The sequence below is a fragment of the Squalius cephalus genome (genome assembly GCF_949319135.1).
Source record: "Squalius cephalus genome assembly, chromosome: 9".
In the NCBI taxonomy this organism is placed as follows: domain Eukaryota; kingdom Metazoa; phylum Chordata; class Actinopteri; order Cypriniformes; family Leuciscidae; genus Squalius; species Squalius cephalus.
This window is the reverse complement of record NC_137130.1, coordinates 7,154,389-7,731,104: the sequence shown is the minus strand read 5'-3', so window position 1 is coordinate 7,731,104 and position 576,716 is coordinate 7,154,389. Positions and strand designations below refer to the sequence as shown.

At 37.0% G+C, this 576,716-nt stretch overlaps 18 protein-coding genes and 2 long non-coding RNA genes across 40 annotated transcripts; 11 read left to right on the top strand and 9 right to left on the bottom strand.

Moving 5' to 3' along the window:
- Positions 1 to 24,204: 24,204 nt before the first annotated feature.
- ube2e3 (ubiquitin-conjugating enzyme E2E 3) lies at positions 24,205 to 65,525 on the top strand. The gene is made up of 6 exons (XM_079880527.1): positions 24,205 to 24,614; positions 26,197 to 26,403; positions 27,432 to 27,482; positions 57,117 to 57,249; positions 62,085 to 62,232; positions 64,845 to 65,525. The coding sequence occupies exons 2-6, from the start codon at positions 26,204 to 26,206 to the stop codon at positions 64,940 to 64,942; spliced, it is 630 nt and encodes a 209-aa protein (XP_079736653.1). The 5' UTR covers positions 24,205 to 24,614; positions 26,197 to 26,203; the 3' UTR covers positions 64,943 to 65,525.
- A 68,650-nt stretch (positions 65,526 to 134,175) lies between these two features.
- On the top strand, positions 134,176 to 165,858 carry itga4 (integrin alpha 4). The gene is made up of 28 exons (XM_079881997.1): positions 134,176 to 134,531; positions 135,207 to 135,319; positions 138,087 to 138,184; positions 138,574 to 138,703; positions 138,846 to 138,913; positions 138,993 to 139,122; positions 140,411 to 140,496; positions 141,010 to 141,072; positions 141,157 to 141,294; positions 143,997 to 144,105; positions 145,101 to 145,195; positions 146,047 to 146,137; positions 147,762 to 147,807; positions 148,991 to 149,145; positions 150,476 to 150,630; positions 157,541 to 157,693; positions 157,783 to 157,859; positions 159,874 to 160,021; positions 160,159 to 160,257; positions 160,344 to 160,420; positions 161,004 to 161,093; positions 161,196 to 161,283; positions 161,370 to 161,477; positions 162,541 to 162,669; positions 162,752 to 162,877; positions 163,424 to 163,522; positions 163,623 to 163,742; positions 164,250 to 165,858. The coding sequence occupies exons 1-28, from the start codon at positions 134,332 to 134,334 to the stop codon at positions 164,334 to 164,336; spliced, it is 3,078 nt and encodes a 1,025-aa protein (XP_079738123.1). The 5' UTR covers positions 134,176 to 134,331; the 3' UTR covers positions 164,337 to 165,858.
- A 401-nt stretch (positions 165,859 to 166,259) lies between these two features.
- On the bottom strand, positions 166,260 to 224,329 carry cerkl (CERK like autophagy regulator). The gene is made up of 13 exons (XM_079881998.1): positions 223,859 to 224,329; positions 210,089 to 210,322; positions 198,272 to 198,403; positions 194,004 to 194,067; positions 185,847 to 185,989; positions 179,328 to 179,402; positions 174,313 to 174,490; positions 174,029 to 174,085; positions 173,728 to 173,759; positions 171,408 to 171,516; positions 169,630 to 169,726; positions 167,607 to 167,806; positions 166,260 to 167,037 (listed from the first exon to the last, which is right to left on the bottom strand). Exons 1-13 carry the CDS (start codon positions 224,193 to 224,195, stop codon positions 166,956 to 166,958), a joined length of 1,740 nt encoding a protein of 579 aa, XP_079738124.1. The 5' UTR covers positions 224,196 to 224,329; the 3' UTR covers positions 166,260 to 166,955.
- A 1,941-nt stretch (positions 224,330 to 226,270) lies between these two features.
- Positions 226,271 to 229,413, bottom strand: neurod1 (neuronal differentiation 1). The gene is made up of 2 exons (XM_079881227.1): positions 229,072 to 229,413; positions 226,271 to 228,231 (listed from the first exon to the last, which is right to left on the bottom strand). The coding sequence occupies exon 2, from the start codon at positions 228,220 to 228,222 to the stop codon at positions 227,170 to 227,172; it is 1,053 nt and encodes a 350-aa protein (XP_079737353.1). The 5' UTR covers positions 228,223 to 228,231; positions 229,072 to 229,413; the 3' UTR covers positions 226,271 to 227,169.
- A 4,925-nt stretch (positions 229,414 to 234,338) lies between these two features.
- itprid2 (ITPR interacting domain containing 2) lies at positions 234,339 to 278,409 on the top strand. 2 transcript variants are annotated; one of them, XM_079880747.1, is made up of 19 exons: positions 234,339 to 234,419; positions 250,024 to 250,222; positions 251,702 to 251,744; positions 253,857 to 253,906; positions 254,507 to 254,560; positions 256,314 to 256,356; positions 256,433 to 256,531; positions 259,670 to 259,878; positions 263,241 to 263,917; positions 265,662 to 265,722; positions 266,480 to 266,568; positions 266,949 to 268,484; positions 271,267 to 271,341; positions 271,505 to 271,620; positions 272,892 to 273,039; positions 273,907 to 273,972; positions 274,077 to 274,472; positions 276,078 to 276,206; positions 278,061 to 278,409. In XM_079880747.1, the coding sequence occupies exons 2-18, from the start codon at positions 250,066 to 250,068 to the stop codon at positions 276,183 to 276,185; spliced, it is 3,927 nt and encodes a 1,308-aa protein (XP_079736873.1). In that variant the 5' UTR covers positions 234,339 to 234,419; positions 250,024 to 250,065; the 3' UTR covers positions 276,186 to 276,206; positions 278,061 to 278,409. The 2 variants fall into 2 exon arrangements, with proteins under 2 accessions (XP_079736873.1, XP_079736874.1); XM_079880748.1 differs by lacking the exon at positions 234,339 to 234,419 and adding an exon at positions 243,976 to 244,055.
- A 5,893-nt stretch (positions 278,410 to 284,302) lies between these two features.
- On the top strand, positions 284,303 to 309,962 carry ppp1r1c (protein phosphatase 1, regulatory (inhibitor) subunit 1C). Of its 4 annotated transcripts, XM_079882304.1 has the most exons (8): positions 284,303 to 284,407; positions 284,572 to 284,748; positions 286,862 to 286,922; positions 295,434 to 295,468; positions 295,786 to 295,852; positions 302,454 to 302,657; positions 305,267 to 305,422; positions 305,900 to 306,465. In XM_079882304.1, exons 2-8 carry the CDS (start codon positions 284,668 to 284,670, stop codon positions 305,992 to 305,994), a joined length of 699 nt encoding a protein of 232 aa, XP_079738430.1. In that variant the 5' UTR covers positions 284,303 to 284,407; positions 284,572 to 284,667; the 3' UTR covers positions 305,995 to 306,465. The 4 variants fall into 4 exon arrangements, with proteins under 4 accessions (XP_079738430.1, XP_079738431.1, XP_079738429.1 ...); XM_079882305.1 differs by lacking the exons at positions 305,267 to 305,422; positions 305,900 to 306,465 and adding an exon at positions 303,383 to 304,462 and having other exon boundaries at positions 284,305 to 284,407; XM_079882303.1 differs by lacking the exon at positions 284,303 to 284,407 and having other exon boundaries at positions 284,567 to 284,748.
- On the bottom strand, positions 308,639 to 418,582 carry pde1a (phosphodiesterase 1A, calmodulin-dependent). 6 transcript variants are annotated; one of them, XM_079882298.1, is made up of 17 exons: positions 418,266 to 418,582; positions 390,163 to 390,295; positions 375,533 to 375,559; positions 332,179 to 332,292; positions 326,570 to 326,752; positions 323,190 to 323,256; positions 322,974 to 323,090; positions 318,509 to 318,649; positions 318,206 to 318,306; positions 315,804 to 315,929; positions 315,570 to 315,671; positions 314,193 to 314,313; positions 313,715 to 313,796; positions 312,697 to 312,811; positions 312,424 to 312,611; positions 311,323 to 311,604; positions 308,639 to 310,019 (listed from the first exon to the last, which is right to left on the bottom strand). In XM_079882298.1, exons 1-16 carry the CDS (start codon positions 418,438 to 418,440, stop codon positions 311,336 to 311,338), a joined length of 2,061 nt encoding a protein of 686 aa, XP_079738424.1. In that variant the 5' UTR covers positions 418,441 to 418,582; the 3' UTR covers positions 308,639 to 310,019; positions 311,323 to 311,335. The 6 variants fall into 6 exon arrangements, with proteins under 6 accessions (XP_079738424.1, XP_079738423.1, XP_079738425.1 ...); XM_079882297.1 differs by having other exon boundaries at positions 308,639 to 311,604; XM_079882299.1 differs by lacking the exon at positions 375,533 to 375,559 and having other exon boundaries at positions 308,639 to 311,604.
- Positions 418,583 to 421,155: 2,573 nt separating this feature from the next.
- On the bottom strand, positions 421,156 to 423,469 carry dusp19a (dual specificity phosphatase 19a). Its single transcript, XM_079882141.1, has 4 exons — positions 423,090 to 423,469; positions 422,503 to 422,549; positions 422,235 to 422,387; positions 421,156 to 421,446 (listed from the first exon to the last, which is right to left on the bottom strand). Exons 1-4 carry the CDS (start codon positions 423,310 to 423,312, stop codon positions 421,228 to 421,230), a joined length of 642 nt encoding a protein of 213 aa, XP_079738267.1. The 5' UTR covers positions 423,313 to 423,469; the 3' UTR covers positions 421,156 to 421,227.
- Positions 423,470 to 427,173: 3,704 nt separating this feature from the next.
- nckap1 (NCK-associated protein 1) lies at positions 427,174 to 478,119 on the top strand. Of its 8 annotated transcripts, none has more exons than XM_079881311.1 (31): positions 427,174 to 427,470; positions 435,480 to 435,497; positions 439,587 to 439,697; positions 446,662 to 446,754; positions 447,319 to 447,375; positions 447,461 to 447,603; positions 447,726 to 447,816; positions 447,927 to 448,064; positions 449,631 to 449,679; positions 450,275 to 450,431; positions 450,538 to 450,594; positions 450,756 to 450,959; positions 451,391 to 451,523; positions 451,878 to 451,959; positions 452,476 to 452,534; positions 456,038 to 456,183; positions 456,806 to 456,938; positions 460,911 to 461,030; positions 462,230 to 462,369; positions 462,810 to 462,941; positions 464,463 to 464,681; positions 466,654 to 466,784; positions 466,935 to 467,032; positions 469,587 to 469,680; positions 470,467 to 470,549; positions 472,245 to 472,325; positions 472,397 to 472,490; positions 475,778 to 475,894; positions 476,045 to 476,154; positions 476,282 to 476,371; positions 477,906 to 478,119. In XM_079881311.1, the coding sequence occupies exons 1-31, from the start codon at positions 427,363 to 427,365 to the stop codon at positions 478,020 to 478,022; spliced, it is 3,405 nt and encodes a 1,134-aa protein (XP_079737437.1). In that variant the 5' UTR covers positions 427,174 to 427,362; the 3' UTR covers positions 478,023 to 478,119. The 8 variants fall into 8 exon arrangements, with proteins under 8 accessions (XP_079737437.1, XP_079737439.1, XP_079737435.1 ...); XM_079881312.1 differs by having other exon boundaries at positions 427,175 to 427,470; positions 446,668 to 446,754; XM_079881308.1 differs by having other exon boundaries at positions 427,231 to 427,470; positions 446,668 to 446,754; positions 456,806 to 457,010.
- Positions 478,120 to 480,510: 2,391 nt separating this feature from the next.
- frzb (frizzled related protein) lies at positions 480,511 to 484,721 on the top strand. Its single transcript, XM_079881315.1, has 7 exons — positions 480,511 to 481,335; positions 481,897 to 481,935; positions 482,095 to 482,151; positions 482,333 to 482,398; positions 482,555 to 482,759; positions 482,837 to 482,900; positions 484,024 to 484,721. Exons 1-7 carry the CDS (start codon positions 480,879 to 480,881, stop codon positions 484,096 to 484,098), a joined length of 963 nt encoding a protein of 320 aa, XP_079737441.1. The 5' UTR covers positions 480,511 to 480,878; the 3' UTR covers positions 484,099 to 484,721.
- Positions 484,722 to 496,803: 12,082 nt separating this feature from the next.
- Positions 496,804 to 510,429, bottom strand: dnajc10 (DnaJ (Hsp40) homolog, subfamily C, member 10). The gene is made up of 23 exons (XM_079880351.1): positions 510,309 to 510,429; positions 509,255 to 509,542; positions 509,005 to 509,170; positions 508,826 to 508,876; positions 508,093 to 508,175; positions 507,852 to 507,983; positions 507,679 to 507,772; positions 506,135 to 506,212; positions 506,004 to 506,047; positions 505,778 to 505,909; positions 505,112 to 505,201; positions 504,746 to 504,856; positions 504,108 to 504,222; positions 502,903 to 503,030; positions 502,535 to 502,651; positions 501,729 to 501,830; positions 501,470 to 501,625; positions 500,187 to 500,320; positions 500,050 to 500,103; positions 499,530 to 499,677; positions 498,805 to 498,927; positions 498,595 to 498,705; positions 496,804 to 497,893 (listed from the first exon to the last, which is right to left on the bottom strand). Exons 2-23 carry the CDS (start codon positions 509,450 to 509,452, stop codon positions 497,882 to 497,884), a joined length of 2,379 nt encoding a protein of 792 aa, XP_079736477.1. The 5' UTR covers positions 509,453 to 509,542; positions 510,309 to 510,429; the 3' UTR covers positions 496,804 to 497,881.
- A 1,265-nt stretch (positions 510,430 to 511,694) lies between these two features.
- LOC307163888 (spermine oxidase-like) lies at positions 511,695 to 516,687 on the bottom strand. 3 transcript variants are annotated; one of them, XM_079880197.1, is made up of 4 exons: positions 516,617 to 516,687; positions 513,359 to 514,557; positions 513,091 to 513,274; positions 511,695 to 512,473 (listed from the first exon to the last, which is right to left on the bottom strand). In XM_079880197.1, the coding sequence occupies exons 1-4, from the start codon at positions 516,680 to 516,682 to the stop codon at positions 512,354 to 512,356; spliced, it is 1,569 nt and encodes a 522-aa protein (XP_079736323.1). In that variant the 5' UTR covers positions 516,683 to 516,687; the 3' UTR covers positions 511,695 to 512,353. The 3 variants fall into 3 exon arrangements, with proteins under 3 accessions (XP_079736323.1, XP_079736324.1, XP_079736325.1); XM_079880198.1 differs by lacking the exon at positions 516,617 to 516,687 and adding an exon at positions 514,725 to 515,138; XM_079880199.1 differs by lacking the exon at positions 516,617 to 516,687 and adding an exon at positions 514,926 to 515,138.
- LOC307163887 (inactive all-trans-retinol 13,14-reductase-like) lies at positions 515,964 to 522,997 on the top strand. 2 transcript variants are annotated; one of them, XM_079880195.1, is made up of 13 exons: positions 515,964 to 516,824; positions 517,039 to 517,172; positions 519,685 to 519,853; positions 519,949 to 520,131; positions 520,226 to 520,464; positions 520,546 to 520,741; positions 521,167 to 521,364; positions 521,522 to 521,641; positions 521,744 to 521,882; positions 521,960 to 522,069; positions 522,157 to 522,323; positions 522,421 to 522,577; positions 522,709 to 522,997. In XM_079880195.1, the coding sequence occupies exons 3-13, from the start codon at positions 519,694 to 519,696 to the stop codon at positions 522,852 to 522,854; spliced, it is 1,815 nt and encodes a 604-aa protein (XP_079736321.1). In that variant the 5' UTR covers positions 515,964 to 516,824; positions 517,039 to 517,172; positions 519,685 to 519,693; the 3' UTR covers positions 522,855 to 522,997. The 2 variants fall into 2 exon arrangements, with proteins under 2 accessions (XP_079736321.1, XP_079736322.1); XM_079880196.1 differs by having other exon boundaries at positions 516,172 to 516,824; positions 517,039 to 517,187.
- A 760-nt stretch (positions 522,998 to 523,757) lies between these two features.
- LOC307163890 (spermine oxidase-like) lies at positions 523,758 to 527,334 on the bottom strand. Its single transcript, XM_079880201.1, has 4 exons — positions 527,277 to 527,334; positions 524,962 to 526,160; positions 524,679 to 524,862; positions 523,758 to 524,307 (listed from the first exon to the last, which is right to left on the bottom strand). The coding sequence occupies exons 2-4, from the start codon at positions 526,140 to 526,142 to the stop codon at positions 524,188 to 524,190; spliced, it is 1,485 nt and encodes a 494-aa protein (XP_079736327.1). The 5' UTR covers positions 526,143 to 526,160; positions 527,277 to 527,334; the 3' UTR covers positions 523,758 to 524,187.
- On the top strand, positions 527,196 to 531,494 carry LOC307163892. The gene is made up of 3 exons (XR_013822166.1): positions 527,196 to 527,325; positions 530,018 to 530,115; positions 531,441 to 531,494. It is a non-coding gene; the product is annotated as an uncharacterized lncRNA (long non-coding RNA).
- Positions 529,377 to 547,358, bottom strand: vil1 (villin 1). 2 transcript variants are annotated; one of them, XM_079880193.1, is made up of 20 exons: positions 547,056 to 547,358; positions 541,250 to 541,356; positions 541,062 to 541,136; positions 540,768 to 540,964; positions 539,109 to 539,217; positions 537,237 to 537,347; positions 536,906 to 537,108; positions 536,743 to 536,821; positions 536,020 to 536,118; positions 535,480 to 535,633; positions 534,749 to 534,849; positions 534,533 to 534,670; positions 534,188 to 534,346; positions 533,368 to 533,547; positions 532,320 to 532,465; positions 531,695 to 531,839; positions 531,419 to 531,607; positions 531,253 to 531,321; positions 530,879 to 531,049; positions 529,377 to 530,098 (listed from the first exon to the last, which is right to left on the bottom strand). In XM_079880193.1, the coding sequence occupies exons 2-20, from the start codon at positions 541,325 to 541,327 to the stop codon at positions 529,985 to 529,987; spliced, it is 2,517 nt and encodes an 838-aa protein (XP_079736319.1). In that variant the 5' UTR covers positions 541,328 to 541,356; positions 547,056 to 547,358; the 3' UTR covers positions 529,377 to 529,984. The 2 variants fall into 2 exon arrangements, with proteins under 2 accessions (XP_079736319.1, XP_079736320.1); XM_079880194.1 differs by lacking the exon at positions 547,056 to 547,358 and adding an exon at positions 544,744 to 544,978.
- On the top strand, positions 533,480 to 548,485 carry LOC307163893. Its single transcript, XR_013822167.1, has 3 exons — positions 533,480 to 533,550; positions 544,640 to 544,777; positions 548,410 to 548,485. It is a non-coding gene; the product is annotated as an uncharacterized lncRNA (long non-coding RNA).
- A 3,489-nt stretch (positions 548,486 to 551,974) lies between these two features.
- Positions 551,975 to 563,641, bottom strand: itgb2 (integrin, beta 2). Its single transcript, XM_079881552.1, has 16 exons — positions 563,471 to 563,641; positions 561,719 to 561,776; positions 560,274 to 560,365; positions 559,405 to 559,597; positions 559,123 to 559,293; positions 558,809 to 559,050; positions 558,370 to 558,525; positions 557,822 to 557,917; positions 557,416 to 557,505; positions 557,160 to 557,294; positions 556,813 to 557,000; positions 555,121 to 555,353; positions 554,807 to 555,023; positions 554,232 to 554,437; positions 553,084 to 553,247; positions 551,975 to 552,952 (listed from the first exon to the last, which is right to left on the bottom strand). The coding sequence occupies exons 2-16, from the start codon at positions 561,771 to 561,773 to the stop codon at positions 552,884 to 552,886; spliced, it is 2,307 nt and encodes a 768-aa protein (XP_079737678.1). The 5' UTR covers positions 561,774 to 561,776; positions 563,471 to 563,641; the 3' UTR covers positions 551,975 to 552,883.
- Positions 563,642 to 568,422: 4,781 nt separating this feature from the next.
- Positions 568,423 to 569,705, top strand: LOC307163891 (inactive all-trans-retinol 13,14-reductase-like). The gene is made up of 6 exons (XM_079880202.1): positions 568,423 to 568,524; positions 568,635 to 568,768; positions 568,846 to 568,955; positions 569,043 to 569,209; positions 569,307 to 569,473; positions 569,593 to 569,705. Exons 1-6 carry the CDS (start codon positions 568,465 to 568,467, stop codon positions 569,684 to 569,686), a joined length of 732 nt encoding a protein of 243 aa, XP_079736328.1. The 5' UTR covers positions 568,423 to 568,464; the 3' UTR covers positions 569,687 to 569,705.
- Positions 569,706 to 571,399: 1,694 nt separating this feature from the next.
- On the top strand, positions 571,400 to 574,499 carry LOC307164357 (inactive all-trans-retinol 13,14-reductase-like). The gene is made up of 11 exons (XM_079881152.1): positions 571,400 to 571,669; positions 571,765 to 571,947; positions 572,042 to 572,283; positions 572,381 to 572,576; positions 572,659 to 572,856; positions 573,024 to 573,143; positions 573,266 to 573,404; positions 573,482 to 573,591; positions 573,679 to 573,845; positions 573,941 to 574,097; positions 574,235 to 574,499. The coding sequence occupies exons 1-11, from the start codon at positions 571,510 to 571,512 to the stop codon at positions 574,378 to 574,380; spliced, it is 1,818 nt and encodes a 605-aa protein (XP_079737278.1). The 5' UTR covers positions 571,400 to 571,509; the 3' UTR covers positions 574,381 to 574,499.
- The last annotated feature ends 2,217 nt before the right edge of the window (positions 574,500 to 576,716 follow it).

The following is a 576,716-nucleotide window of genomic DNA, read 5'->3' as shown; positions in this document are numbered from 1 at the left end:
CTGAGACATGCAGGAACATTCGCATTACTAGATTGCAGGTCTTAACCATGTTCGCCCAAAATCTCCCTCAGATCACCAGAGCCCACTGGGGCTGCAAGCTGTAACAGAAGGTGTTGATTAAAGCTGTCTCTTTACTGCTGATCTGAAACCAGTTCTGTTGTTTTTCCCATTTGGAGTGTATATGCCTCAAGCAGGTCTCAGAACTCTTTGAGACATTAAAAAACTACAACACATGCAATGTCCTTACACCCTCCCGGAAGACACAGAGAGAGACCCAGAGGTGCAGGAATCCTCCTCAAGTGCAACCTGAGAAGCACCAGCGCTGTCATTTTCTGCTGTGTGTATTTTTAGAGTGCATTTAGTCATCATGTGCGTGGGAGAGGGACACAGCCATCATTTCCATGCCCTCCTGTTGCTGTTTTTTTCTGCTGATGGTGCTGTGCAGTCCCCTTTCAAATTACTGTTTCCAAAAGCTTTTTATCTCTCTGTCATTTCATGCTGAAATCTAAATTTCGACGTCGCCCACGGGCATGCACTCTTGATTTAAGGGTTGCAGGTGTGTGTGTGTGTGTGTCGACAGCTCTTTCCATGAATGAATATGCAAGCTCATCTCTTAAGTCACGTTGTAACATCAGAACTGATGGTGGGCTGTATGTATGCTGTCGCTCATTGAAAAATAACCAAACTGCAGCACATGCAAAGGTGTTAGTTATATACTCATTTAACAGGAACCACATATGTGGAGACAGACATACATATACTTGAGATTTGTGACATGGCGCATTATCCTGCTGGAGGTAGCCATCAGAAGAGGAGTACACTGTGGTCATAAAGGGATGGACATGGTCAGCAACAATACTCAGGTAGGCTGTGGTGGTTAAATGATGCTCAGTTGGTACTAAGAGGCCCAAAGTGTGCCATGAAAATATCTGCCACACCATTACACCACCAACAGCCTGAACCGTTGGGATGAATCCATGCTTTCATGATGTTTACGCCAAATTCTGACCCTATCTGAATGTTGCAGCAGAATCAAGACAACATTTTTCCAATCTTCTATTGTCCAATTTTGGTGAGCGTGTGCGAATTGTAGCCTCAGTTTCCTGCTCTTATCTGACAGAAGTGCCACTGTTGTGTTTTTCTGCTGTTGTAGCCCGTCTGGTTCAAGGTTTGATGTGTTGTGTGTTCATAGATGCTCTTCTGCAGACATCGGTTGTTACGAGAGCTTATTTGAGTTACTTATTTGAGTGTGTGTGTGTGTGTGTGTGATATATAACTATATGTGATCTATAACTATAACTATAAATATATACACTGTAAAAAGTGTTCAGTTCACTTACTTAAATTTTTTTTGTAAACCATTTGCCTTAAAATTATTAAGTAAATAAACGTAATGCTTAATTGGAAAAAGTAAGTTATGTGAACTTGACAATTCCACATTACTTAATTTTTTCGATTAAGCATGAAGTTTAATCACTTAATAATTTTAAGGCAACGGGTTTCCTTAATTTTTTTTAAGTTAAGTCAACTGATCACTTTTTACAGTGTATAACACACACACACACACACACACACACACACACACACACACACACACACACACACACACACACACACACACACACATACACATACACACACACACACACACACTTACTTCACAAATACTTATAAACCACTGTATACATTATATGTGTTATATAATCTTTTTTTTAAATGTGTGTGTGTGTGTGATCACAATGAATGGCAAGCAACCTATATGAGAGAGAAATGGAACAGTTTAGCACTTTTTAATATTGTTTTTGTCATGCTACACCACTATTGCTGGACAAAGCTTGTAATTATCAAAACCCCTACACTAAAAACAGCTGAGCTACTGAAAAATGTAGTTATATAGCGTCACTACTTTTACTTTGTTACTCCCCAACACTGGCCTGTGGGCTGACAACACCACAATCAAACAATCAAACACTGCTTTAAACACACCGCGGTCCATTTGCTTAAAGCCACAGCGTCACAGCAGGGAAAATATCTTTTTAATAGCTTACTGGATGATAATCAATTAGCCCCTGAGTGCCATATCTGAACGCATCTGAGTGTGCTGATGTTGAGTGACATTGACTCGTGTCCTGTGAATGCCCATTAACGAGAGGACCGATCGAGTAGTCAGCTCATTGCAATGCCTGTTTAACCTCGTCTCCCACAGCTTGAACAAGCTGACGGAGCGCCCTGGGCACGATGGGAGCAGGACCTGGCCAATGGGGCGGTAATGACAGGCGCTTTTCAAAAGCAAATTAATTCAGTGGTGGTTCGCTCCTCTGACACATTTCACATCCTCAATGGTCCATAAAGGATTTTGTCCTGAGTCTAAATTTCCTTTAAATGAATCACACCACACTGATATTGTGCAGACAGACGGGGTCATCCGTCACGGATGTCGATAAAGTGATCCGCAGCTCACCGTAAGAAACCTTTTAGCGAAGCATTCATTCATCTGTCAGAATGTGGCGGAGACGATGATGTTACAAAATGATGGGGGATCAATAATCTGTGAACGCACAATGTCCCGGTCGACTAGCATTATGATTAAAAGTTAAATGAAACAGATTGATTTTTTTTTTTATGTTTCCACAAATCCGATGGCATCAACATTATAGGGGTGAAAGGTACCTGTAAATTAAGGATGTGCAAAAATACACATTTTCTTTATCAACAAGTCCACCACATATGTCAGACATGTTTCCACAGACAGAATAAATAATGAAAGTACTTAGGCTTTGTCAATGTACTGTTCCTAATGGGGAAAATAATGGCTGTCTATTGTGTTATCTCCTCAATCAAATGTGATATCTGATATATTTAGCATATATTTATTGCAAGAATATGAGCTTGGACTAATTTGTCCAAATTTGATTGACCATTAGAATACAGTTAGGATTGGCGGTATGGTTCTGTTCAGGGCAAGAACTCCCTGTGCATCCATGCAGCCTAGCATGGATAAGAGCAGCAATAACCCCTCTTAGGGTTAACAGAACAGAACCAACATGAATGTATTGCAGATATCATTAATTCAAGATTTTAAAGTACAACATAATTCGAGAATTTATTCTGATTCAAAGGGGAATCAGAAGAATGGCAAATCCTGACTGGACGAGAGGAGTTGGGGATGGAGGAGGGTAATAAGCTCCTGAGAATGCGATAGCTGCTGATAATACTGAAGGAGCTTATGTACACAGTGATAAGTGTCATATTCCTATAGGTCTATGTGGATCAGCTGAGAGTCAGCTGATCCGAGCTTGACTAACGTGACTAACGTGTACAATTACATTTATTATTAAGCAGACACATTTATCCAAAGCACCTTGAAACCTGAAAGCTACTGCAAACCTGTCAGTACACAAAGATTAAAAGAATAAAACTGGCATATATTCAAAACACAGCACTCGTGGAATGACATAACAGAAACATTGTTCACAGCAGGCAATTTCAAGTCCGACAGTGATTGTTCTGAAATTCATTGCTGAAGGTGGTGGATTTGTTACAGTATTGTTTAATGGCTGTAGCAGTGCTATAAAGGGAATGAACATAGGGAAACACTTCAGTTTATGGTCCAATTCTCACTATTAACTAGTTGCTTATAAGCATGCATATTACTAGGATATTGGCTGTTTATAAAGCACATATTAATGCATTATTCTGCATGAACATATTCTACATATCTTAATCCTACCCAAAAACTAAACTTAACAACTACTTTACTAAATATTGGTATTGTAAGCAGTAATTCGGAGTTTATTGAGGCAAAAGTCGTAGTTAATAGTTAGTTAATGAGAATTGGACCCTAATCAAAAGTGTGACCAGACATAGAGACGCAATGTCTAAGAGAGAGTTTACGGTGCTGACAATCTAACAATACACTGTCAGCATGCTAAAACCTTCTAAGAGAAGTCACAGCACTGTCGCTAAAATATTTATGCTACAAAAAAACGACTAACTAGTAGACCTCACTAATCAACTAGTCAGACCCATTACTGTAATTGGTTTCTTCAGTTGAGAAAAAAAAGCTGCTTTAGAAACTGAATTCAGTGGCAGGTTCTCAAGAGGACTATCACATGCATCACTTTTACATGCAACGCATGGGTGACGTGAAAGGCCATCAATCAAGTATTCATGAGGTCTTGAGGTCAGCTGTGGTGTGGCAAACAAATGGAGCGAATGAACGCATAGAGAAATGCTCATATCTCAAATACAAGCTTGCAAATCATGTGAACATGCATATTTCATGCATGCAGCATCATGATACTCTACAGCTGTAATGGAGAGCCATCACCAATGAGGCTTTCTAACATAGAATGATGAATTGACTGTGCCCATTCCTTCAATGCTGAACATGAAGTTTGCAGACTCACAATAAACTCAAGACTTGTCTAGGGTTGGGATTGCAGAGCAGTTAAAAGAATAATTCAGTCAAACATTTATCCTCAGCACCATGTTGTTCTGACTCTGAGCAATGTTTACCTGTTGTGGCTCATCCACGTTGTGTGCATGAAATAGACACTCGCAAAACGCACCATTGGGAAGTGCTAATTAAACTTTTTTGGCAATGATTTCGGCATCCCAAAATTGTTTCGGCCAAAACTGAAAATACATTTTCAGCCAAATATTTTTGGCAGGGTTATTACTGTTAACCAAATCTAAAACTATTAGAAATATTTTTGCTAATTAAAACTTAGCTGAAATAAAATAAAATGTAAAATATTAGATGAAAAACTAAGACTAAACAGACAACTAAAGTTGAAGCACTAAAATTACTAACTTAAAATAAAAAAAATTACCAGTAGCACTTAATTTTAAGGTGACGTTGTTACACGTTACTACATATACTTACTATAGTAATGACAGTAAATGATGCATAATTACAAGTAATTGACCCTAAACCAAACCCTAACCCTAACCGTAACTTTATAGTAAGTAGTTAATCAATATTACTCAGTACTTATTTGAATAAGTACAATGTAACACGTGACCTGAAAATAAAGTGTAACCAAATTAACTAGCCTAAAACTAAAACTGTAATAAAAAATAAATTAACCTAAAAAAGCATATAACAAAATGACCAAAAATTAACTGAAAATATATAAATAAAAGCCAATTCAAAATACCAAATAATAATAATAAAAGTTAATAATATAAATAATACTAAAATAAACACGGAAGGGGGAATGCATAGCTCGTACATTCTAGTTTCATTTTGTTTTTCATGGAAGAAAAGAAAACTGGGCTGGAATGACATGGGAGTGAGTAATTGGCACTATCAGCGGGTGCGTGACATTCGAGAATTCCTCTGTAACACTTCATTATACATGCTCTGATCTATTACAACAGCCATTCTTCTCACATTTGAGAATAATATTTGAGCAATAAAAAAACTTCACCTACATGAATTTTAAGAAATGGACTAAAATGACGACCTGCTAGTTTAAATTCTAAAAACATGATATATTATGCAAATACCATAGGATTTCCCCCACAAACCTTGTTGCTGTTTGCCTCCACCCCCATTTGTGTGGAATCCCCCTGTTGAGACAAGGCTGACACAAACCATCTCCCAGCCCACGTTCCTGCTCCATCCTGTCTCTTTAATGCAACAGCACCGCAGCACTTTCCTCTATCACATCTGACCGCGGGGAGCTGCCGTTAACCACCAGCCGGCTCACAAATCACAAGCGCTGCAGTTTGATCTACATTTCACTGAGCTGCAGGTACATTGGGTCGACCTCTTATTAAAGTAACAGGTGACAAGTGAACCTCATAGCTTAGCTGACTCTTTATTCTCTATGCAGGAGAATTCTGATGATATACAAGTCAAGTATAGGATATAAATAAAAATAATTGCTGTTGAATGTATAATAACATTGCTATTGACATTTGTGACATAAAATTAATTAAAGGGATAGTTCATCCAAAAATGAAAATTCTGTCATTAATTACTCACCCTGATGTCGTTCCAAACCCGTAAGACTTTCATTCATCTTCAGAACACAAATGAAGATATTTCTGATGAAATCTCAGAGCTTTCTGTCCCTCCATTGACAGTCTACTCAACTACCACTTTGATGCTTTAACACGCTCATAAAGAGATCGTAAAACTAATTCATATGAATTGTGCGGTTTAGTCCAAATTTTCTGAAGAGACTCGATCGCTTTATATGATGAATAGATTTAATTTAGGCTTTTATTCACATTTAAACATTCATAAACACATTTTCAGTTGTGGTAAACGGAAGCTCAAGCATGTTCGCTTGACGTGCGAGAACCAATGAGGTTCATTCTCGTGTTACGCTGCACGTTTGGGCTTCTGTAAGAACCAATGAGGTTCATTCTCGTGTTACGCAGCACATTTGAGCTTCTGTAAGAACCAATGAGGTTCATTCTCGTGTTACTCTGCACGTTTGAGCTTCTGTAAGAACCAATGAGGTTCATTCTCGTGTTACGCAGCACGTTTGAGCTTCTGTAAGAACCAATGAGGTTCATTCTCGTGTTACGCAGCACGTTTGAGCTTCTGTAAGAACCAATGAGGTTCATTCTCGTGTTACGCAGCACGTTTGAGCTTCTGTAAGAACCAATGAGGTTCATTCTCGTGTTACGCAGCACGTTTGAGCTTCTGTAAGAACCAATGAGGTTCATTCTCGTGTTACGCAGCACGTTTGAGCTTCTGTAAGAACAAGTGAGGTTTGTTCTCGCACGTCAAGCAGATTCGGTTGAGCTTCTGTTTGTGTTCGCTGATCATTGTTTATATGTGAATAAAAGCCTAAATTCAATCTGTTCATCATATAAAGTCTCTTCAGAAAATTTGGACTAAAACACTCAATTCATATGGATTAGTTTTACAATCTCTTCATGAACTTTTTGAAGCATCAAACTTGTAGTTCTCAGACTTCATCAAAAACTATATTTCATTGGTATTCCGAAGATGAACGAAAGTCTTAAAGGTTTGGAACGACATGAGGGTGAGTAATTAATGACAGAATTTTCATTTTTGGGAGAACTAACCCTTTAATATTTGAGCTAAGGTTAAAAAAACGGCCTTTCTTTAATATCTCAAATGTTCATCTTAGACAGCAATACGATTGGATGGAGAACAGAAAGAGTCTTTCTTACATGAAGCAAAAGATGATTTTCCTTAGAAAGTCTGAGAGTCTGTTGTCCATATGGAAAAGTGGACGATGATATAAAACATCAAGCTCCAAACAGGACACAAAATATGGCAAAGATTATCACAAAAGTTAAAATTCTTACCACAAAAAGCAATACGATAGCTTTGTGACAAAAACAGACCAAAATGCATGTTGTTTTCGGTCACTGAAAACCTCGCTTTCTGCCATAGCTTTTAAATCTATAATTTTTTTTAAATGTGCCATACCATAATCACTCACAGACATGCAAGAACCAATGGCTTCAATGATGTCAAACTTGCTGCAAAAACTATTTTATTAAATCGAACACAAGCATAAAAGGGATTTGAGAGCTACAGCAGACAAATGTTCCAGTTTTAGGTGAACTAGTGCTGCTGCTCATATTTTCAGATTTTTTCCACATGTGTTTCTTCTGGAGTCTCAAAAGATATCACAACACTATGTTTCCATCCACCTATTTTTATGCACGTTTTGGGAAATTGCACAAAAAAAGGCTGATGGAAACGGCAAGATACATATAAATTCTAAAAATGCTCATGAAAAACGTGCTCAGTTGAGGCGGATCATTTTTTTATCCGATGTAAAGACATGCGCAAAGGCCTACACTACGATGGAAACAAATTTACCGAATAAATCCCTCGATGCGCAACAAAAAACTCACGTGTCTCAACAGTGGATGTGATTGAATAACTGAACTAACCAGTGGACCAATTTCATTGCACAATTCTCAAATGTCAGTTTAAGTCAATAGATAACATGACAGCATTTATTCCTTTTCGTCTGCGCGTTCTGAGATGCAAGTCTTCATGTGTGAACAGTACATTTAAAAAAAAAAAACGGTAAATTGGTTCTGGCAATTTACCAGTATGAGAAATTGTAAACTTACCAGTAAATTACCCGTACAGTGCGTTAATCCGTCCCTGCCTGTATGATATTACGCTGTAGTCACATTGGACCAGCGGTTTGTAAAATGGATGGAGGGATGATTCAGCTGCGGGTGACATCTTCTGGTCAGATGGAGTAATACATTCAGCGCGGTGCATTATGGGTATTCTCTAGTCTAGCAGTTGAGCTTAAATCGGTTGTACATTCATTATTGCGGTGCATTGTGGGATTGAATGAGTGCACTCAATAACATCCACTAGTTTTCAGACACCACTACAAATGTCTATCCCCTTAAATAGGGCACTAGTTTTAGATGGACATCTTTGACCATTGCGCTGCATCTCACAACTTTGTCAGCTTTTCAATTTTCATTCATCAGCACTGAACTTTAGATGGAAACATATCTACTATCTCAAACAGATTTGCCAAGATACCAAAGTTTACAATCAAATGTCAGATATTTCAATGAACTCAATACTCAAACATTTATAATTTAGAAACTATACCATCCTCACTGATGTTAAAGTGTTATTGTTAACTAAAACTAAATCTAAACCTTTTTCGGTAATTGAAATAAAGCTAAAAAAAAGAAAAAGATTATATATATATATACACACACACACACACATATAATTTATATATTATAAAATGTTAGTTAACTAAGTTATACTAAAAATGTTAGTTAGCATTTACTAATACATTCCTAAAATCAAAAGTTGTATCTGTGTTAACATTATTTAATGGACCTGAGCTGACGTGAACTAACAAGATTAACAAATACTGTAACAAATGAATTGCTCATTCTTCATTAATTTTAATGCATTTACTAGTGTTAACTAAAGGGACCCTATTGTAAAGTGTTAGTTTTTTTATATTTAGCATTTGTTTTAATTTAAATAATAATAATAATAATAAAAATGACAAAATCTCATAACCAAATTACTAAAACATACACTAAAATTGATATGCATAAAATAAAAGCCAATTCAAAGTATTAAATAAATACTATAATAGTATAAAAATAATACTAAAATAACACTGGTTATACATCAGAGACAAAGTTCATACTTAAATAAAACTCAGTACATTTCTTAAACCATGAAAGCTTAATCTTTGCACCAAAAGTTTCCTCTGGCCAAGTGACAGAAATGCATGCTGCTATCAATCCAGACTTGCCACAAATGAAAGCACAATATCCATGTGGCAGCCCTCCTTAATTGAGTGCGTGTAGAAATGAATGACTCAACAGCACAAAGAAAGACAAAAGGGCCAAAAAAAGACTGCAGTGATGAAACTCAAAATCAACTGTCTTTGTGTATATCCTGTAATCCCTCTTTTAGCCTCAGGCCCCAGCAGCAGAAACTGGAAGTAATATCCCTATAGACACTCTAAAGACAACAAAGAGAGCACACACCCATCGTGTTCACAACTCACACCCATTTCTCACTCAACACTGCTCTCATGCGAGAAATCATCTCGAGATTTAAACACAAGGAGTCTGCGGTGATTGTAAATATGCTTGTCATGAGAGAAACGGCATTTGTTTTGAAACGTCCCTCAGGTTGCAGAACAGAAGCTTCTGTGAAAATCCGTGATCTAAGTGGTGTCTCTCTCTGTGGTGAGCCGAGGGTTCTGAACAGTAATCTGTTATAATCTTCATCTTGCAGACGGCATTGTTTAAATGACTGCGAAATGACACAAAGGCCTCCACAACGCAGCATTCAAGAGAAAACCTTGGCAGGGCAAAACAATGGAAGGACGCATGCCTTCAGCCACTCACAGGAAATGCAGCTCCTCAAGGGGCTGTCTTGACCCCTGCCATACTGAACTTGAGGTCTACACACATGCAAATATCCCATCCTGCAGAACATGGTAGCTTAACTAGAGGAAAATAAAATACACAAGTCAATCAGGAGGTTTTGAGCCCTCACATATATACGTTATGACTCAGTTAGCCTGATAATCAAAAAGTGGTACACAACTGTAAAGCAATTTCACACTCCAATCACAAAAATGTTTTACTATTTTTTTAGTGTTTTAAAACATGGAGTCAGATAACGACCATATTCACTAAGCAAACAGTGCCTAATTATTTTTCAAAACCAGGAACTTGTAGTAAGCTCAGTTCTGCCTGTAAAGCCTCTCACACAAAGTTGAAGAAACTTTTCTTTTTATATAGCGTATGATTAAAGGTAAAAACTGAGGTCATATATTTAAGGTTGGCAATGGAAGTTGCGATAGTCTTTTCTTCCCTAATTTGTCATATATCCCAGTGAAACGGCTTCTTGAACAAGAAAAAAATGTAGGGCGGGACTTTTTTTGTCCATGTGGAATTGATTGGATGGTTGAATGGCTGTGGTTTGCTATTGGTCGATCTCATGTGAGTGACAGATTGTCCCGCCCTCACGCCAGTAAACATCATCAGAGATGTCGCTGCAAGAGGGAGGGGAAGTTATTTTGATTAAAGATTATGAGGGCACATTAATCAAAGTAAAGATAAATAATTTATAATAAATCCTGTATAATTCCGTTTAAAAAAACAATAATAAGAATTGTCATTTTGATGTCATACAAACATACATACATATACTAAGTAGACATACACTCTAACTCAAATGCTGGTTTGAGCCTGTTGGGTCATTTTTTTTTTGGGGTTCGTTTTTCCATGGTTGGGTTGTTTTTGAGTTAATGGATGGGTCAATCTCACTGAAACAATATACCCCTCCCCCATATGACACAACAACCCAGCAGCGGCATTACTACAACAACCCAGCTGTTGAGTTACACAGAAACGTAGACTTTTTGCATCCTAATCAGGAGAGAGCTGTTCTCAACGCCACCAAATTGGTGTATTTCACCAATTACGTTTTGCAGGTGAACAGCATTGCAACCAGTACTAACCAGCATATTACACTAGCCTGGAAATTCACGCTGGTATAAGCAGATCTTTGCCACAGGGAAGAAGAAACTGAAGTAGTGAAAGCACAAACGAAACAAGCTATAAAAGTGGAAACCTATATGGCTGAGTGAGCTAAATCTAAAAAAAATGTTACTAGCCACGCCAAGCCTAGAATCAGCCCACCATTACATTCTATTACCCATCAGGGGAGCCAGGGAAGAAGTGTCCGCAGATTGCAGTGATTAAAAACAAACTCTGCCAGTGAGCAGTCAGAAAGGAGGGGCTGCACTTCACTTTGTGGGAGCTGAATAATACAGCTGCTCTTCCATACGGAGAGGGGCTGGAGTCGGCTCGCTCTGTCTGTCTGTGGCCTTGGGGACGCCTCTTGAAATGCCTGCACCGGCCAACAAAAATAACCAGCGCCGACTTCCCACTGTCGCCACAAACCACCGCTGCACACCTTCCACTGAGATGTCTCTTAGCCACAACTAAACCCAGACAAAGAGACTGAACATGCACACACACACACACACACACACACACAAAATAGATCAACAAGGGACAATGGCTCCTCAGATTCTAAGGCTCGAAACGTACGATATGTACCTATGTGAGTGAAAAAGCTTGATTTCACACATTGCTACATTCCGAAATGTGTCTGAAGCACTAGTGTACTGCAAATCTCTGAGGATTTCTTACCCAAAGTTATTTACGTTTTCTTTAGGGATTTCTGACGAGATCAAATTAAGTCATATATAAACTTTGCTGTTTAATCAGTCATATTTGATCATTTATTTTGTTGTTGTGATAAGTGATTCTGTAGTAAATGAAAAAAAGAAAATGTGTAAATGCACCTTTTCATTGTATATATGCTACTTCAGATGTGGCTTCCTAAATATGGCTTATCCAATAGTTGAAGGATCTTTTGTCTCATATCTATCTATCCATCCATCCATCTCTATTACCATTTCATAAGTAATACAGCAAACTACAGCAACAGGTTTTAATTTACTATGCAAAAAATGCAAAACAAAAAGCTCACAGGAAAAAACAACAACACACACATTGATTACAACATAGTCAGTTATTAATATGTTTTAATATGTTAATTAATATGTTTTTGCACGTGTTCATAATTTTTGGCCAATCTGCCATACACAGATATTATTTAGCCACAATTTGGCATGTTTCATTGTGTTATCACAAATAAAACAATTAATGGTAACACTATTTTAATGTGACGTTAAGTTACGTTACTACATGTACTAACTATAGTATATAGCAAAAACAGTAAATTATGCATAATTAATTAACCCTAAACCAAACTGTAACTCTATAAGTACATAGTTAATTAATATTACTCAGTACTTATTTGAGTAAGTAGGCTACAATGTAACTATGTCACCTTAAAGGGGTGGTATAATGCCCTTTTCACAAAATGTAAAATAAGTCGATGTCTCCAGAGTGTGTATGTGAAGTTTTAGCTCAAAATACCCCACAGATATTTTTATATAGCATGTTAAAATTGTCCATTTTTGAGGGTGAGCAAAAACGCACTGTTTTGTGTCTGTTTCTTTAAATGCAAATGAGCTGCTGCTCCCGGCACAGGGGGCGGAGCTTCAACAGCTTGCACTCACACAAACATGCACTGAAAATGTAAAAAAAAAAAAAAACGTTTAGCCTTTTATGTTCAAACCGGATTCAGACAATGATGGAGACGAGACTCAAGAAGAGGTGACAACATGTAGAATGCAACAGGACGTTTCTGAATGGTTAGTTGATGAATTTATGTAGTGTATGTGTAGTTATCTTCTAGTCATTGATTAGCATATTCTGTCTTGATAATCTATAAATCGTGTTCAGGGGGCGGGGTTTATGTAAATTTTAGGGTTGGTGACATCACTAACCCGGGAGGAATGTCGTGTAGTCCCTACCAGCCCTTAAAAAGTGATTTGTTTTACCACCACAGTGATGCAAGAATACACATTAAGCATGTACATCTGTACCAAGGATAAAAATCTGCATTCACATCATGTACTAGTGTAGTGTGTTTCTACAATTCTAGTGAACCACAGTCAAATATATGAGCATATTCTAATGTCACATAATAGTATATCCTACAACACATTTATTGCACTATACGTAGTAAGTATATTCCTGTTTGTCACTGTGAGGCAGGTATGGTGTGAAATTCTTCAACACTCATAAGTAAAAATATTAATTCAGTCTATTTCCATCTGAACACACAGTCGGTTGCAGAGTAACAATTGTGCTGTCAGAGGACAATGGACCCGGTGGAGATGCAGAAAGAAAAGAGGAACGGGAGGGGGGTGTTAATGATTTGAGTTCAGTGGCACGTTAAAGCATCACACCAGAGGCAAATAAAAGACTATAAAACACTCCTGGATGGCACCCTCCACATCAGGTTTCCACTCCATCATTGTAAACCACTTTCCAATCTTTGAATACCACCAATGACTGACAGTGTAAGATTCTATCCTGAGAGTTTCACATCTCGGATTCAGTGCACTCACCCAATTCTGCTATTATTATCAGAGGAATTCCACAACTTTGTAAATTCACTGCATATTTATTCTTGCATTCTCTGATAAATAGAGAAAAGTTCAAGTACTTAAATGTGACAGCAATGATCAATCATTTAAATAGTTTAAGTGGCTTGAGTGTTTTATGGTTCACACTATTGTAACTTATTGTAGATTACGTATTGTAGATTTATTCTGAACTTCACAAAACCAACAAGTGTAGATTATTTTATTTCTCCCCTTCAGAAGTATTGCAGGTTTTGTATTCATACTGTACAAAATGGCCCTCATATTTAAAGTCCCCATGAAATCAAAATGGAAGTTTTTAGGCTTTTTGTATGAACAAGTTAGTCTTACTGTTATCTATAAGCTAGTGTGCTCCAAAACAATGACAAATTTCACATTTAGAAGATATGAGCATTCAAAACTTACAGTCTCTCACTTCTGCCAATGTGAATCAATGATTTTGATGACATCAGCTTGTCATCAGATTTTCTGTCCAATCAAATGCTCTCTAGAATCTACAGTGTCCCGCTCCCAAATAGATGCTGAAGCTGTGGCTAAAATTGCTCACTTTTTCACACATTTACTATTTACTACATGGTGAATGGCACATAGTGCACTATATTGTACTATAATATACTGTAGAATGTACGTAATTCTAAAATAACACTGGAATGAGCACAATCCCAATGCCTTCACTAGCAACTGTCCTGAACAGTAATGTCAAAAACAGATAGTAAAAATTATAAAAAGTACAAATTATCTGTTACATATTACAAGGATATAATTAAATACTTGTGGTTTATGTTACATGCAAAACAAAACTAAATTCCTGAATGCACGACTACGTTTGAGTGTCAATGGAAAAACAGGCTTTTGACCACAAAATATGTAGTTACGACATCATCCAGCAGGTGCAAACTGGGCCATGCTAACCAACCAAATCTTGACCTATTTGACATTTTGCAGAGGTCTCAACAAGGTGTGTTTTTAAAAGTTATGAAACACAATCTTATAAAAAGATTATGGCACAAGAGACACAGTGGCACGGTTAAAAATGTCCATCTGATGCTTATGTACATTGACTAACAATTAAAAATAGAGCCAATGTACATTACCAACCCACTCCCAAGACCTTGGTTGATTATCTGAGTAGTTAGGTAGACCAATTGAAAAAATGTCCCATCCTAGTGGAATGTTTCATTGACAACTAAAGGAAAACACAAACATCCAAACAGTAGCTTCCAATAGATGAGGCACTATGTTTTTTTCTGCTGAAAATAGAGACTCCAGATTTTTTCCACTGAAGACAGGGCACCATTCACTGGAATCCCATCAATCAATGAGGCCTTATCTCTGCTGCAAGTGTCTGGCATACTTCCATGCAAATTTGCACAATACAAACAAACACACACACACGCTCACTAGCACAGTTTGAACAGACACAACAAAGATTAGACAATACATACGTGACCAGTTATCAATTTCTTCTCTGTTGGTAACAGAAAAATATTTACTTTTAGCATGAAATCTTGTTTACAAAAGCAGTGAGTGAGTACAGTGACTGCGACAGAATCAAAAAGATCAGAAAGATGGCTGTTATCAGAACAATAGTGAGGAATCATCTGAATTTATCTGACGAAATATTCATACACTTAAATGCTTTATTTCTAAGGCTGACACAGTAGGTATGTTTGAAATTGAGAATAGCAAGTTACATGCATAACGATCACCACCAGGTGCATGCTGGGTACAAATGCTGCAATGTCATGCACAACCAAATACTTTCATGATGCAAGGTTTTCAGAGCCAAGCACTGCAGATGATCTTCACAAACTGCGAAAGCTAAACGCATGATGAGAAATAGAGGGTATGCATTGACGTCACTTCCCGTCGGGACACGCCCCTCAGTGAGACTGAGTGGCAAAACATCCTTCAACGTGACTGGCTTTAGTTGGCGAAACTGAAAACAGGAGAAAAACAAACGATTATCTGCTTAAATTAAAGGCAGTTGGACTCGACAGTGCTCTTTACAACAAAGAACCAGTGGTCCATGGACATTGACATGTGGCCAGGAATTGGGTTGACATTTATTGACACCAGGAAATACAAAAAGCAAAGCCTGTGAATGCTTAATCTGCTAAACAGTATAAATAAAATATAGATAGAGCTAAATCCTGATGATTACTTATATCATTGTTCTATGTCATATCGCCCAACCCTAAAACTCTTTAAAGCACAAAGGCATTATAGACATAACATTATGACTTTCTGTAAAGCTGCTTGGAAACCATGTGGTATTGTAAAGCTATAGGCCTACAAATAAATTTGACTTGACTTAAAAAAGGGATTTGTTGGTGAAATTTAAGTGATGAGAACATTAATGGATATTCTGGTATATTTTGTCAACTTTTTTTTAAAAAGTTATCTGGATAATTAAGCTGCTACCATCTGGAAGATGATAGGCTACAGAGCAGTGTTAACTGAATTTAAAAACTGCTTTGTGTTCCTATTTATTTATTCATCTAAACTTGCTTTGTAAGGAAAACTGGGTTTGTAGAACATTATCCTACCATCCCCCTTTGTAGAACACGAGGCTCAGAATGGATGTTTTTTAATAAACGCTGACAAACTTCACAGTTACGCAGAATATAAGATGGTAAATATTTAAATGATGAGTTATCAATACAATATATAACCTAAGGTATAATTTTACCCCAATATTCAACATATCTGACACAAAATATGAACTGCAAATCCATGTTTCGCTGCCTGGATCCAGTTGTTTCTGCGAAATGCAGCGATCCATTTGCTTCTCTTTTCTGTAGCTTTCAGAAGTCTGTAAAAAGATAGCTCCAATTACTTTTTGAATCTATTTGTACAGTCAATCGCAAAGCACTTTCCCATTTTAAATGTGTTTTGTGTGCTTTCACGGAATTCAAGCTGAACACCAACTTTGCCACTCAGTGGGTGTAACCGCATTGACTCCTCCCTACTGTGATGTCCTGTGCATACCCTCTATAACAATGCTGATAACGGAGATTAGCGCTTAATGTTTATTATTCTAAATGAGGGAGGGCGTGTCTGGGGCAAGTAATTAGCATAATGCACACCCAAATCATCTCTATGTGAAGGTGTTCCACTCAAATGTACCTGTACAGCCAATCAACACTAACTACAAATGAATCCCTGTGCTCCCTAAAGTTTCACTCTTGCCTGAAATAGTGAAAAACTACTTGGTCAGTCTCTGTTTATCAGAATCAGAAAAAGATTTATCGCCAAGTATTTCTCATGAACACAAGGAATTTTGGCAAATGGAGCTTCCAGTACACAGATGTGACAAATATATTAAAAATTAAATAATAATAATCATATTTTGGATGGATGGAGACAGACAGACAGACAGACAGACAGATAGACAGATAGACAGATAGACAGATAGATAGATAGATAGATAGATAGATAGATAGATAGATAGATAGATAGATAGATAGATAGATAGATAGATCAACAGATAGACAAAAAGATAGACACTTCACTTTAATACACTTGTCTACAATGCATACTCAGTTCATTACATTGAGGGAAAACAGAATGTACTGTTGAATTCTATACTATAAGTCATAAGTCATATACTATAGACTATGATTATAGTAATTCTTATAAAAATTCAAAACATGTTGTCCGCACAAGTTCGTCCAGACCAATCAACAGATATACAGATAGATACAGTAGATAGATAGACATATAGATAGATCAACAGACAGACAGACAGACAGACAAATAGACGAACAGATAGACAGATAGATCAACAGACAGACAGACAGACAGACAGAGATAGAAAAACAGATAGATAGGCAGATAGACAGACAGATAGAAAAACAGATAGATCAAGAGACAGACAGATAGATAGATTGAAAGATAGATAGATAGATAAACAGACAAACTGACAGATAGATCAACAGACAGACCGATAGATAGGTATTGTTAAATGGGTACTTGATGTCTCACTGATGGTGCTATGTGAGCACACAAGACAAAACAGATTTATTAATAATACTTATTAATAATAATAAAAAAATAAATAAATAACACAAGACAAAAAAGGTTTGGAAACATTGGTATACAGCATATACTTCGCAGCATTCCTAGAACTACTAAGCATTTTGGACATTTCGAGGCTCCGAGCCAGTGTCAATAAGCTCAGTATTGTGTCACAATGTAGAGCCTGGTGTGCTGTTCCTCCTTCTGACATCAGACATGTGTTCATAAGTTCACACAAGCTCCTATTCAGACGGGTCTCTGTAAAAAGTCTCTCACACTTGAGCAGCTCCTCAGCGTCGCACTTCAGCGCATCCACAGTGCTGTATGAAAAGTGGCCCATCATTGAACCTGTGAGGTCAGGAAATGCAGAACAGATTGCACACAGCTGCTCTCTTAGTAGTATCTGCATACAAAAGCCGTTGGAGCAAAACGCCCTGTTCCTGCAAGATATTTTTAAACAATGCTAATTGAATTAGTTATAGAGACTCTCTTTCAACACTACGGAATAAGCATAAACACATCTCATCTACTAAATGCACATGGTATAAAGTAAAGCTGACTTTCAAAAGCCAGTCCTCTAGTGCTATTATGAAGTGTTGTCATGAATCAGTAAAACTTCACTGCAATAGGAACAGCAACCAGCTGTGGTAGTATTAAATATTAATGTCCATTTCCGCCTCTGTATGCTGACAGCCTAATTAGGAGCTCATTAATATTCAAAAGCACAATCATTTTGGGTTAAAGCAATCCCAAAATTTACTCTCATTTAACCTTTAAGGCACGAAACATGGATTTTTAGTGGCAGTGTTGTATGTTTTTTACCGATGCTCTGGGTAAAGTAAACTTGATATTTACCACAGGGCTCTTTTTTTTTACCGATGCTCATGGGTAAAGTAAACTTGATATTTACCACAGGGCTCTTTTTTTCATCATATCAGGTTTCAAACGGCTTAGAGTTGCAGAGGATTTGAGCATTCAAACAGTTTGCACAAATGGTTGTAGGTCAACCACAACCCCACATGGATTTTCAGTTTCCAAAATACTGCATCATTCATTGTTATAGACCCCCCAAAAAACCTCTAAAGTGAATTTCTCTTGGCAAGCACAATATCCATAACAGCTCCCTTGTTATCGGCACTATTATTGTCTGTCCCAATGCTCTTTCCTTCCTGTATATGTCATTCAGCGCATTTTCCAGTACACACGAGTATATTCAATCAGAAACAGCTTCCATAAATGCAACATGGCATTTATAGGCCATCTTGTGCTATAAATATATAGAGAAAAGGAAATAAAAGGATCATAATTCATGTGTTTAAGGGGAGAGTTCACCCTAAAATGAAAATTAAGTCTCATTTACTCACCCTGGTGTTGTTCTAATTCAGTATGCCATTTTTTCTTTTTCTGACCACAAAAGGAGAAATAAAACAAAATGTCCCAACACGTGCTGCATTTTCCGTGATCATTTTGCGTCTTTTTTAAAAGCTTGATGCTGGTCGCTAATCACTGCCATTATGAATGAGTGTGAGCGGGTAATTATTATTTTTTATTTCCACCTTTTGTGGTCCGAAAAAGAAAGAACAGCATACGGCATTAGAGCAACACCAGGGTGAGTAAATGATGACTTCATTTTCATTTTAGGGTGAACTATCCCTTTAGAGTCAACATGATATTGATATCAAAATGGACTCTTTTTACTTTCCTAATGCACATTTAAAGACTTACTGCCAATAATTCATCGGTTGTGTCCACTCTTAACAATTTAATTAATTCACAATGGATAAAATCAAGTCTCCTCCTACATTTTTTCTTGCTTCACACTGAAACGTTAAAGTATGGAAGCAAAATGGGTTGCAAACAGCATTTTATTTTGACTTTAAAGGGGTTATGAGTCATGAAATGGATTTTTTAAAATTATTTTAATATGTTCCTTGATTGTATTAAAAGTGTCACATAATCTCAAAAATGATTATTTTCAAGACTCATTCTGGCCCTCTGTCCAAAATGATCAGTTTTAGGGGATGTGTCCTTTAATGCTGGTCCGTAAACGGCAACTGTTTTGATTGGCTTATGCATTGAATTGCATGAGAAAACGTATTCAAGCCACTGCTATTGCATGTAAGGGTTTTAAAAACATTATTAATATAAATCCGTCGTTTAGAGAGAAATCATTATGGAATTGTTTTGTCAAGACCTTTTTAAAGACAGCAGTCACACTAAAGACATTTAAAGTGCCCCTATTATTCTATTTTAAGGCCTCCTGATTTAGTTTTGGAGGTCTTCTACAATATGGTTTACATGCATCCTATAGGTCAAAAAACACTTTAATTTTCTCATGATATCCTTTGCAGCATCATTGCTTTTCTCACAGTGTCCTCAAACGATTTAATCTTTCTAAACCCCTCCTTTCTGAGAGCCTACTCGGTTCTGATTGGCCTAGTCTGTTGTGACTGGTCTTCCGCAAGGGGTGTCCAAGGTCGGTCCTGGAGGGCCACTGTCCTGCAGAGTTTACAGTAGCTCCAACTTTCCTCAACACACCAGCCTGGACGTTTCTAGTATGCAAAGACCTTGATTAGCTGGTTCATGTGTGTTTAATTGGGGTTGGAGCTAAACTTTGCAGGACAGTGGCCCTCCAGAAACAGGATTGGACACTCCTGGTCTACTGCATGCAGTGCGTGTCAGAAACTAGATGAATATCTGAATTTCATGAGGCTTCCACAGCACTTTTACACACAGTGATATAAACAGTTACGATGCCGTCAATGTTACCGCATCAATTTGAGTGAGAGTCCTCATCCTTTGGAAGGGCATGCAAAGTGAATTTACTTTCGCGGTGCAGTAAACAGCATCTTCTTGAGATTTCAACAACACAAAACGAACTCTTCCAGGCCTCGACTACAACTACAGTGTTTGAGGACGGGTCAAAGTAGACATTGTTCACAGGTAGTCGCTTCTAACCTGTTGTTTCTTAATTTCAACATTCCTGTCTTCACAAGCCATCTAAAGTGTTTTATGTCTCCTCTTATATTTGATTCATATCATGCTTTTTGTATTTCACTCTCAGCTCCTGTGTCATTTTTTTGACATCCAGTGGTAAGCACAAACCCACACGGTTCTGTTTTCTTTTCCTTCCCCCTGCTGTCAATGCGCTGTCACACACGATAAGCACAAGAAGTGAGACACCCGCACACATCACGCTGCCGAGGCTCTGAAAAAATAGAAAAAACTAAGACAGCCTCCTAAACCTGCCCTGCTCCCATCTCACCTGGAGATTATCACTTAGAATGTGCTTAGAGTGACGGCCTTGTAGCAAACGGGTGAAAAAAACAGCGTTGCACTCGCAGCTCTCTAGTTTACTGAAGCGTGACATCATTTGCTTCAAAAGTGTTCTTTAATCTAACATTTCAAAGCAGGCGAAACTCGTAGTTCCTACGAGGCATGCAAATGATACAGAGATTAACATATCAGTCCACTGACAAAGAACAATCACAGTTTATCACAGATAAGGGCTCTGAAAAAGTGTCTGGACACTTAAAGTCATACTACCTGCAAACAAATTATGTTAGACCTTTTCTTCACTATTCTGAGCCGTTTTAACCAGTTTGTATCAAGATGATCATCAATGCACACATAAACAGTTCAAGGAACTTGAATAATGTCATCAGCAAAATAAAAGGTAAAGGTAAACATCTTACTTTTGGACTGAAAAAAAGAAAGAAAAGAATGCTATCTAAAGCTGGGTGGGTGGCCACTAGTAGTAATGCAAAATAAATTGTGCTTTTTGGAGATACCTGAGTGGCCTTACTGTACAGAAATACTCATGCAACCTCATATCTATTTTTAAATGCTGTCAGAGGAAGGATGACTAACAATCCAGCAAGGGAAATAATTAGGCAGTGTTCCTTAACATGTCAAACCATTTATTACAAAAAACAGACATTCATCTGTAGTGGAGTGTCTGAATATCTCTATTCAGATTTAATATAATAAATGAACAATGAGCTTTTTAAAATTGTATTGGCTACACTAACAGTGCATACTCAGTTCATTACATTGAGGGAAAACAGAATGTACTGAGGAATTCTATACTATATGTCATAACTCATATACTATACTACAGACTATGACTTATAGTATTCTATACTATACTATATACATAAGTAAAGTACTATATACTGTATGGACTATTAAAGATGCAGAACATGTTGTTGGAACAAGTCCATCCAGACCAACTTGTTAAGAACTAGAGCAATAGGGCCTGCAATAGATTACACAGAACTCAACAGTTAGAGCAGTATGTCCTGTACTATAAAGAGCATTTATAGTACTTTAGTATGCTAATATATGCTAGTACAGAATATATTGTACTACATAAAGCAATACACCATTCACTATAGAAAAGTCAATATATTATAGAGCAACATGTTGGCCTACTTTAAACTACAGATTAGTCATGCTAAAACACAGTAATTAGAATGCAGTATGTACTATATACTTTAGAAACATCACACATTAGAATAAGTATATACTATTAACTATAGAGAAGTCAAGCTGTATATACAGTATACAGCCACACAGATTGTAGTAGACAACAGAGAAGTCAAGAAGCATACTAAAGAGTAGGGATCTCCAACCCTGCTCTTGGAGAGCTACCATCCAATTCCAACCATTCTCCAACCGAGTGTACAGCCGATGTACGCTCAACAGCTGTCCGAAATCAAATTAATGAAAATGAACTGAATTAATGGACTAACGTAGGGAATAGTGATAGAGGGTTTAGGGGGTGATTTCAGATTAAGCCTGTAGCTATCCAGGTGCACGGTTGGAGACACCTGCTAGAAATACATGCTGCGTCCCAATTCGCATACTAACCGTCCTAAATAGTATTTGAAATTAGAATTAGTGTGTCCCAAATCATAGTATTTTGAAATGCGTATTCCAAACATACCCGGATGGTCTACTTTTTCCGGTAAGAATCCGAAGTGCAGATCTGTGCACACTCTAACGGTTAATAGAGTGATGGGTCACTTGATGTGACACCGGTCACTTGATGGAGTTTTTCGGTTCCTTGCCACTGTTGCCTTTGGCTTGCTCAGTTGGGGATATTTTGGGGATATTTAATTTAATTTTATCAATCAATAAATTCCACTAGAAACAAACCTTGTTGTATTATTTTAATTTAATACTGTGAAGCTGCTTTGATACAATCTGTATTGTGAAAAGCGTTATACAAATATACTTGACTTAATGTTGCCCACAAGCCATTGCGCGTTGGATGAGGATTAGATTAGAACTACAAAAATGACGGATGTGCAAGTCCAAAGGTTAAGTAGAGAGGTTTTGATAAAGGGTTTTGAGTGATTAATAATCAGTATCTAACCTGACGAAAATATATTTTTTTCAATGCTATCCAAATCATATTTAATCTGCAACAGCATTCTGAACTTTTGTAAAGATATGTTTGGTCATTAACTTTTAAAAGCATCATTATGCAAATTACAATAACATTAGGAGAATTCTCTGCATGAAAGACCCACAACTGGCAGATCAACGTGCTACTATTTCTCTCCGAAATGGTAGGACATTAAATTAAATTGAATGTGGAGGATTTTTACTGTGACAAGATGATTGACAGGGCAGTTTAAACGGTGACAGGATGCATGTAACTAAGCGACAGTGCTTTCAGTTAAAGCCGCAGTTATGACGAAGCACTCAAAATTATGTACTTTTTCTTCACAAAAACAGTACATTCTTTTAGAGCATAGTATAGGTAGGAGAATTAGGATGCAGCAACAGTATTTACTGACAATAAAAAGCCAAAAAGTATATACTATAACAGTACAGACTGCAGTGTAGACAAATGAGAAGCCATACAGTACAAAGTGTGGACTACTAATATAAAGTAGAATGTACTATTAGAAGTCAAGAAGTATATACTGTAGAGCAGAATGTAATATAGGCTATAGAGAGCAGTAAGAAGTCTAATGTTAAACTACTTTAGACAAGTTCAGCAGTAGCATATAAATAACACTACAGAGAAATCATACAATACAGTTTACAGACAACAGAACATAGCAGTAATAGGCCTATATTAATGAGACTATAGAGAAGTCATGAAGTATCATGCAGCAGAAATATAGACTACTTATAAGTAAAACAGCATGTAGAATACTAATAGAGAAGAACACTCTTCTGACCATAGTCACACTACACACTAAAGAGCAGAATAGACTACTAAGTCGTGTATTATTATAAAGCACAATGTACTATATTGACTAGAAGTCATGTAGTACCATAGAGCACAATGTTATATTATAGACTAGAAGTCCCAGCAGTAGACTATTTTTAATGGCACTACTAGATTTTTTAGATTGTCCATAGCAAAAGGTATTGTAGACTATAAAAAAAACATGCAGACTATTACTGAACAGAAACTGTAATACAGACTATAGGGAGGTAAAACAGCATACTGAGCATAGAGAAGTACACTCTATAGAGTATAGAGAAGTCGTAGCCTACAGACTGTAGTGAAGCAGACAATAGAGAAGTCATGCAGTGCTGCACAGGGACTCCCACCTGCACTGGAATTCCAGCCAAACTTCTCACCCACGCTCAAAGTTTCCGTGAGCTGATTGCTCTCACCATGGAGCCCTCACAACAACAACATGTCAAAACTTCCTCCTGACGCCACAACATCCCCTCGTTCTCGACGACACGAGACAAGACGGTCGCCGGTGATGTCTTCTTGTCTTCTTGTCTTCTCCACACGCATGGTGTCACAATTTTAAATCCATCTCTGGTGGAGCATATCGAGAAATGATACAGTTTCACGTTGGTTGTGTGGGACCATCCAACGCGGTAAACGCTTATGTCCACGCGCTGTACAGCGCCACCCGTCGGTTCCGAGTAAAACTGCAGCGCCTCCTCTCCTTCCTACTCTCCAATGTTCACAGCTCGGCCGGAGCCCGTCGTCTTCCCGGCTCCATTTCAACTGGATTTTTAACACTCCTAACCACCCCAGATCAGGACAGGACCACGTCTAAGGTAAAGGAGAAGCTCTAAGGGTGTCGTAGAGTCCACATTAGGCGGGGTAACATCGTCCTTTCTTAGTGTTTTCAGCTCTGAAGAGAGGGGAGCTCGAAACTGACTTCACGCATCAGTTGGTACACCATGCTGATACTGGAGTGCCTCCTACCATAACAAACCTCTTACAAAGGATTTTAAAAGATCCAATCTGAATCTTTTCGCCCCGGCGTGCGTTAAACGACTCGAATTTTCCTCGCAATCCGCTCGCGATATCGCCTTGTTCTCCTAAAGTGAAGGGGGTGGACATGCTGCGAATAGGTGCAATTATTGCTTTCCTTTGCAGCTCTTGAAATCTCCTTCTTCTCAGCGATAGATTCTGCTGGAACAGCCGTGTGTTTTTCTCGTTTAGTCTCATAAGCTCAGCCACTTGCACCTTATTCAGCAGATGGAAAGCGAAAAAACTCAACAAGGCTGTTTTTGCAGAGGAGGGTTTTGTGAACGTGTGATGGTCGCTCTGCAGCTTGTAACATTAAGCGCAAAACTGATACAATGTATCGCGGATCCATGTGAAACGTCATAATGGTTGCAACAATGTTGCCGCTGCGCTATTTACAAATACTATCAGCTCAGTCGATAATGGATTAAGTTGGTGTGTCTGTGGCTTGACGTTTTGTCCTTCTGAATGACAACAGTTTGATGTAATTGGATCGGCTATAGGGTTGCTTGTGTTTTCAGAGTCCAAATATTGGAGTCCTTTTGATTGTTGCTCTTATGGCAAGCAGTTTTAGCGTTCATTCCTCAAACGAATACCTCATTTTAACGTTTACCAGTAGCAAGTATCAATGTAAGCAATCCATTAGATACTAGTTGTGACTAGTTGCTATAGTGTTTATTCATTACTAGTATTCATTCCAATAGTGGCACGTAACTATTTTTTTTTATTAGTTGCATGTGTTTATGCAGTTAAATTCAATGATAATCTGTGATTCAGATATCAGCTATTCACTTCCAGATAGTATGCATTCCAGCTGTTGCTACTACATTTTCAAGTTTTACTTGTACCTGTTCATTAGATAACTCTGATTATTTTTTTGTTTCTTCTATCTATTCAAATAGTTGCTAATCTATTTTAGTTTCCCCGAAAGGCCTAATTATTAAGAGACTTGTGTGTATTCTAGTTGTTACTTACATCTTACTAGTAATTTTTAAATTGAACTTTAAAGTAGCCATTCTGACTTGTGCACACTTATGACTTTTAACAAGGAAGTGTTACTTGTAGAAACTGGTACAGATACCAGTGTTTCTAATAACTAAGTACTAGCAAAGCTGAAGTGGATAAAAATAGATACAGAAATAAATGTTGTTTGTAGAAATAGTCTTTAAGAAGTTTCTGTGATATGTCACTTGAGTGTTTGCTCTTTTTCCTGGCAATCTCATCAAATATTGCTTCTGTTTGTGTTTAGAAACTTAAGGGTTAGGATTCCAGGCAACGTTGAGTTACTGAGCAAATCTGTGATTTTCTTAAACCCCAGAAGAACTTTGGGCTATTCTGTGATCGCAGTCAGCCCTGGTTCAGAACCTCTTGTTGTCCTTTACAAAGGTGGAAAATGTCCAGTGAAAGACAACGGTCAGATGATGAAAGTCCCAGCACCAGCAGCGGTAGTTCCGATGCGGATCAGAGAGATCCTCCGGTGCCAGAACCAGAGGAACAAGAGGAGCGAAAACAACCCACGCCTCCGCAACAGCAGAAGAAATCCACCAAACTGTCCAGCAAAACAACAGCCAAATTATCCTCCAGTGCGAAGAGGTAAAGATGCCATTCACTCTCTAGCTGTTTTGAGGATTAAATGTCATTTTGTTAAGTCAGGCATGTATTCTGTCAACACTCCTTTTTTTTAATCATCACTTTTTGTGAATAAGTGTTTCAAGTTTATTTTTGCAATGTGCCAATTAACGGTTTTGCTGTTTGTGCGCCGTACTTGAGAACAAAAGCACTAAGCTTAGAAAATGACTTAACTGCTTGAGCAAAGAAACCGTCTGATGTGTCATCAACTTATATTTAATGAAGCACACCAAGCAAAAGTTCTCCTGAGACATCGGAAACTTCTACATAAAGTTATTGTGAGGAGCAAGAGAAGTGAGTCAAATCGCTCTGCCTCGTGGTCTCTGTTTTAACCAAGATGCTTTTTTGTTTTGCAAATACAGCGATTCTACCCATAAATTTCATAGCGAGGTGGATTTGGCGCTAAAAACAACGTTAACCAATCAATCCATATCAGTGCTCATTAAAACGCCATAGACTTTTCTCAATGTGGGAGGAATGAAAGATCAAACAGTTATTCTTAGAAAATGTCAAAAATCCTGCCCTGGCTCCCTTACATGCTGTTGATAATGCTTTAGTAACAGCACCCGAGCAGTGCATTAAAGCTCTTGTCAAATATGCCGAAGCACACCCCCCTCCCTCCCTCTACCTCATTTGCATATAAGCTTTAAAAGAAAATCTTTTGTGCTTAAAGTGACTTAAACGCGTAGACGAGGGGTGGGGTGTGAACTAAGGGCAGAGGGCTTTGAGCCGAGGTGAAAATCAACGGTGTGCAATGGAGAGAAAGGCAGAAACGAGCACGGCAAAGTTTTCCTGTTATGGGATTCGGGTTATGCCTCCGAGAACAAAGAGGAAGCAGCCATGTTAGCTGTGCTGAAGGGAGAGCCAGCCGTGCAGTAAACGCAGCAGAGGTAGAGGGCAGTGTAATTCCCCGGCTGCTTGCAATTCTCACAGCTTTCTCACCATCTCTCCCTTTCTCTTTTCTCTCCCTCTCCCTCGCTTCTCTCTCGCAGAATCCAGAAAGAGCTTGCAGAAATCACTCTGGATCCTCCACCCAACTGCAGGTATGTTATTTAACGCATGCTGTCATTTTATTTCTTTATGGGCTGGTTTGAAAAAGAATCGCTGTAGGAAAGAATTGACTTTCAGCACTAACTGTTGGGAGTTTTTAGACTGCTTTTAAACTGATGGATTCGCTCAGGACGGATGTGGCATTTTGCTCCTCGGCTTCAAAGGGTTAGGAAGGATAGGGCTTTTTTTTTTTTCTCCAAGCATTATTGTTACTGATGTTCCTGTGGTCTTGGTGCTGTTGTGTTTGTAATAATATGGCAGATGCTGCTCCGAAGCATATGGCTTTGATTTCACATCCTCATGCTGAACTTACTGCTGAACCCCCATCTGTTTTAATGAGCTGACCTAGAGATGCCAGAACAAGACGAGGGAGCTTTTAAAATCTGCTCTGTTGGACTTGTTTTTTTCCCCCTTCTTTTCTTTGAAGGATGGCAATTTTCTGATTGTTTCTTGGTCTTTTAAAGTGCTTTCATTCATTGGGCTTTTATTGGAAGAGTCTCCTCTGGTCGGTTATAATTTTAAAAGTCCATAATGGATATGTGTTTTGGCTTTCTGTAATATTGGCAGAGATTTATGCTTATTGATTTATGCCTCTCAAACAAGATTTTATAGATGTTGTGTCATGTATTGGCTATATCTGAGCTGGTTTGATAGTATGAGATTGCATTTATTGAGATCATATTTTAGTGATAGACTGATATACTGATCGTTTTGAGATTATCAGTATTGGTTGTAAACTGCACATTTGGCAGATTGCGTTTCAGTTTAGTGATGGAACAGAAATGGCATACTTGACTTTTAAATGCCTACATCTCAGTTGCTTAAATAAAATGTATACTGTTCAAAGGTTTGGGGTTAGTAAAAATGTATACTTTTATTCAGCAAGGATGTATTGGTCAAAATGGATAGAAGTATTTTGTAATATTATAAATGTCTTCATGATTTCATACAAATGCTGTTCTTTTACACTTTCTATTCATCAATGAATCCTGAAAAATCAAGAAATGTTTCCTGAACATCAAATCAGCATATTAGAATGATTTCTGAAGGATCATGTGACACTGTAGACTGGAGAAATGATGCTGACAATTCAGCTTTATCATCACAGGAATACATTTTATTTATATACATTTAATACATTTTAAATTGGATTAAGCCTTGGTGAGACTTCTTTCAAAAACATTTAACATATCTTACAGACCCCAAACTTTTGAACAGTATATTGCCCACAATTTGTGGTATTGAAAAATCCCCATTGGTTGACATTTGACAAGTTTTATGTTTGTTGTGTTGTGAAGCTGTAAATGTATAGTTTGGGTGGAATCTGAACCATCCAAAAAATCTTAAATCAAAATGCATTTGGCCTTGTTGCTTTTTGTTAATTTAGCAGTCAAGTAGAGTGCTAGAGTGTCTCAGTTACCCAACATCTGATAAAGCTGAGTGCAAGTCCAATGTCCAAAAGCAGGCATTGAATACAGCACATTCATTTGATCCAACGTCATGTCAAAAACACCTCCAGCAACTGGTCTCGGCTCGCTTGACAGGTCATGCACTACTGATACTGCACACTAGGGTTCAAAAATGTACCATGATGTGATTTATCTTTTTACAAATTTCACTACCTGACCCAGATGACAGTGTGCTGCTATTCAGCACAGTTTAGGCAGAGGTATTTATGCATGAGATTCATTACATTTTGACTGTATCATTCTTTAATATCTATAAATTAAATACAGATTTGTTGTTTAACAAAGTAGAGTTATTTGTAATTGCAATAAAAATAGCAGCCAGGATCAGATTTTTTTCCCCTTTTATGTTTCACTGAAGAAAGAAAGTCCTATGGGTTTGAAACTACTTGAGGTGTAGGAAAATAATACATAATTTCCATTTTTGGGTGAACCGTTCCTAAGTGCAAATGTTGAGAAACGAATATGCCATGCTTTTTCTGAGAGGGCACAACACAGCATGCGCTCTGCCAGCCGTGAGATCAGTTCAGCAGCTTGGAGCCGTGAGCCAGAGATGCTGATAATGGTAATTGACAATGCAGGGATTTGGTGGCTTTTCATGGTCGGATCTGTGCAGCCACACAGTTCAACACACTGAGATGTTTATCCAGTAACGTTCATCATTAGCTCCCTCACTGGCTCTTTTCTCAGACAGCATTTCCCTTGAGCACAGTTTACCTGGAGGCTGACATATTATACTGATTTGTTGGTAATGTGCCACATCACATAGTATCTCTGGAAACATATCAGTCTAGGCTTTCATATGGCTCTGGGTTTATTTCTTACAGTAGGTCTGGGCTTCATTACTTGAATGGAATGAAAATTCTATCAGTTACTCACCCTCATGTCATTCCAAACCTGTGCTTATGCTGTTATTTGTTTCTGGGCAAAACAAAAGTAGACATTTTTTTATGCATTTTATTTCACTGCTCTTTCCATACTGTGAAGCTTACAGTGACCGGATGCTGTCAAGTGCCATAAATGATTAACATTATGAAGTAGTCCATATGACTCATGCACTGTATTACTGTATATACACATGTAACTCCTGAAATTACATATTTATTATTGGGGGTGGAAAAAAAAGATTCTCCATTGCTTTGTGATTCTATCATCAAAGATTATGAAACTTCAGATTTGCACAGGATATGCACTGTGCTCTTTGCTTGACAATGTGCAGTTTCACCAGCTTATATTTCATTGTCTTCTAATCTAAATGCTCTATGAAGGCATAATTAATGCCGTTTGAAATGCAGTATATATTTGATACGCGAAACTCACTTATATTGATAGATGTCTGAAGGATGCTTGCTTACGGCATGCAGCTGTGCTCGGCTTCATGTAAGCGAGTAAAGTGCCCATGCAATGCTATTTTGAAAGTTCCTATTTTAGTTTTGGAGGTCCCCTACAGGAATATTTAATTTTCTAATAATATACATTGCAGCATCATCTATTTTCTCACAGTGTCTGAAATGGTTCGATAAAGGATCCGTTCTCTCTAAACCCCTCCTTTCCGAGAGCCTATTCTGCTCTGATTGGTCAGATTGCCCAGTCTGTTGCTATTGGTCTACCACTTACAGCGCATGTTGTAAATTAAACTTTACCATTACCTGAATACCTGAATTTCAGCTATGGATCTTCCTTAGCACTTAATACACAGTGATACGAACACGGTTTTACCGTATCAATTTGAGACGGAGTCCTCATTCTTTGGAAGTGCGTGCAAAGTGGATTTGCTTTCACAGTGCAGAAAACGGTGTCTTCTTAACATGTTGATAACACGAACCAAACTCTTCCAGGCCTCGGCTACAACTACAGTGTTTGAGGGCGAGTCAAAGTAGACATTGTTCAGAGGCAGCCAATGAAGACCATAGACTGGCATTATGCAAATTTGTTACAATCCTACGGTTTGTGCAGGAAGTAAGACTGGAATTACTGAATAATTGGGCCGTGAGGTGCCTAAAGATTTCCACCCCTATTTATTATAGCCAAATGGACGTTCAAAAGCCGCTAGACTCATGTGCACAGTATACAGCCTTCTCGAGAGAATTTTTTGGGTGAGATATTCTTTTAATCAGGCAGTTCTCTGGTTTTTCTGTCAGCTCTCCATCAGAGATTGATAGGGTAAACTGCACTTTTGTCTCTGGTTTCACGCTGCTTTTGTAATAAGTGTTTAGGCAGGCAGAGCTACGCTAACATGTTTGAAATGATGTGTTCCAGCATGACTAAAGGGGAAAATGGGTATAGTGATTCACTTATCCAGAGACAAATTCAAATGCTTCAGGTGCTGCCTGACTTTCTGCATTTTCCTTCCAGTTTCTGTCCAGCTACTTGCCCTGTCACTGTAATTTACAATTAGATTCTTCCTAAGAAGCAGATTTTTAACAGTGATGTGGAGAGAGCTCTGAGTTTTTAAGCAATCTATTAAAATTCATGCCGTGGAGCGGGAGACCGACTGCTTCCCAGCTCAAATTTGCATGTCTTCATAAAAATAAACAGTAAAACTCAAATCGCCTCTAAAGATGAATGATGAGTGCTATTGAAGCCTTGCGTCCATGTTGAACAGGCAAAAAGAGGAAGAAGTGCAAAAAGGAAGCAAAAAGGATCTTTGCACCATAGTCCCATTGAAGCTACTTGCGGATGAAAGTGCATTTGTTTATATACTCAACGACCGCTCTGTAACTTCAGCAGTGGTTTACTGTTTGAATTGTCACATTTGTGAGAATATAACATGTATGAGTTGTAAATAATTCCCCTAAGGCTCTTAATAACCAGAGTGTGTATGTTTGAGGAAGTAAGCGGCTTTGATATGAGCTTGCTTGGTGTGTTACAGTACATCTGTTCAGCCTAGTTTATCCCTGAAGTGTGTGTGTGTGTGTTAGGACTAGGCTATATAGCTATGAAAATATCATAGTTTTTAATATCAATTATATAGCTTATCCTGTAGAAGGTTGGTTTACTTTTTTAGTAGAGTAAATGATTAAAAATAATCAAGACAGGGATCTTTAAATTCTTTAAAAACTTCTGTGAACTTGTATGATGACTCAAGTTGAATCATGGAACCGATTAATTGAAGCAAACATTTCAAATTAACATTCATTGCACTCTGCATTTTTGCTGCTGAGGTTTAAATCAGAGACCATATTAAAACGTTTTAATTCTCTAAAACTTGCTGTAGTAAGAAGCAGCTGTGTGAATCTAGCTTACTGATGTGGTTTTTCGGAAACTGAGTGGGCAAATAAAAAACACAATAAAATAATCACAAAATGTTAGTTGATTTATACATTACCAACAAATTAGTATTGCATGTACAGTAAATATCGTGTATCAACCAGCCCTAGTGTGTTTGTGCTGCTTAAAGCATTATTCGTGGAATTTTCTGGGATTTTTTTTTTCTTTGATAGAATTCCTCTGAGTAATGAGTTGCCATATTGGCCCTCATTATCAAAGCTCTCTCAGTTGAGAAGTGAGCTTTCATGCCTCTGTTGTGATGGGTTTTTTATTCCGTCTAGAAGTTGAGTTTACGTGACCTGTGGCTACAGTGACACAGTATTCGACTTGTTAAACATGTCAGCAGCCCTGGATGAAGGTGTTTGACCACAGTGCTGATGCAACAGTTTGAAACGCCGGCTGTAGACAATCCGCTCCAGGATTTCTGGGTTTAATTTTGTGGTTCTTACTTAATAAGGAGTGTGCTATGGTATTGCTTTAATGTTTATCATTTATTATGCTGTTTTAATTTAATCTCAACATTGTTTTACTCAAACGCTCTGCATCATTGGTGTACAGCAGGGTTCACCAATCTTGGTCGTGGAGGGCCGCTGTCCTGCAGAGTTTAGCTCCAACCCCAATTAAACACACCTGAACCAGCTAATCAAGGTCTCACTAGGCATACTAGAAATTTTCAAACAGGTGTGTTGGAACTGGTTGGAGCTAAACTAAGGACAGCGGCCCTCCAGGACCGAGATTGGTGAACCCTGGTGTACAGTCTCACCAGTGTGTGAACCATGTATTCAGGCAGGAATGTTGGCTTGGGGTGCTCCGATTGATCGGCTACCGATCGCTGTCCTTCGATTAATCACTTCTAATGACTCGATCAGCGTTCTCTCAATTTGCCGATCTCGGAGACCTATCTGACAGTGCATAAAGACGCGCTTGCTGTAAGAGGTATGGCGTACTGTATATGACATGCTTGCAGCAGTGCCATCTCAATTTCTGTCCGGCATTGGTTAAATAATTATAATGCTGAAGGTGAGCTACAATTCATACATCTTTATTAAATAACTCTTGACAAATGAAATCAGTAAGACGTAATTTCACAAACAGCGTGAGTGGATTTCATTGAGATTTCATTGATTATTTAATTTATGAATAATATTTTGGTTTGCATCTATTAAGTTCCAAATAAAAATTATTATATGAGTACCTTGTATTTGTAAAATATTTAATTCTGTAGATTATCCAAAAATATTCCTTATTAAATAATATTTACTTAATTGTTTAATATATTAACCATTTGTTTAAAATCTGTTTCAAGTTATCTTTATTTATGCCATTACCGTGATATAAAAATACTTGTACTGATTTCTGCCATATCATAACTAATAAGTTTTTTTCTTTTTACACAAGTGTTCCACTGTGGATTCATCTATTGACCTGGAAGTGTTCGGCTTGTTTTCTTTATTGATTTGTAATTCAGGCCATTGCTGTAGATTTCACACACTGTCTTTTTTTTGTCCTGCTCTGCAAATATTGGAACAATAATATAAAATTTATGGACCGAAAAACTAGACCTTAGATTAAAACAGAAAGCAATTTTATTTTTATATCTGTCCTTACACTGCAACACAGAGGCGCAGTTTAAGGGAATTGCTTCCCACAGTTACGGTGTTTAGACTAATGAAGAGACTCATTACAAAAGTAAGGTTCAGGAACTTTGCGGCCTGTACGGCATAACATACCATCATCGTGGTTATTATTGCAGACTGCCGCAGTAACTCCCCTTCATTATGCCTGAATAAAGAAGTGCAAAGACAATGGATGGAAGCAGCGCACGCTGCAAGCCTGCGTGCTGAGACGCTCTGAGTAAATATTTAAAGAGGACTCTTGGCAAGATTGTGTAATTGAGATCTGATGCATACTCATGAATCACAGAAAGCAATCACGTCGCCAATTATGGCCCGGGTTCTCTCGTAGCCTGTGCTGATGGTGCTCTCAGCGCTATTACACACAGGTCAGACTCTCCGCAGGCAGTTTGTACACTGAAAAATCCTGCAAATGTATTCAATGCTCAGCAACCCTTTGTCTAAATTGAAAGGTAGCCCTTCAGCAACGCCTCGTTTTCTCAGGGGGTCTTCCTTAACCCGCTTTCTTTCTTCTCTGTCTCTCTCTCCGTATCTCTCTTTTTTTCTCTTTCCCTCGGTGAAGCTCACATTTATTACAGGCTTGTGACAGTGACAGCGTTTATCATGCCCTGGCTCTGGTCCAGCTGTCAGATTCACTGTGGGGCTTTTTTTTATTGGTGTTGTGTCAGAGAATGTCCTGCGGACAGCCTCACAGCCGTCACAAGACACCCGTCTTTCACACGAAACAGAACAGTAACGCTCAATGAGGTGGTAGTCAACATGAAAATTGATCCGATTTCCGATTTAATACTAACGGTTCTGGTCTTATTGTGAAGGAATCATGGGTGGACATTATTTCAATGAAAATTTGTCTCTTTGTAATCTTTAATCAAATTGTGATTTTCCCCCCTTCCACCTCTTCTTTCCAGCCATTTAGGCTACTGGATAATGTTAACTAATAGCCAAATAGCTTGATGCATGAAATATTTTTTTCCCCATAGACTACCCTGGTTCTCTTTTATGTGATGTATTTCACATGAAACGTTATATAAAGGAAGTAAGATAGGTTTGTTTTACACATCTGTTTTATTTGATTATTTTTGTATTTGTCGTAAAATTCTTTTTAACTCTTTCCCTGCCATTGATGAAAATATCCGTCATTTATGAGACAATGCTTAGAAAGAGTTAAACATTTTTAAATTCATCCCTGCTTAAGCCACACACAATCAGATGGCCATTGTGTCACATCTCAAGGTGTTTTTTTTACATTCGTATTAATTAATTTAGCAGACACTCTTATGCAAAGTGACTTACACAATCGGACAAAGAAAAAAATAAGAATAAGGCCAAAAATAAGTCAATCAAAATAAATACTCATTTGTGTTTATTTTACATACTTTGGCTAATTTACTTTGCTTTCTGCTACCAATAAGAGCGTAGTACATTCTGGTCTGTTTAACATATTTTACCATATTCCTATACAGGTATCCACAGAACTCTCCATATTTCCCCCCAAAATCGTTGCAGAAAAGGTCTGCAGATTTCCTTTAGGCATGCTGATAGTCCAGAGCTCTGATAATATATATATATATATAGCTTTCTCAACATGTCTTATTCCTTAGTGTGTTATTAAAATAAGTGTCTAGAATGGTGAAGAATTCAATTTTTTTTGTACTTGTTTGTTGCTTTTGCGCTTGATAAAGGGAATGGTTGGGCAGTCATTTGCTTTGACTGGAACTGCAGACATTACTTCTATTGTGTCAGCGCTCACAAAGGCGAAATGGTCTGAGCCGCGTCTATCAATAGTCAGCGATATCCCTTGCCCCTGTCTCTGAGACTGCCTGAGGAAGCTGGCATGTTTATTTCTGCAGATGGGTGTTAGTGCTTTGACTGCGCTTTGTTGAAGCTGTTATTTTTTTTTAAGAACGTTCTACCCTCACTGTGATAAAGAAACCATGCTCTTGTCATCTGATTTCCTAAAATTGAGGCAATGAAAAAGATTAGATGAGTGTTTGTGTTTACTGTGCACAGAGTTTCCATAGTCATGGGAGTTTAAAAAATGCATGTATGTCTTGGAAATTTCTATATTGTGAATTTTTCCTTTTTAGTCTCTACATTAGCCCATTTGTTTTTGTATAAAATCTTGATACTGTATTACTATTCACAAAAGACTGGAAACAGATATTCATCTGTCAAAGAATGTGGAAACCATTAATAACAATTCAACTTATATGCAATCGCAAGTGTGTTATTAACGATTTTAAATGCTTTTTACTTTTAGAACTAGTTTATATTTATTTTATTTTTTGTAATATTTTTTTTTTTTTGTATTTTAAGGTTTCTTCTAGGAAAAATTGCATCTTTTAAAATTCAACCCTGCTAAAGCCACTCACATTTAGATGGCCATTTGCATCACATCTTTTTTTTTTACATTTGCATTTATTCATTTAACAGATACACTTACAAATGAGAGTCATCACAATCAGTTTTGAGCTGCTCTCCACAAACATTGCTGTGTCAGTAAAAATAGTCCCGTCATATAATTCGGTGGCTAAAAGAAATGTCCTTGTGCATTGTAATGGAATGAAAACATATTCTTAAGCGAGTTTGGAGCCCCTTCTTTTCTAGCAGCAATATTAACCCTAGAATGCATTTTCAGATTTGTGTCAGTTGAACCTGAAACCAGGCTAATTGCACAGGGTTTCCGTTTCCTTATCCAATTGCTATTCATTCACACAACCCACTGAATAGCTGATTTTTTAAATATGTAGTTTTCACATCCCTGTCCAGAACTGTCTGATTTTTTTTCTCTCTGGAAATGCAAATGTAGCACTATTCTAACATTTGGATGTCAAAAGCATGTATGTGTACATAAGCAGAACATGTCTGTTGGATTCTTGTGTCCGCCTTGCCTATTAATGGTGCATGATCCTCCCCCACCCCCACGCCGCTGAGGGCCATCGCTCCATCACCCACTGCTGATAAGACGAGAGAGTCATGTCATGGCTCGACCGTTTGGCCTGGTCTTTAGATAACCACCCCATTGCACCTCACACTGTGACTGTGATAACCAGAACCTTTTCTTACACACACACACACACACACACACACACACACACACACTAGGCTTGTTCTCTGGTGCCATTACATCAACTGTGCTGTCCTATACATCTCTTAATGTGGTTGTGGTGGTTACCAATCTTGTTTCACAGATTGGTCGGGATGTGTAAAGGCATGTTGATTGATTGATTATATTTGACCATTTTGTTTAAAATACGATACATCTTTGCATCATACATTAAAAGAAACAAAACAAAGTCAGGATAACACAATAAAGCCCTAGGGCTTATTTCCATTGAGGTCCTGAGGAAGGGGGGACAGAGCAAGTGGCAATAAATCAAGCATCAATCATCACATCCATATAAATATTAAATAAAACCGTCAAGACAAAACTGTAAAATATTGTCATACTAAAATTGGCATCTAAGCCATTTTTTCAGTGCCTGCTTAAAACCTACTAAACTTCTGGTCATCTTTAAATTTCCTGGCAACCTGTTCCACAAGCTTGTTGCTACAAACAAGAAGGACTCTTTACCTAAATTACTCTTAACTCTTGGAGGTACAAAATCAGTAGAGCTGCCTCTGGTAGAGTTGCTGTGAACATCTCTCACTCTATTGAAATAATTATTCAAATATTTGGGGACAGCCCCATGCACAGTCCTATCTACCATACACAGGTGAATCTGAGAGACTCGATCTTCTACTTTTAACCACCCAATAGTCTCAAAATGAGAAGTATCAAGATGAGTTCTCATGGGGAGGTTCAAAACAAGCCTTATAACCCTATTTTGAGCAGTCTGAAGCCTGAGTTTCAGGTGCTTTAAGACACCATTGTACCAAGGGCAACATGCGTAATCAAAATAAGGCTGAATTAGAGCATTTGCCAGAATTAACATAGCTTTTTTGTCCAAAAACTTTGAGATTCTGGACAAGAAACGTACTCTTTGATTTACCTTCATTGTCCCACTCCAGACAAGTGGCAGTCCAGCACACAGCCAAGGTAACTAACCGAGTCCTTTACATAATCTCATTATCACCAACTAAAACCTTAAAACCAGGGGATCTTTTCAATTTTATTTTAGACCCAAACAGTATGGCTTCTGTTTTCCCTAAGTGAAGTGATAGCTTATTATCTGACATCCTCCTGCTGACATTCGATAGTTCTACACTTAGAGATGTTGTATCATCTGTATGGTTTCGTGGGCCTGTATGAGTGGGGCCCTATGAAATCAGTTTTATTTTTCCCCAAATTCTGCTTTTACTTTTGAATTTTTCTTGAATCCAGCTCTGGAGATCATGTTCATGTGGAGTGCCCTCATATAGTGATATAGCAGATGCTGAAACCTACACGATTGTCCACGAAATCCGCGGCACTAATTCACAAAGAGACACACATGCAGACTTCATATTTAAATAGCAGTCTTTTTTGCACTGCAATAATATTCATATACACTAGTGTGTATCATGATTTGATTAAAGGGATAGTTTGCCAAATATAAAAATTCTGTCTAATAATATAAACAGTGATCAACGAACATAAACGGAAGCTCAGCCTTCCTTGTTTGACACGTAACACCAAACTTCATAGATTCTTGTGGAAGCTCAAAAATGCTAGAGAAACCTGTGATAATGAACCTCATTGGTTGTTGAGCGTCAAACAGAGTACTGCTCGGGTCTTTGGTAAACCCGCACCCGCAGTACTTAACAAAATACCCAACCCGTTCTCCGAGAGCAGCACCCGACCCGTTTGACATAAAGACCCCGACCTGTCCTGATCTGCACTTGCATTAAATCATCTACATCAGGTAGAACAAATTATTTTCTCATGTAACACAAGCAATCTAACCAACATTATGCATTTTGAGTTGATGCATTTAAAAAAATAGACACGCAGCCCAACATAGTAATAATTAAAAGAAAAAAATATGAGAATATCCATCTGTCGTGTAAACATTACAAAACTTTCGCCTACATCATGTGAATAATCTGCCCATACAGGCTATTTTGAACAATTGTGCATGATTATGCACATTTGTTTAAATCATACCATAGGCTATACAGACGCTTGGAGGTTAAAATAACATTTAGCCAAGGATGAGCCTTTACTGTCTCAATATCAGGGACATTTCAGCAAATTCACTCTGCATTCACTCTGTCTCTCCTGAAACTCTGCAGTGTATACTGTATGTGGCCGTTGGTCCTCTTAGCAGCATGAAAAATAAAAAATGTATTCAATTTGCGAATAGGTTATTTGACTGAAGCTGTCAATCACTTCAGTTGCAGCGCACAAACGCTGATGTGCTTAATGCTGCAAAGTGTGATGCAATTGGAAACCTTTGACGTTCTTTAGACTACAGAGTGTGAACACAAATAAACACGGGACCGTTTGAAAGCAGCTGTCCATCAGTGTGTACCGAATTGAGTCGAAATAGTCTTGGCTATTGGACCAGCAGTCCGCCCGTGCCTATTGATTCCCGACCCACACCGCAAATGACCAGATATTATTCCACCCGTTACATCATATTTTAGCGGTTTACCCGTCGGGTACCTGTGCAAAACTCTGGCGTCAAGCAAGCATGCTTGAGCTTCCTATTACCAAATTTGAATTCTCCATGTTTGCTGATCAATGTTTACATGTGAATAAAAGGCTAATATTGTCTCTTCAAAATATTCATATTAATTTTACAATCTCTTTATGAACGTTTTAAAGCATGGGAGTCTTGGGTGACTAGACTGACTAGAGGGACATAAATCTCTGTTTTCATTTCAAAATATCTTCATTTGTGTTCCAAAGGACATGAACAACATGAGGGTGAGTAATTGATGACAAAAGGTTCATTTTTGGGTGGACTAACCCTTTAAGTGCAACCTCTGATTTTATTCAGCCAAAATTTGCCAAATTTTGTGACATTCCGCGTTATACAGTAAATTCCATTTTTATGCCTGGAATCTGATTCATAGATCTCTATTTAAGGGCTGAAGATCATTAAAAGGCTTATAAAGCAAGAATCATTCCCGTTCAGGCTCGTTAAAGTCGTTTATTATTTATTTATAACACCGCCGATACTTGAACACACTGTTTAATATGGGGTGTCAGCCACTTTGTTGTTTGCTCTCAAACCAACCCCCCATTTGCTGTGTCTCCTATGGAGACGTAACCTTGTTAGGCCATTACTGCTGCACTATAGCCCCCATGACGCTTGGGCTCTCTGGGGCCGCATATTATGATTCCTGCCGCTCGCTGCTGGGTTATTTGCATTGTGGTAAAATGAAATTAGCTCCTATTCAACTGATTTCACAGTTATCTTGAGTGTAGACTTAAATGCTCAATAAAGCTCAGTGATTTCTTCATTCTTCACAGCTGTACTGTCCATTTTCCTTTGGCTTGTGTTTTAGATGAAGACTGATGAATAATGAGCAAATTTGGGAAGTAACTGCTAGTGTGTAGTAAAGTGTAGCTTTGACTTTTCAAAGGTTTAGGGTCCTTATGTTTTTTAAATAATTCTCTTATTTAATGAGACACAGTAATATTGTGAAATATTACAGTTTTAAATAACTTTTCTATTTTTAAATATATTTAAAATATAATTTATTCCTCATGGCAGAATTGAATTGAATGAAAACAGTTGTGCTGTTTGATATTTTTGTGGAAACTGATTTTTTGTTAAATTAAAAAGAACAGTAATTTGACGTAATGCATTTTTTTTGCTGCACAAAAGTATCAATTTATTTAAAAAAAAAACCCTTTTCAACGTTGCTGTGTCTTTTGTCATGTCTTTACAGGATAGCGAGGTGAGACAATAATTAATTGCACTCTTCTATTTTCCTCTCTCCCGCACATACCAAAAAAATCTGATTTATTTTATTGAATCCATTCGTCACTGGGTCATTTTTATAACACAATGCTACTATTCAGCTTCAATTTTGTTAGATACTTTTTTAGTTTTTTTGTAGAGTAACTACTTTTTCCAAAAGGTTAACTTGACTGTAGGTACTATAAATGTGTGTAACTGTTAATGACAGTTCAGAGTAGCAATAAATGGATATGAGTTATTGTAGTGTAAATTCACTGTGCCCGAAATCAACTTTTGCCCTATTTCTTTAATTGGGCTCCTTTCGTCTTCCTGTGATTTTCAGGTTTTACCTGTTGCTCTAATGGAGAAACAAATCATGACAGTTTTATTGTGTGTGTTTATAGTGCTGTCTTGTGACATTAAGCGTTCTCGGATTTAGTAAGAACTATTTCAGACAGCTGCAGTAAGTCTGCCAACATGTCCTTATGTAAAGGGAGAAAATATTTAGCCAAATTTGATCAGATATCTTGATATGGAGTCACAACAACTCAATGCTTTATTGCTTCTTTCATTTTAATCTCACAGATTGTGAAATTTGTGTTTCATAGAAGAAGGAAAGTTGTAAAGGTTTGGAACAACATGAGGGTGAGTAAATGTTGACCGTTTCCAGTTTTGGGGGGTGAACTATTCTGTTTAAGGATGATTTCAATGCTCTTGTCCAAAAAGCATTTGATTTAAATGCAGTTATAGTTTTGAGAATGGTGTAGTTGTGTAGGAACATTCCATTGGATTCGAGTATCATGTCATGACTGTTATGATAGCTTTAACAAAACAAATCCTCCTGTCATATAAGCAAATGTTTTGCTCACCTGACTGAGTGTCACACATGCTCACCCACCATTACACCGAGCATGCTTGTGTGTATGTAGGACAAAGGAGAGCCAGGGGTCCTAAAGAGAGCCTCGCTGCTCTGCACGACTGGGACAAAAGCAGGCAGGCCCTTAGGCCGAGCGCAGTCTCTTTCCAACACACACACTCACACACACACAAAGGGAGGATCGCCTTCAAAGCATGTCAGCTCAAATCGATTAGGCATTATCACAGTTCTCCCCTTTGAACTCCACAAAGGTTCTTTTCTTCAGCTCAAAATGGCTTGTCAAGGAGATGTCCTTCAAAACGCCACTTGTTTTCAGACAGGTTTCTATACTTCAGTCGATAGCACATGCATGTTCAACCTACTTGGTGTGTGACCAGATCAAGGCTGTTTTTGTGTATTATTTTTTTTAAGTTCATGTTATTTTAAAGAATTTGTTTGTGTTGATTTGTACAGAGTAGATTTCAAAAGGAATAATTCACCCACAAATGAAAACTCCATTTCTCTCCCCTATTCTGTCATATTTTTCAGTACATCATAAAATGGATCATCAAACTGCATTTTTAGATCAGTGTTATTTTAGCATGATGTATGTACTTTTGTATTATTTAATAATATTTTTAATTATTCTGAACACATCTTTTTTGTAAGTGTTTTTTTTTATTTTAAAATTATTTCATTTTAATTTAATCATTTCAGTTGTACAACCCCAATTTGGGAAACCCTGGTCTATTGCCGCTCTTAATGGCCATCAGATATCTCACCCAAAAATTATGGAATAATATTTTTCATAAAGTGGTAAATTGTGTTTTTTCTGCGCAAACAAAGCACTCGTGTTGCTTCATAAAATTGAGGTTAAACCACTTGGGTCACATGGATTACTTTTATGATGCCTTTACTACATTACTGGGGCTTGAAAATGGTAGTTGCGTAGACTGTCAATGGAGGGACAGAAAGCTCAGATTTCATTAAAAAGATCTTCATTTGTGTTCCGAAGATGAACGAAAGTCTTACGGGTTTGGAACGACATGAGGGTGAGTAATGAGTAATTAATGACAGCATTTTCAGTTTTGGGTGAACTAACCCTTTAAAAATCCTGACAGATCCCATGGCAACGGGTCTCAGCTGAGGGAGCTCAAAGATCCCGGTAATTCTCTGTCTTTCTCTCTTCTCTATTCTTCTTTCTTGGATGGAAGTGTTAGTCTGCTTGTTTAGTGCTCTGGTGATTTCATGATTGTGAAATCTTAGGCTGATAGTGGGCTTGACGTGTTAAGCGGGGTGAAGCTGCCTTAAAACGCACCGCTGGAGCAGGACGTGTCCTTTAAGCCTAGGAAAACACACATACAGAAGGTCCTGCCATGTCATAACCCGCTAAGGTGTCATGCCGCAGATGGGATTAGGTTCTCACTCATGAAGCATGTGGATGTTTTGCATGTTACAAGTGAGGGCTGAGCGGGATATGCAACCACTAGAGATTTTTGCGATACCGTTTATATATTTGTAGCTTTATAAGTGCGGGGATTGATAAGAGTTTTAAAAATGTTTTTGAAAGAAGTATCTTATGTTCACCAAGGCTGCATTTATTTGATCGAAAATACAGTTCAAATACTTTTTTTTATTGTGAAATATTAATATTAATATTATTATTTTCTATTTGAATACATTTAAACATGTAATTAATTCCTGTGCTAAGCTGAATTTTCAGCATCATTACGCCAGTCTTCAGTGTCACATGATCCTTCAGAAATCATTCTAATATGCTGATTTTGAAAACAGTTGTGCTACTTAATATTTTTGTGAAAACTGATACTTTTTTCCCCAAGGATGAAAGTTAAAATGAACAGCATTCATTTGAAATAGATTTTTTTTTTTTTTTTTTTTTACAGTATACAAGTCTTTTGATGTCACTTTTGATAAATGTAATGCTTTCTGAATTAAAGTGTTTTTATTTATTTTTTAAATCGGTAACAACAATCGGTTTAGTTTAGGGTACAATTCTCATTTTATTCTCATATTAACTAGTTGCTTAGCATGCATATGCATAGCTAGGATATTGGCTGTAATTGTATATACATATTCCTCAACAATTGACTGGACTATTCATTAATAGTCATTAGCACATGGTTATTTAATATCTAAACACTTCTTCATTTGAATTTTGAGGAAAGTTAATCATATTGTGATAAATCATTACTGTGATTGCTAATATGACTCATACTGTGATTTAAGACTGTGGTCATACCGCCCACCCTAATATGAGATTATGCTAACAGATGACTTTACAATAAGCACTAATACGTATAGGCCATTTGCAGCAGTGACTCTCTCACAGTTATGTGGCGCGTACTCTGAACATGGACTCTATGTGGTTAACGCTTAAAAGCTGCTGTAAATATTGCAAGGAGTCGAGAAAACCACTTCCTGTAGCAAGTGCTTCTTAATAGAGGTGACACACACACCTCTCACTCAGGGGTCTCGGGTGTTTATTACAGATATTATCCAGAATCAGACGGGCACGCTGGAGGATTCATAATAATGTTTGTTTTTCTTCAATACAGCACAGAATTACAGTAATTGTGATTGGAGTAATTGTAGCTCATTGTAGCCTAACAATGGAAATCTCTTCATTCATAAGTGTTTGAGTAATGCCAGCATGAAATGAAAAATCCTCCTGTTTGGACTATATAGATATATATTTATAAATAAAGTGATGATAATTCTGGGCTCAAAACATTGACTGAACAGATTAATGCTGGGGTTAAGATAATGGTAGAGGAATGTTTAAATTTCTGTGAACAGATTATGATTACTATTACTATAAACTCACTCATAAACTTTTCTTCTTGATTTCACTTTGATTATTTGGGGTGTCTAGTCCTTTGCATCCAAACTGATCTGTATAATTTCCTTTGACTTTTGCTCATTGACATTGGGACATATAGTCCATATTTATATTCAACATTGTTTTGCTTCCAGTATAAAGTTACATTTGGCATGAAATAGAAATTGCGATCTGTGTAAAACGACTTCTTGAACGAGAATAATGTAGGCCAAGTCGTTGGGAGTGGGAGGAGAAGAGATTGTTTTTGATTGAAAATTACGAGGGCACAAAAATATAAAAATATTTGCTTCCTGAGAAAAAAGTAATTTATAATAAACACTGCAATATTCTATGAAAAAAAGAATTGTCAATTTGACTTCATGGTGACTTGGATGTGGATTAGTTTCTTGCATGTGTCTGCATGACATTTACCAAGCTTCAAAACTTTTAGTAAAAAAAAAACTGTAAAATGTTGTTTTTTACTATTTAGCACGATTAATTAAAAGATTGCAATCTCAGTTTAACACACACACGCAATCTCATTCCTAAATGACAACGATTATATTAAACCTTTGACAAAATCACACTGAAACATTAAAATCCGTGAGTCATTGAATCATTCATTCAAACCGAGTTAAAAAAAACAAAACAAAAAAACCTTTTTAAGTAGATTAACATTTTGTCAGAACCTCTAGTAAATTACGTTATTTTATTAAATTGTCTGTTCAGAATCGTGATCTTTTTGAAACAAACATTGTGCAAAATGATACTATTTATTGGTTTATTTATGCATATATTCAGTATTATCCCTTTTAGTTTTAGTTAATTTAGTTAATATTGTTGTGGATTTTTAACTAGATTTTTTTTTTACTGAGTTTTACTTCCTGCATTAAAGAATTTTGATTGTACTGTGCTATGAAATGGCTTAAAAACAACTATTCCTGCAAATACAACCCGCATATCAATTTGATCTTTCTATTGAGAGTGTTATCATGCTCGCTCATTCTCTGTTGTCCCTGGATCACTGCCTACAGTCCTGTCATCGTGCACTCCCAGACCTCACAATCAGCATAGCAAACTCACGCTCAGTGTAATGAATCACTGTCAGCGTTCAGCCCAGACAGAGCAACTTCATCAAATCACACACTAGTTCTTAACCGGCACGGCTGGGTGAACTTCACCCTTAATAGAGAAAGAAATTAACTAGGACTTGCTGCAAAACCTTAAGTAACAAAGATACCCACATAGTAATTTTGACACATTTTATTTTGTTTAAGCCTAAATGGCTATGGGTTTTATTACCAGATGCCATAGTGATGTAGTTTGCTGTTAAATATCTGTATTCACTGTCCCTAAGGCGAGTTTTGTTGAATGTGCAACTAGTATTTTTAATTTAAAATGTGTATTTAAATATATAATATGTAAATGTATGTTTTGGAAGAAAAAGTGTTCGTTCCACATAATACGCTTTCGGACACTGATTCATAGCATATGTATAAAATCCAGCATCTGATTTCTGTTGTTTCAATGGGCATAAGCATTTCTCAAATCATCTTTCTTAACCCCTGTATAAAAATTCCAGCTCCTTTCTCTTGACATCAAGAAGAGTGGGCATTGCTTAACTTATTCCACTTCCTGTTCCTCTACGTGGCAGAGGGCAGCCCGGCCGCTCGCGCTGCTTATCTGAGCTGTCAGCCTTCATCAATCTGCTCTACATCATCATCATCACAGGCAGATGCGGCAGGTGAACGCTTCGCCTACTGATGTCTCAGCACAGGTTTATTTATACACACTGGCCATATTGACTCAGGGCTTATTTTTGCCTTAGTGGCTTTTCATGCTGAGCAGAGAGGCAGCGCTCGTCCAGGGGTCCTGTATCAATGCGCTTCAGACCACTGAAATCAATAGGCCCATCTCCACCAATAGCAAGGATTCCAGGGCACACAACATTGGTATTGGTATCAACCAAACAACCACTTTATTGGAGACCTGAGTATTGCTTATAATTATGTATTTGTTTTATATATAATATTATCAGCACCAATCATATTTACGTATTTATTTTTATATCCATACATTTATGTATTTGATGTCGATATGTATTCTTCAGATAAACCTACTGATATATAATTTATATAAATAAAATAAAAAATATAATAAAAAAATTAAAGATAACATTTATACATGATGTGTGTATATATGTAACACATTAATATACACACGTTTTCCTTAAAATTGTATTTCCATATATCATTAGTTTTGTCTAATAAATTATTTAAAAGATAAAAGTGTATTTACATATGAAGAGTTCAGATGCAAAAACCTCTAAGTGCCATCTGAAATTTTCTTCTAGAATGATCATTATCTAGCTCGTTTATTTAAATTCAGTAATTTCACTTAAATGGCAATTAATAGGTAATTTTCATTGACATTTAAGTGAAATTACTGAACTTAAATATACGAGCTTCATAAAAATGATCATTCTAGAAGAAAATTTCAGATGGCTTTTGCGTCTGAACTCTTCATATATACATATTTAATGTATATAAAATGTTGTCTTTAGAATATTTTACTAATATATTTTATTTTTTATATATCAGTAGGTTCATCTTTATTAACATACATACATACTATATATATAGTAAAATATTTAAGATAATATTATATATATATAAAAAAACGTTATATATAATAAATATACATGATACGAATATAAAGTTATTCCTCCACCTGCGTACTTGGATTGCTCTTGCTAAAGTGGACAGATGATAAAAGGTATCAGTCGGTAATATTTTCTCCACATGTTCATTATGTTCTTTTCCCTACATTCATTTTCTCGGAACAGTCTTTCATTTGCTCGTTGATGTAAAACAATGCATCTGCCGTTAAATAATGTACGACGATAAAAAAGGAATTTAAACTCGGTCATGGTCTGAATGAAAAATTACAACCGCATCTGAAAAGCATTGCTACTTACATTCACAGCTGATTAGATTACAGCACAACCATCAGTGTGCATTCCGTCTTAGTGAAATGCTGAGGGTATCTCATTAATTCCTACTGAACAGTTTAGCAAGTACAGTGCTGCATTTCAATAACCTGCTCTAAATCAATGTCTGCAGGAATAGTGTTGAAAGACAGCAAGATCTCATGCTTTCTGCTTGATAAATGTACCAGATTGATCTAAGGTGTGTGTGTGTGTGTGTGTGTACAGGGTGTGAGAGTGATTCCGCATATATTTGATGTCACAGGATGTTTGTGATGGGTTTATGCGATTGTGTCATGCTTCTTCTGGAAAGCATCAGTCAGATAAGCTCCATCTTTTATCTTTGAGTTGCTTTTGTTGAATATGTCATTCTGCTATAGCAGAATAATAGTATTACTTTAAGGTGCTTTTCCAGTGAATTGAAGTCTCTGGTGTTACATTTTTAATGCTGTCTTTGCTTCATGCAGTATTGAAATGAGGCAAATTTAATGTTAGCCACACTAGGAGAAAAATATGCTTCAATCATCTGTCCAAATAATAATCATCTTTATTCTTCTGAAATTACCAAAATTTAAACCGTTATTAACTGAAAATCGTGCCCTCTGGAATCTCATTTTCATTTGCGCATATTCAAACTTGCAACACAAGAACTAATGATTTATGGTATCACTGATATCCTGATGCGTAGCATCTTCCCCTGGCAAGTTTGAATATATGCGAATAAGATTGAAAATGGGGGAAAAAGACTTGCATTTCAAATAAAGACTTAAATTATAGTCTATTCCTCATATTCTCCCTTTATATATCTTCAGAGGAAAGCAAAAGCTTTAAGAAACATCCCACTCAGTTCCTCAGCAGTGAATTAGCATATGAACAAGCACTTATCCTCCAAAGAGGTTTGTGTTTATAGCACCATGAATATGAACTGGATGTGCAATGACACTAAGATTCTTAGGAAGGCGTTGGTGAAAACGTTATTAATGTCTGTGAACTTCCTATGTATTTTCTTGAGTTTTATGTATATGTTTTGCAATGAAGTAGTTGTCAAGCTCTGTGCCAAATGCTGCTCTTGTGTTCCTCAGTCCGCTGTGTGTCAGCTGTCCTTGCTTTGGTAACATAATGCACCATAGATCATCAGGTAGCAAAAGAGGTCACCCGACCACAAAGAGGACGCTTGTTAGAAGCCGTTTGAATCATACTATGACAAATGGTAAACACTGTGGTTTCGTAAACTTCATGAGCAAAGACCGCAAGGAGCCTATATGTCAAGTACATGAAATAAAAATAAAACTGCAAAATTGTGAAGTATTATTACAAGTGAAAATAATGTTTTTAAAATATATATTTTAAAAAGTAATCCACCCATGATGCAAAGCTAAATTTTCCGCATCATTACTCAAGTCTTCAGTGTCACATGATCCTTCAGAAATCATTCTAATATGCTCAAGACATATTTCTTATTATTAATGTTATAAAAATGATCAACGTTGTGCTGCTTCATATATTTTTGTGGAAAGGGTGATGCTTTTTTTTTTAATTGATCAATATAAAGTTCAAAAGAACAGCATTTATTTAAAAACCTTTGTAACATTATTAATGTCTTTACCGTCACTTTTGATCAAATTAATGCATCCTTGCTGAATAAAAGTTTTTGTTTTTTTTCTTTAATTAAAATCTTATGGACACCAGAATTTTGAGTGGTAGTATACTTGTAACCATTGCTAAATTAACATTTAGCAGATAAACAAAATTTCTCTCCTGAAACCAAAAAAATATGGATGACTCATCTAGCACTTGTGGGCGTAAACAAACCGGTTGGCATCCAAACGAAAAAAAAAAAAAAAAGTCCTAGAATGACAAAGTCCCTCCCCCTAATATAATACCTGCTAACAGCATCTAACTAACAATTTCAAATAGCAAATCATAGTTCATGGCTGTAATGCAAACAAAAGCCTTAAATGTCGATATGTCCTTCGCCAGCTTGCCGAAAATATATTAACAAGTGATATAAAATGGTGTTTCCCTGATAGTGAATTTTTTTCTCGTTTTTTTTTTTTCTTCTTCTTCATAGCTTACTGATGTTGACAAATGATGATGTTCTGTTTTATTCTTCTCTTTTGCTCTTTGTGTGGTAATAAATTGCCCTGAATTTGACATTTTAAAAGCTGAAATTATAGTTATTCATATAATGTCATCATAATTACATGTCTGACCATGACTTTATTCCAATTGTCAGATAAATAACAGAGTGGGACCCTGGCAGGCAGTTGATTATAGTTGTGTATGCCAGCAGGAGAAGAGGAACGGGGGGTTGATAGCTGAAAGAGAAAGTATAAAGCCCAGCCCCAGAGGTTAGTGCATTAATTGTGGCCAATTTTAAAATCAGCATCGGGTCATTGACTCCGCCGCAGAATATTACCTGACATTTCTGTGTGTGTTCGCTGGGAAATGTAATGTTGAGTGGCGTGTGATTTATTGCAGCATGTAAAGCGAGTATGGTTTTATTAATATTATGTTTTAATTGCTGACATATTCCTCTGTGCCCTGCTGTGAAGTGTGAGAACATATATTTGAATGGTTGCTTCCAAATTTATAATGGATCTATGTAAATTTATGACTATGAAGAGGATTTTTGATGTTGCTGTTTTATGGAATTGATTGATATTTGAGCTATGGCGTAGTGGTTCACACATGCATGGATATATCGGACTGTGATGCTGATGCGGGTGATTTGGGTTTAAGCCCAGCTTGCCTATTTTGTCAGTTGCTGATATTACTAAGTAATAATCATGATGAATATATCTCCGGTGAGCTCTTATAACAGGTTCTGTTGTATACTAGCACCGTGAGAATTGATTGGGAGGATGTGCGGACTCCAGAGGTTGCGTTAACCGAATATTTTCCATCGTTGATTGAATTTTTATTAGCAGTGATGAAAAAATCTGAAGGCCATCCGTCATTTTGACAGATTACACTGAGTGTGATCTATTGTAACTTGCAATTCCCAATCCCACTCGTGTCCAGTTGGTGGCGAGTGTGCGCTCAAGTGTGGCAGCAGAGCACAGGATCAGCCTTCAGAACAAAATTAAACGACTGCCATGAAAAGTGGGCTGAATTCGCAATCACCCCCTACACCCTCAATCACTATTCCCTACGATAGTCCACTAATACAGTTCACTTAAAGGAGTGAATGAAAACGAGTGAGCGAATTCGGACAGCTGTTGAGCGTACATCGGTTGTACACTCGTTATTGTGGTGCAATGTGTGATTGAATGAGTGCACTCAATAACGTCCACTATAGTTTCGGACACCACAACAAATGGCTGTCCCCTAAAATAATGCCCTATTTGAAGGTGTAGGGGCGATTTCAGATTCAGCCGTGGTCTTTCCGAGGCAAAGATCAAAATCAGAAACAAACATTCATCTGCTTTGTTTGGTGTTGAACATGACAAGTGACACACGTCTCCGTTTATCTGTTCTCTTAGTAATCTAGCCTATATGCTTGTCCTGCAAGTCCATGTTTAAAAATTAAAATGTGAATGAAAACAAAGCTATTAAATGTCTTATCATTAAAATATGAAAATTAAAATAATGGGTAAAAATAGATTATGATTGCTTTAAGAAAATGACAGAAAATGCAAAATTCTAAAGCAACCTCTGGTGTGGACATACTGTTTCTGACTTTTAGCACTCATGTCACATCTTACTTAGATATATGTTCCTCCCTGTAACTACAGCAACAGATTTGGGAATCAAGCCTTATTCCAAGGTTTTTATTCCAAGCCAGATTATTCCAAACCCGGATGAATGTCTGTGAAGATCTGTGTATTTACTAAAGATACACTTAGTAAGTTTTGACAATAGTATTTATAAAATAAATCAATAAAACCATATCATATTTTTAGTTTAAATGTTGTTATGCTGTAAATTGGTAAAAGACTGTAAGGGGTCATTCGCACAGTACGAGTTTGTTCATTTCATTGTACTGCTTTTCCATTGTGTATGGACCCTCTAAGGAATTGGAACTGTTCAATTCCTTACAATCTCCATCCAATTTAATTTACATTTTACATGTGTGCATTTGGCAGACGCTTCTATCCAAATTGACTTACATAGCATTCAAGGTACGCATTTTGTCAGCCCTTGCTTTCCCCGGGAATCTTACCCATGACCGGGTTAGCGTTGTTAGCGCCATACTCTAGTCTAAAGGAAGGCTTTTTTGTACAGGAAATTACCATAATTACCTTTTAAAATTGACACTCTAAGGTTCATAAACCATTAACTTTTGTATTTTCAGAGGCGTCGGTGGATGGGAAATTAACCGTGGCACAGACATGCCAACCTGTGGGAGGCGAACAGTACTGTTTCACTATTAGTGGAACCTTTGGTTTCTTTGTGTGTACAGAGGCAGGAGTTTCTCAGGTAGACTTTTGATATAAATGAATACAAGACCACCGTGCAGAATTATTACTCCATTCTCCAGTACTTTGCCTACCCTCGCCTTCTCTCTGGGTAATCTGAAATGATAGATGGAGATTGATAAATGGTATATGTTTGCACTCAGGTTTACTTAATTAGTTTCTCGGGACTATCTTCTGTGTAATCCGCTACACCTGGAGCTCTTCATAGACAAGCTGATAGATTGGTGAGCCAACAGGCTTCGATTCCCCAGCCACAGCGGTAGCTTAATATCATAAAGGCTTGCTCCTTTCAAGAGTGTGTAAGAATCTGAACGGAAGCTTGTTTTGTTAAATGGTTGGAGTTTGCTCTGAAGCGTTAAAGGATAACAAGTCCTTGCTTGGTCATTAAAGCAGTCTCTGCAGAGAGAAATGTGTGCTACAGGAAGTGGGCGAACTGCAAACACATTTGAGGTGATTATAGTGTGTGTGCGCCTCGAGGGAGTGCTGGATTACACAATACCCGAGCCCAGAGCCAATCGCAGCGGTGACAGAGCTGCCTTCCATAGGGTCGCTGGATTATCGAGGTCGCCCCTGTTTGTGAGCAGGATTACTGCCTGAAATTCAGCGCTAACATACTTACCAGGTTATATAACATCAACACAGGGTATTTGTTGTAATTGCATCATAAATGTGGTTATGGAACGCAGGCGTTCCTCCTTGTACCTGCTTCAGGTTTACCTGAAACCCCTACAAAAAACTTTTGAGACAGTGGCAATCTGTTGAAGAGAGAAATGTCCAGAATAAATTTGAGATTCATTCTGGGTTGACACAATTGACTTGAGTATTTGGGGTTTTATTGAGCCTCTAAAGGGACATGGGGAATGATGGGAAAAAAATTATTCAATGCTTTTGTGTTCTCTCACAGAAGAATTGCGTTTCCTCGAGAAACTTTGCACTCCACTTCCAGAAGCACTGAAATATCGGTTTTCCTCCCACAAAAGTTCATATCAAAAAAGTTTTTCGAGCAAGCGCAGAATTTCAATGAGAACTCAAAAGTTGAGTGAACGCAAAAGTGTCATGGGGGAATATTTTTCTCCAATCTAATTTTTTAACCATTAACATGTCCCATTAAGGGCTCCTTAGGGTTGCACCCAGACCAGGGTTGTTTTTTTATTTTTTATTATATATATATATATATAATGTGTGTGTGTGTTTTTATTTTTCACTCTGACATTGTTAGTTTTAGTTTTTTTAGTTTCTTGAGAATTTTCTATTTTTGGTTTATTAGCGTAGATTTATAACAGATTATGTAACAAATTTGTTGCCTTTATATTTTAGTTATTTGTAGTCATGAAACTGTATTTTAGTTTAATTTGAAATAAACCAGTGTAATTGGGGAAAAACCAGTTAATAAAAATGTTTTCATTTAGTGTTTTAATTTAGTTTTCATTGCAGCTCAGGTATATTGAAGACTAAGAGTTCCGTTCAGTACGGTTCAGAATGTGTTTACCATCCTCATTAATAACTAATCTTTACCATATTTAGCACTCTAAAATAGAATTTATGATATATTCTGCTGCTTTGTGAACGTAGCCTATATTATTTTACTCTGTATAATTTCTGTGTAGTTTTGATCCTTTTAACTTGCCTTCTCCTGTATGAATCTCTTGTATTTTCTGGAGACCATGTGGAGGTGATTGTGTTTCCGAGAAGCATGTGTCAGCCTTGGCCTCAACAAACAGGATTGTCCACTTGATTGCCAAGAATTCATTAGAGTCTAGAGGACTCGTTCGGCTATTAACAGTGGCTTTTTTCAATCATTTGCCACTGTTATGTTCTTGTTAAGAGTTTGCTAAATCTGTTACGAGTGGCTCTTCAACGTCAACATAATTGCTTCAAATCTTCACAGTCCAGCAACAAGAGGGCAGGCAGACACTTTACCATAGATGTTGATGCATAGAGCCACATTAGCAGCAGCTGCTCATTACTGCGATACGTCTGTGCATCCACCATATTGAAGAGGTCATGATCAGCTTGTTAACAAATGAAAGTGAATTGACAGATGCGGCAGCTTTCCCAAGATTTTCACAAGATTTGGTTTGTCATCCATGTCAGACAATGTTGCATATTGCAGATTAGTAAAACACAACATGTATTCGTATTTACGAGTGTTACAACTGGGAATGATGCTGTGTTCAGGGGTGACTTAAAATCTTAACAGGCCCACCTATCTCTCTCTCATATAAATCACTGGAAAGTTTGCCACGGAAAACCCCTTAACTGTTAAAAGGATAAGATATCGCAGCGGACATTCAAACTGATTTTTTGATTGTGAATATAGGACTAATCTGAAGGAAAATGCTATATCTACTGTAAATGCAGGTATGCTCTCTTACACTATCTCTCACAATACTCTAAAAGCTTCAATGAATATCAATGAGAACAAACATTTGTTTATGTTGCTAAGAGTGGTTGCTAGGGGTGTTGTGTAGTGATACATAGAACCGCTGGGTGAAGTGGTCATAGCCGTGTTTTAACGTGAATAAAACACAGCTATTGACCAATCAGAATCAAGGATACATTACTGAAATATACATTATACAATCAAATATATCAAATATACAAATATACATTACTGAACCCAAACTTTTGAACCTTTGAGTATATTATGTTTATGCTTTTTTCAACTTAACCCCCCCCCCCCCCCCTCCCCTCGTCTTTAGGCATCTTTACTCTCTGCATAAGAAATGCTTCTGTTTGGGGTTGGATGGACTTAAAACTGGGTTTTTTAAGACAGCTTGTCAACTATAGAGTTCAGGCAACCCACCGACTAATCGATTATGAAATGAAGTAGTTTTTCACATCCTTATGGTGAGATTGCACATTTCCTTTCATCTGAATTTAGTTGCTCTGTGGTAATGCTGAAAACCCCTGACAGGACCGGGGCAAAGCGTTACGCTGGCATGAAGCTCACCTCGCTTTTACTAAACACTCTGCTGAAGGCCTGTCAGATTGATGTTTAGAGGCGTTAAAAAGATTTTTCTATCTCTCAAATTTTTTTTACGGTTATATGATTCACTTTGACGTGATCTAAATCCTCTCTAAATGTCATGTGTTGATTTTATGGCGATAAGCGATGGCAACTTGCATGTGTTTGTGCAGTTAAATGATCTAGCAGGTTGCTTTTGCTTAATTTGCCATTTATTGCTCTCTCCTGTATTCAGTGCGTTTTTTCACCCTCGCTGCGGTGCGAGAGAGTCCCGAATAATTTATCAGGCTCAAAGAATTAGGCTACATGGCGCCAATGAATTGTTCTGTTACTCTTCACGCCGTCCGTTCCTATTATCTTTCCGCTTTGCTGTAATCCCGCTTATTCTTGGCCCTCCACTTTATGCAGAGTTGGGTTTGACAGCCGTCTTCTCTCGCTCTGAAGCATGAGTGGATATCCAGTGTGTGTAGGCTGGTGACTTGCTGGCAGAGACGAGCGTTTCATCACATGCTAATTGAGCAATAGATGCCGGGGATAAGTGCCTGCTACATTCACCTGTCTCCTCCATTAGAGGCAGGTCTCTCCAGCAGACCATCACTCTGAGTAGCCATATTTGTGTGGTTGTCCCTTTATCTCAGTCTGACCTCAATCTGACTGTCCTTCTCCATGACCTGTGTTGCAGATATTTGGCTTGTTCTTTAGGCACCACTTAATTTGCTCCGATTTTAGGTCATTTCGAAACAATCCCTGATGCGTTTTCAGTCTAAAGATTCTGCCGTACTAACATAGTTCTGCTCTGACCTGTCAATACAGCATATAATCAAAAGCACCATGGAATCAAAATTGACAATACTTGTGAGGGCAGGACAACCTGTCAATCACATGAGATCACCGGAAAAGCATTCCACAACCATCCAATCAATTCCCCATTGATAAAATCAATTCCCGCGACTCCCGTCCTAATTATTATTATTTTTTTCTTTTTCAAGGCCATTTTACTCTGATACACGTCACGATAGGGAAGAAAATTCTAACGCAGCTTCAGTTTCATGACTATTTTAATAGCTGTTACATTGTTTTTATAAATTGAATTAACCTGCCATTTTATTTCATTAAATATTGTTCAATGCCACATCTGAATGACCCTGAGGGCCCTATCTTGCCCCCAGCGCAATTGACTTTGTACACCAACGCATGTATCATTCCTATTTTGCACCCGACGCACAGCGGACTTTTCCCTCCACAGACGCACGTCGGTAAATTAAGGAATGAACTTGCGCTCCCAGGGGCGATTCAGCGAAAAGAGGAGGCGTGTTCTTGCGCAAACGTTCCCTGGTGCTATTTTGCAGTTTCAGAAAACAATTCTGTAAATTAGGAAAAACCTGACTAGGAAAAACCTAGTTTAAAGTCAGTGGCACGTTTTCAGATGCTATTTTAAGGGTGCATGCTGGGCCATAATGTAGCGTGTGCACAACGCACATACACTTTGCTTATCTCATCTACACAGACGCAAGCAGCAGTTCCCATTTTTGCAAACCATACATAATTACAAGGAAAAATATTACCACACAAGGGAAATCATTGTGGTGTTCATGAAGATGTAAAAAAATAGGCATAAATCTAGCTTACACATTTACCCAAATTATTATACGCCTGTTTAACCAAAGCTAATTTGGGTTGGTTTCTCCCATCCCCTTTTTACGTCTTTTACAGCCCTGACGAGAACGTCGGTCTCCTCGGCTGTGAACCGCTCCTGGTGTGCGCCTGGCAAATCCGTCGTTATAATAGCAATCCGCCATGGAACAAGCGTGCCTGCTTTTAAAGTGAATGTGAGACGACGCTCTGATTGGTTTATTTCACGTTACGCCCAAACCACACCTATGAGTAATGTAGCTACTTCAGACCAAACCGTTTTAGATTTTCGTCGAGATCCGCCCACAAAGTTACTTGCGTTTCATGTTTGATACTTGCGTTTCAGATCATTAAAATAGGGCTCTAAATGTGTCATTGTCAATCAGTGCACGTCTTGTTTTCTTTGTCTGTGACCAAGAATGATCACCTTTCAAGTGATACATTGTGTCCTGCGATTGTTGTCCATCTGTACATATATTCATGCCACCTCTGTGCTGCATTAAAAAGTGTGTTGTGGTGTCATGCATGTAATACTAGAGTCTGTTAATAATATGTTATCATTTATTATTATCCGTTTGGATGTTGGTAGACATTGGAACTGACATAAGGGATGATTCTGTCAATCGCCAGTGCAGTATTCTCAAAATGGCCAAATATCGAACGATATTTTAGTCTGGATGTGTGATACTAAATCACATTGGTCTGTGTTTGTGTTTTTTCAGTGCGGGACCCAAGGGTGACAATATCTATGAATGGAGATCCACCATCTTGGGCCCTCCAGGTTCAGTCTATGAGGGGGGCGTGTTCTTTCTGGATATCACCTTCTCTTCCGATTACCCCTTCAAGCCACCAAAGGTACAGTCTGGAAGCATCTCTTCCTTTTTATTCACTATTTTTAGGTATTAAAGTTGAATTAAGCGATTTCTGAGAATTGTTTTTGAATACTCTTAATGTTTGAAATCAACCCAAACAAACACACCCATATCTTCATTGCTTCGCCCCCAAAACAAACACACAGTGCAAAAATGCATGTCTTTTTATCATAGCAGCAGTGAAGCAAAATAAAGCTTTGTGAAAAATAAAGCAAAGATGACAAACGAACATCAGGAAAGAACAAAAAACAAACATACAGTACACAAGTATTTACAAGCAAGAGTTGGTTGTTAGTCGCCCAGCAGCACACACTCAAAACCAGAAACAACGTATTCTCTGTATCTGTTTTTTTTAGGCCTTGTCGCTTCTGTCTCTCCAGCGCTGGAAAGCTTTTCTAATATTAACACGGGTCTTAAAGCTCTTTCCTGATCTTTTTCCAGTGATATTTCCAGTGATCTATTTCCACTTTCAACAGCGTTTTTCAGAAATCGCTTACTGCACCTTTAAAAGGGAAGATTCTCAATCCTGCTCTAATAGATCTACCTTCATGTTTTTGAGCTCTCTTGAAAATTACAGGCAAGTGTACCAGGCAGAGGTTAGGCTCTGTTTCAAAAGCTAGTGAGCTGCCATTGCTGTCTAGTGTGTAGTGCCTACATATGGCTTGCCAAATACTTGCCAAAATGCTGCGTTTTAGAAGGCAGCATAATCATGGTTTTAGAACCTGCATAGGCAGCTCATTAGGCTTCACAACAAGCTCTCAATCTAAATGCAAAATCAAATGGATTGGTATGTATTTGGAAGCACTTCAAAGTGAATACTTCAGATTTGTTCTTGAATATGGGGCAGAACTTAAAACAGCTGTATCAGCCATTTGATACTGTTCCTGAGCTTATAAATTCATGAATCAAAGTGAAGTCCCATGACATTTCTAACATATATGAATGTAAATGATCAGTTAAGCATTATATAATTTAATAATATTCGATGTGGTCCTCAGTTATTATCAATAATTTTTGGTGCTCAGTTATTAATAATGTTGAAAACCCTTTTTGCTGCTTAATATTTTTGTGGAAACTGTATTACATTTTTTAGTTTAATAGAAATAGAAAGTTAAATGAACAGCATTTATTTGAAATGGAAATCTTTTGTAACATTTAGAAATGTATTTACGGTCACTTTTCATCAATTTAATGTGTCCTTGCTGAATAAAAGTATTTCAACAAAAAGAAAATCCTAATTATTCCAAACTTTGGACCAGGAGTGTAATTTGCAGTGGAAAAAGCAATTAAACTATTATAGTGAAATATGAAATAGATACATTTTCACAAGTAGACACCTAACTGTGTGTGCTATTATTAGCCTATAGTTGGTCACAAAAGAGCAGTGGCCTTTAATTAAGATTTATTAGGTCTACCAAGGACACTCTGTAACAGATCATTCAGAACAGGTATTGACCTCTGTTAAAAATGCCTCAAGGATAATGTGATGCTTAACGATTGTGTTTGTCTGCTATTTTGTGTGCTGGATGGCTGTACATACTCCTTCAGAGCACCGGCTATTTCCAGCGTAAAGTAACTAGCGCGATGCCGCAATGTGAATGTGGTTTAGGGAAGCTGGTTAACTCCTGCTCGGGCTATAAACGTGAAGTGTCAACCACGCCATCTCGGATTAATTAGCATCCGAATCTCCTTCCTCAGCATGTTTGTGAATTTGTGCCTCTATGAACTGAGCGGCTCTCCACCTCAGTCTGGCCCTCATCTCAACCGTCAGTGTCATCTGTAAACAACAAGTTTATATAAAGCTCATGGGCTGGTGGGGGCTCTTTGTTCAGATCAAGACAATGCAAAGCTCTAATCCACTAATTATAAACAGGATTCATCCTCTGCGGTGGATGCTGGGCAGAGCCAGCGGCCCACACCCCCTCATTCTTTTGTCACCAGATGAAACGCAGGGTAACTTGGGGGCCGATCTCGCCTACGTTGGTTTAGGGTCTGTGCTTTGTGAAGTCGCTGCCTGCTCTTGCTCGCTGAGCGCTGTGGCTTGGTTTGTGGTCCACTAATCTGTGCTTTTGTGAATGAGTCTCTCTGTGTTTGGAAGCAGGGCGGAAAAGACAAAGAGACAGGCGTTTCTTCTTAAAAGTAGATCTAGAAATAAGAGTATCGATTAACTCGATCTGTAAAAGGCTGTAATGGATTGGCGTGTTTACAGAGCAGTTTGGTTGGGTCATTGTGTGTTTTTAAAAAGAGCTATTTCTCTTTTAGCTTGTGTCTTGTTTTTTTTTATTTTATCTGTTTGAATCTCTTAAACCCCACATGACTGTCTACTTACACAGATAGCTGACTTTGTTGCTTAGCTAATTATGCTATTCCCTAATAAGCGTAAAAAGCTGATAATTCATTAAAGATCTGATCATGGCCAACTTTCAAACGGATTCAACCTTCAGCAAGTTTTCTAGCAGGCATATGTCTTTGAACTTAGAAAAAGAAGTTAGTTGTTTTTTAAATAAAATTATCAGACTGACTGATCAGATGAAAAAAATAGTGGTGTGTGTGCATAATATATATATATATTATAACATTTGGTGTCCAAAGTAATTTTTTTCTGCTTTTTTCAAATTGTTATGTTTTTAATTATTTGAATAATTTGTTAGTCATTGTCATGGATCACAAGATATTACAGGCCATAATATAATATTTCCTGTAAAAAGTGTCTTAAATAGCTGAAAATCATGATTTCTTGTTGTCCAAATTAGTTGTTTTTTTTTTTTTCATCATGCATCATTGTATAATAAATATTTTGTTTTACTTTTCTTTTGGTAATATTTAATTTATTTAATTTATAAAAGCCCTAAATAGTCATTTTCCTAATTCTACAACATTAAATTGGTTAAATTTTTTAAAAATGTGTTCATAATCTTGCGGCAATTCTTTTACCATACCATACTTTGCCTTTAAATTGGTGGAATGATCTCCCACAACTATGTAAGATACAGGAAATGTCACTTTTTTTTTTTTTTTTTTTATGATGTCACTTTACCTCACTGATAAGATTGAAGCACTGAAAGGTATGTGTGCTCTCTGTGAGAAAAAAAGTTCTTACACCAAGAGTTATTTTGTAAAACGTCAAAATTCTTACCACAATATCAAAACGAAAACAGAATTTATCATTGTTTCTTTTAATCATGATTTCACTAGTGCTATGTACTCTTAGCATTTATGCTAGCAAGTAGAGTTTTTGGCTAAAAAGTTATAAATTGTCAATTCTATTACCGTCAAACTCTGTTGCCAAGGTAGAGTAACAATGTTAACAGTAACAGAGTTGACCAACAATATTATAAATAAATATTTTTTCATTTAAAGTAAAAAAAAAAGAAAAAAAAAAAAAGTAGCAGCCTAACTTATAGGCTATAAACTTTTCTGAAATTAATACAATTTTATATGTTTTCAATAAGATAATGGAAAGAATTTCTGTTAGAGAACAACTTTTTGAAATGCAAAATGTATCTCTAATTATAGAATCACTCATGTGTGTGTACATATATTCTCTAAAATACCATAATGACTTGGATAATGGTAATGACAGCAGTATTAGGGATAGTTAATCTTTGTCATGAAAAATGTTTATTTAAAAAACGAATTATTTTAATATGGTATTATTAAATGATTGTTATTATTTTATCATTAATATTAGATTGTTTTTCTTTTTCTTGAATTTTCTTTTTCTATATATTTATTAAGTGTATGGCTTTGTTGCACTAACTATAGTAAATATTTGATGTAAAACAATATACATTTATTTTTATATTAATATGATGTAAGTACATTTACATTCAACATTTCTGTTGACTTGTCAAGCATCTTGGATTAATATTTCTGCCTAAATGCGCCTCAGGAATGCTTCACGAAGGGATGACCAAAACATTAAATATTATGTTATTTCAAGCTATGTTAGTGTGTGGGATTTTTTTATTGTCTGTTTATGATATTAGTATAGGATTTTTTTTTTTCAGGCTTGCAAGGTATTTCTCTGTATTGTTTGCCTAAATGTGACCATCTTAGAAGACAGCTGGCCACTTTCAGGAACAGTCTTTGCATTGGTTGTGTGCTTTAAAATGCTAGGCAGCTCACTAGGTTTTCTCTTCATGGGGGAGTGTCATGAACTCTCTCTTGTTTTGTTTCCCAGCGTTGTCCGTGAGGCCTGACACTAGCTGCCCGTGTCATGCTGGCTGTGTTTTCGACCGAGTCGGACTCCTAGATCACCGTGTTCATACAATACCCACATTGTGCCAGGCAGGCATGGTTATTTCGGTCGCTCTGTTTATGCTGCATCATGTGACGGACATCTTAGTATTTGCCGCAGGGGGCAGAGTGAGATGCAGTCAACAAACAAGAAGCACTCTTTATGTGCTAAGCGAACATACTAATGCATGACCCGGACTATCCCTTGACCCTTATCCGGCAGACACGGGCCGTCCCACAGTACTGCAGTCAGCGGTGTCCCGCTGGTCCTGTAAGCCAGGGCTATAAGTCGCCAATACTCTAGATAAGGGCTACTGACACAGTTGGAAAGCTGGGTCAGGTTAAGCTTGCTTGGTTCTCGATGTCTCAATGGATCAATAGCTTTCAGGATTCAGCCCTGGCTCGGAGAGTGCTGTTAATGAGAACGAAAGCTGTGATCCAGCTCTCAAAAGCCCCCTATATAACAAGCCCTGCTAAAACGCATCCAGAGTATTAAAGCGTGGTTCTGGACTGGTGAGCTAACATAATCCCTTTTCAGATAGAGTTGTTTTGTGATTGTGCCGGTTTCCTCCTGTGCAGGTCACGTTCCGTACGAGGATCTATCATTGCAACATCAACAGTCAGGGTGTGATCTGCCTGGACATCCTGAAGGATAACTGGAGCCCAGCTCTGACCATCTCGAAGGTCCTGCTTTCCATCTGTTCTCTGCTGACAGACTGCAATCCAGGTGAGTACCGCAACTCAAGGCTGACAAGAAAAATGTTTCAATAATTGGATAATAGGAGTGTTGTTCGGGCCATAACACCACAAATGAAAATCCTGCCATCATTTACTCTGCCTTAAACCTGTATGGCTTTTGTCTGTGGAACACAAAAGAAGATATTTTGAAAAATTTCTCTGTGAATGGAAATAAATTAATATGTTGTTTGGACCCAAATCATTTTCAAAACCTATTTTGTGCTCCACAGAAGATTGAAACAGGTTAGGAATGACATGAGCGTGAGGGAAGGATGATAGAATTGTAATTTTTTGGGTCAAAATCTTTTTTGTTACAGACAAAAACAATAATAGTCAACCACACTAGGAAAACAGGCGTAAGAAAAATAATCACATGGATTCCAAAGTTCAAAAAGTAAAAAAAAAAAACTTTTTTGAATTCATACCCCTATACAAATCTACTATTTTAACAAATTATTCTTAAGCACAAGCAATATTTACAAAATAAATCAGCGACTCGAGCACCAAATTAAATGATAAAAAAAACTCCAAAATCCTCCTCATTAGTTTAGTCTCCAATTAGTGTTTAAACCACAAGATTACCTCACCGAATTGGGAAAAGCTCCCTCACGAAACGCTCCATTTACATGTGAATCACTCACAACACAACTTTAATACTTCACGTGGGAAAACATATTCCTCAAAAATAATAATCGTAAGCATCAAAAGTACAAAAAAAGTGCCATTAAATGTAGCATTAGCGGCTCATTTTCAATGCCGAGCGGTGCTACAACAACCTTCCAACAGCACTCAACCGGGAATAACCCACACGCCCGGCAACAATGGCTGGAGAGAGAGAGAGAGAGCAACAAACACAATCACACTTCCTTAAATAACTTCCCTACCTGGTATATACACTAAATGACAGTTCACTCTCTAATTTCGTACCTCATTTAATGCATGATTGCATTACTCTGGTTCACTAGTAGGCCTCAGTCACTATGACATCTGGAAGACTACACCCACCAGATCATTTGATTAGATAATGAATTTGACCATGTGACATTTTTTCAAATTCATTTACGCTTTTGATAGATTTACCGTATTTATTTGACTGAAGGCCCTGTGTGTCCAGTCCTGCTCCTGGAGAAACACTGATTAGACAGTTCAGCTGTGTTAAACGATGGTTAAGGTTAAACTCGGCAGGATATATTCCGCAATATATTTTTTTTTACACTGACAATGCATCAAATGGGCAGAATCGGGAGCAAAGAATGATTGGAAATACAGCATTGGCTAAAAGTTGGAAAACTGACTTATCCTTTTATTCAAATATAATGAACTTTTTGATGATTTTGCAAGCATATTGCGTAGGAGTCAATTGTTTTATTTTTGATATCACAGTAAAACATGCCAAATTGTGCGGACATAATTTTTGACCAGGCTGTCATACAAAGAAATTATGAACGCATGCAAAAATAAGAGAGAATCAACAAAATATGAATAACTGATTAAGTCAATGCATGTATTTTTTTTTCTCCTGTGAGTTTTGCTTTTTTATGTTTTTTTTCATGTTGCTTTAGATTGCCTTTTTTTTTCCAGATAATTTTGTCAGATAAATACCTTAACCAAGTTAACCAATATAAAATATTTTCCTTATATTTTGATCATGTAATCAAACTTTTAAGATCATAAAAAAAAACAAATATACCCTCTGGACATCACTTTTGGCCATTACTGTCCATGGGCAAATAAAGATCAATTAAAATTAAACTGGAAAAAATATATTTATTTAATTTGATTCCCGTTTACTGTCGACTAACCCTAAAATCAAATGAAAAATAATTGTTTGAATGGCAAAGTATCTCGACCTAAAAACATGTCCTACATTAATTGAAATAATGATAAAATAAAATATAAATATTAGACGAAAAACTTGAACTCAAAAATACTTGACTCGTCAAACTAACTGAAATAAAAAAGTTTGTTGAAATAGTGAAATTACTACCTCAACTGAAATAAAAATAAATTAAAGATAAATAAAAAGATAAAAAAACAGCAACAAAAGCACATAATAAACTGACTAAAACTTAAACTAAATGGAAATGAAAATATAAAAACAAAGGCTAATTCAAAATATTAACTAATACTATAGTAGTATATAAATAATACTAATATAGCCCTGTCTACATTTTGTTAAGTGAATTGCTTGAATCTAGAAAAGATAGATCACATGAATCTATGAATGAATTAGAAGCTGATGACTAAACGTTATGCTTCATGTTGCATTTGTCTAGTTACGTTCATTTAAGGTTTTCATTGTTGTGTTGCTTGAAGTAAGGGAGCACCGACCTTTCGGAGCAGGCCTACAGTTTGGAATCCTCTGCATACTCAAACATCTCTGACATTGTTGTGTCAGCTGAGTCAGCACATGACAGATGTGACTGTTGAAACCCACACAGCTCTTTCATTTACTCTCAAAGACGACTCTCTCTCTGTGTCCTTCCCCAGCGCCTGTCTGCATCTTTCAGAAGACTGTGTTCTCGTTGACTCCTGGGTATAAGAACGTCTCACTTTGTTTTCTTCTGTGTTCTTCTGTCTTTTCCCCCTGTCGTCTCTCAGCGGATCCTCTGGTGGGAAGCATAGCTACTCAGTACCTGACCAACAGAGCAGAGCATGACAGGATAGCTCGACAGTGGACCAAGAGATACGCCACATAGATGACGGGCCGCTGATACCTAGACCCCGCTCACCCCCCCCCATCCACCCCCCCCCCCCCCCCCTTCTTCCCAGATTCCCTTTGTCCACCCCTCCTTCCCACACTCTTCTCCTCCGCCGCCCCAGTTTCCATCACCCGCAGGAGTGTAAAGATCCAGGAGAGGCAACTTTACAACGTGCAACAAATCTTTATAGCCTTTACAATACGGACTTCTGTGTAAATGTCATACTGATTCTACCCTGTGTTTTTACCCGATACGGACTGGGAGCGCAGACAGGACCCGCCAAGGTGTAAAGGCTGCCGGAGTAGAATTTTGTAGCTGTAGATTTAGTTCTGTTTAAAAGCCTACTTGCAAGTCTTGCTTCTTTGGGATATAAAAAAAAAAATGTATTTTGTGATGTAATAAGGAAAATGTTCCTAAAGTCAACCAAATATTATGGTGCATTTTAGCCTAATTCATTATCTGTATGAAGTCAAAAAAATGACAAAAAAATGACAAAAAAAAAAAAAAAACAAGCTGTAGATTATTAGAAATGATGTCATTTATATGAGACCCACACTCATTTCCAGTTCTGTGGTACATGCTGTTGTGAATCTGTTATACCTTTGTCAGTTTGTAATGAAGCGATCTCATTGAACGTTTTGTAGCTCAGCTGAAATGAGCAACCACTGTAACATCCCCTCAAACACAATAAAAAAAACTGTCCCCCGGGTCACAGTGACTAAACGTGTGTGTTTGTGTGTGTTCTGTTTACTCTGCTGCACCGCTTACACCGGTTATTAAGATCCGATCAGCTCAAAAGTGATGCATTGTAAACAGGCCATAATTACTTTATTACTTCAATTCTTTATTATATTTTTAAAGGCTCTTATTTGGATTTGAACCTTTTTCCTTACATTTATGAATGCATTTTTAGGGCTTTGTTTTAACCCCCTTTAAGGTTGCATAAAATAATAGAGCAAAGGACTGACCTGGCATTTTGTTCACATTTGTTAAATATTAGGCATTTTCTGTTGTGTTCAGTGACATTTTGGTTAATTTTCACTTTTCGCTGGCAACTAATAATTTTTTGAAATCATTGATTGCAAAAAAAAAATTGTGTTTTCTGCATCTCATCGGGGGACATGTTATTCCACAGCTTTATAATCATCACAGTTTAAATTAAAAAGAGTTGTTTACACAGTTTTAAAACGGTATGACCCTACAAATCATTCAATTATACTGAAGAAAAAAGCACAAATTAATTGTTAACTGTAAATAGGTTGAATGTTCTGCAGGAAAATGTACATTACTCTTCTAAACTCTATAGTTTGTTATTATTTTCATATATATATATATTTAGCTATGGCCCTGGAAGTATACCTGATGCCCTCTGAGTTCTGGTCATGGTTTTAGGAAATGTAAAAAAGCATGGCACTGGCAACATACCTACTGTAACAATGAAGTACTTGCATACAGTTTGTATATTGCTTGCAAAACATTTCATCAGAATATGTGGGTTTGGCCATCAACGGAGAACCCATCTTACGTAATGATGTTCAGCCAAACCCTGAACTCTTTAGTTTCCAGTTTCCACTCATGTATGACTGACACAAGCAGATGTCCATCAAAAACTACCATTTTGAGAATACTTCCTGTTCATTTAGGGTCATATTAGTCCACAGCTGACTTGTAGAGTTGCTCACTCCACAAAACACGTGGGTATGACATTCATTAGCACTGTTATGTCATTTTTGGCAACCATGAAGGGGTCACTTGGTCTCTTGTGTACATCTCACATTCATATTGGCTCTGCCTTCTGGATGTTTCTGTAGTCAGAGTGAGATGAGATTTTTTTTTAGGGACGCTCCCAAAAGAACATTGGTCTCGACTCACATTCTCTTTGGCTGTGAGTGAACTGAGATTCATTCTGACCTGTGTTGATAGTGTCAGATTTACACCCAGGAGGGCAGGGGGAATACGAACTGCTGCCTGTCCCAACTTGAATGTTTGCAGCCCCCTGGTGGCACCTTTCTTAATCGCACTTAGCTGGGAGGTGATCGAGATCCATCCAGTCTCATGTAGGGATTGATTATTTTATTGTTTGTCAGTTATCAGTTAATCATCCGTTTTTTGATGTGTGGTGATTTTTATTTATTTATTATTATTATTGTTTTGTGAGTCTCAATGGAATATCTGAGGCTGTGTTGGAGAACTAGCTTTCTTACCTGAATACTACACAGTATAATACCTATATTATGCATTAATAATAACAACAATAAATGCACATGGCCTCATGTTGCATGAGTGCAACACATGCACGCCATTTTTAGGTACATTTTATGTAGTACAAATAGCAGAAGTGTATATATTTGAAATAAATGTTATTCTTTAAAACTTCCTATCATCAAAGAAAATATATATCATGGTTTCCACAAAAATATTGCACAGCATAATTAAGTCAAGTCACCTTCATTTATATAGTGTTTTTAACTATATAGATTGTTTCAAAGCAGCTTTACAGTAATAATAGGAAATTACAGTAACAGAGATTAACAGTTAACACACACATTGTACTGTATTCATGTTTCTTTTGATCTAAAAATCTTAGAATTTAAACAAACACACAAGCTAAATATGAAGAGATTAAATTATATGCATACTTTTGTTATTATTATTTGTAAATATTATTTCATTATTTATTATTTTATTTACATTTATTTAACTTTATATACATTTATACTTCTTTTTGCATTTTTGTCTTATATTTAATCATATTTATTCATTTTTAGTAGATGAGTTGGTTTGGATGGAGAGAAAAAAAAAGTCAAAACGTGTTCAGCAGGGAATTCCTTTTTGGATTTTGATGACTTCACTATTTTTCTAAAATATGTAAAATGGTAATTAATTGTTAATGAAGAACCTGTTGGAGACAGAACTGGGTCTTCATCACGTGGCCACACGAGGGAGACAAACCATGACGTCCGTTCCTCCCGCCGACGATGTTCTATATATTTAGTGTGGCTTTTATTTGAGTTTGCCTTTGATTATTTATTCATTTGATTGATCCCATCAGGGACCGGTCTCATTAAATGACCTGCGGCAGGTAGAACGTGAAATAGTGCATTAAGGAAAAGATTAGTTTCATGTCCATGGTTGATGAGAGGGGTGGAATACTGATGAAGCACACACACACACACACACTACAAAACCAGCGGTGTGTCAAACAGCCTCAGATTCAGTGAATAATGAGACGGGACGCTCTGCTGTGATCAGGGCGGAGAGGACAGACATGACCTCTGTTATGATTTATGTCTGTTAGAGTACAAAAGGAGATCTCACTCTAACCTCGCTTCATCCCTGCACAAATCCCCTTGGCCTTGAGGTGTTGTGAATGAATGTGCTTTCTTTATTAGATGTATTCTATGTGGCATTATTAATGTTACTATATATGTGGGATGGCTTGCACGTGGATCCATTTGTGCTCAGATGTGTCCTATAGTTTAATCAAGTTTACCAAAGCAATAACCCACTCATGACTGTGTGTTATTGTGAAAGAAAACTCCTCCTTGGTAAAACCATTGTAACACACAGTCACAAGGGGCTTATTGCTTTTGAAAAGGCAGTAATAGAAAGAAGGATAATAAGACAACATTGTTAAATAGTTTAAAACTTATTGGCAACACTTTACGGTAATGTTCAGCTTGTTAACATTAATGCATTATCTACCATAAACTAACAATGAAGCACTTTCTACAGCACTGATAATGGTGATTGATAAATATAGGGCTACTACTTGATGTTAATTCATTTTCATGATACATTAACTTATATGATGGCAATTTACAATAAGGCTCATTTGTTAACAGTTGATGCATTAACTAACATCAACTAACCGTGAGCAATATTTTATAGCATTCATTATCTGTTCATTTTAATTAATAAAAATGTTTGTTCACAGTGCTTTATCTAATGTTAACATATAACTTTTGATATTAATGTGTTAGTAAATGTTGAGATTAACATCATTAAATAAGATTAATAAATGCTGTAGAAGTATTGTTCATTGAAAGTTCATGTTCTCTAATGTAGTTTTAACGCATTTTAACAAATGAGACCTTATTGTAAAATGTTAGCACTTATATACACTCTCAGAAAAAAAGGTACAAAAGCTGTCACTGGGACCAGTACCCTTCAAAAGGGTTCTAATATGTACCATTTAGGTACTAATATGTACACTTTTGGAACTAATATGTACACTTTTGGAACTAATATGTACACTTTTGGTACCAATATGTAAACTTTTGGTACCAATATGTACCTTTGAGGGACTAATATGCACTCTTTAGGTACAAAGGTGTACCTTTTGAAAAGGTACTGCCACAGTGACAGATTTTATACCTTTTTTTTTTCTGAGAGTGTACTGTATATATATTTAAACAAATTGAAGTTTAAATTGTATTAGTATAGAAATGAACATTAACCAATATTAATGCTGTAAACATTATTTTTTGTTCACATTTAATGCATTAACTATGGGATATTGTTGTATTATTATTAGGGGCTGTAACCCCTACTGTAATTGTTCATTTTATTATTGATCTTCCCAAATGGGAGACAATGGCAGCCCTATGAACTGTATGTAGGAAAATGATGAAAATTGGCACACTTGTACTGATGGTAATCAAATAGTAATTGGCCTACTTTGGGGTTTCTAGGAGCAACTCTATAGCACCACCACCAGTTCAAAATGTCACTTTTCAAATGGTTATAACTTTTGAACCCTTTGTTCTAGAAAAAATTCAACTTAGAACACCTGGTTCCTCTCAACATGCTGATCACATTCAATATCCTACGTTAAGACTCGGCCCATTACATTTTGAAAAGTACAGTATTCTGTTTTTTTGCAAGCAAATTTTGTCAAATGCTTATGAAAATTGGCTCAGATGATCTTTGCACTAAGCCGCAAAGAAATGGCTGAACAGAATTGTTTTTTTATTCCTGTTTGTTCAAAAGTTACGAAGTCATGAACTTAACAATATCGACTCAAAACGAAAATTGGAACGTTTCATTGGAACCATGATCTGAAGGAACAGCGCCACCAACAGGTCATAAGATCTGAAACATTGCTATTTTTGCTCATAATTTTTGATTACATTGTCAGAAATCACGATCTATGTATTCCTTGTGTCATGCCAAATCCGATGATACCGATTTTGCCAGGATAAGACGAACCATCAGTCCGCTTGAATTGTCATGAATGGCAATATATTTTAAACAATTTGACATATCGGCACAGCATTAGTAGGATCATCAAAAGCATGTCCTACAGGTACTTGAGAAGTTTGAACACAGCGCCACTTAGTGTTCCAGAGATATAAGGATTTTTGTAAAAACTTTTGAAAACATTGTCCAAATTTAGTTTTCTGTCCTTTCATTCCCTGGCTCATGCCAATTCTGACAATGTGTCATTCGTCATATTCCATCAATGTGCCTGTCCGCCATATTATAAATAAAAAACAGTTTTTTGCTGTTACTCCTACAAATTTTATTCAGTTTTGTCCAAAATGTACGGATGATTTTTGGACCGATTTTTGATATTTGCTACAGTTCCTGAATAATATCTCCAAAGTCGATTGTGCCTGTGTTTTTTTTTTTTTTTTTTGTCTTATGTTAGTTAGCTTGGCATGCTAATTGGTTATCATGCTAACCATTTGCCAATCTTTCTAATGTGGCTCTTCAGCTATCAATTAACCATAATCCATCTTAGCATTAAGTTAGCTTACCATGCTAATCTGGTTAACATGCTAAGTAATGCTTTTGTGTGCTCATTCTCACACTGAAAGCTCTCCTCGGCAGCCTGCTGAATCAGCATCAGTTGAGTTGCTCAATCTGTAATACCACGTGCCACAAGCCCCGAACCATTCAGGTCGTGGGTTTGAATCCTATGTGGCAAATACCCAGACCACAAGAGGTACAGTGGCCTGAAGTGGTGCAAAAGTTGCTTCTGTCCCAGACATGGTGTTTTTCTGAAAATGATCTCATCTGAACTTATTAAACATGCAGTGCATTTATATACTACATCTTCATCTATACAGTTGAATCTCACTTGAACTATAGAGTGAAAACATGTCTTCCCAGTGGTGCAATGCGATGACTGACAGGCACCTGACCCAGAGACTGTGGGGTCAAGTCCTGTGTGACACAACTTTATAAAATTGTGTGTAATGTTGTGTAATTTCAGTTATTCAATTATTTCCTTCAACCGTATTGCAGAATGATCATGAAAGTGTACCTTTGGTACATTCTGTTCTTTTCCTTTTTGTTCTTGTGGCTCTGCACTATACGCTTGCTGGGCGTAGCCCCGATAATCGCTGCTTACAGCTATATTTATTATTATTATTATTATTATTAATGATTACAACTGGTTTAAACCGTTTATTCAAACATTTTATTATTAATAATATTATTACTATTAATAATTATTCATGATTATGTATTGTTGTTATACTATTTATTGTTAATATATCATTATTATTAATAACTACAGCTGGCACTATTCAATATTAGTTGAATTAGTTTATCTTAATAATAATGGAGTATATTGATTTGAATTAAATAAAAATGTGTTATTATTAATTATTGTTAAAATATTTTTATTCATAATAATTTAAAAAATAATTTTAATTTTTTTCAGTGAAAAAACATTTATTATTTTTATTATTATGAATTCATTTAATTAGTTAAAAAAGTATTTTATTATTGGTAATATTAATGATTATTAATTAAGTTATTGTTAATATTATTGTTGTTGTTATTTCGGTTAATATTAATGAATTATGCTGATTTTAAAAATGGATTATTATTATTATTATCATCATCAGAGTTTGCAGTTCTTCTACTAGTTCGAACATTCACTTACAGTTACAAGTGTGCCTTTATCCCTGTTTTATGATGGCTCATCCAATCAAAGAACTATCTGTTTTATAATAAGGGTTAACGTCCTTTAAGCTGATTTTCTTAAGCTATCATTACATTCTCATAAGCAGTGTTCTGGCTATTAACCCCTCTTTTCCCGTGTTAGTTAATACCTTTGAGACAAAGGAATGGGGGTGGAGGCGTTCCGTCAGTGAGTTCAAGTGTGTATAGGCCTATGAACGCGAGCCGCAGTGATAGGGGCGTCACAGGCCTCTTGTGTGCGGGTACAAGTGGAGAGCACAAAGGCTTAATTGAGATGAAGTGAGCCGTGGATTAGTATGACTGCCCTCATCCTGACTGACAATAGAGGCGCTCTGACAGGGGCCCGTCGCCTGCCACTATCCAGCCTCCTCTTTTGTTTTTCAAGGACCTGTGTGCTTGCCTCCTCCAAACCACACAGCATTTGCCCAGCAGAACATTCTAAAGTGTTTTAACCGTCTCTAAATTAGGCTGTATGTGAGTGAGCGTGTTCATCAGATTCGGTTTGTTGGGTTTTAAGTAAGCAAATAGGGGGGAAAGATATGAAATCTAATTTTGTTTAGACGCAATATCACGAGAGGAAAATGAGTGTTTATAGTTGGCCACCATAATTTGTATGTGGTAGACCAGGGCTGGTTGTCACACAGAAAATCATATTTCAGCTATAAGGGATTGAGTCAAAAGTCCAGTTGTCGTGCTTTGTATGACGGTTTTAAAAAAGTTTGTTCACATGTTTTTGAATGAAGTTTCTTATGATCAGAAAGGCTGCATTTATTTGATTAAAATACAGTAAAAACAGCCAATACTCCAGTCTTCAGTGTCACGGGGTCTTTCAGAAATCATTCTAATATCATAATATCTAATATCTTATTATTATCAATGTTGAAAATGGTTAATAGTTGCTTAATAGTTTTGTGGATGCATTCTTTTCAGGATCGGTGAATCGAAAGTTCAAAAGGCATGCATCATTTATTTGAAATAGTAAAGAAATAAATGTTACAAAATATTTGTCATTGTCAGGGTCTGAATCGGGCTCGAAGTGGTATGAAATTGACACATATTTACACAAGAACTCGCAGTTATGGAGGGGCGGGACATTTCCCGAGCACGCGCTAAGCACTATATGTGAATAAAAGCCTAAATTCAATCTGTTCATCATATGAAGCGATCGTGTCTTTTCAGAAAACTTGGACTAAACCGCTCTATTCACATGGATTAGTTTTACAATCTCTTTATGAACTTTTTGAAGCGTCAAAGTGGTAGTTGCGCAGCTGTCAATGGAGGGACAGAAAACTCTCAGATTTCATCAAAAAGATCTTCATTTGTGTTTCTGAAGATGAATGAAAGCCTTACGGGTTTGGAACGACATGAGGGTGAGTAATTAATGACTGAATTGTAATTTTCCCTTTAAAATGCCCCTATAAAGTGTGGCAAGCCCAAATCTCCTTTGCTTTTTAGGTTAGGTAAGAACAGTTGGCTTTTACATAATATTGTATTAATACATTTAAAAGTAGTTTGTTCCAGCATCAGTAATACTCCTCACTCTATTTTTATGCTCGACACAAGCATTTCGAGGAATTTGAGATGAAGTACAATCCCTGTAGACCCCAATTAAGTCTCAGCACATTCTTTCATTAACAAGTGTTCTGATTTTAGGCACTGAGAGGTGTGAAACTCTCCCACTCGAACCAGTATGTTCCAGAATCATAATATTTAGACCAACCGTGTGTTTTGAGACAGCTGATCGCATAGAGCGTTAGTTTCTCTAAAATTGTTTTATCAATAATGCTGAAAATGTTCGTAAAAGCTAGTTAAATCAGAATAAACCATTTTCTTAGGACATCCGCAAAAGAAAATAAATTTTTTAAAAACGTTTCTTTCAGATGTGCTTATTGACATGCATGTTTCAGAACCGTTAACATTCCACAAAAGGTTCTTTATAGTGGAAAAGGGTTCTTTTAAGAACTGTTGACTGAAAGGTACTTCAAGGGAAACAAAAATGGTTCTTCTACAATGGCATTCCTACGAAACCCGCTTTTTGGAACCTTTTATTTTTAAGAGTGAAGAGTTTGGGTTACGGTGAGTACACTCTCAGAAAAAAAGGTACAAAAGCTGTCACTGTGGCGGTACCTTTACAAAAGGTACACTTTTGTACCTAAAGAGTGCATATAAGTCCCTCAAAGGTACATATTGGTACCAAACGTGTACATATTAGTACCTAAATGGTACATATTAGAACCCTTTTGAAGGGTACTGTCCCAGTGACAGCTTTTGTACCTTTTTTCTGAGAGTGTATGTAGTAATTATAAATATCTGTATTTTACACTCTCAGAAAAAAAAAAGGTACAAAGCTGTCACTGGGGCGGTACCCTTTCATCTTTGTACCTAAAGAGTGCATATTAGTGCCTCAAAAGTACATATTAGTACATAAATGCTACATATTACAACCTTTTGAAAGGGGAACGTCCCAGTGACAGATTTCGTATCTTTTTTTCTATGTAGGTATTGTAAATGTGTGCATTTTGCTGGGTTTCTTTATGGTGCAGCTATGTACAAATAATTTGGACTGGAAATCTGGACCAAATTCCTTTGAGCCTATCTTTAATAAAATTCCTAATATGCAGTTTGTTATTGACATGAGTCTTAAGACTCTTAATGCTTTTGTTCCTATCTTCTCCCTGGCCGATAGGGCGAGCTTTAAGTGTAAAGCTGTCGCAGCCAACAGATGGCACTGATTCCACATGCGTGAGGCTTCTGGCCCACAGATTGGAGAGCCTTTGTCTTCATGATGATGCTCGGATAGCTCGCTAAGTAGCTCCTCGGGGAGGTTATTGTAATGGCAGTTTTTAGCAGTCACACACCAACACTAGATGCTTCCACAGATCGCAGCTGCTGCTGGGATTACTGCACTGTTAACCTGTCAACTTTAAGAAGTGCCTGCGATCCCCTTTCTCTATATCTGCAGGAAAGATGCCAGGGAAAAATCATCAGCGCAACTATTAGAAATCCTTCTTCAGTTTCTTGGCAAAACGCTCGACGCCAGAGATGTTTATCACTGAAGGTCTTGACTGAACAACATGAATCTATTTATGACATGTTTATTAGGCCTACTGCAAAGAGGGAATGGGCCAATCGCACAAAACCCTTCAAGAATGTGTCCAGCATTAATGAATAAAATAAAATAGTTTCAAATAAACACATCATATTTTTTAGGACTTTTTTGCACTAAAATTTTCAAAACAGTAAAAAGCTTAATTCCTATTATTAGATTCAGATAAAACAAACTGAAATACAACTGAAAGAAATTTAAGTAGTATACATATATAGTATACTTAAATGCTTATATATAAAAGTACTTTTTTTTTTTTTTTTTTGGGGGGGGGGGGGGGGGGTATTTATTTATTTATTTGATCTACAAATAAATTCACATTTCTTTAGTTTGCTTTTAGGGTGAAATATGACCTGGACATGTTTTTGATGTATTGTGATATTCACTAAAATACAGATTCAGATTTGTTTTGCTTATAAAACATATCCATTGCGTAATGGTGTGCATGTCACCTTCTGTGAGATAGTTATTGTGAGAGTAAACACCCTTCCCCTCTCACTTCTCCTCTCACACACAAAACTGTCTGTCTGCATAACCTTATATCACCCGTCCCACTTTGATCCTCAGGCTTTGAGGAATTAGACTCCAAAATGAATCTGTCAGAAAGTATCTGTGTTGATGACACATATCATCTCTGACACCAAAGTGACTTCTTGTGGTCAGATCCCATTGTTGTAGACTCAAAGCCAATGCATCTTATTCCTAAAAGAGTATGTTTCAAATTAGTCAGGGCACATTTGTCCAGAATGTCCCTAACAATGGATCTTTGTGAGAACTTGTAAAAAGGCTCATCTGGGCTTCAAACACACAGATTGCTGGTGGTGAGGAACCAGTCGGCAGACAGTCGCCTCCTAATTATTTTAGCCCCTAATTGGCATTCAAAACAAGGCATCAACACCGTCTCTCACTCTCTCTTTCTGTCTTTGTGTCTTATGGTGGGAGTTTCCAAGCTTGTGTGTTTTTATGACATCCATCATAAAGTGGAAAAGTTGAAGTGTCATGCAGGGTGATGATTGAGCTCACTCTGGATTCTTTCACCTAGTTTATTCGACATTTTTCATATTTCCTTCTATAAAATCTGAATATATTATGTTCAAGCAACAGTTCAGTCAAAAATGAACACCACATTAGGGCTTTTCACACCCTGTTAAATACAGTAGTTAACCCTGGGTCATTCTAAACCCCAGGTTAAAAAGCTGGATTTAGAATGACGATAACCTAGGGTTAAGCACAGTGTGAAAAGCCCTATTTTTTATTTAACATTTATTTAAATAGAAATGTTAAAGTTCAAGGTACACTCTTTAAAATGAAGGTTCATCAATGGTTCCCATTAATGGTTATCTATGAAACCGTTCTGTTTCTCAAAAGGTTCTTTATAGTGAAAATGTTCTTTAGATTTTTTAAATGTTTTTCACACAAAGAAAAAATGTTTCTTTAAAGAGCTGTTTACTAAAAGGTTCTTTAGGGCATCGCTCAAAAAAACAACAACCTTTGGATCCATTGTTTTTAATTGTTTACGTCTGTATAATATGTATTTATTTATTTTTAAATTTTTGCAATTACATTATTTTCTTTAAAATTAAATTATAATCATTTTAAATTATTTTGACCAGGACATTCTTTAAAAAAAAAAAAAATCCATTTTGTGTTCCACAGAATAATAATAAAAAAACAATCATATGGTATTGCAACGACATGATGTAAACGACAGTAAATGAAGACAGAATTTTCGGTAAAGAGGTAAAAACGATATAAATACTGTTCGTTTTCTCACACAAACCGCTCCTTTCGTGTCTTGGGCCATCAATGTGCACTTACGATGTGGAATTGTTTAATTTGGTCTTCTCTGTGCATGCTTTTTGAGGTGGTGACCATAGACCTGCATTATATGACTGACTGACAAGAATGATTTGACCTAAAAATATCAAAATTTAAACTACTGCGGAAAAAAAGACACCTACATCTTGGATGCCCTTGAGGTAAGCTAAAACATACCAAAATTTAATTTCAAAGTGAACCTTTAAGGAACCCAAAATGGTTTTCTCTGGCATTGTTGTGAAAACCCCTCTTCTGAAAACTTTATTTTTAAGAGCGGACAGAGTCAAAATTTGGGAAAAGGGGACTACAGGAAGAGAAGTGAGACAAAGTAAGGTTTCCTCAGATATAGTATTGCACGTGAGCTTTAGAGGCCTTGTCCTGCAGTCCATCATCTTTTGAAAGATTCCGTTCTTTATGTAGTTGATTTGAATGATCCTGAGTGTCTTGTAATCCAGAGCTGGGAGCGTGTGAGCCGAGCAGAGATCACACAGGAATCTCAGATCCGAGGCCAGCAGGAAGAGGAATCGCCTGCGTGTCCAAATAAGGATAGAAACGTTCCCTGCCTGCTTTTGTTCTGAAGGGGTTTCCCCCTCCCCTATAAATGCTTATTGCCAAATAAGTCAGCACTATTAGCACACTAAACCACCGTGGCCCCATCAAACCAAGCAAAGCAGATGGTTTTCATCATAAGGAATGACACCACTGGGTCATTTTTTGGGGGAAAGGTTGTGTTGGACTACTAAAGTATGACTAGCACTATGCATGATGCAGACCCGCAGGGACTAAATAGAGAAGATGCTCTGACCTCTTCATGACCTCACCTCATAAAAACTTCACAGGAAGTATCCGAAGCACCCTCAGGTCGCCTGGAGCTTGTGTTTTAAATTAGTGCGGTCCGCTCTCAGGTGACTCACGCTGTACTTAACGTTGGATGAGCCACTTTGCCCCAGAATAGCTTGGATTATAAAAATAATCACATGAAGATAAATAAACCCACAGCACACAGCTCAGCTCAGAGAGAAGCTCACCATCCTGCCAATTACAGAGAACAGGTTTTCATGGATTACCTCAGCCATGTGCAGGATCCATCAGCAGTACCAGCTTTCCAGATGCAGTCGTTTATGACCAGGTTTTTAAAGGGATAGTTCACCCAAAAATGAAAATGCACTCACCCTCATGTCATTCCTAACCTGTTTGATGTTCTTCTGTCCAACTCAAAAGGAGAATTTGACATTTACATTTGGCACAATTTTTTTATGTATAATTTATATTTATATTTTATATCAAATTAAAAATGTATATTACATTACATTACATTACATTATTCATTTTCCATCACATTATTTCAAATAAATACTATGCTGGTTAAACTTTTCTGTCCATTTGCATTTACAAAAAGTATAAAAAGCACCATATAAGTATATTATAAAAGTGTTTTATATGTCTTGTTAACTGTAAAAGTGATATACGGTCACTTTTGCAAGATTTGTGTGAAGAACAGACTGAAATTTGAGATGTTATTCCCTGACCCATTGAACCGCTGCAAGCTGATTCATTGTAGTTGCATGTAAAGGAGCAACCAGTACATTATTCACTATTTTCAATTTTATTATATTACTAATTTGTCATTATATTTGTTTTATGCATAGAATAAAGTCATAAGTTTACAATGACTTGAGTAAATGATAACAGAATTGTTGATGACAAAGTGTTTTCTGAATGTTCCTGACACGCTTTACACCATGAATCTCTTGAGATCTACTCATATGAATCACTAAGAGTGAATCATCTTGAACAACAAGACAGATCAAAGAGGAGCTTGGAGGAAATGCTGCAGACACGACGAATCCATCATATTTTCCCCCTCCTGCTCCCTGGATTGATTTAGCCTAACTGCAGAGCCCCAAATTATTTCAGGAGCAATTAAAAGGAAGCTCATTTTCAGCGAGAAGACATTAAAACTATCAGGGAAAATACGGTCTGATGTCTAGCAGAGACTTTTCACTTTCTATCTCAGCAGCCGACTGAATCCAGCAGCGCTGATGACTTTGAGAGAGGAGGACGTCTGGAGCCTGGAGTTTCAGACTCAGATTGGCAAACTTTATGTGCTGCACGCGGGTCCCATGGCTACTCTTGCGATGAATGGCTGGCAGCAGAGGGTATACGAGCCTTAAAGTTAATGCAGATCACTGGGGAGATAAAGCAAAGCACAGCCTGTTTAGTAAACAACAGCATATTACAAAGACTGTATTCCCAAAGAACATTACGGTGTAATAGAATTAGTGCAGAAACGGTTAGAAAAACACTGTCAAGCGGTGTCAGAAATGAACTTCTTTTCTTCAGGGGAAACATTTACTCCCTAGAATTGATTTTACAAGCTTTTTTTTATTTATTTATTTTTTAATCCATGGCACATTAAATTCAGTCAAATCATTTAAACTGATATCAAGGCAAGTGTTGTGCAATGTTGAACTTACAGTTTTTTTTTTTTTGAATGAATGAATGAATAAATAAAATAAAATAAAATAAACAGCAAAAACAGTCATATTTTTTGCTGAATATTATATTATAATTTCTCAAATAATATACTTTTGCTTTTTTACTGAAAAATCAACTATATTATATTATATTATATTATATTATATTATATTATATTATATTATACACCGTGTTATTATATTATACACTTTCAACTACGCTCAGTGAGAGGCAGTGAATACAGAAAATATATAATATGACAGTTACAGGTCAATGCATATGATGTCTGCAGAAGCACAATCCTGTTACTAAAATCAGGTATTATGAAATATGAACTGATTAAATGGGAGGTATTTTTGGCTCCTAAAATTTGAAATATTTTGGGAAATTTTCTCACATTTATTGCCATTTTTGCCCCACACCCCTATGCATTTCTGACCCTATTTTTAATCTACTAAAACTAGCACTGGCCTTAGTGAAATTACTTGATATCTCAATGAAAGGTGAGTTTTTTATTTATTTATTTTTTATGACCACTCACTTGCAGTACATTGGCTGATTATTCACGTTTACATTTGTGTACATGAGTAGAGTCTGATTTTGCTCTGAAAAGCTCTAAAATAGCAGAATCTACTAGGTGGATGCATTGTGAATAACGTAAAGCAGTGTTACGCCGTTGTTCTGTTTGATGTTGTCCTCATTAACTCTCTGGATTATAGATGTCGTTTGAGGTTAAACCAAAGGTTAGGCTTGAACTAATATACCACGGCTTTTCTGTTGACATGCTTACGAGGGCAGAACCCTGTAAAACTGCTCTTCGACTCTGTAATTCACCGTGACAGGGAAGCAGTGCTGTGTAATGTCCAGCCTCAAATACTCACTCTGAGATATCTGATAAGTCAGGTAGACACTCAACAGAAGCCAGAGAGGTGGGATTTCACAGGATTTTCACATTCCATCAGACTTCTCCCTCATCGAGATGTTTTGGATGCACTTCAACAGTGAGGCCTCGGTGAAAGGATTGACAACGGGGATTTATTTACATTTTTTTATTATTGTTATTATTGAGGGGCAATATTTGTGCCCTAGAATTGATTTTAAACACATTTTTTTACCCATTTTCTTTTTACTAATGTTTTAAAAACATGGCATTGATGTCAAACACCTAAATTCAGTCAAATAATAGTTTTTCCTGAAAAACAAACACATAAATAAAAATGTACATAATTATTGTAATTATAGTATTTTAGAAGTTTTTTTATATATAAATTTGTCTAAAACTTTTGTATTTATTTTTTAGCTGAAAAATAAATAACACATGTATATAATCATGCATATTATGTTTATTGTAATTATAGTTTATATTCTGTTTATTACGTTATGTTATGTTTGTTATATTATATTATATTATATTAAATAATATTATATTATATTATATTATATTATATTATATTATATTATATTATATTATATTATATTATATTGTTTGTTATGTTATATTATATTGAATATAATAATATGTTATGTTAATTTTTTTTTTAATTGTTCCTTTTTGAAAATATTAATTGCATTGCACCCTCATTAATATTCACATGACATTTATGGCTGATGTGATGTGATTGGTACTTCCGTTCCTAGAATTCTGTGTGGATATTGGGATACTAGTGGATATTCTTCAGGTGTTATAGACTTCCTCCTTTGTCATTTAAAACTTTTCTTTATGAAGAAGAAACTTCACATTAAGCTGAAGAAAGCTTGCTGCTTGCTAATGCATGTTAGCAAGCTTAATACATTCTGTGGGTAATTAACAAGAAAACGCTCTCTTCCATCGGAATCCATTTCCACAGTCGAAGCGTGCTGTTTCTCCCTCTTGTACAAGTCTGGAGCCAACCGAGTCCTGCAAATGACTGATGGAACAGCTCCGCACATTACGGTATAAATAACTGCACTGGTACATTAATTACCACCTCCGACTGGATCTCGCCCTGATCACACTCCCATCTAATAGCAAAGCCTGTCAAAGCGTCAGTGGGAACCTTGACACCTTCCTGTGAGAATAAAGTGATGAGAACAGCGAGCTATCCGCTATCAGAGGCTGTGGCAAAGAAGTGCCAAAGTGCTCCGAAAAAAAGAGTAGAGATGAGATGAGGTGCAAACCTTGGCACCTTTCTGGGCGTGTGGGTGGGTGGAAGATGAGGGGCTAGACATGTTGTCATGAATCTGTCATCATACCACTTGTCCTCGATCCACTTCCCCCCTTCCGATCAGTCCTGCTGCACGCTGACACCTGTCTCAGAAATTATTTCAATTTTTGCACATAACATCTGTCATCTGATTAGCAGTTAACTTACTAGTCTAATATAGTCTATTATCCCTTTAACTCTTTATTATTATTTTTTAAATTTAATTTCAATTTTAACTCTAATTTTATTTTTACTTCCCAAATCTATTTTAGATTATTATATATATATAATATTATATATATATATATATATATATATATAGAGAGAGAGAGAGAGAGAGAGAGAGAGAGAGAGAGAGAGAGAGAGAGATAGTCTGATTTTTACACACATGTACATTTACACATTTTGGCAGCCATATATATATATGCCAATATAAATATATATATATTGGGGGCTTTTATACCCCCTCAATCATAGTCCTCGAGTTGCAACAAATTTGTCTTATTTGTGCAGGATCAGTATTTATAATGTTGCAAGTGTTGATATCAGACTTCGGACCTCTGCACCAGATCCCTGCACCCTTATCTTGTGAGGGTTCATCCTCCCATATGCTACGTGAGTATGTGTAAACACACATATTTAACATCGAGGAGCTTTGGTTGACTTGTTTTTTTGCGAACTCTTGTATGGTATTTCTGAAGTCGTCCAAACAGGCCTGTCATTTAGCCCTGCATTCTTCATCAAACAGGAAGTGCCAAAGAGACGAGGTTCACGAAAACTTGCTAACCCTGAGCCCTGAGCGAACACAGCCCATATCCTTCCACTCTCACTTGAACATGTGCTCACTCCCTTTACTGCTGCCATCTGAAGATAGGCGTAATGTACCAGCCGTCCAGTTGCGTGAGAACTGGACACAGATTTCTCAGACTTCTACTCTGTCTCTCTCTCTGTCACATCACAGCCTGTTTCAGTATTAAACATTTTCACCAATTTATGATTTTTGACTTACACTGAATCTCTCGGTCTTTAAATATGAACTTGGGTAGCAAACAAAATTGTAATTGTAATTTTATTTTAATTGAAATAGTATGATAAAGAAATATATACAATATTGCCAAAAGTTGTGGGACGTCTGCCTATACATGCACATGAACTTTAATGACATCCCATTCTTAATGGTGGAGTTTAATATGGAGTTGGCCCACCCTTTGCAGCTACAACAGCTTCAACTCTTCTGGGAAGGCGTGTTTATGGGAATTTTTGACCATACTTCTAAAAGCACATTTGTGATGTCAGGCACTGATGTTGGACGAGAAGGCCTGGCTCGCTCCTTAAGAGTTCCTTTCACAGTAACTAAGGGGCCAACCCCTGAAAAACAACCCCACGCCATAATCCCCCGTCCACAAACTTTACATTTGGCACAATGCAGTCAGGAAAGTACCGTTCTCCTGGCAACCACCAAACCCAGACTCGTCCATCGAATTGCCAGACAGAAGCGTGATTCGTCACTTCAGAGAACTCATCTCCACTGCTCTAGAGTCCAGTGGCGGCGTGCTTTACCCCACACTGCATCCGACGCTTTGCATTGCACTTGGTGATGTAAGGCTTGGATGAAGCTGCTCAGCCATGGAAACCCATTCCATGACGCTTTCTGTTCTTGAGCTAATCTGAAGGCCACGTGAAGTTTGGAGGTCTGTAGCCATTGACTCTGCAGAAGGTTGGTGACTTCTGTGTACTGTGCGCCTCAGCATGCGCTGACCCCGCTCTGTGATTTTACGTGGCCTACCTCTTTGTGGCTGAGTTGCTGTTGTTCCCAATTCCCACTAACAGTTGACCATGGAATATTTAGTAGTGAGGAAATTTCACGAATGGACTTATTGCACAGGTGGCAACCTATCACGGTACCACGCTTGAATTCACTGAGCTCCTGAGAGCAACCCATTCTTTCACATATGTTTGAAGAAGCAGTCTGCTGTGGCCATGCAAGTGATTGGAACACCTGAATTCAATGATTTGGAGGGGTGTCCCAATACTTTTGGCAATATAGTGCATATACAGACCCTTTCCAAAAAATTTGAATATCATGGAAAAGTTTATTTATTTCCATAATTCCATTCAAAACGTTAAACTTCCATAGATTATAGATTCAGGGCCCACAACTTAAACTATTTCAAGTATTTAGTTGTTTATTTGTACATAATTTGGGCTTCCAGCTCATAAAACCCACGAAAACAGGATTTCAAAAAATTAGAATATTACATGAAATCACACAGTAATTACACAGTGATATCATGGTCATTGAACCAGGTTTTGGTTCTTTTGGCAGTGTTGGCAGGTGCAAATCCTGCTGGAAAATGAAGGAAGCATGACGTGCTCTGAAAATGTCCTGGTAGACGGCTGCGTTGAGTGGACAGCACAGTGGACCAACACCAGCCGATGACATGGCTCCCCAAACCAACACAGACTGTGGAAACTTCACACTGGACTTCAAGCATCTTGGATTGTGTGCCTCTCCATTCTTCCTCCAGACTCTGGGACCTTGGTTTCCAAATGAGATGCAAAATTTGCTCTCAGCAGAAAAGAGGACTTTGGTCCACTGTGCTTTATTAAATCCAGAGTCAACGCAGCCGTCTACCAGGACATTTCCAGAGCACTTCATGCTTCCTTCATTTTCCAGCAGGATTTGCACCTGCCCACACTGCCAAAATAACCAAAACCTGGTTCAATGACCATGGTATCACTGTGTAATTACTGTGGGATTTCATGTAATATTCTAATTGTTTGAAATCCTGTTTTCGTGGGTTTTATGAGCTGGAAGCCCAAATTATGTACAAATAAACAACTAGCCTAAATACATGAAATCGTTTAAGTTGTGGGCCCTGAATCTATAATCTATGGAAGTTTAACATTAATAATGGAATTATGGAAATAAATAAACTTTTCCATGATATTCAAATTTTTTGGAAAGGGTCTGTATATATATTATAATTCGTTTTTTTATTATGACTTTACAATAAAAATATACATAAAATATAGAAATATATGATCTAAATATATAAACAAAATGCATATATATAATACATATCATAAACACGATTATTGCACTTATTGATTTATTTGTATGATTTTATTCGATTGATTTTATTTGTCTGTTCCTCAGATGTAAAAACACAGTTTGATTTCAGTATATTTGTACAGACCGCAGCCTCTGAGGTATTGAATATTTCAACAGCCACATAAATAATGCTCCGGTGGCCCTGTTTCCACAGGCGTTTTACACACAATAGCATGAACAGAAGGGAAAACAGACTCAGTGGGATTGGGGTAACACCCCTCAGAGAGGCTTTTATGAAGAGGACAAAAAAGTAGGCTTTTAATAAAAATACAATTACAAATGAAGTAATGTGTCCATGGGACATGAGAATATTGCGCCTAGGGAAGTGAAGGTTGCATTTACTCACCCTCATGAAGTTCCAAACCCATATGATCATCTTACTTCTGTGGGACACAAAGGGAAATGCTAGGTCAAAACAAACAAGCTGCTCTTTTAACAACGAAAGAAGACAGTGAAGACACTCTCTATATCTTGGATTGGAAAATAATACCAAAATGTATTTCGAATACATTTATTTCATACTCAACATATATTCTCTGAAAACAAATGTTTGTATCTATTATATTATTATTTATCAAGGTAAATTAATCTTGTTTTAGATATTTTTAATGAAAAACGTTTTAAAAAAACATATATCTGATTTGCAAATGAGTGTGTTAAACGTTTTCTTTTTCATTTTTGTCACTGACTTTCCCTTCACAGACCTTTGTCGGAAAAGAGCGGTGGGTTGTGTTGGGGTGAGGGTGGGCTTGCTGAGAAAATGTAGCTGGAGGTGGGTGGAAATTGGCAGGAAGTGACCATTTCATAAATATCTACAAATTCTCCCAGTAAAGAAAACATATTTCAGACATAGTAAAGAGTTTCTATAAGCCTAGTAAAAGCAGAGGCTTAAAATGACTTAATGTTCAAGTCATGTTGAGATTTGTTGCTGTTGTTGTTTTTAGAGTTTTCCCAGCATGCATGTTATGAATGTGCGATCATGAACATGCATATTTCCAGCTTTACTCCATACAGACAAACTCCCATCCCGCTCGCAGCAGGAGAAGGCACATCTTCATCTGTGGGACAGCTCTCTCAGGGACGAGGCCTGCCCTGAGTCATGTTTATATTAGTGTCTGATGCAGTCTTTCACAGTAATATGAGCTTGCTTATGTACACTCTGGTCCTTTTATAAATCATCAACCATCTAACTTAACCCCCCAATGGAAAATGACATCAGACATGGATAAGATTGCTTTTATCACTTTTAAGATTGCACATACCTTGAATACAAACAAGTTAAACAGGCTACCATATGCTTGTGCTCAAAGTAAAACTGGCTTAAGATCATAAACTGAGTTGCTTATCAGAAAATGTGTGGGTGCTGTTATCATTCTTTTTATGATTTATCAGGTTTAACTTTACTCTCTGAGAGAAAATCCCTCACAGTCAAAATAATCTCATTAATATTCATATTTTCTTCTTTTTCAGCAAATGGTCAGTGAAAGGGTTTGTTTAAACTCTGGCACATTTTTATCATCATCACCATCTTCACAATGTCATTCTAAATGTTTATTTTATTTAAGGTATTTTTCTGCTATTTGATATGAAGTTTGCAATTTTTGTACTAAATACATTTTAAAACCCTGATTTTCATTTTAGTTAAACATTTGTTTTTATTTAAAACTTTTTTTTTTCTTTTTTTTTTTTTTTTTTAGCAATAGAAAAAAGACTAAAAATGTATCAAAATAAAATAATGGATAATGGCCAAATAGGTAACTTTGTCATTTTGTTATTCGGTGTGTCAAAATTTTAAATAATGTTCTAATTTTTGTATTAGTTAAATCATGTGGTAACAGTGTTGCATCTAATATGTGATACATAGAACCATAAAAGCACACACACACACACACGCACACAGATACATACAGGACACACACACACACAACTTTTCTGGCTTAATCTTTTGTTATATAATAGTTATCTAATATAATTCTCACTGTAAAAAAATAATTCATTATTTTAATATGAACACTGCATTGATTTCTGACAAGGTTTACAATTAGCTGGTGTTTTCTTTTCATGTTTTGCAACATAAATAGGCTACTGCAATTCCAGCAATAAAATCAATGGGCGTAGTGATGTGCAAAATAACAACGCCTCCCATGCATTTCTGATTTGAGCTCTTACGCCGAGCAGATGATTATAATTAAAACAAAAACACTTGTTTTGTTTAGCTGTGTTACTTTTTTATCCACACATAACTTCTGGAGATATTTTAATACTATTTAAATGTGGCAAAGTCATTAAATTAAGTCTAAATACAGCATGAGTCTCAAATTAGAGTGTGGGTGGACAACATGTGTCCCAGACAAGAGATCTACTTCCTTCTCATGTGTGCAGGGGACAGATTTAGCGTCGTCCCTGGGAACCGCTGGTGTGTCCTGCTGCACCAGTCCATGACTTCCATGCACATTGTTTTCGGAAGACGTTCCCCAGCTGTGCTTTTGCACTGGACCAATTAGCACAGAAGGTTCAAGTCCGCCGTGAACACACACACACTCGCGAGTACACAAACGGAGCGACGCTCCCCTCCTTCGGCTTCCTCTTGTTCTTAGTTCCGCCTACTCATCTTCCCGTTTGATGAATTAGAAACGGTCTCCTTTATTTTAGCGTCAGCCTGACCGCGCTTCTTTTGTATTTCTCTTACTCATCGATCTCTCACCTGAGCGCACATTAATAAACTCGTGCCCTCACGTGCTCTCTTTACAAAATAAACACATTATTGCCGTCATTACGGAGCAGGCGGCCATGACAGCGCCAGCCATCCGGCTTTTTGATCGCCTTGATAAATGAGCCGTTGGTTCTCAACCACACTGGGGTATTTCATTTAGATTACTCTTACTTTAAGGCCGCTGACAGTGGGAAACGCTGTGGGTTCAGGTTAGCATTGTTTTGTTATGTCCCTGTGGTACATTTGTATAACAAACAGACAGGATAATGGAACATTGTTGTCACGGGGGCTGCTTTTGGCTGCATTTTTTTTCCTTTTTTTTATGATTATTATTCCAGGCCGAGGGAGGAATGAGGGGGTCAGACCCGAAGACCTCATTTCACACCTCGCGTTGAGGCAGGGTCAGTGCAAACTCAGTATGGCTCTCTCGCCCTTTCAGCCGGTTTCATCCTGTTTCGCTGCACCTGCAACAATACACGTCGTACTATATTTAAGAAAGTCACTCTTAATGACGGCGTCTCCTAAAGCATAGGCTGTAGGCCTCATTTGAATGGAAGTAAATGTTAAGTGAATCAGTCCTACTGTGGCCCCCCGTGGAGCCGGATTATGCCCCGTTTTTGGTTCTGGAACTCCATCATGGGCTCAGATGGGGCTTCTTCTGCATGGCGATAAGCTTGCCTCCAAGCCATGCTGTCAACACAACATGAAATTACAGTGTTTGCTGCCTCATTTAAGCTGCTCTAAGTTCTTTGCCTAAAACTGAGACCTCCACACAATCTATTGGTGTGGAGGTCTCAGTTTGGGTCATAGTTCTGCTCTGATGGCAGGGGAAAAACAATGATAACTAACCTTATAAGCATATATACAGTAGTCAGCATTTGAAGTGGATCAGAAAAGTTCATCAAAGTTGTCCTAAGACAAGAACGGGTATTGTTCAAAATTCATGTATAACTTTGATGAAAGGTTTTGATCCACTTCAAATGTATTTGGTCAGTAAAATAAATAGACGCATCAACTATAGAGCACAGAAAATAGTTTGTAAGGACCAAAACCTTTCCTGTTTATGTGTGTGCATTCATATATTTTTTTAGTAAAGCCTGTCTTGTCAGTGTCAAGCCTCAATTGGTTATTTATGAAATGAATAGTCCTACAGATGACATGAGCTGTGATCTTATGCTTTACCTTATATGTTAAAGCCTCATTGCTGATTTTGACTAAATTAGCTTACTTAGTCACTTAGTCAATTCTCCTTTTAGTACAATAAAATCGCCTTAAAATGCCCATTAAATCAGCCGTGAAATAAGTGTGGCACCAGCAAAGATTAATTTTGTTGCTACTTAAACTTCAGCATAGAATTGAAAAAAAATACATGTTTTCAGGACTGTCCAAACTGTTATTTGAATGGTATGAAATGACAGTATTGTTTTAAAATATTATATTATGACAGACTGGCCAATTGTCCAGGGTGTTTCCCCTGCTTTTCATCAAAAAGGCTGAGATAAGCTCCAGCACTCCCACAACCCAGAGGATAAGCGGTATGAAGGACGGATGGCACGGAAACATTGAAATTTGAGTCATTTATAAAAAAAATTGTTTCTTTTTTTGCCTACAGTATGTCATGTTATTAACTGTGCATATTGTTGGGCCTGTACAGTTTGCATTGTAGCATATGTAGCTGGAACATTTGCATCTCAGAAAGGTTGATGTTGTTTGTGTATTCACTGTTTTGTTTGAGATTCAAGCTGTGGGCCCCATCCGGACGGTTCCCCTGCTGGGTGACCTCAGTGGGCACTGAAGGAGGAGGTGGGCATGGTTTGCATTTCCTCTCTTTTAAAGCTGGGGGCTATCGACCACAGCCCCCTAAACAGGGAGCAGACTCGTGTCTGTTTGATCATATGGCACGTGAAAGAGAAGTAATTAGGAGTGAAAAGACCTTCTTTGAGTCAGGACATGCATGATATCGCATTACAGCTTTATGAATCCCCTGCTTGTGCAAAAGATTTGTGTGAAGTCGGATAGATGATGGTTAGAGGAGCACGTGCTTTGACTTAGCTATGTGTTAAAGCCTCATTGTCCTCATTTGCTGATTGTGACTAAATTGGCTTACTTGACACTTAGTCACTTCTCCTTATAGTATGATAAGTTATCTTTAAAATACCCACAAATAAACAATAAGCGCACAAAAACTGAACAAACATGCTAGCGTACCCCATGGCGGCTCGTCATGTCTCAGAATTAGTATTTCTTGTCTGCAGTTTCACCACTGTAACCATTAAATATGACTGAAGATGGAACTACCGCAGCTCTTTCCAGTGAACGTGTCGAATCTAGTTCGGAAAACTGTGCTAAGGTAAGTCTGAGGGGATAGAGAAGGGGAGGGTGCACCTTTGCCAAAAAAAAAAAAAAAAAAGGAGGAGAAGGAGAAGGAGAAGGAGAAGGAGAAGGAGAAGGAGAAGGAGAAGGAGAAGGAGACAAGAGGCTAATTTTTTAATGGATGTCAATGGAGGAGAGTCATGACATATTTCACATGAAGCATAGCAAAACAAAACACCAGTCACGAATTAGAAATCTAAAATTAGAATTTTTAAAGATCAATGTCAGAGGATTTCGATATAAGAGAGGAGGAGCTTGAGTTTGTTGCCCAGCCCGTGAGAGCTCTCACTTAAGCTTACGCTACTTCTACGTCATACGTCGGGTCAGAGGTCACTCTTCCGCCGGAACTCGACTTGCGTACGGCCGTTACCGGAAGCCAGTGAGTATAGTTTACAAATCTGGATATTTTTCTTACAAAAACACTTCACTTCACTTTAGAGGGCATTTATTAACACCCTGAAACCGTATGGATTACTTTTATGATGCACTTTTTGGACTTCAAAATCTCACTTTTTGAAAAGCCAGGATAGTTTTTATACTTGCCTGCCTTTTTAGCGTATCAGTTAGCACCATTAGTTAAATGTTACATCATCAAATTAATATTCATGAGCCAAGCTAGTTCCTTTACCTGCCGCAACTTCTAAAACTATTCCAAATATTTACAGACTTCCACTAAAACAGCAGGGGAATGGTGGGAGTCGGCCAAGTAGACGAATATCAGTCACTGTCTCTTTCACCCTCACATACTGCAGCATGCCTCTATGTCAATGCATACTTCAGATGCAGTGTGTTTTATGTGAGTGTAGTGGTGTGTAGCACCGGTCCCTCAGGCTAATGACCTCCAGCTGTCGGAACAGTGATGGCTCGCGGCTTTTCTGAGGGACACAGCGGTCGGCAGCACATTCCATATGTTCCTCCGTCGTTTCCCCGTCCTTCTTTTCTCCCACTCTTTTTCTCCTCCTCCGGCTCCTCCCGAGAACAGCTGGGGCCGACCTGGGTGTGCGCTGTACTGCCATGTCTCAGTGCCTTGCCTCAGGACCCCTCATTTGTTTATGTTATTGCTGTCATTTCACAAGAAGCTCATTTATAACCCTGTGACAAATCGAAGTAGGAAATGAATTACTCCTCAGTTTCCAAATAAACAAAGCGATATGTGCAGATGCATCACTCATTGGTGCAATGGTCATTGTCTCCCGTTGGAATGTTGTGAATTTAAAGTAATAATTCAGCCAAAAAGGAAAAACATGGCAACATTCAGTCCAGTGCTATTTTAGCATCATTGATATATGTTTTTTTTTTTTTTTTTAGATTTTATATTAGATTTTAATTAAGCTTTTAGTTATTTTGTTGTATTTTTTTATATGTATGTATAGTTTTTATTAAGTTAGTACTTCAAAATAAGAAATGTTGCCTTGACATCAACCTGGAATGGAATAAGTTTTTATAGGCTATATATATATATATATATTTTTTTTATTTGATTTCAGTCATTTTATTTCAAGTAATCATTTTTTTAATGGTTTTAGTTTTAGTTAATGATTACAACCCTGGTTCAGTCATCCTCATGTTGTGTTATTTTCATTTTCTGAAAACAAAAGTAAGACTTAGGCCAAATGTTGAATCTGCTTTTTTTTCCATACAAGGAAAATGGATGATTTATACTGCCAAAATCCAAAGAGCACCAGACATGTTATGAGTAGGACTTGTGCACTATATTTGTGAGACTGAACAGACCAAAGTTTAAATTCATTTTTTCCTCTGCTGTATTTCTTAAATCTCATTTGCAAATGCATGTTCCTCACACAAAGCTGTTGAATGACTTCAGAAATCTTGGAATATAGTATAGGCATTACATGTCTGGTATGGATTTTGGCGGTATAAATCATCAAATTTCCTTGTATGGAAAAATCAGTTGTATAGACTTCTCTTCTGGCACTTTTTAATATCGCCCCTTTGCAAGTACCACTTTGCTGTACTTTTCTGTAAAAAAAGGATCAGCTCAAACATTCAACCTAACATTTTATAATGTATTCAAGGAAGTGTGACATTAGGAAACCAGTTACGATTTGAAAGTTAAAATTTATAGAAATTTAATTAGGATATCAAGTTCTCACACTCTTTTCTTCACACTCTTTTGGGCTCCTCCCAAGACAAAAGAAAACAATAGAGTTTGAACCACATGACAACAAAATTTTCAAAAACTGGTTGAATGGTTCCTTTTAATATTGCAAAGCTCACAGAATAAAAGCGTAAAAATAAAATGTGCTACAATAAAGATAAAAGTTTGATATGAGTGCGTTTCACAGCTCAGCAGAATGGGGCATCGTGCAGGAAGGGCCAGTGTGTGTGTGTGTGTGTGTGTGTCAGCATCAGCAGAGACCATGAGTTTTCAGCCCCTTGCTGTGGTTTGTCTCATTATACTGAACATTACATGTATACATTGCACTCTTTAAATCATTGTCCTAAGCCTCGTTTTCTCGTGGTCCAGGTTTTCATCACTAGGTTTTGACACAGCACTGGCCCCCGACAGTGTCATCAGAGGCATAAAACTGATCAAGTGCAGATTGCTTAAGAAACAAACTTGACCTAGGTTACTGTCCAATGTTCCTGTGCTGCACACGACACCAAAGTAATGCATATCACACGCCAGTTTCAAACATTTTCCATTCCACAAATGTAGAGCGAGTTTCTATTATTTACAGCACTGGGCCGATAGGAGGAGGTGCAACTGGTGCGACCTCACTGGGCCCCGCGCTTTAGGGCGAACGGACCGAGGGCAGACATTTACTTAATTTTTGATTAAATAAATGCAGCCTTGCTGAGCAGAAGAGACTTCTTTCAAAAACATAAAAAAATGATACCCACCCCAAACTTTTGAATGGTTGTGCAATAATCTTGTTGATGTTGGTAATGAGGTGTTACAGTACAATGTTGGTCGTCTGGTTTCTTCAATTGAGCCGATTTAGTACACTGTGGCAAACGTGGGAAAACGCTCTGACCCTTCGTCCTCTCAGATCCATGCCTTATTAGGAGTCCCAGCACACCCTTACAAGGAAAGGGAAGTCAGAAATGCAGAAGAGAAAGGAGCTGCATGAAGACCTCCAAAAAGAAACCTTTATATATCTATGATGAACGCGCCCTGTCACGCACATCATCTTTCCATGTACTGCAGAATATAGAGTTGGAAGCCGATCTGAAACTACGATCGGTAGGGAAGTCGTCTGACACATATTAAGAAGAACAATAGATGCAGATGAAAATCTCAAACTGGTTCATCTCACATGCATTGCATTATGAAAGTTATTCATGTTTAGTACAAGTCAAAAGTTTAAACATCTACTCATTCTTTATTGTTTCAGTTTTCCACATTTTAGATTAATAAAAAAGATTACACTTTATTTTAAGGTGACGTAGTTACATTGTACTCATATAAGTACTGAGTAATATTAACTAAATGTACTTACTATATAGTTACACTTAGGGTTAAGGGTTTGATTTAGGGTTAGTTACATGTAATTATGCATCATTTACTGTTAGTAAGTACATGTAGTAGCATGTAAATACGTCACCTTAAAATAAAGTGTTACCGTATAAAATATTACAAAATAACACAAAGAAGAATAATGGGAACCAATGACCAATAAATGTCTTATATTTGAGCTTTAACTTTGACTATAGATTCCAGTCCTACTTGTTTTGTTCCTATATGAATCATGTTTTGAACAAATCAGTCAACTGAATGATTCAGTGACTCGTTCATATATACAATCCCTTTTTGTAATTGAATGAATCAGTTTTTTTCCAGCTAATCAATTAACAGAATCATTCAACTAAATATATGATTTCACAATGTTTTCAGAACTCACAAATGCTGTACATGTATGATTTATGTTTACACTGCTCATAATGGAGACTTGAATCAGGGTTATTATTGTTAACTAAAACTAAAATCATAAAAAAAAATCATTATTTGCAATGAAATAAAATAAAATAAACTAAAATATAAAAAAAACTTAAACTTATTTTATTTAAGCTAGATGCCAAGGCAAGATTTCTAATTGTTGTTTAAGCTGAAGTACTAAAATAACTAATCTGAAATAAAAATGAATAAAAACCATACAGACAAATTACACAAACAGACAACACAATTACTAAAAATGTAACTTAAATTAAATTGAAAACATAATATAAAAATGAAAACGAATTAAATATTATATTAATAGAATATTGCCATTAGTAAACTATAAAAATAATTGGTAACACTTTACAATAAGGTTCATTAGTTAACTACATTAGTTAACATTACCTAATAATGAACTGCACTTACACAGCATTTGTTCATCTTTGTTAATGTTAATTTCAACATTTACTAATACTTTATTAAAATCTTGTTAACATTAGTTAATGCACTGTGAACTAACATGAACAAACAATGAACAGCTTTATTTTTTATTAACTAACATTAACAAAGATTAACAAAAACAGTAATAAATGTATTGCTTATTGTTAGTTCATGTTAGTTAATATTAACTAATGTTTAATAAAGGAACCTTATTGTAAAGTGTTACCAAATAATTAATTAAATCTAATATTAATAAAATATTGATATTAATAACAAATATATAAAAAATAATAATAAAAAATGAAAACTATAATAGTATATCAGTGATTCTAAAATAACATTGACTTGAATGTATGCGTATTCCATTGTGTTGAAACAATTACTGATGTGTGTGTGTGTGTGTGTGTGTTCACGCTTGGCTGATGTGTGAGTGCACTGTGCAGCAGAAGAGGATATGGTGGTGGCACTGTATTCAGCATGGCTGCAGCTGGTTGAAATAGGTTCAGAAGACAGTGGCTCTTCAGCACAAAGCTCATGAAGTCAGCATCCCTGCTCCCACCTGGCAGCCCCCGCTGGAACAGCTCTGCCTGGGAGAGACCAACACGTCACATCAGCTTTAATGCTCTACTTCCCTCCTCCAGATCCTCCAGCATCAGCGAGCTAACAGCTGCACCGCGTCCTCCGTGAATGCACACAAATGCACATGCACACATAAACACATGTGCATGTACACATGCTCACACGCACCTCCCATAAGCATTCTGTTTGCCTCAACACTCAAGGCTAGAAGACGCCGTTATGTACACTGCTAAACACCCAAACACCCAATTAAGCTCAGACTTTCAAATGCATGCAACTTTTGACTTGCCAGTAAGTAAGATGCATAATGAATGTACTTATAGTGCTTTATAATCCACATTATAATTAGTTGCATGTCTTCAACCATATGTTTATGATATATCTCGCCTATCCATAGTTAAATACGATGCATTAAAACACATGATACCATTCCATATGTGATATCAAAATGATTTGTTTTTTAAAAGTTGTTGCCATGAACAGGCAAGTTTTATAATGTTTTATAACTTTGATCAGCATTATTTATGAAGAGATCAGTGTCATGTTCCTTAAAGCATTGGTCTTGAATGAATCAGTTGAGTGATTGATTCACTGTTTATTTCCTAAACGAATCAATGGCTGTGTCCGAAAACTTAGGCAGCCCGATCAGGTAATGACTTTGCACTGGCAACGTTTGCGTTTGCGCATGAAGGTACCTTACGAAACTGATCTCAGACAGACTTCTGAGGCAGCGTAACAGTTTAATGATCTACAGCAAAATATAGAGAGCTTTGGAGAAAACTAAATTAATATTTAATTACTAAAATAGTCATTTCTCACGAGAATGTCTCACGTTGGTCAGAAACATACAATTACACACAAACTGACCACCAACCGCATCTTTCAGACGCCATCTTTAATTTTTACTGATAGCTTAAAGGTGGGGTATGTGATTCTCTTTTTTGTCCATTTTTTCAAAATCACTTGAAATCCTTTTTCCTAACCCACTTACAGCCACTGAGTTAGAAGCACTGAAATGAAAATTAAGCAATTTAATCATCTGTGGAATAGGCAGGACTCGAAAGACTCCAGCCAATCATTTCCAAGACCACCTAGAATCATTGGACAGTAAGTTTGTCAATCAAACGGTCGTACCATCCCCCTCCATGGGTGGAGTCAGGGCCAGCATTGGAGGAAAGAAGGCAGAAGGTGATACACCAATTAACAAAATTGGTGTATCAATCAAAATTCACAAAAGAAAGCGATACACCAATTAAAATCAATACAGAATGATGCTAATCACAAATGCAGTACATACAGTATGACCATTATTTATGAAACAATTCCATGCATTACAGTGCATATTGTTAACTAATTTATTTGCATCATATTTGTTACTATGTTGTATTTAACATGGCTGAAACACTGTATTGACCAATCAGCATTCATTTTATAAAATGTACTATGTTGTATGCTATGAATAGAGCCTATAAGCTGTCAATCACTGATATTGAGACAGAGAATTTACAGTCTGAATGTCTGTCCCTGAGCCAATCTGAATTTAGTCAAACAAAATTAGACTGTCACATAATGCAGTATCACATTAGAATCACATTGGAGACAATCCAGATGTAATTCTATTTAGTCCAAACGCAACATCATTTAAATTTCATCAATAGGGAAGCTGAGATTATAGGGTAAATAAGACAACATTGTGAATAGAACGAGTTTTTAATAACTGGTGGGAAAATATACTGCAGAGCATGGAAGCATGAAATAAAAAGCATGGGAACCATCTCAAACCGGAAGAGAGAATTTGGAATACAATTAAAGCTTCCATTTATATCACGAATATCTATGATGTATGATGTAGGCTTGCTTCTAAAGTCCTTTGTATAGCCGTGAGATTGTTTGCAAAGATGCCAAATATAAAAGGCTTATAATCATGTTTCTGAGCTGGCAGACGCCCTAGCCAAGCTCTGCCCAGCACTCATGGGCATGTCCTGCTTCTTCCTGTGATATACCATTTCACTTGAGCGTGGTGGAGAGGAAGGAGTGTTAAATGAGCTATGTGTCCACTTATTTTCTCTTCCAAACCCTCTCTCTTCAGTGCCAGCAGAGTTGATTATAAATGATGCGTGTTGTCTATAGCTCTGTGACCCATACTGTCTTACTCGCTTTAGCAATGTACACACTAAAATAACAAGCTGACAAAGGATGTCTATAATACCTGCAGAAAGCTGTTAGATTTCCCATTCACCTCAATGGTGTAGAATTTAATCTCTTGGAGTTTCATCTGGAATTTAATTTCATATTAAGAAAACGAATTGCCAACTTGTGAAACTATCCACATTTGAAGACTTACTTCACTGTACTACACTGTAACATAAGATCTCTGCCATTATGTGAGAAAGACATCACTGCTATGATAAACTCCATAGCACTAGAAATAATCCCTCTTTTTTTCCACGAGGGCCAGGCTGTGACACTAAAGGGCCACACTAATGGGATCATGTGCCAATTTTTTACTCCCACTAGTTCACGCTTCCATGTCTGTCTGCATTCTTTAACACATTAATAAAGCCACAGTATTGAGTGTATGTCAGTGAATATGTAATTTACAAGATGGCATCCCACTTGCCAACTTGATTGTCAGAATACTATGTAAATGAAGTGCTTGACTGAAAATTGGCAGAATCAGCTAGTAGAACTCCAATCCATTCCTAACAATACAGACTCACCTAAAGGACAATAGTGTCTCATTAGGAGAGTAATTAGTGTAGTTCTTGCATATACTCATACAGAACTCTTTGAAGCACATGCACACGCTAACATGCTTCCAGCTGTATCAACATAACATGTGTGAAATGGGTTTTGTCTAATATGGTCACAACGTGGGTGGACAAGTTTGAGTCACAGATGATGTGAGAAAATGTATCAAGGCAGCAAGAGGATAAATATACCAGCTATAATGGGAAAAAAAGAGGAAACAAAACTTTAATGATGTCAGGAATGATCTCTCCCAGTGACTCAAGATCTCTTTTTTTTCTCTGAGGAAGTTCGAGTTTAAGCACATTCTGTTGTAACAGGCTTTTTGTTTTTGAGTGACCTCTGGAAATATATAGGCATGCATTCCATCTATATGATATTTAGTGTTATTTATTTCTTCTAAAACAGTATGAATCTAAAGTGAAATGAACTGAATTTAGATTTAGATTTGGAATTGAATTTGGATACAAATAAATATTTAGGCTAAAATTCAGATTTCATTTTAGATTTGAATTCTGATTTTGAGTATAGGTTCAGATTCAAATTTGGATTCTGATTCTAGAAGCTTATTGGCGCTTTGAGAGGACAAAGTTATGATTGACTGTTCATGTTGCAAAGCATTACGGGTATATCTGCTGTTCTGTTCTCACACTAAAGCAGAAATGTAGTCGCTTAGGGCTTTTGAGATGCACATGTAAGTTTTAAACTTGCTTTGAGAAATTGGTCAGAGTAAAAGTGGTTTAGTTCAGAATTGATTTGACCTGTTTCCCAGAAATTTTGAAATGCATACAGTGGTCACAAAAAGTGTATGATTTTGTGAACCGCACTTAAAATTGTATTGCATTGGGCAAGAAATATCCGACCAAGCAAGTAAGTAAATAAATAAATAAATAAATAAATAACCTAGTAAAGCACAATTTTCAAGCAAGACTTTTTCAAGTCTATTAGGTTTTAAATGATTAAACAATACATATGCATAAATGGACACTTTCCTAAAATGTTAGTGGAAGATGTTAACTCTTATTAATAGTTAATGTGGTTCCTCTGCTACTAGGACACCTGTGTAAACCTGAGGGCAACTGACTTAAATCCACTAAAAATCATCAAAACATCAGCTGGTTGTCATTGAAAAAAAAAAAAAAAAAAAAGGTCTAGCATTTTTTGCTTAGTTGATGACATATTGAAGGAAATTCAAGCATTTTAAATGTCAAACATTTAAGCTTTTAATACTTGTTGGGGCCTCTGCACACATACACAATTAAGGTATCTGTCTCTCTTGTTCTCTCTCTCCAGGGGTTGCAGCAGCCCCTCCTTGTTTCTTCGGTCCTGACTCCGTCTCTTTGCCTGTGGCTGGAACAGCTGTTGCAGGGGCTGAGGATTCTGGGTACACAACACTGGGGCAACGCTGCCAGTCATGCTCATCCTCAGCACAGCTGCCACTCTCCATGCAGAGAAGAGATCAACTCCAGCAAAACTTCATCGCAGGGCTTCTTCTCATAAGTTGCTTTGGTAATAAAGAGCCACACACGAATGTGTGCAAAATGCGATTTTCATTCCTCTGGGTGGATGTGATACATTACACAATGAAAATCAGTCAGCGCTCTTCCCTCATTGAAAAAAGGCAAGGCAGTTTCTAAAATATATCCCATGGGACACAGTCAGTCAACTCACTGATTACTTTACAAGGATCATTTCTCTAGCTGTCGCCAGGTTTTTTTTTTTTCTTTTCCCTTTTTAGCAATTTTAAAATCCATTCTGCAAAATCTGATTTTCTCCTAAAATCCACCTGGACCTATAAGAACGCTGTTGGCTATTGAATGCTTTTGGAAATAAATTATAAATGCTGGAATAAACAACAAAACTTTTGTCCAGATTTGCAGCCACTCCAGTTGAAAGTCAAAACCTGTAGTCTGCAAATGTAGGCAGTCGGAGTTGTCAGAAAATCATGAAGTGCACAACGGGCTCAGATTTTCTTTAGTTTCTCACTATAATTCCAATTAGCTTGAGAATATCTAAAGCCTAAAAGGGACATGGTGATGAAAAAAAAAAAAAAATGAGATGGGAAGAAAAAATATATTTAAATTGTTTTTGCGTTCTAAGTTAACCCAAGTAACTTTGTGTTCGTTTGACAAAAGTTTTGCGTTCCCCTGAGAGACTTTGCGTATACTCGCAAAACCCAAAGTTCCCCCGAGAAACTCATTCTGATCTGGGTCACGGCACCAATGTTCTGCACGGGTTCTACCCGCCCCGCTCTTAGCAGGGTTTGAACTGCCGTTTCTGGCATAAGAAGGCAAGCACAATAACAAGGACGCTAAAGACAGCAGTCTCTAGCGTCAGTCGCCAGTGCACCTCTTGAGACCAGGGTAGTGAGGTTTATCTGCACAGCTCTTACTAGCTGACCTCCATTACAAACGCAAAACATTTGCAAGAGAACACAAAAGCATTGACATATCATTTTTCCTCCCATCTCATATTTTTCTCCACCACCATATCCCTTTAGGGAATCTGTAAATATCAAAAATGTTTGTTATTTTGAACTGGTTTTTGTTTTTATTTGACATACATATCCTAGCAATGAGGCGCATGTTTCTACATCCGCATTGTTTGGATTGACTTGAAAGTCTGGTAGCGTGTGATCCTCAGACCTTTAGTGCATGATGCCTAGTTTTTCTCTGTAACCATTTACAAAGCCATTAAGTGTATGAAGCCTATAGTGTTTTAAAATCTCTTCGGGTTTTTAAAAAGTAGTGTAGTCAATTCCAGCTTTAAGGCTAGCAACAGCCTGGATAATATAATATTCAAAGAAAGTTTAATCTGAAATGATTTATGATTTACAATCGCAGGGAGTGATTTATTGTAAGATGTTGTGCATGCTCAAGGCCACATACATTTCAACTCTACAGCTGCTGGTTCACTGACACAACCTTGAGATAAAGTCTCCAGTTTGTTTACTAGCAACCTTGAACTTTAGCCACGAGACCAATTTGCAATTTCCTTTACCTTACCTGTCATGTACTATATATATGAAGAGTTCAGATGCAAAAGCCTCTAAGTGCCATCTGAAAATTTCTTCTAGAATGGTCATTTTTATCAAGCTTGTATATTTAAGCTCAGTAATTTCACTTAATTGACAATTAATAGGTCATTTTCATTGCAATTAAAGTGAAATTACTGAACTTAAATATACAAGCTTGATAAAAATTACCATTCTAGAAGAAATTTTCAGATGGCACTTAGAGGCTTTTGCATCTGAACTCTTCATATATATAAAAAAAAAAATTCTTTTTTTTTTTTTTTTTTTGCTGTGGAACTTGATGAGAACATTTTAATGGTCTAATAATCCAGTGGCCTCAGCAAACTTCCAAGGGGACTACAGAATGACTTAAAGTTATTTAAATTAATATATAAATATTCCTATAATTTAGTATTGTTAAAATATTTAATATGAAAAGAATATAAAACAATCTTGGTTAATTATTTTTCTTTCCAATACGCTTTGGCCATTATAATCTAGTGCAATTCCCTTCAGTACATTCGCTACCGTTGTTGTGTCCGTTCCGTACAACAGGAAGTCGGTCACCTCCCTCAATTCCTACACTCCGTCTGCTCTCACTGCTGTAGGAAATGACTGCTTCATTTAAACAAAGCAAGGCCTCGTACGCCGAAGACAAACACGTCCTCCCTGTCTGCTGCAGGATCATTGTTCCTCACTGCACAACCTTAAGACAAAAGACTTCCTCTGCTCGCAGCCGAGTCTAGAGTTAGCCATGCAGTGACTGAAAATCGCATAGATCCCATTATTAGACACCTGAATGTACGCAGAATTCCCATGGTGCACAGAGAACACCTCCTTCTCTGAAGCACAGCAGTTTGGCCCACATCTGTCAAGCAGCGGTGTGATAGACAAAAACCGAATATCAAATATTTCCAACATATGGCCATGAATTTTAGAAATGGGACTTTGGCTCTGAAATGCTTCAGTGAAGATCTTTGGGAACAGGGTGAAACAAACATTTGTCAAATCTCTTGTCTTCCCTATAATAGCATGACATCAGAGTATGAGTCACAGTTTATGCATTTTAACACTGTATTAAAGAATATAAGGATTCTGCTTCTGATTCCTCTTAACAATTCCAATTCTTTAACTGTTTTATTACTGATTCTTTATAATAATGATAATTACACCAATAAATAAATTTAAGCAAAAGGTGTGTTTACATGCTTTTTAATGACCTTTCATAGTGTTTTTAGAGACATGTAGCCCATTGGCATTGGTAATCTTATAGCGCTGATGGTTACCCAGCATGCTTTGTGTCTAACTGATTTCTGAACAGGTTTGGGTCCAGTTACCTGCAGAGACTGTGGAGTTTTGTGAATTGGGTTTGCATGTAAGTTCTATGTAAATTAACAGTACAGAATTATATGTAACATTGCCTGTTTTATGTCTAGTTCCAGAAGTGTGGTGACCAGCATTATTAGTAGTGTTTATTTCAAATGTAGGCTATAATATTGATTATTGTGTGTTGTTTAATGACAAATATAGAATATAGATAAATGTGTTGCTGTAGTGATCTGATCATTATACTGATTTGGACCTTTTTAAATCTCGTTCGGCAAAATGAGTGAATCTTTACCCTCACTCCTTCACTTGAGCAGAAATAAATTAAAGGTTACATTTTCAGTAGCCAAAATTCATTCTATTGTCATGTGACAGCCGCTTAGTCTTTGAGTACAGGAAACAGAAATGATTAGTTCACGTGACAAATGAACGAAAAAGCCTCGGACTGGATCGAGGAGGTGAACTGACAACACTATAGCTGCGCTGTATGTTCTTCACTGATCCTCTTCCTGCAGTTAAGCACACGCGAAAACCGCTAATAGAACATCATCAGTTTTTAAAAATATGCTTCTCATTTCCCAACCTGTATTGAGTGTTCAGTGATTGTGTCCAATGATTGTGTAGTAGAGCAGCATGGGTAAAAGCACTAGAGACGTTTGTCAGGAAGAGGCCCCTGGGAGAGAGCAAAGTTTGAAGTGAAAAGGAAATAGTCTCACGAGCACCGGAACTCATAGCGTACAGAATAGTGCTGTATGTGGGATTTAGAGAGCTTACACTGACATTTTTACTACATTTATTTGACCTTGAAACTACTTCTTCGTTTGATTGGCATAAAATACAAGGGGGTGAAAATCCAGACCTTACTAAAGGAATAGTTCATCCAAAAAGTGATTTGTCTAAACATGTTGGTAAAACTCTTTATTGAGTGATTGATTGGTTCAAAATATCACTACAGCTATAACCACATTGTAAATAGGAGGCATTTTTACATGATCCAACCCTTAAAATGACTTAGTATAACCTAATATAATCAGGCTGATTCAGTCATATTTAAAAAAAATAGATTTCAGATTTGAAACCCAGATTTTAAAAAAGAGTTCAGGAGATATGTAAACTGTTTTAACTACCTGAACTTGTTTAATGTTTTACAGAAAGAGTGATTTATTCGACAAATTTGTTTAGGCTATTGAGAATTTGGTTCAGAGAATGAGGTTTAGTGTTTTAGCAATTCAGAAAAACTGTAAAGTACATTTTGGCAATGTAACTGGTGACAAACTTTTTGGCAAATATTTAAGTAAAACATAGTAGACCTTGATTTTTCCTCTACAAGTTCATTTCGTCTTTGAAGTTCAACAGTTAGTCAGTATTACTCATGACCACAAATTACAGCATGGCTGTTCTTTGAACAAGGGAACAACACTTTTACACTTACATTTATGCATTTGGGAGTCTTTTATGAGTGATTTATTGACTTATTCATTCAAATAGTTTGTTCAAATATGCTGGTGATTCATCGACAAACAAAATATACAAAATCTAATACTTCCCTTATGAGAAAAACTGTATGCCAATGGAGTAGTGTTCAAAAACATAGTATTAGAAAAACACTATAGGCAAAAAGTACTCGGATGACCTACTACTTCTGCCAAGATTCTGAAGTGTGCATTTGATGGACACTTTACTATCCCATGAGGCCACAGGAGAGGATTTGTGAATGGTGGTGAAGCGATGCAACTGATGCCGTATGGTCACATGACAGTGACAACGTGGCTGATGTAGTACGTCCGAATTTCATTCATACATTCATTTTGTATAGAATACCATTTTTTTAAAAGGAAGATACAGTAATCAGTACTTCTGTTTTTGTTGGACACAGAGACGATGGAATGGAAGAAGCCTGCCTAGATATTTCATTTGATGCATAACAGGGGTGGATCAAGCATGCAAGAGGATTTTACCCACGCTGTCCGGCTAGGGCCAATAGCCTGTGATGCTGACGAGATTCTCTGGCCTGTCCCAGACCAATGACGGGATGCTGGGGTCGAGTCATTTTTTGTTGTTGTTGTTGTTTGGTGTATTGTACTGTACGGTACATTAAGGAATAAAAATGTGCAAATGGATACATTTGTTGTGTCTTTTGTTGTGTTCGTCATGTGAAAGGATTTTTGAGGGGGAGAACCACAAGTAAGTCATTGAACCTGCATATTACCGTTTTAATTTATCTCCCCATGTATGTAAGACTATGTTGTAGTGTGTGTGTTTTTGAGGATTTGTGTGTCATGTCTTTAGGCAAAGTTTGTTTTTTTCAGCAAGATTGAATGGTTTTGAGTGTAGAGCTTCATTTTGACCTGAAAATAGGAAATTTGGGGAAATGGGTGAGAAGTTCTGGATTTGTTTTTAGATTTTCGAGAAAAGGAGGCATCATTTAAAGAAATGTGTTTAAAGGGTTAGTCAGTAACTTTTCTTACTCTCATGTTGTTCCAACCGCGTAAGACCTTCGTTCATCTTCGGAACACAAATTAAGATATTTTTGATTAAATCTGAGAGCTGGATCACTTCTCCATAGGCTGCTAGGTGACCGAAACTTGCTGGCCCAGAAAAGTTATTAAAGAGATCGTTAATATAGTCCAAGTGACTACAGTGGCTTAATCTTAAGTATATCAAGCGACGAGAATACTTTTTGTGCGCAAAAACAAACAAAAATAACGACTTTATTCCACTATTAATTTCCTTCTCTCTGGGCCTCGTAGTGTTTTTGCGCTGCGCGTCTGTGTTGCACGTCAGACGCATCACACACATGACCCGCTTCGGCCAATTGTGAGCCTACGTGGTGACGTGTAACACAGACGCGCTACGCAAAAACACTACGTGAACCAACTAGAGGCCCAGAGAGAAGGAAATGAATAGTGGAATAAAGTCGTTATTTTTGTTTGTTTTTGCACACAAAAAGTATTCTCGTCGCTTGATATACTTAAGATTAAGCCACTGTAGTCACTTGGACTATATTAACGATCTCTTTAATAACTTTTCTGGGCCAGCAAGTTTCGGTCACCTAGCAGCCTATGGAGGAGTGATCAGCTCTCAGATTTAATCAAAAATATCTTAATTTATGTTCCGAAGATGAACGAAGGTCTTACGCGGTTGGAACAACATGAGGGTGAGTAATTACTGACAGAATTTTCATTTTTGGGTGAACTAACCCTTTAAGCAATCAAGAAAAACTGTAAATTGATCAAAAGCGAGAATAAAGGCATTTATAATGTTACAAAAAATTTCAATTTCAAATAAATGCGCTTCTTTGGAACTTTCTATTCATCAAAGAATTCTGAAAATAAATGTATCATATTAAATATTATAAATAAAATATCACGCAGCAACTGTTTCAACTTGACAAAATCTACATATTAGAACGATTTCTGAAGGATCATGTGACACTGTAATGACTACTGAAAATTCTGCTTTGCCATGCAGGAATACATCACATTTCAATATATTCAAATCAAAAACAGTTATTTTAAATTGTAATAATATCCAAAAATATTACAGTTTTTAATGTACTTTAAATCATATAAAACATGCAGCCTTGGTGAGTAAGAGACTTCTTAAAAAAATCTTATAACCCTACACTTTTGAACATATATGCACTGAGATTATTGTGGTATGTTGGTTGGATGCACTAAGTTTCTTGAATAAAAGTGTATTTTATATAAATGCATGCATTTTGTAAATAATATAACTTGTACAAGCAAAAAGTCACCCTAAAAGTTTTGGTCAAACCAATCTGAGTTCCAAATAACCAAAGCCCAATTTATCGTCCTTGTGGATTCACCCATCAACCTCTAATCCTGAAAAGCAAGAGCTTAAAAGATTTCAACCAGTGCTCTGATTTTAATTTGGAGTCTTTTGACCTTAGTGGCTTTGTGCCCACTTGTGCAAGCTGAAAAGGGTGGCCACTCTCTGTGCATCTCTCCAACTTCCTGTTTGTCTTTGAGTCTGTCCTCTAAGCTGTCAGTATCCTACCGCAGTCTCTCTCCGCAGGATCCATCTCTCTCTTGACCCTTCCTCTTTGTTGAGCCTGCAGGGATCTGGGTGATCTGATCCATAATCACAGCTTTCTGGCCCACATCTGGTATTCTTTTTCCCTCAACCCCCCAGTCTCGATCTTTGATGGTTAAAACAATCACTGCCAACATCCAGCAGACCCGGTTATTGCGATGACCTCACAGGCATCAGTTCCTCCCATGCAGAGGCTGTTAAATTTGCTGATGGTAGATTATTGTAATGCGGTTGTTCTCATGTTAAGGACTGCTGTTACAGAGTCATGGCTTTGTATCTAAGGAAATGCCTAGGAAAGAATACACACGTGTTCTAATTACATTGTGACTGATCAGATGAGGAAAGATGTGAAAGAAAGTGGCAGTCAGGGATAAAGGGACGGAAAGAGAGAGTCTGTTTCTTATTCAACTGCTGAGTCAGATGCACCACACCCATGAAACAATGTTTCCATTGCATCTGGTTTACTGAGATACTGTAGTCGACACATTTATTTGAGAGATTTTTGATTCTGTAAACTGAGTAAAGATGATAAGAGCAGTTAAAGGAATGCTTAGGGTTCAATACAAGCCAAGCTGTGTCGACAGTGTCTGTGCCACAATGTTGATTACGATTTTTTTTTTTTTTTTTGACTAACCCCTACTTAAAAATAAAAGATAAAAATAGCAGTTTCTGTTACACTCAGAGGTAAACAGAGAATTGTTCTAGAAAGTTCAAAAGCATAAATGTGAAACTCAAATTTTTGCACTGACATGAACTATTCAGTAAACATACTGTAATTATTAGAGCTGTTCAAATATTTATGAATTCTATGAGATTCTTAGAATATCCATTGGCCGACTGTATTGTATTTTACATCAATTTTCAAAATGGATTCCAAAATGAATTAAATACGTTTTATTTCATGATTTTACAGTTATTGCATTTACCTGATTTCACACATTGTTTCATTCCATTTTGTGAGATTTCTTAAGACTGGTCAGATCAGACACACACACACACACACACACACACACACACACACACACACACACACACACACACACACACACACACACACACACACACACACACACACACACACACACACACACACACACACACACACACACACACACACACACACACACACACACACACACACACACACACACACACACACACACACACACACACACACACACTTAAAGGGACACTCCACCCAAAAATGAAATCATTTGCTCACCATTATGTTCCAAGACTGTATGATTTCTTTCTTAAAGGAGAACTCCGGTCAATTTTAACATTGAGCTCATTTTTTTGTCAATTTGGAGTGCTGTCAATACAGAGAACAACGACAAAAATCGGTGTTGCCTACACCGTGTTATCCTCTTTTTAAAATTTGCACCCTGTTGACTTCAATGGGGCAATATTTAAACCTGCTTTTAGCCTCTTAACATCCTTGATGTGTCATTACAAGTGCACAGGTCATGTGAGTGATTCCTTCAGAGTGAACACGAGTGAATCTGACTGCAGTAGATGTGAAAGAAATGGATCAATATAACTAAACCTATGCGCGTGAACTCGACAATCGATTACTATGGCCTTTGACCGAAAACAGGATGTAAATACAGGTATTTGCGCTGGCTTAAATAACATAATCTTTATCCATTTCTTTCACATCTACTGCAGTCAGATTCACTCGTGTTCACTCTGAAGGAATCACTCACATTGGCTGGGCACTTGTAATGACACATCAAGGATGTTAAGAGGCTAAAAGAAGGTTTAAATATTGCCCCATTGAAGTCAACAGGGTGCAAATTTTAAAAAGAGGATAACACGGTGTAGGCAACACCCATTTTTGTCGTTGTTCTCTGTACTGACAGCACTCCAAATTTACAAAAAAATGAGCTCAATGTTAAAATTGACCGGAGTTCTCCTTTAAGAAGATATCTCAGTTTTGTCCGTACAATGAAGTCAATGGGCTCCAATTTTATCTGGTTCCCAACATTTGTCAAAATATATTTTGTGTTCCACAGAAGAAAGAAAAACAATGCAGGTTTGGAACCACATGAGGGTGAGCAAATAATGAGAAAATTTTCATTAATGGATGGGTTACCCTGTTTAAACTAACATTGCATTGCATGCCATTTCTTTCTTATTGATTCGATGATAACTAATATAAAAACAAAGACTTCCTTTTTTTTTAGCCCCATCTGAATTTAATTTATTATTTGCTATAAAAAAAAAAGATTTTCTGACAAAGTTCTCCATCATTTACTGATAAATGAAGCTGTGTCTGAAACCAAACACAGCTGCCTTGCTGCCTCACTGCCCAGTCAGTCAATGATTTAACTGTGTTTTAGTACAAAGGCACCTTTTAAAGAAACTAAGGTACCATAACATCATGTTTAATGATCAAGAACAAATCCATTTGAGCTTTAGAGCAAACCAACTGAATTTTTAATGACTGCAATGCTTATTACTTATTAAAAAAGACACTCTTAGGCATTTCTATTCTTTCAACCAAACTGACGCTGTCAAAACATTGATAATGTATTTCAATGTCTATCCATCGTACAAATATGTATACTTTACTTAATAAATACTTGAGAGCACTCTGACTAAATAATCAACTTATTTATTCATTCATTTATTTATTTAAAGTTTTCTAAAGCATATCTGGCATGGCCCCAACCTCTGCTAACCCCTGCAGTAATGACTGGGTCTTGCAAGGCGTGCCAAATGCGTTTGAGTCTTTCAGATAATTTGGGTAATTGCTGAGTCGTTGGCATTCACGATTTGAGATTCTGTTTAAAGGGGGTGGTGGGGCATGCCTCATAGGAGCGAGTTCTCAAAGTGCTTCTTCCTTTGAAGTGTGTCTTGTAATGGAGTGTGTGTGTCTATAATTATCTCGCTGTTAGATTTTGCTGCGTCCATCGCATGACCCGATTCATTAGCAGGCGCGTGGACCACCCGTATCAGTGAGTCTTTCATTACATCTTCAGAAGAGTTTTACTGGACAGTGACACAGATCCGCAGACAGGTGTGACCAAGTTTTACATGATGTTATTTCTTTAGCAGACGAAAGCATATCAATATGCACACATCTCCCAGGGGGAAGAGAATAAATTTCACTGTAATATCAGTGCCATCCGCTCGAAAAACTTACAAGAAGTGTAAATTGATCTATAATGGATGAATTTGCCTGTTTACAAGGAAACTGTCAAGTATTATAAAAAGACTAATTGGGGGCAAAACAAACTAACTTGAAAGTGGTTCATCTACAGCAAATCTATCTATCTATCTATCTATCTATCTATCTATCTATCTATCTATCTATCTATCTATCTATCTATCTATCTATCTATCTATCTATCTATCTATCTATCTATCTATCTATCTATCTATCTATCTATCTATCTATCTATCTATCTATCTATCTATCTATCTATCTATCAAGCCAATATTCAAAGTCTTGATGAACTTTCCCTTTTTATAATTTTTTTTTTCTGTGCTATCCAATGGGCCATTAGAGTCTGTTTATGTTTGTAAAAAGTAAAGGAAAAAGAAAAGGACAAAACTGCATCTCAAACAATAGCATCAGTCTCTAAAAATAATCGTTTTACAAAAACATTGAGCTTTATTCATTATTGTACAAATGTAGGTCTCAGTTCTGAACATGTTTTCTTGTTTGGGCCAGCTTTTCCTCCAGCCAGTTCCAGCTGAGAGGAGTGAGAGGAAACCTTCTCAAGGCTCTCATTGTTGTGCCTAATCCCCTTCAGACGGGACCCGGACAGAGAGAGAAAAAAAAGCACTTTTTCTAAAGCGTGCTCCGGTTCTATTCATGTACAGAGCTCTCGCTCACCCTCAGCTCAATAGGCCCACAGTGTCGCGTGTCTCACCCAGCGTGGCCAACAATGCCTTTAATTATGCAAAAGACCAACCTTTAGCCGCTTTACTTAGCTGAGCAGTGGTGAGGACATAACTGGACTATGCAGACATGGAGAGAAAGGCCTAATGAAACGGAAATGAGATCAGTGCATGTTGATAGAATGATATACAGTGAAGAAATGAACAGAAATTAAGGGCTGTTCACACTGGAAGTAATGTCTGGATATAGTTGCCAAAGGATACAAGAAAGAAGTAGGCCAAGCACATTATTAATCATCATTTAGGCGTCATGTAAACCTTGTAGATACCACATGACAACTTGCATCATTTCTTGGAACCTTAAGGAATGAATGGAGGGGTTGTTGTCTATATTTGCCCGTTTGACTGAAACAGTGACTGTAGGAACAGGATATTCACATGATATTATAGCTATGACTGCACTGTAATTTGAAAAAAAAAAAATTTCTTAACATGGTTAAAGGCAGGGTAGGCAGTTTTGGAGAGGCTATAGCTTTGAAAGCATGAGATTCATTGAACACGGTGATGACGTGATGTCTGCGCGAGCAGAGTGCGCAGAGGTGTGGAAATACATATGCACAGGCAGGTAGGACATCCTATCATTGCATTTGGACCGAATTCAGTGATTGGATGAACATTTTCCTGAGACTTCCACAGAAGTGAATATATATATATATATATATATATATATATATATATATATATATATATATATATATATATATATATATTTAGACCACTTCTATTATTGATTGCTATCAGGATGTGAAGAGTTTCAACCAATATAACAAAAAGTCTTTATAAAAAATATTGCCTACCCTTCCTTTATAGTTTGGAGTTACATGAACCAAAAAGTGCACAACATGCCTATATTACTATAATTTATAAAACAGAGTGTAAATCCTATATGATCATATTCAAAGCCTCTTATGCACACCAAGGCTGCATTTATTTGATCAAAAAATACAGTAAAAACAGCAATATTGAAAAGAGATCTCACTATTTTAAATCTATAATATTGTTGTACTATATACTGGCATAATTTGTTATATCGTAAATAAACAGATTATTAAAAACACAGCAATATTGTGAAAACATTTATTTGAAATCTTTTGTAACATTATTGAAGTCTTTAACTTTTGACAAATGGAATGTGTCCTTGCTAAATAAAAGTAGGCTATTAGTAGACCGATAGAAAAATATAGGCTATAGCCTATATAGCAATAATCCACGCAAGGCTCGAGTGTCACAATGATTTTAATGCTGCCTTCACATGCTATTGGAAATTTCCTACTTCCCACTTCTGAAGTCGTGATTACAAGCTCATCGCATTCAAATTTTGACTTGACAGGGCGTTCATGTCCAATTTATTTTAACTAGGAAACTAGCATTTACGCTAATTCCGATAGCACGTAAAAACAGCATAAAGGCACAATGCTTCACGTCATGCCTAAGAACACCAATTCTGGTCTACAATTGATATCCACCCTCTCACTGATTTTTGCTTAATTTGATTTAGCAGAGAAGTATCAACATGACAGCAGCGCTATCAAAGAGTGACATGAACACTGAACACGGTAAACTTCACACACTTCAGAGGGAAATGATAGGGTGACAGGGTGGCCGTGACTGTAGTGTGATCCGAGCAGAAAGTCTGTTTCATGGCTGTGAATTATCTTCAGTCAGTGTGAAATATCTGTTGTGTTTGACAGCGTGTGGTGTCGTAGGAGGTATTGTGTTATGGATCTGACGGCCCATCAAGAGCGCTGACAGCATAAACCTCTCTATCCATTAGAAGCCTGACAGAGGCCGTGACAGACCGCTTGATGAAGGAGAGGAGAGAGGGAAACGCAGAGCTAAGGAAACTGAGTCAGCAGCACACATCTGTTGCCGGAGCACCAGGGCAAGCCAGGGTAACATCAACCAAGCACAGATGAAAATCACTGTCAAACTTAAGCGGAAAATATTGGGGAAAATAAATTCACCTGTGGCAGCTGCATCTGGTCGAAGCTTAGGCCTATATGTGGAAAAGGGATGCCAGTTTTTATGAAATGTGATACCTAAATGCCATTTAATTAATGAAATCTATTTTAATGACAGAAATAACAATAAATAAAATTAATTATATTTTAATCTAAGAATCTTTGATTTTAATAGTATTTTTTGCCCTATATATATATATATATATATATATAAGAAGACCTCCGATGCAAAAGCCTCTAAAAGCCACCTATTTCAAAAATGAGATATTAATATTGAGTGAATGCTCTCCATACATAGTATACACTCATCAAATACTTTCACTTCAAACTCACTAAATCCCAGCCTGGGAAGTAATGTAATTACTTACTCGAAATATATATTTTAATCCACTGTATGTTACTGAGTTTATGATTTTCTTTTAAACTGTTTGAATGGCTGGGTTATATGCAATGCAACATGTTTGTTGTTGTTGTTGTTGTTGTTTTTGTTTTTACATTTTTTAAGAATAATAAACTATTGCAAATTTTGTTAAAGCAGAGGTTTCCAAACAAATCAAAATATTTTCTTGGGGATATTTATAGGGATTATTTTGGCAATAATCTTGAAAATGATTTATAGGTTTTAGTGTCCCTCACTTATCTTATTCCATCCTGTGAGTCTTTTGTAAGATAACAAATGACACTTCCTTAATGGCATCATCATCCAGGAAGTGACATCCTGTTGGAGGGAAACCGACAGCACAAACATCAGTGAGTATTTTATGGATTGTGTCTTGTTTGTTTTATGGTATTAGTTAGTTTGCCTCGTTCTAAAACATTGCATCCTGTTAGAGAAAATGACAGATAACAGTTTGTTAATGTCACAATGTCAAAAGACGGTTTAAGAAATTAAAATAAACTTAAGTTGCATTGGGAGTGTTAGAAACCCGTTAGAAAGTGGTAATTTCTGTAGTTCTGATTTAGGCTATTTAATGCAACTGTTTATTATGAGCCTGCTTTATTTGTGCAATTAAGACATGTTGTATGCTTGTACAGTGTTCTGGCCCCACTGTTTAAATTATTATCATCCATTTTTGTGCAGAAAATCAGTAACCAACCGTTTTTGGTATACCGATTAAAACTGACATCCCTAGTGTGGAAAAAGCATACCGGTCTCAAAGAGAGAAGAGAAGTGCCCTAACTCACTCCACAGTTGTCTGCCAGGAACATGACATCTACTTATAGTTTAATGTTATAACTGGGAATTCACAGTATTTATGATTTTACTTTCTGATTTTTCTCATAAAAGTAAGCGATTCTGAGCATACTGAATATCCCAAGCAACTCCCAAGCAATTGTACTGAGATCAGTTCAAAACAAATAGATCCAGCAAAATCTGTAGTAACAATGACACTTATGTGAGTAAAATGAATAATAATGAATAAAAAGTTGCCATTGATCTATCCTATTGGTCAGAACTTTTTATGTTTAACCTATGTTTTATGCAAAAGAACATATGATACCACAGACGGCTATATGTAGGCAAGCATGTGTTTTGGGAATTGGCAAGTAGCCATTTGAAAATCCCTTGATGACTACTAATGAATTGAGCTCTCAATGACTACTGCAGTTTGGGGGCTCCACCCTCAGCTTTCATGCCATGGTTTTGTGTTTGGTGGTAAAATTCAAGTCTAGGATTGTTTTAAGACTATTTGATAATCGTAAACTAGTTTGTCTACAATGATGCCTGCCTTATATATTCCCTTTATTTTCCTGTAGCTGTAACTGGTAGTGTGTTGCAGCATGAAAAGGATATGGATTTGCTTTCTGTCAATCAAGTATCCCTTAAATGTGATCCCTTAAAAGTGTTTGCCAAAATAATACATTTAAATGTTCTTCTAAACCTTTTAAATCTCAGAAGTGTACAATTAGTGCCTGCTTGAGGGTTATGTCATATTTTTATTTTTCAAGCTTTACTCATAAAAATATGGTCACCATAGTCACTTATATATCAGTTCCATGATGTCAACGACCTGTTTGGCAGATTTGTGTAGAATGAGCTAGCATGCAGCAAACTGTTACTTTGTAGATTCTCCATTATTTTTCAGAAAAGAAAGAGCTGAAGTTGAATTTCGACCTCCGAACGGCTAGCTAATGATTCGTCTTCGGTTGGGGGCCAATTACATGATCTTCAAAGGCATTTTGGGCAATGAACTCTGATATTAGGAAGTGTGTGTAAGCATGCAGAGTCTTGGTGGATAAGTAATAAGACCCACTTAACTCTTCAATTATTTTCCATTACAGGGGAGCCACAGCAGTGTTTTGCCTGCTCAGTTTATTGGTAATGGAAGGCTTCATACTGAGGAGTGTTAATTGGTAGGTGTCAGAGCTAGAGAGTTGCGGGTTATGTTTAGAGCATCTTCATTAGCGCTTAGCTCCTTAAGTGAAACTCGTCACTGCCTGCGTGCACCTATGCGTATACAAGCATGCACTTTTTTTATCGTACCGCTTGCTGCTGTTGCAAACACGGCGCATTTCAAGCTGGTCTCCAAGCTGAGGCCCTTTCAGAAGGGTGGATAAATTATGTACATTTTTTAACATTTCACTGAAACTCTCTTTCATTGGGCGCAGCTGCACTCATGGGGACTTTCTTGATTTCTGTGGTGATTAATTCAGTTCACATCTTTATTTTCAAAAGCCGATTATTTCATTTAAAGCCATTACAGATTTATCCTCACTCAATGTCTCTGGATAATTCACACAGCCAGAATTAATGGGCTTTGCTGTCCTTTGAAATTGACCATCAATAACTGAATAGGGCAACATAGATTTTAGTTTTTTTATTTATATTTATAATTATAATAAACAAATTTTAAATAGTATTTAAATACATTACTGTTCAACATTTTTAAATATTAATATTTTATTGGCCATCGTTGTAGTAAAGACATTTACTGTATAAAAAATTCAATTTCAAATAAATACTGTTCTTTTGGACTTTCTATTCGTCAAAGAATCCTGAAAAAAAATGTATCCCAGTTTCCACAAAAATTTTAAGCAGCACAGTTTTCAACTTTGATAATATTAAGAAATTAGAATGATTTTTGAAGGATCATATGACATTGAAGACTGGAGTAATGATGCTGAAAATTCAGCTTTTAAAATATATTCAAATCAAAAATATTTTAAATTGTAATAATATTGCATAATATTACTGTTTTTACTCTATTTTTGATAACATTCTGTAAATGTAGTCTTGGTGCACATGAGACTTTTTACAAAAAATATGTAATATCTTACAGACCCCAAACTTTTGAAGGGTCATGTATTTGTTAACCATAGAACATATTTATGTTGTAAAAAAATATGTCTGATTTATATTTAAAACACATATTTGTTGAAATAAAAAATGAAAATATAATACAAATGTATTAAAACATTTGTTTACTATAATTGAAAAATATATGAACAAATATATTTGATAAAACATATAGTTCAGATGAAAAATTAGGATTGGATGAGTCAATGAGAACCCAAACATGAGGGTCTACATTTAACATTTTATTGAATATTGGTTAATTTCATCATGTTGCCGTTGCTGCCTGTTTAAAAAAGCAGTAAGCCACTGCAGTGACAAAATCACTTTAATGCATGGCCTCTAGTCGGTTATTACCTTAATAAACTGCAGATTTCAGAGAGAGGCTTTCAATCAAGAAGGAGATAAAAGCCATTTGTTCTGACAAAGCATTTCGGTTTTGTTTAGTGAGTGTGAGGAAGCACTCTACATGGACTATGTGCATACATTGTGTGGACGGTTTCATTAAACTTTAACTGCAGAGCCCTTCTGGCTCAAAATCTGTTTAGTTTAGCCCCAAATCCGGCACCCCTCCCCCCGAAAACCACCCTGTCTCCCACGTCTCACGGGACCGCTAGATCCCATTTAAACACGGCCAAGTCACACGAACGCATTCGCCCTAGAGAAGTTTGCTTCCTTTGACAGACTACCCTTCACCGACAGCGCGTTTTCATTAAGGCTTGCAATTTGGACACTTTCCAAATCACCTCTATTCTTTCGGGCGAGAAGCACACTAATTATGCCAGCGTCTTAAGGAGAACTGGAAACACAATTACGCATCTTCCTTCTGGTGCCTGTGCGCAGTGGTTTGTAGGTCAGGGGGACATGGGCCCATTTCATCACAATGAACGCATGAGCTGCATGGCTAATGTTTTAATCGTAATAATTAATACCACTTCGCTCTCATGCTGCTGCTAATTATGCATCCACACGTCACGGCGCAGACCTCGTTGATATCTGGAGAGAGGGGATTTCAGCCAGGTTTTCCAAATCCCCAGGAAGTCAGGGTTCATTTGGCAAGCCGAGCCATTTCCAACACTTCAGTTGAATGTAAAACATGTGAAAAGGGCTTTTTACTTTCTAGATTTTTAAGTGGCATGTTTAGTTGTACAGTATGTTTCGAGTATAGTGAGAAAGTAGACCGACAAATGGTCTATTCACACCAAGAGTGAAATGTGCTGCTGATCGAAGATCACATTGAACTAATAGTTCAGTTCAGGGGTTTGCTGGTATATGCCATAATTATGCCAATATGTGGGCCAAAACGTATTTCTCCATTGTTTCGACCATTTAAAAGTACACTCTAAAAAATACTGGGTTGTTTTAACCCATGTTTGGTTACAAACCCATCCGTTGGTTTAAATTTTGTAATTCAATTTTATACCAAATGATCAGGTTTGTCCATATTTCAGGTTGAAACAAGCCAGCATTTTTTAGAGTGTAGTCTTTCAGATAGAATATATATATCAGACTTTATCATGTTTTTTTCTTTGGAGGAAAGGCCTGTTCACACCAAGGACGATACATTTTTTCCAGCTGTTAAACATTAAAATTGACATTGACAACCAATCAGAATCCATCCTGCTTTAAAGAGATCAAGTATTTAAAGCATCAGATGACTTAACTGCAGTGTGCACTTAGAACGATATCAAGCGTTGGTGTGGTTGCTATTATAGTTATCGTTATACAGTAGTTAGTTATAGTTATCATTCTTAGTGTAAATGGGCCTTGGGTCTTGGTGTGTAAACAAATCACTCATGTTGTTCCACACCTGTTTGGCTTCCTTTGTGGAACACAAAAGACGATATTTTAAACAATTTCTTTCCAATGAGTCCAATGTTCTTCGAACCCCAAAGTTCTTCACAATTCTTTTGTCTCTTTTGTGAACTGCAATCAGGTTTGGAATGAAATGAGAACGAGTAAATGATGACAGAAAGTAATGCTTTGGCTGATCTATCCCTTTAAAAGTGTGAAATTAAATTGTGGTTTCCCGTGTCTGCTGTAAGAAGTTGCAAAGAGTTAGTTGATTGGGTCAGAAACGAGCTGCATGTGCCAGCTAAGCAATTGCCGTTCAGATGTAGACAGTAGGCAGTAGACCTCGTTGGTTCTTCAGAACTTTCCTCAATATACAGATCCATCATGTCTGCTCATTTTCCTGAGGAAACACATCACTTCCCAACTAACAGGAACACTACAAGGCAGAGGGGTGCCTAGGTCAGGGGGAGGGAAGGTTGCTGAGGAGATGAACGGAAATGTCCGTTAGTGGGTGGAGGTCTTTGGAGATAATAAGAGAGCAGCTCCACCGCTTCAGATGAGGGCAGAGAGATAGTAGCCTGGCTGAAATCCTCACAAACACTCCAAACACAGATGTTCTTCAAAAGACCCCAGATAACGTAGAGATATCCCGCTTCATTCAGAGACAGACTCCTGACTCATACTGTGTTTAGTCTGTCTGCAAGTGTGACTTTACAGCCCCATTGAATTCTAGTGTAGTACATAAATATTTATGTATTTATTATACAGTACACGGTGTTAAAGGAATGTTCTGGGGTTACGAATACATTTTTTTTTTAAAAAGGTGCTGATAAACTGTTTTTCTGATCAAATTTTGGTGACACACATTATTAATTTTTACTTGTTTTAATGCGTTGGCTGTAATATCAGTTGGAGACTCACACTGTGCATTTAATGTATCTATCTACCCAATTAAATAATGTCACAACCGTGCAGTTCATTAACATGCAAATGGCGTCTTATGAAGAGTTTAGTTAATTGCAACTCATTTGCATAATTAATGAACACTCAAATGAATAATGCTTTAGCGAATTTGTGCTGCGCTGTCATGAAATAAATTATAAACGACAGGCTGAGACCATTGTGTAAAATCCCACTGAACTGCATGAAATAATAAGCAGGTGAGGGATGTATAATGAAATCAGAACATGGGAGAAATATGTATGTATGGTCATTTGTACACATTACTTAAAGCTAGATTTTAGCCTGTCATAGTGACAGCATGCAATATACCGTACAGGCTCTGTAGGGTATCTCTGTAATAAAAAAGACTGATTGTCATGGGCAAAAGTTATGATGGCAATTTATAATACGAAAATGACACAGAGGGTCTGTCAAGATGCTTTCGTAACCTTGTTGCTGTGTGGTTATAGAATTACACTAGTAAGATTTCTGTCCTCTAGTTGGAAGAACAGGCACCCTTTATCCATTTTCAAACTGATAGTCTCAGTGTGAATTCCAAATGACGTCTTTACGACCTTGAAGAGCACTGTAAAAGAGTATTGTAATTGTAAAGTCATTCCAAAAGAACTTGAGCAACCAAATCCATTCGTAATGGGTCCTTTCAAGAACATGGTACCTGCTGGCAATTTATTTTAAGGTCATACCTGAAATTTTAAAACCTTCAATAGCTCTCAAGTAGAAAACATTCCTTGCATATTTTCATGTTTGTTAGTTTGATTTTAACAAACACCACGTGGAGAAAGAAATATTCGAAGCATACGTTTTATTTAAAACCGTCTGTACAGCTATAAACATGAATATTGATGCATTATCAAGGTATTTAAAGTGGCAGTAACGTAGATAGAGTACATAGCATGTACTGTACCAAACACACATAAAAGGCATTAAAGAGGAGCTATTATGCTTTTTTTTTTACATTTCAACGTTCTTCAGTGTGAAATGTTTGAGCATGAAAAATGTATGCTGAAAAAAGTATTTCTGAAGTCCCTGAAACACCTCAATTGTTGTCTTGAGTTTCCTTCTGGGAAAGTAGCTACACGTCTCAATATTCCTCATTTAAATAATTCCCACCCAAGGCATGCGCAAAAAAGGGACAAGGCCTGGTTGAGTTGCGTCAGTAGTGTGTTGTAACTCGCAGTTATGGTAAAGCGGTGTGACATTTCTGAAACGCACTCAAAGCAGTTGACCAATCACAACAATCGGCGAACATTGCGCTTTTCGGAAGGAGGGGCTTCATAGAGACAGGAACTAAACAATGTTACTTACAGACTGGGAAAAGAGGTGCTGCAACAATGTCAAATATGTGAAAAATAATGCATTTTGAATATTCAAGCATTAAAACCTGTTCAAGTAGACCCTAAAAACAAAATCAAGACTTTGTAAAGGGGCAAATTATGGCCTCCTTAAAGTCTGATATGTGCTCCTTTAAAGAAGACAGCAGCAAAAATGATCAAAAAAATTAGAAAACTAATTACAATAATTTTTTTTATTTTTTTATTTTTTTTTATAAAAAGCAATAATCTCTCTATATTCTGGTTAACTGCTGAGCGGATGTTTGCTGTGTGCTTTATGACTCTTGCTCTGTGATTCAATTGTTCAAATCTAAATGTTCTTAATTATTTACTGGCAGTAATTCATTTCCTTCAGAAAGTGCAGTTGTGGTTGACAGTAAGATGTTTAATGATATCGCGTGATCATGAACTGCAGAATCAGATGCTCCTGATTTAGCACCAGTAATTTTCCTCTTTTCTATCATTTTGTACTTCTAAAAGGTCAATGTCCTACATTAAGACAAATGCCTGTGACAAGACCTCACAAAAAAAAGAGGAAGCCATCTCTTCCTATTCTCTTGAATTAAATTAGTAGTAACCTAAAACCTCATGTTGTTCCATGTTTGCATGCATCTTTATGGAGTTCTTTTCTCCTTCTGTGTTGCATAGAAACAAAAAATAAAAGGATATACATTTAAAATTACATGAGTATAATGGAACAAACTATCCCTTTAACTTACATTCACACAACAGCACACTAACTTGTCCTCACTGTAAAATCTATATTGTAATATTAGGCCTCACAGCCATACTGACACAAAAACCCAAATAATAATTTCTCAAATTAAATTAAAGTATCCCACAATCCCCCCACTTTTGTAAAGTCAGTGAGTCTGGGATTACATTTGCTTTTACTTGACTTTAATCTTTCACAGCATTCATATTACAGTCTTTCTGGGGATTTACTCGCTGCAATTGTATTAACCTGCGGCATTGAATTATATTAGAGTTTGTTTCCCTGCAGATTTGCTCATAAATCACATTCACTGTCATTACTGCAGTTGTTATGTGGCTTTTTATATACTGGACGGCGTTGCTACAAATCTTCAACCATAATGATATTGTTCTTTTCTGAAACACTTTGGGACACCAAGTACTTCGACTGACATTACATAAATAGCAGAACCTAATTTCACCAAGTGAAACATGTTAAAACATCTCCGTTGATCCTGGAACAACATTCCAATCAACCAATCAGATTTGAGGGACAAGTTTAGGATTACAACCAGGGTTTGGTGCTTCTACATCTGTGTTATTCACCTATCATTTCCCTCTGATTTTAGAGATAATTTATGGATAAGGTTAGGTTTAAGGGTAGGGATATAGCTAGGATAAAATTTTTGGACAGGAATTTTGCTCCACGATCAACAAAATATGTTGACCCAGGAACGTTTCTAACTCGGGAACGTGCATCTATATAATACAATACAGAGCTCATTAAAACACTGTGCTTAAGTGTTCAACATTTGGTTAGGATAGCTCAAGTTTCTGGATTTGTTTTTTGCAAAGGATTTCATATATCTAGTGCAGTGGTCTGGGGTGGTCAGGAAGGAAGCTTTAATCTTTGGGGAATATTGCCATTTTGGGTTTGGGAGGGTTAAACGGCGTTCAGATCCTGCTGACTGCCGGTTTATTTAGACGAGACACAAGTAGGTCATTGATATATCACTAATTAGTGTTCCCCTCACATCCTTGACTTTGTATACAGACCTAGAAAATCCTCAGCGGTTTCAGTGTGCGCTTGAGTGAGCACACTCAAATGAAACCAAAGCAAGGTCAGATTCCCATCATGTTTATTTAGACATGCAGTTTAAGGTGAACTGTTAAACGAAGACGGTCTACTGTAAGTCTTTTGGGCTGGTTTAAAATATATACACTTAAAAGACCAATTGTTACTGTGCATTCCTGGTTGAAATGGACGATGTTGAGTAACTTCATGCCATTGAACTTATTAAACTGGCTTTTTGTTATTTTGTGGACAGTGTTGCAAATGCAGTTGAGTGATTTCATGCCGTTCATCTTGTACTAGGAAAACAGTCATCAGCTAACCACAATTCCTGTAATGCTTTGTGGTCTAATTCATTTCTACCTCCCAGTTGGATCTCCATGACTTTGACCCACTGGACCAAATTCAAAATCCACAAAGGCACTTTTCTACAAAGTCTTAATAACCTCATGAAGATTTTGTTTGACAGTTTTACAACACAATGAGCAGTGTGGTGTGATGACCAGGGATAGAGTCTATTGTATTGTAGAGTCAGTGTGATACTGTCTACTGCCTAAGTTGCCTTCTAAGGCTGAAGAATAAGAATTTATAGTTATGTAAACTTGATTTCATTCAGACAACAATTTATAATAAAAAACTTAAAGGGATAGTTCACTCAAATATGAAAATTCGGTCACCATTTACTCAGCCTCATGCGGTTCCAAACCTGTATGATTGACTTTCTTCTGCGGAAAAGTCATACAGATTTGGAATTACATGAGGGTGAATATGTAATGACAAGTAACCCTTTAGTTTGCATTGCATTCACAGAATTGCCACAAAGGGTGCTATAGCGGGTATTAGTGTAAGTCATATTCTACAGTCAGTTTTTTTTTTCTTCTTCAGTAGAGTTTGGTGGCAGCATGTTGCTAGGCTAACAATGAAATTAGCACAAAAAAAATCACAGATTTTCAAAACAATAGTTAATTTTAAATTACCTTTCATGTTGATTGAATTGAATTATAAGTATGTTTATGATCATCATTTATCACATTTAGTTCGCCATCTTCTATCATCTTTGTCCACCATTTTTGCTGCATTATTCATTGTGTAGATGCCTTTGCCAGGTCTGTAACATGCATTGTCTAAGAATTTGGCCAAAATACTCGAAACAGCACTCTTGTTGGTATCATGTACTTAGGATGACAGGGCTTTTCACGCTTGAAATAGTTAACCCCGGCAACACGTAGCACGCGACCTGTTTACATAAAAGCTCTAGCACTAGCGAGTTTATACTGAATGGATACTTCGATCTTAAAGTCCGCGTGAACCGGAAGTTGCAAACGACTTTTCTCCAGTGTTGTGACGTATTTCCCAGTGAAAAGGAATATTGAACAGAGGGTTTCCCAACCCAAGCCATCAAACCTACATCATCAGCCATTCCAGACCGAAAGTAACTTTTCAGACTTTGATTAAAGATTACGACGGCAAACAATTTTTTTTTCTGTGTATTAACTTGCATGGATTAATTTTTCACCACAAGACTAGTAATATGCGCTAACAAAGTAAATAGGGTCAATTTTGATTTCAGTTGGACTTTAAAAAGGTAAGAATGAAACGACCTCTTCTTCACTCAAATTGATGCGTTTTCTGTCAGCATTTGACATTTCCTCGCTGAAAACGCTGAATTTACTGTTCATATATAGCCTAGAATTGAGGCTATAGCCTACAATGTGAAGTGTTTCCATGACTGTACAAAGCACGCAAAAATGTACGCGATTGGTTGTCTGTTGCTAAGCATCTAGCTTTAACATTTTAACACCACATCGTTTCACACTGTACAAGTTTGGCACCGCAATGGGGGGTAACACTCAAACGCAGCGATTTATAACCCCGGGTAAGAAGCGGTGCTAATTTCTACATTTTCTAAATTACAAGACTGAAGACCGCCGATGCAAAAACCTCTAAAAGCCACCTCTGTCAAAAATGAGATAATAATATTGATTGCATGCTCCCCACACATACGTTCATCAAATACTTTAACTTCAAACTCACAAAAATCCCAGCCTCAGCCCATTCAGAAATGTCGGTACTTGGGTAGAAACCTATAGCCTACTTTCCTTTACCCGGGGTTAAAAGTTTAGAACGACGATAACCCGGGGTTAAGCACAGTGTGAAAAGCCCTAATGTCTTTGCCCATTTCTCCTACTCTCTTGTTCTTTCTCTGTTTGGACTTATTTCCCTGTCTCTAAAGTCTGAATGCCATTACATTCTACGCTGGAGACATAGTGTGTGTTAATAAGCTGGGACATCTGGTAACCAGCTTCTTTTCTGATTCATTAACTGACGTAGTTGCAGTGGCCAGAGGGGTTTACGGTAGATATTTGAGGGGAGGTTATGGTGCTAGAGGAGGGGAGGAGAGGAGTGGGGATGGGGTAAACCAGGAGAGACGGGTGTATATGACGTGAGAAAGACAGTGTGCTGCCTGGGAAATGTGTGTGTGTGTCAATGGAAAGTCCTTGCAATGATAGGAGTACATGAATGTGTGTTTGGTCTGTTTGTTAATGACACCTATTTTGAGCTCTAGGATTATCCTGGTTGAGTACAAGTTAAGATCTATTCAGGATTTGGGTTGTCAGTTTCCACCAAAAGTAATTTAGGCTTTTTGTTGTTGTTGTTGTTTGTCTCATATATAGATATGCAAGCCGTTTAAAAATAATGTCAACTAGACCTAAATATTATGTATATGATATTACATATTAAGTAAATATCTCAGCATAAGACTTTAAATTGCTTGTCAATATATGAGTGTATTAGTGAAGAAAAGAGGAAGTCTGTCAGGCCTACTTTAAATGTGTTTTATGCCATACAGAAAGAGAGAATAAACCTGTAAGAAATTGTTGAATTAATGAAGTGTAATGGTAGCCCCAGTAAATAAGATCATCAGCCCATCGCAAGAAAGCCCCTCCCACCTCTGAAGATGATTGAGCAAGAAAAATACGACTTGATGGCACACATTGAAGGATGAAATGGACAATGAAGTTTCCATATGTTGTTTTTACACAGTAATTAGAATCTGTTCTATGCTTTCTCTCTCACACACACATATATATGAACAAACACTGATTTAAAGGCTTATATCTTCTGTGTTTGTGTGTGTGTGTGTGTTGTCTTTATAAGATCTACTGACACGTATGATGTCATTATTCCGGTCAGCTCTTCTGAAGATGCTCCTGTTCTCGGGCTGCCATCCTCTGTGGCCTTGGTACTAAACCGATGACACGGCTACAGATCATCCAAACCAAATACCTGCTGCGATCTTTGACCCCGTGAACAGGCAGAGGTCTCTTTCTGAGTTCAAGTGTGCCCGTCGCTCTCAGAAAGGCATTCAAATCTGTTTGCAGTTCATTTGAAATGTTTGGCCTGCTTTCAATTAATCGCAATCGGTACGATTTCCTGGAAAATAAACATAAATAAAAACAAAAGGGGAATGCAAACCGCCTCATTTATTGCGATATCACGTCTGTTATTCATCACCATGGCGACCTGCGAGAAAGCCTTGATGCGTCCCACTCACAGATGTGACCGGTTTGTATTCATTGGATATGCAAATGTGTTGATCCAATGCTCATTGTTATTCACTGCCCCTGAGACAAATGAGTTTGATGCGGTTTGTGTATTTGCTGTATGCTTTTAGTCTTGGGAAGGAGAGCGCGAGTGCAATGCGACACAGCTTGCCGAATGCTTCGACAGGGCTGAAAATGAATCCCGTGCAACGGCGGTGTATTTTTCAAGGGTCGCCTCGAAGCAGCTGTGAATGCGCGAGAGAAAGCGAGAGGTAGAGCTTTGGCTCCTCTCTTCTCTAATCTCATCCCCCATGGAGGGAAGCATTGGGCCGTGAACCTGGCTGCGAGCTGATTGGCTGCCGAGGTGATGGGTAGGGGGCTGTCAGTGTGAGGGCCGCAGCTGTTTTGGAAGAGCCTGTGTCGGTATCTGCAGCATGTCTACGTGTGAAGTACAAAAGATGAATCCTATTTCTCAAGAGAGCCCCACATATGTCAAGTATATTGTCCCATTATACCAATTCATTTATCAACCCACTGAATGCCAATTAGATTCACAGGATGGTGCAGGTATACGGCGAGTGGTCGGTGCCAATGCTCTGCCGCAGCTGAGCTCCTCTGGCTGGCTACCGCTGCCTCCCTCTCCATGGCAGGGCTTACCAGGGCATGGTAACCTTCCTAAAAGGGCAAGCGGCGTACCGGCGGTGACGCCCCATGCCGAAAACGAGAGAAGGCTCGGAGTTCCCGTTTCAGCTCGGCCCCCCCTGATGAAGATGTCAGGGAGAGGGACCCGACCCGTGTGCCAGTGTCTCCACAGCCTGGAGATCAGATGAGATGAGAGGATCGGATGATGAAGCAGCCCGCTGCACGCCTTCAGCTGGGTACGTCCCAGCTGAGGCGAAATGAGAAAGAGGGAAGGGGAGGAAGCTAAATCTGAGAACTTGGAGAGTGGAAAGAAAACAACAGAAGGGTGGAATCAGACATTTTGACATCGACATTAGCGTGTTTTACTGTGATGGGATGACATCTGGATTGCGTCTAAATCTGGCATTTATTGTGGTGTCAAGATGCATTGTGGTCAGATCATTGAAACCACATCAGAGATCGACTGATATTGTGTGTGTGTTTTTTTTTAAATGTCTTTAATTATTGTTCTGTTTCTTATCATAGACACAATCATTCATCACTAGCATCTGAAAATGAACAGTCTGCTTTATAAGACCAATATTTTCATCTATCAACAAAGTATTAATTTTAGCCATTTTGTTGCCAAAATATATTTGCCTGTGGATTTTCACTTTATTAAAATAATTTCAAATGTAAATTCTTTAGAAACAAGAAACATTTTTTTCTAACTATCAGCAAACCCATAAACTCGTATATCTCTTAACTTTTTGGAGTTCAAAGTGGAAAATATTGTTTGAAAAATTTGATTGATGAAGATTTAACAGTGTTATTTTAGTAATATTTATATACTATTATAGTGTTTATTAATATTTATTAATATTTTGAATGAGCTTTTATTTTATTTATTCCATTTTCATTGTAATTTTACTTTTAGTCATTTCGTTATTTGCCCCCCCCCCCCCCCCCTCCAGTTATGTACAGTTATGTACAGTTATGCACATAATACAGTTGTGACTGTAAAAAAACCTAAAAAAAAACCTCACGTCAATTCAAAACGACAGCCAGTGATTGAAAAGTAATGATGACTAATTACAATCCCACGTGTCTGATCTGCCCGGCTCCCCGGCAGCGTAACGTCATATTGAAATAGTTCTTATTCCCATGGCTGTGGTTCACATTCTCCACGGCTGTGCTCATGTGCTGATGGATTCAATTAGCTGGGCTATATAAGCGCCTGTGGACGATTTAGTGACCGTTTGTTTGCCTAAAGGGCCTGGTGTTGCCTGGATTTGTACATCCGGTTTTATTTTGCTTGATTAGATTGTGGCGCTGGCTTTTTTGGAGTTGCAAAATTTTTACATAGAAGTAGTTTCTCAGAAATGACTTCATGTTTCCTTTTTTTTTTCTTGATTTATGGAAATGCTGCAATGCTGGGCGGCCTACTAAAATAGGCCAGAGGTTCTAAGCTGGTGTGTTGGTCAAAGAATGTACATCCAAACAAAGTCTTGGAAAAATGGCTAATATTATTTAATGTGTCATTTTTTTAATTGGGCATTTCGTTGGTCTGTGAAGTTTATGGTAATATTAATTTTATATTTCATTCATTCATTCATTCATTCATTCATTCTCTGTAATGTTGGACATTGATGGTACATATGTTGGACATTTGTTCTAGTGTCAAATCTGGGTCCAGTTAAGATGTACTGAGTTTGGGTTCATAGGTGACTGTTTTTTTTAAATGGCTTCCTCAGAGGGTAGAGGAGAAAGATTTCAAGATTTGAGACCTCCTGGGACAAGCATGCCACGACCACAGCTGGGGTTCATCTTTAGTGATAGCTCTGTGTCCCGTCACTGATGTTGCCTCTTATCATGTGTCTCCTGAGCCCCCCTAAACCTCCCAGACTGCACTTCCAGAGTTCCCAGAGTACAACTGTATTGCTCTGAGGTATTTCTATCAGTGATGTAATGGTGTTGCAGTTATGTATCAGTATCATTTAATTATTAACTTTGTCATTTGGAGAAATAAAAATAGACACAAATAATATAATTTAAATATATTGCCAGGCTAGATATATAATTATTCCCACTGAGATTAACGAGATCCCTATGCGCATAAAAAAAATCTGATGCTTTAGTTACTTACATTTGCTAGTTTTTTATGTATTTGCAATGTAAATATATTTATATTGTCTAAAGTAAGATGAATATTACTCAAATACATAGTGTAAAATGTTTTGTCATTTCACTGTTACATTGAAATGTAAAATCTGAATCTATATTTTTAATCTGAAAGTTGACAGTTTGATTTATTTAACATATATATGAAGCATGTTTTGCCTCCTTTCTTTCTTTCTTTCTTTCTTTCTTTCTTTCTTTCTTTCTTTCTTTCTTTCTTTCTTTCTTTCTTTCTTTCTTTCTTTCTTTCTTTCTTTTATTTATTTTCCTTCATACGGAGTTCAGGGCAGTTAACACTTCCTGTGTTCTGCATACTTTTTGTGATAGTAAATAAAAGTTAGCACAACAAGGTTCTCGGTCATATTTTTTATGTTTATATTGGACCTCAAGAACATTTATTTTCTTAACATGAAATAACTGCTCGCAGTGTAAAAAATGTTTTATCTCTCCTTAAATTTTGCCGTCAGTAATTGCGAGGTGATGAAGGTAGTGATGTCATGGGGGTAGAGTTACTGGGACAGTAGCGGGGGAAGGAGAGAAGGTCTCTGTCCCACTGTGAGGCCACATTCTTGGCTCTGCATAGGTAAGAGGTGGATGCCATTAGCATTTCTGCTGATAGGAATATCTGCCAAGAACAGCCTCCTGCAGAAGCTCTGATGGTCTGAGAGACTTTAAGCCTCATTGTAGACTGATTAGTAGACCAGCGGGAAATCTGTACACTTTATTAGCATTTTCTGTGCTGATTTTGAATTCTGGAATGGATTTAAACGCGCTAAATTTTTGTAAATGAAACAGGCACAATAAGCACAATTAGGCAAACATATGTATTATAAAATGGTTATATATAGTTTTATATATTTCTATTTTGGAAAATCAACATGGCACTCATTTCCATGCTGTATTGTGAAAGTAGTCACAGCTAAAGGGACATAACATTCCCAGTATAGCACAGCCTTTCTTACCTTATACCACTTTTTTGGAAATCTGCAGATCTTTCTGTAAAGTTTTGCCATTGCAGTTTTCGTGTGGGCCTGCTTATTAGCAAAGCTGCTTTTCTATCGCAGCTCCAGAGACTTCACCAGGGTCATGACGTGTTTCACATAACAAGGACGTTTTGATGGTAAAGGCAATTCATCAAACATTACTTTCTGCTCCCAGAAGCCATAACAGCACAGAGCGAAGAGAGGAAAAATTACTTGTTTTTCTTCTTCAGGACTCTTATCAGGATTGTACAATGTAATCCTCATTTTATCTAAACAGATCCATTCTCCTTCCACTTTATTTGTAGGATCAGATAACATGTCCTCAATGTGTTTCAAACGGGAGCTTTCCAAAAGATAGAGGAATTTGGGTCACATTTTATAATAACTCCACTCATGTGCTATACTCTAATCTGCAGATTCAAAATAACCCCCTGATGCTGTAATAACCCTTTATCTAATTATGTATGGCTTTTATTCTTAATATATGTGGTAGTTTGAATAAGCACAACTGTAGAAACACATCTGGGCAGGGTTAGCAGGGACAGTTTCCCATTACTGGAAGGTCCGGGCAGTGGAGAGAATCAGAGTGACAGAAAAGCATTCAAATGTTTAAAACAACCTATGCATGAACTTCTTTGTTCATAATATGTATGTTGATAAATGTACCTTAAGTGCATCTCCTGCCCTTTTCAGTCACCTGGATTAACACATTTTGTTGATACTAGAATAACATTCCTGTCTGAAAACTTAGGCCTATCCCTACCCCTAAACATAACCTTACCCATAAGTTATCCCTAAAATCAGAGGGAAATGATTGGTGAATAAAACTGATGTAGACGCCCAAAGCCCTGGTTGTAAGCCTAAACTTGACATAAACTGTAAACTTGTCCCTCAATTCTGAATCCTATTGATCCCGTGTACTTGGTGAAATCACGTTCTCCGCCCTTTTACATGATTGTTTATTAAACATTAGGTCTCATTTGGTAAGATATGAGTGTAGTGCTCCCATTTAACACATTTTAACATACTTAAATGTGAAGTGAGTCATTTCTGGTCTATTAACGCCACATTTCCCTGCCATTAGTTGGACAAACAGATAATCATGCAATTATATGAGCCACTGGGCTGGTTGGGATGTGTTATTTTAATATTGTTTATGTACGATTATCATATTTAATATAATGTTTTGAATGAACTTTTTTCAATTACCAAAAATGATATTTAATAGTTTTAGTTAAAGTCCCCCTGTAGTCAATAATTGTATCCCTTAAAACTCATCTTTGATCACCAAAAAAAAAAAAATGTCTTCATGTCATTCAAATTGCTTGAATGTATACACCCTTGCCTCATTTAGGATACGTGGTTCTATGAATATGCAAACTAGCCCCGCCTCCAATCACTCACACCAGCTCAGAGATCCACCCGTTGACGATCACATTGACGTGATTGGTTACAAGGTAGTTTGTGATGTCAGAAACACCAGTGATTTCAATGTGTGTTTTTTTGTTTTTGTTTTTTCACAGCAGTTTTAAGGAGAAAATATCAGCAGTGGTTTTGACTTATGAATTTGCACATGGTTTGTCTTAAAGCATATTAAAAACACCACATAGACATATAAACAACATTAAAAACTTGATTTTCACCACAGGGGGACTTGAACAATAACAACACTGTCAGACAAACAGAGCAATGTTTTGATAGCACTACAGGGTCACTTTCATACATGAATAGCCTATACTTGTTTTGAATATTTTTAATGCAATGGAACAAATTCATATTAAAACAGATACACAAATTTTCAGCAGACTTTCCCCTAAAATCGCTGGAATGTAATGTCTGTTTTTTATGAACTGTGATATTGAGGGGAACTTCAAAAGTGAAGTTGTGAAGTGCATTTACAGTAGCTGAATGTGGGAACATATGTAGGCCTATATATACAGTGTATATATATACACTGCATGTGTGCATGTGTTTTCCATGCTTTGCACATGGCCTCTTGTGCAAACATCAGCAATATGCATAATACTGACCATGCAAAATAACCATGAAGAGTTAGTCATCCCTTCTTTGACCTTTGCTCTTTTTTTTCTTCTTCTCTTGCACATGTTAGGGAATTTAACAACTATTGCCCCTCTGAAATTTCAGTTCATTCTGTTTCTCTCCTTTTTCAGGACCTCCCAGAAGTTTCCACAAATCTGTCACCTTATGTCCCCCAATACTCTGTAAGAATTGTTTGTTTATCCAAAAACAGATTTCATAAATTCTTTTAGCAAGGGTGAAAATATCAGGGACACTCTCTCAGAACAGATTTTCTTAAGCATTTAGCTTAAGAAACATTTAGCTTAATTAGCTTAAGCATTTAGCTGAACAGCGTTTCCCGTACAGCGACGTAACTCGCTGCTTCACTACAGTAGGCTACGATATTGAAGAAATCAACAAGTCGCGACTGTTTCCCGAAACCATATTGTCGCAAATTAGTCGTTCAACCACGTTGGTTAATGATGTCACACAGGTGGTGGAATAATAACTTCTTTTAATGAATCTGTTTGAGATCGAATTAATGCTAGATGTTTTGCTATAAATTACAGAAATGTCATCTGAGGACTATCTCATATTTTTCTCAGTTATTTGCTTTATTTCCAGTTTCAATCATAGGCTCGTTCTTACATTTGCTTTGCTTTGCTTTGCTTACGGTGATTTAAATCTATTGACAAACTAAAAGGCGTAAAGGACATTTGTATGTCTTCTAAATAATAGATACTGATTGTACTGAAAGTCAACTTGCTTATTTGGCTCAAGATAAGGACTTACTAAAGGAGGTGTTCACTTTAAAATGAAAATTAGCCCATGATTTACTCACCCTCAAGCCATCTTAGGTGTATATGACTTTCTTCTTTCAGACGAATACAATCACAGTTATATTAAAAAATGTCCTGGCTCTTCCAAGTTTTATAATGGCAGTGGATTGCAACCAACAGATTAAAGCTCAAAAACGTGCATCCATCCATCTTGAACAAACCATTTTACACAAACTCATCGTTTTGCTTCAGAAGACCTTTATTAACCCACAGGAGCCATTTGGAGTTTGTTTAAGATGGATGGATGCACGTTTTTGAGCTTCAATCTGTTGGTTGCAATCCACTGCCATTATAAAACTTGGAAGAGCCAGGACATTTATTAATATAACTGTGATTGTATTCGTCTGAAGAAGAAAGTCATATACACCTAAGATGGCTTGAGGGTGAGTAAATCATGGGCTAATTTTCATTTTAAAGTGGACTAATTGTTTAAGTCCACATGTTATAAAAACAAGAAACTATGCTTATAACCACAGGTCGTCGATCTCACGGGAAAACGTACAAATTGTACGAGGTGGCTTATTCGTACGAATTCATACGACCTGACTCGTACGAATTAGTAAGATTTTTGCAAAATCGTACATATTTTACGAATTGGCCAATTCGTATGAATTCATACGAATGACCTACCCCTGACCCCGCCCCTAAACCTACCCATCACGTGGGTTTAGACAAATCGTACAAATTCGTACGAATGAGGTCGTACGAATTAGTACGAATTAGCCAACTTTTTATCATTCGTACGAATTTGTACGAATTGGTCGTGAGATAGCGTTGGGTCGTCACAGCTGTCGTTCCAACCACACAACTTTGCGATGCTGTTTGCGAATGTTCGTTGGAACTTTGGTTTCGGGAAACACTGACTCGTTGAGCTGTGCTGATAACGACGGAACTTGCGACCATTGCTAACGATGCTTTTGGGAAACACACTCCTGATTGGTCCAGTCCCATCTGGTAATTAATTTTAAAAGAAATTACTATTTTTGATTTATAAAGGAAGGATTGAATTGATAAAAAGTGACGATGTTAAAATGTTACAAAATATTTCTATTTCTATTCTATAAATGCTGTCCTTTTGAAAATGTTATTCATCGAAGAATCCTATAACGGTTTCCACAAACATTTTAAGCAGCAAAACTGTTTATACTTTGAGAATAAGAAAGATTTCTGTAACACTTTACTTAAAGCCTTTATGTAAAATGCATTTTAAAAGTATTTTAATGCATTAATTGTGCCTTTAATGCACATTACAATGCATTGTATGGTCTCGTAAATAATTGTAATCACATTTATAATACATTTTTTTATACACCTTTAGAAAGTATAATGCATTAAAACATGACAAACAACCAATTTCAGATTTAACAAGGAATCTGTGAATGTTATGATGTATTTTAACGTTGGTTACAATTATTTATGAAAAGGTATGCATTGATATGAATACCTTTATAATGCATTACCCATAAAGGGTTTAAGTAAAGTGTTACCAAGGTTTCTCCAGCACCAGATCAGAATGATTTCTGAAGGATCATGTGACACTGAAGACTGAAGTGCTGCTGTAACCTCGGCTTTGCATCACAGGAATAAATTATATTTGAAAAATATATTCAAATAGAAAACACTAATTTTAAGTTGTAACAAAATTTCACAATATTGAATACTGTTTTGACTATTTTGTGTCAATGAGCATAAGACACTTCTTTTAAATACATAAAAAAAAAATATCTTACAATCACCAAACTTTTGAATGCCAGTAGATGTCGTTACTACATCATTATGCAGGAAACATCACCTTTAAGATGTAAAATAGAAAATCCTGTATAACCAAGAGTGATGCAGCTGGCTGGTCATTCGTTGCCTTTCATTATCAAAAACAGAGTAAGGGAGAGAGACAAGTCTCTCTTTCACACTTATTAAAGGGTCTCTGTGGATTCTTCCCTATGGAGGAAGTAGAGAGTGGCTGTATCTATTGATAGGTATTGAAAGAAATGCACACCCAAACTGTGAGTCTCAGAGCAAAAAAAAAATAGTGACACACAAATATAGTTAAAGAAACTTGATGATGTCCCAGGCCTCACACTGTGCTCCTTATCCACAGCACATGTGCTCTTGCTATTATCACTCAGAGGGGAATTGTGTGTGAGGCATCCTGAGACTCACACATTTAATAAGGCCGTGTGTGTGTGTGTGTGTGTGTGTGTGTGTGTGTGTGTGTGTGTGTGTGTGTGTGTGTGTGTGTGTGTGTGTGTGTGTGTGTGTGTGTGTGTGTGTGTGTGTGTGCGTAATAATATGCTTTGTCATGGTCATAAGGCTCTCACAAAAGTGAAAAAAGATTTGTCAAGATAGGCTTGATAGATGGTCAGACAGACAGATAGACTTCACTCGCGCTATGTGAGCTTCCAAGAACAAGAGCTTTTAAGAACCACTACTTTATTTGTGTACTTTTTGTGCTGTAAGACATTACCAACTGTCCATAAACCCATTGCATTCCTCCATAATTGCTTCCATGACCTATAAATCTAAAGTTTATGTATGAACAAATGTAAGCACTTTGTGTGAAGTCAACCATAGAACTTGAAAAATCTTGTTGAAAAGTGATTTTTATTGCTACAGCCTTCAAGTGCTGTTTAAATTGACTTCCTCACTGTTTCAAAAAAAGAGTCTGTATGTGCCTAAATAAAAATGGTCAGTTCAATAGTATATTCACTCTTCAAATTCTTTTTGTTTGACCAAATAATATCCTAGGCAGATTTGATCTCCGTTTTACTACAAAAAAATCATGTCTTTTTCAAAAAGGTTATCAGTATTGTAACCTTTTTTTTCTCTTTAGGGTCAACACAATTAAGTTGTTAATGCTTAGTTAATATAGGCTATGTAATTTCAAATATAAAATATACGAATATTTAACTGCATTACATTGTTTTATTTGTTTGTTTATGAATTAGATTAATACAATAAATTATAGGCTACCCCCCCAAAAAAAATCTGCTCAAGTAACGTTCCTCAGTTATACTTGTTTGAGGTATTCAATGTGTTTTGGGGCGTCAAACAGAAAATATGACGGTTAATACATGTGTTGTTCATCATTTTCCATTGTCCAGAGTCTGGAGACGAGCTCGTCCAAGTATCCGCTGTCCGGCGCTCTCTGCGCGGTCACGCCCAGGCGGCTCGCCCGCGCTCACTTCAAAAGCTTCCTTTTACTCAGAGCGGCGTGACGTCGCATGATGCGCGAGGCGCTCTCGAGCATGAGATGAGGGAGCGCAACAGGCGAGCGCACATCGCGAGCACACAACTACAATGACAACTTCCTGATGTATTAACAAAAAGTTTATTTGAATTCTTTGCACTTTTGTTTTAAGTCAGCATTGGCTCTCTTCTGTATTCTGTGTGTGGTGCTATGACTGATGACGAGATGATTTCATCACAACTCACTAGATATTTTCTGAGGTGTAAATCTGTAGTTTGGACCCTGTGGAACCTGCTGATTCTGTGTGACTGCTACAATCTGGATGTGGAGCATCCTTTAGTTTTTAATGGACCCAATGGATCATTATTCGGATACTCTGTTCTGCTTCACCAGCATGCTGAGAACACACGGTAAGTGATTCAAACATGGATGAGAAGTTTTGATGTTTTCAGTAAAGGGTGACTGAGCCAGTTTGAGAAATAAACTAATAGCTAATTAGTTTAAACTAATTTTCAGCTTGTTTTTGTTTATTTCTCACTAGAAGGTTATGTTTTCTATTTAATGTCAAGTATTTAAGTTGAATCAAATAAATGATAGTGAATCATTTAAAATAATAGTGAATGATTATGGAATTCACATTTGCACTCAACATTAAACTTCGGCTAGCATATGTTTAATACATTTGTCCAGTCACTGTTACTCAGTAGCTGTCTAGTTTTTAAAGTCATATCCTGAAATGATGAACTAACCAAGATATGCCTATGGAATATTGTGAAAGGTATCACATGTTGCAGAAGAACTGTATATCTCACATGAGCATATCTGTGACAGTTTTTTGTTTTGTTTGTTTGTCCCGAGCCCTGGTTAATATGTGACGAATTCATATTTGTACAATGCTAATTATCTGTAATAATCTGCTTTTTTTGACCAATTAATAAATTCATGTCACACTGCAGGATTTTTTATAATGAATCATTCCTTATAAAATCTTGATGTTGGTTACAAATGGTCACAAAAGACACTTTATGCTTAAACTATCCAGCTACAAGTGGCAGACTGAATTCATTGTCATATTTATTGTTAAGGCTGATAGTTGGAGCGCCTGTGGCTGATTCCAGCTTTTATCCTCATACCAAAAATCCTGGAGCCATCTACAACTGCAGTGTGTTGACCTCCCAATGTGAGCAGCTCCATGTTGGTAGGTCTTCCCTCTCTTACCTTCAGAAGTTCAGCTTTTCCTGATTGTTGTCTTTTTGTGAATGGCAGAGGTTCTTTTTAAATAATGTTCTTGTTGAAGTTGATGTGGGGTCCAAAAGTTTACCAAAGCTTCACAATCCCATTTAAACCCAGAAAAACAAGTTTTAGGATTTATTTTCCAGATATTTTTGCTTCAATTGAAGCACAAGATTCCCTTTGAATTGTTCTCAAATCATGTTGGAGAACATGGTCATCTTGTTTTGTTCATGTCAGCTGATCTAAAGTAATTAAAGCAAAAGGTGGACGAACCAAATGCATTCTGAAATTTCCAATTGAACTTTTCACTGATTTTATTACTCTCATAATATAATGAAAACAGGCACAATATAAGCATTTCCACTTGTAGTCTCAGACAATAAATAAATCATTTAATGACATTTTATAATATTTGAATGTACTTGAACATTTTAACAATGCTCATGGGTTTTTTTCCTCTTCTTTGTCCTTCTGTTTGTTGTAAACTAACTCAGAACAATTGAGCATTTCCTTTTGACTATACGTTAAACTGTTTAGACTTCACACTTCTGAATTCGCTCTGACTGAACTCGTGTGCTTACTAGACCCCTGGCTGTGAAAACGTCCTGTGAATGAATTCCCCATGAGGGTTAACCAGACTTTGGAGAGTTTCCTCCTGTCAGGAAGAGGATGCTTATACTCCCTGCCCGAAACAAGGGATGGGGGGATAGTCATCTTTGTAGGTCAAGCTGCAAGATATATATAGCATGCAAATAAAATGCTGTTAAACAAATTATTTCTAAGCCATTTTTGGCTGGAGTACAACCAAGTTTCATAATTGCGTTCAGATGATGTGTCTGAAAAGGTTTCATTATTAATGGCATTTGCTAAGACGAGTATCATTATTTTTATTGCTCATACTTGAACAAATTTGAACAAACCTTAGCCATAAGTATCAAATTTAGCATGTAATCCACATTGCACTCTTTGTTCTTTAAACATGAATCGATTTATTGAGGAGTCCCCTGTTTCCCCTGGTGAACAATTAAAATGGCTTGCATTGAGAGCCATATTTAGGGACCAGATTTGGCTTTTTTTTTTTTTACTTTGGCCCAGTATGCAACCCCCTATCAACCACAGCCTAAAAACGCACAAAATACCTTAGCTACCACATGCACATGCCCTGGCAACCATCAACAAGACCACATTGTGAAGAAAACCACACACATTTTCCTCAAATGTCAACTACTCACATTTTCCTCCGAAAAGTCATTTGTCTTAAAGTCTTAAAGACCTGTCCACACTAAGAATGATTACTATAAATATAACTATTATGATAACTATATTAGTGTCCAACGCACTATATTAGTCGTCTGCCACTTTAAAGGTCCCGTATTATGCAAAATTCACTTTTGCATGCTGTTTGGACATAAATGTGTGTTGGCAGTGTGTGTACACAACCACCCAAGAGTGATAAAAATCCACTCACTCCTTTTTTATTAATCCCCATAAATCATCAGCAGTGTCTCCCAACGACCTGTTTTCAGAATGCTGTTTTAGTGACGTCACTAAGCACAGGCCCCGCCCACGAGTGCTGACAGACACTGCCGTTTCAACATAGACCCGCCCTGATCGAGTTCACAGCTGCTGCACTGAGGAGAATGTCTCCCAAGCGTTGTAGGTGTTGTGTGGCTGGATGTATTAATCCACATAGCTCTCTCTATTTACTCCCGAAATCTGAGGCAGCCAAGACGAGGTGGAATTATTTTGTTTTTAAAGAAAATGCTCCCTCAACTCTACCGAAATTCGTTTATGTACTTGCGCACTTCTTATAACTTACTGTTTACTCAGCACTCTGACTCTGTAGGCATTATTGTCCGACTCGAAATGAACACCGTTACTGAGAGTTTCTGATATTATCATCATTCCGTGAGATTAAATTGTCCTGAGACTGAGCACGAGCTCATGAAGCTCCGCCCCCTGTGCCGTGCAGCAGCAGCTCATTTGCATTTAAAGGGCACACACTAAAACGGCACGTTTTTCTCAGCACCAAAAAATGACAATTTAAACATGCTGTAAAAAATGATCTGTTGGGTATTTTGAGCTAAAACTTCACATACACACTCTGGGGACATCAGAGACTTATTTTACATCTTGTGAAAAGGGGCATAATACGGGACCTTTAAATGCTCGAGCTCTATAAAGTGGGATTGATTCTGATTGGCTCTGCTGTCAATGTTTTTATTGTTCATTAATTGGAAAGAAAATCATTCTGAAAGTGATTCCAATAATATTGTTTCTCTGTGCCGTCCTGTTATCGTTATAGTTGTGGTATGGACTCTGCTATTCTTTTATATATATAGAATGATTTTTAGAAATGTATCGTTATCTTTCGTTATCCTTTATCGTCCTTGGTGTAAATGGGCCTTGATGGTAGAATTAACAGTTTAATATGGTTTGTAATAACAAGAGTTCATAAGGGCAAAGTTGATGCTCAGAAACGCACAGTACTTTCTTTCACATCAATACTTTCAAAGCTATTTATTGCCTTGTGATGGTAAGTTTCACAACAAGCTTCTCATCCTGTGTTGTTTGGTGTGTGAACCAGAGGTGTGAATTTTCTTAAGGTAACAAACATTTGCACTGCATGTCTTAACATCTCTGCATCTCTAACATGTTGCACAATTTCCTCAAAGTAAACGGTTTGGATTGATTGTATATTAATTTGGGCACATTGCACTTAATGATTTCAGGAGATGTACAGATCTGTGGAAAAAGCTGTTTGGCAGAGAATGATAACCAGTGGCTGGGTGTAAGTCTGTCCCGGCAGCCCTCAAAAGGCCATGTTTTGGTATGTATTTAAGTCTAACTGTCAAAGCATACATTCTTAATTGTGCTACCTTGTGAGTGAATGCATAACTATGATTAATAATTTTAAATGGAAAATCTCCTGTTTACTTCTAAGGTTCATAGAGAAGGTGCAAAATGTTCATAAACTAAATTGTTTTGGAGCAAACAATACAATTATTGGTGGACCTTATTCTTATTCCTTAGTGTCTTAATGTATATTATAGTTTGCTTTGTCTGTTGTTGTTGTTATATTGATGTTGTAGGAAGATTTATAAGGCAAACTTGAGTGTCATGAAAGGCGCCAATAAATTAGAAATGAATGAACAAATGACCACATGTAATATGTATGATGAGTAAATGGGTGTTTACTCTATGTTTGTTTAAATTTAGGCATGTGGACATCGGTGGAAGAATATCTACTACTCTAGTAAAGACAATCAGAACAAGCTTCCGCATGGTATTTGCTTCAGATTGAGCCCAGACTTGAAACGCGTCACTCCTATTATCCCCTGCTATAAAGGTACACATTTCAATTACTGCTGTGTTGGTGGTATTGTTGTTCACAGGTTCAAACACAGCATAATTACTTTATAGCACCATTTGAAGCTCCTTAGTGTCAAGTGAGCACCAATTTTCTCAAGGTTTTTCCTCTCTCCCTTTAGACCATCAAAGGAAGTTTGGTGAAGGCTACGGATCATGCCAAGCAGGAATATCAAACTTATTCACGGAGGTATTCAGAGCTTCTATGGCATTTTGATTGAGCTGTGATTGAATTCAGTTGATTTGGTAATGATGTATTGTGTTTGTAGGACCTGATGATCATGGGAGCTCCTGGTACCGCATACTGGACAGGATCCGTTCTTGTCACCAACACCACAAGCAACATATCAGCTGCTTATGTAGATGATGACAGTGCAGTTCTCTATGGAAGTTATTTAGGTGAGTTCTCAAGCTGCTAATGTTATTTGCTTTGTTTCAAATCATAGTAGGCAACATTATGAGGCATCATAAATACAAAAGACTGTAGGCGACCTAATTGTCCTGCCTCATAAGATCCTTATGATACGACCTGGGTTGTCTCAAGGTTTTTTTCTCCATTCTGTCACCTGATGGAGTTTTGGTTCCTTGCACTGTTGCCTTGGCTTTTGGCTTGCTTAGTTGGGGACATTAAATATTCAACAATATTTAATATTCAACAATATACTTATGAATATAAGTCAGATATTCAGCAGCAGGAAAGGGGACCTGTTAGGGGGCATAACGTCTGTCTATATGAACAGGAAACAAGACACTGTTGCACAAACCAGGAGCATCAAATTGTTGCAAAATATAAAACAGTTACTAGGCAAACGTGTCACTTTGTTTTTCGTCTCTTGGCAACCGGCCCACAATTTGTAAACAAACTTACATTTCAGCAATGCCTCATTTTAGACATGTGATTTCTTTGGTTCATCTCCTAAAGTAAAGTAGTCAAAGTCAAGTCGTATTTATTTGTATAGTGCTTTTCTCAATACGCATGGTTTCAAGCTTTACAGAAAATCATGATGTTAATGATGTTATTATAAATAATATATTGTTTATAATGCCTTATAGTCACATTTAGTACAGGGTTCCTGGTGTCATGGAAAACTAACACAGTCTCACCCCAAAACGTCACATACTGACGCGTCTTGACCATACGGCAACATACGACGAAAAGGGTACCCCTAAAACGTCCATATGTGACGTTTTGGGTTATGGGTAGGTTTAGGTATGCGTTAGGGTACCGCTAAGAGGCGCTGCTGGTGCGCTTATGTCTTCGTCTCATATGGACGTTTTAGGGGTACCCTTTTCGTCGTATGTTGCCGTATGGTCAAGAGACGCGTCAGTATGTGACGTTTTGGGGTGAGACCGGGCTGGGAAAACATGGAAAATCAATTAACAAGCCTGAAAAGAAAAGACTATAGCGAATATAAATTAGTTTTTTATCTGCTAGAAATAGTTTTTTGTGAATACAATATGATGTTTTAAAATCAGTATCCAGTTATCACAAGCATTGTAATATCTAAATTAAGTGTTTTTTTTTCAAACCACAAAAAAATATTTAAAACCACATGCTTCAAAAGTAACTTAGGGTTAGTTTAGGAAGATATAGCTTCTTTAAAAAAAAAATGTTTTAATTGTTTTTACAGTGTTTGTGCAGACTCTGAATGGCCTGTTTGAATGTTTCACCTTTTCTTCCCATCAGGTTATGCTGTTGGTGCCGGACACTTTCTAGATCCTCAAAGTACTGAGATAGTGGGTGGTGCTCCCCAGCATGAACAGACTGGTAAAGTAAGGGTTAACATCACCACCACCACCACCATCATCATCTTCACCTATCTGATTATTAGCACAGACCCAAGTTTTTGGAGTAGTTTAGTTTTAAAGTTCTCTAGTTTGGTTAGACATGCAGGCTTTTGTACACTTTTGAATACCCCATACTGAATATCAGAGATTCCAGGTGGCTGTGTATAAAATGGTTTTAGATATGAAACCCTCTTGACATCTGCTCTGTGAGGCAGTTGTGAACGGTAAATCGGTTAAACTCTTCTTCCATCTGTGCGGAAGAGGAAGTATGTTTTTTTTAAAGATGTGCTGAGTTTGCAGTGTTTATGAGTTTTGTCTGGTATCTAATGATTTTACCAAAGAAACTGAGACTGGAAAAGGAGTTATCAGGGACCTACCATGTATATTTGTGATAAAACTATACGGAAATGTAACATTCGCCAGCATATAAAATCCATTGTTATGCTGCTGTTGTTATAGTTCCCATTTCCCATACTCCTGTGTTTTCTTTTACTCCAGGCCTACATATTCAGGATTGAGGGCAACACTTTGAAAATTGTTAATGTAACCAAGGGCAAGAAGGTAAGAAATTGCAAGAATTTTAAGTGTTCCTAAGGGATGTTCTTGCTGAATGATCACAATGGGGATGTTTGTTCCTGTTTACAGCTCGGCTCTTATTATGGAGCTAGTGTATGTGCTGTCGACCTGAACGCAGACGGGCTGTCCGATCTGTTGGTGGGGGCTCCTATGTTCAGCTCAGTGAGGGAGGAGGGACGTGTGCATGTCTACATAAACCTGGGAGAGGTGAGGCAGCGATATGTAAATATATATAAATTAGCATAAATTAAGGGCAGTACAGCAAATACTACTACAAATTTCTTCCTTAGTATTTTCGTTTTATTTTTCAGTAGAAAAATATCTACGCATTCTTAAATCAAGATAAATTTACATTAGAAGCAAAATGACTTAACCTGTTAAGCTGCAACCCCACTTTTGAAAAATCCCCAGAAATGACATACCCAAACTGAAACAGATACAGTTCATGAACCCTTTGTACTAAAAGCACAAGTATGATCTCATTTGAAAGCTGACAGCTGGCAGTTTATTGTAAATGTAGAATTAATTATTGTCATAATGAAAAAAAATTATAAATAGCTTCAAAGTTTTGTAAATGTATTAGAAATTTATTTTTATGAAACATATTCATAAAAATAAAATTGAAGTTGGCACTGTAGCAATCTAGAAATGCACTGCAGCTAAAGCCACATGTCTGACCATGATATATTTAAAATCTTAAGATGATAAGTCTAAAACTCTGTATTTAGTTAAATGTTTTTCAAGATCATGTCATGTGACTTTATTTTGATTAGACACTAAAATAAAACTGATTTTTAGTCATCTTCTAACTAAGCACCCAGCATTCAGTGTTTGCCTCTATTGTTTTGTGGTGCAAACGAGTCCCATTCAAGTCTCAGTCTCCCCCTGCACACATTCACACCTATCCAGCCTGGTTATGGCTCTAAATATGCATTTCTTTTGTCTGCATTATAGTTACTAACGACTGGCTATTCACAGGCTGTTCATAGGGTTTCAATCCCTAATTTATTTTATCAAAGTTCTCACTTAACATTTGAAACTGTATCAAATGTCCTTATGGAATAAAGAAACATGTCAGTAAGCATTCCTATTTAGAAAAAAATCATAAAGAATAACTGCTAGTGGCAGGTGCACCTAGAGCTAGCTAGCATGTTAGCTTAGCACACCATCAATACACGACAATATAGGAGATTAAAACCACGTTTGTGCTCCAAACTTACTTTGTAACGCAAGTCGAGTGTTTTAAATAATTTTCTGTGATCTAATTTGGCTTCAGATAAAAAAAATAGAAAAATATCTGCCAGTGGGGTAGGAAAAATAAACTTAACTTAATTTTTTTTGTAATTTATATAAGTTTATACTGGCAGATATTCTTTCTTATTTTAAGTGTAAATTCACTTAATTTTGATCAATAATTTTTAGAAAACAAGCTTATGTAATCTTATGTAATATCTTATGTACATTTGTTTCTCAAGTAGTTGTATCTTGATTTTAAGAATGTTTAGATATTTGTACTGGAATGAAAAAAAAAGACTCTGAGGAAGATGTTTTTTGTAGTACAGGTGCATACTTTTCAGTAATTTTGTAAAATATTTTTTTTGTTCCAGAATTTAATGAGGAAATGTGCCTTCGTGAAAATAATATTAATAGTCTTAAATATTGGCTTAATTTTCTTTTAAGCGTTACAATTTTTTTTTATTTCAAACATAACAGGAATGTGTTTTTTTTTTTTTTTTTTTAGGTTTTATGAGATTCACCCATATATTCTGTATATAACTATTGTTAATTTAAGGATGTCAGAAGTCTTTGAGCTCCATTGTAATGCATGTGAGAAAATGACACATCTACATATTTTGAGCTGTCTTATCTTATTGTGTTCGGTGTAAAGGATGTATTCTGGCTTTGATCGTGACCACCAAGTCCATGCCAAAAGAACAGGTTAAAAATAAAAAGGTCAAAAATTAACAACCTATACACCAAAAAGCACCATGCTTTTAAGACTTCAAATATGTCTGCTTGACTGTCACCATTTGCTGCATTGTTTTTCCTCAATACTTAAGACCTCAAACAGTAGTTTGCAAGTACAAAAATAATGTTTTGCACAAAAACAGTTTGGCCAACAGGTTTATTTAATGAACAGCAGGTCTCAGTCTGTAGGAAAAGTGTAAAACTAGTGCATTCATTAAATTTACATAGTGTAACAAAGTTGAGACAATATATTTATGATGAATTACAATCTAAACAATGATATACTAATAAATTACAGAAAGATGTCAGATTTTTGCACTGATAACTGTGCATTTACTTCTAACAATTAATATCATACTTCTCATAGGCGGAGGGTGAACCAACTCCAGGGAAAGGCTAAGGAGATGCGCTTCTCCTTTAAAAACACATTTAAATTTCCTTGAAATACTTTTAAAGTGTCACTGCACAACCTACACATTCCAGCATAAACACTCCCAATAAATATTTGTTATTAAAATGTCTACATTTACAAGCCACTATTAGTTTTAACTCAAAAGCAAATATACTGTATGCGTGCAGTGTGCATAACTTTTTGTGTAGTGCAAACTTAAATACCTCTGATTGGCCATTGCTTCAAGAAATCAACAGATGTGTTTGTGATTGGCTACATTGCTCAATGCTTCAAAAACACATTGTAAATAGAAACCTTTGCTGTTCTCCAGAGCGCAAACACAGATACACACTGGATCGTTTGCCAAATCTGTTTCGCCAATATAATGTTATTATCCTAGACCAGCAGTTATGGGCAACTTTTCCCTCTAAAAGCAGCTTGTCTCAAGTCCGTGGCCAGGGGAAGTCTAAGCCTTGCCCAGCCTTACACACACTACGACTATGATGCTTCTCTTGAAAATATCCTTTGTGTCTTTGTGTCTCTTTCTCAGGCTAAATTGAGAGAGGCAGACTTTGAGTTAGTCGGCAGCGACTCTTATGCTGCACGATTTGGAGAAACCATCATAAACCTTGGTGATATTGACGATGATGGATATCCAGGTATGGTATGTCTAATACGTCAATGTTTGAGTATGGAACCTTTATAAACCTTCACAGTTTGTATGTTTCTTAAGCTGAGTTGCTTTATTTGACTAGCCAAGTGTCCTAAAAATAGAATATATTATGCTTTGCTGTATTTTAAAATAGCACCTATGGGTGTTTGTTTGTTCCTCAAGTAAGGTTTGATGGTAAACCAATTTTTTTTACTTCCTCATTTTGTGTAATCTTTACATTGAAAAGCCTGTCAGCCATTAATGAAATCCCATCTTCTTGAGTCATTTCATTCTCAGATATCAGTTAATCTCTGACTCAAATTTGAAGATGAGATGAGTGGTTGGTGTGGTTTAAGAAACGTAACTTGGTTAGTCATAGTCATGCAACCACAGAAAAACCACTCTTGAAAGAGGTGAAACATGCTCACTCACACTGACAAATAGTTTGCCAGTGCATCAGCATAAATGATTCATTTTCACAACAAAATTATTTATATAAATAATGTTTTCATGGTTAGAAACTCTTAATGGCATATTTAAATTTGCTCTGCTTTGAAACTTACATTGGCAGCTGATATTCTGTGATATTCTATTAAACCTAAAAATATACAGTACACAAAATATTGGGTATATTTAATGAATTAAATGACACTACTTTTACACATATTTGTAATGATTACTCTCACATTGTGAATGAATGTTTTACTGAGCCTGCATTGCTTTATGGGAATACCTTTTCTTTGAAGTATAATGCAATGCTACATTAGAATTTGACCAAAAGTTGGCTCAAAACCTTATTACAAAAACATTAAAAACATTTTTTTTTAAATAAAAAAAATCTTACCCCAAACTTTCAATCTTATAAGTTGCATATCTATGCTGCATAGCTTTTGGAACAGTCTTTGTTTCGATAGTGCCTATATGATGTCTTAAAATGTGTGTCTTGTTAGACTGCTCACTATGTTTTGGAACAAAGCTAATGCAATAATACCTGTGTTTCAGATGTGGCCATTGGAGCCCCTCAGGAGGACGATCTGTGTGGTGCTATATATATCTACAATGGGAGGAGAAGTGGTATTGCACAAAGTTACTCTCAAGTACGTTCTCCATCTGCTGTTTATACTGATATTAAAGGCGGGAAAAGTTAGACCTGAGCAGTTGTCCCCATCCTGTGCGAACTTCCCTATTGTTTTGAGTCTTTCATGTTCTCTCTGTCCACACTGGAGTACTAAGAGGAAAGCGTCCAGTCTAATTGCTGTAATTTCCTGAAATCCCTCTCCCTCCACATATCATGATCAGGGCTTGACAAATCAAAATCATGAGAGTCCAGTTATAAACGAATGTTTAGGAAGAGCTTCATCTAATTATATTAACTTCAGGCTAAAATGATTATATGCAGGATGTTTTTTAGTGATTAGCTTATAACAATACTGTGGTTTTCCAGTTATTGTAGAGCATGGCACAAGCATGGGTTTGATTTCCATGTCACACAAACTGATCAAATAAATACCTTGTCAGTTTGTGTGTCTGAAAAGCGAAAAAGTAAGGCATAATGTGAAGTCATCCGGTTATTATTGCAAAATAAACTGACTGATCAATCAGAATCAATTATTCCAGAGAACTAAATGTAAATTAAAGGCATCTAAATGTGCCAACCACAATGCACGAATATATACATCGCTCATGATACCATTATTCCATCAAGCCCCACTTTAATTTACAGTACGTCTTCACTAGATTTGTGTAGCTGTCCATTATAAATCAAGTGGCCAAATCAGTTTTCCTTCATCCCATTTATGAAATGAATCGTCATAAATGTCATAAATCGTCATAAATGAGTCATAAATAGGATCATTTGCATGTCTCTTGGAGTACAGTACAACAATTCAGTACAAATCCTGAATCTAAATATCTTCTGAATGCTGTCTTTGTGCTTTCTTCATTGCAGAGAATAACAGGCTCTTTGTTGGGCAACAACCTCAGGATGTTTGGCCAATCAGTGTCTGGAGGAGTTGATATTGATAGCAACAATTACCCAGGTAACACTTTTAGCACAACAACATGAATAGGATATGATTCCTCTGTGAATAAGATGAATGGATGGCAACAGTTCAACCCTACACTATGCTCAAAAGTCAGTACGATTTTTGTTAAAGAAATTTTGTTCAGCAAGGATGTATTAAATTGTTCAAAAGTGACAGTGAAGACATTTATAAAGTTACAAAAGTTCATCAAAGAATCTTGATTTTTTTTATCACAGTTTCTACAATAATATTAAGCAGCACAGCTGTTTTCAAAATTGATAAAAAATAATAATAAATGTTTCTTGAGCAACAAATCAGCATATTAGAATGATTTCTGAAGAATCATGTGACACTGAAGACTGGAGTAATGATGCCGAAAATTCAGCTTTGCAATCACAGGAATAAATGACCATTTAAACAGTTATTTTAAACTGTAATAATGTTTCATATTATTACTGTTTTACTGTCTATAAATGCAGTTTACATTAAAAAAAATCTTTAAAAAATCCAAAAAATCTAAAAATCTAAAAAAAAATATATATTTTTTAACAAGTCATTAGTGAGTAAAAGAGAATGATGTCACACCCTTGCATTGCCTAGCTGTTCAGTTTTGTTCTCACACTTTAATGTACAGTATATGCGGTCGTCACTCCCTGCATTTTTGGGAATGAATTCAGCTGTCAAACGCAGTTGTCACCTCCGTAAAAAAACAAAATGCATGCACAAATGAAGAGCTGCAAGCATATGTAGCTGCTGTATGTACGTACATGGCCAAAATATAACACCTCATGTTTGCAGAGCAGCTTTTTTTATCTAATATGTTGTGGGTGTTAACTGTGAAATGCTTCTTGAAAATCAAGAAGTAGAAAAAAAGACGCAATTGTATGATTCGTTGATGTTGTTTTTGTTTTGTTTTAAAGTTCATGAGCAAGTCAGATGTGACCGAACTTCCTGTTCTCAGACTTTTATTTCCTGTCTTGAAATAAATAACTTTTTGAAGCCAGAAAAATATGCAAAGTACTTGAATGGACAGTACTACATACTGTTTTGATTGAAAGTATTATGTATACTGTGAACAGTATGCACATTTTTGGTAGCACTTTATTTTGCAGTTCTGTTCCACATGTACATAATATGTACTTTTTATAGTGATTACAATAACTGTAATAACTAGGTACTAAGCTGAACCTACCCTTAAACCTAACCTTAACCCATGGAGTTTACTTATATTACCCAGTACTTTCTAAGGAAAGAACGCCGTAACTACATGTAAGTGCACGAACCGTAAAATAAAGTGCAATCAAATTTTCTGTATGAGCAAAATACCATAATTACCTTCTACATTTTCGAACGTGTGCAGTAGGCAACCAGAGCACAGTGTGTGGACTACTATATCCCACATTACAGTGGTCGACGTGGCAAAAGTTAAGACATTTTGTAACAGAAAATTGGATTAAAAATGCAAAATAACCAAATTTATTTATAACTGAACAGCACTACCTGTGTAAAGCAGTGTTGCAATTGTGGCCTTGTAGAAATGTTAAATTTTTTAAATAATATCAGAGCACAAGTGAGTAATGAATGTGTTAAAGAATAACCAAGACGTGTGGTTTATGGGAATTTTTATGTTCTCATCCAGATGTTGCAGTGGGAGCTTTCCTGTCAGACTCAGCTGTGGTGTTCAGGTAAAAACAGCAGAATTTTCACTCACACTTGCTTTGGTAACTTTAAGCTTTAAGATGTGGTATTTGCTATGGGAATTTGTTTCGATTTGTTTAAGCTAAATTTATTATATTTTCAGTTGCCAATAAGACTATAGAACTCCATTTAGCACAATTAAATTAAATCTTCCAAAATCAGCACAGTAAATGAAAAGAAGTCAGCATATTCCTATTCCAGGCCTAGCTGGAGTGAAGACTAGGCATAGTATTTACTCCAATGAAGCTGTTTGGTTAAAGTCTGTAAAGGCATTATTTTATAATTATTTTATAGAGAAAAAAAACATTGAATTTCTAACAATTTCACTGTTATTGGCCATGAAAAAAAAGCATGCTTCAGCTGGCACGGGATGTTATTCTATTTATCTATCGAAGCACTCGTCCCCTGTATGGAGATCTCACGGCCGGTAGGAAAGTGGCACAGGACAGTGTATTGCTCTTTTTCCTGATCTTTCCCACTGCAAGGCCCCAATCTCTAGGCTTATCCTTTAGAGGGCTCACTCCCCTCGCCAGCCAGGGATTTCAGGGCAAAAATAAGACATCTGTTCTTGAGGATTAGCAAATATTCTGTGCACCCCAGAAAGCCCGTTTGGGTATTGTGGGCTCAGCGAGTGGAACAGTCTATGGGTTACTTAAGTGCAGTTTGATGGCTGTGTTATGCACATTGACTCTCTTTTCCTCTATTTGTCTTTTTCAAAGGGCTTGGCCAAGTCAACACACTGTTATTGAAAAAAAAAAAAAAAATGTTTTATCCCTAACCCGAAAATTTCTCCAATGTAACTTCTCTTAGATCTTTCAGATCCCATTCTGCCTCGGGTTACCATAACTTTTCTAATCAGACTAACATTTTTTCCTTATCTGTGGATCTCAAAATTTCCACAAACAATTTCATACTGTAACCGCTCATTCTATCTATCTATCTATCTATCTATCTATCTATCTATCTATCTATCTATCTATCTATCTATCTATCTATCTATCTATCTATCTATCTATCTATCTATCTATCTATCTATCTATCTATCTATCTATCTACATATGACAAATTCCCATGTGACAACTAGCCCTGGCCATCCCTATATACTGTATATGCAAACTGTGTGTTCATTTGTTGATCTGATGATAAATCCAGTAACTCTGGTTGTTTCAGGACGCGTCCAGTGGTGAAAGTGGATGCCGTCATGTTGTTGCCTGACAGCTTGAACCGCTCCATAGCCCAGTGTACTGACAACGGTCTGCCTGCCGTGTGCATCAATGTTAAGGTGTGCTTTCGAGTCAGAGGGAAACAAATCCCAGGAATCATAGGTAAGACAGTAATATTCCATGAGATATACTCTTATGTTAATGACTTAAAATTCCCTCCAAATCCACATGCAGTGAGATTTGTGCAACAGACTGATGCAAGATCCTTTGAAACTTCCTGCAGTGCTATCTGACTTTTTTAGATGCGAAAATGTCCTCTGATATTTTGAGCTCCCCACACGTGTTCCTCTTAGAACTGAGTACACAGCGTTCAAGGATGAACGTTTTGGACTCGAGCTCTTTGTTTACGAGAGGCTGTGTGTCGGCTCGTCTTATCAGCACGTGGCAGTTCTGTGTTGCAGACCTCTTTCCCAGCTCTTTATCTCTGCCCCACAATCCCCTCTTTTGTTGTGGCGGTTAGAGGACTCAGGGTGTGTGTCAAGGCCTGGCTTCACTGATAGAGCCACACTCACTGAACACATAGTAAACAACAGAGCCATGCTTGATGACAAATATTAATGATCTTGAAACTGATATGAAGTAGTGACGGTAGAAATCTGCCACCCAGAGGTTTTGCAATACCGTTATACCGCTGCAGATGGATAGAGGACTGCTGTGCGTTATTAGCATGTGTGAGAATGAAGTATCCCAGACAAGTCAAGATTGGGAAGAGCTGTTGCCTTGTGGAGTATAGTTGTTTTCAATCACAGATTCAGAATTCTATCCATTTCATAATAGTAGTTGTTCTATTTTAACCTAATGCCACCTGATAATTAATTTGTAATTAACATTTTGATTTGTAATCATTAAAGAGACAATTATTAAATGAGATACCTTTCATTTGTAAATGATTTATTTAACTGGATTATCCAAAATAGGTGTTCACTTTTTTTTTTTTTTTGCAGCAGCAGCAAAAATAACTGTATTGTGACATGTACTACTGATCAAAAGTAAGATTTTTTTTTTATTGAAAGAAATTAGTACTCTGTCTTTTATTCAGTACTGTTGCATTAAATAGATTAAAACAGTAAAGACATTTCTAATGTTACAAAAGTCTGAACCTGAACAAAAACATGAAGCAGCACAACTGTTTTGTTTTACATTGATAATAATACATATTTCTTGAGCAGCAAATCAGCGTATTAGAATCATTTCTGAAGGAATTTTCAAATTCATTACAAAACCTTACCAACCCCAAACTTTTGAACGGTAATGTATACTCTTTAATTTAGTTTTTCAGAATCTTACAAACACCCTGCAGTCACATCATAAACCCCTAGGGGTTCGCTACAAGAGTGCAACAAGATTCTGAATTGTAATGTTAAATTGTTGTGATTTAGCATGTTGTCTAATTCTAACTTTGTCTCTGAACATCATTCTCTTTCCTGTGCAGAACTGAAGTACAACCTAACAGCTGACGTTCACCACAAAGAGGGCTTTCCATCTCGATTTTATTTCAGTGGAAACGGGACATCAAATGTGACAGTGGGCAGAGTGAAGGCCAAGCATGAGCAGCTCACCTGCACTGCCCACCAGGCCTTCATGAAGGTGCGAGACTCCATTTATGTTTATTACCTTTGATGGGGGATGCGACTTTTAACACAGATTAGAGTATTACATTATTGCTTTACTCCTAAAAAGAATGGCGGTGGTACTATATACTTAAAGGAGAACTCCAGTCAATTTTAACACTGAGCTCATTTTTTTGTAAATTTGGAGTGCTGTCAGTACAGAGAACAACGACACAAATCAGTGTTGCCTACACCATGTTATCCTCTTTTTAAAATTTGCACCCTGTTGACTTCAATGGGGCAAGTTTTAAACCTGCTTTTAGCCTCTTAACATCCTTGATGTGTCATTACAAGTGCACAGGTCATGTGAGTGATTCCTTCAGAGTGAACACGGGTGAATCTGACTGCAGTAGATGTGAAAGATATGAATAAAAATGAAGTTAATTCAGCCAGCGCTCATACCTGTATTTATTTCCTGTTTTCGGTCGAAGTCCACAGTAGTCGATTGTCGAGTTCACGCGCATAGGTTTAGTTACCTATGATCACGCGCGTGAACTCGACAATCGACTACTGTGGACTTCGACCGAAAACAGGAAATAAATACAGGTATGTGCGCTGGCTGAATTAACATCACTTTTATTAATTACATCTACTGCAGTCAGACTCACTCGTGTTCACTCAGAAGGAATCACTCACATTGGCTGGGCACTTGTAATGACACATCAAGTATGTTAAGAGGCTAAAAGCAGGTTTAAAACTTGCCCCATTGAAGTCAACAGGGTGCAAATTTTAAAAAGAGGATAACACGGTGTAGGCAACACCGATTTTTGTCGTTGTTCTCTGTACTGACAGCACTCCAAATGTACAAAAAAATGAGCTCAGTGTTAAAATTGACCGGAGTTCTCCTTTTTTTCATATTTAATTATTATCAACTGTTTTAGACACTACTGTTTTACAGTATTAATTAATATTTTTAATTAGCTTATATTTTTATATTTTCAGTTTTCATTTTATTTACAGTTACATTTTTAGAAATTTTGCTATGTGCTTTTGTCATTTTTATTATTATTTATTTATTATTATTTTTATTATTAGTTCTAATTTATTTGAATTTCAGTTATTATTGTATAATGTCACATTGAAATGTAGAGCTTTCAAAAATCTTAAATATTAGCTAAAAAATTATAACAATACTTGATTATGTGAGTGAACTTCACATAAACCTAGTGTAACGTCACATTTAGCTGCTCCTTTAATATATCAGGACTCGACGCTAAGGATTTCTTTGATTACCCCACATGTGCGTTATAGACTTGAACACTGGATATGAAAGTGCTGACTCAGACTCACAGCTGTGACTTGCCCACGTCACTCTGCTCTTCATGCTCGAGTTAATCACCCTCTCCAAAAGGCCCAGGTGGTGTGACTCTCTCTAGGTTTACAGCGTGACTCCACGCAGGAGGCCGGGATGATAAAGAGGCTCATATAGATAGTTTGTTGGAGTCGATAGCAGGTTGTCGCTGCTGGAGATCAAGAGGAAGAGCCAGGCAGGATGGCATGGGGGAGAACGGTACAGATAGAAAGAGACCTAGACAGTTGATGAAGTGCGGAGAGATGGCTCCGTGAGTATGAGTGAATGTTCCAGGTGTTTGGTGGGCCTCTCTGGACGCCTCTCCCTCGGTCTTTTCCTGTAATCAGGACCATCTGATCCAGCTCATGTTTTACACAGTAATTAATGGAGGCGCGTGATGACTGCGCTGTTATTAATGGCTGTTGATGGAGACGAAGGCCATAAACAAGTGTGATTATCTGTCAGAGGCAAACCCAAACAAGGAGGCTGCTACATTTGAGGCATTTTAGGGCTTAATTAATGGGCAATAAGAGTAACGAATGGAACACGTAGCAGATGTGGCGGACATCTTGTGCTGTGTTTTAGGAAGGTGACTGCTCGACCCCTGTTATCTTTTTTGAAGTCTGTGTTAGTGAGCTTATATATATCTGTTATCCCCTTGAAAGACTCGAAACAGGACTTTTTACGTAGTCTTTGTTTACATCAAAGCTAGTCAAAGGCAGGTGATTTTCTATTTTAATTTTTTTGGAAATGTAATTTATTCCTGTGATCAAAGCTGCATTTTCAGCATCATTACTCCAGTCTTCAGTGTCACATGATCCTTCAGAAATCATTCTAACATGCTGATTTGGTGCTGATTTAGTTTTTTTTATTATCAGTGTGCTGCTTAATACTTTTGTGGAAACTGTGATAATTTTTTTTTTCAGGATTCTTTGATGAATAGAAAGTTTAAAAGAAGAGCATTGGAATATAAATCTTTTATAAATGTCACTTTTGATCAATTTAATGCATCCTCTTGCTGACCCCAAACTTTTTTACAGTAGTGTATGTCGTTTACAGTAAAAGACAACATATGGATGGGCTCAAAGCTTTAATTTTGTTTTCTTTGGTGTATAACTATCTGTACAGTATGGAAGCCCGTTTCCGCCACGTTGAGTAAAAAAAATAAAGATTCTTTAAGTCATAATAATGAGAAACTTTCTCGTAATTATGACTTAACATCTCATAATAATGAGAAACTTTCTCGTAATTATGATTTAACATCTCGTAATAATGAGAAACTTTCTCGTAATAATGACTTAAAGGGACAATGTGTAGCTTTTTAGGTATTTTATTATCTAAAAGCAATATTTTTAATCATAAATATGTCCTCAATGGTGTACAAATACCTATGCCAATGATCTGACTTATCCTCGTAAACGAAGAATTTATTATCTTTATATACATGGGACGGGTAGGTCCATGGAGGCTTCCATGTAGTTCCGCCATCTTGAAAAACTATAATAGCAGAGAGGGACAAAAAGTACTAGGCCAATGCATTTCCACAACGCGTTTTCGTTCAGAGCCAGCGTCACGTGACTGAAGTCAACAGAAGCGGAGAAGCAGAGCAGAGAGAGGCGCTTGTCACTGCCGCGGCAAGTTTAAAAGGCTGCACTGCACGGTTATTTATAATGGAGGACCATACATATGCTGAGTCACAGGATAAGGAGTCCTCGTCGTCGAAAAAGTCCAAAATAGACCGTAAATGGAAGCGTGATCGGAGATTACAAAAAACAAGGGTTAATGTCGGGATAGCTAATGCAGGAGAAAGCTTTCAAAAGAGACGCTGAAGTTGCCTGCTTTCTTCTCGACAGGTAAGTCATTGTTACGGTCTTAATTACAAGCTTTTCATTGCTTGGTTATGAACTTTATTAGTTTATAGACAGTATAACATTTATAGTTAAAAGTTAAACAGGCTCTTTGATGAATAGCAGCTATTGAGTAAAGTAGAGAAGGTCCTAAAAACAAGGTTGTAAGTTTTGTTTGTTCAAAACTAACATTCGTTTGTTCATTGTGTCAAGTTGCAGTTTGTTTGAAATAACAAACCAGTTCACCCGAAGGAAAACTCGATGAAGTGCTATTAGAAGCTTAGCTTTTTGGTACATAACGGCTACCGTAGATGCAACACGCATTTTAAAAAGCGAGGCGCTGTAGAGCACTATTCGTTTGAATGCAAAATACAATTTCACCACTAGATGGGAGAAAATTCTACTTAATGTCCCTTTAATATCTCGTAATAATGAGAAACTTTCTCATAATAATGACTTAACATCTCATAATAATGAGAAACTTTCTCATAATTATGACTTAACATCTCATAATAATGAGAAACTTTCTCATAATTATGACTTAACATCTCGTAATAATGAGAAACTTTCTCATAATAATGACTTAACATCTCATAATAATGAGAAACTTTCTTGTAATAATGACTTAACATCTCATAATAATGAGAAACTTTCTCATAATTATGACTTAACATCTCGTAATAATGAGAAACTTTCTTGTAATAATGACTTAACATCTCATAATAATGAGAAACTTTCTCATAATAATGACTTAACATCTCGTAATAATGATAAACTTTCTTGTAATAATGACTTAACATCTCATAATAATGAGAAACTTTCTCATAATTATGACTTAACATCTCGTAATAATGAGAAACTTTCTCGTAATTATGACTTAACATCTCGTAATAATGAGAAACTTTCTCGTAATAATGACTTAACATCTCATAATAATGAGAAACTTTCTCATAATAATGACTTAACATCTCATAATATGAGAAACTTTCTCGTAATAATGACTTAACATCTCGTAATAATGATAAACTTTCTTGTAATAATGACTTAACATCTCGTAATATGAGAAACTTTCTCGTAATAATGACTTAACATCTCATAATAATGATAAACTTTCTTGTAATAATGACTTAACATCTCGTAATAATGAGAAACTTTCTCATAATAATGACTTAAAAAAATATATGTAGCGCTTAAAACAGAAAAAAAGTTCTTGTACTGCAGGTCCTTGTACTACATGTGCGTAGAGCCAATGATATATTGAAGAATGAACAAAAAAGGTGGTTGGCCGCACACTGATCCACTCAAGACTAAAAGTCTACAAAAATATTTTTTATTTTATCAACTGCATCGTGCAAAAAAGTGCAAAGTGCATGTGAGTTAAAAACAGAGTAGACACAAGCAAGAGTTAAAAACAGAGTAGACACAAGCTTCAGCACTGAAGATAGCAATGTTCTGAAACGTTTGCTTGTGTCTACTCTGTTTTTAACTCTTGCTTGTGTCTACTCTGTTTTTAACACATGCACTTTGCACTTTTTTGCACGATGCAGTTGATAAAATAAAAAATATTTTTCTGTTTGGAGCGCTACATATTTTTTTTAAGTCATTATTATGAGAAAGTTTCTCATTATTACGAGATGTTAAGTCATTATTACGAGAAATTTTCTCATTATTACGAGATGTTAAGTCGTTATTTCAGGAAAGTTTCTCATTATTACGAGATGTTTAAGTCATAATTATGAGAAAGTTTCTCATTATTCTGAGATATTAAGTCATTATTATGAGAAAGTTTCTCATTATTATGACTTAAAGAATCTTTTTTTTTTACTCAACGTGGCGGAAACGGGCTTCCATAGTAAAGTGCTGTTTTAGTGGAACAAAGTTTAAGTGCAGTCCTTAATCTCAACCAGTAGAGCATGGTACTCGCAACGCCAAGGTAATGGGTTTGATTCCCAAAGAATGCATGAACTGGTGAAATGTATACTCTGAATGCAATGTTAGGTGCTTTGGATAAAATCATCTGCCAAATTCATAAATATAAATGTAAGTTCCACCTCAAAAGGAGGATTTAGACAACTTTACATTTTTGCCTTTTTTCTGGTTGAAACCTTGTGGCACACTTTCCTGCTAGATTTCAGTAAATACATTACTGAAAATAGTTTTCACAAACTAAGTGACAATTCATATTATTGTCTGTGGTAATCAAGTTTAAGCTGCATTTACTGTAACTCCACCCAAAACTGAAGGCACATTAATATGCTGTTCTACCACATTGCCATTGAGAGTTGCAAATGTCCCAGGCCTGGATTTTAAAAAGGAAGGTGTCACTTTCAGTTCTTGCTAAATTAACTTGGTGCTGAATGTAGGTGCGAAGGAAACACCCAGTCATTCTCATGCTCTTATAAATGCCATTGATAGTCATCAGTTTCTTTGAAATATCAGTTGTCTGTTGTTTGTCAGACACGCCTGTGACAAACTAGATGCGTGTGTGTGCATGTGTGAATGACTGAATTCACTAACCAGATTCTGAGCGAAGGACACAAGTTCACAGCGTTGACTTTGAGTTTAGCCTTTGCTGCAGAAATGAGCGTCTCTCTGAGGCTGTGGTTGTGGCTGCAGTCCAGCTCATTTACACTGGCCATAGAAGAGGCTTCCAAAACCCCGGTCACACATCTCGCCTGCAGCTAAATACAGGCCCCAGAGACCCCACAGGACAACTCGCAAACACTGAGCCCCCAATTAGAGACGGCCATCACAGCTGACAGAGCAAACCTTACCTGCATTAATTATCTGCACCGAGGTGAGGGAAGTTAAGATGGGAGGAATAAAAAAAGTCATAAACCCATTCACGAGTTTGGGGTCGGCAATGTTTTCAAACAAAGTCTCTTATGATCATCAGGGCTCCATTCATTTGATCAGAAATAGATTATTAACAGCAATATTGTGAAACATCATTACAGTTTAAATGAACTGTTTTCTATGATAATATATTTAAAAATGTAATTTATTCCTGTGATGCAAAGCTGAATTTTCATCATCATTACTCCTGTGTTCAGTGTCACATGATACTCCAAAAATTATTATAATAATATGTGATTTGATCAAGATTTAATTTTTTTTATTATTATTATCAATGTTCAAAACAGTTGTGGCCTACAATTTTTGTCAAAACCGTGATATATTTTTTTTCAGGATTCTCTGTGAATAGAAAGTTCAAAAGAACATCATTTAAAATTTCAAAAGATTCCTTTGTAATGTTATACATGCCTTTACTGTCACTTTTGACCAATTAAATGCATCCTTACTGAATAAAAGTAACAATTTCATGGTACACTTTAGTTTAGGGTCCAATTCTCACTATTAACTAGTTGCTTATTAGCATTCATATTACTCGGATATTGGCTGTTTATTAGTACATATAAAGCACATATTAATGCATTATTCTGCATGACCATATTCTACATCTCTTAATCCTACCCAATACCTAACTTAACAACTACCTGACTAACTATTAATAGGAAGTAATTAGGAGTTTATCAAGGCAAAGGTCATAGTTAATAGTTTATAGTGAGAATTGGACCCTAATATAAAGTGAGATCAATTTCTCACAATTTCAAAACTCTTAGCAACTGTATTGGAACACGACGGCAATCTTAGCATTAGAGAGGTGAGTTTTGGATGGGCAAGCTCTCGTTATTTTCTTCATAAAAAGTAATCATTTTGTTTTTATGTTTCATTTCTCTTGTATGCAGAAAGATGTCCGTGATATCTTCACACCCATCCATTTTGAGGTGAAATATGAACTTGGAGAGCACCGTTTGGCACAGAGGGACTCAGGGGGTTTGCCTTCTCTCAAACCCATTCTACAGCAGAAGGATGAACTGGCCAATGTCGTGAGAAACAAGGTCAGTTTTTCTTCTCCATTTCTGTGGCCACTTTATTAACCTCAGCATAGTTCATAATGTGTTCTGATTTGAAATCGTTCTTTCTGTAGACCATCTTTGCCAGATATTGCGCCTTGGAAAACTGTTCAACCAACCTTCAGGTTTCTGCTCATCTGGCTTTACTCCAGTAAGTTATCTTCACATAATCTATGCTAAATGGGTGAATCTCGTGGAAATCGCTGAGAAATGTCTGTTTCATAGTACACCACAAAATCAAATTTATTACTGAAATTTATTATAAAAATCTCATTTATTACTGTATTCAGTAAAGCAAATAAAATAAAATTGCATTATGATAATGAGAAATTTGGAGGAAAATTTTTTTTTTGGCAAAAAAAAAAAAAATCGTAATAAATCTAAAATTGGCTTCATTAACATTGAAAACAGAATTTCTTGGTTTCTTGACTTTGCGTGAACAACTAGAGACGTCTGTAAATATTCTAGTTGTGCTGGTTCTGTTCGTGACTAACAGGAGGTTTTTTGAGATTATCTGCTCTCCTCATGAATACACTCATTAAAGCTGCATGCACAGTAGACAAAGCTTTATATTGAGGCATTTTATGCATCGCATTTCTTGGACTCAATCAATTGAGGCGCAAGTGTGAGTGTGCACATTAGCATTTTGGATCATGTTTGCAGCCGTATGCAAACTAATTTATGGACCCCCCTCACCCATTGGTGATAATACATGATCTGATTATTCATAAGGTGTGTGTGCGTGTGTGTGTGTGTGTGTCAGAGAGGGAAAGAGAGTGAGGGGGAGAGTGGCTTTCCAGTCTCCCAGATGCACCTGGTGCCTTTAGATGAGAAACATCAGGCTTGAGCCCTCGGAGCACAAGCTACACAAACAGATGCAGGAAAAACACTGGCCATAAAACACATTCTATTCCTTTAAATTCTAGAAAAATGAGTCTTGCAAATATTCTAAAATGAACTATATAATATAACTATATATAAAACAAAGTATTCTTAAATAAAATGTATTTAAAAAATAATAAAAGAAAGTTGGTTGTTAAGACACTGAATATTTGCTTTTGCACCGGTTTGCGCAATATCAACTTTAGTAATTTGATTTAGTTTGAAATGTTACCTTAGATTGTCATGCACATAATTTGATTTGATTATGTGTATGAAAATTTCAGTTTTGTTTATGTAACCGTGTGAGCTTAATATATATAGGAAAAAGCAGTTTATTTACAATAAACTTGGAGACATAAAATTACTTTTTAAACAAATATTGCACCTGATATAATAACATGAATATAATATTTAATTATACTACACATATTTAAACAATACAAATATTTTAGTCCATTTATAATAAAATATACAATTTTATTAATAGCAATGCAAAAATGCTAATTTTACATTTTTGTTTTAAATATTTACTAAAAGTCTATTAATAATATATTTTTTTCTAACGGATATATATATTCTTCATTCATTTTAACTTTTAAAGTAGCTTAAAACATATTGTGTAATGTTTTGTCAAATATTGAACAGCTGTTAAGATCTGTAATTATAAAAATTTGGGGCCAAAAATTGCAGCTGTTTTTGTCTTTGAGATAAAAAAAAAAGCATTTTATCCGTCCGTCCGTCCGTCCATCCGTCCATCCGTCCATCCGAGTCTTTACTTCACTCTGAGTCAACCTCACTGAATTATATGGACTAAAGAATGGATCAAATATAAATCAAATCTAAACTTTAAAATAGGGATGCACAATATATCGGCCACCATATCGGGATCGGTCGATATATGTTCATTTTTAATGTTATCCTTATTGGCCTGATAAGAAAATGTGTCCGATATAAGCCGATAAATAATGGATTATTTCCTTCAGATGAGACGCTTCAGATGTGCACAAAAATTCAGTTAATTGCAACGTGCAGCACAAGTCTGTCATGTCGGCTACATAAAATTATATATAATTGTGTGTTTTGGACATGGATTATGATGATGAAACTTTTGTTTTTGTAATAAGGCTCTCAAAAATGATGTAAAATTTGGATTTAGATTTATCGGCCAATATATCGGTTATCGGCTTTCAGATATAAAGAATTATCGGTTATCGGTACCGGACAAATTGTTCATATCGGTGCATTCCTACTTTAAAAATCTAAATAACTGTTTTTCCCAACAGATCCTACATGAAAATGCCATATTTAGCTCTGGGTAATGGAAAAAGCTTCACGTTAAACACCACAATATTCAACAGTGGAGATGATGCTTTTCTACCCAGACTTCATCTGAGGTTTCCCAGCAACCTGCATTTCATCAAAGTACTAGAGGTATTTTAATTTTGTCTCAGTAATTCTTGTTCAAATCTGTCTGAGATATCACAGGCAGCTTTTAGCTCTTTGTGTTGCTGATGCCCTTTAATGGACTCTTGCCATTGATGTGCTTTAATATTGTGACATTATTTCAGGAAGATAAATACGTCAGCTGTGGAATTGCAGAGGAGAATAAAGTGGCCATCGGACTGGACTGCAATGTTGGAAATTTATACATCCCTCCTTTCTCAAAGGTAAATGTCTTTAGCAATGGAAGTTAAAAGAGTTTGTTGGTCACCATGTCTTGTCGGAATGTAAACATCTCTTTTCTTTCTTCCAGCTCAAGATCACATTTTTACTGGATGTGATGCAGAACAGCAGCGCTGGAGATCTTAGTATTAACATCAATGCTACGAGGTAAGAGATCCAGAGATCTCAGGAATTCATTACAATGGATGGTTTATACAAATGCATCTGAGCCAAATGTAAACATTTGTGGAGAACATCTTGCAATGCGTAAACTTGTAAATTGATCATCAGAGCACAAAAGACAAACAAAGGCATTAAACAGCACGTTCAAAGGTTTGGTGTGCTTTCAGCGTTACCATTAGAAACGAGAAAAACAGAGGAATGGATCTAAAGATGGATGTTTACATAGCCTATGTAATGAGTTCCTGTAATGAAATCTCGGGGTATATTAGGGTTGTACTCCAATAATTAAAGTCATTAAACATTTCCTCTCGTAGAAAGATCTTTTACAGATATACAATGACCCCAAAAAGCATTTGGACACTTAAACTACACTTAACATGTCGTTTCATTAGATAGGACAATATCAAACTAAGTGGCGTCTGCAAACAAATGCTAATTTCACCTTTTATCTGAGCCGTTTTCTTGCATTCACACATTTTTAACTGGTTTACATGTCCAGATAGTTTTTGGGGTCAGTGTGCGTTTCTTCAATAGTGAACATTAACCGATCTAATGTGTGTGTTTTCAGTGAAAGCTTTGAGAACACAGACCTTCAGCAAGACAACGTGGCTGTTCTTACGTTGCCCTTGAGATATGCAGTTGACCTCAATGTACACGGGTAAGTTATCTGGCTTGCTTATGAACATGTGATTCCATAAGTGGATGTCAGAAGAATAACAGGACAAATTACGGGACGCTTCTGTGTTCCCTTCCTCTGCAGATTTGTCTCTCCGACTTCATTTCTGATCGGAGAAGAAGAGTCTGTGCCGGTTGACTGCTATCCTGAGAAGTTCAATTATACATACAAGGTATTTTAGTGCTCATCAGACAGATAACAATGTCATTAAGCACTAATGAATCATTTAACATGATTCGTTTGTCTATTAACTTACAGGTGATAAATATAGGTCCTAGTAAAGCTCTTGATGCGAGAGTAAAGATCAGCTTGCCTCTGATGCTGGTGCCATACAAATACCAGTTAATCAGGATTACGGATTTACAGGTGAGATTTACATGCATATACATTGTTCAAATGTTTGGTGTAAGATTTTTTTTTTTTTAATGAATGAAATTCATACTTTTATTCGGCAAGGATGCATTAAATTGATCATACGTGACAAAGACATTAATCATTTTACAATGGTTTCTATTTAAAAAAATGCTGTTCTTTTAAACTTTGTATTCATCAAAGAATCCTGAAAAAAAGTATCACTGTTTCCACAAAAATATTAAGCAGCACAACTGTTTCAATATTGATAATAGTATAAAATAGTATTATGAAGACTGGAGTAATGATGCTGAAAATTCAGCTTTGCATGACAGCAATCAATTACATTTTAAAATACACTGTATTTTTAAACAAATAAATGGAGCCTTGGTGAGCAGAAGACTTTCATTTTCTTTTTAAATGCACCTATACAGTATTTTAGAGGAATAGTTTATTAAAAAAATAGGATTTTCTTATGTTATTCACCATTGTGTAACTTTTTTTTTTTTAAAGGAGATGGTAGGCAGAATGTTTGTGCTTCTGCTTTCCAAACAATGAAACTGTATTGTGATTTATGGTATAAGATGAAAAAGAACAAAAAAAGTTACATTAAATTTTCATGGCATATATGACCATCAATGCCGTATCCCATATTGATAAACTTGATGCAAATTTGCATTAGTTCTCATGTGTCATGTGACCAATTGTGACATGTCAAGTTTGAAAAACTCAACAACTAAATTTGAGCGCCTCAACAAGGAAAGATTATTATTAGACAATGGCTTAAATTTCATCTCTTCCTCATTCTGAAATAGCACACAAGTCATATGCTTTATTATCCTATCTGTAGCTTGGTGGTATAAATCACAATTCACTTTCCTTGTACGGAAAACAGAACTTCTGACATTCTGCCGAACCTGTTCTTTTATGTTTCATGGAATAGATAGATGAACTATTCCTACTAGTCATCTTAATGATAAGCATGTAACATAATTAGCTATAACTTTGCTTATGCTATACATCTGTAAGTACACATCTTTATCTGTACTTAAACTTATATTGTTTTTTCGTCTTACAGACAACTCTTGGGCATTGCTTCCAGAGATACAACGATACAGTTCAGATTATTGATGACTGTGACGTCCCGGACGCTTCCTTTATTAAGGAACTTGTATTCTTTTTCTCCCCAAAAAGCAAGCGCACAATGGTAAATTAATAGTCATGGTAATGAGTTCTGGTGTGTTTAGTGTAAATATTAGTGGAAGTTCTCATGCCCTGTTTTTCTACAGTTCTGTACTCGTGAAGATAAGACCTGTAGGATGGTGGAGTGTCACTTCGGTGACTTGGAGGTTGGAAAAGAAGTTACCATCAATATGGAGGTGGAGCTCAACCCCAGGGTTCTCCAGATGAGTCCAGTGAGTGTTGGTTAGAGACATGGAGAAGGAGATGGACCACTTGTACAAAACTAAATTGGAAGAAATTGCACCCCTCAAAACTGTGGCTTCCATTTAAAAGAGCCAATTGCCTTTTTGCCTGTCTAATTGCTCTAGAATATGCATGCACTGGATCTAAAAAGTGATTTTTTTTATTTGAAATACACTACCAATCAAAAGTTTGTGGTCAGAAAGAAATGATTGCTTTTATTCAGCAAGGATGCATTAAACTGAGCAAAGTACATTTTATAATGTAACAAAAGACTTCTATTTATGCATCATCATGATTTCCACATAAATATTAAGCTGCACAGTTTTTCAAACTTACAATTGGCCAACAGTTAAAAAAAAAAAAAAAGAATTGCCAGCTAGACTTTAAGCTTGGCTTGGTTGGGCCTCCTCCAATTATAGCCAATAAATGTTCCTCATAGACTACCGGATGCAGTAAATTAAAAAGGCAAACATTGTTTGACAGATGCAAAAGAGCAACTAAAACACATGACCTTGATGCATGTTTATTTCCTATAGGGCAGACACTCTGTCATGATGATACGAGGCATGATTGACCTGATTTCACCAGTAAAGGATGCGAACACCATCTTACTAAAGGATGACATTTCTGCTAGTGTAAGTAGTCTGAACCTCTAAAACCAGTGATGCATAATGAGATGCTGCATTTACAACCTTTTGTTGCTTGTTATTAACTTAAATGTGTGCAATGTTACAGGTATTCTTGCAGGCTCTGTACAGCCTTAAGCTTGTGGCGGCTGTGAAAATATTTCTAATAGTATCCAGTCTGATTGTTGGTCTGATCATTTTAGCACTGCTTGTCCTCACCCTCTGGAAGGTATGTATCACATATGAAATGTTCTCGAGGAATTACAGGAATGAAGTACTAAGAGCATAGAAATCAATTCACTAAAGCTAGCCCTGAAATATGTGAAGATATTGCTTTTTAGAGATGCATCATCTCATAGAGGGTTTAACAGCATGCTGGGCTTTACCCTGGTAAAACTATAGTGTAACTGTAACTGTCAGTACAGTAAAACTCTACTGAAGAAGTGGAGATGCCATTAAAGCATTGCTTTAATAACAAATCCACTGCCTTCAATTATAAACTTAAAGAATAATTTCAGACTCGTTTCTAAATTATCAGTATATGTGCAAATTTAGCAGCCTTAAACAAGCTCGAATGAGCCCGAATAGTCATTCAGACAACCTACCAATTAGTAGATTTATCCCTACAAAGCAAATATACAAAAGAAGAAACATCTTTGTTGAAATTGAAAGTTGAAGTTGAAATTGAGATGTGCTTTTGCTTATTGACAATAATACATCCTCTTCCTTTTATTAGCTTGGATTCTTTAAGCGGAAGTTGACGGATGAGAAGTTTAGACGGGACAGTTGGGATTATGTACCAAAGAAAGAGAGCACGTCATAATATGGGATTTGCACCACATACAAAACCAGTCAGAATGGCATGGACAAACCATGAAGACACCAAGAGCTGGACTCATGATAACCTAAGGCCATTAACCGTAATGGCTCAAAACATTCATCACAAAGCGATCAAGACTGTTGAAAGAGACTGTCAAAGACCGTCAAAAGAATCTGCATTTTCTGTCGGCAGGATGAAGCCAATGCACTTTAGAGTATGGAACATGCTAATGTGCTCACAGACGCGCTCCGGGGCTGTCGTGCCAAGGGAGAAAAGGACTTCAGAATGTACGGTCGCTATAGAACATTACGGCTCTGTTCCAAAACCTAGTGAGCAACCTATGTAGGCAGCATTTTTAAAGTGTGAAGGTTGTTCCAAAAGGTAGGAACCATTAAGACACCTCCTTCTGGACAAAGTCTAAGGCAGTGCGACAAATGCATTGTGATGAGCGGAGTCAAAGTGAGAGAGTGTTAATTATGAATATAATTTATTCCACACCAAAAATCAATCAAATTAAAATATCTAATAATATATGTACACTACTTTTTTATGTTAATGCTTTTTTAAAATAGGTCTCTTGTGCTCCGCAGTGCTGCATTTATTTGATCAAACAACAGTAATATTGTGAAATATTATTATAATTTAAAATGACAATTTATCAAATGTAATTTATTCCAGTGATGTTTTCAGCTTCATTACTGCAGTCTTCAGTGTCACATGATCCTTCAGAAATCATTCTAGCATTTAAAACATTATTTTATTATTATCAATGTTGAAAAGAGTTGAGCTGCTTAATATGTTTGAGGAAACCATGATAATTTTTCACTATGTTTTTTTTTTGATGAATAGAAAGTTCAAAAGAACAGCATTTAATTAATTAACATTAATATAAATGTTATAATGTAGACATCATATAAAACAAACTTTTGTTAGGTGCGATTAATCATGATTAATAGATTTGACGGCAACCTTCTAACATTAAAATCCAACTGAAATCAATCGTGAGCCGAGTCTCAACTATGGTTGGTCGTCTGTAATTGAGTTTTGGTGCTGTCTTAAAAACAGCTGCCTATGTAGGCTGCATGGACGACAAGGAAGCTCGCTAGGTTTTGGAACAGAGCCTAATAGTTTCATCACAGGTTTGCCTACGATCACTGAACATATTGGCTATTGGCCTGCTGTAAAGGAGAAACTGCACTGCTGTAGCCTTTCTTGCTAAGGTTATGCTTGTGTATCTCCGAAGAGAGACTCGCTATTTTACACCCGCATGTTAGTACACCCTCCACAGAGGTGACACAGGATCTTTCCGTCACCCCTCCCCGAAACAGAATATTGCTACGATAGGGGTTTTCGCACCTATGCATCACTGCGGTATCGGTTCTCCTTGCAAAAAAAGGAGGAAATGACACGCATTCTCTCTCCTCCCAAACTCTCGCCGCTGAGTTCAATAGTTAGAAGTTTGAACGGAGACGCCAGATGGAAGGAGCGAGTGTTTTCCGCGTACTCTGGCTGGGCGCCATGGAAACGGAGCAAAGGAGGCTGCTGTTGTGTGTCTGTACTGCGCTACAGAAGAGTGACGAGATTGGCATGTGTCTGGCTTCCAGCCATTGCTTAAGAGTGTGTGTGTATTCATTTTATATTGCGCAAATACACACAGCACCATCACCTCTCACGTGCCCGTCATTCAAAGATCCACTCATCCCCTGCCCCTTTTGTCTGTTCAATTAGGAAATATTTTAGCTAAGGGTGCTAATGAAAATGTTTACAAAAATAGCATCGAACAAGAAGTAATTCAATAATTAGGTAAACAATGGGAGTTTGCAGAACAGCGAAAACTAAGCTGAAGCTATAAATGTGCACTGAAATATAAACAAAAATTCTATGAAATTACAAAGAAAATTAGTTTTTGTATTTTCAGTCAAAGTTGGATGGTCTGATTTAATTTATTTACAAAACCTGATTATCATGCCAAATAAGTCATCATATGCTGAATGATTTTTGGTGCTGTGTTATAAGAAACAAAGATGATGTTGATTAATTGTATGAATAAAAAAAGTTTTTTAAAGATTAAAAAAAATATGAATTGAATAAAAATAGTGATATTTTCAAATCCATTTCCCCCAAAAATACATGCATAAAATGTGGGAAAGTCAGCTGATCTTGTGTGTGTTGGTGACGGTGTATGAACGAGACCTGAAAGGATAGTAAGACCAAACAGTCCTGTCAGAATCAAAGCTAAAAATGTGGGACATAATGTTTAGATTTGGGAAACCATATCAAGATGGGTTGCTTGTCAGTGTTTTTTGTGACATAAAAAATACAAGTAAAAAATAATAAAAAAATAACGCTACTGTTCAGGGACTAGCACATTGCTTTTTTTTTATCAGGTTTTTTTAATAGGTTAATGTTTTTATTTGTTTTTCTTAAAAAATGGTTGAAAAATGTACTTTGCTTTAATTTAAATTCTTATGCACTGGAATGTAGTGTGTGTCATTTTGTTTTTGCTCTGACATAAAATGTTCTATACATGTTAAAGCTTTTGCTTTGTGCAATTTGTTCGTTCAGTTTCTCTTAGCGCTTGCATCAAGCACAATCTCTCTTTTTGTGTGTGTGGTTGTGTGTTCAGATACAGCTGCATTTAACTGGCGACTCCTCCGCCTCCTCCACTTCGGCTCCAAAGAGTGTGAGGAGCTGCGGGTGAACCCTGGAAAATAAACAGGGTTGTCACTACATTTAAACATTACAAGGATTTATCTGAAATATGCACACATCCCTCCCTTTTTCTTAGAAGCTCACACTGTTCTGTTTATTCTTCTGACACTCTTTCTGCAGCTTTAAGAAGATGAATTAGGAATTTTCTTATCAAGTGCTGCTTATATAATGTTTGTAGTGCCTTAAAACAACACAGCCTGCGCTTACACAGGTCATGTGAAGTTCAACCTGTGAAAGTATTCAGTGGCTATCACGACTACTGTTTTGCAAATAAATAGGGATTTGACTTGTTCACTGATAAGATGGAAAGTTCTGACTTTTATGTTCGTTTTATGGTGCTTTTGCCCATAAAATCTGCATATCTGTGCATCCGTAGGTTTTTGAATATGATATTATAATATGTGCAACCTAAAAAGCAATGACAGTCAAAGTTGTATATTACAGTGAATTTACTATGGTTAAGAGTCTCCTCTTATCTATTGTGACATCACTGCAATACACAACCTCTAATAATGGAGTTCTGCTGTAAATTTGTCTCGATGACTGACTTGAGTGTCTCACCTGATCAGGAGTTCAGATGTGACCTCTAAGAGATCTCCGTCAATGTTCCAGGGGTATGTTCCTTCAGAGGAGATGATAGGCATTGTTTTTGAATCGCTCTCCTCGTTCTCCTCCAAGACGTCTTCAGCCCAGCTTCCCTGAGAGCGTGGCCGCAGCCTCACAGCCTTTACAGTGTGTGTCTCGATAAAAGAGAAACCAAACTGCAGAAGAATACAGAAGCGTTATAGAAGTCGTTGATATATGTATATCATATATATATATATATATATATATATATATATATATATATATATATATATATATATATATATCAGAACTCTTCTGTCTGGGCTTTTATGATGTGTTTTGTAATGTGCAGCTGTTTGCACTGTTTATTTGAATCTGACTTATTTGAGGCTGTAGTTTAATGTAGGTCCACAAGGAGGCAGTGATGAACAACTGATCCTCATCAGCCTGCTTCAGCCCTGTGTGTGTGTGTGTGTGAACTGGAGTGAACTTGGATACAGAACCAGGCCAGGACTGGGCTTTCAACACATCATATTGTATATCCTTTTATAATGATAACCGGGTATGTCTGTCAAATTCTTGCTTAGAAGTCATAATACCTCACTGCAGAGATCTTATGTAAGTACCATTTACTCTTTTTTTTAAACTATGTATATTAGTATTCTGAGTAATAATGACTCTGACCCAGCAGTCATTGTTCATCAATTGCATGATTTATTTAATTTTTTTCTGTTCTGTCTCTTTGTGATGAGTTCACACAAATTGATTTGACCGTAAATGTCACAAAAACATGACCAGGTCACTTTCACCCGTTTAAAATAAGGAAATTAAATTCTGTATAAAAGCTGAGCCTGTACTTAGAACCAGTGTTTATTTATTTAAATGACATTTAAACAAAATCTCCCCTAAATTCGGATTATTGTAATGCATAAAGATGTTTTACATTTCAGTCATTTTTTTAAAACCCATTATTATCAATGAGTTTCATCAGATTCTCATTACTGTCCTACAGTACTTTTTACTGCATTCCATTTTTTTTTAAATCAGCATAAATCATAAATGAAAAGCCAGCACTACCATAATGTAATACAAATACCAAACACTAAAAATGTCTATTTGCCATATATGTTATAAGTATGAAATTTTTCTTATGTTTTTGCACATAATTAAGCACATTTTCTCGACATTTCCCAAATTCTCCACACTGTAATGTATCTTAAAGCAAGTTTTTTCCTTTTTTGAGATTAATTCCCATTATACACAACTCATGTTCTCATGTAATATATTTGCATTTTATTTCAGTGTAACTCAATGTAAAAAGATGAATGAACACAATGATATATACGTACATAGTTTACCTTTAAAATAATACTATACTGTATATATATATATATATATATATATATATATATATATATATATATATTTCACTTTAGTTTTTTTTTTTTTTTTGTCTTAATGGGTTAGAAATAGCCCATTTTCTTGTAGTTTCGTGTAATTTCTTACATCTTTCTTTGATGTTAAGGCCAAATATGACCCAGACCTTTTTTTTCTTTGTGAGATTCAACCACTGTTAAAATGCACTTGACTTTCTACATTGCTTTCCTCATGTAAATGAAGTGAACACACACAAGCTCTTTTAAAATGGACAATAAAGGCCTAATAGTACAGCAGAGACCCTGAAATTGACACAGCTTTGCACAATGACAGGAGAGTGAAGTAGCAGTAGGTCGACGCCGCAACATACACAGATTATTTATAGAATGTGGGTTAACAAACATCTCTAGATTGGATTGCTTAAGAAAAAAGAAGAGACAGGCTCTGAAATGGGCTAATCTGTATTAGCCTGAAAAGTGTTTTGTGGGAAGCTGACAATCAGCGACTAATTTGACTTGACAGTATGCTAATTCTGCTTAAGCTGTGGAGGTTGTTAACTCTATTTGCGTGGGCTGGATTTCCTGTGTATCAGGCTGATGTGAGTTAAGAAAGTTCTCTGGCTTCGCACAGGTGACCTCACCTGGTTGTTTGTGCTGCCGTATCTCTTCAAGTGCTTGATGAATTCTGACCTGGATGTGTTGTCAACAACGATCAGCGCCATACTGCCATTGTTCAGCCTGCGGTAGACAGAAAATGTTCACATTTATTGTGCTTAGGTGCAACATTTGTTAATGCAAACTATTACTTGTGTGCCTGTCGTGTATGGAGATAACACTGAGTCTGCGGCAATGCACATCATGATGAGAAAGCCAATTCAGCATTATAATAAGCCCATACACTTTTCATATGGTTAAGAGGTAATGAGAATTGTATAAACCAGTTTCTATTTTGTTTAACCACAGGTCTATAAATATATATGGAGCACACTTGGACTGTCCCATATCTACACATCAGTGGACAATGTAAATGGGAGCTTCAAGGTAGAAATAGGTCCAGACAGAATTAGATTTCCACTAAATTCAAACCTCTGTAAATATGTGCATAAAAATGTGAAAACTGCCATCCTCGATATTTAGCAACCGAGGGTGAGTCAATGATGACCGAATTCTAATTTTTGGATGAACTATCCCTTTAATTCTAAATATCTGTGATAAAAGAAAATCTGTAGTCTGAAAGTATTTTATGAGCTATGCAATGCAACCAAACTAAATCGGTCCCACCATGTTCAATCAAATTGTCTAGATTGCAAGCACCTGAAAGCTTTGTTAATGTTAAAGGCACCCAAAAACGTTCTGTCATTAATTACTTCTAGTGAATGCATCGTGTTTAAAGGTCCTTCAGATATTTTTAGAGCAGAAACAAACAAATGATTTCTTGCAATGAGAACCCTGTGACCCCCACTAAAGATGGTGCTTACGAGAAGCTGAGCTTAACTTGTGTCGCTCTCTAAATACAGGAAGGAGAGGGGGTTGTTGAGGCCCGTGGACAGATGCTCAGTCCTTAAGTCTAACCAGCCACTCCCTTTAATCAGAGTAATTATGTGCTGATTAGTCCAGTTAGGTGGCTTTGACCTTAGGAGTCTGATCCAACCACTGATTCCAATCTTCAGGATTATGTTGGCCTAGTCTACCCGTCTTCACACATGAAACGCCCACGGCATGGGCCAGAAAACAAGTCTGAAGACTCAGTTGGCCTTGCATGTTGCTGACACACTGACCTGGTCTCCTGGACCTGACTACTGAGCCCATCTTACTTGCTTTTTTTGGGCACATAGTCTGAAGGATTGAGGGCAGTGCTTAGTTTGTACATTATGAGGTCTCAGAACAAGATTTGGTGACAGATTTGGATGTGTTTAACAGAATCGCCACTGCGAGCGTCATGACAAGAACTAACATCACTCCTACTGTATTAATGAAATAGTTCACCCAAAAGTGAAAATTCTGTCATTAATTACTCAAACTCACGTCGTTCCAAACCCGTAAGACTTTCGTTCATCTTCAGAACACAAATGAAGATATTTTTAATGAAATCTGAGAGCTTTCAATGATGCTGAAAATTCATATAGATTTCATTTTAAAATTAATTAAAATAGAAAACAGTTATTTAAAAAAATGGAATATTTCACAATATTACTGTTTTTACTGTGTTTTTAAATAAATAAATGCAGCCTTGGTGAGCATAAGAGACTTACTGACCCCAAGCTTTTGAACGGTAGTGTATAAAATCAAGCCTTGCCAATATATATCATGTTGTATCATTATGAAAGTAAAATGTGTTGACTTAAAATGTAAAGCATCTTGGAAGGATGTTGTCAGTTTGCTAATGAGCGGATTGAGGTAGTGTGGAAGAGGTTCTGACCTGGTGTTTGGAGCCAGGCCCCTGGGGGCCATTGAACACAGGCAGGGAATAGCCATGATGCTGATATTCAGGTACAGGCCGTGTCTGGTCTGCCAGGAGTCACCCTCACCTATTAAAACAGAGAGAGTGTTTCCATGTGCAAATAGTACTCACACTGTTGGTGCACTTGAATGTTTTTAATGTGAAAGCAGATCATAAAATAGCAGTGTGCATGAAAGAGCTGGTCCTTGAGCAGCGACCTGGATGATTTTTCTAAATGGTCAGGTATGATGGCGTTACTTTTTTGACTTTTACATTACATTATATTATATGATATGCCTATTATGTTTAATGATGATTCCTTTTGGACTATTATGCCTATTATTTTTTTAATGATCCTTACTTTTTTGACTAATATATTATATACCAATTATTTTTATTGACACTTTTTCTCTACTACAATACATTACAATGCAATACAATACCATAGGTAACACTTTATAATTAGGTTCCATTTGTTAATTTTAGTTTAGTTAAATTAACATGACCTAACAATGAAAAATACTTCTAAAGCATTTATTCATCTTGGTTAATGTCCTTTTCAACATTTAATAATACATTATTAAAACCCAAAGTTTTATCTGTTTATATTATGTAATGGAACTAAGCTTTAAACAATATACACTAGTAAATAATATTAAAGGAGAACTCCGGTCAATTTTAATATTGATTTTTTTTGTAAATTTGGAGTGCTGTCAGTACAGAGAACAACGACAAAAATCGGTGTTGCCTACACTGTGTTATCCTCTTTTTAAAATTTGCACCCTGTTGACTTCAATGGGGCAAGTTTTAAACCTGCTTTGAGCCTCTTAACATCCTTGATTTGTCATTACAAGTGCACAGGTCATGTGAGTGATTCCTTCAGAGTGAACACGGGTGAATCTGACTGCAGTAGATGTGAAAGATATGAATAAAAATGAAGTTAATTCGGCCAGCGCTCATACCTGTATTTATTTCCTGTTTTCGGTTGAAGTCCATAGTAATCGATTGTTGAGTTCTCCACTGTTGCTTAGCTACCTATGATCACGTGCGTGAACTCGACAATCGACTATATGGACTTCGACCGAAAACAGGAAATAAATACAGGTATGAGCGTTGGCCGAATTAACTTAATTTTTATTCATATCTTTCACATCTACTGCAGTCAGATTCACCGCGTGTTGACTAAAGGAATCACTCACATGGCTGTGCACTTGTAATGACACATCAAGGATGTTAAGAGGCTAAAAGCAGGTTTAAAACTTGCCCCATTGAAGTCAACAGGGTGCAAATTTTAAAAAGAGGATAACACGGTGTAGGCAACACCGATTTGTGTCGTTGTTCTCTGTACTGACAGCACTCCAAATTTACAAAAAAATGTAAGTTCTCCTTTAACAAGTATAAATACTGTAGCAAATGTATTGCTCATTGTTAGGTTATTTTAGAAATTATTGTAGTGTTACCATAATATTATTATATTATATGTCTATTTTTTTTTTTTTTTTTTCAGTGCACTGCATTGTCATCCAGACCGCTGCTGTACTGATATGTATGAGCATTGAAACATGTAACTTTATCAGCGCTGATGGAGATGGACCATATGAACCAATCAAAGTCATTTGTGATACCAGGAATTTAAAAAAAATAAAATAATCTTTTTCAGATTTGTAGTGTATAAGCTTGTTTTCGCCATGGAATAAAACAATTTAAAAGATAATTGCGACTTTTTATCTCACAATTGAAAAAAACTGACTTTTTTTTCTCCCAATTGTGAATTTACATCTCGCAATTCTGACTTTTCTTAGAATTATGAGATATAAACTTGCAATTGCGAGAAATAAAGTCAGAATTGCAAGATATAAACTCGCAATTCTGACTTTTTGCAATTCTGACTTTTTCTCGCAATTGCGTTATAAAGTCAGAATTGCGAGATATAAACTTGCAATTCAATCATAAAATCAGAATTGCAAGATGTAAACTCGCAATTGTGAGATAAGTCGCAATTCCATTTTTATTTTTTTATTTAGTGGCGGAAACAAGCTTCCATAGTATTGTGTTTGAATGTCCAGTCTCCAATAAAGCAAAAAAAGAAAGAAAGAAAACTAGGCCTATTTGAACGCAGCCCAATGGAGAATTCAGCTTTTAATTCGGCCGGTAAACACCCCCTTGAGGAACTACCCCTTTGTTTCTCATAGGAAACACTTATTAGCCGAGAGCTGATTTGCTGCCCAATGAAGCAGATATACGCAGGCTATAGCGGTGCAATATCTTCAAAAATGTCTCCTAATTTAGCTGTACTCACAAATGGCTTCTCCATCTCTGTTTCGCTCCGCTCTGTATAAAAGAAAGAGATGTTTTTTTTTTTAATGCACAACCATCAACAGCATTTGAGTAATAATGGAGTTGTATGGACTCCTCCCAGTGTGGGGCAGCCTGCCTTATTAGCATTAGCTGGGTGACCTTCAGCATTTCCAGCATTTTGATTTCCTTCCAATGGCCAATTAAGCAGGGGGTGGTTTATTTAAAATAACATTCAAATAATTACGCTGAAATTTGGATGGGGATGAGGGTCGAGAAAACCTTAAAAATGTGCTTTAACACACTTTGTCTGATCCTCGGCTCCTCTGCTGGTTATAAAGGACAGTTCGCAGTCTTCAGGTCTTCACAGGCACCATCGGTCAGTTGGGGAGGGACACGAGGAAAGAGAACAAACACGTTAGATGGAGTGTTATGATAAGGATTTCTAAAAGACAGTGCCCATGTGTGCTGTGCCAGGCTGGTCTGACACTAATCCCAGATTTGATAGAGCACCAGCCAGTTCCTTGGAGCCCACCAGATGAGAGACAGCTACAGCTGACAACTCAACTGAGAAAGAGAGACTGCTTACTTGAGGTTTGCCAGTGTTTTAATGAGAGCGAACTCGCGACGCTGGCTGGGTGGCATCCAGCGGTGTCTCTCTGCCAGTGCGAGCGTCCGCCCACCGAAACCAAACATGGCAGAGAAACCGAACCTCACCAGACGACCCATACAGCTAAAGCTGCACACGTCCACAGGCTGATGATGACCTAGAACAGCAACGTAACAATGTCAGTATGTAGAGGAACTAGGTACACCATAGAAAGAGTTCAAAACCAATAGAAACAGAAGACACTACAGCCACTCAAGGGGTGGTAAGACCCATTACACATGTAGATTAGAGCTCTTTTAAAAAGACCAAACTCGAAAGTAGTATGGCATGCATCCTTCATTAAGAAAGTGATCCCAAAAAGCACTGCGACAAGGGCCACGTCCGAAAGCTTAGGCAGTTGACTTGATGCCTTTGCAGACTTTGGCAGCATAACAATACAACAAAATAGAGAGAGCTTTGGTGAAAAATTAAGCTAATATTTAATAGTAATTTCTCACTAGAAAGAAATAAAAAGTGGTAAACGTACATTTAGGGCCAAACTAACCACCAACAGCATCTTTCAGACATCTTTATTATTATTTTTTAGCTCAACTGTCACGGATTGAACGCATATGATTGTGGGATATCAAAGGCAGCGAAAATCAATCAGATGAAGGTATCTTAGGAGACAGGATGTGAAGATAACTATTGGATTTGGAAGTGCCTTCCTACCTTGGAATGCGTCCTCCGACACAGCCACAATTGAGGAAAAAAAAGATATGATGGTTGAAAAGAGAGAGCCGGTTTTAATTATAAATATATTGTATTCGGTACCAAAAATGGTGGGGGGAAAAACAGTTCAATCTAATTTAAAATGGTTGATTTTATCCAATGTTTGACTATTTTACCCCAATATATGCTCTATTGAAATTGTCAATCGAATGCCCCGTGCAGTTCATGTTAGGAGCGCGTTATGATAGCATGATAATAACAGATGCAAACAGTTATGTAGCCTAACTATGTTTATAAGTGATATATACTGTATGTGAAATTGTATGTGTTTGTGTGTGTGTATGTATGTAGTATATTATATATATATATATATATATATATATATATATATATATATATATATATATAATTATTATATTATATAATATATATATCGATTTCTTTTTTAACAACACACTTTCATTTATTGAATCTGTCTTTGCTGAATAAAATAATACATTTCTTTCAAAAAATAAATTGTACTGACCAAACTTTTGAACGGCAGTATATAATCAATATGTATTTGCATATATGTGCATGCATGTATATGTGCATATTTAAGTAGATGTAAATGTAAATGTAAATGTGCATCATATAATCACCAAATGTAATTCTAGTCCATTAGAAACAATAGAGTCATCTATCAAGTGTCATTGTGACATCTCATGAGTTAATTCATTGCATATGTCGGAGTGAGCAGGAATGACTGGATCTGGTGGCCCATTGGTTGAGTCCAGTCCCTGTAGCCCGGCACATTCCTGACCTCCTTCTGTCTCCCCATGCATACACTCTCCCTGCTCATGAATTATTCATTGGATCCTTCCAAATCCCGCCAGTTGGCCTTATTCACATGCGTAAATATTGCTTAATTAGAAATGAACAAGCCCTATATTGGCCTTCCTAAATAGGCATTACGCTCTCATTCGTGTCAGGTGTCTTATGTGCCGTTGATGTTTCTCTTTTGCCTTGCAGCAACAAAAGCCAGACACTTTGTGGAGTAAAGAAAGAAAACGTGTTGTTTTAAATTCAGTTCGCTTAACAGGAATGTCTTCTAAGGAAAAGCTGTCTTTTGCTGAGCGAGTGCCTACACTTAGCTCAGCGGTTCGTACAGAGAGCCACAATGTTTTGATGGAGCAATTAATCACAACGGTACGAGGATGTTTCTCAACGTTCCTGCTGAGATAGCGAGTGTACCGCGGTGCACAGAAAAGGTGCCAATCTCGGCGAACAAAAGAAATTCAACACTCGTTCTTAAAACTCACACCTCCCTTTAGTCAAAAGCTATGAGTTACACCGCCATATGGCTCAATTCTGAGGACTTAACGATGAGACGCATTCTCTCACACGTGGAGGTCAGATCGGGTTAATCATCCGAGTCTGCAGCCAAGCGAGAAAAGAACTGGGCCGGAGAGTTTTAGGCACTCACCAGTTCTGAGGGTTTGTCATCCGATATTGTCACACAATCCAGATTTGTTATTTTAAAGGGATATTTCACCCAAAAAATTTGATTCTGTTGTCACTCATGTTGTTCTAAACCTGTATGACTAACTTTCTTGGGTGAAACACAAAAGAGGAAACTTTTAAGAATGTTTAAAATGTTTTTGTCCATACAATCAAAGTCAATGGGGACCAAACAACATTGGACTCCATTAACTAATTTTGATTGCATGGAAAAAAACACTGAGCCGTTCTTCAATATATTTGAGTTCCACAGAAGAAATAGTCAAATATAGCTTTGAAATTTCAGTATTTTCTTCAGACAGAGCTATCATAAGACTTAAGAATATGGTGCATGAGTCATATGGACGAATTATATGGTGCTGTTTGTGTACATTTTGAAGCCTGATTGTCAATGTATGGAAAATAACTGTGAAATTCACAAAAAAAATAAATCTCTTTTTGTCTTCTACAGAAGTAAATAACACAGTATAGCATTCTGGAATGACTTGAGTGTTTTCTTTCTTTTTTTACTTTCCCTTTAAATTTCAGTCTGTTATTCACGCAAAGCTATCATATTTAATATTTCAGAAGTAGTAAAATAGAGTGCACCAGTTATATGGACTAATTATATGATGTATTTTAATGGTCATTGTATGGAAAAGAACACTTTTGGGGAAAGTTACTTTGAAAAGTGTAATGCACTACGATTTTTGCGTTACTCCCTTATCTAATTGCGTTACTTAGTTACTTTTTAAGGGGGGTCAAATGTAAAGGCCCTTTTACACCAAAATTTAAATAATAAAGCTGAAGGAAATGCAAATTCACAAGTGTACATTAGAGGGTGCAGCCCATTCTGGATTGCAGAAGAACAGAATGCAGGAGAAGAAAGTTCAACATTTACTTCACCAATAAAAACAATGCTTATGGTTTAACTGAATCATTGAAGGTCAGCAGCAAGTACATTGGTCAATAAAGTGAGATTAAATGCATAAAAATATTTGTTTTATTTAACATATTTCATTTTTGGAGGTTTGTGCAGTATTCTGATTCAGAATTTCACTGATTTTATTCATTTTGAGGAATACTGAATCTTTTTTTTGTGCAAGTGAGATTAGTAAAGGTATGCTCACATTTAGTCTAGAACTACAAAAACCATCATGTTCACACACAACGCCTCTGCACTTCATCACGATTTTTCTCAACATAGGGACTGGAGAGCTCTCAGTCAATAAATGAGAAAACAAAGTAACTTGCATTACTTTTATAAAAAAGCTACTTACTAGTTACTTGAAAAAAGTAATCTGATTACATAACTCGAGTTACTTGTAATGTGTTACCCCCAACACTGGAAAATAACTGAAGTTTCCATAAAAGTCCCATTTGGTCTTATACAGAAGTAAAAAAAAAACCCGCAGTATTCTGGAATGACATGAGGCTGAGTGATGACAGAGTGCTCTTCAGCTTGGAGATCCAAAAATGTTTGAGTGCCTCAGAACTATTGAAAAATAGTTAGAAAATAGTTATTTTCCCTTTGAGTGCCTCAGAACTATTGTTTATTTTATAAAATTAAATTGTTTGTTTTTTCTTCACACAAAGCTATAGTATGACTTCATAATACTTAGAATATAGTGCATGAGCCATTTGGACTACTTTTATGGTGCGTTTTATGCTGTTTTTTATATATATATACATATTTTAAGCCTGATTGTCAAGGGAAAATAACTATATGAAGATTCCCTAAAATGAATCCCTAAAAATACTTTTTTTTTGTCTTCTCCAGAATTAAATAAAAGTGTACAGCATTCTGGAATGACATGAGGGTGAGTAAATAATGACATGATTTTCAATGTCCATGTAATTCTTGAGTGAACTATTGCTTTGCTATCTATGAAGCCTGTGAATGGAAAACAAAATATCACCAAATTAAACATTTTCAGTAATCCACATAGAACAATAATAAAGTAACAACAAAGAACCTAATTAAATTGAACTCAACTTAATTCGGTAATTCTATTGTGCGGTTCTGATTGTGTTCATCCCAATTGTAATTCAGCTATAAAGCGCCATTTTTGTCAGTATGTGTTCATTCTCTTTTTTTTTTGGAGGACGTGAGCTTAGCTTGTGCGTGTAATCCCCTGACACAAGCCAAATCCGCTTGTCTGTTAAGCTAAGCCCAGGAGAGCTTGCACAGTCGACACAATGGCCCAGACATATTGGTGCTAACTTCAAAAACGCTTCACAGACAGACAGACAGATAGGAACATGCAATCCTAAAGCCAAAGCGAACACTGCCAGCCAGAAGTAACACTTCCAACGACGGCCCACAGCCACGTCAAAGAAGCTCGGTGTACGTGGCGGGACCGTACGGGTGATTGACGACAGACGTATCTCCACCTCTCCCGGGACTGTCTCTCGTTCCATGGGACCTGTTAACCATGATCTCCAAAGCTGGAGAGGCAGAGCCCGCGTGGGGGTTTTGCCGTCTCTCGGCCCCCGTAACAACAGCCTGTGCACTCTAATTAAACAACAGATTACAGAGAACCACCACACGCTCCGCCATTGGGATGCACGAAAAAGAGAGAGAGACTTCCAAAGGGTGAAAAAATGAAACCATTGCCGCTGCACACATAACTCAGTGGAATTGAAAAGTAAATACGAATCCCATTTACATGTTATTATCATGTATATTTGTGCTCCATAACCGTGGTTCCTCAAGGCCTTACTGTTAGCGTACAGGCAGCTGTAAGGCTAGAGAATCACTAGAAGCTCATGCGTGAAGGAGAGAAAGAAACTGAGATAAATACCCATGATGATGTGCAAGGTCGCAGTCACAGCGCGTCTTATTCCATGCACAGAGCACGCCACCACGTCAGTAGAACCTATGGAAGGAGAATTACACACATTTTAATACTCTTTAAGCAATGGTCAGCGATCAAGCTCCAAAAAAAACCCACTAAAATAACCAAAAATGTACTTACAACATTGTCTTAATGATCCTAAAAATGTGACATAATATGCGCTACTGTATATTCCAAGTCTTAAGCCAGATAACAATGTCATAAATGTTGGCCTGTTTGTCACACAAAGTTATTGCATGGCTTCAGAAGACTTGGAATCAAGAACATGAGACAAACTTCATAGCGCAAGGAGTTATGGGCAATATTAGGGTGAATTTTACAAAAACTGACAAGAAATGGTTATATTTCCCAACAAAATCAAAATAAAACTATTTTTATATTATAAACAAACATTATCTTATATACAGCAGTGGTAAAAAGTGATGCCCGAGCTAAGAAAATTGACACTTTCTCTTCACCCTTTATTCAAATATTATACAAAAAAAATTGTTGAAGATTTTGTAAACACATTGCGTAGTTGTTGCTTGGTTTGTGATAACACAATGAAACATGGCAAATTGTGCGGACAGAGTTTTTTGGCTAGGCTATCATACAAAGATATTATGAGCACATGCAAAAACAAGAGAGAACCATTGAAATATTAATAACTGATTATGTCAGTGTATGCTTTTTCCTGTCAGCTTTTGGTTTTTCTATGCCTTTGTTGCATAGTAAAATAAAACCTATAGTTGTAGTTTGCCATTTTGCCAAATAACTTTGTCAAATAAATACCTTAACCAAGTTTAGTCTTTTGTTCTTCTCTCATATTTAAAATATATAAAACTTTTTCCTCATATTTTGATGGTGTAATCGAACTTGTATGATCATTAAAAACAACTATCTCCTCCAGACATCACTTTTGGCCACTAAAATTAATAAAATCATATTATATACTGAATGAGGTATTTCTGCATAATTGTCATTCAAATATTTTCAAAATATTCTTAATGTTTCTAAAAATACAACATAAAATTATCTATATTGTCTTCTGAATCCATGCGATAGCTTTGTTTGATTATCAGTGAACAATGACATCAATTTTGGTCTGTTTGTCACACAAAGTTATGGCTTCAGATGACTTGGATTTTTAGAAACATTAAGACAATATAAAGAATATTTTCATGAAAATTATTTTTAAAAAAACCTCATGAGCTTGAGTCATGGTTATAATTACAAGCCTATTTTTCAATAGACACAGTATACAGATTTGGATTTGCATTTTGGGTGAATTGTTCCTTTAAATGGACTCATGCATTTCATAAACAAGCAGCCTTTCTATTTGGATCAATTCTATTCTCTGCACAGGTGATTTTGTGATAAAGCTTTTTCTCGTTAGACACACGCTGATGCTGATGCTATGAGACCATCTGAATGCTGTGGCATATGGTCCCATGATGTTTGCTATAGTGTGTATCTCTGCACAGACACTGTTTACTCTCAGTGAGTGATGAGATTCCATTAAGAGTGGCTACAGAAACGTGAAAAAATGTAGCTTTGCTTTATTATAGTAGACTGTCTCCCCTGCATATCAATGTTCTCAAGCACCTGCTACAGAGGACAGAACGGGAACTTTTCCATTCAATTTCTATTCGACCAATCACGGCTCACTTTAAGTCCTCAATCTATGCACTTCATATGTTCCAATTATGCACAATTTTTCTTTCTTTAGCATGTTAGAACATAGATTTCAGCTTTTTTCTATTACATGAGTATCTATGCTGTACTAAAACTATATACTTCAGGAAAGTGTGTAGTCAGACAGTATGCTACTGTTAAGACATACTGCAAAGTAACTTCATAGCACATGGAGGTGTGGCAACTATTAGGGTGAATCTTACAAAAACTGTCAAGAAATGGTCATATTTCCCCCCCAAAATATATTATATTATATTATATTATATTATATTATATTATATTATATTATATTATATTATATTATATTATATTATATTATATTATATAATATTATATTATATTATATTATATTATATTATATTATATTATATAACACAAAGCTATCAAATGGCTTCAGAAGTCACATTTTTTAGTCATGAAAAGAAAAATCTGCATTTCTCTTTTTGTGTTCCACAGACAGCATATGGATTTGGAACAACTTGTGGATAAGAACAATTTTTCAGTGAACTGTTCATTTAAAGGGATAGTTCACGCAAAATTGAAAATTCTGTCATCATTTACAAATATATTTCTTCTGCTGAACACAAAACAAGATATTTTGAAGAATATGGGTAACCAAACAGTTGATGGACCCCATTGAAAGACACTATAGAAGTCAATAGGGTCCGTCAACTGTTTGGTTACCCATATTCTTCAAAACATCTTCTTTCATGTTCAGCAGAAGAAAAAAAAAATCCTACAGGTTTGGAACAGCTTGAGTTTGTGAGTTGTGATTCAGCATTGATTTAAAAACAGCAGCAGCTTCGTCCATCTAATGAGTGAGGTAAAGTTAATCATTACAGGATGAGGACTTTGTTAAAGGGCATTAATTTAAGTTAATATCACCTTGTGCCAATTAAGGTGGTTTACATTGCTGGCAGCTTGCGAAGGGAGAACAGGTGTGTGTATTTGTACTGATTACTACCAGAGACAAACAGCAGAGAGTGGCTTGTCCTTGTCGGGTGAGTAGACATTTCCTTTCATGCAGTTATCTGGCTAGTGTGTTTGCTCAGATCAACAGGGTATGAAAGCAAATGTCTGTAAATGAGAACAGGACGGAGGTGTTGGATGAAATCGTTCCCTCCCTTTCTGATGATGAGACGGCCAGGCCTACAGTGCTGGACACACACTCACACTCCAAGTGAATTTGGCTGCAAGTAAATGTGCCTCTTCCCACCTACCAGGTCACTCCCTCACACACACATCCATGATGCTTCCTGGCCTCTCTGGGAGTTTCCATATGTTGTGATGATTTCAACACAAAAGCCAGGCTCTGAGCCTCAGCTCAGTAAAGGTAACAGCGTCTGACGGATTGAGTTCCAAAAACCAGAGAGCTGCCTTACTATACTGTAGCTAGTAGGGATAGCCATTTTAATCCTTTGTTTTCTCGAGTAATCAGATGAGTATATACTTTATTAATCAGATTATTATTTAAATGTATGTATGTTTTATTGTACTGCATTTACTTGGTAAATGGTAATTTATTTATTTTTTGGTGCTTGGCTGCTCTTAAAATTAAAGACAGCACACGGCTAATAAAATCGCAAAACACATACAATAATAATGTAATACAATTTAAATAGAATTTTAAATACATTTGAATACAATTTCTGAGACATTTCTCTCACTCTGATCACCTTTTTTCCAGTTCATCGCAGTGCATTATGGGTTTGTCTTCTCAGCAAAGTATTTATGTGATGATGCTTTAGAATTTGGCCAAAAGATCTTACAGTATCTGTCCTTTTGAAACAGCCTTCTCATCAGGAGTGTGCATTTGATGCCTTAAAATACTGTCTACGTAGGCAGCTCGCTAGGTTTTGGAACAGAGCCGACTCACTCCCTGTCATAAACGGCAAGCTGTGGCTTTGCTGTGATATAGCAAAGTGAGTCCTACAGGGATACGTTCTGGTGCAAGTCTTGTGAGAAACCGTAATATAAGGAGTGTTTGGTCTACCGCCAATTAAAAGAAATATAATGAATGCGGTTACTTAGTCTCAGTGAGTGTGATATTAAAATCTCATTATCTGAATGCTAAAATTACCATTTATTGCACAGATCTGGTAAAGCCCACTTGAGGCTCGCCGAGGTGTTGTCGTTCAACGTTGTACGTACGTCAGACAATGGCTTTTTTTTTTTGGTGTTTGACATTGATCGTTTTGTTTTTTTGTTGTTCGGTGGTGTCTGCAGTGCCGCTGCCGTGCGGTAACTCTATATTTCAAGCGTGCATCTGTCTCTCCCGCAAGGCTCAGAGCAACAGCCTGTGCCAACATCATCGGGAGTTCCATATATTGCCCATCTCCATTCCAGAACCTGGTGACGAATGGTGCTAGCGCCCAGATATTAGAGTAGGGGGGCGAATAGGAAGGAAGGGGGCTTTGAAAGAGCGAGAGAAAAAAAAAATTGTCCTTGGAAGTGCGAGCACTTCTGCAGAACAATTAACTTAATTAAGCAGACAGCATGAATATTCATAAGGCAGTTAATGTCTCCCTCATCCAGGCAGATGAATGTGATGCAATGACTCGCTAGTCAAGCATGTCTAAGAGTCTCGTGGAAACTGCACCAACATTTTGGTTCTTTGCCTGGAATATCAAAGAAATTAACAGTCCCCCTGAAACCCTTAAAAGCAGGCAAATTAATTAGAAGCCTGCAATTTATATGCCATACGTACCGATGAGTATATACTATGGTGCATAGAGAAAGCCTTTAATTGGGCAGGGCTCTCATTTCTCAATGTTTATCCTGCATCATGTAAATAAGGTATTTGAAACACTCTTTGTAATTACTTTTATCTTCTGAAAAACTTGAATGTTTGTTCTACTTGACTGTACTATGAATATTGACAGAAAGGAGCATAAAAAAATGACAAATTAAAGCGTTAAAGAAACTAGTCTGTTTTCCAGCTAAGATAATTAGATGTCAATGTAGCTGCTATGCGAGGGCATTTCATGTATATTTTATTGGTAATTACTTGCAGTAAATCACTGTAGTTGGTGCAGTACATGGGTGTTTTTGCATAGCTGTAACAAAGAGAGTGATTCGACTCCATTTCCTCCGTCCCAAAGGATTGACCTGGGTCTGATGTCACACCAAATGACACATCCAAACCTGTGCAGGGAAACGACAAAGGCGGGGGTCGTTTTTTCCCCTTCGCATTTGTGACAGGAAACTGTTTACAAATTCTCCCGTGGGATTCGGTACTAATGAAGAGAAACCATGACCCCGGTACGGTCAGTTTGCAGCGGGTGCGGAGTTGGAGGGCTTCCATTGCTCCTAACAACAGCACTCCATTTTGCTGCGCCTGAAATGACAAGTGAAGGTCAATCTCTTGGACGGAAAAGTAGGGGCCGCTATCGTACCAATCTATTCTGCTCTCCCCTCCTCTTCCCACCCCGATTTGGCAGCTCTTTGGGGTTGGTTTGTGCCACAATCCCGCAAAAAAGAGAGGTAAATATCTGAGCTTAGTCAGTCCTGGACAATACGCAGGGCTCAGGGCCGCTGATCCAAGGCCAGTGGAGCCCGTTTCAAAGGCAAATCGAGGATGCTCCATTTCAGACACTCTTGAAGGCAATTAACTCAGTGTGCGAGTTGGCCATTCAGAGGCCTGACTGTGATTAAATCAATTTGATAATGATACACTCGCTTGCTGCTGTTATGAGCTGCCTGTTTGTTTTCGCTAGAGGAGTTTCAAAACACAATCAAACTAAATCATTCTGACAGCACAGAAACTAGAGACCGAAATTACTACAGGGTTTGATTTTCAATTGGCAGCACGCCTCTGATTGTTTTATCGCAGGAATGAAGCATAAAAAGTTGCATGGTTTACCCGCAAGACTATTACTATACATTATCATATTTTACTACTAGTCACATTTTGACATGCCGTGATTATCGATTATATTTTATAAGTTTTATTTCAGTTTCTTCTCTTACCTCATGGAATCAAAACGGTATTGTGACGTGTGTATGCTTTCAAAGTAATAATATAAAATGTGTAAAGTAAATATATATACAGTAAGAGCAGAAACTATAATAATAATAATAATAATGAATAATGTGTATTTATTTATTATTATTTCAATTACAGATTATATTATATTTTAATTATTATTATATATTAATTAGATCGACATATATCCAGCTTTTTCCGGATGATGTCATCACAAATATAACTCTTCAGCCCCTCCCTTCAAACCACCTGGCTCCATTCTAGTATGTAACACCCACTTTCCACAAATAATACATTTATTTCCATATATATATATATATATATATATATATATATATATATATATATATATATATATATATATATATATATATATATAATATAGCTTGGAAGCTATTTCACTTGCATAATCTGATGTACTTCTCTGTGAAACAAGATACACAACAAGAATAACCATTGGTAATATAATTTATTGTTTTGTGGAAAGTGGGTGTTGCATACTAGAATGGACCCAGGTGGTTTGAGGGGAGGGGTTAAAGAGTTATATTTGTAACATCGTCCAGAATAAGATGGAATTATGTTGATATAAGTTAACAATAATGTGCATGGGATGAATTGTGCACAGTAAGACCAGATACATGTATAATAGTAAATTGGGTCAACTAAATTGGGTCAATTTTGAATTCATGTTGACTCAGCGAGGACTGAACGCTCATTCGCGTTCACTCTCCTGAGAGGAGCTGGACATTTTGGGCTGGACTGGGGACAGCTGCAGGAGAAAGAGATACACCACCCCTGATCCTCACCTGCTGGTATTATGCCGAGAGGAAGTGCTGCTTGGACAGGCGTGAAGATGGAATCTGTGTCCCTCCCAGCGTCCATCTGGGCTCGGAGAAGCAACCCGTGGGCCACCTCAGCCACAGAGCCATCTCCCCCAACACATACCACACTAGAGAGAAAGCAAACGGATGAGCGGTGAGTCATGTGACCCAAAGTCATGGCCAAGGGCTGGCTAACACACATGTAACGATTAGGCTGTTGTTCACTGGATAAATGTAAATCCATATGGAAGAGTATTTGATTAAATATACAGATTACACATGGCATAAAATGGCATAGTTATTCCTTAAATATGATTAAAAATTCCTACTAAGTCTTTATTAGAGGAATCCATTTCAATTAATGGAGATCATAATTCCCATTACGTCGTATTGAACAATAGATTAAACCATGGAAGTGTCGAGAGGGAGGCATGTATTCTAATTGGGAAATGTCCTTTTTTTTTTTTTTTTTTTTCAAGAATAGCGGAAAATCTGTCAGATCGCAGCAGCAAAATAAATCATTAAAAATGGCTGAGCCCACTAATCTGCTTTAAGCACATTACTAATAAATGAACACAGCCTAGTAAAGCTGATTACATTTAATTCAGAAATGCCCTTTAGCAATACTGTACAATCTCACAAATAGATTTGTTTAGCAGACACGGCCAGCACTAATAGGCAAGTAGTCATGCCACTCACAAAATGAGTTCTGTGACCTTGCAGTCGCAGGTGTTTGGGATAAATCTGCCTGCAATGTTTTGATCCGCCATATATGTTAAGCCTCGAAGGACGCTGTGAATCTACCAAATCAGGAGAGTAAATATTAAGCGTTACATCAAAGCTCACCTATTCACCTATGGGTTATTTTATGAAGGAGTGGGTGGGACTAACCATGTTTTAACATTTTATGCTTTTCACAGGTGTCAGAGACTGTGCCTTATCTTCATCTGTAGAGGTTAAAGCTTCAACTGAGAGGCCTCACCAAACACACAGTGTGCCGAGACAATGCAGAGCTTTATGGGAATGACGGATGGGGTCGAGATGAACAAGCCCCATTCCACATTAACCAGGGTTCAGTGCTGAAGTTAACATGTTGCGTGTAGGGCAGTCAACTGGTTAAAAAAGCTAAGCAGATTAATAACATGATATGCCGATTAATTAAATAAAAATGAATGGCATATCAATATTTAAAGGAAGCCCCCAAATGAAGATAATTCAAATACATTATTGCATACAAAATTTAATAGAAATGTGTGCATATATCCATTTAATTGAATATAAGCTCATGTTTACTCATGTAAAACTTTTATGTGTTCAAGGCAGACTTTGAATTGAGTCTGACATTTCTTTTAATTAGTTGACTATGTACAGATATTTATTTGGCGTTTAGTTTTGTCACGTGCTAGTTACTATTGCTAGTTAAAATTACTTAATTGTTTAGACTTGGAAAAAAGTGAAAGTGAAAAATTCGGTTGCATGTACAAGTACTGAGTAATATTAAGCAACTACATATTACTATAGGGTTAGGGTAGGATTAAGATTTGGTTGAGGTTGCATGTAATTATGCATAATTTACTGTTATTACTATGGTAAGTACATGTAACATATGTAACAAGGACACTAAAATAAAGTGTTACCAAAAATTCTTATGCAATTCTTTATGCTATGTACTTACAGGTCAGAGGGCATGATTCATTAAGTGAAATAAATGCATTATTAAATGTGGTGGTTTTTTGGGGTTTTTTTTATGCATTTTGACAATAACACTAAATTTAAGTGGACAGAAATGTAAATGGGTTTTTTACATTTATGTAAATTTAAGTACCTTTTTTACTGATAAATACAGCTGAAAACCTATTCTCCATGTTGAGAAAATAACGCTGCGTTCCTCCGGAAGAGGGATGTTTGAGCTGGGAATGATGTCACACCCAAGCGCACACGGGTTGGAAAACTAAGATGGACGCACAACCTATGTTGTGCTTGCTCTTTCGGAATACAAACACAAAAAAAGTGATATTTTGTATCAAGTATCATGTCCGCACTATAACAAGTATCACTGTTTCACTGCGGGTGATGCGCTGAGCAGCCATATAGAATTCTGGAGTCTGGGTTGTTGTGCTTCTACCAAGTTTCCCAGTCGCAACTTCAACTAGAGGAGGTGTTCCACTTAAAAGTTCCTTCTGGGAACTAGCAATTATCCACTTCTGAGGACAAATGCGGAACGCACCATAAATAACTATTGTAGGAGTTATTGTATTACAAGAATGATGTGTATCACAGTTTTAGAGGTTGTTACGGTTATCAGAGATGTACAGAGCCCACAAATGCTCAATTTATGGTTAAAATAAACTTTTTGTCAAAAATGTGACATTAGGGTGTGTGAGATATTATTGGTTCAGATAACATATTTCAAGTTTTTGTTGATTAAACCAATCTCCTTCATTGTATTAACTATTTTTTTATTTTATTTCAATGAACTTAAATTAAGGCAACCAGGTTACTTACTTTTTTAAGTTAAACCAACAATATTTGTTTACAGTGTACTGTATATCAGATAAGCAAACCATGTTAGAGGAAAAGTAGCCTTTCCTATGTAAAAAATCCTGCAATCCAAGAATAGCTCTTCAACTCTGAAGGAAGGGAGAGTCTCTGTGAGCTGACGGTGAGAAAAACTAACGCACTACTTCCATAAATGTAATGTTCCCCAATGTGTCACGTCAGTCTCATTGTGTGTCACTTATCTCACTTCCCATCTATCAGGAGTCAATGTGGTGGCAGTAAAAATTGCACAAATAAGGTCTTTCCATTCAGGGTGCTGATAATTAACATAAATGTGTGAGGGGAATAATTGCATCCATCACTGATGTGCCATCACTTTAATGTCTATTGTGTGTGGCAAACCGCGCAACTTCATGTGAGACGTAACTGAAATAGCACTGTTCCATTTAAACTGGGAAGCATCAGTTGCTGAAGTAATTAATGAGTGATGATCTATTAATGAAAAAACGTGTGATTAGTATTACCTTTGCCGAATTAATTCTTCAGAAGTTAATTAATCGAGTTCAGAGGAATGAGGACAGGGGACTGAGTTTAGAGTGCTATAACACGTTTCCTCGACAGGAAAAAAGAAAAAGAAGAATGTGGAATTATGCAAGTCTCTTTTCTTTTGCTTTCGCTGAGGTGTTAAAGATGGTGCTTTTTTAACATTTTCTAATAAAACACCCTATGTTGTTCGGCATTGCTAGCATTATTGTCACCACATTATAAAATACATTTACAGTTTTTTTGTTTTCGTTCATACAATGACTTTTGTACCATCTTTTTTTGGTCCATACATTAACAACTTTTTTTGTGTTCTACAGGAGAAAGAAAGTCATAATGGTTTGGAGCAACATGACAGTGAGTAAATGACAATTTTCATTTTTAATTGTGAAGGCCAGTTTGCATGACTCTATTGTGCGATTGAAACATACCCCATGAGGCTGTAACAATAGTAAATTCCCTACTTGAAGATTATCCTGTTTAGCAAACAATTCTTTTTTTTTTCTCTGCCGGGTTAAGTAGCTTAGATATCCTCAGTGATTTGTCATGCCGACAGAAAATTTAATTTCAACAAAATCATCAGAGCATCATTTCTATAATCCTCGAAAAAGAATAAGCTTTGTGAAATTGGAATACACAGACAGACCATGACTGATGCCGAAATTCCACACAGATATTATCCTCAGTGTTAAGTCTTGAGTCTTACTGCTGCGCTGTACAAGAGCAAGACAGATCTATTATCTATAATGAAATCTATTACCATAAGTGCAAAGATATGATGTATGATGCCACAGGGTCTTTCATACCAGTGTTGAGGAGTAACTAAAGCAATAATGCTACTAAGTGATGTAAGCAATTACACACTTCACCTTTAAATGCCTTTTTAGTAGTATTACAGAGTTTTATAGTGTATATTTGATAATATTACATTATAATATTGATGTCAACACTCTTTGATAACCTCATTGTTCTGTGATTAAATGTTGCTTTTTTTAGAACAATTATATAATCTGATTTATCTAAATTATACACTGCCATTCAAAAGTTTGTGGTCAGTAATAAATTCATACTTTTATTCAATAAGGATGCATTCAATTAATCAAAAGTGACTGTAAAGACATTTATAATGTTAAAAATTGGAGTAATGATGCTGAAAATTCTGCTTTGTCATCACAGAAATAAATTACATTTTAAAATATATTAAATTTGAAAACAGTTATTTTAGGTTGTAAAAATATTTCACAATATTACTCTTTTTTTATTATTAAATAAGTGCACCTTTAGTAAGGATAAGAGACTTCTCTCAAAGACAGTTAAAATGTTGTACCGACCCAAAAATGTAAAATTAAAAAATACTATAAATATCCATGTGGTAATACTTATTTGTTTGACAAGGTGCGTTCACAGCATGTCGTAATTACCGCAACTATTCTGAGCTGTGATAAGCCTTCACGTGTTTGCAGAGCTTGGAATTCCAACGTGTAAACTTGTAATTTTCTGAGAGCTACAACTTGTACCACATGGCCGATGTATCACCTGACCACTACAGATTTTGGGTGTGTTCTCACTTGTAGTTCGGTTCTCTTTGTTCTTTTGGCCCGCACCAAAAAATGAAAATTATACATTTAGTCCTGCTTCGCTTTAGCCTGGGAAAACCCAGACAACTTCCGGCAAATTTAGATTTGCTCTGCAAGTAGTCTGGCAAAGAGCTCATTCAAGCCCATTTCCATGCCGTCGAAATCGCGGCACCAATCAGAAACGTTGAGGCGGGTTTTACACGATGACGATCGCTCTGATTGGTTTTAGGTCTAGCCTATCCAATTGCGCCCAGAGGCATTTGAGCGACGTCCACTCCGTTGGTGAAGCACCAACTTTTAAATGCATTATTATATTCAAATTGCAAACACATGAGGACAGTCTCCATGAAAGACCCACTGGCAGATGAACGTGCCACTACATTTCTCTCCGAAACGGTAGGAAATTAAATTAGAATTAATAGAGGATTTTAACTGTGACATGATGATTGACAGGGCAGTTTAAGTGACAGGATGCACGCGACAGATCCATCCGATAAAGATGACGAAGTAGTATGTCCCAAAGCTTGCCTATTTTTTGCTACACATTCAAAAGTAAATACATTTTATTGACAAAAAGAGTACATACTTTTATGACGTAGTGTAACTTAGGCGAATTGGGATGCAGCATATGTCTTTACACGATGCCGATCGCTCTGATTGGTTTTAGGAGTTTTAGGTCTATCCAATTGCGCCCAGAGGCATTTGAGCGACGTCCGTTGGTGACGCCCCTTTGGAAATGAGTTATTAAAGAAGCTTTGCCAGACCATAACTCAGTTACTACTGAGAATGGTCTGGTTTTAACCAGGCTAGCTTCGCTTAGCATGCTGTGCAAAATGCACTCACTGTATGTGCATGTATATGATGGAACTGAGAACTCGTGAAGAGCTTATAAAATGTGTAAAGTAGTCAAAACAGCAGTGGGAATCCCTCCATCACACACACAAACGAAGATCTGCTGCGAGAAGACACGGTTCTGATGCCTGTACCGAACTGTGATGGGCAACATAGCGACTATGGCGAGAAAAAACAGTTATGCTTGACCATTCTGTCCATTTTAGGGTCGCATCTTGTGACATCAGGGCCTGTTTTTGGTTTGTTTACATGTCTTTGGTTCATGTTGCGTTCATATTTCAGTCAAACCGCACCAGAGTTCGTTTGAAAGAATCTTTTCAGGGGTCTCGGTCCGCTGGTTTGGTGCCCACCAGGGTTCAGATGACAGCGTTCACACTTAATCAAATGAACCGCACTAACAGAGCAATCGCACCAGAGTTTGTTTTAATCTAACCAAACCTGCCAAGTGTGAACAGGTGTGTTCAAGCGGCGCTGTGCAGACCGATCAGTGTATGACATCAAAACGCAAGAGCCATTCCAGCTCTGTATTGCTCCATTGCTCCATGTTTTTTCGCTTGCTCTCAATTATAAATAATGTAAAGCAGTCCTGCACTCATCTCTATCATCAGTGAATATATTGTGATTCTGCCCAGCCCTAGGCCTCACAGTAGACTTTCACACTTCGAAACCATCCTATCAGGCCCAGTGATCCCGAACCCTGTGGTTTTATGTGAATAAAGATTTTAAGTTCCACTACGACCTCTTACAGTGTCTGATCTCTTTATTTCTAGATTCACAAGAACCCAGCCACCAAGCCCTCTCACCACCTTCATACACCACAGATTAATCACCATTCAACATGAGTGTGTTCTTCGCTCGGTGCTTGCCCTTGTCCTTTTGTCACTGCCGTGAACCTGCACGCTGTGTTTTTAATCAAAGACCACTGTGCCAGACCCAGCACGTCCCCTCCCACCGAGCCCAGAGGATGCAGCGGAACAGTAGGGCGGCAGTAACGGATGAGCGTTAAGCCGGGGCCGGAGATATTTAAGAGGAGCTAATTGTGAGAAGTACTGGAGCACGTGGAGAGAGACCGTACGATGTGGTGTGAGCGATGCCCCGCACCCGCGGTCGGCTGGATGGCGGTGCTTCATCACTGCTTCCAGAACAGGTAATTAAGGAGCCACCTGCCGAGCTGCACCAGAGAGACCTGCTCTACCGGAGAGCTCCGCACTGGGCCCCGCGGCACGCACCTCCAATCAAAGTATATCACTCATTTTGTAAAAGTCCACCTCTGCCTTTCTCTCTCTCTCTCCTCCCTCTGTCCCAAACACTACTTTATTTATTATGGCTAAATGTCATCTCGAGAGAGGCATGAGGATGTGAGGGAGAGGCAGGATTATTCTGTCATCTGGCTTTGAATTCCATGCCATCTTCACTCGTGTCATAAAGCTAGTTCACCCTTTAAATGATAGTTGTCATCTTTGTTGTTCAGTGACTTGCTTTCTTATTTAGGAGAATGTCAGGACTGCTCTATTCCATACAAAGAATATTGTGAATATATTATTCATAGAAAATCTTGCTTAACAGCCATGGTTCACTTTCATTGTTTGTAAAAGAGCAGCATGAATGTTCTACTAATAAATGACTCATTTTCTTTCCCACACAATGACCAAAAGTCATAAGCTTCACAAGACACGAAGTTGATGAAAGAAATTTCATTTTTTTTTTTTTTTTTTTATTAGTGTAGATTACTTTATCTTATCTTTTAGTTCAACACATTTAGCATTTGTTCAGACAGTCAAGTGCTATTTTAGTCTCATTGATACTATAATATTATAGTTAATGTATATAATTTTCATAATATAATTTTTTGTTTGTTTTTGTCATTTTCAAAAGTGATTGTTTTTAATGCAGTTTTATTTATTTATTTCAATTTAAGTTATTAGTACATCAAGTAAATGAAATTGAAATTTAAACTAAATGAAAATGAGCAATGTTTCCTTGGCAACATGCTGATTTTTTTTTTTTTTCTATTGGTTCAGTTCCGTTAATGTTTAATCTATTTCAAGTAACTACATATATGAACTACAATAACCCTAAGACAGGCAGAAAATACCTTGCTTTACTGTAATATAATGAAATTGGAAGCAATTTTTATAACATTAAAGCTCTCTCTCTCTCTCTCTCTCTCTCTCTCTCTCTCTCTCTCTCTATATATATATATATATATATATAATTTAGTTTTTTATTTATATATATATATCAAAATAAATGATAAATAAAATATCATGTACACACACACACACTGTCATTTTGCAATTAAAGGTGCAGTAAGTGATTTCTGAGAAACGCTGTTGATATTTGAAATCACCAAAAACACGCCCCTACCCAAAAGGATCACACCCCTATCTTGATAGATCCGCCCCCAAATTCACGAACACGCTATGCAACACAGGCACCTCCCCCCGAATGAGTGTATACGCCCCTTACTGCTGACTGGCTACAAGTGTGTTTTGGTGCTCGGTCCAATTCACTTTCAACAGCGTTTCTTTTAGAAATAGCTTACTGCACCTTTAATGAATTTGGAGTTTAGTCAATCCAGAAAGTTGTACTAACCCACAGACAAAATGCTTCATAGACTGAATCTTTGAACATTTTCTTTTTTTAAGTACAAACCATGAAGTATACATACCCATCATATTCTTCCAAGCTGCAGTCTTTCAGAATGGACAGAGCCTGGCCCTTTCGCTTAGTGACTGCGGAAAAGAAAGAGTTAATGTTTTTTTTTAAAAAGGAAAGCACTCCAAACTGCCTTTAGTACCCTTTTCCAGGCATTGGCAAATGGCTTGAGCCGAACATATGGTACTGGCTGTAAAGCAGAATTTATACTTGCATGCTGTTTGCATTTTTAATCAAGATTATGAGTTGTGGTACAAAGAGGCAACCGCTCTTGTATTCAGCTTGCCCAAGCTGCGCAAAACAAAAATTTTTCCCAGCATTTAATGTGTGGTTTGCTATTTACATTACAGTACTGTGATGTAACAAGGTAAACAAAAGGTAATGAGTCAGAAAAAAAGAGGGTTAGATGTGGTCAGCAGAGTTCGTTGGATACAGGCTTGATCCAGTATGATTGTCGATTCAGGTTTGGCGTAGTGGGGCAGAAACCCCTGTCCTGTGTGGCACGCAAAAATGCCACTGAATGTGGGGGAAGAGGGGTGGCACGCCGCAGATGGCATTGTGCACGCCCGTGCCCCACTTAGCATTTTCTGGGGCACCTCCGCCACAGAGCGGGTCCCAGCTGTGACCACCCATCAAAGGGCTCACCGTGGCTGATGTGACACTTGCAGATGGATGTTTATTTTTTTGTTGTTGTTGTTTGAGAATGTGTTTTATGATGCACACAGAGATGCAAGTGTGTCTGCTCATTAAGACATGCCTGGCTATCCCTGGTACCAGCTCAACTACAGATGCACGTGGACAATGGAACATGCACACAATTGTGGGGAAAGAAATTCATATGATCATCATTTTAAATGTTTTTTTTTTTTTTTCTGAAACATTATAATGTGTCTTTATGTGTTTGGGGTTGGTAGGATTTTTTATATTTTTGAAAGAAATCTCTTACGCTCACCAGGGCTTTATTTATTTGATCAAAAATACAATAAAAACAATAATATTTTGAAATAATATTGCAATTTAAAATAACTGCTTTCTATTTTAATGTATTTTAAAATGTAATTTATTCCTGTGATGCATAACTGAATTTTCAGCATCATTCCTCCAGTCTTCAGTGTCACATGATCCTTCAGAAATCATTCTAATATGCTGATTTGCTGCTCAAGAAACATTATCTATTATTATCAATGTTGTACACAGTTGTGCTGCTTAATATACTATAGAGAAAAAATATATGATACATTTGAATAGGATTCTTTGAATAGAAAGTTCAAAAGAACAACATTTATTTGAAGTAGTTTTTGTTTAGTAATGAAACATTTGATCAATTGAATGTCCTTGCCAAATACAAAATTCATTCATTTTCATTTATCCATTCATTCATTTAATTTATTATTATTATTATTATTATTATTATTATCATCATCATCATCATCATCATGTTTGGGGTTAATGAACGTGTAGTTATCATCTTGTAAATAAAAAATATTAATTTCCATTTTGATATCCAATTTTGGAACAAAATCAGAGTCAAATGATGTTTTAAATAAATATTGCCACTGATATAATTTATACTCTACATATACTGCAGAAACAGAAGTACATAATTATTCCAGGCATAGCCATGTAGACTCATGAGTTCAATTCTTAGTGCTGACCTGTAGGGGGAGCACTTGCAAATCAAAGTGTAATTAAAGGATCATGTGGCCCTGACCTTGTCAAACAAAACCACAACCCAGGCATATTTTTCATATCTAACTAATTGATTGAAAATTCTGGCCTGAACTGTGCAATATCATTCATTTTAGTTCAAAATGAACCTTGTATCTAAAACAGTGCTCAATCTACAGAGCACCAATCTAAGCACATCAAATGCTAAATTAGACTCATGACCATGTAAATGCCAAAAATGACATTTCCACATACAAGCGTTGGTTATCAGTAAATAGCTGTGAATTAAACACTGTAATTGCTTCTCTTGAACATGACATTGCACGACTGCTGCCCGTGGATCTCAGTCTATAGAGCTAATTCGATCATATATATTCTCAAAGCTCTGCGTTCCGAGCGGCAGAACGAGATATTTAATTTCTATTAGGTAAAATGTTGTTTAATGGCTCCACCTCGAGCTCTCAGCCTCTGCCCTCGGGAGCAAATCATCAGGAAACGGATTCTATTACTGTTCAAATGGCTTTTGGAATCAGGTACCCACATTCATTAGAGCACAGATTGTGGAGTCTCCTTTTTAAAAGCAGGGGGCGCCTGGTGCGTGTTCGGGTGTGTGTGTAGTAGTCCGTGGTTGTATAGTACATATAGTACGGGGTCCTGTGTGTGTGGGAGGATGTGGGTAAAGGGGAAGAGAGGGGGGAGTCCCGCACTGTTAGAACAGATGGGTGCAGTCCCTCCCCCTGGGTCAGGTTACTGACGGAGGATACACTTCTCCTGTCATTATGAGTGTGAGATGCATTTAGAACAATCCACAGCAGTGTTGTACAGCTGCTACTTCCAGTATGAGCACACACACATACACAACCTCAAGCACACAAACACACTGCTGACGAATGGATATCGAGAGATTTAGGATTCGAAGAAAAGGAGAGCTTGGTTGTGAACAGCATGTACAAATATTTGTGCATAAGCATCACATTTGTATGCATTTGGTATACATTTTATTAGTCCTTGCATTATCTGGCAATGTTTTTGGAGTTGCTTATCCATGCACTACTGGCACAGCAACATATAAAAAAGCAAAATAACTTGATCCAAAGAGAAATCTATTCACGAGTTACATAATCAGATTATTTTACTAGTTACTTGAAAAAGTAACCCATTTTTTAATTTACAACAAAATATCTGACTTACTTTTTCAAATAAGTAACGCAAGTTTGTTTTCCCATTTACTGACTGACACCTCTCCTGTCCCCATGTTAAGAAAAATCAGGAGTAAGGTGAAGATGCGTGCGCTGTGTAAACATGATGCTTATTGTAGTCCTAAATGTGAGCAGGCATTTACTCTTCTCACTTGCTCAAAAACAGATGCAGTATTCCTCAAAATTAACATAAACAGTGAAATGAAAACTCAGGATATTACGCAAGCCTCCAATATTTAAATATGTGAAATAGCACAAATGTACTTTATATATTTAATCTCAATTTATTAACCAATGCCTTTGCTGCTGACCTTTGATGATCCAATTCCAATTCAATTAACTTTCCCCAACACTGGTGGCGATTTAGTCTAAATTGGTATGATATGACTTGTACAGAAACGTATCATTTTTAGAAAAAAGTAAGCATGAAGGTCCGCCCCTAAGTGAGGAATAAGCAGATTGTACAAAAACGTACGAATAAGATTGAATGAATTAATACAAATTAAGGAACATTCACACCGTAAAATAGTAAAAAATTGCCATGAGAGTGTGTGGATTAACTACATGTTTGCTCATGCAAAGCTCGATACCATGATGTTAGGGTGCTGTAGGTTACTGCATTGATATATGGTTGGAAAGGTTCTTATGAATCTATGTGGTTGCATGGTGAAAATCCAAATCTAAACACGTTTTTGTCCAATTTTCTAATTAATATATCTAAAATTCCTTGAAGCAATATACATTTACTTAAAAGCAACATATTAAAAAACTGGATGTTTTATTGATTTTCCCCCCCAGTTATTTTAGGTATAAAAAAATTAATAAAAAAATCTGCCAGTGCAGTAAGACAAAATGCATTTAAATTCAAGATAATATGAATCTACGAAACATGTTTTTTATATCATACAGTGTTGCTTCTCAAGTAAATGAAAGTTTTGTTTCAAGGATTTTTAAAGTAAACTAAAATTGTCAGTATAGGATATTCTAATAAATATTAGTCAAATGTAATATTTTTTTTTCTCCTCTAAATGTTGATTTTTAGTGTAATGCATGAGAGTTGGCAATTAAAATGGTAAACAACACTAATTTCGCTTTTAAGTGTGTATTCAAATGATGCATTAACATAGGGACCTTGACATTCCTCACCCTAAAATATTGATTTCCTATGATCCACTGCCAATGCCTAATGGCGTAAAGCACCAGCTTGTTAGCATATAGGGAATTGTTGAGCACTGAGTGATGAATCCAATGAGCGAACAGACCCTGAGGGCAGACGCTAATGCACTTCGACCTCGAGTGAGGCCTGAGGGGGCGGGGGATCACCTGTGCGTGAAGACTTTAAGATGAACCTGAGAGGAAAAGCCACCTATGTAACCGTTTGCTATCCCATACAGTGCAGATGTGTGAGACTCACCGGTGACATCGGCTTGTATGTCAGCGAGCTTGAAGAGCGGGGCCACTTTGTCCAGGTAGATCTGGTACGCCTCTTTCTTGTGGCTGATGGGGTTCACAAAGACTTTGAGAGATTTAGGACGGTTCTTGAAACCTGCAGAGCAAAATAAAACAAAAGAAACAAAGAGCGGGAAGATTCATCAAACCCCTTGTGTCATGAATCCCATGGGCATTCATTTAAGTGCTTGAAACTCATCCAGTTTAGAGAAGTGCACATCTGCTAATGTGAGCCAAAGCCCCTGTCCTTCATAATAATGATTTCTTGCCGTGAGTTCAGCTTTTGTCTGTCACCCTTGCTGCAGAATGGCTCTCACACAGCGTGAGATCAGTCTTCAAAAATTGAAAAGGTCAGATCAGTGTCTGTTGTTTACAGTGTCTGAATATCTGCCAAGAATGAGGAGAAAGCTTGAATAAATACACCATGTAGGCTCTCTGATGCTGATTTGTTGCTTAAGAAACACTGTCTTATTATGATCAATGTTGAAAATAGTTATACTGCTTTATATTTTTGGGGAAACTCTGATACTTTTTTTCAGGATTCTTTGATGAATAGAAAGTTCAAAAGAACAGCATTTATTTGAAAATGAAGTTCGTAAGCTTATGTCTTTCCCTTCACTTTTGATCAATTTAATGCATCCTTACTGAATATAAGTAATAATTTATTTTTTTTTAAAATCATACTGACCCCAAACTAGCGTATATATATTTGAAGTATTGTGGTATCGTGGAATCTCTCCTCCCCATCACTCTTTCTGACTGTCTCTATATGTCCTTCTTTGCAGTATTGAGTAACAGTGGATCATAATTAGCAGAAATTAGGGAGCTGCTTTCTCTTCTGGACTTCCTGGAGTGCCTGAGATCGATGGAAGCTGAGGTGAAGCTCAACACTCTCTCTCCTTGCTCCACCATCTCCCTCATTACTCTAATCCGGCCCCTGAAGCTCTCGACCCTCGACCTGCTAACGAGCCGCTACCCTCGGCTTGCCCTCCGCCGTATCCCCTGCTGACATCACAGTGCAAGAGTTCCAGGGGGTGCCCAAGGTCACAGTTCAAATAGACACAAAACGTGCGCACGAGTAGATGCAGGATGTGAGGTGGGGAGGCTGGGGGGATTTGGGATCTTGAAAGAAGATTGCGAGTCTCGCTCAGCGTGGGGATGCTGATCCAATCTCCCACTATGTGGCTCTTGGGGGCCGCAGTGCCGGGACGCTGGTGTCCTTGCGGGGAGCAGGTGCGGGGGGGCGGCACCAGCACTGCTGTTATAGCTGTGAATGGGGCTCAGGAGGCTCAGCAACACTCATCCTCACCGAGGGGGCTTCAGGCCCACCGCACGACACATGAAAGCAGCATTGTGAGGCTATGCTCATATATTGCATCAGATTTACGTTAGTGTGCACATTTGCGTCACTGCTTCATGAAGCTCAAAATACCCACAAAAAAAAAAAAAGATGCAAGAGTATCTCCTTTTGGTTTCTGGTTTGCCCAAAATACACTAGCACCTTTCCAAAACCATGTGTTCTACCAATATAGACAGCATTATATCAAAGTTGCGAGGCAATAGCTGTGCTAAAAGGTAGGTATAGCTTTCTATGATGCAAAATTTGTACCTCATATAATATATACTAGAGACGGCAATACCAGAATGCACTGCAACAAGCTCAGTAAAAAGATACCTAACAAAAAAAAGATGTTCACCATAGATGCATATACAGTAGTCCACATTTGAAGTGGTCCATCAAAGTTGTCCTATAAGACAAGAATGGGTATTGTTCAAAATTCATGAATAACTTTGATGAAAGGTTTTGATCCACTTCAAATATTGACTACTGTATATATTTCATCTATTTATTAGAGTTTATCATCATTTTATTATCATTTGTTTTTTTTTAGAGTATTACATTGTTAGTTCAGCAACACGCTAATGCCAAAAAGTGTTCCAAATAGGTTACTTATAAGGTTGTCTTCAAGTTAGGATCCTGTCTTAGAAGGAAGCTGCCTATGTAGTAGACAGAGAGACAGCTCACCGGGTTTTGGAACAAAGCGCTCATCTCTCATTAAATCATTACCCTGAAATGGGAAACTATGTTTCTGTTGTTTAAATGATCATATCTGAGCTGTTGTTCAGGATAAATCTAAACACCACAGAAGGGAGACTGAGGACGTAGCCTGCTGCTTGCATGCACGATACCGTGTTACTATGGCACATAATCCCATGTTTGTGTGAGCGATGCACAGTGGCTCCCAGGAGCTCACTGAAAGACAATCCAGACGAAGGGGCCACACTCAGGTTTCACCTCCCTGAGCCAGCCCTGTTTGTGTTCCCGCAAAAGGCCACTGCGATTAGCAGACTTCAGAGAACCTGCGTTCACTTCACACGTTAATTATAACCTTTTGGGGATAGCAGACGACTCATCTAAATATGTGTTCTATGTCGTTAATCACTTTTGTAGTCTGTTTTAAGGTAAAGCTGTGAGCCATTTATTCATATTTTTTGCTTAAAACCTGTTTAGAACATATCTGTGTCATATTTGACTAACAAAAAATAATTAATAATAATAAATATGAATATTTTTATTATGACCATTTAAGGTAATATATTTATTATTACAGTACAGTAATCGTAAGTACCATATATACTGTATTGAACAGTATATGTTCATCTTGAACAAATCTGAACAAATCTGATATATATAAAATGCATTTGTGCAGTTCAGATTTGTTCAATATGACCTGGATGAAATATGACCCTGGATGTTTTTGTGACATTCACCCACATGCCCTTCATGTGAACAGGTTGGTTCTGTTTGCCCTCTCAATAGCTTTGAAGTGACGTCCACATTTCAGACACATGTACCTGCCACCTGTGGACATTCCATGAGGTCAGCACTTACTACAGCGATGCAGCCGCCCTGTGACTCAGAGGCTTAGGCTGTTTTACCCCTGAGGGCTATCAAGACCGGCTAATGTCACCCAACAGAGCGGCTACATCTGTCTCTGTCCAGCCCCCATCTCAGGGCACAGAGGGTGCTGATGGGAAAGGTAAGGAGCATCTGAATGGTGTGGCTAAGGGTCTCCCCGCGGAGAAGATGATTCGGCACAGGGGAACACTTTTCCCATAATCAGGGGTAAATTACCTGAGAGCGGGGTCAGGTTACACATTGATTTCAGAGACAAACAAAGCCCCAGGACAGCCCGTAAACACTCGTTCACTGCGCTAATGAGAGGACTGACCATGCAGTACAGTCATTGTTTGATTGCAAAGCATCAATGCTTCATGTTACAGTGCAGCGTTATTTTGTGATTGTGAAGTCATTCTGTTCTCAGGGTTATGCGCCCATCTTTCAGTTCCAATTAAATTCTTGAATCTGAATTAAGGTTACAGAATTGTAATTCAGTTTTAAATGTAAGGAGATTAATTAAAATCAGTTGAAATCCAAAGATATTCATAACTGTGATTTTAACTGAAAAAAGCAAAGTTCATCAAGATAAACTTTGAATATAAGATTGACAAATTCTTTTGAAAGTTTTGAAAAAAGAAGTTTAGAAATGCCTTTTTAGATGACAGACGGACGGGCGTATGGATAGATGATAGACAGATAGATAGATACTAGGGGATATTAGGGATAATAACAGAATGTAAAGCAAGACAAACTTTAAAGTTTTAGTTTGAAGGTCTGACAGATGAATGAAGAGAACAAAATGAGTAGTTACAGTATGAACATTTTTGTGGAAATTTTGAGATCCACAGATAAGGAAAAAATGTTAGTCTGATTAGAAAAGTTATGGTAACCCGAGGCAGAATGGGATCTGAAAGGTCTAAGAGAAGTTACATTGGAGAAATTTTCGGGTTAGGGAGAAAAAAAAAAATATTTTTTTTTTACAATAACAGTGTGTTGACTTGGCCAAGCCCCTTGAAAAAGACAAATAGAGGAAAAGAGAGTCAACGTGCATAACACAGCCATCAAACTGCACTTAAGTAACCCATAGACTGTTCCACTCGCTGAGCCCACAATACCCAAACGGGCTTTCTGGGGTGCACAGAATATTTGCTAATCCTCAAGAACAGATGTCTTATTTTTGCCCTGAAATCCCTGGCTGGCGAGGGGAGTGAGCCCTCCAACGGATAAGCCTAGATTGGGGCCTTGCAGTGGGAAAGGTCAGGATCGGAGAGGAGCTGGATCCGGCAGGCCCAAGGGGAGGTAAGCGATCTGGGGGCCATACAGGAGATGGAGCGGGTGAGAGAAAAAGAGCGTCACTGTCCTGTGCCACTTTCCTACCGGCCGTGAGATCTCCATACGGGGGACGAGTGCTTCGACATTTCCTTAGATCCTCTGCCAAGAGCGGAGCATCTGGCATGGTGTCAGGGACTGGCATTAGCGCGCATTAGCAGTGGGGGAGACCCAGCCCTCTCCAGATTTGTCCCCTCCAGCAGGGGCATCACCAGGCAGGAGCTGCTCCAACCGCTAGACGAGGTGGGGAACTGCGGTGGAGGTTTGGGCTTCAAATCAATACACTAGCTTTCATTGGAGCAATTAATTCACACAGGCCCCATATAATGAGAAAAAACGCGTAGAGGCTCGGAGAATAAAATTAAGTGTGTAATGCATCCTATTAATTATTCCATGTTAAAATGTGGAACGCACATGCATATTGTTCAATTAGAGCCATTGTAGTTCTCTGTGTGGACAATAACACCTTTCCTAATATTAGCCAGGAAGGGGGAAAAACAGCACCATGTGTTAGGTGCCTCCATTATGTCTGCGTACATGTCTATCTATCCGGGGGCGGGTGTGACAGACAGAGAAATGGGGAAGATCCGATGGGAATACGCAGAAAAAATCCACAAGCAGCACTTGGTGAAAGTGATACTGCAGTCGTACCTACAGCAGAGTCCACAGGAGCATCTGTCCTTTCATGGTGCCGTTTAGGGGTGGGAGTCTTTAGGCACCACAAGATTTGATTTGCTTTTGAAACTTTTAGAAAAAATGAGCAAAAATGTTACCTTTAGGGTTACAACAGCTTGTCACTGGAGTAGCACCCTTAATGGGACATTAAATAGGACACCCCTAAAAGGTTCTTGTAGTAGCTACTTTAAGGGTACATATTACTACTCTAAGAATATACACCTTTAAGTATACTGTCCAAGTGATAGGCTGTTGTACTTCTAAAAGTATCATTTTTCACATTTTTCTGTGCATGAAAGTAAGCAGATAACAGTTTATGAGCAACCTTAAATGTTATTTAACTAGTCTTTAATTAATTACATTTTACAAGTGGAAAAAAATCACCAATACGACATAGTACTTATATTCAAGATGCAATGTATGAAACCAACTTTTAATATCGTCTACACTGTCTACATACATTTTTTATGTTGTTTCAGGGATTTTTAAATATTAAGTGTAAAATAAGACAAAAGTACTCATTGAGGATAGGATTTTTTGCAACATTGTCAATTAGCATTTTTGTTTATGCCTCTACTGGTACCAAATGGAATTGCAGTCTCTTTGAGCTTCCAGATTATGCCTCAAATAACAGTAGTTTTGAGCTGGAAATCAACTTGTCTGAACAATGGAAGGGGAAGTATTAGAACTTTTCTATTTGGCGATGATTGTGTCCTAAATATTATAAACTTAAGTTTTAATATAAATTTTAAATTGTGATTTTATGAAGTTTTGTTGCTAATTAGAAATAGAGTGTTTTCAAGAAGTGTTTTCTTTCACAGAAGGAAGAAAATCATACGAGTTTGAAATGAAATGAGTAAATGTGAGTAAATGATGACAGAATTGTCATTTTTAAGTGAACTATTCCTTTAACTTGTTCACTGTAGACTTGACCTACAACTCTTTTTATGATATTTTTTATTTATTTTATTTTATGTGAAACAGTATCAAAGTACCCTACTATAACAGGCATATACACAGAGTTTGGGCTAGCCAGAAAACATCCCAGCTAAAGTAAGAGCACTCCAGTCAATAAGATACACAGACTGATCCGTTTCCAAGGAGCCAAGGGGAAAGAGTCACCATGGATACGCAGGTTGACTTAATGGAAAACCTGTTAATGTGTAACATTATCCACTCGGCTATCGAGCTATTGTACATCAACTCATGTAAATGCCGTGCAAGCTCAGCCAAAGGCCCAGCTTCCTTCAAATGTCGAACGCATTCTTAAAATCGCGTTCCGAGGGAGATTTCGCTTTCCCTATTATCTTGTTAAACAACTCAAAGCAATTTCATGCACGGCGCACAATAGCAACTGTTGTGCTTTATGCCAAATGCACATATGAATTCAGATGGGTCACAAAAGCCTTTGGAGGAATGAGATGGACCCGGTGCTTGACCCTTGAGTTCTCTCCTCTCTCTGTTTGTCTTTTCTCCTCCCTTTAGGTCTACAACAATAAAGTCCAGCTTGACGCAGGAGTGTGACCACATGCTTTGACAAGAGCACCAAGAGCACATTATGTGTCCGGAGTGGAGCGCCGAGGGCTTCCCGGGCTCTGATTGACCTGCCTAGACTAATCTTTCAAAAGAGGGTTTAAGGACACAAGGAGTCTATTCCAGTTCAACTCGACGACTACATTGGACCCAAGTAGACTGTAGTACAGGTGCTACTATTGTTGCCGGCCGTATCCCCGCACGTTTGGACTGTGGCCTGGCCCGACCGCTCGCTCTCTGGCCACAGGGTTTAATCTGTCAGCTGGGCGGCCGCACCTCATGTGTCAGCGCACATCACATGGCTTGTCAGAAAAACACGCCGATGCTGCGTATGGCATTCAGAGCTCACCTTGAATAAAATCACATCGGGGGATTGAGGGTCTGGGGGCTTTTTTACCGAACCGTTCACCCTTTGTGCCGAGTGTCAGCTGGGACACACCCTCCATTGTGTCGCCTCCCTGGGAAACACCAGGCCGGGATCCGCTGGGCTGCTGTAACAGGTGAGCACCCCTGTAATCCAGCGTGCCCGCTCTCATCCCCCGAGCCAATGATTCGGCAGCGCAGCCAATAAAATAACAGAGATAATCCACCTATGGAAAACATGCGTCTGTGTGCGTGTGAGAGCATGTGCACGCGATGCAGGGGGGTGGGGTGGACATTTCCACAAGCACCAAACAAACTGCCACGCTTTATTAACAACTGTAAGAGTTAAGGAAGGTTTAAATATAGCAGGTGATCATGAATAGTGACGTGGAAGCTCATGTAGCACATGACAGCTGTGCTGCTGTTTATCATAACTTGCATGGAGAAGGTCATGAAGGGCCCTAATCAATGATCCTTTATAACATCTATAGGAGAGAGAATGTACTGAAATAAGGACAAACTGATCCATCAAACACTGTAAAAACAAACACTATTGTTACACTGTAAAACTAATGATCTCATTATTTTAGAAAAACTCACCTAATAATTTTGAGTGATTTCGTCATACTCTAGCTCTGGAGCTAACATATTTTTACATGTTCTTTCTTTCTTTTTCATTCATATCAGATTTACTGTTGAAATCAGAAGAGTATACTAGCATTATACTCTTATTATTTCTGCCTGTGCTATTGTTGATATTTGGAAAGGCATACTATGCTAATATACAATTCAGAGTAGTGTAGCATACTTTTTCTGTCATATCCACCAGCAGCCATATCACCCTGTTGCCTAAGACCAGGGTTGAGTCTGGTCAGTACCTGGATGGGAGACCTCCTGGGAAAACCAGGTAGCTGCTGGACGAGGTGTTAGTGAAGCCAGCAGGGGGTGCTCACCCTGTGGTCTGTGTGGGTCCTAACGCCCCAGTATAGTGATGGGGACACTATACTGTAACAAGCACCATCCTTCGGATGAGACGTTAAACCGAGATCCTGACTCTCTGTGGTCATTAAAAATCCCATGGCCCCCTTGTAAAGAGTAGGGGTGTAACCCTGGTGTCCTGGCCAAATTCCACCCATTGGCCCTTACCAATCATGGCCTCCTAATAATCCCCTTCCATTGAATTGGCTCTATCACTCTTTCTCCTCTTCACCTATAGCTGGTGTGCGGTGAGCGCACTGGTGCCGTTTTACTGTGGCTGCCGTCGCATCAAGTGGATGCTGCACACTGGTGGTGGCTGAGGAGAGATCCCCTGATTTGATTGTAAAGCACTTTGGGTGTACAGTAGTACACATGAAAAGTGCTATATAAATGCCTCATTCATTCATATCTTTAAATAGCAGAAATAGTAAGAGTAGAACATTATTGTGATCTGTTTGTCTGACCAACGGAAATCTGTTTTGTTTTGTTGTTGTTGTTGTTTTTTAAACTACATCATCACCAAAACAGCTTTAAACGTTGCATTCAATTAACCTTCCTCAGGCTATAAAAATATTTTGTTATAATGCAAGTTTTAATACTTTTGTCATTATGTGTTGGTTATGTTAGTATTGCTGAAATTACATCAGGTGCATTAATTCTTCAGTAAAAACCTGTTTATTATTTGATCTACACTGCAAAGAAAACCTAATCCTGATCCAATCTACAAAAATCCTTAAATTTACTTCCTAAGCAACATTGCTTAAATTATTAAGACTAGTTTTCAGAGAATGCAATTTGGATAAAGTGTTTTCAAGGTGATTTTAAGATATAAATGCATGGTAAATGTATCTTATTTTAAGTTTATATATATATATATATAAAAAAATTTTTTTTTTTTACTGAAATGTAATCCCTTTTAGAAGTCTTTTTTTGCAATGTGTAAAGTGTGGCTACTTTTTTAGGTGTATGAATGCCTACATTGCTAAAAAATAAATAAAAATAAAAATCCTTTCAGAGGAAAATGACCACGTTTACCAGCATTACAAGGTCATTAAGCTGGAAGACATGATGAAACTTTACACAGACAAGGTCTGTAATTTCATGCCAAAACATATAATGTTTAAATCTTCTGGCTATACTTCTGAAACAGTGTATATTAATGGTTTTGGAATGTCTCGATGTACTTCCATTGTAAGACACCACAATGAATCTCATCTTTGTGTATTAATTTTTCTCCTCACAGCACTAAATAAGCATGTCCTCTCTCCTCCAGGCTCCCTCAAGGCATATTCTTTAATTATGTTAATTAATTCATGTTCTGCCCAAAGTACATGCAGTCCTCACTCACAATTACCCACAAAAAGCCAGCATTTCAATCTTTAAAGGGCTACAGCTCAGAAACTCTTTCGTGTGAAGAAGTTATACAGCCAAAAGATTCACTGAGGTGGGGGAAGGGCTCGATAGTATAAAGTTGTGAGGCCTGGACAATCCCCTCCCTAATTCCCAGTGAGTAATGCACCTCCTGAGCACTACTGTTACATCACCTCTTATTCAGTGCTGTAACTGAAATTCCAGGGATTAGCTGGTGTTAATACAGCATTATGACTAGGCCCTCATCGGACAAAAACACTTTCCAGAGATTTCCTCCACACCATTATCAAGTCCTAAACTCCTATCCCATATCCAATCCAGTTTTAAATATAGTGTACTTGTACTGTGTTCAGTATTTATGTGGGGTGCACATCGGGCAAATAAGGATTTCTGAAATTGAACTTTTAGCCTAATTGTGAGGCGAGATTATTTCAGCGATAATGTGCAGTGCTGCATTCTCTGCAAACCGGGATTAACAGAGATTACACATGCACATTTTCACAAAGGCAGCGTCTGAATGCTCAACGGTCATTTAGCTGACAAAGGAAGTTTATAGTATTGCTTATGAAAGAAGAAATCATTTTGTTGGTCCTCGGGAGAGTCTTAGACATCCCCCACTATTAAATCTCCTCCTTGCGTCCCTCCCCTAGGTTTTCGGGAACCGGAGAATGAAGAGTTCTGACGCATTTGGAAGGACACCTGTCTCCCGTGCAGCACAGCGATCGCTAGGCAGGCCGCTGGCCTGTCTTGGCAGTGAACGCTAGTGAGAGAAGCACAGATAATTACAAACTCCAGGGAGGCCGTAGGACCAACCTGTTCCTCCAGTTTGATCCAGCAGGTCCTTGCGGCCAACACCACCCTTTTTCAAGACCCCCTCCGACCCCCCTACCATCAGGCACACCACATAATGATATGGTCATCACACAAAGGAGATGGTGCCCCTCGGCTCTCTCAACAAGCGTACCTTATAATCCAGTCCGTGGAGTTTATTCATGACTTTGTTTTGTGCAGCCAGGATGTTGCTGACACAGCTAAAACCTCATATGTGTAGATCTGATGCATACTTGAGAAATCATTTAATTATGATACAAAGGCTCTGTTCCAAAACCTAGTGATCTACCTTGCTGTCTTCTTAGGCTGCATTCTGATTGAAATAGAATGATCTACATAGGTAGCCCAATGAGTTATACAAATAGACTAACAACAGAGTTTTATTCCTGTGATGCAAAGCTGAATTTTCAGCATCATTACTCCAGTCTTTAGTGTCACATGATCCTTCAGAAATCATTCTGATATGCTGATTTGGTGCTCAAGACACATTTATTATTATTATCAATGCTGGAAACATTCTATTTATTTTTAAATATTAAAAGTAATATTTTAGGCAACGCTTTATTTTAAGGTGACGAAGTTACTACATGTACTTACTAGTAATAACAGTAAATTATGCATAATTACAAGAAACTAACACTAAACCAAACTCTAACCGTAACTATAGTAAGTACATGAAGTTAATATTACTCAGTACTTATTTGAGTAAGTACAATGTAACTATGTCGCTTTAAAATAAAGTGTAACCATATTTTATTAATATATTCATATTTTGTGAACATTTTCAGGATTCTTTGATGAATAGAAAGTCCCAAAGAACAGCATTTATTAACAAAAAACAAAACAAAAAAAGTATTATTTTCTTTTAAAAAAATCTTACTGTCCCCAAACTTTTGAGCAGTAGTGTACACAGCACACAAAATATTGTGGGTAAAATGGTTCTTGTAAGTATTTGTGTAAAAAAGATTTGCTAGTAAATTATTTGTATTTAATTGTTATTTAGAGGTGAATTGTGTGTTTAACTCAATTTTCAGATGTGTTGTATTAGTAAACTTTCTAGCTTATTACATTGGTAAACTTTCTAGGCTATTATATTGGTAAACTTTTAAGTCTATTGAACAGGTAGATTTTCTAGTCTACTGTATTAGTCCACTTTTTAGTTTGTTCCATTATTGACTCCTTGTATAAAAGGAGGATCCAACATGTTCCACCAGATTGCTGCGTGACTTGCTGCGAGACTGGAGCGAGGAACAGCTGATGGGATACTTCATAGCTCTGTTTAATTTGTTTGTTTTAATCTTCATAGGACTCTAAGATCTGAGCTAGTAAGACTACACTGCTCAATATAGGAGAACTTTTGATAACGATTCTTAGTTTGAGACATCACTGTTCTAACCAGACAAAGCTCCAAGCTCTTTAACCCATCTGAACCAGAATAGAAATGGTTTCTACTTCATAAGTTTTTTACAATTTCTTATACAATCTTATACGGTGCCATAATTATGCCACCTACATCTTGAAGAGCGCACTTAAAATGCTACACTCACTAAGTTCAGGAACAGAGTAACTGTGTCCAATTCATTACCGAGTGTAGCAGTCTTTATTCAATAAATGTCAGCAAACACAATAAAATATAAAATGAAGCAAATGTTGACCAGGTTAATGTTTGCATGTCATAAATGTACGTCATAAAATTCAGTGAGGCTCCAAGATAAAATAATTCTAAAATGACTAATGCTTGATATGTGATATTTTTTCAGTGTCTGGTGGATGTTCAACTGTTCTGATGTGTGAACGTACCACTGAGGATCTCTTTAAGGCTTTTGAACCAAGTCTCACAGTGGTCCGCGCTCAGGTTGTTGAAATGGATGGCATGGTCCTTGAGTTTGAGCCCTTTCTTCTTGCACTGAAAGAGTGTGATGCCCAGCAGAGTTCCACCCGTCTGCTGCCCGACGGAGCGTCTCCGCTTTACCTTCACAGCAAACACATCCTTTAGCTCCACATACTCCTCCTGCTTCTTCACATCACGGTCAGCTAAAGCAAACACACAAAAGACATTGATGTCATGTTATACATTTTTTCACCTCCTCTTGTAATGTGTTTTTTTTTTTTTTTCATTTAGTTTTTTTATCATATCATTTGACCCCTCAGCAGTAATAAAATGTCTTGTTTAATTTAAAGACTGTAAAGGCCAGTGTGAATTGATGTTCATTACTTTTCTTTTGTAGTTCCAAACCTACAGAGCCCTTACAAAAACTTTTGCGTTCCCCTGAGAAACTTTTCGCAAATTTTCTTAGGGAAAAGCAAACATTTTGCGAGAGAACGCAAAAGATTTGACTTTTTATTTTTCTTCCCATCTCGGTTTTTTTTTTTCTTCCGACCACCATTGTCCCTTTAGGGGCTCCATACAAACCTGTATAAATTTATAGATTTACCTGTATAAAACCATTCAAAATTTGGGTGGTCTGTAAGATTTTCGAAACAAGTCTCTCATGCCTTTTTATTAAGGCTGCATTTATTTGATAAAAAATACAGTGAAATATTGTGAAATATCATTAAAATTTAATATGAACTTTTTCTATTTTCATTTCTATTCCGTTTTCTATTTCTATTTTATTTATCATTCTAATATGCTGATTTGGTGCTCGAGAAACATTTCTTATTATCAATGTTGAAAACAGTTGAGCTGCTAAATATTTTTTGTAGAAACCATGATATCCTTTTTCAGGATTCTCTGATGAACAGAAAGTTTAAGAAACAGCATTTATTTAAAATAGAATCTTCTGTAACAATGTAAAAGCCTTTAATGCCACTTTTATCAATTTATTGTGTCCTTTTATTGTGTCCATTCCGTTCAACAACAACAACTACAACAAAAATCTTACTGACCCCAAACTTCTGAACTGTTTTTGCCCATAGTATTAAAGTCAATGGGGTCCAAAACAATATCAGGACCCTTTGACATTTATTGTATGGATAAAAATATGTTTAAATTTTCTTCTTTTGTGTTTTACAGAAGAAGGAATTGCATACAAATTTGGAACAACATAATGACGATTAAATGAGAATTCAATTTTTTAACTATCCCTTCTATGAGAACTAAAACGAAATGAAGTTTTAATGGGTGAGAATTCAGACTTTTAACAGCGTTGCACTTGATACCCCAGCGTTACGATGGGCTGTGAGTTTCCTGTTCTCTCCTGACCCCCCGCTGTAAATGATTACCCACAGGCAAACTCCAATTAAACCGCACTGAAATCTGTCGCCGAGCCTTAAGATGGACCGAGTTCTGTAGCTGCCTCTCTAAATGACAGTCTCTCTCCTCGTGTGAAAGCTTTTCTTCATTAGGAGCACCCCGAGCCGCACCTCCACGTTTCAGAACATTAACTACCCTCTCACATTACTGCGCAAGACACCAGCCGCCATCTGTTCCTACTCAGGCTTCAGCTAGAACCTCTCTATACCTCCACCACTCTATTTATTTAACACCGGAGCTTCGTTTCATTGTGGTCACTCTACAAAACCCTGAGTCAATTGAATTAGTGGGAATAGGAGATAATCTCTCCCGGCAGAGCTTTCCTTGAGCCAGGGCAAATGACAAAGTGGCCCGTGTTAACGGCTGTGTGCAGGAACCTGCCTCCGAGAGAGCGAGGGAGGGTCCTGAAGGGTGTGGAGGGAGAACGGGACGAGGCCGAAAAGGGGGGGCTTCTCCTCTGCTACATTACAGTAAGCCGGTGCCCTGTCTGAATTAATCTTGGCACATCTGCCTGATGCTGACCGTAAACAGGATTAAAGAAGGACTTATCTGCTTGATGCTAATTGTGTTGCAGTTTTTGCACATGTCCACCCTTTTTAATAAAGAGACTCCAAATGCTGCTGTTCAACTGCCCTTTTCAGGCCGCGGTTGTCAGCATGTGCACAGCGCTAGTCAGGTTGGTCTGGGCTCTGATGTTCTACGGCTTTGGCAATAGGACCCAATTAGTCCCCCCAATTAAGAGAAGGAAAATTGAGTTTAAATGAGCTGCCCGCTAAGTAGAAGCAATGAGATGTAGATTGAGATATACTCCTGGTAAAGCATGAGACTGACTAGCGTTTCCTGCTGATCTGCTCTAAAACAGGCCACACAATAGGAACTTTACTTTTTGCTAATACTGTGCTCTCTCTATTTTTGGGAGACCATAAATTCTTGCTTACACAAACTTTTTTTTTTTCTTATCTCTATTGTATTTTAGCCACTTTACAGCTCCACACTTGCTAATCTATTTTTAAGGGAATAATGATGCAACTTTAACAACTGCATTAAAATTGGCAGCAAAATTAATCTCTTGACGTGGCTTTGCTGATGCAATTAGAAAGCTAACGCAAGTATTAGAAAGCTGACGAAAGTTAAAATTATGCTAGAAAGAAAATTAAATTAATAAAAAAAAACTACCAAGGTCATTTGCTCATGACTGATTGATCCAGTTTCTTTTTGCGATGAGAACAGGAAGCGTTATAAGGTTAAGGAATAAAAGCCACTGTTTTATTCCAATTTTTCTTTTTAAATGTGGTCATATTCCAATTATGTATGCATCATGAGAAGGTGTTTACTCGATTGCCATAATCCAAATAAGACTTTATTCTAGTTACAAGATTGCTGAACAAGACATCTGGGATATGCCTGTATTAATAGGAATGTTGAGTCACGTAAACACCTTATTCCGAAAATCCATTGTACTGGAATATGCAAGTAATAATGGTTGGTACTGTACAGTATGTGATACAAAATAAACAGAAATTAGACATGCATATACAATGTATTTCTGCTTATTTAGCACTCTTGTCTGGTTTTGGATGTCATTGGCTGAAAAAATGTATCACAGTTTCCACAAAAATATTAAGCAGCACAAATATTTTCATCAATGATATTATCCCTTTAATTGGAAAATGTGGTCTCCATGTAAATGTGATTAGTGCATTAGCTGTGGCATACACTCATACTAACAAGTTATATAACCAAAATGATTGCATTTTGCAGCAGTTATAAAAGCAAAACACACCTTTAAGATGCATAGACAGAATATGTAGATTTCTTGTAAAAGCCGTCACACCTCTTTTGTGTGATCTAAAAGGGATTTGAGAGTAATCCATGCAAAAAAAACGCAAAGCTGGGGTTAGAGAAGGGGGTTGAAGAAGATTTTTTGCTGCTGGTGCCTCTGCTGCAGGGCACACAAGTTCACAAATAAGAAGGGCCATATGTTCAGGGTCATTGGTCTAAAGGGGCTGCAAAGGGCCAAATCAATATGACACGTCTGGTAACACGCGAGGTCATATAACACGGAGCCGTCCTGAAGACTGACTATGGATATGTCGTCTCCGGAGAGCTCATCTCTCTTATTGACAATTACATGCGTCTCTGTGTGTAGACACCACTCACAGCCAGCGATGACACACACACGCGCACATGCTATCATCACTGGCTGCCGATTCATGTTTTCTGGATTACATAAAATCAGGCTTGATGAAATTAAAGTTGAGCGTGTTGTTGCAGTTGCTCAATTTTGAAAAAAAAATGTGTGTGTATATATATATATATATATGTATGCATATAGAAATGTAAATGTTGCTTGTCTATGGAACAGTGCTATAGTTGTGTTGTTGCTAGGGCATTGCATGGTGATTACTGGCCCAAATAGCAATGTTGTCCTCAACAAGCCGCAGGATTTGAGGTATTATTATTTATGTGCATAGCACAAATGATGCAGAATGAGTTGTGTGTCAAAGTTTAATACCTTACAATAGGAGTTTGTTCAAATCACTAAGCCAAAGTATGATAAATAGTAATAGTGATGCATGTCTTAGCAAAAATGAACTTAAATGCCTAAATTGAAGTTGCATAAAAGTTTTTATATTGAGCATTACGTTTGTACAGGTTCTCCCTTTTGTTTTAATTTTTCACATTTATAACAAAAATCATTTTAAAATGGTTTTAAATGAGCTCTTTGTGTTAGGAATTGCTGGTTGTCATAAAAGCTATATGCTAGGAAATTAGTTAATTAGTTTGAAAATAGCAATTCTGTTGAACCTCACATGGCGGATATACAGAGAGCAGAAAACAAAGCAGGGAACGATGAGTCTGTGGCCCCCAGCGTGGCAAGTGTCATATTCTGGCGCACATGAGGCTGATTTCAGATGACAAGATGGGAACAGCCCTTCATTTGAGGCACAGTAAGACACGGGGAGATTAAATAAAACTGTGCACTCTTCTAGAAAACTTTATTGCTTCCAGATGGATACAAGCTTCCTCTCAGCAGCGCTCCGGCAAAGGCGAGACGCAGGGGGCCCGACATCATGTCATCATGCAACTAATGTATGGACAAAAAGAATCAATTCTACACCGGGAGTGATTTGAGCTGCTAGACTTTGTTACAGTGAGATTTCAATATGCATGATGTCTGATGCATATGCATTGATTTTATTAGTGTTGCTTGAAGCATCACCTTTAGCATTGCTCATACTTAAGATTAGTGATTTGAACAAAACCCTAAACTGTAAACTTCATGTGATTCAAACATAAATGAAACCTGCAGCCAGTTGAGGAGTGTGTTGTTACTTTTCTAAGTGATTAGACTAACAATTGTTGCAATGTAGACAATAAAATGGCCAAAAAATCTCACATTGAAGGAGGGACACAATCCATATTCTAGATACTCTTGCCAGTAGGCATTTAAAACTGTAAAAATCACAACGAGATTTTCTGGAGTAAAAATGTACTTAAGAAACAACACTGCATAAAATATTAAGACTTGTTTTCATAGACTATACAACACCCTATTATCAAGATTTTTACAGGTAAGCACCACTCCTTCCTTCAGAAAATGTGAATTTGTGTCTAAATATCCATGAATGTCTTTTAAATCAGTCTGGCAGAGAATCTCTTTGCCTCATCTTCTCCCTACTCATTGTTGATGCGTGCAGCGCTCTCGCAGATGAAACTAATACCGTGGTTTGAAAGGGGACCAACTACGGAAAGCTCGTGCCAGGTCAGCAAGCCACTCTTTGCCCCCATGTTGTGTGGGGCCATGTGGTTCCCAGCATGGCGTCCGAGAGCATATTTTCCACCTGTGCCTGTGGAAGCCTGTGTGCCCAGACCCACACACCAAAACCCAATATTTACATTTTTATATTGCCGTTTTCAAGCCCCCAGGATGCAAACAAAGGAGGCAGCGTCTGTTTGTTCCCTGTGTGCAATTAGACTGTGACACTGTATATCCCTATTGCAATACAGAGGGGTCACACACTTGAACTTTGACTGTGTTCGACACACAAGCCAGCTGATTGGCGCGCACGAGACAATCTGCTTGCTAAAACTGCCATGTTACTGTATAATTTTTGGTTTTGGTCAGCCCACAATATAGTCCAGATTTCCATCATTGCACACATCTCTTGCTCCTTGCATGATTGTTAATTAAATATAATATATTTTGGCAAATGTATGCATTCAGCTACTAATAAGAGTATAGAACTCGCCGCTAGAACTTTTGATGGTTTCGTATTATTTTTTGTTTCGTTTTTTTGTTTTGTCAGTGGGATCCAGAGTTGTTTGTTGTTATTTAAATTCAATATATTTTGGCTAATTTATGCATTCAGCTACCAATAAGAATGTAGTACTCACCACTTCACTGTTTAAATCAATTCCATCTATTTTTCCGTCAAGGTCAGTGCAGAAAAAGTCTGTTGTTCACGTCAAGCTTGGCTGTTTTTTTGTTTGTTTGGGTGCCAACATTCTTCAAAATATTTTCTTTTATGTTTTGCAAAAGAATGAAAGTCGTACAAGTTTGGAACAACATAAGTGTGAGTAAATGAAGACAGATTTTTCGTTTTTGGGTGAACATCCTTTTATTAAAAAAAAAAAAAAAAAAAAAAAAACATCCTCGTTATATTTGTCCTGGTGAAAACACTGCAGAATAATTCAGGCGTACGACAAGAGGCATTTCATGCAATGCAAAACTGTTCTTATGCTCATTCTTATGCCGTGGTACAGTTTTGGAAGTACGTGCGGCTCTCTATGGCTCTGTAACCAGAGGCTCCTACTCCGAGTCTCAGGTGTTAGTAGAAGAGCTGAGCATGTCTCAGCATAATGACTCATTATTGATGCTAATGATGTTCTGCTCATTATTTTTAAACAGGCTTTAGAAATAAACAATTATCGTCACCTACTTTTCATTATGCTCCAAGCCAAAATAATTTGAGGATATGAAGGAGGGGGAAATGTGATTTGTAAGACTGGATAGCTTAAATAAGTAACATAACTTCATTAATGTGGCTAAATTACTAAATTAACATTACTTATTGTTGTATCTAGTGTTGCAGAACATGTTTTTGTTTGTTGATTGATGCTTATCGAAGAGTATAGTTTTATAGCAGGGATGTTGACTGATGTGACACTGCTGAACGATCTTGTCTCTGCACTGCAGTTTTCCATGCGGAGGACAGGGAATGTGTCTTGACTAAAAAATGTCCCCCTTCTGTCCCTCGGTACTGTGAAATGGGATCAGATAACCTCAGCGGTGCAATTAGCCTCAGAAATCTGAGGCTGAGCCAGTCAGTCCAGTTCCAGAGAGCTACACTGGGGCAGATGCTCCATGCTGACCGCAATGGTCAACCAAAGTCCTCAGAGTTCTGGGAAAAACAGGTCATTTTCAAAGATCTAATAGTACCGCGCTTGTGTATGGTAAACCATCCAGCATTTGCTTGCATGACAAGCTCGTTCAGTTCGGCGCTCATATAAATGGCTAAAGTGATCGATGTAACAAAAGCTGAGAGAGAACTAAAGTCAATATGTTAGGATATAATCTGAAATAAAATAATTTTAAAATGCATACAGAAGAAGAATGGCTTTTTGTATCTCTCATCTAATGTATTACTCCCTCAGAGATAAGTGAGCATGCATTCAGGATAAGTAATTAGGTTCTCTCCATCATAGAAAAGAAAATCCCTACAATGGTCATATCTGATTATGGACTTAAAAATAGCAGTTTAAATCAGTCCTATTCTCTCTTTTTTTTACGATTGCTCAGAGGTTGTTCTTCATAGCTCAGAACTTTTAATTGAGTTCTGTTATCTTTCAAGTAAATTTCACTTTTGTGCGATGGCCGAAAATGCGCTGCAACATAAGAAAACACATGCAAATAGATAAAACACCAGCAAATTAAGAAAACATTTTCATCAATTTGACAACACATGTGCTGCAAACCAAACGCAACTAAATACAGAAACACACTGCAAATACTCACAACACAACTAAATACAGAAACACACTGCAAATACTCACAATGCAACTAAACACAGAAACACACTGCAAATACTCACAACACAACCAAATACAGAAACGCACTGCAAATACTCACAACGCAACTAAACACAGAAACACACTGCAAATAGCCTACTCACAACACAACCAAATACAGAAACGCACTGCAAATACTCACAACCCAACCAAATAAAGAATCGCACTGCAAATACTCACAACGCAACTAAATACAGAAACGCACTGCAAATACTCACAACCCAACCAAATACAGAAACGCACTGCAAATACTCACAACACAACCAAATACAGAAACGCACTGCAAATACTCACAACCCAACCAAATGCAGAAACGCACTGCAAATACTCACAACGCAACTAAATACAGAAACGCACTGCAAATACTCACAACACAACCAAATACAGAAACGCACTGCAAATACTCACAACCCAACCAAATGCAGAAACGCACTGCAAATACTCACAACACAACCAAATAAAGAATCGCACTGCAAATACTCACAACGCAACTAAATACAGAAACGCACTGCAAATACTCACAACACAACCAAATGCAGAAACGCACTGCAAATACTCACAACCCAACCAAATACAGAAACGCACTGCAAATACTCACAACACAACCAAATAAAGAATCGCACTGCAAATACTCACAACACAACCAAATACAGAAACGCACTGCAAATACTCACAACCCAACCAAATGCAGAAACGCACTGCAAATACTCACAACACAACCAAATAAAGAATCGCACTGCAAATACTCACAACACAACCAAATAAAGAATCACACTGCAAATACTCACAACACAACCAAATAAAGAATCGCACTGCAAATACTCACAACACAACCAAATAAAGAATCGCACTGCAAATACTCACAACACAACCAAATACAGAAACGCACTGCAAATACTCACAACACAACCAAATGCAGAAACGCACTGCAAATACTCACAACACAACCAAATAAAGAATCGCACTGCAAATACTCACAACCCATCCAAATACAGAAACGCACTGCAAATACTCACAACCCAACCAAATACAGAAACGCACTGCAAATACTCACAACCCAACCAAATACAGAAACGCACTGCAAATACTCACAACACCACCAAATAAAGAATCACACTGCAAATACTCATAACACAACCAAATAAAGAATCGCACTGCAAATACTCACAACCCAACCAAATACAGAATCGCACTGCAAATACTAACAACACAACCAAATACAGGAACACACTGCAAATACTCATAACACAACCAAATAAAGAATCGCACTGCAAATACTCACAACCCAACCAAATACAGAATCGCACTGCAAATACTAACAACACAACCAAATACAGGAACACACTGCAAATACTCACAACACAACCAAATACAGAAACGTGCTGCAAATACTCACAACACAACCAATACTCACAACAAGTGGAGCTCTCTTGGCCACCGTAAAGTAACAACTGTTAAGATGTACTGCAGCTCAGATAACTTGGTCTAAATAGAATCAGATAAATATTTGAGTTCATTTTAATCTCAGATTTTGCATGCACTATGATCTCTTCTGAAACTCTGACGTGAGATCATAAGGGTCTTTTTCCAATACAGAAATCTGAGAAGCAGAATACTCAGTGTAAACTCATTGCTGTCTGGGATAAACAAATGAGATATTAAAGAGATATTTTTGTTTTTGTAACTTGAATGTGCAAAGGCTTCCGGTGTCATTTGCTTACAGTTATTTTAGCTGCACAAAAACAGTCCGTTATGCTGCTTAATATTGCAAACTGGTACTTGCTATCATACTATTTTAATTAATTATCATAATCATAAACAAACTGGTTTATAGTGCAAATAGTTTTACTGTTTACTGCGCATTGTCATTCTTAGTTATTTCCCTATAGCAACTAGGCCTAATGAATGGGAAGTCTTGCACATTCAAAGAAAATAGCTTACTTCGGTGTTGCAAAATAAGGTGGATAGATTCATCTCCTGAAATAATATAGCAGTAAAGTTCATTGCAAACATTTTAGACGCTTTTCAGCAACATGCAGCATTTACTTAAACTGGTTGCCTTCTGTATCCAGTTTTATGATTAAAAAAAAATAATAATAAAAGCATACATTTGCAATCTCTGCCCCATGAGCTTTGTTCGTATACGTTTACAGAGCCAGAGGTAAAAGCAGCAGACACATGGCATGAACCCACCAGAGTGATCTAAATGAACTGCGTGGACTGGAGGCGTGAACTGCCCTGGCACCCAGATCAAATCACAGTGTTTGTATTCAACAGACAAACTGAAGTAAAGCCAAGGCCAATGCTAAGCAAATTCAGGGTTCAAAAAGTCAAACCCAGATCCCTTTGGCAAACAATCCCAGTCTCCCGTGCTCTTCTGTGGTTGCGGCTGAATATGAGGCCAATTCAGCGGGCTTTACTTTCATTTGTAAAACGTGAGCTAACTGGCATGTTTACTCTGGATAGGCAGCGGGCTGTAGGTGATGCCTCGTGAGCGGTATTTTTAAAACATACGGTAGAAATAGTGCTGACCTCTAAAAAAAGAAACTCTATATATTATTTAGTTTGTCCTGTTGTCAGCCCTGGCTAGTGCTGTCTTAAAGGGATAGTTCATACAAAAATTAAACTTCTGTCATCATTTACTCGCCCTCATTTCGCTCCAAACCCATATGATTTTGTTCCAACAAATTACAAAGAAGTGTCACAAAAGTACAGTACTTAAGGGCAAACCTAATGATGCCATATTTGAATGAAATTTACAATGAAGATTTTCAGTGAATAATGTTTAAATTTCAGTTCTTCATCAAACAAAGCTTTCATATGGCTTCAAAATACTTTGACTATAGCACATGAGTCATATTGACTACTTTTATATTTTTCTTCTGCACTCTTTAAAAGAAAGGTTCCATGAAAAGGTTTTTTTCTTTTTTTGCACTGATGCCAGCATAGAAGAACCATTTTGGGTTCCTTAAAGAACATTTCAGTGATCAGTTCACTGAAGAACCATGTTTTTCTTAGTGTGAACATTATAATAATCTTTTTCCACTATAAAGAACATTTTGTGTAATTGAAAGGTTCCATGGATGTGAAAGGTTCTTCATGAGACCATCAATGCCAACAAAGAACCTTTATATTTGGTGCTTTTTTTATCATTATGGAGCTTGATAGCTGCGGTCCTCATTCACTTTGATTACATGGAAAAGTCAGAATACTCTCCAAAAAGCCATTTTGTGTTCCAAAGAAGAAGAAAAAAAGTGTGAGTAAATAACGAATAGCCTATATTTAGCCTACACTAACAGTCAACATTTTTTTAAAGAAGTATCTTCTGCTCACCAAAGCTGCATTTATTTGATCAAAAATACAGTGAAACAGTAATATTTTGAAATATTATTACAATTTAAAAGAACTTTTGTCTATTTTTATATAGGCCTACTTTAAAATTCATTCCTGTGATGCAAAGCTGAATTTTCAGCATCATTACTCCAGTCTTCAGTGTCACATGATCCTCCAGAAACCATTCTAATATGCTGATTTGTTGCACAAATCAGAGAAACATTTCTAATATTTTCTCATTTCTAATATTTTGGTGGAAACTGTGTATATCACAATTGTTTTTGTTTTGTAGGTCTAAAGCATATGACAACACAAATAAAATGCATAATCAGAAATTAAGCAACGGGAGAAGTAAATAGAGGTATCAAATCATCACTGAAATCCAACACACAGTGTTGTCATAGAAACAAGCACTGAAATGCCACATTGCAATCAAGTAATTTGATATTGTGTTTGTCTAGTTGGGTAATGTCCTCCAATCTCTCTCAGTTGTCTGTATTGAGGGATCAGGGGCAATATTCTGATCTGTTATCCCTCGGCACAAAAAAAGCACATGAGCGTCAAATAGAGAACCCCAGTATATCGAGATCTCACTGTCATTTTTTGGCATTTTCAAGGGAACATTTGGTAAAGGCCATAGGGGGTTATTAGATGAATGCTTTCTGTGTAATGAGAGCTCTGGCTTAATAACATTAGCTTGGATCACAGATGAAAAGTACTGTCTATAAAGCTTACGCTGACTGAAAGGCTCTCTTGCACTCGGCAGCACTCATGCTTTAAAGTGCCTGTACAAAACAACAGTCAAAGACAGGAAGTACATGCCTCAGCTACAAACTGCTGGGCGTGTTTCAAAATTGTTTCATTTTTGTTTCCTGATCTCCACTCTCTCACAGCAAATTCAGAGGGCTTTTTTTTTAATGAATGCCTCAATGATGACAGCAAACGAAAATTCACACATCAAGTAAAATATTATATGATCAATAAGTTATGATAACATATGTTTTTACTCATCAAAATAAGTTACTTAACAACTTTAAATAACAACTTTTTTTATAAGTTATACAAGATTCAACAAATTTTTTAAGTCGGTTTAATGTAATTTAAGTTGAAATGACTTAATCATTCAAGTTGATTGTACTTACAGTAAAAAATTTAAGGCAGCAACTTACAGTGCACTTTATTCTTGATACCGCTGCGGTTTCCACGTACAGTAAATGACAAAGTTCATCTCTGCATATATTTCTAGTAACTTAAAATGTCTAGATTAAATGTTGGATTCCTTAAATATTACCCAAAGAGAAAAACTACCCATGCAGGCCTATAGGATTTCACTGATATCCGATATGAAAATCAAATCCTCCTAAAATGTCATATGGTTATCTTCTTAGAGTAATGATGCAGATGGTAGTTTTGAGTATCATTTACTTGGACATTTGCTAACTGTCCACAAGACTGACAGATGCCCTACTTTAGGTGGTCACAACAGTCAGCCGGAGTCCATTACCAACACAGCTGTTACACATGAGTTTCTGGCAGAACTGACATTACCCCCTTTTTCCCCCCTTTATTTGGATTGCTATATTGTTGTAGCCCTATTTGCTTGTGTAATTATTACAGTAGGGTACAACGGAGCTAAAGGCCCGCCCCCAATATGCTTATTTTTGGTTCTGATGTTTACAACAATCATTTTATTGAATACTGACGGAGCAGCACAATATTTGTGAAAAGCTTAGTTTTATTAAAAAAGCATTTAAAATGGCTTTTTATCATTATAATTTGTTACATTTATATAGCGCTTTTCTAAAGTGCTTTACATATTGAAGGGGGAATCTCCTCAACCACCACCAATGGCATCCACCGGATGATGCGACGGCATAGACGCCATACTGCGCCAAAATGCCCACCACACACCAGCTTATTGGTGGAGAGGAGACAGAGTCTATTTTAGCTATAGTGAACTTTTTCAATGTTGCAACAAGGAGAATTTCTACCTCAAATACTATCCCTTGACTTATAGAGAGTTATTGAAAAACTATGGATTTAATCGCTTCGAACAAAACTGGAAATCATAAACAATTAACTCAAACAATAGAGCATGGTACTAGCAATGACAGTTATGAATGCATTATCTGATCAAATGTAAGTCATTTTGGATAGTGTCTGCCAAATGCATAAAACATAAATGTATTTTATCTCAAATTATATGAGATAATTTCAGTGATTCTCAGAAGCTAGCCTATATCTGCAACATTTATTTGGATCAGATGACCTCAAAGACAAACTTTTGTCATTGAAGCAATGGCCTCGTGGATGAGGTCACTTTGTTGTGTGCATGCAGTGACAAATGTGTTTGGTGGAAGAATCCATATATTTCTGAAAATGCAACTTTCTTGATGTGTGAGTCTAGAGCTCATGTTGTAATTGTGTGTCATGTGTTTGTATTGATGTACAAGAAAGTAACATATAAATAACCAACATTTGATTATGATGATGATGATTTGATTATTTGATTATTATGTTACATGTTACTACAGTTACTACAGTATTAGTAATAACAGTAAATTATGCATAATTACAAGTAAATTACCTTAAACCAAACACTAACCCTAACTGTAACTCTAGTAAGTAAGCTACATGTAACGTTAGTTAATTAAAATGACTAAGTTAATCACTCTTACTTGAGTAAAATAAAATAAAATAAAGTGTAACCATGATTCCTTCTTAGACGTTTATAAAACCAAGTTTATACCGTCTTTATGTTTACTTACGAGGCGTAGTCGTGTCTATAAACACGATAAATAATAAACGGTTTGCTAATATGACTTTGAGCTCGAGACACACAGGAAGTAAACATGAGTAGCGTTCAATCACCATGGAAACGGGGGCAAACACAGCTCAGCGCTGCTCACCTGTAGGGGTCTCGGGCTCAATGGGCGTCCATGTTACCCGCGTTGCTGTGAGAACCACGTCGTGGCTCTTTTTCCCGATTTGGAAGATTCCTCTCACAATCGGTTCGTCCGGTCTATATTTCGTTTCTTTTCGCCCCTTAACGTCTTCGTCGGTGCATAACTGAGGGGCCGAGACGGAGCGTTTCTCGCTTTGCTGCTCTTTTCGCTTTTTCTTTTTTATCTTGACTCGCTTTCCCGTCCCGCGAGGAGGAGACGCCGGCTGCGTCTCGCGCAACTCTTCCTGACTCTCCGACCACGCGTTGAGGACATTTATCGATTTACACGGGGATTCAAACATAATGTGAATGTGTGCGGGGCAAACTCGCCTTTGTGTACTAATTTACCGGTTCGGCGCGCTCCCGGTCGCTAGGCTCCTGAGGAAGTTCCTCATCTCCATTCACCTCTAGAGCGCGCGCTCCCGCCCACCGGACTTTCTTAGCCGAGCACGCGCTCTGCCCTCACTCACATGTGGTCTATTATTACTATTTCAAAAAATCATTCGAAAATGTGTAGTAGTATAAAATACTATGACAAGCCGTTTCAGCATTTATTAGTGTTAGTAACAAGTATGTAATGTCTAATGAATAGTTAGCCTAAAAGATTGGAGAAGCTAAATGTTAAAAATAAGTTAATTAAATTATACTAATTAGTAGTACCTCTAGTAAAAAGAGTTAGAATGCATGATAGGCCTACTATAAATGAATAGCTGATATTTGAACATTTCCCTAAATAGCTAATTAAATGGCAAAAAGTTTTTATTGTTTTATTTATTAGTGATTTTAAAATGTAGCCTACTGCACATGGATATTAGTATTAGAAAATAAATAAATGACGGCTTGCAATAGAAAAGTGAACAATGATCTTTTCATTTTGTCAGACATTGATGGCACTCAGATGTAGCTTAAACTTAAAATGTCAACAAATATAAGCTGCCTCAGACATGCACACCTGAATTTCTTTCCATATATTTCATGATATATGTTTATTTGTTTATTTGGTGTGCTAAAACATGAGCCATCATAGGCCTAAGTGAACGGGTGTGGAAAAGTATTCCTCAGGCAGCACCTTGGACAGTTCCTGGAGGTTGCCAAAGCTTCTGAGACGTTTCTCCTTCTATGCCAGCTGATTTTTTTTTTTAAATGTTTGTCTATATATTCAACAGTCTCAATGTTAAAGTCGTATGAACTAAAAAAATATATATATTATGGACGATGTTCGTGATTTCTCATATTGCTCTATCTAGCCTCCTAAAATCTTTCATCCCGCGCAAGTGTGACTTCTTTACAGGAATTTACAAGAATTTAGATTTTAGATTATATGTTGTATTATATTTACAATATTTTAGATTTTATTTTATATTGTTTTCTTTTACTTTCATCCTAAGTTGTATTTTTGTATATTTATCTTCGTACCCTATATGCTCGTCCAAAATGTGTTGGGGGTAGGCTATTTCAATAACTCCTTTTACACCATTAGCTTCTTGTCTTCATTGTAATCTATATTTTGCGTGAGTGACAACTTGGACTTCATTTAATAACGGACAAAGGCTTTCTGCTCTTCAAATAAAACACAAATATCCAATATATTTTAAGAAGATTTTGTTAGACTCGAGGACAAATTCATTTACACCGATGTATGATGTGATTTTTTTCTTCTTCTTCTTCTAGAGGTATTTAGAGATACAGTGTGTATTTAGAAGTTCCAAATATGTTTGTAGACGAAAACCTCTTCAATACAAAAGTGGATATCTGCGCAAACTCTCCGCTGACTCTTTATGCTTTTTAAACGGGATGTCATTCATTCGTGTAATAATGAGATCTTATTTTGAGGAGAATTTCTGGTTTCAAATAAACCTGGTTAATGTCCCCGTGCTGATTTAATATTTAGGAATTCAGGTAAGAAAAACATTCTTATTGCGCACTAAAGGACCAAATCGATAGAGCATCTTAAGATTATGTTAAAAACTACCGACAGCGAATATCCTGTTAATGTGTTTAATAATATTCAAGCGTGTAAATTCACATGACCTTGAGTTTACTTCAGTCCCAAAATGTAACAGTTTCAGAAGTCTAAGTTAAAGATTCATCACACGAAATCTTTGATACTGTAGCCTAAATGTATGCTTCTTCCTGAATAATTAGATTAGAACAAATATGTGTGTTAATAAAATAAAAATCACAATATATAAAGGTAAATCGTTATTCTAGAGGGGTGGGCGTGGTGTATGTATTTTACATAAATGACTATAGTAATGTTAAATTCAAAACCATCTGTTTTATTTCTTAAACCTTCATCATGAACTGATACACACATACAACAGTCTCAAGAATCACTTTTAAATCAACCTCTCTCTCTCTTTCTTTTTTTTTGGGGGGGGGGGGGGGGGGTTGCATCTTCGTTGTTTGTTCTTTCGTCACAGCCAATACAAATTCAGTCGAAAATACACGAATAGTTTGAGCAGACTAATTCAGTCCATTATTTATTTTCCATCTTAGAAAGACAGGCCTTTCGATCAGCTTTTACACAGGGTGAGTTTAAAAGGTGATAGTCAAGCTTTTATGTACAACACTGAGACTCTAACACCGATTTTTTTTTTTTTTCCCCATCACTCAAGCAATTCGAAATTCCACAAAGGATCACTGATTGAACATAACATTAGACGGGATTCAGAGGATGGGATTTGTGCAACTCTGCATGATTTTACAGTAATTCATCGCTAAGGCAACATTACAGATTTTGAAGCACTTGCCTGCTGGTTATTACTGGAATGAGTACTGTTTTATATAAACACAGGAGATAAATCAGTTTTATAAAACATTAACATGGGGGTTGCATGGAATGATGCTAGGATTTGACTTTATAAAAATTAACAATTCTATACAAAATCACAACAAAATAATTCAGTATGGGATAGATAAGTAGTAAAATGTAATAGGTTGAAAAATATATCAATCTCTATTCATTTCTATAATTGGCCCAGTATTGGATTAAAAATTGCATAGTTTCCAAATTATTGCTTGTGATTTTGTAGCATGGATAATTAACACATTCTGAAGAAGGTCACTCCTGTTCCCACCTGTGTGTGACCGCAACGTAGAAGCGCTATAGAATACAATACATAAGGTGAACGAGAATAAACGAATTCTCTTTTCTCCTAAAGGCAGTAACAACAATAAATACGTACATAAGATTAAGCATATAATGTTGTTGCTCTTTTTGCATCAGCCATAACAGAATACCGTAACGAGCAGTCTCACAAATGTCCATTAGAATCACGACTCGTGAAATATCGCGTTCAGCTGGGCGTTCATGACCCGCTCGTGATGAGAGTGCCCGTCGTACGACATAATGTTCTCCATCGGTATATCACAGCGCTGCGTAGAGCCCGCGTAAAGAGACGCGTGTGTCTGCGCGCCGGCCAAGCCCGCCGCCTGATAGTGCATGGTAAAGGCGTAGTTCTTCTCGAATTCCGAAGAAGCCTCGTGTTTGAAGGAAAAGTTCCCATTGACGCTCAAAGGTGGGCTTAGAGGCCCGTCAAACGAGGGGCTGGTGCAGTCTGTGAGCGCGGTGTCAAAGAACGGCTCCAGCGCGCTCCCGTACGAGTGCGGCTTGACGTGAAAGATGTGAGAGCTGTCCATTGTACCGTACGGAGGGCTGGGAAGACCGGGCGTCTGGTAGGAGTAGGGAAGAGTGGAAAAGGAAGCACTTGCTGTTTGCATATGAGGGGGCATCTCCTGGCTCTGCTCGGGCAGAAAAGTTCTGGGGTTCAGTTGGAGGCATCCTGCGACCAAATTGGTCGTCGGCTGGGACAAGCCCTTGCACAAGGCCTGCACAAAAGACATCAAATCAGGGCTTTTGCCAGACCTCAGGATTTCTGAAAGAGCCCAAATGTAGTTTTTGGCCAGTCGGAGCGTTTCGATCTTGGAGAGCTTCTGCGTTTTGGAGTAGCACGGCACAACTTTGCGCAGGCTCTCGAGCGCATCGTTGAGACCGTGCATGCGGTTCCTCTCCCGGGCGTTCGCCTTCATGCGCCTCATCTTGAACCTTTGCACACGTGCCTTTGTCATCTTCTTCTTCTTGGGTCCTCGTCTCTTCGGCTTGGTGTCATCGCCGTCTTCTTCCTCCTCCTCTTCTTCCTCGTCCTCCTCATCTTCGAGTCGGTTGAGTTCCACATCGTCGTCGTCCTCCTCCATGTCCTTGTGCATGGGCTCGTCGGTCTTGTTCACGTCTCGCTCGTCTTGGGAGCTGCTGTGACACTTGTCGGTCCAGTTTGTGCTGGTTTGAGACTCCAGCATCATGCTTTCCTCAGTGTAAGACTTCGTCATGTTGGAACTCTGAAAATGGTACATAAAGCCTTTAAATATAAATGTCTCCGTATCGTCTTTCATAAGAGAGTCATGCAACACTTAAAGTATGACATGCACTAGATCACCTGTGGATGAATCATAGCTGCTTATTTATGCAGCTTTATTATGTAACACCATCAGTGTTTCCTAATCAGATAGAGCCCTTGCTGTTGTACATTTTGAAATAAATAATGGATTCATTTAAAAAGGATTGTGCTTCCTACAGTATGAAGAAAAACATATTTAAAAACTGCAAGAAATAAGTCATTTTATTATATGGGTATTAAGAAAAAAATCTCTGAATCGATGAAGAACCTTAATTTTTTAAGAGAGTAAATTAGTTTGAATGTCTGTTATAAGTAAATTGGTATTGCCTTCCTGCTTAACGCGACTGAACAACAAGATATATCCTAACTTGAATTGTATTATCCCTAACAACAGATATTGCACCGTATATCAGATAGAAGTTTATCAATTTAAACTGTAGAATGTATTTTATTAGTCTTTGTGTATGATTGCACATTATGTTACAGCATAATTGTTTCCTTATATTTAAATGTTTGCTCAATTTTCCTCAACAGAAATGCAATTCAAAGTGGTTGAAAAAGTGCAGGTTGTCACTTCTTCACCAATTTAACAAATATATTTTCATTTATAGATGCATCAGCTAACACAATAAATGCCCTTCATAATTAAATTTCCGTTCAACTAAGTTGGACAATCGTCTTCATTATAAAAATGGTCTGAATGATTTCGAGCTAGTCTAAATAGTTCAACACAAATGAGTGAAATACAGACAATATTAATGAAGACAGTAACATCACATACCTAGGATTTGTTGAATGTCTTGTTATGATAGTTTCATGCCCCTCGTGGTGTGGGAAGTCCTGCGGATTGAAGCCTAATGTGTCTGCGCCGATGTGATGCTCTGGTTATATAGCGGTGCTGCTGATGCTGGAGGATGCGAGTGGATGTCTGTCTGTGCCGCTGCCTCTACAGTCCCACCCTGAGCCCGTGATTGACATCTGGCCCCGCCCCTTCCCCCGGCACGCGCCATATGGCCGACTACGTCAGGAAAACGGCCTCAAGCGTCACGTGATCTCTTCCATTTGTATTCGCCAGAGCTCCGTATTCCGTCCCTTTGTGGCCGAAAGAAAGTGGCCATCTGTCGCCAGTTAGAGACTCCGTGGACCTGTTTGTACCCGCAGGATGGATTAACCCTTTCAAGCGTGGGACACATTCAATCACGGCCGACTCTTTCTTTAGCCACATCCCGTTGTCTTAATGCGGACAACTCTTTATGCGTGTCCATAAATTAGCTCATAATCACGGAGTAGTTTTTGTCACTAATTATCAGTGGAAATAGGTCCTGTCTAAAAGAATAGGATAAATAAGCCTATGCCTATATTATTATTATTATTGTGTTATCATTATTAGGTCTATTTGTAGGCTAGCCTATAATAGGCCTATTTAAAAATAAAACAATTGAATTTTATTCTGATACAGGAGAAGTTATAATATTGATGTTTTTGTGGTTTGTTGGGGTGCTTGGGGGATTTGTCGCTAATCTTTTACACATATCTCGTGCTATTGATTAAACAGTAATTGCAAAGTCTGGCTCGAGACCCCGGTAATGAGTCCCCCTCTTTTCAACGCTGGTCGGTCGGCACGCGAGCCGCACGCGCACTGACAAAAAGCCTGTTTCACGGCTCACTAACCTGATCCAACGTCCGAAATCTGCTGTTTTCTATTCAATTTAATATCATCGCCCTTCCAACCCCCTAAAAAAAAAAAAAAAAAAAAAAAGATAGTCCAACCGTTGAAAAGGCGAATATATAAATGAGAGAATAACTACAGACAATGGCATTTAAACGCACGTGGAGCGTGCATTTGTGCTCTGAGGAAATTAGATATAATAAACTATTTTTTCTGGAATTATTTAATATCAACAGGATGGCATCTGACAAGTAACAAACCCCTTAATCTAATCGTGCCTTAAATAAATAATGACTTTAGTTTTAGGCCTACTGTTTAAATAACCTAATTTGAATTAGTTCAGAAACACACCTTAAAATCAGTCCAACGAAATAATTTGGTTCGCTCAGCTTCATAAGAGCATCTTAAAGATTTTTGTTGGTTTCACAGTTGTTTCATCGAGGTGGGCTAGTGCAATTATTATTTTTTTCTATCTAAGTGTGAGTTGGGCGTCTCGGCTATATCCGCATGCTGTTTGTTCATGCGTGCAACATATTTCATTTCCATTGTTTGCTTATCTGTGCTTATCTCTCCTGACATCTGTTAATGGCCCACCGCAGACATTTGATAACCAGGTAACCATGAATTGTCCACGAACACTCATGGGCTCTGAGTGCTGCTAATCTTTCTCATAAAATCGACAAGTTTGTGCTGGTCAAAGGTCCGATAGGAAGCCGTCTGTCTGTTTGCGTGTGTGTGTGTGTGTGTGTGTGTGTGTGTCTCCCTGTTGCCATGCAAACCAAGAGACTTGAGGAGAGTGATTTCAGCACCACTGACAGCAACTCACTGGACTTCTGTCACGTATAGTTCATGCTTCTGCATTTCTCATTTCTTCGACGTCCTACACATTGGCACTCTTTATTTTTATGTGGTGTTTATTAGTCTATAAATTACAGGCATATAAAATATACAGGCTCTGTATGATGTCATTTTACATTGAAAGGCTTTGCACTGACTGAGTTTCTCTGGCTTAATATGAGGCGAGTAAATAAAGAGTTATACAAGATGCCTAAATTGAAACCCTGTATATAGCCTATTGAAAAACATACGATACTTCTGCTATATAAATACAATCAAATAAAAAAATCATACTTTTACCGATACCAAAAGAACAGAAGTAGGTCGCATCCTGCAAGATTTCTTTAACATTAAGATGTTCCTCTTCCTCCCAACACAACACAATATGAGGTCATACCAATGATATTTCTTAATAATTTGACCTTTAACACCCTCTGCCTGAACCAACAGACCTTTCTCTGACGGAAAGAAACAGTGAATCCAAACTAATCTCTCTCTGCTTGAACGGGTCTCCCGACTGAATAAATCCCTATCTCCTATTTCACTGCGAGTTTCGTTGCTCTAATTACTTATGCAAAAATGCAGATTTGTATTAATTAGTTTGTCCGCTGATTAGTTCCGTGGTATTTTGGCGCAATAAATCATGCAGAGGCACTCATTTTGGCTGGTGACCCATCTGTGCAGCTCTGTGGATGCGGGGTTTCTCTAGTTCAAGGGCTGGTTTGGGTTGCAGGTAAGGCCACCTGCTGCATGACGGGGCCAGCCTCGAGAGCCCGTCAACATCACTTCCAACGGATGACTCTTTTAATTCAGTCTTATTTAACAATAAAATAAACGGGTAACAAGAGTAGGCTAAATCATTTCCATTACCAAGTCGATAAAATTATATAGAATAATAAAATACAACAGATCATGTAGGCCTTTAATAGCATATATATAGGCTTATATATAAACATTATAGTTTAAACTAACGATCTGTAAATGTAATGAAATAAATTGTTATAAATTGTATTTAATAAAATGCTTGTGTATTAGCTATATAATAGGCCTACACAAGCACTTTTTAAATAATATATATATCGAATTAGAAATTATTTTGGTAAAGTGTATTTTTAGGAAGCATTTAGGCCTATGTGTAATGTTTAATTTCTGATGCATTAAACTAGGCTATCAAAATAAATAAACAATAAACCCTTGGCTTTGACTTTATTAGCCTATATTTAAATGTATTGCAACTATATTATATTATTTATTCATTTTACGTTTAATATGCTGGTATTCACTTAAATCCTCAATTCTCTGGAACCCTGTGTGTGAGATCAGAAGCTTCGGTCTACAATAATCTGTCGAGTCTAATCATGGTCACGAGCGCCCTCTTCTGATTAAATGGAGAAACTATACGTTCTTTTTCACAATGCCTACAGCTTTCCCAGACACCTTAGAATAGAATAGAATAGAATAGAATAGAATAGAATAGAATAGAATAGAATAGAATAGAATAGAATAGAATAGAATTCCTAACCCTAACCCTAACAGTTCATGAAATATATAGCTACTGATTATATTATATTATATTATATTATATTATATTATATTATATTATAGAATAGAATAAAATACTATTAGAATTCTTAACCCTAACCCTAACAGTTCATGAAATATATAGCTACTGATTATATATTATATTATATTATATTATATTATATTATATTATATTATATTATATTATATTACATTATATTTTATTTCCTAATTATTTATATTTATGAAATACATTTGTCCTGAGATATTATATTATATTACAATATACCTTCAGTTTTTATTTTATTGCGTTCACTTATTCACCATACAGCTGTTACAAAAAATATGCTAATATCGTAATTTCTGTTTGAAGGGAAAATAAACAAAATTATTGTAATTTAAGAGGGGTTGAAGGTGTTTGACACCAACATGAAACCACTGCTAGAGCAAACAAGCATCCGCAAAATTTCCCCATGTGACAACTAGCCCCGGCCTCCCCTACCTCAATAATCTTTAACATCAGTTTTACTGTTAAATGTACTAAAGTTTTTTTTTACTTCACAAGCAAAAAAATGTAAAGGTCATCAGCATTATTTGGGCAATCCAAAAATTCTCTAGTGAACTCATGCAATTCTGCAGTTTTATAGCATATGTTGCTTTTTTTATTCTTGCAATTATGATGAAACCTATCCTGCTAAACAGCACTGGAAATTCAGCTTATCAAATAGGCTAATGACGGTATATTATGTTTTTTTAAGGGGCAGATAATATGCTCTACTCATATATCATATTTTTTGGAAACATTTAGGATTCATAATATCAAAGGGATAACAATTGTTACGCTCATCTGAGATATATTGCTTCAGAAATACTGACAGTGGTCCATAAATCAAGTTGTAACCATCCACTGGGTAATAACATGAACACAATACCTCTTCCCATCTGTTTTATGGCAAAAGAACAGTAATTAAGATTCCACTGAGAAATGTTGGCAATACAATTGAATTTGATTAGCAATTACTTCAATTTCGCTGCAACAGTCAGGCATCACAAAAGCACATTTCAGCAATCCTATTTTATATTAATCATTCTTTGTGAACTGACTGAAATAATTACATTACAGATGTTTTAATATATGTCTGTTTAAAGAAACAGAGTGGGGTGTTATTCTGATATAAATATATCTCTTGCCAACAGCTCAAGGGCTGTTGTAAATCAGCAGTAGATTTCAGACACTGACCATCATGCAGGGGCACACGGTGGTTAGATGTCTATCTTAGGTGCTTCATCTCAGATGGATTGGTTAACCACTTCCTTGCTCAGTGATGTACTGTAACTTCCTTTCTGTCTACTCAGTAGACATCTGTTGATAAGTGTAGGGCATTAAAGGTTTACTTTACATGCTCATAAAGAGAGCTTTACTTTGTTAAGCCTTACAGGCATCTTGAGTTGATCAATAACCAAACAAAGGAGACTTTAAAAAATAATCGGAAACAAAAAGTGTATTTTGTATCCACAATCGTAATTTCAAAGCATCAAGAATTTGGTATTCAAGGATGTTGTTACAAGGAGCGTCAAAAATAATCTATCTATCTATCTATCTATCTATCTATCTATCTATCTATCTATCTATCCATCTATCCATCTATCCATCTATCCATCTATCTATCTATCTATCTATCTATCTATCTATCTATCTATCTATCTATCTATCTATCTATCTATCTATCTATCTATCTATCTATCTATCTTCCATCCATCCATCCATCCATCCATCCAACAGAACTGTTATTAAAAATAGCTTTTTTACACTACTTTTTAAAATATATATCTACTAGACTTCACATATGTCAAGTGTAACTGTTATTGGTGAATAAGTGTTGGATCAGGTATGGATGGTGCACTGCATATCTTCTTCCAGCAGGTTTCAGGCCAGGCGTATTTTTGGGCTTTGTCTCGCCCATGTTGTTACTTTTCACTCTTTTTTTTTCCGGAAGCGGAAGCATTGCACTTGAAGTTTTGGAATAGTTTTGGCAGATGATTCAGTGCAGATACTTTCTAACTATCAGCGCGCAATCATCATCACGTCCTGTTGAGAGATGGTAAGATGCGTTTTTCTGCTTTTTAAGTGCTATTGCTCTCTTTAATGTTTACTTTAATCTTGCGTGCTCTCATATTGGCTTGAGGTTGTTTTATGCGTAGATGCACACTGAAATACAGACATTTAAGCGCTCGTGCTAGTTTAATGCGTGTTATGGCGTGTAAGCACGCGCGCGCTTATTTCTAGTTTAGTAGAGTTGTTTTGTATGCGCGTGTGATTGAAACAGTATAATAGTGTCCATATTTTAGAAAAGTAAAGTAAAGGGAACTTTTGCACTGTGATGAATATGCATTTAGATTCGGGACAACAGTTTCGCGACTGATCGGATGACATTGACATTATTATCTTTTTCGTGAATTCCTCTTTTAGTTGACACTGATGATCATGGTTATGATAATGGGTCATGTTCATGTCACCTGCTACACCCTTCTGTTTGTGTATGGAAAGTTGAAACCGACCAACAAGTTTACAGCCTCATTAGATAGTTGCCTACTCTTGATTTGCTAGAACATTTGTGTTGTTTATTGGAATGATAATGACATGCGCTTCATAGCTGATAGTATTTACTTCATTGCATTTTTGATGCATTGCTAATAAAGCCATATGACTAGAAGAAAGTGTATATAAGTCATTGGGGCCACCCAAAGCTCACCTAAAGTGGCAGCTGTATTTAGGCCTATGTGTATGGTATGTTGATCATCCCAAATGACAGAATCATCAAAAGTTTGTCTGGAAAATGTGTTTGATTGTGGACCACCTGAACAAAGAAACAAAACATGTGGACCATTGAACACCTTAACTCTGTGGGAAACTACTTCAAAACAGTTAACAAAAGTTCATATAATACATCTTTAAATAGCCTTACTTTTACCATAATCTTGCCGAAAATTGGTTCCAACATTTTCGCACACTGACATAAAAACTGTCAGTTATGCATTTGAAGTGAGACAATTGAAGCAAATTATTGTGGATCAGTTATTTACTATTAAGTTAATCACTTTATTAATTAAGTGTTGGTGGGTCTTATCAGTTATTATTCATTGTTTTATTTATATACACTACCATTTAAACATTTAGGGTCTATACTTTTATTCAGCAAGGATACTAAAATTAATCAAAAGTGACAGTAGAGACATGTATATGTTGTAAATACTGTTCTTTTGAACTTTCTATTCATCAAATAATCCTTATTTAAAGGGATAGTTCACCCCAAAAAATGAAAATTCTGTCATTATTTACCCTCAAGTTGTTCCAAACCTGTATGAATTTCTTTCTTCTGCTGAACACAAAAGAAGATATTTTGAAGAATGTTGGTAACCAAACTATTGACCGAACATTGACTTCCATGGTATTTTTTTTCCCCCATATGGAAGTCAATGGGGACAAGAAACTTTTTGGTTACCAACATTCTTCAAAAAATCTTCTTTTGTGTTCAGCAGAAGAAAGAAATTCATACAGGTTTGATGACTGAATTATCATTTTTGGGTGATCTATCCCTTTAAATGCATCATGGTTTTCACAAAATTTTGAGCAGCAAAACAGTTTTCATCATTGATAATAATAAGAAATGCTTCTTGATCACCAAATCAGACTATTAGAATTATTTCTGAAGGATGATTCAAATTCAGCTTTGTCATCACAGGAACAGATTACATTTTATTTTCAAATATATTAAAGTAGAAAGCAGTTTTTTTTATTCTAATAATGTTTCACATCTTTTTGATCAAATAAATTCAGCCATTGTGAGCATAAGGTATTTCTTTGAAAAACATGAAAAAACCCTGCTAACCCTAAACTTTTGAGCAGTTGCTGTGCTTTATTATTATATTTATTATTATTTTTAACTGGCCATCATCTCGCAGACCACTTGGGATCTTTCAAGGACCACTAGTGCTTCACTGACAGCAGTTTGAGAACAACCGGTTTAGACTGATCTGAAGTTTTAGTACTCTTAACCATCGTCAGTGTTCTTAGTTTAGTGGCTCTCAAGTCTCCTTAAAAGTTCATTCCACTCTCTCATGTTCGTGACTTTTCCACAGTTTTATTGCAAGTAGGGCAGCTGTGTTCTATGCAAACATAAAAGTCAGGGCTGTGGACTGTCTTCTGGGTGTCTTCAGATAACATTGGTCGGGTGTAAACACAGCTGACATATGTGTGCGTGAAAGAGTGTGTTTGATCAAATGAGAGCACTGGTGTGTATTTGCAGAGATAACACGGGTGAATCCGTGTGTTGTCGCATGATTTACCGCATTCCTGCCACAGATAGAGACCATGTAAACATGTTCTTTAAGGAAAAGTTCTCCCAAAATTGAAAAAAATCAGTTATTCACCCTTGTAGATGGCTTAGTGGTAGGAATAAACTGAAATTTAAGCTGTTATTGACTGTAAGAGCTCTTAAATCCCATTTGCGGTTGTGATATTCAAACTTGCTGCATTGCAATCTGTAGAATTTCCATTTAGGTGAGCTATCTCTTTAACAAGAGAAATCTGCAGTAGTGGTTGAGAGTAAGCCAAGTTTTTTTGTTAACAAGTCTCGAGTTGCTTTTCGTGGAAGATGTGTCACGCTAACTAAACAAAAGGTGTGGCTCTGTTTCCTTAGCAAAGTACTGTTATTTACAATAGGAAGTTAGATTATATTAAAGAGAACCATTTCTATTGATGCCACTGAAAGTCACTGCAACAGCGTATTACGTTTCCTTCCCTGGTCTAAATGCCATCCTGATTAGTTTGGCTTAATGCCTGCTGTTTCACATCCAAAGTACAATTTTACAAGCCATCAGCTATACAATATTCCCATATTAGACTTGCAAAACAGTTGCTACATGCCGACTGCTGCTGATGCTGTGTTATAGTTACTTATTACACGGCTCTGTGGAATACTATCAATCGTGCCATCCAGCGGTATGTTGTTCTCTGAAAACAACTGGTAAAAACTGATAACAGGCTCATCTGGGTAACTGAAGTCAGCACTATATGCTTGCTAGGAATGTTTTTTCTTCATGGAAGTTTTGCGTTTGGTGTGCTAATAAAATATTAAAACTCAAATCAATATTTTGTGCACAGTTAATTTAATTATGTCATCGCGGACTTGCTGTTTTGTTTCATACAAACACAGCTGGTGCCATTTTGTAACGATTGTTTTTGTGCACTGTTACTGTAATGGATAATAAGAAATCTTTCATTATTATTTTCTTAAATCTTTCAAATATTTCATTATAAATCTTTCATTATCTGTTCATTATTCCTGAAGCAGGTTAGGACGTTTTCTGATGCATTTTAGCAGTCATCTGCCTCATGCTTAAGCATCTTATAAACGGCTTGATTCAGGAGAAAGTTGTCCTAAATTGGTTGTTTGTTTTTATGCACGGGGCAGAAAAACAAGTGAAGGTCCTGTGTGGTTAATGTGAATGCTATCGGAGGCTTTGTCCAGAGGAAATGAATTCAGCTAGGGGCCTGAAACAGACACGGCTTATTGAAATCTCAAGAGAAATGCTTCAAAGAGACTTGAGGGAAATGACAATGTTGTGTTGTACAGTATACATTACTCTCACAATAATTGTAAGATAAGGGTTTAGTAAATACTTTATTAACCCCACAAAATGATTTTTATTTTTTTTAAATGGCCAAATAGGTTGTGAACTATGATTTACTACTTGCTATAGCTAGTCAGATGCAGAGGGAGAGATATTCTTATTCTAGAGAGCTGAAATTATTTGGACTAATTTGGTCAAAAGTGACTTTTATAATGTTACAAAGTATTCTGTTCTTTTGAACTTTCTATTCATCAAAGAATCATGAACAAAAAATGTAGCACGGTTTCCACAAAAATAGTAAGCAGCACAACTGTTTTCAACATTGATAATAATTAGAAATTTAGTTTCTTGTGCACCAAATCAGCATATTAGAATGAGTTCTGAAGGATCATGTGACACTGAAGACTGGAGTAATGATGCTGAAAATTCAGCTTTGCATCACAGGAATAAATTACATTTTACAATATATTCACATAGAAAAGAGTCATTTTAAATTGTTATAATATTTCACAATATTTAGCTTTGGTGAGTATAAAAGACTACATTGAGTGTTCAACAGAAAACATTAAAAAAACTGTAGTGTATCTGCCAAATGTTAATGTTGTCAACTTTTAGTTTTACCATGTGACCTCAAAGCCTGACATATGAGACATTTTTGAAAAATAAGAACTAGTTTACCTGGTCTCAAAAGCTTTTAGCCCTAAGGCTAGTGCTTGCTAAAGCAAAAACAGTGAATCTTATTTCCCCTTTACTGTGGGAAAATCAGAGTATAATGCACAGCGTTAACTGGCTTATTACTTTAAAACGTGATTACATTAAAGGGATAGTACACCCAAAAATGAAAATTCTGTCATAATTTACTCACCTCATGTTGTTCAAAACCTGTATGGCTTGACTTTCCTTCTTCTGTCGAACACAAAAGTATCTTTTTTGTGTGTGTTTTTTGTCCATACAATGAAAGCCAATAAGGTGTTTGGACAGAAATGATGACAGAATTTTCTTTTGGGTAAACTTTCCCATTAATGTGATAAAGAAACACCAATGTTAAATGTTTATTAATCATAAGAAAATGCCATGTAATATAGTTTATTAACCTGACTGTAGACCTTTTACCGGCTTTGAATGTTAATAAAGAACAGTGTTCACAAGTGTGAGTTTATCTATGTTTTCCACTGACTTTAAAAATGACTCATCTAATCCTAATTTAGATTTTTATAATGACATTTTAAGCTATTTGACATTTGTATCCCCCCTTGAAATTCATGTGAAAGTGCTGTCATTAAATATTCACTACTTGTACTTCTGGCAATGCTGTAGGCAATTCTGCGTTCTGAATTAAGTAGGGTGTCTAAGAGTAGTTGGAATGAAAAGCAGTGCACTCATAATCCATCAGGACCCTGTGCTGAGATGTTTACAGTGCTGTTCTGCAGAAGCGTGCCGGTCTAATGGATCTTGCATTGGTTTTTCTCATCAACTCCTTCCTATTGCTTTCCATATTTCTTCCATAATCAGATCCTTAGCTGAGGCCTAGTTCCTGGGATTCCAGCCAGCCCTCCTCTGGGTCCAATGTCAGTGCTATTCATCACAAAGAGTGTGTGTGCGTGCATTTGTAATGGTATGAAAAAAATAAAACAGATTATTATTATTATTATTCACTTAAGCTTTAAATGTTGCTGATGAGAGTTAGATATTTCCACCAGGTATGAAATCGGAGCCTCACCTGTTCCAAACTGAATCCCAGTGTCTGGTAAACTACCATGCTCATGGTAACACCCTGGGCGCTCCATATGTTTGTTTCACACTGGGCAAATTGAAACCCTGGGAACCGCTGACCTTGTTCAGGCTAATGATTAAACGGTTTTATCATAATGCTGGTACATGGTGTGTCTCTGTGTCTGGATCTTTAACAAACAGGCAGCCGATGAGGAGCCTGTCTTGTATAATCAGTTTTTTGTATGTTGCTGTTCTATTCTGCCTCTAGTCGTCTTTATTTTGGACGATTGTAGTGTTTCAGATCTGATGCAACTCTTAAATAAGGAAACGATTAGGTTTAGAAAATTCCAGAACAATGTCATTTCATGACTGTTTCCTGGACCACTATTTTGAGTTGTGAGTTTTCCTCGTCTTTCTATCAGGATCTCCTCATTGTATGAAGTCTGTCTCATGAACTCTTATGAGCTAATTCTATTTAATGAATCACTCAAAGACAACTGTTACTGGTTTGTATCACTTTTGACTTGTCTTGAGGTCCAAGTCATTACTTGCATCATGTCCGACCCAAAATTATGCAAAAACTATTATATTATGTGACACTTAAATCAGTTTAGTTACTGACTTGTTCATTTAAGCGTACCAGAAAATAGCATTGTTTAGAATATTTGTTAGGTATATACACTACCTTTCAAAAGTTTGGGGTCATCAGATGAAAACAGTGAAAGAAGTCTCTCATGCTTACCAATTAAGGCTGCATTTACTTGATAAAAACAGTAACAGTAATATTGTGAAATAGTAAAATTGATTAATTTTCAGCATCATTACTCCAGTCTTCAGTGTCACATGATTCTTCAGAAATCATTCAAATATGCTGATTTGCTGCTCAAAAAAACAATTTCAGTGTTGAAAACAGTTGTGCTGTTTCATATTTTTGTGGAGACCATGTTTTTTCATGATTCTTTGATGAATATAAAGTTTAAAATAACATTTATTTGAAATAGATATCTTTTGTAACATGTCTTTACTGTAACTTTTAATCAATTTAATGCATACTTCCTAATAAAATAATTCATTTCTTTAGAATAAAAAGAAATCTTACTGACCCCAAACATTTTAATGGTAGTGTAGTTTGAACCAATTGTTTAAGTACTTAACTAGTCATTAAGGTGCTAGGTATAACTATTAAGAAACAATGTTGTTTTGCTACATTTTTGCCATAAATGGTGTGTCGACAGTGGTTCACACACACTTTGAGGTATGTTGTTTAGGTCTAAGAAAATCTAACCAACTTCACTGCATTATAGATGCAGTGTGTTGATTCTGTAATTAGGTTACATAATCAGCCCTCTAAACGCTAATCACGTCCCACCACACATCCCCATCTCACTTCTTGGGTGGTAGAGTAGCTGTGACAGGATGTCCTGTTGCTTTCACCACTTATAAAGTATCAAGATCCATCAAATGGTTTGTTTGACCTTGTGCGTTACCCTGGCACCCTGTCCTCTCTCATTTTACCCTTGCTCTCTTGCAAGCTTCATGAAACCCAGTGTCTAGAATACAAAGTGTGCCATAGAGCAGACACTTGGATTAAAAAAACATAAATCTGTGTGTGTAGAAAGAAAGGGTTTTTATCTGCCTCTTGCTATTACAAACATTTTTCATTAAACTAACAGGGAAAATGAGCAGGTCCAGGTGGAATCAGTGTACTTGTATTTTCTGCACTGATTTATGGGGAATAGTTATGATAACAATCAGCTTTAAAAAGTGGTCTTTTGATTTCGACATCAAACTTTTGGTGCTAATTCATATGTTGCTTGTTAGAAACTAGACATATTAGATAGGTGCCTGACCTTGTCCAAGAAAATGTACAAAACTGTGCAAGGTAAAATAAATGTTTAATATATAATAAATAAATAAATATATAAATATTTATAAACTTCATTTTGTTTACCTGAGTATCACAAACAGTTACGGTAATTTGTTGGGTCGCCACTTGATGTTGAAAGTAAAATGGATCATGAAGCAAAAACATTTGAGGATTGCTATAATAACACATGTGATAACTGGACTGCATGATATGATTTTGCTCTTGTCCACTAGCACTGTAAGAGAACTGTGATGAAAGTGTGTGGGCATTAATAAAGGTGAAGAGCAAAGAAAAATAAATTGCTCAAAATAATTTAAAGGGTTAGTTCACCCAAAAAGTATCCCATAATTTACTCACCCTCAAGCCATCCTAGGTGTATATGACTTTCTTCTTTCAGTCAAACAAAGTTATCTAAAAAAATATCCTGACTTTTCCAAGCTTTATAATGGGAGTGAATAGTAACTTAGATTTTGAAGCCTAAAAAAGCATGTCCATTCATCATAATAGTGATCCATACTGCTCCAGGGGGTTAATAAAGGTCTTCTGAAGCGAAGTGATACGTTTTTAAGAAAAATATCCAACTTCATATAACATTTCTGTTTAAAAATTCTCGTTTTAGACTTTAATTCGTGACCGGTGTTTTGTTTTGCTTTGCTCTATCCTCTGCGCTTCTACGTTCGCCAATACGTCATGCGTCGTGTCAGAGGATTCTCTTCCGCCGGAACTCAACTTGCGTATTGAAGCCAGTGATTCTATTTTATAAAGTTATAAATATGGATATTTTTCTTACAAAAACGCATCGCTTCGCTTCAGAAGGCCTTGGAGCCGTATGGATTACTTTTATGATGGATGTGCTTTTTTGGGCTTCAAAATCTCAGGCTCTATTCACTCCAATTATAAAGCTGGGAAGAGCCAGGATATTTTTTAATATAACACCGATTCTGTTTGGCTGAAAGAAGAAAGTCATATATATATATACCTAGGATGGCTTGAGGGCGAGTAAATTATGGTATAACTTTCATTTTTGAGTGAACTCACCCTTTAATTAGTATTTTATTATTACTTTTTCCTTTATCTTGTTTCAAAGATGTTTAAATATTTGTACTGGGAAACAAGACAAACATACTGATTACGAAAGTGATTTTTTTGGCTGTGAAACTTCCAGCTGCTCTGGCTCTTGAGGACACACTGAGTTTGATAGTGTCTTAATTTATTGTCTCAGTCCATCTTCTCACTCGCTGTCAGAAGACAAGTGGAAAAAGACTCAAGTGTAAGCAGAGAGGGAGAATTACCCAAAGTGCCATTACTATAAGCACAGTGTCACTTGTTCAAAACAAAGGAACATCACATTCTCAGAAGAGATTGATGTTTAGACTTTAGCCCTCCGGTGAACACTTTTCTGCTTGAATAACAAAGAGATATTCTGGAATTGGTTTCCCTTCTTTATCCTTGATCTCTTTTGAAGCTAAAAGCATTTAGGTAGGTTTAAGATTTAGGTATGTTTAATGTATTTCCTGTCTGCATTGCATAAGTGACATTCATTTTTGGTGCCCATATTATGATGTTGTGATATTTACCCTGCACATGGAAGACCTGAAACAGTTTATGCAATTAATTAAAACATCCTCTGTGGAATGCAATGTTCTAATCCTAGAAATTAAGTCTGTGGATCAGCAACTACCTCATACACATCATGTCACGGTTTAGTATTTTGCGATATATATATGTATATATATATATCACAGTAATTGGATTTTGATTGACAGTTGGTCAACTGCATGGGAGAGAGAGAGAGTGGTATCACTTTCATTCTTTCTCACTCGGTTTGCTTCACTTTTGTCCAGTACCGCATCTCATAGAAGAGACTGTGATGCACTGAAAGTGACCCACCATTTATTGTTGAAAATGATATGAGTGTATGCAAAAATAAATACGAATATTTATATAGGATCCTGATGTATTGGTGCATTATTGTAAAAAAAAAAAAAAGGATTTGAGATGTTTGGATTGGTACTTTTTTACAGTTTGTGCATAACATCCCTTTGAATTGAGGCTCTTGGCTTACCATTGTTCATGTTTGCATTCCTCGAGAAATCTCATGGTTCACAGCATGCGGCAGTTGATCTTCTGGTGATCTTTGCAGAGGTATGGAGCATTATCGGTTTGGAAATGCTGAGCATGAACAATACATGATTGTTTAGTTTAAGGTGTACCACAGAGCGTTATATTTGGCTCTAAAATGTTCTCAACAGCAGCACTTTTCACCCCTAAGGGACTTATGGGAGGGCTACAGAATAACCTTTTCTTTTCATAGATGCCGTGGCTTCTAAAACAATATCACAATGAAGGACTTCAACAGAATGCCATGTTATTTCACATACTTGGCCTTGGGCTTGTGTCTAGAGCCAATACCAAAGGTCATTGAGGGTGGCAATTCACCAAGGCACTGGCGCAGACTGGATATTGTGTTTCTATTTTGGGAAGAAAACATTGCAGGTGTGGTTCAAAAAGAGCAGCTTGCTGGGTAAGGCTTATCTTGTTCTGTTTTAAAGCTCTTGACATCATAGCATGGTTGCAAGATAACATTTCTTTCAGGTCACTGGCCACTCTTTCTTAAAATCAGTTGTGTTTTCCTCACTAGCATATTGTTTTAGCTCCATGTCTGTAAAAATGGATTAAGCTCCTCTTAAAGGTTAAAATAGCTGAGAATTATGCCTGGGTGAAATTTCTAAAAACAATAATATCTCAATATTTTTCAGCCTTTTTGGCCATGTTTAATTAAATATATTTAGGCATTAGAGCTAGAACCATAATTTTAACCAAACAAGTGTTATTGCCAAGCAGATTTAAAGTGTTTAATGCAATAAGTAAAATGCATTATATATGTAGTTAAAAATAAGCAAGCCATGTTTTCACCACTTGAAGAATGATATAATAATTTTCATTAGTCAGATGCAACAACCAATGATGTGATTTTGGAGTTGGACTATCTGTTTGTCCATCCAGTCGAAGATGGTGTTAAATTATAATTCATTATTTTTGCAATTCCATTTGATGATGCTAGTGACCGCATACATTATGTAATTCACCTTCATGTTTAACTCAGAAGCACTAATAATTAATCTTTCTTAATGCTTTCATACCTGTGAGACAAGGAAGGATTGGGGAACTAGTCTGACGATGCTGTCCTCTGGAAACATAAATAAATATTCATGTTTAATTTTATATTTCCAGTGAAATTATCCTGAATATTCAATAAATCGCCCAGTCCTACTAAGAATCAGCCTGTTTGAACCGGATGTGTTCTTCTTAATCACTAGTTCTATTTGTAAGCATGATGCATTATTGTGGGATGTTTCTTAGGATGCGCTTTGATGTGCTGTTGTTTGTGCCTGATTGACTTGGAGCCCCGGGCCTGTTTTTGTTTGGGGCCTTTGGGACGTGGGGACGGAGACAAAAAGCAACCGGTCAGATCTGGAATGAGATGTGGGAACTGGGACGTCCTCAGTTCAACAGAAGGAGGTCATAGCGAGAGCATGTGTGGGGTGCATGCAGCATTTTAAAAATAGTCACCGTTTTTCAAGGAAATTTCAGCTGAACAAGCTTTTGTTGACAGGTTTGAGAATAGTGAAGTATGATAGCGACAGCGTGTTTATTCAATGGAATTGAGGAGGTCACTGATTTTTCTCACAGCTCTGACTTCCAGCTATTTTTCATAGACTCTTTTGGTTTACAAGGTTTAGAGTGGGTTTTATCAAAAAAAAAAAAAAAAATCATCTTTAAGTCTGTTCACTCATTACGAGTTATGACAAGGCAGTAAAAAAACATAAGCTTGCAGAAGCGGGGTTTAAGCAACTAAATGATTGGAGTCCTGCAAATGTCACCAGAAAGAAGTGTCAGTTTCACCTGAAGGTCCAGTTATGGCATTTTGATTAAACATTACAAGGTCAAAAAATGTTTTAAACATGCACTGTCATGTATGCATTTAGAAAATAGGGTGAATTAAAGGGATAGTTCACACAAAAATTCATTATTACTCACCCTGATGTCGTTCCAAACCCATAAGACTTTTGTTCATCTTCAGAACACAAATGTAGATCTTTTTTGAAGAAATCTGAGAGTATTTTTACAATCTCTTCATGAACTTTTTTTAAGCATCAAAGTGGTAGTTGCGTAGACTGTCAATGGAGGGACAGAAAGCGCTCAGATTTCATCAAAAAGATCTTCATTTGTGTTCTGAAGATGAACAAAAGTCTTACGGGTTTGGAACGACATGAGGGTGAGTAATTAATGATAGAATAACATTGTTTTGGTGAGCTAAACCTTTTACTTTCATTTCATGCTTTCTATAAACAGTCAAATTAATGCAAATATCTTATAATGCAAGGTTCATGACAAAAACACTGGATTGCCCAGGAATGTTGGAACATTTGGTTTACTCTTGCATGTGTGTGGGGTTTTCTGCAAATGTTTCCCTCTATTTAGCATTCTGCATCTGTTCTGTGATTGGTGGATGCGCGGCATGCTTGAGGTTGCTTAGTAGCGCTTATTTATGTTAAGTCGCTGCTTTCCCCATCCTTCTTCCCCAAGTCTCTAGCCATTTAAAGCAGAGTATGCAACTGTTTACAAATCGCAGGTCCAAAATGGAGCGGAGAGCATGAGTTCTGCTGTGTTTATGGAATTAAAAGACTACGCTGTTTGTGAAAGAGAATGGACCGTGTTGCTCTCATATGTGGCTGCTGTTACATGGGTTATTGACAGATTTAATAAAGAGCCCACACAAAAGTCTCTATCAACATGCTTGACTGTTTTGATACTACCTTTGTCAAAGGTGGCCATGTATCAAACTGTTTTTAGGACTCATATTTGCACACTCTTTGGTAGTATTTCAAGTTCGAGATGAATATTTCTTATGAACTATGTAAAAGATATGAATAAATCTTATTTACAGCAGTGGGTTGTACCGTTAGGCTATTTCATGTTTTTAAATCGCTCTGCTGACGGAAATTTCCAAGAAATTTCAGTAGACAAAAAAACTCCAGAAAGTATGAGCTTTGAAAATTATAAGTGATCTAGGAGCTTTATACAGCAGGATGCCATTGAAAACACTGTAAGTCTATCCCTCACAGCCTCACGTTCATGCCTGTCATGGAGCTGCTCTGAATAAGGTCTATTGACACAGTGCTCCAGTCTGGACTGCTCTGGCAAAGCAACATTTGCTGATGTGATGTATAAATCGTGTTTAACATGATATTGGAGAAGGTTTATTTGTGTACTAAATGTAATTAATCATTGGGTGTTCCAAATTAACAATTAGTTTTTAATGAGAAACGGGGTGTTTGGCATGTTTTTTAGGGAGTCTACGTACTGAAGGACACCGTTTGCTTCCTTTTAACTTGCTCCAAGTTGACTTGACATCAATTTTGTCATTGGAGTCCAAAAATAACAACCTCTGAAGAGTTTTCAACATGTGAACAGATATGCAGCTAAAAATGAGACTCTGTTTGCATTAGACCTTTTTTATCAACCTAGTACATATTCTACAATATTAGGACATGCCTCTATGGAATACTTGGTTGTGATTGTTTGTTTGCAGCAGTTTTCAGTCAAATATTGATTGTATGAAGACTGCTAAACATTTTTATTACTGATTTTCAAAAGTAGTTGATTCTGCTAGTTTTTGTCTTTTGTGTATTGCTCTGCAGTCTTAAAATTTAAGCTCAAATCAATATTACATGCCCGTTTCTCGTTTTTAATGGATGAAATAAGGAGGTGAAGTAAGATTAGCCAGACGTTATCGCAAAATAACCCTCTTTATGGTGATATGAGACCTGATCTCCCTATTTTGAGAGAGTCTATGACTGTATGTCAGTATTTCACAGCCTTTTTTGTTTTCCATTGTCCACTTTTTTTTTTTTATTAAATTAAAATAAATTGAATGAAACAAATTGCCCTAGCTTTGTTTTCATTTAATCTATGGGCTTAATGTAACTTTCTGTAATCTAAGAAAACTAAAATATGATTAAAATATTATATTATTATTATATAATATACACACATTACATCAAATATTATATTATTAAAATATTAAATTAATTTAAAATAATTAAATTTCAGGATTGCAGAAGTTTGAGGAGCTGCATTTTTCTTTAGTGACCCTGCTAATAAATTTACACGACTCTTCCAGTCATTTGTGATTTTCTGCAGATGTTTTTTTTTTTTACTTATAATTTCTACCCATTAAAATATTTTAGAGCTTGTCATAACTATTAAAATGTTTATTCATTATAAAAAAAATATATAAAAATGAATTTTCTTCATTTCCATGACTTTTCCAGGACTAGAAATCACTTTTAAAATTAGGCTGCATCATATCCAGTTTTTCCAAGACTTGTGATTTTTAGCTTATTTTAATATTTATTTTTGTCTTATTTTAAGGCCCCCTGGAAGTTTGCTGATGCCTCCTGGTTGTAGATTAAATAACTTTCTGAAGGCAGGTATATTCCCTAATGTTGATCTGCTTCCTTATAATCAATGGACTTTAGCATTAAAATGAGGTGGTTGTGCTGGCTAACAAGGTTTCATTTTAGTCATACTTCTATGATCAGTCTTAAAATAGACGCATGCTATTAATAGCAGTGTGTGAAATGTGGGAGATCAGACCGCTGAATTATAAATCCATCCCATTTGGTCAGGCTCATCTGTTCCTTCATAAAGTGCCAGATCCAAAACAGGAAATGACTTCGCACCAGCTTGTAATCTTTCAACTAAACAGACATTTCCTGCTTAACTTGTTTTTTGACTTTTTCTTTCTACCATCAATTCCAGCAAAGACCCTTATCCCGCCCCCATCTCTCTCTTTTTCTCTCCCTCCTTCACCCTCTCTTTCTTCTGTTTGCGCTGTATTGACAGGAACCTTGGAATCTCTGTAGATGTTATTAGTTTCTCATGCTGGTTATTTGTTGTCCCACTGCCGTCACATGGCCTTCATCTCTTATTTGAGTTTCCAGTAATATCTGGAAGCAATGTTCCCTCTAATTTTTGTTCTTGCTAAGCAAAACATATTCCTATTGGACAGAGCCTTGGGCCATGTAACAGTTTGGTTAATATGTTATGACATTTTGTAGACTCTTTGAAGATGTTTTTTTTTTTTTATATAAGTAAAAAAAAAAAAATAGAAATAATAAAATATATTGCAAAAACATTCTCTTTAGGATATTTAGACTGACTTATGTTATTTAAATCTGCAGTGTGTCATTTCTACACCTAGCATCTGTTATTTAAATCTGCAGTGTGTCATTTCTACACCTAGCATCTGTTATTTAAATCTGCAGTGTGTCATTTCTACACCTAGCATCTGTTATTGGACAACAATATGGCACCGATAATTAGAGCTGCACGATTAATCGTTGTAAAATTGCAATCTCGATTCAAACACGCTATCTTATTTCTAAATGGCAACGATTCGCCTGTGTCTACTAAACCTTTGACAAGTACGATCACAGCGAACATTCAGATCTGCTTCCGCGCTGCTGCTGAGACAGAGAGAGCCGTTTTCATGTATAGGTGTTCTGTTAAAATAATTGAAATTATCACAGAAAATAAAATACTTGGTTAAAGGTTTACATTTCGGATATAAACACTAATGTCTGCCCTATCTTAATCTTTTGAAAGTAACTTTTTCAAATCAAGATTGTATCGATTATATCGTTAAGCCAGTAGGTGGCGACAAGCGAAATATATTTTGTCATTGAATGACTCATTCAAGATATTCGTTCAAAAACGCCAATAAGTCTTTATAAGTGAGTCGTTGAATCATTCATTCAGGTTTTTTTTTAAAGAATTAATTCCAATTAATTAAAATTTTTAAATAGACTGCAGCAATTAACATTCATGTTACTTTTAGTTGTCTGTTCTGAATCGTTTTGAAACAAAAAGAAAAAACACCCAATGTCTATTTTTTTTTTTTTTTTTAAAGTGGCACTTTTATGCAATTTCTTTTGAGTTTATGGGTTCAGCAATAATTACAGAGAATTACTGTTATTATTCTTGAAAGTGGGAAGTCACATTTAGGATAATATATGTAATTTCAGAATCTGTTTTTGATTGCGTCCATTTATGCTATGCATGCAATTTTGGTTTTGAGAGTCTGTGCGATTGGAGACGGTGCTGTTTAATGTGCTGACACCTGGTCTATTACACATTCTGTTTTCAGTTAACACCCTTCACCAACTTCATGTGCAAGTAATGCATCAAAGACATGTCGGCTCATGCATTTCTGTTCCTGCTCAGACGAGCATATGATGTGTGCAAAGTTTTGGTTTATGTGGCTTGGTTCAGTAGAGGAAGACTTTTAAAAGTCTGCTTCATGTGACACAAGACAGTCACAGCACTCTTCTTTGGACCTGCCACCAATCCCTCTGGGGAGATGGGGGCCTGGATATTGTTGTGCAATTCAGATCTGAGTCTGTCCCTCTTTGCTTTTTGTGCAGGTGAACCGTCCCCCACTGTAGTTTCCCATCCGAGCCAAGGACATGGAGGAGTGCGAGTCCGCCCCTGCCAGTTTCAAGAGGAGGGCCTGGGCTCAGAGCCGAGACTCCTGGCAGGCTCCTGAGTCTCAGGACCAGGGAGCAGAGGAGCTGCTGTCTCCACAGCCTATGGAGGATAAGACTTCGACAGCCTCAGAAACAGGTACAGTCTTTCTTTTAATGATATAACGGTTCCAGTTTTTCAGGTTTGTTCGGTTCTGTGGTTACCTTAATACCTTAATGGTTACACTTCTACTCGTACTTTGAGATCATCTTCTGCACTCACTCTTGTTCTCCCTCAAACTCGCACAACTTCTATAGGGTCCCGAGCCTTCAGTCACCCGCACCTTATTTATTGTTTGTTGCCACAGGATGTGCGAAACAGTGCAAGTCTTTTTGGTTTTAAATGTGACCCATCTTTTTGGGCAGGCTTTAATGTGATTGCTTTTATGCTTGAATCCAGTTTCCAGGCTGTAATAATGATTTTTTTTTTTTTGTCATTTAATGTTGATTGTTTTATTGTGTTTGTAAGGTGTCCTTGAGTGTCATGTAAGGCGTCTGAATAAAATGTAGAATAATAAAGTAATACATAGTATTAGGGTTGAATTTTCAGGAATTTGTCATTTCAACCAATTAAGCAATGATTGGCGCAGCCATGTGGATTCAAAAATGCAGAAAATACAGTAGAAATCTTGTTAAAAGATTGAAGGTATGTTTATTTAACAACATAGTAATGAACAGCAGTATTTACCATTGTATATTGTTGCGTAAGTGTTTTAATATATGAAAAATACCACACAAAAACGTATACCACTCAGAGATTAAGCAGTGCAAACAAATAGTTGATTGAAATGGACAGTTTGAACTGATTCATGAAAATTAATGATTATATTAACTATATTTTTGGAAGTTTCAGCTAGAGATGTTATAAAATACTCCTGATTCTGTAGAAAATGATTAATTAATCTCCAAATATTCAATATATTTGATATGCTAAGATTGTACATTGCTAATAAGGATGTTAATTGCACACACACAATTACTGATAACTAATATTTTAACATATTGTTTGCTTGATATGGATTGTATTGCCTCTTTTTCACAGAGCTGTTTTTTTTAAACCTCACTTTTACTTGAATTAAGCCTACAGATAACAGTCTGCATTTTGTGAATGTTAATATTTCTTGGCCTATTAAAATTCAGCGATATGGGGAAATACCATTCATACTCCTATAAATAGACACCTAAAAAATGTATGCAAATTTAGGCTGATATTTATATGCAAAACAGAATGGCAAACCATAAGATTGTTGTTTTTATCATTTGAATCGGAGTTATCAACACGACTTTTGGAGGTTTGAAGGTTTGCTGGAAGTCATAATGTCATAATGAACACAGCAGACAGAGAAGATTACAGAGGTTTGTCTGCTCGGCTTGGCATTTGATTCTCCATGCAAGTCATGATAAACCAATTAAGAGCAAAGAAAGTTTTTTGAAAAACGGGAATCGCAGAACACAGTTCAGAGAATGCCATGTTTGTCGTCACAGTTAGATTTGATGTTTGTTTGTTTGATGTTGCTTTTAGGAAAATTAATTTGGTTATTACACGGAACAGTTACTTGTATTTATTTATTTTTCTCAGGTCCTAATCCAAATCAAGTAGAGAACTGGCTCAGGACCTGCAGGTGAGTTACCTAAAAAAACACGCTTATAAAATACAAATGCAAATAGTGTGAGAAAGATGTGTGTACACGCCATGGTGTGACGTGAATTGGTAAGCAAACAAATCGCTCAGATGCCTTCTGGCAGAGAAAAGCGTTCTGTCTCCTGTCTCTGGTGTCTCTGACAAGCTGTAAATTTGAGAGAATTGTGTGAATAGTCTAGTTGGTTCAGACCGTGATCTTCCCAGAGTCAGGAAAGTCTTTACTTGTGAGGACTGATTATTGTCCTTTGTGCTGCTGGGTTTTTTTTGGGGGGGTCTGTAGGGGCCCATTAATGCTGGAGTTGTCCTCAGAGAGTTTTTAGTCTTTCTCTCTGTACTGCCAGGCTGTTTTTTTAAAGATGCACGACTGTTTAGCTCTGAAACGCAGGAGGAAAGGGCCGTTTATTTACTTTGTAGATATACGTCCCTCATGACCAACATAAACCTTCCACGTGAAAAACAAAACCGAGATTCCAGAGTTGTTGGTGCGTGTCCCTGTCTGCCATTTCATCTTGTGATCTAAAAGGAAGCCTTGCATGTTTGTTTGAACATTAAAAGAAATTTGGCTTAATGTCATTTACTCAACTTTATTCGTTGAAGACATGAGAATCGTTTGTTGTCAGTGATGCGATGATATTTAATTGCGGTCATAATCTGAATCTTTGAGTTTAAAAGCTGGAATGCTTGTAAAGGTTTTACCAACATGAATTTTTCACATTGATGAAGTTATGTTGCTGTTCCAAAGTGAAAAAAAGAAATCAAATAAAATAAAACGGAGCCAAATCGCATTTGATAGGGGCCATTATAATGACATTTAAACCATTTAAAGTTTGGGGTTGAAAGAAGACTCCTATGCTCACCAGGGCTGTTTATTTGATGAAAAATACAGTTAAGAAAGTATATTGTGAAATATTATGACAATTTAAAATGACTAATCTCCATTTGAATATGTTTTATAAGGTTATTTATTCCTGTGATGCAAAGCTGAATTTTCACCTGTATTCAATGTCACATGATCCTTCAGAAATCATTCTAATATGCTGATTTGCTGCTCAAGAAACTTTTATTATTATCAGTGGTGATGAATAGAAAGTTTTGGTAACACTTTATTTTACAGTGTCCTTGTTACATACAGTACATTACATGTACTTACCATAGTAATAACAGTAAATTATGCATTATTACGTGCAACTAACCCTCAACCTAATCCTACCCTAACCCTATAGTAAGTATATGTAGTTGCATAATATTATTCAGTACTTAAATATATTACTGCACTGTAACAATGACACCTTAAAATAAAGTGTAACCGAAAGTTTGGTTACACTTTATTTTAAGGTGCCTGTGCCAGTGTTAAATACTGAGTAATAATAATTAACTATCCTACATGTACTTACTGTAGGATTAGTGTTAGGAATAGGGTTTGGTTTGGGCTAGCTACATGTAATTATGCAGAATTTGCTGTTTTTACTAAAGTAAGTACGTGTAACACATGCAACAAGGACAGTGTAATATAAAGTGTTTCTGAAAGTTCAAAAGAACGGCATTTGTTTGAGACTTCAATGATGAGTAAATGCCAGAATCTTATTTTCGGGTGATCTGTTCCTTCACAGTTGATTTAATCAAATGCTCAGAACTAGTGCAAATTCCCCCGTTGAACCCAGTGCCACACACTAGGTCAATAAAAATACCTCGTGCTCGTCCTATTCCCAATTCCTGCTCATTATCATTAAACACACATGAGACAGACATCCTCCTACAGGCTGACAGGAAATGTAAGTGTCTCTAGCGCCGAGAGTTTGCTGGATATCCGGAGCCTGAAAGACTTTCGGTGGTGCTGCTGGTGTTGTGAAACATGGCGTGAGCTATTCTTAGCCTTGTTGTACGTGGTGTGGTTTTTTTCTCACGCCGTTCGGATCTCCAGGTGTCTGGATGAAAGTGCCAGGGGATTTCGAAGGCAGCGTTTTGTAAGTGCCTAGAGATTCTGTGTGTACGGAGAAACGAACACGAGAGGGAAGGATGTTTGAGCGTGTTTTTAGGGAGAGATCTGGCGAGTGTAAGGAGAGGAAATGACGTGTTATTGATCTTTCAACAGGACTCCTCTCGGGGCCTCTTTGGACGAACAGAGCGGCAGTCCGTCCAGAGGTGAGTTCATCTTCTTCAGAACAAAAATGATGCATGCATCTGCATTTACATAAGTTGCATGTCAACGTTCTGGGATCGGTTTTACTGTAAAAGGTTACTCAACTGCTGGCTGACTCTCTTCTCCACCACTCCTTGTGAACTTTGGAGCAAGACCTCACAGTGCACTACAGCGCACATGCACATTCATTGGCACACACACACACACGCGCGCGCGCGCACACACGTATGCTGCTTTGGGGCCAATAGCAGACCCCCACACACTCCCGGCAAAGTAGTGCTTGATTAGATGAAGGGTTCTTCAGAGATTAACACTATACGGACTGAAGCCAAGGGCCAGATAATGTGTTATGGATCAGGTCATTCGAAACTGCATCGGCAGTCTTCCTGATAACTTTGTAGGTAAGGCAAATGCACTTAAGAGTAAATATTTACTTTGAATCTCTCAGTGCGTGCAAGCCATAGCCACATTCGGGCTCTGAAGTACTTGGATGTATTTAAGTGCTTTTTTATGTTGAAGAGAATGGGAAATGATCACTTGTTCGTCACGATTGGTCAGTGTAAAGTGTTTGCTCTCTGAAAGCTGTTCTCTTTGTTTTTCAGGGCCATTAAAGAATGGCTGTAGCTTTGAAGATGACCTATCCCTGGGAGCTGAGGGTAAGTACTCGACACTTTATCCCTCAATCAGATGTAATTGCTCTCAAGTGTGCTCCTTTGTGATGAACGTGCCGAAGTATTCCAAGAATCCCACGTAACTTCTTAGAGGATAATGAACCAACTGACAAACAAGAATGACTGCTGGCTGCCTTGTGTTATGGCTGTGGTGTTGTTTTTAAAACCTAGTGGGTTTGATTTCAGTTTTTGTGCTCTTTAGTGTTTACTTTCTATTTGGATTGTGTGCTGTTAAGGACACACAGTGACATGTTCACACATGCATGTGATATTCTGTTTGAAAGACTGGTCTTGGCACGTCAGATAACTTTCTCTGGTTTCATGGTGCACCTTATGGACCATGTGTTAGTGGGAGAGGAACGCTTAAATAATAAAAGTGACTTTGCAGCGCACTTTTAATTCCACTAGTTCTCTGTGTCATTGCAGAGGTGTAGCAGAAGTCTGATGTTATCTAGCAATTATTTGTGGTGAGGAATCATTTAATGCTGATGTGTTATGTTTAATTAGGGAGTGGATTTATTTATTTTTGTGCTACACTTGTTTTTTGTTTGTTACATACTGAGGGTCCAATATGGTACATTTTCAAGCCATAAATTTAGCTAATTGGCCATTAATTATTATTTTTCATTATTTATGGTGTTTTAAAAAAAAAACATTTATACTTTCGTATTATATTAAAATAAATATATTTTGTATTATATACGTTTTAAAAATAAAATGTAAAATATTCATAAATACACTATGTATATATTTATATTTACTTTATTTTTTTTTAAATTTTGGATGGACATATGTAGGCATTCTAGATTTTTTGATTGGTGAGTGTTAACTTTGGAAACCGTGTGTGCTACCTAAAACTTTAATAATGTTTAAAAAACAGCAGTAATAAAACAATATTTATGACAAATTAATGTAAAAACAATATTAATAGTATGAAAAGCACTTGCATTGTTTGCTTGTGTAATGGGCCATCAATTATACTGTATTTTCTTGTATTATGCTATCTTATGTGTGGGTGTATTTTTACAGTTGTAGAATGACTAGTTTAAACAACACAACAAGTTGAGGAGAAACTTTTTTCTGCAGACTTGCCACAAGCCATTGTGCAACTGCAGTTGACCAGGTTTCACCCCTCACTGTGTCTGTATGTGAAGAAACGAGTCCAGACTAGTTCCACTGAATGACTCAGCTCCTATTCGCACTTATTGACAAAAGTACAGGAATCAGGCAGCACCAGTTGTGGGAATTTCTGCGGAAATTCGAGGTTGAGCATTTACTCCTGAGGCTGATGGATGAGTGCATGTAAACCAGGATGCTTCAGGCCAGAAAATCTCTGGCTAATGTCCTCAGCGTCTCTGTGTTCAATCCTGTCCTCTTTAGCGAACTAAAACCTGGTGTCTAATGTGATTTGCAACACGAATCGTTTGGCAGGTTAGGATGTGTGCACATATAATTCTGTCATTGTGCTCTAAGTGCTGAGGAAAAGTGGATTGTCGTCCAGAGTGGATGTTCTCAGCTGAATAAATCACTTTTGGAAATTAACATTATCACAACGTTAAATAAGGCTCTTTAGTGAAAGAAAATCAGACTATTCCCACAATGCTAAAATGACAGCCAGGGCTTTTGCTAACTGCACTTGTTGTTTCAAAGGTCGACAGGTGTTTTGAGAGGAATTTGCTATCAAATTAGGTAGGAATCCAGCACAGTTAAGCCTATATTCTTCTTTTTCTCTCTACAGCCAATCACCTCCAGAACAGCAGCACAAAAACAGAGGCCAATGGGTAAGCAGGATTTCCAAAATTTTCCCATCTTCTGTTTTGGTCTAGTCACCGGTGGATGACTGTCTTCTTTCCTCAGCTATGAAATGCCAGCCAAGGCCAAAAGGAGCCAGTTCAAACAGAAGGGCAGAAGTATGAACTCCACAGGCTCTGCAAAGAGCAGCACCACAGTGTCCAGGTACTTTACAACAATGGCGTACTAAAGTTATTAAAGGGATACTTCAGGATTTAGCATTAAGCTTTGTATTAGTAGAAAACCTGTAATATTTTCGAATTACCGTGCTTTCCACCCTGATATCCCCCTGAGAGGAGAGATTTATGTATTTTTTGTCTGGAAAAAATCCTCCGATGACGCAAAAATCGTCATTTTGCGTCATCGGAGGATTTTCTGGCCAGAGGCTAAAGACTACAGCCAGTAGTAGGGGCTGTTCCGCATGTTTTCAACCCGCCCATAGAGGGTGGGATCTCACTCACAGAATGTACACAGTGTCAGCCGTCTTTCTTTGGAAGCTAAGCTAGCAGGCTCTTGTTCTGTGGAGAAAGCGGAGTAGTAGGAGAAAGCGGAGTAGTAGGAGAAAGCTGAGTAGTAGGGGTTACCATCCTCTTTTTCCCGGACTTGTCCAGCGGGCGAGATCGTTCAAAATGTCCGGGATTCGGCTTTTGCTTTCTGCGGTCACCATTCATTGTTTACATGCACACCTCTTGTTTCAATCTAACTGAATTCATTCCGATTGATGAATCTGAATGTAGTGTGTACATGAACGCTAAACAAGTGATCGGTTGATGTGCGTTTTACCATTGCTAAGAAAATTCCCGCTCCTCCGTGAGAGATGGGAGACCCGGCGCGTCTTAGTAATCACACCACCGGCCTCGCGCCGTTCTCCCGCTGCCCTCAGCCTCGTCCTGCTCGCCACAGTAAACATGATGAATGGCGACTGTAGAACGCAAAAGCCGAATCCCGGACATTTTGGCCGATCTCGAAATCCCTGGCAAAACTAATCACGGAGTCTCAAAAACTGCGCTCTCTTACCGGTAGGCGTGGTTTGGGAGCGGCCTCCTAGGGCAGCGAAGCAAGTGCATTCTGGGAGTTGTTGTCTTTCATCCACATAAGCCAAAAATACATTTTCTGGCTTTTCTCAGTCTAGAAAGCTCCAAATTCAAAAAATGTTTCACATTTCTTCTACATAAATGACCTATTTTAAATACACATTCATCTTTCCAGAGGTGAAGTATCCCTTTAACACATGTAAAATCTATGTGCTTGTGAATCAGCAAAAACTCAACCAGTGATTGGGCAAGGAGTTTGCATACAATAAATGTATAAGCTTTTTAATTTATGTTTTACTATACTGTAGTTATTGATAATCTGGCTATATTTAAATAACTTTTACTTATGTTTCAGATTAGTGTTAGACCAATTTGTTGGCTGATATTTGGCTAGTTAAATAGCTATTACTAATTATTTTATATGCATTATACATTGTATGTACTGTATGTATATATATATATATATGTACATGTGTATGTATGTATGTATATGTACTGAGTTTAGTTTAAGTTTAGAGACGTGCTCCAGGAAAAAAAAGCCCATTTCCACCTCCATTGCGTTGGAGAAGTAATCCACGTAAGATGCAGGTTGCATACTCCTGTTCTAGGCGGGAACTCACGGTCTTCCAGGCCAAGTGCATGCAACCACTGGCGCCTAATTTCCAAGTCTGCTGGAAAGCTATGCAGACCAGCAGTGCTGTTGCAATCAGCAACACTACACCTACGTCCCATCCCAACCACTGTACTAAATACAGATAAAGCTAATGCTAAAAATCTATGCTAACTTGAAGCTATCCTAACTGATGCAATACTATGCTTCTATGCTTCTAACAGCGTTCCCATGGGTCCTTGAAATCCTTGAAAGTTTGTGAATCTAAAAAAAAAAATTCAAGGCCCTGGAAAGGTTTTGAAAATAAACATGCATAGATACAGGTCCTTGAAAGTGCTTGAATTTATTTTGTGCAAGGAAGAAATTCCATATTATTCCCTCCGGTTCGCTAATGTGTTATTTCGCCAACACTTCGTGGCCTATGCATACTAGCTTGTTTGATTTACGTTAGTTACGTGCATTTACGAGTTACATTAAGTGTTTCCCCCGTGAGGTACTTTGTGTTGTACGTTGCCATGACGTTCACCCGCGCACGAAACTAGGGATGTACCGATACCACTTTTTTTCAGACCAAGTACAAGTACTTACAGTACATTTGGGTACTTGCCGATACCAAGTACCAATATGAGTACTTAATAATACCATCACAGTTCTTCTAACAATGTTTTATTTTCATCAGATGTTTTTCACTTTCTGACTGTAACAAAGTAAATAGGCCTCTACAACTTGTATAATCAAATTGCGAGAGCGCAATCGCTTGTGGAAAGAAGAAGAAACATTTTACGGAAACGGTGCGGCCGCGTTCTCCACGCGTTTTTAGACGCGAGATGTGACCAGCCCCTTAAAGTAGTATCGGGTGCGGTTGCATCAGGGTAGTTTTTACGAGTATGAGTACATGAGCACTGTATCAGACTGACACTCGAGTACTGGTATCGGTATCTGTGCATCCCTACACGAAACTACTACGATGGTACCTCAACGTTTGTTGTTGGACACAACAAATGTGTCCCCACATTAAGTCCTTGAACTTGAGGGTATTGGACCTGGAAAGTCCTTGAAAGGTCCTTGAATTTGAAGTTAACCAAGGTGTGGGAACCCTGATACTACACTAACAACTATGCTAATTAACTACTTAGGCTACATGAAATAATCTAAATAACTATATAAATGCTATGGTAACTAGATGCTAATATCCTGATCGTTTTCAATACTCGCAATTCCAACTCCTGACTCTACAGTGGTTTTGACAGAACAAGATGTTTTTATACCAGGGGCTGTGTCTACGCCAAGGGCATGGTGAGCTGGTACCTGCTTGCGTCACGCGGGGAAACATCTTCCAATAGAAAAATTCAACTGCAGTAGACACCGTTCAACCTGAAGAGGGCAGCACTCAGACGTTTTTACACCATATATTGTAGAATTAAAACGCTTTATACCCAAATGTCGAAAAATGTACTCGAATCAATGAACAGCACTAATAAAGCCCCAGTCTTACAGATCATTAACTAAAAAAAGTTGTTTTAGGGTTTAGTTACCCTTTAACTAAGGTTAACCTTATTGTAAAGTGTTACCTAGATCTTTATCTGTAATGCATCACTTTGGCAAATATTGTTTGGGTGATGCAGATGTGTGTCTTCATTGATGTTGTTTTTCCTGCAGTGTTTCGGAACTGCTGGACCTGTATGAGGAGGATCCAGAGGAGATTTTATACAACCTCGGCTTTGGACGGGAGGAGCCCGACATCGCCTCAAAAATCCCTTCTCGTTTCTTCAACTCGTCCTCTGGCGCCAAGGGCATCGACATCAAAGTTTACCTGGGAGCCCAGATTCAGCGCATGGAGTTGGAGAACCCGAACTATGCCCTAACAAGTATGTCAACTGAGCTGTCAACACAATCTATGACGTTTGATAGCATTTCTGCCCCCGTGATTCACACCGATCGAAATGATGAATTGAGGGAAATGTTAAATGTTACATGCAGGGTGTAGTGAGCATTTATGCCTACATTTGTCCCCTCCCCTTTTTTTAATCTGAAAACTAATAATTACATCATTCTTTCGTTTCGCATGGCCTTGATGCTTAGAAATAACATTGTAGCTAGGCAACCGGACAACATTTAAGTCAACATAAAGTCAAAACAGACTGTTTACCTTCTTAATGCACGTTCTTGGTCTTATTGTGCAAAATTCATCGTGCATGTTATTGCAAATAAAATAATGTTTGTCCTAGAAATCTTTTAGCAAAATAACTTAACTTCCTCTGCTTATTTAAATGACTTTCCTTTTTGGCTCACATGCAAAGCATTCTCCAGTAACTCCACTCCAGGTTTTCAAAAATTCCCACTCCTCGCTCGCTCCCTGCTCTCAAGTGAAAGCGAAATTTGCACCGTTACCGTTCTTTCCATATTTTTTTGCATCTGGAATGCCTATATATTTCTAAGTCTTTTTTCTTAATCTCAGTAATATTTCACAAAACGTTCTTGTATTTTGTTTGCTTTTAGTCTATTAACGTGGTTTAATTAAATGCATATTTCTGACATGCAATTGAATTTAGGGATGAATGATATATCATTATTGACCGATATTAGTTTTATTTTATGTCCATCAGTCTTGGCATCAATTGCTTAATTGTGCATTAAAAAAGCTAATAATTTAATAACACTTTTAAATATTAAAACTGCGTTAACATTGCAAATCTCAAAATGAATATCCACTTTTCATTCTGTACATTTATATATGCCTAAATTCACTTCCAGCATTTAAAAAATGTATACAATGTAACAAATTCTGTTTTAATTCATATATTTTGAGAAATAGAGTATAATAGTGTATAATTTTAATATTGGACATTTATTAATTATCAACCATAACATAAAAATATCTATCGACATCATTATCAGCCAGGATTTTAATATCAATTCATCCTTAATTGCATAATCGATCCTGGGGCGAGAGAGAGAGAAAAAAGAAGCACTGCTTACACTCGACAGCCTTACGCCACTGCATACAAGTATTTAACCATATAAAGATGTAAGACAAAGACAGCAAGAGAAGAGTTGAGGGAAGTTGTGGTGCCTAGAAAAGAAGTGTGTTTGACACTAAGACCACATTGCAGAACATCTAATCCATGGCGTTTCTCAATTACTCCATATCTTCAACCAAGCACTGAGCTCCTAACCCTCAAACACTCGCTGTGTGTGCGAGGGCTGTTCAGACTCAGTAGAAGTAGAGCACAACAAAGCCATTGTCCTCCGTGGGCACAGAAATGAGAGGCAGAGACAGACGGCAACGGAGAGAGAAAGTGACAAGCAGGCTGTGGCACAGCAGAGCGGATTCTGCCACCCGCTCACATCAGGATTCGGCCTGTGTGCCAGCTCTGTGCCAGCTTTTGTGTTGGCCTACATTTGCATAATTCTCACTGAGCCCAGACAAAGCATCGGAACAGGAAGAACCTTGGTGAGGGAAGGGATGTGTGAAGTCTGTAATAAGGCCTGTTTTGTTGATCGTGAGTGCACTGCATTTGGCTTCAGGTTCGCTTTGTTGCTTAGTTTTAGTAAGTGCTGGTCTGACTGTGAACTGTTGGAGTAAAAGTTTGATACAAGTAAAATAGCAGTTGTAATTTACTCACCCTTTATGTATTTCCAAACCAAGAAAATATCTATCGATCTATCTATCGATCTACACTTTACCTTTAATATTAAAATATTTATATGAATATTTGTTGAAGCCCCATACAATTCATGATTTTTTTTATATTATAATGTTTCATTATATTCATATTTAATATATGATAATATATATTATTTGAAAAGCTTTGTTTGAATGTAGTTGTCAATTTGATTAATTTGTTTTTTAAATAAACAGATTTCAATTCAATTTGATGGTGCTAATAGTGCAGAAAATTGTACACTTTACCTTTAAATATTAAAATATAAATATTAAAAAAGACTCTAATTTAGGTCAATTCTTTTAAAATAAACATTCAGATTATTAATTCAAGTAATTATTAAACATACAAGGTATTATTCAAGCAATTATTGCTGTCAGTATTAAAATAAACAACAAGGAAACAATTTACAAGTAATAGATCAAATAATATTACTGCAACAGTTTTATTAGGTTAGTAGTAAACAGTTATTTTTAATGCCACAACTGTTTATGCTCATACCTCACTAGGCAGACATTTCGGATTTGAATGTTTTTTTCACGTTTTGTGGACTTGTTCCCCCATGTCTTGTTGTCTTTTCTTGCATAACTCTTGCTTCTTCCTCCCTAAATGCTCCTCCATGGGGGCTGTGATCTCGAATCGGACTTGCTTGTCCCTCTTTCACAGAAAACCACACTCTCTGTTCCTCTTTTCTTTTTCTGGCACATGTCCTGCGAGCCGTTCCTGAACGCTGAGTCAGCCTGGCTGCATTGCAGGAGATAAATGAAGACGATTGATTTCTGAGCACCACACATCACTGGCTTGTTATCACTTGTTATCATTCCATTACATGCCTGCAGTATTGTCAAATCTTTTTCCTTTATGTCAGCCATAATGACAAGCTTGATGTTGATAAAAACCATTGACATAAAACCATCACACAAAAGTTAACCGGATCTCATATTTGCACCTAGAGGCCCTATCTTTTTTTATATTTTTTTATATATTGTGTTTTTTTTAGTTTTTTTTTTCATAAAATACACACTTCACTTACATAACTCCCATATGAACAACAAATAAGTAATTACACCGCTTTGAGTTTAACTAACCTTACTAATTAGCATTTTATACATTGCCTTTAGAAAATCAGCCTTACATAGAAACAATTCTTGACTCATTTTGACTCTGACATGGTTAACCCGCGGTTAAAGTGAGTCAATTCTTTCCATGATTCAAAATGATGACTCCTGTAGTCAATTCATTCTAATTTACACAATGCGGTTTGACCGTTTAAGAGATTACTTTACTTTATTTGTCAGTTATTTATTTATTTATTCATTTGTTTATTAGTTTGTTTATGTGTTGAAACCTTATATAATTCATATATTATAATATATTATTATTACAATCAATTATTTATTGTACTTTACTATTAAAAAAAATACAATATATTAATATATGTGCTTTTTTGTTCTATGTACTAGGTGTAGGAAACACTGTTTGAAAAGTGCTTTCTATTGTTTCTGTTTTAAGTTTCTCCTCTATTTTTTCTTGACTAAATCAAGTTTGCTCTCCTTTTTCCGTAGGTCGATTCCGCCAAACAGAAGTACTGGCTACGGTGGCAAACGTTTTCACAGAAATCTACTCCCACGTGTCCGGAAGACCCATGGAGAAAATCGGCAACGGCGACATAGAGGTTAAAACACCTCCATTAAAAAGGAATAATTCCGCCCTGAATGTGGCCAAAATTCTAAAGCGGAACATTACGAGACAGAACCTGTTGGCCTCCGGCACGGAAGGATCGGCCAAACAGCCTTCAGCGCCTGATGCTGACAGCGCAGAGAGTGCGAACTCTGACATACGGGACGGGCTGACGGATACCGAGCACAAGCCACAGCAGAAGGTCTTTAGGAAAAAAGATTCATCTCTGGCAACAGTGACCGAGGAAGCACAGCAATGTATCTCAGAGGCCTCACTCAACGGAGACATCCCCGAACCTCTAGCCAAGGACTCTACGTTAACGAATGGTGATCACTCCAGTTCGTCACCAGCTCTGGACAAAGACACGCCACTTTCCCCGGTCCTGGTGAGCATCAGTCGCGTTTCTGACGAGAGTGACCTCACAACAGAGTCAGAACTCAAAGAGCACGAGTGCCAGAAGACCATCACTTCCACGCCAGATAAAGAACCCTCCAACCTGCTGCCCAACCCACACATAGCCCACCTGCTCAGCCAGCCCAGAGACTCCTTTGAAATGGAGGAGGTAAAGTTCCCTCTCGCTTCCACTTTACCAAAACAATCCTCCCTGCTTTCCCTTGTCCAGTTCTCACGCTGACAATCATCTCCAAGTTTCCCCTAAAGTTTCTTTTGTGTGCGTTTTGTTGTAAAAACAGCAGAGGGTCATGACACTTAAAGCTAAAAATAAGTAGGGAACATGGAGCGCCTGGAGTATTTTCTGGGGATTATGGTTTTGCCTTTGATTATGTTGGAGCATGATACTAATTCCTAATAGCAGACAATTTTCACCAGTGATACTTAGGGTTGGGAATCAAAAATCGATTCCAATTATGGAACCGGATACTTAAGGTCAGGAATCAGATACGTGTTATAAAATTACAATTTCTGTTCCTCGTATTGATTCCTTTGTGTGCATTTTAATATGACTTTAAACCATTCAAGCGCTGTTTTCTATGCTATGCACACATCCAACGCGTGCGCACAGAAAACCGCCTCTCATACTTAATGCGCGATACAAAACTGATTTGTCTTCCGCGTCTTTTTGCACTTAAACTGACAAAAACACACAAAAATATGTACAAAATATCCTCGTAAACACAGTTGGCTATTTCTTAAGTGAATGAATTGTATCCATTCAGCTCTTAAAGTGACAGCAGCCTAATATTCCTGCTGCCGTCTCTATAATAGCGTTAATCAGACAACAAAAGACAGAGAAAATGTACTCGCTGTTTTTGAGTGAATAACTTTTGTAACGATATTTTCTAATGTATATTTTATTTATAAAGTGCTGTTATTTTTACATTTGATTACAGTTTCTGTATCTGAATAGTACATGAAAATCTTAAAAAGCTGTTTTATCTTTCTTCAGTTGTATTTATTTGTGTGATTGCTAATTTGTTTATTGTTCTTTTTTAATTACTGAGTGTTTAGTTGTCTTTAATAATGCTTGAAATTTATATTAGTTAGGCTAGTTGTTTTTGCCATGGTATTTTTTAAGCCATAGTCAAAAGTTCCTTCTGTAAAATTATATTATTATAAATTAATTTAACAGTCAAATATTTATTGTAAATTACTAGTTGAGATATAATAATAATAATAATAATATAATTTTACATTATTAATGTACAATTAATAAATGAATGGTTCGATTTATTTGTATATCTTTATCTTTTTTTTCTTTTTCTTTTTTTGCATGCTTGAAAAGTTGATTGTTTCGAGTGTTTCCCAACTTAAAGGGATAGTTCACCCAAAACTGAAAATTCTTACTCACCTCATGTCATTCCAAACCTGTATGACTTCCATTCTTCTTTCGAACACAAAAGATGGTAGTTTGAAAATTGTCTGTATTTTGTTCATACAATGAAAGTCAATGGGTCCAATGTTGTTTGGAAGCCAGCATTGTATAAAATATATTTTTTTTATGTTTTGCAGTAGATAGTAAGTCTTACAGGTTTGGACCAACATGAGGGTTAGTAAATGATGATAGAATAATCTTTTATTGCTCTGTTTGTTTGAGCATCCGGACACGGCATGATATAGCAACACTGACTTGACCAATAGTTTGGGTTTGGGGTGTGACTATCTGTCTGTCAAAACCACCCAGTACTTTTACCAGGTCATTTTATACGCTGGCCCTTGGTCATACCGCATTTTCTAACATTGGCTTATGAGCAGCATCTTTTGAGTATCTAAAACTGGTGTAATGTTCAAGTGTGACTACGCTGCTGTGTTGTAATCTGTCAGAATGGTAATAATCTATTTTTTTGCAGTTGCAGAGTAATGAGGATGAAGCTCTTCCTGGTCCTGGTGGCATGTCTCGAGATGGCAGCGGTGAGTGTGGACTGACTGCGGTTATCAGTCACGCTACCAGGAAACTGAATTTGTATTCGCTATTTGCAATTTTGAAGCATTCAAAGCATTCACACATATCATGTAAAAGAGACCTCTTAGCAACAGGTTTTGTAGTTACGTTTGCTATGGTATTGTTTACAACATGACAATCAGTAAGATTTAAATTTGAATTAAAATAAAAAATGCTTTGACTCATTCCTCCTGAGAATGCAACGGCTGTTTGATCATATCGGGTTGTCTTTCCCTAGAAGAAAACAGAGGAAAAAATTTGTATTCATAACAATGATTCTGTCTATCATGCTGTCATATAGCCCAGCCCTAAAGAGCTGAGGGGGACTCTAAGTATATGTCTTTTAGAGAAAGTATAGAGCAAGTCTGCCCTCGTGTGGTAGAATTTAGGAGATGTTCACTAGAAGAATGTTCTAGATTCAAGTTAAAGTTGTTGAGTCATAATTATGTTCTGTGATATGCAACATTATACTAACAAACTTGTTATTATTACAGTGAATAAGTGATTGGAAAACAGACAAATATGTGGCAATAATTTACAACATTCACCACACTGAACCTAAATAATGAGATCTATTTTATGATGAGACCTAAATAATGAGATCTCATGCTTATGAGAAACTCATAAGCATGAATGATAAACTGGCTTTAAATTTGAGAAGTCTTCTTCTGCTGGGAAATTAGTCATTCGCACTCAGTTTTGGTGCTTGTGTTGTTTCTCCTACAGAGCGGTTATTGAGGACTGCCAGCCAGCAGTCTGACAGCAGCGGGTTTGCAGAGGACCCATCCACAGACGGTTCGGGTTATCACCTGAAGGTACGAGAGTGGGCATAACCATCTGGGCTCTCAACAATCTATGAATACAAAGTGTAATCCTCTTCGGGTTCATGTTTATCAGACCCATGTTGTTTTGTTACGCATGTGAATTTAGTTTTCACTAATATCATAAAAAAAAAAAAAAAAAAAAAAAAAAAAAATATATATATATATATATAGTAATAAATCTGGTTCTGATTGATGGCCTGTCAACTGGTGCATATCTACTGAAAACTCTACATGTTGAACATGTCCTCTTTAAGATGCACCAGAACTTGTGCCATGTGTGTTCTCAGGGAACATAAATCTAACTTTCAACATAAATTTTCCTAAGAACCAGTTCATTGGATAATGGAAGTGAAACTTCTCTCTTTTATTAGGTGCAAGAAAGCTCAGACAGCTGTGACAGTGAAACTACAGTGACATCGCATGCAGGAGAAGTCAGCACTCCAGTAGCGTTGGAGTACCCCAACTTTGAAATGTTGCTGGGCGAGGAAACCCATCCTCTGCCCAGAGGCACATCTAGCCAGAGTGGAGCCAACAGACAAGTCCCTGTGATCCCCAGCCTCCAGATTCCCAATCCAAACTCTGACAATATTAGCTCCAATGGACCACTCCTTTCTCCTAACTCTGATAGGGCTTCCAACATAGTGCAAGAACCCACCACCGACTCTCCAGAAGTGGATTTGACCGTGATTGTAAATCCTACAACAGATTCAGATGTAACTCATGAGGGCAACATATCCCAGCCTGGTTTGAGCATGGATCCAGACTCTCCTGAAGATCTACATTCATCCTCTGGACCAGAATCATCGGATCTTGAGCAATGCCCCCCCACGGCTCAAAGCAGGCAGATGGCCCTCCACACGGCCCATCAAAGGTCATCCTCAATGGACGAGGAACGTCCTGGCCGAGTATGGGTGAGGGACAAGGACTTGCTGAGGGAAAGCTTAGAGAGGAATCCTTTAAGGAGATCCAGCTCCCTCCCAATGTCTTCGCTCAACCCGGCTCGAGTGGTCACCTCCATGCGCATCCAACTTGGAGAGGGTTCGGTCAAACACTGTACCCCACCCTCGTACTCATACCGCTACGACGAGGAGAATCGCAGTGACCGGGAAGAAGTGGATTCCATCATGGAAGAAGACGAAGTTGATCATGCCGACAGTAAATCTACGCTCTTGAATTCTGCTCCAGCAAGTAGATCAAAGACCGATAGGGGAACACCACCACCACCACACCATCTCAACATACCCCAACATCTGACTCGCTCTTCCAGCTCGCTTTATAGTGTCCCTGCCGACTGGCCCCAGAGGCCCCTGGGTGAAGGTCCAAGCTGGAGCACATCTAGCGTCCCAAACCTTTCTCATTATACAGGTCAGGCCCACCCTCTTCTTCCTCCTCCTCCTCATGGGTCCTTCTACTCTCCACAACATGGATTGGCCTACAACTTCTCGTACCCTACAAGACTTCCCCACCACACTCCCTTCCCACAACCGCAGAGCTCGCCTTGTCCTCAGCCACTTCAGAGCAATACATTTAGTCCACCACAGGGGGTGACCTTTGCACCCCAGCACAATATGCATTATGCGCATCCGCACACCACACCATACAACCCATTCTCTCCACCTTATAACGTTTCTCAGGGAGCTCCCTACGGCCCCTCATTGAACATCCACGGCAACCCGTACCAAACTCACATCCCTCTTGCGCAGTCCCACAGTGCCCCCTACAATTTGGGGTACAACAATTCTTCACATCACCCCGGTGCCCCCTACAGTCATCCATATTATCAGTCTCCCCCCTACCCTTTCTCCTTTGGGACTCCTCCAGCACCCGCTCCTGCGATGGGCAGCACAGAGATGCAGCTCAGGAGGGTCCTCCATGACATCCGTGGGACAATGCAGAACCTTGGTCAGGTGAGAACTGCCAAAATTATTTGTACACTTGTGTGTTGCATCCAAACGGTCTTAACCTATGGTAAACCTGGTTATTAATAAGGCTGTGCCTGACAAGGATGTATAAGTAACTGTTTCTGATTCTGATGGTAGAAATAGGGTTAGCTGGTGGAGTTTTTGCTATAGCACGGTATATACAGTGAGGAAAATAAGTACTTGAACACCCTGTTATTTTGCAAGTTCTCCCACTTGGAAATCATGGAGGGGTCTGAAATTGTCATCGTAGGTGCATGTCCACTGTGAGAGACATAATCTAAAAAAAAAATCCAGAAATCACAATGTATGATTTTTTAACTATTTATTTGTATGATACAGCTGCAAATAAGTATTTGAACACCTGAGAAAATCAATGTTAATATTTGGTACAGTAGCCTTTGTTTGCAATTACAGAGGTCAAACGTTTCCTGTAGTTTTTCACCAGGTTTGCACACACTGCAGGAGGGATTTTGGCCCACTCCTCCACACAGATCTTCTCTAGATCAGTCAGGTTTCTGGGCTGTCGCTGATAAACACGGAGGTCTGGAGACTGGCTAGGCCACGCCAGAACCTTGATATGCTTCTTACAGAGCCACTCCTTGGTTATCCTGGCTGTGTGCTTCGGGTCATTGTCATGTTGGAAGACCCAGCCTCGACCCATCTTCAATGCTCTAACTGAGGGAAGGAGGTTGTTCCCCAAAATCTCGCAATACATGGCCCCGGTCATCCTCTCCTTAATACAGTGCAGTCGCCCTGTCCCATTTGCAGAAAACCCCCCCCAAAGCATGATGCTACCACCCCCATGCTTTACAGTAGGGATGGTGTTCTTGGGATGGTACTCATCATTCTTCTTCCTCCAAACACGTTTAGTGGAATTATGACCAAAAAGTTATATTTTGGTCTCATCTGACCACATGACTTTCTCCCATGACTCCTCTGGATCATCCAAATGGTCATTGGCTAACTTAAGACGGACCTTGACATGTGCTGGTTTAAGCAGGGGAACCTTCCGTGCCATGCATGATTTTAAACCATGACGTCTTAGTGTATTACCAACAGTAACCTTGGAAACGGTGGTCCCAGCTCTTTTCAGGTCATTGACCAGCTCCTCCCGTGTAGTTCTGGGCTGATTTCTCACCTTTCTTAGGATCATTGAGACCCCACGAGGTGAGATCTTGCATGGAGCCCCAGTCCGAGGGAGATTGACAGTCATGTTTAGCTTCTTCCATTTTCTAATGATTGCTACAACAGTGGACCTTTTTTCACCAAGCTGCTTGGCAATTTCCCCGTAGCCCTTTCCAGCCTTGTGGAGGTGTACAATTTTGTCTCTAGTGTCTTTGGACAGCTCTTTGGTCTTGGCCATGTTAGTAGTTGGATTCTTACTGATTGTATGGGGTGGACAGGTGTCTTTATGCAGCTAACAACCTCAAACAGGTGCATCTAATTTAGGATAATAAATGGAGTGGAGGTGGACATTTTAAAGGCAGACCAACAGGTCTTTGAGGGTCAGAATTCTAGCTGATAGACAGGTGTTCAAATACTTATTTGCAGCTGTATCATACAAATAAATAGTTAAAAAATCATATATTGTGATTTCTGGATATTTTTTTTTAGATTATGTCTCTCACAGTGGACATGCACCTACGATGACAATTTCAGACCCCTCCATGATTTCCAAGTGGGAGAACTTGCAAAATAGCAGGGTGTTCAAATACTTATTTTCCTCACTGTATATTTGCTTGGGTTGGACTTAGGAAACATCAAGTAATGTGAAAAATGAAGGAGTGTTTCTAGGTGTGTGGGGGTGGGTGGCAAACCCTACATTATGGGGACAAAATGTTCCCACAAAGATAGCAATATATGAAATCCTTGTCCTTGTGGGGAAATGTTTTGGTCCCCGTGAGGAAAAACAGCTTATAAATCATATTAAGTGATTTTTTTGAAAATGTAAAGAAGCAAAACTGCGACGAGTAGGGTTAGTGTAAACGAATAAAATATACAGTTTGTACAGTATAAAAATCATTGTCTATGGAAAGTCCCCATTAAACATGAAGAAGAGGTTGTGTCTGTGTGTGTTCATGTTTTTCTATCCCGGTGGGGACAGTCTGAATGCGCACTTACTCCAGGGGACTCGTGTCACCGTGGGGACCTAAATCGAGGTCCCCATGATGAAACAAGCTTATAAATCAAACAGAATTAGTTTTTTGAAAATGTAAAAATACACAGAAAATGCAGTTTTCTGTGATGGGTAGGTTTAGGGGTGGGGTTAGTGTAAGGGGATGTACAGTTTTATACAGTTATACTTTTATACAGTTTGTACAATATAAAAAAACATTTATGTCTATGGAGAGTCCCCACAAAGATAGTGAACCAGACGTGTGTGTGTGTGTGTGTGTGTGTGTGTGTTTGTTTGTGTGTGTGTGTGTGTGTGTGTAACCTATGTCGTGTGTGTGTGTGTGTGTGTGTGTGTGTGTGTGTGTGTGAGACCTATGACGTGTGTGTGTGTGTGTATGTGTGTTTAACCTATGACGTGTGTGTGTGTGTGTGTGTGTGTAACCTATGACCTGTAATAAGTGTTTTGTTTCACACAAAGTTTTATATATATCTACATAAAGTAGAACAAGGAAGTGTGTTCCGGATTCTTCCGAATCCCGCCTTAAATGCAAATATTCAGCCGAGTCAGCATGCTGCATATCCCGGGCTCAGTTTATACATGTATTTCCTGCGTGACTCATAAGTGATAACTGATCTGTGGTTTTGTTGGCAGAGCTCATCTGTGCATGGAGGGGACACACCCATTGACAGGATCAGTACACCACGCTCTGTCCAACTGCTTTATGAGGTACATCATTTCCCAAAGAGGAAGCAGACACATAGTTCATTTTCATAACCTTGAGTTGCATCAGTAGAAGCCTCTTATGAAATTGAGATGATCATATAGCTTGTGCAAGGGTTTTCTGGATAGTGTTTAACCTAGTGTTTATGTCCCTACCAACTTGCTGAAGGAGCTCCAGATGCGGCGCAGGAGTCTGAACGTCTTCCGGACTCAGATGATGGATCTGGAACTGGCTCTCATGAGACAGCAGTCTATGGTCTACCAGCATCTTAGTCCAGATGAGAGGTGAGCAACAAAATCACAAGCCACAAAGGCCAAAGTGCTTCACCCTCTGGCTCCTTTTGCCCAAGTCTCACACACTGTACTAGAAAGCCAAAAAAACATATTTTTTAAACTGGGGCCCTAAGGGGGTCTGTAAAAATAAATAAATCAAATTGAAAAGATATTACAAAATGTTCCTTGTCGCTCTGAACGGCAGTACAATTTTACAGAGAGAAAGCCACTAAATTTATAGTCAAATGAATCATACATGCTAATGATTTATAGGCATATTAGTATGATTTCTGAAGGACATGTGACACTGAATACTAGAGTAGGCCTAATTGCTGCTGAAAATTCAGCTTTGCCATCACTGGGATAAATTACATTTTAAAATATATTAAAATAGAAACAGTTATTTTAAACTGTAATATTTCACATTTCTGTTTTTACAAAAGTATGTTAGTTTCCAGTAGCACTGAACAGCTTTAGAATTTGACCGAGAGAAAGGCGGATGTAGCAATAAACTAATCAAGAACCCTAAAATATGTAAACAAATCATACATGCTAATGATTAATCACTATTGAAACAAAATGACCATCGGAACGGTATTGGCAAATAATAGCGTTAAAGCCACAGTATGGAATTTTTCGCCGCTAGGGGTCGCTAACCTCTTTACAATAACAAAGGCGTAGTTTGATGACGCAACACATGCTAAGAATTATGGATGTTGTCGTCAACGTCAAGCCGACCGATCTAATAATGTTTATGGATGACTGAATACATCGATGCTTTTATCATGACTGTGATATGAAGCAGTTCGGGATTGCTAAGTCCGTAATAATGTTTGAACGAAACAACAACAGCGTGCAAATAGACATTGCGAACTCCACAGTTGTCTGGTCTGTCGCTTTGGTTAATCAGAGGGCTCTGCTCATAGCTCTGGTTACCATGGCAGTACGAGCGGAAACCAGGGACAACGCGGATATGACGCCATTGACTGCGACAAACCGGAAATAAAGAAACGTCTCCCGTGTCTAAAAATTAAATTAAAATTTCTCCTGGTTTGAAAGTTGTTGGAAACAGTCGGGATAATGTAAGTACACAACTAAAAAAAATATATAACATAGATATAGTGATTTTTGCTAATTTTAAAGCAAAAAAGTTACATATTGTGCCTTTAAAATATTGGTTTTCTGTTTCAACCTCAAATTGATATGATCGCTGCACCTCTCCTAGCGATTTACCAAGTATTTACTAACTGTCTGGAGAACTGATAAAAACTTTGCTGTTGCAGGCGGGAGGCGGAACATCTGGAAACCCTGCGGACTGCAGTGAGACAGGAGCTGCAGGATCTGGAGCTTCAGCTGGAGGATCGCCTGCTCTCTCTGAATGAAGAGATGCGCAACAGCTCCCAGCACAGCAGCCTCTACCGCCACCACATGGTCAGTGGATGTGACTGCAGCTGCCTCAGAATAAATGATAAAGGATGCTGTAATAGCTTAGCTTAGACCTAATTCTGCTTTAAATGCTTTACCAAAAGTGTCTCTCTGTTAGCAGGTAATATAACAAAATATGCATTTCTCATTTTTATTATAGCCTCTGAGAATTGGAAGTGCAGAATAAGTGAAAATAAATTCTAATGTGAAGTTCACTGAACCTGATATATTTATTGAGTTAAATTTCAGCAAAATAACTATTATATACCATTAGTGTGATGACAAATGACTAAAATGTGGAAACATTTTACATGCACTACTGTTCAAAAGTTTGGGGTCAGTAAGATTTTTTTTATTATTGTAACTATTATTATTATTATTATTATTATTATTGCAAGGATGCATCAACTTTGAGAGTAAAGGCAATTATAATACACAAAGGATTTTTATTTCTAATAAATGCTGTTTTTATACTTTTTATTCATCAACGAATCCTAAAAAACAAACATATCCCAGTCTCCTCAAATATATTAAGCAGCACAACTGTTTTCAACATTGATAATATTAAGAAATGTTTCTTGTGCACCAAATCAGCATGTTAGAATGATTTCTGAAGGATCATGTGACACTGAAGACTGGAGTAATGATGCTAAAAATTTAGCTTTGCATCAAAGGAATAAATTACATTTTAAAATGTAGAACAGTTATTTTAAATTGTAAAGAATATTTCACAATATTACAGTTTTTACTGTACTTTTGATCAAATAAATGCAGCTTTGTTGAGCTAAACAGACTCTTATGAATCTTACAGACCCCAAACTTTTGAACGGTAGGTTTTTTGACACTTTAGTAACGAATACTTGCGTCTCACAGGGCATGCAGAGAGGTCACAGCGTGGAAAGCCTGTCTAATTCTTCAGCACTTCGGGCAATGGAGCCGGTGAGTGAATTATTCTCATGTTACAGGGTCCTGTATCGGATATCATTTCAATGCCTTATTCTACTCTCAGTTTCCTCTTCCAATTCTTGTGTATGAATGTACAGGTGACGGACCTCCTGAAGGAGCAGTTGTACCTTCAATCTGAGCTGGGATATGAGGCCGCCACACTGAGTTCAGGCCGCTCATCGAGAGCATCCAGCCCTGGCAGATTCAACCGATCACACGACTGTTGCTCTCCTTCCCTGCAAAGAGGCAGCGTTTACCGGGCCACCCTCAACCTCACACCCACCGTCCCTCCACGGCCTGGAATGGAGGTTCCTCGGCCCGAATCCCCGGAAAGGATGGAGTCGAACCTGACACCTACTTCTTTGGAGTTCAGCAGAGATGAAGACGAGTTGTCACTGGATGGTCGCAGGAGCAGGACGGCGGATGACTGCTGTCCCACCGAGTGGAGGAGTAGAAGTAGAGGGAATGGTGACCTGCAACATCTCATACAGGAGGTGAGAGAACTTATACATTTAACTCAATGAGCCGACTGATGTACAGCATTGTCAATGGCCAATATGTAAAGTGTAATGTACTGTACATCCAGCCGGCTGTTATCGCAAAATAAACCCCGACAGGATGATCCGGGCCCTGAAGGGGTTAATATTGTCATCTATGTTATCCCGCTTATTGCATGGCTATTTGGCACATTGGTAAATAATTAGACAAGAAATATTGATTTGAGTTCAAATATTTTATCAGCTCATTAAATGCAAAGCTTCCGCAAAGAGAAACTGTTTTTATCAAGCAACTATGAGCCAGGGTTATTATAGTGAACTGAAACTAAAATTAAAACCATAAAAAAATTGTGTTGCTTGAAATAAAATAAACCCTAAATGAATATAAAATATTTTTATTTCAGCCAAGGCAACATTTCTTATTTTCATTTAATTTAACTTGATGTACTAAAATAACTAAAACTAAAACTGAAATAAAAATTAATAAAACTATAGACATATAAAAAAATAAATAAAATAAACGTATAAAATGACAATCACACTACAAAATTACTCAAACTTTAACTAAAATTAAAAGAAAACTGTAAACTATAAAAATAAAATTCAATAGCTATATTCAAAATATTAATAAACACTATAATATGATACTAAAATACTCAATTATAAAACTACTCTATTAAAATTACACTGCAAACAAAAAAGTTGAAACAAGACAGACATTTAAGGGTTAATTTATTACACAGCTTTTCCCTACTTGCGTAATGACGGGGACATGAAATATTAATTTGAGAAGAAAGCGTTTTAAAATCGTACCAGTTTATTATCTAATAATCCATTACAGTGAACAAAAAATCGTTCTAGCAACAGAAATGTCGTGACTGACCAATCAGAATCAAGCATTTTAGAGAGCCGTGGCGTGTAATAATAATACATTTCTGACAGCTAAATGCCACGACTGACCCATCAGAATTGAGTACCCCAGAGAGACATGTGAGAAAAATACTGTTCGATTCTGCCAAAAAATCTAGAAACGATGAAATGGAGACACAAAAGTAGCATGTGTTTTCCGTCCCCGTCTCAAAAGAAAGTGGAAAAAGCATATTTTACTGTGTCTTTGGCACCGTTTGAGCGAGTCCTTTGTAGCTGTAATGGTTTTTGGTGTGTGTGATGATTGACAGATCTTCTTATGAAATATCATGCATCAGTGTAGGCTGATTTACAAGTCTGTCATGATGGTCCAGCAATTCTGATGCTCCTAAAGGAAACTTGGACTGAATTGGTTCCTTGAAGTAATGTGGGGCCTGTGGGGTGATGTAACAGCCTGGCAAAACCTGATGTTCTTCATCGGCGTGTCAATATGTATTTGACACTTCACAGCACTGCCAGTTCTTGGGATTTCATATATGGAGAAAACAAAAACCTTTTCAAATTGTTGCATGTTTTGCATACTTGATTATAACTGCATTATAAGTCACTTTGAAATATAATTTCATGTAAATAATTCAAATGATTCACATTTTAGGTGGTCTTACTATGTATTTAGTGTTTGATTTTCCTGCCTTTAATGCAGTCTAACATCATTTCTTTTGTATCCTCCCGCAGATTAAAGAAAGCATCGCTCATGAAATCAGGCAGGAGATTGTGAACGAGCTTCTGGCTGCTGTGTCGCCGCATAGATCTCCTCTTCCAGCTAGGAAACCTCCTGTGTAAGCAGCAGAACAGAGGATGGAGGTTGGTTTGATAGATCACATTATGCTCAATACAGATCTTTTAAATGCTTGAAAACTTTTCATCTTGGAGGTAACGGGAAGAGATATACTTCCCTCTCCTAGAAATGAATTGAATGTGAAATGACACTTCACATTCATTCATATATATATTAGGGTGGTCCTTATTCTTAACCCTTCAAATTGTTCCTTTATATAAGAAAATACAGCATGCCAATTTTTATGGCAGTAACATCATAATTACTGGTAGCTCAATAGCTTTAAACTTTCTGAGATTTTGATGATTTTCGTAAAAACAGATCATTTGATTTGGTATTGTACCTGGCTAGTAAAATTCCAAAAGAATCTCCATAAAAGCATCTAATGCACCATATATTCCTAAATATGTATTTTAGATACATATCTCAGTTTACTTATTGTAGAAACTAAATCCAGATTAATCCATCCATGACCCGGTTAAGCAGATTTACCTTTCCTGGTGGAATCAATACATATTTCTATTGATCACCTTGGTTATTGTTTGGGTTTAGAACACATTTTTTGGTTTAAAAAATTACATTACGTTCCTTGAAATTGACCCGGAACTTTGGCCAAATCAAGCAGATTATCAGGAGGCACAGGCAACCATGCAATGAAAGTAGTCAATGATCACGCCGAGAGAGGAGTGGCTCTGATTCAAGAATACAGTGGCTATCTCACACACTCTGAAGAACAATTGCAGTTTCTCCTTCATGTGGTGGAAGATCACCGACGGATCTATCCAGACTGAAAAAAGTCAACACTGGATGCTGAGCATCAGAAATGAGGGATTGTTGAAAACTTTGTGCTTTGAGATTGTTGTCATTGTTGTCATGTCAGTGTTGCTCTGATTTCAATAAAATGTAGTTCATTTGCAGCAACTTTTAATATTACTTGCATATCACAATACCGCCGCACAGCTTAACATAGGCAATCTTCCACATGATTGAGCTACCTCTAAATATCTTTTTTTTTTTCAACATTTTTGCATATTTCTAATTTTGAAGTTAAAAGGAACAGTTTAAAAGGTTAAGACACTAACATTTTGCACAAAAAAAAATTGAACTTGATAAGGACCACCCTAATATATATGTTAAGTGTTTTTTTCTTTAATTGCTAATGCGACCTTTTTACACCACAGACTGAACAAAATGAATCATTGCTTGGTAATTGGTTGACCTAAATTGGTATAATCTAATTGTGTACTTAATTAACAGCTGACAGCTATTCAACGTAATTCATTTGTGAGACAGTCTAACAGAAGGATGGCCAAAACCAGTGAAATATCAACTGATTTGATAACTCTGATAACTTTATATATATAAAATGTTATGCGTGTGTGTAGATATAACATATATGGTGTGTATATATTTGCGTGAAATCTTGATGTTTGGAGGCAAAATGATTGTACACACTTTTGATAGTAATGCTGTATTTCTTGGGCATTTAAGAGTGTTTCTAAACTCTAGTGAGCTGCCTACATAGACATAGACAGCATATTAAGACATCATAAGTCAAAATCATCAAACGACATCAAAATTGTAGATGTATTTAAAGATACGTTTTTGGAATTCCATATTATTCTTCACATAGAAGGTAAACCAGAATGCATTGTGATGAGTTTTGGCCAAGATGGCAGGATACTGAAGCAAGTGTTTGTGGATTATAAATATATGTAGAATTCAGTCAGTACCGAAATATATCGATAGCTGGTTTAATATAATTGTAAAAAGGTCTGTGTCATTTTCTGCTCTTTTGAGTATCAGACTACATGCTTTAGAAGTCAGTAGGCAGGTTACAGTCTTTTCAGTCAGTATCACTGTTTTGTTTCTTTCTGCAGGTGAAGAAGTAAATCCTGTGAAATAGTCGCAACGAACACTGGTTAAAGCTTTGCACTGAGAAAGGCCCAGCACCTCTTTCTGGTTCTGTCTGTGAAGCCCTTCCAGACTCTAATGCTTCTGGACTGTCGAGTTGCAGTGAATCTTTGCAGCGGTTGAGATCTTCCACTGTCCAAATCCGCAAAGGGCACATGGCTTATCGTGGCATCTGTCTGGTACATATTACAGAAATGTAATGAATCTTTTGGGATGTATTTAAGTATGTGATGCAGGTCTTGTCGAATGTTTGAAAAGACTTGTGGGTGACTAAAGTTTTCTGTGTGAGTGTGTCATTGTCTGTCTAGGACAAAATGTCTACTGTAATCACACTTGTTTTCTAATTCAGCCTCTGTGAGGAACTAACTGTGCAATACATTTCACTTTTTTCTCTTAAACTTGAACTGACCAATCACAACTACTGTTCTACTGAAAATGCACACAGCTGTCTTCATTTCCTGTTGATAGTCTATCACATACTGTATGTGTAGATAAGACACTTAAGCCTTCGGAGCACATTCATAAACATTTTGTCCTGTGAGAAGAAAAAGCACTAAATTCTCTTTATACTTACAATATATACACTAGCACGCTTTTAAAATATTTTTTTATTCTTAAAGACAGCAGAGGATAGTCTGTCAAATCTGCTTCTGGATTTAAAGTGTTCAACTTAATTTTCCTCAGTGTGAATGAGTTTTTGTTGTCTAAGATGAAATGAATTGTAATACTAATTGATTTATGCGACTAAGGGGACTATGTGTTCCCTTTCCGCCTGGGATGCATGAGGGATAATCTTTAATGCAAATCATTAATAAAGATTTATTTATTTTGTACGTACACTTGCCGAGTCATAATTTTGTTTGGGTTGTTTCAGATGGTGTTTGTATTTAGAATTAAATGCTTATTAATCTTGTCTTTGTAGAATTACATCCAACCATTAAACCTTTTGAACGAGATGTTCAAGGATGCCGGAAAGGGGCTGTGTGCATGTAGCAAACTCCACGCTAGTAATGCATAACTAGCAAATTCATCCAACTTGAAGCTCTAATAACACAGAAGAGTTCACATAAGCATTTTAATAAAAGTATGAGCTGCACATTTCTGCTTTGAAACCATCTAGTATGCCTCGCCTCATAAACCTCTGAAGGGTAGAATTACAGTGCCTACTGCCTACTTTTATTTTAGTATGCTTTCTTGTTTGGTTTATTAATGAGTTTGAAATAAAATTTACTAATGATTGTTATTATTGTGCTATCAATAGTTAATCAGTCTTCTTAATTAATTGCATTTATTCACTGCGTGTTTTTAATCTTTTATTATTTTTACAATTTTTTTTTACAGTGTGTTTAGGATCTGAATATCTTGCCCAGGCCAAGAATCCATTAGTAAGGGATAATCCACTGCTAGCTGTGCATTAAACTGTTTTATTGCACAACTTCCAGCCAATCAAAATCGAGTATTCAGACAGACCATTGTATTACAGTGTTTAATCTGGTAAACTGGCTTTCAGAAAGTAAATATGAACTCATGTTGAACTACTTTTGTTGATCTTTTAAAAATCAAGAATTACATTCAGAGAGAAATCGTTTTTAATGTAGGTTCCTCTAGTTTATTGTGTTCTGATTAGTGCTGTCAAATTGATTAAGCACACCTAACATAAAAGTTTGTTTATATAATATATATGTGTGTGCGTGTCTGTGTGTATATATACATACAGTATGTGTGTGTGTCTGTGTGCATACATGCGCACACATACACATATAAACACAAACTTTTATGTTAGATGCGATCGATTTAACAGCCCTAATTCTTATTTTATTCTCATGATCCTGGGTACATTTGTTGGTGTTGAACATAACCATTCAAAAGTTTGAGATTGGCATGATCTTTTAATTTTTTTTTTTTAAGAAGTGTCTTTTGCTCACCAAAGGTGCATTTACAATACAGTAAAACCACAGTAATATATTCAGAAACATTATTACAAACTAGAATAACTGTTTTCAGTTTTAATATATTTGAAAGTATCATTTATTCCTGATGCAAAGCTGAATTTCAGCATCATTACTCCAGTCTTCAGTGTCACATGATCCTTCAGAAATCATTCTAATATGCTGATTTGAAACATTTATTATTATTATAAATTTTGACAAACAGTGGTAATGCTTCATATTTTTGTGAAAACCAAGAATTTTTCCCCATGAATTCTCTGGTGAATAGAGAGAAATATTAAAAAAATCTTATCTTTATATGAAAGAAATTTGTAATGTTATAATTGTCTTTCCTTTCACTTTTGATCAATTTAATGCATCCTTGATGTATAAAAGTAATAATTTCCTTTAAAAAAAGGAAAATTAACCATTAAACGGTTCTACGTTGCATTAAAATAAGATATATGTATGAGAGAGAGAGCGAGAGAGCCTTTTCAATGGAATGCTTGAAAGGGGTTGAATATGAAACCTTTTCAAGCGTTCCAAATATTAAGCACCTGATAAAACCTTCCTATATTGTGCTTGATCTGATACAGGCCCGTATAATTTCAGCTGAACTGAAAAGTTGTTTAGTTCCCGATCGTGCTTGTCCTTTTTAATGCGGGCAACAGTGTTAATGGCAGACTCCTACTGCTGTGTTTAGCCAAGTATGATGATAAATATACCTGTGGGTCAGAAAATTATTTTGATACATAACTCAATCCGGCCCACTGTTACCATGGAAACATGTCTCTGAGATAGTAGGTTGGCGGGAGAGTGAGTTTGATACTGTGGGCACGCTTGAAATGATTCAGAGGGCGGCCATTAACATAAAAAGGCTACATTAGACCTGGGGGATACTGATATAACAGAAATGGGTTGAATAACTCGACAATCGAGTGGGATTTCCATTTTGAACTGTTTAAGCAGCTCAGCTGTGTCCAGTCAACAGCATAAAGGTGTTTTTTGTTCGTCTACAGAGGAGACAGACTGAAAATTAACTTTATTACAGCTGCTATTGGATTTCAGTCGCCGTCACGTCTAATAGAGGGTACAGACTGTTCCCCGACCACTCAATCCCACTTTTCTTTCTCACCCTGCCTCTTACTTTAGGAAAAACACCAGTGAGCACAAGGACATGGTTGTACATTTGGCCTTGTGTGTTCTTGGTGACATCACCTGACATCTACTCTTTGCGTTTTCATCAAACTTCAGTGCACAGTGATTTTGACAGCTTGCGTGACTGCTGTTTAGATTAATTGCACTCGCTGTGTAATAAAAGCATATCTGTTGAAGCTTACGCAACGGTCTGTCAGACGCAGTGGGACGAGGGTAGTAAACAGTGCCTGTTTTGTGCCTCCTCCACCCTTTGACGTCCATTAAGCTCTAGTAATTTCCTCCCTGATATTACCTGCTCCTCGAGCGTGATGAGGGTCATAAGGTCAGGCCTCAACCTGTAAATGGGCGGCAGTGATGACAGGGTGTAAACATGGGTCAGGTCCACTGGTGTAGTTCTGTTTGTTCTTGAACAGGTTGAACTGGTGTGAGTTTGACATTACTTGTCAAAATAAGTTAAGCAATTTTCAACTTTTTTTTATAAGTTATACAAGATTCAACTAGTTTTTTATGTCAGTTTAATGTATTATAAGTTTAAATTAATTAAACATCCAAGTTCATTGTACTTAAAAATTTAAGGCAGCAACTTTTTTTTACAGTGAAATGTAATCTATTCCTGTGCTGAAATTTCAGTTCATTTATTTGAAATAGAAATATTTTTACAAATTGAATACTTGCTAAAAAGTATTATTAAAAAAAACCTAACTTGTAGCCTATATATACAACCCTAATATGTTTTATTTAATTCATATTTCAAATTTCTGTCATTAACCCTCTGAGTTTTTGGCATGGTAATGTGTATGACAATGTTGATATATTTGGTCTTGGCAGACTAGATCTGTACGTTGCTGAGCAGGTCCGAGACTTTCTACTGCCAATACACACACGACACGCTGCTGTGAGCAAGACATGCTGCTGCTCTGCAATATAGCATACATGAATTGCCTGTAGCAGATCTACCTATACAGGTGGAGCTGGGGAAGGTGGAGGGTTTCTGAAAGAGAGCTGAATCTGCTATAGCAAATGCTGACCAAGTATATGAAGACTAAGCAGTGAGCTCATTGGCTACTGATACAGCAGGAACCAATCAGTTGTGCCCTATAGACCTTATGTAGCCCCGCCCCTTTTCAGCGCTGCGCTCGTTGTCTTTTGACTTCTGGTTTTATTTTCACAGCGAATGAACGGCTCGTTTTAAAATCTTCCTGGTCTACTGACATTTGTTAAGACATCTGGTTTAAACATTACAATCCTCATGATAACTTTCGTTAACTTTTGTTTACTTTATATTAAGTAAATCCACTTCAAAAGCGAATTACTCCTGGACAGCAATGCCATAGGAATATACAGAGCGACTGCAAAAACGGAAGTTCAAAGACAATATTCTAAAGATGGCGGCGCCCTTCTTTCTCTGGCGCATAAGGTCTATAGAGAATGATGAGATCTCAAGCAGGTTGCACCATCTAGAGTTTCATGACAGAACTTTGTATTTAAATTTAACAATAAAATAATACATTTTTATTTATTTTTAAATGCAACTTTTACATTGCATTCATTTTACACACTGCAACTAAACAAGGTTATCACACCTCTTCTTAATCTTATGTAATGGACAGCATTACAAATATCCATTCATCCATTCTCTAAACCGCTTGCACTTTGTGGATGCCCTGTACAATATGTGTATTTAGTAAAATTGAACCAACTGTTCGTTTCATTTTCATTCATATTAGTTATTGTTTCCAGAAATATCTCCATTTCACCCCTTCAGGTTGTGTTTTAGACAGGCCACAGACTAATGACCTATTTCAGAGCAGACAGGTGGATCAATAACAGTTATCTCACTGGCAGATGTCCTGTAGCCCGAGCAAACAGCACAGGTGGCGTCTGTCCTATAGCGTTAGGATCGATACGTGGCCACACTTTGAATCATTACACCTTAATACCTTTACTTTCATTATCCAAAAAAACAAAAAAAACAAACAAACAAAAAACAATGCCAGTGCTTCTTTTTTAAGGCATATGAGAAAATTAAGATTTTAAGTGTGTTTGAGTGTGTGTGTATTTTAAAGGACAGCATTATTTTATTATTATTTAATATTTTCATTCCAATTACCTTTTATTTTTATATTTTCAGTTTTCATTTTAAGTTTAATTCAAGTTTTAGTAATTATGTTTATTTGTATTACTCTAAAAAAATCTTTTAATATTTGATTTGTTTTTATTTGATTTGTTTTTATTATTTGTTTTAGTTTGTTCAAGTTACTAAACTTATTTGAGAAACTTATTTCTTAATTATAACCAACTTAAATTTATTTTATTTCACTGAGTTGCCATGGCTCGTATTTCAAATTTTTACTTGTGAACAAAAACAATTTAGTTGTGTTTAGCAATAACAACACTGTTATATGGTTCCCGGGGTTATTGAAAACCTGGAAATACCAAGGAATTGTCTAATTATGCTCAACTTTAAAATACTAATATTTAAAACTACATTTTAACATTTTCTAAGGGGGGTTTTACATGTGCAAAACTCAATGGCACAAAGCCACAAAATGTGATTTTTTTTTTTCTAAAGGATGGCTAAATATAAAATACAGTATATCAGCAAGAAATTGCTCTTTGTGAGTGCAATCTTTATTAAATTAATTTTAAAAAACCTATATCAGTCACAGATGCCTGGAATAGGCATGGAAATCCTTTGGATCAAAAGTTATGGGAATCTTCATTTTATATTTTAAAACGTTACTTCACAAAAACATTCTTCACTTTTGTCTTAAACCCTTGATTCATACTACATCCACTCTGCCTAAAAATAAAATGGCAGGTTTAGCAGGGCAGTGATTCATTCCCACCTCCTAAGAATCCCTGAATAATTAAAAATCCATAAATGAAGTGCCAGTGTGATCGAGCGTGTTATACATTATAAAGAACATTCTCTTGTCTCACGGTTTACCCGTGTCTATGAAGAGAAATCCGGCCATGTGATGCGAAAACTGCCGACAGCATCCTGAATCAGGATCATAAATAATGTAGGAGCATCAGCAGGTCCCAGTGGGAGCTTATATTGCATTGCTCTGAGTCTTGCTAATGATAGTGAGAGAGAGAGAGAGAGAAAGCAAAGCAGAGAGAGATCTGAGCGTGTCCCGGAGCAGTCGGAAAACTCACACTGAGAAAGACCTGCAGCCAATCCTTGCTTCTGTGAGGTTTATGGGACACGGGAGCAAAGCGAAGTGAGTGGGACAACATGGATGTGGGAAGGACAGACTGACTGTTTGTTCTGCTTGTCTCTGTGGCTGATCGTCTCTCTCTCTCTCTCTCTCTCTCTCTCTCTCTCTCTCTCTCTCTCTCTCTCTCTCTCTCTCTCTCTCTCTCTCTCTCTCTCCGTGGAGTAAAGGAAGGCGGGACGTACAGGAGAGAGAGAAAACACAGGGGCTGATAAGTAGGGTCCAGTTTGTCTCCATCTCTCTCTCCGTCAGCTCTCTCTTTCAGCATGGAGCCCAACAGCCCCAAGAAAATTCAGTTTGCCGTTCCACTCTTCCAGAGCCAGTTGGATCCCCAAGCGGCCGAGCATGTAAGTAGAGAGAGGCTCTTTTATTGCATTGTGCCTAATGGAGACTGGCCTGCATTGCTCTTTGGCTCCCTTGAGACGGTCTTGAAGCATCAGATCTGTGCAGATTGATGCCAAAATCAGTTTTATGATATGATGTCATGCATAGTGGGATTGTAGTGCTTGGTAAATATGTCATTATTTAGTGCACAGAACAGTAATGCGTCAAACAAATAGTGTTTTGCATGCACTTTAGTGTGAGGAAGAAATTAAATATTTACTCTTTGCTTTTACATTTCAATACTTCATGCCAAAATAGTTTTTGTCTCATTAAAAATGACAACGGTAATGCAATGAGTGTGAATTTGGTGGTAAAGGGAAACTGTGCATCATAAACAAAATGTAATTGTGGTTGCATGCAGCAGACTAGATTTCTGTTGTGTTCCAGCTAGTAGAGCTGTTCATTGATGGATCCGGATCCAGCAGAGAGGCTGCATGTCTGGCAGTAAAAGTGTTTGATGTTGGTGCTGTTGCTGACAGTGTGATAACAGGAAAGTGCTGGGCTGATTTTATGATGATGCCGGTATGTCCAATCAGTGGCACTCTCTCTTGTGCTGAGTAAGTTCTCCATCAGTAAAGGCGGCATTCGCTCTTGCTTCTTGAGACTTTTGTTTTCTTTTAAAATGAACCTGGACCAATGCAGGTTCAAGGCTCAGTGATTTTATTTGCTGGTGCAATCAGGCTAGTAGTAGTTCAAATTTTTCAGTCAAAATTGTTTTGACTCAAAATTTTATATTATCCTTGTGACAACTGGCCCTGGTCTCCCCTATATTATTAATTTGCATAAATCTTTTTCTCAGGAACCAACATGCCAAAAATCAACACATGCTGGATAAACATTTGGCAAGCTTATTGGCTTTTGCTGGAAACTTTTGCTTTCAGTCTATCTGCATCCAAGACGCTTGGAATAGTCGTTTTCAACAAGCTATTTACCAAGTTAAAAAACATTACCTTGGTGACACCACCAGCATTTGCGACATCCAGTAAGATCATGAGAAACTTGTGGTCATGCAGCCAGTGAGTTTTCTGGAGCTTGATAACAGATGTACATGATCAACAAAGGTTGATGTTGTGAGAACGCAGTACTGGCCCGGTGGGTCAAGTGACGGCTCCTGAATCTCTCTCACACTCTGGGTTATTCTTATGGGATATCTCTTATTTCTGATCAAACTGACTCTAATGTTTAGGTATATTTAAAACACATGGATGGAGAACGACATTGTTGAGTGTGAGCTCATGCTGTTTCACATGTGTTGAGACAGCATGTTGTGAGGCTAAATGTGATCTAAACCCAGCAGCGTTCTTCAGGGAATTGATTATATTGACCCCAGTGAATCACCAAACAAATGCTGGTGTCCGGACACATGGGGTAAATCAGTCAGCATGAACATTTTACACCCATGTGCCATCTGTTATTGTCAGCCAACACTTACAAAAGTACTAAAAGTATCATGTAATACTACAACTAGATAGAGATGACTCTAAATCCTATTTGGATGAGCCATGTTCAAAGTTGTCGTATAACCTGGATCACAGACAAACCCCCTCTCTGAAAAGGTGACAGATCATTAGAGAAATTATTCCTACATGTGTTATTCATTTGTCAACTGAAGCTTTTCACCATGTCTGGACTCTTAATTATATGTCATATCTTAATCATATTGATGTTTCTTTAAGTAACATTTTGAGGTAGCCTACATGTGAAATGAACTATATTGGCTTTATATCCTTATTGATTCATTTGATTTGGTACACATCTAAGCCTTAGCTGGTTTGCTAGTTTATTAACTGTTTTAGAGGGCATTTTCCAGCTGGCCAGGCTGGGGGACCAGCTTAAACCAACTAAGATCAGAAAACCAGCTTAGGCTTAGGGTTTTTTTTTCTAAAAAGCCACTAAAAACTAAAATTTTAAACTAAAAAGCCACTCAAGGCTGTGTATCACAGTGATTTTACCATAGTTGAAGGGGTTTTAGACACTCCACTCCATGTCAGGCCTAAGAATCCCTCTTATTCATATAGTACCTCCACTTTTGTGAATTATAGTATTATTATAAAATGTATTTCTTTCTCTCTTCAGATTCGCAAGCGCAGACCAACTCCAGCCACATTGGTCATCTACAATGAGCCCAGTGCATCAGGTAAGAGCCTTAAACCATTAAACATGGTGCATGCTTGTTTACATTCACTGAAAGAGCTGGTTCCACCTATATGGACTTGTAGCAAACAAAGCTCTATTGAACTACTATTGAAGCCCTTGTGCAACCTAAATGCATCTAAATTAAGATAAGAATCTACAGTGAACGGTCTGCCTCTCATTAAGCAGAACCTTTAGGGTAAAGTTCCCAGTATTCACTCATTGTACAGATCTCAAACTCTATATGTTTGCTTTGATTATTTAGCATCCCTAATGCATTAGGGCTAGAACTCATGACTGCTCTCAAAAACAAACCAGAGTTGCTGTATTTGAGCATCATTTGGTGGTGTTTTTCAAGGTTTGGTTGCTGTAAGGGTTCAGCTGTGAAGTATTCCTTTTGAATTTCTGCCTTTGTTTACATAAAGCCGTGGGTTTCTGTATTGTTATGAAAATAGGCCCTCTCCAATTCTCATGTACAATCATTATATGATATTGCGGGAGGAAATGTGCTCTTCTGGTTTAAAGGACAATATGATAGGTCTGGCGAGGTCATTTCACGTCGGAGCGTCTGTAATCTAGCCTTGGGTCGGAACAGGACAACACGCTGAGAATGTGGCAATGGTCAACAGGCTATCAGCACAAACAACCCACCTATGGCGTCAGCATATGTGAACGGCCAGTCTGTGTAGACCGTTGAGCCGTAGCTCTTTTTCAAGCGTTGTCTCTTCATGGGTCAACTTTCAGTTTAACCTTAACGTAGAACGATAGGGCTTATCTATGATGGGAGTTCAGGGTTGCTTGGGAAATTCAATTATACCTACACTTAGTATGTGCTTCTGCAAATGACCCTTTATAGAAGCCCGTTCTCACCTCAGAGTAAATAAAAAAGGAATTGTGATTTTATATCTTTTTACATCTCACAATATAACTATACAAAATTGACTAGAACTAGTTGACAATGTGACGTAATATCAACCAATTGTGACTCTACCCCCCAGTTTCACAGACAAGGCTTGAGTCTAGTCCCAAAATGCATGTTTGAGCCGTTTTTTCTGAAAGCAATTTGCATTGATATATCATAAAATATGTCAGTGCCATTGTTTTGTCTCAAGATGCACACCAGTACTGTTTTTTTTTTAAGGGACGTTTATAAAAGCTACCCAAATGCCCTAAATGAACTAAGGCCTAATCCTGTCTTAGTGTAAGCCCTGTCTGTCTTAGTGTAAGCCTGTCATCTCACAATGCGACTTTATATTTTACAACTGTATATCTTACAATATGACAATATTTCTCAATATGACTTTATTGTCCAAATGATCTTATGCCACAATGTGACTAAATCTCAAAATGTGACTTTATGTCTCACTATAGTGACTATATATCTCACAATATGACTTTATATTCTCACAATTGTGACTATATACCTCACAATATGACTTTATATCTCACAGTTGTGACATTAAATCTCACAATATGGCTTTAAATCTCACAATATATGCATAAATCTCACAAGGTGACTTTATGTCTAATGTAACATTAGACCTAAATATCACAATGTGAATTTATATCTCATAATATGACTTTAAATCTCACAATATGACTTTATCTCACAATACTGACTATACTGACTATATCTCACAATTAGGACTTTAAATCTTACAATGTGATCTAAAATCTTTCAAGATGACTTTATATCTCACAATGTGACCTTAAATCTCACAATATGACTTTAAATCTCATAATAGTGACTTTATATCTCACAATTGTGACTTTAAATCTGATCTGACAACATGGCTTTAAATCTCACAAAATAACCTTAAATCTCACAAGATGACTTATATTTACCAATAGTGACTTTATATCTCACGATATGAGTTCAAATGTGATTTTATATGCCACAATGTGACTTTATGTCTCACAATATGGCTTTAAATCTCACAGTGTGACTCAGTATCTACCAACTGTGAGTTTTTAATTGTATCTCACAAAAACAATCATTTTCAACAATTTGGAAAACCACAATTGAAACTTTATTTCTTATGATTATGACTTTTAAATCCCAATTGCAAATTTCGATCTGACAGTGTAACATTTTATCTCACTTCATTTCTATAGTTTAAACTCACAATTACCTTTTTGTAATTTTTACTCTGAGTCAGAAACTGGCTTCAACATACTGCAGCTGTTCCTCAAGACTTGCATGGAACATTCTTGAAGTCTTTACCTGAGGACTTTTGCCATCAAACTTACATTATGCTGACAAAGTTCATATGTTTTCCACATGGAAGCAGAATCAATAAAGTTTTCCACTTGAGGGAAATACCAACACACTAGCGTCATCTGTAAACATGGTAACCTCGACCCTAATCCCACTCAACAGCCCACATGAGAAAGCGTGTTTTGGCACTGTAAATGTAGAGAAATCATTCTAGAGTCCAAACAAATGTTGCCTTCGAGTCAAGTCATAACAATCATGTTCACGATTTGAGTGCCACCACAATGTTTTTACTTGGGAACATAAAGAGTGATGGCTAATTGGGATTGCTCATAATTAAGTTTTAATAATGTAAGACTGTATAATTTACTTTGTTTATATTTTGATAAACAGTAATAAAGCTTGACAGAAAGCACATTTAGCCATGTTTATGAGGCGCCAGGCTTGTGGGACAAAACTTCCCATAATTCTCTGTGGCTGCATGAAAATGATCAAATACACAGATAAATCATCATTTCTACACCTAATGCACATCCTTTGATCTCCAGTGTTGCATTAGCGCTAAAAAAGCTTCCTGTGTTAGTCAAGTGAAAACAGAGAAAGAAATATGAAATTGCCTACAATTTATTCAGACCGAAAATCTATAACACATCACATCGTAATTATTCCAAGTTTGAAAATTGGAGCTTCCCAGAAACACTTGAAGGCAGAAAAACTTTACAGAAGCATATGATGTCATATTTTCATTTTGTGACAGTGAATCTTTTGAATGCTATGGGTACTTTGAGATCAGACATGAGTGATTGTTGAGAACTGCAGAACAGGCAACAGAACAGAAGAAAAAAAATCAAGTTTATGTATCAGTTCAAATAGTTTCAAATGAATCTGTCCTGCTTCTTCCACTTCCTCACAAAATGAGTGATTTTGTTGCTAAATAATGGTAAATTTAGCATTCACTTAATTGAATGAATAAATTGAGATTGCAGGATGGTTTCAAATTGATTTCCAGCTCTATCAATTATATTGTCACCTCAGAGTTTTTGCATATTTTGCATATCACAAATGTATTAAATCCAGCTTCTGATAGGTCCAAATAAAATATATAAAAAAATCCCAAACAGTTTTTTTTTACAATCTTAGTTGACATGATTGTGACAGGAAATATAAGCACACTTACTTTAAATGAAATATATAACTCACTAGAGTCTGTGTGATGTTGTTGAAATCATAGCCAGTAAAATATGGAAAGATGACCTTTGATCTTGCCTGATTTTGTTTCTTTTATTTTATTTTTAAATGAATATCTGGCATTGTTTACAAAAGGTAGAGACAAAGCTGTGAAACATTTTAAATCTATTTTTATTTTAGTATATTTTTTTAAATATTTAAATATTATATTGTATGATATGATATTTTTTAATATGCATAAAGTAATGGTTTGAGGCTATTTTAGGGGTGGTGAGTAATAATTTAATGTAATAATTTTGATCAAATAAACAGTAAATAAAAGTGTGTGTGCGCGTGTGGTTAAGCTGTGACATGTTTTGTCCTGTGTCGTAAGAATCAGTGATATATAATCTCAAACATCCAGTGTCTTCATAAGTTAGTGAATAAACATAGCGATGATCCACTTCATCCGAGCGCTGTGGACTCTTGTCTGGAAACTCACAGAGATCATATGTGCCCATACTCTCGTGTTTGACTTGGCAGAGTTGACTGGTTTTCATGATAAAGCTAAACCAAACCCTCCCGCTGGAGCCAGCATTGCCATCTGCCAGTTCTGCTTGAGAAGAAGGCCTTTTTATGAGCTCACAAGCTTCCCTTGACTAAGACCGTTTATTCTCTGCCTTCGCTCGCCAGGTCTTACTCAACAGAGATGACATGCTCTCCAGCAAAGCCATTCAAACCTGACAAATGACTGGGAAATGCTGTTAGTTTCAGAGCTGTTTGTTTTCCCTGATTGATGCGGATTGATCGCTGGGTAGTTGTTGTCGAGTTGCGGTTGTGATTTTGGATGTAGATCGCAGGGGCGTGTAGAAGAGGTGGGACGCACAGAGCTGCATTCACAAAACAAGAACCTCTTTGTTTGGCTGGCATTTCTTCCTCTGATCCAAAACACTTGGAATCGGTCCCTAATAAAGAACGTTTTTGAAGCTTTAAGAACTTGCGTCACACGAGCGCCGCTTGTCATAAACTGGGCAACGTGTAACTGCGAACAGAAGATGAAGTTGAAAAGTGGCTTGGCTTGTTATTGCGGTTAGAGTGGTAATTTGGTGCAGTGCTCATTGAGCAGAACCTGTGCCTATGGCAGGGACGTTTTGTACGATTCGTCTTTTAAACGAGGTCCTCATGTGTGGAGCCGGTGGGCCCATAAAAGAAGAAAGCTCTTCTGGCTACTGTGGTTCACTGTGTACCTCTGTTTCCACTTAACATCAGGTCTGAAGTCATAATCCAGACTTCATTTAGGGGCTTAAGTGGCTATTAGGTCAGGGAATAAAGATGTTCAGTGGCCTTTTAAAGTCTTCTTTCCCCCTCAAACAAGTGGAACGTCAGTCCTGCTGATGGTGGATACGCTCCTCACAGTACATAATAGCTTTCATTGTATGAATGTACGATACAAAACAGACTACATTCACAACAAATTAGTGTTAAAAGCATAGTGGCCCCCAAAACATATCTGAATTTCATTCAAATTAAATGGCATTAACTAACAAATTATTTTGTCGGAACTAATTTCACTTTTTTTAAATCATGTTTTGCAATGACTTTTAATCACACTGTAAATCATGTTGATCAAGCAATATTTCTATTGTTTTTATTGCTAAAAAGTACTGTATTTCTTCAATATAAATGCAACTTTGGTATTTTAAATATAATAACATTTGTAAATATTTTAATGTGACTTCTTCAAAAGTTTGGTATCAGTATGTTTGTTTGTTTTTTGAAGAAAATCATATTTTTATTCATTCATATTTTTTCTTGAGCACCATATCAGCATATTAGAATGATTTATGAAGTATCATATGAGACTGAAGACTGGAGTAATGATGCTGAAAATTCAGCTTGGCAATCATAGAAATAAATGACATTTTAAAATATGTTAAAATTCACAATATTTTTTTTATTGTATTTTTCTTTCAAAAACATTGCAAAGATATGTAATGTTATATCAGGATGTTTTCATCTGAACACTTTTTTCTGTGTGTGCAATAATATCTGTGAACAAAATCATAAGGAATAATTTGACGTTTTTGGTTCATTGAAGCTGCCGCAATAACAACCTTCCAGTGAATATCAGATTGTGAATGTTCCAGATCCTCACTGCATAATATGCAAATTAAGAAAGGTTTATAAGGACACTCCAGTTTTCATAAAATCATTCGGAGCCTACAGACCACTAAAGAATCAGTTTGTTTCCTCACGTCATCCATACGCTTTGAGAGCAAGATTAAATTGGTCTTTCAAGTCCTGAATTTGAACAAATATCCCCACTTTTCAACATCTGAAATAATGTATAAGCCCCACTTAGTGCAGTCAGGGAAAGAAATGGGTCGGCCTCCTAAAAGCAGTTTGCATTATGAAAAAGAAACTTGGGAGTGGGATCTAAAATCTAATTTTGTTAGTCGCCTAACGCCTAATTCCATTCTTGGATCAAATAAGACATAACTGGTCTAAATTTGGCTTTACCCCTAGTGTCCTTTAACAGAATTTGTGGACATACAAATTTAGAATAAATGAAGCACAGATTGTTTCCATCATGTAACATATTACAGTGTAAATTCCAAAAAAACAAGTGAAATGAGAATAGTATGTTGTACTAACAAATGCTTATTTAGTGTTGTACACTTACTGTACACATGAGTTCAAGTAACTAAATCATTTCCAGTGCAATATGTGTGTTTTCCAAACAACACATTTATTTAAGTTGAGCTAATGTAACATTTCCTGCAACTTGGTATTTCTCGGTTGTATTTACTTGAACAGCAATTGGATTTACTTGTTAAAACCATGCAAACCGATAACCTTTTGCAAGAACATGTTACTCTAGTAACTTAAGAGATTCAAATAAATGAAAAAAAGGTTCCATTAATCACATTTACAATTATACACACAGAGACAGTTCAAAGGTAAATAATATATGTTTTTATGGTTCTTCTACACCAGCTGACTTTGCACATTTGCTATTATGAATTACACCAGCTATGTTTACACAAATCAAAAACAGAATCTAATTTAGTGTGTGCTTCTTGTAAACAGTGGAGGTAGCAGTAGGATTAGCTTACGTATGGCACAGGGTTGGCCACCACAAGTTGGCATTGGTTTTCATAATTATTTTCAAAAAGTCACTTTAGTTTTAGGGTTTTTTTTTTGTTCTGTCCCAAGTCTAGCATCACTCTTTGGATGAACTTGGAAGTGTAGCAGCAATCCAAATATGGCATATGACAGCCCAAACAAAAGGCAAATTGCTTGATGTAGGCTCTGGAGATTGTCCAATACTTCCCCCAACAATGATGACAGTAGACTCTGGGTCAGGGTAGAGAAGATTAGAAGAGAGATGTGCATCTTCTTCTAACGTCAGCACCCCAACAGATACTTGTGCCCGGACTTCATCAATATCAGACGCCTGTATAAAACCAAACAACAACAATATTACAACAGGGAAATGTGGATAGACGTGATCAGTTGTCACAGTGTTATCTGTACTGCCTTTCAGCCATGCTCATTGAAGGGTTAGTTCACTCATAAATGAAATTTCTCATGACTTTCATTAATCCTCAGAACTCAGATAAAGATATTTTTTAATGAAATCTGGGTGGGGGTGGGGGGGGGGCATCATTTGTGTTCTGGAAATGAAATATTTATGGGTTTGGAATGGCATGAGGGAGAGTAAATTACAATTTTCACTTTTGGGTGAACTATCCATTAAAATGTTTAAATTAAAGGGATAGTTCGGCCAAAAATGATATTTAACCCAAGATTTACTCACCCTCAAGCCGTTCGAGATGCATATGTCAATCATTTTTCAGACGAACACATTTTCAGTTATTTTAGAAAATGTCTTAGATCTTTCAGTGGTTATAATGTGAAGCTATGGGGTCCACCTCCTTCAAGTCCCAAAATGTGCATGCATCCTTCACAAAAGTAATCCATCCGGCTCCAGGGGGATAAACGAAGGCCTTCTGAGGGTAATCCGTGCGGTTTTGTCGTAAAAATATACATATTTAAAACTTTATAAATGAAAATATCTTGCTTCCGGCAACGGTCGACGCGCGTTCACGGCAGATGGATGCCGGTGTATGACGTAGGACGTAGCGTAGGAAGCGTCGTGACGTAGAACGAAGTACAGCTAAATCAAACGCTACGTCCTACGTCATACGGCGGCATCCATCTCCGTGAACGCGCGTCGACCGTTGCTGGAAGCAAGATATTTTCATTTATAAAGTTCATTTACAAAAATACAATTTTACATTGAAGAAAAGTAGATTTTTGTTTGTATATAATTATTTGAAAGAAAATCAGAAAGGGCAAAAATCGCTATCGGCAGGTCATACTTACAAAAAATATGCAATCGGTGCATCTCTACTTATTAATAATGTTGAAAACAGTTGTGAAACTTTTTGTGGAAACTGTGATACATTTTTTCAGGATTTTTTTTTTTTTTTTTTTTTTTTTTTTGAAAGAAAGGCATTTATTGAAATATAAATTATTTGTAACATTATACATGTCTTCTGTTACCTTTGATCATTTTATTGCATCCTTAAAAAAATTATAATTGGGTGGCACCTTATAGTCCACTTTAGCACTAACTCTCATTAGAGTATTAGACTGTTAGGTTAGTGTTCGGGTTAGTAGAATAAGTTGACATTTACTTGCAAAGTTACTTATAGTCCAGAACCATCAAACCAGTGTTACCAAAAATCATACTGACCCCCAAACTTTGGACCTCTTCAAAATAAAAGGTTCCAAAAGGGGTATTTCACAGTGGTGCCATATAAGAACCTTTTTGTGTCATTGAAGAAACTTTCAGTGAACAATTCTTAAAAGAACGACTGTTTTCTAAGTGTAAAGAACATTTTAATAAATAAAAGAACCTTTTTCCACCATAAAGAACCTTTAAATAAATGGAAAGGTTCCGTGGATTTTAAAGGTTCTTCATGGAACCATAGAGTAGATGCCAATAAAGAACTCTATTTTTGATAATGTAGTATCTTTGTTCTCTCTTTGGAGTGCTATGTTACTTTTTAGCATCTATAAAGCACAGAAAACAGTAAGTCCCTGTGTTGATTTTTCCCCCTTCAGGAGATGACAAGCAGACTACAGGAAATCAAACAGAGGTGAGTACTCTAAAGCAATAACAGGGAACACAGCACTTAACACGAGCATTAGATTTGATCTTCCTCACTCACACCGTATCAGACATCACACACTATTTCTTTTCAGCCTTCTTAGTGGACGTGGTGGTAATGTAAGCTAAGCCTCCGGGTTCTTCTCTGCACAGCTCTCTATGCTAAGATGCTCAGCTTTCCTGCGAGATGGATGGAGTTCTGATGCAGTTGTCATTGATTACCTGCTGGAGCAAAGCTCCTGAAATAGAGTCTGTGTGAAATCAGATCCCCTCTCTCACGCTGTGCTTTTCCACTGTCCACGCCAGGCCCAGAGTGCCCAGCTGTCTCCAGCCCAGAGGAAACAGAGCGTCTACACGCCACCGACCATGAGAGGTACCATATACGCCATCTGCATATTATGTGACGTTTCAGGCTCTTACGTAACCATACACCATCTGAGTCATTCCTGTTATGCAGTACCTTTTGAGCTCTTAAAAAATGTATGTGCTTGTGTCAGAATTTACGGTAGTATTTTTATAAAGGGATGCACCAGACGTTTAGAAAAAAGGCCTCGACCAAACTCAATGCTTAAACTTTTTAATTAAAACTTGATTATATTTATACAATTGCTTGAAAATTAATATGATGAACGAATGTCTCAGTGATGATTGAGAGTTAGCTAAACTTTCATATTTTTCTACACCGTTAATAATATTGATATCATCATGCTCAAGTCAAACAAACCATTTCATATGTATACAGTTATTTATAATATAAATAAATGTATTATAAACATTATTTGAATAACAGTTGTATACAGTTCATAATATGCCAGGGTTATTATAGTTAACTGATACTAAATCTAAAACCTTAAAAAAGAAAAAAAATGTTAACTGAAACTGTTTTCTGTTTTCAGAAAGTTTTTTAATATTGAATAAAATATGTTTTTCTTAATATTTAATTTTATTTCAGGTAATTGCAAAGGCTAAGTGTCACATTTTTATTTTATTTAACTACAATAACTAAAATTGAAATAAAAAAAAATCAACAAAATTATTCAAAATTTTAGTAGAAATGAAAACAGAAAATTTAAAAATAAAAACTATTCCAAATATTAATAAAAACTATTATATTATCTCAATTATACTAAAATAACACTGTGGTATGCAGAAATGTACATTAGCCTTGTGCTTACTTTATTGTAATATTTTTTCATTATTACTTTTATTCTTCATCCTATTTATTTAATTATTAATTAATTAATTTATTAAATAATTACTGTGTGTGTGCTTATTTATATGATTTATAAGGACACAAATTTGTATAATGACATGGGTATTACACTTTTTTTGTGCTGTTGTTTTCTCTCCAAAAGGATGTCACCTCCTGAAGGATTATGTAATTTTTTTTTTTTTTTTTTTTTTTTGGTTTGTTATAAGGATTTAACAAAAGATTAACAGGATGGAAAGTGATTCTGATGACAGTACGAAAAATCTATAAACTGATTATCAATTAAAAATAACAACATCTGCTCAAAATTTAGAGAACATTGTGTAAAATCAACTTAATTATTAAGCAATTTAAATATTTTTAAAAAATACTATATTAATGCAATAAATGTACTGCATAGTAGGAATGATCTGTCTATGCCATCTGTGTGTTTGATCCACAGTACACTTACTCAGCCATGCCATCTTCTCCATTAACATTCACACTACACATATTTCACCGATGGAGGCGGTGACTTGCATCCAGTGACCCACACATGCAGCCCACTCAACAGACTGCTCACACTGCTCGTGCTTATGGATCAGTCGCTAATATTAACACAGTTCCTCCGCTCTCAACCACACACACTCCCAGAGGTCTGACAGCATAGTGAATATGCGTCTATTTTGCAGCATGTGTTTTTTCCAGCATGATTTGAGAAAAATTCAAAGAGCGTCTTGAGCTTCAACGACATCTGAGAGTCACAATTTCACAAACATAATTCTTTGATGAGTGGCCTAGAAATAGTGCAGTGTTTAAAATTTAAAAAGAACATTTCCTTAATATTTTTTTACATAATATAAAATATATATTTTTAGGTTTAAATTAGATTCTAAATCCCAGATTTTCAGTGTGGTCTCAGACTTTTCAACTATACTACATAATGATATATAATAGGATATAATAAGACAGTAAAGTGCATTTGACCATCCATAGTTCTTCATTAAAAAGCATTTTCATTCATAAAATGTATCCAAGCTTAATTCAAAGTAAAGACTTTAGTTTTTTGCACAGTTAAATACATCTAGTTAACAGCTTTTCAGATTTAAGTTTATTTACATTTTTGATTGTTTAGGTATTTTTTAATCAAATAGAGATCCATTTTGTGTTTGCTCTTTCCTGATTTTCAGCTGCAATGATTTCATGGTAACACTTTGCAATAAGGTCTCATTTGTTAACATTACTTAATGCATTATTAGCTAACATGAACTAACAATGAACAATGTGTGTTTTACAGCATTTATTAATCTTTGAGAATGTTAAAGGGATAGTTCACCCAAAAACTGCTGGACCAAATTCTGTCATTATTCCTAGTCCCTCCATTGACAGCTACTCAACTACCACTTTGACGCTTCAAAAAGTTCATAAAGAGACCATAAAACTAATCCATATGAATTGAGCAGTTTAGTCCACATTTTCAGTTTAGACTCGATCTCTTTATATGATGAACTGATTGAATGTATGCTTTTATTCACATTTAAACATTCATCAATACAACACATCAGTTGTGGTAAACGGAAGTATGTGTGCTTGACGTGTGAGAACCAATGAGGTTCATTCTCGTGTTACGCAGCACGTTTGAGCTTCTGTAAGAACCAATGAGGTTCATTCTCGTGTTACGCAGCACGTTTGAGCTTCTGTAAGAACCATTGAGGTTCATTCTCGTGTTACGCAGCACGTTTGAGCTTCTGTAAGAACCAATGAGGTTCATTCTTGTGTTACGCAGCACATTTGAGCTTCTGTAAGAACCAATGAGGTTCATTCTCGTGTTACACAGCACGTTTGAGCTTCTGTAAGAACCAATGAGGTTCATTCTTGTGTTACACAGCACGTTTGAGCTTCTGTAAGAACCAATGAGGTTCATTCTTGTGTTACACAGCACGTTTGAGCTTCTGTAAGAACCAATGAGGTTCATTCTTGTGTTACACAGCACGTTTGAGCTTCTGTGAGAACCAATGAGGTTCATTCTTGTGTTACACAGCACGTTTGAGCTTCTGTGAGAACCAATGAGGTTCATTCTCATGTTACACAGCACGTTTGAGCTTCTGTGAGAACCAATGAGGTTCATTCTCATGTTACACAGCACGTTTGAGCTTCTGTAAGAACCAATGAGGTTCATTCTCGTGTTACGCAGCACGTTTGAGCTTCTGTAAGAACCAATGAGGTTCATTCTCATGTTACACAGCACGTTTGAGCTTCTGTAAGAACCAATGAGGTTTGTTCAGTTGAGCTTCTGTTTATGTGCGCTGATCAATGTTTATATATGAATAAAAGCCTAAATTCAATCTGCTCATCACATTCAGCGATCATGTATCTTCAGAAAACTTGGACCAAACCGCTCGATTCGTATCAATTCATTTTACGATTTCTTTATGAACTTTTTGAAGCGTCAAAGTTTCAGTTGCGTAGCTTTCAATGGAGAGTCAGAAAGCTCTCAGATTATATAAAAAATCTTCATTTGTGCCTCAAAGATGAATGAAAGTCTTACAGGTTTGGAACGACATGAGGGTGAGTAATTAATGACAGAATTTTCATTTTTGGGTAAACTAAACCTGTAATGAATAACAATACTCTTGTTTATTGTTAGTTTGTGTTAAGTGCCCCATTATGCTATTTTAAATGTGTTCTGGAGGTCTCCTACAAGCTCTCCAAGATCGAAAAACACTTGAATTTCTAATAATATACACTGCAGCATCACCTCTTCTCTCACAGTGTCTGAAAGGGTTTCGATAAAGGATTCAGTCTCTCTAAACCGCTCCTTTCTACTCTGCTCTGATTGGTCAGATTGCCCAGTCTGTTGTGATTGGTCTACCACTTATAGCGCATGTCACGAAATGTCAATTACCTGAATACCTGAATTTCAGCTCTGGATCTTCCTTAGCACTTAATACACAGAGATACGAACACGGTTTTACCGTATCAATTTGAGACGGAGTCCTCATTCTTTGGAAGTGCGTGCAAAGTGAATTTGCTTTCACAGTGCAGAAAACGGGTGTCTTCTTAACATGTTGATAACACGAACCAAACTCTTCCAGGCCTCGGCTACAACTACAGTGTTTGAGGGCGAGTCAAAGTAGACATTGTTCAGAGGCAGCCAATGAAGACCATAGACTGGCATTATGCAAATTTGTCACAGACCTACGGTTTGTGCAGGAAGTAAGACTGGAATTACTGACGACTCGTTTCATAACTTCATTTGTCATGCACTTTGATTTTTGAAGCTTTGCGGACCTTTTACATTCAGCTCTATTACACACTACATGAAAGGTCAAATCTGAAAAAGCATAATAGGGGTGCTTTAAATAATGTAGTTAACTAATGTTAGCAAATGAATCCTTATTGTAAAGTGATACCGACTTTATTTATGATTTATTTGTGGAGTTTATGCAGTATTTTAGTAAGCCGACAACTGTGAATCAAAGATTGAGACAATTCTAGATGTCACTCCTTTAACTTTGCAGTATGTAGCCACTGCTTCTCTTTTCTTGTGGGGTTTCCGCTCCAGTGAAAATGTGTCATCTTTCTTTTTCTCTTTTTTTTTTATCAGTGCACATGCAATATTATGAATGGAGTGTTTAATACTTGTTTTAATGTCTTTTTGTCCAATTAATGGGGCAGTATAGAGCAGAAAATGACCCAAGCAGGATTCAAACTCACGTTGTCTGCACATAAGTGCCACCATGCAACACGATGAAGCATGTGCACTGCCCGTCGAGCCACGCTTGCGACAAAGTAGAGGTTTTAAGACAATGAGATGGGGGAGGGAGAGCGGTGAAGTCCGCCTCGCTGACTCATGGACAAGGCCATTTCCTGGCATGGACGTGCTAAATTCACATTAGCTTGAGCTATTGATTGGAGTGGGGGGAGGAGAGAGAGATACATCATTCTAGAGAGATGGCCTCAAATGGACAGCCTGGCAGAGCAGTTTTGAATGAACACTCAGCATCCTTTGGGTCGGTGCAGGGCAGAAACAGCTAAAGCAATCTGATTTGCGGAGATGCCAAGCTTGCTCGCTCTGCTGGTGTGGGCTTAGTTGTGGTTCAGTGGTGTCAAAACCTCATTTGTGTAAGTAGGGATCTTCTATCTGTCCATTAGCCAGAGATTGTGAAAAGTTTGGGGAAGATTGCTTTGAATAGTGACAGAATCCATTTAAGTGGAGAGCTGAACTCCTTCCAGGGTAAAACTGCTGAGTGTACTGGACGTAGTGCAGTGGTCTTAATTGCAGAACTTGATTGCATTTTTCCCATTCGTTTTCTCCATAGGGATTTCAAAATAATCTTCAATTAACAGAGCCATGAATTAAACAAACCAGCTCTGTGTAAATCATTATATTACAAACTTTAAATTGAAGCACAAAAAAAAAAAAAAAAAAAAAAAAAAAAATTCAGAAATGTTCTGTTTTTAACATTTTAAAATTCCAATAATTCCAATTATGTTTATTTCCAGATTTAAATTACAATCTGAATATATATATATATTTCAACTACATTTAAAACAATTTTTTTATTTATTTGTATGTCATTCTTCAACAGGAATTCTGCAGTTAAATGCAGTTGAAATCACATTGATTCTGCCTTCTGTGGAATTTTATTCACATTTAATTACTGAAAAACTTCAAAGCTAATGGTACATCTGTGTCAAGTGATATTTTTGTTAGTATTAAAATCTTAAGGTTAAAATAAATGGGGTTTTTTTCTGCTGTAACTCGACTGTTGCACTCTATTTTCTATGTGTAGATCATAGTTCTTCTATTTAGTTAGTTTATCATTCAGGAATTGCTGTTTTGTAGCTTGATTTTATTTTATTTTGCTTTTTCAAGTTTTTGATTAGGGTAGATTCTTTCTTAAACAAGGAAACATTGTTAAAACATTTTGAACACTTTGGTAAATTATGTCATTGTCTTTCGTATAAAAGCGTGTGTTGTATAAATGAGAACTGTAAGCGTTAGGCATCAACATCATCATCAGGTTTGCAGATGAAACCTTCTGAAAGCTCTTAAGATGCTTTCAGACCTGCTTCATGAGAGATATCAGCTTACAGTGCATTAGCTCTCTATTCTGATACGTCAATAAGAAATACTGTGCTGTTGATAAAAACTAGGGCTGGGCGATATATTGAGAATGCATATGATTTTATTTTGCGTATTTGCATTGATTTTGCTGGTGATATAAAATGAAGCAACATTCTGAATATGATGCTAATTTTAATGAGATTTAATAAGTTACCTGAAGAGCTTGTCATTAGACTAATTTTTCAATCTTTCATTGTCTTGCGGCTCGCTAATATACACAAAACTGCATTAAAGCTAGCAGGTTTGATTCATTCAACTGAGTTCAACAATTCGCTTGTGTCACTCAGACATTTTGAGTGATGACAAATATTTAAATTTAAATATATATATGTATATGATTTTTTTTTCCTATATTGCCCAGCCCTATACCCAACTGATGAAACAAGCCTATTTTGTACTGTTTTTAAAAGTGAATATAAATACGTTTAATGCATAAACACTCTCCTTTAAGTTAAAAAACGTTTTGGTTCGAGATATACATAGCATGCATACATCTCGTAAGTCATTCATTTTCAATTTCATAGCCGACCGTTGAGTGTACTCTGATTGATGTCATACATTTGGATGGGGTTCAGAGGTGTCACATCGCACGCCTGTGCTGATAGCCTGTGTCCACTGTGTGGCGCTGTGCTGTGTGTCCTGTGTTGAGTGCAGAGCTGCAGCTGGTGGTGGAGCAGCACTTTCAGAGGCAGGAGCAGCAGGAGGCGGGGCTCTCTGACAGCCCAGACACGCCCAGTCCAATCACAGCACAGCATTTTGCCAACGAAGCTCAGTGGGCCAATCACAACAGCTCAGAGCCCAATGGCAATGAGTCTTTTGTCAGTACTGAGGGGCAGCCAGGCAGCAGTGGGGCCGGGGGTAAGTCCAGAACAAAAACTGGGAAGGGACAAGGTTAAATCTCAGGGTCAAATAAATAAATCATTATGGAGGACCAAAGTACGTTAAATTAAACAATGAAACCAATTAACAATTAAATAAATCAAAAAATGAATGGTTCAATCAATGTTATTGTTCTTAAAGATGTTAGCTACTGTCAAAAACTGCTGAATGTAATTAATAATTGTGAAAAATATTTTATTATTATGAAAAAGTGCATGATTCATCCATACAGGTGTCATTCAGAAATTAGCCTTTTATCATTAAATTATTTAAATGCAGTTTTAGTGGATAAACATGTTTTAACAATAATTGTGTTTTTATGAAATATTCCAAAATAAATGTGTACATTTAATTATTTAGATATTTAATTGTCAAACATTAATTATTGATTGTATCGTTGCAAAATAAATGGGTGCCTTTATTTTGTTATTGCAAAATAAATTGACACATTTATTTGTATTTATTTAATTATTTATTGATTTCATTATTTAATTTCCAGTGCTTTTACCCTCCATAAACAATCTCTTGGTGATTGCTAGCTGATTGCTTGGACGGAAGATCTGCTGGACTTTACTGACAAGACTTTTTTTTTTTTTTTTTTTTTGTCTCTGTCTCTCCTCCACTTTCTTTTAAAATCCTCATTCTTTTTTCTATTATAATTTTCAACATTATTATTATCCATTGTTTTGTATATTCATATGCAGGAGACACAGCAGACACCTCAGGAAGTGAGCAGAAAAACTTGAGCAGTCCTTCAGCTGTCTCTCGATAGCCATAATAATGTACCTGGCACACCGTAGACCCGTCCCAAACATTTACTGTCCCCTCCACTCTTTGGAATAAGAAGACATGTTTTCTCTAAATACATGCATTGTACTTTCTCAGCTCTTTCTAAGTTCCCTTCCAGTGATGACTTCCTTTAATTCGTTTTATTTGTGTCAAATGTAATGCTTGTTCTTCACTTTGAAATCTGTACTGAAATGATCTGACCTGTTTGTTTTTCTATTTGATAAAATGGCATTTGAAATATTTCCAATATGTATATCTGTGGCACCAGAAATACGGGCAGCATATTTTGGCACTTTCAGATAAGTTGTAACAATTTCTTTATGGGTATTGGTTCACTTGTAAAGTAGAGACAATGAAATAAAACAAATTTTGGAGCTTGAAATAAAAAAAACAAGGAATGATGTAAATAATTTTGAGTAAGTGCTGTTTATCTAATGTTACTGTCATTTTGGTTCTTCATCTCCACCTCCAAATTGTCTCATTCTCAGATGTATAAATGAAGGCTGAATTTGTTATTTGTACTATAAAATATGTAATGAGGCTTTAAGGTGAAGTATGTCATTTCTGTGCAAACTAGTAGCAGATAGTGTGGAAAGAGAAGAAAAAGAATGACGGTAAGAATAAAATTCTTGCATTTCAGTTCACCTTTTTGATAAAGGTGTCACCTGTTTTTTACTTAAGAATAGGGCTATGGTGCGTAACAGTCGGGTTCCGGAAGTAAAAACTCCATACATTTTTTCCCATGAGGAAAACTGATTTTGAATAACTTATAACTGCTGTGAGCTATACGATGAGATTTGCTGCTGTTGATGCCGGAAGTCCATATTTATTTCAACTTCTTTTTAAAATAATCGTGTTTAACAGCTGAATTTGTGGTGAAAAACTACATTACCCATGATGCTGTACTAAAAATCCACCAGTCAGAGTCATAACAAGCTAAACATGTCAAAAGAGCTCTATGGCTCCGCCCACTCCCCTGAATAACTACGAATGACGTGATTAAATCGTTTACATATATGCATATTTTGCAATAAACTTAAAATATATTGTTTATATACATATATAATCAACCAATCATTTTTAAATGAGTAGTTTTCTATTTCTCCATCGGTTTTAATTTGATTATACTGTTCGCAGTGCTTCATGGGATTGTAGTTCTTTCCCTAACTAAAGCCGTTAGGCACACATTCTTGTACATTTGTCGATTTTCATATACTTTATAACGTTTGTAATGTTGTGATTTACCTTGAAGGCTAGCTTGGCCTGGTTATAATGCTTTAACAAAGGCTTTTTTAAAAATCCCTATGGATAAATGAATGGAAAAATTACTTCCGGAACAAACGCCTCTGAAAAAGTGGGCGGGTACTGTTGCACTCTATTAAAAATTTGATACATCTGTTGTGAGATTTGATTGCTGACTTGAAATATCTTATTGAAATTGATGCTATTGATATGTATCTTGATTGACTGGAAATTTTGGTCCTTCCCCAGTGAAGATATGAGTGGTTTAACTTTATATTTATTTTCTAATGTGCAGGTGCATTACAAAGATGGTCAATGCAACATGTGTTTGAAGCTTGTGATTAGCCTATTTCTGCAGTTCTGTTTGCTCAAAAATGACACGCATCACCACTTTAAGAAAAGAGCTTATTGTAACCTCCTAATTGTAAATATTCTATTGCATCGAGATGATCGCTATCAAACTTTGACCTAGACTTTAGTCAACTGGATCTAAAGAGGTAAGTCAGGTCACACTGGGACTGCTGCATGCTGGGACTCATGCTGTGTTCGTCCTGCAGGTAGAGAGCACAGCGATAGCCAACAAGAGGAAAGAGAGAGTCATCCTCCTTCGAGACTCTCTCAGAAACTCCTGGACACACTGTCAGAGGAACCCGGAGACCTGTCACCACGACGCAAAGACACACCGTACCAGCACCAGCCACCATTCGGCCCTGGTAGGACCAGATCATAAGCACATCGAATATGGAAATGTGACGTAGGAAAAGTTTTCAGTGCGATTTGCATATTATGTTGATTTGTTGTTTATTGGTCCTGGCATTGCTATCAACCAATCAGATTTCAGGGTTATGTTTTGGGTTAAGGTCTGTTTACATGATATTCTTTGTTCCATTTACTTCCATTCATTTACATATGAACGCTTGGTGAACTTGATTCTGAGCATTCAGAAAATAGAATGCCACATCCACACAGCAGCAGAATATGATTGACACGTCAACTTTGAAAACACTTTGATATTTCATTTAGGTTAAAGTTAATAGTCAATCTATAGCGCGAGAACAGAAGGAGATTGGCATCGGTTTGTTCAGCAGGCCCATGATTCAAATACTGTATGCAAGCTGTTGTGTGATGGTTTAAGAGTCACATCTGTTATGAAAAGGTATAAGCTGACGCTTGCTCAAATCTCTTCACAGGGGTAAAGGTGCTGAAAAAACAAACAGACCCGTCTTCACTTTTCCAGGAGGAAGAGGAGAACAACGGAGAACGGAAAGACTGTCAGACAGAGTAAAAATGGCTGAATGACATGAGGAAGTGACATCATTTATAATATCCTTTTTTTTTTTTAAATTGCTTAAATGTAACTTTTTTTTCAATGATTAAATAGTTTGAAAGTAAATTTCATCTTGCAGGTGTTGACAATTAATATAGTCATGTCACTCCAAAATACTGTTCAATCCAAAACGTGGTGTCAAAACGCTGAGACTTTAAACGTTCAGTGGTTAGTAGTTAAAGCTGCAGTCCGTAGTTTTTCCTCTTTGTCGCCATCTCTGTTCGAAATCTGCAATTGCATTTATTCGCGGAATTATCAACTTTAGGTGGGTTGTGCCTCGGCACGGCACAGCGCGGATGAATCCAAAGTTTTGAGGAGAATGTGCGGCTGTCAGTCGCCGTGCCGATACTGTCAATCACAGATTCTACTTTTTGGAAGTATGATCAACATAAGAATTTTCACCAGAAAATGTCTCTTTTTTTCTGTAGCCACTCCGAAGTCTTTTGCATTTTACAACTGGTGAATCTCAAATTGATGTTTAATTATATCAAGTGCTGTGAGAAAAGGCTATAAATCTCCACCTCCAACATCCTCACACGCAATATAGCCTACTAGCCGAGACACCTTCTTTATGTGTACAGATGTGACGTAATGACGCAAAAAAATGCTCAAATTTCTTGCGGAAATCCACCAGTACCACTGGAATTAAAAACATTATTACAAGCTTACCGTTTTGAATCGAGCTAAGGCAAGTAGATAGTTTTGAACACTGGCTGGTTATGTACTTGCTCAAAAATTTATTTTGGATACATTTTAACCCCAAAAAGTTACGGACTGCAGCTTTAATTTTGAGTAGTTTACTTCTTTTCTTTTCTTTTTTTACACCACTGAACATTCTGGTATTGTGTTTTATCTCATGTTAACTTTCTTGTTGTTGCATTTTTCTAATGAGTTGTAATATGAAAAGCATAAGAAAACGGATGCTCCGTTGATGATGATTTAGCAATACATGGGGAGGATTGTGAAACCAATCACATCCTGCCACGTTATTTTTGATCACCTCGTGTGGAAAGAGCCTGAGGTGGCATCGATGAATCTTTCTCTGACAGAAGCAATATTTTTGTAGGTATGACGGTTTTTTATGCAGACGTGACTCTGAAGTCCCACACGGCTGTTGTACAGCCCACCGGCCCTCTGACACGAGTGTCTGAAATGTGGGCATCATACATGGATTTCAAGCTTGATTCATGCTAACCAGGGTTTGAAATTAACACCGACCAAATGTGGGTGAAAATCCCATATCAACACAAGCCAATTTGGCGGGTTATGATTCATAAATTATGTTCTATCACTTTGTATGGCATCGCTATCAGAGCCCTTCCCCTAAAAGGAGCCTCAGACATTTGCAAAACAATGCAGAGGGTTGCACACTGAGAGAACTTTCATATAGCCAAGTCTTTAACTTTAAATGATGTTTTATTAACAAAGTTCGGGAGGAGCAGGTTCAGATAATTAACCAAATTATGCACAGCTGGAGATTAATCAGTAATCAACTCAATGACAGAGTATAAATTCACAGCAGACCTATCTCTGTTCATTGAAAGTTTGTCAGCATCCCTCCTCCACCCCATCTCCTCACTTACAGTTCCATCTACACTTACCAACTGGGGGGAGTACTCTGGGTTCGGGCCTAACTCCGAGCTCGGAGCCCTCCCCCCGGACAGCACGCCAAATACGCATAAACGTATTGTACTAATTATATGTAGATGTGAACTCGTGAACTTCCAAGTTTTTTGTTGCTGTATGAATAGGCTATCTGAACAAAACCCGTTTTATTCTAGATTCATGCATTATTATTATTATTTTTAAACACTTGATGTGGATAAGTTTAATAAAAAAGCAGCATTTTGAGCAAAAAGCTGAGAAAATGCGTTTTTGTCAAAGACTACATCCAGATCGAATTCAGAATGATGATCAAAACGAAGTAGATCGAGTCACCCCCAAAGCTTCAGATAGCTCGTCCTAGGGCGAGATCTCATTCAGTAACATTAGGCAGTTTTGATTTATATGCTGTCTGATGATCGCGTTATTTATATGATTACATATGATATGGCTTGTTTCTGCTTCTTATTCGCCTGTGTTGTTTTGATCAGGAGATTCAGTACTCATTCAGAACTTGAAGACGTGTAATAGCGCCCTCTACCGTATAACAATGAAAACAAAGCGTTTTCTCATAAATTACGGAAACTTCCGTTAATGGTGGGGAAAGAATTAAAATTCGATTCGAACACATTGTTTTCTATGACTGACGGTGGCCAACTATGACTCCAGCTGTTCCAAATAATTCCACACCACAGCGTCACTCACATAGTTTTCCATTAAAAAACCCCACAAGCATTTGGGACGAATATATGTAGGCTACGTAGTGACTTCGCCCTAGGATATTGTGTATTGTGCATATTTCAGTAACAGGTTTGTGGCTTGAATAGCCTAAATATACTTAATATAGCCTAGAGAAATAATATAGATCGCACTTTCTCTTTCCATTTGCTCTTTTTACAAATGCCTTAATTCAAACTCTGACAACACTTAGTTCATTCTTGAAGTGAACGTCTGTCTATATTATGATTAGTTTCACTGTTTTGGACCGCCGCCTTGACTGGTGTGTGATGAACAACTGTCTGTACTGTACTGTACTGTACTCAGTACTGTCTGCTGTTCAACCGGGTTAACTCTCCGCCAGAGCCCTTGTAGTCAATTAAGAGGCCATTTTTTTCCAACCCGTTCTCATAAATGTCCAAGACCAAGAACTTAGGGAAAAAAGGTCAACTCTTGGCAACTATACGAGAGGTCACCGAGAATTTTGTTTTTATTTCAATTTTATTTGAATGGTATCCGCAAACATTGATTGCCTGTCGTAAAGCTGAAAGCAATACAATGATTCAGAATCAGATTTAATAATAAATATATTTAAATCTAAGCTGTGACTGATAATCTGGTTTATTTCTGATAGTTTTGTTTTGGCTAGTAGAAGTTCTGAAAAAAAGTTTTTTTCAAACCCTGATGCTAACATGGCTAGTAGGTTATTTTAGATCTTTTGCAACACACACACATGAAAATAATGAAATTATGTGAAAATAATCAGCCTTAATCAGTTATAAGGTTGTGTCAGAAGATATTTCTACATTACAACAGGGCAATTTTTAAATGCGTTTGAACAGATGAGAGCTTGATAATAGCACCATATTCATATTTTTTAAACATTAAATCTGTAGTAAATGTTGAACAAGTATTTCCAACAAATGTACTGTATGAATAACAAAGTGTCTCAGTCTCTCATTGTTGACTTCAGTATAGCACATTTATAAAGTTTATAAAGCCATAACAATTATAGGTTAATCTCACAAAACTAAGAAATGTCTAGGTACATTTCCTGCAAAAAAATAAATAAAAAAATTAAATGAAAAAAATAAATTGTGTTGCATAAAAAATAAAGGCTTTTTTTGCATGATGACAGTTTCACGACAATTAAATGTCCCCTCTACAATTCATATGAATGCAAAAAAATGTATATATTAAACTTACAATTATACTTTAGAAATGTATTGTACAGTTTTTATGGTGGTATTTGTTGTACTGAATTTATGATGGTTTTAATTTTAAAGCAAAAAAATAAAAATAAAAAATAATCATTGCATCCAAAAAGTACCCATGCACGCTCGCACGCACACACACACAGTACGGATGCGAATTCTTTGCAGAATTGGGGACAAATGTGCTTAATTATAATGAAAATAATGTCAATGCAAAAAATGTAAATGCTTCACCCTTAAAAAACAATTCTTAAGCAAAATTTTCAACAGATATTCTACAGGTGTTTCTGTCATTCCTGACTACGTGAGATGCAGTCTTCTTTTTTGATGCTTTTCTGTTTAATAAACTTACTTTTTACAATTTAACCGACCCTGAGCTCAAATGTGCTTTCAACCTCTGTGTGTGTGAAGGTGACGACAGCAAGTGTTACATCAGCCCACACCTCAGACCTGAAATAAGATACAAATGACAAAAATCTTGTTTTCGGCCATTTATGTCATATATAATGCAAAAAAAAAAAAATCTGTATTTTCACATAAACATTATAAAACATGATACAGTGATTTGGTAGCATATGTTTAGCATGTTCTGAGATTCTGAGAATGGCTGTGTTCAGAAAAGCATACTACTCTTGCAGTTTCTGTAGTATCTAATAAAGTATGTATACAGAGCACAGTATTCTGAAATGATCTACTAAATCTGCCAAATGAGCAGTATACACTGAATAATGTATCCCACAATGCAATGTGCTTAATTCGACCTGTTCATTTCCAGTGTCATGAAAAGGATGCAATATTAGCTTCCAAATGTTAACATGTTTTTACATAAAACTAGATTGCAAATGCAAAATAGAGCATGTTACTTTTTTAAATGTTTATTGTTACAAAATGCATTCTGTTTCACTATTTTAAACAGTACATGCTGCACAGTATTCAGTGAATAGTAAATTAGTATTCCATTCCGAACACAGCCAAATGTATGTAACATTTATTTAGACACTGTACTAAAATACTGTATGGATTTAAAGGGACACAGTTCTGTTCATTTAGAAAGCGTGATTGAAGGGACATCAACGTTGTTTGTTAAAATGAAATATCGCCCCCTTGAGGACATGTACCTCTACTGTTAGGTAAAAATTGGCTCATGATTTCATAGACGGCATGTTCTACTAAAATTTTACAGCTGCACATACTATACGTGTCATGCTACAATAATAAAAAAAAGCTCTTTATTGGTTGTTCTGGATATTGGAGGGAATAATATTCATAAGTCTACAGAGACACATCATGCCAGAATGAAGTACGTAAAATATTCCAGTCATTCTGACCTAATGTGCCGCAAAGAGCTGGTAAGCATGACCGTATCGAGAATAAAATACAGAAACTAACTGTGGTGCAAAGGGTAGCTGCGTAATCTTTAATAAATAACGACACAGTCTACAAACAAAGAATACAAAAGAAAAGAAAAAAACCTAATTGAACAAACAGGAAAAAGCCCGGGAAGCAAATAGGTTGCGTTTCAGGGACTTGCTAAATCCTCCTCAAGGGATGATAGAGGTCTGTCTCCAGCAATAACACAGTCGCCATGACAACACTGCACACTACCGTCTCTAGGAGTCGCTCCGTGGACATTCTGTGCGTCCGTCTGCACAATTATCCCTCCGAGCCCGAGAGTATAATAGCATTACAATACAATGAGGACAATGCTGTGTACATCATCCTGTTTCTGATTAAAAACATTCAGGCTCCGTACCGTTCGTGAGACGTCAGGCCGTTTTACCGTTCCAAGGCAGAGTTTCTGAGCTGTGTTCCTCTGATGAACCGTCGCCCGGTCCCTCCAAAGGGGACTGGGAACTCTGGTCCAGAGAGTCCTGGGAAGAGTGAGTCGAGTCCGTGTTGTTAATTTCATTCAGGGACTTTGACTCCGAGTCGAGACTCCCTCTGGCTGGACTGCTGCGGGACAGTGTGACTTGTGTGTTCCTCATGGACTCCTCTTCCAGGTCTGACATTCTCTCATGTTGCTTATTGGCCAACTCTGGGAAGAGACAGGAAGTGGGATCAGATCTGGGATACCGTATTATCCCTGTGCGCTGAGATGAAGAGCCGTGTTATCATTTAAAGAAATTCAATTGAGTTTAACTTCCATTATTTATGTTATTGCTAAAACGTGACACTCAACAAATCTAGTCAGTTCAGATATTTCATGAGTACTAGCTCAAGCACACCTAATCAAGGGCTTCATTAGTTGCACAGGTGTGCTTGAGCTAGAACACATGAAATATCTGAACTGACTAGATTTGTTTAGTTCAGACAACATCTGTTTTGCAGATTTGTGCTGTTGTGAGGGATTCTATTCAAGGGGTTGAATAATTCTGAAACTGCAGAAGTCATTAAAAGTTACATTTTCAGTCGAATTTGGGGAAACCACTTGACAAATTTGTTGTGTTGAGCAATTTCAATGACTTTTGTTTGATTTGCCTGGTAAACCCTACATTATGGGGACAAAATGTCCCCACAAAGATGACATTTATTGTGACATTTATTACCAAAATTATATTTTTTTGTTTGATTTTGTTTTTTGAAAATGTAAAAATGCAGAAAGGTTTCTAGACTATACAGTTTGTACAGTATAAAATCATTATGTCTATGGAAAGTCCCCATAAAATATATAAACACAACATGTTTGTTTTTGGGTGAACTATCCCTTTAAGACACTTCTCCTTTAATGTAACCTTTTTGGCATGAAAACGTTTTTCAAAATTGAGTCAAGAACCGTAGAATTCTATATAGAACCCCAATGAACCTTTTATTCTAAGAGTTGACTGTATAGAAACACGAACAGATGCGTGCACACCTTGAACAGACAGCTCTTTCCAGCGCTCCTTGTTGTTCTGGATGATCTCAGAGAGCAGGTGTCGGACATGTTTCAGGTCGATGCCGCACAGAGAGTAGTCTGTAGTGGCTCCCTGCTCCTCGTTGGAACCCCGACCGCTGTGTCTCTGTACCGCCTCCACCACCGCGGCTGAGCCCCGACCCGTCAAACTGCACCACACGAGCAGATTACAGACAGATTATCATCCCTGAATCAAACACCTTTACCCTGATGAACATGTGACCATCACCTCACCTTGACCTGCGGACACCCCCAGATTTTACAGCTTCCTCTATGAGAGGACTAATAATCTTCTCTGTGGTGTCGACCAGAACAGAAAACGTGGGTTCCACGATAAAATCGATGAACCCTTTGAAGGAAAAACAATATTGTTTGTTTAGAAGCCTTTGTCATTCATTTGATTAGCTAGAAACTCATTAGAAATAATGAGTTTTGATTCAATCAAGACACCTGTAGTTATTGTGTCATTAAGTGAAACCACATTTATTTTATGAGCTCCATTAAATATTACAAGAGAGCATGTTATTGTCTCAGCAGCCTCTTGATGGCAGTAAAGAGCTGAACATGACTGGACTGAAGGCACGTCTGTATGGATATGTTCATAACAGCATAGTTGCAGTATAGTTCATAACAGCATTTCTACAGTAATAAATATGCACATTTTTACATAGAATACATGGATGTTCATGAGTGGCATCCAGTTACCATCTTGCAAAAAAAAAAAAGATACTTGACACTTATTTATCTATTTATTTTTATTGCTATCCTGAAAAGTCTAAAATAAATATATTTAAAAAACTAAAACAAATTATATATATATATATATATATATATATATGTGTGTGTGTGTGTGTGTGTGCACAATAGAGAGATGAAAAACAATATATTATTCAGTTTACAAAGTATTAATAATACTGTTCAAATTGATTTAGTTGTGGATTTAAAGAATGTAAAGGTTCTGAAAAGAAAAACAAATAGATTCTATAAAATTCTGATATTGCTTCTAGTTCATCAACCTTGAAAATAGGTCAAGTTGAGTGCATTGGATTGTGGGATACAGTGTTCCATGCAGTGTGCTTCTTTTGGCAAATGTAGCAGATTGTCTGTGTGTTCCATACATAAAATTTGCCAAGTGAGCAAGCATACATACTACAGTATATACTGCAGAGATAATAGAAGTAGTCTGTGAGTGCTGTTCCAAACATGTCCTTGGCTATCAGAGATCACATGTGCATGTGTGTGTTAGTTTTACCTATCTGAGACTGGGCAATCATGGTGGCTTTCCGGTCACATAGCGGAGAGAACGGCAGCCCTAGTTCTGCCTCCTTGTCACCCTGCAGAGACAATAAAAGAATCAGAAAGAATTACTCATACTGGTTCAAAGCCTTGTGAACAGTCTAATAAAACATTGCTCTTCCCTCTTTGTTCTTGAAAAGAGAAGCAGACAGAGACATCATGTTCCCGTGATTTCTGAGCCAACAGGATTTTCACTCAAAAATTGCAAGAAAGTTTTCACAAACAAAGCATGTTTTTTTGACTGGTAGGTGTATGTTTAAGTCAAAAATATAATTTATGATTTTGATTACCTACTACATTGCATCTGCATAAGCTCTTCAATGGATTTGAACTTTCTGCTACAGTTCACCCAGATAATGTTTGTGTCTGTAGCAAGTGTGTCTCTCTGGGAGTTCTGCTTGTGTTATTGGAGATAAATATTATGATGTGTGTACCTGTCTGAAGAACTCCTCCATAAGGGCTTGTGTCCAGCGGTAGTGCAGCTTCCAGCCCTTAGCAGGGTGACTGATATCAGCCGCGTGCAGCATCAGGGACAGCACTTTAGCCTTGTCTATTCTGATAGACACACATTCATCACAGCTTCATAAGTCAGATACAAAGATAGAAAGTTTGTGAACAAATTATGAACCCATAAATTACACACACATACACATTCGCAAACAAAGGACATGGGAGGATTGTGTCTTAACACAACACACTGGAGAGCAGCTTTATAGTAGAAAATGCTGATTGAAAGAGACACTGACACTGTTTTTTTCATGTTTAATACTGTAAAGCTGCTTGATTTTAAGAAATCTATTGTATAAAGTGGTATATAAATAAACGTGACGTGACTTTACCGGAGTGCCGAATTGCTGAGCTTCTGCAAACATCTCTATGCAGCAGCATTTAGCTGCTAATACCCAAGTCAGTTTGGAAAAAAATAATATGCCAAAGGAATAAATAAAAAATAAGTACTAATAACAAATATATTTCATAAAAAATACAATATATATGCAAATCTAATAAAATCTTAGATATTGTGATATGGTCAAAACATGTGACACTGAAGACTGGAGTAATGGCTGCTGAAAATTCAGCTTTGTCATCACAGGAAAAATGTATTCAAATAGAAAACAAAGATATTAAATTATAATGTTATTTCACAATATTACTGTATTTTTACTGTATTTGATCATTTAAATGTAGCTTTGTTGAGAATAAGAGGCTTTCTTGGACTGCACTTTTACTTTACGGCCTATTTGCTATATTATGTAAATTTGTCTTTGGCACTTTGGCAAAAAGTCCACACTTAAAAGACAGACAGAAATAGACTAGGCAGACATACAATTAATTTAAAAATAAACTTTAAATGTGAAATTCAAGACGTCAAGAGTCTTAAAATAACTCCAGTTGAAGTCCCGTTAAAAATCATTTCTGCCAACCAAACAAAGGATTTGTTGCATTAGAAGCACACATTTGAAATGCAAAATGAAGAGGACGAACGTCCTCATAGATCTGAAATGCTTTTTGTCACATGAATCGGGAAAATACATCCTGGAATTCTAGTTGGCTTTTTTTCAATAATTTTATGAGCCTGTTTAATGGTCTGTTTGGAGCTTGACGGACACAAGAACAAAAAATAAAATAATGTAAAACAAAAGAATGAAAAAGCTATAGTCAACACATTTATTTCATCACATAATACCCCCCAGTTCTAATGGGTACTACGCAAGAAGTGTGACGCATTATCATAAGGAAGACACACCGTCACACTCATTCATTCATTAACACCCTCATGTTCACGAACGCTCAGAGAGAACAGGACTCACCCCTCCGGCTGCTGCAGGGTGTTCCTCATGGTCTTGATCTGCTGGAAATGGCAGGACATATCTGTGCTCATGACCATCTCGATCACCAGCGTCCGCAGCTCCCTGTGGGAAGCACAACACAACGGCTCATCAGAACTCAAACCACATGCACTTTCCCAGAACAGATCCTCCATCTGCAGAACGGGACGTCCGAGGACATTGTTTCCCAGCGTCGAGTGTCAAACCCCAGCGTACCTCCAGTCATCTTTCGTGAGGTTGACCAGGATGTTCATCTCATCCTCTTGCATGAGTCTGTAGGCTGCGCTCACATGGTGGTTTTCCAGAACCGAGCGATCGTTGTACAGGATGGCCACTTCTGATCTGTGCAGAAGCAAAGGAAGAGGAGTCAAAAAATGTCCTATATGTTCCAATTACTTTGACACCTTTATGCCACTGCAGTAACTTTTTAAAAGGTTAGTACACAAAAAAAAAAAAAAAAATCCCTTCATGATTTATTCACCTTCATGTCATTCCAAGTCTGTATGACTTTCTTTCTTTCGTGGAACACAAAAGATGTTCTACAGTATTTGAAAGCTTATTGTCACCAGGGGCTGTCAAGCTTCAAAAGACAAAAAAAACCTCCATAAAAATAGCTTGAAAGTAGATATGACTCATGCAGTACCTTTCAAGTCTTTTGAAGTTTTGTGTAGTGAAAAGAACGACATTTAAATGTTCTTTTCCACTGAAAATATTGCTGAGTTTTTCAAAACACAAGAACACAAGAACCAATTGCATTGATGCCAAAATTGGCATGACAGATCTAAAAGGGCCACCTTTAAATTCAACACACAATCTTGGTTGCACTTGTACATATTAGATTTTTTTTTGTGCATATTCAGAACTTTGTTAATGAGACTAATGGTGAAATGGCACATTTTGCACATGTCTCACCATAAGCTTGTAATTTCGTGTGTTGCTCATATTTTTTTCACCACAATGTCCCCTTAGGGGCTCCATACCTCAAGAACCCTATAGCCAAAAAAAGTTTCTCAATAAGAACAGGAATTATTTTTCTGAACCAAAAGTCCCAAAGACCTCTACTATCTCTTACTGTAAGTTCAAATATATTGCAGAGAAAATCCCTTTTATTCAGTGAGTGACAGACAGTACTCAGGAGATTTGCTTTTCATTCACTTGAGGAGTAAATCTGAAGTGAACTACAAGATAAGGTGGAACATCAGCTGTAATCAGAGACATTAAGAGTAATGGCTCCATTTTTCCCCCCATCACACAAGCCTCGTCTCCCATAATTCACTGATGATGGAGCGCTCCTTCAAAATCACTGTATACTGCAGCCCTTGTCCTTGCCATCGGTTTTTGTCTGTTGCAAAAGCAAGTGCTGTGATGTACTTCTTCGAAGAATGATGTCTGCTATGGGCTGTCATGCAAAATGAGGCCTGCTGTAAAAAGATCTTCTCAAGGATCCTTTGGCATGTATTAATGTGAAAAAGATATGCGTCCTGACGTGAACCAACACAGAGCAACAACAACATGAACGTAGATTCTGACGTAGATTCTGCCACTGAAGATTAATTGAAAACATGATAAATTCCACTCTCAGCCCCACGATAGCCCACCACAAGGAAGATAAACTGTGTTAGAAATATGACCAGTGGATTCTCTCTCTCTCTATTATAAATAAACACACACTCTCACACACACCTACGCAGGCAGCATTCTAATGCATAACAGATGCATTCAATTCGTTCCAAATGGTAGGTAGAATCATTATGTTTCTGAGATTCCGAGACAGTATCACATCCATCCTTCACAGAGAAGGCAATTCCATAATGCATTGTGATAAACTTGCATTAGTACAAATATCCATCACCCAATTGGTGGGTAAAGCAAAATACATGCTATTTATAAATATTAATGATACACACAAATATTATAAATATTTTATAAATATGAATAAATGTAAAATGAGAGTATATATATATATATATTAAATATTAATTATATAAGTACTGATTAATTATGGGGAAATGTTTAAATAGTAATAAATACAAAACAGATTAAAAAAATGAAATAAAAAATAACTTTTTAAAATATAAAATCAACAATAATTCTGTTTGTACTGAGAAATAAACAGTTTAGGTACTAAAAATAAGCTTGTTTATATCTACATTTTAATTAAATCTGCTCTAGATCAGGGTTATTGTTGTAAACTAAAACTATTAAAGACATTTACATTAAGTGTTAATTGAAATGAAGCTAAAATACAATAAAATATACATATTTATTAGAAAAACTTAAACTAAACGAAAATTGGAAAAGTTTGCACTAAAGGTTGAAGCACTAAATTTATTGACTGGAATGAACTAAAACTGAAATAAAAATAAATTAAACCTAAAAAGACAAAAGCACATAATGAAATGACTGAAAATTAACTTGTTCTGTTTCAAAATATGAATAAAATTATAATAAAACTTTAAAATAGCGCTGCTCTCGATCATAAGGCTTGATGTGATGGTGTGTTTGGAAGCTGGTACATGCTTCATACAAAAACACAGAGCATCATTATGGCAGCTTATTTCAATTTTGGACAATTTATTGAGATTATTGGCTGCTTTTTACTGGAGGTCATCACACACCTGGTCTGGATGTGGAAATTATTGGTCGTTCCAGTGTGTTCAAAGTCGTGGATAGCAGCAGCAAACACCATGGCCAATATTTCCAGTTCAGTGAGCCAGTGCTGTGGGAGAGCAGACCAGTCAACCATTACCCAAATAATCATCATTACCATCATTCAACATCATTAAAACGCATTTCAACAGCTGCGCATATTAACCTGCAAGTTAAGACCTCAAGCGTTCAGCTTGTATTGACTACAAACAGATGTCATATTTGTTTGGTCAGTGCGAGACATGCATACAGAATTCGCTGAGCGCTCTCACCATAATGCCAGTGTGGAGCATCAGATAGTGTGCCGTCTGCGTGACATCAGCAGCGTGGATCAGATTGTGGTAGGGGTTTCTGTGCTTGCTGTAGCCCATTTCCAGAGCTTCCACGAATGACACCAAGGAGGACACTGGTATCTACAGAGAAGAACAATCCCAGTTACAAAACCAGAGTGCTTGTGATTGTGCATTTCAACCACACTGCCGTTCAAAAGTTTGCTGTCAGTAAGAATGTTTTTGAAAGAAATTAAGGATGCACTTTATTTTACAGTATGTGCACTTTCAGTGTACTTACAGTGTGCTTACTTAAGAAAGTACTGGTTAATATAAGGTAACAACAGGGGTTAAGGTTAGGTTTAGGGGTTCAGGGTTAGTACCTAGTCATTACCTAGTTAGTGTCATTACTACAAGAAGTACATAGAACTGTATGTAAATGTGAAATAGGACTGTAAAATAAATTGCTACCAAAATGAATATTATTTAGTGAGAACATATTAAATTGATCAAATGTGACAGTTTATAACATTACAAAAGAACATTTTAAATGTTGCTTTGCAACTGTTTTAGTTGAAGCACTATACTAAAACTGAAAAATAAAATAAATGAAAGATAAAAATAAATATTTAATATTCTTTGACTAAAAATTAAAACTGAAAATATAAAAACCTATATAAAAATTCAATATAATGAAGTTTGGAATAAATTATTTTTTTTTTTATGTTTTTGAAAAGTCTTTTATGTGCCCCAAGACCGCATTTATTTGATTAAAAATACAGAAATATTGTGAAATATTATTACAATTAAAAATAATTGTTGTCTATTTGAATATATTGTACAATGTAATTTACTACTGTGATGGCAAAACTGATTAAAATATTCCTTCAGGGAACAAGGGTTACATACGTAACTGAGACGTTCTTTTAAACTTTCTATTCATCAAAGAAAATAATATATGAATTTTGTAGAAATATCAGTTTCCACCCAAAAAATTAAGCAGCAATGTTTTCAACATTGATAATAATAATTATAATATACTATATTTAGTATTAATAATTGAGCACCAATAATTATTGAGCACTAAATAAGCATAATTTAGAATGATTTCTGAAGGATCATGTGACACTGAAGACTGGAGTAATGATGCTGAAAATTCAGCTTTGCATCACAGGAATGAATTACATTTTACAAAATATTAAAACAAAAAACTGTTATTTTAAAATGTAATAATATTTCACAATATTACAGTTTTTACTCTATTTTAGATCAAACAAATTCAGCCTTGGTGAGCAGAACATACTTCTTTTAAAACCATAACAACCCATTGTGGTAAAGAAGAGAAAAACTGGCTTTAGTTCTGGATTCCCAACCCGAATAGAGACACAGAATGGGCCTTCAAGCTGCAGTCTGAGGCTTTAAATGTCCTGCCACAGCAGATTAATGGAGCATGTTACAGGCAACCGAAAGGCTTCCTGTAAGGGAACAGTTTTCAGCCGCGAAATATGCATGTGTAATCACACGGACAACAGGGACTCCATACCTAACCACCTAAACCCAAACACAGGCAATGCGTGTCTGCTGCATTTACATTGTAATCATGGGCTCTCTCTCTCTGTGTGTGTGTGTGTGTGTGTGTGTTAGTTGAGAGTCTATCATCACCGCACTTGTGAAAAGGGTAAGAAGTGATGAGAGCTGACACAATGGTGAAAAACAAAGAAAGAGAGTGGATGGAAAATGTCAGATGCCTCATAGTATATCACATATAAATCTCCTGTTACAGGGTAATAACATGTATGCTTTGAAAACAACACCAACTTTGGTTAGAAAAAAAAAAAGTGTAATTCCAAAAGGATGAAATCATAAGAAATAGTTCACATAACAACTCACGTTCATGGTGTTTCAAAACTGTATGACTTTCTTTCATTAAACACAAAGAGAACATGATGTGCTTGTTACTTTTTTCTATGCAATTACAAAGAACGGAGACTGATGAATCATTCTAGCTTTCAAGTTTTAAAAATGAAGCAAAGGCACCATAAATGTATCATAAAAGTAATCCAAAAAGTATTTTGATACCATACAACAGCTTTGTGTCATGAATGATTTGTGAACGAATCATTACTGAGTTTGATATTTTCAATTGATCATTTGATCTGATATTGATTTAGTTATTGGCACTGTTTACACCTGGTAAAGATGTGTTTTGGTCGATCGGATCACAAGTGGATGACACTAAATACAGGTGTAAACTGGTCTAAATACAGGTCTAAAACGGTTTGAGCTTGTCCACTTTCGACCACTTATAGAAGTAGTAGAAAACACATTCGACCGGATTGCTTTAGTAGTGTAGATGCTCATGTGATTGAATGCGTTAGAACAACCATAAAAGACCAGCTACTCTCCGCTTACTGACCTAATGCGTAAACATTATGGGAAGCGCGCTAGCCAGACGAGATATAAACTTTCTCGGCTGAAGACCCAAATTTGGTTTGAAGACGAAAAACATACCAAGCACAATATTCTCTCACCTTTCCTGATTTCTAACACTCACAGCGTTCGGCGTGGTCTTGCAGTTGTCAGAGCAGAAACGAAAACTGATGCTCTCCATATGTTTTTCCGTCATCTCTAGTCGTGTTCATATGAAAATTGCGCACGCTTATTTTGTCCATTAAATCGAAAGATCTGAAAAAACCCATGCACCCTCCCCTCGAAGAAATCAAGACAGAAGTGGTTGAAAGTGGACAAAAGAGACGGATTAAAACACCAAGTCTAAACGGGAATGTCTTCCTCGTCTACTTGTGATCCAATCAACCAAAACGTATCTTAATACCAGGTGTAAACTGGGCCATAGAGAACATCGGTTACAGAGTCCTCAATTCTGAACTGATTCTATGATTGGACAGATTCAGTGATTCAGTCACAGCGGTTAACAGCTCACTGGAGGCGGGGAAGATTACCAGTGAATGGCAACTTGTATTTCAGTCTTTTCCAGTCTTTTCTCAAACAGAGCTATAGAGGGTATGCACATGATGTCACAGTAGGCAGGAGTTACTGCGGTTACACCCACTGAGTGGCAAAGTTGGTGTTCAGCTTGAATGGCACGAAAAACACACAAAACACATCTAAAATGGGAAAGTACTGTGCAATTGACTGTACAAATAGATTCAACAAGTAATCGGAGTTATCTTTTTACAGACTGCTGAAAGCTACAGAAAAGAGAAGCAAATGGATCCCTGCAATTCGCAGAAACAACTGGATCCAGGCAGCGAAACGTGGATTTGCAGTTCATATTTTGTCAGACAGGTCGGATTTTGGGGTAAAATTATACCCTAGGTTATATATTGTATTGATAACTCATCAATTAAATATTTCCCATCTTATATTATGCGTACTGTAACTGTGAAGTTTACGTCAGCGTTTATTAAAAAAACATCCATTCTGAGCCTTGTGTTCTATAAAGGAAGATGGTAGGATAATGTTAGACAAACCCAGTTTTCCTTACAAAGCAAGTTTAGATAGATAAACAGATGGGAGCACAAAGCAGTTCTTAAATAGATTACGGTAACAGCTGACAGTTATTTGGATAATTTTAAACGTTTTTGCAAAATATATAGGAACAACTAAAATATCAATTGATGTCACTTGTACAACCAAGCATCAATTCAAATTTATTAGAGCTTCACAATACACTTCGCTTCCAAGCAGCTTTACAAGAAGTCATAATGTTATATCTATAATGCCTTGGTGCTTTAACAAGTTTTAGGGCTGGGTGACATGACGATATAACAATGATATAAGTGATCATCCGGTATTAGCTTTACCTATATTGTATTTATTTTATTTTCTAGCAAGGCTTTGGGTTCACAGGCTTTCCTTTATGTATTTCCCCGGAGTCTAAATCAGAGACATATAAATGTCAGGAAAAATGATTCCTGGCCACATGTCAATGTCCATGGACCACTGGTTCTTCGGTAAGTCGTAAAGAACACTGTCGAGTCCAACTGCCTTCAATTTAAGCAGATAATCGTTTGTTTTACTCCCGTTTTTGCAGTTTCCCCTATTAAATCCAGTCATGCTGCAAGATGTTTTGCCACTCAGTCCTGCTGAGGGGGCGTATCCCGGCGGAAAAGTGACGTCAATGCATACCCTCTATAGTAGGAATTCAGAAGTCTTTGAATATAGTGCACAAGTCATATGGGTTACATTTATGATATCTGATATGGTTCTTTTGCATTCATTTTGAAGCTTGAAAGCCTCTGTCCTCATGGAGCATGAAAAAGGGAACAAGTTCAAGTGTATGGGTTAAATGAAATGAATAAATGAAATTAAAATTTAATGACAGATTAAATTTTATTCAGTGGCAGTATGAGAGTCGCCCTATGGGCGTATGAGTCAGAATCCAAAGTAAGCAATGTGTTTAATATCTCAGGTTTGGTGTGTGTCAGGTATTTGCAGTCTCTCGTACCCTGAAGCGGCTGATCAGGTCATATCTGGTGAGCAGTTCATACACCAGGAACTTCAGAGCGTGTTCGCTACTCGCCTCTTGGAGCGTGAAGACGTCAAATGACCATTTATCAACATCCTGAAAAGTAGGAAGACTCCTATGAATTGGTGGCAGATATAAAACTTTAAGGAAATAAACTAAATCCATGTTAGAATCTAATGCAAAGATAATGTGTACCTTTAGAACTGAAATTACAGATGGTGGATAGGTCAACCCTGCCATGTTGGAGGTTCTTCTGTACATTCTGCAAACATGCACACACAAACCATGATGTCTTTTTTTACTATTACCAGCTGAAGTTTATTTTTAACAAGAAGAAGAAAAAAAATTAAATTAAACACATGTATATGAGTTCACATGTAAGAAATTGCATTTGGGTAGCTGACATTGAACACTTTTGGGGAGTTCTGCAGTGCTACTGTATACTCCAAATTTAAAAAAAAAATGTTTAACGGATGTTATGCATAAACTATTTATTTACATTGAAGCCTAAAAAGGAAAAATAGCCAGATTGCATCTAAGGGGCGAAAAGGGGTAAAAAAAAAAATATAATAACTTCATGAATGATGCAATAAATTTTTCTTTAAGAAAAAAAACTTTAGTTAACTTTACACTATGACTTTAGTTGAGTGGACCTCAGATAAACGATTTGACCCCTTTGCGCTTATACCATAAGTGACAAACAATGTAAGATCATTAAATTGTTCCTCACAATTAGAATGGTTTTACTAAAGTCTGAAGTAAAATGGGGCTTTATGGAAGTGTTTAAGAGATGAAAAGTTTTTGACAGCAGCAGTAAAGTCAAATGTGACACATCTACATGTAGATGACCGAATCTTCACAGAACTGTATTCCCTGTAGTATCAAGTACATTCAAATGGGAACATTTTATAATCAGAAAAAAAAGAAAGAAAAGCAGGTCATAACACTAAGACTTTCCATTTTAAATGAGGCTGGAAAAGCACTTAATATTGAAAACGTCATGTTACTCAACACAGTCCAGATTCCAAAATAATAGTACATAATGATCAAATTCATATCCAGTGTTCTTATTAACTTAGCTCTCAATGAATTAATCCCAATTCTGGAACATTAACAGGTTCATAAATGCAGAACATTTGTATGTCTATGTCATTGTCTTAATTTATTGGACTCACAAATGTTAAAGACTGAAATCATATTAATTGGTTTTATTTCATCACAATGTCACAATTATACATACTGTATCCCCAAAAGGGACATGATGGTAGGGGAAAAATGAGATTGGAGGGGAAAAAAATATTTAAAAACTTTTGCATTCCCTCGCAAAACATTTGCGTTCCCCTGAGAAAAAACATCTGCAAAAGAATGCAAAAGCAATGACACATAATTTTTCCATCACCATGTCCCTTTAGGGGCTCCGTACAATTAAGTGACTATTGGATGAATTTTAAATAATTTCACAATTTTACTTTATACCATCATCTAACACTAATCATCATCATATCATCAAGGCCCTTGTCTTTTTGTCTTTTATATATTCCAATTTATAACAAAAATCCATCCATTTCATGACAAATATTTTTAGTGACATCATTTTACATTATATTAAGTTTCATATACATGTTATGGCCACTGTGTACAAAGTCAAATTATAATTAATAAAGTGTCTGAGTTTGTCCAGGACATCTTTCTGAAAGTCTGGCTTATCTTTTTTTTTTTTTAATCACAAAAAAAACAGATGTTTTCCTCATTTGAATGTCTTTATTCACTAAGAGAGCCCCTAATATCCGTTCGATATCACACACGCGGTGATCAGCGCTTCAAGCTCAACAGGTGTCTATGACATTCTGAAGGAGTTTCCATGGAAATGAGGGAGGCAGCTCACGCGCATTACTCAGACATGAGGGTACATGCGACAGAGAAGAGGACTGCAATTCAAATGGAATGGATCGAGATGTTCATTTTTAGTTACTGGAAAAGATAATGCAGAACAAGCCCTTCAGTGTGTGTTCTATGTGTCGGTAACCTTGTAGACATTTTCCCAGTTAGAAAGGGAAAAATGCAAGGTCTGTGAAATGAGACTGTCTGTTTGATTTAAACTCACTTAGAGGCTTAAAGGCTCTGTCTCAAAACCTGGTGTGCCGCATTGCTGACTACAGCCTACATAAGCAGCTGCCTTCAAAAACAAAATCGTAGTCCATTACATTCTTCTGCAATTTTAACAGTTATGTGTGTTGTCCTTATCTTATGAGAAGATGCCTCGCTTAATTATTCACTTTCCTTCAAATTTCCTTAATTATTTCCTTCAAACAGTGAGAGATGTATTAATGGATCAAAAATGAGTGTTTACGCAAATGCAGTTCATGCACATTAAGTGTCTTTATGGCTCCAATTTCACTGATCAAATGGCTTATGAAAATGCTGGAAAAGAACCCTTAAAAGTCATTAAACATACAATAGCGTGTACACATATAATATCGATGCAGAGTACAAATGTGAACAGCCGTGCATTTATTTGTGCAGTAAATTATAGCTGTCACAGGATATGTATGTGTTTGTGTAATTTACGGTGAGCTTACAAAAACATGTATAATATATTTGTCGATTTTGTTGTGAGTAATGGTAAATTGTAGCATGCATTTGTGGGAAGCCTTGATGCTTTCAACTCGATGAAATTAAACTGAATCAGAAGCTGTTTGAAGCCTTTTTCAAAACTGTGGCGAGAACTAACCGGTGCTGAAACAGGGTGTCCATGACCCTTCAATGTTAGAATGTTTCTCAGCCATTAACATGATATTCCAATAAAGCATATTAGAAATAAACTTTAAAACATTACACAAACATTGAAACTTTGAAACTAAGCATATTGACATTTTTCTCAATTCATCTGCCATCTTGGAAAAACTTGTTCACAAAGCTTGGTGCAATGCATTCTGGGATTATCTTTTCCGTGAACAACACATTTAAAGCTGGCTTCTAATTTTGTCAAAGTGAGCTATCTTAAGAGAGAGCATAATTATGTTGCCTACGTGGGCAGCTCACTGGGTGAAAATGTCTCGGCAGAATGTTAAAGGGTTAGTCCACGCTAATATGACAATTCTGTCATCATTTACTCACCCTCATGCCATTTTAAACCTGTATGTACTTCTTTCTACTGCTGAACACAAAAGATTATATTTTGAAGAATGGTTGCCCTGAATAAAGACAACAGAATGTTCATGTTCTTCTGAATTTTAAATAATGGTTGTCCACAAAAAGTTACATTTTGAAGAATGGAATCAAAACAAATTTTAGTTCCTCTTGAATTTCATTGTATTTTTTTGTCCATACAATGGAAGTCTGTCAATGGGAACCAAAACTGTTTGGTTAGCAACATTCTTCAACTGACATTTGAAGGACATCAGGGTGAATAAATGATGTCAGAATTTTCATTTTTTGGTGATCACTTTAAAAAATATCATGAGTATTTTGTGTAAAATGTTACCGACAATGATTCATTGAGCATAAATCACAATGGATTTATTATTAAATGAATTATTATAAGCAAGTATTTCATTATCAAAAGCAATAGATACCGTTCCACAAAGATCCCAGCCTGAACGGCGTGAACGATGCTGCGGAACCGGGGCTTCTCCTCGGGCCGTCTGCGCACCACTCCCATCTTCCTGGTGAAGGTGGAGGCCAGCCAGTCTCGCACCTCCATGGGCACAGAGTCTGCCTGGATATCACTGAGCTCATCCTCGGTGTCCAGAAGCCGCCTAGAGAAGAGCAAACATGTTCAGAGAGGATATCACTCCAAAGAGCCAACAGCAGCTGCCGTGAAGAGCCGGCAGCCAGATCAATATTGTAGGCTAGTTTGTGCAGTAGAAGAGTCTTGCAATCTAGTTATTTGGCTGCAGTGTGTGTGTGTTTTTTTTATAAATAGAATTGAATAGAAACATTCCTAAGCCCATTAAATAAGATAATTTTGTTTTCAAATATTAATACTGAGTAACTATATAAAAGTAAATAATATTATATATAAATATCAGCATCGGTCATTGACAAACTTATAGGCTGGTTGACCTATATCTGCATGTGTCTGACCTATACTGACCAACAGGGAATCTGTGCTCTAGACACAGTGTCAGAGAACATCAGTGGAAGTCAGAACTACAGAGCGGGAAAACCCATAGGAGGCTGCAGCCTACATTCAAATGTGCGTCGGTGGGTGTTACAATCGCTGGAATGTGTAATAACCGATGTGTTAAGATTAAAACTACCATGTTTAGGGGATATATTTTTGGCTCTGTCTGTGGGTTGTAATAGGTTGTTATAGTTTCACAAAACCTGTCAAGAATATGTCCCAGTCATATTTCACACCAGTCAAAAGAAATAAAAAAATGTGTGCATGGAAAAAAAAGCCCTTTTTTAGTGCCAAAAAGAGTTATTTGCATTGTAACACTGTGTGTTTACATGCATGATCTTACTGATTATAATTCAACCTTTTTTTTTGCGTGTGTACTGGCAGCTCTTTACTTTTGACATCATGACTGTCAAAAATTTGATTGATTAAATTTTCAATTATGATACAAAAATATGATCATCCTGCATAAGCCAGAATCGACATGTTAAATCCATATTCCGTCTGTCCCATATTTTAGCATTTTACTCTCAAACAACTGAGAATGCATCAGTATAAATTGCATTTAAATAAAATTACAGATTCGAATTTAGAATACATGAAAGATGGATGCTAAAAGCAGATTCATATCGTTTAAACATTTGGGGTATACGTATAATTTTCGTTTTCGTCTTATCACACACGTTTTACTGAGCATAAGAGAGCATATGTTTAAAATAATACGAGTTAAAAATGTTTTCCATTTGAAAATATTTTAAAATGTAATTTATTCCTGTGATGCAAAGCTGAATTTTCAGTATCATTACTCCAGTCTTCAGCATCACATGATCCTTCAGAAATCATTCTAATATGCTGATTTGCTGCTCAAGAAACATTTATTATTATTATCAATGTTGAAAACAGTTGTGGTGCTCAATATTTTTTATTATTCTTATCCTCCTTACTTTTGACATAAAACCTGGAATAAAATGTAATACACAGTATATTGTGAACTGTACATGTTTTCGTGACATTCGCTCAAACTCAAATGGAGCTCCACACCTGTTTGATGTTCTGCACTGAAGGTGATATTTATGTGCAGACAGAAAGCAAGAAAACATCTCCACAGGCACATGCTCATTTTCTCATAGTGCCATGACTGATCCTGCACTTGCTCTATTAGAGAAAAAGCCAGCATTCAACGCTGAAGTAGCATAAGCAACTGGCACAAGATTAAATAAATAAGCTTTTCCTGAGAAATGAATGCGGCAGAAAGAATAGCGACTGTTATTGCTCAGTCTTACGCAGACAGCCCGACCGGCGCAGGAAATGCGACATGTTATCATAACAAATATTCTCCGACTTTCAGTAACAAGCTAAAATTGCTCAAAGCTGCTACCATGGCAATACATCCTGTGCCTGTCATTAGGAAAACGTAATTAGCCATAGCCGAGTCTGTCTAAACACAAGTCCATCAAACGAGAGGCTGGCAGGGCTCTAGTGGGACAACGCTAGCGCTCTGTACACGTCAATGTGAAGCACAACAGAGCGACAGAGCTTTAGGTCTCGGTTAATTAGGATCAAGGGCCCATGGGACGCACAGCTCCGCTGACTTCCGCGGGGAGCGAGATGAGGAACATGAACACTCTTAGCATGTCTCACTTCAGACGAATGTGAAAAACACTCCTTCTAACTGCTGGAGATAGAGATGAGAATGCTTGAACAATAAAAGGGAGGACTCGATCCTCAGAGGGAGAGCGCTAGTACCATTTATACATGTTGCCCCTTTCCCATGAGCCCATGAAGGTAAAACAAAAAACAGAGACTGAGAGAGAACCAAGTCGCTCTGATCATCTACTGTAGATAGAAGAAACCTAGCGGCATCCTTGCATGAGAAGAAAGAAATGTTCAAATAATTGTAAAATCAGAGAATTCAATTCAGAATTGACCCAATAAATCCATATACTGTAAGATGACGTTTGTCCCATTTTTAGTATTTCTCTCTAAATCATGTGCCAAGAATGTGTCAGGTTTTAATTGCATTTGAATAAAACATGTTAAAAGCAGATTCCATATACAGTTCAAATCTTTCAGGTCGTTAAGATGCTTTTGAAAGAAGTCTCTTCTGCTCACCATGGTTGCATTTATTTGATCAAAATACAGTAAAAACAGTAATATTGTGAAATATTATTACAATAGCTCTTTTATGTTTTATTATTATAATTTTCAGCATCATTACTCAAGTCTTCAGTGTCTCATGATCCTTCATATGTCATTCTAATATGCTGATTTGGTGCTGAATAAAGCATTCATTTCTTTTAAACCCCAAACTTTTGAAAAGTACTGTACCTTTTTGAGACATTTAATATAGTCTAAATCATGCAAAATCCATCAAGTTTTTATCTGTTGGCTTTTTGTACTTTTGTCTGAACTTAAATATGAAATATAAAGACAATCAGACATCTTTCATTCTATTTATTGTGTTTCATTGGTGCACAATTGCACAGGATTTTATGCTATGTTCATTAAAATGTGTAAAAACACAAAGCTGAACTGTAAAATATTTAAACTCATGGTCACACTTTATATTAGGGTCCAGTTCTCACAAGCTAGTATTAACTAAGAATTTTGCCTCAAATTCCCAATTACTGTTTATTAATAGTCAAGTCAAGTCACCTTCATTTATATAGCACTTTTAACAATATAGATTGTTTCAAAGCAGCTTTACAGTGATAACAGGAAATTAAAGTAACTGAGATTGTTTTGGCTTTACAGCAGCTCTAGAATTAGTGATTGTCCAGCTAAAGTAAGTTTTGATTGATTCACTTCTGTTGCAAAGATCATTAGTTATTAACTTAGGGCCGCTAACAGACACAGTTCTAACAGAAAACCCTTAATGCGCTCTGGCTCAATCATTCGCACAACAACAGTGCCTGGTGGCTCAAAAACGCAAACCTGTGAAAACGCTGACACCGTTAGTAAGTTAGAATAGTTAGTAGGGATGCCACAATTCTCAATATAATATTGAACCGTTCGGTACGACATCCATTGCGCTTAACCATCATTCCACACTTTAACATGGCGAGGGGCGGTGAAGTGAGGCTACAGTACGAGGAAGCGCTGGCGTCTTTCAAATCCGTGGTGTGGGGACATTTCAGTTTTGCCGTTGAGTGTAATGCCGAGGAAGAAAAAACGGTAAACAAAAAAATGACTCTGTGCAAGCATTGTTTTACACGTGTAGCCTACTCAAACGGAAACACTTCCAACATGACTGCACATCTGCGGCGCCGTCACCCAGCAATATCACTGTCTGAAGGCACAAATAAATATGCTTATTTGAAATGGTCAATTTATTACTAACTTCACATGTATGTTTATTTTCAAAATTTAGGAATTTAGGAATTTATGTGTTCCCCAGCTTGTACATGGGCTACCAGCAGCTGTGAGATGTCAGTGTTAATTTTATATTATACAATACACTAGGAACTAATGGACTTTTCTTAGCTTTTAAGTAAAATAAAGGAGTATTGCAATAAATCGTTTTTATGTTTTTCTCTTACTGTTCCTATTGCCTAAGCATAGAATAACAAAAAAAACACTCTTATGTGTCAAGCCATCAGAACCGAACCGAACCGAAAACCGTGGTTAAAAAACCGAGGTATGTATTGAACCGTGGGCTAACTGTATTGTTGCATCCCTAATAGTTAGTATAATAAGGTAGTTGTTAAGTTTAGGTATTGGGTAGGATTAAGAGATTTAGAATATGGTCATGCAGAATAAGACATTAATATGTGCTTTATACTGTAAGCACTACTAAACAGCCAATATCCTAGTAGTATGCATGATTATAAGCAACTAGTTAATAGTGTTGGACCCTACACTAAAGTGTTACCAAACTCACAAATCTCTAGTGTTATAAATCGCCTTGGTAGAATCTAAACTGATATGTGTGTAGTGGCAACACTTTACATTAAGGCGCGACACGGCAGGTAAAAACATCGTTGTTTTTTTTACTGGTCAATTTTGAGATTTTTGGATATTTGTCTTCAATTCAGTCTTCTTTCAGACTTGTGGTGAAAAAAAGTCCGAAATACACATTTAGGTCTTTATTTTACTACACTTTGTCTGTTCGCGTCTGTAGATTTCTCATAAATTCAACAAAAGTTGGCGTTATTAATCATCCCGCTGCTCCGCAATCGCTGCCGGCACCCTGTCATCACATGCACCGCTGGAAAGATCTCTCTCCTGTACAATGCTGTTGAATCCAAATATGGTCATTTCCTTTTTATCAGCAACCAATCATGAAAGTAAAAGGGCTGAATGCTCAATCTCATTGGCTGATGATAAATCTTTAAAGTCCTTTTTCTCAAAATGACTTTTCTCTCATACTCCAAGTACCTAGTTATATTATGAAGACATTTACAGAGGGATTTGTAAATATATTATTCCTAGCCTGATTTATATAACATTTTATTCCAAAAAACATGGAAAAAATATTTTTTTTAAGGCTATTGACAGTATATTCTGATTTACAGGATAACAAAAGTAGATATCCATACATCCCTCTGTAATGTTTTTCCCATCTAATATGTCAACACAATGAAAAAAATAATTGTTAACCTGGCTTTATCCAGTACTCAGATTTCGTTTTTTAAAATATATGCAAATGAGTGCATATTTAATTAGATAATGCCTAATTTGCATATTTAAACATTAAATTACAGAAAACTTGTAATACATTTTATTCTCATCTTAATGTAAGTAATCAACTGGGAAAGTTTCATGGTGATATCTGCTAGTTAAAAAATTTACCCTATTCACCTGTAGTGTCTCGCCTTAATGTACTCATATGCCAAAATTAAAGTGACTGCAGAAACTTCATCAAGCAGTGATTATCTTAATTATAACCTACACACACATAGCTACAGGCATATGCTGTACTGCAGCTGTCGAGCATTTCGATTGTATTTACAAAGTGGCCTGCTGTCACAAGCCACCAGTGGCTAAAACCAATCTCAAATGGCACATGTGGTCACTTATTTCAACCCCATTCTGGGACTGTGAAAGGCAATGTTCACTCACCTAGTTTCGTCGATGTACACAGCCTCTAGAACCGATGCGGCATATTCAATGTTTTTCCTCAGATCTACGACATTCACCTCCCCCTTATCCAGCTGCTTCACCAGACATCTCAATCTGCAGGAAAAAAAAAACAGTCAGAGCTTCAATTCATGAAAATTCGACATCTGATCTGAAAGCACTGATGTTGTTATTTGACATTACACTATTTGTTACAGGAATAGTTCGCATTTTTATATCATTTATTCAACCTTGCATAACTTTCTCCTGAGTTTGGCTCCAAACGCCACATCATCGTCTATTTTCATTGTAAAGAAAAAAAGCAGCTCTGACAGAAATTCATACGAGTTTGGAATGACATGGGTGGTAAATGATGATTCAAATTTTCATTCTTGAGTGAATTATTCCTTGAAAGCCACACACACACACACACACACACACACACACACACACAGATACACAAACAAAGATAATTAAAACACATCCATGACAGGAAAACACAATCTGTTTTATGAAAGAAACAAAATGGGTAAATGAGATAGACACTGCCAATTCCACACCCACAAGAAAACAAAGAGCATTAAACAAATAAAATAAAGGATTACAGTTCATCAGCATCTTAATCATCAAATCTCATGTGCCAAAACGCTACGCTCGGTTAATCTTTCATGGCACTCACAATAAGATTTTTTTGTATTTTGAATAAGCAGAGCCAATATCTTGGCAGAGTTAATGTGAGGTAACCCTGTAAATATGTAGGTCAAAAACAAAGTTAACATTTGAGAGTAATGAATTCCATGTAATCCAATCACACACGGCCTCCCATTCCTTGTTTTCTGAGCAATATCCCTCTTATCGCTCCTCAAAAATGATAGCCTGGGAATGATTTACACACTGCAACAAGATGAAAGCACAGAAAATACATAAATATAAATACATCATAATAAAAACGACCCACCGAATATTTTAATGAAATAAAATAATAATACATGTCAGAATTACAGGTAAATAATGACAGAACTATCCTTTTAATAAAATAAAATATAATTCTACACAATATTTACACACACACACACACACACACACACAAACACATTTCATGTTTTATGGGGACATTCCATAGACATAATGATTTTTATACTGTACAAACTGTATAATCATCACCTACCCATCACAGAAACCTTGCTGCATTTTTATATTTTCAAATAACATCATTCTGCATGATTTATAAGCTGTTTTCCTCATGGGGACTGAAAAACGAGTTCATCTTTGTAGGGTTTACCACATATTATCTCAAATCTTATCACCAGTTTTACAGAAACCCACTGAAACGGGACAACACTATATACAGGTACTCGAGATCCAAAATACTTCAAGATTCATCCATTTCAACCACATTTGAAGGTTGTTGAAAACACATGTGCCATGTGTATTTCATTGGTAAGGTAAATGCTAATCCATTCTGATGATTCCCAGACAACACTGAAGTACCGCCCACTCACCTGTCAATCACTCACTGCACAAAAACAAGGGTTTATACTTAGGCAGTTATCCGTGGCTTTAAAAGAAATAACTGTGTGATTGAAAATCTGGGAAAGTACATACATACACATGCAAAAGACTTCTCTGGTATATAGCACAAATTATGTAAAGCATGTCTGTCATTGAGTTATTATGGGTATTCCACTGAAAGGATAAGTAACACTTCTGTTAATCGGACAAGTGGGCACAGTTATATCTCAAATGGCCAAATGTCTTCTGATTAATGTCTGCTTTCAATCACCCAGTCACTCTTTTGTTTATGACAGTGGTCTCTAGCATAGCAACTTGAATAAACACTCATTCCTTAGCGTGCTATTGACAGATAACACGTACGCCTAAACTCAAACTGCTAACATGTACGCTTAAACTTCATCCTGCCTCAGATATGCCATTACAGGATGAAAGACAAACAACAGCAGGAAAACAAACTGCAATTACTGATGAAACTACTGCAAAAAATATATATAACAAAAACTGAGGAACAGCACTGAACACAGAGCATGTTTTTTGTGTCAGTTTTGATGAGTATTCTCCTGAAGTCTGGCCTGACATCATCTTCTAGCTATTTCCAATTCCTGTCACGATAGGATCTGGAATGATGTCTGACTCTGATTGTAGTCTGAGGTGGATCAGAATAACATCTGATGTGAAAAAGAGGCAAATCATCACAGCAAAGCGCTCTCAAAGCAAAGCTAGTCATTCTTGCATTCATTACAATTTGTCTGTCAAGTATGTGACTGGAAAGAATGAATTACCCTTAGAAGATTTTATGTTGTTCCTGTGAAAATGTGGGTTTGATATTCCTAGTGAGGCTCTTTTAACATGATACTTTTGTCAAATTACTGGACTTCATCACCTCAAACTGAGAGCCGGGGTAAGAAATGCTTTACGACAGAGCAAAAGAACCCAGATATAATGACAGAAACTATACATTTCAAGGAGAGAAAGGTTTTTGCTGTCCCAGAGGAAAATATTATTCAGAGGTGTCTCTTTCATTGCTCAGGAGACAAAATGAGTCCTCAGATGTTTCTCCTAAAAGTCCTTAAGAAAGACAGACACAAATTAGACTATTGTTGACATATTAGGCTAATTAATCTGGGTAGTATAACTAATTAATTTGCTCTTAAAGGAATCTGATTAAATATTTGAGATATCTGAATTTGGATTGCAGGTGTTGTCTTTAACTGTGTAAAGATTTGCAAAGATGACACATCTTTTGAACATTTTAGATTACTGGGATCTTTTTCTCAGGATATAAATCTTCATTTCAACTACAATTTAAACTGAATAGCAAAATAAATGACTTATGTTTCCCGAGAACTTCCCCCATCTGCCATTGGTCGGCCAAAAAGATAGCACCGCCCCAAAACAACGCCATTGGTTGAGTACCTTAAACAGAGCAATGTTTTGATAACGCCACAACTAAAAAGCTTACATTTTCCAGGGAAAATAACCATCAAATGGATATAGAGTGGTGCAGGGAAGACGTATATTTGTAGGCCAACCTGTAAGTTAGCATCGCCCTGGTTTCCTCGACAAAAACCCGATAGGATTTTTCCATTGACTTTCGCATTACTGCAGAAAATAAGCTCTGTGATCAACAAAAGCTTATTATTCTTACACATTCTGTTCACAATTAACACAACTTTTATGAATTTTGAAGCATAAATCGGCAGAAGTCAAAAGCTAAATGTAGGCTATAAACAATCTACATCACAGTTGCATGACTTCAACGTTACCACCACTAAGCGTCCGACAACTCTTTCAGTCTTTGTTAAAAACATTTTCCCTGAAAGTTTGAGTTATAATTGTTTCTAAGAACATGATTCTAAACACAACAAGGCTGTAAAAGCGGACTATTGAGTAGATGAGTTCACCTGTTTGATGTTATGACGTTTAATGTCTCCGACAACCTCTGTCGTCTCATTTAGCCACATAATAATAGCAACCGCCTTTTACAAGACAAGTAAAAGCTTAAAAAAAAAAATCACAAGAGGGTATTACTGATGTATTTGATAGAATAAAACATGAAAATATCTTGAGCTTGTGTTCACCACAGACCTTTCAAGCATTTAACCAAAAACCCATTCAAAAAACCCATTGACTTCAGGACAATGGAACCGGAAGTGCTAAAATGCAACTAGTTTCCGAGTTTTGGCCTATAAAAAAGATGTCATCCCTGCACCACTCTATAATGCTGGGATAGGAGAAATTATAATAACATTTAAAGCTTTAATATACATTTAAAAAAAAACATGTGTAATGTAAATAAAGATGTTTATAGCAGGTTTATCAAGTATAAGTGAAGACAGAATCTGGTTCTGGTTAAGTAGCTAGGGGCGAACAGCTCTGGAGTGACATGTCAATCTATCAGGGCCTATTTTTACCTGGAGTGCATGAAAGCGCGTGAGGGAGATGGACTCCATCTGACTTGTGGAGAGTGGCTGAGGAGAAGGGCAGGAGAATGATAAGGACTTTGGAAACATTGTGGGTGATACTCATTCCTTCCCTTCCTGATGGTGATTTACCGCGTTTCCAAATGCCCAGCAGTGAAGTAAAATGGAGAGGAGAAGGGTGTGTAACTGTGCATCACTCACAAACACACCTACCCACCCAAGAACGTCACAGTGTGTATATTTATCACATATGTTCTGCCGGATCCAGATGGGAGGACTTTCCAAACAATGATAAACACACAGCACTGCAGCAAGAGGGGATTTACAGTTCATCGCAATATAGCTCTATTATTTCTCCAAGTTTCATTCCATCGAAACACTGTTTTCATCTAACACACCTGACTTCAATAAAATGTTTCTCATGATTTTAAAGACATTTTGATTCAAAATAATATTTTTTGTAACTTTCGTTTTTGTTTTTTTGTTTCAGCAAATACCAGTAAAGTAACTAGCGCAAATATCTCCTCCCATAAACTTTGCGTCTGAAAGGGAAACTCCTACCAATGCATATGCAAAAATAACCCTGTCCACGCTAATAAAAAATAAATGCTGAAAAAATAACCCTTTTCAGCGCTAATTTTTCACTCTGTATCTTTAGTAAATCCTGGCAGTAGTTTTTAACGCCAAACGAGGGCTTGTGCTGGCACAAGCTGTTAGTAAACAGTATTAGTATTAGTATACAGTATTCCCTTAGTATTCAAACACTCTGTTTTGATGACAGCAGCACTGATGCTGACATGACCAAAGCATGATGAAAAAAATCATGCCCAAAAAACATCTTGAGCTTCAATGGAAGAAAGGAACAACAACAACAGCAGCAAATCTGTGGTGTCAAACTTTTGAACCCTTCTGTAAATGGCATTTAATATGACAGAAATGTAACGTGATGCAGAGCCTTGAGTGCATCACCCTCCCTCTGGTCCCCCCACAACAGCTGTTGTGCTTATCAGCATTCACATGAAGCCTGTAAGAGTGTGTTTAACATTGAAGACAGCAAAAGTGCAGAACCTGCAACCTCCTTGCGCTGCTCGCTTAGATGATATATGACCTGTGCCAGTATACTCTAATTTCTCCTCTGAATTTTGCACACATTATATTTGCCAGCCACTTTTATCCTAAATAATGTGCAGTGCATTCAAAGCATACTTTTTAGAATGCTAGTGGACTGCTTACTGAATACTGTGCAAAATATTCTTTAGTATGTAAAAAAAAAACTTGTCCAGAAAGTGAGCCAAGAAATAGTTAATCATTCATAACACTGGAAGGTCAAATGAAGTGCATTGCATTATGGGATACTGCACTCAGTGCAGTGAGCTTTGTTGCATATTGGACATTTAAGCAAATGTAGTAGATCATTGAGGTCATTGAGGCATGCAGATATTTATCATATTTAGCACAATATATAAGTATATAGCTTATACCCTATATACTACAGAAATACTGTAAAAAGTATACTAGGGCACAATGCACAGTGTGTATAACCCTCTTAAACATAATAAAAACACTGGTCATTGTCGGAAAATTAGCAAAAATCACTGCATGACTGCTAATTTTCAACATATTTTAACACAATGTAGTCACTAATAAATTAACTTTTTGGTATATAAAAAAAATATTAATATGACTAATAGTGTAATTATGTGTTTGTTTTATGAATAGACTTTCTAGGGAGCTGAGATGCAAACTGGCTTGTGCTACAATACATGCAATCTTTGCAATTTCTCCATCTTTCAGCTAAGAACAAATAAACTCAAGTGACATTTTACATGACATTCATTATGGAGAGTGCTATAAGAAGTGTTGTTTTTGCTAACTAAAACTATCAAAAATGTTGATTAAAATAAAGCAGAAATAAAATAAAATAAAAATGACAATTAATAATAAAATAATTAGTAATATTAAACTAATGAAAATGACAAAAAGCAAAATGAAAGCATAATTTTAAAATTAAAATGAACGCAAAAATCGAAATAGTATCTAAATAATACTAAAATAACATTGATATGGAGTCTGCTACCAATAAAATAGCTGTTCTGTAAAAGAAGTTGCTGAAATTTAGTGACAGTACTATATCAAATTTATGGCAAACGGATACTGACCGTTGTAAATATCTTAAAGTGATTCAATGGCGCCATGGCTTACGAGGCTCATATGGCGCCAAGTGCCATCTTCTCTGGTTTAGTGATAGTTAAACAGAAATATCTGACAGAACAATGCAATCGACCAACTAGAATCAAGCATTCCAAAGAGCTGTGTGACTGCAAACTTAGCTGAAATACACGAGATGAAGTATGGCTGGTTGACTGACACCATCCTGTCGAGTGGTTTCAGAGCACAGGCACTTAGACTGACTGTATTTTTGGAGACTTTGCCATGGCCCCTGACACAGTGTATCGGGGAGGGTCTTCAGACCACTGAGAGTGCATGGAAATAAAAACAAGCATCTAAAAGAAGCCTGTCTGGAAATGAACAAAATAAACCCGCACCGCTTTACCTCTACAGCAGGCCTCCCAGAAGCAAAAACACGTTAAGCAAGCTGGGTTGGTGCTTTTTAGACTCCCATTGAGTAACGTGCTGCCCCGTCAACCCAGTCCGAAAGTTCCTCGGGGACCCAGTCGCATCCATCTCCAGCCCTTTTCCGAGTCCCTGTTTTCCAAATCTAAAACCATCCAGGCTTTTCATAGCTCACAGTGTATCCACCCAGGTCAGATTAGAAATTGCAAAATAAGACAAACCCTGGAAGTTTGCTTTGAGTTTTTCAAGAAGAGTTTGTTTTCCAAGGGTGCATGAGAATGCCCTGGAGAAAGAGCGAAGGGGGATGTTTCTCGTGGTCACTAACAGCGGCCCAGTGAGACGCTGGCACTGGCAGTCGGCAGGCCATCGTGCCCCAGTCACACAAGTAAAGAGGAAGGTCAACCTCAAACATTTTCCCATGAGCTTGCTGTGCCATTCTACACATAAACATCCAAAACTCAGAGCCTCTGCCGTCACTGACGGTCCCTCGAGGGACCCGGCGAGGGCTCGCGATGGAAAGAAAGAAAGGACTTGCTACCAGCCTCTCAGACAGCTCTAAATTCCTCACTCCACAAAGATGGCACCCATAGGACCGCTCACTGACCTGAGAATAATTAGAGAGGAGGGGAAGAGCGTGTGATGAGTCCAGAGATGCAAATCAGTACGAAAAATCGCATGTGTAATGTGCGTCGGACATAAGCAGTTTCCCGCCCCATTTATTCTGACAAATAAATGGACGTGTTCTCTGATTTCACAGATATCCCACCGCTAACTTTTGGTTCCAAAAAAGTCCCTAGGCAACAGGGAAAATATTGTCACAAATTGTCCTCCCTTGACACCAACACTGCTTACCAAATGTATTAATAGACAGATTGTGAACACAGGCCAAGACTTGGAGAAAGGTGAACTGTCATCATGCGTCTGTCCATTTTTTTTAATTAACCTAGAGATACTGGTAAATTTAATACTGACCGAGTCATGCACTTGAATGATCGCTCATTAATAGCATACAAATGGCTTTGTAACAAAAGGTTTCTAAGTAAATGAACAGAACATAAATCAACCAACCACACCAAAATATAAATTTAATCACTGAGTCACTAAAATATCTATATTGTAAAATAATAATAATAATAATAATATAAATACTACTACTACTACTACTAATCATAATGATTATTTACATATTTAGTTTACCAAAACTTAATATTTACAAAAAAAATTACAACATCCATTCATCAGTCATGATATAATTATATTATTATATATTATTATTTTTATTATTTAATTTTTAGTTTACCAAAACTCAAGTTCTCTTTACAAGAAGATTACATTCATACATCACTCACATATCTATATTGTATAACACATTATTATTATATCAATTATTTTATACTATTACTACAACTACCGCTTTTTTTAGACATTTATTTGTGAATTAATTTGCTTGATCAATCGTGTGGGGCGCAGCTCAGGTAATGCTGGGGGGCGCAGGAGATCAGCAGAATAAAATGAATTTAAAAAAAAAAACAGCCATTGCAAGTGCGTGACTAGCAGTTGGAGCTCTGCCTTTATAAAGCGGCACTGAACGCCAATTCCACTGAATCATTCTTCTTCAGACCGCTGATTTATTGTCATCGTCTGAATAAGACAGAGATAGAAGTTGCTTGCCGTATTCAGCGTAAGATGATGTAAGCTACAAGAAGCTGAGCTTGTTAGGTGCTGTTGAAAGAGTTAATTGCAGCCACTGATTACATATTGTTCATCCAAAGCATCACTGAAATATATTCTCTTACGGATATACATTTCAATGATTCAATGATAATACACAGTGAAACTATTGCAAGTGTTTTTCATTGCACGTTTTTCAATTTATAAATCTTCACTACATTTTAGTGAAATTACTTGGTAGTCAGAGGTGGTGGTAGTGAAGGGGTGCCAGATTTTTTAATGAGGGAGTGACCAAAAAAGTTTGAGAACCACATACATCTTGCAATTGCTACAAGAGGACCACAATCCCTCCAAGATTTTGCGTGCGTGGATTTGACTAGAGGACTTCAGGCCCTCTGGTGACGTGCTAAACACAGGTTGACACAAGCAATCTGGAGTGATCTGCGGTGAGCAATTTTTAGAGCCAAGCAGAGCTCTGATTAAACAAACATCCCATTTTTCACAAGCCTCAGTTTCTCCAGTCCTCCAAGTACTGAAGCCACATCTTAATGCCTGCAGGACAGGTTGGTTTACACTAGGTTGTAAACTAACCTCTTGGGTTCCCATTTGAAGCAGTTAAGCTAAAGCTCTAAATACAAGTAACATCAGTCTAGTTGTGTTTTGGCAGCACGGAGGGCACTGATTTACTGGCTAAGACTATCTTAGTTAAACATCTCCCCATCTCCCTTCACAAGCGATATAAATCCCAGCCCTTAGGGGATGTGGATGACTTTACCTGATGTTCAAGAAATTGGACTAAAAAAGCGAGGCTGTCAGTTAACCGTGTTAATTTAGTGCCATTAAAGGTGTCATGGCATGGATTTTTTCCCCTTGAGGTTAATTTATAATGTTAATAAAGTTTTTGGCACAAAAAAAAAAAATAAAAAAAAAAATAATAATAATAATTATATATATATATATATATATATATGCGGAAAAACTATTATTTTTAACTTTCATTCTGACCCTTTAAGGCTCCTTTAAGGCTTGTCAGTACATGGCCACTGTTATGATTGGCTAACGTCACTACATAAGAAACAGTATCAACGCCCAGTGTTTTGAAAACATTATTTATATAAAAAACGTCATTTACAGACAAAGCATTGAAATCATATTTACTTACGGTTTGTGATGCAGCTGCTGTCAGATCCAATAAAGTTGTCTACTTCATCAGTCAACAAAAGTTTTTTGTGAACTCTCCATTACACTGTGCCTTGCTGACAAAACAAAATGCTCCGAACAAACATATAATCCTCTGACGTGATGCAGGACGCCATAAAAAAAAAAAAAACATGTTTTCAACGTTGGGATCCTTCTGAAGTCTGTACAGGGACTAATGAGCTGTTTAAACTGGATTTAAGCAGTTTAAACTGTTTAAATAGCAAAGCAAACATTTTTCACTCTTCCATATGTCCTGTTGACAAACTCAAGTGAGTGGAGCATTTTAGAAACTGAACAAGTATCTGTATACAGTAAGTGTAGACAGCATCATTGATTATAATGGGTTCTATTAACATTTGACACGACACTCACATCCAATGTAAGCAAATGTCAGCTGTTGTCTTGTCTTGCTCTGGAGGCAGGCATATGCAAATGTATTGCCCGTGTGACATCACAGGTCACCCAATATCAAAATGAGCTGTTTTTGGAGCTTGATTAAATAAATGCTTTGTCTATAATAAGGACATTTTAAACTATGAAACTTGCAGGATGTTTTCATGGTACAAAGACGTCTTATAAGTCAAAAAATCGCAATAATGTAATAGTATACTCCTTGAATTATCTTAATCTTTCTGTGATTTCCAACAACACAACAGAAATTCTTATCACAACTGACGCAGCGTTATTCAATAAATAGTACCAATTGAGGTGCAATTTAATCTGTCAAACCTTGAAATGATTTGAATGCTCTTGAATGGTTTAGAAGTCATTTGAATCACATAAATGACAGCAGCTCTAGTGGAAGGCCGGATGGCACACAACTCCCATGTTGGTGCACTGACACTGTATGGTGATGAGCCTACAGTGAACTGTGAAAATCGAGCATTCAATGCAGATTTAGCATGAGTTGGGCTTTAAGATGTGATTTTCAATTGCTAATACTGATGCTAATATCTAGGGGGGGGGGGGAAGGGTACCTGATATAATACTGATCTACAGACTACAGTTGCTCCAAATAGTATGTGGACACTTATGCCAGATATAAAAATGGCATTGCATGAACAAAACAAAACAAAAACAAAAAATCCAACCAAGTGGTATTTTAAAAGAAAATAGCCAACGCATTCTCATCCTAGGGCATCATATACTGACGCTTTTGACATTTCGTCTACATCGAACGCACATGGCACCCTTTAGCGTCAATATGACACGCACAGAGCTTTGTTCGGTTATGGGTAGGTTTAGGTCTGGGGTAGGGTTAGTGTTAGACCGCTAGGAGGCGCCTTCTGGCCCATATCTATCTGCGTCTCATATTGACGCTAAAGGGTGCCATGTGCGTTCGATGTAGACAAAATGTAAAAAGCGTCAGTATATGACGCCTTGGGATGAGAACGGGCTGAAATAGCACAAGCACACCCACTAAAATTAGCCTTGATATTTTTAGTGGATTAAAAATAAATGGTTAAAAGTCAAAACAAAAATGGCTGCCATTTAGATTTATGTTTATTATTTAATGCAATGACATTAAGTGTGAGCTAAGTGTCCAAATACTTTATGGACAAATCATTTTACACAATCTTTACCCAAAATTCACTCAAAAATATTTGAAAACAGAAAAATAGGATGGCTATTAGGATAGGATAGGATAGATTTGGGAATAGGATAGATTTGGGAATTAATACAAGGGGGAACAGACTTCTGATAATTGGTTAAGCAGACATGGTTATCAGTCCAATAATCGGCCTGGTCTAACCTCTGGTTTATCAATACTTTCATCTGTGTTCACAATGTTCTGTGAATTTAACACTCACCTATTCAACTTATGAACAAGTCCAAGGTCATGGAGGTAGACACCGCTACAGTCGCTTGAACAATAACAACACCTAAACTACATCAATTCAGGAAATTCACCCGTCTTGTTTCATTTTCACTGCGTAAACATGCTTCCATTACATCCGCCACCAGCAGAGCTCTTCCGACCGGCTTCCAAAGGCACCAAAACGTCAATTCAAATGATCCAGCACAAATGCAAGTGAGCTTTAGAGATAACCGAGCAAATATATAGTATTTGCTCCTTTCAACAGCTCCTTCTGAAAGCATTTATATACTTTCAACCAACCACTGAACCACACACAAAGAATTGTGGGATATCATAGGCAGTGAAGGACACATCTATACCACTTTCAAAAACCAACCAGATGAAGGCATCTCAGTAGAAAGGAAAAACCTCAGAAACAAGCTACCATTCAGAGTAGAAGGATGTGGGTGTCACCATTTGCAACTGTATTTCTCTATTGGCTCTAATAGGCTATTGGTTCTTTTAACTGACAGGCGAGAGTGTTGCATTTTTTTCTTCCATTCATTACTCTACAAGTGTCCCTCTCATCCTACTCAGAATAGAGAACAATGCATACTAAAGCAATTTGCTAAATGGCAATTATTGTGTTACTGCTATTTCACCCAGCTCATCATATTAATACGCTGTCTGATTAGTTTACCTTTCATGTGTAACTAGTCAGGAGTTAATTGGTCAAATAAATCAAAGGCACGGTGACTCTGTCTCATTCATTTACCAGATTAATCCATCAGTTTATAATTTGATGACAATATATTTTTCTAAGAGTAAATCAATGGAAATAAGCCTCTGTTTTTTAACGTTTTATCCCGAAATGTTGTTTGCAGTCTGTATTTTCAGGGACATTATGCTTTAAAAAAAAAAACCTTGCCAAATTTTCTTTTAGAAACAAGAGAGAGATATCAGGGGACGTGTTTGTGAGGTCAGTGGTTTGAAAGCTGAATGTCCCGGAAGAGGGATACATAATATGAGCCTATGGGTAAATAAGGCAAGGCTATGACTGACATATTTTTCATTAACTTCCTAAATGTTGCTGGCTATGATGAGGAACTATAGGCCAAGATTTCCTCTGAAATCTGTGCTGACTTATTCCATAGTGACAGACACCAGATACCATACTGTTTGTTCTCAAAACACAGATTATAGAGGACTGATTCTGGTATGCCAACCTTATTAGTGACGAGTCATGTGATACAGATTGCATCCAAGTCTCATAGGACAAATTAGCACAATCTAGATTCTTATACGCATAAAAAGCTCAAAGGACCTCAACATATAATCACTTCTGGCAATGACCGTGTTGATTTAAAAAGTAAAAGATACAGAGGCCTATAGGCTGATTCACAAGTGTGCATAATTTATTAGAGTAAAAAACTACTCTTCAGCTCATACATTCTGCATGGTTTGGCTTTAAGGTAAACTGAATGTTTGTATTCATCAACTGCATTCCACAGTTGCTATTTTTAATATTTATATTAATACCGTTCAAAAGCTTGGGGTCTGTGAGATTTTGTATGCTTTTGAAAGATATCAATTCTGCTCACCAAGGCAGCATTTATTTGATCAGAAATACAGTAATATTGTGAAATATTATTATTTTTGAATGCAGCATCATTACCCCAGTCTTCAGTGTCACATGATCCTTTAAAAATCATTCTAATATGCTGATTTGCTGCTCAAGAAACATTTCTTCTTATTATTAGCAATAAAAAAAATTCTGAATTATTTGATGAATATAAAGTTCAAAAGAACATAATTTATTTGAGATAAAAATGTATCTCAAATAACATTTTTTAACTCTTTTTTTAACATTATAAGTGTCTTTACTGTTAGTTTTGACTATATATAGTTTAACACATCCTCTCTGAAAAAAGCATTAATTTCGTTCAAAACCCTAAATCTTTCTGAAACCAAAATGTGTATTTTGCATATGTTATTCTTTACCTGTAATACATTTCATTAAAAAAAACAAAAACAAAAAAAACTGCATATTTTTATAGTAAGGTTATATATTTTGTGTGCCCCCTTTCAAGGAGACGGGCAGCTGTTTTGAGTTACAAACAAATATTTCATGCAGGTTTCATAACCAAAATCAATCATGATCTTCAGTATTCAAAGCCATACCATGCAGGCTATACAGTCCTACATTCCAACTATACAGAATAAAATATTTGCTCTTATAGGTGATTTTTCCACTAGCTAACAGAGACTACTAATCTCAAATGTGAGGAGTTAATTCAATTGATTTGTTATGAACTTCTATTAGCTTGCAAGAGTAAGATGTCAGCTCTGAAAAATGTGAAATACTCCATTGTTTTCCCTTGATATTATGATAGTATCTGCAAAAAATGCAATCTGATAGGCTCTGTTTCATACTTTACTAATTTAGTGTTCAGTCTCTAAGACAGCTCCCTTCACTCTTCCCAAAACTCTCTTCTTGCTTATTCACAAAGATAAGATTGAAAAAGCGGCATAAAAAGATAATAAACGTCTCATGTAGGAGATACAACAATTGACTATCTATTTATAATACAAAGCTACCATAAATCATGTAGGCCTGGTTTCAGACAGGGCTTAGATTAAGCCAGGATTATGCCTTAGTTCAATTAGGGCATTTTAAGTAGCTTTTATAAACGTGCCTAAGAAAAAACATTATTGGTGTACATCTTGAGACAAAACAATGGCACTGACATATTTTAAGATTTGGAAAAATTGGATTGGAAAAAAGCAACATACACTTCTTTAAAGTTTCACAGAAGAACGTCATGAGAGTGACATTTGGTGCACTAGTATTTTAACTAGCATAACCAGCAAGATTTCCGTGGTCGCCAAAAGTACCAAATAGGCCAAAAATCTTCACAGCAAGTTACCAGCACCCAGTCTGGACCAATAAGGAAATTCAGCAGAGAAAGGAAACAAAAGAGATGACGGTTGGTTGAATCACGCTGATTAATTTTGTCTGTTTGATAGTAAACGTTAGCTCATTAAAGCTGTTCATGTGATGGACTGCAGATGTCATGTAAAACTGCACAATGGGATGTTACTCACTGCAAACAAATGGTAGGGTAAGACTCATTTCCAGAGCCTTGTCTGCAAGTTTCAAAAATCTGCTATTCCCATGCAGGCCTCCCAGCAGGCTGTTATTGGAGCTAGCAAGGAGAGGAACCTCAAGGGGAACATCAGAGGTAAAAATCATACCATGAAACCCCTAAGAGATAACAAGAGTCACACACACACATATATCCCAGGATATTTGAAAAGCCAAGAACTCAGAAAGTCCCTCATGCAAAATCAGTACAGATCTGTTCCAAAACCAACTGAGTGCTACGTAGTAGCATACATATGTTTTTATCATTAAAGCTGCATTCTGTAACTTTTTTTGGGTTAAAAATTATCCAAAATTAAATTTTGAGCAAGTACATAACCAGCCAGTGTTCAAAACTATCTGCTTGCCTTAGCTCGATTCAAAACGGTAAGCTTGTAATTAATTCCAGTGGTACTGTAGTGGTGGATTTCCGCGAGAAATTAGAGCATTTCTTTGCGTCATTACGTCACATCTGTACACATAAAGAAGATGTCTCGGCTAGTAGGCTATATTGCGTGTGAGGATGTTGGAGGTAGAGATTTATAGCCTTTTCTCACAGCACTTGATATAATTAAATTTATCAATTTGATAAGTTACATTAAAGGAACACTATGTAGCTTTTCAACCTTCATAATATATTTCCAAGACCCTTGTGATGGTACATCGACTTACAATAGGTTGAATGACACGTCTGCCATAGCCTGACGGGGTCTGTATCGCTTTTACTGGCACTATGTAACTTCGGTGTTCGGGTAGTAACCCGAGCACAAAAAGAATTCGACTGCTTTACGGCATACGTCACTTCCCCCACCACTTCCTCAAATTTGGACGTGAGAGGCCAACCAGTGTTTGTTTTCGGCTTTCGTGCGTATGTTTTTGTCATGGGGGCTGTTTACACCTGGCCACTTCATGCGTTTTCTCAGATCGGATAGCTATCCGATCGTGAAAAGACCAGGTGTAAATGCCCTCCGAAATGCATTCAAGACGGATTTGAATCCGATCGCTCAAACCACTTCAGGAGGAGGTCTGAGACGCATTCCAGACGAAACTGGACAAATGTAAATGCATCTGGTTGTTGAAACCACATATGTAAATTGTACTCCTCCCAAAAATGCTAAAAATAAAAAAATAAAAAAAAGTGTGAGAGCGTGTTATAGGCTATTTGTTATAGCCAGATATGACGACGCTACTGGAACACGCATCACCGCAGATGAGCACCTGAGCATCTATTCATTAAGCCAACGTGCAAACTATCGCAAATCAAAGTGAAAGTAAGTCAAGTATTATTTACGTAGGTACGTAGGTATTTACGACAGTGCAAGTATTCCACAGCAACTCTAGGGGTCGCTGTTTGACAAAAACACAATTTCTACACAGTGTGCCTTTAAATATAAACATATTTGTAATTTATTCAATAACAAAAATGATCTATAAATAATATTTCAAAGTATTGCACACAACTATGTATTTTTATGCATATTAGAGTACCAAATCATTAGCTTAGCAACATGTTGGCACCAAACTGTACTAAAATCCAGTGGTGGATGAAGTACACAAATCAAGTACTTGAGTAAAAGTACAAAAAGCTACCCAAATAAAATATTACTCCAATAAAAGTTCGAAATACTCCTTTTTAATTTGTACAAAAGTACTTGATTTTTAATGTACTTAAGTATTAAAAGTAAAAAGTACGGATTGATGAATGTATCCTACTGCTTAAACTAGGATGGGGGGGGGGGGGGGGGCTTAATAGATTACAGCTCAATCCGACAGCATCATTATGAATTCCTATGAATCGTCAAGTAGCCAGAGCTAGCCTAAATGTGATTTTCATTTACAAGAATAAATCCTAAAATTCGGCATTAGTAACTTACGCACTCAAGCTCCGAGGATCTACCGATCTTGGCACATTTTGAGTAACCGAAGACTCGCTCTGACCAGATCATTTGAATCAGTGAGTTGTTGACTCGAGAACAGATACAATCAAATGCAATCCAATTCACAAATGAATTATTCAGTGTGTTTTGCAAACCAATTTAACAGGTTAACTGAAAAGATACAGCTTGTTCACGAATCGGACACTGCTATATCACGTGATGATTTCTTCAGTTCAAAATAACGAGGAGCAGCATGTAGTGGAGTAAAAAAGCTTTGGAATGTAGTAAAGTAAAAGGAAAAGTTTCCCAAAAATAAAATACTATGTTACTGTTCACCACTTCTGAAATCAATTGAGCTTCATGTGAGAACTTCTATATGAATGACTATTTGCTGTCTACGTCGAGAGTTCCAAATCAGTCACTTATAAGGTCGCATATCACTCAGTACCGAGTATTATGTACACAGGTAGCTTGCCAGGTTTGGAACAAAGCCAGTATCTCCTATTCCTCATTTAAACCCGCAAAAGTATGCAAAAGAACCTGTTGCACATCTGCTTCCATTTTACATGCAAAAAAAACGATTAGCAACCTGCTTGAAATAACGGAGCAACGCAATGAACCACATCTTAATGTTCTGCCTCTAATGACTGTGTAACCACATTAGACGGGGGCATTTAGCGAAGGGTATTTTGCTTCCATTCCTTTGAAACACACTGTGGCTGATTACAGAGCAAAAGCAGATAAGGTTGAAAGTGCCCCTGAGAATCAAAGTCACACTTTAGATGCACTATTTGCTCACCGGTTTGCTCATAAGAACTGTTTATGTTTCGCCTTAGTCTCAGATGTTTCTCCTGCACTTCTTTAAGAGAAATTAAGCTAAATGGGAAAATTGTTGTTGTACAGCAAGAGTATAATGCTATAAAATTCACATGGATAGCTCAAATAAATTAGACCTGTATGAGATATCTTATTTTAGATTGGTATATTGACAAGATCTCTTTTAAAACTCAAGAAGAGACATTTCTCAGATGAAACATCTAAAAAGATTCTCAATTTGTTCTCCATTTGATCTCATCGCTCTTTAAAAACAGCTAGATATGCTAAAGCACCACAGATGCCAACTTTCTTCAAAGTTACAAGTATAAACAGACAAACAAGTTTCCAGACAAACGAGTTTCCAGACAAACTCGATCGCAAAAGATAAAAATGTAACTGGAAGCCACAGCTGAATCCCTTACCTGAAGATGGGTCTATGGAGAAGCTTTCTTTTGATGGTCACATACTCATCCATTTAAGAGCACGAGTCAAGGGAGTGTGTGAGGCTTCAGTCAGACTGTCCCCAGCTGCTCCTCACATCGCTGTTTGCACTCTGCCCGATCCAGCCTCCCTCTCTTCTTTCTTTCTCACTGACGGCCCAGTGCAAAAGGCCATGGAGGCCACATCAGAGAAAACACCAAACGGTAAACTTGGAGAGAGCCAGGCACCCTGCACCAGAGTTGAACTCTTCACGGTGGCTTTTATCTCTCTGTCCCTCATGCGAAAACGCTTCCTCAACGCCTGCCTCCTCTCCCTTATACAGCCACTCTCCCTTCCAGAAAAGCTGTCGAGCACGCAAATTAACATTGGCGGACAAGGTCTGGTCAAAAAAGGGGCTGGACCCATGTCAGAAAACAGTAATTATATCACAATCTGGCTTGTGTTTAGTGTGATGTGTGGACAAAGTTATGCGATTCAGAGCGAGGTGTGCGTTTAAAGCGGTCGTGTAATATGGAATCTGACTTTCCTTCATGTTTTGCAAATATACTGTAACTTTTCACCTCAAAACACCTTCTTAAGATGACAAAACGGCTTATTCTGAGCTTCTACAACTTTCTGGTGTCAGATGAATACATTCTGAACACATAAAACATACTGTACACATTTACATTGTGATTTGTATTGGGAAATGTTATCTTCATGTGGAAAGACAAACTGATTTGAAGCTTGTTGCATCACGGACTGGTTAGGACACAGTCAGGGTCAGGGAGAGAGTGGAAAATTGTCATGGAAAACTAAATACTGACTGTTTTTGGCACTGTGAAAACTTTGCTAACATTATAAGTGGACCTCAGGGAGAACATAAAATGATAAGAAGAGAAGAAATATATGACCTCTTCAGGAGAGGCTCTCGTGCTTTAATCGAAAGGAACTTGGCTCTTCAAGGCTGGAGCGGGGCGGAGAAACGATGCCTTGACCATCATGATATTCAAGAAAGAGGATGTCAATCTCAGAGACTAACGGCATGGACACAGATGGAGACATCAAAAAGGGAAAAAATGTATATTAGTGCGTTCTCTGTGAACTGTTCAAAATATGTAGTATTAGATAAAGGTAACTTGAAAATGCAACTTAGGGCACAACTTTATGAAAGTTACAGCAGTGCTTATTACACTCTTAAAAATAAAGGTTCTTCAACATTCACAGAATCTTTCCATTGCACAAAAGGTTATTTTCACACTAATAAAAAGTTACCAGGTAACACTTTCTATGATAGCCCCATTTACACTTATTTATATTACTATTCTATAAATATATTTTTAAAGACTGATTAAGCATTAATACTGCATTATAAGAACAGTTATAGTTACATTTATATTCTTTTTTAAAATTACTTATAAGTCATGCATTTGCTTTTTGCGTGCATGCTCATAATCCATTATACACTGATTTATAACATAAAAATATATAAAATATAAAATAGATCCAGAGACACTTGTTTGCTGTACCAATTAGTTAACAATTATGTCTTTAATGGCTCATGTTTCCATTAGAGGTCATGGATGGTAATTTTGATTGGTTAAAATCTATATCTCCTCAGCCATATGCATGGTATTGCTTATTGTGGTTTGGAATAATACTTTAAAAAATATTGGGTAACACTTTATAATAACTGCACACTATTTATCATTAGTTAAGCATTAGTAAACAGTTCATTCATCATTTATAAAGCATTAATAGACATTAATAAGCAGTTTATAAATATGGCTATAAATGCTTTAATCTTGATTTATAAGCATATCTATAATGTGTTTAATAATTGTATTTTCATAATTTATTAATGATCACTTTATCATTTTTAAATGAAGTATTGCATTATTTACAAACCAGTTATTTAGGTGTTGTCATTGATTCATAAGATCACTTAGAAAGTGTAAGTAAATGTTGTAAATTCAGGTAGTTATAAAGCATTTAGTAGTGGTCATTTAACTATATTTGTGAGCTCATCTAAAGTGAGGACTAGTTATGCTTTGTAAAGCATTTACAAAGGAGATTTAAAGGCTCACTGATCTTCTAAACAGAAAAAGGAAAGAAACACAACACAGTGATACAGAACATTAAAATATTTAACAGCCTTTAAATCTCCTTTATAACTGCTTTACAAGGCATAACTAGTCCTCACTTTAGATGAGCTCACAAAAATAGTTAACTGACCACTAATAAATGCTTTATAGCTACCTGGATTAACCCTGAATTACAGTAGAAATACATGTTAATAAAGCATTTATTAACACACTAAGTAACTTATACTATATGTCTGAATAATAAGATGTATGAATGTACATTTAAATAATTTATTAATAATTTACTTACACTTTCTAAGTGATATTATGAACCACTGACAACTCCTAAATAACTGGTTGGTAAATAATGCAATGCTTCATTTAGAAATGATAAATTGATAATTAATAAAGTATGAAAATACAATTATTAAACACATTATAGATATGCTTTTAAATCAAGAATACGGCATTTATAACTGTATTTATAAACTGCTTATTAATGTCTATTAATGCTTTATAAATTATGAATTAACTGTTTACTAATGCTTAACTAATGATTAATAGTGTGCAGTTATTATAAAAGTGTTACCGAATATTGTTGCAGTGTTTTGCTAGTATGTAACATAAAAAATAAATTATTTTTTAAATTATTTCTGTATTATCACTCACAATAAGAATTTATATATAAGAAAACAACACCGCTATTTATAACAATCTATTCACTTATTTTACCGAAATAAATCTGAATTACTAAAAAGTAATTGTAATAATAATATAATTACATTATACCAATGTAGGTTGCATCTTTATGAATACATTCATGGAACCATATGACTGACTAATTAATACTAATTATAAATCAGTGTATAACGGATTGTGAGAATGTGCATTGAATGAAATGCATGACTTATAAGTAATTATAAAAATAATATAAATGTAACTATAACTGTTCTTATAATGCAGTAAAGGTCTTAATGAGTCTTTATAAATGTAAATGTAAAAGTATAAATGGAGCTTTAATTCATTATAAGCTTGGACTTCATATAAAGTGTTTCTGAAAACTTTTTGGGAGCCCAAAATGGGTCTTCCATTGCATTGCTGCAAAAATAATAATAATAATAATAATAACAATAAATAATGATAATAATACAAAATTTAACCTTTATTTTTAAGAGTGTAGGTCTGGAGACTATAAAATAAACCTGCTTTAAGACCCCATAAAATTCAGTTTTCTGATTGTCCTATTAACACAGGATCTACAAGATAGGACATTTGAAAGGGCTTGTGTCTTATTTTTAAACAGCCAATGAGCTTTAGTTTCATCATGTTACATCTAAAAAAAAGTTCTCAAAGCAAAAACACATGGACTAAAAGCCACAAACTCAAGTTTTGATTTTGTAGGGTCTTGAAAGTTTTGAGTAAAACAGCATATTTCCTCTTTTGGTCAGAAAGGTAGATCCCATGTGCAGCTAAAAAAAAAAAGTTTACTACATAAACCAAAAAATCCCTCTGGAAAGAAAGTACAACACTGCAAACCCAGAGTGCATTGGGTGTCAATGCAGACTTTTAATTTTGGAAAACTGATCATTAAGATTTTAAATATTTTGACATAACATGCATCGTTAATACATGACAAATTCAACGACAAACTCAATCAATCAACCAAAAAAAAAAAAAAAAAAAAAAACGGCCTGTAAAATCCAGACATGTCACATAAAAAATGTTGCAGTGGAGAGAAAGACTGAAGCGTCCTAATAAGGAAGTGGACACAATGAAGGCAAACATATGAAGACTAGGACAAGGTGAAATACTAGTCCAAATACAATCTTGTCAATTTATCATAATTAAAATAAGATAAATAAATAAAAATATATTGTCAGCCTACACTAATAAAAATATGTAGCACTGGGCTAAAAGTGGTAAAACGTCATATAGATTAATGTAAATGTGCACTTTAATGTAGGAAATTCCACATAAAGTCAGCATTACTCACACATAAACAGATCCCAGTTCTTTCAGGTGATCCAGAAATCATCCAGGCTCTTTGATCGGATACAGATGGAGCAAATACCGTGTGTAAAATTTTCAAAGAAACAGTAATATGGGAATAAAACTGACATCAGAGCCTGAGTAATGTTTAAATGTCTCCTAAATGGCCCATCAAATAAAATACAAACAGTCCAAACTGTTTACTCATCTATCATGAGGCTCAGAAAGACAGCATACAGCAGACGGCTTAGGCAGTCACTTTTAAATGCACCAAGTTTTTAGAAATGCACTTTTTGTATTGTAATGGCCTCACGCATTTATATCGTTTCCTACAAAAAAAAAAGTGTCATATTTTTCAAGTGTCATAAATAGATCAAAATATCCAATAAGTTGATAAAAAACAATTCTGACCTTGCCAAAAAGTGATATCATAACCTGGTTTTCTTGTCATTTAACAACAAAATGGCTTCCTTGCATGTTGCTTTTACCTTACTAGCCTCTGCTGGTAGACACTGTAACTACAATCAGCCAATCAACACCGTTGTCATGATGTCATTTGAGTGAAGTTCGATAGTGAAGCGATTGGAAACTGAGATGAATGGGAATGCTCTCAAGGTATTGTACACCTCTTTGGTACAACATGACTTAAAGGAGACATATCATGCTTTTAAATCGTTCCTTTTTACATATAAATCATACATTTGTAGTCTATATAAAGCGGAACTGCAATGCTTGGGTCTGAATTCCTCATTATTATAGCTTCACAGGCCCCTTTTCTACCCCTTTTCTGATGTGCGTCTGAGAGCAACTCGTTTTGGTGCGGTCTCTTTAAATACAATTCAGACACTTCATACCCCGCCCCCTCTCCAGGATGCAGAGGTGACACTCGGTTCAACTCCACCCCGTTCGGCCATTTTTGTAGTTTGATAGCAGAGATACGATTATCTAGCGGCACAGAAACTTTTTATTCACACGTTATTAACAAAATGTCAACAACGGAAGACTTGTCCAGCCAGCCTTACATGTTCGAGCCAGAGTCGGAGCCGGAGCGAGATGAAAATGAAGACGACGAACCTGCAGAACAACGTCTTCATATGGATGTATCGCAATGGTGTGTTACTGTATTTACACATGAAACTTTGGTCTTCCGACCTTTTACCACCGTGTCGATTTATTTTGATTAATATGTGCGAGGGAGAGAGAGCAAGACAGCGTCTAGTTTAAGGACGGTGTCTTGTTTACACTTTCGCCTGGCTCCGAAGAGAGAGAGAGTGCGTGCGCGACCGGGTCTCTCTCTCTCTGCTCGTTCTTTCAGTTAAACATGCGCACTGTCTCAAGTGCGGCAGTTCATCTACATTAGACGGTGTAATGAAGCGTGTGGGTTACTACATCCAACAACCGAACATTTTAACTTACCCTCTCGTAACTTCTGCATCCTTTAGCTTGGACTACAAAATTGCAGCGAGAAATAAAAATGGCGGATTGCTTGAAGTGTTGGGCTGGACGTCAATGTCCTTATTTGGCAGTTCCGCTGCAAATACTGTGACGTAATAGTTCACAAAACGTCATAGATAACAGAAAAATCGGAACAGGTTGAAAAATAAGATATCAACGAAACACCTGAAGAGAATAATTTCAACTTTTCTGTACTTCTAAACACTCCAAATATACAACAAAATGCATTTAAGGGCTAAAAAAGTGGATTTAGCATGATATGTCCCCTTTAATACCAACATAGTAATACTTTATTTTTTTCAACTTTTAATGGACAAAAAGCAAAATCTTTAAGAAGCATCTGCTTTAGATTATTGTTAATTTGCAAATAGCTTATGAAAACACTGCTTCCTTCTTCCTTCAACCAAGTCTTGTATACTTACTGCATGCTAGTTTTTGAAACAGTACAGGATACCATATGCAGCCAAAAACATTTGAGATTGCGGTATAGAAGCCTTATCCTATACCACAATCCTGGATGGGTTTTTTTTTAAGCCAAAATGGAAACGTGCAGATGGAATCACCACAATGTGGAAAACACTACTTCAGCCAAATATAAAATGTCATACAGACATGACTGAACATATCCATATGGTATAATACAGCAGAAAGTAGCTACTGAAGGGATCAAAGATGGAGGATAACACCCAATAAAAGCCTCCAGCCATAGTATCTATAGCAACAGACTTCACAATCCAGGATACAGCAGATATTCAAAAGGACAATACAGACTTAGAGGATTATCATTGGACTTCCTTAGAGGCGATGGTAAAAGCACAAATGGACAGATTGCCATGTCTGTTCTCCTTGGGTACCACCCCAAAGAAGGCACATGACCCTTATTGAGTTGACACAAAGGTCAAAAGTCACCACCTTACTGCATCATAGACTTGAGAGTGCCATAATAAATCTAGTGTCACATGGAGTTTTTCACTAGTTTTAAGACCAAATACACTTATAGTCAATCAATTGAAACACATCATGATATCTTAGGCAGTGTTTAGTCTAGCAGGAGAAATAGGTTCCCATGTACCCGTCTGGCATTTTTTTGTAACCTGTTTTTTTGGGACCCTAATGGTGTCTAGTTAAGAATTTTTGATGTTGCCGAGGTCAACTTATGTCCCAATGGTGTTCGTTTGGCGGCCATCTTGAATAGCGAATAGCGGGCAATATCTCATATATTCATATCTCCTGAACCACACAACATACAAAGACAAATGAACCCACTTTTTCATTTAATTCTGACACCAGGAATCAAATGGAAAGGTCATTGACATGGTACAACCACTCTTTATTGGTGAAGAACAGGCAAATAACACATTTTAGGCTCAAAATTATGTAACTTTTGCTAACATTGCAACGGATTTTGGCGAGTGATAGCTCAGAGAGAGGATTTTGTAGAAACATATGGGTTACCACATTTGAAGAGGCTGGCAGGCTCTGTAATAACATACCTCACAATGGGGTGTAAGTTGTACCCCTGAGGGAGAAGAGGTGCCCAAAATTGCCCCAAAGACATACTATGGTGAAGGGAGGACCCATGAAACAGGGATTGCGCATACATGTTTATCCTACTATGTAACTTGAATAGGAATTTTGTAATGAACATAACTCTGGCTTAAAGTGTTATAGAGACAGGGGGTGGTCTCTCAGGATCACCATGAAGCTATCAAGCCACGCCCTAGCAACTACTGTAAAGCACCCTAGCAACAAGTTCCATTGACTTCCACTGAAAGAGGTCAAGTGTCATAGAAACATGTGGGTGGGCTCATTTGACTTGGGGCAGTAAACAGCCAATCACGAATTCCCATCAACACTTCCTAGCCATGCCCTAGTAACCATTGTCGAGCATCCTAGTAACCCAAACCCAAACAGGGATATCTTCAAAATCGAATGTCATAGAGGGATTGCAGTTGGTTTATATCATTCATACTGACAAGCTGCCTGTGGAGTATCATCATTGGCAGCTATCAAGCCAGTCCCTAGCAACCAAACAGTAACCTAGCAACCATTTAGCGAGACCTATATTTCTGCATCAGAACATCGTAGAGACATGAGGTGTTTCTCAATGTCAAGGATACTTCCTTGGCAGGACTGGTCCTTCCAAGTCACTTCCTTCAGAGGCTAGGCGAGGCTCCTCTTAAGCATTCTACTGTCTATGGTTTTTCAACGGCTCTGGAACAGGCTAGCAAGTGCACGTCAGTGCGTCATTACGTCAGTGAAAATGAAAAACAGAGCGTTGCTATGGACGCAGTTCTGTTCACTCGGGCAATATAATCGTTTTTAAATCAATAAACTCCTTTTTAATCATATTGATTATTTGACTGTCAAGTGTGTTTAAACAGTGCAGGTCAATTTGATCCATAACATAATGGATGTAATTATTTTTTTAAACAAATGTTTGGTAACGTAAATATATTTACATTTGAAAGCATATTAACGCTCCGACTCCGCGTTAGTCCGTTAACGTCTAACATTTTGAATTTTTTTAACAAGATAGCAAAGCTGCGCGCATAGGATTGTGGGTGATTTGAGAGCGTGAAGAGCGCGAAGTCTACTCATATGCATCCTTTCCTGTGTATGGGATATTTTTCGAACGAAGGACGCAGTCCTTGGTTGAAATTCCGAGGAGCCTCGACATTGGAACAGTCCTTCGACGGATGTCGATGACGTAGCATCCTCGGAATTCTGGCTTCCGAGGATCGTTCCTTGACATTGAGAAACGCCTATGGTGTTTGGCTCCTTTGACAAATTTTAGCAAACAGGACTTTTGAGGACTACAGGACATTAGGACAGTCTGAGGAGGCTACAGCTGAGGTCGGTCAGAAATACAGCATCAACACCTTCGATCTGGTCGTCTGCATGAAGGCTCTGCCACTTGTCTTGAAGTTCTGGGAGAAGTACAAGCACCACCCAGGGCAGTTCCATACTGCCATGAACTACCTAAACATGATCAATAACCTTAAGTACCATGGTTCAGGCTATGTTGAGATTGTTCTTGAGGCTCAGCTGGTCATAAGTGGCTGTCTGAAGATTGTGCTCCAAGGCTCTCTTCTGCCTCAAGACCGTCTGTGAAACACTAGAGTGGCTGCTGCTGGAGCGTTTCATTAAGGAGGAGGGTGTCCAGCTCACTCCTGAGGCTCTGCTCAACCTCACCAAGTCGTGTGACCGACAGAACCTCAACCTTTCTCTTCAAGATGACTCCACCCTTAACATCATCAGGTATTATCTGGAGTATCAAGACACATATTTTTATCAAGACAGAGATAAAAACTGTGTCGCTGCTCAGAGAACGACAGGACAGAGATTTGTTTGGGTTCATTCTCCGTCGAGGACATAAATATGGGGAATACCATCGGCTTGTTCAAGAGCTAAAGCTAGTTGCGTCAGAGCCGTTGAAATACTGTTGAATGTTTTTCAATCGCTCTTGTTGCATTCAAATAAAACAGTTGCCATGACAACTTGCTACTGTAAACAGAAGCTGGCAATGCTTGCCCCGCCTCCAGGGTCTTCTGAGTGGTCCGCTGTTTTGGTACTGACATTGATGAGCGGTGCTGCGTGTAAAAGTTGAAATTATTTTAACTTGACACAGCGTCTTAAAAACACGTCTCTCATGTGCGAAACACAGCAAAAGACACGAGACACGAGCGCAATGGTCATACACGACCATCTAGCGCATGTTTACATAGAAAAACAATGGAAAACTAGCACACTGGAATGGAAAAACACAACTCTTCAACTCTCAGCACCTCATCACGCTCCCATTGAAAACAATTGGATAAATACGCTAGCCTCGGGAAAAAACACTGGTGGACACAAGGCCTTAGGCTGTGCCTGAAATCGTCCCCTATACCCTTAAAGGTCCCGTTCTATGTGATCCCATGTTTCAAACTTTAGTTAGTGTGTAATGTTGTTGTTAGAGTATAAATAATATCTGTAAAATTATAAAGCTCAAAGTTCAATGCCAAGCGAGATATTTTATTTAACAGAAGTTGACTACAAAAAACGGCTGGATTGGACTACACCCCTCTACTTCCTTCTTTAATGATGTCACTAGAACCGTAACCTCCGCCCACAGGAACACAGGCGTATTGATGGCGAAATGTCAACAGACGTGGTTGATGTTTATCTATAATCGGATACCGCAAAAGTTTAATTCGAAGTTTTTAGTTTGCTCTGTCCATTTCACCACGGACTGTTTTTCTAACCTGGGATAATATCAAGCAGGCTTCTCTCAGCGTTTCATACTGACGAAGAGGACAATTTCAACTATATTCCAGCAAGCGGTAAGTAGTGATTTAATATGGAAGTAGCGATCAACTTCACATCGTTTCTCTTAGTAGGATGAAAATAATCTTACTTAAACTGTGATTAATATACAGAAAGCGATCAAAGAACAATCCCTTTCCAATCGCCCAAGCTGCTGTCGGTGACACAGCGCGAGTTTATCTGGACTCTTGCCAAAACTCGTTATGAAATCAATGACGCTGTTACACTGCACAACGAATCTCTTACTGTATTTATATACCTCATGTTTGCATTGGTGAAATCATTAGTGAGAGTGCAGAAACTGCGTTGCAATGATAAGATCTTTTTTCACGCGATCAACAGACTGTTATCTGCTCAATGCTCATCACTGCGACCTTTTATGTGATGGTAATAGATCTAAATACTTAAAAAACTTCTCACGATTCGTTAATCCCGATAGCTGTAATAGTAAAAACGTATAATAGCTGTAATAGTAAAAGTTTTCCAGATAGTTCCACATGTAATGCCAGATATTTCATATGCAAGCATGTCAGCCAATCACAGCAGAGGGCGTTTACACTGAAGTCTCACAGCAGACACGCCCCTTCAAACAGAGTGTTCAAACCAGGGAATGAAATCAGGCTAGGAAATATGCCTTTTATTTCTAAATTATAACAATTTTTGATCTAAAAAACATACTAACATTATAAGGGCACCCTTGGAAACATTATAAAATAATAAAAATAATCCATGGAATGGGACCTTTAAATAAGACACTATTTAAGGGGACAGCCATTTGTAGTGGTGTCCGTAAACATAGTGGACATTATCGAGTGCACTCATTCAATCCCACAATGCACCGCAATAACGAGTGTACAACCAATGTACACTCAATAGGTAGAGAACACCCATAATGCACTGTGAGAGTCGAATGAATTTCTTTTAATTATGTCTGACCAGAATTTCCAAACCGCTGGTCCATTGTGGCCACAGCATAATATCATACAGGTATAAATTCAATTTTAATTGATTATTAAATTGTTTATTTAAGGTTTATACATGCTAGTTTCCATGGCAGAGTCCAAGATTAATCTTTTCAATGCTAATGGAGCAGCCAGTTTGCTATGTTTCAAATGATTATTAAACAGCAAGCACAAACTATGCAAGAGTGGCAACTCTTCTGGCGCACTCAGTGTCTGAATTTACTCATTAATTTTCATTCACTCCATCAAGTGGACTATATAAGTGGAGTAATGTAGGGAATAGTGAATGAGGGTATAGGGGGCCATTTCGAACACAGCATTAGCGTTGATTTAATTATTCATTTAATATTCATTTATTTCTGTATTTTATGTTTACTATTCAATATAACTCCACATCATAGAAGGAAACCTACATCAAATTTATATTTCTGTCGTGTAAGGTGTTGTTTATGTCTTGTAAGTCTTGGAGAATGCTTTCAACCCTTTGTATCTAGATTAACTCCAGGTAGAACGCTCAACAAATGCATTGCACCACAAGTTGTGCTTTTGGTCTCTATGGCAACAAACTGCTGCTGCTTTCTCCACATTCCAGTCCTGAAGTGCCTCCATCACCTCATGATTAACAACATTTGTTCCACAATACAAATGCACTTTTTATTGAATATGTTGCTGCTGCATCTTAAATAGGTGTCAATAATCTCACTTTCAGAGACAGACGTAGTACGAGAGGTATCAGTTTTGCACTGACGACGTGTTGTTAACTCTTTTTCTCCTAACATTTCTTACTCTTATTTCACACAAAGAAATTACCTTTATGGGTACAACACTGGGGCATAACCCTTAAAGGACATCTTTGTACCTTATTTACCCCTATAAGGTTTATACTTTACATCTACAATATTTGGTGAAAATGTTCTTATTGAGATCACTGCATCTTTACAAATCTGAGCACATTTTGAAAATAGAAAATTAATATGGATGGTATATCTCCGATGATTTGGTTTAAAAAAAATATGAAAAATGCTTTAGTTTAATTGAGATCTCTGACGTTTGATTATGCAAAGCATCTTTGCAAAGTGAGTAAAAGTACAGATACCTTATAGAGAAAATGACTACATTAAAAGACACAAGTCACCAATTCCAATACGACTTGAGTAAAAGTCCTGAAATATCTGATTTTAACAGTACTTAAGTATTTTACTCGTACTGAATGTAGGCTCAAAGATGCAGTAGTAATAAGAACACCTAAGAAACATGCCAGTGAAAAACAAGAAACAGTTGATTTGTTAGGAGAGGAAACGCATGTTTATCTTCTAAAAAAAAAATAAAACTGAACTTTTCAATTAATCAAGGTCGACACAACAGCCTCTTAAATGTCTACAACCAGATGGGTGCTTATGAAACACTGCATGAAACACTGTGTGAATCTTTTGCTCCGTACCAGTGATTCGGAGTGCGTGTCAAACTGCCAGTCACGCGATTTCAGTAAGTGAGGCTTTTTGACGTCAAAATGTCACATAACATCGTTTTTACCCGATCTCTAATCGATTTTATACATTTGTAGACATTTTTGTTGAGACATTAGTATAATAAAAAGGAAGAATTGAAATGAATAGTCTCTCGTTGGCCTGGTTAACCAAGCTCTCCATAAAAAAAAAAAACAAGAACAATTTAATTTAATAACGACAATTAAAAAAAATAATGACACTTCATATTATTTGTTAATTGCATTTAAAAGATTACATTTTTAATAAAACATTTGCAATTGGTTTGTAAAATTGGTTTTCCTACATGTATGGGGTGAATTTTTGATGCATTTACACCATTCTGACCAGCAGAACATTTTGTGAAACAATCGGTTCAATTGATTCAAAGTTTCAAAAAGCTTTGTTTCTCCCATCACTAACTCTCAAGTCTCAGTTAAGCGCAAGTGCTCAAAAAGAGCAGTAAACCAATGTCCTTTAAAAAGGTCTCCATATAATGTATTAATAAAATAATGTTAAATAAAATGAAATAGTCAAAGCCTACTTGTCCTGGACATGCTGGGCTGTGTTCAGCCCCGACAAAACGTTGCACAACGTTTTTTAAACAGAAACGGTGATGCGTTGAACATCCTGTTCTGATGACGCAAGAGTTGCAACTATGGCAGCTGAGAAGGCCATTCTTTGTGTTCTTTTTGAAGAATTTTCTGAGCCTGATGAAGTCGGTATAAATATGTGTTTAATAGGCTACTACAAAATATGCCCGATGTTACATTTGCACTTGCCGCCCAGAACAAAAGAGAACATCCCAATCGAGTGAAGGGATTGCTGAAACTGAAATGGAAGCACACATCTTACCTAATTCAGAGTAAAACACATCTATTGTATTTAGCCTCACATACTGACTTTATTTGTAGTTCATACTGTTTTAATACCCTGTATTTTCTTTCTCATTTTTAGGAAAAGCACTTAATTACCATTGTTTATTTCTATACCAAATGTCATACACTTGCAATGAAGCTAAAAATATAAACAACTACATCATGTTGATATCCTATATTTTTACAATAAAACTTACACAAACATGTCTTCTAATATCCTCAGTTGTTGCGTATACCGAGCTGCATCGAACACATTTGTAAATTACTTTCCTTGAACCCATTGTGCGAGTTCACTTTAATACCACATGCGTTATATACATGTTGCTGTTGATTGGACTGCAGTTCTGACACACCCACCAAACAAGAGAAAACGTATCTCAAACCCCGTTGCACACCGGTGCACGCCGTTTCCAGGAAACATGACGTTCAACCCGGAAACCATAGCAAAACGTTGCGCACCGTTTTGAACTTGAACGTGCCCCTGGTTTTGGCCTCATCACCAGGTGCATTCATGTCCTCAAATCATATATGAAACACCTGCTATTCACCACTACCTGCTAATGGAAGTAAAGTTGACAAGTTTGGGTGGGTACACAATATGTAGTTCCTTCAATGCCCCTGTAGATGGCGATATCACTTCTTTTTGTAGCAGAAATAAACTGCTGCAGAAAAAGTTAGGTGCCATGCAAAATGTAACAAATAATTGTATTACTCATCACAAATGTATTGGGAGTAACGTGCACATATATTTATTAAAAATGTACTCAAGTAGAGAGTAACAGTTGCTAATATCTTTGACACTCAGTAAAACCACAAAGTAGCCAAAAAGATACTTAAGTACGGTAATTAATTAGGCTACGTTTCCTCAAATACTTTACAGCACTAATTACTGTATATCTCAGATTTTTGTTTTTAAAAGAATTTGATGAGTTCATATAGAGATCTCTGGCCTTTGATTGCACAAGGCATCTTTGCAAATGTGAGCACAGTTTGAGACATTACTGAAACTCTACAGGAGAACAATGAGATTGCTATTGACTTTTTTTCTTCCAGGAGAAAAAGCAAGAGACTGATTGCCATGCTGTCTAGGAGAAACGATTGAGACGTTAAAGCAATCTCATTTGTGATTTATTGGGAGAATTCTCTCTGCACTACTTCATTCAGTATGTCATAATCGCAGAAGCTTGTGACCTCCCACACAAAACTGCTAAAGTGTGACTACATTTTCCTGTGGCTACAGAAAAAAAAAAAAAAAAAAAAAAAAAAAAACGGTACTTGAGATCAATCATTGCAACAAATCTCAGCGTCTTCGCTCTCCAGAGCCATATGGCCCCGCCAAGATTTCTGTATCTGACCTGAATGGAAACAATGTTGTGCTGTGCAAATAAATGACAGAATTGTTCTAGTGGGGCAGTGGAACACAAAGTGGGAGTTTGAGGCAGCAAGACGTAGGATTAATTAGCACACGCAGGCTAACGTGCCGATAATTAGTTTGTATGTGGCGGATTCTGTTAAGACTGAGCTCCGACTGAAAGCCCTTGGGAAGCATGAGTCATTCCCCGCAGGAGGCTGAGGAAAACATCACTCAGGACCCTTTTACATCGCTCGTGCCATTATGAGACTAAAGAGTATGTTGCTAGTGGTAACAGCCCTTTTGATGAAATTCCTTATGGTGATATTATGAGAATTGATCTGACATTTAAAGTAAGCATGGAAATTCTTATTAAAAAATCTGCACACACATAAAAATCATTTCTGCAATTCAAAGTGACACTAAATACAACATAAAGACCATGTGAAGGCTTTTCAGGTTGTTTTTTTCTGTGCGAATGGGTTTGATTGCTTTTGACTGAACATTTAATTTAGGGAAAATAATATTTTATTAAAAAGATCAAAATTAAATAAATGTAGCTGTTGATTATTGAATTTGAAAACACATAATAACATCATTTAAGCACACTTTTTTTTTATCTTAATAGACTTTAAGACTTAATAGACTTAATAGAAATTTAATTAAAAAGCGGGATTACTTCTCGGAGGACTTCTCAGTCTTTTTTAATTCTTTTTTATTTTAAAGGAGAACTCCGGTCAATTTGTCGATTGTAGAGTTCGCGCAGTTAGTTAGTTACCTATGATCACGGTATGTGCGCTGGCTGAATTAACTTCATTTTTATTAATATCTTTCACATCTACTGCAGTCAGATTCACCGTGTTCACTCTGAAAGGAATCACTCACATGGCTGTGTACTTGTAATGACACATCAAGGATGTTAAGAGGCTAAAAGCAGGTTTAAAACTTGCCCCATTGAAGTCAACAGGGTGCAAATTTTAAAAAGAGGATAACACGGTGTAGGCAACACCGATTTTTGTCGTTGTTCTCTGTACTGACAGCACTCCAAATTTACAAAAAAAAAATGAGCTCAATGTTAAAATTGACCGGAGTTCTACGGAGTTGATCGGACTTTTTTCAAGTGTACAGAAAAATCTGTACACTTGAAAAAAGTAAAGGTCTCCATTTGCTCTCATTTTGCTGTCAGCAAAATGAGAGCAAATGGAGACCTTTACTTTTTTCAAGTGTACAGATTTTTCTCCTTTAGAGTTTCATTCACAACAATGGCTCAAATTGTGCTCATATGTTCCAAGAGACTTCTCAATATGAACTCAAACAGTTCCATAGTATTTAGATCATGTTAACCACAGTAAAACCCACACATTGCACCTCACTACCATAGTAAAAAATAACTATGTTGCTTCTATGGTATTTGTTGTGAAAATCAGTTGCTTAAAGACATTTAGTATAATACAAATGCACAAAAACTGCTATAGCTTAATAACAAAAATACTGTAATATTCCATTACTCCACAGCATGATCTGAGTAGTGCAAACATTATATTAAACATTTAATAATTTTATCAAGAAAAATATTTTTGTAGTTCATGGCTTTTTTTGTGTGTCCATTTTAGAGCATTTTCAGACTTCAGGAAAATTGCTTGCAGGGTATTATTCAAAAACTCACCTTTTGTGTTCCACAGAAGAAATAAAAGTCATACGGATTTGGAACAGTAGAGGGTGAGTAAATTATTTTCATATTTTGTTGATCTATTCCCTTAAGTCTCATGAGATGTAAACGAGACAACTTTGAGCAATACAATTTTCCTCTGGGTTGGGTAAATTCACACTCTCTTTTCTCTCTCTCTCTCTCTCTCTCTCTCTCTCTCTCTCTCTCTCTCTCTCTCTCTCTCTCTCTCTCTCTCTCTCTCTCTCTCTCTCTCTCTCCTGGGCCGATCAGGTTGGGTTAGTGACATTGAAATTACTGCAGTACCACCAAGGCTGGTGTTCTTTTATTCTTCACAGACATGTCAAAAAAAACACTTACATTTAGCTCTGACAATTCGAGATGATGTCACGGAAATAACGAGAATCCAAAATCTGTCGCATTCAGTTGCTAATGACTTTGTTTGTTTGTTTCCAGAGCCAACCATAGCAGTTTTGCTCCGATCTAAAACTGATAAAGCAATTCTAATTTAACCTTATAGCCTCACGCTGTGATTCATGTTGCTATAGCAACCATCATATATGAGCGTGGAGCGGATAGTGCTCATATCGAGAATAAATTTGTTTTCGTTTTCTATTCACTTCTGTTTCTTTTATCACTCACAGCCAGCTTTTTGTGCTTTGCAGCTTTACATGAGTTATAAAATGATTGCAAGGCAGCCGATTGTTGTTTTTCAATTTTTGATTGGTGCTCTCAACATGAAGTGATATAGTATTGATGATATTGTTCTGTGAATGTTCTTCCTATATTCTTCTACAATGGCACAAAAATGTCTCCAAAGCCTCTTTAAGAAAGCAAGGATTTGGTTGTTTGCCGAAACGAGGCCTCGAGCATTTATTGATTGAATGCAAGAAAATAGTAATTGCATTGCTACATTTTCATTTCCAGGCAAATTTAAGTCTGGCGGCCTTATTTAGACAGTCAACATCAAGTTAATATAAAACAAAGTAAAAGAGGTAAAATAAAAAAGAAGAAGAGAGGGAGAGATTAATCAAGCAAGGACAAATCACAGTCTAAACTGCTCTCAGAAAATTTCTCAGATGACTGGACGGCTTCTAAATATGGATGCAGATAACCGTCGTACAGGGCGCACATATGGTGCCAAGCTCTGGTATTCCAGTCCACTAAACTAATTGTTGAGCTGCCAGCTGAAGCCCTATTCACACTGACAGCAGTTTCAGCTCTGGAGGTTTGTGTGCTGTTGGTAGTGAAGGTGCTCATGCTGCGGGATACCCGAAAATCTTTTTTTAACGCTTTTGAAAAATCTGAACACAAATAAGATAAAAAAATAAGATGTCATTCAGTTTTCTTGCAGCTAAAAATGTACATTATGTATGTAGAATAAAAGGTTTGGGGTCAGTAAGATTCTGTTACTTATGATTATTTTTAGGGGTGCACGATATATCGGCCGCCGATATAATATCGGCCGATATGGTCATTTTTTTTACACATCGGTATCGGTCCGATGTCAAAATAGGGCCGATGTGAACAGGCCGATATTTGACGTGTGAAGTTGAAGATTAAGTTACTGATGCTGACTCGTGCAGTGAATGCGCCTGAATGAGCTACCCCTGACCCCGCCCCTAAACCTACCCATCACGTGGGTTTAGACAAATGTACAAATTCGTACGAGTGAGGTCGTACGAATTAGTACGAATTAGCCAACTTTTTATCATTCGTACGAATTCATACGAATTGGTCGTGAGATAGCGTTGGAGCTACACATTTCATACAGATGACATAAGCAGAGAACAGTCTGTTTTCTTTCATTTTGATTTGTTCTGTTTAAAAATAGATGTTTCAAGCTTTCTATATAGGCTATGTCTCAGGTCTGTGAGGCAGGTAGGTTTCGGTTCATTTGAGACGCGCTTCAGTTCACGCGCTTTCGCCTCCATGTCCTGATTAAATATTTTCTAATATTTACTTTGTTTATTTTTGATGAAACATTGATCAAAATTAAGATACAATTAATACAAAACGAAATTAAATTTAAAGACAGGCTTTGTGCTTTCTGTTTGAGGTCTCTGTGAAAGTTTTAAAGCAGTCTTTGGACGTGCGTTACAGAGAACATTCACGTCAGTAACATTGTTAACGCAGTCCAGTGCGACTTGTGATTTTTCCCTCTTCATGACACATTTTTGATTGATCGTTTTTTGACTCGTAGATATTTGAATATTGCTTGATATTTGATAACCGTTCGAATTTGATTTTTCTAAAAAGTGACCGCACGTGTGATTTGTGGATTACTGATAAGCGCGAGTGAGAAACAGGCGTTTATTATTCATTCTCAGTGTTGAGAAACGTAGCCTTCATGTGTTACGTTATTGTGTTAATAATAACTAAAGTAGCCTACCTAATTATGTTACATATTTATTTTGTATGAAAACTAGCGCGTTCGTTACTTATGGATTAAAAAGTAGGCTACCGATGTATCAGTGCTGCGCGAGCTGTCCCTCACAAACACGGACGCGCGCACACACAGAGAGAGAGAAGATAATTGTAAAATGAAAAATTGACGGGCTAAGTTTAAATTTTGTTCTTGCTTGTTTTTTTTTTTCTTTCAAAATGTCAGAAAGCATTTTGTATTATCCATCCGATCCGTGTTTTTAAAATTCGTTAAATGACGGACGTTTTACTGTTAACGCAGCCCATATGTCGGATTCGTCTTATAGCCTACTTGTTATTATTTTTAGAATAAGTGATTCGTTATGCTATTATTGGACTCCTGTCTATTCATTGTCAACTGTTTTCTATAAATATGTTTGAATTGGCTAACATTTATTCAGCTAATGCGTGTCCTGTTTAAAATGTGCAATGTTCAAAGGCAAAGACAGCACGTCACAAATAGAAGCCCTTTTCCCTGTGCTATTTAGTATCATATTTGGATATTGGAATAATAAATTAAGTAGCCTATCTTAATTGTACACAATGTTCCTGGTTTTTTTTTTCCTGTTTTCTAAGGGTTTCTTAATTTTAGACAAGTTGACCAGCACACATTATATGCAATGCAATATAATGCATGTGTGTCGTATGTGTGACATATTTTGCATACAGGTAAAGGTGCCCAATATCAGTCATTTCTAAAGTAAAAAAAAAAAAAAGTGTTTTGGAAAATTGCTCTTTATTTGATAATCATTAAAATTTGTTTTCTATACAGAGATATCGACATCGGTAAATATCGGTATCGGCCATAACAGCAATATTAATATCGGTTATCGGTATCGGCCACAATTTTCACATCGGTGCATCCCTAATTATTTTATGTTTCTGAAAAAAGTCTCTCACCAAGGCTGCATTTATTTGATCCAAAATAGAGTAAAAACAACAATTTATGAAATATTATTTCAACTTAAAATAACTGTTTTCTATTTTAATTTTTTTTTAAATGTAATTTATTTTTGTGACGCAAAGCTGAATGATTTTCAGCATCATTACTCCAGTCTTCAGTGTCACATGATCCTTCAGAAAGCATTCTAATATACTGATTTGCTGCTCAAGATACATCACTTGTTGTGCTGTTTAATATTTTTGTGGAAACAGTGATATATTTATGAATAGAAATTTCAAAAGAACAGCATTTATTTATTTTAAATGTATTTATTTTTTCATTACTGTCAATTTTGAACAATTCAATATATTCTATTTGATCTTTTTAATAATTTATTTTAGAAAAACAAAATAAAGTCTTCCTGACCCCAAACTTTTGAGTGATTGTATATACACTGAAAAAAATGATTTGTTGAATTTAATAAAAAAAATTATGGTAAGTGGTTGTGCAAAATTGATTTTAGCTACATTTAAACAAATGCATTAAGTTGAACTAAAATTGATTAAGTTCAACTTAATGCATTTGTTTAAATGTACCTAAAATCAATTGTGTATATTGTATTATATTATATGTGTGAAGAGATAAATCCCATTGAAAATAACTTTCTGTCACTTTGCTGCAAGTTGCTGTCAGTGTAAACAAAGGCTTAACTCAAAAAATATTGTGAATTACTTTTTTTTGCATGGAACACAAAGGGAGAAGAATGTCCAAACTGCTCTTTTCCCCACAATGAAAGTGGATTGTGAACAAGGACAGCTGTGATCACAACCATTCATTTTTGGAAATACATAACGGTGAGTACATTATGACAGAACCTTCATTTTTGAGTGAACTATCATTTTAAATAAAAGTGCACTAACCCAAACATGGTTTTGTTGCTTTAGGAAACACACAAGTGACAAAAGTAAATGGCTTTCAAGTAAATCATAGACATACAGAGGAAGTGGATAAAATAAACTATAGCATTCATTCTCACCACATGCAAGAGTGTGTGTGTGGCTTGTTTCTGACAAGAAGCAGAAACATACGCTCACTTCTGGCATGTGCACGGTCGCCTCTCTATTCTATTGACAACTACGAAACAACGGTAGATTAATAAGCTACATGTTCCCAAAACAAGCTAAAGCAACACAACAAAACAACCCAAAGCCTTTTTGCTCGCAGGATGCCGGTCTGTTTGTTAACATCTGCCAATTTCTGGACAGCTTGAAATGAATTCAGATCCAGAGAAAAGGAAACACTCAGTTGCCAGGAGACATCACCAGAATGTTTTAGCAAATGCTGGAGAGGTGGTACGAGGCCTGAGACAGGAACCTGTTGACAGGAGGCCCACACGACACAATGCAGAAATATCTGGAATGTCTACTGTGCAGATGTCACATTTTCTTTCTCACATTAGCTAGTTTCAAAGTACACAGTATAATGCTCAAAACACTGAAAGTTGCACTTATAGGGTCATTCTGTTTTAAAATAACTCATAGACTTAGCCATAATCATTTTTCTACTTGCTATTGCGAGTCACAAACAGACCGTATTGAGGGAGGGACATTTTTATTCTAGAGAGCATTTGATTGGACAAAAGGTTGTAGTACTGTACAAGTCATACATTTTTTTATATATATTTATTTTCCCCAAATGAGAAAGACTCTACATTTGACATGCACATACGTGCTTAGGGCCAGATTTACTAACAGCTTGCACCAGCGCAAACTCACTTTTGGCATTAAAAAAACTATGCAGTGTAAAATTAGCGCTGAAAAGGCGTAGGCACTTTTGCAGCTGACCTTATTGCATATGCATTTGTAGGAGTTTCCCTTTCCAGACGCAAAATATATGGGAGGAGAGTATTTAAATTAATCACGCAAGGTGATTTACTAAGGTTTGCGCTCATCAATTTACTGGTATTTGCACGATTATTTAACGCCCCAAAAAAACATGTCTTAAACCAGACGCTAATTTTCGCTGGTCTTAGTAGATTGCGTTGGTCATTATGGAAATAATCCCATCTGCGCTTTTTTGGAATTGCGTTCTCATGCTAATTTGCCCTGTTTAGTAAATCTGGCCCTAAATGTTCATTTTGTCAAATAGATGACCTCAGAACTAACAGACATGAGCTAAAGTTTGTTCTTATGAGTTTTTAAGTCAACATATAAATATTAAAAAAATGGATATGTTGGGCAATTTCATATTTTTTTCCTCTTTTTTACTTAAAAAAGTTAACTTTACTTGATAAAGTTGCCCATCCCTTATATATAGGCCAAGTATGAGATTTCCCCCTTACTTGTTGGGGCAGAGCATGGGAATTTCTGATTCTCTCCCCCATGTTAATTGATAATTCGCCGATTAGAGTATATAAGTGCTCCGGGTTATATTTGGAGTAGACACTCACTCCCTGTGGGATAGTTTCTCCCACGAGTGGCTCGTGACCAGGATGTAGCATCTTCCTGACTTCTTTCTCATTTGTTTCTTATATCATGTTGCTGTGGTTTTTATATTTGTTTTCCTTTATTATGCCTTTAGACTTATGTTTATTATTATGTATGGTTATTGTAGTATTTGTTAAGGATGCACTACTACTCTATAGGTACTCAAGATTAACATGAGATTAGGTGAAACTGTGCATGTTATGTACCCTTTAAACAAGTGGGCCGGAACAAACATAATTTTATATGTATAAAATTATATATATATGGCTTGTAGCACTTTTATATATATATATATATATATATATATATGGCTTGTAGCACTTATTCAACAAAACAATAAATGTAATTTATTGACATTAGGTTTGTAATTAATGCTTTATATTTCTCATATTTTATTCTTCATATTTTATGTCTCAGAAAAGTTTTGTCCCACAAGCCTGTCTTTAAACTTCAACAGCTAATGACACAACACAGCAGGAAATTATTGAATGGCTACTCGACACTCGTTATATTATGCTCTATTCTTTTCTATTGTGTTTTCAGAGAAAGAGCGCCAACACAATGCCGCCTCTTACATGAACAACCTGTGCACAGCTCTTCACACTTTTATATTCACCCAACACCCTTATGGACTGTGTTGCTCTAATGTAAAGGTCAGTGCAAGAAAGCTTTTGGTGTCTCTGAAGTGGTTTTGCTGTAGCTGAAACCATGAATAGTCTGTGCATTTGAATTTACGAGTAAATAACTCAATGCCACGTTAAAATAATGGCAACTTTGCCATAGTAATTAAAGCATAAAGATTCCAAAGGGAGTTTTTGCAGCAATGCCATAAAAAAATAAAAAATAAAAATAAAAAAACATTTTGGGTTCCTCAAAGAGCCTTTCAGAAAACAGTTCTTAAAAGAACCATTTTTCTCACTATGAAGAACATTGTAATAATCTAAAGAAAAACATTTTTTTTTTCACTATAAAAAACTACATTACGTATATGAATGTTTTCAATGAGCTTTGTTTTGGGACAGTTTAATGGGGGCCTCTAGTGGATACATTACTCACATCTTCTGAATTCCAAAAGATTTGTAAAAGGATCCTTTGCTTTAACAGCATCTGTAGAGTTTAATTCATTATTGTTTAGAGTCATTTAATCAATGAGACCACCATACATTATTCATAACAGCTTGCTGAACACTAAGTGCTTAAAGCACTGCTTATATAATTAGTTTGATTGATTATCTCCTGCATTATATGGTGTCACACGCTGTCAGTTCACATTCTATTTAAGTTCACGCCACAGGACTAATTGTGGTTGAATATACCTTTCACACTACAAAACAACTAATGGGATCTCATTAGTTGGATCTCATGAAAACATGTTAAAGTCACGTCATTTTAAAATAAAAATGAAAAGAATTTGAAATTTCTTAGAGAATTAGAGACCATTAAGATCGTTTCCATTGTGACAGGCATACTGCATTGACTGCAATACATCTGAACATTTTACCTTTGAGTTTTAAATATTTTTTATTTTTTTTATTGAGATTAAGGGATAAACTGAATGTGACATTTTACTTTTGATTTGTTTGTTTTTTTAGTTCTCATTCTCAAAGCTGATTCTCATTATTAAAAATTACTGTAATGCGACCCATATATTTATGTTGGTCAAACATATTTTAACCAGCATCAATTCCACAATGACATAAACAGTACTATATCATATTTTTTCCACAACATATTGTTTACTTTTTTTTTTTTCATTTTAAATGAGAATTAAGGAGGAAATTTCATTAAAATAATATCAAAAAGTCACAGTGGTCCAAAAATAATGCTTTGTTGTCTTCAAGTTAATTATAATTTCTTATTTTTTTTCTATTGATTTTGGGGTGAATTGTCACCTGAACTTGATCCTGACAGGTTTTGTGAGATTCACCCAATTACAGTAACCACTGTTTTCCACGTAAACCTCTCACACCTTCAGGACATGACTGATTTTGACACATGAATTACCAATCGACTCTTGTTTCCTGAGGTGAATACTGATGCAGAAATGTCGTTGTCCTCTCCACAGATTCTCTGAAGTACACATGCTGTGGTCCACCTAACTGATAGTGGAGAGCTGTGCTTTGAAGGAAGGCCATTGTTAAGTAGCACCTCTCAGCGTGCATTACATAAATGTGGGGCTGTTACTGAGGGCAGGCGAGTGTTTAGCATCAGAGGCAGTAATGTGGGTGTGTGTGAGGGCCACTTCACCCGAACTAGACTGCTCTGATTGGCCTGCACACAAGAGCTTGACAGAGGTTTCCACATAGAGGAGGGCCAGTGAAGGCATCAGGGCCCTTCAAAGTCAGTAATGCTTTGTGTATGTATGTGTGTGAGAGAGAAAATGCATTGACACATGTTTTATTTATGCGCTGGGCTACATCTGTAGTACTTTGAACACTTTGGCAAATATTATTAATGCATGATTAGGAATTTACTAAAGCATTTACTAAAGGAATTAGCATTGCTTGCAAGGCAGCAAAGGAATATTGTTAAAGTTTGAGGTAAGGGATTTAGCTTTGGTAAAAAATATTATTTTAAATAATATAATACATCAAATAATAAATATTAATATTTTTATAGAAAAAAATCTAATATTTTTCGAATAAAAAAAAAAATGAAAATGCAAAAATGGTGCATTTGAATTTTAGGTGAGCGTCATCAGTGGCACAAGAGATGCGTCGATGATGTAAAAGTTTTTGCGTTTTAATGATTTTCTTAGCCTATCCACTTGATCCCACTAGATACAGCGCTGCTGCGTTGTTTATTCAAAACATTGCCAAAATTCATGTGCTAGACGGAAATCTCTGAACATGCTCCTTTCCAAAACCAAGTGAGGCAGCATTGACAATAATTGAACTGAACAGAATGGGCTATTGAATGGGCTATTGAATGGGCTATTGAATGAATATTTTACCCGAAATAAACACATTTTTGTACATGTTAGAGTATTGTGCTATTAGCTTAGCAACATCAAACTATTTGAAATAATCTGTGAGTCAAGTCTCCATCTCAGGTTTTGAATGCTGCCTATGTAGGCAGTACACTATGCAGGCAGTAGGCAGCTCACTAGGTATTGAAACATTTCCTTTGTGGCAGTGAACTGCAACCAATCACAAATCATTATTTAAATAGATGTAAGAAAGCAGACCAATCATAATTCCGAATACGGCTACTATAACGACGTCGTAGCTGTTGGTTACATTATGAATGCTGTGTTCTATCAATGCTCCATGAAAGTTTGAATAGTACAAAAGCACACCCAAGGCTAAAATTGTCCACAAAACAGTTCCGAATTAGTCTGTAAGTTAAACAGTTCAGGCTGAATCAATAGCACAAGTTCAATACTTGGCATCAGGGCTTTAGAACAAACCCGAACCAGAATGTTTTAGGAATATCAATACAGAGCTGCCATGAATGCGTTGCGATAATCTCTTCAGCGTTCCATTCCAGAGCTGCCCCACTTCTGTAATCCGTACATCCGCATCAGACAGCGGGTGCAGTTTGTATCGTGTGGGCTGTCACACATGGAAATGGAAGAACACTTGTTCCTGGTTGATGTTTTGTCTGGATCGAGATGCTAAGCCATTTAGCAAAGCCTAATTACAGGGATGGTCTCCTTGAAGCACCATGTTCATTGGCACAGGTGAAAGCGCCGGGTTGTACTGTCAATATCTCTCCTGCTCCTTGATCAGCCCATTTAATCATGATTTCAGCTGCAACCTTCACGTTAGCACACCAGATCTTTACCCATTACGCAACCCCCACACTATGGAGGTGGCAACGAAACCATTAGTGACCCAGCTGGAGTGATAAGATTGCGGTTCGATTCATCCAGCCTGCATCACTTGTCATGCATGAAATGTTCCTCCAATGAATTGCTGTGACACAAATAGAGACCAACTTTGGACTTACCTTTGAGATGTGCTTTTGTACTTCTGCCTGTAAGACAAAAAAATGGAAGCACATTAGCTTGAAACAAGAACAGCATTCTCTCTTTCCCGTTTGAACAAAGCCAGGATTCTCAAGGACTTCTCACTTCCCCGCTACAGTGATAGTTATCGAATGGAGCTGCTGTTATCGGATGCGTTTTAGACTGACTGTTTGAAAATCTACAGCGCACTGGGACGAATTGCAAATCAATCGCTAATACATTTGTTTATATATTAAACAGCCGTAATAACTCATTTTGCTTTTGATTGTGTTTAATCCACCTAGAAGTTTCCAAAGAACAACTGTGAACTGGATGTTGAGCAGTATGCCGTTTCAACGCATCCCAAAACAACACTGTCTACCTAGGATGGGATGAATGGATGAGCACGATTGGTCTATAGGAATAGATCCAAAGAGGCTTGAATGAGCTTTGCAGGGAGGTGATGGAACTAGACTGGTTTAAATCCCGGGATCATCCATTCACTGACTCCGACTTTCTACAAATTTGCTTCTGTTATAGGTCACAGCACCTGATTAGATTGCACCGATGCATTTAACATCAGACTAAAGGTTATTATGTTTTCGCAGTGACCAGAACAACAGAAAGTCATTTTTATGATGGAAAATAGGATAACAAGATTTAAGTCAAATTAAGCATACTGAATAAACAGTCAAAGTATATAATTTTATTTTTGTTTTGAATAAGGTTTGCTAAAAGATTAATTATTTAATCATTATGGCAGAAAAATAAGCTGGAATATTAATGTAAAATGAATGTAACTCTCTGTATAACATGAACTACTGACACTTATGAATGTACTAACTATAGTGTTTGTGCTGGAACTTGGTTTTATGAATTGTATGAGTCTCTAAGAATGTATGCTTTTATTTCTGTTTTGAATATAAAGTTTGATAGATGATTTATTATTAATTATTGTGGCTGGAAAATAAGTTTGAATTCTTAGTTAACTTTGATGTTTCATAAATGACCCATTATTAATTATTTTTGCTGAAAAATAAGTTGGAGTTTTTAGCTAACGTCAAATTTAAAATGTTAAATTAGCATTAAATTTGCGTAATGTGCACAATACTAGAGTTGGTGGTGAAATGCAAAATACGACGTCAACATTTCTCATACTTCGTTTAAAATGAAATCCCAAAAGAATTACGTTTGGATAGTTTCACCATGAAATGACACAATCCAAACACAGCTGAGCCCAAACCCTACAAGACTGATTTGAATTCATTAACCAAAACTGTCAGTAGATTTGCTTGATTAGGCTTGACAGTCTCATTAGTATTACATTCACACACTTGCTGCCCCAAGAGTCAAGATTCACCCACTCCCAGCATCATAGCGCACAGTCAACACAACCATACTGCTCATAAACAGCTCTGTCATTCTCCCTCTCGGGAATCAAACCAGATTTTCCAGTCATGCTGATGAAAGAGTATGAAACAAGAAGCACTTACATTCCTTTCAGCCTAATCCACATCTTCTCCGTCTGGTCGCACTTGGAGTACTTCAAGGAGTTCTCCAGCCCGTCCGTGTCGTTGGCCAGAGACTCCATGGTTTGCACGAATGCACGAGCGTGTGGAGTGTTCTAAGACGCAGAGAGATACGCAGGTATGCGATTCAACACGTGTAGCGCAGAGCTCTGAGTCTTCAAAGCATCTCCGGCAGTTCGAGCGGCACACGTTTCCCAGAGGGTCCTGCTCTCAGCTCCAGAGTGCATCAGCCCGTTGGAGTGAGTGTCAGCGCACAGACCTGTCTCTCCACTACGCACTGAGGGAACGCTGTCACACACACACACACACGTCACACAAATGTCTCTCTCTCTCTCTCTCTCTCTCTCTCTCTCTCTCGCTCTCTCTCTCTCTCTCTCTCCCAATGTCCGGAAAAGCAGCAGTGTGCCTTGTGAGTATCTATCACCCTCTCAGAATCTGTTCCCTCTTGCTCTTTCGCCCTGTTGTTTTCAGCCTTTCGATCAATCTATGATGGAGCTTGTCCTGTCTCCTCTTGACATCTCTAATCTCACGCATTTATACCACTGCAAATACACAAACACTCACAAGCCTTCACTATCACACTCGAAAGAAAAAGGGCACCTGTGTGCGACGCAAGTGTCACTCCTCGAATGGAATCCGTTGGCTGGAAACGGATCAGCGATTTCCCCCTCCTCTTCCACAGCCGGAGAAACGCAGAGGGAGAAGGAGAGAGAATGGTTTCCTCACATCCTCACCAGCATCATTATCCTGGCCACCAGGGGCCGAGATTCCCCTGCCGTTCACCAGCTTCCCCGAGACGTCGTTCTTCAGAAGAATCCATCATGAAGCCGTATTTTACAGAGACTTCCCTTCTGTTGGCAAGCTGAATGATAAGCTCCCTCGGTGGCATCTCCAGGTCCCGAGTTGGTGTTTTAATGAAATTAACCTGTGCACTATAGCATCCCGCGCTCGTCTCGCGCACGGCAGCCTAGTTTCAACATGCTGTAATCCTCTCATTCCAGCGCAGCTGCAAGAAGCAGCGTGCTGATAAAAATGTCACGATTGTTCATGAAATATAAGGCGCTATTAGGCAGGCACACACTCAGAGAGACCGTGAAGGGTTTTGGAGGAGAACCAAATCAGCAAACATGCTCCAGTCCGAGACAGGGGCACCTTGCCTAATATAGCAGCACCCCTATATCTTGTTTCTGTAAATAAGAATGGAATGAAGATTGTGAGTTTTTTTTTTTTTTTTGGTGCTGTTGCAGCCAGGCATGGCTGATTTTCATTCATTAGAGGGAAGGGCACATCACCTACGGAGCATCCGCGGCATGAATAGGCTGAATCTTAATGATCACTTCTTCTGGGTTACCGGTCTATTGGATTACACTCTGCAATGTAAAATAGCTTAATCATTGCTGCATTAGCATAGGACACAAAACTAATTTATCATTAGTTAATTTCATCACAGGAATTGCTTGAAATTAGTGCATTCTGAGAATGACAGATTATTTCTGGGCTCTGATTACACTAAATCTTTCTTTGTTTCAGGTAAAAGTGATTTTGATTGGTTGCTATATGCATGCCTTTTTCTGTAATAAGATAACCACATTTTGTTAAAATTGCATTAAGTGGAAAAACAGCCTCTCGACTCTATTTTTATTTTTTCCGTTTAATGAGATTTTACATTAGCATGTTGGTTGACAGTCGGGATTGTTGATTCAGCTATTTGTTTCATACAAAACAGTTCTGATATATAGAAATGCATAAAATGGGACAACGTGTGTGTGTGTGTAAATAAAACATTCATATTCACTTTCTGCACTAAAATGGTGAAATACGTTGCCATGGCAACACACTGCCATACAAATGGCTTTGGAGGGAATGATTACGGCTGTAAAAGAATGACTTGAAGGTCTCACATAGAGACAGACTCACAGACAGACAAACCGAGACAGAAAAGAGCTGCAACAAAGACTACAAATAAAAACTGTGCTCGGTTATCTAGGTCCACTTATCCCGTATGATTGTCGTCATGATGATGGTGATTATCGACTGAAAAGAGCAAGTAGGACAAGAGTAAGAAGGTGCAGTTTGATTCAAAGCACATCAGGGAAGCTATTGTGCTCGTCAGCTACTGAACAATAAGTGAAGATTGCTCAGGCACGATCTAGACCTGTACAGTATGATCACCTAAGAGGTTCTGGTTGTGACAAACACTTCCAGGACCTCCTGACGTGTCGTACTGCTGCGTTTTGTTAAGTCAGAGAAGTGTCAATGGTTAGACGGTGCACAGAACTCCATTAACCAAACATAACTGCTAACGAGCCGCCTTGCTGTCTACTGCCTTTTAAGGCAGCATTCTAACTAAAATGAAACCTTGCAAGCGATTGATTTGGATTGCTCTACATCTGCAGAAATTATTTGTGTCATGCCAACATCGCTTCATATGCAAAGCACATGGAAGACTTGACTGATTTATTTCAAGAGTTACTGTTAGCATGTTGCTATGCTAACATTGCTATAAACCTTATGTAGCCCCACCCCTTTTCAGCTCTGCGCTCATTTTGTTCTGTCTTCCGGTTTGTATTTCCAAAGCATGAGGGTAAGATCTTACGGATTTATGAATGAACCGCTCGTTTTAAAATCTTCCCGGTCTACGACATCCGCTTCAAACATTACAATGCTCCTGAGAATTTCGGTAACTCTACAATAAGTAAATCCACGTCACCAGCAATAAATATACAGAGCTACTGCAAAAACGGAGGTTCAAAGACATGTTTGTATTGAATATTTTTCTATATTCATATTTTTTTCCCGCTTTAGCCGCCATCTTTGATGTTTTTATCACTGATCTTATAGCAATGCCTTATGTAAAATTGTCTTTTTTTGTATTGAATCAATATTAAAACTAAAACTATTAAAAATCGATTTGGTTAACTGAAAAGCTGAAATAAAATAAAATGTGAATATTAGATTAAAACTTATTCTTCAAAAGATATAAGATATTCTTCAAAAAATTTCAACTTAAAAAAAAAGGTAAGAAAAAGAAATGTTAGCTTGGAAACTAACTTAAATAAAATAAGTTTAAATACTAAAATCACTATAAATAACTTTATAAAAATAAACGAAACCTTAATATAAATAATAAATATAAAAAAGCAAAAATAAAATAAAAAATATTTAAAAAATATTATTAAATACTATAATAGTTTATAAATAGTAATAAAATAACACTGTATTGAATTAATTATATTTCTAATCATAATTTTTCTAGTTTCATCTGACATTTTTATTTATTTATTTATTTATTTTTTGCCGAGCTGGTAGCAATGCATTGTGGGATTCTTTTCTGCAAAATATATATGTGATGCTGAAAAGGTATCTTAGGAGGCAGCATGATCATGCTACCATTATTGATCATGCAAAATGCTGCCTATGAAGTGAAATCACTATGTTTTGGAACATAGCCACTGTTCTGTTGATGAACTCTAGTGTTTCAGAGTTCATCACTCTTTCATTCAGGGCTTGGCAGAACCTCACATCTGATACGGGGTTGGATACGGGTCATCTGTCCATGGATGTAAACAGCCATCAGTCACGTGTGTTAATAGCTGCAGCATTAAAATATGAAACGTTATACCTTCACTTTTTTACAATAACGGGTTTCAGCCTCTGATAAGAGAATAATGGGGTGAATCTCATAAAACCTGTCTGGCTCATATTCATATCCATATAAAAAGAAATTATATTCTGTGTAGAGAATATGGAGCGTATTTTTAGGATCTACACACACACACACACATATATAAATAAAGTACTAAAATTATAGATCACATCAGCATTTTTTATACTTTATGCCTTGATACTTTATTTATGCCAATAATTGTATTACAATAAGGTGATTAAAATGAGATTCACCATTGAGAATAATCAGAATTATTTACAAAAAAAAAACAACTCAAAAGTAAATATGTAGACGCATTACGGTAATAATAATTTAAGGGCAAAATGTGCTTAATTTGTCATTAAAATAACAACACAATAGGCTTCATTGACTCATTTCACAACATTTCATTTCATTTTGTGGTGAAATGAGACCTGAGCATGTTGTAAATTGAGATTCACAAAAATGACCCCGATTTGTCATTTACAAACATTTGTTTTTAATCTTGACGGCTCTCAGTTCACGGACGAACATGCTTTGACGTCAGAGAACAATCATCATCAAGCAGGTAATTGTTATAATGTGAGAGTGGGTGTTTCCTTTTGGTTGTGCCTCTTAATTAAATGGAGTTTTAAGAGCCAAAAGCTTAGACAATGTTTATCCCCACGGACAGCACGACATATGATGTATAATACATTTGACACTTTAAATACATGGGCGGCTCATGTTTAATTCGGATAACTCCTCACAAGCTTGGCTTTTACTTACTTATGACAGCTTAAAACTAATAAATGTCCTGGATTTCTTTGGATGTGAAGAGTTCTTATATGTGACAAAGAAAATGTGGCATGAATGTAATCTTTGAAAGATGTGAGCATTGAAAGACACTTTCCCTGCACTGCAAATATTATTCAGAATTATTGATTGATATTTACTAAAGATGACAGGAAAGCAAAGTGGGCTTGAATGTGACAGATTAAAACCACATCCATGGGAGCACAATGGCTTTTTATATTACCCACTGTGCCACAGATGTTTAAAACATCCCAGAAAACATCTATGATACTTAGATCTGACAAATGACCCTTCGCAAAGCACTGCCTTAAAAACACTACTTGACCATCTTGGAGAAATGGATTCTGATTTGTCTCTGCAGTTTCAATTAAATTTTATCGCACATTTTACTGAAAATCAGTGTTGTTATTGTTTACTAAAACTAATCAAAATAATTTCCGTTAATTGAATTCAAGCTGAATTGAAATAAAACCTAAAAACCTAAACTTAAAAACCTTAAATGGAAATTAGAAATGCTGACTTGGCAACTTACTGAAAAAAATATGTGCTAAAAAGTGCTAAAGCTAAAGTCAAGTCAAGTCACGTTAATTTATATCGCACTTGATTTTTTCAAAGCAGCTTTGCAGTGAGACACAGGAAAGTTAGGATTAATGATTCAGAATTCAATTCTGCTGTAAAGCAGCTCTAAAAAGACAATAGAGTCACTGTTCACCTCAATTCAGTTCAGTGTTGATTCATTTCAGTTCAAAGTACAGTCCATTAGTTATGAAATTTGATCGATTCAGCTAAGCAGTTCTACAATAAACTGACAAAAAAAGACAATAGTGGCGTTATTCACTTTGAGTCAGTTGAATTGTTGAGTTGTCGATTTGATTCAGTTCAATAACAGTCTCGATATTGCAAAATTCGTCAATTATGGAACAAAATCAAATTAGCTATAGAGCAGCTCTGCAGAAAACAGTGATGACATCATCCAGCTTAATTCAGTTCAAGTTTTCTTTTCATCCAATAGTGTCAGTGTAGTCCAATCAGTAGTAATACTGAATATTATTATGTGGAGAACACAAACAGAACTTAGAAAAAATAGGAAACAAAACTAATACAAAATTACAAAGGCACATACAATTTGTTAAAATGACAACTGAAAATATAAAAAATAAAAGCCAATTTAAAACCTTAAAGGGTTAGTTCATCCTAAAATGAAAATTAAGCCATCATTTACTCACCACGGTGTTGTTCTAATGCCATATGCCGTTCTTTCTTTTTCGGACCACAAAAGGAACATAAAAAATGTCCCGCTTACATATGATGGCAGTGAATAGTGACCCGTATCAAGCTTAGACGCAAAAGTTTTACAGAATAATCTCATGCAACGTGGGCCAAGGTCAGGATTTTTGTTAAATACATAATATTTCAGTTTATTTTTCACCAAACACTATCATATACCCAACACTTGGAATTCTGTTGCATGGGTTCATTCTGTTACACTTTTGCATCTTTATTTAAAAGCTTGATGCTGGTTGCTATTCATTGTCATCATATGGATTATTGTGAGCAGGACATTATTTTTTAAATGTGCAGTATGTTATATTGACAGCTAGTCGGTGAAATGGGTACTGCAGTCCAAATTCAAAATATTGGAGGGAGTTGTTTCTCCAGACCTCTCCTCCTCTGACTCGACTCTAGCTCGGGTTGCCAGATTGAGGCACGCAACAGGAGTGAGCTCAATTGACGATGGAAGGCGACAAGCCTTACATTGTAAGTTGATGAGTTGATTTATCCATGTTTAATATGCCTCTGTAGCTTTTTAGATGTGTGCCGAGGCTTTTTAGTTTGGGTAGAATCTGCGATCTGTGACCTAGTTTGTTTGCTGGCCTCCGTGGCTGCAATACGCTGTGTTTTTCACCAACTGGCAACCGGGGGTGTCGAAATACTAGTGGGTAAATTGGCAGCGGGCAGGATCACACAAACCAGAGCAAAAACAGACATTTTGACACGAAACGCACATTTCAAAGTAGAATAATTGGTTGTAACATTGTTTTTACATTGTTTAACATTGTCACAAGTATGTGAACTTAGCATGTTTCCTAAATCTCTGAAAACACATTATGGCATTTTTGTGCTTTAGTGCAGTCAAAACATACATACCTTTAAATTTCTAATTTTTTGGTCGAAAAAAGAAGAAGAATTGCATTCTGCATTAGAACAACACCAGGGTGCGTAAATAATGGCTTAATTTTCATTTTAGGGTAAACTATCACTTAAAAAAAAATACTCCAAAAATCCATAAATAATACTAAAATAACACTTCTGAAAATCTCCAGTTCAATCCTATGGGGTATTCTCCAAAGCTTGTCTGAGTTAGCAACAGAAATCAAAGGGGCGGAGCTTAGTAAAGGTTAAATTATTCCATTACTATGACCTTCCTAACTGCTCAGTTAATAAATATTTAGGTTCATGCCTTATCAATCTTTAAAGCCATTTCCCAATTATGGTTTACATTACGAAAGGTTTGTCCCCAGCTCTGTAAAGATCAGGGGATAATTATGGATCCATCATGTGTGCTGTGTGAGCCCTCTTCCCTACCCTGTAGTAGAACATTACAAAACATTCAGTATTAATTACGTTTAACATCATGTCTAGAAAGGTCACTTCATTTCAATCAATACACAAGCCATTACAGTAAGAAAACCAGAAGGGAACAATTAATGAATATAGCATGCAATTAACTGAACTAATGCTCTATAAAGATGTCAATTGGTTATAAAGATGTCAATCAATGTAACATCAAACCGTAGACAGGATGATTGTATATTCAGCTATACATGATCGCACCCACATGTATGTAGCATTTAAAGTGATAGTTCATACAAAACATCATTTACATCATTTACTCACCCCGATGTCATTCCAACAGCATTATTTGTACCTTTTGTGAAAGACTAAAGGAGATGCATAGTGATTACTGTATTTCTGTTAAAAGGTTTAAAAGGCCAAAAAAAGCTCAAATGACTTGAGAAGAACTTCTGACCTTTTATAATATTTGTATGGTGCCTTTTTAGAGCTTAAAAAGTATAGCTTAGATACTCTGCCTAACATCTCATTTATATTATTTTCATTTACTTTATTTCGATGGTCCACTTTAGACATTCCACTGACTATAAGTAACTTTGCAACTACACGTCAACTAACTCTCATTAGAGTGTTAGTAGACTGTCTGCTTATCTGCTGACACTTTATTTTGATACTCCCCCAACAGATATTCTACTGACTATAAGTAACTTTGCGACTACTAACCCGAACCCTAACCCACCCACATGGAAAGAACCTATATGAGGATATATGCGCATATATAAAACCTATATACAGCATATATGCACATATATGATAATATATATGCTGCATATATGCGTACATATGCCACATATAGGCAAAATTGAGGTGCATATATGTGCATATACAGGCCATATAGGTCTACTGTATTGCTTCTTTATATCCACATATAAGCCCTATATGTACATACAAGATATGTCTCATATAGCTCATGGCAGGATCTGGTCATTTTGTAGCTCATATCTCACTTTGGCAACTGTCATACATGATGCCTAGCTCAGATAGGCACATCTATCAATTCGAAGCTCACGGAGCTGAGAAGATCAAAAAGATTATTATTTAATTATTTTATTATTTTTTGTCTTATTTTTGTTCTTGTACTATTTGATTGTTCTTAAGTAAATACATAATGTACATTTCTACATTTTGGGCTTTTATTTATGTTGCCTAGCTATGGATTTTAATAATTTTAATAATATATAGGTAAACATATAGGTTAACATATAGGTGCATATATAGGTGAACATACAGGTGCATATATACGTGCATATATGCACACATATATACGTGCATATATGTACCTATATAGGTACATGTATGCACAAATATATATGTACACATATATGCATATATGTACATATAATATAGGAAAACGGCCAATTTTATATATGTCACATATATTAAAAACCTATATCAAAACCTATATTAAAACATATATGTTTATATAGGTTATTTCCATGTGGGCAACAGTCTATACAGTCAACTAATATACTAATGAGAGTTAGTTGGCATGTAGTTGCAAAGTTTCTTATAATTAAGTCTAAAGGCCCGTTCACAACCAGGACGATGACTATAAAGATAACAATAAAGATATAGGTTTAAAAATCATTCTCAATATTAAATAATAGCAGAGTTCATCTATAACGATAACAGCACAGAGAAACGATATTGTCGTAAACTCTTTTCGATAACGATTTTATCCAGCTGATGAACGATAAAAACATTGACAGCCAATCAGAATCCATCCTGCTGTAACGAGCCAGATTACTTAAAGTGACAGACAATCGCGTGCTTATAAACAGAGCGATATTGTCTGCTGGTCTGGACGCTAATACAGTTATCAATCTTGGTGTGAACGGGCCTTAAGTGTATGTCTACAGTGGACTATCAAAATAAAGTGTAGCCAAAAAGAAAAGTCATATGGTATGGAAATTCATGAGGGCAAATGTTGACAAAACCTTAATTTTGCTTAAACTACTGCTCTGGTTTGCTCTTAAAATTCAGAGTAATATTGTGATACTGCTAATATTGTTTACGATATTGATGCATTGCTTGTGTTTTCCTCAATTCTAAGTCGCTTCAGATAAAAGTGTCAGCTAAATTATTCATTTAAATGTAATATAATTTAATGTAATGTAATTACAGCATAACAATGACAAATGTGTCCACTATAAGGATAAGGAAAAGATAATAAAGGCCAGTAATATTCAGTAAATCTCTTTTGTAGTGTTCCAGCAGCACGCACAGAGGAACTTTATCAGTCTAGTCTCAGGAGACTATTAAACCGATGATACTGATGATACATCTTTATTCCGACCGCCTAATGCAGAGGCCAAAGACTGTCACCATGGATACCTCACATGGAGACAGCAAGAGTGAAAAACAAATACCCTTATTGTCACGAATGTGGGGGCATTCGGCAGAATCTCACAGGAGCATGCAAATGACTCGATCGGTACCGTTGGTTACAGGCGCAGTTTGAAGCTTTAGAAAGAGTTCGAAAAAAGTCAATGGAAAACAAATTAAAGCCAACACACACATATTGAAAGCACCAGAGGCAGGACAAAAGGTTATAATGACAGCTTCAAATGCTAAGTTGTTTTTTTCCGTTTTTCCAAGGTCAAGGCTGAAATGGTGCACTGATGAACCTTGTGTTATTGTTAGATGCTTTTTGTGTGTCACTCCACAAATTCAATGCTTGTCTGATCTGTGTCACATTGAACAAGAGACAGGAAGACTCCACCTCTGTCTCATTAGTTATTGATTGAGGCCCTCTTCCAAATGACACACTAAACTTCTGGACAACTGCTGCCCTTATTTGAACAAAATGACCAGATACACAATAAAAGGCTTTGTGATATGTCAACTGGCCATGTCTATCTCGTCTCAATTACGTCAAACATCCATAAGAGTGCATATCTACCCGCCTTTCCTCATCAGCTATATGATTGTAAACAAAATATAATTATTTAAAATAAGTATAATCACTTCAAAATTAATTATAATAATTCATTAAAAATAGGATTTACCTTGAAATTGCTAAAAGAAACTTAAAAGAAAAGGCAAGTAATACATTGAGTTAAACTTGAAATTTTGAAGTGGAAAATCTAAACCAGTATTTTTTTGTAAAACATAATCCAGTAATCTTTGTATTATTTACAACTTCAAAAAATCATTTTATACAGTGAAAATTAAATAAAATTTTAGCCTAACTGAGAGGAATCTCAAACTATAATGATGTCACCCAAATGGATGATGTCATTCCTGGTAGGCCATTAGGTCATGCACACACCACATTGTGCAGGGACCTAATGCAGCATGGGTAATTTAGGATAGACTTTCACAACCTCTTAATTTGCCCTATATTAGCAATAGCATGTTGTGAGGTTATCCAGTGCACAGGGGAACGGTCAGTTCTGTGGCCACTCAAGCCCAGCTCGGCTAATTTAGCCTGTACTGACTTTAATTAGCATGGTTGTAATCTGATTCTGTCAGAACTACAGCAGTCTGACTTTAGCCAGACCACAAACAAAGCGGAAGAATAACACTTTACCCATCCTCTCTATTTCTCTTTCTTTCTATTTCTGTCTGAACACAAAACTTGAATTCTTGCAAAGCCTGGAAGATCAGAAACACTAATGTCTGTAATGATGTGTCATTACTCCCATCCATTTCCCTAATAGACAATTAAATTATCTGTGTAGGCACACTGAGCAGGTTTCTCTTTCTTGGGCTGTTCATATCCACTGTTATGAAAACAGTTTATGAATGTATCTGTTCTTTGCTTCTGGAGTGTTTAACGTTACCCATTATTGTGATTTTTAAGCTCTTGTATTTGCAATGGTAATTTATGTCATTTCAGTGACTCATACAGAGATTTTCTCTATAGGCAGATAGAAACATGCAAACAGAGGCGGTTCGCACTTGAGCTCTGGCCAGTTTTCATCTCGATGCATGATTAATGCTCTAACGAGATGAGGGACGTGACTCTGAGCCGGTCCTATACAGGACACTCAACAATCGGGTAAAGGCCTTCTCTGAAATCATTGTGTATGCATGAACTTGTCAAAGAAGAGATAAACAAAGCCTAATAATCTAAAGTTGGGAGAATTTTTTATTATTATTATTATTATAGACACAGTACAAAGTAGTACAAGGCAATTTATTGAATATTCACAATATTTGTACTATGATTTTAATTAATAAATAAATAAAAAACCAACATGATTTTAATATTCTTTTTATTTGGTCATTCAATTATCTTAAAGAGTGTGTCATTAGACTAATTTCATGATCTCTCCTTTTCTAAAAGTATGAGATTTATGGCAGATTTATAGATTTTTCAGTTAAATACAAATACATACATTACCATTCAAAAGTTTAGGGTCAGTACAAAAAATTGACAAAAATTAATACTTTTATTAGCAAGGATGCATTAAATTGATCAAAAGTGACAGTAAAGACATGTATATCGTGTCACGATTTGGTCTCGTCTTTGTCATGTTTTATGTCTGTCATGTGATCCCCTGTTCAAAGTCATGTGATCCTGCAATGTGTTCCCTTGTCTGATGTGTCATGTTGTCATTGGTTCATTGTTTCATTGTTCACAGGTGTCCCTTGTCAGATCATTAGTGTAAGCCCTCATGTTTGCCATGTGTTTTGTCAAGTATTGTTTCCTGTAGTCCACTGTTGTGCAAGTCTATGTTCGTGTTTATGTCCATGGTTTTGTTTCATGCCATGCCATGCCTTTGTTTTATGTTTAATTTAATTTTGTTTTGTTTAAATAAACTGCACTTGGGTTCTCAATAAGCTTGCCTCCAGTGGATCCCTTATAATGCTACAATTTTCTATACATATACAGTATACAGATTTCTATTTCAAATAGAATGCTGTTCTTTTGAATTTTCTTTTCATCCAAAAAAAAAAAATATATATCACAGTTTTCACAAAGTTTTTGATAACAATATGAAGAAATGTTTCTTGAGAACCAAATAAGCGTGTGGACTCTTTTCACATTTCTGGGATTCTCAGAAGCGGAAGTCGTCATAGTTGAGTAAACTTCTATAGCGGTGAATGGGAGACGACAGCAAATATAATTATTATATTCCCATTTGCTCTAACAACAAAAGAAAAAATCTGCGATAGCATTTCCACATCTTTCAAAAAGAGGGGACAAATATGTTGATTATATTGTGATTGATTACATTGGTCAGAAGAGAGAAAGATGCCAAATTTGTCATCACTCCCTCAGCCGTTGTATTAGAAATCATTGTAATAGTTTTTTGTCATTTACTGCCAAGGTAATATAACACAAAGTATAGTGTTATAAATGTGTATAAAAAATTAAAATATAAACAAATGTACTATATTTGTGATGTTGACAACTGTATATAAGTATATTAAAATAGAAAACAGTTATTTTAAGTTGTATTTTACAATATTACTGTTTTTTTTTCTGTATTTTTGAGGTTCACACAAAAGGTTCACACACAAACTAATTTGCTTTTAAAATAGCAAACTGATTAATAAAGAAGGATTTCCTCATGTCTTGAGTCTTCAGTCCAAACCTATTTGTGCATTTCCAAAGATTGACAAAACCCTGATCAATGTCAACATTCTGCGCAATCGTCAGGTGTTAAGAGGTCTTCTGGGTTGCTATGGCGACCTGAAATGTTTCACCATGGAGAAACTGCGGCACTGTACACATCAAACGCCCACAGTCCATAAAACCGCAATAACTCTCAAGATGTAATTACTGTTCTGGGTAATATGACTTGCTGTGGTCTGTATAGCATTCAAGATGTAGTGTGCCATTTCTGTGCAAATAACAGATTTGCATGTATGAGTTCCATGTAAGTTGTAAGAAAATGTAGCAAATAAGTTATGTGTGATTTGCCTTAAGTGAGAATTAACTTGTCCAAAGGCAACATATGGTGTCCTCACAAGAAACCTGAAGATGGGTTGGCATGGCAGTTTGAGCGTGAGGTAGTAAGGGAACACACAAGCCATGTACGTCTGGTGGCAGTTGGTCACTTCAAGGGACTCTTACCTAATTCTGGGATCTTTGGCCACAGGCACGTCCCTTCCAGCCAGTCCTCGGCTTTGGCCCCTCACTGAGCCCCACCTGTGCCTGAGGGCCCGAGAGCCAGGCTGCATCGTAATCATGGAGTGCACAGAGTCGCCTGCAGGGAGACACAGTATGTTCCAGATTATTCTCATGAAGGAAGACTGACGTAAGACATTAATCATTTCCACAATCGTGAACCATTTCCATGTTCATGATTACACTTTATACAGATGATATTAGTTCAAGGGGCGTTAAACGTACTTTCAGTACTTTTAGTAAGATACCAGTCTTTTAACAGTATTAGTTGCATTGACTTGTATTGATATATAGAGTTTATTTTTATAATATAATATAATATATTATAATATAATATAATATAATATAATATAATATAATATAATATAATATAATATAATTTGTTTAACATTAGATTTTTTAACTGCTTTTATATTAAAGGTCTTTGCTCTTTATTTGATCACTTTTATAAACCTGATAAAGGAATGTTTATTTAACTGATAAACACTTGAAATTTTCTTAATATTTATATTAATATTTAACATTTAAAATATATTTTGATAATATTTATGTTAAAGCGAACATAACATTATGTTAGTGTTGAATTTCAATAGTATTATCAAATACTGAAATTTTGGTGTTGTGATAATAACTCAGTTTAATTTTTCTTGTGCCTTCATTTGAAGTGCCTTCACCAAATTAGTTTTTAGCTCATCATAACTCACACAGCTTGTGTGAGAAGTTAAAATTAAAGGCAATAATTCAAACCGTGATCAGAAGGTATTTAAAAGCTCTCCAACAAGACTTCTGCTCATTTCCTCGTTGCCGGTGGAGAAATATGACGATTTGGCGTTCTATTAGAATTAGAATGTATAATTGTCATGCTGAAGTTTCTAATTATTACCCTCCATTGGCATTTAGATGTGGACTTCATTAATCTCCCAGAGAATTATTTCAGACACACTCTCAAGGTTCAGTGTGCCTGAAGCTCCAGATAGGAGAAATTAATTCTACTAAACTTTGTTTCACTGTGCAGTACCTTTCCTTTTCTCCATTTAGTAATTGTACAAAAACAGCTAAAGGACAAATTCACTAAACCATTGCAGCACTTTTGCCTGTGGTACTGTGACAAACACACACACACACACACACACACACACACGTTTGGCTTTCATGTTTAATGGGGAATTTCCATATACATAATGATTTTTATATTGTAAAAACTGTATATTCTATTCCCTACCCCTAAACCTACAAATCACAGACAAATGTAAGCATTTTTACATTTTCAAAAAATATATCACTTAGTATGATTTATAAGCTGTTTTCCTCACAGGGACCAAAAATGTCCATCTTTGTGGTGGTAGTGTAGGGTTTACCAGCCCACGCATGCGCGCACACACACACACACACAAATGTAGGGTTTCATGTTTTATGGGGACTTTCCATAGACATAATGATTTCTTTACTGTACAAACTGTATATTATATCCCCTAACCCTAAAAATACCACTTAACAAAACCCTCACAGAAAACGTTCTGCATTTTTACATTTTCAAAAAAACATCACTTGGTATAATTTAGAAGCTCTTTTCCTTAATGGGGAAAACAAATTGTATCAAAATTTCAGAATCAAAATTTCTGGTATTACTATCTTTGTGGTGACATTTTGTCCCCATAACATAGGGAAAACCTGAGTACACACACACACACGCACTGTTTTTTAAATCACAAACCAGCCATAATCCAGTTTAACCAGATGCTAAATTAAAGGGGACCTATTATGCAAAATTCTCTTTTACATGGTGTTTGAACATAAATGTGTGTCGGCAGTGTGTGTACACAACCATCCTTGTCCCTATAATGGTAAAAATCCACCCACTCCTTTTTTTAATCCCCATAAATCATAAGCAGTGTCTCAGAATAAGCTGTTTGCAGTTCCCTATCAGTCGCTCACGTTCAACGTTACGTTGACGTAATACGACGTAATTGGGATCACTTCAGGGAGCCCTATCATCTTCGAGTGTCTACAGAATGAGCCAATGAACGTTGGCGTGCGTAAATCGTGTCACGCGCCCCGCCCCGCAGCGCGGGTATAAACACGAAAGCGGGAGCACACATCTTTGTTTCTCGCTGAGGAGCCGAGTGGTTTCACTTGACTTCACGAGTGCTGCAATAGACAACCTGCAAGGAACTCTGTATTGGCGTGACGGGCGCGATCAGCGGTGGCCGCGAGCATTACAGCTCAAAAACTGCTGTTTTCACAGCATCACATTTCTGTGTGTGACGGTTTCGGTGGGCGTTCCATTAACATCAGCACTGAAAGAGTTTTTCTTTTTTCTTTCTTATTTTCTACTAAAAGAGCATCACAGATGTGACACTGCGCCCTTTTCAGGATGTCATTCCGCCTGTGCGTTTCTGGATGCGGTCGTTCCCTGGCGCCAGCAGACGGCCACAATAGCTGCCGCTCATGTTTGGGCATTCAGCACGCTGAGGCTGATTTTGTGAATAGTTCATGTTCTCATTGCGGGAACATGACTATGGCTGTTGTTAAGATCAAGACTCGCTTACCTCAAGGGAGGTGCAGTCCCCTCGCCTATGCACCGTTCTAGCTACTTTGGCGTGTAGTAAGGTTGATCTGAAGATTACGGTGAGGGCTTCCCCGCCGAGCCAGGCTCCGTGGGCCCCTCACGGCTCTCAAACACAGCAGCCGGTGGAGCCTCCAAAGGAGCGCTCGTTCCTTTGTCGTTTCCTTTGAGGGCTCCAGCTGATGACCAGATGTCAGTCGCAGCATCAGAGGGGGAGCTTTGGTCCTCTGGAGATGAAGATTTCGGCTGCGTTACCCCCTTCGGGGAGTGCAACATCGTCCGAGTCTGATCCAGAATGGGCGGCTATGCTTTCCCGGGCCTCCAAGAAGGTCGGGCTTGTGTGGAATCCTCCACCACGTCCCGAACCCTCCCGGTTGGACGATTGGTTTCTCGGTGCCATTCTTCCTGGAGGTGCATGAGGAGCTCACTAGGACGTGGACTGCGCCGTATAGTGCCAGAAGCCGTCCTAGTGGGTCCTCCCTCCTCACCACCCTTGATGGCGGAGCAGCTAAGGGGTATGAGGATATCCTGCCAGTGGAGCGTGCCATCGCGATGCAACTGTGTCCGGCGTCCAGTGCCTCTTGACGGGGTAATCCTCGCCTCCCATCCAGGGCCTGTAAGTTTTCGTCCGGTCTAATGGCAAAGGCTTAAATAGCCCGTGGATAGGCTGCTTCCGCCCTCCATGCCATGGCGCTCCTGCAGGTCCACCAGGCCCAGGCGCTCATGGACATACACAAGGGTGGTTCTGACCCAGAGCTCCTCCGGGAGTTCCGTGCAGCAACCACCCTCGCCCTCCAGGAAATGAAGAAAACTGCCGGTTCACCCGTCGCGCAAGTTCTTAACAGTCAAAGTAGGTCTCGGGTAGATGGTCAGCTCACTGCGTGTGCGACAGGAAGGCATCTGAAAAGCTATTTCTCTTTTTACAATCTAGATAATAAAACACCGCATTCTGTCAACAGCGATACAACACAGCTGTAACGTATAGTAACTTGGGCTTGGAACTATACTCTAATTACCATTTTGAAAATTATAACGCATTACATTACTCCGTTTCAAAAAAAGAAATCAAATTACAGTAACGCGTTACTAAGTAATGCGTTACTGCCCAACACTGCTGCTCTTAAATAACTTTTGTAGCTTTAATAAGAATACATTTCTTACTTGAATGCTGCTGTTAAATGCTCTGGCGAGGAGATATACATGGACTGTGTACAGCTCACTCAGGGCGGGGTCTATGCTAATAAGGCGGAGTCCATCAGCAGTTGAGGGTGGGGCCAAAGCAATGTGACATCACATTGCTAGAAACTGCAAACAGCTTATTCTGAGTCACTGCTTATGTTTTATGGGGATTAAAAAAAGGAGTGGGTGGATTTTTACCATTATAGGGTGGTTGAGTACACACACAGCTGACACATTTATGTGCAAACACCATGTAAAGGTGAGTTTTGCATAATAGGTCCCCTTTACAGTACATCATACTGTAATAGTCTACTGCATCCTCCACAATTGTGCGTTTAGGACTGCACGACTGGGAATTTGTATGCAAATTGTGTTTAGTATAGATTTTAAGGGTCTATTACCTTTTGCATATTTGCTTTACTGAAACAGGCGCTAAAACTATGGAGACATTGCTTTCAAATAAATGTTGCTATCAGCAAGAACATTTTATTAGTGAATTCCCCTCTAATTATGCTTGAAGTGTTTTTTTTATGGCAGTACACCAAAGGAAGAAAAAAAACGGAAAAAAAAAACAGGAAAGTGAAAGAGATAAGGCAGAGACAAGCGTGAGAATGTGGTAGCATGTGTGACTAAATATGGTGAGAGAGAGCAGTTGGGTGGACACAACAATTACGTCCTAATTTATGATTCAGTGTCAGTGAAATTGGGTTTTACAGGTTGCCATAGAGATACATTCTGAAAAATCCCTGCAAAGCTATTCATCCATAATATCAAATGTTATTGCCCACAATTTCTCTTCAGTGGAGGCTGATGCACACCACTGATCAGAAGAGCGGAAGATTTGCATATGTAAACAATAACATGGGTCCATCCTAAATAGCCTACATGCACAAGTGTTGTCGATGTGTGTGTTTGGGCATTATTTGAGGGGTATATGTGGCAGCATACGAGCGGCAGGTGTGACAGTGATAGCCTCGATTAAAATTTCACTTCTCGTTTGCAGAAACAACTGTGTCCAAGTAAGCTTTTGCAGCTGAGGTCAATGGCTTGACATCTCACAGGAAAACTGTACTGAAGCCTGCAGGTGATAAAAACATACTGCAAAACCTCATTTATAAAATGGATAGTTTCTTGATGTTGTCATTGATGTTCAAAGCCATTTTAAAAATACACATGTGGCCACATATTCTGTCAATAGAAAACTTTAAACAGCCTAATGGTAGGCTAATTAAATGTATTACTTGGTGGGAAAATTTTTACTATTATTATTAAATGTAAATATTTATTAAAGACTTGTATTATGCTGTTTACTAAAAAGCAACAATGGCCATTTTTTCAGTGACTCTTCCTGCAGGTTACATTGTTATGTCAGTGTGTAGCAACAAATGATTATCTTAATGAGTGTGTCATTCAATCATTCATTCAACCGATTTGTTAAAAAAAATAGCTAGTTCAGGAAACGAACCAAGTGAGTGGCTTAATCAAAATCATACACTTCTAGTTCTAGTTCACAAACTCACTTCGATTCAATTTCAATTCACAATCTTGCGATTTGATTCAATATGGATTAATTTGGATATATATAAGGTACAGTACATGGCAAATTTTCTCAAGGAAAAAAAAAATCTAACTAATGCTGTAAACTATATAGGGAGTACGTTGGTACTACATTTCTATAATATTGAAGGTTAAAATTAACTGATTTGTATGCACTTAAATTACACACAAGGAACTTTTTATAATAATAAAGTTATAATACTAACTTTAAAATAGATAATTATGTTTTTACTCTAATTAGCTTTTTGAAATATAAACATTTAAATGGTAAATAGGCCTGCATTAAATATTGAAGAGACGTAAAAAGAATATAATGAATATGGATAAAATGACAGTATTTAGCTAAATGCTTCTCTCTAGAAGTTTTCTGGGTGACTAACAAGTTTTTTCTGAGGTAAATGTCTTTATTTTGTTGACATAATTGTGGGAAGGTTAAAAAAATTAAAAAGTAGTTTTTAATTTTAGATGCATCCAAAAATTCTGACTCTGGTTTATAAAGAGACTGGTAATAATCTAATATAAACTATTTCTATCTTCCTCTTCCTTTCTAATAAGTCTTTACAGCTTACATTTGTAAGGCAGTATATTGTGTTGTCCACAAGGTGTCCCTATAACACTTGTATTAGGACAAATTAAAGTGCCTTTAGCGCTGTTTGAGCCTCTTGATGTACCGTAGTGTTGATACGCGAGCAGTGTCATCTTTTCTTCAGTTCATTATCACCACTATAGGTAAGCCACGTTAATGGTAGTGGAAAAAGCAATGTAAAATATATTTGTTGTTATCGACCTAAAGTTCAGTTTATTGAGATATTTTGTGTTTTAAACTGCTTAAGACCTAAATGCAGAGTAATGCAGAGAGTTGAAATGTTTTGTTTTTCCTTTAAAATGTGATTAATACATGGTGGCTAATGCAAAGCTATTTATGGTAATATAAGCAGCACGAGCTTGCTGTTGAATTGCATGTACATTGAAATGTAATTTGCTAGCTTAAAACTTAAGTTGAGTTCATGTTATCACCACTATAGATGCCGTGCTGTGGAATAAACGGTCAAGCCACAATCCCGAACCCCTCTGTGTCTGAGTCCTCGCTTTCTACCACCACCCACGAACATACATAACACAACGCAGAGCGGGAGCGGCGGTGCTAGAGACCAGTGAACGCGCGGAGAGAGAGAAAGAGGGTTACATCTTTGGTGCCGTGACCCGGATTGTGGCACTTCTAGACCGAAGAGGAAGAGATTTCCATAGCCAGTGGTTTGAATGCTGAACTATATTTAAAGGGGGGGTGAAATGCTATTTCATGCATACTGAGTTTTTTACACTGGTAAAGAGTTGGATTCCCATGCTAAACATGGACAAAGTTTCAAAAACTAAGTTGTACGTTTGAAGGAGTATTTTTGTTCCAAAAATACTCCTTCCGGTTTGTCACAAGTTTCGGAAAGTTTTTTTCGAGTATGGCTCTGTCTTACGTAAGATAGGGCGGAATTTCCTTATATGGGTCCTAAGGGCACTTCTCCGGTAAGATCGCGGCCGCGCGCGCACTCGTAGACCAGAGCAAGAGAGTTAAAGCAGTTCGCCATCAAAGCGCCCTGCCCGGCTTTTGGGAAGTCAATGTCACCAAAGAAGTGTGTTTTTGGTTGCCAGGGCAAGACAACCCTGCACAGATTCCCAAAGAACCCAGCGTTAAGGAACCCGTGGATGGAGTTTGTTTTCCTGAGCATAAACGGAGTTGTGTAAAGACTGTTGTTCCCTGCATTTCGACGATGATTGTTTTATAAACAAAGCCCAGATCTACGGATTTGCAGATCGTCTAATGCTTAAGGATCGAGCAGTCACAATGATAAAAATTCGCGGTCGTGCGTTGGAACCGGACGGTGAGTAAAACTGTTTGTTGAACAAATGTCTCTGTGTGTTGTCACTAGCTTGGCGCGTTAGCACAGCTAAGCTTCGCCCACATGGCCCGCCCCCAGCCGCTCGTTTTTTTCCGGAAAGACTCGGTACAGCCTATCTTTATGTTAAAAATTTAATAAAACAAAATACTTTTTGGAGATATGAAGGATGCAATATTACTCTATAGGTACTCAAGATTAACAGGAGATTGAGTGAAAATGAGCATTTCACCCCCCCCCCCCCCCCCCTTTAATGAACAAACTGGAATTCTTAACCAAACTGGTGATTTTGGGGATACATCTGCCAACACAGCTATATCCTTTACAGTCTGCTGAGAATCTTAACTGGTATTGAACTGTTTAAATTTAATTTGCTGTGATGTAAAACATATCTGATAGTTTTATGGACAAGAGATAAGATTTTTTCCTATTGAGATTTGTGAAATTTATCTAAGATTACTGTGCATCTGCTTGATACTCAGTGAGACTTTAGTTTGGACTGTTTAAGTTTAAACTGACAAGCCATTTTAGTTGATGAGTCGTTAACTTTTTGGGATAAGCTGGTTACATTTTTCATTGGGCTGATCTCACTGAAACATATAGCTTATTTTAGAACGTTATTATTTCTACGATTGCATAATTTTACATAGATTCAGCACCTCCATAGACTCTAATTACACTGCCATTTAACCTGCTTGCACATAGTAGACACATTTGGATTTTAAGATGTCGAAGACCTACGCAAACCCCCCACAGGACATAGAGTGCTCCTCCACCTGTGCATCTAGTCTCCTAACGCCAGCGGAGCATGTCACCATTGGCCCACCAGCCCATACGAATTTGCCCTATGCTGACCAGTATGTGACACCAGCCCATGCACGAAGGCTGCCAGGCCCTGGGGCCTCAGGGCAGGTACCGCCACTTTGCTTTGACAACAGCCCAGATGCAAGACCAGGTGGCCACATAGATAGGTCGGTTGATGCCTCTGTTCGCAAACGCAGTAGACATGGGCCCTCAGAAGCTGGGCCGTGGCAAAATTCTACACATCATGTTTTCGTTGAGATGCCAGTAGTGCAGCAGTCGCTCAAACCCTATCCAGTTGCCGCGCCACATCCAGCCCCGCTTATTAGGCCCGGCCCACAGGTTTACTCTAGTTATTCGCATCCCCCTACTGTGCCCGCACTGAGTCTTCAAAGCCCACCAGGGCCGAATACTACAGTTAAGCACGTAGCTGCTGAGCAGGCCTTTCAAGTGCATTCCCCCGAGGCCGCATTTCTCACCGCTCAAGTTTCAGGCTATAGTGGAGCCACTCCGTCACCCCCATTTGCTAATGCATGGGCTCCCAACATAACTCCACACAGCCCTCAGGTAGTGTTAGACCAGGCAGACGCTGATGCTCCTCCTTCCCACCTCAACATGCATGTTGACACTCGCTCTCCTGTCCCTCCTCCGCCTGCATCTGCCAGCCAGTCTGCCCAACCACACATGACACCATTCAGGCCTCCTGCTCGAGCAGTTGCCAACCAGTGCCTTCCTATGTCAGCCTATGGAGGTTTCATGCAAACTCATCAAGTGAAAAATGTTCAAGTCTTCACGGGAAATCCAGACTGTAAGATACTGGTGGAAGACTGGATTCGCAACATGCAATATCTCTTGGAGGCAATAGAGCTCCCAATGCACCTTCGCTTCTCCACTGTTGTGCGACACCTGGGAGGTGAAGCCCGAAATCTCATCCTTAACTTACCTCCACATGATCTGACCCCTGAGAAAGCATTGGAAGAACTGAGGGCCGAATACAGCGACACACGAGGCTCCCTAGACCCTCTGGCTGACTTCTATGAGCGGAGCCAGTATTCTGCCTGTTCTTATGCTATAGCACTGGAGGCAAAGATGAGAACAGTAGAGGAGAAGCAAAGAGGATGTAAGCCATTCCTGGATCGAGATAGCAAACTAACACGGCAGTTCATGAGAGGCCTTTCTGACGAGGAGGTGTACACCAGAATCGCACCAATGGCGCCCAGGCTCTTGAGCTTCCGAGAGCTACAGGCAGAGCTCCGAAGTCTAACTAGAGAAACTAGGAAGTTTCAGACACGGAGTACAGCATAGAAAAACGTATGCTCAGGTGCATGTAACATCAGGAGGGGGTGGAAACACCAAACTAGATAGGTCAAAACACACATCTGAAATATCAGAGCTGACAGAAATGGTTAAGAAGTTAGCTCTCATTCAAGAAGAACAAATGGCAAAGCTGCCACAACTAGAGTTGAGAATGACCTCTCCTCCCCTTTCCTCCCCAATAGCTGTCCAGCCAGCAAAGGGAAAAGCAAGCCAGAGTCCAAGCTTTGTCTGTTACCGTTGTGGAGAGCCAGGCCACACGGCCAGAGTGTGCCAAGCAGTGCTTACGGATCCGAGCCTAGCTGAAGCCCAGCAGCCTAAGGTTCCTGCTGACGGACACATGCACTCCGCTCAACATTTAAACGCTTAGTACCCATGGCAGCTGGGGCATCCATGGGTACACAGCAAGGGCCCCACCCACCTGTCAAGAGGATTTTCACTGAAGGAGAGGAAACACCCCTAGTGGGACCCAGGAACGAAGGTGATGTAGAAGTCAACGGAAAGGCATGCAGGGCTCTAATTGACTCTGGCTCACAGATCACCAGTATTACACACAACTACTGGCAGAGCCACCCAGTGCTGCAGAAGAAGAAGGCTACAGCCTTCTAAAATTCCAATAGAGGGTGCTGCAGGTCAGACCGTGCCCTATAATGGTGTCCTACACATCGACCTGAATGTGCTGGGGAAAGAGCTCAGGGCTGTACCTACCTTTGTTGTTCCTGATTCCGACTATCGCTCTTCAGTCCCTCTGTTGGTGAAAACCAATGTCATTCGAGCCTCCCGAAGCAATCTTCAAGCAGTTTATGGCCTGCAGTTTCTGTACCAGGTCAAAGAGAAGCATCCAGAGTGGTACACAGCTTTACTGAAGGTGGGGAGTGCCGAGCAAAGTGAAATGCATGACGTTGTAGGTCCTGCTGTTTACACTGGTCATACAATAAACATCCCCGGTGGGAAAGAGATGGATTTAATGTGTAGGATTAAAGCTGGCCCCCAAAGGAAGATTTATACAGCCCTGATAGAAGGCCATCCCTCCTTGCAGCTCCCCCAGGACATCCTGGTGGCCAAAGTGCTTGCAAATGTGAAAAGAGGTTGTGCTCCAGTTAGAGTGATGAATCTTTCCCAGCGAGTCATTACAATCAAACAACACACAAATTTGGCCAGCGCAGTCCTGGTGGACAAGGTGGTGGAGTTCCCAGATGAAAAGCACGGTGAAGCTGGGAACAGAGGGGCATGTCTCAGTCTGGACCAAGTGGTGGCAACCTGCATTGTTGACCTAAGTGAAGCAGCAGTGGAAAGTGAGGACCAACGTGCTCTACTCAAGGATCTGCTGGACAAAAATGCAGATGTGTTCTCCCAGCATCCCATGGACTATGGTCACACCACAACTGTACAGCATGAGATTCCCCAGGTTGACCCTAGGCCCTTCCGACTGCCATACCGCAAAATACCTCCCTCCCAGTGGCAAGATGTGAGGCGGTTATTGATGGAGATGGAGGCCGCAGGAGTCGTTCGCCCCAGTAAAAGTCCGTATGCATCCCCTGTGGTGGTTGTGACCAAGAAGGATGGATCACTTCGATTGTGTATTGACTACCGGAAGCTCAACGCTTGAAGCACCCGAGACGCATTCCCTCTGCCAAGGATAGAGGAAGCTCTAGAGGCTTTAGGGCAGGCAAAGTACTTCTCCACCCTTGACCTTACATCGGGATACTGGCAGGTAGAGGTCGCAGAACACGATAAGTACAAGACAGCATTCAGCACTCCCATGGGTCTGTTTGAGGCCAATAGAATGCCTTTTGGGCTGCAAAACCTTTCAAAGGCTGATGACCTCCTGTTTTGGGGACTTAAATTTCACCCATCTACTTATTTACCTTGACGATATTATTATTTTCTCGAAATCCTTTAATGAACATCTAGAGAGGCTCCAGCTGGCTTTTGATAGGCTTAGGGAGCATGGTTTAAAACTGAAACCCTCCAAGTGCCAGCTTGTAAGGAAGGAAGTGCAGTACTTAGGTCACTGGGTGTCTGCAGAGGGCATCAGGACAGACCCAGAGATTGGGTGAGGCCTACTAATCATATGGAAGTGCTGCGGTTTTTGGGTTTTGCGGGTTACTATAGGAGGTATGTTAAGGGCTACTCTACCTTGGCTGCTCCGTTATACCGTCTTACCTCCGGTGACCCTAGAAAGAAGAAAAAAGGGATCAAGAAAAGTCCAAGCCCTGACCTGCCATTTCTGTGGACTGCTGACTGTGAGGCCTTTCAGTCTTTAAAAGATAGGTTGATCAGTGCACCAGTGCTTGGCTATCCAGACTGCAGTCGACCCTTTCTGCTGCAGACCGATGCCTCAGGAATGGGGCTTGGTGCTGTGCTAGTGCAGGTACAAGATGGGGTGGAAAGGGTCATTGCATATGCGAGCAGAGGCCTGAGCCCACCTGAGACGAGGTATCCAGCACACAAGCTTGAATTCCTCGCTCTCAAGTGGGCCGTGACGGATAAGTTCCATGACCACCTCTACGGGCGCAAGTTCTCTGTTCTGACAGACAATAACCCTCTGAAATATGTAATGACCTCAGCCAAACTCGACGCCACAGGTCAGCGATGGGTTTCTCATCTGTCCATATTTGACTTTGACACCCAGTATCGGAGGGGACAGGACAACTCCAACGCTGACGCCCTCTCGCGCATGTCCAATCAGGAAGTGGCGGAAACCCTGCAGTCATGCCCACAGCAGGTGAGGACAGGTGGACCGAGACATGAGGAGGCACAAAACACCCAGGAGCCTGGGGAGGTCTCAGGCAAGGACACAGCGGTCACAGAGGAGCCTGAAAGCGGTCAGTCACTGGAGCCCAGTGGGGTGTATGTGGATGTGGGGATGGAGGCCCTACCTGCTATGACCATTCAGGAGCTTCGAGTGGGACAGAAGGAAGACACAGTTATCGGGCCCATCCTCCATTTTAAGAGCAGGAATCAGAAGCCAAGCCACAGCGAGAGGATGAAAGTGGGTGCCGCTGGGAGTCTCCTCTTAAAAGAGTGGAGGAGGTTAGTAGTAAAAAAAGGGATCCTGTATCGCAGCGTCAGAGACTGCCATAAAGGGCTGGTGGAGCAACTGATACTGCCAGAGAGGCTGGGTGAAACTGTCAAAACAGCCCTTCACAATGACTCAGGGCATCTGGGTTTTGAGAGGACACTACAGATGATAAGGGAAAGATTTTACTGGCCAAGAATGTTTCAGGAGATCAAGGCTTGGTGTGAACAGTGTGAGAGATGCTGTCTTAGAAAAACTCCCACAGTCAACGTCAGGGCCCCCCTTGTCAGTATCCATACCAGTGCCCCCATGGAACTGGTTTGTGTGGACTTCTTAAAGCTGGAGAAGTCCAAGGGTGGTATGGAGAATGTGCTTATTGTTACAGATCACTTTTCCCATTACGCACAGGCCTACCCCACCAGGGACCAAAAGGCAGGCACAGTGGCCAGGGTCTTGTGGAGGAATTTCTTCTGCCGTTTTGGTTACCCTGCAAAATTACACACAGATCAAGGGTGTAACTTTGAAAGTGCAATAGTGAAGGAGCTATGCAAGTGTATTGGCACCACTAAAACCCACACCACGCCCTATCACCCCCAGGGCAACGGGACCACCGAAAGATTTAACCGCACCCTGATGAACATGCTGGGAACACTAGACCTGAAGCCCCGGTGGCATGAGCATGTGGATTCCATGACACACGCATATAACTGCTCGCGACATGACTCCACTGGATATAGCCCTTACTACCTTATGTTTGGTAGACACCCCAGGCTCCCAGTGGACCTCATCTTCGGGTCCCCCACAACAAACCAGTGAATACAGCGAGTATGTCCAGACTCTGCATGACTCCCTGTCGCAGGCCTATGCCCTGGCTAATCAGACATCTCAACTGGCGAAAGGACAGCAGAAAAAGTATTATGACAAAAAAACTAAGGGTGAAGACTTTAGTTAGGGGATAGGGTCTTAGTCAAGGTCTGTCATGTGGAGGGGAGACTGAAGTTGGGAGATCGATGGGAGAGATGGCCATATGTTGTGGTAAAGAAGCAACCTGGTTTGCCTGTGTACGTGGTGCGACGAGAGGATGGGGGAGCAGAAAGAGTGGTTCATAGGAACCTTTTGACGCAGTGTATGTTTCTCCCAGTGGAGCGAGACGAAGGAGTGATCGTAGAAGGGAGCGAGTCAGATGGTGAGATGGGTGGGACAGGCATTGAAGCAGAGGCTGAAGAGGGAACAAGGGGTGACGGTTCAGAGGAGATGCTGGACAGAGCCCTAATTGGAACACCAGATAAAGAGGAGGAGCAAATGAGCACAGAGGAGGCTGACATGTGGACAGAAGAAACAAGTAGCGGAGAGGGAGTGCTTGTGACTGGTAGTGATGCCACCCCCACTCAAGGGCCCAACCCCCCAAGAAGAAACCCGAGAAGGAATCGGCATCCCCCAACTAAACTCTCACTCGAGACCCAAGTGGTGAAGTTGGAAAGTGACCACCAAAAGATAGAAAGAGGGAGAAAGTTGTGGCTAAAAGCCAGAAGTAAGAGGAGCAGCAGGGCACACGCGGAGCCATGCTGCACACACCCTGATAATAGTTAGCTACTAGGGCTGCACGATGTGTCGTTTAAGCATCGATATCGCGATGTACGAATCCACGATAGTCACATCGCAGGATGTGCGATGTACGCTGTCGTAGTTGATCCGTTATTCATTAACCGTACGGGCCAGCTGCTCCCCGGCCCTTGACGAATGTGATTCGTGGATTAATTGCACATCTTAACCATCATAGAGTGAAAGTTTATCATTTGCATGTGTTTTTAAGTCCTGTCAGTTTAACAGGGCGCATATAAGAACGAGCAGAGAGAGAGAGAGAGAGAGAGAGAGAGAGAGAGAGAGAGAGAGAGAGAGAGAGAGAGAGAGAGAGAGAGAGAGAGAGAGAGATAGAGAGAGAGCACCCCGGCCGCGTGCGCTCACCTTCTCCGTCTTCAAACAACACGAGCGCTGTCTTGCTCTCTCTCCCTCGCGCACATTAATCAAAATAAATTGACACGATGGTGTCGAACAAAAGAAAAAAAAACTATCCAGTGATGAAATGTTTTCTGTGTTGTCAAATCTTGTGCGATATCTTAAACTGCCGAGATAATTACACAACGCGTGCCGTACACGTCCGATTCGCGAACTAATGATTCCTTTGAACCGATTCAGTTTAATGAATGGTTTAAACAACTGACATGTCCAACACTGAACTCACGAGACGTCTGAATTGGTGTATAAAAAAACTGTAACACTTTACAATAATGTTCTATTTATTAAACTATTTAACTACATTAGTTAACATTTACTATTACTAAACTGCACTTCTACAACATTGTTAATGTCAACATTTAGGCTATAGCCTACATTATTGAAATCAAAAGTTGTACAGTATTTGTTAACATAGTTAATGCACTGTGAAGTAACATTACCAAACAATGAACAGTTGTGTTTTCTAAACTAGGATAAATAAAGATTAATAAATATAGTAACAAAAGTATTGCTCATGGTAAGTTCATGTTAGTTAATATGTTAACAATTCAAACCATATCCTAAAGTTACAAACAAATAATTTACTCTAATTTAAATAATACTCTGATGTTTAAATCATTTAAAATGAGAATGTAAGTGTGCTCACCCCATTTTTGTTTGTAAGAAAAAATTAGATTAGATTTCATATCGCAATATATATCGCAGAAAAATAAAATATCGCAATGTCATTTTTTCCCAATATCGTGCAGCCCTATTAGCTACCCACGCTTATTACACACATCATGTGCTGTACATTCACTCACAACACATTTATTGTTTTGATTGTCATAGATTAGACTACACTTGAGTTTTGGTTAATTAGATGGATGGGACGCCATCAATTAAAGAAGGGGCGGATGTAAGGCAGTATATTGTGTTGTCCACAAGGTGTCCCTATAACACTTGTATTAGGACAAATTAAAGTGCCTTTAGCGCTGTTTGAGCCTCTTGATGTACCTTAGTGTTGATACGCGAGCAGTGCGTCATCTTTTCTTCAGTTCATGTTATCACCACTATAGGTAAGCCACGTTAATGGTAGTGGAAAAAGCAATGTAAAATATATTTGTTGTTATCGACCTGAAGTTCAGTTTATTTTACACAGTAGAATGACATATATAGCTAGGAAGGTCATATCTGAAGTTCCTTGGCATCAAAAATTCTGAAAACACCCATAAATGAAAATTCACTAAAAATCCCTTAAAAATGCCCTTCATCGTAATTCTCAAATCTCATTTGTGTACACCGTAAAAAAAAACACTGGGTGAAAACAACACAATATAGGTTGTTTTCAACCCAAGGGCTGGGTAAATACAGGACAGAACACATGTTGGGTTAATTTTACCCAGCAAATTGGGTTATTTCAATCATATTTTACAGTATAGTATATTTTATATCATTTTTAATACATATTGCCAACATTTAAGCTAGTTTAACAAATATTAGAAGTAAAAATTAAACATTTAGAAGTAATTCAAGTGTAATCGACCAGTCTCTGCTGTCCCGTTTGTCCCGTTCAGTGGGGGAACTTCATAGATTCCTTCATAAAATCATAAAATTACACAAACCTGTATTTTACCGAAGATATGCACAATTTTGACGGAGCTGCACTGCTCTATCCTAAAGAGGTCGCAAAAAGACCACGATAAATAACTCAATCCCTGGGTTGTTATGTCTGACCCAAGATCTGGTTAACACAAAAACTACCCAAATACTGAAAAAATAACCCCAAAAAATGTGCTCCTAAGCAGAGAAATCTATAAGGGGCTTGTGCTTAAAAAGACACTGTATAAAAGTAAATGACGTACACATTCCAGAAAAAGTGGCTCCTTATCATTCTCTGAAAGAGAACATTCAATAATTCATTGATGGAATGAAAGGAATTCAGAAATGTTCATGCACTTTTTCATGAAACGTCAGCCATCAGTCGAACTGCAAGCTCATTTCCTGCAGTTCCCAGCCTGGGTGATTTGAGGTGTGTGAGTCTCTCTGCTACGGCCAGATGGTTACACTTCAGTGGATTAGATAGAAACATCACGCCTGTTACTCACAGTATGACTCCATTCAGTACAGATGCTATAGAGAAATTTCTTAACTAAAATTTCTGGGTGAATTCGTGGATTGATGTATGTTTTTCAACATTGATAATAATAAGAACCATTAATAATTGAGAACCAATACTATTGGTCATAATTGAGCAGTAAATCAGCATATTCGAATGATTTCTGAATGATCATGTGCCTCACATTAATAAATTGCATTTTAAAATAGAAAATAGAAAGTATATTAAACATTTTTTGAAAGGATTGCCTGTGAAGTTTATCTTTTTGCTACCCACTAATAGAGTAATGTTAGGTATAATGTATAAACCTGAAAATAATCATTTTCGATTCAGTTCTACATGTGTTTGTGTAGTACAGAGCACCACACATGACATTCAGGGGAAATAATTTTTATATCACGGTTACGAATTAACAATTTGTTCCCACAACTTAAAAATACATCAGCCCATTTTACTAATTTGTTCCCTCGTTTTTTTTTTTTTTTTGTACTCAATTTTTATTGTCTTGTTGGGTAAGAATATAAAAGAGGTATTGTGACAGTACAGATATACATAGCAATACATTCACCACCCTCCCACCCCCCCTCCCACCCCTACCGCATGGGATACAACATAACTACCAGTGTAGCACAGTCAGTGTTATAGAGCAGTCCACTTAGTGTCTTTCCAGTATGTTCCCTCGTTTTAAGTAAATTGTGTGCTCGATATAATAATTAATTCCCTCGGTTTACTACATCGTGGCCACATTGTAATAACAATCGTTCCCTTGTTTCAGTTAGATCAACACGAGGGAACAAATTAGTTTAACATGGCCACGATTTACTAAAACGAGGGGAAAAAAAATTATTTCAATAAAAAAAAAAAACATGATTCTTAAATCATGCAACATATCAATGTAGTGGTCGCATTTACTTCCGAAAATATGTACAGATCTAGTTATCTTTATTAAAAAAATAAAAAAATACATCTTTACTATATTTCCTCAGGGTCAAAGTTCTTCCAAAGACTTTGTAAAACACCCTCAGGAGTTGATTACACGATTCTCTGTAGATGTCATGTCCAATGCCCTGTCAGTAATACAAAGGTCATTCTTATAAGTTCTTATATAACAGATTGTCAATGCTTTCTGTAGGCCTTTGTGCGTTTGAGACTGTGTGTGTGTGTGTGTGTGTGTGTATGTGTGTGTGTGTGTGTGTGCGGGCGTGTGTGTCTAGCTGCTGTGGCATGTATTAATGGCCATCATTAGCACCACATAGTGAAGCTACAGGGAACAGGACAGTCACAACAGGACTGTAATCTGTAAACACAGAAAGACATGACACAGACTCAGACCAAAAATGCTGTTAAACACTGAAGACCTCAAAGGACCCTTGATTGATGAAGACCAGGTTCTCTTTGTTAATAGAACAGGACTGGAATATAATTGTCTAAATATACTACACCTTGTCAAATGTCTGATTAATAGCATCCGCTCTCAAATTTAAGCTAAACTACATTTCTGCTGAAAGTATCTATCAGAGAAGTTATAGGTCTTGAATAAAATATGACACATTAGGGATGTAATACCTCACTTCTGCCAGTGCAAAAATAGAGCTCTAATTGGAAAGCTCATCTATTGTCATTATAATCATGTGCCTCATTGCTCACTGACACAGACTCAAAGTCATGTGACAAACTCTGGCACTAGACATCTATGCATCCGCCTGGCCTGACGGACAATGCTCAGCCAGCTTAGTTTGTGTGGTTGCTGGAGTGTTTCAAGGAGGTTGCTAAGGTGTTGCTATGCTGTTGCATACAGTAGGTATGCTTGAATGGTTTTTAAGTTGCTAAAATGTTCAGGGTTACTATTAGGACATGGATGGATGGATGGATGGATGGATGGATGGATGGATGGATGGGTGGATAGATTTTGATTTGTTAGTTGCTCTTACTAAAAATAAATAAATAAATAAATAAAACATGCAAACTGATTGTCTTAAAAAAACGAAATAAACATATTTACTTGGATCAATTAATGTAGAAACTCTATTCTCCTTTAACTATTTCTTGTTTATTACCACTTATTTTAGTCTAATGATACAAACTTTCACTTCATGGCCAAATAAAAATCATTACAATCATTGGATATTCATGTTGCTTAATTTTATATTGACAGCAAAGTTATTCTGAATATTTTGAATATATACTATAGTATATTGTAATTATATAATATAAAGACTAGTCCTAATTAGCACATTCATCTAAGTCACTCTGGCAAGAAAGCTTAACAGAAATATTAAACAGAAACCTATTTATCATGAAAGAGAAATATAACAACAGTTTCAAATTGTTTTAGAAGAAAAAAATGCTCTAGCCTGGACAAAGTGTGTCTGGATTACATAAAAATTAAGCATTGCATAACCATTACATAACTATTTTTAAATGCTGGCAAGAGTTATTGCGACAAAAGGCATGAATCATGCTTACACACCTGTGATTAAACAGTGAAAGCAGCATGCAAGTGCTGTACTCAAAAGAAAATGCTGTTTTTTAACTTTGAATATCTGAGATTGACACCTGGCATTTGGAGGCAGATATTAATCAACTCACAGAATGTTTCATTATACCTCAGCAGTTCATTGAGGAAATAAATCCGGATTTACACACGCTACAATGAGCCCAATTTCCTCTTCCTGAAAGGATAAATCATCCTCATATGGATAGGCAGCCTTTATGCTGTTGATTGGGCTTCACCTTGTGCTATCATTCCTGTCTGTCTATTTCTCTATTGTTGGACTGATGGACCTATGCCTTAATCCATTTCTATGTTTAAAAAAAATCTTTGATCTTAAATCACACATCCTTCAAGGAAAACGATACAACAAAAGTCTGGAAAAGGGAGGAAATACAATAAGATCAATTTAATGAATGCATTATCATGGATCATCTTAAGGTGAGTAGATGTTCCTCTCTTGATTTAATAGGCTCAAATGTCAAATGCTATATCTAGCACGATTCATGAGTAACAATCACACTTCCATCTGTAGAGCAATGACAGACTATACACTGAGGAAAGGGGGATGGATCTGACCTGGCCCAAAGCCTAGAGCTGCTCTCATGGTGGCCAGTAAGTTGTTTGACAGATAAATATAGGGCTAGCTCAGCCATTTAATCATTTCTGTATTTCTTTCCGTTTCCAAAACACTTAAGAGTTCACAACAACTGTAACAATGACGATAAAGATATAATTCTAAATATCATTAAATAAAAAAGAAAAGCTGTCCACACCACACCACAACTATAACGATAACAACACAGTCGAATGATATTGTCAAAATCACTTTCAGGATGATTTTTTCCAGCTGATGAATGACAAAAACATTGACAGCCAATCAGAATCCATCACGCTTTAAAAAGGTGGAGAATTTAAACCAGCAGACAACAAAAATAATAATGCACACTAATAATAAACAGAATAATAGTGTGCTCTGTGGATGCTAGTAGTTATCATTATAGTAACCTTTCTTGGTGAAAAATGTTGCCTTTGCAACTAGCTGAAATAAAATAAACTTTAACTTATATAAAAAATATAAAAATATAAAAACTTAAAGTTTATTTTATTTCAAGTAACAAAAGATTTTTGGGGTTTAAGTTTTAGTTAAAGGGTTAGTTCACCCAAAAAATGAAAATTCTGTTATTAATTACTCACCCTCACGTCGTTCCAAACCCGTATGACTTTCGTTCATATTCAGAACACAAATGAGCGCTTTCTGTCCCTCCATTGACAGTCTACTCAACTACCACTTTGACGCTTAAAAATGTTCATAAAGAGATCATAAAACTAATCCATATGAATAAGCAGTTTAGTCCAAATTTTCTGAAGAGACTCGATCGCTTTTTATGATGAACAGATTTAATTTAGGCTTTTATTCACATATAAACATTCATCAATACACACATCAGTTGTGGTAGACGGAAGCTCAAGCATGTTCGCTTGACGTGCGAGAATCAATGAGGTTCATTATTCTCGTGAGGGGGAGTAATTAATGACAGTATTTTCATTTTTGGGTGAGCTAACCCTTTGACTATAAAAATCCTGCAAAAAATATGCATTCTGTGTGAATTGTGCTCACTGAATTGGATGTGCTGCAGGCGCTATTTTAGCACACCTAACTGACTAAAAGATGTAGCGTATGTCTCTGTGACATCGTTAGACTCTGTAAACGGCAAATAATAACCACTTAACCTTTTAAGACAATCAGAAATCCTCTCTTGCTCACTGACTTTTACATGTTCTGATTTGCTGATGTGGCATCATGTCTCTGGAGGGCAGGGTTTTGTTAATAGGGCATGTAATTGAAGCAATTTGAGTGGTATAATAAATGGGTAAATTAGTGCTGGAAGTTAGCAAAACGGCCGAAAAGCGTCCACTATAGTTGCAACAAATTTGACTGTTTTCAGATATGCCATCTCTGTCCTATTGTATGGTTAAACATGTAGTCCCACCCTAATCTTGCAGTTATGTCCGTCCAAGTTGGGTAAACACATTCTATGTGCAAAAAAAAAATTGCAGGGTTTTCTAGATCCTCCTTCTTCTGTTTTTCAAACAATCATTTTCCAACACTTTGAGTTTGTCGGCAGACTCAGCACTGCATCATCGTTACCCTAGAATTACATTTATGTGGGAACATTCTTCAAACAAAGCATCACTCTTCACATAAGCCTTACTGATAATACTGCTAATACTTTTCAGATGCATTGCATTTTTCAAAACACTAAGATGGCCTTTTATTTCTTGCACTCTCTCAGGAATTGTATGGGTAAAGGGAGCCCTCTAGTGACAACAATCTCATCTTGTAATGTAAATATGCCATCGTGAGATTTTTATTTAAATGTAGTTCAAGTGCTAGGCCTATTGTTTTGAAACTATGGGAGTAACTGTAATTATGTGCAATGGGTAAATAATTATATGGTAGATTAAATAGAAAAAAGAGGCAACAAGCAATTGCTAAAGATTCATTATTTAAATGGAATTTTATTTCAAAATTACCAAGAAAGGAGTATGACACCTTTTTTCTAGTGACTGAAAAAAAAATATATTATATCATAGTGTATTATTATAATATATTATATTAAATATATTATATTATATTGTAGTAGAGGTTTTATCTGTGCCTATATTTCTGGAAGCAGGTCACATCCTTTCAGGGGGTCATTCCAGGATCTGAGCATCTGAATACACTCAATGGCAGGCAGGCAAAAAGCTGGTTAAGATGTAGAGACCTTGCGATTTCTTAGGACACATATTTCAGTGATATCTGTCAGGTTGTTTGGATAGTTTATGCGTGCTATTCCAAATTATTTACTCACAACCCCTTTAAAGTGTCCCATTTTGCTATTTTAAAGGTTCCTAATTTAGTTTTTGGAGGTCTCCTACAATAGGTTTATATGCATGCATCCTAGGTCAAAAAACACTTGAATTATTTTCTCATACTATACATATATTGCACCTCTTGTCTGAAACGGTTCGATAAAGGATCCGCACCCTCTACACCCTTCTTCTGTGAGCCTACTCTGCTCTGATTGGTCAGACGGCCCAGTCTGTTGTGACTGGCCTACTGCATACAGTGCGTGTCAGAAACTAAATGCTATTACCATATCTGAATTTCAGCTCTGGAGGCTTCCTCTGCACTTGTATACATGGTAAAACAGTAACGATTGCATCGGTTTTACCACATCAATTCAAGCACGAGACCTCCTCTTTTGGAAGAGCATGAAAAGTGGATTTGCTTTCGCAGTGCAGAAAACAGCATCTTCTCGACATGTCGACAACACAAACCAAACACTTCCAGGCCTCTACTACAACTGCACTGTTTGAGGGTGAGTCAGAATAGACATTGAACGCGTGTAGCCAATGAAGACCATGGGCAACCATTATGCAAATTTGCTACAAACCTACGTAGGTTCAAGCAGGATGTAAAGCTAGAGAAGTCTCACAATAAACAAATCTAGCATCCTTTTATGTATTACTGTAAGGCTAAACAACATGGTGGCGATTCTGGTGAATCACAATTACACTGTCTATTTTGCAAGGACACTTTTTATCATAACAAGTGACGCCTTGTCTACACCGGATACGACTTATACACGGTGTGAGGCGGTAGATGATTCTCAGTATATGTCTGTCACTTTCCACAGCTCAGTTTGTTTCTTAAAGTGGCCTTTTCACAAAGTCTTGATTTTGTTTTTGGGGTGTACTAGAATATGTTTTCATGCTTTATTTTTCAAAAAAACAAATTTTATACATTATTACAGCACCTCTCTCCCTAGTCTGGCTCAAACACGCCGATATCGATGAAGATACGAATCCTTCCAAAATATGAAATGTGCTGTGATTGGTTAGCTGGCCCATTGAGTTGTGATTGGCAGAGCTTAGCGCATGTTTGGGAAATGTCCCACCCCTTTGTAACTGCAAGCTCTTCTCTAGTGTAAATATTGAGGATTGCATTCAAACCTGTGAAGAACGGATTTCATCACAGACTTTTCAAGCACGTTTCAGAGTGGTATGTTTTTTTGTAATTATCTTATACATTATAGATACAATGTTATCCACCATTTAATCGTGATATTTGTTGAAAAACTAAGGTAATACAAACAGTAATCGATCACAAAACCATGGTTAATTTTCCTATGGAGCAGTGAGCAGTCTTACAAAAGCAAGAACTAACAAAACAAGCTGTTCTCAATAAAATGTGCAGTGCAAAGTTGGGGTTATAATGTTCAGGAACAGTGTTTAAGTTTTAACCACTCTAAGTTCGTCAGCCTTAGGAAGGTCAAACAAATGAGCGACAACACTTTTTATCATTCAAATGAGTTCCACTGTGACTTAATAAGATCCAGAAAAATCGCGTTGTAGTCCAAACAATGCATTCGTTGTAGTTCTTGAAAAGGGGATTGTGTTGAATAAAATATCTCCCTTTGGGGTGGACTTTGAGCTTTGTAACCTTGCAGACCTTTTTTATGCTCAAACAGCAACATTACACACTAACTAAAGCTGAAAAAGTGGGAAAGCGTAATAAGGCCCCTTTAATATAATGTGCATGTTTATCAGACATGAACATGCAAATTCGTCTAATGAAACTGCCCTGGCCATGCTCAAGGTCATCTAATTATCAGCAACAATGAATTGAACAGGAAATAGTCTTTGCATTTCCACTAAATCAACACTCCTATTCTCCCAGGCTGACAGTGCAAGCACGTCACAGGAAGTTTCTTCAGCTGGTCCAGCGACAGAGTATTAAATCTAAACTGATATGCAACAGCAAGCCTGAGTCTCAAATGGACGGAAGGCATTTGGAAACCTTCTTCATTACATAGGAACACTCGTCTTCAGACACATTTGACAAGGCAAGGGCGAGTCATTACTATGGGAATTCAAAGACTTAATTATAGGCTTTAAAATATAGATCACTACACCAATTAACACAACCACTGGCGTAACTTAACCTCAGTTCTTCTTACACAGTTGCGGAGGGAAAACTTGTTTTGGCTGGTGGCGCCATATGACCTGAGATAAATGCTCTGCAGATCATAAATTAAAGATATAGTTAAAGCTACACTGTGTAACTTTTTTTAGTTGATTCTTAGCAAAAAACACTTAGTTCTTTCAAAAATATATGTGCTCATTAATGTATATTTACTTCTTTCAAGTAATAAAGTATTCTCTTAAGTTTATAATCTGCCATTGAAAGTACATACGGGTGAGGGGTTTGAATGCCGGTCGCCATGTTGCCCCTCCATCTTGAAACTACATTAGCCAAAGAGGGACATACCTGTAAATTCAAGCTTCGCCTTTTGCGTTTTTCACTCAGTGACACCGTGACGAATGCGAGGGGGAGATTGCTCGCGAGTGCCGGCAGATTTGAAAGATAGTGGTGTGTGTGTGTGTGTGTGTGTGTGCGTACTCACATTTGAAAGAGAGAATTAAAACGTGAACGCGACAGACAAATCAGCAAGACCATAGTCAATATTGGAGTAACTTTTCCCAGATGGAAAGAGCTCATGAGGAGAAAAGATTTTAAAACGGACGCCGAGGTTGCCTGCTTTCTTCTCGACAGGTAATTCAGCCTGTTGTAATTAATTTGTGTAAATTCGAAGTTTTATAGTTGCTTGTCTAACCATAGCATGGTTGTGCATAACGCCAGAACAACCTCTAGTATAACTTCATCCTCGCATCAATGGTGAAAAAGTATTGTTTACCTTGTAACATAAATCTGTGCTGCGACGGATCACAGGTAATGAATAGTTTTAAAGGCGCAATTTTTTAAGCTATATAAAAAAAAGGACACTGTAAATTTTAGTTATTTTTAATTGCTTTTACTTTGTACACATTGTAACGTTAGCCTAATCTGATTATGCTGGGATAGCCGATTCCAAGGGTGACGTTTACCTCCTGACATCTGTCCTGTAGTTTTATTCATTTTAGACGTATTATTGTTTATTATTGTCATGGACGAAGTCGATAACTGGAAGCCATGTTAATCTTGGAATAATACGGCCACCGTAGGAGTTAAAACGCCCTCGGAATTGAGAGGAACAGAAACTAATATTCACTGGGTAGTCATATACAATTTCACCGCTAGATGGGGGTAAAAATCACACAGTGTAGCTTTAAGGGGCTATATGTAAGAATTTTCATGTATTAATCGCTTTTTTGTTGCAAATGTGTGAACAGCTTGTAAAGAAACATGAAAAACGAGACCTTCTCCAACTTCCTAGGTTGTCTATGAAAGCCTGTAGACTGATTTTTAAGTGAAGGACTCGAGACATTTCTGCCAGAAAAAAAATCAAAAGGATGTGATGTTTACGTGCACTCCCGAGAGCCTCTTTTCCGTTCAAAGACACATGAAATGAATGCTTATACAATGTTTAGGATAATGCCGAAAGAGTCATGCACAGAAAAGGGATTAATTCAAACTATAGTCTTACATAGCCAGATCTATATAGTCCGTAGTCTCAAATATACTCCGGTGAAGAGTTGGTGATGATTTCTTAACTGCTGCTTTCTCACCGCTGTCTTTTTTGTTGTGTGTTTATTTTGTTATTGAGATATTTACATATTCTTCTATACATCACTTTCAGCAGCGCTTTCTATAAACTTCTTTTTACTTCTAAGCAAAGAATGAGAAATACATTTGCCGTGAGTATATCGATGCATTAAATTACGTTCAGTCTCTTGTACGTTATGTGTGCACGAGTGCGAGAACGAGCAGTAAGTTGCTGGCTGCAGTTCACCTAATGGCCACTGGTGTTGCTAATAACAAGGGTTTCTGAATTCTACATATAGCCCCTAAAATGAGCAATATTGAATTTGAAAATACTTTTTGTGAGCTCCACTTATATGGATAACAGTAGATTTGTGTGCAAGTTACTAGGGGTCAAAAAAACACTGGGAACAAAGAACGCTGCCAGCACTTATGCTAATCTAACCACCAACAGCTCTTCAGTGTGATTGTGAAATAAAGAGGCTGAATTTATTCCTCTTAATTGCTCTTCATTTGGCCATAAGACAAAATCTTTAATTGCTTTCCTCACAGCCATCCAGCACGGTTGGCAACCAAAACAACGGCGAGCAAATTAGCCCCCAATCGCAGCATCCCAATCGACGCGGCAGAGAGGCCTCGTAATGAATTCCACCGGCTTTGTTCTGCCCACTCAACCCCTTTACGTCCAAGAGGCTTGAAATAAAATAGTAAGATTCAAATCATTATAATGCATTCTCGAAAGAAACAAGACCTCCGATGACACTCTATTTAATACTGTACAGGGGTTGCCATGACAAAGACAGCAGTGAAATACTGGCCATGTCATGTCATTCTTGGAAGTGCATTAATATTCATATTGCTCACCTAGTGTTTTGCGTGAGTGGCCCATGTGGCCACATCACATGTATATATGAAACCTGTTCAACATGAAGTTTGAGTACATGTACTGTATGTTACACATTATAAATAAAATTAACTTGTTGAACAAGACCAATAAATTGGTCAAAAATGTATCTCTGCTGGAACACTAGTCTATAATATCTTATATCAACCATTTTTACATTTTCTAATAAATTGACCAACTGTGCCTTTGAAAGGCTAATTTGAAACTGAACTAATATTGGTTCCCAAGCCAACAGGTCATTTTGAGGATACATGCAAAACTATGACAAATTCTGCCATAAATTTCCACCAAAACAACTGTATCTGTATGTTTTCCACTTTTACTATTTTGGTAATGTCTAAAAATGTGCTTGGAACAGATAACATTGTAAATATTGAATTCGGCTTTTGCTGAAGAAATCCCTGGTGACAGATGAGGTCTAAAGGAAAGACCTCATATCTGACAAAATATTACACATGATGCTTATTCAATGAATTTCAGAGGGGTCAACTTTTAAAAGGAATTCCTGTAAGTAATTTTCCTGTCAGTTAGCTAACTCAAAATGAGGTTTTAAAGTCGACATGAAACAGAAGTTGTGATAGTGTTTTCTTCCCTATTGTGACTTATATCTGAGTGTAACAATGGCTGCAATCGCAAACTTCCCTACTATATAGTAGGCGAAAAACATTTTGTGACAAAAGAAGTATGTCAACTCAGTACTCATAAAAAAGGAGGCAAAAAGTACTCAGATGACCTACTTATTCAGGCGAGATTCTGAAGTGTGCATAAAATGGACACTTCACAATCCCAAGGGAGAGGATTTGTGAATGACAGTAAAGCAACCTAACTGACACTGGTTGGTCACATGATAATGACAACATGGTGAATGTAGTATGTCTGGATTAGACACACTCGTACTAACGTACTTTTTTAGCGGTCGTTGTAAGTAAGTAGGCCTACTTATTCAAAATAAGTACCTACTCAAGAGAGTATGCGATTTTGGATGCTGCCAGCTTCTTGAACAGGAAAAAAAAAAAAACAGGGCGGGACTTGATTTTGTCCATTGGGAATCGATAAGATTGTTGGATTGTGGTTTGCTATTGGTTGATCTCATGTGAGTGACAGGTTGTCCCACCCTAGAGCCAGTAAACACATCATCAGAGTAGAGTTGGTAAAGTTATTATGATAAAAGATTATGAGGGCACGTGGCACATGCTCATGAATAAATAATTTATAATAAATAGGCTACTGCAATATTCCATAAAAAAAAATAGGAATTGTCAAAATTGACTTCATTGTGACTTAATGTTTCTTAATGAGTAAACTAACACTAATGATTTCTGTTATATGTTTGTGTTGTGTACATCTATAATAACAATATGAATTATTACTACTTATGATATTTTGTCGATGTTTTGTTGCAACTAACGTTGCCATACTTTAGAACTCCCTTGAGGGAATTCAAACCTTAATTCGCACCTCATAAGTGACAAATCCCCTGTAATTAATTGTGAATTAATTATTGTCTGATATAAAAACATAGCTTTGATATAACTGTCACTAAAAATTAAGCTGTAACCAAATGCCTGACATCATTTTACCCGCCTAGAAAGTTAACAAACAAAACCGTCATTGGACCATGTCGAACTTTTCCTCAGCACGGACAGAGTTGAAAACAGCAATGAAACTCTCATCACTTGCCTCCCTCAGTGATGACAGACTCCCTCTGAACTTCCCGGCTGACCTTCTGAACTGAATTTTTAATGACCCGAGTCTGGCTCTTGCTCGGGTCCCGGTTCGCTCTGCCGTCATCGGACTCTTTGGGCTTCACGGTCACAATGTTTCTCCTGGAGAGCTTGGATGAGAAAGTGCCCATGTGGAAAAGCAAATCCCCGAGTTTATCAACAACATAGGAGATAGAGCTGAAGTGACGACAACTGCACAAAGAGTTTCCCTATGTTTTCGAGATAAGTCATCTCAGTTCACTCGTAATATTCTCATGTAGGCAGCAAGCACGCCCTCACCCTGCCAATATGTATTTCTATCACTAGCACAGAGGGCGCTACAACCCCGCCTGTTCTGAGTGGAGACATTTTATAAACAACACCGTTTCAAACAATATTTTGAGCAGAAGCAGATTAATTTGAAGCAAGTTAGTCTCTTTATCTATTATTTAAAAAATGGCAAATATCTAAATAACACTTACCTTTGATAAGTTAAAAAGCAATTCCAAACATGTTTCCATTCAATAGGCTATGTTATGTTTATGAGGCCAGTGTAGTTTATAGATTGAATTACATTTAATTTGACTGAAATTTAAATCTAGTTAAAGGCACTGACAAAAACATAGTTTGTAAAAAAAATAAATGTACAGACATGTAAAGTATCTTAATATACATATTTTATTCAGTATAATCCATTCCACACATTCATACTTAAACGTCAAAAACAGACTCGGTCTACACCACAAAATCCAAGAAGTTCTAATAAAAAATATATATATGATGACAAATTACTATCTTCAGAAGATCACAACAGGTTTAAACAAGTATTTTAAGATAAAAAAAAAACTATATTACTATGCAATCTATGGACAAAAACATCAAAATATATAGGCCTAATGAAAATTACAAAATTACAAAAGAAAACTGAACTTAGATTTGATGTAACAGGAATACTTCTTCAACTCGTCCCTTTCTTCTGGTTGATATTTAAGTTTCTTTATTGCACAAATATAGCTTAACATCCCAGACGCAAACCAAGGAAGTTAAATGACGACAAAATGCCTAGTGTTACTATCAAAGACCAAGTTAATGAGTATAAGAAGCTGGTTTAAGAGCAGAATGTTATTCTTTTTTTTTTTTTTTTTTAACTGAATTGGATCTAACCATTTTACTAAACAGATGAAAAGGCTAAATATGAGCTGTGACCACAAGATGTCACTATCAGATTCTAAACGCCTGATGAATTTAGCGGAACAGGATGATAACTGCATCTGAAATGATACACTCTGTTTTGCTGATCTATTATTATAAGAAATGTATACCCCATAGAAGCTACTAAAATGAGTGTATGGGTGTGAATGGCCTTTAAATGTGAATTCCTGAAATTGAACTGTAACTGAATTTACAGAATTACAAATAATACGGTATATTGGAAATGGGAACTAATGCAATCTCATCTGTTATTGTAGTGAATTTCTTTATACTGCAGTTCAGTAAATTCCTCTGCCAATGATGAACTCTAAAAACTGTCTGTAATAGGACACAATGTATATACTGTATTAATATGAATTTTTTTACCTGTATGTTGACTTATGCACTGCATTGCATTGTATTTTAGGGTTAACAGAAATGTCTGTAAAATTAATGGATAATGTCCTGACAGAAAATTACCAGGCCATTTTTTACAGTGTGTTGTTGTAATGCCTGTGGCTGTACTCACTTGTCCATTTAGTCATAATCCCAGCTAACAATAAAATGTTCTAAGAATGTATTGCTAATGTTCCCATAAAGTTATGACAACATTATTTCTGACTGTTCTCTGAACATTAGTATGTTGATTTTAAAAAAATAATAAAAAAAAAACTTGGTTATGAGAACATTAAGGGAACATTCCATTTTGCAAACATTATGGGATGTTACTATTGAATGTTCTCTGAACATTCTGAAACAAGTAGTAACAGTTAAAAATGTTAGACGAATGTCCAACTAACATTTTAGAAGAAAAAAAAATGTGTTTCATGAATGATTTATAGATAATGTTTTTGTGCTAACATTTTAAGAGCATTATTAAAGACCAGATAACTTTGAATGCATGTTCTATTAATGTTACTGGAAGAACATTTGTTCATAACTTTGAGAGAACCTTGCCAGAACACTCTGAGAATGTTCCCTGTTAGCTGGTTTAGCACCTATAAGACAATTCCAAAGTGTTAAATCAAAGTCATATATGAGACTGCAATGGAAGCACTGGTGGCTTTAAAAGAGCAGTTCACCCAAAAATCAATATTCTGCCTATATTTACTCACCCCTTTTTTTTTAACAAAAAAGACAACAACAAAAAACTCCATAGAAGTAGTGCATATTACTCATGTACTATATATTATTCTAAGCTTTGTGTGAGGAACACACTGAAATATAAGTTTGCTATGAAAATCTTATACTTGACAGCCATGGGCCCTATTCACTTAGAGGAAAAGAGCAGCTTAGACATTTCTATATCACCATTTATGTTCTACAGAAGAAAGAAAATGGTCACATTTTATATTAGGTGTCTTTAACTACTATTATACTTACATCAAAAAAATAATTCCAATCTACCTATTGTGTTTATGTTGTATTGCAAAAACGATACAGGTAAGGTAAGGGACAGGTTAGGTGGTATAGGTTTGAGGTAGAGGAAGGGTCAACATTGTAATTGTTGATGTAATTAGATGCAGGTATTTATAAAATGCAAGTACAATGTAAAAACATGTATGCACTTAATAAGTGCATTGTATCTAATGTTAGTACATAGTAGTTAAAGACACCTAATATAAAGTGGGACCAAGAAAGTCCTAAAGCTTAAAAAAAGATGTGAGGATGAGAAAATGAGGGCAGAATTTTAATTATGAGGTGAATTATCCCTTTAACATTGAGTGGATGCAGCCATAGTATAATGTTCAATCATGACCCAAACCATTTGCTTGTGTAGCGTCTTGTGGTCTGAAGTTTTTCAGCTGTTCCATGAAACCTGGATTTGGACAAGAGGCCGGTCGAGCAGATTTCACCAGTGCAAACGTGTCACCAAATGCCTGATTTTCCTTCAACATCAGATATCCAATGACAACTGAGACAGAACGTGAAACTCCGGAATTGCAGTGGACAAGTACAACTCCTTTCTGGAGAGAGAAAACAACTGTTCAGTCAAACAGAAGGAAAATAAATGGTTTCCAGTAGCTACTAGAATCCCTCTATGGAGGCATTTAATTTCACATCATTACATACTCCATTATAAAGCATGTAATTAATCCTATGCTAATTGCAAGGAATTACAAAATTGCAAGTTACGGGTGAGAGAACCACATTCCGTCGAGTTGAGAAGAACATCAATTGATTAACTGAGCCGTTGTTTCCCTTTGCATCATAGACGACATAGTAAATTAGGTGGCGGGACGTGCTACGCTCATTTTACAAAGGAATGGAAACTTATTTCCAGCAGCCATTGTAATCATAAACCTTAGTGAATTTGAATCATGAGGCAGTGTCAGGTTAAGGGTGACTGGCGACACTATTTAGTAAAGAGGTTGTATGACAAACAATGGCCCGTTAGTGATATGATCTTTCTACAACTTGCTGAATAATGCATTGTGAAAACTCAGCATCCATTATTCAGCACTCCGCATGGTCACCTAGAATAAGAGAGTTAGCCATTGGATGACCGATGCAGTATCACATAGGCCAGGCGCTAAAGCCCAGCAACACTCAGGAAATTACACTGAGAGAATGAAATATCCATATTTTAATGCTGCCAGACCTCCATATATTGGTGTTACATTATGCAAAATGCAAGGATTTGAGCAAAAACTAATGATTTTGTGCAAAAGCATTCTTGGAAATATTAACCAAATGTATATTTTATATGTGTATATAATTATGACTATGCAAAGAAACAAAAGGCAAATGTTACCTCAGCTTTAGCCTGGTCTATAAACTGTGCACACTCCTTGATATATGATATGATATTAGTGTCAGGCAGATCCATTATGCTCAGTGTCTTATAGATGAACAAGTCAGGGAAGGCATTTTCCACACCATACGCAACATTTAATATATGTGTGACCTGAAATCAATGGAAACACATTATACGTCATCAAGTAAAGTTACATTATACATTATAATAAAATGCAGTAATAATAATAAACTCAAGTAAATAAGAAATCAGTCAAGCACATTACCTTATATTTCCTCAAGGTACCAAAGTCATGAGCGGCATCTTGTGACCCTATGAAATAAACATAATTAAAAATCATTCATTACTATTAGGATATATCAAAATTGCTAATACTTTAGTCCTTATAAGTGTCCTTATTACATATGTTACATGTATTTACCATAGTAATAACAGTAAATCAATTACATGCAACTAACCCTCAACCAATCCCTAATCCAACCCTAACCCTAATAGTAAGTACATGTTGTTAATTAATATTACTCAGTACTTAAATATATAATTACACTGTAACAATGACACCTTTATATAAAGTGTAACCTAAAAATCTAGAATATATTACATTATTAGAATAATTTGTAATAACGCTTTTTATCATTTATAGGCTTTTATCATTTTACTTTATATATAACCTGAAATATCATTTACATTTAATGCATTCATTACGTACACAATGTACAACATTAAAATGATACAATACAAAGTTTTTAATAATTCTATACATAACATTTTATAATGACTAAAACAGGCCATCACGTGAGGTTACGTATTTTTGTTACAGTGTCAAATGAGAAGATCGACTAGCCTACTCACCAAGCAACATATATGGTTTAATATATCCAACCTGAAGATCCCAGTTATTATCCTGAACATATCCACATGCAGTTTCAGGCTGTGCTGTTTCCTCAACCACCTGTACAGTGGAACCTCGCCATGTCTCAATAATCCGCCTGCCGCTCAAAGTCGTTACTCTGGTGCATTGTTTTCGCAATTTAGTTTTGGAGAAGGATTTTATTTCTTGTGCAAGCGACTGCATCACATTTGCGGCGAGGATGTCCCAAGCAGAAATGTAAAGGCTCCTAATCTTAGTTTGTGCTGCGAGACTGTGCTTTGCTCCCTCCCTAGTAAATGAATGCCCGTCTAAATTTCTGTGACCTTGATACTACCTGAAAACTGAGAAGATTCATTAGCGCACCTCAGCATAATTACCTGGGGAAGATCAAAACAACAGTGACACCTAAAGGAGAGAAATATAACTGCATATGTTTGCCTGCATTAGTGAACCGGTTCCCAATGCGCAAATTATTCACGTATTTTCAGGGCAGGCAACTTTCTAAAATAATTTATAATGCCAGCGATTTTCTGGTTGGTTTACGTTCGTCTCGCGCGAACGTATTTGGTGCAGACACTGCAATTATTAGGCTATCTAATTTTTATATATATATATATATATATATATATATATATATATATATATATATATACAGTGCTATGCATAAGTTTAGACATCCATGCTAAAGTTGACTAAAAAGAGGAATAAAAAATCATCTTTTGGAAATTGAACTTAATGCCTTAATTTAAAAAATTAGGAAAAATCCAACCTTTAAGGACACCAATTTTCTTTGTGAATGAATAATGTATCGTAAATAAATAAATGTTCTTCCTTAAAATACAGGGTGCATAAGTTTGGACACCCCTATGTTAAATTCCCATAGAGGCAGGCAGATTTTTCTTTTTTTTCTTTTTTTTTTTTTTTTTTTTTTTAGGATACTATGCATCCTGATAAAGTTCCCTTGGCCTTTGGAATTAAAATAGCCCCACATCATCACATAGCCTTCACCATACCTAGAGATTGGCATGGGGTACTTTCCATAAGATCATCTCTCAATGCAAATCAAACTAGCTTTTAGGCTAACTGAAATAAAACCATGCCAATCTCTAGGTATGGTGAAGGCTATGTGATGATGTGGGGCTATTTTAATTCCAAAGGCCAAGGGAACTTTATCAGGATGCATAGTATCCTAAAAAAAAAAAAAAAAAAAAATCTGCCTGCCTCTATGGGAATTTAACATAGGGGTGTCCAAACTTATGCACCCTGTATTTTAAGGAAGAACATTTATTTATTTACGATACATTATTCATTCACAAAGAAAATTGGTGTCCTTAAAGGTTGGATTTTTCCTAATTTTTTAAATTAAGGCATTAAGTTCAATTTCCAAAAGATGATTTTTTATTCCTCTTTTTAGTCAACTTTAGCATGGGTGTCTAAACTTATGCATAGCACTGTATATATATATATATATACAGGTGCTGGTCATATAATTAGAATATCATCAAAAAGTTGATTTATTTCAGTAATTCCGTTAAAAAAGTGAAACTTGTATATTATATAGACTCATTACATGCAAAGTGAGATATCTCAAGCCTTTATTTGTTATAATTTTGATGATTATGGCTTACAGCTTGTGAAAACCACAAAATCAAAATCTCAGAAAATTTGAATATTACATGAAATCACACAGTAATTACACAGTAATCCCATGGTCATTGAACCAGGTTTTGGTTCTTTTGGCAGTGTGGGCAGGTGCAAATCCTGCTGGGAAATGAAGGAAGCATGAAGTGCTCTGGAAATGTCCTGGTAGACGGCTGCGTTGACTCTGGATTTAATAAAGCACAGTGGACCAAAGTCCTCTTTTCTGATGAGAGCAAATTTTGCATCTCATTTGGAAACCAAGGTCCCAGAGTCTGGAGGAAGAATGGAGAGGCACACAATCCAAGATGCTTGAAGTCCAGTGTGAAGTTTCCACAGTCTGTGTTGGTTTGGGGAGCCGTGTCATCGGCTGGTGTTGGTCCACTGTGCTGTCTACTCAACACAGCCGTCTACCAGGACATTTCCAGAGCACTTCATGCTTCCTTCAGCAGACAAGCTTTATGGAGATGCTGACTTCATTTTCCAGCAGGATTTGCACCTGCCCACACTGCCAAAAGAACCAAAACCTGGTTCAATGACCATGGGATTACTGTGTAATTACTCTGTGTGATTTCATGTAATATTCTAATTTTCTGAGATTTTGATTTTGTGGTTTTCACAAGCTGTAAGCCATAATCATCAAAATTATAACAAATAAAGGCTTGAAATATCTCACTTTGCTGTAATGAGTCTATATAATATACAAGTTTCACTTTTTGAATGGAATAACTGAAATCAACTTTTTGATGATATTCTAATTATATGACCAGCACCTGTATATATATATATATATATATATATATATATATATATATATATATATATATATAGGCCTATATACGATTTTTGCCATATATTTGTGAAAATCTAAAGTGACGTTAAATAACAACAGTAGCCTACGTGTGTTTTGTCAATAACCGCCCGCTTTGTCAATGACCCATGTAGCCATTCATGTAGCTGTAGCAAATTACAAACAATTTAGGCTACTTTTTTTTGTTTGGTGAAAACTGGTTTGAAAACGCTGTTGAAGCTACAGGCCTAGGCTAAAAAAAAAAAAAGAAAAAAAAAAGAGTAGGCTATATATTTTTTAATACAAATGAATAAATTAGGCTAATGAATGAATGAATGACAGATTGATGCGGGCGCTTTCAAATCACTGCTTCATGAACCTTCGAAACCTTTGTGCATAATTTGTTTCGAATCATTGGTTCGGAGCGAGTACTGATCAAATTCAAGGGGTAGGACTGCAGTGCAGAGTCAAATGACGAACAGCTCCTCCTCTCTCCAATGGGGTGGGAATAGTCCAGCTCCTCCTCTCTGGAGCTCTAAGGGAGTGGAGGGATAGAGTTGTGGGTAGGGTTAGGGTGTGGTTGGATATTCTAGCTCCACCCATTAGGCTCAAATTACAATCACTCCTCCTCGCTGGAGCTTTAGTAATGCTTCATTGTTTTTAATAGAAAAAAGAACAAACAAAGAAAAAAAAAATCGTTTTGAATTTTGCCTTTGTCCGGTTTGTCGATACAGGGCAATGATGGTGAAGTCATGATGATTTTAATTCATTTTAATAAACATGCGTAGGCTATAATATATAATGAAAATTGAGAGTGATAGCCTAATTGTTTCTAATTGGCATAAAAACCAAAACCTGCCCAAACCATAGGCTATAGGTAAAACGGACACTACAAAATTAGGCTATATGCTACAAGAACAAATTATGCAGAGACTTAATATTAAAGGCTATTCAATTATTTGTAATTACATTTAGTAGATTACACTTTCATAAAAAGTATATATATATATATATATATATAAGTAGGCTATATATAATATGTATGGCTTCAGATGATTTGCACAACTTTGACGCGCTTATTTCTCCACAGTGAGATGTTTCGAGCACTTTGAATTTAAATCTTTAGCGAAGCAATTGGTTCAATTTATTCAGAGTCTCGCATCACTAACAGCATTTCTGAATCTTCAGTTATTAAACTCTTAGGCCTGGTTTCACAGAGAGGGTTTAGATTGAGCCAGGATTAGACCTTAGTTCAATTAGGGCATTTAAGCTTGTCTTAGAAAAAAAAACATTACTGGTGTGCATCTTGAGACAAAACAATGGCACTGACACGTGTTAAGATGTCAGTGCAAGTTGCTTTCGGTTAAAACAGCTCAAACATGCATTTAAGGGAGGGGGGGGGGGGGGGTATTTTATCTTGGTTTATTATCTAGAAAATGTATGATGCATTAAATTATGCTTTGTTGTTGGTTGAAAATATTGGAAAACTGCTTGTATGTGCATATGTGTATATACATTTTAAGCTTAAACCCACAGAAAATAATTCAGACAAAAACATTTTTGCAACAACTATCATCAGCATGATGGGGGCGGCGGTCCTGCGGAGTGCTCCGGTCACGTGACGCAGTGACGTTGCCGGAAGCAGCCTCGTTCTGGCCGTCAGGGCAACACCTAGAAAAAAAATACATCCCGACGACGCGCCTGAAGCCCGTAATATGGGCGAATTTTAACACTAAAAACCAACTCGTTTTGGCACTTTACCCTTTAACACTACAAGAGGAATCCGTTCGGTTGAGATTTAGCTCGTTTTAACGGTCGTTTGAGCCATGTCTCGGAGCGCGCTGCAGCCGAGCCAGCAGAAGCTGGCGGAGAAACTGACGATCCTCAACGACCGCGGCATCGGGATGCTCACGCGCATCTACAACATAAAGAAGGTGAGAATAAGCGCTTCATGCATGTGTGTAGCAGAGGACTGCAGTAAACCCATACAAATACACAACCACATACACACACACGGGGTTGATGTGGCCAGGCCCTGATTGAGTGAGTGAGTGAGTGTGCGTGCGTGTGTATGCGCGCGACACAGCCATAAATCAATGTTTACGTTGTATAGTGCATTAATGTCTCATTTGATTGAGATTTAGTACAGGTTAGTGAATTTCTAGGGGGTCGATCTAACCTATAAAAATAACGATGATTATAATGTTGAGATTAGGATCATGAGGGTGGCTAATGTCCTAGTTTTACACCCCCTTCCATCTTAAAGCAGATATCATGCTAGCATATCTATATACTGGCACTGTATACTCAGGGTTAAGGGCACAAAGCTGTGATTGAGAGGGCCTGTGAACATTGTGTGTCCAGACTAGAACCTCATCGTGACCCAGCTTTTAAAGCACTGATAATGACCCATCTATAGAAGAGGATAATCCAATCCTGGCATCACAGCCCTGAAAGCTGTAGTTTCTACAAAGATCTAATTGTGGGTAGTTGGTAGCAGCTTGGCAGTCCTGGTCAATTTGAATCTTCCAGTTTGATATCTCAGTGGGTGTGTTGAAATTATCTCATCCAAGCCCTTTCAGTCGTTCATCTGTCATACCTGAAGTCCAGAGCATGTTTGACAGATGTCAGATCTGTAGGATTCTGAAGTGGTGGTTTGACAGTTGTGTCTTGCAGTATTGATCTTTCATAATTTCCCTTTATCAAAAGGTGGATTTAATTGTAAAAGTAACGTTAGTTGTTTGATTTTGCTGAGCTGTAATTAGAAATAATTGATCTGTGATTTAAGAATCAGAGGCACAAACTGGTTATGCCAAGTATCTTGGGATTTGAGCTGCACGATTGTGGATAAATTGAGAATCTTTTTTTTTAATTTTTTTTTTTAAATAGAGATCAAGATTCTGAATAGACATCTAAACAAAATAACATGTTATTTACCAGATGTTCTGACAAAATGTTAGTTGCTGTAGTCTATTTATTATTATTAGATGACTCATAAACATATTTGGGTAAATATCACAGAACCACTCAAGAACATGTCTGGGTCACATTTCACTCTAAAATCAAAAGGATATTTTGCTTAAAAATCTTTTGCATTGTGACATTATTTTCATGGCAATTAAGCAGTAATTGCGTATATAAATGGGTCAAAAGCGGTAGAATAAAAATATTCCACTTTTGACTAGTGATGCTCCGATCAGGATTGTTATTTACAGTAATGATGTAGATTGTTGTTTTAATTGAGAATCAAATAAATAATCAGATTAATTTTACAATGAGCATTTTAATAGGCCTTTAAAAACAGGGCTTATGCAAAACATTCTCCATATTAGGATTATCTGGCTTAATAAAGACAGAGCCTACAAGACTTAATGTCAAACTGAATATAATTACAACTGAACATGTTTCTTGATACCGCGTAATAACTCCACACTGATACGACTGCGGCACTGAAGTCTGGCGTCATCAATCTGAGATCGTTTGGTGAGATCTGCCTATTTTAGTGACTCCTGATCAAGTAATAGTTCGTGATTATCGGCTGATACCGATCTGCGGCAAATCAATCGGAGCATCCCTACTTTTGAACCACAATTAGGTCTCGGCTTGTTATTAATATGTTACCAACGAGCCGAGACCAGTACTGTGTTTTGACCCATTTATATGTATAATTTAAATGATTTATACATAATGAAAGCATTGTTTAAATTATTTAATTCTGATTTAAAATATATATTACAGTGTCTGTAATTGTAACATTGTTTCATAACTAGGTTAGATTTTAGTGACAAGCAATTTGTGATTTTGTGAAAAAATTTGATTGTGAATTAAATTTGAGTGCTTATTTAAAGTCCCCCTGTAGTCAATAATTGAACTCATCTTTGATCACCAAAGTGACATATTTAAATGTTTTATCCTGTGAATGTCTTTTATTCATGCCTTAAAATAGCTTGAATGTAACCACACCCTTACTTCATTTAGTATACGCAGACCATTAATATGCAAATTAGCCCCGCCTCCATTCAATCACATCAGCTCAGAAATCTACTCGGTCATCTCAAGTCGATTTATCAGAATGGTAATGCGTTTTATGTATCGCTCTTTACAACGTCGGACACATAACGGTATTAATATGATTAGTCTTTTGCTTGACTATGTTGTCAAACAGCTAATAATGTTGATAATGTTACACAAACCATCTTTCCATTCACCATATCAGAGTCAGACAGCTGCCTTCTGAAAATCAGCAACCTTAAAACGCTTTGAACAACTTAGAAAGCCAGTGGAGAAGGGCATAGGCTATAGTTCATCGTAATATACATCATGTACATAATTCACCCGCTATATTGCTAAATGCTTGATTTTTCATATCAACAGAAAAATATACCGGGATAACCTGGCTTCTCTTGAGACTCCCCTGCTTCACAGCATAGTTAATTAGCTAAAGCCCGCCGGCACGTTGACGTGATTGGTTACGAGGTAGTTTGTGACGTCAGAAACACCAGCGATTTCAAACCGTCTTTTTTCACTGCAGTTTTAGGGAGAAAATACTCAGGACTTGTGACTTTGCACATGGTTTGTCTTAAAGCATATTAAAAACACCACATAGACATATAAACAACATTTAAAAACTTGATTTTCACCACAGGGGGACTTTAACATAATATTCACTGGGGGGAAAAAATCTATGAAAAAAACACAGACAATAGATTTTGACAGATAACATGTCTGATAAACAAACAAACTGATGCTGATAATCTGAATAAGGCCAAATTATTCATTTGTCTGGCTGGTATATTGGCCTATCACAAAAAAAAAATCCTTCCAGGAACTAAACCTTACAGGGAAGTGCTTAAATGTCATTATTTTCAGTTTGCAACATATTTTTCCTCTTATTGTTGGTTTGAAATGTGAGCTGGACATGTTTTCATGAGATCCTCCCATATTACACTTTCAGCAATCAGAGGGCTTGAAATATCTTGAATCGTGCTAGCATCACACACGAAGTAAAGCCTGTCAGTTCGTCAAAATAAATGTTTTCTTACCCTTTGCCAATAAAGCCACTTCTAAGGTTTTTGAGAAAGGCTTGGCATTGATGCTAGCCGTAATGGCAGCAGTCCAGATCACAGCAGAAAGTGGGCTAGTGGAGGACCATCGGCGTTAGCATTTTTTCCTCCCTCTGGCTGTGAACTCGCTCAGATATGTGATGTGAATTCATCAGTGTGTGTGATGCCCGTTTAGAGCGCAAGAAGGTCTCTGGAGTGCCGCCTGTCTCTCCATGCCCACTGATGTCAATCTTGTGTATGTCTGACCTCGCTCATTCAGACAAGTCAGGGGTCAACCCAATATTAGTCATATTCTGTCATATTCTTGTGTACCCCCATGCACCATATCCATTCGGAATACAACACAGTTGAGTGCACTGTGGGAAACGTGACTGTACCAGTTCAGTGTTATTGCCCATTATTTCATATAGTATTTTTTTTCTGTCAAATTTAGTTGAGGGATTGCTTTTCCACAGGACTAGAAATTGGAATACATGCTTTTGGTAGTCCTGTTGCCTAGCAACTGGCAGGCATTGCATTGAGTGCTGTAAGATCTACGTTGCGTTCTGGTGGGTACAGAGAGGGAGTTAAGATTTTAGATGGCATTTGATGCTGGTTTGATTCTGAATTCCTGAAACTGACATTCAGTTGTTCTTTCTGCTTTGTAATGTTTACTATCTAAGCGAATAGGATTTGATGCTTGTTTTTCATATAAGTTTAAACCTTAAGTAGACATCTTTCCTGTGCTTGTGCAATTTAAGCATAGAATGATAACTGACACTGACTTTGTTTTAACCCCAACACAAGTTGTGCTAAATGCAGTTTGGAATTTGTTGGATTTAGCTGCCAGTAGCATATAGGTTGGTAGCAAAACTGTGCCACAGGAAATGACAGCAGAATCCTTCCATGGAAACAGCCTCAGGAAGTGCGCTCTTATCTCACAGTGTTTAGCTCGACATGAAATCCTCAGAGACCCCTTTTTCACCAAAATAGTGCTGGTGCCAAAGCCATTACCCAAACCAGTAGCAATTCTGTGCACTTCCACCGAAAGCAGGACAAGTGGGTTCCACTGCAGGAATATAACCTACATAGTTTTCAAAATGTTAACCACTAGCTCAACCAGACTTAAATCCAACAACCAGCTAGTCGATTAGTGAGGTTGACTAGTTAATCTAGATTTTTTTTTGTTTCATCATCATCTGTAGATATATTATATGCACACAAAAGAGAAATATCTTTTGCATCCTACCAAAAGTTTTACATGTTTGATTTGGCATGTGAAATTAAAAATAATAATAATTCTTAAGACCCCATGCTTTCTTTTCCTTTAGGCTACAGAAGGGCTGGGCATTGACACAAATTCAATTTTGATTCACAAACATGTGATTTAATTCTGATTTTGATTCCATTCACTTCAATATCGATTCATTTGGATATAAATCAGGTACACTACATGTCAATTAAATCTCTTAACTAATGCAGTAAATATATAGGAAACCCTGTCAATTGGTACATTACTATAATATTGAAGGTTTAAATTAACAAATTATTTATATATCAAATTTAAATTACGCAGTTTTTATTATTATGATATAATAATAACTTTTTAATGACATAATTGTGTTTATACTCAATTCGTTTTTTGAAATGCAATAGGGATTTTCATGGCCAATTCCAAATCTGGTTGCTGATTTTTCTTTTTTTCTTTAAGTACATTTATTTGTTGTTTATTTGCTCTATTACAGGCCAAACTGGCCTTTCACAAAAATATCTATAACCATTTGAAATTAAAGGCAACCACTGCATTCATGATCCAAACAAAAACCCTATTCAGACAGGACTAGTTTTTCGACAGTAGGTGGCGCTTATGGAACAGCAGAGATATAGCGTTGTCTTGGTTCCCGCTGTAACCAAAGCAGCGCTGCACTTATAGAGGTAAGAGGAAAAGCATGACTCTGTTCTCCTCTTTGCGTCCATCTTTGGTGTGCCTCGTCTCTGTTATCTGCCAAAATAAAGCTAAAAACCAGTTCAGATTTATTGCCAGTCGACCGGTGCATCTCTAAAATATAAACATTTAAATTGAGGCTGCATAACTTGTTTTCATAATGGCTTTATTCAAACGTTCAAGAAAAATTGAACAACAGGTCAAGTAAAAATATAAACGAGTGAGTATATTTATCAAAATGCACCTTTCGAGTTTTTCTAGCTGAATTTGAAAGCTGAAACTTAGCTCATATCAAAAGTATAAAAACACAAAGCCTATTGCAAGTTAATGGATGGATGGCGTGCTTCAAATAAGATTTTTAAGAATCAGTATCGTTTAATCAAAATGAGAATCGATTAAAATCATGAAATCAGTATTTTCAACCCTTTCCTACTTAACGTTGCATTCTGTGTAGCTGTATTGGCAATTTGGCACCAACATAATTTTAGTGGAAAAGGGGTAAGAAACAATTAAAGCTACTTCTCTTGAAATAACAGTTTAACTGAGTTCAAATGATCAAGCACATTTATACCTTGTTTCCACCAAGTGGTACAGTACAGTACAGTTCAGTACGGCACACAATGTTTGCCATTTCCATTGTCAAAAGTGGTGAATGTTACCCTAATTCCGAACCGTACACCATTTTTTTGGGACCCTTCCGTTGAGGTACCAAGCACAGTAGTCCGGTACTAAAAGGTGGAGCTAGACTCACTGCTGAACGTTGATTGGTTGACAGAGAATCGTCACTTGCGCGTGCCACAAGGGGAATAACACATGCCGACAAGCAAGAACAAGATTTCTTCTTCACACAAGAATTACATTGATCGCTACTTTCCGGCATACACCACGCTTATCATGGGTGCTGGTGGAAACTCAAGCCATATCAGGGTTTACCTTCCCGAATTGTACGGAACTGTACTGTACTGTCCTGTACTGCTCTGTGGAAACGAGGCATTAGTGCACTATTCGATGAAGTGCTATTAGGGCTGGGTAAAAAATCTCGTTTTTACAAAAGGATATCGATTCTTAAATCCCAAGAATCGAAGGCTAGTCATCCTGTTTTCAGCTGATGTATGAATGGAACATTGTAGCGCGCATCCCATCCAATAAATCACATTATTACATGGCTTGGTTGAATTCTAATGTAGAATGCGGTCTGTTATTTCTTGATAACAGATCGCTGCTAAGTATAACACACCGTTGCCATGAAAAACAGAGCGTTGCTATGGACGCAGGATTCTAACCGTAGAGATGGAACGGACTATTTTCTTTAGCGGAAGCAATACAATTGTTTTTAAATCAATAAACTCCTTTTTAAATCAATATTTTGTCAAATTATTGATTTATTTGGTAGGTAGCCATGTAATAAGCGGCATAATGTAGAGCGAGGCGGTTGTTATAGCGAATACAACCCCTTCAGGCTGATTCAAGACCCCTCCGCGAGCCTGTCGGGGTTGTATTCGCTATAACAACTGCCTCGCTCTACATTATCCCTTACATAGTCTTTGTGCTTTGTTACTATTGATATTAAACAAACTCTCAGATTTCAAATTACGTCCATTTTCTTTCGAAATTCAAAAACATAAATACCGTTTTGGCGCTGTGGTGTGAGATCGCTCTGGCGCAGCTCAGCTCATGAGAAGCAGCAGCGTGGAGAGCACATGATCTTCTCTTCCGCCTTAATACCAGTTACAGCGCGAAATAAACATGAATGAGCATCGGAAAGTGTGTTAAAAGATAAAGTACAACTTATCGAAATCCGTATCATGTCACATGGAATCGCTCAATCAGTGTTTCAACCATGGAAAGACATCAGTAAAACAGCTTGTAAACAATGTCATGTAGCGTCACATTTATCTCAGAAAAACCATATCCAGTGACCATAAACTCGTTAGTCAGCTAGAAAAATTAACTAGAGAGGAGCATTTTGCTATGCACCATATTACATATTCATTATAATTTTTAATGTTCTTCAATATTTAATGCATGTTTGAATAAATCTGGCAAGTTTTTTTGACAGCCACCATTTAAATGTTTATATCATATATCAAAGTGTAATTTTAAGTGTTTGTATACAAATCAGTTCATTTTTACCTTCAATATCATAGACTAATGAAGCCTAGTAGGCTACAACTGACTCCCATAGTTTACAGCATTAGTTAAGAGATATGTTTTCCTTGAGAAAATTTGCCATGTATTGTACCTGATATCCAAAATAATCAATATTGAATCGAAATCGAATCGAATTGCAAGCTTGTGAATCGAAATTAAATCGAATTGTGAAATTTGTGTCAATACCCAGCCTTAAGTGCTATACCATCTAGTATTCTTACCTGATATTACTTCTGATTGAAATGACATGGATAGTCAAAGTTCAGTCTGAAATCAGTGGTCAGCTCTTTGCTTTTATAATTCTGTGCATGAGATGATTTGATGCAAGTGAGCAGATAATAATGACCTTTTTGTTTGTTTGTTGGTCTGTTTTGTTTGTTTGCGCGCTCTATGTTTGCAGTGTGATTCTGTTCGTCATTCTTTAAGTTCAGATCTGTTTTCAGTCATTTTGTGAACATGTTGACTTTGGTTCCCTTTTACTTGCATGGATTATGTTTCTTTGACTAATCACAAACTTCCTAGTCTTTTCTTGAACATGGACGTGAATTCTGAACTCAGCCCACAGTGTTCCTGCTCCCGGAGGAGTGAATTCTGCATGGTGTCAATGTTAGCTCTGGGAACGACTGCACTGTGTGACCCAACTGACCCCTTGCGTCCCTCCTTAGGACCCGAAACAACACACTAACTGGAACGACTTACATTTAGTTCCCAAAGCTAATTTGTTTTGAAGTGAACATGCATGGTAGACATTGGAACCTGTGTTTATGTGTAATTTTCTCTCTTTCTGTTACAATGCTTCCCCCAGCAAGGACAAGTTTGGAAGGTTTGCACAGCTTTTCACCTTCCTAAAATCTCAGTTTCCCCCCCTTCCCCCTGCTCTCAGTCTCATGTCCCATGATCTTTCTGTACGCAACTCACAAAAAAAGGCCCTTCCCAAACTGTAGCACCAGCAGGACTCTTCTGTTTAATCATTCTTTAAACAGATTTATTTCTGTTTCTTCAGCGGAGTGATTTTGATTTGTTGTTTTGCGAACCTAAATTTATGTCAGTCTTACAGATGTTGAGTGGTTAGAGCTGGGCGGTAAACAAAAATCTAATAATTCTCAATTAGATCTTAATATTTTTAGCTGAATTTTGACATGTGTCTATATTTATGGATGTGTTCTGAAATGGCTTAAAAAGTTTTGTGAGCAGAGGAGCCATCATTTTGACAGCCATTCACTTCATAGATTCAACATTTTTATTGCAATTAGTAAAATACAGATTTAAATTTTTTTTGTTCTATACTGGAAACAAAAATCAATAGTATCTGTAAATGTCAAGTCAGTTAATGTTTATCCATATTTTTACTTTACATTTTTATGTTATGATCAGTGTTGGGTTAGTAATTAATTACTAGCTACTGATTACATCTTCAACCGTTTAATTAGATTACTGTACTAATTACTCTCTCTAAAATGTATTGCATTACTTATTACTTTCTAAATCCCATATCAACTTCAACCAGTTGAACAATACAAGGATAGACATGAAACTGCTCTTTTAATTCTTTCAAATAAAAAATATAAAATTGCATAAATTATTCTTGAAATGACCAAAGCATTTAAAAATGAGAAGGTTACTTTTAAGACATACATTTTGACTTTAGACTTTAAATTATTGTTAAATAATTGTTTTACATAGAATTGTTCTATATTCTAAACAGTATTTAATGCAATTACATCAGAAGTAACTGTAATTAAAAATTAAGAGTAATCCCTTTGTTTATTTTCTCAAGGGGAAAGTTACACCCAACACTGTTTATGATGCACACATTTCTTTAGGCATCATAATATACAATATAAAATATTGATACATTGTGCTTTAGATGATTGGTTTACGAAAAGTTTGAATAGATAGTCGGTCGCTCTTTAAAAAATTGTGCTCTAAAAAGTAGTAAATCTTTGCTGTTTTCTAGCACTATCCATTCAATTTAGCACTATTTGACAGCAAAAGTAATGTGCCGAATCCAATCAAATCAAATAAAAAATCACTAATATAGGCCGATTCACGAATATCGCCCAGCCAAGTATGTTACGATCCTTTGCTTACATTTGTTAGGGTAATAAATATTATTAATGCATGAGGCTTATTTTAATTTTCCATTTTTTCCCTTATTTGTTTGTTTTATTTTTACCATCCTTTTTATTTTCAGTAAGTTTGCTTTTAACTGCAAAGCACAAGTTGGATGTCAGTAGTCTGATAAACAAAGAAGAACAAAACCAGCCACAGCCAGCCATTTTTGAAGCATAGTATAGATTCTCTGTGGGTTTATTTATTTACTCCTCTGTGATTGGCTGTGTTAAATTATCAGTGGGCACAGGAGTAATTTAGCTAATGTAAATTTAATGTTAGTGTGCTTCGAGCTGATTGCCGGTTTGCATCATTTCCAGGGCCTGCGTGTAACTCCCGTCAGTTTGCTAGCCATGCGGTGTCTTTTTTTTGGGAACGACCTAATGGGCTTTGTATAAAAACACATGTTGTCTTACAGCACCCAGAGCCTCTGTGTGTTGCCGTGCACACTGGAATGGTCTTGAGGTTTGATGCTGTGTTAGCTGTAGGTGCATGTAAAGCATCATGTAACGTGTCATGTGACCATATACACTGCCCTGCCTCAGCTGCACGTCCACTGACGCGTTCCAGCTCCTTCACTCTGTAAGACACTCACCTCTTACAGAACAGCCAGCCAATCAGACTCACTGTCCAGCAAACCCACCATCTCTCTGTTGCTCTCTCTCTCTCTCTCTCTCTCTCTCTCCAGGACTGTTTCCGATCATACACTGCTGTCTGTGTTCCACTAACTGCTCTCCAACTTCTCACGCAGCACCTTGTCCATTTGAAGAGCATTTTCAATTCTGTCCTCTCTCTTTTCCCCTTTTCCCTTTTTTGTTGATTAGATTTGTATAATTTTTAGTATCTGTATTAAATCTGTATAAAAACAAAAAGTATTTGTTTTAATTTTTTAAAACAAAACTGGAACAATGTACTAAAATACAGTGCCTTGGGAAAAAAAAATACATATATATATATATATATATTTACCTAAATTTTTTATTTTTTTTGGTCTTTATTGAATATGATGAGAAAGACTATGCTCAATGAAATAATACGATACAAAAAATAATTGCTGTTTGAGCTGTGCGCGCTGAAGCTGAATGAACACCGGTAAACTGAAGCACTTTGCTAGCGGGTTATTTAACTCAACGAAAACGCATCCTATATGAGATTAAGTAAGGGGTAATGTACATCCAGCCGGTGGTTCTCTCAAAATAACCCCCTTCAGGATGATGAGGACCCCGACGCGAAGCCGTGTAATAAGCCAAATCTTTCTTATTTTACACGGCTACTTGCCACATAAGTAAATAATTAGACACGAAATATTGATCTGAGTTGAAATATTTGATTAGGTCTTTAAACGCAAAGCTTCCACGCAGAGAGCAGTAACAGTTGCAGCATGGCAAGCTCAAACTAAACGGACATTTAAAAGATATGGTATACAGTCATTTAGATCACTTATTACACAGCATTTCGCCACATAAATAATTATTGGGATTAGATATATTGATTTCAGATTAAACTGTTTTAAAATCGTACCTGTTTGTATCTCATAATCCAACCGTGTACGAGACAATAGTCAAAAAAATGGCAGCAGCTGCGTTTGTATGAAACAAGAGAGCGAGTCCACGATACTGGATGGCATAATTAAATAAATGTACACAAAATATTGATTCAACTGAGTTTTAATATTTTATTAGCTCACCAAACGCAAAACTTCCACAAAGAAAACCCGTTCCTAGCAGGCGTATAGCACTGCTGACTTCAGTAACCCGGATGAGCCTGCGTTATCTGTTTTGAGCGGTTGTTATCTGGGAATAACTTACCGCTGGATGGCGATATATTGACCAATCAGAATCAAGTATTCCACAGAGCCGTGTAATAATCAGATATATACAAAATAAACATAATATTACGAATTATCTGCACAAAATGACACAAATGTACAAGTGAACTTGAACTTGAAGTTACGTGCTATTCAGAATGTGTGACTATTGTTGTGGACACACTCTTCCTGGAGCAACATGCATAAACAAGGCATCTAAGCTCAAATAATTCACGTTTTATTACTATATGTTTCTCTTTATAATGTTATGTAATATGACAGTTGCAGTCACAGTTAATATTAGTCATGCATTGCTGTTTGAGCTGACCACTGGCGCATTTTAATACTTCATCAATTCTTAACCAAATGCATTCTATATAAGATAATCATAGGCCTACAGAAAACAAACTCAATATAACAGCTTACATTTGCACAAAACAACAAGGCTGCGAATGCACATGCAAACGTGTAGTCATGAAGGTGTAACTCTAGCCTTTTAACGTAAAATGGTCCCAAACATAACTCGTCTCTGACGATCGGTAAGTTTTATCAATGAAATTACTATCGACAATTAATCGATCGTCGATTAAGCAAGGTTAGCATCCCTAATAGTAAGTAAATATAATATAGTGAATCAATTATTTTGTGCTTCCTAAAAGCTTCTAAGAATCATTATAAAACTGAAATAATTAAGTTCCTTACGATTCCCATTCCAACCTTCCATTCTTTCTGTCCTTTATTCTCTTTCAGTCTCTTCAACATTCTGGCCTTTTCTCTTTTCTTTTTCTTTTTTCCATCCACTGCATTTTCTAACTGTGATCAAATCCCTGCACTTTACCTCACTGTTCTTCCTCTCTGATCTGTCTCAAACGGTTTGAATCTTTGTTTCATGATCAGTGGATTATCAGTTAGTTTTCTGCACATGTTCACAGTGGTGCTGTTCAAGCTGTTGCACTTTTAGCAGTGATGTTTTTTGTTCCCTGTTCATTGTAGGCCTGTGGAGATCCCAAGGCAAAGCCTTCCTACCTAATTGACAAAAACCTGGAGTCAGCCGTGAAATTCATCGTAAGAAAATTCCCAGCCGTTGAGACGCGTAACAACAACGTAAGTTTCACATTATGAATCAAGTATTTTGTAATGACTGAGTGAATGTTATGATGTTGATGCTGATATAATGTTTTACTCATCTAAATTGACTATAATTCCAATGTTTGATGTATTAAAGGTGCTGCAAGTGGTTTTGCTTTTTGTTGTTGTGGTGTTTTTTTTGCACTTGGCAAAATGGCTAAAACCATTTACAACAGCTTTAATCAGGCAAGATATTTGTCGAGAGATAATACTGCATGTTTTCTCCTGTTTCCAGTGGTGCATCAGTAAATGAGGTTTTGATAACCATGTTTACCAAGGAACATTCCAGTGTTTCAGCTATCAGCGAAAAGTTTTTTTTTTTCCCCCTCCATAATTTCTGTCATTATATCGGATCAGAATATACCCCTCTATTTAAATCTGGTGCCATGGCCCGGATCACATCAGCTATTGTGCAGGACCCTGTAAGGGGTTCTTTAATGGCATTAAACTCTGATTTTTGATTATAGAAGTACATTTTTACTGTATCTGATGTTAGTGTTTGTTCAACAGCAAACTAGTTCCTCTCTATTAATGGTTCTCAACTCACCATGTGTTTATTTTTTAGCATTTAATGTAAATTAGAGCTGGATTATTTTAATATATCATATTTGTAAAATATATAAATGTAATTAATAGTAATTATATTTCCTAGTATTTATGTATGTATATATATATTAGGGCTGTCAAAAGATTAATCGCGATTAATCGCATCCAAAATAAAAGTTTGTGTTTACATAATATATGTGTGTGTACTGTGTATAATTATTTTGTATATATAAATACACACACATGCATGTTGTATATATTTAAGAAAAATGTTGATTTTTGTATAATTTATATATAAAAAAATTATATTTATATATAATATAAATTATATATAAATATATACAGTATACGTATGCAAATATTTCTGTGTATTTATATATACAAAATAATTATACACAGTACACACATATATTATGCAAACACAAACTTTTATTTTGGATGCGATTAATCGCGATTAATCTTTTGACAGCCCATATATATATATATATATATATATATATATATATATATATATATATATATATATATATATATACTTTAATGCTCTGCCATGACGCTTTAAGCTTGATGTCGACTAGTCGCTGATCATGGCCTATAGAGGGTGCAAGAGGATAAGAAATCTTTAAAGTCCACTTTTACGCTCTGTTTCCAACAGTTAAAATGATAAATAAATGCATACTCAGAGATCTGGATGCTCAAAATTTATCGGGTGAATTCATGTTTACACAGCTTATTGTACAGGTAAGTTAATCACATTCTAAACTAATGCACTCCTGCATTGTTACGCACACACATACAGACAGTAGCTCACATATAACAAGCAGATCACGAGCACATAGAAACATTCAGTAGCGCAGAAACGTATTGTCAACACTGTTCTGTGATTTATGAATTAAATAGCTTAGAAACTGAAAAGTTCTAGCATATACAATATTTATTGGGAACTAAAACCCACAGCTTCATACTATTAGTAGAGAGATGCTGCATAGACAGGTAGAATTAATTCACATACAATCGCTCTCTCACTAATGCATTTATATAAATGTAATCTTTACTGTGCTACTTTATCTGTATCTGATTTAGAACGAGCAGAAATTTGTGAGAAATATATAACGATCCAAAGACAAAAGAACTGATAAAAATAAGCTGTTATGTAGGAGCGATAGCCTTGTGGGCAGCGCTGTGTCATATGCCATAGCTGTGCATAAGGCAACCTTGAGGTTCTGGCTTATTTGTACATTAATGACGTCATCAGCGACTAGTCAACGTTGACTCAACGTCAACTCAAATGCCGATTTAAATAAAATCCCTAATAAATATATAATTAAATTACTTCTAAATCATCCTGCTCTCCCCTGAGGCTGCCAAGTGAGTCCCGGCCCCCTGGTTGAGAACTGTTGTTCTATATATTGCCTATAGATCTTTTAGCAAATATACAGCTTTGTAAACATCTTCTGAGCTGATATTAAGTGGAGATGGTGCTGTAGTAGTGAAATAAATGCTCAATATTTTCAGCACTTTTAGTCTCCCTTCTGATTACCATCATATCCCCTCCAACACCACAGTCACCAAGCCCAGTCCTTTCTTTAATGCCTTGTTGCCATTGCCACAACCCTGAACATCTCTGAAGCATGTTTACCATGCTTGGTTCATGGGTTCCCTTGGTGCTCATTCCTCAACCATCAGAGAGTGATTCAAACATCACTCCTTATGGTCGTGGAATATGGATGTTTATTTTGAGGTCATTGTAAAAACACTATGTTTTGTCATGCTGCCCAATTTTTTTATTTTTCAAAGGCTTGATGTAGTGTCAGCTTTATTAAGTCATCGAACATGAGGTGATGTCCTCATGAGAGGGGCTTTCCCAGATCTGTCTTTCTTTCCAGGAACCTTTGGCCACCCTTAACTTGACCACAACACCACAAATATGATTTATTCTTTACTGCGGAATCATTTTTGTGTGGATCAATCCATATAACCCAGAGAGGAGATGCACTCACCAGTTCTTTGTTGGTGTTTATCAGATCAGGAAATGACATCCGTTCAGCCCGTGTTGCTTTAGGAATGTAGGTGTGTCGTAGTTTCACACCTCTACTGGTTTTGGTCCTGCATTTCTGCTATTACAGTCTCTGATCTCTGTGCACAGCTCTAATGACCACTTTGGGGTGTAAAAAAAATACATTTTTGCCCTTGGTTATTTGTCTCAAATACCCCTTTTCCACCAACAAGATCCTGATGCCAGAGCCAGTGTGTATTCTGACACCGTTCTGCACATTGGAAAATTTGCTCCTTTAACCCTGATGATCTTGGCCAGGGAGTGGGATAATAATAGGTACTATTTTTAAAGCACAAAACAAAACTAGACCACTCGTATTATAATCCACAAAGTTGCCTACATTGAAATCACCCAATTGTTGCTTCTTGATGCACATTCAGTTGAAAAATGTAAACTTTAATTCAAAAATCATTTGTGTGAATTGAGTGCTAAGAAATATGTTTTATATTTACATAACTTCTGATGCTAAATCAAAGCATGTGATGGTAAAGGCAGATCAGATACATCATAGATTGACACTCAAGTAAATGAAAAATCGTGCTTGTCCTGAGTGCAAGCTCGACAGCCAGTACAATTTTGGAGGAAAAGAGGTAAAGATGACATTTAGCCTGGATTTTTGTTTATAAGCTGGAAGGTAAAGATGTTTTGGGGAAAACAGAGGAAAATCATCAGCATCATGACATCGATCATTTAATTTATTTAATGGGATTGTCTCATAACAAATTAACCAAACTCTTTTTCATGTGTGCTATTAAATATTTTTTATATATATATATATGCATTTCATGTCAAATGTGTTTTGTGTTCATTTTATTCATTTTGGTCCCACTGTTAATAACCAACCACCATGTCCTTTTGAAGTGTTGTATATTTCAGATGCTGCTTTGCCTTCTACTTTGTGTTAAAGATGTTTAACTGCTTCTCGCAATGATGTGGAGCTGTGTCATGTTTAACTGTGTTTGAGTTGCCTTTTAGTGTTGTTTTATATTTCCTTTTTTGTTTTTTGCATTTTTTGCATGCTTAACATGGCTATTTTCTGGATTATTCTTTTGGTAAGTTTGGACTCCATGTGGAGTCCTATTTGCTTTATTTAGTTCCTGCTCTTATGTATATGTAGTTTAACATTTCAGTTGTACTCACATGTATATGTCAGTATTTCAGTAACCTACATGGACAAAAGGAATCTCAGATGTGCCCTTCAAATAACTCTTCAAATTCAAAGCCTGTGAATGTTCATTTGGAGTAGCTGTGATGTAATATTTTATTACTAATTGGGATGTGCTCTGAGCTTCCTTTCAGTCTGTTACTGCATGGTTACATGCTTTCTTCAGTATATTTATCCACTCTATTAAAAAATATATGTATAATGAGGTTGAGCCCGTTGTGCACAGCATCACATAGTTTTGCCCCAACACACTTTTATTTGAAAAGAGCGGAGATGGTGATCAGGAAACGTTTTGAACTTCAAACTATGCCATTTTTTAAAAAGATGTATCTTTGATATACAGTTCACTTGGTTTTGTGAAAGAATCTCATGAAACCTGCAAGAACATGTCCAGGTTGTAGTACCCCAGAATAAAAATAAATAAATACATAATAATAATATATTGGATTAAAGGAAATAAAGCCTATTTTTGTTTTGTAATATTATTTTCATGACAATTAAGGACTTTTTCCACCAATCCTCATGACTGTAATCCAATAATATTGTCTGTGGGAGGGAGAGACGGGTACACAATGGTACACTATTTAAATTATATTATTTGTTCTACTGGGTTTATTTGAATTGATAAAGAGTTAAATTGAAATGTTTTATAGGTAATAAAAATAATCTACTTAATAATGGGAAGTCTTTAATATAGAAGTCTAAATAAAAAAGTGAAAGAAAATACCCATTTCTGATATGAAGTAAAAATATTGTGTAGTCCTAAAAATAGGCTTCATTTTCTTTATGCAGATTAAAATTTCCTCTCTTTTTTATCTTTTGATTTTGAAGTAAAATGTGGCCTAAACATGTTTTTGTAAGATCCTACATTTATCACAGTTTAATCTCCCTCTCTGCTGTTTTTCATGACATCATGTCTACCTCATATAGGTCTACAGTATTAAATATCAGACTAATTTTTTGATCTTGTGGAATTATATACTTTTAGTAGGATATGAGGTGAATATAAAGTATGTAAGGTGGGGATGGTGTGGTTTGATGGAATTTGTGTTTTCTGCCTATACGTAGTTTCTCTGATAATGGGCTTTATGGGTATCTTGAGTGCATCATTAACTCTGTTAGCTCTAACCTGGTTTTCTGGAAATCCTGATAGATAATAAGGATTCTGTCACTAACTTGATTCTAGAGCACATTTGCACTACCCGTCGCTCTAGGTAAAACTGCTGAAGTGACAAAAGTCTTCTCAAATCATGCAGTTTTTCCATTAAGTTGTATTTGAATTTAATTGTTGCTCTTTTGAACAAGTATGCAATATTATACAAACTTAACTAAAAGACAATTATATTAGCGGCACATCATGAATAAAATCTAATATAGGTGTGCATGCCTGAAATGAGGTCAGAATACTTCCCAGGTGCAGCGGTAATGCATTTTTGCTCTAGAGTTGCAAATAAAGACGACCAAAGGGTAAAGGCCTGTGCGTGTCAGGACTTGATGCAGGGTTCATTCACTAGTTTGACTGTCAAAAATAAAAACTGAGAAATGCTCTCTTTGACCGTGCTCAACAATAAGGATTCTTTTTCTGCGGCACTGGTTGGTTTTACTTGTCCTGTCAACATTTCACTGGCTCTGCAACGTAAATGATAAATAGCTATTTTTAGGAACCTATTTTGTATGTTCTGAATTGATATCCTAATTTATATATTCATATATTTTTTTATACATGATGTAGCTCCATGACAGAAATATATATATAGTCATAAACACAAGTTTGCTGGAAAACAGTGGCATATGCAGCAAACATTACTGATTTTATTCAACCCATACTATTATTTACACGATTAGGTCATTATCTTTCAACATTATACTTTCAACATTTCAACAAATTCTCATTGATATACAATCAACTTAGGTAATTGACACAATTGACAGCAGCAATGCATCATTGAAATTCAAATGTTGAAGTTTGCCAGGCTTAAAATAGATGTACATGATCAGTGAACATAAGTGACCGTGCAGAACTAGCCTGATAGAGCAAGAAAATTCAGTCAAATGTTATGAGATCTCGCACATCCTTATTGTTGATCCCTGCTCTGAGACGTTTTATTTTGTATTTGGTGGTTATTTTGACCAATTTTAGCCAGTTTATGAATTTTGTTTTGTTACACTAAGAGGTCTGCTCCCACTACTGCTAAAAAATAAGTTATTTTTCTTCCCATTCCTGCCCAAAAAATCCTGCAGGTAGAGATCAATAGACTTTTTTAGTCCTGTTACAGAAAGATTCTCTCTCGCTCTGGTGTTTAGGGGGGCGTTTAGACAGCACCGTTTGGCCATTTATTTACACGACAATGGCGTTTTGGGGGCCTGAAAAGGCAAACTTTTGAAAATGGGTTTCAAAGTGCAAGTTTTTAAAAACGATACTGTTATTGACTTCGTGTAAACTACAAAAACGTGAATTTGTGAAAACAGTGACGTCATGCGCATATGTATTACGTGTTCAGTTTATAGATGCGTAGTGTTTCTTTACAAAGTGACATCGCCAACTACTGGGCTGGCATGGATAATAAAGCGTTTTTTTTAATCATTTTCGCGGAACTATGTGAACGGGTATCGTTTTCATGTAAACATTCCCTAAGGTTATTTAAATGTACCCCAAAAACAAGTTTTGCATTACCCGAGAAACTTTGCGTTCCCTCGCAAAACCTTTTGAACTCTTTGCGAGCAAATGCAAAGTTTCTCAGCGGAACACAAACGTTTTTGCGATGGAAGGCAAAGTTTCTCGGCAGAACACAAAACATTTGCGAGAGAACGCGAAATCATTGACAAATAGTTTTCTTGAATTGGCCTTAATTTGAGTAACTTTTAGATATATAAATTTGAGTGATTTCTTACTTCCACACCCGCACTTGATAATCCTGAAGGTTTCGTCGGGTCAGACCTCTACCCTAAGATTCTGTTTTAGTCAAGCTTACAGAGTTTAGGGCACAAACTGAATTCATAACTCCTTTAAATGCCTTTTACTGAGGTTATTATAATTAATATAATAGTACAGTTCTCAGCCATAATTATCTAACGTGAACCCTGCTGATAAGTTTCCTGGTCAGATATTACAATTATGTGACCTTGTTTAATGTGATAGTGTTTAATTTATGCACTTGTCTTTTACATTACAGCAACAGCTTGCACAACTACAAAAAGAAAAGTCAGAAATACTGAAGAATTTAGCTCTATATTACTTCACCTTTGTGGACGTTATGGAATTTAAGGTATGAGAGCAGTCCCACTCTATGGGCCTCAGTCATGAAACACCAATAGAATGATCGAATGTAAATTGTTCATAAAAACATTCTTATCTAAATTGTTTTATTTACATATTGTAGTATTTTATTATTATTGATGTACTGTTATATTTTAACTTATTTTTAACCACTTCTATTTAGGTTATTATAATGATATATATCATTTTTAGTAATTTTATGTAGAGCATTTTATTTCAGTTCAGTAATTTTAGTACTTCAAGGTTAACTAAACTAAACTAACATTTCAGTTGCCAAATTTAAGTTTTTTATTATCTAATATTCTAATGTCTAATATTTATATTTTATTGTATTTTATCTTTTTTCAATTAACATAAATTATTTTTAATAGTTTGCTTTAATTAACAATAATAACTCTGATTTGTGATTTCATAATATTATTTAATATTAAGCATACTGTAAAATAATACATAATATAAAATAATACATAATTATATCTTTTTTATTTTTTTTATTTTTTTTATTGATGGTGTTTTTAAAAAGCAACATGTTTGTGATTTTCTGTTCTTCCAGGACCATGTCTGTGAACTGCTGAACACTATTGACGTCTGTCAAGTTTTCTTTGACATTGTGAGTTGAAATAATGGTAATAAATAGAATGTCTTTGAATGAAATGGCAGATGTATAACAAAGTGTCTTTTTTTCCACAATGCAGACTGTAAATTTTGACCTCACAAAGAACTACTTGGATTTGGTGGTGACGTACACTACTCTGATGATGCTGCTTTCTCGAATTGAGGAGCGCAAAGCGATAATCGGCCTCTACAACTATGCCCACGAAATGACACACGGTTCAAGGTAATGCATATATGAGGTAATCTATATCTTACCTAGAGCCACACACTGTAAGGTTTCATTCTACTATAGTGTGGATATTACCAATGACAGAAATGTGTCTGGGGTCATGATTGTGTGTTCAGTGATCGAGAATACCCCAGGCTTGGACAGATGATTGTGGACTATGAGAACCCGTTGAAAAAGATGATGGAGGAGTTTGTCCCTCATGGAAAAGTAAAATCTGCATGCTACATTTAGATCAGAAATCATATTACTCTGTTTCTCATCTCATAAGGAGAACATGGTTTAATCTGAGCTCTCTCTTTCTCTCTCTGCTATGACAGTCGCTGTCAGATGCACTGGTCTCCCTGCAGATGGTCTACCCACGCCGGAATCTGTCTGCAGATCAGTGGAGGAACGCTCAGCTGCTCAGTTTGATTAGTGCTCCTAGTACCATGCTCAACCCGGCTCAATCTGACACGGTCCGGCTTCGCTATAGTCTTTAATTATTTTTGTGTCATCATACACAGTTACCTTTTAAGGCAGCACACTAACCGTCTTGGCACCTTATAAAAGACTGATTTGAAACTCTCTTTTTAGCAGTAGCGAGTCGGCTAACAGTCACTCATGCACATCCCACAAATGGCGCTCCTTACATGAAGCACACAAGTTTAAATTATGCTCTCTATTGACTCCAGTAGATTGATGTTAGCATGTTGATGAGCTCACAACCCAGTTAGCAAATAAGTGTACAGCAGTAGCAGTGTTGCCTTTTATTTTGGCCAAAACTAACCCTGCATCCCAATTCACCTACTTATACTATGCCCTAAAAGTATTTTAAAGAAAAAGTATGTACTTTTGAGTGTGTAGCTGAAGAATATGGAAGCTGTGGGACATACTACTTCGTCATAACTGTGTCTTCCAGTCTGTCGCTTAGTTACGTTCATCATGACATTTTAAACTGCCCTGTCAATCATCTTGTCACAGTCATCATCCTCCACATTTAATTGTATTGATTTTCCTACCATAAGAGAGAATTTAGAAACCTTTCATGTGGAGAACTCTCCTCATGTGTTTGCATAATGATGCGTTTAATAGTAAATGACCAAATTTATCTTCATAATATTTCACAATGTTGTTGTAGATGAAATGCAATGTGGATAACACTCAGTAAATGTTTTTCATCAGGTTAGATGCTGATTATTAAGCAGTCAAATCCATTTTTCTAAACTGCTCTACTTAACCGTCAGTCTTGCACAGCTATTTTTTAACACTTTTATGGATGTTTGTAGTTCTAATTGAATCCTAGTCAGACGTGCAGTGGGTTGTGGGCAATATTAGCCGTTAGAGTGTGCATGGATCTGCACTTAGGATCCTAACCGGATAATAGTAAAATAGTAGATCATCCAGGTATCTTTGGAATATGCATTTTAACATGCTACCATTTGGCACACACTAATTCTGTTAGTCATAGGTTGCATCATAGGTATCCTCAAACTGTTTAAAAGAGACTCCACATTGTCTTATGCCTAAAAATAAGGGCTACAAGTTTTCCAACCATAAATATATATATATATATATTATTATTACTATTAAAAATCATTTTCAGTAATTGAAATATAGTTTAAATAAAATGTAATTATTAGATGAAAAACTTGAAAATATTGCCTTTGCATCTAACAGAAATAGGTTGAAGTGCTAAAATTACTAAAAACAAAACTCAAATAAAATAAAGCTAAATATAAAAATGCTCATTCAAATTTGTAATAAATATTCTTATAATAGATAAATAATACTAAAATCACTAGGTGTAAGAACAAAGTGCAAACAAACATTGCTCATAGTAGATTGATTGCCCAACTATAGGCATTAACACATGGTCATTTAATATATTAGCATTCCAGCTAAACATCGCGGATACAACTATTGATATAAAATGCCTCATACTGTGATATAGGATTTTTATCATACTGTATTTTCCTCATAGGCAGGAGCATGTGAACATTGTGCATTTGACCAAATATAATTTGTTGACCTGTATATTTCAGATGCCCTGTGAATATCTATCCTTGGACGCCATGGAGAAATGGATCGTCTGTAAGTGTGTTATTAAAGACAACATGAAATTTATAATGTACACTTTTTTCCTTTCTTAATAAATGTACCTATTTGTACTGTGTATGATTATTTATTGCACTTTATTTTTAAAATATTTTTCTTAAATTTACCTCTGAAATTACTTTTTTTTCTGGATAATACATCGTTACGTTAATTTTCTTGTGAATGCCGTTTCATGATCGTTATGCCTCAGATTGAGAGAAGCAATACTCGTAAATGTTTGAACATTTGTTTTATTATTTTCTAGTCTTTTTATATAGTAGTATACCATTTACATGGTGTGGTTTAATATTTAGCAGGTCCAGATGGAGTGCTTTTTTCACACACTTTCTGTGCTTTTTTTAAGGAATCTCCATAATGTATTTAAATTTGGTGAAAGGTGTTAAATCTGAGAACACTACATTCTCTGTGGAAAGGATCATCAAATAAAACACAATATTTTATGATTTATATAAACGACACTCTTTACAGTTGTCGAAATCGGTGAACACAGATCCTGCATGGGCCTGGGTTTTTACAAATGTAACAGGAGTGTATGTGGTTTGTAACAGTCTCTCTCTGTTCTGTGTCCTAGTTGGGTTCATCTTGTGTCATGCAGCTCTGAACAGTGATCCTGCGGCTCTCAGTTTGTGGAAGTTGGCTCTTCAGAGCAGTTCCTGTCTCTGTCTGTTCAGGGATGAGGTCTTCCACATTCACAAAGCTGCCGAGGATCTCTTTGTAAACATTCGCGGGTCAGCAATTTCTACTGGCACACACATTCTCATATATAGCGTGTCTTTGTGTTGTGTAGATATATATTATGTTGTTGATTGTGTTTGTTTTCTCCATCCTCTACAGTTACAACAAACGTGTCAATGACATCCGTGAATGCAAAGAGTCTGCTCTGTCGCATGCGTAAGTGGCCTCTTGATATTTCTGAAGATGCTCTCTATTGACTCCAGTAGATTGATGTTAGCATGTTGCTAAGCTCACAACCCAGTTAGCAAATAAGTGTACAGCAGCAGCAGTGTTGCCCTTTATTTGCAATATCTATATTTTTTTATCATTTGGTCCAGGGGCTCCATGCACAGAGAGCGTCGCAAGTTCTTGAGATCTGCCTTAAAAGAGCTCGCCACAGTTCTAGCGGATCAGCCAGGTTTACTGGGTCCCAAGGCTTTGTTTGTGTTCATGGCTCTCTCCTTCGCCCGTGATGAGATCATTTGGCTGCTCAGACATGCCGACAACATCCAGAAGAAAAGCACAGATGACTTCATTGACAAGTAAATCCAATTCTTACACCTCAACGCTCAATTTTGATATGTTTTTTAATTTATGCTTTAATGAGGCCTTATGCTACGCTTTTGTATTTTTAAATTTCACCCAAAAATTCCATGATTCAGAGTTATTTTTTGTTTTTGTGATTCACTGCAATTTGCTCCCATATTGCATTACACATGTTATTTCAGTATTATGTATTTTACTGTTATAGTAATTATTCATATTTTGAATTAGTTTCTATTTTTCTATTTTCATTATTTTTTAGTTTTGTTCTTGTCATTTTTATTAGTTTTTTTATATATATTTCTATTCAGCAATTTTTATTTTGTAATTTAATTTCAGTTTTAGTAATTTTAGTACTTTAAACATTTCAGTTGCCAAAGTTTTTCCATCTAATATTTATATTTTAATTTATTCCTCCTTGTTTTCTCAGGCACATTGCAGAGCTGATCTTTTACATGGAAGAGTTGAGGGCACACGTACGGAAGTACGGCCCGGTGATGCAGAGATACTACGTGCAGTACCTGTCTGGCTTTGACGCTGTTGTGCTCAATGAGCTTGTGCAGGTGAGACTATCTGCTCTGTGGATTCTCCAGTTCTCCTTTCTACAGCACGAAAAGGACATAGATCAGTTACAGAGTCTTTAGAGAGCAATTGCTATTTGTAGTGCTCTCATGAGATGAGGAACAGTCATGTGCAGCTGGGTAGTTCAGACATGAACATTAGTCACATTATGAATCATTCACAGGATCTCACATATGGCGTCTAGAAGAAATACATGAACTTCACCACTAGATGGAGAACTAGTATTGTCATTCAGTTCTGAGACTGCAATCAGCAGCGAGACTTGCTCGTCATGGTGTTTTAATTTTAAAATGCACACACAATTGGTAAAATAATCATGTCTTCTTCTCTTGTAGAACCTGTCCGTCTGCCCAGAGGACGAGTCCATTATTATGTCATCTTTCGTGAACACTATGACTTCTCTCAGTGTTAAACAAGGTAGAGAACCTCTCTTCTTATTTAAACATTTGTAATGTGCTAAAAAGACATCATGAAATCAAAATTGATGTCCCTGGTCTTATTTACCAGATTCATTGGTTTGTTTTACAAACTGCAATATATGTGGATTATGTAATTTTATTCATGGTAAGAGCATGGATCACAATTTTTGCTGAAAATTCAGCAAAAATGGTTTATATATTAAAGAATCATTGTATAATCCAGCAAGCATGAATAAAATTCAGTACTACACAAATGAAAAGTAATGCAGAAGTAATGCATACTTCAACGATATGGACGCAAATTAAAAGATAAAATAATAAAAGTAAGTCTGACTGGCATCATGCAAAAACAGCTTCTCGTCATTTAATTATATTTTATATATTCAAAGTTTCCTGTAGTATGACACTGGGACTGATGTACTTATTATTTATCTTTTATTTTGGGATATAAAATTGTCTCTTGTTGTTTTACTCTGTCTCAAAATAACTAACTTTGTATGGGTGTGTGTTGCAGTCGAAGATGGTGAAGTGTTTGATTTCAGAGGGATGAGGCTAGACTGGTTTAGACTGCAGGTAAGATGATCTCAGTCGTCTGAGCCGGGTCAATACATGGTGTTTGTTTCCTATGATCCTAATCAGGCATAATTTACAGCTCTTATCTTTGCTTCCCCCTTACTAATTAGCAGATGCTGGTTAACGTAACGCAACTAATGCTCTCACAGTTTGAGGTACAGCACAACAAAAAGTTTCACGCTGACAAATGTTTCTTGCAGAAATTTGCTTATCCTTTGTCTTTTCGAATGAAAGCAATATTTTGTACATGCTGTATGAAAAATGACTTAATTTTGAATTACTTAGAAATGAACCACAATGCATGCTGTTCTTTTGAAGCTCTGATTATTCAAGAAGAGCCTGCGCCTTTCATCCAGGCTCAAATAAATCAGACTTCGTCCCTGTGGAATACAGCACATTTTTTTCATCAAGTAACAGTACATGTGGGTGGGTGGAAATGGAAGCAGAGATGGAGAGACAAGCTTGTTCATGTGTTTTTGAGGCTCTGTGTGAGTGTGTGTGGACCTCAAAAGCCCATGGATCTGGATTGCAGTCTTTGGGATTGTCCAGTCTGCTCTCAAATGCGTTTCCTGTGTTTTGGCCTGCCCAGTCCCACAAGAGAGAAGCCATTTGACCTCTTCCCTAAAAGAATGTTCTGGGTTCAAAAACTTTATCAACAGAATTTGAGGCATGATTTTGATATAATACCATGATACCACAGAACTTTTTAACATAGTTAAAGGGTACTGTAACATATTTATAGTTATAGCACTTATAGGGTCTTCATGATCATGGAAAACCTGAAAATATCTATATATAATAATATATTTCAAAATTATGATTTGCAGGTCTGGAAAAATAATGGAAATGAATATGCATACAGTATACTGAATTAACATACAGTATACTCACGTAGGGTAATATATACTATATATCAGATCTCAACTGGTTGATTGTATCATCGCAAAATGTAAACTATATTATCATCCTGCTCTAATCTGCTAAATGCGACTAAGGCATGAAGATATTAAGATATTATAAACATTAACATGATTTCCAGTAAAGCTGCTTTGAAACAATTTATTGGGAAAATGCTATATAAATAAGTCTATGAGATTTGTTGGAAATCTTGGCATTTTTATGGAAGTGAATATATATTTTTCTTATTAAATTGCTGTCTGTGAGTGCTGTCTCTATACTTAGGAATGACTAAAGTATTGGAAATGTATTTTTCCAACATTGTGGGAAGCTTTTACATTTAAATATTCAGTTTGGATGAATTTGTTGTGCATTACTAATGTAATTTTCTGATGTTCCCTTCTGATAACATTGTCATGTTAAAGTTACCTGGTTTAGCGACATTATGTGGTCATGGAAAAATGGAATAACTTAAAAAAAAAAATTTAAACTAAAATTGCAAATAACTTTACACAGACATGGTCAGCAAATGATTTTGTCTCACTCCATCTCATATGATTGAATCAGTGTGTTTACTGTTCTTCCATTATGCAGTTACCACAATTTTTGCTTTATCGGACAGACTATTTTCTGTGGTAATGCCACAAATTCCACAAAAAGTACTTATTTGCATTGAACCCAGAACATACCTTCAAGAGCAGGCCTCAACCTCTTCACACAGGAGGGTTTCAGTTCACCTCTTCAGCAGGAGAAGCTGCTATCAGTGGAATGCGAACATTTCTCACAGCTGAACAACTGTTTTCTGTGTTTGGACCTTTTCCCACTCTCCATCGCTCTTTTCGCAGCCAGAGTCCTCTCTTTCACATGGCAACAAAAACAAATCGTCCCCAATAACAGCAGCGTTTATTCACTGCGCAGCCTTGAGCTCTGACTGCTCTCAGTTTGCCAGGACAAAGCAAATTCAAGGATTTAAACCGTCAGCTATAGAGCAGCGGAGTGTGTTTGAGGCTGTTGACAGTTGTGGGTGTGTGGATGTGAATGTTCAGCTATGTAGGTGAATTGCATGAAAATATGTCCAGGTCGCCTTACCCCAAAACTGGAAGAAAGAAAAAATAATATAATGAAATTATATTTAAAAAAAAAAAAATTAAAATCAGAAATATATTTTTAATTACAATTTTTATTTTTATTTTTAATTATTTAATTTTATTCTCTTTTATTTTTTTACTGTATTACGGTAATACATTTTTTCAGAATGAGATTTTCCATCTGTCTTCCATTGTTTTTCAAAACGGGTGGTCCACCTCAAACTTTAATTAAAAAAAGTAATACTTTTATTCAGAGAGTACGCATTAAATTGATCCATACTGCCAGTAAAGACATTTATAAAAAAGATGCAATATTATTTTAAATTGTAATAATATTTCACAATAATGTTGTTTTTACTGTATTTTTGATCAAATTAATGCAGCCTTGGTAAGCATGAGACGTTTTTCTCATTTTAAAAGATTTAAAAAAAAAAATTTGAACGGCGGTGTTATATATGTATAGTAGCAAGAAAAAAGAGATGGGTAACTGGTCTTGGTCTTGAAAACTTAAATATGTTTTGGTGAATGAAACCAAGCCGACTAAAATGTCACAGATGTGTAGAAAGTCTCTGTAGGCACTAGAATCAGTCACTACTCCCAGTTTGACAGCAGCGAGTTACTCTGAAGAGCTGCCCTGACTCTGCTCTCTAAGCAGGGATGCCCCATTCTCTCCTTAAATTTAGCATGCTTTCTTCTTGTTTAATGGACCTGTTGTTGAGCTAACATTTGCCAGTATATAACAACTAACGGTTCACTCAGTTCATGTCTGCTCGTCTGCATTTGGCCTCTTCGTTTCCAAAGGTGCGGTCCTATTTATCGCTATGGCCGATTAAACTACCAGCAGCAGTCTGCAAATGTTCATCTAAAAATAAGCCCTGTTTTTCAATACTTTTTCTGCTCCACAGTGGACTTCAGTGCGGTACGATATGTTTATTGTCGTTCCCCGGACTCCATAACCACAAGCTTTGTGAGTTTAGCACCTGCTGAATGTCATGTGGCATCATCCTGGCATGCCGCGCTCTTTGAATTGGCCGATCTTTAGATGATGAAAGCCAGCGCAGGGCGTGTGCAATCCGTGTTTTGGTTGAGTTTTCTCACACTTCTTATGTTCGAGTTGATCGCACTGGCTGGCACAGCTGTTTCGCTGGGGGAAAGAGAGGGGTTTTGACTTAAACACCAAAGAGAATCTGTTTTGCATACAGTCTTCATTTGATCATGTATGCTAGAGAGGAAATTGTGTTGGTTGGACATTGTCTGGTTCAAAAGTATCAAGTTTACAAAAATATTTCCCAGAAAGCCTTCTCAGAAGTTAATGATATGGTAAAACATCAAACCACACTTTTCTTCAGACTCTGCCCTGGTCCAGTTTCCAATCTGATTCGTTGCTCTTCATTTGCCTGAGGATTTGCTCATGGAAATCAAGCCCACCAAGCTTAGCCTTTGATTTGTCAGAATAATTAATGCACTTTCATTTGATTCCAGATTAACTCTAATGATGATGTTTTTCTCTATGCTTAGGCTTACACCAGCGTGTCCAAGGCCTCACTAGGACTGGCAGATCACAGGGAGTTGGGAAAGATGATGAACACCATCATCTTCCACACCAAGATGGTGGACTCTCTGGTGGAGATGCTTGTGGAGACTTCTGACCTTTCCATTTTCTGGTATGACCTCACATCAAAGAAAAGGTCATTCAAAGAAATTACATTAATGTGTAGAGTAGAACACTGAATAGACAAAAAGTGGCTTTAGAACTGAAAAATTCAGAAAATGAATAAAAATGTTGACTTGCAATTCTTTATGCGAGTCAGTTAATTCTGCAGCTGCTCTGACAGGTTCATTGAATGATCTGTTATTTGCATTCAGACTTGAGTTTGAACTTTTTTACCAATGTGTTTTAATTTATTTGTGTATTTTATTCATTTAATTGTCTATTGTAGCCAGCAAAGACAATGCAAAATTGATTTATTTTGCTGTACCCTGCCTTTTTTACAAACTACGTTTTAAGTCACTGCAAGCTCACAACTTGGGCAAAATATGATTCCTTTTTGCCGTGACTGTTGATTCAACAGTGGCACAGGATACACTGCTTAACGCCAGCTCCACAATTGGCAGAAGCCATATCTGTTCTCAGAATCCCATAGCAACTGTCTGTTGTGCCTCTTGTTTTTAGATATTTCTTTTTCATGCTTGGTGGAAAGCGGACAGGGGCGTTTCAACTGATTAGATATGACTGTACCAGACGGTGAAGTGAACTGGCAACTCATTTTGTTCTCTCTTTGATAGCTTTTACAGCCGCGCCTTTGAAAAGATGTTCCAGCAGTGTCTCGAACTGCCGTCCCAGTCTCGATACTCCATCTCCTTCCCTCTGCTCTGCACCCACTTTATGAGCTGCACCCATGAGCTCTGCCCTGAAGAGGTGAGTCGCACTGACCTGGAATCAGTCCAACAGGCCCCAAGAGGAGCACAAATGTCAGATTCACTTCACAGGGTTCGTACAGAGTTTTGAAAGTTTGAAAAATGCTTGATTTTAACCGTTATGTTTGCAAGGTTTGAAATGTGCTTGAATTTTGATTATCATCCTTAAAAATGCTTGATATTTTTTCTTAGAACATCTCGATAAAAAAGAAAGAAAACTAAACTATAAAAAATAACCTTTAAAGATCGAGTCGTGGATCATTTGCGCATCATTGCGTTTATCACGCGAGCATGCGTTCCCGAATACAGTTCTCTTTAGCGGCATATTTCACTTGAACTGTCAGATTCTTTATACGAGTAGATACGAGATGCAAGTATTCTCGTAAACGCAGTCGGTTATGTCTTAAGTGAATGAAAACATTTGGGCGGGAAATCTGATGCGTAGCATTATGTTAGACCTGTGCATTAGGTCTTAAAGGCACACTATGCAGTTTCTGTTTTTCTCAAACAGTGACCCCTAGAGTCGCTGTGGAGTACTTGGATTTAACGTTACTGTCGTAAATACCACTCACGCAGAGCCGTCTCTGCACTCTTCCGACCGCATTTTCTTCGTCGACTCTGCCATGACTCACGTCTGAAATGCGTGCTAGTGTCTTCCATAGAGGCTGCTTCATATGTTGTTGATGTATGTGACGTCGTGCTGTAAAGCAAGTCGTGATTCTCGTGAGATTTGTCGGGGCGCCACCTCACCAAATAATTTTATAATCAAATTGTTGCCCTCTGAATCGTAATCGAATCATGAGGCAAGTGAAGATTCACAGCTCTAGAAATTGGAGTGTTTAATTTCTTTTCCTACGTTCTTTAGTTTTAATATCCGGATTGGCTGCGCAGCTGAAGGTTGCGTTCATGTTGTGCCCTCGACTGTACGGCTCTGAATTTGTCTCGTTCAGATTCAGAATGGTTACACTTTATTTTAAGGTGTCGTTGTTACACTGTAATTATATATTTAAGTACCAAGTAATAATAATTAACAACATGTACTTACTATAGGGTTAGGGTAGGATTAGGATTTGGTTGCATGTAATTATGCATAATTTATAGTTATTACTATAGTAACTACATGTAACAAATGTAACAAGGACACTGTAAAATAAAGTGTTACCTTCAGAATTTGTTTCATATTCGTTTTGATTTTCGTGTAACAATGTTTTGCAATTGATTATTGTATATTGTATATTTGTATATTGTATATTTTCTTCTTTTGGAAATGGAAAGCAATTGGATATGTAAAATGGATTTTTTTTCCTATTGCTGTTGGAGCAAATGGAAACACATAGTCTCCCATTTATATAGCAGTTCCTACTGTAGTTTACTTCTCAGCTGTTTAGCGTATAATGTACACCCCATTATATTTACTGAACCCTTGATAATTCACCTGTACCCACCCTTGTAAAGCACTGCTTCCACTGCTTAAAATTGCTTGAAAAGTGCTTGAATTTCACTCTTAAAAATCTGTACGAACCCTGACTTCAGTAACCTTATCTGAAAACAGTGCTTTATGACATTTTTTGTAGGTATCACTGAGAGTAGTATTGTGAATTTGTATTTGTGAAATGATTACATGATTGTTATCTCTAAATTTATTTATTTTTCTCTGAAATGGCCATTTGTAGATTCAAAATGTTTAATGCAAGTAAAATACAGTAAAACAAAAGTTTTCCACAGTTTTTAAGTAAGCTAACACAATAAATAAATAATTATATATTATATATATATATATATATATATATATATGAACAATATTTACCTACATTAATTTTTACTGAAGTATTTCAAATTATAAAAAATGCCATATGTGATTCTGCACTTAAGTGAATCGTTTCAAAGAATTCATTCAAATAAATTAAACTTACCAGGTATAACAGTTTTTGATATTGAAGTATAAATCATATGTTCTTAACTTCTGTCATTGTGATATTCATGATGTTAATTTAAACAATCAGTAATATCATCACAAATATTTTGTGAATTTTCAGTATATCATCCAGCCCTAGTCTGTAATGAAATGATCATTTTAGCCTCATGTACTTGCTTTCTTTGACTATTATAAATCAGTTGACACCTAATTTATTTAATTTGGTCAGATTATATATTCCATTTGACTTGTCCTGAAATCTCTGGTTTAGCCTAAATGCAGACTCTGTGTTTTTTGGGGAAAAAACTGTTTTATGTGTCTGTGAATGTCCCCTAGTGAATATGGCCAGTGTTACTTTTGAGAAAAGGAGTTTGGAAAAGATCTTTCTTTTCTCTGTCGGGTCTCGCCACGGCTTAGCCGCGACCCATGCGAGGGTTCAGGATGGAGTCGTACTGTGAATCCGGAAAGCTCCATGAGTTAACTAGAGCTGGAATGTCCCAACACGCAGCATTGAGCACTGTGGTCCATGTATCAGGATGTGTACAGAAAACCAAATGCTGAAAAGCATGATTTATTAAATCTGTAATTGAACCATACACCAGTGCAGCTACCCAGGCTCCCCGGGGGCATATGGAAGCCCCTCCGCACACACGAGGAGCACAACAGATTCCTGTTCCCCCCCGCTGGTATATGGCCAGCACATTCACCAAGTGTTTGTTCCTGCCAAACATCGTGCCCTCCAATATCCAATTTAATTTGGTAAATAAACCCACATTTTCACTCCTAATTGGTGGACAAACGGCACCCAAACAAACAGCACAATGAGAGTTCTCATGTCATTGCAGGGCCTGAACATTGAGCTGTCTGAGAGCACTTAGAGGAATAAAAGAGATTTATTGAGCCATAGAAGGCTTGGGTTTCCCTTATTTAAACATGAAACTCCCTCTCTCAGCATGTCTCTGAAATGGTCTTCCTCCTATGTCCACTCCACACAGCTTTGGACAGCTGCAAGCTTTATTTATGTTGGAAAAGCACTAAAAGTTTCCAAGAATATTTCCATCCTCGCACAGAAAACTTTTTACAGCGGTTTAGAGAAGCAACAAAAGATCACGGCGCTTCAGCAGAGGTTAGCCTCTGCATCACGTCGGATAGATGTGTTATTTCCAACCTGCACCGTCTCAGACTCTGCCCTCAGATGCCCATGAGGAGCGAGGCAGAATATTTGGTCCTCGTCAAATCGGAGTTGAACCAACGAAGCTTTATCTGAAACTCTTTGTTTGTCACGGAGAATGACCGGCCTCCTCCATCTTGTATGGGTTTCGTCAAAACGCACAGGGGCAAAGGTTGTTTTGCATTAGTAATTTAGAGAGTATGCGCTGTTTGCTCTAGGGAGGAAGTTGAGGCGACAAGACCAGCTGGGCCATAACAAAAAGCCTCACTTACACATGGACAGGTCACAAACAGCACCTCACTGTTAGCCAAATCCACCTGAGCAGCTTATGTTGGAGCAGTTTCAGCATCCATGCCAGTTAATGGCATGGTGAGAAATAAGGTGTTTTTCCACCCTGGTCCAATTAATTCTAGTTAATTAATTTATTAAAATGAATATATGGGTAAACGTTTGGGATCAATTTTCTTTTTAAGGTCTCTTATACTCACCCAGGCTGCATTTATTTGATTAAAATGTCACTAAACGCCACTTAAAAACTATGGCTGGTCCCTTTATACATCCGTTGGTTGGCCCCGTCCTGTATTATTGGGTGGTTCTTGGCCAGCATTAGGCGCTGTTCACAGATATTTTTTCTAGGTGACCAGCTGAGACTAATTATTTACTATTGATAATAAAGGTTAAGGATGTATTTCCTGTGCCTATAGCAGAACCAGATAGAATTGCAATTCCATTTGGTGCAAAAATGACACTTTACACCTGTATTAAGCACTAAATGAATGCTACAGAGTGGAAAGTACTTTATGCTGAAAATCAAATGTCTCGCTTAACATTCGGGTTGTGCTAAGGGAAGTCTCCACTAATGTCTCCATGTCTGTCCCTCCCTGCAGAGGCACCACATCGGAGACCGCAGCCTGTCCCTTTGCAACATGTTCCTGGACGAGATGGCCAAGCAAGCCCGCAACCTCATCACAGACATATGCACAGAGCAGTGCACCCTGAGCGACCAGGTCAGTGACGCACACATGCTTTCAGCACTGCCAAAACACAGAGGGACTTTTGGGAGTTCTGGAATTTTCCATGTCATATCTGGGATTTTAAGAAACTTAACTGGGTTTACAAAGAGTTCTGCAAATTCACCAGGAATGTTCCATTCCGTTGCAATATGATCGCAATGAAATTAAGCGGTGATTGATTCGCTGGACACAGTTGGCAGCACTGATTCGAACACATACAGTCAGCTTTAATGAATAAACTTATTCTCACCCCCCTCTGGTGAATGTAACTGTCATGTTGTACGCAAACAGGACAGCAGCTCACAAGTAACTTCCCGCTTTGCTCATGTCTGGGCTGCGGAAGGCACATTTGTCTTAAGGAATTACAGTCTTAAGGTCAACATGAAACCTATTTTACTTCTCTAATCTGACATATCTCCAAGTGAAACAAAGATATTTATTTGGCAAAGACTTGGGGTAGGACTTGATTTTATTCATCGGGAATTGATTGGATGGTGAAAAGTGAATGTTACAGGTGGCTGGAGGAATTTGGATTTGTGTCAATTAAAAAGAACAATAAATTCAATAACCTATTGTGCCTCTGCTCTGACATAATTTTCAAGTTATTGTTCTTTATATATATTTTCAATATACAAAACTGTTTGATATATCAAACAAATATGTACATATCACAGAAATGGTTCTCAGTTCATTTCAAGACAAGTGGTTCAGTAAGTCAGCTAAGAACATCGGTGACAAATTCACTGATTCTGAAAATCCCATGATTTTGAGACTTGAGTGATTAAGTCTTTTTGAGTTATTCACTAAAATAAACTCTTAAGAGTAATTTGTGCATGAGGTGGACTATACTGGCCATGGTGCATGTTATTGCGTGCAACGAGGATAATGCAACAGATATATATCTATTAATTGCCTATATTTTATTACACATAATCCTTCATTACATCCAGTTCAGGCTGCAAGCTCACAACTCAAGCTCAAAATTTCTTTAGCCATGGTGCTGTATTTTATTATGTCATAAATCATTTGGTTCTGGTATTTTAAGAAAAATGTAACAATTCCCAAGTCTATACACACTTATTTTTTATTATTTGAAATAACCTGCACTGATGAATTGTGCACAATATGACCAGGAACTTTTGATTTCATGTTGACTTTAAAAAGGGGCTTATTCCTGTTGTTCTTCTGTGCAGTTACTGCCAAAACATTGTGCCAAAACCATCAGTCAGGCCGTGAACAAGAAGTCGAAAAAGCAGACAGGGAAGAAAGGTGAACCGGAAAGAGAGAAACCTGGTGTTGAGAGCATGAGGAAGAACAGACTCCTGGTCACCAAGTAAGGATGAAACTTACTCTTCTTCTATATCTAGTCAGCACAAACTGAGTCAATCCTTGTTGCTCATACTGTATTTAATGTAGTCTGGGTCATTTTGTCTTTTACTTTGTTCTAGTTTATGTAATTGATGGTTTTTGTCGATGAGGGCATGTCTGCGTACCTATTAGAACTCACCAGTAGAGAATCACTGTGTTGAACAAAACCCAGCTGGAGGCTTTTACCTATTATCCTCCCATACGGCAGACATTCAAACAGATCCTCCATATAATATAAAATGGATTTATCCTAAAGCCTGATATGGACACACATGAGCAGTAGTAACAGTATGGGAGTGGTGCGGCCCCATGGTGAGCAGTACTGTTGTGCTGGTTAAGCTTTAGCTGATTGACTGTATAATCTGAAGGAAATTAGTTTTTAAGGCTGTCGTCTGGTTTTTACAGTCTGGACAAACTGCACACTGCTCTCTCAGAGCTCTGCTTCTCCATTAACTACGTCCCTAACATGATGGTCTGGGAGCACACCTTCACCCCACGCGAGTACCTGACCTCCCACCTGGAGATCCGCTTCACCAAGTAAGTCAGACTTTCATCTTGATGGTTCAGACAACACACCACTTTTGATCAATTGAATGCATCCCTGCAGAATAGAACTATTCAATTCTTTAGAAATAAAAAACCTTACTTACCCCAAACTGAATGGTTTGAATGGTTATGTATCACAGTTTCCACAAAATTATTCATATTAAAATCAACTGAGGAATTAATTATATTTTAAAATATATCAAATTAGATGCATGCATGCATGTATGTATGTATATGTATGTATATGTATGTGTAATTTTTTTTTTTATTTAAGTACTTTACTTACATTTTCTCTTGCAATCTTAAATTATATAATGCTGATTGCTGATCAATCTTTTTTCTGAATCATGTGGGTTTAAAGATCACAACAGCCTGAACTGAATTTGGCTGCTACCTACATAAACACATCACTGCTCGCTTTATCTATTACGTCAACCACAGTCAACCCTTCGCGATGAGGTCTGTCCGCACTCGTTCCGTACTAGCATCAATCATATTGATTTGCCTCATAGGGGAGAGTTACTGTTGCGTTTTATGTGAGGGAAAATTGTCTTCCAACTCTCCCTTATTAATTAAGCTGAGAACTCAACGGCTTAAAGAGCCTCTTGGGTTTATTGTTCGATTTGTGTAATTTATTGGACTAGCGTTGAGAGTTCGGGTTAGCATGATATTTGACACTGTTCCAGAATAGAGCTTGTCCAACTAAATAAACATTGGGCAGAGGAATAACAGGTATTTTCCACTGTTGGACTCAAAACTCTGACGCGGATGCATTGGCTGGCCCCTCTCTCCCGGGCTGTGAACCCCTCATGTGGCCGTGCTTCTCAGCAATGAGAGGCCCTGTTAGCAGATCTCACCACCCAACCATGTGCTGTTATTACCCATTTCCATCTGATTGGGTAAATAGCCTTGATTCAGGTCAAAGCATTAAAAGAATATGATGTTGTTATGGATCTGTTTATGGTGGCCACCATTGCTCTCCAAACAACACCACATAACCAAGTCCAAATTGACCCCGTTTAGTTTCTTAACATACAGTGTATTCCAGGTCTTACTGCGCATGATTAATTGGTGCATGTTATTCCAAAGAAACCAGCTGCCACAGATTTCTTTGTTCTTTTTATTTTCTCTACATTTTTTCTAATAGAATATCCTATTTTGTTTGGAAATATTCTACTAATGTTGTATTATTGTTTATTATTTATAACTGCATATTTAGTAGGAAATTTTGTAAGGCAGGATTTTATCCATTGGGTTTTTTTTATGATTTGATTGTTCATTCGATTGTATTGGTTATTGTTTTTAAATGATTATTATTAGGCTATTATTTAGCTTTCTTCCTGCTTGGTCTTGTATACATCAGCATTAATGTTGTTTCCGACGCAAGATACGTTTTGATAAAACATTAAGAGAACAAACTCTTTGTTCCTTTAGAATTACATGCAACGTTTAATCATGCACAATAAAACCAGATTTTTTAACTTTCGTTCTGTGTCTGTAACTGTCACTCAGGTCCATAGTTGGGATGACCATGTACAACCAGGCCACACAGGAGATCGCCAAACCATCAGAGCTGCTCACCAGCGTACGGGCCTACATGACAGTGTTGCAGTCCATTGAGAATTATGTGCAGATTGACATCACCAGAGTATTCAACAATGTGCTGCTGCAGCAGACTCAACACCTGGACAGCCATGGAGAACCAACCATCACCAGCCTCTACACCAACTGGTGAGACTCTATATGTCAAAGCTAGAATGGCCACAGTTATTTCAGAGTTTAAAGGGGTGGTTGATTATGATTTCACTTTTTTAACTTTAGTTAGTGTGTAATGTTGCTGTTTGAGCATAAACAACATCTGCAAAGTTACTATGCTCAAAGTTCAAAGCAAAGGGAGATATTTGCTTTTAAAGAAATCACTTTTTAAGGACTACAACAAACGGCTGGTAGGGACTACACGACATTCCTCCCGGATTAGTGACATCACCAACCCTAAAATTTACATAAACCCCGCCCCCGGAACACGACTTATAGATTATTAAGACGGAATATGCTAATTAATGACTAGAAGATAACTACACATAATGCTACATAAATTCATCAACTAACCATTTAGAAACGTCCTGTTGCATTCTACATGTTGTCACCTCTTCTTGAGTCTCTCCATCATTGTCTGAATCCGGTTTGAACATAAAAGGCTAAAAGTTTTAGGAATTTTCAGTGCATGTGAGTGCAAGCTGTTGAAGCTCCGCCCTCTGTGCTGGGAGCAGCAGCTCATTTGCATTTAAAGGAACAGACACAAAACAGTGCGTTTTTGCTCACCCTCAAAAATTGACAATTTTAACATGCTATATAAAAATATCTGTGGGGTATTTTGAGCTATAACTTCACATACACACTCTGGGGACATCGACTTATTTGACATCTTGTGAAAAGGGCATTATACCACCCCTTTAACTTTTGCTTTTAGGATGAATGGCTCTGTTCCAAAACCCAGTATACTGCCTACATAGGCTGCTGCTTAGACAGCATCTCAACTGAAATAGAACCTCTTAAGTGACCGATTTAGAGCACTCTACATAGGCAGCAACAAATGGCACCCCTAACTCAATGCTTGGAATTAATTTGAATAGAAATTTGGCATTAGCATGTTGTCAAGCTAACAACGTGATGCTCGAAAGGCCCCAATATACTTCAAGTGAAATTTAATTGGTGTGGTGTCATTTCGAACAAAATCAGGCCAAAGTTTGTTTCGGGAGTTTAAAATGACTTGCCAAATCGAAATTTCTGGAAAAGTCCACTCTGGCTGGTAAATACCACTGGTCCGTAGCGGTTAAGTAATAAATAGGTGTGCTCTGGGACTCCTCCTCGTTCAATCCGTCGAGGTCAGACACAAGGCCCCAATATACCCCGATATAAGCGAAGTCGAAGAGTGAACTGGTGTGACGTAATTTAGAACATAACCAGGCCAAAACTAAGTTTGTTTTGAGTTCGTTTTCGGAGTTCGAAATGGCTTGCCAAAGCAATCTTTCTGGAAAAGATTGCTCCAACTGGTAAACACCTTTGAACTACCATTGTTCCGTGGGGATTGCGTAATAGGTAGATACGCTTTAGGGCTCCGCCTTCTTTGACGTGATTTCCGGTTCATTTCATGTTTTTCATGTTTAATACTGTAAAGCTGTTTGGTTTATGCAATCTATTGTATTAGGTGCCATATGAATAAACATGACTTTACTTGACTGGAGTGCCAAATTACAGAGCTTGTGCAGGCAACTATGATCAGATGTTGTCTTAACTGCGGTTTTCTCACTGCTGTCATTTTTGTTGTGTGTTTATTTGGTTATTGTGACGAAAGCGCGCTGCACATATTTACAAATTCATCAAAACGTCGCTCTCAGCAGCGTGGGCAGCGTCGGGATGTTCACTAACAGTATACCGCTGCAAAGGTATTTTGAACTTCTTTTTACCCTTAAACAAAGAACAAAAAAGAAATTCGCTGTGAGTATGTCGGGGCCTTTCAGCTCAACCAGCTCAAACTCACCTGCCTGAAAGTTCTAGTAATCCTGAAGACCTTGATTAGCTGGTTCAGGTGTGTTTAATTAGCATTGGAGCTAAACTCTACAGGACAATGGTCCTCTCAAGAGCTGAGTGTGAGACCACTACCTTAAAGTGAAACATTGGTTTGGTCTTAATCTGTGCACAGGTATCTGGAGACTCTACTGCGGCAGGTTAGCAACGGTCACATCGCTTACTTTCCTGCCATGAAGGCCTTCGTCAACTTGCCCACAGAGAATGAGCTCACCTTCAATGCAGAGGAGTATTCCGACATATCTGGTAAGGGGAAAAAAACATGCCACAAAGACACATTGAATAAAAGATTTCCTTGTTTAGAAACATTCCACAATGTTTTCTTCAGATGGATGTGATTATTTTCACACTCAAAATGCCATAGCACATCTAAACGTTCTTGACTTTGTCTCTCAGAAATGCGCTCACTGTCTGAGCTGCTGGGTCCATATGGGATGAAGTTTCTCAGCGAGAGCCTCATGTGGCACATCTCTTCCCAGGTGGCCGAACTCAAGGTGAGCGATAGGGGTCTCTGAGGTGAAAGGTCACATCATTAGGCTTGTCACAGTTCCAACTTGTTTGCCTTCCTCTGAAAGTTTTCAGAAGCACAGTTCTCCATTGAAGACTGCCTGATCCTCTTTTCAGCAACATGTTAAACAGTGATTCCCACAGTCACATTGACTAACCAGCATGCCCAGACTGAATTTGTGGAATTTTATTAATTTATTTACTTAATTAAGGGTTGGCATCCTTTTTGTCATGAAGTGCCATTTTCAAGTTTCTGAGTTGATCACTGTGCCCACAACCCCCCACCCCACATAAACATATTTTAAATATTCATAATGGCTTACATAGAAACAGAGCTGAACCTTAAATATTTCTGAAGCAATTTTTCATAAAATTTGTTTTACTTTTTTCAAAATTCTATAGTTTGTTCGTTTTCAGGTTTAAATTAGACTTTGAAGAACAGATTTCCAATGGGCCTATTTACACCTGGTCATTCTTGTGTTTTTCCATTTACATTAGGCAACGTAACTTGTGTGTCCGCAAAACTAATATAAATCTAATATTCAATTCCCATGCTATATGCAAATTTAACAGAGTTCATGTCAAATAAAGCAAGAAATGAGCTTAATTTTATTTATCATCAGCTAATTTTAAGATCAAAGACCGCAATTGGAGAAAGAGAGGCATCAGCACTGGTAAGATTTAGTGTGCTACTTTTAATGAAGACGACTGTGTGTTGAGCGTCAGGATGTAACACTGAACTTTCAGTTTCATTTGCAGCAGTTTGCACATCGGCTTGCTGAAGAGATGCTCGGCTACTCCTCTACGGCGATGTGTGCTGCTGTAGCGCTGTCATATCTGGATACCGGGAGCCGTTATAACACGCTCTTGCATGTCTAGCTTTTACCATTTTAGGAGGAATAAAATTTACATTTGTGGCTTCAACAACCAGATGCATTTTGTCCAATTTCATCTGGAATGTGAAAAAATGCCCTCTCTTTCTGTCTTTTCATGATTGGATAGTTATCCGATCAGAGAAAACACATGAAGTGACAAGGCACACATGAACGGTGTTTCCACATGCATTTCGATGTGTGTGGAATATATAAAAGGACTCTGTATACTTGGTTGAATATCTCCGAAATTTACAACATTGACTATGTACCACGGAACAAGCTGTAAGCTGTCAGTCAGTAACTTGTGTACATGTGATGCGCAGTCACGCTAATGGTGTGTCAGAGCTGGGCGCTTTCATTGACTTGTGCAGTTTAATTCTCATACTTTAATATAACAAGCTGTGTTACTATGAGGCATGATTACCTCAAAATGTAGATCTGTATGTTAGGTATGAGGTACTTTATCTGAATGAAATACAAACACCTCTCTTGCTTTTGCTCACGTGCCAGCGATAGGTTGCCAACCCCATCTCTAATGTATTGAAGCTGCAAAAATAATGGTTTTATTGGTCGTACAAAAAGATAGTTCCTCACATGAGTAAAGATGGCAGCATCACATGACCTTAGAACAGGGCTGAGAGTAGCACAATTGGGGATGATGACACACATGATGTGTTGATTTTTGTAAATGATGGACGTTCCAATATTACATAAATCTGAAGAGCTTTCTATGGATTTCTGCAGCCACAGATTCCATGTGGGCCTGCTTACCGGGAACAGTGTTTAGGTAGCACTTCCCCTCAGTTATTGGATAACATTTAGACAACGACAGCTAAGAACTGTCAGCAATGATGGATTAACTGCAACTATGATCAAACCTAAACCAAATCCTACTTTGATTACATTGAAGGCAAAGCCTTCCTCATGAAGTATGAATGGTGTATTGTTTGCACTCCCTGACATAATGATGTAGGAATGAACTTTTTTTCTCTCTTAGCCAGAGCACCTGCATGTAAAGCCCTGGGTTTTTTTATTTTATTTTTCAATATATTTTCTTCAATAATGGTAGTAGGTTTGCAAATACATGATGTATGTAATTGAAACAGCCTTCTGCATTTATAAAAGTTTCTTGAGAAACAAGAGCCAACCAAAGTGTGTGAACACAGGCTTTTAACTTGCAAACTTCTCTCCCTCAGCTGAAAGTAATTTGGAGGAAAAAGAACCAAGTTTCCTATCTGACTCACAATCAGCTGGGGAGTGAAATGGTTTATTTTGCATTTCTATTCTGCGCCATGTTCACCAAAGGACTTTAACGTGAAATATGTTTTCTCTTAGAGCTCAAATTACGCAAATCGTTTGTTGACATGCAAACTCGTGCTCTTGCATTTCTTCACAGTTCCCATCTCAGGTGATTTCATGCAGCTACTGTTCAAAATTGTTCGGCTTTGGTGTTAAAAGTAATGTTCTGGGTTCAAAGTTAAGTTAAATCGACAGTTTGTGCCAACTATCACATTCAGAATATTTTCTGGTAATCAACATTGTCATAAATGCTGTTGTTAGATTGTAATGCCTTTAAAGAGGCATGTAGGTTATTATGTCCTCCCGTGGAAGTATGTACAGACTTTTTTCCTGCTTATTCATCAAACGTCTTTTGTTGCCATTACAGAAACTTGTAGTGGACAATGTCGAGGTTCTGACCCAGATGAGGACCAGTTTCGACAAGCCGGACCATATGGCAGCACTCTTTAAGCGGCTCTCATGTGAGTATCCATTGTGGGACTTTTAATTATATACACTAACTTCAAAAGCTTAGGGTCAGTAAGAATTTTTTTTTTTTTAATTCATACTTTTATTCAGCAAGGATGTAATAAATTGGTCAAAAGTGAAAATAAAAGCATGCTGAAAAAAATGCATCACATTACATTTTTTTAAATAAATAATTTCAACACTAAATGCAATAGAAAACTAAATTCCTTTTTTTTCCCCGCTGATCCAGTTCAGGTGAATCTGCCCATGAACAGCATGTAAAAACAAAGCAAACTGTGTTTGGTCACTTTGTATGTCACTTTTCTTTCTGTCAAAGTGGCAGTTTTGGGCCAGAATTAGCTTTAATGAGAGAAGACTTACATTTTGACATCGTTTTAGAGTCATAATATTGTGAGGCAAGGTCAGAAAAAAAAGGGCATTTTTATTAGAATATTTTAAAAATTGGACATTTCCAGTCATGTCCACTTACCACAGATTGAGAAGCACTGTATTAGACAATAGCTGTTTGGAATTTCATGGTATGATTTGTAGTAACACCCACCCAGCACTCCCCATGGCAGACAGGACCCTCTACAGAGAGCTATTTATGGTATTTGTTATGGGTTGTCCTCATACAATCATGTATTACTAAGCTCAAATGTGAGCAGGAATTTAAAAATCCCTTCTGAGGAATGTGGCCCATATACACACCACCTGCAGACCTATTTTTAGTGGTTCTAAAGGACGAAAATGTCCTATTTTTGGAAGTTATTAATAAGACTTGTCTTCTATTTCTGTAGCGGTTGACAGCGTGCTGAAACGGATGACCATCATCGGTGTGATTTTGTCGTTCCGCTCGCTGGCTCAGGAAGCTCTCAGAGATGTGAGTTGTAATGCAGATATCTTGTCTCGTTTCTCTCACACTCACATGGGCAGCACTTAAATTCAACGGAGGGATGGTGTACATCTCAGAGCTGAGATCTTGCTAATTCCAAAACTGTATTACTATTTTCTACCATGAAACACAGAAGGAGATGTTGGGTAAAATGTTCAAGCTGCAATTTTTCCATAATGCAGGCAGTGATTTGTACAACCAAGCTCCAAAAAGGACAAAAAAGCAGCATATAAGGGTGTACTCACACTAGGTGATCTGAACCGTGCCCGTGCGCGTTTGACCCCCAAAGTCTGGTTTGTTCGCTCTTGGTCTGATCGCTCTGTACCGTGCCCGGGCACAGTTCCTTTAACCTTCCCTGGCCTGCTTGGAAGAGGTGGACCAGAGCATGGTTCATTTGGGCTCGGGTGCGGTACCGATCGCTAACAGCAACGGAGCATGCAACAGCTGTGCACTACTGTCATCAGTACGACAGCAAACATCTTCTATTACAGCTTGGACAGTACACTTTCAATTAACTTAATTAATTTGTGAGTACAGGCCAGTGAGGGAGGGGGGAGGGGGGACAATCGCGCACAAGGCAACCGTGCCTAGTGTGAGTACACTCTAAGTAGTCCATATGACTAAATTCAAAGTCTTTTGATGTCATGTGATGTCTTTGTGTGATGAACAGAGCTTCTTGAAGTTCTCAAATCTCATTTGCATTCTTATATATTCAAATCAGTGTTATTAACTTAAACTAACACTATTAAAAATTAAAAATCATTTTTGTTCATACAAATAAAGCTGAAATAAAACGAAATGTATTATTAGTTGAAAAACTTGAATGAAAATTAGAAATGTTGCCTTTGCAGCTAACTAAAATAAACATTTAAGTCAAAGTACTACCATTAAACAAACTAAAACTGAAAAAAAAAAAGCAAAATTTTATTACAGACCATTTTATTAGTTTTAAATATATATATATATATATATATAAAGCCCATAATATAATTATTAAAACATTTAAAACTAAAATTAAATTAAAATGAAAAATATAAAAATGAAAGCTAATTTATAATATTAATAAATACTATAATAGTGTATAAATTATGTTTAAAATTACAATGATTCAAATATGTCACCTGAAGATGCATCAGGTTTGGTTGTCACGTGTCACATGACAAGTTTGAATATGAAGTTTGAATCAATGTTAAATGATAATTGACTTTTTTTGCCCATTTACAATCATATGTTCATATATATCATATGGTTTTAGAAGACTTGTTGGAATATAGTAATATAGACCAGTGGTTCTCAACTCCAGTCCTCGGGACCCGCTGCTCTGCACATTTTGTATGTCTCCCTTATTTAACACAAGAGACTCCATGAACTGAACTGAGTGTGTCAGATAAGAGAGACATACAAAATGTGCAGAGCAACGGGTCCCGAGGACGAGTTGAGAACCACTGATATAGACTATAATTTAATGTTTTTGTGTGCTTTTTGGAGTTTGGTGGCATAAATCGCTATCAACTTTTATTGTAAGGAAACAAGCAGCTCAGACATTCTTCTGACTTTCGTGTTTGAAGGAAGACAAAATAATATGGCATTGGAATGAGGTTGAGGTTGACAGTTAGCTATTCCTTTGTTTGGAAAAGTTGTTGCACAAATGAGCTCTAATCACAGATGTGTCCTTTTCTCCAGGTGCTGTCCTGCCACATTCCCTTCCTGGTGAGCTCCGTGGAAGACTTCAAAGACCACATTCCTCGTGAAACTGACATGAAGGTAGGTGACTTTGAGGCTTGCTGTTGGCCGTAACAATTGGCCGCTGGACCTGAAATTCTCCTTTTTCTCAGGTTGCCATGAACGTGTATGAGCTGTCTTCTGCCGCAGGCCTGCCCTGTGAGATCGACCCTGCTCTTGTAGTGGCTCTGTCTTCACAGAAGTCTGGTAAGTTGTTTAAGACCATTTGAAATGGCAATGCACATCAGGCCATTTTGATCCCAGATGCAATCTTTTTTTCTTTTCTTTTTTTTTGTGCATCAAAAATAAAAACACTAGCTTTCAAAAGTTTGGGGTCAGTAAGAATTTTTATGTGAAAGATAATTCTCAGTGAATGATAATTGAAATTTCAACCCATTTACTCACACAATCATATGTTCATGTATATCATATGGCTTTAAAAGGCTGGGAATTAGTGTTAATTTTGTCAGCTATTTTCAATTTAGTCTTAGTCATGTGTCACTTTTTTTAGTTTTTATCATATTTAGTCAACATTGTCCTGTTTTTGTTTAGTCTAGTTTTAGTTGACTAAATGTCTGAGCATCTAGTCACTATAATCTGAGTCACCTTTTCGTCAAGCTGCATAATGTTTAAATTAATAATCCCAATAATTTTGCTCAACATTATAATCTATTATAATTAATAGAAATGTATTTTTACATTTCATTAGGATTATTGCACTCTCACCTATAAGCACAAATCAAGAGAATGTCGACCCATACGCCTCGTTTATTTTACCTCATCTAGTTTCCTGATTTATCATAGGCTATAGGCCTACTGGTAAAATAAGAAACTTCTCTCAAAAATTAAAACAGTGAAATTCCTAGTTAGTCCAATAATTCCAAATTATGTTCATGTTTTTCTATTAAAACAACAGCAAAAAAGACTTTATCGTCACACAAAGATTTCATTTAAGCAGGAAATATTAATTGGAGCTCAGCTCGCTAAAAGCAGCTAACTGGTCTGTGTTTTCAGATCATCCATGCTTCTTCAGTGTAGAAAGAGAGCGTGCGCATGGTTGCCAGATTGCAAATATTAATTAAAACAACGGGTAGAAAACGTGTTCTTTTAATAAAAAAGCTCTGATTGGGGATTTAAATTCTTGAAATCTGGCAATCGTTAGCATGAAAGCTCGTAGTGGCTTGTTAAAAACAGTCTGTGATGTTTTGTCATCTCTTTTGTTTGACAAAAACAAAGTGATTTTGATCAAGTTTTTATTTTTTAACTACATTTTAGTCGTCTTTTTTCGACAACGATATTGCATGTTGATATTGTCACAGTTCCGTTAATGACGTTGGTGTCTTCTCGTCTTAGTTAAAAAAATATATATATTATTCACTACTTATATAGTGCAGAAATCATTTATTTCAGACCATTCAAAATGGCAATGCACATCAGGCCATTTTGATCCCAGATGCAACTGTTAAATCCCTTTACCAAGGGAAGTTGTTTGGTTTTGGCCTCCTAAGAAAGTGCAGATATGCATCAGGTGTTTTCGCTCTAGATTTGTTAGAACAGTGAACGTCCACTTTTGGATTGCTCCTTTTATCAGCATTTGCCACAAAATACGTAGTTACCAAAGTGTGACGTCGGTGTGCACACACTTGAAAGAAAAGTTGAACAGGAATTCTTTTTTCCAAAGTGCACTTTGATGCTCACATCTAAAGACCATTTTATGCCAAATGATTTACCAGAAATCCCTGTATTAAGACCTTGGATGCAAGCAAGCTAGCTGGCTGTAAAAAAAAAAAAAAAAACATTTGGTCTGTGCTGAAACGTTAAGTGGTATCACATGCTTTATATCAATCTGGTCAAGTACTTCAGCGTTAGGATGCTCGCTTGCACTGTGATTACGGTGTAACCTCACACTATAATACACACTCAAAAACATGCATTACATCCACACCCATGTTCACGTTGGTCACAGTATCAGTTCACCATGTCTTATTATTTCTGTGGTGAATGATTTCACAAGAAAGTTTAAAACCTCACATGGCCAGGCCTATCTTAACCACAACCTCAAGAGTTAAAAATAATAAAAAATATATGTGTATAGCAGATCTGCCCTTTAGTGTCTCATGAGAGCTGTTTTCAGTGTTGAGGAGTAGCTAACTAAAAGTGACATGTGACAGTACTCAGCTCTTTTCGAAACAGCGTCACTTTACCAGTAACGCTACTTTTTTGTGTAAATATGTACTTGCGTTTTTTGGTTTACTAATGCAGCTTTACAGCCAAGCAAACTGAGGCGATAATTTAATATTTTTAACATTTTTTAATCGGTTCATTCAGTAGACTGGTTCAAAAAAATGTATTGATTCGTTGTTTAATGGGAAATATTTAGGTAAATGCTGCTGTTTGTCACTATTGTTTTTGACTCAGTTCTATGAATTTTATTTAGCAAGGATGCATTAAATTGAACAAAAGTGACACTTAAGTCATTTATAATTTTACAAAAAGATTTTTATCTAAATTAAATTCTTTTGAACTTTACAGTTTACACAAAATATCAAGCAGCACAAGCCATCATCGATGATGATAATAATAAATCAGCATATTAGAATGATTTCTGAAGCATCATGTGACACTGAATACTGGAGTTACGATGCTGCAAATTCAGCTTTGCATCACAGGAATAGATAACAGTTTTCTGTTTTAATATATTTAAAAAAATTAGTTTTAAATTGCAATAATAATTCACAATATTGCATATTTTTTTTACTGTATTTTTGATCAAATAACAATAAAATATATAAAAAATATATATATTATAAAATCTTACCAAGCCCAAACTTTTGAATAGGAGCAAATGTAAAATTATAATTGCACTACATTGCACTAAAGTTATCATTAAACTCGTATATTAAACTTATTATATATTATGTTATACTTAAAATGATCTTGTCATGTTGTCAAGTAGCTTCCGTCACACTACTGTTTTCAGATGCATTTGTCCAGCATTGCTTATCAAACCTTCATCAGGCATTAGAGCCAGTTCGAGGAATCCGCTTCCTGAGAAGGGCCTTGTGCACTTTAAACACCTCATACCGCACAGCAGTTCTCTCCAATTGAGCAAAGCTCTCCGGTGAACAGCTTTCATTTTCTCAGAGCAGCCCAGAGCCTCCAGGGCCTCTTGGCCAGCTCCAATGTTGTTGTTCTATTCCCCTGATGGTTAAATCCAAACGTCTTCTGTTTACTATCTAAATAGCGATTCAACTAAAACTAGACTTAATTGAATCACACCCAAATGCTGTTGCACTAATAACATAAATAAGAGTTCACTTTTTGGACATTAGTGCCGTTTGTCTTGGCTCTTCACGGAGATTTTCAGACACTGTCCAAAGAGAGAAATGTAATCGCTGCAATTTCCCTGCTGTCTCACAATGGCAACACATCAGTACTTCTCCCGAGTTGCCTTAAGGAAAACTCATGAACTCAATTCTTCTGGTTTGTAACAGAAAATATTAGCCCAGAGGAAGAGTACAAGATCGCCTGCCTGTTGATGGTCTTCGTGGCCGTTTCCATGCCGACCCTGGCCAGCAACGTGATGTCGCAGTACAGTCCCGCAATAGAAGGTACCAATTTTTGCATTTCAGACTCGCGCTGAACCGCTGCGAATGAAATCAGATTATATCTGTGCTGTTTGAACTGCGGTCCGCTGGAACGACGCGTTTTAATGTGCTTGACATTTATCGTGTGTGTTAACTCTCTATAAATCTTTTAAGGTCACTGCAACAACATTCACTGTCTGGCTAAAGCGATAAACCAGATTGCCGCTGCTCTGTTCACTATCCACAAGGGCAGCATAGAGGATCGCCTAAAAGAGTTCCTTGCCGTAAGTAACAGTATTAGCTGTAATTGTCCTAAATCCTGGCTTATAGGTGTTTCTGTTCAATACTTTTACTCTACAACATGTCAACAATAAATACTCCATTTATGCAAATCCTGTAATTCTTCCCCAGCTCGCCTCCTCCAGCCTGCTGAAGATTGGACAGGAGACGGATAAAACCACTACACGGAACAGGGAGTCTGTTTACCTGCTTCTGGACATGGTGAGTGAATCCTAAAGAGAGAGCGCTTCATGATGGTGTGCAACAGTGGAGTTGCAGAAGTGAAAATCATTTTCTCCATAGACAGAAACATCCATTTTTAATGATCATGCATTAATCTTTCAAGACAGACTTTGAGGTTTTCAATGATATATTTTAGGCTATATACTTCTGTAATTGTGCAGTGTAATTAATTAATTGCCAAATTCATGGTGAAGAATTACACTGGCCATAATCCTAAAGAGAATTCCACTCTCCGATGTGACTCGCTGATTAACTACCATAGTACGATGCAGAGATGCATAGATGTTGAAGAGGCATCTAGTCTCAACTGTTTCCCGAAACTGTTGTAACACGGTTTGGGAATGTTCGTTGGAACTATGGTTTTGAGAAATGGCAAATCGTTGAACTGTAACGACAGAACTTGCGAGCATAGTTGGCTAATGATGCTTTCTGGAAACGCACCCATTTATGTTACCAACTAAACAGAAATCACTGCCTGACAAATGATGGGATTAAGTCGGTTTTCCCTACACTTCAAACTACATTCATTTGGGGAAAAATAATCTATTTCAAATAAATGCTGTTGTTTCTATTCATCAAAGAATCCTGGAAAAATGTATCACAGTTTCCAGGAAAATATAAAGTAGCAGAACTATTTTCAGTATTAATGAAATAATAAATGTTTCTTGAGCAGCAAATCAGCATATTAGAATGATTTCTGGAGGATCATGTGACACTGAAGACTGGAGTAATGATACTGAAAATTCAGCTTTGCATCACAGGAATAAATTACTTTTTAAAATGTATTCAAATAGAAAAATACGATTTTAATAATATTTAACAATATTATTATTTTTAATCAAATAAATGCAGCATTGGTGAGCATAAGAAGCTTTTTTTTTTTTCAAATGGAAAAAATTGCAGTAAATTTAAATAGTTTTTATGCTTATCAGTGACTGAAGTCGATAGTTTTATATCGTAACGTTGCAGTGCTTTATGGGATAAGTAGTTAATTCCCTCAGAAGTGATATGAAGAACAGTCTTGTCTTTCTTGTTTTCATATACTTTGTTGGTTTGAACCAAATGCTGTTATATTATGATTGATCTCACAGCGAATTGGTTTGGTTCAAGGCTTAGAACTAAAGATTGTTTTGAAATCCCGATGGAAAAAATTAATGCGGAAAAATACTTCAGAGAACCAAGCCAACTGAAAAAGTGGGCAGCAACTTTGTTGCGCTCCATATTTCCATCTTTAGTCCATAAGCATCTGATGACTGGGAAAATGTGCTAAGGGCTGTTTCTGTTGTTTGTATGTGAGAGTCACGCAGCTCTTTTGATCTGTAAGGCTTGTGTGGGATTTGTCCGTGGGATTCTTCACTCTTTGAAGCGTAATCTGCAGGATGCACTGAATTAGGCTGTAATGGAAAGCTAGGAGTTTTTTTTTTTTTATCAGACTGAGCCCACATGTGTCAGTTTCAGTAGAACATCCCAATCACCCTGAGATCTGTTCTGAAAGTGATTTGTTTTTGTCTAGATCGTTCAAGAATCACCATTCCTCACCATGGACCTCTTGGAATCCTGCTTCCCGTACGTCCTGCTCCGGAACGCCTACCATGCTGTATACAAGCAGTCGGTGTCTTCTTCCGCATAAGAGTTCCTGTGCGAAGAGCACTCGAGGGGCGGATACTTCAACCCTCATTCCATATTCCTCCGTAGGATTCTCCAATGTTATAGTCTTACCAGTTCAAGACTTTTAATGGGATCAAATCTTTTATAACACTGAATTAAGAGGGGGAAAAAAGGAAAAAATTATTTGATTATTGTCCACTTACAATAATCGAATTTGATCCCAGGGACTAGTGACACTAATTACCTTTTTTCTTTTTTTTTTCTTCTTTTTTTTTTTTCTTTTTTTTTGGTTTGTGTTTTAATTTGCAATGGTTAAACATGGAAACAAACACATTAAATAGTGAATTGTGTGTGGTGGGATGTGGGGGGAGGGCAGGGGTGAATTGTTAAAAACTCATACATCATGCTAAATGCTTGTTACGATGACAGATGCCTCTATGAAACAGTGATTCTTTTTTTGATGTTGTTCTAGATCTAATCTGTGTGGGTTACTGCGTGCTTTCTCTCTCTCTCCCTCCCTGTGAATTTGCATTGATTTTCATTACACTTTGTGTTCCTTTGACATACTTGCCAAATTAATAGATATAACATCTCATTTGGATTGAAAAGGCAGAATTGTGCATAACTACATGGTATAAAAGCAACCTAGTGTTGTTTGTACAAAGCATAGTATAATTTTTTAACTAACTTTCATTGACACTCCATTGTACCTGTCTGTGAGCTATAATAAACATTCTTACATATTTATTGAATGTTTATCAGTTGTTTCCCCTTCCTCTCCCTTAACTGGTTTTATATGTTTTGGATTTTTTGGAAATGACAATGTATCTTCCATAACATGAATAAACATCAGGTCATATGCCGTTTGACTGGTCCACTTTAATGCTGTTTAGTGATATAAATGTATTTTTTTAGATCATAATTACAGCCAGCAGGTTTCTGATGAAATATCAGGAAAATTGTTCTTTTGAGTCGATACTTTTTATAATAATTAGGTCAAACCAATTCACATATCTTTCCCAAGTTATTTAACAGATTCTTCTTGATGTGTGAACAGAGTGGAAACCCTGAAACCGGTAGCATCTGTGATTTTTGACGTATTATGCAGGAAAATGAAAAATGGCTTCGAAAACCAGCATTTTACTATTCTGTTTAAGTCCAAGCTGTAAGAACATTGCTGAAATTCTTTGATCACAGGCCGCTCATCTAAATCTTCTCACATAAACTGAGCCAAAGGGCACAGGGTTTGTGCAGATGTTTTAAAAGGCTGTATATTTACTTTTAAGGACTTGTTTCCACCTTTTGTTTAGGCTTTTTAGCTTCACATTTCAATTGTATGTGACCCTTTTTGGCGTAGAGATAAAACCAAATTATTATGTTTCTGCTGAGAGGGAAAAAACATATTTCCTCGGGTGTGATGACAGTACATTTTTAATTAAGCGCTGTGCATGCATAACGATTTGCTAAAGCTTTTCTAGATTGTCTCCCTCTCCTAATATATTGATATATTTGGTGCACAGCGACACTATGTCAGGGGTTATATCTTCTGGTGGATAGATATCACTTCGTTAATTTGCTTAATAGAGCTCTTTACAATCCTAAAACCTAGAAGAGAATTAGCAGGGTACTTTCGCGCGATGAGTTCCCTCAGGAGTTTCTAATTGTTGTGTTTTTTTTTTATAGCATAGCAGTTTTTCGATTTTAGTAAATTAACATTTCTTAACATTCTTTCTCATTTTGTTGTGCAACATCAGTCATATACAGAGATGCTGCTATAAAAAAGACTATAAACGGCTGTCTGATCATGTACTCGCATCCTTATGGTAGTTTTTCTGTAGTAGCCTAACTTGCTAGCAACTAGAATTTTTCAAAAACCATGTCTGAGGTATGGATGTGTACTTTGTTATAAAACGCGAAATGAATGTTAAACAATCACAACACATTAGCAACACACTCATTGTAGCCTACTCAGAAATCAAACACTGCTTTGCTAAAAACATTCCTTGGCAAATTAGCCTTCAGGTAGGCTATAGCCAACGAGTTGATTAAACGGATGAATAATGAAAATTTGTGCCCTTAAAATTTGTATCATGATGCAATTTTATTAGCAATAAAGCGCTTTAGAAATGTCTCTATATTTTATTATGTCAAACATTCCTATGGCTTACGAAAACATCAGTTCATTAAGCCTAACGTTATCAGCACGTGCTTTTGTAAATGGACTACAAAAACATGTAAATTTCTAATTGCTTTTACCTTATTGTAGTTCCCTAATAAACACAGCCCGATGTTTATTAGAAGTCTGCCTTTAAATTAACACCACCTTATGTCCACAACTCTATTTGTGTACTATTTTACTTGTTCAAATAGCGCTTTTATCTTGGCTAAAGTAATTTACGGCAGCAGTAAGTCAACAGTCTTGATGGCGCAACAGGAGACTGAAGTGATGGAGAAGGAGGTGCTTCTTCTTGTCCCCAGCCCACCTCCTCTCCTCTTATTCCTCCTCCTCCAGTCGCTTTCTGTCAGCAGGAGCTGGAGGAGAGATCAGTTCACCAGCGCGCGCTCCTGAAGCGAGGAACCCCACGACTCATCTCGCGCGTCACCATTTCCACGAGAGAATTTTTTTATTATTATTTATTTATTTCACCTCCATTTCAGCGAGAGTTTAAAACGGTGAGATTCCCTTATCCGTGTTTTTGATGCAATACTTCAGTATGGTGAAGTTAGTTTGAGAAACTTTGTTTTGGGGAGCTTTTACGCGCAAGAGTCTCCAGCTCTCCAGAAGATCTCCGCATGTCCTTGGTGAATCATAACTAGCTTCTTCTCTCAATTGTGTGTTTTTTTTAAAACATTTTTTATCACACACACATACAAAAAGATGTTTTCCTACGAGATGTTCATCTGCGTCCTGGCCATCGCCTGTCTTCTGGAGATCCCCCGAGGCACCTCGGCCGCGTCCTGCGAGCCCATCCGCATCCCCATGTGCAGGTCCATGCCGTGGAACATGACCAAGATGCCCAACCACCTTCATCACAGCACGCAGGCCAACGCCGTGCTCGCCATCGAGCAGTTTGAAGGGCTCCTGGGCACCCAGTGCAGCCCGGACCTGCTGTTCTTCCTATGCGCCATGTACGCGCCCATATGCACCATCGATTTCCAGCACGACCCCATCAAGCCCTGCAAGTCCGTGTGCGAGCGGGCCAAGTGCGGCTGCGAGCCGGTCATGAAGAAGTACAACCATACGTGGCCGGAGAGTCTGGCCTGCGAGGAGCTGCCCGTGTACGACCGAGGAGTCTGCATCTCACCTGAGGCCATAGTCAAGGCAGAGGGGCCAGGTCATTTATGACTTATGCTATTTATTTATTTATTCTATGTATTATTATTTTTATATACGGAAAATTCTGGTAAATAGGGATTCTCAGTGGCAAAATGTACACAAATGTATCCTTTATAAATGTACTTATATATAATGTAGATACAGATTTTATTGTATGCATAGTATGTAATGTGTAAATTATTATTATTAATATATAGGATGAGCTCAGGTAAATTGGAGCACATTTGTTTGTAGTTTCAATGTCAAAAAGTGGACCAGCTTATATTATATTTATATACTTTATTATATTATATTATATTATATTATATTATATTATATTATATTATATTATATTATATTATATTATATATATTGAAAGGTGAATTCAGCACTTTTGACAGTCATCTTAGTCTCCAGAGTGGCTCAATTTACATGGATTCACCCTATATTCAAATAATTGAGTGATTATTAATTGTATGTATAGTTTATAATATTTACTGTATCATTGTTTTTAATATCTGTAATCATTACCATCAGTGAAATTCCGTGAAAATAATCCTTGAACATTTCTTCCCTAAAGATAATCCTTACTATCAAGACCCTTCAAAATGTAATCCTGGTAAGAATTATTTTGATATTTTGTTTTGAAAATGTGTTTAATATTGCAGATTTAAAGAGGTTTATTTTAGAATAAATATCTAGAAACTTGATAGTTTAGAGATCAAGAAAAGAATGAAATGCAAGTTGAACACTAAACTCAGTCCTGGTTCTTGTACAGAGGGAAACCCAGACTTCCCGATGGATTCACACAATGCCAACTGCAAAGGAGCTAATGGTATACTATTTAAGCATCATTACTGTTTACAGTATTTATATGCATATTTTTTGTTTTTGTTTTAGTGCATAATTCAGAATGAATATTGTATAGCATATAAGTGTTGTATAGTCTATTTTGCTCTTTAGATATAAAATGAATAAATAAATAAATTAAATATATAATACCTTTACTTTTACAGATCGGTGCAAATGCAAGTCTTTGAGACTTGGTCAAAAGACATATTCAAAGAACAATTACAATTATGGTAAGGCCTGGATGGTATTTTTGTGTAAAGTTCTCGAAAGTCTCAAATTGTTTTGTTTTTTTTGTTTTTTTGCTTTGTATTTCTTACACAATCTCTTTCTTTCCTTAACAGCAAGTTAAAACTGAAAGTGCTTTTTGTCACTGTTTCTTTTTGCAGTCATCCGGGCAAGAGTGAAAGAAATAAAGACTAGAAATCATGACCTGAGCGCCATCGTGGAGGTCAAAGACGTTCTGAAGTCTTCTCTGGTCAACATCCCTCGAGACATCGTCACTCTTTATTATAACTCTGGGTGTCTGTGTCCTCCACTAGCAGCCAATGAGGAATACATCATCATGGGTTATGAAAACGAGGAAAGGTCCAGGTAAAGCTTGATCGATGTGATTGATCGGATATTGTGGATTATATTCCTGCTGTCATAATCAATCGTTTCTCCAACAGACTGCTGCTCATTGATGGATCCATTGCACAGAAGTGGAAAGACAAAATGGGACGGAAAGTGAAGGTACATGATATGAACGCATGGAAATAACATACGCCGGCCAAAACACAGAGCGGCCCAAAAACTATTTAGATACTAAATGTCATTGCATGACATGCAAAATATCAAATCGATAGGGTTTGCAATCAATTGAACCAGTTTTGCTCAATACGTTTTAATCAACCGGCCTGAAGGTGATTTTTAGTGGATGAGTGAAGTCAGTTCTCCTCAAGTTCACTCAAGTATCCTAAGAAAGTAACCACAGGTATAGAGATTTCACAACAAGAAAATATATTCATTTTATTCATATATTTATTTATATTGAAAATAAATAAATCAAAGATTGCAGAAGAAAAACATTTCCTTTCTAGATTTTGTGGCCATATATATAAACTTTGACTTCTTTTTGAAAATTATAAAAGTTTTAAAATAATAAAATAATCTATAATTTAAGCATTTAAAATAATCTAATATAACAAAATGTATATATTTTAAGTGTCCATATATATATATATATATATATATATATATATATATAATATATATATATATATATATATATGGACACTTAAAATATATACATTTATATATATACATATATATATATATATATACATACATGCATACATATATACATACATACATACATATTTCTTGATTATTATAGCCTACACACACATAAAAATCCATTCCTACATACAAAAAAGTTTATTACATATATGCGGTTTTTGTGGACATAATATCTAGCATGTAAATATATATTTTCTTCTGCAAACTTTGACTTCTTTTAGAAAATTATAAAAACGAACATCTTAAAATGTTATTATAAAAAAAACTTCTTTATGTGAATCTAAATATCTAATCTAAATCTAACCTAATATATATATATACACAGTACATAGACAATTATATGCAAATATATATATATTATTTTATTTTATTTTTTGGCCATAATGTCCATAGGAAGGACATATGTTTTTATTTTGCAAACTTTGGCATGGAATAAAGTATTGTTAATTTCTGGGTTCTATGCCTCTGACCAGCTGACATAAAATCTAACACTGTAGAGCCTTTGAATGAGCGTATGGAAAGAGGCCCCTGATGCGGAGGGCAATGGGAAGTGACTAATGTTTTATGTGTTTGCCAGCGCTGGGACCAGCTTTTGCGTGAGCAGAGCCGAGCAAACTCAGGCAGGAGCAACACGAGACGGAGCCGCCACTAACTGTCCTCGGAAAAACCACACGGACAAGCCCGAGGAGCAGAAGAGGGTCATGAATCTGAAAAATTGCACTATTGTACTTTTTTTTGTTTGTTTTTCATTTTTGGCTGAGACTGTTTTTTTTTTTTAGTTGTTGCTTTAAGTTTTATTGTTGTTCTATTCTCATAAACAAAATGTTGCCTTTGCACAAACAAAATGTTGGTTTGACATTGCTTTGTATACTTGTTGGGAGAGGGTTGGCGAGTGTCGGGCAGGGTTCGCCCATGAACGGGAGGGAGGAATATTATTCTAGCGCCGTTGAGGTGGAGAGCCACGGAGATGCCAGTGTGCTTTGACATGACGCAGCGCTACGTTGAGCTCTCTGCGTACAAAGGCAACAAACACACTCTCATCACGAACAGCAGCTCCGCTGAATTTCCCCCTCAGGAGGTTTAAACGTTCTTCGGAAGAACAATGAACAGTGTGGTCGGAGAGAGAGAGAGAGAGAAAGAAAGAGAGAGAGAATCCTTTTGGCAGAAGCACAAAGACATCAAGATGATCCAAGACTAGGAGTGTAACATTATCGTGGACGACGGAAACAAGCTGTTGGGCTTTCTGAATGATGTTCATTTAAAAAAAAAGATAAAGCATTTTACGTGATAATTCCTGTAGTTCTGTTCTCTCTTAGATATGCTTGATCTTAAATGTCATTCTTGGGAAGGCGTTGCATTTAAAGTGTCATGCAATGGAAACTGCTACAAACTGTACATACTGCTTCAGAGTCCATTATTCAGTCTATAACTCTGTTGTTACACACATCTGGCTGATGACATGTCCATGTTATATTTGTATGCATTGTTAATGTCATTAGATCTGTAAACAGACATTCTGTCTTCCAAGACAAACGAGAACAATTCTTCACTGTGTTTCGGTTCAAGTAAAGATGTTTAATCTTATTCGAGTGTGACATGTATTTATTTTTATTTACACGTAAGTATCATATTCATTTCAGCATCCTTATTAAGAGGTTGCGGACTGCTCTGAAATCAAAACTGACCATTTTTACTTATTTAAGGTTAAAATGGGTAATTTCTACTACACATTTGGGAATTACAAAAAGACAATGACTGTTTTCAAGCGGGTTTCCTGACCTGAAAACTCCCCTCGTCTTCCTTTGGCCATTGGTCCCTGGATAGAGAGCAGACCTGGAGCCAGTCCAAACTAGATTTGTGAAGCATTCCTGCTGTCAGGGAAAGAGAGAGTCTCTGTTTATGCTTCTCAATGCTGCGGGTCAGTATAGGGCCCGTGATCTACAGTAATAGAGTCCTACAGACTCACTCCTGAGAGCTGCTGCTGACCCCACGTCCACCAGCACAGGTATAGACTGCGACAGAGAGCGTGTTTAGTGCCCACAAATACCACAAAAACATACTGTAAGAGAGTTTTAAAGGAACATGAAATGTATTTGACACGGTTTACTTTTTGTAATGCATGTTCCTGCTCTTATTGTGCATGATTCATCAGTGCCCGTTATTCTACAGTATATAAAACATAACTTTGTAGTCTTTACCATTTTCAAGTTTAAAGTTGGCATCAAGGTATTTATTATTAACTAAAACCATAACAATTATTTTTTGAAACAAAATGTTGACATAAACATAAAAGTTTGTAATCTATCTATCTATCTATCTATCTATCTATCTATCTATCTATCTATCTATCTATCTATCTATCTATCTATCTATATATATATATATACACACACACATATATATATATACATATATGTATACATAAATACATACTGTACATACACATATATGTATGATGATGATTAATTGTGATACTTAAACTAAATAAACTAAAACTGATTAATAAAAAATATTTAGATATATTTAAAAAAAACTGTAAAAATGACATAAACACAACAAAATCAGTAAAACTAACTAGAATTCAAGTGAAAATATAAAAGTAAGTTGTATTTTAACATATTAACAAAAATCAACAGTATCAATCATATATGACAATGAAAAGATATAAAGGAATGAAATAACATTGGTCGGCATTAAATGAAATTCCCCCCTCTAAATGCATGTTATTGATTTTACAGTGAACAAATCGTCCATGCAAATGTTTCAGTTTCTATTTATTCATTTATTTATTTATTGACCTCGTAATGTTTAATCAAAATATAAAATAGTTCTCTCTTGTGACTTATGCAGGACTTCTCCAATCATAGTCTCTGCAAGCTCATGTTCATCTTCCCCTATATTTCAACATCCAATCAATAACTGACACATAAAACCAAGTCCCCGCCCTACTTTTTTTATAATAAACTGTAACACTCAGTACACATAACAAAATGGAAGAAAAGACCTCTGCCTGTTATGATTATATTTTGTTAATATAAAATAATATATATTTTAATATATATTATACATATATAATATGAATTAATTATGAATTATATGGCTTGTTAATGGCTTTTGTGGTTGAGGGTGTGTCACACCTGTCCATGTTAGCTTTGATTGGATGCATCGTTGATGTCAACAACATCAATCCTATGCATGATATATATATGTTAGATGTATTATTCACAAATCGAAAGTTTTTTCTTTTCCCTGCTGTCCTTGACTTTCTCAGAACAGACCTGCGACCCATGGTTTGAGAGCCACTGCTATAGGCAATCTATCCAGTGAGTGCTGACCCATGTTATGTCATGCTGTCGGATGCTGCTGGCCAAAGAAAAATTACTCTGCAACAAATGTATGTACGTGAAGGGTCGTCGTAATCACAGGCAGGGGGTTTATGGGAGAATTAACATGAAATGGATTATTTATTGTGACATAAATTGACCAGCCTGTCTTGGCTTGTGGATCTTATGGTAAGAGCCACTGTAACCGAGGCTAATGAAATGCTCCCACAATCAGTCTGTCCTGCTGCCCTCATATTTGAACTTGTTGAAATTATGCGACATGTGGGAGCCATCAAACAACATAGCGGCAATGTAAATCTCCTGTTTCCGTTTCTCTAGAGCTGCTGGGAGGGGGGAGGGGGGAGGGGGGAGGGGGGCGTCTGCTCATTCAGCATCTGGCCCTGCGTCAAACCGATGGCCAGTTTCCCCAAAACATATCACTGACTTCACAAAACAGGCCTGTAATGACTACCAGAGGAGCACTTCAGTGAGGCCTGACTACAGTTTCTCCATTTAAAATCAGCTTACGCACCATTACTGAGCAGGTTGACATCCATTATTCATGAGAAGGGAAAGAATTGCTGATATATTCATTTTATGACGATGAGCAAAAGTGATCCCTCTAAGTTGATGATCTGATGTTGCTTCCATATAGACCAAAAGAAAATCTGCACAGCAAGGAGACAATTTTTTTTTTGTAAAATCTAGTTCTGAATGGATAGACAGGATTTAAATTCACTATAAAACCTGATGTTCAAAATAATTATTTGGTTTGAGAAGGTTAAACTTAAATTACACAAATTAGTTTAGTCAAATTAACTTTTATGAGAACTTTCTTTTTCTTTTGAGTTCACAAAACTGACACATTTGAGGTGATCTGAATTGTTTTATTGTTTTGAGTTTTATGAACTTGTTTATTTCAATTTAGACAAACTTAAACTGAACTGAAACTAGGCTTGGGTTTCTACAGTATTTCCCTGCATGCTTTGCCATGACACATTAAAGGGAGAGTAAATGCTAAAATTAAGTGTTATATAATGTTTTTTTGTTAAAAGATTAATGTTAAGTTGGTAGATTTAGTAGTGTTTAATGTTTTGCTATGCTAATTTAGAAGAGTTTCTGTTATGTGGTGTTTTTTTTTGGGGGGGGGGGGGGGTACCATCATGTGACAAGTGGAGCAAGAGTTTGGTTTGAGAAGAGATATATACAGTATATATATATATATATATATATATATATATATATATATATATATATATATATATATATATATATATATATATATAAAATATATATATATATATTAGGGCTGTCAAAAGATTAATCGCGATTAATCGCATCCAAAATAAAAGTTTGTGTTTACATAATATATGTGTGTGTACTGTGTATAATTATTTTGTATATATAAATACACACACATGCATGTATATATTTAAGAAATATTTGCATACATATACTGTATATATATTTATATAGTTTATATTATATATAAATACAATTTTTTTATATATATATAAATAACACATTTTTCTTAAATATATACATGCATATGTGTGTGTATTTATATATACAAAATAATTATACACAGTACACACACATATATTATTAAAAACAAACTTTTATTTTGGATGCGATTAATCGCGATTAATCTTTTGACAGCCCTAATATATATATATATATATATATATATATATATATATATATACATTCTATACTGAAGTACTCATTCAGCAATTGCTATGCTAATGCTATCAAAGCACTGTCAACAATTAGCAAGTTAGCATTTACTGAATTAGCAAGTAAAATATAGCCAAGTTTCCACTAATCAAAATATTTAAATTGAGATTACATGATAATTTTAGGTTAAATGTATGAATTTGCTTACTCTATACTCAAGTTAAGAGCAATTAAAAGTACAAAATAAAATTCTACCAGTTCTGATTTTTTTTTTTTTTACTTAAAAAATTTGATGTAACTGATTACCTCAATTTGTTTTGTTGAGTTTTGTCAACTTACTCGGGTTTACAGTGTTCCATATTGCATTTTTATTTATTCTGAGTATAGAATTTAAGCTGTGAGAAGTCTTATGTGGAGACACACACAACACTTGTGGTCCAAAACACTGTACAAAACACTCTACTCTATGCTTCTGGTTTTAACATATTGTTACTCGAGGGGGCGATAGAGCTACCTTCAAATGTTTACCATGTCTACCATTAAATATATGTATATGTATATGTATGTATATGTGTGTATATATATATATATATAAAGAAACAAAAGTAAACTTGCAGTGCATTATGAATGGTGGTCTTCCTCAATAGACAAAATTAAACCTGAAAGAAAGCATTTGCTTTCACATACTAAGCTACGCAAAGTATGTTTTGGGTCTTATTCCAACACAAAATATTATTATAACATATTATACAAATATAAATAAAATGCATTAACATTATATAAATCATTATAAGTAAAAATTATAAGAATATATAGATATTGTGTGTGTAATTATATATATATATATATATATATATATATATATATATATATATATATATATATATATATATATATATATATATATATATATATATATATATATATATATGTTATACAAATAAATAAAATACACAAATATTAAATACATACAATTTTTCATATAATTAGTTATTAAATAATACACATCTACACAATAATACACAAGTATATATATATATTTGAGATCTTGTTACAAAAGTTATTGCTATGAAACTCTCCAAAAGTCATTAGTTGGCACAGCACACACTGCTTGGGTCTGGTACTTAGAAGAGTACCAATAAAAATATGATTTGCTCAGCAAGAAAGAAAAAAAAATATTAGGGAACATTGCTGAGCAGAACAACTCTTAAAATTGATCTAGGCCTATTTGATGTGGGCAGTCTGTCCAGAACCGCTGACAATGAGAACTGTCCCCGGACCCTTCGACGGGACCTCCCTGCACTTCTGAATGGTGAGAAAGTATCAAAGACTTACTGACCTCCATATATCACACCATAAAGAACTGCTGACAAGAGAAACTGGCCTTTTGGGTCTCTTTTTCCCTTTTTAGACATTTCCTGTCACACCGTAGGGTCTGCGTTCATGAATATGAACTGTGATCAGAAACACGTGTGTGAAAAATCTGGGAAATGTTTCAAATTTGAGTTGTGCAGTGCAGTCCAAGTCGCAATTACATGCTGATAATATTTCAAGGTCACGGTCATTCACATATAATGATAATTGTGTCCATTTAATGTGGAAATGAGTTACTGCCATACTAACTTAATATTTGTTATTCTACATTAAACCAAATTAACTGATTAACAAACATACCTTTTCATTCATTTAGTCATTCTTTAAATCTGAAGTGTGTAATTTTTGGGATGTTAAATATTTTAATTGAAGCCTACGTCTGCATCATTCATATCTCATATGAGTGAACGTCATTATAATGGTATTAATCAAAAGTATTATTCATGCACTTATGTGTAAAACATTTTTAATGAGGAAAAAAAGTACTGAGTGCACCTTTAAACTGCTCCTTGATATTTTCTTCTGGTTTCTGTTTCTTCAGTGTTAACAGGGTAAAAGATATTCCAATGCTAATTAAGTTTTGCACGCAAAGGGAATGAAATGGGCACAGCAAAGCCAAGAGTCACTTAGCAATAACCTTTCTCAAACAAGGCAACAGTTATGCTTATACATAATTTGGGCTTTTACAGCAGAGGAAACCCTTATTTTATATTTAACACATTTTGGGACTCAGTATCCCCTCTACATAATATATCTTTCAGACATTGACGGCACAAAGTAGTTTTGAAAATATTAACATTTCTACTTTGAGATGATCCCTAGATTCTAATGTCTTCAGGCCTCTCAGTACTTCATATAGATTTAAGAAAAAGAAAAAAGCACTTTAAAAGAAAAATTACTTTGGTGCCCTGACAGAAGGAAGAGGTTAATTTTATAAATGTAAAAAAAAGATTTCACACGTTCCTACTTCTGCCAGAAATTTCTGAAAACATTTTAAAAAACAGGCAAAAGACAAAGTCAGCTGTCACTGAAGGTCCTCTTTGCTATTATTTCCGTTTATATACTGTCTATGATTATTTCACCTGCTGTGAGAAAACAACAGAACACAGACTTTGGTAAGTTTTGGTAAGTTTTTAATAGTAATTTGCTTTTATTTTATGTTATGAACATACAACTTCATCACACAATTAGTAACGTTAGGGTTGGGATTTTTTTTAGATACTGAGAAATTTTACCTCATTTGAAAGATAGGATGTAGCTACTAGGATGCTAAAAGCTGAGAGTTTTTTTCTTAACTCCTATCTGTCTATCTATCTATCTATCTATCTATCTATCTATCTATCTATCTATCTATCTATCTATCTATCTATCTATCTATCTATCTATCTATCTATCTATCTATCTATCTATCTATCTTCATGAACTCAAAGCTAGTGGCTATTAACGTTAGCTTTTTTTTTTAAACGATAGGCCCTATGTCTCATTCAGACTTCTTTTTTTCAATAGGAAATACATCAACACCACACTCTGGTTTGCTTGGCTCAATTATTCCCTGCTAGTCGAGGCTTGAACTTCACCGAGGTAAAAAGCATATAATATTAATAATTATTAAATAATTGCAAATATTTAGTTATATTATCGTAGATTTATCAGATGGCCACCTGCAGATGAATGGTAGGCTAATTATATCATGGGAAAGAAAACTGGGCTCGTCAAGCCATTTCATGGGATATATTTAAATATGGTAAATGTTATATACAGAGCTGAGAGGACTACACTCTATTTGGTATAGCTTAAAGCATGATCAAATTAGCCAGACTCTTTAATAAACAAACACACAAAGATATGGGTATGTGCAGAAATTTGCCAGGAATTCCAAATCTTTGGAAATCTGTGGAACTTTCTTTGGAGTTCTTATTCCATGTGGCCATATAGATAACTGACTCAAAGCACTTTCATATGTGCCTGGAGCTCAGCTGTGTGATCGGCCTCGTTCTGATCACCCTTCTTTCGGGAACATGAATAGGCCTATTGCACAATGCTGCACTATTCTGTTGAAATCAAGCCTGTTGTTTCCAATTAAGCATCAAAAGAAATCTGTGACACAGAATCAGTAACACTTACAGTATGTTATCATTTATATTATGCACCCACACAGGTCTGTGTATATATGCGTGAGTCTCCTTCACAGGTGCTAAGCGGTGGATGATGAAGGGTTGTCTGAAGGCTAGAGATCCAGCTCAAATGCATTGCAGATGTCTGATTTAGTCTGCCTCACTGTTGCTGTTGCAGAACGTTAAAACATCTGTACAGCTCACATTTACGGCTTCTTTTCTTTGCCCTCTGCCACAGAAAAACAACTCTGCCCTTTAATGAGGCCAAAGACAAGTGGAGGCTTCCTGAGCCCCGTGTGGACACTTACAGGAGAATGTCAAAACGTGAACAGCACCGATCTGGTGTGCGGACAGACTGCTAGTTAGTCTTAAACGGTTAGTTCACAAACAGATGAACATTTTTGGTATCATTTACTCACCTTTGTCATACAAATGCAATGAATGGAGAATTTCGAGCTTTTACAGTGGACACAAATGCACCAAAACTACTACTCAAAATGTATTATTTTGTGGTATAGAAGAAAAAAGTTAATAAAAGTAAATAAAAAGTAAATCAAAGTAAATAAAATAAATAATTATACAATTTTATAAAGATGAGTTAATACATTGATGTTTTTAACATGACTGTGGTATGAAGCAGGGCGCGATTGCTAATGAGAGACAGATATCAGCGCCACACGTGAGTCCCGCGGATATAAAGGAATAAGGACATTTCATTCTACCCGCAACTACCCGCAAGTGCTGAATAATACTCCCACAGGTCAGTTTGTTTTTTTGCACGTCTCTGTCAAGTCGAAATTTGCTGCGGACGTGGAGCTCTCGGCATCGCGAAAACGCCACGCTGATATTGATCCTCGTTTTAGTTCTCCTTTTGTCCCAAAGTCTGCTTGTCATGGTCCATAATGTTTGAACGAAACAACAACAGCGTGAGCGTGCCGCTAGACGTAACGCAGTTGTCTACGTCTGTCGCCATGCTTACTATGGCAGTACGAGCGGAAACAATGCGGATATTACGTCATTGACAGGCGACAAGTGGGACAGGGCGACAGGGACGAGCCATTATTTAAAATTGGAATTTCTCTGAAATTAAAAATCTTATTGGGATAAGTACACAACTGCACGAAATATATTACACTGTGCAAGTGATTTTTGGATATTATTTACAAAAATCTTACATATTGTAGCTTTATTATGTAATATAATGCTTTATATATATTTAAAGCCTTGTGAGCCTTGAAGCCTTGTGAAGTCATGTGACAGCTTTGTGTGTAAAACAGACTGAAATTTAAATCATTATTCACTGATAACCATCCTCTAGTAAAGGGGTCTAACTCCCATGTCGAAAGGACTTTGTCATGGTTCGTGCAGCAGTGATTCTCGTCACACTAGATTCCCTCAGAGCACCACATTCTCCAAAACTTCCACAATTCCATTCTTCAGAGCTATTATGCTTTGTCTTGCGAACTTTGTGTACTAATTGATTCATTACTTGAAAAGATGCTTTGTTCCTCTCAAGGGAAAAGTCAATGCTAATTGCTCAAATACAACCTGCCGTGAGGTTTTGAGGACTGAATCCGTTATGATAAGATCTCTGCAATGATAAGCAGCCGCATGCTGTTTTTGGATGTTCTGTAAAGCCAATCAGACGCACTGTAGAGCTGTTCACAAAGCCCCAATTATCACGTTTACATTGTCTGGACAAATAGTTGCTTTACATGTTGGGCATTTTATTTACCTTACCATTAGCACCAAAGACTTCTTCACATCAAACAGAAGACACACACACAAAATTATTGGGTATATACCTGGTATATATTAGGCGTAATACCTGGTTTCACAGACACAATTGAAGCCTAGTCCCAGGCTAAAATGCATATTTGAACTGTCTTGAATTCTATTGTTTTGTCACAAGATGCAATCTAGTAATGTTTTTTTTCTAATGCACGTTTAAAAAAGCTATACTTAAATGTCAGAATTTAACTAAAGCCAACCCCTGGCTTAATGTAAGCCCTGCTGTGAAACCAGGCCTTAGAGTTCTTGTTTATTTCCCAAAGTGGAACATTCAGCTTTTAAAATGTTTTATTAATTTGGCCAAAAATTTAGCTTGTGGATCAGTGACAAATAAGAATGTCAAAGATATTTTAAAAAAATGTAGTTTAAAACATGCACCATATACTCTACTTTAAAGTAGTTTAACAGTCAAGTCATATATTAAATATTAATGATAAAATATTTTCCTTGCACTTTGATTAAATATTACTTCACATCTTAACTACAAAGCATTTTAAGGTAAAAAATATTTACATAAACATCTTGAATTATGAATATATTATGAAAACCTGAACTAAATATTTTTTAAATAATAATAATACGTTTTAAAATATTTAAAATCACTTTAGGAAATAACATCAAACTATTGTCAAATGTTTTGACTATTTCTTTTAAATCTGTGAAAAAATCTGTTTAAAATCTTTGTGAAGTTACACCCCCTAGACATTTTTACTCTAAAATATCACTAAAATATTTAAATGACTTTTAATTCAAGCATATTTACCATAAAAGAGGTGCATTCATGTCCTTGTCTGTGTGAATTTTTCGGAATACTATAACTTAATAGATGCAATAAATAAATAAAAATACGAATGAATACGGATCTGACTTGCCGACTTCCCTTACGCTGCCTTGTTCTAACACGCCAGAGGCTGTTCACCTTGGAGACCTGCTGCGGATATGGGTACGGCCCGGCGCGAGACTTACACCTTCTCCCCTGGATTTTCAAGGGCCGACGAGAGCTCACCGGACGCCGCCGGAACCGCCCTTCATAAAGAAAAGAGAACTCTTCCCGGGGCTCTCGCCAGCTTCTCCAGGTCTCCTCGCGGCGCCCAGTGAATCAAGTCATCAACATCTACAAGACTTTCCCCTTGTCAGTATCTGCATATGAATTTATAGTCATCAGGGAGCATTATAGTGGTTTTAGTTGAGTTGTGCACCTGATGGAGAAAAACCATTACACTTACCACTTGGGCTTCATAAAGCCTTTACGTCGATGTGTGCGAACGTCAACTGCAGCAAAATAAAAGACTACATGAACCTGAAATTCAATTAAAAAAAAGAAAAAGAAAAAGTATTATTTTGGTGTGATATTTTAATTAAAAAAAGTATTAAATTATAATCAGGTTATAAATTTCACAACACATTTTTATGATTGTCCAAAATGACGTTGGTTTTTAAAAGCATATAGTGTGTGTTTTCCGTGAACTCTAGTGTTCCTCTCGTTAAAAACCACATTGTGGTTACAAGGTGCTACAACGCGCTGACGCCAGAACTGGGAAAAGCTCTGCCAGCTGAGAGAGCCTGTCCAGCGGCCCCAGGTGGGATTTTTCCACCTCAGAATGAAAGAAAATAAACACGTAGCGATCCCGCAGGGTCGCCCAGTTCCCCGGGAATCACCAGGGCAACCGCAGCTCTGGGAACACTGCCTCACCTGGGCAGGACGTTCACACGCTTCCCATGATTCCTTTCCAATGTTCTCTAATGGTCAAAATGACCTTGAACAATTATTACTGAACCTTGCTTTAATTTGGGGGTGTGCTGCTTTTTTACGGGCTTCTCCCCACCCTGCGTGTTACCCATGATTTCATAAGCGCTGGATGGGACCCGTCGGTTAGGGGGGTACGGTGGGGTCACGCCGCTGAGGGATTTTCTTCCAGCGCCCGCATGCGAGAGGCCCGTGCGAGCTTTCATCCAAGGTAAGCAGCGTGTCCTTGGTGTCCGCGCGGGGGTGAGCCCTGTTCCAGCGCCCATGCCAGGACACACACTGCGCACTATGATGGGAGCTCCTCACACTGACAAGGGGAAGAAAAGAGTTTGATGTGTTGCCACAGCCCCTGGACATTTCATCCTCCGAACATCTGCCGCCAAGCCATTTGCACTAGTCCTTTCTCTTCTCCCTTGCTAAAATGGAGGAAGTTTGGATGAACTTAGACCGGAGGGGGCGACACGGTCGCACATGTCCCTGTGGAGATGGAAGAACAAATAGAGAGGTGCCGTTTTCAAGGTCTGTAATACCTGGACAGAAATAACCCTTAGCATTTCCATTCCTTGTACAGTGCATGGTGTGCTTGATGCCATCTTTGCTCTTGTTCAGGCAGAGCCATCATGACTACACAGACATCATAGCAACTACCGTGAGCTACTAGCAAAGCTAGCAGACAGGGGAAAAAGAAAGTCCCCAGTCTCAAATTAATCAGGCACTGGCAAAACATTATTCGCAACTTCTATGTTTTTTGCTGAATATTTTTTCATCAGATTACATAGGTACTTTTGAATGGCTGCCAATGTCCACTTTAAATATTCTACTAACTATAAGTAACCTTGCAACTACGTCATCTACCAGTCAGTAGAGAATTAGTAGAGATTGTCTGCTTAATATCTCCTAACACTTTATTTTTATGGTCCCCATCTTATAGTTATTCTGTTTGTGAATACTACTTTGCAACTAACTATCATCAGTCAATAGAGCATTAGTTGCTTAATATCTGCTAACACTTTATTTTGACGGTTCCCAAACAGATATACTGATTTTAAGTAACTTGTAAATGCCAACTTATTCCACTAACCATAACCCAACAGTCTCTACTAATACTCTAATGTTGACATGTAGTTGCAGTTACTTATAGTTAGTAGAATGTCTAAAGTGGACCATTGAAATAAAGTTAAACCATGAAAAAAATAGATTTTTGGCCCTATTATGCTGTAGATGCAACATGTACCAGCAAACCATGCTAACCAGCCAAACCTTGAACCTGGAGCTCATTCATATCTTAATAAACCATTTACATAAATCTTAATGGAATATGTGCAAATAGAAGGGGGATAAAACCTGTATAATTCAAAGAGTTGGGAATTAAAACAATGGTTATAAACTTACATTACTGGTAACATAAAGGGACCCACTTCACATACAACTTAAAGTATTTTTTTGAAATTTGGGACAATATTTAGCCATTTCTCAGCAAATATTAGAAATATACAGAACTTGTTTAATTAAAACCCTATATTGAAAAACGACATTGTAACTCAGTCAAAACAGCCAGTAACAAAATATCAGAAATAACTATTTAACATAAACAGGGCATTGTGTCATGTTTATATAAGCTGTTGTTTCTACAAAACAATAGTGAATATCCCTCAATTCAATTCAATTCAATTTAACAGGCCTTTGAGAACTTGATGTTAAATTATTGCCTCCTAGTGGCCACCTGGAGAACATTCACACACCTTTAATAGAGAAATATCAGTAAACAAAGTAAAAAAAGAAAAAACACTGGGGAAGTGTATTCTACAAAGAATCTCTTCAAACAAATATAGCTGCTAGAAACTAAAATGGTTAAAAGAAGAACAAATAAAACAGAACATATCTATCGCCAGTGTAGTGTTATGCTTTTTTACAATAATTTGGTTTAACAACAAACTCCATGATTGTTCTAGAAGCACATTAAAATAAGTCTTCAAAAAAAAAAAAAATCAGAAATACCAAGTAAAATACAACTCTCTTAAAATTCTTTACATTTTACCAGACCGTTTAATCACAGAAATCCAATTGAAAATGGAGAAGCTGTGAGAAAATACATCTATTGATACAGACTCTGTAAGGAAATGAAGACACTTTATGACAGTACATTCATAGATTACAGAGGATCATAAATAATTGCACTGTGGTGACCTGTCCTTGAATCAGTAACACATTTAGAGGTGCGTTTTGAATTCTGATTCCCTCCTCAAACCCTTCTCTGAAGCAGTCGAGGTGAGGTCCTTTCTACAGTCCATTTGGCAGTCAAAAACCTCAAACAAATCTCTCGCGCTCATCAAAGTGAGTTCATGAGTGTGCGTTTTCTTCCATCACTCTCACCACATTCAACAGCTTCTGTGGATCGGAAGATGTGTCCTATAGTTCATCCTGTAGGGAAGGAAATGAAAAAGATGCTATGAATAAAAACGCTGCCCGATTAATTGTGCATTCTTTTGAAATATGATTCTGGCTTTCAACGATTATGAAAACAGGACAATCGAGATAAAATTAGCTACATTTGTGTTGGGAAAAATCTGCTTATTCATTGGACATTGGGCTTTTAATCATCACTTTACTTCCTGCCTAGAGGCTTGCTTCTCTGAATGGCGATTGGTCGAGCTCTCAAATGGGCGGGATTTTGTAACAAATGGCCAGTGATTGAAGGGGCAATACATATCATAGTCATTTAGCAGAAATGTGTTGTGATTTGGCATTTTAGTTGAACTCAATCAATATATTAATTTATTTTCTCACCTTTTACATTTATTTTTTAATTGTTTGTCAGTAAATCATATTTAAAGTTCAAGGAAATCCACTGTTAAAGTTTCTTTAAAAATCTTTTTTAATCAATGATTAATCATGTTCATTGTGATCTCAATACTGACCAAAATAATCGTGATTATGATTTGCCGTAATTCAGCAGCCCTATTTTGAATAATAATAATAAACTGGATTGTCACAGCAACATTTTTCAGATTCAACATGAGATTAATTTAGTGTTTTTCCATGTCAAATGATTTAGTTCGGATCATAGCAAAATTATTCCTAAACCAAAAGTAGTGAGAGCCAATAGGCAGCGAGTATCTTACTTTAAGTTTGGAGGACTTTCCCTGTAACGCTAGTTGCTTGAGTCTCTGTCGGAGAACGTCTGCGATGACACTGGCATCTTTGCTGTTAATATGCTCTCCTCCATGATCTCGCTACAAGAGTTTGGGACACAAAGATAGAGAGGTTTGAGTAGGTACAGAAATAACCCAGAGAGCACCTGAAACAATAGATGGCCAGCGCTTGTGCCGTACCCGTGTGGTGCCCAGGTGGGGGTAGAAGCGGACAGTGGGGTAAGCCTTGATCCCAGCGCTCTGGCAGGTCTGGTAGTGTGCCTGGCAGTCCACTTTACCAGCTCGCACAGATCCCTTCATCATCTGCAGACGGGAGGAATAGATGACTGATGCTTTGAATTATTCACGATCAGAGCACCTGCACTGATTGAAGCTAGTCAAGAGCCTGTGAAAATGTTCCTGTGCTGCATTTTTTTAATTACAATTGCACTTTTTACTGCATTTTTAATTTTCTATTTAAGTGAAAAGTCTAAACTGAATCAGCCTTTTGCTTTAATGACTGCAGCACTAGAGCTGACATGAACAAAACCTGATGATCACGTTCTCCAGCATGATTTGAGAACGACCCAAAGACAATCTTGAGATTACACAGATACACAAAACTACAAAATAAGCAAGTGCAAACTTGGTTCAAAGGTACAAGACGTGTACTTCAATCACATGAAGCGCTGCAAATGACAGTTTCAAATTAAAAATGGAGAAATAAAATGTGTGTGTGTATATATATATATATATATATATATATATATATATAATATAAAATAAACTGTCAAACTTTAATCTTTCTTTAAAAACACAAGTATGAAGTTACAGTATGTATGTTAAGTTTTTAGAGTTTAATTGTGAAAAGACTTTGCAAGGAGGGTGGATGTTCTATATCAGATGTCTTCACAAATTAGTCTTACCCTGGCAAGAACTTCAAACTCAGGGGCAAATTGCTGGCATGGGCCACACCATGGGGCGTAGAAATCCAACACCCAGTGATCCTTCCCTCCCAAAACCTTTCTCTTAAAGTCCTCAGGTGACAGATCCACTGAAGCACGAGGCAGCGAGCTACGGACAGAAGACACTATGGGTTAGAGGTTATGTAATATAGCTCTGCCTACATAGACAGCTTTCTAACAGAAATGGAACCAAAAGTGACTGGTTTGTAACTCTGTAGTTAGGCAGCAACTTTAATTCAGTAGAGTTTTACGTTAGCATGTTGCTGAGGTAATGACACAATGCACTGCGTATAACAATAGCTAAGCTAATTAAAAGAAATTGGCTTATCATATGTTGTTATAAAAGCTACAAGCTAAAGTTGTACTGAAATTATTTAATCAAGTATCTCGCATGCTTACCGAAAACTATTATTCAAATAGTATAAGCTGATTAAAACGCTGGCGAATTTATGGATATTTTGTGAGAATTAATCCGGCTCACCTCAAGGCCCAAGACTTGAGTGAAAAGGCATCCCGGTGCCATCCATTGTAGCTCCTGTTAACAATGGGAGAGAAACGCAGAACCTGTTGAACTGAGGTGTAATTGTATATGAGGTAGGGAATGTAAAGTACACTCACTGGTACTGGTCTCTGCGGTTGCTGTTCTGAGAGAACAGGCGGATCTCTGGGTAAGCTCGGACACTCTCGCTCTGGCAGAACGCGTGGTCTCTCTGGCAGTCAACTGTTCCCACGTTTACAATCCCACTCAGCATCTAGAACAGACACAGCAATAGGGTAGTTATGATCATGACTTTTGCAAACAATTACTTGTCAAATGACTGCAATAAATTGTCTTTTTTTTATTCACGTGAAGTGTAAGCTTAAAATGGATACATACACCTTAAGAAAAAGTCACACGGAACTTGGAAATATTTAAAATTACTACCTTTGAGGCTTTGCAAAACAAATATTGCACAGGTTAAAATGATATGAGTAATATTTCAAATACTAAATATTATATACAATTAAATATAAATGCTTAAATCTAAATATTTATATAAAATATCTTAACATTAAATAAAGAAATAAAGAAAACAAAATATTTTAGGCAAATTTGACTTCTCAGATTTTTTAATCTACTACAATTAGAATTATTATTATTGGTTATACTGAACTTGAGAATAGTATTAAGCCAAGCTGATCTACTATTCAAACAGATGGAGTGCAGTAATAAAATCAAAGGGTACTTCAACTATAATAACTAATAATGTATTAGTTCAGGGGTGTGCATACTTATGCAGTTAGGTTACTATAAGGTTTTAAGTTATTTGTTTCATATTTTACATAGCAAAAACCAGCTATTTAACAGTGGTATGAAGACTAACTCATGTGCTTGATCAATATAAAATATATAACTATAATAATAAAACGTAAGTATTACAATATAATAATAATATTAATGATTATGCTTTAATTGGTATAATAGTATAGTTAATAATAGTAAACTAGATTTCATATGAACATTTAGGATCTTAAGACTGCTTTTAAACTTAAGATGAAGTAAGACCTTTTAGTTGTTGTTTGTATTTTGAAAAAAAATGTTATTACCTTTTGGACAAAATCTCTGTCCTTTACACAGATCGTTACACAAATGAGTGAAAGTGCACCCAAAATGCTTAATTACTTTCATGGCATTTCTAGTATTTGCATGAAATTTTGTGAAAATGGCAAAAATAAATGGCAAGTGCACAATGATTGTGGTTATCACAAATCACGAATAAATCGTGGACCATTAAATTTGTGGACAAGTGCTTTAAAAGGGCTTTCACATCGATATATACAACTGCAGAAAACGTAATAAAAAGTAAAAAAGTGTAACAGCCAGTGTTATATCGGACAGTGTTATATTTGAGGGCAGATACCCGTGCCATTCTCCTCCACTCAGGCAGCAGGGCCTGGCAAGGGCCACACCACGGCGCGTAGAAATCCACCATCCATGTCTCTGAGGACTTGCGTCTCTTCACCAGCTCTTGGAATGACTCTGGGGTCAAAGTCACCACTACAGGGTTCACAAGGTCCTGCAACAGACACAATCTATTTCATCTAAACATATGCGTGTATGAATTATGAATGAGAGTATGAAGAAGTGTAACCGTAATCTGTGCCTCAGCCCTTTCTCACCTCTATGAACTCCAGGATGCCGTCTGCAGAGTGATGGCCCTCGTACTCATGAATGCTGGACTTGTTGAAGATTACAGTTGTTGGATATGCATGAATGTTGTACTGAAGAAGGGAAAGATGCAAGAGATGAGAACTGGCTGTCACCTTCATACTCAGGTAAAATAAACTTATTTATATACAATGAAAAGGTCTAAAATAATCATAAATGAAATATAAACAAAGGCATATATAAGTCAAAGGCAATGCGAGGCAGGAATATCTCTGTCTGTACAGGAAGATAGGGAGTGTTTGAAACTGGTTCAAAAAATATAACAAGAACAAAAATTATAATAAAATTTAAATAAGTTATTATTACTAATTAGAATTGATTATAATATATATAATATATGAATAATTACTAATATAATCAATAAAAATAATGATAATACTAAATTATTATAAGTTAAATATTTTTGCAATTTTGCAACTTTACCGTATAAGAAACATTATTCATTTTTAGAAAGTGTTTTGCGATTTAGTTGCTAGTGGCACAGAAATGGCACCCTTCACTTTTAAGCAATTTGAAGAGAAAGTTACACATAAGTCAAATGCTGTGGTTTCCTGTTGCAAAGTTTCAGCAGGTTTTACGATGATTCTATAAATAGATCTGTTAACTAAGACAGGAAGCCAATGAGAATCGCAATCCCTCAAACATGCTCTGCAAGAAACCACATTATTATGCTAGAAATACTGAGCACATATAAGGCATCATGCTCAATTAACTGTCAAATTCTGCAACGTTTGAGAGAAGGTGAGCATCTCAGTACCATGTTGCAGAGCCCCTCGTGCACGGTACAGTCTAGAGTCCCAAACTTCAGCTGTCCAAAGAGCTGGACGGAGGCTTTTCTCAACTCAGGGAGAAGAGCTCGACATGGCGGACACCACTGTAGGACAGAATAATTACGTATAATAAAGAAGCTACATTTCAAACACAAATCCAAATGATGCTTTTAATGTATGAATTTCACACTGTGTCAGTAATGTTCACTGTGCTCGCCTCCGCAATTCATTTCTCACCCTACTGGAGTTTGATGTATCAAAGAAGTTACCATGGTAATGTAAGTATGTGCTTAGCAGAAAATCATTAGTGTTCAGATGGAGGCTTCAGCAGAGGTTTAGAGATGTAATAACTCACAGGAGCGAAGAAATCAACCAGCCAGGGCTCCTTCTCATGGCTGGGGAAGTTCTCAGGCCTGAGGGTGGTGACGTGGGCATTCACACTCTCTTTTGCAAAGGCCACAACGTTGTAAAGGGCATCCTTACCTGGAGATTTAACACAAAGTACAAAATATTTTAGACCAATACCAAACAAAATTTTACCAATTTGGATGAATGTTTACAGGTTTTAATGTCTTTTAACCCTCTGATACAGGACATCTTTAAAATAAATTTTTAGCCATTCAGGGAGTGTAGTTACATCCAAACCACTTTTGACATTTACATTACCGTTTACGTTTGGGGGTTAGAATTTTTTTAAAGAAATTAATACTTTTATTCAGCAAGGATCAAAACTGACAGTAAAGAAATGTATGTTACAAAAAGTTATATTTCAAATAAATGCTGCTCTTTTGAACTTTCTATTCATCAAAGAATAAAAAAAAATGTATCACTGTTTCCACAAAAATATTAAGAATCACATCTTTTTTCAACACTGATGATAAATGTTTCTTAAGCAGCAAATCATCATAGTAGAATGATTTTTGAAGGATCATGTGACACTGAAGACTGGAGTAATGATGCCGAAAATTCAGCTTTGCATGGAAAAAAATACATTTTAAAATGTATATTAATCTAGAAAACAGTTATTTTAAATTGGAATAATATTTCACAATATTAGTGAACATATAGAGATGTCTTTCAAAAATATTCAAAAAATTTTGAAAGGAAGTGTATATGATCGTTCTCTTCATGCGCCATTGTAAATTTATGACAACAAATTCAACATGACTGCTCTCTTTCTCAATATGTGTGTGTGTAACTCTCAAAATACAAATAAAGAGATTTGGAGTGATTATATTTTTCAGGCAAGCATTGAAATATTTGGTAACACTTTATTTTAAGGTGACAGTTACACGTTACTACATGTACTTACTATAGAAAATGATGCATAATTACAAGTAACTAACCCTAAACCAAACCCTAACCGTAACTCTATGGTAAGTACATGTAGTTAAGTAATATAACTTGGTACTTATTTGAGTAAGTGCAATGTAACTACAGTATGTCACCTTAAAATAAAGTGTAACCCAATATTTTCTTGAATAATTAATGCATCAGAGGGCTAAAACACACTTGTTTTTGTTATTTAGAACCAGAATATTAAGTCTTACTAAAACTCACCATGGTAAATCTCAAAATCATGAATTCCAACCCCTTTAAAAACAGCCACACAGGGCTTCTGTATATACAGAGAAGCACACAGCTCTAAATCTGAGACGCAGTCCACCTTCCCCACCTGTGCAAACAGATGAACGCAATGAATCCAACACAACAGCACCATATACCAGAACTCATGTGACCTATGTACTGCATAAAACAACAGTAAAAACGGCAAATGTTCGGTCACCATTTACTCGCTCATGTTGTTCTAAACCTGTAAGATTTTCTGCCCCAAAAAATAGGTGAAAGCACCATGAAAGTACTATATAGTAGTCCATATGAGTGACTTACCTAAAGTTGTTCAAAGCCATACGATAGCTTTATGTGAGAAACAGACTGAATCTTAGCTTCAAAACACTAGGATTATATAGCGCATAAGTCATACAAATGACTTTTATGGTGCTTTTGGGGTCCTTTTTGCAGCTTGATATGGTAACAAGCAGCATGACCACTCTTCAAAATTACTACTTTAGTGTTTCATGGACAAAGGTCAGTCATATGGGTTTGGAACAACATGAGCAGAAGTAATCATTTCTTTTTTTAAGTTAACTCTAAATAAAATCAGGAAAGTCAAGAAAAAAAGAAAAGAAATCAAGAACCTGTATGTTAGAGTCCTTAAGAAGAGCTTTTAGTTTTTTATACTCATGTGTTGCCAAATTGTTGTGTCCAAAGGAGAAACTGATGAGCCATCGATGATGAGCCAATTTATGCTGAAATGACAAAATCAGAAAAAAAAAAACCACCTGATCATTAGTAGGGTATCTTTCATGACATTTCCAAACAGATGCACATAATTATGCCACGCAATCCTATTTCATCCAGCGCGTCAGTTACTGTGTAAACAGTGATACGGCAGGTAGTTCAGGGTGCGGTAAAGGACTACGTTCAGTTCAGTGCAAACAACTCTTTTTGTACAGCTTTTCCTTGTTCTTATGATCTTCATTAAAAGTCACTTGCACACTTACCTCAAAGCTGCTCTTTGTAAGAATCTCCAGGTCAGGCAGATGCTGCAACACTTGTGCATATATATCTCTAGTATCCAAACTCTGGATAAACTGCAAAGTTAATAAAATCAAAATGAAAACCAGCCCATCAGATTGGCTCAACTACTACAACTGGACAGGATGCAATATTTAGGGTATATTTACACAACAACAATGCAGTAAAAACGGAAACACGTTTGAAAAGTTTAGCGTACAGACGACAACGTTGTCAAAATGATCTCCGTCCACTCGGATCCACAAAAACGACTAAAAACGCTGTATTGTGCATGCCAGGTCAGTAGTTGGCAATGTCACTTTGTAAAGAAACACTACACGCCTGTGCACAGATGCATTCTTCTACATAGCGGTGAATACAAACAGTAAATCTACACTTTGCTGGAGAGGCGTTAATAAACCTCACTGAACACGTAATACACATGCGCGCATGACGTGACCGTTTTCACAAATTTGCGTTTTTGTTTTAAACGGAGACAATAATGGTATTGTTTTCAAAAACTTTGGAACCCATTTTTATTTTCAGATCCCCAAAACTGTTGTTGTGTTAATGAATGGCCAAAAAGCATACATTTTTTCTGTTTTTAGTTGAAAAGTGTCATGTAAACACCCCCTTAGAAAGAAGTTCCCTACCAATACGCTGCCTTTCTGAGCAAGGGAACTGCCAGGGGGAAAGAGGGCCGTTGTGCTAGTGGTGATCTCAAAGCTCTCACACAAATCTGCCTGTTTGGAGCAATCCATCCATCCTACATTGACCAGACCGTCCTGTAGAGAGAAACATGTTCATTCATGCTCACGAGACAATAGTTGATTGATACTTGAATTGAATCTGGTTAAACATGATCAGCTCAACGCTTACCAGCATTCCAGCTAGCTTCCGTCTTGTCTGAGGTTCCAGACAATCTATGAACATTTGTTTTTTTTTCATTTTAGTGATATTTTAAGAAAACATTGTGCATTTTTAACCTTAAGGTTTAGTAGCTGTCTCACCCCCAGTGTCTGCACAGAAACTTATCAACCAGCCGATTCTTTCAGCAAATGCCCGATCAATCTCATTGGAAATGTTCCCTGAAAATGAAAATTTTCAGCATAAATCAGTACAGGCAGTACAACATAAGACTAAACAAACGTAATGTTATATTAATACTTTATATAAATAATTTACAACAATATATTTCACATTACTTTAATGAATATAAGAGTTTTTTTTACATTACTGTAACAGGAATTGGGAGCAAACATGCTTACATTTTCATAAAAATAATTGCACAATGGAAAAAAAAAATTCTTTATACACAATATAATTCAAAACACAAGTTTGAATTTAAGGATAAACAGTAGTAAATAGAGTGAAAAGGTATCTAAACACACCAAATTGCACAAAAAGGAAAAGTATTCATTTAGGGGTCACGACATGGATTTTTAATAAATTATTTTAATGTGTTCCATGAGGTTCACTTATAATGTTACGTTTTTTGCACAAAAAAACAAATATATAAAAGTGGGAAAACTATTATTTTCAACCCTCATTCTGACCCTGTTTGAAAGATCCATTTTTTAAAGAAATAGTTTTACTCACATAATTCCATAATTTCCCATAATTTACTCACCCTCAAGCCATCCCATCTGACTTTCTTCTTTCAGCCGAATACATATCAGAATTATATTTAATAATATCCTGACTCTTCCCAGCTTTGTAATGGCATTTAATAGCGCACAAGTTTTTGAAGCTCCAAAAAGCTCATCCATCCATCATAAAAGTAATCCATACCACTCCAGTGGGTAACAAATGCCTTCTGAAGCAAAGCGATGGGTTATTGTAAGAAAAATATCCATATTTAAAACTTGGTTTTCACAGGAGGCATCTATTCTCACCTAAGCTTAAGCTATGCCTACGTCATACGTCGGGTCAAAGGTCACCCTTCCGTCGGGATTCGACTTTCTACTGATGAATGCGTGTACGGCCATTGCCAGAAGCCAGTGATTATAGTTTATAAAGTTTCAAATAGGGATATTTTTCTCACAAAAACCCATCACTTCACTTCAGAAGGCCTTTATTAACCCACTGAAGAATTACTTTTTTTTGCATTACTGAAACAGGAATTGGAAGGAAACATGCTTACATTTTCATAAAAATAATAATTTTCCACATAATTGGATACAGTGTATCCAGTGTCATTGATTATAATGGGTTCTGTTTACTTTGAACACATCCAGTGTAGGCAAATGTCAGTGACTGAATGCCAGTGGGCGGGGCCTATGGTGCGATGATGTATAACTATTCGTCGATGTCTTGCTCTGGAGGCAGGCATACGCAAATGTATTTGCCCATGTGACGCCACAAATTCCACAATATCCAATCGAGTCATTTTTGGAGACTGATTAAATAAATGCTTTGTTTATAATGAGGAGGATGCTTTAAAATTGCAGGATGTTTTAATGGAACAAAGACCTCTTATTTGTCAAAAGATCAAGGCAAATGTCATGACCCCTTTAACATACATTTATAATAATAAAAAATAAAAATAAAAGACCTTGCCATAGTTCCGTCACTTTGCTCTTCACAAACTGCATTGCAAATTTGGTGAGGCTTGATTCTGTTCTGTCGCCATAGTATTTCTCTGGATTCTGTTGGTATGATTACATTTATATTTTAGATTATACACATCTTATGTATCACATGCTGATAGAGACAGAATGTCCTCACCATTCCCGTTCTGAACACATAGAGGCTGGGGTAGCTGCTGATGCCTTTGCTACGGCACAACATGCCATTATCACCGCAGTTCACGGCAGCGATCCGAATCACACCGTCCATTTCCTTAGCAAACTCCCGCCACTGTGGAGTGCGTTCACTTGTCAGTCAAATCAACTACAGTACCCAGAACAATTCTGAACTGTGTGCTCTGAGGAGGAAGTGACTAAGAGGAGAAAATAAAGTTACGCACCGTGGGGGCAAGCTCGTGACAGTGCGAGCAGCGTGGGAAATAGAAATTCACAAACCAGACCTCTCCAGAATTTACAGCTGCATCTGTGGAAAAAGACAAAACCGGTGTCACAACACTCTGCCATTTGCAAAACAGGTTAGGCCTCTATTTGAATATCCCAAGATCAGCTGAAAAGAGATGAAGGGAAACTAACAAGAAATTCTCAGGTCATATCTCTCCCCAAATTCAAAACAAAAAACTAATTTTGTATAAAGAAAATATTGTCAATTTTTAGCCTTTTATGTATTATTATTTTAAACATAATACCTTTCCAATTCTTCAAGTAATAAAAGAAAACTCATTGACACAATGTGAAATATAAATTTTAGCAGCATTTAATATGTGCTAAATTAAATACTTTTTCTGTAATACAGTAAAAGATTATTAGTGATATCTAGAGACTAATGACAATCACCATTAACAATGAAAATTGCACAAATGAAAATATAAAGTAAATGTCTGGATGCATAATTTGAAAAACTAGGAAATGTCATGGAAATATTGTCACACTGCAGAAATTCTTAATTTTCTTTAAAAATATATAATACATTTTTTATCTTTTGATTTTGGGGTGAAATATGGATAACGTGGACATTTTTTTCATGAGATTCAGTCCAGGACACAGACGCCTTTTCCATTTGCTTAGAAATACAATATAACCGCATAATCAGTGTGATTTAAGATGATCACTTACCAAAGTCCCCTCTGTCTAGTGTAGTAATTTCTGGATCATCATCATAAATTCCTGAAAAACACAACTTTGTGGTTTTTCTCCAATGTAGAGACTAGTACGGCATATCTACACATTTACTTTTGTATTATAACACTATGAAATAACATCCACATAGAACATAACGTAGAGAACTAAATTACCAAAATCATATCTGTAATAGTTCCAGCTTTCATATCTTCCTCCTTGCTGTTCATCTTGCAGACCCTTCTCTCCATACTTGTCGTATTTCTTCCTCAAGTCCTCGTCCTTCAACACCTCATAGGCACGATTGATCTTCAAGAAATTGTCGTGGGCCATTTCATCATTCTAAAAAGACAATAGCAGAATTCTCAGAGTGTCACAAGAAAGGAGGACACAGTCTGGTTGGCATGCCATAATATAGCTACTCACAGGGTTTTTATCTGGATGCATTGTGAGAGCAAGCTTTTTGAAAGCCTGCCTAATCTCACGCGTACTGGCCTCTCTCGAGATACCTAACAACTTGTAGTAATCTTCATCGGAGGAAATGGAAACGAAAAGCCATACTGCAATGAAGGCAAACAGCAATGACTTCCTCGAAAGTCTCAAATGATTTTGGAATGACTCCATTGTTGAAAGTTGTTGTTGATGCAGATCTTCAGTGTTTCAAGGTTGGAGAACTGCTTACAGGAGTGTGATGATCATCCTGAATTGATAAGCCTTGTAAGTGAGAGTGAAGAAGAAAGGGAAAGAGAAGAGATCTCAAATGAACACGTAGCCTAGGTGTTTACAGAGGGCGGAGCCACTTTCTCATGCCATCTGAAATAATTCACATCACTCTAACCATTCTTTTATACACACACACACACACACACACACACACACACACACACACACACACACACACACACACACACACACACACACACAAAGTGCCATAACTACATTATTAAATAAAATAATCTCAATTATCGTTACTGTATAAAACATGATACAGTATATACATAATTATTAAAAGCAGTTCAATAAAGACTTCAGTGATCAAAAATATATACTTTACAAATTAATACATACATATATACTTACAGTAGTCATGAAACATATATATAAATATATAAAACGTGCATTACAAACATAATATTTTAATCACCGTTGCCTGAAACTCATTTACAATCAGTAAATGAAAGCTTTATGAGTGTGTAGTAATCAGCTCTGGTTAGGTGTGCAAAGCTAAATCTGCAAACTAGTATGAGACTAGTCGGTATAGTATAGCAGTTCACATTTAGATCCATACTTAAATGGTTTTAATTCATTTTTGTGTGTTAGTAGTGAATGCTGATGTGAGATTACAGAATCTGTTAGATTATCAGCAGGCTAATCACCGCATTCCGGTCCTAAACTTTTGATCAAAAGCCACAAGTGACTCCTCGAGATAAATGTAAGTAACATTAGCACCTGCATTCCGATATGATGTGTATAGTCTCACCTGTTCTTAAATTCTCTTTATTACTCCACCAGTTCTGCCCTAATGCATGATCTTATTCGCCGAATCACCGGTGTGACTGCAGCAGTGTGAAGCAAGCGGCCGAAAGAGAACAACAACCCCCCGGAAGTACGTATTTTTTCAAAATAAAAGATGTTCTCAATATCAGAATCAGAAAGAGCTTTATTGCCAAGTGTGCTTGCACACACAAGGGATTTTTATTGGGACTGAAGCTTCCAGTGCACACATACAAGTACAACAACAAGAAACATAGTAATAAAAAAAATAAGAATGCAATCTAAAAGTATAAAGACACAATCATGTTTAGTCATAATAAGATTATGAACATTACAATATTATGAATAAATATCAACTGAGTTTACAAAGATATTGCACTTAGCAGCAGGGTATGGCACTTACAGGCATTTTGCCTTGGGAGGCATTTAACTGTTTAAGAGGGAAATGGCCTGTGGGAAGAAGCTGTTCCTGTTGCACCAATAATCCTCTCAGCAGTCCGGACTGTCTGTTGTAGTCTCTGTATGTCTGATTTTGGTAGCTGAACCAAACCAGACAGTTATAGAAGTGCATAGAACAGACTCAATGATGGTTGAGCTGAGAAGAACTGTGTCAGCAGCTCCTGTGGCAGGTTGAACTTCCTCAGCTGGCGAAGGAAGTACAACCTCTGCTGGGCCTTTTCACAATGGAGTCAATGGCTGAATCCCAAACTGCCCCCCCTAAATCCTCAACGTTAGTCCACTAATACAGTTTACTTGAAGGAGTGAATAACGAAATGAGTTAGTGAATTCGGACAGCCGTTAAGTGTGCATCGGCTGTACACACTCGTTATAGTGCAATGTGGGATAGAATGAGTGTATTCGATAACGTCCACTATGAGTTTCGGACACCACTACAATTGCTGTCCCCTAAAATAATACCCTATTTGAGGGTAAAGGGGGTGATTTCGGATTTAGCCGATGTGATTGTCTCACTTCAGGTCCTGAGAGATGGTGGTGCCCAGGAACCCGAATGACTCCACTACTTCCACAGTGCTGCTCATGATGGTGAGTGGGGGTAATGCTGGGGTATTTAATCTCACAATCATCTCCACAGTTTTGAGCATGTTCAGCTCTAGGTTATTATGACTGCACCAGCCAGCCAGTTGTTGATCTAAAGGTTTTATGCTAAAATACTTGAAATTAGTTTTGAAGACAACTATAAACTGTGCCTACGTGTACATTTTACAATTACTAAAATCAGAATGGGTCATTTGGAGTGGATAGTTTAGGAAAAAATAAAAATATTCCAGGATGCACCTCATGAAATTGGTTGAGAGAATTAACACAATTTAAACACAGAGCTGGAATCTAGACAAAGAAGGCTCATTTTTTTAAAAGAAACTTTATTGATCACAGCATATTCCCTAATCATCATATTCATCACATTTCACAGTTTTGATGACTTTACTATTATTCTAAACAATAATAAATAAAAGGGTAGATATTAATAATAAGGAATAAGTACTGTAGGAATGTGCAAACGTTTGACTAACGATGGTTTATTATTTTAAATGACCACACATAGGTATTCTCGGTAAGGCACTGTGGCATTGCAAAAGTCCCTCGTATTGTATATTGATCTTTTTTTTTTTTTTCACAAATTTTGAGGCAATTTTAAAACAATTCAAGTGTAAATTTCCAGGATCAGGCTGCATACCACTTGAGGGCACTGTATTTGTGCTGCAGTATGTGAAGTATTTTTTTAATATTTTTTAAATATTACAGTATTTACTTTAATTAAAATGTAGAAAATATTATTTAACATTGTTTGGCATGTGGGAAAGAATATTTCTCCATCAGAACTACACGTACAACACGTTGGAGTTTAACAATTAACCAGACAGAGATATGCTTGGTTCAGTGATAACTTGGATGTAGGATTCACTGTTTATCAGGGGGTCGTTTGAGCAAGTCTATAAAATGTTATGCACTCATAAAATGTAATCTTCATGAAATGCTAATGTATGTTGCCCTCTCTTTGGTATGGTATGTTCAATCGGCGTAATAGCTTATGAGTCTTTCTGCTTCTCTGACGCCTGTAATGTACGCTCCATGGGTCGTGGTGTAGAAGTTCACATGTGTAGCTTCACCAGCAAACAACACCTGAAGGTGCTTCAAAAACAGAGAGAAATAAAATCATTTTGTTGATAACTTCATCACTGCTCTTCCAAAACTCTAATTTTGGAAAATGCAATCTGCTTCCTATCTTTTACACTATTGCAATTGACAGCTGAATATGTGGATATGAGTATTGTTATTGTTGACTGAAACTAAAGCTATAAAATTAATTTCACTTATTTACTTATTTTATTAACTAAAATAAAGTTGAAATAAAATAAAATATATATGTTAGATGAAAAACTTTGCCTGCAACTAACTGATGTAAAATAAGTTGAAGAACTAAAATTGCTCAAACTTAAACTAAAAATAAATGTATTACAAAAACTAATACAATTGCTAAAAACAACAAAATTATTACTACTATTAAAATGAAAACTGAAAATATAAATATAAAAGCTAATTCAAAATATTAATAAATACAATAGTGGTACAAACAATAGTAAAATAACACTGGCAGATACATAACAGTTTGTTTGTAATAATAATGGTTATGAAAAACTTATGAGATATCAAACTCTACTTAAGGTTTTGTTCTATATAGATAACAATTAAATATATGTATACATAACCTAAATAATCAAACATTTATACAAGATATTAAGAGTTACCTTCCTGCCTCTGCATTTATTTTTAGGGGGAAGAGGTGACGCTAATGCCTTGTGTGCTTCCACTCCATTGACACCATCAGGAATAAATGTATAGGAGCCACGGACGTGGGAATCAGATCCCCATCTGGTGATCAGTGTCTTTGAGACTTCTGGCACTGACCAGCCTGTGAAAGACCTGAGCAACCTTTAAAGACAAAACAGAGTTTGTTATATTTGACCATGGTAAAATCATCATAAATCATATATTCCATCATTTATGTCACCATACCTCACACAGATAGCTCCGATTTCACTGTCCTGAAGATTCTCCATATACAGAGCTTCTCTACCTGTGATCCAGCCACACAGAGCCGTGGGATGACGAGCCACTGTATCAAAACCAGTGATCTTCTTGAACCACGTCTTTTTCCAGGTTTCTCCTTTAGACAGAGACTCATAAACATCTTTATCTTCAGGCCCTTCTTTCCACACCAGCTGAACGCCGGAACAGTCGTCTGGCCAGAAACGTTCCTCAAAAAACAGGAAAATTTTGTCCACTATCCCAAAGCCAAGATTCTCAATTGCAGACAGCTTTTTTTCCGGTAAGGACGGTTCGAACATGGTTGACGCTTTGTCTTTGAGAACCCCCAGAGATACGGTGACAATCACATGATCTGCCTCAAAGCTCTGTCCATTTTCACAGATGACCTTAACAGGATACCTTTGATCTTCACCACTGACCAAGTCCCATTGGATGCTCTTGACCGGTGCACTACACTGGACAGTTCCCGAAGGCAGATCTTTCAGGAGAACATCCAAGATTGCTTGATAACCACCAGGTCCCAATGTATTAAAAAATCCTCCCTCTAGAGCAGTGTAATAGCTAATCTGAGATGCAGAAAACTCATAGAGGCTAGAGCAAGCCTCATCTGTGCATTCCATTCTCTTGCACCATTCAAAAACTTGCCGGCCGTCTTCTGTCGCCGCTAAAGGAGCTTCACCAAAGGCATCATCCAGATAAGCACCTAGAGTTAGTTTCCTGTGCCTGCTCTTGAGTTCATCATCAAAAGCTTTGTCGGTGAGCTTGCTGAAGCACGAAGTCACCTGATCTACAACTTTTGTGGAGACCTGCTTCCCATCTTCTTTGAAAAAGTAATCTTGAGGAGTTACAGAACGAGGCTGGCACATGTTTTTGCGTGCAGAAGGTCCCTCAGATAGCAGGTTCTCCTCTTTCGCAATCTTGAACAGGGGGTTTCCTTTCTGCCCGTGGATCCAGTTAGCTCCAACTTCAATGATATTCTCGCTGAACGGTTTAGTGGTGTGCACTCGACCTCCAACTCTTTCCTTTGCCTCAAGAACCAGGACATTTTTAAATCCTGCCTCCACTAACTTGGCGGCAGCAGCCAAACCTGCAAAACCTGAACCTACCACTACAACTTTGGCATTTTTTGGTCCCGAACAAGTACTCATTCTTGCTGCTTTGTTGAGCTGTTTAGAGAGAGAAAAGCAGGAAATGTAGTCATAAGAACTGAAAGCAACTCTTGCTTAGCAGTAAGTAGCAAATAACAGAGAGTACAGATGATATGGGTGTAGTGCACGATGCTCTAAAGGAGTTTCCTTTATATGCCAGTGCTTAAACACCTGTAAAACCTGACCTTTGTAGTTAACTGATCTTGAGATAAGGGAACAAACTTGTCCTACACACAAATGCCCTCTTTATGTTAAAAATGAAGACGTTCATAAAATTAAAAATACTTAAAAGGTTACATCTAAAGGAAATATGTATGCTCAGGGCATTCGTTGCTATTTTTAAATACATTCCCTTAATTATCTCTCAAGAATCAGCGAGTCCATACAAATCTTTGTAGAGATCAGGCGGTCATGGGATATCCAATCAGATAAAGATGCAGCATGACCTATCATCTCGTTTGCACTGAAACGACATGATACTTTAAAAAAGATTTGTTTCCCAGTAAAACTACATGAACGAACATTCTTGTTTTCATATGCTTCCTTGGTAATGACAGTGTGAAGACGGCGACATTAACGAAGATGTTTTTTCAAAACGAATTTCAAATTAAATGTCTTTGTAGAAAAATAAAACATAGAACTAAATATATGGTTTAAAAAGACACTTGGTCCAACCCCCAAACAAACAAAAAGCAAAAAGAAATTAATAAAATATTCATGACATATCCTGACGGTTACCTTTCACCAAATAATAATAATGACAGGGTATATCGCTTATCCACCTCACACATCGCCCTCTACAGTTTACTGCAGCTATTGCAATATCATCTCAAGGTTTGTATAGGCCTATATCACGAAAAAATTGAAGACCGGAAGTACGTCTTTGAGTAGGGATACAGCTCTTCCGGTTAGCTCTTTACAATGGCGGAGTCCGATAGATACCGCTGGACCAAATCTCTCCACAACCTGCCTGAAGTCACATGTGACAATGTGGTTCGGATCGTAAATGAAAACTCTCAAGTGGAAAAGCGTGAAAGCTGAGTTATGGCTGTCTACGTCCTGATGCAGAGCAACCCGGTGCACTACAACAACAGCTGCGCGTGTTCGCCAGTAAGGTAAACGTTTCTATGGTAACAGCGAGTTGGACCAATCAGCAGACGTTGCTGCTACGCTTAGGATTGTGGGTAGTGTAGTTTTTTTTCATAAGATCGCGGATAAAACATGTTTTCCTTAAAACAAGGTTGATTTCATACGAACTTATAGCTTCTACAGGAGCAAAAACCTTCGTTTCACAACCTCATAGCTCCTGGTCAGTCTACCTCGGATGGTTTAGACATTATGGCTGATAATATAAATCCTTATGGAGAAATACAGTTGACCGGAAGTTCTGAATCCCTACTACGCGTTCCGGAAGCAGGAAGTGTGACATAGGCCTATTGTGTCTGTCTCTGCACTGTCTCGCGAATATACTGTTGAATCATACATTAGAAACAATTATACGTATATTTAGTTATTAGAATTTATAATAGTAGCATTTATTCATAATCATTAGGCTGTACCACGAGGTGTCTAAGGTAACCTGTAGGCCTATTGACTGCCTATGTTTTTCAAGTTTGTTTTAACGTGTCCCTGATACATTTTTTGTGATAACTATAATCCTAGAACAACTTAAACCAGGCTAAGATCGTTTGCTGGTCTAGCTAGCTAAGCTTGCTGGTATGATTTGCTGGTATGAGGTTGTTTTGGAGACCAGCAAACTATAGCATGCACCTTTTCTACCAGTTAGGATGACTAGCTTGAACATCTTTCTTGAGAAGATGCCATAATTTGACTACCATTATCAAGCTTTTTTTTTATATCTCTATGAACTGTGATGGATGCATACACATATGCATATTTCAGTTTGGAATGGATGCTTCCATTGTGATTATACTGTCTGGGTTTACAAAAGTTTATCAAATTAACAGCATTTGGAAACAAAGTTTGACTGTGATTGCAAGGCAAGGCAAAGCAAGTTTATATATTTCATACAATGGTAATTTAAAGTGTTTTACATAGAAAAGGATTTGCTAATCACCTTTTTGACTGGGCTTATGTCCACTTCCCCAAGCTGAAAGACAAGGCAAATTTTGTCCTGTGTCATATTTGAGTCAGTCCCATCAACCTGCACGGGCTGGGTGCCACATATGCATCTATGCTGTCTGCAGAACACAATCTGGAGAGATACCAACCTCTGAACATTGCCAAGATCTTGATCACACCCATCAAGAACCTCTACCTGTCAGGTAATATTCCAAGTTTGAGTGTTTAGACATTAGATGAGCAAAGCTATGTAGGAAATCAGCGGTCATTATTCAGAAATATTGGACTGCTTAATGCGGTGATAGACCAGTTATTCAGAGAATCTTACAATAATATTGCATATTTAGCATATTTATCAGACAGTCCCATGTTCTGTGTAATGTATTTATACATGTCTTTTCTTGTGTTTCATCTCAGGGCAATGTTTTTTCTGCTGGTTACCCTGGTGCTTTACATGATGGTCTTCTCTGTGCTTCAAGTGTTGTACATTGTCCGTACATTGACCTTCTGCTCCTCTAAAAGAATCTGAAGAAGGCGGTCAAGACATTAGAGTAAGAAACTGTGAAGTGAGTGGTTACTCAGATTAATGTATCAAATGTAAATCTATTTAATTCCCATTTTAAATTTTTTTTTTTTTTTTTTTAATAAAGCTGTAAATGATATACCATTCAAAAGGTGTTGTAAAATAATTTCATATTTGAGTTTCTCTGTTGCCCCCTCCTTTAAAAATGTACAAATGACCAGACAGCCAGTGTTTGCCATTCTGTGTGCAATATGTGATCAGTAAATGGACTGCGGGCCTGCAATCTAAGACTGAGACTACTACATAAATGACTTTGTCAGCTGCAAACAAATTATTATAAACACATTTATTTAAATTAAATGTACTTAAACCTTCCGAGACTAATTAATTATCTGATATTTCATATCACCAGAACACAAAAGGAAGTCTACATATTCATAGGCCTGTAAAAATCTTGGAAGGGAGAGATGTTTGGCGAAATAGGGTACAACAGGGCTAAAGGAGGATAAAGGCACACCCTATGAAAAATTGGCTTTTCTGTATGATAGCAGAAAAAATTTGTTTTTATTGACCATTGATGTAGCAACAGATTTAATGTGAAAATAAATTATAAAAGTGGTTTATTTTGTTTAAAATTCTTATAAGTGTATGAGGTGGCGAGGTGGGCCTTTTAGCCCGCACACGGGGTAAAACCAGCATGGGGCAAAGGGCAAAGTATTGATACAAATACTTTGGCTAAAATATGTTTTTAATAATGTCTAAGCTAATACTTGTTCAAAATAATCACTTTAGCAAAGTTTGTACTATTTTTGGTTTATTTTGATAAATAAAATAATTAATTTTTGTTCAATAATTATACTGTCATTAAAATGTCTGAAAGCATTGAATGAAATCCAATAATAATTTTATACATATTTACAGTAGTAACAAATATATTTTATTAAATTATATGATTAATATGTTTTTTATATATGGTGGTTTCATTATAAATATGGTGATTATCTTTAAGGTGGATGCCCAATTTGATATATTTACCACCTTAATCTAACCAGGTCATGTCAACAAATGGAAAAGTCAGCCAGCTATTTATTATCATGTTAATTATTGTGCCGTTCACCCCAACAGCAGGGGTGCATTTTACCCCAAATACCATAATTTTACATATTCTTCCGTTATTGAAAAACTGTTGCTTTAATTACCTTGAGCAAAACTGAAAATCATTAACAAGACATGTGTCTCAAAATATAGACAATGATTTTATCGATTCTTATTTGCTACATGAATTTACAACATTTTTATTTATTTTTTTAAAACATCAAATATTACATCAAATTAGTGCAGAATCAACTTTGCAATGCTGTCCGCGATCGCGTCAAGGATCAGCAAAATTTCCATGGGCATCATCAAAAACGTTTTTTAAGAAAAGTGCTGAGTTGAATTTTTGTGCCTAGTTGTTTAAAAGAGAATAATGTCAAATGCTTATTTTACCCTGGTAAGCCTTACCTTATATTTTTGAGTGCCTAGTCAGATCATAATGTGTTTTGATACCACTGACTCTGTGAATGACTCTCAACAACTAAATGCCATGAACTTGTATAATTATCTAACCTAATTATGAAAGCCACATTGCACATGTTATGGTGCTTTGGTAGCCTGAACCACACACACACACATAGACAACTGCCATTGACTGACTGGACTGCAAGGCAATTCCTTTGCTGTCAAATGCAGCCAGTGTATGTAGTTGTGCAGTGGTCATATCCCATAAGATCAACCATTGAATTTTAATGTCTGTATTTACGCATATGCATATCAGAAGTTGATTACCATCTCAGAGTTGATTATCAGTATGTGGAAGAGTCTTGCACAATCATCTCGGTCTCATTTTCCAAATAATTCAATGGTACCAGTTTATCTCCACAAACAATCAGGTCTTAAAATATGTTGAGTAAATTTAAGTAAATCAATGAACTGTTTGATAACCTATACAACTTACAAAAATTGATCTAAGTAAAGATGAAGTAACATTAAAGAGACTGCATTAGAGTAAGCTTATAAGGAGGAAAACATTTCTCCATATCAATACAAAAGGTAAAGCTGATTTATTTACTTGACCAGATTATAAAAATACTTACATTCCCACATTGGTTCACATTTTATGCAAAACAGCAGTTAATCGTCATAAGCAACTAACTCAAAGGAATCAGTCTGCAAGTCTGATTGAATTAAGTGTCTTGTGGTGGCAAACAATTTTCTATTACTGGATAAGAGACAAACATGTAGCAATTGTCTTTAAAGATTATTTATTCCCTTGCAAGGAAAGGTCAGCAACTAACTCAAAGTAATCAATCTGAAAGTCTGAATCAAGTGTCTCCACCCACAATTTGGGCTAATAAATAGGGCCTTAACTCAATTATCAGTCCTAAACTGATGTCTGCAGTCTCTGGAAAGAGCTGCTGCTTCAGATTTTAATATCTTATAGAGGGTGAACTCTCCAGTGATCTTTCCGGAAACTGAAAACACCAGCTCCTCTTTTTCAGGATTTGAAGATGTGGTGGTTTCTGCTGTTTTTAGAATGGCTTGTGGATTGGGGTCGTGGCACGTTCTGGTATCTGTTTGGCAGGAGAAGTGGACTGTGCAAGGGGACTATCAGTCCTCCTGGTCCACTAGTTGTAGAGCAGAAGAAAAAAGACAGAGTGCTTCGGAAAGGTATGTAAACTTTAGAGGTGTTGCAGGCTAGTGAAACAAGCTGACTGCAAATGACAGGTGTCCATCGTTAACTAATGTTACTTCTTGACCGACAGAATTTGATGAATTTGAAGTGCCCAGAAACTTGGATGTCATCGTGATTGGCAGTGGTATCGGTGGTTTGACTGCAGCGGCAATTCTAGCCAAACTAGGAAAGAAAGTCCTGGTGTTGGAGCAAGACAAGCAGGCAGGAGGCCTGTGTAAGACCTTCACTGAGAAAGGCTTTGAGTTTGACTGTGGTAAGAACCTCAATGATATGCATGGAGTTGTATGAGTTAACAAATGGTGAATATCTCGACTTCTATGACTTACACAATGTGAATTTTGTCAAAGGCTTCCATTATCTTGGACAACTTCATGAGAACAGCTTCTTGAAAATTGCATTTGATCTGATCACTGATGGCCAGGTGCATTTTGCTGAGCAAGATTCCCATGTGGACACGGTTGTTATTGGTAAAGCTCAATGTCAAAAATACACCATTTACAATGGCAAGAAGCAGATGGAGGCTCATCTTAAGAAGCAGTTTCCCAATGATACTAAAGCAGTAGAGGAGTTCTTTAAAATCATGAAGGTATTTGGTTGTTGGCTCAACAGCTTATTTATCAGGCATTATGGAGTGATTTTGGTGTCACAAGTTGTCTTTTCCTTATAGATCTGTTCCAAGAAGGTCCATCTGCTGTGTATGCTGAAGATGGTCCCACTCTGGTTTGCTCGCTTTATATTGTGGAGTGGAATCGCTGACTTGATCTCCCCAATTTTCAGATACTCCCGCACCAGTACAACAGACATGGTCAAGTCTTTTACAAGCAACTGTGACCTCCTCACTGTGTTTTCTCAAATATTTTATGGTAAGAGAAACTTCTGGTGTTACCAGTATTTGGCTTTTTAATGCATTTTAGAATAATTCATCGGTCCCACTTTATATTAAGTGGCTTTAAGTACTATGTACCTCCATCGAAAAATAAGTACAATGTACTTATTGTGTTCAGGTTGTATTGTAAAACACTTATGCTGCTATTGAGGTGTGACACAGGTAAGGTTAGAGACGGGTGTGGAGGTATGGGTAGGTTTAAGTGTGGGTTAAGGTGTAAAGGAAGGGTCAGTGTATTTCCAAATGTAATTACATGTAGGTATTTTCAAAATATAAGTGCAATGTAAAAACATGTACACAATACGTCCATTGTATCAAATTAATTTCAATGCAAGTACATAGTTCTTAAAGCCACTTAATATAAAGTGGGACCAATTTGTCTTTCTCTCTTGCTATTTCAAGGTGTCCCACCCAAAAACTCCAGCTGCATGATTGATGCCCTTTTCCTGCACCACTCAAAGCGTGGTGTTTACTATCCTAAGGGTGGCGCTAGTGAAATCCCATACCACATCATTCAGGTTTTGGAGAAGCATGGAGGAAAAGTCCTTGTCAATGCTCCTGTGTCCAGCATTCTAGTTGAAGGAAAACGAAATGCATATGGTGAGTTCTGAACTAGGGCCATGTCACATTGCTTTGTCTTGTTCTTATGGCAATGGGTTTCTTACTGAAAAAGGTGTCACAGATCTGGTGGCATCCATTACATATTTGGCTCCAGTAACTTTCAGATGTGTGAACCAAGGGCTGTCTCTTTGCCTAGGAGTGGCTGTGAAGACAGGAGGTAAAGATGTTGAAATTCATGCTCCTGTGATCATCTCAAATGCTGGCATGTTCACCACCTTCAAGAAGCTCCTGACTCCAGAGATTCAGGCAAATCCAAGTAAGTGTCTTACTACAAGTGGTCTAATGTACTAATCTAATCAAGTGGTCATATGAAATGCTTGATTATTGGCCAGACTTTTTTTTTTCTTCATCTGCACAGAGCTCCAGGATTATCTTCATACTCTAAAGCCAGGCAAAGGTTTTTTCCAGGTGTTTGCAGGCTTTAATGCCACTAATGAAGAACTGGGCATCTCCTCAACCAACATGCGACTCTATAAGAGCAACAACATGGATGAAGCGTAGGTGTTCAAGTCAATCACTTTCTTCAATGTTAAAAACACATCTATACTCCATAAACTCAATTGACTTTCCTTAGCATGGAAGAGTACTTTGAGTCAGACAAGGAGGACGCACCTGACAGCATCCCCATGATGTACATTTCCTTCCCCTCTGCTAAGGATCCCACCTCATGCACTCGTTTCCCAGGTTAACTTCCTCTCTGTATTTAGTACACCCAGAACCATCAAAGTAAATTCACCAACTAAAGTGTCATTTGTGGGTGGATTGTTTTAGGGCAGTCACGCATGGTAATCCATACTATGGTCAATCCAAAGTGGTTTGGAGAGTGGAACAATGTCAATGAGACTGAAAGAGGTGAAGAATATGAAAAATATAAGATGAGATTTGCTAATCATCTCTTTGACTGGGCTTGTGTCCACTTCCCCAAGCTGAAAGAGAAGGTACATATTCTTCCTGTTTCATATTTGTGCTGCTTGATAACAAATAAAGTGACAAAAATGTAACTTAAGTGATTGTATCTTTTCCTGCCTTCCATAGGTGGCGCTGTTGCATGCAGTCAGTCCCATCAACATGCACGGGCTGGGTGCCACATATGGATCTATGTTGTCTGCAGAACACAATCTGGAGAGATACCAACCTCTGAACATTGCCAAGATCAGGTGCAACACACCCATCAAGAACCTCTACCTGTCAGGTAATATTCTGTATAACTTTGTTTAAAAGTAATTACTTTTGGTAGCTATGTTGGCCCATTACAGGCATGTCAGTTGTGTTGGTCTTGACTAATTTACTATATGGAAATCTGTTTTTTTTTTTTTTTTTCAGGACAAGATGTGTTTTCTGCTGGTTACTCTGGCGCTCTGCATGGTGGTCTTCTCTGTGCTTCAAGTGTTGTGGATCATTGTCTGTATGTTGACCTTCTACTCCAACAAAAGAAACTTAAGAGAAAGGTGGTCAAGAAACTAGAGTGAATATATTTCCTGTATCTATACAGGACAAGTTTGCCTAATGGTAATATAACTTTCATACTGTTGTATCTTGTTTTGCTGCTCTTTTGTCCCCTCTGCTGCAACTCTGAATAAAGCTGTGACCATTGCACAATGGGTTCCTGGTAGTTTTGCAGGAAACCAATTTGTCCAAAAATAATACTGCTACCTTGTACACTTCACTCAAAGTTCTTAAAATTGACTGACTAATTGGTTGGTAACTGTTCATGGTCTGTCACTAGATGGCAGCATTTAAAACTTTAGTTTGTTGAAAGGAGTTTCAGCCAACCAGACACAGTTCCTGACTTTCATTTGTGAATGGAGGTGTATTTTCATTAGCAAGTGTACACAACATAGATTGCAGCTTATTACACTGCAGAATGACAACGATTACACACTTTTGGGCTGTTCATCCTTTCATTTTGATTAGGTGTGTTGTGAACTAATCTTGATTTAATTTGTGTTTCAAGGAACATCCTTTATCATATCTAAACGGAAATGGTGAGATTTTTACATGAAAAAGCACTTTTTAATATTTAATGCCACTTACTATAGCTTAAAATACTATTTTAAAAGTTGCAATATTCTGCAGGAAACACTTCTGGTGGACCTGGTGACTGAGCCTATAATTTGGAGCTCAAGTCTCATATTAAACAGCACCACAAAAATCCAGTCATTTAAGTCTGCCTTGCATAAGAGTATGGCTGTTCATAATTGAAATGCTAACTAGCCTAATATTATGCAATAATTGTGTGTATCTGATTATAATATTGCTTGTGCTCACCATAGATATTCACAGTGTAACAAGTTATTTTAAACAAGGCACAGTCTCATTGCAAAAGTCCTTTTTATATTGAGCAACTTTTCCACAAATAAATTAGAGGCAATTTTTAGAATATTTATTGTGTAAATTTCAGGATCATGCTGCATACCACCCGAGGGTACTCAGTTTGAGAACCACTAATTTACTTCATTTAATTAGTATACTTAAAGATACATTTTAGAAAATGATTTAACATTGCTTGGTGTGTGGGAAATATTTCTCCATCATATAACACGGTTTAACAAATGACCAGATTTAACAAATGTTGGAGTAATAACATTTAACCAGACAGAGATATACATAGAATGTGATCAGTTGGATGTAAGCATTTGGATTTATGCTGTTTGTCAGGCAGTTATAAACTACCTATGGGTCATTTAAACACAATGTGGTGAAGGCTATAGGGTGTGTGAAGTCTATAAAATGTTATATGATCGTAAAATGTTATCTTCATGAAACCAAAGTGTATGTTTTTTTCTTTTTGGTACTGTATGTTCAATCGGCGTAATAGCTTATGAGTCTTTCTGCTTCTCTGACGCCTGTGAGGTACGCTCCATGGGTTGTGGTGTAGAATTTATCATGTGTAGCTTCTCCAGCAAACAACACCTGAAGGTGCTTCAAAAACAGAGAGAAATAAAATCATTTTGTTAATCATTTTTAAAAATTAAAAATTATTTATGTTCATTGAAATAGTTATAATAAAATAAAGGGAAATGAAACTAATTTATGTTAGTGATTTTAGAACTTAAAGTTATTTTACATGTAAAATTACAAAAAATATTAAAAAACAAAAACTAATATAAATGATAAAAACAAAAAAAATACAAAAAAATACAAAAAAAACTGAAAACATTAATATAAAAGTTAATTATTACATTTTACGAATACAATGATAGTATATAAATAATACTAAAATAACACTGGCTCATACTATATATATGCATAACCTAAATAATCAAACATTTATACAAGATATTAAGAGTTACCTTCCTGCCTCTGCATTTATTTTTAGGGGGAAGAGGTGACGCTAATGCCTTGTGTGCTTCCACTCCATTGACACCATCAGGAATAAATGTATAGGAGCCACGGACGTGGGAATCAGAACCCCATCTGGTGATCAGTATCTTTGAGACTTCTGGCACTGACCAGCCTGTGAAAGACCTGAGCAACCTTTAAAGACAAAACAGAGTTTGTTATATATGGCAGACAGATATTTGACCATGGTAAAATGATCATACATCATATATTCCATCATTTATGTCACCATACCTCACACAGATAGCTCCGATTTCACTGTCCTGAAGATTCTCCATATACAGAGCTTCTCTACCTGTGATCCAGCCACACAGAGCCGTGGGATGACGAGCCACTGTATCAAAACCAGTGATCTTCTTGAACCACGTCTTTTTCCAGGTTTCTCCTTTAGACAGAGACTCATACACATCTTTATCTTCAGGCCCTTCTTTCCACACCAGCTGAACGCCGGAACAGTCGTCTGGCCAGAAACGTTCCTCAAAAAACAGGAAAATTTTGTCCACTATCCCAAAGCCAAGATTCTCAATTGCAGACAGCTTTTTTTCCGGTAAGGACGGTTCGAACATGGTTGACGCTTTGTCTTTGAGAACCCCCAGAGATACGGTGACAATCACATGATCTGCCTCAAAGCTCTGTCCATTTTCACAGACAACCTTAACAGGATACCTTTGATCTTCACCACTGACCAAGTCCCATTGGATGCTCTTGACCGGTGCACTACACTGGACAGTTCCCGAAGGCAGATCTTTCAGGAGAACATCCAAAACTGCTCGATAGCCACCAGGTCCCAATGTATTAAAAAATCCTCCCTCTAGAGCAGTGTAATTGCTAATCTGAGATGCAGAAACTTCATAGAGGCTAGAGCAAGCCTCATCTGTGCATTCATTCCTCTTGCACCATTCAAAAACTTGCCGGCCGTCTTCTGTCGCCGCTAAAGGAGCTTCACCAAAGGCATCATCCAGATAAGCACCTAGAGTTAGTTTCCTGTGCCTGCTCTTGAGTTCATCATCAAAAGCTTTGTCGGTGAGCTTGCTGAAGCACGAAGTCACCTGATCTACAACTTTTGTGGAGACCTGCTTCCCATCTTCTTTGAAAAAGTAATCTTGAGGAGTTACAGAACGAGGCTGGCACATGTTTTTGCGTGCAGAAGGTCCCTCAGATAGCAGGTTCTCCTCTTTCGCAATCTTGAACAGGGGGTTTCCTTTCTGCCCGTGGATCCAGTTAGCTCCAACTTCAATGACATTCTCGCTGAACGGTTTAGTGGTGTGCGCTCGACCTCCAACTCTTTCCTTTGCCTCAAGAACCAGGACATTTTCAAACCCTGCCTCCACTAACTTGGCGGCAGCAGCCAAACCTGCAAAACCTGAACCTACCACTACAACTTTGGAATTTTCTGGTCCCGAACAAGTACTCATTATTGCTGCTTTGTTGAGCTGTTTAGAGAGAGAAAAGCAGGAAATGTAAATGTAGCAGTAAGAACAAAAATCAACTCTTGCTCAGCAATAATAGCAAATAACAGAGAGTACAGATGATATGGGTGAAGTGCACGATGCTCTAAAGGAGTTTCCTTTATATACCTGTGCTTAAACACCTGTAACACCTGTAAAACCTGACCTTTGTAATCCATACAATACATAGTATCATTGTTTACTTAGAGATCAGGCGGTCATGGGACATCCAATGGCAAATACAGATTTAAATCCTAAAGCATGCAGCATATGACCTCATCTCGTTTGCACTTTGGAGGCTATATGATACTTAAAAAATGTATTTGCTGCCCAGTAAAACTCCACGAATTAACAAATTCTTGTTTTTATACTGCTGCCTTGATGGTAGGCCTAATGACAGTGTGAAAACAGTGACATTTACGTTTATCAAAGAGAAAATTCTAAAGAAATGTCTGTGTACTGTAGAAAAAGATAATTCATAAAAAAAAAATAAAAAAAAATACATCTTTAAAAGGACATTTGGTCCAACCCCCAAACAAACAAAAATAAATTAATAAAATATATGCTTATCTAAAATAATACTTATATTTCTCTATGTCTTAATAACATTTAAACAATTAAGAATGAAACTTCACAATTGCAAAACAGTCATCCCAATAAACAGACAGATAGTTGTAATTATTTATTTAGTGCTAAAGCTTTTATGAATGAGGGAACAATTGCTGAGTAGGCCTACACCTTTTAATATATGTTTGCGATTTGTCACATGTAAACGTGCCGTGAATGGTAGACTTTTCAATGGAAAACTCCAAACGCAAGCCCTTTAAGAAATATCTCATTTTTAATGCGATTTATTTATTTATTTTTCTGGATAAAATCACAATCACAATAATTCTGCTCATGCAGAAGATGACGCAGTTAAACTTTTCTTTGGCCACTTGCGTCCTGAGGTAAAAGTGGTTTCGCCCAAACTTCACGATCAACTATGAAATTACCTATAAATAGGCTACTTGAAAAAAACCTTCAAACAACGAATCCATCACCGAACAGACAAACCAAAAAAAGAGAAATGATTGAACGAAAATAAGCCAAACAACCCACCTTAGAAGCGCTATCTACATTTTACTGCAGCTCTTGCAATCATCTCAAGGTTGGTCTCGCGAATATACTCGACTGCCAACTTTTGAGTTTAGCTTGGAGTGAGAATTATGGAAGGTGGGGGGTTTTATTGGTTGGATTGGGGGGGGGGGGGGGTTGTTAAAAAAACTTGCAGCACAATAAGTGTATTGTGATTGTCAAAACATTTGGTATAACAGAATTTAGTTAAAAAAGTTATAGTGTCAACATGTTATAAATTTTACATGGTACAATGATTGGTGGGCCAATGTTTTTTATTGGTGCTTAACAAAAGTTTCACGATTTCAATTCATAAGCTTGCGATTTGATTCTGATAGGAATGCACCAAAATTAAAAATTTGTCCGAAACCGATAACCGATAATTCTTTATATTTGAAAGCCAATAACCGATAATATTGGCAGATAAATCTAAATCCAAATTTTTATATACTTTGAGAGCCTGATTACAAAAACAAAAGGCTCACCATTAAAAGCCATAAACACTTCAACACAAATCAAACATATACAATACAGTAGCCTAGTTTGAACCAGTGTAAGGGTGTACTTCTACAGGATTTATTAATCTTAGTTAATGTTAATCTCAACATATCAATACATTTTTAAGATCCAAAGTTATGTATGTATATCAATGTTTTTGGAAAAAATATTAAGCATTTTTAATATTACAGTAATAGTCAACTGTTAATCTTACTGTTTCAAATAGCATAATTGCTGTAAAATCTGCACGCGCTGAAGAACAACTGAAGCGCTTTGCTAGAAGGTTAATTAGCTCAATGAAACATATCCTATATAAGAAAAATCATATATTTATACAAAATAAACATAATAAATCGACTTATATTTTCACAAAATCACGCACAGATGAACTTGAAATAAGTTACATAGTCAATATCCGTAGTGAATGTAGCAACTCCTGTTGTGGATGCGCTCTTCCTGTAACAACGCACTGAAACAGCAACTAAACCCAAAGAATTCACATTTTATTAAAATAGTGTTCTCATTATAATGCACAGTACTCAACATTTGAAGTGGATCAAAAAAGTTAAATCAAAGTTGTCCAAAGACAAGAATGGGTAATTGGCTATTGTTCAAAATTCATGTATAACTTTGATAAAAGGTTTTGATCCACTTGTTGACTACTCTATATGACAGTCCTAGTAGTTATTAATTTTGTGCATTGCTGTTTGAGCGTGCGTGCTGAAGCTATATGATCACCGGTACAATGAAGCGCTTTACTGCATCGTTAATTAACTTAACCAAAAGTATCCTATATGAGATTAATCATATGCAACAAAATATTACAATTTACAATGGCACAAAAGGCTGCAAATGCACAAGTGAACTTGACTGTGTAACTCTGTGGATGTGCTCTTTCCACAACAACGCACTGAAACACAGGCACAAAAAGAATTCACAACATTCTTTTACAGTCGTGTTCTCATTATAATTTCAAGTAGCCTGTATGACAGATTTGTGCTGCACATGTTGGACTTAATGGTTAAAGAAATGGATGTGTGACGTGAGAACAGAGTCAATTGCGTGAGAGTTGACAGACCTGATTTACTTATTTATGAATCATATTTTAGTTTATGTTAGAATGATTATTTATATATTTAATCATTGTTCTGCTGTACTACGAGGTGTCTGAGGTAATTCTATCACTGACTGCCTATGTTTTTCAAAGGCTTTTCAAGTTGCATCCCTGATTAAACTCTTTGCGTTAATTACAATCCCATAACAACTTAAACCAGCCTTAAGTTCAGGTTTTCAAGAACCAGCAAACTAACCTAGACTGAGCTTTTTCTCCTACCAGTTAGGGTGACTTATACATCAGATAGCTTTCCTGAGTAACTAGTTGGCTGTCATAATTTGACTACCATTCTCAAGCTTTGATATCTATGCTATTTAAATAAGAACTGTCCTTGTTACAAGTTTGCTGTTTTGCTAGATTAAGATGCAAATGCTTTGCTCAGGGCCACAAAAAGGGTTTTGCAGGACCCTATTGATATTGTGCATGAGTTAATGTATAATATTTGCATTGGTAAAGAGGCAACAAAAGATTTTCCATTTCAATGAGGTCTTTTTCTGTTTATTGACTTTTCCATTAGACAGGTGGTGTGCCTCTTGTATACAGTAAATGATTAATAATGGAAATTACACATTAGACAGTATACAGTCTCCTCCAATAATTAACACTATACGTGATTAACCTCACATAAAAACCTTTATCTTGGCTCAAATATATTAAATGTTATTGTAGTGCTTAAGCCACTTGTGTAAAAAGCAGCTTTTAGTCAGTGCTTGAAGGTATCCCATTGAGATGCATTAACAAAAGATTAAAATCGAAGTTCACAAAGCAGCTTCAATAATCGCAGTGTAAAAAAAAGACCTACGAGCTTCATTTTCCCATATTTTCTGTTGTAAAATTAGGTACTAATTAATTCTGCTTTATAACATTAACTTCAAATACAGCAATTTCAAATAAATCAGTTTGCATGTGCAAAAATATATTTAAATAAAGTAATTATATGTAAACATGTAAATCTAAAAACTCTAAAAAGAAATGATCCTGACTGTAGTGTTTTTGCATGGCACCACACAGTCTAACAAGAGGAAGTCTGTTTTGTAGCACAGGATTGTATTTGTGTACAATCTGTACCATGTTTTCCATCCTAAAACAGGCCCTTTTGTTTCTTCACGTTCAGTTGCTTCCAGGACGGCATAGCATAGAAATCCATCCGAGAAATCCCCATGATCAGGGCGAAGTCTTCGTTTGAGAGATAGTCCTGCACAGATGATGAAGGTGTGTGTTAGTTTTATCAATAGATCATTCTTACCATAACATGTCCAGGTCACATTAAAAAGAGAATGGGGTTTTTCTTGCACTGTCATGAAAATAAGTCCATGATCTAAAAACCATAAAAGTCTTAAAATAAGCTTTATTTTCTTTTTAAAAAAGTGTATATATATATATATATATATATATACATTTTTATTTTGTGTTTTTTTATTTTGTGTTTTATTATTTTATTTTACATTTTTATTAAGTGCAATATGACCCATATTCTTGACAGGTATTGTCATTCTCCAAAGAGATAGTATTCACATTTATAGTGTTTATTTACTAATTTAGTTTGTAATAAAATGTTCTTATACCATAGGTATCATTTGCGGGTGGGACTGGTGGGACATGTCCCCACCACTTTTTGCCAGGGTCGATATTGTCCCCACCACTTTTTAAAACATCTCATGGCACGGATGTACCAATACAAATAAATAAAGCATCTCCAGTTAACTAGCAGAACATTCATTTCATTCGTTTGTTAAATAAGAGGCGATCTAGCGCTGAAATGTGGTGTTTTTTTAAATCAAGTGATCAAAGTGCCCGTTGCCAGTGGATCAGTCTTCATATGTCACTCTCTATTCGTTCCGGTGAAATCACAAAACAACTAGACCATTAGAGTACACACGTAAAATAGTCAGATCTATGTATTTGTTCGCGTAAAATTTCTCGGCACTCATCACATATATTAGATCTCATTCAGTTAAATTAAACCCGAGTTTACCTCTTTTCTTGTGGGGTCGACTCCTTCAGGCAGGTCTTCTGTCTGAGTGTTCACCAGCTTCTCTGGAGGGAAGGTTTGCGTGACAGAACGGGGTATCATATTACCCCCTTGGCCTTGAGTTGAGTTACTTTGAGTTGAGTTGGTTTGGTTTGAGATTGGTTGGGTCAGATCCTGTGCACAAGATTTCAAAACATCCTCACATGTCACATTTATGCATTTTGCAGGCGCTTTTTGCCCTAAGCAATTTAAAGAGCATTCAAGTTACTGTAAATTTGTATCAGTTCCTGCATTCCCTAGGTAATTCAACCTAGGACACTGACTTTGCTAGGGTCACGCTTTACCATTTAAGCCCTTAAAAACAATTAAGAACTTACCACAGTAATTTTGATAAGATCAGTTGCATCTCCAAGCTCTGATTTAAGCTGGTCGTAGGATTTCCCACCCTAAAAGACAATTAAAAAAAACATTCATCACCTGTACCATACACTTGTGAAATAAGTTGTCATGCTGAAAGAAAGTAAACTCATGTCAGCCACTTACACTCCACTTTTGTGGGTCCCAGGCATAGAACCATCCTGTAAAGGTGGGCGGCTCAAACCCTTGCTTGACCACTAGGATAGGTGTCTCCAGGTCACGCCCTGCAGGATGGGACTTCAGATATTCCTGTGCCGTAACCACTGCTTCCTTCTTCTCCGTGTCATTGGCACCTTTGCCGATCCACAGGTACACCTAACAGAACATAATTGTGCTGTGATTTCTAGTGGTATGAAAAAGATATGAACAATTGCACAGAGAGACAACCACCCTGACATTCACCTGATCCCAGATGTCCAGCAACATCACATCATCCTCATCCAGGTCATCTTGGTTGAAGTTTGTAATCTCTGTCGCTATAAAGCGACCCGTCTGGTTGGAGCACTCAAACAACCGGGGCGTAACACTAATGTTCTCATCCTGAAGTCTGAGAATGGGAGAAACTTATTGGCTGTGTCCCAAAACTGTGTACGTGGAATCACATATATCCTTTCCTTTGCAATGAAAGCAATGGCAAAATGCATGCCATAATGCTAAACCCTATTGAAATCAATTGTCCAATTGCATCAGTGCAACAGTGCAACTTTTTCTGTGGCATTGGTTCCGGAAGTATTTTTTCCATTTCACTTTTCATTTTTTAAAAGTCTTTGTTAAATCGTTTTAAGCCATGAACCAAGCCAACCATTACACAAAATTACAAACTTGTTTTTTATTTGAAGCAAAAAAGACAGAGTACTTAACTGATTTAATAAGGGAAAGAACTACAATCCCATGAAGCATTGCGAATGATATAACCGAATTTAAAATGATGGAGAAATATATCATTTTTTTCAATTAACAGCTCAACAGATTTTGGAACAGAGCCATAATAATTTGTGCATTAACATGTGTGCAGTTTTTGCTGTACCTTTTGCTGCTGGCATACTGGGACTTTCCACCAAGGTTTACCCAGAAGTCAGCTGGTTCCTGACCCTCTGCAATAACATTTTTCTCCCTTTTGGAGATGATGTCAGCCAGTGATTTGGCCATCTCTCTCTCATCCCCACTGCAGCCCTGCATGGTAATATTAAAGTCAAGTATTTAGGACAGACATGTAAGACCCCACATGGAAAGAACCTATATAAACATATATGTTTTAATATAGGTTTTGATATAGGTTTTTAATATATGTGACGTATATAAAATTGGCCGTTTTCCTATATTATATGTACATATATGCACATATATGTGTACATATATACGTGCATATATGCACGTATGTATGTGTGCATATATGCACGTATATATGCACCTATATGTTCACCTACTGTATATATGCACCTATTTGTTTACCTATATATTAGTAAAATTATTAAAATCCATAGCTATAGGCAACATAAATAAAAGGCCGAAATGTAGAAATTTACATTATTTATTTACTTAACAACAATCAAATAGTACAAGAACAAAAATAAGACAAAAAACTGAACAGAAAAAAAAAAATGAATCTTTTTGATCTTCTCAGCTCCGTGAGCTTCGAATTGATAGATGTGCCTATCTGAGCTAGGCATCATGTATGACAGTTGCCAAAGTGAGATATGAGCTACAAAATGACCATCCTGCCATGAGCTATATGAGACATATCTTGTATGTACATATAGGGCTTATATGTGGATATAAAGAAGCAATACAGGAGACCTATATGGCCTGTATATGCACATATATGCACCTCAATTTTGCCTATATGTGGCATATATACGCATATATGCAGCATATATATTATCATATATGTGCATATATGCTGTATATATGCTGCATATATGTGCATATAAACTGCATATAGGTTTCATATATGCGCATATACTGTATCCTCATATAGGTTATTTCCATGTGGGACATTACTGGTGCTCCCCTATACTTTTTCAGAAATATCTTTTGAAATATGTCAGATGTTTTTAGCATTAAACTCTACCGACCTTGCCATACCACAGGTAGCAGCACTTATCTGTGCTGAGCACAAAGACATCATTGGAGTTCAGAGAAGATGAACGTGGAGGCACCTCAGTGGCACGCGTGTTGAACTCATTCGTTCCATGGACGTGAAACAATCTTACTGGCGGCTGAGAATGGGAGGAGCCTTCTCTGGAACTTCCTTCCTGGTATTCAATCACAACAACAAATGAGTTAGCATGCACTGTGAGAAATATATGATAAGTGGGTCATTTCTGCACCTCTAGCAGCAACAGTTGTTTCCCAAACACTCCTACTTCCACAGATTTGCCTTTGACAGTCCCACCTCAATTGTTTTGAAAGCACCACACATTTGACACTTTTCAGTAAGTTAGGCTGTAATAAGTGCAATGTGCAAAAAAGAGTAGCTTGTCATTGAACCAATATCCTCAAAAGTACACCTTTGCATCATATCCATATCTACCCTTAAATGGTGCATATTAGTATCTTAAGGCAATAGAATGACCCCCTTAAGTCCTAATATGCACCTTGATTTGATATGGGACAAAGCTGTATCTTTAAGGTACCGCCCCAGTGGCAAGCTGTTGCACTTCTTACTTTTTGCTATATACTGTGTGTGTGTGTGTGTGTGTGTGTGTGTGTGTGTGTATATATATATATATATATATATATATATATATAATTTATTTCTTTATTTTCTGATAGTGTTTTTAGAAACAGAAACATAATCATCCCTAAAACAGGAAGTGTGTTTGGGTTTCCGTTGTTACAACCGATGAAATGCCCAAGTGTTTCGTATAGAAAGGAACAGTTTGACAGACCTACCTCATAAACAATCATTTTGCCCTTGAAAATAGCCATTAGGTGCATGGGCTCCTTTCCCATGGGAACGCGGACCTGCACCGGTTCTCCATTGTACTTCTGGTCCAGAATCACAGCCTGATATGCAGAGGCTGTCAGCTCTGCCGTGCTTGCATGGCGCCCCTAAACATTTTAAAATATTCAAATAGAAAATAGTTACTTTAAGTGATTCTAATAATATTTCACAATATTACTGTTTTTTGGTTAAATAAATGTAGCCTTGGTTAACATTAAAAAATCTTACCGACCCCAAACTTTTGAAAGGTAGTGTACAGGGAGTGAGAAAATGAGGGAGGAAGATACACCTACTTGCCACATATACAGAATGTAGTGTATTTTTCTGCTGACTTCATATTTGTAGAGAATAAGGTAACAGTCCCCCCCGTAGAAGTGGCCGAGCCACTTTCTTTCCACAGGGACAAGCTCATTGTCCTCAAGCCTCCATACCTGAGGGATGAACACACTTATGCAATGAGTTCTGTTTACTAAGATGCATGAAAGGCAATGAAAGGTCATTTCACTGACCTCGGCTTCACCTGACCCATCATCCACCATTTTCTGCTGTGCAGCCAAGTCAGGTCTTGCATGCATAGAGGTGGCGTCAAATTTGACTTGCTCAACCTTGGCTACAGAAAGCAATCATAAAATGAATAAAGTCAGAGTCATGTAGAATAAGATGGGTCTCTAAGGGGGTGTTTATACAACAGGATGCATTCTTGTATTTTTTAATGATTGGCCTATGTACACGGGGTAGAGGAATGGTTTTTTTTAATCAGCGTCTCACCACATATGTTTTTTTTTTAAACATGAGATCGCATCCTGTATGAATGCTGCCTTATTCTTAAATAGAAGTTCTTCTGCACAGTATTTGTCATTTCAGCAGTGTTGAAAAGATGACAACTAAAAGTAGCGATGCAGTAATGGACGATTTTAATACATATGGTTAGCTACTTTTCGTTTGCGAATTGTAGTATAGCTAACTACTATTTCAAAGGATGAGCTTGACTGTATTTAAACTTAAACTCTAGCTGGACAAGCTATGAGCTTTAAAGTAACTTCCCAAACTCTGCATTGCAGAACTGTTTATTTTTTTGTCATTTTTAACTATTACAAAGATAACACATTTATATTTCACTATTTTTACAAGCTCCTGAACCTTTGTCTTTTTTATCTCCTGGACATCTGTTTTTACCAGTGCTTCTGCTTCTTTAGTAGTGTTCTTTAGAGTCGGTCTTACACTAGTACACCATGCTCACCTATTTTCCCTGGACTGTGTGTGCTTCCCATTCCAGCTGTCTGTCCCTTGTCTGTCCACTTCTGGAAGAGTTGCTTGAACACTGATGATTCTGCTCCTTCGCTCACAGTCTCTACATTGGTGGTTGTGGGATATGCTTTTGCCTTTATGTAGGCCTAGAACAATAGAATATTAGGTGAGATGATGAAGTGTGTCTTTCACAATAATTTGCTATGTGATTACATTACTATTTGATGCAATATACTATGCTAAGATTAGAAATATTGGGCATTATTCACTAATAACTGTACAATTGTTCTAATGTGCGCATAAATGGTTCCCCAGCAAAATAAACAAAATGAAAAAAATCCTTTCTCAAAACAGGATAACCTAAAGACTTGTACGATCAATTAGTTGACGATAAATCATAATTTCTGCTTGACGTTATTCACACATAAGTTTTTACGCACAAATACGTGTGTATACACAGTTGGTGAATGAGGCCCATTGTAAAAAAAAAATTGATTAGTGCTTCAAGTGTATTTGAATGGTCTTTTCTCACCTCTGCTTTCTTCAGAGACTCCGCCCTTTCAGTTTTTGATGCCTTTTTGCCCTTCCAGACAAAGATCTTTATTCCACCTTGATCCAGCAGATAGCAGTCCTGCCACAGGAATCAGATTTCACTTGGCATACATTTATACTGTGTGCAACTTAGCAGTGTCTTTATGCTGTGTAACAACAGCCATGCCTCTTGTGTACTAAAATAACAATTATACACTCAATTTGCATTTGGATAGCTGGTCATCTTGCATACAGTACAACTTGCTTTTTTTTTTGTCTTACTTCAAGTCATGAAATTAGATTTGATTCTATTTACTTTTTGAAGTCGTGTTCTTGGTCTTATTGTGCACAATTCATTGGTGCATGCTATTTAAAAAAAAAAAAAAAAACTTTGTCTTCATAATCTTGTATCAAAATGCAATAATGTAATAACTTGCTATGCATCTGAAACAAAATCAGTTGACGTCAGAAATTCCTCTTTCTTTTCAAACCATTTCCTCCAACTGCTCCTGCCTTGGCTCACTTTTTCATGACCCTAACTATTTCATCACATGTCCCTCCCAGCTGTGATCAATGAAATGCAACCTTACACTTTGATAAGGTCTAAGTGTGACATTTGACTACAATATACATCACTGGATCCTATGCTATCATCTTGGCCTTTGTACAGAATTGTTTTATGCTGTGGTGTGTAGGTTGGTTGCAAGGTCAGGGTTAGTCATACCTCGGTTTTTAGTAGGTCTTGTGTGAGAGGTTTCACTGCCACTTCCTGCACTACAAGGTTCCCCTCAGCATCTGAAATACTTTTCACACAAGATTATTTTAGTTATTTTTCAACAAAATAATGCAGCAGGAGTATTCTTAAAACAGGTTCAAATTTAACTCACTGAAAGAGTTTAATGGCAGTCTTCAGTTTCTCATCAACGATCTGATCTGGGATGGCATCTTTGATCTCTCTTCTCTCCCCCAGTGCCTGCTTCATCATGTTCATGGCTTCCTCAGAAGATTTCTCATCATCTCCTTCCACTACAGTCACTTGTGCTCGTCCGCCTCTCTCTCGGTCACGGATGTCCTTCGCTAGGTTCATTCCCTATAAAAAAGTCTTCAGTATGCTTACTGTGCATATGTGGTCATATAAACCTTCAGCTTCAAGAATGTGATTCTTTACACTGCTAAATTGTGCTTTTTTTGCATAGCAAATGAGTTCTAATGGTTTACCCTTAACCTCTCCATTCGGTTACTCTTGGGCCCATTCCACTGAATGATCAGGCTCCCCAGGTCCAGCAGGAACACATCACCTTTATTAAAACTGTTCCAGTTCATTTCCACCTGAACACAGAGGGATTGAGCCTCATTATTTACACTTTTTGGGGGATTACAAGTAACGCAAGTTATGTAATCAGATTACTTTTTTCAAGTAACGAGAAGTTTTCAAGTAATGAGAAATTAGCAAAAAAAAATAAATCTTCCTTTTTCAAATAAGTAACGCAAGTTACTTTGTTTTCCCATTTATTGACTGACACCTCTCATGTCCGTATGTTGAGAGAAATCAAGAGTAAAGTGAAGATGTGTTGTGTGCGCTGTTGCTTATTGTAGTTCTATACTAAATGTGAGCATGCATTTACTCAACTCACTTGCTCAAAAACAGATTTAGTATAAAAATTAATATAAACAGTGAAATGCAAACATGGAATAATGAAGTATATTATAATACAAATATACTTTCTGTATTTAATCTCACTTTATTAATCAATGTCTTTGCTGCTGACCTTCGCTGATCCACTGTAACCATACTAATAAGCAATAATGACTTGAGTTAAACATCACATTTGTTTAATTTTTCTTTGTTTTTATTGCCGAAATAAGAGTTCTGAACTTTCTTCTCCTGCGTCCTATTCTTCTGCAATCCAGAACTAGTTCAAAAACAAACAAGCAAGCCCAGCCCAGGAGAGAAAATGTAACACATAAGTAACGTAACACATTTCTTACCATAAAAAGTAACTAAGTAAGCCAATTAGTTATTTTTTAGGGAGTAACGCATTACTTTTAAAAATAACTTTCCCCGACACTGCTTATAACTGCCTCTCAAGGTGGTACAGGAGACATAATATTTATGTAATACTAATACATTTATATAATTAATTTAATAATTCATTATGTGGATGCATAGTATGTTAATATTTATACAGATCTTATTCCTGAAGTCATTTAGATATTATGTAAATGACGAAAGTTTGCCTATGTTATTCCTTTCCTCTTCATCTTGAAATTAGTAAATAAAACAATGCATGGCATGCGGAGGCACTTAAATATGTTTCAAATCAACATGGACTGGATGATTTTAAACCTTTCTTAAGTGGGTGTTAATATTTTAGGCATGATGTTGGTGGTTGGTTTTTGTGTGGCTGACGCATGGAAAAAAGAAGTAGTTAAAAGTCACACAATCTAGATGGAGATTTTTTACACCATTGGCCAGCATGTATTGATGTAGTGCATGGGGTTTTCAAAGTGTGGGGCGCGCCTCCCCCAGGGGGCGCCAGAGCATGCCAGGGGAGGCGCGGGCGCGGAGAGTGGTAAAAATTATAGCCTAATAATCAGTTTAAATTAATAAATTCAAAAAGTTAAATTGTTATTATTCTGAAAACATACCTGCACTTTTCAGCACTTTTCATGTTAACACAAACAATGATAAAAGTGAGGAGTTAAGAGTCTGACATTGCTGTGTGTGTGTGTGTGTGTGTGTGTGTGTGTGTGTGTGTGTGTGTGTGTGTGTGTGTGTGTGTGTGTGTGTGTGTGCCCTTTAAAGGCCTGTTTGAGGGTCAAGACTTGATTTTAGGGATAAGGTTATAATTAGGTTAAGGGTAGGTTTAGGGTAAGGGTTCGGGTTAGGCACTTAGTTGTGAAGGGTAAGGTTAGGGTAAGCGGCTAGAGATTGCATTGTGTCAATGAATGTCCTCATAAAGATAGATGTACAAGAACGTGTGTGTGTGTGTGTGTGTGTGCGCGCCATTGGGTAAGTTGTGTCTTTGAAAACCCCTGATGTAGTGGGTCTGAGTTCCTCTATTGTGTTCTGACTGGGGATATTCTTACTTCTCCTGCAACCACATGCTTATTTCCCTTCACATGCAGCAGTCTGCGAATGTTGTACGTATTCGTCTCCACTTGTTTCATCCCAGATGCGACTCCACCTTTTTTGTATCTAGAATAATGAAATTAACAGCGTGATCAATTGTAACTCATTTTTACCCACTCAAAGTTCATCACTTCTTGGAAACTATTCTATTTTTGTAATCTTCCCCATTTTATAATTCTTTGTGACTAAGAGAAGAGAAGCATTCTAACAGATTCTTATCACGCTGCATCTTAAAATAAAGAGGCTCATTTTGCGGAAATGACTATTGAAGGAACATAAATGCACTGTGTATGAAGTCACATGATGAACACATTAGAACTCCCCTTGAAAATGTCCTTTATACACCATATATAAACTACAGTAAGGGATGACTCCCAACAAGAACATGTTAGGGTCAGATTTCTCCACAAAAATAAGTATAAAATAAATTAAAAATAAATTAAGGGTATTTAAAGTTAATGTTTTTTCCATTATTTTCAGGACAATGAGTGTAATGTAACATACATACTATTTAAATGGTAAAGCTTTTAAAATATGCTGATTTAAACATAAAATCAATAATCAGAAGAACATTTGGGAATAATAGGGGAATTACAAAAAAGCTCAAAAGTAAAACATCTAGAAACATAACAGTAATGAGAATTTTAAATTGTCTTTTTTTTTAAATGTCTTTTCAAACCTGTAAGACTTTCGTTTGTCTTCGGAACACAAATGAAAGATCTTTCTGATGAAATCTGAGAGCTTTCTGTCCCTTTAACCTCAAATTGATGAAGTGATGCATGTGCTTTATATGCGCAAAACAAAAACAACCCATAATTTACCACTTTCTTTACAAAATAATAATCTCCAACGAGTCTGCTCTTGCATCAACACAACGTGCATGTATCGTGGAGATTAATATTTTGTAAAGAAAGTGGTCAATTATGTTTTTTGCGCAAACAATGTACTCACTTCCCTTCAGAAAATTTAGGATAAATCGCTGGTGTCACATGAATTACTTTTATGATATCTTTTGTTACAGGTCCCATGCAGTCGTGAGGACTGTAAGCAGTTAAAAAAAAATTAGCAGTAAATGAGGGAGAAAGACAATAGTTAGTGGTTTCTTAAAAGGTCCTCTTTGTTGTCTTTTAATGAACTCTGTACTTCAGAGTCATTAAGACATTTTGAATCACAGGATTCATAAATAAGTTGAAATACATACAACATATAGATACTTAGATCAAATCACAATAAATAATTAAATCAATAAATCAAGATAGGAACCTTCACCATATGTACGGTGGTCACACTTTACTATCTTTCTGGGGCTTGAAAGTGGTAGTTACATAGACTGTCAATGGAGGGACAGAAAGCTCTCAGATTTCATCAAAAAGATCTTAGCTTGTGTTCCAAAGATAAACACAAGTCTTACTGGGTTGGAACGACATGAGGGTGAGTAATAATGACATAATTTATTTGCCATGAATTCTAATGGTCTTAAACTTAAACTTATTTGATCAAAATAAAAGGTCTTCTTATTACTACTATCCTTATTATTTTATTTATAAATTTGTTTTTGATTTTGGGGTGAATCATGTTTTGATTAGATTCATCCAAGGTAATCCAAGATGGCTTACATGATGCCCTGTTTGAAGTATCCTTGGAAGGTGGCGCTTTCATGGCCCTGGGCCTCACGATGCTGCACAGCAGCACCCCCCAGGTGGTCATCCATCTGCGTGGTGTATATCGCTGCTGCTCCCTGCTCATCCTGGGAGGTGGCCTTGCCCAGCCAATAATGAATGTCATAGGTGTAGTTGTTGCTGGTCTTGTGAGTCTGAAAATGCAAGTGCAACCATTCGTTCATTGACCTGTAAGGTTGTCAGCTCAAAAGCATTTGAGTTAATTAAAGGACACTTAGCACTGATACTTACATAGAGTATTACATAGCTGTCTCCCTCAAAAAACTGTCCATATGTTTTAGATGGACAGGGCACGAGCTCCATGTTCTGACCATTGATCAAACAGAAGACTGATTAGTAATTTGCTAAAGATGTCAGGATCTGAGATACGAATGCACTGATTTGACAAAGTAGCGGTGCTGTCTATCATTCCTGCTTACCTCCACTCTCCATATCTGAAGTCCTGGTGTGGTTTTATTGAGGACTTTGGGAACATTGGTCTTGACGTCCTGTGGCATGGTGCCAGCTTAAAGTCTCAGCGAAATACCTGGAAGAGAGAAAAAGGGAGGGTTGGATAGGAATTACTTGAATTCAGTGAGATGTTTCCTAGAGTTACATATATATACTGTGAATGATTTCCTGATAAATGTGTGTGTGAATTTTACATTAAGTAGGATTCTCTAATACAAAGCTACAAGCTGTTTACACACCCATTTTCTTGTATCTACCCCTTTTCCTTGATCACAATATAGCAAAGTATATAATAGTAAAAGTTACAGTTCCCAATAAAAATATATGCAGTTTTTTTCAAAAACATGCTGTATTTGATATTACAGTACATAGACTTGCAAGGAAAACAAAGATTTCCACTGAATTACTTTTTTTAAACTAATAATGAAATATGTTAATCCCACAAAGCTAATATGGCTTTGTTGTTTATGGCCATGGTCTCTTTAATGCTTGCTTAATGATTTATTTTCTGTTAGGCTTCTTCAGTGTCATTCAAAGGCAAAAGAGGGTGCGGCCTAAAGTTTCATGCATTAGTTTGCTCTTCAGTTTATAATGCATTATAAACCCAGACCCTAAAGCTATTTGAAACCTTGCTTGTGGAAGAAAGATAGTCAGCTGGCCCTTGGAAAGGAAATTAAAGCCTCATGTCATATATCATGCAAATGTGTAGTAAAATACACCCCCACATCTAGCAGTTATCTTTAAGTGTAGCTTAGATGTCAGAGTGTGATCAAGACCTACAATACTTCACTTTATCTGCTGAAGTGAGCACATACTTCGAACTGTGTTGACTGCAAATATGGTTTTGTTTTCCATATAAACATCCTTATAACAAGATACATTTACTTGAGAAGGATTTTTTTTTTTAAATGCCATATCTTTTTAGTTTAATTTGAGGATACGCTTTATTCTCTTTTAGTCTTTTTATTTATTTTTTTAATTTTTTGTTTTGTGACATTTATGCATTAAATGTGGTATAAAAAACTTAATTCAAGATATATTCTTGGTGAATAAAAGGTGCTTAATTGTAATGAAAATAATGTCAAAATGCAAAAATCTTCCTAAAATAGGCTTGATTTTTATGCAAAATATTTATTTAATTTGAATTCGTTTATTTATTTTTAACGTTAATTATAGATTATCTGAAAACAAATCTAAATGTATATTTTTGGTATATTTATATTTAAATATTTTACTGGAAACCATACAAAATACCTATTTTTTGGACTGAACTAGATATTGATTTAATCAGCACAGATTTTAATAATTTAATGATAAAGATTCTAATAATTTGTTTGTGTTATCCAGTCCACTTTTATTATTTATTATATGAATATGTTTTACTTTGGCCCAGGTGACACGATTTTTTGCAATTTAATTTGATTATATTGCGTTTGCTTTGTCTTTGTTGTGTGAATACTACCCCTCTGTTTAAAGGGGAAACTACCCCTCTGTGCAAACTACATTTCATGTTAAAGTATCAACCAAATCCTCTCCATCCTCCCTTCCACTATCTCTGTCCTCCTTTCCACATCCTGGTTCCGTAATGATAAAAAAAAAAAACACTTGCCAATGCTTGATCGCTATCATCTTTTTTCGGACGACTGCATTTCTGTGGTGTTGTGTTTAACAAATGAGGCAGGAAGCTACTATCAGATCATGTGGGGTCATCGCACCTGATGACAGCTCTTACATGAAACGCTGTTGTAATTTAATGATGTCTTTCAGCCAATGTAATGTGTATTCATCAATCATACAGTATATAGTTCAGTCATCTGCAAGCAATCACATTATTACCACATGGCACAAGCTGATTGGCCTCTGCTGATCCTACAGCCAATAAGATTGCTTGCTCAACATTTAAATCTGGTCTAGTGTTTGCTGTAGGCTAGTCCTCAACACGCTATCAGAGTTAGAGTTAGGGTTGCTAACAGAAACCCTCCACCTCCCCAGCTCCACCTGTCTAAATTTGCTACATGATTTATGCTGCAGCATCTTACATATATATTAGCAATAGCAATTCCATAATTGCTCTGCAGCAGAAACAATAATCAACAGCAGCAGCTTAGCAGATCTAGTCCTCCAGGACCAAACTGATGTAAAAAAGTCAGATTGTGTACAGCGAGCCAGTCATTATTGACAAATAATATACATACATACATGCATACAGTATACACCCTTTATGTATCTACACACACACCCTAGAGGATCATTTTCTGTTTGCATATCCCAAATTTATGAGCTTTCTTATCTACATCTTTTTTATGTTTCCCTGATACCTTGCAGATGTTGATATGGTGTGATAATACAGATGACTCAATCTCCCTAGTTTGATTGGATGGTTGGGTTTTATTAGGGACTATATCGCTGTCTCTAGCGTTTAAACAGATTGCACTGACCCTTAAGTCACTGGTCACAAACCCTCTGCTCAGTGCAAAGGTTCATATTTCCTAACTAAATCTTAAAGTTATGTCGTTAGTGCAATAATGGCTCCTCTCTGCTGTTGCAAATACAACACCATATCATGAATTATCTGCCCTCCATTATTAGATGCGGTGTGTCAGAACAAACAGGAAAGTGTGCAGAGTTTTTATGTAACCGCCCGGTGTTTGATCAGGCCTGACAGTGCTGTGAACATGTCTCATCTCCACCTCCTTCCCTAACCTTGATTAATATTCTTCCTGTAAACTGCCCACCATGGCCAATCCAACCTTCAGTCCGATTACGCAATACAAACTTATAATGAACAATGTTATATAGGCAAAAATAGCATGTTGTCAAGTTATTCAAGCATAAAGCCAGAATATACAATGGACGCTTTTGGTCACCAGATATTCATTGAGACATTGACTTCATTTGCTATGAACTTTGTGATAATATTTTACATATAAATGTATATGTATGTATATGTCAAATGCTTCAAATGAATCAGTTAATTGATTCAATAGATGGTAGCACTTTATTTTGCAGTCCTGTTCTGCATGTACATACTACGTACTTAGCAACTACAGTACGGTTATAACTAGGTAACCCCTAAACCTAACCTTAACCCATGTAGTTGCTGTATATTACCAGTACTTTTTGGGGTAAGTACACATACTGTAAAATTAAGTGTAACCCAATAGATATTATGAACTATATTTAATCTTATAAGACAGGAATATATTTTGCAGCTAATATTAGAAGTGTAATTAAAACCAATGATTAATGATACATATTAAGGTAAAAAATATCTGATTAAACTTAAATTTCAAATAAGAAGCACTGTTGTATTATTCACCCAATTTACAAGTGGTTTTCCTTTTTTTCCTCTTTTGCAGGGTCAACTTTTACAGTCTGCTTGGCTAATGAATCACTTTAATGAGCATCGTCAAAGCTAAAGGTCTTTTCTGCAATGGAAAGAGTGAGAAAAAGAGGAACTCACCTGCCACCGGAGCAATCGAGAAGGACGCAGCCAGGTAAAGGTGCTGCTGGTTTACAGACAGTGCTGGAGACTGCGCAACTCCCTCTCTCTCTACTTTACAACCCTTGCACTTTTATCTCTCTCTATGTTCATTCACTCAGGGCCATATATGGCAAGAGCAGGTGATATGCATACAGGTGTGTCATATCTGTAGTTACATGAATGATGTGTTTATCTCACCCCCCTCCCCAGTAGATGTCTCTGAGCAATAAAACGAAACAAATGTATTGTTTACCTCTCCACCCCCAGCCCATCTGCTGCTGCACATACTTGTCCTCTGCATTTTACTCTGATGTGTTGACATGACTGTGGACTATATACTGACCAATTCTTCCTTCTGACCAATGAGTTTCACTCTCAATAAAAATAAATGTTTATTTAATGAACGTAACAAGAAAAAAATTATAAGCACTACATAATATTTTCCAGGCATGATGTTTAATGGCTTTATATTAAAACTTTAAAATCAACTTACAATTCTCTGATATTCAAGGGTTTTTTCAGGGGTTATATATAAAAAAAACACTATATTATTTATTTAAAACAATTCTGGCCTGTCTTTAAATTTCATTTAGTTTTAAAATGCGCTTATTTCTATATATTCCAGGGAATTCCATGTCTGTTGCCTGATTTTTTCCTGCTAAGTTTACCAAGCGACGTCTGTATCTCTTCGCTAGAGCAGATAGGATTGTAATTTTTAGAAATTCATCAGTTACACATTCCCTTTAGCTCTACATACTACATATCTAATCTGCTCAGAATATATATATATCTGTATATTTAAAGAGAAGGAGAGGCTCCAAAGCCTGAGGTCATATCTACCTATGAGATATTGGCAATTAGTAAGATGAGTCAACTTGTATGATTGTGAAATTTTAAAGGATATTTCACCTGTACCTGAAAACCCTGTCATCATGTAATTTTGATGAAGATATTTTGATGATGTTTTTTGTCCAGGTTTGTAAAATGAGGGTGAGTAAATGATGTAAATTATTAATTTTTGAGTGAAAAATAAACTAGAGACCTGTCATGGAGTTTTTATGCTAATACTACAAGCCCTCTTCTAACAGGAATTCCAGACAACAACAAAAAAATCTCCAACCAAAATAACCCTGATTTGAAGCTTAAATTCAAAGAGCTAGAAAACATGCACTAATCTGGACTGGAATGTATTACTGGTTAACTCTTTCGCTTTTGTGGTATTACATGCAACTAATAACCAGTCAAAGTCTGGAAACAATTGACGGAAACAATTATATTTCTCAAGATGTTATAACCCTTTTGACCAAGTCTAATGCTGAAATACTTGGATTTACTTTAGTAGGCAAGTTGCCTACACATAATTTCTGTACAAAACTAATAGTTAATTTTTAAATGGATGTACTGTATGGGAGCAGATAGAGAACAAAAAGCATGTCAACATGGTTTAAAAAGCATCCCAGCATGGTTCAAAAGAAGATGCAATAAAATATAGCTTTGATTTGTTAAACATTTTTTGCATCATAATTCCATATTTCCAGTTGTGTTATTTTATAGGTTTGATATTTTAACTTCAATAATAAAATGAGGAAAAGGGTAATAATAAAAAGAGTAGGTGTGTCCAAACTTTTGACTGTTAGTTTATCTTACTACAATTCCAAAGTCCATGCATAATTACCGAATGAATCAAGTATGCCATGACAATTGCACAAATGGTTTAAAAATAAATGTGCAGCAATTATGTTAAATGTTTCCTGTGCTATGATCTAGTTAAAGCCTCTTTGGTCATGGGACCTCCTTGGTGAATCTCAGAATCTCTGAAGTTCCTTCAGTGCATCAATGTTGTCTATAGCATCAATACAAGACCGTCTTTTCTTGATTTATTTGGCAAGTGAAGTATAGGTTACAAAATGCCCTGGCAGCAAAGAGCTGGCTGGATCTTTCGAGAGTTGAATAGACCATCAAAAGTGGGAGGGGGTGATTATTACTGAGATGTACAGTGGCTCACTGTTATTCTACTACAGTTGGCCCAACAGTAGAGCCTTTGTGAATGAAATAATGAAGGATGCATGGGAAACAGGGCAAATTGAGAATGAAATTGCCGTGGATTTACTAATTTGACTTCCCTTAACCCGAAATGCACATTCCACCAAAAAATGCCACCACAAAGGAGTTGCACAAGCTCTTGCATAGATAAAGCATGACGTTTATAAATAAAAAATCATCTAAACTAGAAAATAGTTGTTCTCTTTTTATAGTTCAAAGTACTTTAATTGCCAGAGAATGTTGCCTACCTTCTTTAGGCAGTGTATTTCTGTCCTTGATAGCCAAGAGTTGGGCTTCGCTCCTATCTTTTCACCTCCAGATAGTCTCTAGGTGAACTTCAGCCTCCAGAATGCGGCCGCTCCCCTCTCCTTCCTCAAACTCATTAACAGAGAGAGCAGCCAGCCACCAGTGCTTCAGTTCGAACTCACCCCCTTCTCTTACATAATCCAGGACACACGTTAACATGGCGTTAGTTCAGCTCCATGAACCTGCTTTTGTGATTGTGCTGCAGAGTGTGTTAGGCCTCAGTGGAGGTTGGGCTTCAACCATGCGCTATCAAATCTAAAACAAATGCTGCCTTTATAGGTAAACGGAGGTAGGACGGCATCAAGGCAGGTCTAAATGTTTGCATAATGTCTACATAATTGCCTTGATCTAGTTTGTTCTTAAGGGCAGCGGAGATATACAGTAGTTACAGTTGCTACCCAACCTGAGCCCTGCTGGACCCAGAACACTGTAGGGTTTCTGGTCGGTTTCAGTTCATTTTTTGGGGTCGGTAACATTTTTAAAAGAAGTCTTTTATGCTCACGAGGCTGCATTTACACAAATTTATACAAATGCAGTAAAAAGAGTATTAGATATTGTGAGTACAATAAAAAAACGGTTACACTTTATTTTAAGCTGACGTAGTTACACTCAAATAAGTACTTTGTAATATTACTTTAACATGTACTTGCTATAGAGTTAGGGTTTAGTTTAAGGTTAGTTACTTGTAATTATGCATGAGTTACTGTTATAACGTCTAACTACGTCACCTTAAAATAAAGGGTTACCAAAATAACTGTTTTATATTTTAATATATTTCCTTATATAGTTGCATAATGTGTTTTTTTCTGTTGCAAAGCTGAATTTTCAACTGTCATTACTTTTATTACAGTCTTCAGTGTCACATGATCCTTCAGAAATCATTCTAATATGCTGATTTGCTGCTCAAGAACCATTTCTCATTATTATCAATGTTGAAAACAGTTTATTTCAAGATTCTTTGATGAATAAAAAGTTCAAAAGAACAGCATTTTACTCTATTTTCTTTGAAATAGAAATCATTTGTAACATTATACATTTCTTTACTGTTCCCTGTGATCAGTGTAATCAATATTTCTTTCCGTCTTTACAAATTTTGCAACAATTCTGCATAGATGATATAATATTCCACTATTCTGTGCAAGAAAGAATAAAAATGGCTTCGGAGGGACTGTATGCACTTATGATGACTATGTACTGACTGTACTTGTAATTTTGTTTCTACTGAGAATAAAGCATTGCAGCCATTAAATATTTAGTTGTTTGCGTCTAAAGCTTTTTTTTTCTTTCTTTTTTTAGATCATGAAACATGACATTATGGGACCTAGCCAGTCTAAAGCCTAAAGGTGTATGTTTTAAAGGCAAACGCTGCCTGTTGACTGACTGGGAAGCACTGCAGTTGCCTTTAGGTTTGGACACAATCATTTCTGAGTTTCACAATCATCACTTCTTAAACAGGCAAAGAAAAAAACAAGGAGTTTTTGTCCCTTTGGATTACGAATTAAAACCCACCTGGAAAATATCAAAGTTGATTTAAATGTACTTAGCCAGACACACTTTTGCAGTATTCCCCCATGGAATACCAAAAAAAAAACAATCATAATCATGGATCTAAGAAGAGCAAATCTCAAACTCATCCAAATGATTATACAAACAACTTTTAAGTATCCGAGTAAGTTTTCCATCATACATCCCAATATATACAGATGGGTCGAAGTCTGGAGATCATGATTCAGCTGGCTTTGTGGTCAACCATCAGAAAAATGGAGTACAGATTCCTTATTATAGTTCAGTTTAGTATCATTTTGGCATATTAAAACTTCTCAACAGCGAAATTTCCTATTAATGACAGACTCAAAATCCAGTCATCAGACTCTGGCATCTTCCAAAAATGAACACCCAGCATTTGTGAAAATTTTTTGTTAGGTACCACTGCCAGGGCAAGAAATTCAAGGAAATGAACAAGCTGATGCTGTGGCTAAGGAAGCTTCATCTTCAGAGCTCAAAAAGTGCCCAATTCCACCCTCAGAGCTCAAAATTATTATAACAAACAAACTTTACTAAATCAATCCTGTGGTTGGTGTAAAGCGCTGTGTCCATTTTGAAAATCGCTGGGATCATAGTACCTATACACGCTGTCGAATAGGGCACTCCAGACTAACTCATATGTTTCTGGTAACGGGTGAAGACCCTCCTTTATGCCCCTCGTTCCAAAATCCATTAATACTGAAGCATATTTTGATAGACTATGATAGCACTAACTCGTTATTTTTCAGTTGACTCTTATGAAAAGATTTTTAATGAAGTAAGACCAGGTCTAGTTTTAGAATTTTTTATCAAATTTAAAGTGGACCTATTATGCAAAATTCACTTTTGCATGCTGTTTGGACATAAATGTGTGTTGGCAGTGTGTGTACACAACCAGCCAATAGTGATAAAAATCCACTCACTCCTTTTTTATTAATCATAAATCATCAGCAGTGTCTCCCAACGACCTGTTTTCAGAATGCTGTTTTAGTGACGTCACTAAGCACAGGCCCCGCCCACAAGTGTTGACAGACACTGCCGTTTTAACATAGACCCGCCCTGATCGAGTTCACAGCTGCTGCACTGAGGAGAATGTCTCCCAAGCGTTGTAGGTGTTGTGTGGCTGGATGTATTAATCCACATAGCTCTCTCTATTTACTCCCGAAATCTGAGGCAGCCGCTGAAGACGAGGTGGAATTATTTTGTTTTTAAAGAAAATGCTCCCTCAACTCTACCGAAATTCGTTTATGTACTTACGCACTTCTTATAACTTACTGTTTACTCAGCTCTTACGGTGATTTTCTGGAGTAAAACTTACGCTTCATCTTTTGTGTGATGTACAATAAACTTTATTAAACTCATCAGTATATTTTTTATCATTATTCGGACCTGGTCCGAAACAGCAGACTTGTAGGCTATTAATAGTGGATACATACAAGCAGATGACAAATACGTTATAACCGTAATTAAACTAAACTATACCTGTTCCATCTCTATACAGCACTCTGACTCTGTAGGCATTATTGTCCGACTCCGGGTCGAAATGAACACCGTTACTGAGAGTTTCTGATATTATCATCATTCCGTGAGATGAAAATAGGCTTGTTTGAGATGAGAAAAATCTGCGCAGAACCGATCACCGGTGATCAGCGCGACATGCATGCCCGTTCGAAATGTGTCCGAGTGCGGTCCAACATCATGGTTGTTTAAACCAATGAGCATTAAGCTGTGTCGTCAAGCAAGTCGTTTCCCATCGTGCTTTTGATCAGCGCAGTCGCTGGAGAACAACTGCGCACGACTGCAGAATCCGACACGTCCGCCTTGCGCCTTTTTACGTCAGCATGACATCAGAGCAAGGCGGACGTGTCGGATTCTGCAGTCGTGCGCAGTTGTTCTCCAGCGACTGCGCTGATCAAAAGCACGATGGGAAACGACTTGCTTGACGACACAGCTTAATGCTCATTGGTTTAAACAACCATGATGTACAGTGTTGTTCTCTTTTAAAATGTTTGATTTTAAAACTCTGATATCATGTTTTATGTGTATACATTATGTGTGAATATTCCCAAACTATCTGACAGTGCGAATGCGATCTCTATGGGTTATGCAATTTAATTTTAATTTTTAAAAAAACCCACATATGTCTATAATCCTGTATTAAAGAAAACATGATTGGTAAATATTTGGAATGGAATTAAATAAGTACTTTGGGTGTCTTGTTCATTATATTTATTTTCATATAAAAGCAACAGAACTTAAATTACATCCAGTTTATTAGCAACACTGTGGACGAGCGTGAATCCCGCGATATCCATCTTTGATCTCGCAGGTGTCAGATCCACTGCGAGAAGAGAGAACTGTCCGGCTTGCCTGCACTTTTTAGCGCAATTTTCCTACGGACAAAATTGCGATTGTTAACTCATGATTTCTGTTCTGTCTGTGCGCACCAATCTTGCACTTCTATCTCCTCCTCAACCAGACCACCTAGAGACTTCGGGTTTTCGGCATTATGTTAAGGAAGGTCTAATCTCGGGAACGCACACAAAAAAAAAAAAAAAAACATAAAAAGATTTACTATCTCTTAGTGTTGTGATCCCATGACGTCAGAAAATTGCGCTAAAACACTCACTGAGTTTTTATTACTTGTTTTACCCTTCCTGACACTGCAGCCGCCTACTCTCGCATACATTTCAGGCGAGGCAAGGCGCATCTCAAACAAGCCTATTGTCCTGAGACAATACAGATTGAGACTGTATTTTTTTACAGTCTATGGACTGAGTGAAGCTCATGAAGCTCCGCCCCCTGTGCCGTGCAGCAGCAGCTTATTTGCATTTAAAGGGCACACACTAAAACAGCGTGTTTTTCTGAGCACCAAAAAGTGACAATTTAAACATGCTGTAAAAAAGGATCTGTTGGGTATTTTGAGCTAAAATTTCACATACACACTCTGAGGACATCAGGGACTTATTTTACATCTTGTGAAAAGGGGCATAATAGGTCCCCTTTAAAAACCTATTTTAATCTTTCCTTTTTGATCTCTTTCTGGCCATGAATATAGCCGATGTAAGTTAGCCCGCATGATGTTAAACTATAAACAAACAAATTGGCAAAGATTTAATTAAGGTCATGGAGCCCACATCACAACTACTGCTCTGTTATGGACCAGATGGTCAAAACGACTATAATAAAAATATATCGATTTATTTAGTAATCTTCATTTATTTTTCTAGCTTTTATTTCAACTTATTCTGATATAATATTTTCAGTGTTAAAATTGCGTTGTGCCATCAGAGATGCAAATGCATAGCCCAAATTTATAAAGGAACAAGGCAAATCCTGCAAATTACAGTTGTAATTTATTTATATTTAAGACATTTACAGAGCTCTTATATACAAACATATTCTATATAACCTAAATTGAATGTTATGAACATTGAAGAACCATTAGACATGTTACAATGCAAAGCTAAGCAAATTTTCAGCTCACAAGTCTATTATCTTATTAATTTGGCAAGCCAGCATTTGTTCACTGCTCATGTTTCATAACAGAGAATCCGTGAAATGCAGTATTACATAGTGATCTCATTAATTTTCATAGCGATTTGCATCTGGACAGACATTGAAACATACAATATAAAGGCACTGAGAGCTTCTACAGTATAAATGTTTTTACAAATGCACAACATTAGAGACAGAAATGTTTGAGATGCCTTTGTGAATTGAAATGACCAAAATCTTTCCAAAGGTCTTTCCCACACAGATCACTCAGAAAACAGAGCCAACGAATGTTCTTGTTTATCATTAAGCGATACAGAAATGTAATGACACATTTATTTATAAATGAATTCCAGACGGGACTTGTAGTAAAAGTAATGTTTGGACTTTCTAAATGACTGAATTTAATTGTAATCAAAGCTCAACAAGTATCAAATTTGATTTCGCTGTATATATTTCTCTATACAAAAATTTAAAGAAAAACAAAAACATTTGAATGACACAAAAGAAAAAAATGTAAAATATATATATTTTTAGCATTTAAAATATAATGTATTTTATGCAGTTGAACATATTTAATCTAAATTATTGCAAATAGAATAAAAACAATGTAGACATTTTATGAATTCACATAAAGATCGCAATGGACATTTTAAGCTATTTTATTTTATTGCATGATCATGCATCAGACCAGTAGATTAATTAATACACATCCACTCTCTGCTTCATGTGCGACAGCTCCAACAAGTTTTCAAGAATCTCCAGAAAACGTTGGGTTTTGAACTGTGGTCGTAGCATTCTGGAATAATGGGTTGGTACCCTGTGGGAGGAGAGGAAAACAATCTGCTTAATTCAAAAAAGCAGAAGCGTGAATAATGAACAGCTTTTGGCAGTTTGACTGAATATGAAGGGTAGGGGTTTTATTTTATGTATAAAGAAAACAGAACTTACAGATGTTTTTTCATGTTTTCTGTCTTTTTCAAATTTCCTCCATTCTCTAAGGTCACTTGTATAGATAACTCCCTTGATGATGAGGAGGATTAGGAGACCAATCAACGCCACAGCTGCCAGAGATCCTCCTACGATGGCTGCTATGTTCGGCCCCACAGGACATTCTAACACAAGAAACATAAAGGTAGAACGCTTTTCTTTTTGCAGTTTCAAACAAGATATTTCTTGCAGCTCAAACAGTAGAGCGCTGGCGCTTGCAATGCCAAGGTCATGGGTTTGATTCCCAGGGAATGCAAGAACTGATAAGAATGTAAATGTGAACCTTGAAATGCAATGTAAGTCGCTTTGGATAAAAGCGTCTGCCAAATGCATAAATGTAAATATTTGTTTAAAATGGAATATTTGTCCAAATATGAAAAATCTGCCATTTACACACCCTCATATTGTTGTGAACCTACTGTTACTTATGCTCCAAAAAGGACAAAAAGCATTATAAAAAGTCCATATGACTACTTTTACAGCTTTTACTTTTTTCATTATAAACTATTGTTGTATAGAAAAGAATATTAAGATTTTTCAGAAATTCTTCACACACACACTCACACCCCATGTTTTCCTCATGGGGACTAAAAGATTTCCCCACAAGGATTTTGGATATTGCCATATTTGTGGGGACATTTTTTTGTCCCCACAACATGGGTATACCTAAAACACATGCGCACACACTCATTCTTGTAGATCTAGCTTTATGAGAACATTAATTGATACAATTCAATTTCTAACCGCTTACCCTAACCTTACCCATCACAACTAAGTGCCTAACCCGAACCCTTACCCTAAACTATACCCTTAACCTAATTATAACGTATCCCTAAAACCAAGTCTTGACCCTCAAACAGGCCTTTAAAGGGGTCTCAGAAAGTGAGGACCGGCCAAAATGTCCTCACTTTACTCTCTTTGTCCTCACTCTGATGGTCTAAAACTCAAACTGGTCCTCACAAAGATAGTTGTACAAGTACACACACACACACACACACAGATCTACAGGGTTTGAAATGACATGAGGGTCGAAATGAGGGTCAATAATGAAAGAACCCAATTAACTAGTACATGTTTCAATATTTCAGGAATGGTGTCAGGGACTATACCTCTGTCTTTGAGGACATTCATATCGTACTTGTCAAACCCAAGCTGTTCTTTCATTGTGAATGACATCCAGCAGCCCGCGCTATCTTTGATTCGACAGTCGCTCTTGAGTAATTTTTCAGCCATCACATAATTCAGATGTGCACAGGCTTTAGAGCAGTTCTTTTCAAACGGACCGGTCCCAAAGGCCATACATTCAACACAACTCCTGCAATAGGTCAGGAATATTTTAATCATTTTTAAATGCATATTAAAATATAAAACATAACATTTAATAAATAGAGTTGTATTTCTATTTTATATTATTATATTTAATATATGTATATTATTGATATATTGCAATTAAATACAACTAATTGAAATACAACTAGAAAATACCATCATTTATATAACTGAGAAAATGTGAAATGGATCATTTAAATAAATTGTCTATATTAACTGATTTACTAAATGAATCAGAATTCTGTAGCTAAATTAGTAGTTTTAGAATGAAATTAAGGAAGAACGTGTATTTAAAGTAATCAGTTGTATTTATAGGGTGGCTTTGTAAAGGTCAAGGTCACACAATTTTTCTTACCCTGACTGTTGACATGGACGTTGACAAGTAGAGCACGTTTCGCAGTAGGGCCCCTTGTATCCTCTCTCACATTCACACTGGTTACATACACATTTACCACGGTTAAAACAAACATTCCCGTCCCTCTTGCAAGCCTCATCGGATTTTTCACAGTGACACGCTGTTCCCTCGTAGCCATCTTTACACTCACATGTACCACATTTGCATTTGCCATGACCTGTAAAAATTAAAAAAATTACACGTAAATTATTAAAAATTTGTACAAAAAAATAAACTGTGAAGAACTTAAATATGAGCCTTTCCACACAAATCACCTGCACACAGTGTATTGTTAAATTTTTCACAGTGCTCATCGTCACATTGACAGTGTTCGCCATAGAAATTGCCACCGGCCTCTGTGATATGGCACTGACACCGTCCACAAACACAATCTCCTTTTCCTTCGCATTCCGTCCCGTTGTCTTTCCGGCACTGTGCTTTCAGTGAAGCCTCGTCCTTTTCGCCTAGTTTGCACTCACAGAGCTGTCCTAAGAAACCAGTATTACACCTGCGGACATGGGGAGGAGGTTGCTTATGTTAGTCATATGTAATAGACCGTCTGTCAGTTTGTGTGTACTGGAAAAAGTTTTTTTGGATGTCAATGTATGCATCTGCATCTTTGCATCTTCACTTTGTAAAACACACACACTAACCATCACAGAAAACTTTCAGCATTTTAATTTTTACATTTTCAAGCCATTTTCCTCATGGGGACCAAAAAAATGTCCTCACAAGGTCAAAAATGACTTGTATTACTATCCTTGTGGGGAAACTTGTTCCCCATAACGCAGGGAGTACCAGGTGTACACACACACGTGTATATAAAGATTTTTAATGTTTTTAAAATTAGTCCAAATGCTTGCCAAGGCTGCATTTATTTGATTAAAAATACTACAACAAAAACATATTTTGACAATTAAGAACTGTTTTCTACGTTAAAATGTAATTTATTCCTGTGATCAAAGCTGAATTTTCAGCATCATTACTCCAGTCTTCAGTGGCACATGATCCTTCAGAAATCATTCTGACATGCTAATTTAATGTTCAAAAAACATTAATTATTATTATTATCAATCTTAAAAACAGTTGTTTAAAAAAAATAATAATCAGGATTCTTTGATAAATATATAAAGTTATATTTCATTTAGTTAAAATAAAATCTTTTGTAACATTATAAATGTCTTTACTGTAACTTTTGATCAATTTAATGCATATTTTCTGAATACAAGTATTGATTTATTTTACTTCTCCCCCTCCCCTCCCAAAATAAAATGTGTACTGACCCCAAAATTTTGAACGGTATAGTGTATCGTGTTACAAAAGCAATGCTGTTCTTTTGAATTTTCTATTCATCAAAGAATCCAGGAAAAAAACTCTTTTCAACATTGATAATAATAATAAATGTTTCTTGAGCAGCAAATCAGCATATTAGAATGATTTCTGAAGGATCATGTGACACTGAAGACTGAAGAAATGATGCTGAAAATTCAGCTTTGCATCACAGGATTAAATTATATTTAAAAATATATTCAAATTGAAAAGTTATTTTAAATTGCAATAATATGCTCTAAGAAAAAAATTAGGAAGTCTTTGTTGGGACCATTCGAATTTTTTTTTAATGCAACTAAAGCATAAATAAATACTGTATAAAGACTAATTAGACTAAATACTTAATGGTAATTTGTTTTGCTATCTTTACTTTTGTTGTATTATTATAACTACAGTACTTTGCAATGAGAATCTACTGATATTCACCATTAAGACTATTTGGATTTAAATATTCGTGGGAGAAAATATTATTATTTGTCATGAAAATTATCAAAACATTTTGTATGCAAAATATAATTTCTTATTTTTAGGTATTTATTTTTATTGATATATGACCTAGACATGTTGTTGGCATGTTTAATATCAGTAAAACGTGATGAAAAAGAAGACATTTAGAGTAAATGATAATTTTCTGTTACCTGCAGCTGCCACAGACGACTTTACCGTTTCCCCCACAGTGAATATGATTTTCTTTCGTATCATCACATTCACATTTGCATCGAGTCTGAACGGTCACTTTCAGTTTTTCATTAAAGCCTAATGGCCCAATGAGGAAGCTCTGACTGTCAGTGCATTGGTCTACTGTTACTGTCACGTTAAAAATCACCTGAAAGGATTAAAGTAAGAGTATGTTCATTTACAAAGTTTAAAGTTATGTATTATTGCATTTGCTAAATCTGCAGAAAGGATAAATCAAGATTTGCATCTGCACTAGCATTAATGATCTATCTTTAGGTTGTGTGTGCTAGTGTCTAATCTTACTCACATCCTGTCCGATGTTCACATTATCACACTTCCCCCTGTCACTGGGTTTTCCTCCACCTGGACAGTTTGATGTGTATTTCACAGATACGAAATTTGGGAGGGCATCATGAGCCATGATCACTTCAGAGGTTAAGTTCTGTTCAGACCCCATAGGACATTGATAAGGGTGTTAAACACAGACAAGCTCTCTCATTATAATGTTTTATTTCTTTAGCCTTTAAAAAGACAAGGATTGTGCAGATTGGAAATGAACTCACATTGTATGCATCCACAATTAGTCTGACAACGTTGCTGGAGTCGTCAGAAAGCACTCCTACTGCAGATTTAGGGATCAGTCTGCTCAGCTCCTATTAAAGAACATACAGCTGTGGTCAGGTACACCAATGTACTTCTACTTCTATTACTACTACTACTATTAGGAATATTAATGTCGATTGATTGTGTGTAAATGACACAAAGTAAAAGGAGAAGGTGTTATAATTTATTCACCAAACGTAACTACAAAAGGAATCACTCTCAGACACTCCCAATCTGCCAATAATGGCTGGGCAATGTGTTTAAAGTGCCGCTGAGTCGCTTGTTTACACTTTTGATAACTTATTATAGCCTTTCCCCCCCAGAAAATATATTTTCTTGTTTTAGATATAAGCATGTTTTACTTACTGTGTACACAGGTTCCATTTTTTTAGTGACAGCAAAAATTGGTTGTATGTTTTGCTCCTCCAGCTTGCGAGCTATCTGTCCTACAGATGGGTAGTCCTGAAAACATAGATCATATAGTAGTTGTTATATTTTCACATATATCAAGGTGATACTGTAGCATCTAAAACATATACCTTTTTACATATGTAGAGATGCACACGTTTACAGATTCGGATTTACTGTAGATACTGAAGTAGTGGAATTCAAAGATTGACTGTCTAGTATATACATAATTTGTCAGTGTCTATCCAAATGTACAAAATTTACATTTAAACTTGCCTTGGAGCAGTGTTATTTTAGTATCATTGATGTACTTTTGTCATTTTTATTAGGTTTTTTATGTCTATATACTATATACTGTATACTTCAGTTAATGTTTATTTTATTTCAAGTTATGAAATTATAAAAATATTTTTTTTTAATTTTAGATTATAACCCTGCTGTGCAACTTTATGGTGTAGTTCAAATGCTTTTCAGAATTAAAGTTATTCAGAAGTATTAAATCATACCCAGATGTTGCTCATGCTGTACTTGTTATTGACCAGCTGACAGGTTTCTTTGTTTGGTTCCAGAATGGCAGCGAGTTTTCCATCCCCTGCCATGTGGAAGCCGTCATCAGTAGCCAGCACCAGCAGCCGAGTGCTGTTTCCCCAACCAATCTCATTCTGTGCACAGGTAACACATTTCCTTTATTTACTAGAACATCATGCATGAATCAGGCTTCATATAACGTAATGCTCATTTGCATTATATATAATGAAGCACAAAGAAATTCTCTACAGGTTTCATGTGCTGTAAGTATTTAAGCCTGTTTCTCACAGCATGACATGTATTTCCCATTCTTTTGCACACAGCGTGGATGATGCAATATGTTAAAATGGCTGCCAAAATACATTTCTACCACTTATGGATGCTTATGGATGTGGTGTGAAACGTTTTAAGTCTCACCACGCAGACCGCGGCTTGCATGATGGCATCCAGGCTTCCCTCCGGAGGGTCCAGGTTTCCAGATATATGCTGCTTGTCTACCATATCTTTAAACCGATTCCCATCTCTTGTCAGCGAAAGCACATGCTGAAAGCCAAATGCTGGCTGGCATGGTTCATTTTTATTCGGGCATGGCCGTTGGAGCTTTGCTTCATTGGTGTCGGTGTATGGAAGAAGAGTTTTGTCGACAAACGAACCGAATCCTGCATCAGGAAAGTTGGTTAATGAAGCCGTTGCCATAACAATTCAACTCTGATTGAGATATACATGCTTACCTATTCTGGCATTGCCCGTAATTTTAGTGAGCTCTCTGAGTAAATCATTTCCCAGATTTTTCACATTCATCAAATCATCTTTCATAGAGTAGGAGAGATCCATTAGGTAGTAAAGATCTACAGGATAGCCTTCAGCCCTTTTGAATTTTATTTGAAAAGTGTAGGGCATCCCTGAGAAAACAACACAATTAGTCATCTGTATTCTTTGAAAGTCAGTCTCAAACTTACATTAAAAAAGTCATTGTTTTGGTCAATACAGTAGTTTGTAAGTATATAACATACCTGGTCTAAGATCTAGACTTATTTCTTGTGGTTGGATTTGCACTGGATTTGGACCAGTAGCCAGGGGCTTGTTTAAAACCATCTGAATATTGCTTTTAGGATTTATTATGCTATTGGGTGAACATCCTCTATTTATAAGAAAGGTTACAGTGTCACAACGTGCTGCTTCCTGCTCTCCAGTCTTGGTGAAATTCTGTTGTTTGAATAAGACAAACAGCAGGATTTGAAGAAGATGCAATGTGGAATTCAATATGCTTTGAATTGAAAAAGCTGTTGAGAATTAGACAGACCATGCAGCTTACTAATGTTGGAGATCAAATAGTTGACCATCTGAGACATTGCACACAAAAGTTGAGGGCACTTATGAAATTTCCTGGCATTGTCTGACAACAATGAAACTTTGAGAGTTTGACTTTTTCTCAAAAAAAAAAAAATTATTTTTAAAAGGTATCGGGTTGATATTATGAGTGCTTGTGATGAAGTATTGATCGAGTTCTGTTTGAGGCACTTAGTAGCAAGCAAGAAATTCATGAGCAGAACTTTACTTTTATCTCTGAAATTATCATCACTTGTTACTATCAAACTGCTGTGCCATACTTTGGAAGTATTTTCTATGCTTATCAATTAGTGTGTTTTTTTTTTTCCTGATTAACATGAACCTAAAAAGGATGTAAAAACTGGCCACTTTACATATCATCTAAATACATGATTCTTGGTCAGAATAAACTAGACCAAACTTTATACCGTAAGTCAAATTATAACTTTGTGAGAAAGACTACTTTAAATTACGTTATATTAGCATGAGTAGAGTTCAGACAGTCAGTTATTTTCTGAAGGGTAATTAAATTGAACCATAAAGCAGGGCTTACCAAGTCTTTACACCAGGCACAGCCGGGCCCGGACTTGATACAGTCATCACATGTGTTTACTGAACCTTTTAAGCATTGCTCCTGAGTGTAGACTGCAACAAACAGTTTTAACTTCAGTTATGTCTTTAAACAGTCTATTTTGTTTGCATGATTCAGCATTCTGGATATTTGATATGTTATGAATGATGTAGTTAAAGGGTTAGTTCACCTAAAAATTAAAATAAAACTTCTGTCATTAATTACTCACCCTAATGTCGTTCCAGACCCTTTAGACTTTTATTTATTTTCTGAACACAAATGAAGATCTTTTTGATGAAATCTGAGAGTTTTCTGTCCCTCCATTGACAGCTGCGCAACTACCACTTTGACGCTTCAAAAAGTTCATAAAGAGATTGTAAAACTTCAAAAAGATCTTCATTTGTGTTCCGAAGGTGAACGAAGGTTTTACAGGTTTGAAACGACATGAGGGTGAGTAATTAATGACAGAATTTTAATTTTTTTAACAGACACAAATACAAATTTCATTTATTTGTGAGACACAGGCTTTGTTCCAAAACCTAGCGTAGGCAGCATTTTATAGCATTTGAAGACTTTTCCAAAAGGTATGCAGTAGGCTATTAATATACCTTCTCTGACACATTCTTCAAACTCTAAAGAGAAATTTCAATAAGTACACCATTGTTCAAAAGTTTGTAGTTTGTACGATTTGTTTTAATGCCTTTAATCAAAAAATCCAGTAAAAGCAGAAATATTGTCAAATGCTATTACAATTGAACTGTTTTCTATTTTTATATATTATAAAATGTAATTTATTCCTATGATGGCAAAGCAACCATTACTCCAGTCTTCAGTGTCACATGATCCTTGAGAAATCTAATGCTTATTTGCTGCTCAAGAAACATTTATTATTATTATTAATGTCGAAAACAGTTTGCTGCTTACTTTTTTTGCGGAAACCGTGATACTTTTGTCAGAATTCTAAGAGGAATAGGAAGTTCAAGAGTACAGCATTTATTTGAAATAGAAATCTTTTGTAACATTTTAAATTTCTTTACTGCCACTTTTGATCATGTTAACGTGTCCTTGCTAAATAAAAAAGTATCTTTCAACAATAAAAAAATAAAATCTTACTGACCCAAAACTTGTAATGCCAAACTATAGAAATCACTTGTTCTCTGCAGCTCACTAGGTTTTGGAACAGTGGCACAATTCTTTAAAAGAGGCAGGCCGAGATAGACAGCTGTGTCCAAATCTGAAGGTAGCTGCCCTGTACTCTCTTTGTTTTTTTATGAACTGCAGGCACAGGATCATGGGATATTATAGGCAGGAAATTAGGCTTTGCAAACATTGGCATAATGCCTTCCCACCTCCTTATGCTATCTGTATTGTTCAGGTTTCAAACACAGCTGTGAATCCAGTTTAAGGACATTTGCACATGTACCTACCCTGTCTTCCCACCAACAGCAGGAGAAGTCCCCTCAGACACACCGACTGAAGCATTTCCTGATTTAAAACAGCATTCTTTATTATCATAGTTCCTTATTTTCAGCATCCCAAACAACTATTGAAAATGAGACGAGAAATGAGATTGCAGTTGCTATATGTGACCCTGGATCACAAAACCAGTCACATGTCACACGGGTATGTTTGTGGCAATAGCCAACAATACATTGTATGGGTCAAATGATCTATATTTCTTTTATGCCAAAAATCATTAAGCTATTAAGTAAAGATCATGTTTAATGAAGATATTTAGTAAATTTCCTACTGTAAATTTATATAAAAAAAATATATATATTTTTTTTTTTGTGAGTGAATGCAGCATAATCGCAAACATAAATGGACAACTTTAAAGGTGATTTTATCAACGTTTAGATTTTTTTGCACCCTCAGATTCCAGATTTTGGCCAAAAAAGAATCTTGGCCAAATATTAGTCCTATGCTAACAAACCATGCATCAATGGAAAGCTTATTTCTTATTTATTACTTCAGCTTTCAGAAGATGTATAAATCTAATTTTCAAAAAATTGACCCATGTGACTGGTTTTGTAGTCCAGGTTCACATTTGTTAAATAATGCTATGAAAACTTTTCTATGCCTGTGCAGTTTTGCAGCAGCTGTGCAAGGTGCTGCACAGAACGTGTGAACTTGTGAAAAATGTTTTTAGTCGCCAGTATGATGTGTGGGTAACACATCTCAGAAGGGGATGGCATTGACGGTCTATAGACTGCCATAGACGGTTAAGGGATTTGAGTGCTTGCTATTTGTTCATCATAGTTTTATCGCATCAGCCAATGAAACATGCTTACTTTCTCACACAGAGAGCTATATTTAGATTCCAAAGTGAGAAGTTATACGCCACTTTCCGTGTTGTGAATGCTTAAACGGATAGCTTGTATGAAAATTCAAATTTTCCTGCTTGACTTTGTTTCTTCCGTGAAAAACAAAAGAGAAGTTATTAGAATGAATGGCTTTCTGATTACCATACAATGGAAGTTTGGATATTTATTGACTGTATAGGCCTACTGTCAAGCTCAAATCATATAATACACACTGTACAACTTTATGATAGCCTACTTTTATGATGTTTTTTGTCCATTTTTGAGCTTGACAGTGTAAATATAACCATTCATTTTGTTTTATGGTAAAAAGCAGCATGGTGATTTTAGCAAGCATCTTATTTTGTGTTTCACAGAAGAAAGAAAATAATACTCTGTTGAACAACATAATGACAGAATATTCTTTGTTTTTGTTACCTATTCCTTTAATATAGTGTCTTAATTATTTTTGTTTTCAATGTGTCCTCCACGAATTTAGCATATGCAGTTGATAGCCATTATAGTTATTTAGGGAAATTCTCCTTACTGTATTATGTGATAAAATGTAGTAAAATCTCAGTGTTTACTGATTCCAAATATGCATTTGAATTAGAGTGTGAATGTCTGAGATCTCTATAAACCAAATAAAACACTTTTCATTTAAAATGTAAATCATCATCAAGAAAATATTTAGTTTGAGTGGATTATTGAACTAACGGTTAAGCGAATCAAAACTATAGCTGTTCCTTATAGCTACAGCTACTGTTGTCCAAAAAAAACTGATAAGAATAAGAATTATATTACAATTATTTAGTCATGCACATTCTTTGTTAAAACTAGTAAAAACGTAAAGTATTTAACAAGCCTTAGCCTACTTACGTTTGTCGAAATGCAACGCCCTAGAGAGATACAACCGTCATGTGGCTATGAGATGTTTTTGGTTTCCTCAAACCCTGCCTCAAAATGAAAAGAAAGTTAGCAAACTTCTGCTCATGACAGGAAAGCAGAGAGGAAGTACAGTGATGATGTAAGTCTCAGGGCTGTGCCGATAAGCTTGACAACTGCAGCAATGCTGCCAAGAAATTATTATTTTTTGTATGTTAATGCTGTTTTACATGAATATTATGAGAAATGATGGGGGGGTGGGGAATGGGGAGATGAGACGATGCAAATCAAAACCACAAGTTCAACAAGAGTTGGAAGTAACTAGTTTCACAATAAAAGTTTAACAATATGAATGTTACTATAACCATTTTTGATGCAAGAAACTTCCATAATTTACTTTCTCGTATCCATTTTCCACCTTCTCTTTTCACTTGCTGTTGTGCCTTTTAGACATATATATATATATATATATATATATATATATATATATATATATATATATATATAAACTCTTCTGCTACTTCTACTTCTGCTCTAGCTTACTAGGAAACTGTGTGGTGTGGTGCTGCCAGTATTGTTGGCTCTTGCGATGTTCCTCATTTGTAATTTGCTTTGAATAAAACCACCTCCTAGTCATCAGTCTGAACAACAGCTATACAGTAACATACATAGTTGACAATTACTGTGGATGCACTAAAACTGTGGTACGTGGAGTGCTACTATGTGGTGGTATGCAACATAATTCTGGAAATTCATCAAAATAAAAATATACATCTCATTCAAAATGTTATGCTATTTTTGCATGTTTTATTTCTAATGTCTTTAATTTTAATATTAATACAACTTTATGCGCCAATTAGACTCCATTTTTACATTGACAGTGCCGGATCTGAATAGGTAGCCTAATACTTTCTTTAAGTTGCAGCAAAATGGTCTTCAAGACTGTGCACCAAATTTTATTTTTATTTTATTTTTATGCCCCTAAATTATTTGAGCTTGATTTCCTGAAGAAGAGTGGTTTGTGTTTGATGCTTAAATATAATCAATACTCTGTTTAGAAAATAAAATAAAATAAAGAAAAAATTAAATCAGAAAGATCAGTTTTAAAACTGGAGTGCAATATTTGAAATAATATGTCTGAATTATTGCATAACTTATTCTGTGCTCATTTTAGATGCTGCTTTGGTAAGATCCTTCCACAGATCTGCAATGGGCCAATTGAGGAACTCACCAGCAGTGCGATTTGTACTTCCTTGATGAGTACTGGAAGAATATTGGTAGGCTAATCAAAATATTATGTGTTGTAAAATGTCCTTAAAGTCACCATGAAATCAAAATTGATTCAAAGTTGCACAATGTTGCAGTGCTTATTATTAATGATTAATCCGTGCACATCATTCTTTTTTTTTTTATTCATATGCCCTAATAAACTTTAATCAAAAACTTTAACCTCCCCTCCCCCTTGAAATGGTGTCTATTCTCTTCATGACGTGTGTCTCGATGGAAGGTGGGGCTATATATCCTCCCCTACCGACTACAAACTGTCATCTTCCTTCATTTAGCCAGCAAACTTTAACTTCCTGTGATCCGATCAATTCCCGAAGGACAAAATCAAATCCTGCCCTACAATCAAATCTTATTCCAGAAGCAGTTTCACACAGATATACATAACAAGAGGGAACAAAAGACTATCACAACTCCCGTTACATGCCGACTTGGTGGTTTTGGGATTGAAAACCACTGTGTTAATGTTTTCATTTGTTAGAAAATTGTGGAGGATCGTTACTTGACAATCTTTGCAGCTTATGGCCTTTTTGGTCTATGAAGTTTTGCCCTCTTATTTTTTCCCCATAGTACTGGAAAATATTCGTGAATTTTGAATGATAAAATTTTCAGCAGGCCAATGCAAGATAAAAATAACAATCATTTAATGCTGAGTGCTGACTTCCTGTGACCGTTAACACCTCAGAGTTAAACGATGGATGAACGTGATACTGAACATGTAAAAGTTGATATATCATCATCGTAAACTAGAACACTTTCTGTCTCCTTGTGTGGTGGATAGAAAATAATGATTACTAGTTTTTGAACAAGGAAGTTAAACCACAAAAAGCGAAGTAACTGGTGTTCTCTTTAAATATTTTTTAAAAAGTGGGTGGAGTGCACCAGTCATATCTTTTGCAACATTTCCTGTGAAATTACTTTTATAAATGTACTTTTGAGTAAACCATACAGTGGTTTCATACAAAAAAAAAAAAAAACCACCAAAAAAAGAATCCTGCAAAGTTGAAAGTTAGTTGACAACAGTCATTATTTTTGATTGTTAATGTCAGACTTCACAGTTTTTGTTTTATATATTTGTAGTGTATCATTATCAACTACCAATCTGCCTGTCAAGCACAAAACAGGGCACTTTTTTCCAGAATTTGCAAAGTTACCCTAGTAAGTAAGCCACAGACAACAGTTTGCCTTGAGAAGCTGTGAAAAAAAATTACACCACATGAAGGAAGATAGGTCTGACTGCAGAACCGCAGAACCATATGTCATAGCAGTCTGAGGACGACAGAGTCAACCTAACAGTTTGATACCGGAACCGCATACCATACATATCCACCTTACATATACCATACCCCATCTCCACCCCATGACCCCTAAACCCACCCATCTCCACCCCTTAGATGCTTTTACCCCACCCACTTCCGGCATCAGACTGTTAGGCTTGCGCTGTCATCCTCACACTGCTATGACTTTTGGTTCTGCGGTTCTGCAGTTGGTTTGTATTGGATGAAGGGTGTAGCCTGTTTTTTCCCCTCATGTTTCTGAATCGTGGAAATAGCACCATCTAGTGAGAAGTGTGGACAATCTGGGCATTACTTCTGAAAAAATATGCAAAAATAAAGTCATTCATTCATAATGTTTCTGCAACTAAAACTCTTTAAGAATTTGAAGATGATTCCCATCATACTTGTGTTGATGACTGAGTGCAAGTGCTTGAAGTAATAGTTTGGTCCCACAACACTGAGACTTTCTGATACTCGTGTCTTGCATAATCAGCTCTGTCCCGTTTCCCAAACAATGAGTGGTGCCGGTTTACAACTTAATCGATTCACAATAATTGAACAAAGTACAGATAAAGTGATATTGAGAAAGCACATGGGTTGATGTTTGTTGTTTTGAGATCTGTCTCCAGCTTACAGGGAGCTGATATGGAGTAAAACATTTCTCCAAATTAACACAAACAGTGGGAAGGTGATGTATTAACCTAAAAGATAAAAAAAAAAAAAAATCTGCATTCACTGACATACATCAGTACTGATCAAATGTTTATTCTCTCCACCTACAACTTAGATGGATAAATAAGGTCTGCACTCAACCATCATCAGACTCCTTGCTTTGAAAGAGCCTCTGCTGGAGCATCTATCACCTTAAATCTTCCAGAACACTCCGACTGAAAGCACCAGCTGCTCTTCTTCTTCCAGCAACTAAAAATGAGGTGGTGTTTCTGCTCTTCCCTGAATGACTTGTGGACTGGGCTCGTGGCACATACTGGTACCTGTTCGGAAGGAGAAGTGGACTGTGCAAGATGTCCATCAGTCCTCAAAGCTCACTAGCTACACAGTCCCATTGAAGCCGTGTTTTACAGTGGATTTAGAAGGGGCGTTGTTAGGCACAATGCGGAGTGCACAACTTCATGAGAACGGCTTCCTGAAAATTGCATTGGATCTGAGCAAGGTTCCCATGTTGACACGGTTGTTATTGGTAAAGGAACTCAATACACCATTTACAATGGCAAGAAGCAGATGGAGGCTCATCTTAAGAAGCAACATTTTTTGTAAATACCAGACTTCACAGATTATGGCCTTAAAATGCCCTAAAATTATATACTTAGATCTGTTCCAAGAAGATCCATCTGCTGTGTATGCTGAAGATGGTCCCACTCTGGTTTACTCGCTTTATATATATTTTGGAGTGGAATCGCTTGACTTGATCTCCTAGATTTTCAGATACTCCCGCACCAGTACAACAGACATGGTCAAGTCTGTTACAAGAAACTGTGACCTCCTCTCTGTGTTACTTATTTTGTATTCTTTGAGAAGTTTTAACTAGAATCACTGTTTTTCTCCTAAAGGTGTCCCAACCGAAACAAGCCAGTTGCCATGATTGACGCCCTCTTCCTGCACCACTCCAAGCGTGGTGTTTACTATCCTAAGGGTGGTGCTTCTAGTGAGATCCTTCTAGTGAGATCTAGTGAGATCAATCAGGTTTTGGAGAAGCATGGAGGAAAAGTCCTGGTCAATGCTCCTGTGTCCAGCATTCTAGTAATTTAAAAGAAATATATATAATATGACTTCTTGTGTTTGTTTGCTTGTGTTTTTTTTTTTTGTATTTATAAGATATTTGAATTTTTGTAATTGAATATTTGCCATGGAAATAGCCTTAGATGCAGGACATGGCATTAAATAAAACTATCTATCTATCTATCTATCTATCTATCTATCTATCTATCTATCTATCTATCTATCTATCTATCTATCTATCTATCTATCTATCTATCTATCTATCTATCTATCTATCTATCTATCTATCTATCTATCCAGCATTATTGTTGGTGGAAAGCGAAATGCATATGATGAGTTTGTGATCTGATTGTTAATCAACAATGGATTTTCAAAAGTCACATTGGAATCCAGTATGGTTTCTCCATTACACATTTGGCTTCAATACTAGTAGGTAGATGAAACAAACAATTACTCATGTGTTTGGGTGATTGGTACTAGTGGATGGGACTCACTTGGTACTTTAGCCATTTGGGATGACTTCACTGCTTGAGGCCTGTGGGTGTGAATTAAAATTTCAGTACATTTTAATGAACCCAGTTCTGTTTCTTTTGTTGCATTCTCAAAATCCCCCTTTTTTTGTCTGACCAGGAGTGGCTGTGAAGACAGAGGGTGAAGATATTGAAGTTCAGGCTCCTGTCATCATTTCAAATGTTGGCATGTTCACCACATTCAAGACGCTTCTGCCACCAGAACTCCAGGCAAATCCGGGTAAGTGAGTGAACATCTTCAACTACTAACAGAGTTTTGAACCTTTCAGCACATGAAATGGTCATGTGATGATCTGTGTTGGTAACACATGCATCTCCTGCTCCTTACAGAGATCCAGGTCTATCTTCATGAAACCAGGCAAAGGCTTTTTCCAGGTGTTTGCTGGGTTTAATGCCACTAATGAAGAAATGGGCATCTCCTCAACCAACATGCGACTCTATAAGAGCAACAACATGGATGAAGCGTAGGTGTTCAAGTCAATCACTTTCTTCAATGTTAAAAACACATCTATACTCCATAAACTCAATTGACTTTCCTTAGCATGGAAGAGTACTTTGAGTCAGACAAGGAGGACGCACCTGACAGCATCCCCATGATGTACATTTCCTTCCCCTCTGCTAAGGATCCCACCTCATGCACTCGTTTCCCAGGTTAACTTCCTCTCTGTATTTAGTACACCCAGAACCATCAAAGTAAATTCACCAACTAAAGTGTCATTTGTGGGTGGATTGTTTTAGGGCAGTCACGCATGGTGATCCATACTATGGTCAATCCAAAGTGGTTTGGACAGTGGAACAATGTCAATGAGACTGAAAGAGGTGAAGAATATGAAAAATATAAGATGAGATTTGCTAATCATCTCTTTGACTGGGCTTGTGTCCACTTCCCCAATCTGAAAGAGAAGGTACATTTTCTTCCTGTTTCATATTTGTGCTGCTTGATAACAAATAAAGTGACAAAAATGTAACTTAAGTGATTGTATCTTTTCCTGCCTTCCATAGGTGGCGCTGTTGCATGCAGTCAGTCCCATCAACATGCACGGGCTGGGTGCCACATATGGATCTATGTTGTCTGCAGAACACAATCTGGAGAGATACCAACCTCTGAACATTGCCAAGATCAGGTGCAACACACCCATCAAGAACCTCTACCTGTCAGGTAATATTCTGTATAACTTTGTTTAAAAGTTACTAATTTAGGCAGTTATTTTGGCCCATTACAGGCATGTCAGTTGTGTTGGTCTTGACTAATTTCCTATATGAAAATCTGTCCTTTTTTCAAGACAAGATTTTCTGCTGGTTACTCCGGTGCTCTGCATGGTGGTCTTCTCTGTGCTTCAAGTGTTGTGGATCATTGTCTGTATGTTGACCTTCTACTCTAACAAAAGAAACTTAAGAGAAACGTGGTCAAGAAACACTCTAAAAAATGCTGGTTTGTTTTAACCCAATTATGGGTCAAATATGGACAACCCCAAACGTTGGATTAAAAATGAAATTTAAAAAGTTAACCCAACGGCTGGGTTTGTCCATATTTGACCCAAAATTGGGTTAAAACAACCCAGCATTTTTTAGAGTGAATTTTTATACTGTTGTATCTTGTTTTGCTGCTCTTTTGTCCCCTCTGCTGCAACTCTGAATAAAGCTGTGACATTGCACAATGTGTTCCTGGTAGTTTTGCAGAAAACCAATTTGTCCAAAAGTAATACTGCTACCTTGTACACTTCACTCAAAGTTCTTAAAATTTACTAATTGGTTGGTAACTGTTCATGGTCTGTCACTAGATGGCAGCATTTTAAACTTTAGTTTGTTGAAAGGAGTTAAAGCCAACCAGACACAGTTCCTGACTTTCATTTGTGAATGGAGGTGTATTTACATTAGCAAGTGTACACAACATAGATTGTAGCCTATTACACTGCAGAATGACAACGATTACACACTTTTGGGCTGTTCATCCTTTCATTTTGATTAGGTGTGTTGTGAACTATTTTTTTTATTTATTTCAAGGAACATCCTTTATCATATCTAAAGGAGAATGGCGAGATTTTACATGAAAAAGCACTCTTTATATTTAATGCCACTTACTATAGCTTAAAAATACTATATTTTAAAAGTTGCAATATTCTGCAGAAAACACTTCTGGTGGACCTGGTGACTGAGTCTATAATTTGGAGCTCAAGTCTCATATTGAACAGCACTACAAAAATCCAGTCATTCAAGTCTGCCTTGCATAAGAGTATGGCTGTGTTCATAATTTAAATAGTAACTACTATTTGATGATCCATTCTATGGTCAATCCAAAGTGGTTTGGATAGTGGAACATCAATGAGACTGAAAGAGGTGAAGAATATGAAAAATATAAAATGAGATTAAAAATTGAGTTAATACAATGAAGGAGATTGGTTTAATCATCAGAAACTCTAAATATGTTATCTGAACCACATAAATTATCTAAGTTGATTTGACAAAAGAAAAAAAATTGTGATTACAAATCATGGAAATATTTTTTTACAGTGCAAACACACAACTGCCATTGACTGACTGGACTGCAAGGCAATTCCTTTGCTGTCAAATGCAGTATGTAGTTGTGCAGCGGTCATATCCCATAAGATCAACCATTGAATTTTAATGTCTGTATTTACACATGCATATTTGCATGATGAAATGTAATGATTATATGCCCATCTCAGAGTTGATTATCAGTATGTGGAAGAGTCCGCTTTATAAGCATGATACTTTTCTTGCACAATCATCTCAGTCTCATTTTCCAAACAATTCAATGGTACCAGTTTATCACCACAAAAAATCAGGTCTTAAAATATATTTAGTAAATCTAAGTAAATCAGTGAACTGTTTGATCACCTATACAAGTTACAAAAATTGATCTAAGTAAAGCTGATTTATTTACTTGACCAGATTATAAAAATACTTACATTCCCACATTGGTTCACATTTTATGCAAAACAGCAGTTAATCGTCATGAGCAACTAACTCAAAGCAATCAGTCTGCAAGTCTGAATGAATCAAGTGTCTCCACCCACAATTTGGACTAATAAATAGGGCCTTAACTCAGTCACCTGTATTAAACTGCTGTCTGCATTCTCTGGAAAGAGCTGCTGCTTCAGCTTGAAATATCTTATAGAGGGTGAAATCTCCAGCAATCTTTCCTGAAACTAAAACACCAGCTGTTCTTTTTCAGGATTTGATTATGTGGTGGTTTCTGCTTTTCTTAGAATGGCTTGTGGATTGGGGTCGTGGCACGTTCTGGTATCTGTTTGGCAGGAGAAGTGGACTGTGCAAGGGGACTATCAGTCCTCCTGGTCCACTAGTTGTAGAGCAGAAGAAAAAGGACAGAGTGCTCCGGAAAGGTATGTAAACTTTAGAGGTGTTGCAAGCTAGTGAAACAAGCTGACTGCAAATGACAGGTGTCCATCGTTAACTAATGTTACTTCTTGACTGACAGAATTTGATGAATTTGAAGTGCCCAGAAACTTGGATGTCATCGTGATTGGCAGTGGTATCGGTGGTTTGACTGCAGCGGCAATTCTAGCCAAACTAGGAAAGAAAGTCCTGGTGTTGGAGCAAGACAAGCAGGCAGGAGGCCTGTGTAAGACCTTCACTGAGAAAGGCTTTGAGTTTGACTGTGGTAAGAACCTCAATGATATGCATGGAGTTGTATGAGTTAACAAATGCTAAATACCTCGACTTCTATCACTTACACCATGTGCATTTTGTCAAAGGCTTCCATTATCTTGGACAACTTCATGAGAACAGCTTCTTGAAAATTGCATTTGATCTGATCACTGATGGCCAGGTGCATTTTGCTGAGCAAGGTTCCCATGTGGACTCTGTTGTTATTGGTAAAGGAACTCAATGTAAAGAATACACCATTTACAATGGCAAGAAGCAGATGGAGGCTCATCTTAAGAAGCAGTTTCCCAATGATACTAAAGCAGTAGAGGAGCTCTTTAAAATCATGAAGGTATTTTGTTGATGGGTTTTTTTCTTTTTTTTTTCTTTTTTTTTAATCTGGCATTATGGAGTGATTTTTGGTGTCACAAGTTGTCCTTTCCTTATAGATCTGTTCCAAGAAGATCCATCTGCTGTGTATGCTGAAGATGGTCCCATTCTGGTTTGCTCGCTTTATATTGTGGAGTGGAATCGCTGACTTGATCTCCCCAATTTTCAGATACTCCCGCACCAGTACAACAGACATGGTCAAGTCTTTTACAAGCAACTGTGACCTCCTCACTGTGTTTTCTCAAATATTTTATGGTAAGACTTTGTGTTACCAACATTTAGCCTTTTAATGCATATGAGAATTATATATATATATAATTTTTTTTTTTTTCTCAAGGTGTCCCACCCAAAAAATCCAGCTGCATGATTGATGCCCTTTTCCTGCACCACTCCAAGCGTGGTGTTTACTATCCTAAGGGTGGCGCTAGTGAGATCCCATACCACATAATTCAGGTTTTGGAGAAGCATGGAGGAAAAGTCCTGGTCAATGCTCCTGTGTCCAGCATTCTAGTTGAAGGAAAACGAAATGCATATGGTGAGTTTTGAACTAGGGCCATGTCACATTGCTTTGTCTTACTCTTATGGCAATAGGTTTCGTACTGAAAAAGGTGTCACAGATGTGGTGTCATTCAATAAATTTTTTGGCTCCAGTAACTTTCAGATGCATGAAACCATTGCTTAGTGAACTGTCTATTTGCTTAGGAGTGGCTGTGAAGACGGGAGGTAAAGATATTGAAATTCAGGCTCCTGTGATAATTTCAAATGTTGGTATGTTCACCACCTTCAAGATGCTTCTGACTCCAGAGATTCAGGCAAATCCAAGTTAGTGACAATGTCTTCAATACAAGTGGTCCAATATACTCTTATGAAATGCTTGATTTACTGGCCAGTGTTTTTTTTTTTTTTTTTGCTGGGTTAATATGTGCATCTCCTGCTTCTCACAGAGATCCAGGATTATCTTCATACTTTAAAGCCAGGCAAAGGATTTTTCCAGGTGTTTGCTGGGTTTAATGCCACTAATGAAGAACTGGGCATCTCCTCAACCAACATGCGACTCTATAAGAGCAACAACATGGATGAAGCGTAGGTGTTCAAGTCAATCACTTTCTTCAATGTTAAAAACACATCTATACTCCATAAACTCAATTGACTTTCCTTAGCATGGAAGAGTACTTTGATTCAGACAAGGAGGACGCACCTGACAGCATCCCCATGATGTACATTTCCTTCCCCTCTGCTAAGGATCCCACCTCATGCACTCGTTTCCCAGGTTAACTTCCTCTCTGTATTTAGTACACCCAGAACCATCAAAGTAAATTCACCAACTAAAGTGTCATTTGTGGGTGGATTGTTTTAGGGCAGTCACGCATGGTGATCCATACTATGGTCAATCCAAAGTGGTTTGGACAGTGGAACAATGTCAATGAGACTGAAAGAGGTGAAGAATATGAAAAATATAAGATGCGATTTGCTAATCATCTCTTTGACTGGGCTTGTGTCCACTTCCCCAAGCTGAAAGAGAAGGTACATATTCTTCCTGTTTCATATTTGTGCTGCTTGATGACTTATAATGTGACAAATGTAACTTAAGTGATTGTAATTTTTCTTGCCTTCCATAGGTGGCGCTGTTGCATGCAGTCAGTCCCATCAACATGCACGGGCTGGGTGCCACATATGGATCTATGTTGTCTGCAGAACACAATCTGGAGAGATACCAACCTCTGAACATTGCCAAGATCAGGTGCAACACACCCATCAAGAACCTCTACCTGTCAGGTAATATTCTGTATAACTTTGTTTAAAAGTAATTACTTTAGGCAGTTATTTTCGCCCATTACAGGCATGTCTGTTGTGTTGGTCTTGATTTAATTTTCCATGTGACAATCTGTCTCTGTTTTTGTTTTTCACTTCAGGGCAAGATGTGTTTTCTGCTGGTTACTCTGGTGCTCTGCATGGTGGTCTTCTCTGTGCTTCAAGTGTTGTGGATCACTGTCTGTATGTTGACCTTCTACTCCAACAAAAGAAACTTAAGGGGAAGGTGGTCAAGAAACTAGAGTGAGAATATATTACCTGCATCTATACAGGAAAAGTTTGCCTAATGGTAATAGTTGTATCTTGTTTTGCTGTGCATTTGTCCCCTCTGCTGCAACTCTGAATAAAGCTGTGACATTGCACAATGTGTTCCTGGTAATATACCGTATTGGTACTTGAATTTACATCATGCTGCCAGAACTAGGTCTAGTGTAGTTGGACTTTCCTAAAATGGTTTAGCAGAATTAATTGTCCCAAAATACTGGTTTAGTGTCTGAAACTGGCTGTTTCAGGGTTGTTTCTACCCTGGCAAACTTTCACTTGCAAAAGCAATTCATCCACCTACCTTTTGTATACGTTCATAAAACTAACTTGTTGGTAACTGTTCATGGTCTGTCACTAGATGGCAGTTTTTTTTCCCCTTACTTTAGTTTACTGTAAGGAGTTTTAGCCAACAGGACACTGTTCCTAAGTTTCTTTGTGGATGGGAGGCTTTACTTTATTACATTAGCAAGATACAAATTGTGTACACAATAGATTGCAGCCTATTACACTGTGGAATGACAATGGATTAAACTACTTTGGGATGTTCATGCTTACATTTTGATTAGGCATTATGTTGTGAACTAGCTTCTGTGGAGCTTAGTTTGCCTAAAGATGAGCTGGAAGCCACATTTTCAGATGTGCTTTTAAACCATGTGATCTGAAACTGTTGTACAGATGTTTGCTAGTGTTCATTTGTCTTAGCATCTTGTTTAGACAAGAGGGAATCTCACATCTTCGATCTACCTAGACAGAACGAATGCAAGGGTTTATGGACAAATAAGTGTGCTTGAGTAGATTTGGCCTTTCCCATTTCTCTTATGATTTCAAAAACAATCCATTCTTGGCAGGGAGTTTCTGATGCAGATTTCAAGACAATCTCAATCTGTCTCTGATTCCTTCAGTTTAAATGTGCTGCCAGTTTTATTAAACATTTTTGCAAGGATAATTTGTCTAGTTAAAAAAAAAATTCAAGGAACATCCTTTATCTTATCTAAAAGAAAATGGTGAGATTTTTACTTGAATCAAAAGCTCATTTTTATCTTTAATGCCACTTACTATTTTTTTATTTTTTTTTTTTAGTTAAAGCTATCAAACTTTAGCTTTCTTGAATACTGTTGAATATTCAGTAGAGTGCTGCAGGGCTGCTGTGGAAGACCATGAACCGTCTTAGCTTTTTAGCACTTCTGTCTCCATTGTCCCAAAGTCAATGAGTCAAATGCCTGAAATAAGGCCTGTGGTTAAGATATTTTCACATTTTATTCTACACAAGATACATCAGTAATACTGCCTTGTGATTTTTATTTTTTTATATTTTTTTTAAATCTTTTTTTTATTTAGAGCTTTTACTTGTCTTGTTAAATGGGACAAGTAAAACCATTTTAAAAGTAAAAGCACAAGTAAAAAGTATCACGCCAAACAGGTAAACTCTCTGTGTTTATAATCCTACTCTTGCAAACTATTCTAACTCAAACTTTTTTTTAAATGATAAATGAGTTGGTGGAACTTAGAAGGTTAGTGATGGTGACGTTGAAGTGTAGAAGTGCATTTAGCTTTTTGCTTCTGCAGATTGAAGTTAGGCTTCCAAATTTCATAAAAGTCGGGAACCAGGGCAATACTAACTTTCAGGTTGGCCTACAAAAATACGTCATCCCTGCAGCACTCTGTTGGTCTTATTCTGGTATTTTTAAATTCAGAAATTTGCATAATGCACATGGTACACATACTTTAAATGACAGAAACCATATATTAGTATGCTATTCTGAATATTGCCTATATTTCTGTAGCACTTGATTTTTCTCCATTCATGTTCACGCTTTAAATAGAACCGTAAATTCGACTGCGTTGCATTGTGGGATACAGTGAGTGCTCTGATCTGTTGAATGCCGCCATAGCTGCACTGTATACTATATACCACAAAAACCGTTTTGTCTCCAAAAGTCTTCTGTGTTTCTCTCTTCATCTTTCTCACCACCTTCTCGTTCAGTGAGCTGAGTATAGATCACTGCAGTAGTGTGTATGAGTGCAGCAGCGGGATGGTGTGCAGGGGCGAATCGAGCTATTAAAAGCTGCTGCTGCTGTATAAATAGCCCAAGCGTATAAACGTTGACTCTGGCAGTATTAGATGCTGCGGCCAGCTCCCTGCAGGAAGCTGTTGATGTAAGAAAGCACGCTATCCATCTAAACCACAGGTGAATGGAGCCTTCTGCTTAAATCCAAATGTAATATTTAATAATAACACTGCAGTATAACTGAACATTGTTATTCATGCTCTTTTATTATCAGGATCGGCTCCCGCTGCTATTTCAGAAGCCGTGTGGA

Bases quoted from the DNA above. Each gene is read 5' to 3' on its own strand.
- ube2e3 (XM_079880527.1), top strand. From the start codon at position 26,204: ATGTCCAGTGAAAGACAACGGTCAGATGATGAAAGTCCCAGCACCAGC. The intron at 26,404-27,431 runs GTAAAGATGCCA...TCTCTCTCGCAG, and splicing joins TTATCCTCCAGTGCGAAGAG to AATCCAGAAAGAGCTTGCAG. The intron at 62,233-64,844 runs GTGAGTACCGCA...GTCGTCTCTCAG, and splicing joins GCTGACAGACTGCAATCCAG to CGGATCCTCTGGTGGGAAGC.
- itga4 (XM_079881997.1), top strand. From the start codon at position 134,332: ATGACTGATGACGAGATGATTTCATCACAACTCACTAGATATTTTCTG. The intron at 161,284-161,369 runs GTATTTTAGTGC...ATTAACTTACAG, and splicing joins AGTTCAATTATACATACAAG to GTGATAAATATAGGTCCTAG. The intron at 161,478-162,540 runs GTGAGATTTACA...TTCGTCTTACAG, and splicing joins TCAGGATTACGGATTTACAG to ACAACTCTTGGGCATTGCTT.
- cerkl (XM_079881998.1), bottom strand. From the start codon at position 224,195: ATGTTTGAATCCCCGTGTAAATCGATAAATGTCCTCAACGCGTGGTCG. The intron at 210,323-223,858 runs GTGAGCAGCGCT...TGTTTGCTTTAG, and splicing joins TGAGCCCGAGACCCCTACAG to CTGACCGTGATGTGAAGAAG. The intron at 198,404-210,088 runs GTACGTTCACAC...TTTGCTCTGCAG, and splicing joins CCTTAAAGAGATCCTCAGTG to GTTTCAAGAACCGTCCTAAA.
- neurod1 (XM_079881227.1), bottom strand. From the start codon at position 228,222: ATGACGAAGTCTTACACTGAGGAAAGCATGATGCTGGAGTCTCAAACC.
- itprid2 (XM_079880747.1), top strand. From the start codon at position 250,066: ATGGAGGAGTGCGAGTCCGCCCCTGCCAGTTTCAAGAGGAGGGCCTGG. The intron at 256,357-256,432 runs GTAAGCAGGATT...TTCTTTCCTCAG, and splicing joins ACAAAAACAGAGGCCAATGG to CTATGAAATGCCAGCCAAGG. The intron at 265,723-266,479 runs GTGAGTGTGGAC...TTTCTCCTACAG, and splicing joins CATGTCTCGAGATGGCAGCG to AGCGGTTATTGAGGACTGCC.
- ppp1r1c (XM_079882304.1), top strand. From the start codon at position 284,668: ATGGAGCCCAACAGCCCCAAGAAAATTCAGTTTGCCGTTCCACTCTTC. The intron at 302,658-305,266 runs GTAAGTCCAGAA...TTCGTCCTGCAG, and splicing joins AGGCAGCAGTGGGGCCGGGG to GTAGAGAGCACAGCGATAGC. The intron at 305,423-305,899 runs GTAGGACCAGAT...ATCTCTTCACAG, and splicing joins CCAGCCACCATTCGGCCCTG to GGGTAAAGGTGCTGAAAAAA.
- pde1a (XM_079882297.1), bottom strand. From the start codon at position 418,440: ATGGGCACTTTCTCATCCAAGCTCTCCAGGAGAAACATTGTGACCGTG. The intron at 326,753-332,178 runs GTGAGTGAACAT...GCTCTTCTCTAG, and splicing joins GTGTACATCGACGAAACTAG to GCGGCTTCTGGACACCGAGG. The intron at 315,672-315,803 runs GTACGCTGGGGT...TGCTTCCCACAG, and splicing joins CTCACGAAAGATGACTGGAG to GGAGCTGCGGACGCTGGTGA.
- dusp19a (XM_079882141.1), bottom strand. From the start codon at position 423,312: ATGCAGTCGCTTGCACAAGAAATAAAATCCTTCTCCAAAACTAAATTG. The intron at 422,388-422,502 runs GTAATGTGCTTG...CATTGATTTCAG, and splicing joins GTACCTTGAGGAAATATAAG to GTCACACATATATTAAATGT. The intron at 421,447-422,234 runs GTAACATTTGCC...TTCTCTCTCCAG, and splicing joins TAGACCAGGCTAAAGCTGAG to AAAGGAGTTGTACTTGTCCA.
- nckap1 (XM_079881307.1), top strand. From the start codon at position 427,363: ATGTCTCGGAGCGCGCTGCAGCCGAGCCAGCAGAAGCTGGCGGAGAAA. The intron at 451,524-451,877 runs GTGAGACTATCT...CTTCTCTTGTAG, and splicing joins TGCTCAATGAGCTTGTGCAG to AACCTGTCCGTCTGCCCAGA. The intron at 469,681-470,466 runs GTGAGTATCCAT...CTATTTCTGTAG, and splicing joins ACTCTTTAAGCGGCTCTCAT to CGGTTGACAGCGTGCTGAAA.
- frzb (XM_079881315.1), top strand. From the start codon at position 480,879: ATGTTTTCCTACGAGATGTTCATCTGCGTCCTGGCCATCGCCTGTCTT. The intron at 481,336-481,896 runs GTCATTTATGAC...TCTTCCCTAAAG, and splicing joins AGTCAAGGCAGAGGGGCCAG to ATAATCCTTACTATCAAGAC. The intron at 482,399-482,554 runs GTAAGGCCTGGA...TTCTTTTTGCAG, and splicing joins AAAGAACAATTACAATTATG to TCATCCGGGCAAGAGTGAAA.
- dnajc10 (XM_079880351.1), bottom strand. From the start codon at position 509,452: ATGGAGTCATTCCAAAATCATTTGAGACTTTCGAGGAAGTCATTGCTG. The intron at 506,048-506,134 runs GTGAGACAGCTA...AAATGTTCATAG, and splicing joins TTTCTGTGCAGACACTGGGG to ATTGTCTGGAACCTCAGACA. The intron at 500,104-500,186 runs GTGAGTGTACTT...CATTGTTAACAG, and splicing joins AACCGCAGAGACCAGTACCA to GAGCTACAATGGATGGCACC.
- LOC307163888 (XM_079880197.1), bottom strand. From the start codon at position 516,682: ATGACACAGGACAAAATTTGCCTTGTCTTTCAGCTTGGGGAAGTGGAC. The intron at 514,558-516,616 runs GTGATTAGCAAA...CTCTCTAAACAG, and splicing joins ACATAAGCCCAGTCAAAAAG to CTCAACAAAGCAGCAAGAAT. The intron at 513,275-513,358 runs GTATGGTGACAT...TTGTCTTTAAAG, and splicing joins ATCGGAGCTATCTGTGTGAG to GTTGCTCAGGTCTTTCACAG.
- LOC307163887 (XM_079880195.1), top strand. From the start codon at position 519,694: ATGTGGTGGTTTCTGCTGTTTTTAGAATGGCTTGTGGATTGGGGTCGT. The intron at 519,854-519,948 runs GTATGTAAACTT...CTTGACCGACAG, and splicing joins AGACAGAGTGCTTCGGAAAG to AATTTGATGAATTTGAAGTG. The intron at 521,642-521,743 runs GTAAGTGTCTTA...TCATCTGCACAG, and splicing joins AGAGATTCAGGCAAATCCAA to AGCTCCAGGATTATCTTCAT.
- LOC307163890 (XM_079880201.1), bottom strand. From the start codon at position 526,142: ATGAGTACTTGTTCGGGACCAGAAAATTCCAAAGTTGTAGTGGTAGGT. The intron at 524,863-524,961 runs GTATGGTGACAT...TTGTCTTTAAAG, and splicing joins ATCGGAGCTATCTGTGTGAG to GTTGCTCAGGTCTTTCACAG. The intron at 524,308-524,678 runs GTAACTCTTAAT...CTGTTTTTGAAG, and splicing joins ATAAATGCAGAGGCAGGAAG to CACCTTCAGGTGTTGTTTGC.
- vil1 (XM_079880193.1), bottom strand. From the start codon at position 541,327: ATGCCACAGGACGTCAAGACCAATGTTCCCAAAGTCCTCAATAAAACC. The intron at 534,850-535,479 runs GTGAGCATGGTG...TGCTTTCTGTAG, and splicing joins ACACAGTCCAGGGAAAATAG to CCAAGGTTGAGCAAGTCAAA. The intron at 530,099-530,878 runs GTAAACTCGGGT...TCATCTGTGCAG, and splicing joins TCGACCCCACAAGAAAAGAG to GACTATCTCTCAAACGAAGA.
- itgb2 (XM_079881552.1), bottom strand. From the start codon at position 561,773: ATGCTTCAGTCGGTGTGTCTGAGGGGACTTCTCCTGCTGTTGGTGGGA. The intron at 558,526-558,808 runs GTGAGACTTAAA...ACCTGTGCACAG, and splicing joins TGCAAGCCGCGGTCTGCGTG to AATGAGATTGGTTGGGGAAA. The intron at 552,953-553,083 runs GTAAGTTCTGTT...CTCCTCCCACAG, and splicing joins GAAAACATGAAAAAACATCT to GGTACCAACCCATTATTCCA.
- LOC307163891 (XM_079880202.1), top strand. From the start codon at position 568,465: ATGTTGGCATGTTCACCACATTCAAGACGCTTCTGCCACCAGAACTCC. The intron at 568,525-568,634 runs GTAAGTGAGTGA...TGCTCCTTACAG, and splicing joins AGAACTCCAGGCAAATCCGG to AGATCCAGGTCTATCTTCAT. The intron at 569,474-569,592 runs GTATAACTTTGT...TTTCAAGACAAG, and splicing joins TACCTGTCAGGTAATATTCT to ATTTTCTGCTGGTTACTCCG.
- LOC307164357 (XM_079881152.1), top strand. From the start codon at position 571,510: ATGTGGTGGTTTCTGCTTTTCTTAGAATGGCTTGTGGATTGGGGTCGT. The intron at 572,284-572,380 runs GTATTTTGTTGA...CTTTCCTTATAG, and splicing joins AGCTCTTTAAAATCATGAAG to ATCTGTTCCAAGAAGATCCA. The intron at 573,846-573,940 runs GTACATATTCTT...TGCCTTCCATAG, and splicing joins TCCCCAAGCTGAAAGAGAAG to GTGGCGCTGTTGCATGCAGT.